At 43.9% G+C, this 576716-nt stretch overlaps 1 protein-coding gene across 1 annotated transcript; it reads right to left on the reverse strand.

Annotated features, from left to right (window-relative positions):
- Positions 1-3266: 3266 nt before the first annotated feature.
- F13A1 (coagulation factor XIII A chain) lies at positions 3267-485794 on the reverse strand. Its single transcript, XM_077269818.1, has 15 exons — positions 485708-485794; positions 472155-472319; positions 404323-404511; positions 325649-325900; positions 303077-303195; positions 292636-292743; positions 281383-281557; positions 221394-221532; positions 203376-203479; positions 159136-159224; positions 157120-157273; positions 133800-134087; positions 101060-101220; positions 34858-34994; positions 3267-4217 (listed from the first exon to the last, which is right to left on the reverse strand). Exons 2-15 carry the CDS (start codon positions 472306-472308, stop codon positions 4067-4069), a joined length of 2220 nt encoding a protein of 739 aa, XP_077125933.1. The 5' UTR covers positions 472309-472319; positions 485708-485794; the 3' UTR covers positions 3267-4066.
- Between the last annotated feature and the right edge of the window lie 90922 nt (positions 485795-576716).

Below are 576716 nucleotides of genomic sequence, written 5' to 3' on the forward strand. Positions count from 1 at the left end.
GGCCGCGACGTCATCGCAGGTCCTAAACTCCTCATTGAGGAGTTTAGGGCCTGCGATGACGTTGCGGCCTGTGATTGGTCACCTGAGCGGTCACATGAGCGGCACGCGACCAATCAGAAGCCGCGACATCATCGAAGGCCCTTCACGCGCTCATTCTTAGGAACGGAGGCTGCCGGTTACAGCGGTAAGGTCCAGGGGCCGCCGGAGAGGTGTATATCCATATTTTTTATTTTAATTCTTTATTTTTTACATGAATATGGATCCGATTCCGATATCACAAAAGTATCGGAACTCTGTATCGGAATTCCGATACCGCAAGTATCGGCCGATACCCGATACTTGCGGTATCGGAATGCTCAACACTAATGGTGACAAATCGCTGATCTATTACTCTGTGACATTTCTGCACTGCAGGGCATCAGAGGAGCATCTGACAGGCAGGAGAGGAGGCGTGTCAGCTTTAGCTCTTAGCAGGCGCTCACAGGCCACCTTCCTTGCAGGAACTTGAAGGACCCAGCGTGAGCCCCCACGATCGCAGAGCCATACATATACTGTGTTTTGCTGGTGTTGAAATCACAGGAACGCGGGATGCAGTGATGAGCAGGAGGCAGACCAAGAGCTAAGGGGTTTATTACAGAGGAAACTCCCCGCAGGGAGAGTATTAATGATGAGGGGGATTTGAAAGAATAATGCATAAACAGGGTTAACTAAACAGTTGTTAAACAACAGGCAAACTTATCAGTCTCAAGTTTTCAGGGCGGTGCAGGCTTGTACTCCCACAGAAAGCACGTGAAGTCCCTGACATGGTCCTGAAGGAAACCGAGGCCGTGTCTACTGATAGAAGCGGTGTGTCCAGGTTCTCTTGAGCGAGGTCCTGCGGTGAAGGAGCAACGTACAGGTCATGACACAGTCTCTATTTTTGACAGAGTGTTGTAGAGTTTGGTGGTGGAGGCGGGATGTAAGAAAGTCGGCTCCAGCTGGTCGTCCGGTTCAGAAGTGGGCCACACGCCCATATTAGACTGAAGAACGGCACGTGCGGTCAACTCAGTATTACACCTAGGTGAAGGCACACAGTCAATTCTCTCATGGTCAGCAGAGGAACGAGGTATCATACTGCAGTGAGGGCCGGTGCTACGACGTCGTCTCAGGGAGCGAGAGTTAACTGTCTCCTGTAGCATACTCTGCCTTCCCTCCGAGTCTGCCCTTTTCCTGCACACAGTGCCTTTTATGTCTGTCATGCCCCCTTCAAACAAGTACAAAGGTCCATCCAGGTCTAAATGCTTTCCCCCCTGCAACAATGGTGACAGCCCTGATGGTTCCAGGACCAGCACAAGAGAGGAACCACCGGCCCAGTCCATCTTCCTACACTGGAACGCAGCTCCCGCAGTGCCATATGTAAGGGTTAATACATGTGTCTGAATCATAGAGAAAGTGCCAGACAGGAAGCTGATGATGGTTTCCTTCCTGCAACTGTGCTGCTATTTTTTTACTCTAGACAGCAGAGCTTCAAGAACACTTCCTGTCCTAAGCACCAGTGATGGGGACAATCTGACTCTGGGTTCTGTAAACCTCAGTCTCTGAGTGACAGGACAGGATTGCTTTTAGTATAAGATGCCGTTGCACAGCTAGCATGGGCCCTCTCCATCTCTGGGCCCTTGTCCAGCTGCACTGATGGTATGTTCACCTCTAGGTATACTGATTCCATTAACACCTGAAAATGCAGAAAAGCTTTTCCAACTCAACTTATGATCTATATGTCCAGTTATTTAAACACATATCTCAGAGTAAAATGTTGAAATAAACTATCTTAGACTGTGTATGTAAGCAGGTTGCCGGATGCGGTGACAACAGGAGGCAGAGCAAGGGTTAACAGTTTTATTTAACAGGGGAATACGCCACACAGGGAGGTAAAGAGTTAAACAGTAAAAATGGAAAAGGATGTTGGTAGGTGAAGTGTCAACCAGGGAATTAAACAGATTAGATGGCAAAGGATGTCGTAAGTAGAAGAACAACGGTGCAGATGACGGCAGTTCTTGTAAAACACTTATGACCGGAGTTCCGCAAACTTTAACTCCTGTGAAAACTCAATGGCGCCAGCAATGGCTGGGGCGGTGTCTTTTTCAGGAAGATCCTGTGAGCAACAATGCCCATCTTCTGGTGTCAGCGGTCGGTCTCTGGTACCTTCCGCTGGGCTCAGTCCATATACTGCATTGGCTGATAAGGGTGCGGGCCACAGTACTGTATGAGCCCAATGTGACTCAGCAAATATAAACCGGCAAAATCAGAGTCTCCCGTGAGTGGGAAAGTATATGCTGGTAATGTAGGTTACACAAGTCTATCCAGTGCTCAGTTCTCTCTTTGCAGCACGTGCGCTGTACTCACAGTCATGAAGCACACGGCACCTCAATCTCTGTCAGCTACTGGGCGCACTGCACTCTTCTCACTATGCTGCGCATTGCCTGCTCCCGCCAAGACTGAAGCGCTGACAACCACTGGCACGCTGCTTCTCTGGTGGGGTGCTACACCTGATCTCTCTCTGGCAGCATGCACACAGTACTCACTAGCTCAGAACATTCAGCACCTTGCTCTGTGGTGATCAATGGGCACCCTGCACGTCTCTCCTCACAGTCTCTGTCAGCTCGGCGGTGGGGGTGCTTGAGCACGGGGCTGTGCTATACGGATGCTCTGGGACTGCTGCACTCACTGGTCCCTGCCGCTGGCGGTGGGAGACAACGGACGCTGATCTGCACGTGGCTGATGCTCCCAGGATGGAGCACTTCTCTGCCTGGCTGCTGCTGAACACTCCTAGCTCTGCACTCTCTGCAGCGGTCCCTCCCTCTGGATTGGTGCTGGGCACGCTGCTCTCCTCAGCGCGGCGGTCCTCTTCAGACAGTAGGGCCCTACCACAGCGCCAGTACTCTGCGGTGGGGAAGCGGAGCATGCCGCTCACCTTCGTGTGAGCCGCCCTGGGTTGGCGCCAAACTGCTCTGCTGTGTACGTTTTTCCCTTTTATATCTCTGACCCCCTCAGTCAGGTGGAAGTTCTCCCTCCAGCTTCTCCCAGGCAATAGAGGAAGGTCCGCCTCCCTAAACCTCCCCCACAGGAAAAGAGGATGCAGCCTTTTCAGTTCCGGACCCGGCACACAGGTACCCGTGGTCTGGTTGTCCCCCTTACATGTAGATGCATCAAATGTAAGTATTTGGAGCAAACATAGCTGTGGCTAAATGGGGCAAATAAGGGACACAAATGAAAACACATCAATAGAATTTTTATGGAAATATGGTTTATTATTAACTATTTAAGAGCTTGCAAAATATAGAAAGCAAGTAAAAATGTTATAATAAAGTGAATACGTTGGTATTAATGTGTGAAAAGGATAATTGGCTTAGTTTCACTGGCATACTGCCTATGACAACATGTCATGGGCCCATGATCTAATGTGGCCCAGTTCTGAATGGTCCTACAAGCTGCCTGGTGTCTTCCTCTTCTCCCAACATCTGCCTTACGTGTATGGTAGAAGGTGGGAGGACTTGGAGTTGCTGGTTGTTTTACACAGCACACACCTGCCAGTGACTACTGTGAGTGGAGATAACTCTGATCACAGCAGTTTTATACCTTAGATGCCATGTGAACAGTGACAATGGTATTCAAGTTAATAAATGGGGGGAAGCCTATTACACCCCCAATGGGCTCTCAGTTGTGAGTACCTCATGAGTTATTTAATGGTAGGCAAAGTCTCATTGAGGGTCCTAATTCAGAACTAAGCTGTGGCACCCCTGGATTTACATTACATAGAGCAAGAACTATAGAAAGACAACTCTTACAAATTCAGTGGTTAAAATTCATAGATACATATGCGTTACAGAAATGATGCTATAGAATATAAACTACTCTATGGATAGAAGAAAGAGATAACAATTGGTTTACAGATTTTGGGGGCAAGTTTGAACATCCTGCTTATGCATATACCTTGTAAGGTAGCGTTAATTATTACATTGTATTTACTAAAATTTTATTTTTATAACTATATGGATGCAAATAACACCTGTAAAAAAGGACTCCAATACTAATTGCCTCCAGCCAAAATCTCTAAGTCCAGCTCTCCATACACATGTCGAAGAGTTTCTGAGTCAAGAGTTGCAATAAGTTTTCTGTTGCCTGCCACTCTTGGAGTACAAGTCTCTTCCCAAATCACAGTTGTATTTGCAGCGACTTCTCTGAAAAAAGGAATTATAAATATTAGATGTGTTAGTGCTTGTGTCATTATATGATCACATTTTTCCTAATGGTTCTCATAGATTGTAAGCTTGCGAGCAGGGCACTCGCTACTCTTGGTATCTGTTCAATTATGTGTTATTCTGTTATGCCTTTACTGTCTGTGCAAGTACCATCTGAAATGTAAAGTGTTGCGAAATATGTTTCTATAAATAGAAATAATAATAATGATTATTATTAATAATAATGATTTACATAATAAACAAATTGTATAAAGGCTCAAAAGCACTGACTTTTTATGTCTTTTATTAAAAGAGTATTTCACCATGGATAGACTGCTTTAGTATTCTTGTGCTTTTGTCCAGTCCACTTATGGCTTTTTAAATATTTTGATAGGTACTTAAATTGAGTTATATAGTTTAATTACACTATAATACAATGCTATTACAATTATTAACATAAAGAGATGAATAAATCATTTAAAATTTGAATTCGACAAAAAATTGTAAAAGTCTTGTAAAACACTCTAAGATCTCCTAGGGCTGTATTCATCCCCTTTTCTAACTATTTAATGCAAGCACAGCCTTAGTAATGTCAAAGTGACATGAACATGTATGGTTATGGGCAAGCAGATGGTAAAGGGTGGCAACTAACAGTCTGCATAATAAGACATTGAACTGACAGACTTTTTATGCTCAGTCTCTGCTTTGTGTTGCTCATACAGCTGCTCTAACATACGCAGCATTGAATTCCAGCACGCTGTAATGTCGCAAATTAATCGGTGCTATGGCTGAACATCCTGATTTGGAAAAGCCTGGAGGGAGTGCTTTGGTTCAAAAAAATTCCCAGAGACACTCCTGGCTATGGCCATCACCTTCTTCAAGAAGGCATATTTCTCTAAACTTTACACAATTAAGTTTAGGGTGTGTACCATGCAGGGGGCATGAGCTCCTTTGCCCAAAAATAATGCAGCCACAATGTTCTCACAATTGTTTGGGATGCCATCTAGCATGAGATTTGCTACTTAATGTAGAGAAGCAACTTACAGGAATAATTTCATTAGACAAAAAGCATAAAATCAACATATATACTGTATATTTCTACATCTGTTTTTCTATATACAGTATTTCTTTTTTTTCTACCATACAGGAAACCTGTCACATTGGATCAGGCTATTAACCTTTCAAATATGGGGTTAGTCTGGCTTTACAATGATGCCTGGCTGCCTACTGAAAGCCCAATTCCCAGGAGAAAATTAACTTTATTCATCCCAGGAGCTGCTGGCATTCAGTCATATAGGTTTGTCGGTGCAGCTGCAGTCATAGCACACTGTATTGTGTGAGGTGGTTGCAATCACATCAGTACAGAGCGAGCTGTCATTTAAAGTGTCGGGGCATGTTTTCAGCCACCACTCACCACTCCCCACTACTGAGCTGTGACTGAAGCCACGTCGGCACGCCAACACAACTGAAAGTTGTCAGCTCCCAGAAGGAATAAAGTTCAATTTCTCCCAGAAGCTTCACTACCTATCAAATAAAGATAACAGTATTGTGCTAAAATGGCGACATAGTAGAATGACAGAAAAAGGGATATATTATAATGTATAAAATAGTCAAGTTTATTAGACAACAATCAAAAAAGACCATATACCATATATACTAGAGTATAAGCCGAGATTTTCAGCCCATTTTTTAGGCTAAAATGCCCCTCTCGGCTTATATTCGAGTCACTGTCCCAGGAGGTTGGTGGGGGAGGGGGAACGGCAGGAGCCGTCACATCATACTCACCCTCTCCTGATGCAGTCTCTGCATGTCCCTGCTTCTCCAATGGTCTCCGGCGCCCGCAGCTCTTCCTGTGTTCAGCGGTCACGTGGTACCGCTCATTAAAGTAATGAATATGGACACGTGGAGCGCATATTCATTACTTTAAAGAGCGGTACCATGTGACCGCTGAACACAGGAGCAAGCTGCCAGCACCAGAGACAAGGAAGAAGCAGGGCCGCATCAGGAAGGGGTTAGTATGACGGGGAGGGTGAGCCATGCGATATTCACCTATTCCCGTTCCACTGCTGGGCTCTGTATTCCACGTCCTCTGGCTGTGACGTTCACGGCAGAGGGCCCGATGACGTTAGTTAGTGCGTGCCCTCTGCCTGAACAGTCACTGCAGAGACCCGGAACACACAGCTGCACGCGGTGGTGGAATGGGGACAGGGGAATATCGCAAGTGTTGGTGTTCTGAGCCAGTGGCAACTCCCGCACCTGGCCCCCATAGTGCACCGGTGTCCCCACCTACTCAGGACACCGGCACCAGACCCCCAGCAATGAGAGATGAGTATGTCATTTTTTTTAATAGCAGCAGCAGCATATGGGGCATATTATTCTATGGAACATCGTATGAGGCCATCAACCTTTGTGCAGCATTATATGGGGCATAAAATTCTATGGAGCATCTTATGGGGCCATCAACCTATGTGCAGCATTACATGGGGCATAATATTCTATGGAGCATCTAATGGGGCCATCATTAACCTTTTATGCAGCATTATATGGGGCATATTTTAATATGGAGCATCTTATGGGGCCCATCATTAACTTTATGGAGCATTATATGGGGCGTATTTTGTATAGAGCATCTCATGAGGCCCATCATGAACTGTATGGAGCATTATATGGGGCTCCTGATTTAATATGGATATTCCAAAACACTTAACCTACTAATGTCTCAATCAATTTTACTTTTATTGGTATCAATTTTTATTTTTGAAATTTACCAGTAGCACACAGCACAAATAAAATCCTCTATTTAAATTCTCTTAGTGCTTGTGGTGATGTCATTAAGGTCACCACAGTTCTTTGTCCTGACTCACAGTGAAGTGAGCCTGAGAATGCACCTTCTAAATCTGCAAATTGCAGCACCTCATTGTCTCCTGGTTTTCAGCCTGGACGGTTGCATTATAGCACCATTCAGGTTGTAAACCAGTTATCACAGAGATGGATTATGGCAAGGGACAGTATTGCTAACCTTCATGGGAGGGACATGGTAGTTTATTTATGATTTCTTTACAGGGAACAGGGGCTTCAATGAATTAGACTTAAGGTGAGTATTATGGATGTTTATTAGATTAGGTTTTTTTTACAGGAGAAAAGGGCTTCAATAGATTAGACGTAAAGTGAGTATAACTGTTTGTGTGACATAAACCCCACAACCATTATCCCACTTGAGCAAACAACAGGTCAAAAGGGAATAGCCAGGTAAAGCACCATAATTGGCACATCTAGTAGATGCGCCTTTTCTGGGGCATCTGTGGGCTGCTAATTTTAGGCTGGGGGAGCAATATCCATGGTCCTTAACCAGTCTGAGAGTGCCATCCCCCAGCTGTTTGCTTTATCTTGACTGGTTGTCAAAAATGGGGGGACCTTATGCCGTTTTTTTAAACTATTTATTGAAATAATAAAAAAATGACATGGGACCCCTCTATTGTTGATAACAGCCATGATAAAGCTGACAGCTGAGGGTTGCAGCCCACAGCTATCAGTTTTGACTGTGCTGGCTATAAAATTCAGAAAAGACCCCACATCATTTTATTTATTTTGTTTTAGCACAGGTGCTTCCTGATGAATACACCCATCAGCGCCAATTGCTCTCACAGTTATCAGCAACAGCAGGCATAGGCTGATGGGAGTAGTACTCACTCATTAGCGGACGAGTGAGACCAGAGGTAACCTTTTAACTGCCGGTCACAGCTGTCATCTGACAGCTTGGGAACTGCAGCTCTCTGCTCAGGCCACTGGTGTTTCTCCTGCTGTCATGCAGATGACAGCGAGGGAAATACTTGAACAGTAACACGGACTTCCTGGTGTTTGGTACAGACCCCGAACTTTACTGTTTGGGTTCACCCATCTCTAATAATGATGTAAATTACATTGTATTATATATGACATAGGCAAACATATAAATGTACTATACACTGTGTGCAGAATTATTAGGCAAGTTGTATTTTCATCACATGAGACTTTTTATACATGTTGTCCTACTCCAAGCTGTTTAGGCTTGAGAGCCAACTACCAATTAAGTAAATCTGGTGATGTGCATCTCTGTAATGAGGAGGGGTGTTGTCTAATGACATCAAAACCCTATATAAGGTGTGCTTAACTATTAGGCAACTTCCCTTCCTTTGGCAAAATGGGTCAGAAGAGAGATTTGACGGGCTCTGAAAAGTCCAAAATTGTGAGATGCCTTGCAGAGGGATGCAGCAGTCTTGAAATTGCCAAACTTTTGAAGCGTGATCACCGAACAATCAAGCCTTTCATGGCAAATAGCCAACAGGGTCGCAAGAAGCGTGTTGGGCAATAAAGGTGCAAAATAACTGCCCATGAATTGAGGAAAATCAAGCGTGAAGCTGCCAAGATGCCATTTGCCACCAGTTTTGTCATATTTCAGAGCTGCAATGTTACTGGAGTAAGAAAAAGCATAAGGTGTGCGATACTCAGGGACATGGCCAAGGTAAGGAAGGCTGAAAAACGACCACCTTTGAACAAGAAACAAGATAAAACATCAAGACTGGGCCAAGAAATATCTTAAGACTGACTTTTCAAAGATTTTATGGACTGATGAAATGAGAGTGACTCTTGATGGGCCAGATGGATGGGCCAGAGGCTGGATCAGTAAAGGGCAGAGAGCTCCACTCCGACTCAGACACCAGCAAGGTGGAGGTGGGGTACTGGTATGGGCTGGTATCATCAAAGATGAACTTGTGGGACTTTTTCGGGTTGAGGATGGGGTGAAGCTCAACTCTCAGACCTACTGCCAGTTTATGGAAGACAACTTCTTCAAGCAGTGGTACAGGAAGAAATTAGTATCATTCAAGAAAAACATGATTTTCATGCAGGACAATGCTCCATCACATGCCTCCAACTACTCCACAGCGTAACTGGCCAGTAAAGGTCTCAAAGAAGAAAAAATAGTGACATGGCCCCCTTGTTCACCTGATCTGAACCCCATAGAGAACCTGTGGTCCCTCATAAAATGTGAGATCTACAGGGAGGGAAAACAGTACACCTCTCGGAACAGTGTCTGGGAGGCTGTCGTCGCTGCTGCACACAATGTTGATCGTAAACAGATCAAGCAACTGACAGAATCTATGGATGGAAGGCTGTTGAGTGTCATCATAAAGAAAGGTGGCTATATTGGTAGCTATTTTGGGGGGGTTTTGTTTTTGCATGTCAGAAATGTTTATTTCTAAATTTTGTGCAGTATATTGGTTTACCTGGTGAAAATAAACAAGTGAGATGGGAATATATTTGGTTTTTATTAAGTTGCCTTATAATTCTGCACAGTAATAGTTACCTGCACAAACAGATATCCTCCTAAGATGGCCAAATCTAAAAAAACCCACTCCAACTTCCAAAAATATTAAGCTTTGATATTTGAATCTTTTGGATTGATTGAGAACATAGTTGTTGATTAATAATAAAAATAATCCTCTAAAATACAACTTGCCTAATAATTCTGCACACAGTGTAAACAGTATTTTAATATACAGCGCATTAGATGTCATTAGCGATTAAGTGAGGCAAGGGTTAAAGTGGCATAATGTCATATAGAACAAATAAATGGTAATAGCAATGTAGTAAGTATATAGATACATGGCACTTTTAGTAGACTAAATAGCAGCAATAAATTTAAAGTGCATAACTATAATGCATGCTCATTACCTAGAGACATTATGAGGTCAGTAATGTAAGGCACCAGGTAGAGGCACCAAATGGGGAGTGCACACGCACCTCGACACGTGTTTCACCACACTGGGCATCGTCAGGAGACATCTTTCAATAAGGTGGCTGAGAATCTTTCTAACCTTATTAACCTACAGATTAAACTCATATCTGCAGACTAATAGTGTTATCTGACATGACAGGTTTCATTTAAAGGACACTTCTATTTGTGTAAAAAAGGACAATGATATTTCAAGCAGTGAGCCGACTTAATAAAATTTCTCTGACACTTTACTAAACCCGGCGTTTATTGAAGGATTTCCTTATGCAAGAAACCATTACCAGTAGACATATTGTAGTTCCTTAGCAGAAAGTATTGTTATTGTGAATGACTTTACTTGTTAACCCCTTAAGCCCGTATGACGTACTATCCCGTCGAGGTGGGGTGGGCCTTAATTCCCGGTGACGGGATAGTACGTCATACGCGATCGGCCGCGCTCACGGGGGGAGCGCGGCCGATCGCGGCCGGGTGTCGGCTGCATATCGCAGCTGACATCCAGCACTATGTGCCAGGAGCGGTCACGGACCGCCCCCGGCACATTAACCCCCGGCACACCGCGATCAAACATGATCGCGGTGTACCGGCGGTACAGGGAAGCATCGCGCAGGGAGGGGGCTCCCTGCGGGCTTCCCTGAGACGATCGGTACAAGGTGATGTACTCACCTCGTACCGAACGTCTTCTCCCTGCAGGCCCCGGATCCAAAATGGCCGAGGGGCTGTATCCGGGTCCTGCAGGGAGCACTTCCGGGTCGGAGCAGGCTGCAGATGAAAGCTGCAGCCTGCTCCGATGAAAGTATGATCGCGGATCTGATAGAGTGCTGTGCACACTATCAGATCTGCGATCTGTGATGTCCCCCCCTGGGACAAAGTAAAAAAGTAAAAAAAAAAATTTCCACATGTGTAAAAAAAAAAAAAAAAAAATTCCTAAATAAATAATAATAAAAAAAAAAATATTATTCCCATAAATACATTTCTTTATCTAAAAAAAACAAACAAAAACAATAAAAGTACACATATTTAGTATCGCCGCGTCCGTAACGACCCAACCTATAAAACTGGCCCACTAGTTAACCCCTTCAGTAAACACCGTAAGAAAAAAAAAAAAAAAAACGAGGCAAAAAACAACGCTTTATTACCATACCGCCGAACAAAAAGTGGAATAACACGCGATCAAAAAGACGGATATAAATAACCATGGTACCACTGAAAACGTCATCTTGTCCCGCAAAAAACGAGCCGCCATACAGCATCATCAGCAAAAAAATTAAAAAGTTATAGTCCTCAGAATAAAGCGATGCCAAAATAATTATTTTTTCTATAAAATAGTTTTTATCGTATAAAAGCGTCAAAACATAAAAAAAGATATAAATGAGATATCGCTGTAATCGTACTGACCCGAAGAATAAAACTGCTTTATCAATTTTACCAAACGCGGAACGGTATAAACGCCTCCCCCAAAAGAAATTCATGAATAGCTGGTTTTTGGTCTTTCTGCCTCACAAAAATCGGAATAAAAAGCGATCAAAAACTGTCACGTGTCCGAAAATGTTACCAATAAAAACGTCAACTCGTCCCGCAAAAAACAAGACCTCACATGACTCTGTGGACCAAAATGTGGAAAAATTATAGGTCTCAAAATGTGGAGACGCAAAAACTTTTTTGCTATAAAAAGCGTCTTTTAGTCTGGTTTCACACTTGCGTTTTTATCTGCATGCGTTTTTTAAAAAAACCGCATGTGTGAAAAAATGCATGTAAACGCGGTAAAACGCATGCGTTTTTATAGAAAAACACAAGAAAACAAGAAAAAAACAAAAAACCCTAACCCTACCCCTAACCCTACCCCTAACCTGAAATACGTGGCACTGAAATACGTGGCACTGAAATATACGTTTATATACGTATATACGTATATAAGTGCCACGATATTTCAGTGGCCACGTATATAAGTGCCACGTATTTAAGTGCCACGTATTTAAGTGCCACGTATTTCAGTGCCACGTATTTCAGTGCCACGTATTTCAGTGCCACGTATTTCAGTGCCACGTATTTCAGTGCCACTTATTTCAGTGCCACGTATTTCAGTGCCACGTATTTCAGTGCCACGTATTTCAGTGCCACGTATTTCAGTGCCACGTATTTACGTGCCACGTATTTACGTGCCACGTATTTTTCAGTGCCTGAAATACGTGGCACTGAAATTCGTGGCACTGAAATTCGTGGCACTGAAATATCGTGGCACTGAAATATCGTGGCACTGAAGTATTTACGTGCCACGTATTTTTCAGTGCCTGAAATACGTGGCACTGAAATACGTGGCACTGAAATACGTGGCACTGAAATATCGTGGCACTGAAATACGTGGCACTGAAATACGTGGCACTGAAATACGTGGCACTTAAATACGTGGCTCTTAAATACGTGGCACTTATATACGTGGCACTTATGACTGTCAGAAAATGTTCAGTAAACGGTTAGGGGTGAGGTTAGGGGTAGGGTTTCAGGTAGAATTGGGGAGCTTCCACTGTTCAGGCACATCAGGGGCTCTCCAAACGCGACATGGCGTCCAATCTCAATTCCAGCCAATTCTGCGTTGAAAAAGTAAAACAGTGCTCCTTCCCTTCCGAGCTCTCCCGTGCGTCCAAAAAGGGGTTTACCCCAACATATGGGGTATCAGCGTACTAGGGACAAATTGAACAACAACTTCTGGGGTCCAAGTTCTCTTGTTATCCTTGGGAAAATAAAAATTTGGGGGGCTAAAAATCATTTTTGTGGGAAAAAACATATGTTTTATTTTCACGGCTCTGCGTTGTAAACTGTAGTGAAACACTTGGGGGTTCAAAGTTCTCACAACACATCTAGATAAGTTCCTTGGGAGGTCTACTTTCCAATATGGGGTCACTTGTGGGGGGTTTGTACTGTTTGGGTACATCAGGGGCTCTGCAAATGCAACGTGACGCCTGCAGACCAATCCATTTAAGTCTGCATTCCAAATGGCGCTCCTTCCCTTCCGAGCTCTGTCATGCGCCCAAACAGTGGTTCCCCCCCACATAGGGGGTATCAGCGTACTCAGGACAAATTGGACAACAACTTTTAGGGTCCAATTTATCCTGATACCCTTGTGAAAATACAAAACTGGGGGCTAAATTTCATTTTTGTGAAAAAAAAATAAAATAATATTTTCACGGCTCTGCGTTATAAACTGTAGTGAAACACTTGGGGGTTCAAAGTTCTCACAACACATCTAGATAAGTTCCTTGGGGGGTCTAGTTTCCAATATGGGGTCACTTGTGGGGGGTTTGTACTGTTTGGGTACATCAGGGGCTCTGCAAATGCAACGTGATGCCTGCAGACCAATCCATTTAAGTCTGCATTCCAAATGGCGCTCCTTCCCTTCCGAGCTCTGTCATGCGCCCAAACAGTGGTTCCCCCCCACATAGGGGGTATCAGCGTACTCAGGACAAATTGGACAACAACTTTTAGGGTCCAATTTATCCTGATACCCTTGTGAAAATACAAAACTGGGGGCTAAATTTCATTTTTGTGAAAAAAAAAAAATATTATTTTCACGGCTCTGCGTTATAAACTGTAGTGAAACACTTGGGGGTTCAAAGTTCTCACAACACATCTAGATAAGTTCCTTGGGGGGTCTAGTTTCCAATATGGGGTCACTTGTGGGGGGTTTGTACTGTTTGGGTACATCAGGGGCTCTGCAAATGCAACGTGACGCCTGCAGACCAATCCATTTAAGTCTGCATTCCAAATGGCGCTCCTTCACTTCCGAGCTCTGTCATGCGCCCAAACAGTGGTCCCCCCCCACAAATGGGGTATCAGCGTACTCCAGACAAATTGGACAACAACTTTTGGGGTCCAATTTATCCTGATACCCTTGTGAAAATACAAAACTTGGGGGCTAAAAAATCATTTTTGTGAAAAAAAAAAATATTTTTATTTTCACGGCTCTGCGTTATAAACTGTAGTGAAACACTTGGGGGTTCAAAGCTCTCAAAACACATCTAGATAAGTTCCTTAGGGGGTCTACTTTCCAAAATGGTGTCACTTGTGGGGGGGTTTAATGTTTAGGCACATCAGGGGCTCTCCAAACGCAACATGGCATCCCATCTTAATTCCAGTCAATTTTGCATTGAAAAGTAAAATAGCGCTTCTTCCCTTCTGAGCTCTGCTATGCACCCAAACAATGGTTTACACCCACATATTGGGTATCAGCGTACTCAGGACAAATTGTACAACAACTTTTGTGGTCTAATTTCTTCTCTTACCCTTGGGGAAATAAAAAAATGGGGGTGAAAAGATCATTTTTGTGAAAAAATATGATTTTTTATTTTTACAGCTCTGCATTATAAACTTCTGTGAAGCACTTGTTGGGTCAAAGTGCTCAACACACATCTAGATAAGTTCCTTAAGGGGTCTACTTTCCAAAATGGTGTCACTCGTGGGGGGTTTCAATGTTTAGGCACATTAGGGGCTCTCCAAACGCAACATGGCGTCCCATCTCAATTCCAGTCAATTTTGCATTGAAAAGTCAAATGGCGCTCCTTCCCTTCTGAGCTCTGCCCTGCGCCCAAACAATGGTTTACACCCACATATGGGGTATCAGTGTACTCAGGACAAATTGCACAACAATTTTTGGGGTCCAATTTCTTCTCTTACCCTTGGGAAAATAAAAAATTGGGGGTGAAAAGATCATTTTTGTGAAAAAATATGATTTTTTATTTTTACGGCTCTGCATTATAAACTTCTGTAAAGCACTTGTTGGGTCAAAGTGCTCACCACACATCTAGATAAGTTCCTTAGGGGGTCTACTTTCCAAAATGGTGTCACTTGTTAGGGGTTTCAATGTTTAGGCACATCAAGGGCTCTCTAAATGCAACATGGCGTCTCATCTCAATTCCAGTCAATTTTGCATTGAAAAGTCAAATGGCGCTCCTTCCCTTCCGAGCTCTGCCCTGCGCCCAAACAATGGTTTACACCCACATATGGGGTATCAGCGTACTCAGGACAAATTGCACAACAATTTTTGGGGTCCAATTTCTTCTCTCACCCTTGGGAAAATAAAAAATTGGGGGTGAAAAGATCATTTTTGTGAAAAAATATGATTTTTTATTTTTACGGCTTTGCATTATAAACTTCTGTAAAGCACTTGTTGGGTCAAAGTGCTCACCACACATCTAGATAAGTTCCTTAGGGGGTCTACTTTCCAAAATGGTGTCACTTGTTAGGGGTTTCAATGTTTAGGCACATCAGGGGCTCTCCAAATGCAACATGGCGTCCCATCTCAATTCCAGTCAATTTTGCATTGAAAAGTCAAATGGCGCTCCTTTGCTTCCAAGCTCTGCCATGCGCCCAAACTGTGGTTTACCCCCACATATGGGGTATCAGCGTACTCAGGACAAATTGTACAACAACTTTTGGGGTCTATTTTCTCCTGTTACCCTTGGTAAAATAAAACAAATTGGAGCTGAAATAAATTTTGTGTGAAAAAAAGTTAAATGTTCATTTTTATTTAAACATTCCAAAAATTCCTGTGAAACACCTGAAGGGTTAATAAACTTCTTGAAAGTGGTTTTGAGTACCTTGAGGGGTGCAGTTTTTAGAATGGTGTCACACTTGGGTATTTTCTATCATATAGACCCGTCAAAATGACTTCAAATGAGATGTGGTCCCTAAAAAAAAATGGTGTTGTAAAAATGAGAAATTGCTGGTCAACTTTTAACCCTTATAACTCCGTCACAAAAAAAAATTTTGGTTCCAAAATTGTGCTGATGTAAAGTAGACATGTGGAAAATGTTATTTATTAAGTATTTTGTGTGACATATGTCTGTGATTTAAGGGCATAAAAATTCAAAGTTGGAAAATTGCGAAATTTTCCAAATTTTCGCCAAATATTCGTTTTTTTCACAAATAAACGCAAGTTATATCGAACAAATTTTACCACTAACATGAAGTACAATATGTCACGAGAAAACAATGTCAGAATCGCCAAGATCCGTTGAAGCGTTCCAGAGTTATAACCTCATAAAGGGACAGTGGTCAGAATTGTAAAAATTGGCCTGGTCATTAACGTGCAAACCACCCTCGGGGCTTAAGGGGTTAAGGTATTACTATTATGGAAATATGCACAAAACAAAGGAGAGGAAACAAAAGGGGAAATGAGAAACCTAAATGTCAAGTGAAGATAGAGAAAAAGAAAGGTATAATAACATATTTATCTCTTTCATAAAAAATTGTTTATATATGAAAAAGTGCTTTGCCTTGAACAAAACACAGTGATGAATACTTCCAAATAATGTGCAGAGCCATCATGAGACAGATGTTATTTATCATCTTGAATACCTAGCCACAAATGAGATTATTATTTAAATAGACTGTTACTGTTCTGTGATTCTACCCTTGCATTGAAATTTCATTAAGTTTTAAAAAGTATACTTGGATGCTTAAATTGTTTTTTAATTTAAATGATCCCTTTTTCATAAGATCCATTTACACTTCACAATTATGGTGTAATGAGCGTCCTTAGGAACACTCATCTCCTGATAATCCTGCAGTGTAAACAGGCTGCTGATTAGCTAAATAATTAGCAAAATATTTGCTTGTCAGGTGAAGTGATCTATTGGATTGGTTAAAAGATCATCTTTCTCGGCAGCACATCGCCCTTTGCGAAGAGGACCTGTGCTGCCAAGTTTATGTGCACAGTATGATCTATTACTCTTCTTTCTATGCGGATATAAAGCACGGTCTATTAAACAACCACTGACAGGCAAATCGATGGTTATTTAACACAAGTCAGATGGTGTAAACCCAGATTTAAATTAGTTTTAAATAAGCTGATGGTTTGATTGCTAGGTATGTCAATTCTTTCAGCGTTTTTGCTGCAAATTTCACCCATACTAGTTAGTGGGGAAAAATCTTAATCAAAAGCGCAAATAAAAAATGCCACAAAAACATGTGTTTTTGCCTCTGCATTTTTCCTGCCAAGAGATGCAGAAATGGTGCGCAAATGGATCTACTGGGATCCATAGGAGAGCCCAGCAGAAACTGTTTATTTGAGATGCAGCACCATTACAGGTCACATGAAAAATTCCACACTCTGGTCCTCCTGAGTAAGAGATGCATTTTTTTAACCACTCTAAACTTTGCACGAAAGATACATTAGTAGTGTTGAGCGATACCGTCCGATACTTGAAAGTATCGGTATCGGATAGTATCGGCCGATACCCGAAAAGTATCGGATATCGCCGATACCGATACCCGATACCAATACAAGTCAATGGGACACCAAGTATCGGAAGGTATCCTGATGGTTCCCAGGGTCTGAAGGAGAGGAAACTCCCCTTCAGGCCCTGGGATCCATATTAATGTGTAAAATAAAGAATAAAAATAAAAAATATTGATATACTCACCCTTTGACGTGCCCTGGTTGTAACCGCCAGCCTCCGTTCATAAGAATGAGCGCTTGAAAGTCCTTAGATGACGTTGCGGCCTGTGATTGGTCGCGGAGGCTGGCGGTTACAACCAGGGCGCGTCAGAGGGTGAGTATATCAATATTTTTAATTTTTATTCTTTATTTTACACATTAATATCGATCCCGATACCGATTCCCGATACCACAAAAGTATCGGATCTCGGTATCGGAATTCCGATACAGAAAATATCGGCCGATACCCGATACTTGCGGTATCGCAATGCTCAATACTATACATTAGTTATATTCTCCAGCCTTCGAGTCCTCTCCATTATGTGCACATAAAACCAAATCCTCTGTATTCATAAGCTGCGCCTTCCCTGTCCACCATTGCTTGTTGCTATTTTCCTATGCACAGTCGAACAAGGGATTATGATTAGGACGACTTGTAGCACTTCAAAAATTAACTAGAGATTTTATAAAAATGTCTTAAATTAACAAAGTAAGTGGTTGCCCTTTGCATAAAATTAGTGAAAGATACCTCTCACCTATAAAATAAAAAGTACCATACCATTGAAAGTAATGGGTGATCGATATAGTGAACTACATGTTGTGATCTCCAGTGTAAAATAAACTCTTTGTAATTTATTTCCATATCAGATAAAAGATTAAAGGTACATTTATGGTATATATGTACTCAAAATTGTAAAATAATGAATGTGAAAATGTTTTATTTTTCAAGACCTGAAAATACATTTTTAAGACCCTATGAAAACAATAAAATGGCAGAAGCGATGTGTGCAATGGACACATCAAGAATCAAGATCCTGCTGATTTAAATCTTAAAAAACATAATACCTTGGTCAAATTGTACAAGTCGCAGGACAGGAGTTCTTAAATGGTTTCTACACCCAACACATTATATTATTTTAAATTATATAGTAAATGATTGATTGCCAGTTCATACTGTAACATCATGAAATAAGTATTGAACATGTCACCAGTTTTCTAAGAAAATATATTTCTAAAAGTGCAATTGACATGAAATTCTCAACAGATGTCAGTAACTACCCAACCAATACACATGAGCAAGGACATCAAACCATAGATGTCCATAAATTAAATTATGTGTAATAATAAGAAATTACAGGGAAAAAGTATTGAACATACTTATGTCACAGTTCCAACCCCTCAGTGTGTCTGGGATGCAGTTACTGACAGCTCAGCCATCCAATCTGGTACATGGGTGTGCTGAAGCTGTCAGTACTTTGATTAACAACTCAGTTGTCCAGTCTGGTGCAATGGCGTGGTGAGCTGTCAGTGTGTTGATTGACAGCTCGGCCATCCAGTCTGAGACTGGGAGAAGCTGGTTGTATCCAGGTGTTCATTATCCCAGGTGATTGCCAGGCTACTTAACTGGGCTGTTATTTCCTGACCTCTGCCAGACTTACAGTCAGCTACTGGGTGGTCTGTCTCTCTCTGCCAGACCATAATGGATTGAGTTCAACCTCGTGATCTTAAGGTTTTGTAATGTTTTCCTGGATTCACTAACCATTATGAAAAATTGATCAAGAGCTTTTCTCTGATTGCTAAACCTCTTAATGACCTTACACATAAAGGGGTGAGTGGTTCATATCTGCTTCAATTCTGACTCAACCTGCCCTCCAATAACTGTTCATTGTGGAGGGGGATTCCTCAGAGTAGGGCCAGTTTTATCACAGGGGCCCAAAACTCTGACTAATGTACGTCCATGTGCTTTTTTTTCTAAACTTTTTTGCCTGCTTAAATAAATTATGAAGTTGGGAATCGTGAATTACCTGCTGTCAAATTGGCCTTTGAGAAATGGAGGCATTATTTGGAGGGGGTTTATCCACTTATTGTGGTCATTGATCACAAGAATATAGCTTACATTGAATCAGCTAAAAGTGTTGTGAATTCCGTTCTCGAACTCCCTCCTGTGGTCATGAATGGTACTTCGGCGAGTTCTGTCCGTGGACTCCCTCTGGTGGCTGTGAGTGGAACTGCTGGTTTTGAGGTTGCTTCCTCAGCTGCCCTCGTTTGCGGCTAGGCTGGTTTCTCTATTTAACTCCACTCAGATCATTACTCCATGCCAGCTGTCAATGTATCTGTACTGGTTCAGATCTCTCTCGGATCTTTCTGATGACCTGTCTACTCCAGCAGAAGCTAAGTCCCTGCTAGTTCATTTGTTGTTCATTGTGTACTGAATATATTTCTTAGTATTTGCTAAGTTCTAGTCCAGCTTGCTAACATGATATTGCCTTGCTAGCTGGAAGCTCTGGGTTGCAGAGTGGCACCTCCGCACTGTGAGTCGGTGCGGGGGTCTTTTTGCACACTCTGCGTGGCTTTTTGTAGATTTTTGTGCTGACTGCATAGATCCCTTTCCTATCCTCAGTCTATTTAGTAAGTCTGGCCTCTTTTGCTGAAACCTGTTTCATCCCTGTGTTTGTGACTTTCCTCTTAACTCACAGTTAATATATGTGGGGGGCTGCCTTTACCTTTGGGGAATTTCTCTGAGGCAAGGAAAGGCTTATTTTCCTATCTTTAGGGGTAGTTAGCTCTTAGGCTGTGAAGAGGCGTCTAGGGAGAGTTAGGTACGCTCCACAGCTATTTCTAGTGTGTGTTTTATAGGATTAGGATTGCGGTCAGCAGAGTTCCCACTTCCCAGAGCTTGTCCTGTCTTTTAGTTTAACCATCAGGTCATTCCAGGTGCACCTAACCACCAGGTCCATAACAGTACAGCTGGCCAACAAAGTGTTAATGCATCTCAATAGAGGGATAAGAGAAGTTCTGAGACCATTTTTTTTTCTCTGCAGTGTGTTTTGTCTTTCTTTTCCCCTTAACCTCTGGGTGGTTCAGGACTCAGGTGCAGATATGGACATTCAAGGTCTGTCCTCTTGTGTTGATCAACTCACTGCAAGGGTACAAAACATTCAAGATTATGTAGTTCAGAATCCTATGTTAGAGCCTAGAATTCCAATTCCTGATTTGTTTTCTGGGGATAGATCTAAATTTCTGAATTTCAAAAATAATTGTAGACTGTTTCTTGCTTTGAAACCCCGCTCCTCTGGTGACCCCATTCAGCAAGTAAAAATCATTATTTCTTTGTTACGTGGTGACCCTCAAGACTGGGCATTCTCCCTTGCACCAGGAGATCCTGCATTGCTTAATGTAGATGCGTTTTTTCTGGCGCTTGGATTGCTTTATGACGAACCTAACTCTGTGGATCAGGCAGAGAAAATCTTGCTGGCTTTGTGTCATGGTCAGGATGAAGCGGAGGTATATTGCCAGAAGTTTAGAAAGTGGTCTGTGCTTACTGAATGGAATGAGTGTGCCCTTGCAGCAATTTTCAAAAAGGGTCTCTCTGAGGCCCTTAAGGATGTTATGGTGGGCATCCCCACGCCTGCTGGTCTGAATGAATCAATGTCCTTGGCCATTCAGATCGATTGCCGCTTGCGTGAACGCAAGGTTGTGCGCCATTTGGCGGTATCCTCTGAGCAGAGGCCTGAGTCTATGCAATGTGATAGGACTTTGACCAGAGCTGAACGGCAAGAACACAGACGTCAGAATGGGCTGTGTTTTTACTGTGGTGACTCCACTCATGCCATCTCTGATTGTCCTAAGCGCACTAAGCGGTTCGCTAGGTCTGTCACCATTGGTACTGTACAGCCTAAATTTCTTTTGTCCGTTACTCTGATTTGCTCTTTGTCATCCTACTCTGTTATGGCATTTGTGGACTCAGGCGCTGCCCTGAATTTGATGGACTTGGAGTTTGCCAGGCGCTGTGGTTTTTTCTTGGAGCCCTTGCAGTATCCTATTCCATTAAGGGGAATTGATGCTACGCCTTTGGCCAAGAATAAACCTCAGTACTGGACTCAGTTGACCATGTGCGTGGCTCCTGCACATCAGGAAGATATTCGCTTTTTGGTGTTGCATAATTTGCATGATGTGGTCGTGTTGGGTTTGCCATGGCTACAGGTCCATAATCCAGTATTGGATTGGAAATCGATGTCTGTGTCCAGTTGGGGTTGTAAAGGGGTACATGGTGACGTTCCGTTATTGTCAATTTCTCCTTCTACTCCTTCTGAAGTCCCTGAGTTTTTGTCGGATTACCGAGATGTATTTGATGAGCCCAAATCCAGTGCCCTACCTCCTCATAGGGATTGTGATTGTGCTATTAATTTGATTCCTGGTAGTAAATTTCCTAAATTTCAATTTATCTGTGCCGGAACACGCCGCTATGCGGAGTTATATAAAGGAGTCCTTGGAGAAAGGGCATATTCGCCCGTCGTCATCACCGTTGGGAGCAGGGTTCTTTTTTGTGGCCAAGAAGGATGGTTCTCTGAGACCTTGTATAGATTACCGCCTTCTCAATAAAATCACGGTCAAATTTCAGTACCCTTTGCCTCTATTGTCTGATTTGTTTGCTCGGATTAAGGGGGCTAGTTGGTTCACCAAGATAGATCTTCGAGGGGCATATAATCTTGTGCGTATTAAACAGGGTGATGAATGGAAAACAGCATTTAATACGCCCGAGGGCCATTTTGAGTACCTGGTGATGCCATTTGGGCTTTCTAATGCTCCATCTGTGTTTCAGTCCTTTATTCATGACATCTTCCGAAAGTATTTGGATAGATTCATTATTGTATATTTGGATGATATTTTGGTCTTTTCGGATGATTGGGAGTCTCATGTGAAGCAGGTCAGAATGGTGTTCCAAGTCCTTCATGCTAATTCTTTGTTTGTGAAGGGGTCTAAATGTCTCTTTGTAGTTCAGAAGGTTTCCTGTTATGACCCCAATGGCAGAGGGTCTCAGAAATAAATACCAAGTCTGCAAACACAAAAAACCAGCTCATAGGGCAGTGGTAACTGGGCTGACCGTATATCTAATCCTAGCACCACAAATAGCAGCAGCCGGGGAACGTGCCTACGTTGGTTCTAGACGTCTCGCGCCAGCCGGAGAACTAACTAACCCTAGAAGGGAAAAGATAGACCTTTCTTGCCTCCAGAGAAAAGACCCCAAAAGTTGGATACAAGCCCCCAACAAATAATAACGGTGAGGTAAGAAGAAAAGACAAACGTAAGAATGAACTAGGTATTTAGCAAAGAGAGGCCGACTGACTAATAGCAGAAAATAGTAAGATGACTTATACGGTCAGCAAAAACCCTATCAAAAATATCCACGCTGGATATTCAAGAACCCCCGAACCGTCTAACGGCCCGGGGGGAGAACACCAGCCCCCTAGAGCTTCCAGCAAAATCAGAAATCACATTTAGTACAAGCTGGACAAAAAATAAGAGCAATTCAAATAACCAAAAAAACAAGGAAGCAGGACTTAGCTTAATTTTGCAAGAACCAAGACCAGCAGACAGGAGCAAGCAGAAAGGACTGATTACAACGATGCCAGGCACCAGACTGAGAATTCAGGAAGTTCATATAGCAACACCCCTGGACTAACGACCCAGGTGGTGCCAAATTGAGGAAAGACAATCCCAGAGTCATATCACCAGTGACCACAAGAGGGAGCCAAAAAAGTCTAATTCACAACAGTACCCCCCCTTTAAGGAGGGGTCACCGAACCCTCACCAAGACCACCAGGGCGATCAGGATGAGCAGCGTGAAAGGCCCGAACTAAATCGGCCGCATGCACATCAGAGGCAACCACCCAGGAATTATCCTCCTGACCATAGCCCTTCCACTTGACCAGATACTGAAGCCTCCGCCTGGAGAGACGAGAATCCAAGATCTTCTCCACCACGTACTCCAACTCGCCCTCAACCAACACCGGAGCAGGAGGCTCAACAGAAGGAACCACAGGTACAACGTACCGCCGCAACAAAGACCTATGGAACACGTTGTGAATGGCAAACGACACCGGAAGATCCAAGCAAAAGGACACAGGATTAAGGATTTCCAATATCTTGTAAGGACCGATGAAGCGAGGCTTAAATTTATGAGAGGAGACCTTCATAGGAACAAATCGAGAAGACAGCCATACCAAATCCCCAACACGAAGTCGGGGACCCACACCGCGGCGGCGGTTGGCAAAACGCTGAGCCTTCTCCTGTGACAACTTTCAGTTGTCCACCACATGATTCCAAATCTGCTGCAACCTATCCACCACAGAATCTACCCCAGGACAGTCAGAAGGCTCCACATGTCCCGAGGAAAAACGAGGATGGAAACCAGAGTTGCAGAAAAATGGCGAAACCAAAGTAGCGGAACTAGCCCGATTATTAAGGGCAAACTCAGCCAACGGCAAGAAGGTCACCCAATCATCTTGATCTGCAGAAACAAAACACCTCAAATAAGCCTCCAGAGTCTGATTAGTTCGCTCCGTTTGTCCATTAGTCTGAGGATGAAAGGCAGACGAAAACGACAAATCAATGCCCATCTTAGCACAAAAGGATCGCCAGAACCTGGAAACAAACTGGGATCCTCTGTCAGACACGATATTCTCAGGAATGCCGTGCAAACGAACCACATTCTGAAAGAACAAAGGAACCAGATCGGAAGAGGAAGGCAGCTTAGGCAAAGATACCAAATGGACCATCTTGGAAAAGCGATCACATACCACCCAGATGACAGACATGCCCTGAGACACCGGAAGATCTGAAATGAAATCCATGGAAATGTGTGTCCAAGGCCTCTTCGGGACAGGCAAGGGCAAGAGCAACCCGCTGGCATGAGAACAGCAAGGCTTAGCTCGAGCACAAGTCCCACAGGACTGCACAAATGACCGCACATCCCGTGACAAGGAAGGCCACCAAAAGGACCTAGCCACCAAATCTCTGGTGCCAAAAATTCCCGGATGCCCTGCCAACACCGATGAATGAACCTCAGAAATGACTCTGCTGGTCCACTTATCAGGAACAAACAGTCTGTCAGGTGGACAAGAGTCATGTCTACCAGCCTGAAATCTCTGCAACACACGTCGCAAATCCGGAGAAATGGCTGACAAGATTACTCCCTCTTTAAGAATACCAACTGGTTCTGCGACTCCAGGAGAGTCAGGCACAAAGCTCCTTGAAAGAGCTTCAGCCTTCACATTCTTTGAACCTGGTAAATACGAGACCACAAAGTCAAAACGGGAGAAAAACAATGACCAACGGGCCTGTCTAGGATTCAGGCGTTTAGCAGACTCGAGATACATCAGATTTTTGTGATCAGTCAAGACCACCACACGATGCTTAGCACCCTCGAGCCAATGACGCCACTCCTCAAATGCCCACTTCATGGCCAGCAACTCCCGATTGCCAACATCATAATTCCGCTCAGCAGGCGAAAACTTTCTAGAGAAAAAAGCACATGGTCTCATTACAGAGCAACCAGGGCCTCTCTGCGACAAAACGGCCCCTGCCCCAATCTCAGAAGCATCCACTTCAACCTGAAAGGGAAGTGAGACATCAGGCTGGCACAAAACAGGCGCTGAAGTAAACCGGCGCTTCAACTCTTGGAAAGCCTCCATGGCTGCAGGAGCCCAGTTAGCAACATCAGAACCTTTCTTGGTCATATCCGTCAAAGGTTTAACAACGCTAGAAAAATTAGCGATAAAACGACGGTAGAAGTTAGCAAAGCCCAAGAACTTCTGAAGACTCTTAACTGACGTGGGTTGAGTCCAATCATGAATAGCTCGGACCTTGACTGGGTCCATCTCCACCGCAGAAGGGGAAAAAATAAAACCCAAAAAGGGAACCTTCTGTACTCCAAAGAGACACTTTGAGCCCTTAACAAATAAAGCATTCTCACGCAAAACCTGAAACACCATCCTGACCTGCTCTACATGCGAGTCCCAATCATCAGAAAAAAACAGAATATCATCCAGATAAACAATCATAAATTTATCCAGATACTTCCGGAAAATATCATGCATAAAGGACTGAAACACTGAAGGAGCATTAGAGAGCCCAAAAGGCATCACCAAGTACTCAAAATGACCTTCGGGCGTATTAAATGCAGTTTTCCATTCATCTCCTTGCTTAATGCGCACAAGGTTGTACGCACCACGAAGATCTATCTTGGTGAACCACTTGGCACCTTTAATCCAGGCAAACAAGTCCGACAACAGAGGCAAAGGATACTGAAATTTAACAGTGATTTTATTCAGAAGCCGATAGTCAATACAAGGTCTCAAAGATCCGTCCTTCTTGGCCACAAAAAAGAATCCCGCACCAAGAGGGGAAGAGGATGGACGGATATGCCCCTTCTCCAGAGATTCCTTGATATACGAACGCATTGCGGTATGCTCAGGTACAGACAGATTAAATAGTCTTCCCTTAGGAAATTTACTACCTGGAATCAAATCTATAGCGCAGTCACAGTCCCTATGAGGAGGCAGAGCACTGGACCTGGACTCGCTGAATACATCCTGAAAATCAGACAAATACTCAGGAACTTCCGAAGGAATAGAGGAAGCAATAGACACCGGCGGGGAATCACCATGAATTCCCTGACAGCCCCAACTTGACACAGACATTGCCTTCCAATCCAAGACTGGATTATGGGTCTGTAACCATGGCAGACCCAAAACAACCAAATCATGCATTTTATGCAGAACAAGAAAACGAATCACCTCCCGATGTTCAGGAGTCATGCACATGGTTACCTGTGAAAATAAACTGCGGTTTATTTTCCGCCAATGGCGTAGCATCAATACCTCTAAGAGGGATAGGATTTACCAACGGCTCAAGAACAAAACCACAGCGCTTGGCAAATGACAGATCCATAAGACTCAGGGCAGCACCTGAATCCACAAATGCCATAACAGGGTAGGAAGACAATGAGCAAATTAAAGTCACAGACAAAATAAATTTAGGTTGCAAATTACCAATGGCGACAGGACTAACAACCCTTGTTAGGCGTTTAGAGCATGCTGATATAACATGTGTAGAATCACCACAGTAAAAACACAACCCATTCTGACGTCTATGATTTTTCCGTTCATTTCTAGTCTGAATTCTACCACATTGCATTAAATCAGGTGTTTGTTCAGACAACACCACAAGAGGATTAGCGGCTTTGCGCTCCTGCAAACGCCGGTCAATTTGAATAGCCAGCGCCATGGAATCATTCAGACTTGTAGGAATGGAGAAACCCACCATCACATTCTTAATGGCTTCAGAAAGGCCATTTCTGAAATTTGCGGCCAGAGCACACTCATTCCACTGAGTAAGCACGGACCATTTCCGAAATTTTTGGCAATACACTTCAGCTTCATCCTGGCCCTGAGAAATAGCCAGCAAGGCTTTTTCTGCCTGAATTTCAAGATTGGGTTCCTCGTAAAGCAATCCGAGCGCCAGAAAAAACGCATCAATATTTGCCAAAGCCGGATCTCCTGGCGCTAGCGAGAAGGCCCAATCCAGAGGGTCGCCCCGTAAGAAAGAGATAACAATTTTAACTTGCTGAGCTGAGTCTCCAGACGAACGGGGTCTCAGAGATAGAAACAATTTACAATTATTTCTGAAATTCCTAAACTTAAATCGGTCTCCAGAGAACAGTTCAGGAATAGGTATTTTAGGTTCAGACATAGGACTACTGGTAACAAAATCTTGTATGCCCTGCACACGAGCAGCAAGCTGGTCCACACTTGTAATCAAGGTCTGGACATTCATGTCTGCAGCAAGCTCAAGCCACTCAGAGGTAAAGGGGAGGAAGAAAGAGAGGAAAAAAAAAAACTCAGAATTTCCTTTCTTATTATCCCACTTCTGCAATGCATTAAACATTCAACTTTGGCCTGGCATACTGTTATGACCCCAATGGCAGAGGGTCTCAGAAATAAATACCAAGTCTGCAAACACAAAAAACCAGCTCATAGGGCAGTGGTAACTGGGCTGACCGTATATCTAATCCTAGCACCACAAATAGCAGCAGCCGGGGAACGTGCCTACGTTGGTTCTAGACGTCTCGCGCCAGCCGGAGAACTAACTAACCCTAGAAGGGAAAAGATAGACCTTTCTTGCCTCCAGAGAAAAGACCCCAAAAGTTGGATACAAGCCCCCAACAAATAATAACGGTGAGGTAAGAAGAAAAGACAAACGTAAGAATGAACTAGGTATTTAGCAAAGAGAGGCCAACTGACTAATAGCAGAATATAGTAAGATGACTTATACGGTCAGCAAAAACCCTATCAAAAATATCCACGCTGGATATTCAAGAACCCCCGAACCGTCTAACGGCCCGGGGGGAGAACACCAGCCCCCTAGAGCTTCCAGCAAAATCAGAAATCACATTTAGTACAAGCTGGACAAAAAATAAGAGCAATTCAAATAACCAAAAAAACAAGGAAGCAGGACTTAGCTTAATTTTGCAAGAACCAAGACCAGCAGACAGGAGCAAGCAGAAAGGACTGATTACAACGATGCCAGGCACCAGACTGAGAATTCAGGAAGTTCATATAGCAACACCCCTGGACTAACGACCCAGGTGGTGCCAAACTGAGGAAAGACAATCCCAGAGTCATATCACTAGTGACCACAAGAGGGAGCCAAAAAAGTCTAATTCACAACAGTTTCCTTTTTGGGCTTCATTTTTTCCCCTTCTACTATCAAGATGGATCCTGTTAAAGTTCAGGCCATTTATGATTGGACTCAGCCTACATCTGTGAAGAGCCTTCAGAAATTCCTGAGCTTTGCTAATTTTTACCGTCGCTTCATCGTTAATTTTTCTAGTGTTGTTAAACCGTTGACTGATTTGACCAAGAAAGGTGCTGATGTGGTGAATTGGTCCTCTGCGGCCGTTGAGGCTTTTCGGGAGTTGAAGCATCGTTTCTCTTCGGCCCCTGTGTTGTGTCAGCCAGATGTTTCGCTCCCTTTTCAGGTCAAGGTTGATGCTTCTGAGATTGGAGCAGGGGCTGTTTTGTCTCAAAGATGTTCTGATGGCTCTGTGATGAAGCCACGTGCTTTCTTTTCTAGAAAGTTTTCGCCTGCTGAGCGTAATTATGATGTTGGCAATCGGGAGTTGTTGGCTATGAAGTGGGCGTTCGAGGAGTGGTGACATTGGCTTGAGGGAGCCAAGCATCGCGTAGTGGTCTTAACGGATCACAAGAATCTGACTTATCTCGAGTCTGCTAAGCGGTTGAATCCTAGACAGGCTCGATGGTCGCTGTTTTTCTCCCGTTTCGATTTTGTGGTTTCATACCTTCCGGGTTCTAAGAATGTGAAGGCCGATGCCCTTTCAAGGAGTTTTGTGCCTGATTCCCCGGGAGTTCCTGAGCCGGCTGGTATTCTCAAAGAGGGGGTAATTCTGTCTGCCATCTCACCTGATTTGCGGCGGGTGCTGCAGGAGTTTCAGGCTGATAGACCTGACCGTTGTCCAGCAGAGAAACTGTTTGTCCCTGATAGATGGACTAGTAGAGTTATCTCTGAGGTTCATTGTTCGGTGTTGGCTGGTCTTCCTGGGATTTTTGGTACCAGAGATTTGGTGGCTAGGTCCTTTTGGTGGCCTTCCTTGTCACGGGATGTGCGTTCTTTTGTGCAGTCTTGTGGGACTTGTGCTCGGGCCAAGCCCTGCTGCTCTCGTGCCAGTGGGTTACTTTTGCCCTTGCCAGTCCCGAAAAGGCCTTGGACGCATGTTTCCATGGATTTTATTTCAGATCTCCCTGTCTCTCAAAGGATGTTGGTCATCTGGGTGGTTTGTGATCGCTTCTCTAAGATGGTCCATTTGGTACCCTTGCCTAAATTACCTACCTCCTCTGATTTGCATGGCATTCCGGAGAACTTCGTGTCGGACAGAGGTTCCCAGTTTGTTTCAAGGTTTTGGCGGTCCTTTTGTGCTAAGATGGGCATTGATTTGTCTTTCTCTTCGGCTTTCCATCCTCAGACAAATGGCCAAACCGAACGAACTAATCAGACTTTGGAGACCTATCTGAGATGCTTTGTTTCTGCTGATCAGGATGATTGGGTGACCTTCTTGCCATTGGCTGAGTTCGCCCTTAATAATCGGGCCAGTTCGGCTACTTTGGTTTCGCCTTTTTTTTGTAATTCTGGTTTTCATCCTCGTTTTTCTTCAGGGCAGGTTGAGCCTTCGGACTGTCCTGGTGTGGATTCTGTGGTGGACAGGTTGCAGCAAATTTGGACTCATGTAGTGGACAATTTGACATTGTCCCAGGAGAAGGCTCAACGTTTCGCCAACCGCCGTCGCTGTGTTGGTCCCCGACTTCGTGTTGGGGATTTGGTTTGGTTGTTGTCTCGTCATGTCCCTATGAAGGTTTCTTCTCCTAAGTTTAAGCCTCGTTTCATTGGTCCTTATAAGATTTCTGAAATTCTTAATCCTGTGTCGTTTCGTTTGGCCCTTCCAGCTTCTTTTGCCATCCATAATGTGTTCCATAGGTCGTTGTTGCGGAGATATGTGGCGCCTATGGTTCCCTCCGTTGACCCTCCTGCTCCGGTGTTGGTCGAGGGGGAGTTGGAGTATGTGGTGGAAAAGATTTTAGATTCTCGTATTTCGAGACGGAAACTTCAGTACCTGGTCAAATGGAAGGGCTATGGTCAGGAGGATAATTCCTGGGTTTTTGCCTCCGATGTCCATGCGGCCGAGTTGGTTCGTGCCTTTCATTTGGCTCGTCCTGATCGGCCCGGGGGCTCTGGTGAGGGTTCGGTGACCCCTCCTCAAGGGGGGGGTACTGTTGTGAATTCCGTTCTCGAACTCCCTCCTGTAGTCATGAATGGTACTTCGGCGAGTTCTGTCCGTGGACTCCCTCTGGTGGCTGTGAGTGGAACTGCTGGTTCTGAGGTTGCTTCCTCAGCTGCCCTCGTTTGCGGCTAGGCTGGTTTCTCTATTTAACTCCACTCAGATCGTTACTCCATGCCAGCTGTCAATGTATCTGTACTGGTTCAGATCTCTCTCGGATCTTTCTGATGACCTGTCTACTCCAGCAGAAGCTAAGTCCCTGCTAGTTCATTTGTTGTTCATTGTGTACTGAATATATTTCTTAGTATTTGCTAAGTTCTAGTCCAGCTTGCTAACATGATATTGCCTTGCTAGCTGGAAGCTCTGGGTTGCAGAGTGGCACCTCCGCACCGTGAGTCGGTGCGGGGGTCTTTTTGCACACTCTGCGTGGCTTTTTGTAGATTTTTGTGCTGACCGCATAGATCCCTTTCCTATCCTCAGTCTATTTAGTAAGTCTGGCCTCTTTTGCTGAAACCTGTTTCATCCCTGTGTTTGTGACTTTCCTCTTAACTCACAGTTAATATATGTGGGGGGCTGCCTTTACCTTTGGGGAATTTCTCTGAGGCAAGGAAAGGCTTATTTTCCTATCTTTAGGGGTAGTTAGCTCTTAGGCTGTGAAGAGGCGTCTAGGGAGAGTTAGGTACGCTGCACAGCTATTTCTAGTGTGTGTTTTATAGGATTAGGATTGCGGTCAGCAGAGTTCCCACTTCCCAGAGCTTGTCCTGTCTTTTAGTTTAACCATCAGGTCATTCCAGGTGCACCTAACCACCAGGTCCATAACATAAAAGGTTAACTCCTAGGCAGGCCAGATGGTCCTTGTTTTTCCCTAGGTTTAATTTTTTGATTACGTTCAGGCCGGGGTCTAAGAATGTGAAAGCTGATGCATTATCTTGCAGTCTTGATTCAGTTTCTTCTCCAGAATCTCCATCCTCCATTATTCCTCAGGATATTGTGTTTTTATGGTAACCTCAGCATTGGATGAGGAGATCCATAAAGTCCAGTAGTTGACTGCATCTGCTACTCCATGGTCCAAATTATTTGTGCCTGTGTACCTAAGATTGTGGGTGTTACAGGAATTTCATGATTCCGCCTTGAGTGGTGATCCTGGGGTTACTGCTACACAGAAAGCCATTGCTAAACTTTTTTGTGGCTTTCCATGCATAATGATATTAAAGATTTTGTATCTGTTTGTGCAGTCTGCCCATGCATTAAACTCAGTCATAGCCAGTCGGATGGGAAAATGGCTTCATTGCCAATTGCAGAAAGACCATGGCCTCATCTATCCATGGATTTAATCACGGATTTGCCTCTGTCTGGTTGGAAAAGTGCTATCTAGGTTGTAGTTGATCGATACAGCTAACAAACTCATTTTATTCCTTTGTCTTGTCAGGATTACCTAACACAGAGACAGTCCCCAGGTTATTTATTTCTCATATTGTAAGGTTACATGGCATCCCTCTTAACATTGTGTCTGATAGGAGAGTACAATTTGTCTCTAAATTTTGGAGACCTTTTTGTGGTAAACTCAGGGTTGACATGTCATTTTCATCTGCTTACTACTCTGAAACCAACAATCAGACTATGAGGACAAATCAATCTTTGGAACAAATTTTAAGGGGCTTTGTGGCAGCTCAGCAGGATGACAGGTCTTCGTTTTTGCATCTCTCTGAGTTTGCTTTTAACAGTCGAGTAAATCAGTCTACTGGAACCTCACCTTTTTTTGCAATTATGGTTTTCATCCCTGTTTTGGTGAATTTTCTAGGATTTGTTCTGAATGTCCTGGGACGGAGATCGCCATACAGAGACGTTTGGATGTCACAAAAGAATATTGAAACTGCTCAAATTTGCCTAAAATGGAAGGCTGATAAAAGACTTTCAGTGGGTCCTGTTTTTAAGATTGGGGATAAGATTTGGTTGTCATCTAGGAACATTAAACTTCAAGTATCATCGGCGAAGTTGGGTCCAAAGTGTTTGGTCCATATGAGATTCTAGAGGTCAATCCAGTAGTATTTAGATTAAAGCTTTCTTCATCCATTCACATCCCCACTGTATTCTATAAATCCCTATGAAAGGAGTTTGTCCATTCAGCATTGTCTCCAGCCATCCAATTTGGTACAGGGGTGTGCTGAAGCTTTCAGTATATTGATTGACAGCTCAGTTATCCAGTCTGGTGTGGGGGCATACTGAGCTGTCAGTGTGTTGATTGACAGCTTGGCCATTCAGTCTGAGACTGGGAGGCACTGGCTATCTCCAGGTGTTCATTAACCCAGGGTATTACCAGGCTACTTACTTGAGCTGTTATTTCCAGACCTCTGCCAGACTTACATTCAGCTACAGTGTGGTTTGTCTCTCTGTGCTTGCTTTCTGTTTATAGATCTTTCATTGCCTGACCTTGGACCTCATTCTGACCATCCGTCTGTTTAACCCCTTCTGCTCTGATCCGCTATCTTTCTGGTATTCTGACCTTGGAATGTTACCTGACAATGCCTTTGTCTCTTTCTTCTATTTATGACATACTTTCCTGTCTATTAACCTCAGACTCCTCACTATTCTGTCTCACAGCTTGGCTGTGAGAAGTGACTCAGCGTCGCAGCTCACTATAATTAATGTATTACTTTGTAGAAAAGCCTTTGTTGGGGATGACAGCTTCAAGACAGCTCCTGTATGAAGAAACTAGTGTCAACATTGCTCAGGTGTGATTTTGGCCCATTTTTCCACACAAACACTTTAAATCCTGGAGTTTTCATGGGCTCCTTTTAGGAACTCTGAGCTTTAGTTCTGTAATAATTATAGGGGATAACTCAGGAGACTCTTTGCGTGGAACAAGACAACTACAGGACACAGTTTTATAAGTTGTAAAGTCTATATTATCACACGGTGATTCAAACAGGTGCAGAGAGAAACTCAAGTCCACAACACTTGGAGTAAATATTAAATGCAGCTTAGCAGTCTAAAGGAAACTTCAGAGGAAAATGCAATCACGCAGAAAGTCTATGAAGCACAATTATTCTTGAGGATACTTGACACGAATAAGTCCTTGCTTAGTCCAAAACACAGATAGATATGCTTATAAGGCAGTTCAAATAATATCTTAGCTCAACCAGGGAGGCCTGGGTAATAGTCTCAGGTTCTTGCTACATGTCCAGCAAATGCAGATGGAAGTAAACACGAGCAGCAGATGAAGGAGGATTACTGGAACTGGTGTATGCAGCAGGAACTCAGAGCAGAGTAGCAGGATAACCCCACAGGTTCACAGGAGCAGGTATATAGCTTGGGAGTGACCAGAGGTCACGAGCTGGATGCAAGGCAGAATACTCTAGCACAGACTGAAGGCTGGGGTGGAGTTTTATAGCAGGAAGACACAGTGCACATGAGACCAAAGACGTCATCTTGGAAAAGGGCAGTAATGCACAAAAGGTAATAAAAATGTTCAGAGTCCTGACAAGTTCCTTCCATAAATTTTCTATTGGATTCAGGTTAGGTGATTGGCTGGTCCATTTGAGCAGCTTTATTTTCTTCCTCTGAAACCAATTCAAAGTTTCCTTGGCTGTGTGCTTGGGATCATTGTCTGCTGAAATGTTCACCCTCATTTTATCTTCATCATCCCTGCAGATGTCACCAGATTTTTTTATCAAGAGTGTCTGGCTACATTTGTTCATTCATCCTTCCTTTAATTATATGATGTTTACCAGTGCTGTATGCTGAAAAACATCCCCACACTATGATGTTCCTTCCTCAAAACTTCACTGTTGGTATGTTGTTTTTGGGGTGATATGTAGTGCCTTTTGGCCTCCAAACATGCTGTGTATTATGGCATTCAAATACTTCAATTTTGGACTCATCTGACCAAACTATATTCTCCCAATTCTCCCAGAATATTACACACTTTTCTAAATGTTGTTGAGCAAACTTTAAACGTGCTTGAATAGAGTCTTGCGTATTGAGCATGCATACAGGCCATGGAGGTTAAGTGCAGTACTTACAGTTTTCTTTGAATTAACTGTAGCTGCTGATTTCAAGTCTTTCTGTAGTTTTCCACAGGTGGTGCTTGGCTCATAGAAAACTCTTCTGATAATTATCTTCACTCCTCTGTCTGGAAGAGGAAGCACGTGATAATGGCTGGTTTATGTTGAAATGATGCTCTTTTCACTTCTGGATTACAGCTCAAACAGTGTTCATTGTATTCTTCAGTTGTTTAGAAATTCTTCTGCACCAATGCCATTAGTATGTTTTGCAACAATAATGTTGCAAAGGTCTTAAGACAGCTCACTGGTTTTACCCATCATGATGTGTCTCTTGTGTAATGCTTTGGTAATGAGACACCTTATAATACGTCATCAGTTGAACCAGCTCACATTATTTTTTACTAAGTGGCAGGATTGCTTTCTGATAGATTTTAGCTGGTGTCATGAACTTCCATTGCTTTTTGCACCTCTCTTATGTCTTGTGGTCTATACTTTTTTCTTGAGTCATTTCTCGTTATTACGCATAAATTAATTTATGGTTTGATATATTTTCCTGTGTGGATTGGATGGGTTGTTACCGATTATTTGGTGAGAATTTCATTTTAATTGCACCTTTAGAAATATATTTACTTAACAAATTGGTGAGATGTTTAATGCTTATTTCACCCACTGTATAAATAGTACTCAACAGCGCACAAATTTGTATCTCCTGCTCTATAAGTTGCTGGTCTCTAATACAGATAAAATCTTTTCATATGACTTACTTTTATAATAATCTGTAAAATATCACTACTTACTTGTAAATCTGAGTTTGAGTTTTCATAAGACTTGGCCCTCCAATACGCAAAATTACGTTCTGGAGTTTTTTCTTCAATGGATTAGTGAACTCTAAAACCACTGTTAGTGTTTTCCCAACCATCTTCTCTCCGATTGTCTAAATAGATGACAAAAAAATATGTAACTTTTAGAATATTTTGTATTTTTTTTTATTTTGTTTAGGATCAATCCATAAGGTTGGTAATCTCATGAATACAGTAATAAAACACATTATTACCATTCTTTATTTCATAATATAAATGTATATTATTTTAATCTTATTGTTAAAAGTGTAATCCCACAATGAACATTTATCACTGATCCACAGGATATATTCCAAACGTCTGATCACTGCAGGCCTCAAAATTATGAATTTACCTTTCATCCCTAACCTCCTCCCAAGGTTCAGTACATAACATCTCCACTAAAGTCTATTTTATTTATGGAGATTGCTGAGCCAGCAATACTTCTAAATTTTAAAATGCTAAACACCAAAGAGACCATCAATGAATGTACGTGATAAAGCCTTCTAGGTCCCCAGGCAGGGCTGCCACTAGGAATTTCAGGGCCCCATACTGGCAAAATTTTCAGGGCCCCCTTAAGACTCTGCCCAGGCTCCACCCCAGCCCCGCCGCCACCCCTCAAACTGTCCACAGCCCCACCGCTGTCTCTTGGCAAAACTCCACTTCTCACAAATCACACATTAAGAATTCCCATCACCAGATCAAACACATAGTTTTGTTTGTTTTGGCCAAAAGGTTTTTTTTAATCTAAGACGACAACAAGGTAGACTCTTTTGGCCGGGCCCTACTCTACTCTAACCTATTAGACATTTGTTAAAATATGCAATACAATTTAGGTGTATTTTTATTTATTTTTCAATTTTTCAAATGACCAATAATACCACATACAAGGGACAAATACCACAACACCATGACCAGACACCATATTATCACCACATAGTGACCTATAATACTATCTACAAGGAACAAATACCGCCACACCATGTGCAGACACATATTACCACCACAGTGACTGAACAATATCACATACAAGGGACAAATACCACCGCAGCATGTCCAGACCACATATTATCATCACATGGTGACCAACTACATACAAGGAACAAATACCAACACAACATGAACAGACCACATATTACCACCACACTGTGACCGAATAATAGCACATACAAGGAACAAATACCGCTACACCATGGCCGGACAACATATTACCACCACATTGTGACTGAATAGTACAATACTGATCATTAATTTAAAAAAAATACTATCACCATAAGTGCCATTATACACAGGAGATCTGTACTTAGTATGCAGTGTGTGTACAGGTAATACAGTGGTCACCGATGCCATTATACACATGAGCTCTTTATATAGTGTCAGTGTACAGGTAATACAGGGATCACCAGTGACTTTATACACAGGAGCTCTGTATATAGGGTACAGTGTACATGTAATACAGCGATCACTAGTGACATTATGCACAGGAGCTCTGTATATAGTGTATAGTGTACAGCTAATATAGTGATCACCAGTGACATTATACACAGGAGCTCTGTATACAGTATACAGTGTATGGTGTCAGTGTACAGGTAACATACTCACCAGTGACGTATCTAGCTAAAGTCCTTCATCTTTGCGTTTCTTTTTAATCCAGCGCAGACCGCTATCACTTCTTTCTGCCAGGACTCGTCTCTGCATAAAATAACACAGTTGTTTAGAGCACCGCTTCCAGAGCACATTCCCCATTTTTTCCCTTTCTTCTACACTACACATCTGACTACAGACGTTCACCCGCCATTAATGTATAATTGGTTATTATGCAACCCACCATTCCAAATATAAATTATAATCCGCCACTGTGCCCCCACTATCTGTATATAGCCACTTTCCCCATGTAATATATAAATTAATTAACACCTATATTCTTTCTCCCAATTTATTACCAGTCACTTTATCCTCAACGACCCCCACTATTTACCTCCCGCTCTAACCCTTACCCCAATTCATTATAGTTACATGCCCCTTCTGCCTCAATTCATTGCCATGTCTTCTCTCTCTCCCACCCTCTATTCATTATGAATTGCTCTTCCCCACCCTCAAAATTCATTATTTGCTCTCCCTACCTTCAATACACCATTGGCTCTCCCCACCCCCACCTTCAATTCAATTGCTGTCCACGTTCCTCACCCTCACTTCATGTGCAGTCCCCATCACCCCCACTTCATCATTTAGTCCCCTATCATCATTTAGTCCCCTATCCCCCCCGTCACTTCATCTGCAGTCCCCCTTACTTCATCATTTGAAGCCCCCTATCATTTCATCATGTGCAGAACCCCCTCAAACACATTTCATCATCTGCAGTCTCTATCACTCCCACATCATTTCCTGTCCCCATCACCCCCACATCATCATTTGCAGTCCCCATCACCCCCACATCATCATTTGCAGTCCCCATCACCCCCACATCATCATTTGCAGTCCCAATCACCCCCACATCATTTGCAGTCCACATCACCCCCACATCATCATTTGCAGTCCCCCCACATCATTTACAGTCCCCATCACCCCCACATCATCATTTGCAGTCCCCCCACATCATTTGCAGTGACCCCACATCATTTGCAGTCCACATCACCCCCACATCATTTGCAGTCCCCATCACCCCCACATCATTTGCAGTCCCCATCACCCCACATCATTTGCAGTCCCCATCACCCCCACATCATTTGCAGTCCCCCCACATCATTTGCAGTGACCCCACATCATTTGCAGTCCCCATCACCCCCACATCATTTGCAGTCCCCATCACCCCCACATCATTTGCAGTCCCCATCACCCCCACATCATTTGCAGTCCCCCCACATCATTTGCAGTCCCCATCACCCCCACATCATTTGCAGTCCCCATCACCCCCACATCATTTGCAGTCCCCATCACCCCCACATCATTTGCAGTCCCCATCACCCCCTCATCATTTGCAGTCCCCATCACCCCCACATCATTTGCAGTCCCCATCACCCCCACATCATCATTTGCAGTCCCCATCACCCCCACATAATTTGCAGTGACCCCACATCATTTGCAGTCCCCATCACCCCCACATCATCATTTACAGTCCCCATCACCCCCACATCATCATTTTCAGTCCCCATCACCCCCACATCATCATTTGCAGTCCCCTATCCCCCTTCACTTCATCTGCAGTCCCCCCCCACTTCATCATCTGCAGACCCCATCACCCCCACATCATTTGCAGTCCCCCCACATCATTTGCAGTGACCCCACATCATTTGCAGTCCCCATCACCCCCACATCATTTGCAGTCCCCATCACCCCCACATCATTTGCAGTCCCCATCACCCCCACATCATCATTTGCAGTCCTCCCACATCATTTGCAGTGACCCCACATCATTTGCAGTCCCCATCACCCCCACATCATTTGCAGTCCCCATCACCCCCTCATCATTTGCAGTCCCCATCACCCCCACATCATTTGCAGTCCCCATCACCCCCACATCATCATTTGCAGTCCCCATCACCCCCACATAATTTGCAGTGACCCCACATCATTTACAGTCCCCATCACCCCCACATCATCATTTTCAGTCCCCATCACCCCCACATCATCATTTGCAGTCCCCTATCCCCCCTTTACTTCATCTGCAGTCCCCCCCCACTTCATCATCTGCAGACCCTATCATTTCATGTGCAGTACTCCCTAAAACACACTCCATCATCTGCAGTCTCACTCCCCCCCCCCCCACCTCACCTATTTAAAAAATAAAAATGTTTTTAATACTTACCTCAGTCGTTCCCGGGGCGTTTAGTGTTTCCAGCAGTGAAGCAGCAGCTAGAATGTTTGGGCTGCTGAGAGAACCTGACAGGAGCCCATACATTCTAGCACATTCACTACTGAGATGGCTAGAATGGATGGGCTGTAGTCAGGATCTGCAGGGAGCCCATACATTCTAGCTACAGCCGAGCAGGAGCTGCGCAGCCGACTAGGTAAGACGGCCGTGCACAGCTCCAAAACGGCTCCCGGGCCCCAACGCCGACCCACACGCCGCAGTGCACAGTATTTTAGTGCATGATGGGGCCCGATCAGTAGAAGAAGCACAACAGTGGGGCTCCAGATCTGCGGGCCCCTCTGTGTACTGCTGCTGACCGGGCCCCATACAGCAGTAATGGCTGTCATGCTCTGATGGCGGCCCTGGGTCCCCAGGTGGTGAAGATAGAGAGTGATATTTGCCCACCTTATAATTTAGCCCTACTCAGACTACATGTTCATGATTTGAGATAATTTGTTACAGCAGTACCCTACTCTCACATCAAGGGGTGGTATTTTGATATGAATAGTCTATCCTTGCATTTTCCCATCCCCAGTGTGGAGAGGAGCAATACATCCTTTCTTCTCTCTTTTAATAGAGCATGATTCTGTTCTTGATTGTTCATTCAAATCATAAATGTAAAAATATAGATATTACAACTATGCCATGTTGATAAAAATATAGAAACTGTTAATGATATCTGAAACTCAGCATGTCAGCAGGTACATTTAATCTAATAGTTTTTTCTCTTTTGTAATCTGAAATGTGTTGCATAATCATCTCATAGTTTATTTCAGTCTTTGTTTTCCGCAACACTGCAAGAGAAAGGAATAAGCAGCCAATTTGACGGATGTTGACTATCCTTAGAAAATTGCTCTTTAACTTAATTCTTTCCAATTTTAAACTAAGCAAAGTAATGAAAAATGTACAAGCGCAGACTTTATGCTTTTTAAATTTTGCCTTAGGTAGCATGAAATCTTTCCTGACCTAATTTTGTGTGTGTGTTTTTTTTGGCCTGCATTTGAGTTTTTGATGCTAAGCTAACAATTTATGAATTAACAAGTAATGTTAAAGTGAGTTCTCACATAGCTAGCTTATTTTTGTACATAGCAACCATAAACCTTACAGCATTTCAGTTGAGGCAAGGACAGGCAAAATTTGTAATTAACCAATTGCAATTTAAATAGCTCAACACAACTTATACAGTGTGTCTGTAAAGTCATGGTGCACTTTTCGCCAGTCACTGTAAAGCAACAAAAAACGATAGAAATGTGAAATCTGCTCCAAATAAAAGAAAAACTCTCCCAGTTTCTTACCTATTCAGTGCAGTTCAATGTGGGCTCCATTTGTTGCCCTACACACATCCAAACAATAGTGAAGTTCTTGCCACTCACAGGTAAGGACGTCTGGTGTAACAGAGTGAATAACGTCTGTGGTTCTCTGTTTTAAGTGATTAATGTCGTTGATACATTCAACGTACACATGTTGCTTCACATAACCCCAAAAGTAAAAGTCTAAGGGCATCAGATCTGGGGATCTTGGTGGCCATGGCTTTACAGAACCCTTGCCTATCCACCGCCAGGGGAATGTTCTATCCAGAAACTCACGAACAATGGTGGCGTAGTGTGGAGGCGCACAGTCCTGTTGAAAGATGACACCTTCTGGAAATTGTGGCACTGCATACAATTCCAACATATCAAAATACGTGCTTGCCATCACAGACCGCTCCGCGAAAAAAATGGGCCTATCACCTTATCATGCATCAGGCCACACCACACATTCACTTTAGGGGTGTTACGTTCGTACTCAAGGTAGGTATGAGGATGTTCAGCAGCCCATATACGGATGTTGTGGCGATGAACAGGACCACAGATATGGAAGGTTGCCTCATCGCTAAACACAATCTTCTGCAAAATCTTGCATCATTGTCGATCTCATGAAGCATATCTGTAGCAAACACGCATTGTTTGGGTCTATCCGCCGGTTTGATAGGGTGCAGCAGCTCCAATTTTCACCCCGTAAAGCAGAGACGTTTCTTTAACACCTTATGAACTGTAGTCTTGCTTAGGTGTAATTATCAAGCACACGCACGCACAGATTTTTTATGCCTCCTCAGGTAGCTATCCCATATAGCCTCTACACCGTGTTCCAAATTATTATGCAAATTGGATTTAAGTGTCATAAATATTTAATTGTTTTGTTTTTCAAATAAACTCTTGGATGGTATTGTGTCTCAGGCCTCAAAGGATCACTGAAATCAATCTTACACACATGTGATAATTAGTTTTCCAGGTGATTCTAATTAAAGGAAAACTACTTATAAGTGATGTTCCACATTATTAAGCAGGCCACAGTTTTCAAGTAACATGGGAAAGAAAAAGGATCTCTCTGCTGCCAAAAAGCATCAAATAGTGCAATGCCTTGGTCAAGGGATGAAAACATTAAATATTTCCTAAAAAGTTAAGCGTGATCATCGTACTGTTAAGAGATTTGTGTCTGAATCTGAGCACAGACATGTTCGTACTGATAAAGGCATAATGAGGAAGGTTTCTGCCAGGCAAGTTCATCGGATTAAGAGAGCAGCTGCTAAAAAGCCATTACAAACCAGCAAACAGATATTTGCAGCTGCTGGTGCCTCTGGAGTCCCTCGAACCTCAAGGTGTATGATCCTTCAAAGGCTTGCTGTGGTTCATAAACCTACTATTCAACCACACCTAAACAGTGTTCACAAGCAGAAATGATTGCAGTGGGCCCAGACATACAGTACATGAAGACTCATTTTCAAACGGTCTTGTTTACTGATGAGTGTTGAGCAACCCTGGATGGTCCAGATGGATGGAGTAGTGGATGGTTGCTGGATGGCCACCATGTCCCAAACAAGGCTGCGACATCAGCAAGGAGGTGGAGGAGTCATGTTTTGGGCCGGAATCATGGGGAAACAGCTGGTAGGGCCCTTTAAGGTTCCTGAAGGTGTAGAAATGACCTCTGCAAAGTATATAGAGTTTCTGACTGACAACTTTCTTCCATGGTATAAAAAGCAGAAGCGTGCCTTCAGGAGCAAAATCATCTTCATGCATGACAATGCACCATCTCATGCTGCAAAGAATACCTCTGAGTCATTGGCTGCTATGGGCATAAAAGGAGATTAACTCATGGTGTGGCCACCATCTTCTCCTTACCTCAGCCCTATAGAGAACCTTTGGAGTATCATCAAGCAAAGATCTATGAGGGTGGGAGGCAGTTCACATCAAAACAGCAGATCTGGGAGGCTATTCTGACTTCGTGCAAAGAAATACAAGCAGAAACTCTCCAAAAATTGACAAGTTCAATACATGCAAGAATTGTGAAGGTGATATAAAAGAAGGGTTCCTATAATAACATGTAACTTGGCCTGTTAAGTTGTTTTGGAGTTAAGTAGCTTTTTTGTTCAGTGAATGTGACCTCCTAATGCTGCAAATTCCCAAGACCCCGAACACGGACTTCTCCAGGAAGTTAGTGTGACTGCTTGAGTTTGGCACCCCGAACATTGGCTGTTTCCCACTCTAGCACGTGAAACAATGGCAACTCTGATCAGTGGTAAGTTATTTACTACCGGTCAGAGTGCTTGCCGTCCCACGCTGTCAGAAGACAGTGTCAGACAGCAGCTGTGACCGACGTCAAAAAGGTTACCACTGGTCACAGGTGTCGGCTGATGAGAGAGTACTACTCACATCAGAGTACACCTGCTGTTGCTGATAGCAGCACAAGCAGGCGAGGCGGCTGGGCTAGAATTTTTCTTTTTTTAAATGACATGGGATTTCTTCTATTCTTGGTAACCAGCACAGTCAAAACTGACAGCTGTGAGCTGCAGCCCTCAGCTTCCAGCCTTATCATGGCTAGTTATCAAGAATAGAGGGGTCCCATGCTGTGTTTTTAAATTATTTAAATAAATTGGCATTGGGCGCCCCCCATTTTTTGACAACCAGCTAAGGTAAGACACACCGCTGGGGCTGGTATTCTGAAACTGGGAAGGGGTCATGGATATTTGCCCTCCCCAGCCTAAAAATAGAAGTCTGCAGCCACCCCAGAAAAGGTGTATCTAATAGATGAACCAATTCTGGCACTTTGCCCTACTATTCCCATTTTCCCTGGTGTCGTAGCAAGGACCATTAGCCAATGCGTTTCGAAAACTCCAGTTTCCTTCCTCAGAGATGGTCCTCCTTCTGGTAGAGCATCCTTAAATACCTTGCATGAAGGTCAGATGGTATTATTCAATAAAAAACAAAAAGTTCAACTTCGGCTTTGAGTCCTCTAGGAATCAATGCGTCCAACATAAAGATCCATTTACTCTATGCACATGACATAGACTTAATATAGTTGCCTTTCCTCCAGTGTGGGTATAACATTTCCAGACCAATAACCACCATATTTTGTATCAACCCTCCATGATTTTCCACAAAATGTGTAAATAAGGGGTGGTCTGTTTATTTTTTCTTTATATTTCTGATATGCTCAGTTATTCTAACATTAAGTGGACATTTTGTGCATGCCACATAGAATTTGTCACATGGACATTTGATGGTGTATATGACCCCCACAGGAACCAAAGTACTGATTATACTAAAGCACTATTTACTCCCAGATAACTTATAGGTGACATGTTCTCTGACTGGAGTTTTCCTGATCCCTTATGTTTCATTTGGTTCTTCCACCATGATAACTTTTCAACTACACCTATTGCCTCTGGAGATCTACAGATTTCTCTCTTCTTTGGTCTTCTGCAGCACATTCCGTAATAGTGCCTCTAAAAATAATAGTGCCATTATAATGTCTCTGAATAAAAATATTTCCCCTACACTGTGCTCATGAATAAATAATTGCACTCATTGTGCAGCTTGCACAAAATATGACTCCCACACTATCCCAGTTACAGTACATAGCCTTCACAATGTCCTCTTCTTTAAAATATTGCCTCCACAGCATCATCCCTTATGAAGTACAATCACCCCACTATTCGCCTTCATGAACTATAATATCCATACTGTCCTCTCTTATGAACCATGGTCTCCACACCATCCTCCTTAAGAGCTATGCCTGTCATACTGTTCCTCCTTATAAACTGTAACCACCACACTGTTCACCCTTATGAGCTTTAACTGCCACACTGTTTGCCCTCAGTGGATATAACCAACACCTGTATTCCCTTATTGGCTATAACTGTCTCCTTTATTAACTGCAATCTCCACACTGTGGAGTTTGTATACAAATTGCTTTATTATGTGACATACCGTATATATTGCACATCTCTTCTGCAGAGCAAAGAATGACATCATCATTTCAATTGTAATTCCTACAACAAAAATATTCATCTTGTTCACTGTTTGCACTCTACCACACTGAGATGCATTACATCTGTATTAACAGGAGTTGATGCCCTCTTTTATTAAGTTAGTGAGTGACAGATCCATCCATCAGCCTCACATATAAAGATGCATCATTATGCCTATGGGGATTTCACAGTCTAAATGTAAAATCCTGAAAATGCTGCACTATTTGTGCAGTGTCTATATAAATAAATAACCAAGATTATTGTATATGCATTCATGGGAGTTCAATATTTAATTGCAAAAGTGTATTCAAATTAGATATATCCTTTTGAAATTGAAATTCACCAAATTCAGAACATGCTCCCAAAGAGCAGGTAGTTTAATTGTTTTTAAATGATCTAACAGTGGGAGGTTTCCTATTGGTGTATTCTGCCTGTTTTAAAGTGCTTGAAGGGACTCTGTCAGCACAGAATGAATGTTCAAACCAAGTACAGGTGCTTGGTGCTTCACGGCGGGGCCAGTCATTTATATACGCCTAATTGTTTTCCCATCTATCTCCGCCCTTCTCTGGCTCTATGAAGTCAGAGCTGCCAATCAAAGAAGAGAGGGGTTGAATATTGAGGGAAAACAAGCAGGTGGGAAGGTATATTTAAATGACTGGCCCTCAGGTCATTGAGGTTCTGAGGTGCAGCGTTACAAGCCTCTACACGGAGACTCATCTGATCCCAGAGGTTTTCTTTTGGATTCAGGTCCAGAGAAAGTGCAGACACCTCCATTTATGGTACCCCTATCTCCAGCAGCCATTCACTAATGATATATCCTTGAAGAGCTGGAGTACTGTTGTTCATACAAAGGAACAATGACTAGATTAATGATGGTATTCAAGTAGTAGGGGCTTGTCACTGTACCATTCACAAAGTGTATGGCAGTTCTGTATTGACTGGACATCTGCCCACACTGTAACACCAACACCACCAAAGGTTGATCTAATGATAACAATGGTTGATGCATAGCACTCTCACACACAATATCATAATATTACCTAAAAATTCTGAATTTTATTGATTAAAAGAACCCACACATGGTTCTCACCACTAATTGATCAAATACAAACAAAAACCGTGCTCATGAAACTGCTTAAAAATTGGGGTATCCTAGGCGTTCCTGGTGTATCCACTGAACTTACACCTGCCTGTCTGTGGAGGTTGGCACCCTAAGGGGAAGCGTTGTGGCGCCCCCGCTCCACGATGGCTAGACCTAGGGACCCTGTTACACCCTGCCGCTACTAGGGAATCCCCCCCACAATCTAGGGGGTCCACTAGTGATAAACATAGATATTATCTATGCTAAAGGAACCCTAGCCCCCAACATTTTAAAAACAATACATGTAGAACACATGGCAAAATGATGGCAACATGGTGAAGTAGTCAATCCAAAAATAAATTTATATATAAAAACCGATGTCAATCAATTGATCACATCAACATCAGGTTACCTGCTACAATGGTTAGAACTCGCTAGCCACAAAAAGCATAATCTCATCTGAGATAACCATCACCAGGTTGCTTATGTCTCATTAAAAAATAAAGGGGTCGCTAAATTCATACACCCCTCGGCTGATTATATCAGTCCAGCCTATAATAAAAAGGTAACTTCGTGAGTATACAAAAATGAAAGTCAATACTCATCCTAATTTCACCGCCATCTGCCAAATAGATTTGTTAGCGCCTCAATGCGTTTTGCCCCATTGGGCTCATCAGGAGGCTTGATTACCCAGATAACATGTGTCCTGAAGTGGTGTAGTTACTGTCTAACAATGATCCGCCCTCCATTTTAGACTACCGCCATAGTATCGCTACAACGAGCCCTCCAATCATGATTAACCCGAAGCAATATCCTACCCGCCCCCAGAGTTGCAGAACGCATGCCCATTATGGAGCGCAGATAGCTTGTAACCAATCCATTACCATCAGATGGACTGCAGCGATATTGCCTCCAATCGTCTATCTCATGATTAAGTCATACTTCCGGGTAGAGATATGCCTGTTCGCGCCACTACATTGTTCATGCCCCAGTCACCCGGCATCATATTGTGGAACGTAAGCATCTCCACCGCTCCCATGGTTTCTCATCACGTGCCTGCAGCAGATTCATCGCCGCCTACGGTTATCGCGATGCTATAAAAGTATGCATAGCGCATGCTCAGGAAGTCGGATAAGCTATCCCTTTCAGCGTCTATAGGGCACAAAATCTTCCTGCATGCACACAACTGAGCGGCGCAGAATAAAATGTAAAGAAATGAAAAAAAACTAAATATATCTATTTCTTCGTATCAATATATATTCTTTTAATAGACTCTAATATAATATTTAAGTTATTATTACTACCCTTAGTTACGTATGATAGATCCCATTCATTATACATAGATTCACAAGAAGGGATATTTTGTCTACTGGGGCAAATAGTAATATGGAAATTAAAAATATATTGACTGAAGAAGCCTATGGTCCGTAATAAGGAGGAGAGATAAATGAAATTTCACGTAGTAATCCACGCAGTCCCTTACTAAAAAAAGGGGACTCAAACAAAAATTGGAATTGGTAACAGTTTTCTAAGAAATGAACAAGTCATCAGATATATACTCTAAGCATGGCTATAGGAAACAGGCAAATGACAACTGTTCATTTATCCCTTTTGGCTCAAGGGTCTCCATTCTGAATATCCATTCATTTTCTCTTCTCAATATAGCCCTGTCTATATCACCCCCTCTCGGGTTGATGTTCACTACCTCAATCACCGTGAACTTAATTTCAGCCACATTTCCTCTGTGGAAGTTCTGCATATGTTTCGCCAATGGGGTATCCCTGTTGTTTCTAATATCCCCCATGTGTTCCCCCACCCTCCTCCTAAACTCACTTTTAGTTTTACCTATATAGTCTCTCGGGCAGGAACACTTCGCCATATACACTACTCCTGTTGTCTTACAGTTAGAGAAGGTCCATTAATAAAAAAATAAAATTTCTAGCTGAACTGCAGAATGATTTACCAGGTGTTAGGGTTGGCGGAACGCACCAAATATATTTATTAGATGGGATTGGTGCGTTCGCAACCCGGGATCCACCGTGCAGGAAAGAACCTGCTGCTAAGTAATTGGCCGCACAATATGGCGGTATGAACCAGCTCTGTTAGCTTCACAGAGCGGCCGAGAAAGCAAAGCTCTGTGCCCTGTTAGACTTTCACAGAGGCACAGGCTAACTACCCAAATGAGAGCAGTCAGTGGTCATGCATGCACACAAAACTTCTCGCCAGAGGTGCCAGCATTCTAGGGGCTTATTTCAGCCAGGTCCCTGAATACACACAAACACAATCTCCTCGCCGGAGGTGCCAGCATTCTAGGGGCTTATTTCAGCCGGGTCCTTGAACACATACAAACACATGACCACACTGGCGCAAAGCATATAACTTAGGAAGATACTAGCGCATGGCCGTGCGGCCATGCAAGCCTTAAATAGCTGCAGCACGTACAGGACCTTCCTAGAAGGACCAATGAGAGGCTGCTACAGAGCCTGCGCACCTACAGGACCTTTCTAGAAGGACCAATAGATTTGGCTGCAGTACCTGAGCATGTGACCCTTGATCTCCACTGAGAGATCTTACCCTGGGCATGCTCAGTGTGTGCAAAGCAGAACTTTCTCCCAGAAAAGCCTGCTCGCCGCAGATCAGTGCAGGGTACAATAGCAGAGCCTGGAGAGGCAGCAGTAACCCTTTGCACAGTATCAGTCATAGTGAGACGCTGGGACCGACGTCTCCGCTGAGCAGGCTCCACTGCGGCCGATGCAGAATGGGAGACCGCAGCAGACACGGATCGAGATTCCCCCTGTGCAGCAGAGGAAACTCGACTCCTAACATTACCCCCCTCCTAGGGCCCCCCTCCTTGAACCTCGCTACGCTCAAAAGCTGCAATGAGCAGTGGAGCCCGAATGTGCTCCACAGGCTCCCAGGTTTTATCCTCTGGACCATGACCCTTCCAGTCCACCAGATAAAATTTCTTGCCACGTACCACCTTGCATCCCACAATAGCATTCACCTCAAACTCATCCGTGGATGAACCCAATGTCCCGGCAGATGACTCAGAAAACCGGGACAAATGAATGGGCTTTAAGAGGGAAACGTGAAAAGTATCGGTGATACCAAGGAGTGGAGGAATAGCCAAACGGTAGACCACAGGGTTGACCTGTTCCAGAACCTTGAACGGGCCAATGCAGCGAGGCGCAAACTTAGTGGACTCAACTCACAGCCTGATGTTACGGGCGGAGAGCCACACTAAGTCGCCAGGAGCAAAGGTTGGAGCGGGGCGCCGGTGTGTATCAGCCGAAACCCTCATTCTCTCCTTGGAGGCCCGGATGGCATCCTGTGTGCGGTCCCAGATGTCACGTGCCTCCACCGCCCAGTCTGCCACCCTAGAATCGGTGGATGACACGGGCATGGGCACAGGGACACGCGGATGCTGGCCGTAATTAAGGAGAAAAGGAGTCTGACCAGTGGAATCGGTTACGGCGTTGTTCAAGGCAAATTCCGCCCAAGGTAGCAAAGATGCCCAGTCATCCTGCCTAGCAGAGACAAAATGTCGCAAGTATGTCACCAGAGTCTGGTTGGTTCTCTCAACCAACCCATTTGTCTCAGGATGATATGCAGAGGAGAGATTCAGCTCTATGCTGAGTAAACGGCAGAGCTCTCTCCAAAACTGAGACGCAAACTGGGGACCCCTGTCGCTGACAATTTTATCAGGCATTCCATGTAAGCAGAAAATATGTTTTATGAACAACGCTGCCAAAGCCCGTGCAGAAGGTAACCGTGAAAGCGGCACCAAATGCACCATCTTAGAAAAATGATCGGTGACTACCCAGATAACGGTGCAGCTACGAGACTTGGGTAAGCCCACCACGAAGTCCATCCCGACCATCTCCCAGGGCCTGTCTGCCACCGGCATGGGGTAAAGTAACCCAGCAGGCCGTTGCCGAGGAGACCGATTCTGGGCGCAGGAGACACACGCCCGAATATAGTCCCCGACGTCACGGGCCATATGCGGCCACCAGTATGTCCTCACCAAAAGCTCAGATGTCCTCTTGGTCCCAAAATGTCCACCCACTCTGGACGAGTGAGCCCAAGAGAGAACCTCCGGTCATAAATTCGCTGGTACGAAAGTCTTGCCCGGGGGCACGGACTCTTGCGAAACCGGAGCCACAGATCTCAGGCTCTCAGAAGGGACAATAAGTCGAGGCTCCTCCTCCTCCACCTCAGATGACACTACGGAGCGGGAGAGAGCGTCGGCACGAATGTTCTTCTCCCCGGAAAGAAAATGGAGAGTAAAATGGAACCGGGAGAAGAACAGGGACCATCTAGCCTGGAGAGAATTCAGCCGCTGGGCCGTCTGTATATATACCAAGTTCTTGTCGTCAGTGAACAATTGGAAGGGAAAGCGAGCTCCCTCCAAGAGGTGTCTCCACTCTGAAAAAGCCAACTTCATGGCAAGCAACTCCATGTCCCCAATGGAATAATTCCTCTCCGCTGGTGTGAAGGTCTTGGAGAAGAAGAAGCAAGGATGCTTCCGACCTTGAGCATCCTTTTGGAAAAGGACTGCTCCAGCACCAATGGATGAGGAATCCACCTCCATGATAAATGGCTTATCTACATCGGAGCGATGTAGGATGGGAGCACTAGCGACGTGTGACTTAATCGAGAGAAAGGCCTTGGAGACCTCCTCTGACCACAACTTGGGATTTGCTCCCTTCTTGGTGAGGGCTACCAAGGGAGCTACCAAAGTTGAGAAGTGTGGAATGAACTGGCGATAGTAGTTAATGAACCCCATAAAGCGCTGCACTGCTTTAAGAGAATGGGGTCCCTGCCAGTCCATCACAGCCTGTAGCTTGGCAGGATCCATAGCCAAACCCTGGGCAGAGATTATATAACCAAGGAAAGGCAAGGACTCCTGCTGAAACACACACTTCTCCAACTTGGCGTAGAGGGAGTTTGCCCGTAAGAGGTCGAAGACTTTGCGAACATCTCTCCGATGGGAGTCAATTCTGGAGAGTAGATGAAAATATCATCCAGATAGACTACGACCGAGGTGGTGAGCATATCCCGGAAAATGTCGTTCACAAAGTCTTGGAAAACGGCTGGAGCATTACAGAGCCCGAAGGGCATCACCAGGTATTCATAGTGCCCATCCCTGGTGTTAAAAGCCGTCTTCCATTCATCCCCCTCACGGATGCGAATCAGGTTATAGGCACCCCGCAGATCTAATTTTGTAAATACCCTTGCTCCCCGTAGCCTATCAAAAAGCTCAGATATCAGGGGTAATGGGTACTTGTTCTTAACGGTGATGGCATTAAGACCCCTGTAGTTTATGCATAGATGTAAGTCTCCAGTCTTCTTCTGTACGAAGAAGAACCCAGCCCCTGCACGTGACACTGACTTCCTAATGAATCCTCTTGCCAGATTCTCTTGGATGTACTGAGACATTGCCTCTGTCTCCGGGAGAGATAACGGATAGACTCGACCCTGGGGAGGCTCAGCACCAGGCAAGAGGTCAATAGGACAGTCATAGGGGCGGTGAGGCGGACGGGTCTCCGCAGCTCTTTTGGAGAACACGTCTGCATAGGGCTAATAGTGCTTGGGGAGAGAGGAAAGATCTGCGGGTACCTGTGTTGTAGCAACCTGAACGCACTCCCTCTGACATCTACCCTCGCAGGATTTACTCCATCCCAAAATTCTCCGTGAGGACCACTCTATATGAGGAGAATGATAGCGTAGCCATGGTATCCCCAACAGGACCTCATCAATTCCCTCAGGAATGACTAATAGGGAGATAATCTCCTGATGTGATGGAGACAAAGAAAGCGTGATAGGAATGGTTTGGTGGGTAATCTGTGAGGGTAGTGTCGACCTATTTACCACTCAAACGGTTACTGGTTTGGCGAGCATAACCAGGGGTATTGCGTGACGCTGGGCGAAAGCGGATGACATAAAATTACCCTCCGCCCCAGAGTCCACGCATAGCTCTACCATAAGAATGGATGGGCCTAAGGTAATTGTCCCCTTGAATGACAACTTTGAGGCAAATTTCGCCATGTCTAGTGTACCTCCTCCAACTGCCACTAGACGCTGACATTTCCCCGACCGCTGAGGACACTTGAAGGCAAGATGTCCTGACTGCCGGCAAACATGACAGACCTTATGTGCACGAGCGGACTGGGACTTGTATCCTGCTCGTGTCACCTCTATGGCCTCATGTGACTCGGATGCCTGGACTGGAGATTCCAGAGGTGTGGTGAAGGTGGGAGCCAGCCGAAACCTCTGCCTACACTGGGCTCGCTCCAACCTTCGCTCATGAAAACGAAGGTCTATGCGAGTTGATACAGCTATGAGCTCCTCCAGTGTGGCAGGAATCTCCCTAGTAGCCAAAGCGTCCTTCACATGGTCAGCCAGCCCCCTCGAAAATACGGGAATGAGGGTTTTATCTGGCCATTCCAACTCAGACGCTAATGTCCGGAAGAGAACCGCAAAATGGCTGACCATGGTTGATCCCTGAGTCAAAGCCAGCAGTTGGAGCGCTGTATCATGGGTGACTTGAGGTCCTACAAAGACCTGTTTCAGAGTGTCCAGAAACCGAGGAACACTCCGCACCACAAGATCGTTGCGCTCCGACAGCAGCGTAGCCCACTCCAACGCCCTGTCCGACAAGAGTGAGATTATGAATCCCACCTTTGCCCGCTCTGTGGGAAAACGTGCAGCCAGGAGCTCGAGTTATATACCACACTGGCTCACAAAACGCCTACAGGACTTACTGTCCCCAGAGTATCTCTCAGGCAATGGGAGGTGAGATAAGGTCAGAACAGAGGTGGCAGTGGGTAAAGCTGCTGCAGCCACGCTAGCAGCCTTACCAGGTATTGTGGTAACATCCACCGCCGAGGTTGCACGCTCAAGAGACGTCAACCGGCCCTCCAGCAGCTGGATGTACCCCTGCAATCGCTGTTCATCCGGCATTACTTAGCCAGATCCTGGCGCTAGTATACTGTTAGGGTTGGCGGAACGCACCGAATATATTTATTAGATGGGATTGGTGCGTTCGCAACCCGGGATCCACTGTGCAGGAAAAAACCTGCTGCTAAGTAATTGGCGGCACAATATGGCGGTATGAACCAGCTCTGTCAGCTTCACAAAGCGGCCGAAAAAGCAAAGCTCTGTACCCTGTTAGACTTTCACAGAGGCACAGGCTAACTACCCAAATGAGAGCAGTCAGTGGTCTTGCATGCACACAAAACTCCTCGCTGGAGGTGCCAGCATTCTAGGGGCTTATTTCAACCAGATCCCTGAATACACACAAACACAATCTCCTCACCGGAGGAGCCAGCATTCTAGGAGCTTATTTCAGCCGGGTCCCTGAACACATACAAACACATGACCACACTGGCGCAAAGCATATAACTTAGGAAGACACTAGCGCATGGCCGTGCGGCCATGCAAGCGTTAAATAGCTGCAGCACGTACAGGACCTTCCTAGAAGGACCAATGAGAGGCTGCTACAGAGCCTGCGCACCTACAGGACCTTCTTAGAAGGACCAATAGATTTGGCTGCAGTACCTGAGCATGTGACCCTTGATCTCCACTGAGAGATCTTACCCTGGGCATGCTCAGTGTGTGCAAAGCAGGACTTAGTCCCAGAAAAGCCTGCTTGCCGCAGATCAGTGCAGGGTACAATAGCAGAACCTGGAGAGGCAGCAGTAACCCTTTGCACAGTATCAGTCATAGTGAGACACTGGGACCGATTTCTCCGCTGAGCAGGCTCCACTGCGGCCGATGCAGAATGGGACACCGCAGCAGACACGGATCAAGATTCCCCCTGTGCAGCAGAGGAAAGTCGACTCCTAACACCAGGTTGCATCCATTAACACATGCTGCAGTTACCACATTTGAAAAACCCACACGGTTTCCTATCCAGCCAGGTTCCATTACTCACTGGTCTCCTGTATTGGCTATGCACCAACATGTCTCTTATCGACCTCCCTTTTCTAAAGGTAATATTGGGATATTCTCCCACCATATCCTTCAGATCTGGGTCCAACTTCAAGATATCCCAGTAGGGTTGAGCGAAACGGATCGTTCGTTTTCATAAGTCGCCGACTTTTGGCAAAGTCGGCGTCTCATGAAACCGAGCCGATCCCTGTGTGGGGGCAGCCATGCGGTACGCGACTTTCACACCAAATTCGCGTTTCAATGACGGTAAAAGCGCCATTTCTCAGCCAATGAAGGTGGATGCAAAGTGTGGGCAGCGTGATGACATAGATCTCAGTCCCCACCATCTTAGAGAAGGGCATTGCAGTGATTGGCTTGCTTTCTGCGGCGTCACAGGGGCTATAAAGGGGCGTTCCCGCCGACCGCCATCTTACTGCTGCTGATCTGAGCGTAGGGAGAGGTTGCTGCAGCTTCTTCGGAAGCAGGGATAGTGATAGGCAGGGTACATAAAGCCACAAACCGCTTGTGCTGTAGCGATTTCCACTGTCCAATACCACCTTTTGTTTGCAGGACAGTGGAAGCTACATTTTTTTTTCCTCAGCGCTGTAGCTCATTGGGCTGCCCTAGAAGGCTCCGTGATAGCTGCGTTGCTTTGTGTGTACGCCGCTGTGTAAACCAACTGCTTTTTTCAAAGCACAAATCCTGTTTTTCCTTCCTTTCTGCACAGCTATCTTGTGTGTTTGTCCACACTTTTGTGTGCAGCAGTCCTTTTTACAGCTGCCTGCCATATTTTTCTGAGATAACTGCAGGGAGATAAATATTGGCAAGTCTGCCTCCGTGCCATTGCTGTGTGTGGCATCTCTCTCTCATTGTGTGGCACCGAAAACACTGTGTAATACTTGGCCTTTTTTTTTTTTTTCTAAATTCTCCCTTTTCCCCAAAAAAAATTATTGGGAGATAAATATTGGCAAGTCTGCCTCCGTGCCATTGCTGTGTGTGGCATCTCTCTCTCATTGTGTGCCACTGAAAACACTGTGTAATACTTGGCCATTTTTTTTGGGGGGGGTACATTCTCCCTTTTCAAAAAAAAAAAAAATTATTGGGAGATAAATATTGGCAAGTCTGCCTCCGTGCCATTGCTGTGTGTGGCATCTCTCTCTCATTGTGTGCCACTGAAAACACTGTGTAATACTTGGCCATTTCTTTTTTGGGGGGTACATTCTCCCTTTTCAAAAAAAATAAAAAAATTGGGAGATAAATATTGGCAAGTCTGCCTCCGTGCCATTGCTGTGTGTGGCATCTCTCTCTCATTGTGTGGCACCGAAAACACTGTGTAATACTTGGCCTTTTTTTTTTTTTTCTAAATTCTCCCTTTTCCAAAAAAAAAATTAGTGGGAGATAAATATTGGCAAGTCTGCCTCCGTGCCATTGCTGTGTGTGGCATCTCTCTCTCATTGTGTGCCACTGAAAACACTGTGTAATACTTGGCCTTTTTTTTTTTTTTTCTAAATTCTCCCTTTTCCAAAAAAAAAATTAGTGGGAGATAAATATTGTCAAGTCTGCCTCCGTGCCATTGCTGTGTGTGGCATCTCTCTCTCATTGTGTGGCACCGAAAACACTGTGTAATACTTGGCCATTTTTTTTGGGGGGGTACATTCTCCCTTTTCAAAAAAAAAAAAATTATTGGGAGATAAATATTGGCAAGTCTGCCTCCGTGCCATTGCTGTGTGTGGCATCTCTCTCTCATTGTGTGCCACTGAAAACACTGTGTAATACTTGGCCAATTTTTTTGGGGGGGTACATTCTCCCTTTTCAAAAAAAAAAAATTATTGGGAGATAAATATTGGCAAGTCTGCCTCCGTCCCATTGCTGTGTGTGGCATCTCTCTCTCATTGTGTGCCACTGAAAACACTGTGTAATACTTGGCCAATGTTTTTTGGGGGGTACATTCTCCCTTTTCAAAAAAAAAAAATTATTGGGAGATAAATATTGGCAAGTCTGCCTCCGTGCCATTGCTGTGTGTGGCATCTCTCTCTCATTGTGTGCCACTGAAAACACTGTGTAATACTTGGCCAATTTTTTTTGGGGGGTACATTCTCCCTTTTCAAAAAAAAAAAATTATTGGGAGATAAATATTGGCAAGTCTGCCTCCGTGCCATTGCTGTGTGTGGCATCTCTCTCTCATTGTGTGCCACTGAAAACACTGTGTAATACTTGGCCATTTTTTTTTGGGGGGGGTACATTCTCCCTTTTAAAAAAAAAAAAATTATTGGGAGATAAATATTGGCAAGTCTGCCTCCGTGCCATTGCTGTGTGTGGCATCTCTCTCTCATTGTGTGCCACTGAAAACACTGTGTAATACTTGGCCTTTTTTTTTTTTTTTTTCTAAATTCTCCCTTTTCCCAAAAAAAAATTAGTGGGAGATAAATATTGTCAAGTCTGCCTCCGTGCCATTGCTGTGTGTGGCATCTCTCTCTCATTGTGTGGCACTGAAAACACTGTGTAATACTTGGCCATTTTTTTTGGGGGGGTACATTCTCCCTTTTCAAAAAAAAAAAAATTATTGGGAGATAAATATTGGCAAGTCTGCCTCCGTGCCATTGCTGTGTGTGGCATCTCTCTCTCATTGTGTGCCACTGAAAACACTGTGTAATACTTGGCCTTTTTTTTTTTTTTTTCTAAATTCTCCCTTTTCCCAAAAAAAAATTAGTGGGAGATAAATATTGGCAAGTCTGCCTCTGTGCCATTGCTGTGTGTGGCATCTCTCTCTCATTGTGTGGCACCGAAAACACTGTGTAATACTTGGCCTTTTTTTTTTCTAAATTCTCCCTTTTCCAAAAAAAAAATTAGTGGGAGATAAATATTGGCAAGTCTGCCTCCGTGCCATTGCTGTGTGTGGCATCTCTCTCTCATTGTGTGCCACTGAAAACACTGTGTAATACTTGGCCTTTTTTTTTTTTTTTTTCTAAATTCTCCCTTTTCCAAAAAAAAAATTAGTGGGAGATAAATATTGGCAAGTCTGCCTCCGTGCCATTGCTGTGTGTGGCATCTCTCTCTCATTGTGTGCCACTGAAAACACTGTGTAATACTTGGCCATTTTTTTTGGGGGGGTACATTCTCCCTTTTCAAAAAAACAAAAAATTATTGGGAGATAAATATTGGCAAGTCTGCCTCCGTGTCATTGCTGTGTGTGGCATCTCTCTCTCATTGTGTGGCACCGAAAACACTGTGTAATACTTGGCCTTTTTTTTTTTTTTCTAAATTCTCCCTTTTCCCAAAAAAAAATTAGTGGGAGATAAATATTGTCAAGTCTGCCTCCGTGCCATTGCTGTGTGTGGCATCTCTCTCTCATTGTGTGGCACTGAAAACACTGTGTAATACTTGGCCATTTTTTTTGGGGGGGGTACATTCTCCCTTTTCAAAAAAAAAAAAATTATTGGGAGATAAATATTGGCAAGTCTGCCTCCGTGCCATTGCTGTGTGTGGCATCTCTCTCTCATTGTGTGCCACTGAAAACACTGTGTAATACTTGGCCAATTTTTTTGGGGTGGTACATTCTCCCTTTTCAAAAAAAAAAAATTATTGGGAGATAAATATTGGCAAGTCTGCCTCCGTGCCATTGCTGTGTGTGGCATCTCTCTCTCATTGTGTGCCACTGAAAACACTGTGTAATACTTGGCCATTTTTTTTGGGGGGGGGGGTACATTCTCCCTTTAAAAAACAAAAAAATTATTGGGAGATAAATATTGGCAAGTCTGCCTCCGTGCCATTGCTGTGTGTGGCATCTCTCTCTCATTGTGTGCCACTGAAAACACTGTGTAATACTTGGCCATTTTTTTTTGGGGGGGGGTACATTCTCCCTTTTAAAAAAAAAAAATTATTGGGAGATAAATATTGGCAAGTCTGCCTCCGTGCCATTGCTGTGTGTGGCATCTCTCTCTCATTGTGTGCCACTGAAAACACTGTGTAATACTTGGCCATTTTTTTTTGGGGGGGGGGTACATTCTCCCTTTTAAAAAAAAAAAAATTATTGGGAGATAAATATTGGCAAGTCTGCCTCCGTGCCATTGCTGTGTGTGGCATCTCTCTCTCATTGTGTGCCACTGAAAACACTGTGTAATACTTGGCCATTTTTTTGGGGGGGTACATTCTCCCTTTTCAAAAAAAAAAAAATATTGGGAGATAAATATTGGCAAGTCTGCCTCCGTGCCATTGCTGTGTGTGGCATCTCTCTCTCATTGTGTGGCACCAAAAACACTGTGTAATACTTGGCCTTTTTTTTTTTTTTTCTAAATTCTCCCTTTTCCAAAAAAAAAATTAGTGGGAGATAAATATTGTCAAGTCTGCCTCCGTGCCATTGCTGTGTGTGGCATCTCTCTCTCATTGTGTGGCACTGAAAACACTGTGTAATACTTGGCCATTTTTTGGGGGGGGGTACATTCTCCCTTTTCAAAAAAAAAAAAATTATTGGGAGACAAATATTGGCAAGTCTGCCTCCGTGCCATTGCTGTGTGTGGCATCTCTCTCTCATTGTGTGGCACCGAAAACACTGTGTAATACTTGGCCTTTTTTTTTTTTTTCTAAATTCTCCCTTTTCCCAAAAAAAAATTAGTGGGAGATAAATATTGGCAAGTCTGCCTCCGTGCCATTGCTGTGTGTGGCATCTCTCTCTCATTGTGTGGCACCGAAAACACTGTGTAATACTTGGCCTTTTTTTGTTTTTTTCTAACTTCTCCCTTTTCCCAAAAAAAAATTAGTGGGAGATAAATATTGGCAAGTCTGCCTCCGTGCCATTGCTGTGTGTGGCATCTCTCTCTCATTGTGTGGCACCGAAAACACTGTGTAATACTTGGCCTTTTTTTTTTTTTTTCTAAATTCTCCCTTTTCCAAAAAAAAAATTAGTGGGAGATAAATATTGGCAAGTCTGCCTCCGTGCCATTGCTCTGTGTGGTATCTCTCTCTCATTGTGTGCCACCGAAAACACTGTGTAATACTTGGCCATTTTTTTTTTTTTAGTGTAAATTCTCCCAGAAAAAAAAAAAAATTAGTGGGAGATTAAGATTGCCATTTCTGCTTGAGTGCTGGTCCTGTGTGTGCCATCTGTCTCAAATTTTGGGGGCACAGAAAACCTAGTGTGCAACATTGGGCCTGATTTTCCTTTCAGTGTCAGGCACCTATAAAGGTATATATAAATCCTACAGAAGTTTGAGTTCACCTGATAAGTTGTTTTACAGTAACAAATAGCGTTACTTTGGTTACGTTTTGCAAACAATGAGGAAGTCTAGTGGAAGAGGTCGTGGCCGTGGGCGGTCATTGTCAGCTGGTAATGATGGTAGTGGTGGTGGAGCATCAGGTGGTCATGGTAAAAGCAGTAAAGCACCTAAGTCTCGAGTTGTTGAGCCAGGTTCGTTGTCTGGCTACACAAGCCCTCAAACGCTCTCTTTTCTGGGAGTAGGAAAACCACTTTTGAAGCCGGAGCAGCAGGAACAAGTATTGGCTTTCATTGCTGACTCTGCCTCTAGCTCTTTCGCCTCCTCCTCGGAAAGTGCTAAATGTCAGAGCAGTGCATCGTCAGTGGATGCTCCCGGTCAGGGACAAGTCGCTTCCTTGTCTTCTTCACCCAGAACAAGAGAGAAGGATGCGTCAGGAGACACAACGGGTTACTCCATGGAGCTCTTTACACATACCGTTCCTGGGTTAGACAGTGAAACAGTTAACAGGCCATGTCCATTAGAAGTTGAATCGGACATGGAGTGCACAGATGCACAGCCACAGCCAGATTACTATGCTGTTCTTTGACTCAGACCAGAACATTGCCCTCGCAGTGTACTGAGGCAGAATCAAACCCAGCGGAGACTATGGTGCCCCGTCACGGACGCTATACCACCGGCTTACACGGTGACACAGACGAAATCGCACACGACATAGAAGAGGAGGTCATAGATGACCCAGTTGTGGACCCCGATTGGCAGCCATTAGGGGAACAGGGTGCAGGCGGCAGTAGTTCTGAAGCGGAGGAGGAGGAGCCGCAGCAGGCATCAACATCACAACAGGTTCCATCTACCGGGCCCGTATCTGGCCAAAAACGCGTGGCAAAACCAAAACCAGTTGGAGGACAGCGTGGCCATCCGGTTAAAGAAGCTCAGTCTGCAATGCCTGAAAAGGTATCCGATAGTAGAAAGAGTGCAGTCTGGCATTTTTTTAAACAACATCCAAATGATCAGCGCAAAGTCATCTGTCAAAAATGTTCAACAACCTTAAGCAGAGGTCCGAATCTTAAAAGTCTAAATACAAGTTGCATGCATAGACATTTATCCACCATGCATTTGCAAGCCTGGACTAACTACCAAACGTCCCTAAAGGTTGCAGCACCCTCGGCCAATGAAGCTAGTCAGCAACGCTACATCCCTTCCCTCCCTGTAAGCCGACCATTTCCCACACCACCTGCAGTATCTGTGCAGCTTTCGTCGCCAGGCCAAAGCAGTCAGGGAATCACCAGGTTTGCAGTAGGAAACACTGCATGTAGGGCACCGGCAAGAATACCATCTCCAACCCTCTCTCACTCACCCATGTCCACCGGCACCACCGCTAGTTCCACGATCTCCAGCTCTCCAGTCCAGCTCACCCTACATGAGACTCTTGTTAGGAAAAGGAAGTACTCATCCTCGCATCCGCGTACACAGGGTTTGAACGCCCACATTGCTAGACTAATCTCATTAGAGATGATGCCCTACCGGTTAGTTGAAAGCGAAGCTTTCAAAGCGCTGATGGACTACGCTGTACCACGCTACGAGCTACCCAGTCGACACTTCTTTTCTAGAAAAGCCAACCCAGCCCTCCAACAGCATGTTAAAGACCGCATCGTCCATGCACTCAGGCAGTCTGTGACTACAAAGGTGCACCTGACAACAGATGCCTGGACCAGTAGGCATGGCCAGGGACGTTACGTGTCCATCACGGCACACTGGGTGAATATGGTGGATGCAGGGTCCACAGGGGACAGCAACATTGGGACAGTTTTGCCTAGTCCACGGTCAAGGAAAGAGTTGGCTGTAGGCGTTCGCCCCCCCTCCTCCTCTTCCTCCTCCTCATGCAGAAGCGAGAGCTCGTCCACACACCGCAGTCGCACATCCACTCCATCCGCAGCTGCCACTGTTGCACACCAGGTGTGCCGTTATGGGACAGCTAGTGGCAAGCGTCAGCAGGCTGTATTGGCAATGAAGTGTTTGGGCGACAACAGACACACCGCGGAAGTTCTGTCCGAGTTCTTGCAGAATGAAACTCAGTCATGGCTGGGCACTGTACATCTTGAGGCAGGCAAGGTTGTGAGTGATAACGGAAGGAATTTCATGGCTGCCATAGCCCTTTCCCAACTGAAACACATTCCTTGCCTGGCTCACACCTTAACCCCTTCCCGACCCATGACGCCACATAGGCGTCATGAAAACCCGTGCCAATCCGACCCATGACGCCTATGTGGCGTCATGGAATGATCGCGTCCCTGCAGATCGGGTGAAGGGGTTAACTCCTATTTTACCCGATCTGCAGGGAGAGGGGGAGTGGTACTTCAGCCCAGGGGGGGTGGCTTCACCCCCCCGTGGCTACGATCGCTCTGATTGGCTGTTGAAAGTGAAACTGCCAATCAGAGCGATTTGTAATATTTCACCTAAAAAACTGGTGAAATATTACAATCCAGCCATGGCCGATGCTGCAATATCATCGGCCATGGCTGGAAACACTATTGTGACCCCCCCCCACCCCACCGATCGCCCCCCCAGTGCTCCGTTATAGGGTCCGGTCCCCTCCGTCCGCCTGCCGGCTCCCCCGTCCTGCTGTCCGCTCCCCCGTCCTCCTGCCCGCTCCCCCCTGCTCCTATGTCACCCCCCCGTGCTCCGACGCCCCCCCCGTGCCCCGATCTCCCCCCCCTTATACTTACCGAGGCTCCCGGTCCCCGTCCGCCTCCATCATGGGCGCCGCCATCTTCCAAAATGGCGGGCGCATGCTCAGTGCGCCCGCCGGCCGGCAGATTCATTAGAGGTACATTTTGATCGCTGTGGTAGGTTCTATCACAGCGATCAAAATAAAAAAATAATAAATAAATCCCCCCCCTTTATCACCCCCATAGGTAGGGACAATAATAAAATAAAGAAAATATTTTTTTTTCTTTTTCCACTAGGGTTAGGGTTAGAACTAGGGTTAGAACTAGGGGTAGGGTTAGGGGTAGGGTTAGGGTTACGGGTAGGGTTAGGGTTAGGGGTAGGGTTATGGCATGTGCACACAGAGCGGATCGGCAGCGGATCGGCAGCGGATCGGCAGCGGATCGGCAGCAGATCCGCCGCAGATCGGCCGCGGATCCGCAGCGGATCGGCCGCGGATCTGCCGCGGATCCGCAGCGGATCCGCAGCGGATCGGCAGCGGATCCGCAGCGGATCGGCAGCGGATCGGCAGCGGATCCGCAGCGGATCCGCAGCGGATCGGCAGCGGATCCGCAGCGGATCCGCAGCGGATTGGCAGCGGATCCGCAGCGGATTGGCAGCGGATCCGCAGCGGATTGGCCGCGGATCCGCAGCGGATTGGCCGCTGCGAATTCGAAGCAGTTTTCCATCAGGTTTACAGTACCATGTACACCTAAGGAAAACCAAATCCGCTGTGCCCATGGTGCGGAAAATTCCGTGCAGAAACGCTGCGTTGTATTTTCCGCAGCATGTCAATTCTTTGTGCGGATTCCGCAGCGTTTTACACCTGTTCCTCAATAGGAATCCGCAGGTGAAATCTGCACAAAAAAACACTGGAAATCTGCTGTAAATCCGCAGGTAAAACGCAGTGCCTTTTACCTGCAGATTTTTCAAAAATCATGAGGAAAAATCTCACACGAATCCGCAACGTGGGCACATAGCCTTAGGGTTAGGGTTGGAATTAGAGTTAGGGTTGGAATTAGGGCTAGGGTTTGAAATAGGGTTAAGATTAGGCTTGTGGTTAGGGTTACGGATAGGGTTAGGGGTGTGTTGGGGTTACAGTTGTGGTTAGGGTTGGGATTAGGGTTACGGTTGGGATTAGGGTTAGGATTAGGGTTGGAATTAGGGTTACGGGTGTGTTGCGGTTAGGGTTGTGGTTAGGGGTGTGTTGGGGTTAAGGTTGTGATTAGGGTTATGGCTACAGTTGGGATTAGGATTAGGGGTGTGTTGGGGTTAGTGTTGAAGTTAGAATTGAGGGGTTTCCACTGTTTAGGCACATCAGGGGTCTCCAAACGCAACATGGCGCCACCATTGATTCCAGCCAATCTTGCGTTCAAAAAGTCAAATGGTGCTCCCGCCCTTCCAAGCCCCAACGTGCGCCCAAACAGTGGTTTACCCCCACATTTGGGGTACCAGCGTACTCAGGACAAACTGGGCAACAACTGCTGGGGTCTAATTTCTCCTGTTACCCTTGCAAAAATAAAAAATTACATGCTAAAACATAATTTTTGAGGAAAGAACAATTATTTTTTATTTTCACGGCTCTGCGTTATAAACTTCTGTGAAGCACTTGGGGGTTGAAAGTGCTCACCACACATCTAGATAAGTTCCTTCGGGGGTCTAGTTTCCAAAATGGGGTCACTTGTGGGGTGTTTCTACTGTTTAGGTACATCAGGGGCTCTGCAAATGCAATGTGACGCCCACAGACCATTCCATCAAAGTCTGCATTTCAAATGTCACTACTTCCCTTCCGAGCCCTGACGTGTGCCCAAACAGTGGTTTACCCCCACATATGGGGTATCAGCGTACTCACAACAAACTGGGCAACAAATATTGGGGTCCAAATTCTCCTGTTACCCTTGTGAAAATAAAAAATTGCTTGCTAAAACATCTTTTTTGAGGAAAGAAAAATGATTTTTTATTTTCACGGCTCTGCGTTGTAAACTTCTGTGAAGCACTTGGGGGTTGAACGTGCTCACCACACATCTAGATAAGTTCCTTGGGGGGTCTAGTTTCCAAAATGGGGTCACTTGTGGGGGGTTTCTACTGTTTAGGCATATCAGGGGCTCTGCAAACGCAACCTGACGCCCGCAGAGCATTCCATCAAAGCCTGCATTTCAAAACGTCACTACTTCCCTTCCGAACCCCGACGTGTGCCAAAACAGTGGTTTACCCCCACATATGGGGTATCAGCGTACTCACAACAAACTGGGCAACAAATATTGGGGTCCAAATTCTCCTGTTACCCTTGTGAAAATAAAAAATTGCTTGCTAAAACATCTTTTTTGAGGAAAGAAAAATGATTTTTTATTTTCACGGCTCTGCGTTGTAAACTTCTGTGAAGCACTTGGGGGTTGAACGTGCTCACCACACATCTAGATAAGTTCCTTGGGGGGTCTAGTTTCCAAAATGGGGTCACTTGTGGGGGGTTTCTACTGTTTAGGCATATCAGGGGCTCTGCAAACGCAACCTGACGCCCGCAGAGCATTCCATCAAAGTCTGCATTTCAAAACGTCACTACTTCCCTTCCGAACCCCGACGTGTGCCAAAACAGTGGTTTACCCCCACATATGGGGTATCAGCGTACTCAGGAGAAACTGGACAACAACTTTTGGGGTCCAATTTCTCCTGTTACTCTTGCAAAAATAAAAAAATTCTGGGCTAAAAAAATATTTTTGAGGAAAGGAAACACATTTTTTATTTTCACGGCTCTGCGTTATAAACTTCTGTGAAGCACTTGGGGGTTCAAAGTGCTCACTACACATCTAGATAAGTTCCCTTGGGGGTATAGTTTCCAAAATGGGGTCACTTGTGGGGGAGCTCCTACTGTTTAGGCACATCAGGGGCTCTGCAAATGCAACCTGACGCCCGCAGAGCATTCCATCAAAGTCTGCATTTCAAAACGTCACTACTTCCCTTCCGAACCCTGACGTGTGCCAAAACAGTGGTTTACCCCCACATATGGGGTATCAGCGTACTCAGGAGAAACTGGACAACAACTTTTGGGGTCCAATTTCTCCTGTTACCCTTGGGAAAATAAAAAATTGTGGGCTAAAAAATCATTTTTGAGAAAAGAAAAATTATTTTTTATTTTCATGGCTCTGCGTTATAAACTTCTGTGAAGCACTTGGGGGTTCAAAGTGCTCACCACACATCTAGATTAGTTCCTTGGGAGGTCTAGTTTCCAAAATGGGGTCACTTGTGCGGGAGCTCCAATGTTTAGGCACACAGGGGCTCTCCAAACGCGACATGGTGTCCGCTAATGATTGGAGCTAATTTTCCATTCAAAAAGCCAAATGGCGTGCCTTCCCTTCCGAGCCCTGCCGTGCGCCCAAACAGTGGTTTACCCCCACATATGGGGTATCATCGTACTCAGAACAAACTGGACAAAAACATTTGGGGTCCAATTTCTCCTATTACCCTTGGGAAAATAAAAAATTCTGGGCTAAAAATCATTTTTGAGGAAAGAAAAATTATTTTTTTATTTTCACGGCTCTGCGTTATAAACTTCTGTGAAGCACCTGGGGGTTATAAGTGCTCACTATGCATCTAGATAAGTTTCTTGGGGGGTCTAGTTTCCAAAATGGGGTCACTTGTAGGGGAGCTCCAATGTTTAGGCACACAGGGGCTCTCCAAACGCGACATGGTGTCCGCTAACGATTGGAGCTAATTTTCCATTCAAAAAGTCAAATGGCACGCCTCCCCTTCCGAGCCTTGCCGTGCACCCAAACAGTGGTTTACCCCCACATATGAGGTATCGGCATACTCAGGAGAAATTGCCCAACAAATTTTAGGATCCATTTTATCCTGTTGCCCATGTGAAAATGAAAGAATTGAGGCTAAAAGAAATTTTGTGTGAAAAAAAAGTACTTTTTCATTTTTGCGGATCAATTTGTGAAGCACCTGGGGGTTTAAAGTGCTCACTATGCCTCTGGATGAGTTCCTTGGGGGGTCTAGTTTCCAAAATGGGGTCACTTGTGGAGGAGCTCCAATGTTTAGGCACACAGGAGCTTTCCAAACGCGACATGGTGTCCGCTAACGATGGAGATAATTTTCCATTCAAAAAGTCAAATGGCGCTCCTTCCCTTCTGAGCCTTACCATGTGCCCAAACAGTGGTTTACCCCCACATGTGAGGTATTGGTGTACTCAGGAGAAATTGCCCAACAAAATTTAGGATCCATTTTATCCTGTTGCCCATGTGAAAATGAAAAAATTGAGGCTAAAATAATTTTTTTGTGAAAAAAAAGTACTTTTTCATTTTTACGGATCAATTTGTGAAGCACCTGGGGGTTTAAAGTGCTCACTATGCTTCTAGATAAGTTCCTTGGGGGGTCTAGTTTCCAAAATGTGGTCACTTGTGGGGGAGCTCCAATGTTTAGGCACACGGGGGCTCTCCAAACGCGACATGGTGTCCGCTAAAGATTGGAGCCAATTTTTCATTAAAAAAGTCAAATGGCGCTCCTTCCCTTCCGAGCCCTGCCGTGCGCCCAAACAGTGGTTTACCCCCACATATGAGGTATCAGCGTACTCAGGACAAATTGGACAACAACGTCCCTGGTCCAGTTTCTCCTTTTACCCTTGGGAAAATAAAAAAATTGTTGCTAAAAGATCATTTTTGTGACTAAAAAGTTAAATGTTCATTTTTTACTTCCATGTTGCTTCTGCTGCTGTGAAACACCTGAAGGGTTAATAAACTTCTTGAATGTGGTTTTGAGCACCTTGAGGGGTGCAGTTTTTAGAATGGTGTCACTTTTGGGTATTTTCAGCCATATAGAACCCTCAAAATGACTTCAAATGTGAGGTGGTCCCTAAAAAAAATGGTTTTGTAAATTTTGTTGTAAAAATGAGAAATCACTGGTCAAATTTTAACCCTTATAACTTCCTAGCAAAAAAAAAAATTGTTTCCAAAATTGTGCTGATGTAAAGTAGACATGTGGGAAAAGTTATTTATTAACTATTTTGTGTCACATAACTCTCTGGTTTAACAGAATAAAAATTCAAAATGTGAAAATTGCGAAATTTTCAAATTTTTTGCCACATTTCCGTTTTTTTCACAAATAAACTCAAAAATTATCGACCTAAATTTACCACTAACATGAAGCCCAATATGTCACGAAAAAACAATCTCAGAATCGCTAGGATCCGTTGAAGCGTTCCTGAGTTATTACCTCATAAAGGGACACTGGTCAGAATTGCAAAAAACGGCAAGGTCATTAAGGCCAAAATAGGCTGGGTCATGAAGGGGTTAAACCTGGTGGTGCAGTGCTTCCTGAAAAGTTACCCGGGGTTACCCGACCTGCTCCTCAAAGTGCGCACACTTTGCTCGCATATCCGCTGTTCGCCCGTACACTCCAGCCGTATGCAGAACTATCAGCGGTCTTTGAACCTTCCCCAGCATCGCCTAATCATCGACATTTCAACAAGGTGGAACTCCACACTGCACATGCTTCAGAGACTGTGCGAACAGAGGCGTGCTGTTATGTTTTTGTGGGAGGATACACATACACGGGCAGGCAGTTGGATGGCAGACATGGAGTTGTCAGGTGTGCAGTGGTCGAAGCTACAAGACCTGTGTCAAGTCCTTCAGTGTTTTGAGGAATGCACACGGCTGGTTAGTGCAGACAACGCCATAATAAGCATGAGCATCCCCCTAATGCGTCTGCTGATGCAAAGTTTGACGCACATAAAGGAGCAGGCGTCTGCAGCTGAGGAAGAGGAAAGCCTTGATGACAGTCAGCCATTGTCTGGTCAGGGCCGTGTAGAGGACGCGGTAGCGGGCGAAGAGGAGGAGGAGGACGAGGAGGATGATGGGGATGAGTACTTTTTTAATGAGGAAGCTTCTCCTGGGCCAACAGAAATTAGTGGCGTTGCAAGGCCGGGTTCTGTTTTTTTAAGGGAGACAAGTGGAGCACCCCCACTGCCGCAGGGCCGAGGGGTACCCGGCACCGGGCCTCAGAGTCTCTGTCTGGGGGGTTGTCACGGCGGCTAAGCTCGGTTCGTGGCCCTGCCTGTCAGGGGGACGTCCGGTAAAAGAGTGGTGAATGATGGTGAAGTTGTGAAGTGCCGGTCGCAATAAATAACGAGGACACCAGGTTGCAGTCTCTTTACCTCTTTACTGAAGGTTTTAGAATCCTCAGTCCAGAGCGCTGTCAACAGGGCTGTTTGAGACCGGCCGGTCCAAAGGCACATCAGGAGTTCTCTTTACAGGTGGGAATCAGTGTCTACCTTCTAGCACTGTGTATTGTAGTCCTTCCCTGCTGAGCTCCCGGGATAGTCCTCACAACTGATTCTGTCTGTCTCTGATGTTCGTTCTCTCCGTCCCCCAGGTGATATGGTAGGACGCACCCGTATGACGGGGTAGGCCTGGAGTTCTTCCGGGACCCTAGAGTCGCCCCTCTCCCACAGCTGCCTCCGTTGTCTGCTTAGGTGATTTGTGTGAGACAGCCAACCTATAATTGGCTGTCCGGCCGTGGTTTGCAGTAGTACTTAGAGTCTCTTACTTGCTCGGCGTTCCGGCCACCGACTGTTTGCGCTGTTGTGAAATTGGATTCTGGGCTCCCCCGGTGGCCACTTGTGGAATTGTACTTGTGTGCATCATCCCCTCTGTTCACCTGCTCCTATCAGGATGTGGGAGTCGCTATATAACCTTGCTCCTCTGTCAGTTTCATGCCGGTCAACAATGTAATCAGAAGCCTTTCTGTGCATGTTCCTGCTACTAGACAACTCCCAGCTAAGTTGGACTTTTGTCCTTGTGTGTTTTTGCATTTTGTTCCTGTTCACAGCTGCTGTTTCGTTACTGTGTCTGGAAAGCTCTTGTGAGCGGAAATTGCCACTCTGGTGTTATGAGTTAATGCTAGAGTCTTAAAGTAATTTCTGGATGGTGTTTTGATAGGGTTTTCTGCTGACCATGAAAGTGCCCTTTCTGTCTTCTTTCTATCTAGTAAGCGGACCTCGATTTTTGCTAAACCTATTTTCATACTACGTTTGTCATTTCATCTAAAATCACCGCCAATATATGTGGGGGCCTCTGTCTGCCTTTTGGGAAAATTTCTCTAGAGGTGAGCCAGGACTGTCTTTTCCTCTGCTAGGATTAGGTAGTTCTCCGGCTGGCGCTGGGCATCTAGGGATAAAAAAACGTAGGCATGCTACCCGGCCACTTCTAGTTGTGCGGCAGGTTTAGTTCATGGTCAGTATAGTTTCCATCTTCCAAGAGCTAGTTCTCATATATGCTGGGCTATGTTCTCTCGCCATTGAGAATCATGACAGTTTGACCGGCCCAAAAAAAAGGGTTAAATTACTGGCTGAGAAAGGAGAGAAAAAAGAAGTCTGCTACAATTTTTTTTTTTTTTTTTCCTCTAGTTCTGAGTGTGCTCTTAATTGAATCACTTGCTAGTCTGCCTATACTGCAGCCTTCCTCTCTTTCTCTCCTTCTTATCCTTGAATGGCTCTGTGTTCACCTGTTTCAAATGGATCTTCAGAGTGTAGCTACAGGTTTGAATAATCTCGCCACAAAGGTACAAAATTTGCAAGATTTCGTTGTTCATGCACCTATGTCTGAGCCTAGAATTCCTTTGCCTGAATTCTTCTCGGGGAATAGATCTCACTTTCAAAATTTTAAAAATAATTGCAAATTGTTTTTGTCCCTGAAGTCTCGCTCTGCCGGAGACCCTGCACAGCAGGTCAGGATTGTAATTTCCTTGCTCCGGGGCGACCCTCAAGACTGGGCTTTTGCATTGGCACCAGGGGATCCTGCGTTGCTCAATGTGGATGCGTTTTTTCTGGCCTTGGGGTTGCTTTATGAGGAACCTCATTTAGAGCTTCAGGCGGAAAAGGCCTTGATGTCCTTGTCTCAGGGGCAAGATGAAGCTGAAATATACTGCCAAAAATTCCGCAAATGGTCTGTGCTTACTCAGTGGAATGAGTGCGCCCTGGCGGCGATTTTCAGAGAAGGTCTCTCTGATGCCATTAAGGATGTTATGGTGGGGTTCCCTGTGCCTGCGAGTCTGAATGAGTCCATGACGATGGCTATTCAGATCGATAGGCGTCTGCGGGAGCGCAAACCTGTGCACCATTTGGCGGTGTCTACTGAGAAAACGCCAGAAAATATGCAATGTGATAGAATTCTGTCCAGAAGCGAGCGGCAGAATTTTAGACGAAAAAATGGGTTGTGCTTCTATTGTGGTGATTCAACTCATGTTATATCAGCATGCTTTAAGCGTACTAAGAAGCCTGACAAGTCTGTTTCAATTAGCACTTTACAGTCTAAGTTTATTCTATCTGTGACCCTGATTTGTTCTTTGTCATCTATTACCGCGGACGCCTATGTCGACTCTGGCGCTGCTTTGAGTCTTATGGATTGGTCCTTTGCCAAACGCTGTGGGTATGATTTGGAGCCATTGGAGGCTCCGATACCTCTGAAAGGGATTGACTCCACCCCATTGGCTAGTAATAAACCACAATACTGGACACAAGTGACTATGCGTGTTAATCCGGATCACCAGGAGGTTATTCGCTTTCTGGTGCTGTATAATCTACATGATGTTTTGGTGCTGGGATTGCCATGGCTGCAATCTCATAACCCAGTCCTCGACTGGAGAGCTATGTCTGTGTTAAGCTGGGGATGTAAAGGAACTCATGGGGACGTACCTTTGGTTTCCATTTCATCATCTATTCCCTCTGAGATTCCTGAATTCTTGTCTGACTTTCGTGACGTTTTTGAAGAACCCAAGGTTGGTTCACTACCTCCGCACCGGGAGTGCGATTGTGCCATAGACTTGATCCCGGGTAGTAAATACCCTAAGGGTCGTTTATTTAATCTGTCTGTGCCTGAACACGCGGCTATGCGAGAATATATAAAGGAGTCCTTGGAAAAGGGACATATTCGTCCTTCGTCATCTCCCTTAGGAGCCGGTTTTTTCTTTGTGTCTAAGAAAGACGGCTCTTTGAGGCCGTGTATTGATTATCGACTTTTGAATAAAATCACGGTTAAATATCAATATCCGTTACCACTGCTTACTGATTTGTTTGCTCGTATAAAGGGGGCCAAGTGGTTCTCTAAGATTGATCTCCGTGGGGCGTATAATTTGGTGCGAATCAAGCAGGGGGATGAGTGGAAAACCGCATTTAATACGCCCGAGGGCCATTTTGAGTATTTGGTGATGCCTTTTGGTCTTTCAAATGCCCCTTCAGTCTTCCAGTCCTTTATGCATGACATTTTCCGCGATTATTTGGACAAATTTATGATTGTGTATCTGGATGATATTCTGATTTTTTCGGATGACTGGGACTCTCATGTCCAGCAGGTCAGGAGGGTTTTTCAGGTTTTGCGGTCTAATTCCTTGTGTGTGAAGGGTTCTAAGTGTGTTTTTGGGGTTCAAAAGATTTCCTTCTTGGGATACATTTTTTCCCCCTCTTCCATCGAGATGGATCCTGTCAAGGTTCAGGCTATTGGTGATTGGACGCAACCCTCTTCTCTTAAGAGTCTTCAGAAATTTTTGGGCTTTGCTAACTTTTATCGTCGATTTATTGCTGGTTTTTCTGATGTTGTAAAACCATTGACTGATTTGACTAAGAAGGGTGCTGATGTTGCTGATTGGTCCCCTGATGCTGTGGAGGCCTTTCGGGAGCTCAAGCACCGCTTTTCTTCCGCCCCAGTGTTGCGTCAGCCTGATGTTGCTCTTCCTTTTCAGGTTGAGGTCGACGCTTCTGAAATCGGAGCTGGGGCGGTGTTGTCGCAGAGAAGTTCCGACTGCTCCGTGATGAGACCTTGTGCTTTTTTTTCCCGTAAATTTTCGCCCGCTGAGCGGAATTATGATATTGGGAATCGGGAGCTTTTGGCCATGAAGTGGGCTTTTGAGGAGTGGCGTCACTGGCTTGAGGGGGCCAGACATCAGGTGGTGGTATTGACTGACCACAAAAATTTAATTTACCTTGAGTCTGCCAGGCGCCTGAATCCTAGACAGGCGCGCTGGTCGTTGTTTTTCTCTCGGTTTAATTTTGTGGTGTCTTACCTACCGGGTTCTAAGAATGTTAAGGCGGATGCCCTTTCTAGGAGTTTTGAGCCTGACTCCCCTGGTAATTCTGAGCCCACAGGTATCCTTAAAGATGGAGTGATATTGTCTGCCGTTTCTCCAGACCTGCGGCGGGCCTTGCAGGAGTTTCAGGCGGATAGACCTGATCGTTGCCCACCTGGTAGACTGTTTGTTCCTGATGATTGGACCAGTAGAGTCATCTCTGAGGTTCATTCTTCTGCGTTGGCAGGTCATCCTGGAATCTTTGGTACCAGGGATTTGGTGGCAAGGTCCTTCTGGTGGCCTTCCCTGTCACGAGATGTGCGAGGCTTTGTGCAGTCTTGTGACGTTTGTGCTCGGGCCAAGCCTTGTTGTTCTCGGGCTAGTGGATTGTTGTTACCCTTGCCTATCCCGAAGAGGCCTTGGACGCACATCTCGATGGATTTTATTTCGGATCTGCCTGTTTCTCATAAGATGTCTGTCATCTGGGTGGTGTGTGACCGTTTCTCTAAGATGGTCCATCTGGTTCCCTTGCCTAAGTTGCCTTCTTCTTCCGAGTTGGTTCCTCTGTTTTTTCAAAATGTTGTTCGTTTGCATGGTATTCCGGAGAATATCGTTTCTGACAGAGGGACCCAATTCGTGTCTAGATTTTGGCGGGCATTCTGTGCTAGGATGGGCATAGATTTGTCTTTTTCGTCTGCTTTCCATCCTCAGACTAATGGCCAGACCGAGCGGACTAATCAGACCTTGGAGACATATTTGAGGTGTTTTGTGTCTGCGGATCAGGATGATTGGGTTGCTTTTTTGCCTTTGGCGGAGTTCGCCCTCAATAATCGGGCCTGCTCTGCCACCTTGGTGTCCCCGTTTTTCTGTAATTCGGGGTTTCATCCTCGATTTTCCTCCGGTCAAGTGGAATCTTCGGATTGTCCTGGAGTGGATGCTGTGGTGGAGAGGTTGCATCAGATTTGGGGGCAGGTGGTGGACAATTTGAAGTTGTCCCAGGAGAAGACTCAGCTTTTTGCCAACCGCCGTCGTCGTGTTGGTCCTCGGCTTTGTGTTGGGGACTTGGTGTGGTTGTCTTCTCGTTTTGTCCCTATGAGGGTTTCTTCTCCTAAGTTTAAGCCTCGGTTCATCGGCCCGTACAAGATATTGGAGATTCTTAACCCTGTGTCCTTCCGTTTGGACCTCCCTGCATCCTTTTCGATTCATAATGTTTTTCATCGGTCATTGTTGCGCAGGTATGAGGTACCGGCTGTGCCTTCCGTTGAGCCTCCTGCTCCGGTGTTGGTTGAGGGTGAGTTGGAGTACGTTGTGGAAAAGATCTTGGACTCTCGTGTTTCCAGACGGAAACTCCAGTATCTGGTCAAATGGAAGGGATACGGTCAGGAGGATAATTCTTGGGTCACTGCCTCTGATGTTCATGCCTCCGATCTTGTCCGTGCCTTTCATAGGGCTCATCCTGATCGCCCTGGTGGTTCTGGTGAGGGTTCGGTGCCCCCTCCTTGAGGGGGGGGTACTGTTGTGAAATTGGATTCTGGGCTCCCCCGGTGGCCACTTGTGGAATTGTACTTGTGTGCATCATCCCCTCTGTTCACCTGCTCCTATCAGGATGTGGGAGTCGCTATATAACCTTGCTCCTCTGTCAGTTTCATGCCGGTCAACAATGTAATCAGAAGCCTTTCTGTGCATGTTCCTGCTACTAGACAACTCCCAGCTAAGTTGGACTTTTGTCCTTGTGTGTTTTTGCATTTTGTTCCTGTTCACAGCTGCTGTTTCGTTACTGTGTCTGGAAAGCTCTTGTGAGCGGAAATTGCCACTCTGGTGTTATGAGTTAATGCTAGAGTCTTAAAGTAATTTCTGGATGGTGTTTTGATAGGGTTTTCTGCTGACCATGAAAGTGCCCTTTCTGTCTTCTTTCTATCTAGTAAGCGGACCTCGATTTTTGCTAAACCTATTTTCATACTACGTTTGTCATTTCATCTAAAATCACCGCCAATATATGTGGGGGCCTCTGTCTGCCTTTTGGGAAAATTTCTCTAGAGGTGAGCCAGGACTGTCTTTTCCTCTGCTAGGATTAGGTAGTTCTCCGGCTGGCGCTGGGCATCTAGGGATAAAAAAACGTAGGCATGCTACCCGGCCACTTCTAGTTGTGCGGCAGGTTTAGTTCATGGTCAGTATAGTTTCCATCTTCCAAGAGCTAGTTCTCATATATGCTGGGCTATGTTCTCTCGCCATTGAGAATCATGACATTGCGCCTCAGAAGGATGTTGCCTCGGTCTAACAGCACGACTCCTACTGGTCCTAATGCCTCTTTTCTGTATTCCCGTTGTTCACTGGTTAGTTCTGCTCTTAGGAGTCTGCCAGGATCCCATCCCTGACAGGTCCTCTCACTAGCTCTTCCCAGTTACTTCTCTCTCTGTCTTCCTGTCCAACCCCCAGTTTTACCAGAGTGTGAGGAGTGGCCTACTAGATAGAACCACCCCCCCTGGTGGCCGGAGTGTGAAGTGTAGTGTGAGTGTTACCTGGTCAGAGAAACTCCTTTAGTGCAATCAGACGTAACATCACTCCCCTTAGTGGCAGAGCGACATTACTGCAACGACCAGGACTCTGGGGCGCTGCACAAGTGACGTAGATTTGCCTGTAACTGCCCCTCAGACCAGCACAACCGCAGATTTGACAACTGGAACTTTGGCCCACATGGCGGATTATGCCTTACGTATCCTCAAAAAGGACCCACGCATTACTAAAATGATGAGCGATGACGATTACTGGTTGGCCTACATCCTTGACCCTCGCTATAAAGGCAAATTGCAAAATATTATGCCACATGAGAACCTCGAACAAATATTAGCAACCAAACAAGCTACTCTTGTAGACCGTTTGATTCAGGCATTCCCAGAACACAGTGCCGGTGATGGTTCTCACACAAGCTGCAGGGGGCTACATGGCAGAGGTGTTAGAGGTGCACAGATCAGAAGTGGCGTTGGACAGAGGGGTTTTCTGACCAGGTTGTGGAGTGATTTCGCAATGACCGCAGACAGGACAGGTACTGCAGCATCTTTTCAAAGTGACAGGAGACAACATTTGTCCAGTATGGTTACTAACTATTTTTCTTCCCTTATCGATGTTCTCCCTCAACCGTCATTCCCATTTGATTACTGGGCATCAAAATTAGACACCTGGCCTGAATTGGCAGAATATGCGTTGCAGGAGCTTGCTTGCCCAGCAGCTAGTGTGCTATCAGAAAGAGTATTCAGTGCTGCTGGTTCAATATTAACCGAAAAAAGGACTCGTCTGGCTACCCAAAATGTGGATGATCTCACCTTCATTAAAATGAGCCACTCCTGGATTTCAAATTATTTTGCCCCACCTTTCCCGGCTGACACCTAGCTTTCCTATAAATAGGTCTTGCTTGTGGACTGGTCTTACTGAGTGTTCCAATCTGTTAATTTGCAGCAGCTGTTTGTCCAGCATACGACATGTTTACACCTCCCCCAATGGGAAAAATCCCCCCACGGGGCCGTTGTCTCGCCACTTGGCGCAAGCACCCGTTACAGTGCTGATTGTCTGAAGAGGTGGGTGTGCCCGCTTTTGGTCGACGGCATTGCCACTGGGTCCCTCATAGTACAATGTAGTGTCTCTGGCGGTGGTGTTGCGCACCCAACGTCAGACACACCGTTGTAACATGAGGGGCCCTGGGGCGGTACCGCTGGCCACAAGAGAGTTCCCCCCCCCCAGCTCAAACTGTGCTCTACCACGTGCAAAATTATTTTGCACAGCTCCACCAATGTTTAGTCTATGCACTGACATCATTCAATGCCTGGCACTGACAAACAATACCAATTTGTTTGCATCTATGATGCTAGTTAAAGTAGTCTGGGTCAGTGTCCTATATTGACACCAGTAAATACTAATTTACTGCCAAATTACTTTGTCATAAACTCTGCAGATGAGCCCACCCCTGTACCTAAGCATGCCACCCTTTTTTTACTTATAGTTGTTTTGCGAGACATTAACATCTATTAATTTTTTTGGAGTACTAACTGTGTCAGACACTCCTTGCAATATTCCTCCACTGACCACAATGCTGCCTGGAGTGCCTGCCTGTGTATCCATGTAACCGATTTCAAACTGCCATGACTGCCTACTGTTGTTATTTTAGGCCTTTGATAGCCTGTCTGCAGCCCCTACTTGCAATACTCCTCCACTGACCACAATGCTGCCTGCCTGTGTATCCATGTAACCGATATAAAACTGCCATGAGCCTATTGTTTGTTATTTTAGGCCTTTGATAGCCTGTCTGCGGTCCCTACTTGCATTACTCCTCCACTGACCACAATGCTGCCTGGAGTGCCTGCCTGTGTATCCATGTAACCAATTTCAAACTGCCATGACTGCCTACTGTTTGTTATTTTAGGCCTTTGTGAGCCTGTCTGCGGCCCCTACTTGCAATACTCCTCCACTGACCACAATGCTGCCTGCCTGTGTATCCATGTAACTGATTTCAAACTGCCATGACTGCCTACTGTTTGTTATTTTAGGCCTTTGATAGCCTGTCTGCGGCCCCTACTTGCAATACTCCTCCACTGACCACAATGCTGCCTGGAGTGCCTGCCTGTGTATCCATGTAACCGATTTCAAACTGACATGACTGCCTACTGTTTGTTATTTTAGGCCTTAGTGAGCCTGTCTGCGGCCCCTACTTGCAATACTCCTCTACTGACCACAATGCTGCCTGGAGTGCCTACCTGTGTATCCATGTAACCGATTTCAAACTGCCATGACTGCCTACTGTTTGTTATTTTAGGCCTTAGTGAGCCTGTCTGCGGCCCCTACTTGCAATACTCCTCCACTGACCACAATGCTGCCTGGAGTGCCTGCCTGTGTATCCATGTAACCGATTTCAAACTGCCATGACTGCCTACTGTTTGTTATTTTAGGCCTTAGTGAGCCTGTCTGCGGCCCCTACTTGCAATACTCCTCCACTGACCACAATGCTGCCTGGAGTGCCTGCCTGTGTATCCATGTAACCAATTTCAAACTGCCATGACTGCCTACTGTTTGTTATTTTAGGCCTTTGTGAGCCTGTCTGCGGCCCCTACTTGCAATACTCCTCCACTGTCCAGTGACCACAATGCTGCCTGGAGTGCCTGCCTGTGTATCCATGTAACCGATGTAAAACTGCCATGACTGCCTACTGTTTGTTATTTTAGGCCTTTGTGAGCCTGTCTGCGGCCCCTACTTGCAATACTCCTCCACTGTCCAGTGACCACAATGCTGCCTGGAGTGCCTGCCTGTGTATCCATGTAACCGATTTCAAACTGCCATGACTGCCTACTGTTTGTTATTTTAGGCCTTTGTGAGCCTGTCTGCGGCCCCTACTTGCAATACTCCTCCACTGACCACAATGCTGCCTGGAGTGCCTGCCTGTGTATCCATGTAACCGATTTCAAACTGCCATGACTGCCTACTGTTTGTTATTTTAGGCCTTTGATAGCCTGTCTGCGGCCCCTACTTGCAATACTCCTCCACTGACCACAATGCTGCCTGCCTGTGTATCCATGTAACCGATATAAAACTGCCATGACTGCCTACTGTTTGTTATTTTAGGCCTTTGTGAGCCTGTCTGCGGCCCCTATTTGCAATACTCCTCCACTGACCACACCAATGCTGCCCGTGTACCCCTGGAACCTATTTAAAAGTTCATAGAGCCTAGTTATATATTTTATTTACTATTAATAAGGCCATGATGGACTACGCTGTACCACGCTACAAGCTAACCAGTCGACACTTCTTTTGCGAGAAGAGCCATCCCAACCCTCCACCAGCATGTAAAAGACCGCATTGTCCATGCACTCTGGCAATCTGTGAGTACAAAGGTGCACCTGACAACAGACGCATGGACCTGTAGGCATGGCCACGGAAGATTACGTGTCCATTACGGCGCAATGGGTTAATGTGTTGGATGCATGGTCCACAGGGGACAGCCTACTAAGTCTGTCTGCAGTCCCTAATTCAAATTGTCCAACACTGTCTAAATCGGAGCTTCCACCTTCTGGCTTTCGGCCTATAGTATCAGAAATTAAACTGCATTTGACCTTCAACTTTGGTTACGGCCTACTAACGGTGTCTGCCCCTGCCTGGTGTTTTTCCTCAACTGAATAAAGCTGAGCTTCAACCTTCTGGCTTTCGGCCTATAGTATCAGAAATTAAACTGCATTTGGCCTTCAACTTTGGTTACGGCCTACTAACGGTGTCTGCCCCTGCCTGGTGTTTGTCCTCAACTGAATAAAGCTGAGCTTCAACCTTCTGGCTTTCGGCCTATAGTATCAGAAATTAAACTGCATTTGGCCTTCAACTTTGGTTACGGCCTACTAACGGTGTTTGCCCCTGCCTGGTGTTTTTCCTCAACTGAATAAAGCTGAGCTTCAACCTTCTGGCTCTCATTAAGTGCTGTTATTTTAAAAATTGGTGGTTAGGGCCTACTAACGGTGTCTGCCCCTCCCTGGTGTTTGCCCGCAACTGAATAAAGCTGAGCTTCATCCTTCTGGCTCTCATTAAGTGCTGTTATTTTAAAAATTGGTGGTTAGGGCCTACTAACGGTGTCTGCCCCTCCCTGGTGTTTGCCCTCAACTGAATAAAGCTGAGCTTCAACCTTCTGGCTTTGGGCCTATAGTATCAGATATTAAACTGCATTTGGCCTACTAGTGTGGTTGGGCCCTTAAAACAGTGTCTGCTGCTCCTGGGTTTGCTACTCCACTGAACAAAGCAATGCCGCCTGTTTAGTCCTGTCCTGTTACCAATTTTGAACTGCATTTAGCCTACTTTATTCTTTGGCCCTATATCTGTTTCCTCCTCATCCTGCCCATTGCCCAGCCACTGCTAGATGAGTCTGCTGGTACATTGACGTAGACCACTACATTCCCCTTGCACTCTACACAGCCAGAATCTGACCCTGCTGAAAGTAAGTTTCCCCTTCCCGCATGTTATACCACCTTACACAGGGACAAAGAGGAAGGTGCAGATGAAAGTGCAGGTTCCTTCATCAGGTGGGGGGGGCATACTCGTTGGCGACGTCACTGGCACAGGGCCCCTCAGAGTACGCAAAAGTGTCGCTGCTGGTGGGAGGCGCCCCCGCCGTGCAAACACACCGCTGTACTTTGAGGGGCCATGTGCCAGTGCCAATGCAAACAAGTGTGCCCCCCTGCTTGCTCAGGATCACGGCACTTGCAACGTTGAAATACTTTCCTCTCCCTGCTCCACCGCCGTGACGTAGTCCACGATCCCTGGGCCCACTAAAACCTTGAACCAGCCCTACCCCCCACAAATTTGCCAAATGACCCCCAAGTTCCATTGAACAACTATTATTATAAAGTTAATTAAGATTGACAAGCTTCAGAAACAAGAATGGATGTTTTTGGCATTAAAATGGGCACTGTAGGTGTTTTCCTGGCCTCCACTCACTGCCGACTATGCTTCCCCATTGACTTGCATTGGGTTTCGTGTTTCGGTCGATCCCCGACTTTTAGCGATAATCGGCCGACTGCAATCGACTCGACTCTGGACAAAGTCGGGTTTCACAAAACCCGACTCGATCTTAAAAAAATGAAAGTCGCTCAACCCTATATCCCAGTGTTTTGTAAGCACTTGTCTGACCTCTTGATGTCTACGGTCAAACGTTCCAATAATTCTAATAGTTTCAGTAGAATCCTGCTCATTTCATTTCTATAGGAGTTGTTGTCTATCTGCTCTCTTTGCATGTTCATATGCAGTACCTAGGACATGTCTGGGATACCCCTTCTCTCTAAATCTCCCATACATATCTCCTGCTTGGTTTTCAAAGAGATCGCTTCTAGAGCAGTTCCTTCTCAATCTCAGGGATTGGCCTTTGAGAATTCCCCTTTTAAGGGGTACTGGATGGTGACTTTGCCACTGCAGGAGACTATTTGTGCTCGTTGGCTTGTGATAAATGTTTGTAGTAATACCTCCCCAGTTTTCTTTCCTGATTTTAATATCCAGAAAGGCTATTTCCTCCTTTTTGATCTCTGAAGTAAAACTGAGGCCTATCTCGTTGTGGTTCAGTTCTCTACGAAAATCACCAAACTGGTCCTTAGTCCCTGTCCATATTACAAACACATCATCTATATACCTGTGCCAGACAGATATAAGATCTTGCCACTAACCTTTGTCATCACTGAATATGACAATCTCCTCCCACCAGCCCAGGAACAAATTTGCATACGATGGGGCACAGGGACTCCCCTTCGCAGTGCCCCTGAGCTGGTGGTAGTGGCTGCCATCAAAGGTGAAGGTGCTATGAGTAAGTGTAAATTCAAGAAGAGACCGGACAAAGTTATTGTGTTCACTACATGCTACTGATCTCTGTTGTAAAAAGTATTCAACACCCCTGATCCCAGCTTCATATGGTATGCTGCTATATAGGGCCTCTATGTCTATGGATGCCAACCATGAGTCACCCTCAAGGTGAATGTCCTCTAATTTAAGCAGCAAGTCCACCGTGTCCCTTAGATATGATGGAATGGAGACAACAAAGGGGAGCAAGATCTGGTCTATATATATGCCACAATTTTGTAATAAACAGTCCACCCTCGAGACTATAGGTCATCCCTTAAGTGGATCCAGTCCATTATAGATTTTAGGGAGAGCATAGAATGTTGCTACCAATGGGAACTTAGGAAACAAAAACTCATATTCTGCCTTAGAGACTAGATTCTTTGAGTAGGCCCCCTCCAGAAGTCTACCAAGCTCCTCCCCATAGGTGCCTGATGGATTGCCTGTCAATTTCTCATATGTCCTATTGTTATGTAAGATGGAATGACACATTACCCGGTAGTCTGAGTGATTCATAATCACCAGGTTGCCCCCTTTATCCGAAGATTTTATTATCTTCTGGTCATTTTTCATCAGGGTCTCTAGGGCTATTCGCTCACCTTCTGACAGTTTTTCCCCCCTGTCCCATTCAGAGTTTTTCAATTTCTTAAGGTCCCTCTCAACCAGCAGTGAAAATATGTCTATATTGCCATTGTTCCCCTGTGGTGGCATTTTTACACTTCTATTCTTGAGGGTAGTAAATGGATCCTTACCCTCTATGTGGGTTCTGTCATTCTCCCGCAGGAGATCTCTAAGTGCCTGATAACCTTCCATATCTTCATCACTGAGGCCCTGTTGATAACACTCTTCCCTACTATTATGCTTGAATAAATTTTTCCATTTAAGTTTCCTGCAGAACAGTTTGAGATCTTTGACCCACTCAAACAGTTGAAATTATTTGTTGGTACAAAATTCAGGCCTCTTGACAAAACACGTTCATTAACAGTGAGCGTGTGCGAGGACAGATATAATATTTGTCCCTTAACTAATTGAATCGGGTTCTGAGATGATATCCTGTATTGTTTTTAAAATGGGGGCTAGGGTTCCTTTAGCATAGATAATATCTATGTTTATCACTAGTGGACCCCCTAGATTGTGGGTAGGGGGATTCCCTAGTGGCGGAAGGGTGTAACAGGGTCCCTAGGGCTAGTCAACGCTCCCCCCTTAGGGTGCCAACCTCCGCAGACAGGCAGGTGTAAGTTCAGTGGACACACCAGGGACGCCTAGGATACGCCAATTTTTAAGCGGTTTCATGAGCACGGTTTTTGTTTGTTTTTGGTCAATTAGTGGTGAGAACCATGTGTGGGTTCTTCTAATCAATAAAATTCAGAATTGTAAGGTAATATTATGATATTGTGTTGAGACCTTTATTATATATTTTTTGTTTCAAAATCTATTGCATAGCACTCTCCTTGATTTCTCCAACATTGCTGGCGGCCATGATTTCTGCTCAGCGTGAATCACCTTTCATCATTAAATAGCACTGAGGCACAGTGGTCCCTTGCCCCACAAGATAATGACGCCTGTGCCTGACGACATGGTCAGGTAGTCAGGTACCCTTAGGAGTTTTCTAGCATGCAGGCTACACTGACGTAAATGGTTTTGAATGGTCTCATGTGACAAGTGGGAAAAGCTTTTCTCCCTGCTTGGCATTTATGATCAACATGTCCCAAGGTAACTTTACACAACTACAGTGATATATATCTATAATCTTGTTGCGTGGACCATACCATGTGCTTCTTGTCTTCCATTATCAATAGGGTTTAACCCTTAGGGATTGTCCAATCCAGGATTGTGTGTATATTTAGGATTGTTAACCCTAGTATGATCATTTAGCACATGCTGGAATGCTGTCAGAGTAAGGGTGCTCGGATTTCTGATGTTATCTTCAGCATTGCTTTTGCCATCTATGTATGCTGCTGTTTTAGCTGTTGCTTTTCTTTTTCACCTTTTTGTCCATATATTGTGTTTATATATATTATGCTGATGTATATTTAATATCTTAATAAACGTATTTATGCATACTAATTACTTCCTTTGATACCTCTATTTTTGGGCATGGACCTTTGGTCAATGACCATTTTATGATAAATTACGATCTAGCGATATTAGCCACAATTTCATAGGCCTGGTGTGTTTGTTCTTTTCGGTTTATATAGAGCCCAAAGTAACTCTGATGCCTCATCATAGTGAATGTAATCCTCGGGGATTTCATATGAATTGCATCATTCGGAGAATTAGAAGGAAACCCCGATGTAAGTGCTCAGCATAGAGTGCAGGATAAATGTGATCTAAAATGTAATGTAAAATGTTTCCAATAGACGCTTCAACTCAATCCACTAAAAAAACAAGGCTCCACTCAGTTCTGCCAACGGTTAATGGAAATATAGAGGGCTTCCATGTTACTGGTAGCACAAAGCCTTTGGAAAAGTGCAATGGCTCCTCACCCCCCAAAAAAGAAATCAAGTGAATTCTGAGTTCCCAAATCAAAATGAGACCCCTTCTGAGCCCCACTGTGTGCTCGCAATAATCATTTTTCCTTGTAGCTATGAGAGACATGTCCAGAATCACCAGCTGGGAAAAATCAATGGGTACTACATTGTATGGGCACTACAATGTACGGGAAATATTCACTCAGTAACATTCGCTGCTGATTGTTTCTGACAAATAGTCATGGAGTCAAAATCTTCACTGCACCTGGTGATAAATTCCCAAAGGGGTGTCAATTCCAAATGGGGTCACTAGAGGGAGGATTCTGCTCTTCTAGCACTTAGAGGCTCTGTATACAATCATGTCCGAATATGTTGGCACCCTTGAAATTGTTCCAGAAAATGAAGTATTTCTCCCAGAAAATGATTGCATTTACACATGTTTTGTTATACACATGTATATTTCCTTTGTATTATTTGAATAACACACAAAAAAACTGAGAACAGAAAAAGCAAATTATACATAATTTCAAACAAAACCCCAAAACTGGGTCAGGCAAAATTGTTGGCACCCTCTACTTAATATTTGGTTTCACATCATTTGGAATAAATAACTGCAATCAATCATTTCCTATACCCATCAACCAGCTTCTTACACCTCTCACCTGGAATTTTAGATCACTCCTCTTTTGCAAACTGCTCCAGGTCTGTCATATTTGTAGGGTGGCTTCTCTAAAAAACTGTTTAAGGATCTCTCCACTGGTGTTCATGGATTTTAAATCTGGACTCATTGCTGGCCATTTCAGAACTATCCAACATTTTTTTCCATCCATTTCTGGATGCTCTTTGAAGTACGTTTGGGGTCATTGTAGTGCAGGAAGATCCATGACCTAGGATGCAAACCTAGCTTTCTGAAACTGTGCACTACATTGCTATCCAAAATCCTTTGGTAATATTTAGCTTTCATGATGCTTTGCGCACAGTCAAGGCACCCAGTACCAGAGCCAGCAAAACAACCTCAAAACATTTTTGAACCTTTGCTATATTTTACTATAGGTACTGTGTTCTTTTCTTTGTAGACCTCATTCTGTTTATGGTAAACAGTACATTGATGTGCTTTACCAAAAAGCTCTATCTTGATCTCATCTGTCCACAAGATACTTTCCCAGAAGGATTTTGGCTTACTCATGTACATTTTGGCAAAGGCATTCTAGCTTTTTTTATGTCTCTTTTCCAGCAGTGGGGTCCCCCCCATGGTCTCCTGCCATAGCATTTCATTTCATTCAAATGTCAAAGGAAAGTTCACTCTGACACTGAAGCATGCTGAGCCTGCAGGACAGCTTGAATTTCTTTGCAAATTGACGATATTGAATTGCAACCTTTCAACAATCTTTATTTGCTATCCACATCCAGGGAGATTAGCTACGGTGCCATGGGTTGTAAACTTTCTCATTATGTTATGCACCATGGACAAAAGAACATCAAGATCTCTGGAGATGGACTTTTAACCTTGATATTGTTGATATTTGTAATAATTTTGGTTCTCAAGTCCTCAGACAGCTCTCTTCTTCTCTTTCTGTTCTCCATGCTTAGTGGAGCACACCCAGACACAAAATGCAAAGATTAAGGCTTTGTGCACACATTTTGGATTAGCCTCTGGAATTTTTTGTGCAGATTCTGCATCTCTTGGCAGAAAACGCAGGTGTGGATTTGATGCATTTTTTATGCGGATTTTGTGCAGATTTGCTGCGGATTTACTGCGGATTTTGTGCGGATTTCTTGCGTTTTTACCCCTGCGGATTTCTATAATGGAATGGGTACAAAAACAAAAGAAGTGACATGCTACTTCTTTTAATCCGCAGCGTTTCCGCGCGGAATTTTCCACACCATTAGCACTGCATTTTTTTTCATAGATTTACATTGTACTGTAAATCACTTGCAGATCTGCAGCGTTTCTGCATGGTAAAAAACGCTGCGGATCTGCAGGAAATCTGCAATGTGTGCACATAGCCTAAGTCAAATTCTCTTTTTTCCTGGTTTCATGTATGATTTTCATATTGCTCATACCTGTTACATCACATGCTTGAAACAAAGTTGTTTACCCACAATTGTGGAAGGGAACCAACAATTTTCTTTGGCCCATTTTGAGGGTTTTGTGTGAAAATATGTCACATTTGCCTCTTTCCTCTGTGCTTTCTGTTTCAATGAACACAAATGAAATAAACATGTGTGTAACAAAATATGTGTAATTGTAATAATTTCCAAGAAGAAATACTTCACTTTCTGGAACAATTTCAAAGGTGCCAACACATTTGGCCATGGCTGTATGGCGTCCACAAAGTATTCATCCAATAATTAAATATCGCTCCTTCCACTCCTAGTCACGTGGTATGGTTAAGCAGTACTGTACAGTCACAAATGCGGTATTGACACATTTATCAGAAATTGTATGAGAAATTTTGGTGCCATTTTTACCCATTTCCCTGTATGACAGTGTAAAATATGAGGCTAAAATAACATTTTTATGGTAAAAAATGTTTTTTCTTTACTGCCCAATGGTATAAAATTCTATGACACTCATGTGGTGTCAAGATGATCACTACACCCTTAGATGAATTCATTGAATGGTGTAGTTTTCAAAATGGCATAATTTGTTGGGGTTTTCACTGTTTAGGCACATAACGGGCTCTGCAAATTTGACATGGTGTCCACTATCTATTTCAGCCAATTTTGCCCTTCGAAAGTCAAATGGAGCTCCTTCTATTCCCAGCCCTCCTGGGCACACAAACAATAATTTTCTACCACATGCGTGATATCAGCATACTCAGGAAAAATTGATTGCACAACTAATTGTGTGGTCTGTTTTTCCTGTTACCCTTCTGAAAATTAAATATTTGGGGATAAAGCAAAATTTTAATGGGAAAAATAATTTTTTTCATTTTCACAGCTCAATCTTATAAAATTCTATAATGCACCTGTGGGCTCAAAGTGCTAAACACACATCTAGAAACATTCTTACAGGGTGTAGTTTCCAAAATGGGGGTCACTTGTGGGGGGTTTCCACTGTTTAAGCACTTCAGGGGCTCTGCAAATGCGACATGGTGTACGCAATCTATCTATAAAATTCTGCGCTCCAATAGTCAAATGGCTCTTCTTCCTGTTATGATCCGGTGACCTTGGAGCCGCATGAGAGACTTTCTCAGGAGTAGGTGGTACCTGTACTGACCGCAAACCCTAAACTAACACCGCAACTAGAAGTAGCCGTGGGATGTACCTAACACGTCCTAGACACCTCGACACAGCCGGAGGACTAAATACCCCTATAGATGGAAATGGGAATTCTATCTTGCCTCAGAGCAGAACCCCAAAGGATAGGCAGCCCCCCACAAATATTGACTGTGAGTATAAGAGGAAAGACACACGCAGGCAGAAAAACAGGATTTAGCAAAAGAGGCACTTCTAGCTAAATAGAAAAGGATAGGACAGAATTCTAAGCGGTCAGTATTAAAATCCTAAAAATATCCACAGCAGATAATACAAATATTCTACATCTAACTAAAGACATAGAAAGTATATCTGCATCTCCTGAGAATCCAGCATGACTGAAAAATCCAAACAAAGTCTAAGCTGGACAAAAACACAATGAATTGCACTGAATTGCAAAGCACACTGCATGTGTGCACACTGTTGTGATTTTGCTTTTTGCTCCCTCTAGTGGTCATTAGTGATTTGACTCTGGAGCGTCTGTCTTTTCCTATATCCTCACCTGGGCCGTTAGTTCAGGGGCGTTGCTATATTAGCTCCCTGGACCTTCAGTTCAATGCCTGGCATCGTTGAAATCAGAGCTAATCTGTTGTGCTCTTGTCCTCTGATCCTGGTTCCTGTTTTTCAAGCTAAGTCTGCTTCTTTGCTTTTTGCTTTTGTTTTGTTTGGTATTTTTGTCCAGCTTGTTCCTATCTGTATCCTGACCTTTGCTGGAAGCTCTAGGGGGCTGGTGTTCTCCCCCCGGACCGTTAGACGGTTCGGGGGTTCTTGAATCTCCAGCGTGGATTTTTATAGGGTTTTTGTTGACCAGATAAGTTATCTTGCTATATTCTGCTATTAGTAAGCTGGCCTCTCTGTGCTGAACCTGGTTCATTTCTGTGTTTGTCATTTCCTCTTACCTCACCGTTATTATTTGTGGGGGGCTTGTATCTTGCTTTGGGGTCCCTTTCTCTGGAGGCAAGAGAGGTCTTTGTTTTCTTCTCCTAGGGGTAGTTAGATTCTCCGGCTGGCGCGAGTCATCTAGCGATCACCGTAGGCATGATCCCCGGCTACTTCTAGTGTTGGCGTTAGGAGTAGCTATTTGGTCAACCCAGTTACCACAGCCCTATGAGCTGGATTTTTGTATCTTGCAGACTTACACGTTCCTCTGAGACCCTGTCCACTGGGGTCATAACAGTATGCCAGGCCAGTATTAAATGTTTAATGCATTGCAGAAGTGGGATTATAAGAAAGAAAATTTTGAGTTTTTTTTTTTTTTCCCTCTCTCATTTTTTTTTTTTTTTTTTTCTTTTCCCCTTTACCTCAGAGTGGCTTAAGCTTGCTGCAGACATGAATGTCCAGACCTTGATTACAAGTGTGGACCAGCTTGCTGCTCGTGTGCAGGGTATACAAGATTATGTTACCAGAAATCCTAGGTCTGAACCCAAGATTCCGATTCCTGAACTGTTTTCAGGAGACCGATTTAAGTTTAGGAATTTCAGGAATAATTGTAAATTATTTTTGTCCCTGAAACCTTGTTCGTCTGGAGACTCTGCTCAACAAATAAAAATTGTTATTTCATTCTTACGGGGTGACCCTCAGGATTGGGCTTTTTCGTTGGCGCCAGGAGATCCGGCATTGGCTGATATTGATGCGTTTTTTCTGGCGCTCGGTTTACTTTATGAGGAACCCAATCTTGAGATTCAGGCAGAGAAAGCCTTGCTGGCTATGTCTCAGGGCCAGGACGAGGCTGAGGTGTATTGCCAAAAATTTCGGAAATGGTCCGTGCTGACACATTGGAACGAGTGTGCACTGGCCGCTAATTTTAGAAATGGCCTTTCTGAGGCCATTAAGAATGTTATGGTGGGTTTTCCCATTCCCACAGGTCTGAATGATACCATGTCCCTGGCTATTCAAATTGACCGGCGGTTGCGGGAGCGCAAAACCGCAAATTCCCTCATGTTGTTGTCTGAACAGACACCTGATGTGATGCAATGTGATAGAAAAACCGCAAATTCCCTCATGGTGTTGTCTGAACGGACACCTGATTTGATGCAATGTGATAGAATCCTGACTAGAAATGAGAGGAAAATTCATAGACGCCGGAATGGCTTGTGCTACTACTGTGGTGATTCTACACATGTTATCTCAGCATGCTCTAAACGTATATCTAAGGTTGTTAGTCCTGTCACCGTCGGTAATTTGCATCCTAAGTTTATTCTGTCTGTAACTTTGATTTGCTCACTGTCATCTTATCCTGTCATGGTGTTTGTAGATTCAGGTGCTGCCCTGAGTCTTATGGATCTCTCATTTGCTAAGCGCTGTGGTTTTGTTCTTGAACCATTGGAAAATCCTATCCCTCTTAGGGGTATTGATGCTACGCCATTGGCAGAAAATAAGCCGCAGTATTGGACACAGGTTACCATGTGCATGACTCCTGAACACCGCGAGGTGATACGTTTTCTCGTTCTACATAAAATGCATGATTTGGTTGTTTTGGGGCTGCCATGGTTACAGACCCATAATCCAGTCCTTGACTGGAAGGCCATGTCAGTGTCTAGTTGGGGCTGTCGTGGTATTCATGAGGATTCCCTGCCTGTGTCTATTGCTTCTTCTACGCCTTCGGAAGTTCCGGAGTACTTGTCTGATTATCAGGATGTCTTTAGCGAGTCCAGGTCCAGTGCATTGCCTCCTCATAGGGAATGTGACTGTGCAATAGATTTGATTCCAGGCAGTAAATTTCCTAAGGGAAGACTGTTTAATCTGTCGATACCTGAACATACCGCTATGCGTTCATATATCAAGGAGTCTCTGGAGAAAGGACACATCCGTCCGTCTTCTTCCCCTCTTGGTGCGGGATTCTTTTTTGTGGCTAAAAAGGACGGATCTTTGAGGCCTTGTATTGACTATCGGCTTTTAAATAAGATCACTGTCAAATTTCAGTATCCTTTGCCGCTGTTGTCTGACTTGTTTGCCCGGATTAAAGGTGCCAAGTGGTTTACCAAGATAGACCTTCGTGGTGCGTACAACCTTGTGCGCATTAAGCAAGGGGATGAATGGAAAACCGCATTCAATACGCCCGAAGGTCATTTTGAGTACTTGGTGATGCCTTTTGGGCTCTCTAATGCCCCTTCAGTTTTTCAGTCCTTTATGCATGACATTTTCCGGAACTATCTGGATAAATTTCTGATCGTTTATCTGGATGATATTCTGGTTTTTTCTGATAATTGGGACTCGCATGTGGAGCAGGTCAGGATGGTCTTTAAAATTTTGCGTGAAAATTCTTTGTTTGTCAAGGGCTCAAAGTGTCTTTTTGGTGTACAGAAGGTTCCCTTTTTGGGGTTCATTTTTTCCCCTTCTGCTGTGGAGATGGACCCAGTCAAGGTCCGAGCTATTCTTGATTGGACTCAGCCCTCGTCAGTTAAGAGTCTTCAGAAGTTCTTGGGTTTCGCTAACTTCTACCGTCGTTTTATCGCTAACTTTTCTAGCATTGTGAAACCTTTGACGGATATGACCAAGAAGGGCTCCGATGTGGTTAATTGGGCTCCTGCTGCCATGGAGGCTTTCCAGGAGTTGAAACGTCGGTTTACTTCGGCGCCTGTTTTGTGCCAGCCTGATGTCTCGCTTCCCTTTCAAGTTGAGGTGGATGCTTCAGAGATTGGAGCAGGGGCCGTTTTGTCGCAGAGAGGCCCTGGTTGCTCTGTTATGAGACCTTGCGCCTTTTTCTCTAGGAAGTTTTCGCCTGCGGAGCAAAATTATGATGTGGGCAATCGGGAGTTGTTGGCCATGAAATGGGCATTTGAGGAGTGGCGTCATTGGCTCGAGGGTGCTAAGCATCGTGTGGTGGTCTTGACTGATCACAAAAATCTGATGTATCTCGAGTCTGCTAAACGCCTGAATCCTAGACAGGCCCGCTGGTCATTGTTTTTCTCCCGTTTTGACTTTGTTGTCTCGTATTTACCAGGTTCAAAGAATGTGAAGGCCGATGCTCTTTCCAGGAGCTTTGTGCCTGATGCTCCTGGAGTCGCTGAACCTGTTGGTATTCTTAAGGATGGTATTATCTTGTCAGCTATGTCTCCTGATCTGCGACGTGTGTTGCAGAGATTTCAGGCTGATAGGCCTGATTCTTGTCCACCTGACAGACTGTTTGTGCCTGATAAGTGGACCAGCAGAGTCATTTCCGAGGTTCATTCCTCGGTGTTGGCAGGTCACCCAGGAATTTTTGGCACCAGAGATCTGGTGGCCAGATCCTTTTGGTGGCCTTCCTTGTCTAGGGATGTGCGGTCATTTGTACAGTCCTGTGGGACTTGTGCTCGAGCTAAGCCTTGCTGTTCTCGTGCCAGCGGGTTGCTCTTGCCCTTGCCTGTCCCTAAGAGACCTTGGACACATATCTCCATGGATTTCATTTCTGATCTTCCGGTGTCTCAGGGCATGTCTGTTATCTGGGTGATATGTGATCGCTTCTCCAAGATGGTCCATTTGGTTCCTTTGCCTAAACTGCCTTCCTCTTCCGATCTGGTTCCTGTGTTTTTCCAGAACGTGGTTCGTTTGCACGGCATCCCTGAGAATATTGTGTCAGACAGAGGATCCCAGTTCGTTTCCAGATTCTGGCGATCCTTTTGTAGTAGGATGGGCATTGACTTGTCGTTTTCGTCTGCTTTCCATCCTCAGACTAATGGACAGACGGAGCGAACTAATCAGACTTTGGAGGCTTATTTGAGGTGTTTTGTCTCTGCTGATCAGGACGATTGGGTGACCTTCTTGCCGTTAGCTGAGTTTGCCCTTAATAATCGGGCTAGTTCCGCCACCTTGGTTTCGCCGTTTTTCTGCAACTCTGGTTTCCACCCTCGTTTTTCTTCGGGTCATGTGGAACCTTCTGACTGCCCTGGGGTGGATTCTGTGGTGGATAGGTTGCAGCGGATCTGGAATCTTGTGGTGGACAACTTGAAGTTGTCACAGGAGAGGGCTCAGCGCTTTGCCAACCGCCGCCGCGGTGTGGGTCCCCGACTACGTGTTGGGGATTTGGTGTGGCTTTCTTCCCGCTTTGTTCCTATGAAGGTTTCCTCTCCCAAATTTAAACCTCGTTTTATTGGTCCTTACAAGATATTGGAAATTCTTAATCCTGTATCCTTTCGCCTGGATCTACCTGTGTCGTTTGCTATCCACAACGTGTTTCATAGGTCCTTGTTGCGGCGGTACGTTGTGCCTGTGGTTCCTTCTGCTGAGCCTCCTGCTCCGGTGTTGGTTGAGGGCGAGTTGGAGTACGTGGTGGAGAAGATCTTGGATTCTCGTCTCTCCAGGCGGAGGCTTCAGTACCTGGTCAAGTGGAAGGGCTATGGTCAGGAAGATAATTCCTGGGTGGTCGCCTCTGATGTTCATGCGGCCGATTTAGTTCGTGCCTTTCATGCCGCTCATCCTGATCGCCCTGGTGGTCGTGGTGAGGGTTCGGTGACCCCTCACTAAGGGGGGGGTACTGTTGTGATTTTGCTTTTTGCTCCCTCTAGTGGTCATTAGTGATTTGACTCTGGAGCGTCTGTCTTTTCCTATATCCTCACCTGGGCCGTTAGTTCAGGGGCGTTGCTATATTAGCTCCCTGGACCTTCAGTTCAATGCCTGGCATCGTTGAAATCAGAGCTAATCTGTTGTGCTCTTGTCCTCTGATCCTGGTTCCTGTTTTTCAAGCTAAGTCTGCTTCTTTGCTTTTTGCTTTTGTTTTGTTTGGTATTTTTGTCCAGCTTGTTCCTATCTGTATCCTGACCTTTGCTGGAAGCTCTAGGGGGCTGGTGTTCTCCCCCCGGACCGTTAGACGGTTCGGGGGTTCTTGAATCTCCAGCGTGGATTTTTATAGGGTTTTTGTTGACCAGATAAGTTATCTTGCTATATTCTGCTATTAGTAAGCTGGCCTCTCTGTGCTGAACCTGGTTCATTTCTGTGTTTGTCATTTCCTCTTACCTCACCGTTATTATTTGTGGGGGGCTTGTATCTTGCTTTGGGGTCCCTTTCTCTGGAGGCAAGAGAGGTCTTTGTTTTCTTCTCCTAGGGGTAGTTAGATTCTCCGGCTGGCGCGAGTCATCTAGCGATCACCGTAGGCATGATCCCCGGCTACTTCTAGTGTTGGCGTTAGGAGTAGCTATTTGGTCAACCCAGTTACCACAGCCCTATGAGCTGGATTTTTGTATCTTGCAGACTTACACGTTCCTCTGAGACCCTGTCCACTGGGGTCATAACAGCACAGAGACAAAAAACCAGACACTTATCTTAGCTGAATTGGCAGCAGGGCATGAGGAACCAGAGAGAGATGCAATCCCTCCAAGAACAATGGACAACTGGCAAGGACTCATGGATCCTGCAAACCTAAATACCTAGTAGAGCTGCAATCAGCAGAAACACCTGCCCTGGATTACAACCCCAAGACAACTGCACTACCACCAACAACCACCGGAGGGAGCCCAAGAGCAGAATTCACAACAGTACCCCCCCCATGAAGAGTGGTCACCGAACCCTCACCAGAGCCCCCAGGCCGATCAGGATGAGCCAGATGAAAGGCACGGACCAAATCAACAGCATGGACATCAGAGGCAAAAACCCAAGAATTATCCTCCTGGCCATAACCCTTCCATTTGACAAGGTACTGAAGCCTCCGCCTCGAAAAGCGAGAATCCAAAATCTTCTCAACCACATACTCCAACTCCCCATCAACCAACACAGGAGCAGGAGGATCAACAGAGGGACAAACGGGCACCACATATTTCCGCAATAAAGATCTATGGAAAACATTATGGATGGCAAAAGAGGCCGGAAGGGCCAAACGAAAAGACACCGGATTGATAATCTCAGAAATCCAAGGACCAATAAACCAAGGCTTAAACTTAGGGGAAGAAACCTTCATAGGAACATGACGGGAAGACAACCAGACCAAATCCCCAAACCCGAAGCCGGGAACCAACACACCGACGACGGTTAGCAAAACGCTGAGCCTCCTCCTGAGACAACACCAAATTGTCCACCACATGAGCCCAAATCTGCTGCAACCTATCAACCACAGAATCCACACCAGGACAATCAGAAGGTTCAACTTGCCCCGAAGAAAAACGAGGATGAAAACCAAAATTACAAAAGAATGGCGAAACCAAGGTAGCCGAACTAGCCCGATTATTAAGGGCAAACTCGGCCAATGGCAAGTAAGACACCCAATCATCCTGATCAGCAGACACAAAGCATCTCAAATAAGTTTCCAAAGTCTGATTAGTTCGCTCGGTCTGGCCATTTGTCTGAGGATGAAATGCGGAACAAAAAGACAAATCAATGCCCAGCCTAGCACAAAAGGCCTGCCAAAACCTAGAAACAAACTGGGAACCTCTGTCAGACACAATATTCTCCGGAATACCATGCAAACGAACCACATGCTGAAAAAACAATGGAACCAAATCAGAAGAGGAAGGCAATTTAGGCAAAGGCACCAAATGAACCATCTTAGAAAACCGGTCACAAACCACCCAGATAACCGACATCCTCTGGGAAACCGGAAGATCAGAAGTAAAATCCATAGAAATATGGGTCCAGGGCCTCTCAGGGACCGGCAAAGGCAAAAGCAACCCACTAGCACGGGAACAACAAGGCTTGGCCCGCGCACAAGTCCCACAGGACTGCACAAAAGAACGCACATCACGCGACAAAGAAGGCCACCAAAAGGACCTACCAACCAAATCTCTGGTACCAAAAATACCAGGATGGCCAGCCAACACAGAACAATGAACCTCAGAAATCACTCTACAAGTCCATCTATCAGGAACAATCAGTTTCCCCACTGGACAGCCGTCAGGTTTGTCAGCCTGAAATTCCTGCAGCACCCGTTGCAAATCAGGGGAAATGGCAGAAAGGACCACCCCTTCCTTCAGAATGCCGACCGGCTCAAGTACCTCAGGAGAATCAGGCAAAAAACTCCTAGAGAGGGCATCAGCCTTAATATTCTTAGAACCCGGAAGATACGAGACCACGAAATCAAAATGGGAGAAAAACAGGGACCATCGAGCCTGTCTAGGATTCAGCCGTTTGGCAGATTCGAGGTAAATCAGATTTTTATGATCGGTCAAGACCACAATACGGTGCTTGGCTCCCTCAAGCCAATGTCGCCATTCCTCAAACGCCCACTTCATAGCCAACAACTCCCAGTTGCTGACATCATAATTGCGTTCAGCAGGCGAAAACTTACGGGAAAAGAAGGCACACGGTTTCATCAAGGAACCATCAGAATTCCTCTGAAACAAAATGGCCCCTGTCCCAATCTCAGAAGCGTCAACCTCAACCTGAACCGGAAGAGAAACATCTGGCTGACGCAACACCGGGGCAGAAGTAAATCAGCGTTTAAGCTCCTGAAAGGCAGAGACAGCCACAGAGGACCAATTCGTTACACCAGCGCCTTTCTTCGTCAAATCGTTCAGGGGTTTAACCACACTGGAGAAGTTAGCAATGAAACGGCGATAAAAATTAGCAAAGCCCAAAAATTTCTGAAGGCTCTTCACGGATGTGGGCTGAATCCAATCATGAATGGCCTGAACCTTAACCGGATCCATCTCTATAGATGAGGGAGAAAAAATGAAGCCCAAAAAAGAAACCTTCTGCACTCCAAAGAGACACTTAGACATCTTCACAAACAAAGCATTATCACGAAGGATCTGAAATACCATCCTGACCTGTTTCACATGAGACTCCCAATAATCGGAAAAAATTAAGATGTCATCCAAATATAAAATCATGAATTTATCAAGATAATTCCGGAAGATATCATGCATGAAGGACTGAAAAACAGATGGAGCATTAGAGAGCCCGAATGGCATCAGAAGGTATTCAAAATGGCCTTCGGGCGTATTAAACGCAGTTTTCCATTTGTTACCCTGCTTAATACGAACAAGATTATATGCCCCCCGAAGGTCAATTTTAGTAAACCAACTAGCCCCCTTAATCCTGGCAAACAAATCGGAAAGCAAAGGTAAAGGGTATTGAAACTTGACCGTGATCTTATTCAAGAGGCAATAATCAATAGAAGGTCTCAAGGAGCCATCCTTCTTAGCACCAAAAAAAATCCTGCTCCCAACGGTGAAGAAGATGGCCGAATATGCCCTTTCTCCAAAGACTCCTTAACATAACTCCGCATGGCGGTATGTTCAGGCACAGACAGGTTGAAAAGTCGGCCCTTAAGAAACTTACAGCCTGGAATCAAGTCAATAGCACAATCACAGTCCCTATGCGGTGGAAGGGAACTGGACTTGGGCTCATCGAATACATCCTGAAAATCAGACAAAAACTCTGGAACTTCAGAAGAGGAGGAAGAGGAGATTGACATCACAGGAACATCATTATGAACCCCCTGACAACCCCAACTAGTCACAGACATAGACTTCCAATCCAACACAGGATTATGTATCTGCAACCATGGAAAACCCAGCACAATAGCATCATGCAAATTATGCAACACCAGAAAACGACAATCTTCCTGATGGGCTGGCGCCATGCACATGGTCACCTGTGTCCAAAACTGGGGTTTATTTTTAGCCAAAGGTGTAGCATCAATGCCCCTTAAAGGAATAGGGTTCTGCAAAGACTGCAAGGGGAAACCACAACGCCTGGCAAATTCAAAGTCCATTAAGTTCAAAGCGGCGCCTGAATCCACAAACGCCATGACAGAAAATGACGACAATGAGCAGATCAAGGTCACAGATAACAGAAATTTAGGTTGTACAGTTCCGATGGTAACTGAACTAGAAATTCTATTTGTACGCTTTGGGCAGACTGAAATGACATGAGAAGCATCGCCACAATAAAAACACAACTTATTCTGACATCTGAATCCTTGTTGTTCCGTTCTAGACAGAATCCTATCACACTGCATAGGCTCAGGCATCTGCTCTGAGGTCAATGCCACAGCGCGCACAGTTCTGCGCTCCCGCAAGCGCCGATCAATCTGAATGGCCAGAGACATAGAATCACTCAGACCAACAGACGTGGGAAACCCCACCATAACATCTTTAACAGATTCAGAAAGACCCTTTCTGAAAATTGCCGCCAAAGCATCCTCATTCCATTTAGTCAGCACAGACCATTTTCTAAATTTATGACAATACAATTCTGCCGCTTCTTGACCCTGAGACAAGGCCAACAAGGTCTTCTCCGCTTGATCCACAGAATTTGGTTCATCATATAATAATCCTAGAGCCTGAAAAAAGGCATCTACATTAAGCAAGGCCGGATTCCCAGATTCCAGGGAAAATGCCCAATCCTGAGGGTCGCCACGCAGCAGGGAGATGACAATTTTAACCTGCTGAATGAGATCACCAGAGGAACGAGGCTTCAGAGCAAAAAACAGTTTACAGTTGTTTTTAAAACTCAAAAATTTGGACCTGTCCCCAAAAAACAAATCAGGAGTAGGAATCCTAGGCTCTAATAGCAGAGTCTGAACAATATAATCAGAAATACCCTGTACCCTAGCAGCAAGCTGGTCTACACGAGAAACTAATCCCTGAACATCCATGCTAGCACAAGACTCCTCAGTCACCCAGAGGAAAAGAGGGAAGAAAAGACAAAGCAGGCTACAGAAAAAAAAATGGCTCTTTCTTCCCTTCTTCTGAGATGCATTTAACTCATTGTTGGCCAGTTGTACTGTTATGATCCAGTGACCTTGGAGCTGCATGAGAGACTTTCTCAGGAGTAGGTGGTACCTGTACTGACCGCAAACCCTAAACTAACACCGCAACTAGAAGTAGCCGTGGGATGTACCTAACACGTCCTAGACACCTCGACACAGCCGGAGGACTAAATACCCCTATAGATGGAAATGGGAATTCTATCTTGCCTCAGAGCAGAAACCCAAAGGATAGGCAGCCCCCCACAAATATTGACTGTGAGTATAAGAGGAAAGACACGCGCAGGCAGAAAAACAGGATTTAGCAAAAGAGGCACTTCTAGCTAAGGATAGGACAGAATTCTAAGCGGTCAGTATTAAAATCCTAAAAATATCCATAGCAGATAATACAAATATTCTACATCTAACTAAAGACATAGAAAGTATATCTGCATCTCCTGAGAATCCAGCATGACTGAAAAATCCAAAGTCTAAGCTGGACAAAAACACAATGAATTGCACTGAATTGCAAAGCACACTGCATGTGTGCACAGAGACAAAAAACCAGACACTTATCTTAGCTGAATTGGCAGCAGGGCATGAGGAACCAGAGAGAGATGCAATCCCTCCAAGAACAATGGACAACTGGCAAGGACTCATGGATCCTGCAAACCTAAATACCTAGTAGAGCTGCAATCAGCAGAAACACCTGCCCTGGATTACAACCCCAAGACAACTGCACTACCACCAACAACCACCGGAGGGAGCCCAAGAGCAGAATTCACAACATCTTCCCTTCCAAGCCCTGCCCCAAACAGTAGTTTTCCTCCACATTTGGGATATCAACTTAGTCAAGACATATTGCAAAACAAATTTTGAGGTTTATTTTATCCTGATACCCTTGTAAAATTGCAAAATTTGGCACTAAATAAACATTTTTGTGGGAAAAACTAAAATGTAATTTTTTTTCCTCCACTTAGCTTTAACTCCTCTGAATCAACGGAAGGGTTAATAAACTTATTAAATGTGGTTTTGAGCAGTTTAATGGGTGCAAAGTACCACAAAGTCATTTCCAACGTGATGTGGTCCCTAAAAATAACAGTTTCATAAATTTCTTTGTTGGAAAAATTAGAAATTGGCGGTAAAATTTTAACTCTTCTAACTTCCTAACAAAAACAAATTATGTTTCAAAATTATGCAGATGTAAAGTAGACATATTAAAAAAGGCCATTTATAAATTATTTTGTACAGCATGACTAATTGGTTTAACGATATAAAAATTGAAATTTTAACCCCTTCACCCCGGGAGCTTTTTTCGGTTTTGCGTTTTCGTTTTTCGCTCCCCTCCTACCCAGAGCCATAACTTTTTTATTTTTCCATCAATATGGCCATGTGAGGGCTTATTTTTTGTGGAACGAGTTGTAATTTTGAAAGACACTATTGGTTTTACCATGTTGTGTACTAGAAAATGGGAAACAAATTCCAAGTGTGGTGAAATTGCAAAAAAAGTGCAATCCCAAAATTGTTTTTTGCTTGGTTTTTTTGCTAGGTTCACTAAATGCTAAAACTGACCAGCAATTATGATTATCCATGTCATTACAAGTTCATAATCATGTCTAGGTTATTTTTTTATCTAAGCGGTGAAAAAAATTTCAAAATTTGCTAAAAAAAATAAAATAAAATTGCACAATTTTCCGAGACACGTAGCGTCTCCATTATTCGGGATCTTGGGTTGGGTGAGGGCTTATTTTCTGCGCACCGAGCTGATGTTTTTATTAATACCTTTTTGGTGCAGATATGTTCTTTTGATCGCCTGTTATTGCATTTTAGTGCAATGTTGCGGCGACCCAAAAAATTTAATTCTGGCGTTTTAAATTTTTTTCTTGCTGCGCCGTTTAGCGATCAGGTTAAAAAAATTGATAGTATTGTATTGATAGATTGGGTGATTCTGAAGGCGGCTATACCAAATATGTGCATGTTTGATTTTTTTTATTGTTTTATTTTGAATGGGACGAAAGGGTGGTGAGTTAAACTTTTATTTTTTTTAAAAAAAATTCATATTTTTTTAAAACTTATTTTTATTTTTGCCATGCTTCAATAGCCTCCATGGGAGGCTGGAAGCTGGCATAGCCTGATCGGCTCTACTACATAGGAGTGATGCTCAGATCGCTCCTATGTAGTAGAGTTACTGCATTGCTATGAGCGCCAATCACAGGGTGGCGCTCACAGCAATCTGGCATCAACAATCATAGAGGTCTTCAGGAGACCTCTGGTTGTTATGCCAACACAGTGATGACCCCCAGGGGTCACCGGTGCACGCATTTCTGTCCGGATGGTCGGAAGCACTCGTTAAATGCCACTGTCAGCGTTGGACAGCGACGTTTAACTGGTTAATAGTGGCGGGTGGATTACGATTCCACCCGTCGCAATTGTATTTGTTGAAGCATTCCAGAGTTTTTACCACATAAAGTGACACTGGTCAGAATTGTAAAATTTGGCCTTGTCAGCAAGATGAAAACAGGCTTTGGGAGGAGATAAAAGTTATCCTCAATGGACCTAGGGTGGTTGTAATGAAATAAAATCCTATCCTATGGAGGAACAGAGCCAGGCCGGTGGGTGAGTATAGGATTATTTTTACTACCACGTTGAGGGCTGATTAATAATAACTTTAAAGTAGGGGAAATTTCCTATAAGGATTAGCTATTTAACAAGTTCAGATTGCATATGTCACCTTAAAATATTTTTTGTTTGATCCCCAGTCAAGCTTAATAAGTTAATACCACCACATTTTATCAAACTAAATGATATGATGACAAAGTGACACAACAACTAATTTAAATGCTCTTTGAGTCCTCAAACTCACCCTGTTATTCATTCAATAAGAATGAATTCATTAGATCCAGTCTTGCCACATAAATAATTCTGTAAACTAAACATTCTTCCAGTCTGATTCACCATATACAGTTGTGTTCAAAAGTTTACATACCCTGGCAGAAGTTTTGCTTTCTTGGCCTTTTTTCAGAGAATATGAATGATAACGCCAAAACTTTTTCTCCACTCATGGTTAGTGGTTGGGTAAAGCCATTTATTGTCAAACTACTGTGTTTTTTCTTTTTAAATCATGATGACAACCCAAAACATCCAAATGACATTGATTAAAAGTTCACACACCCTGGTGATTTTGGCCTGATAACATGAACGGAAGCTGACACAAATGGGTTTGAATGGTTACTAAATGTAATATCCTCACCAGTGACCTGTTTGCTTGTAATCAGTGCATGTGCATGAAAGCTGAGTGAGCTTCCGGGATCCAGACAGACTCTTGCATCTTTCATCCAGCCACTGGCATTTCTGGATTGTGAGTCATGGGGAAAGCAAAATAATTGTCAATGGATCTATGGGAAAAGGTAGTTGAACTGTATAAAACAGAAAAGGGATGCAAAAAAATATCCAAGGAATTGATAATGCCAGTCAGCAGCTTTCAAACTGTTATTAACAAATGGAAAATCAGGGGCTCTGTAAAAACAAAACCACAGTCAGAAAGACCAACAAAAGTGTCATCCACAACTGCCAGGAAAATTGTTCAGGATGCCAAGAAAAAAACACAAATATCATAAGCTGAATTACAGGACTCTCTGAAAACAAGCAATGTGCCTGTTTCAAGGTGCACAATAAAGAGGCATTTGAAGAAAAATGACCTGCATGGTCGAGTCACCAGAAGAAAGCCAGAAGAAAGCCATTACTGTGCAAAAGCCACAAAGTATCTCACCCACAACACGCAAAACAGCACAAAGACAAGCCTCAAAACTTCTGGAACAAGGCAATTTGGAGTGATGAGATCAAATTTTAACTTTTTGGCCACAACCATAAATGTTACATTTGGAGAGAGGTCATCAAGTCCTATGATGAAAGGAACAACATTCCTACTGTAAAGCACGGAGGTGGATCACTAATGTTTTGGGGATGTGTGATCTACAAAGGCACAGAAAACTTGGTGAAAGTTGAAGGAAAGATGAATGCACCAGGTTATTAGCAAATGCTGGAGGCAAATTTGCACTCATCAGCCCGAAAGCTGCGCATGGGACTTACTTGGACGTTCCAACATGACAACAATCCAAAACACAAGGCCAAGTCGACCTGTCATTGGCTAGAGCAGAACAAAGTGTAGGTTCTGGAGTGGCCATCTAAGTCTCCTGACCTCAATATTATTGAACCACTCTGGGGAGATCTCAAGCACGCAGTTCATGCTAGACAGCCCAGAAATTTACAGGAACTGGATGGTTTTTGCCAAGACGAGTGGGCAGCTTTACCATCTGAGAAAATAAAAAACCTCATCCACAACTACCACAAAAGACTTCAAGCTGTCATTGATGTTAGAGGGGGCAATACACGGTATTAAGAAATGGGGTATAAGAACTTTTGATCAGGGTCATTTGGATGTTTTGGGTTGTTATTATGATTTAAAAAGAGAAAACACAGTAGTTTGACAATAAATGGCTTCACCCAACCACTAACCATGAGTGGAGAAAAAGTTTTGGTGTTGTTATTCCAGCACCCTCCACCAAACATTAATCATGTGCATAGCCATTTCAAACCATGGTGTGGCAAGGTAGCTCTGCTGGTGAATAGCATCAAGTAAACAGTATTATAAAGATTGGAAGGTTAACTACAGGGACAGTCAAGCATAATTACCTCAGACTTGCGGTGCCATGACCTCTACGAGTGTTTCCGCTTGTGTGCCTTCTTCCGGGGGAGTCAGGAAGAGGCACACAAGCCGAAACATGAGTAGGGGTCGTGGCACTGCAGGTCTGAGGTAAATATGCTTGACTGTACCCTGCAGTTACCCTTCCAACCTTTATAATACTGCTTACTTGATGCTATTCACCAGCGAAGCTACCTTGTCTCACCATGGTTTGAAATGGTTATGCACATGATTAGTGGTTGGTGGAGGGTGCTGGAATGACAATTACATGGATTTGCTTCTGAACTGTCGTTCCATTTTGTAGTTTTCTCTATCTTAGAATCCCGCAATACTGTTAAAGTTTATGAATTTTAATACCAATGTGTTTAATAAAATAATCTTTTTATATACACACTGTATATATTCTTTGTGAATAAGCCATAACCTCTATGGCGTTTTCGTCTGTTGTGTAACACAACTGAGGATGAAGTATTTTATTGAGCTCAAAACTTATGCCTTATCTTATATATTGTCAGTATAATCATATAGCTTGTATTAATAACTGGGAGTTATCCATTATAGAAATGCATATAGAAAAGCAGGATGCTTCATATAGCTAATACATAGATAGGTGATAGAATGGGAAGGCCTCAGTGGATTTTCTTACTGATGTGGCTCCTACCTTAATGCGTAGCTCCGGCACCTGCAATACAACAATCTTCTGTTTTGCCATTATCTTCTTTGTTTCGTTAATGCGAGCTGTGACAAAAAAGTGTAGCGATGCCTGATCCACGATATTGCTCATATACTCGCTAGCTTTTATTTGAACATCCACAGTTTTAGCTAATGGAAAAAAACGAAATGGAAGAGAGAAAATGCAATTTACATACTGAAGTGGTCATCTGATTTGAATTTACGAGTGTAACCAAGTATGTACATTCATCTTGTTTGTTGTAGGTAACTAAATGGTAATTTGCACAAATTCCAGCTCTTCACACTCAACACAACAGATACATCAATACATGTGCTCAACTGAAGTATCTATTGTGGCTGGGGCTCTTTCCAGCCTTCAATCATATAACCTGCTGATAATAAATAGACTTTAATGTAAATCGCCTCAAGTAGGGTTGGCAACATTACAAAGAAGTTGAAGATAATATAAAGAGATATAATTTTTCCAAAATGGGAATCCAATTTTCAATTTGTGTTTTATGAAATTGCAAACACGTTAAAGTGAAATACGGTAATTTGTTCTCCTTTTTTCCTTTAATGATTTTACATCAAGTGAATTTTTTGTGTAGTTTGTAATGGATGTAAACATACACAGGAAAAGTTTATTTTTCTGATCCATATACTATATATGTGTATATATGCAATGTAGCATTACATATTATGCAATGTATTCTGAAAAGTTTTCTTCTACTTTGAATGCTCCCATATTTGTCATTGGTTTCCCTTTAATCTAACTATGATTGATAAAGTATCGATTTATACCAAGAGTATAAATGGATATTCACCAGAAATTAGTAAAGCCATGTTCACACAATGCGTTTTTTACTGCGGAACCGCCGCGATTTTGCCGCTGCGGGTCCGCAGCTGTTTTCCATGCAGGGTACAGTACAATGTAACCCTATGGAAAACAGGAAACGCTGTGCACATGATGCTGAAATTCACTAAAAAAGCCGCGCTGAATAGCTGCGATAAAAAAGAAGGACCATGTCACTTCTTTGTGCGGAACTGCAGCGGTTCTGCACCCATAGACCTCCATTGTGAGGTCAAACCCGCAGTAAAACCCGCAGATCAAAAATATATCTGCGGGTTTTATTGCGGTTATGGGTGGAGAAACCGCTGCAGCAGGAAGTGCGGGGAAGCGGGCGGAAGTGCGTGGGCAGAAGTGCTTGGGCGGAGTGTGTTCCTGTATCCCGAAGAGACATGGAGGCATACCGTCGCATGGGGATCGATGTCGGCCGTTTGATAGATTTGGTATGTGTGTGTGTGTGTGTGTGTGTGTATGTGTGTGTGTCCCCATGCGACGCTAGTGCCACCATTGTGCTAAGTCGCCGTATGGGACTACTACTCCCATCCGGTATTAGGATGGGAGAGTTGTCCCTGTGTCCGGCGACTTAGCACAGTTGTAAAGTTACACAAAACACACACAATACACATACATGACGCACAGTACATACAACATATAACACAGAGTATATACTCACCAACAGCACACTGTTAGGCGAAGCCCTTGATCCCCTAGAAAAAATCTCAAAATAAAAAATCAAATTCATACTCCCTGTCCGCAGAATCCATAAAACGAGTGTCCCACGCCGATCGGCTGCTCTCCGGCGAAACACTGCCAGGAGCGAAGCTCCTAGCAGTGTATCGCGTACTGTTCCGGAGTTCAATGGCTCCGACGTCTCGGTTAACGGCAGTACAGCTGCGTTGAACTTTCCCACGCAGCACTGCCGTTAAGCGAGAGTGCCGGGGTCAATGACCGCCGGTAACTCGCTCGGGCATGCGCAGTGACACACCGACAGGAACTATGGCTCCTGTCAGTGTGTTGCTGCAGCCGTGGAGAGCAGACACATCTCTGGATGTGTCTGTTCTCCATGGAAGATCTTCGTGGGACCCTCAATGGATTTCTGCGGACAGGGCCAGGGAGTATGAATTTGTTTTTTTATTTTGCGTCTTTTTCAGGTCGAGGGTCTTCAGGACGGATTGAGCGTACAATAAAATATGGTCAAAAAGTGGGTGTCTTTATTTCATTAAAATATTTTTTTCTAGTGTTTGTGGGTTTTTTTTAACCCTTTCATTGGATTAATAATGGATAGGCGTCTTATTGACGCCTCTCCATTATTAACCGGGCTTAATGCTACCTTACAATAGCAAGGTGGCATTAACCCCTCATTACCCCATATCCCACCGCTACACGGGAGTGGGAAGAGAGGGGCTAAGTGCCGGAATTGGCACATCATTTTGATGCGCCTTCTCTGGGGCGGCTGCGGGCTTATATTTGTAGCCGGGGGGGGCAAATATCCATGGCCCCTTTCCTAGGCTATGAATATAAGCCCACGGCTGTCTGCGTAGCCTTTCTGGCCTAAAAATATAGGGGGACCCCAACACTTTTTTGGGGGGGGCTCTCCCTTTATTTCTGAGCCAGAAAGGCTACGCAGACAGCTGTGGGCTTCATATTCATGGCCTGGGAACAGCCATGGGTATTTTAACCCCTTCCCAGGCCACAAATATTGGCCCGCAGCAGTCTGCCTAGCCTTTCTGGCCTAAAAATATAGGGGGACCCTATGTCATTTTTTTTTTTTGGGGGGGGGGTCCCCCTATATTTTTTTTAATCATTTTAATAGCATTAATAATGGATAGGCGTCTTATTGACGCCTCTCCATTATTAACCGGGATTAATGCCACCTTACAATAGCAAAAATACGTGCAACTGAAATACGTGGCACTTAAATACGTGATACGTGGCACTGAAATACGTGATACGTGGCACTTAAATACGTGGCACTTAAATACGTGGCACTGAAATACGTGATACGTGGCACTTAAATACGTGATACGTGGCACTTAAATACGTGATACGTGGCACTTAAATACGTGGCACTGAAATATGTGGCACTTAAATACGTGGCACTGAAATACGTGGCACTGAAGTACATGATACGTGGCACTTAAATACGTGGCACTGAAATACGTGGCACTGAAATACGTGGCACTGAAATACGTGATACGTGGCACTTAAATACGTGGCACTGAAATACGTGGCACTTAAATACGTGATACGTGGCACTTAAATACGTGATACATTGCACTTAAATACGTGGCACTTAAATACGTGGCACTTAAATACATGGCACGTAAATATGTGGCACTGAAATACGTGGCACTGAAATACGTGATACGTGGCACTTAAATACGTTGCACTTAAATACATGGCACTGAAATACGTGATACGTGGCACTTAAATACGTGGCACTTAAATAGCTGGATAGAGCTGGATCCGCGGGCTGTGATCTGGCCTACGCTCAGCACTCTGCGGAGCGCTGTCATTCAAAACACGTCCACTCATTTTGGTGTTTAGTCCCAAAATGGAGGATGGAAGAAGAAAAGGGTTGGACAAGGAAATGACATCATTTCTTTTTTTTTTTTCCCCACTGCAGTTAAAGCTTTATTTGTGTCAAACACAGACAATCTGCAGAGAAAACTGCATAAAAAACCGCACTAAAAACCGCATCAAAAAACGCACCAAAAACGCATCAAAACGCACCAAAAAACGCACCTGCGTTTTCTGCCAAGAGCTGCGGTTTTTAGTGCAGAAAAAACAGCAGGGAAATCAGGAACGTGTGAACATGGCCTTAATGTTTGGAAATTCAAATTCACCAGCTTCATTGAAGGGGCCAAGGACCTAATCCTATGCAAGGTCTTTCCAGAGGAATTGATACCTTAAAATTAATTTCACTACTAGAAATGAAGAAGAAACAAAAACGGAAGAAAAATTGTAGTCATGGATATCCATGATTTTTTGTTTGAGTAAAATATTTGCCTATTTTGCCCATCGCTGCCCAATCCTATGGAGGGTCCTACACAGTTGATGGGCAAAAAGAGGATAAGAAAATTGCAGTCATGATAGCTCATGAATTTTTGTTTGAAAACATACATAACTTTTTTTTGCCAGGGAAATAATCCTGTGCAGAGTCCTAACAGGGAAATGCACCCCAGTTTATGCCCAAGAACTTATTTTCAGTGAATATAATGGCTGGTGAAGCAGAGACCGCTTTCTTCAAAAAGTAATGGTGGCTACATCTCTTTCATAGAGGTTGAGCATAATCCATAATTTTGCAAAAGTAGTACAGTCCAGGTACAGCATTAATTGTGGTAAACTTAGCCATGTGAGAGTTGAGTTTCTACACGAATGCATGACTGGATTCATAGTTCTTGGGCACACATATTTAATTCTGACAACACAATGAAGTTAGAAGAGGAAGAGAACTGCTATTTGAGGATGTGACCTGGCTAATAGAAAGACATCCAAGAGAAGACGAGTACTGCTTGTTCACATTGCTGGTCAGTTTGCTTTCTCAGAATAACAGGTGGTTATGATTCATGTGCTGAGAGAAATCTGTATTTTCTAGTCGATTCATAGCCAAAATACCTACCTCTATATTCCAATTGGAGTGCTTGCACTGTAAGTAATTGGCCCTTTGGCAACATGGAAATTAAATTCCATAAAAAAGATGCGCATACATAGGGCACAATTATCGCAAAATCTTTCAAGCACCGTGAGCCTCCTCCACCGTGAGCCTCCTCATTATAGCTGATACTACCACTCTACTCCTCAGATGACATCACCTCAATGGCACCCTAATCTACTTCTCAATTCTTGTCCAAAACAACACAATCATCCTCATCATTCTTGATTTGTCTAACAGATGCCTGAATTTGTTAAATGTCTTGAGCTCTTTGTTGTGCTGCTTGAATCCCACCTGATGATTTATCTTGATTCAGAGAGACAGAGCCTGTACCACCCCAGCAGACAGAGTCAACAACACAGCTAAGAATTTAAATTTTGTCCTCCATATACCCCTGCAACATGTCATCTGAGTACAAAGACTAACTGTTTATCTCATCCAGTAAATCAAATAGAAGAAGCTGTTGTTGTGAAATATCTTCCTTCGCCCCGGCAAGATATGGTTTAGGGGACCAAGGAGTAGAACAGGTAGAGGTGATATTGACAAAATTGAAAGCCCATTATGTAAAAGATTAAGTTTTACAGGATCAGAGGAGGTGGACTGTAAAGAACACTGATTAAAACTGATGATGTCGTTGTCAGAGGTAACATAATCCTACTGTGATTGAGACAAGTGTTGTTCCATATATTACATTTTGTCCTCCGCTTTCGCCCCACAAATTTACTTGATGAAGGGAAACATGGCTAACTGTAACCTGAATTTTGGAATACTCCTGATGGCTGGTGCCAATGATGGTGGTGGTTTTGCCGCTGTTATCTTTCACATTCTTAGCAATGATATGTTTTTTTTTTTCCATATAAACTACCCCATCCATAGACATTGTCACTTTTTCCTTTATCATACGTTTATACACAAGTAAAACTTGACAAAAAGAAATGTCAGTTACATGATGCACAAAAAGCCTAATGCTACAACAGCCCGTAGTATTGTTGTAGTGTGTATGGGTCTAAAATTTGATTATTTAAATAGGTGTTATTAAAACAGACCTGCACAGTAAAATACATAGATCTTCCGCTTCCCAAAAAGGATGTAGCAAAATAATGTACATGCTCCGAAAACAAAATGAGACAAAGGGCCAAAATATTGTTGTGGCTTTTACAATTGTCAAATTGAACTGGTAAAAGAGGTATGCAAAAGTTAAATGTGTAGATTTTTATAATTTTCTTATGTTTTTATAACACTATTTTTCCTCCTGAACAAAAATGTTGGAACAAAAAATGCTATGTCGCTAGGTACATGCTCGAAAAGCAAAATGCAACAACAGCCCAAAGTACTGCTGTGGCATGTAGGGATGTGAAACAGGAGTAATAAAATAAGTGTGCAAAAAATGTAATGTGTTGGGGTTTTTTTTAGATATATTTTTTACACTATTCTCCCCCCTTAAAAAGGTCTAAAACAAAAAATTCTACAGTGCTAATTACATGCCCTATTAAGGTAATCTATTACTAAAAAACTACTACTCATATATACTAGCTTTAACACTGAAGTTGTACACCACACTCAATGTTCAATGTTTTAGCTCTTTCTATCCATATGTCTATTATTGATCTGTGCGCACTGGGGTCTTCTCTATAGCCTGTAACACCCTAAAATGGCTGTTGCATGTGCAGCCTCAGCTTTTATAGTGCCTCTAATAGTCCCCCCTGATTGGCAGTTTTAAGGGAAAAAGAAACTCCAAGCAAATATGGCACTAATCACCTTAGGATTTTTTTAATGCATCCACTTCCAGTGAAAAACTATTACTAAAAGTTAATTTATTTTCTCAAAAAAAAAGAAAAAAAATGTTTGTAAATATTTTTAAAATATAGTACAACGCGTTTTGGCTGCTATTTTTACAGTGCAGCCTTCATCAGGTACAAAAACAAACAACATACAAAAGCACTATAAAGTGATGTTACAACCTCAAAGCTTTCTTATTTATGAAGGTTCCTAGAAGGGATTAGCAGGGCGAGGCCCGAAATCTGTCACTCAGGATCTTATCCCTGACACATATCTACATGATATTGTCTAAAGAGACTCAGTTTTCCTATATATATATATATATATATATATATATATATATATATATATATATATATATATATATATATAACAGTATAGCACTTGTAGCCTATCCAAAATGAGCTTTTAAATGCATGGTGTTACATTGTTGCGAACAAACTTAAAAATATTTAAAAGTATGGGTATATGTATAAAAATAAATATAATTCACTCTGCTTCTTTATCAAAAATACTACTATAATCTCTACATGAATCAATTCACCTCCTTAAAAAGCAAACAAAAAAAAGCAGCTTTCAAAAAAAAAAAAAATTCCCAAAAATTCCCCCAAAAAATTCTGAAAAAAAATTCCCCCACCCCAAAAAAATAATTGTCTCTAAAAAAGGAAAGTGAAACTTTTGTTATTATATGTATTATCCCATGTGCATACGACGGTCTTATCCGTGACAAACCCTTACACATTCTCTACAACGTCATTAAGTCAATTTCAATAAAGGCTTTGTAGCCTATATATCCAATAGTACTCCTTAATTTGTGCCTATTATTAACCCTTTTGGTATATGTTCCAGCGGTGTGATGGTGATGCAGAAGCATTTTTTGTGCTTCAGCAGAAGATGACGGGACAGACTGTTTAATCTGCCCGCTCTTTGCATTATAGCGGTGATTGTTCACCTGGGCACTCAATTCCTGGGTAGTTCGCCCAACGTATTGAAGCCCGAATCTGCAAGTCACTACCTAATAAAATCCATTCTACATGTGAGTCTCTGTTTAATCTTAATTGTTTCCCCATTAGTATTAGATCCTCCTTTAGGATTAGACTCCTTGCTCCATGGTCAATGATCTTACAACATTAACATTTGTTTGAAGAGCATCTATATACTCCTGCATTTACCTTCCCTCCATTCAGATTAGTATCGTTTGCTATCATATTTTTTATTTTTGTAAACTCTTTTAATTTACCCCGAGCTACAATATTTTTCACTGTCGCCCCTCTCCTAAAAGTTACTCCCGGTACACATGGAAGCATTTTCCCAAGAATCGCATCTTTTTTTAAAATGTACCAATATTTTTTTTTTAAAATCTTCTTATCAATACATTCCCTTTATTATAAGTTGTTATAAAATTAAACTTCCAAAGATTTCTCTTATTATCCTCATTTTTTATTCTTTCTTTCCCTCTACTTTCATCTGCATTACAATCTTTTCCCTTCTTACTTGGGAGACAATCCTCCTGTTCTTTGCCCAAATTCTTTCTGTATGCTGCCTCGATTAATTTTTCTGGATATTTCTTATTCCTGAACATTTTCTTCAGTATTGCTGATTAGGTCATATAATCTTTGGTGTTTGGACAGGTTTTTCGAATCCTTAAAAATTAACTGACTAAATGGTACATTAGTTTTCCACTTCTTAAAATGCGCACTAATAAAGTCCACATAGCCATTCGTATCACAGCTTTTGAAGTGCGTTTTGTGTTATAATTTTACCTGCTTTATGCCCTAATTCCAAGTCCAGGAACACAATTTTCTCCCTTCTGATGCATGATGTAAAGGAGATGCCCGAGTTATTGCTATTAAGGGAATCTATTAATTTACAGGCTTTATCTTCCGTCCCAGCCCAGAAAATGATCAAATCATCTATATATCTATGGTAGAGTTATATTTTTTCTTTGTTTTCGGAAGCATGCATCGATGAGGACGCAAAACACCCCTTAAAAGATTTGAGAAAGTTGGCGCAACCCGAGTCCCCATCGCTGTACCAAGGCGCGGTAAATAGAGTTTACCCTGGAACTCAAAGATGTTGTGTGTTAATATGAATCTCAACCCTTCCAGCAAAAATGTTTTTTGTTCCTCCCGCAATCCTGATAATAGTGATAAATAATGATCTACTGATCTGATGCCAAGTGTGTGATCAATGTTGGAGTACAAAGAATTTACATCCAGCGTGATAAAACTGTAATTCTCCTGCCATTTTATGTTCCTACATTCCTCAATCAGTTGTGCAGAGTCTTTCAGATATGAAGGAAGGGTAGTCACAATTTCTTGGAGAAATAAATCAATGTAATGCGATAATTAACTTGATAAGGAATCAATTCCCAATATAATCTGGCGACCGGGGTAGTAGAGGAATTTTCATGCATCTTTGGAAGATGATAAAAATGTGCCATTGATGGTGCATTGTTGGTCAAAATCTTCATCTCTTTTTTAATAATTATATTCTCTTCATGGGCTTTATTTTTAAAACCATGATATTCCTTATTAAAATTGGCTGAAGGCTCATTTTTTAGAATTTCATGGTATCTAGTGTTATGAACTGGTGGTTTAGGAGCAACATGGGACGTGCTCTGGAGGAGGTGGTACCTGTACTGACTGCAGTTCCTGAGCTTAACACAACACTAGAAGTAGCCGTGGGATGTTCCTGTCACTCCCTAGACACCTCGTCTCAGCCGGAGAACTAACTACCCCTAAAGATAGAAACAGGAAAGCTATCTTGCCTCAGAGAAAATTCCCAAAGGACAGACAGCCCCCCACAAATATTGACTGTGAGTGGAGAGGGAAATGACATACACAGAATGAAACTAGGATGTAGCAAAGGAGGCCAATCTAGCTAGATAGATAGAACAGGACAGAATACTGTGCGGTCAGTATTAAAAAACTAGAAAAATCCACCACAGAGTTTACAAAAATCTCCACACCTGACTAAAGGTGCGGAGGGTAAATCTGCTTCCCAGAGCTTCCAGCTTAACTAAATAAATCCATACTGACAAGCTGGACTGAAAAAAACATAGAATGTGCTGAACGATTAAGTCCACAAAAAGTGGAAAGCAAAAGAACAAAGCAAGGACTTATCTTTGCTGAACTGGTCAGAATATCAGGGAAATCCAAGAGAGATGTGAATCCAAGCAGGAACCATTGACAACTGGCACTGGCGGAAGGATAGAGCCAGGATAAATAGCCGAGCCAGAATAGCCGATCAGTGGAAGCAGCTGCTGACTGCTAAATCCAAGGAGCAGCAGTACCAATTAAATCCACTGGAGGGAGCCCAAGAGCAGAACTCACAAAAGTGCCACTTACAACCACCGGAGGGAGCCCAAGAGCGGAATTCACAACAATCTAGTATCAGATAAGATGTTGTAGGCTTCTTTCAAGTAATCAGACCTACTCTGAATCACTACCCCTCCCCCTTATCTGCCTGTCTTATCACAATCTCTGTGATGTTTTTCAAGGAATTCAGTGTTTTTTTTTTCTTGTTGTGTGATGTTCTCTTTGTAAAAACATTTTTTTTTATTTTATCCTTTTATTCCTACCAAAAACTTTCTGTTCCTCATTAGAGCTAAGACTGTTTTTATTCATATTCTTCTGAAACAAGATGAAAAAATGTCTCCAGACAATGCCCCCTATGGTGGGTCAGAAAAAATGAAGAGACAGCACTACTTCTTTATGTAGGTAGTTGCTGGCACTTGTGGTCTCTGTTTCCAAAATATCTATATTTTTGTCCCCTAATTTCGTATTTGTTTGTACTGTGGCATTTCTTTCTTTAATTGAGAAATGCCTCAATAAGGTTAATTTTCTTGTTGGAATACTTTTTATTAATGACAATAAAATAAGTACAGTGATTAATGAGGAAATAAAAAGTATTCCAACAGTAAAAATGTTTAGTCTCTCTGATCACTTGTTATAATCCGCTGAAATGTGCATCCTAGCGAAAGGGTTACATTTTTGTCCATCACAAAATACTAATGATTTTGAGTTATTTTTGGACTTAAATAGAAAATTAAAAAGTTTCATTTTCCTTTTTTAGTGATAACTATTTTTTGGGGGAAATTTTTTTGGGAATTTTTTTTAATAAAAGTTGTTTTTTGTTTGCGTTTTAATGGGGTGAATTGATTCATGAGAGATGATAGTAGTATTTTTGATAAAGTATTAGAGTGAATTATATTTATAATTATGTTTATATTTATTCTTTCAAATATTTTTATGTTTGATTGAAACAATGTGACACCATGTATTTTAAAGCTCATTTTGGATAGAATACAAGTACTATACTGTTATATTATTTTATATATATAAGAAGACTGAGTCTCTTTAGACGCTATCATGTGGCAGGGAGGAGAACCCGATTGACAGATTTCGGGTCCCGCCCTGATAATCCCTTCTAGGAACCTTCATAAATAAGAAAGCTTTGAGGTTGTAACATCACTTTATAGTGCTTTTGCATGTTGCATGTTTTTTTTTACCTAATGAAGGCTGCACTGTAAAAATAGCAGCCGAAATGCGTTGTACTGTATTTTAACCCCTTGCTGACATCTGACGTACTATCCCGTTGAGGTGGTATGGGCCCGTATGACCACCGACGGGATAGTACGTCAACACCAATCAGCCGCACTCACGGGGGGAGCGCGTCCGATCGGGGCCGGGTGTCAACTGACTAATGCAGCTGACATCCGACACTATGTACCAGGAGCAGTCACGGACCACTCCTGGCACATGAACCCCCGGAACACTGCGATCAAACATGATCGCAGTGTTCCAGCAGCATAGGGAAGCATCGCACAGGGAGGGGGCTCCCTGCATGCTTCCCTGTGACCCTTGGAGCAACGCGATGTGATCGCGTTGCTCTGAGGGTCTCCTACCTCCTTCTCCCTGCAGGCCCTGGATCCAAAATGGCTGCGGGGGCCTTCCGGGTCATGCAGGGAGGTGGATTGCAAGCGTCTGCTAAGAGCAGGTGCCGGGAAGCCTCCCTGCTGTGCCTGTCAGATCGCTGATCTGACGCAGTGCACTACAAAGTGTCAGATAAGCGATCTGACACTATATAGTCATGTCCCCCCCTGGGGCAATGTAAACAAGTAAAAAAATATATATATTTACAAGTATAAAAAAAAAACCTAAATAAAGAAAAAAAAAATATTGTTCCAATAAATAAATTTCTTGGTCTAAATAAAAAAATAATAAAAGTACACATATTTAGTATCGCCGCGTTCGTAACGACCCGACCTATGAAACTGTCCCACTAGTTAACCCCTTAAGTGATCACCGAAAAAAAAAACTAGGCAAAAAACAGCGCTTTACTATCATACCGCCGAACAAAAAGTGGATTAACACGCGATCAAAAAGATGGATATATATAAACATGGTATAGCTGAAAACGTCATCTTGTCACGCTAAAAATGAGCCGCCATACTGCATCATCAGCAAAAAAAAAAAAAAAAGTTATAGTCCTCAGAATAAAGCGATGCAAAAATAATAATTTTTTATATAAAATAGGTTTTATCATATAAAAGCACCAAAATATAAAAAATGATATAAATGAGGTATCGCTATAATCGTACTGACCCAAAGAATAAAGCTGCTTTATCAATTTTATCAAACGTGGAATGGTATAAACACCCCCACAAAAGAAATTCACGAATTGCTGTTTTTTGTTCATTCTGCCTCACAAAAATCGGAATAAAAAATGATCAAAAAATGTCACATTCCCGAAAATGGTACCAATAGAAACATCAACTCGTCCAGCGAAAAACAAGACCTCATATGACTTTGTGGACCAAAATATGGAAAAATTATAGCTCTCAAAATGTGGAGACGCAAAAACTATTTTTGGCAATAAAAAGTGTCTTTTAGTGTGTGTCAGCTGCCAATCATAAAAATCCACTAAAAAACCCTCTATAAAAGTAAATCAAACCCCGTTCATCACCCCCTTAGTTAGGGAAATATAATAAAATTTAAAAAATGTATTTATTTCCATTTTCCTATTAGGGTTAGGGTTGGGGCTAAATTTAGGGTTAGGGTTGGAGCTAAAGTTAGGGTTAAGGCTACAGCTAGGGTTGGGGCTACAGTTAGGGTTAGGGTTGGGGCTACAGTTAGGGTTAGGGTTGGAGCAACAGTTAGGGTTAGGGTTGGGGCTACAGTTAGGGTTAGGGTTGGGGCTACATTTAGGGTTAGGGTTGGAGCAACAGTTAGGGTTAGGGTTGGGGCTACAGTTAGGGTTAGGGTTGGGGCTAGAGTTAGGGTTAGGGTTGGAGCTACAGTTAGGGTTAGGGTTGGAGCAACAGTTAGGGTTGTGTTGTGAATTCTGTTTTTGGGCTCCCTCTGGTGGCTACTGGTGGTACTGGTTGACTTTGGTCTTGTGTTTCCAGTGCACCTGTTTTCATCAGGAAATTGGGAGTTTCCTATTTAGTCTGGCTTCTCAGTCACTCTAGTGCCGGCAATCAATGTTACCAGAGCATCTCTGTTGCTTGCTACCTGCTCCAAGTCTGCAATTCAGCTAAGTTGAATCTTTGGCTTTTTTTGTGTTTGTTTTGTCCAGCATGCATTTATATTTCTTGTGCTGCTGGAAGCTCTAGTGATCTGAAATTACTACTCCGGTGTCATGAGTTGATAACGGAGTTAAGGTAGTTTCAGGATGGCTGCTTAGGGTTTTGAGGTAACCGCGAAGTCCTCTTTTGTATTTTCATCTATCTAGTCAGAGGGCCTCACTTTGCTGAAACTATATTCATACTGCGTTTGTGTTTTCCTCTTACCTAACCGTTATTACATGTGGGGGGCTACTATAACTTTTGGGGTTTCCCTGGAGGCAAGCCAGGTCTGTGTATTCCTCTTCTAGGGGTAGTTAGCTCTCCGGCTGGCGCGAGGTGTCTAGAGATCAACGTAGGCACACCCCCTGGCTACTTCTATTTGCGTGTTAGGTTCAGCATCGCGGTTACCTGAGTTACCATCTTCCTAGAGCTAGTCCGTTTTTGCCCATGTCCCTGCCATTGGGAATCATGACAGTATTGCCGGCCATAATGTATTAAAGGTATTGGCTAAAGAAGGAGAGAAAAAAAAAAAAAGAAGTTTCTGACACTTTTTTTTTTTTTTTTACTCAGAGGTTCTGTCTAGCCATAATTGCAATCTGCTGTTTTTTGTTTTTTTTCCTCTCCTCTTAACCCCTGAATGGCTCAGACCTCTGCTGTTGAGAAATGGATATCCAGGGTTTAGCTTCAAATCTTAATACTCTTGCCTCTAAGGTTCAAAATATCCAAGACTATGTTATACATGCTCCTATGTCTGAACCCAAGATCCCTATACCTGAGTTCTTTTCTGGAGATAGATCTCGCTTTTTGAATTTTAAGCACAATTGTAAATTGTATCTTTCTCTGAGATCTCGCTCCGCTGGAGACCCCGCTCAGCAGGTTAAGATTGTTATTTCCTTGTTGCGGGGTGACCCCCAGAATTGGGCATTTGCATTGGCACCAGGGGATCCTGCGCTGCTTAATGTGGATGCGTTTTTTCTGGCACTGTGGTTGCTCTATGAGGAACCTAATTTGGAGATTCAGGCTGAAAAGGCCTTGATAGCCCTCTCTCAAGGGCATGATGAAGCTGAAATATATTGTCAAAAATTTCGAAAATGGTCTGTGCTTACTCAGTGGAATGAGTGTGCCCTGGCGGCGAATTTCAGAGAAGGTCTCTCTGACGCCGTTAAAGATGTCATGGTGGGGTTTCCTACGCCCACAGGTCTGAATGAATCCATGACTATGGCTATTCAGATTGATCGGCGTTTACGGGAGCGCAAACCTGTGCACCATTTGGCGGTGTCTTCTGAGCAGGCACCAGAGATTATGCAATGTGATAGAATTCTGTCCAGAAGTGAACGGCAGAATTATAGGCGTAAAAATGGGTTGTGCTTCTACTGTGGTGATTCTGCTCATGTTATATCAGCATGCTCTAAACGCACAAAAAATGTTGATAAGTCTTTTGCAATTTGCACCTTACAGTCTAAGTTTATTTTGTCTGTAACTTTGATCTGTTCATTATCAACTATTTCTGTGGATGCCTATGTGGATTCTGGCGCTTCCTTGAGTCTTATGGATTGGTCCTTTGCCAGACGTTGTGGGTTTAGCCTAGAGCCTTTGGAAGTTCCTATCCCTCTGAAGGGTATCGACTCCACACCTTTCGCTAGGAATAAACCACAATTCTGGACACAAGTGACTATGTGTATGACTCCTGACCATCGGGAGGTGATTCGCTTCCTTGTGTTGCATAACTTGCATGATGTCTTAGTGCTTGGATTGCCATGGTTGCAAACTCATAATCCAGTCCTTGACTGGAAAACAATGTCTGTGTTAAGTTGGGGATGTCAGGGGGCTCATGGGGAAGTACCTTTGGTTTCCATTGCTTCATCTACTCCCTCTGAAATTCCGGCATTTTTGTCTGATTATTGTGATGTTTTTGAGGAGCCTAAACTTAGTTCTCTCCCCCCTCACCGGGATTGCGATTGTGCTATAGACTTGATTCCGGGCAGCAAGTTTCCCAAGGGTCGTTTGTTCAATCTGTCTGTGCCTGAGCATGCTGCTATGCGAGAGTATATTAAGGAGTCCTTGGAAAAGGGACATATCCGTCCATCCTCATCCCCTTTAGGAGCAGGTTTTTTTTTTCGTGGGTAAAAAAGATGGCTCCCTGAGGCCCTGTATTGATTATCGCCTGTTGAATAAGATTACAGTCAAATACCAGTATCCTTTGCCACTATTGACTGATTTATTTGCTCGTATTAAAGGGGCAAAGTGGTTCTCTAAGGTTGATCTTCGGGGTGCGTATAATTTGGTGCGGATTAAGCAGGGAGGTGAGTGGAAAACTGCATTTAATACGCCCGAGGGCCATTTTGAGTATTTGGTAATGCCTTTTGGTCTTTCTAATGCTCCTTCAGTCTTTCAGTCCTTTATGCACGATATTTTCCGTAAATACCTGGATAAATTTATGATTGTGTATTTGGATGATATTTTGATTTTTTCGGATGACTGGGAGTCGCATGTTCAACAGGTTAGGAAGGTTTTTCAGGTTTTGCGGTCCAATTCTCTGTTTGTAAAGGGCTCAAAGTGTATCTTTGGGGTTCAGAAGATTTCCTTTTTGGGGTATATTTTTTCCCCTTCTTCTGTTGAGATGGATCCTGTCAAGGTTCGGGCTATTTGTGATTGGACGCAGCCTACTTCCCTGAAGAGTCTTCAGAAGTTCTTGGGCTTTGCTAATTTCAATCGTCGATTTATAACTGGGTTTTCAAGTGTTGCTAAACCTCTGACTGATTTGACTAAGAAGGGTGCTGATGTTGCCAATTGGTCCTCTGCGGCTGTGGAGGCCTTTCGGGAGCTTAAGCGCCGCTTTTCCTCTGCCCCTGTGTTGCGCCAGCCTGATGTTTCGCTCCCTTTTCAGGTTGAGGTTGATGCTTCCGAGATTGGAGCGGGGGCGGTTTTGTCGCAGAAAAGTCCCGATTGCTCAGTGATGAGACCATGTGCATTCTTCTCTCGAAAGTTTTCGCCCGCCGAGCGAAATTATGATGTCGGCAATCGGGAGCTCTTGGCTATGAAGTGGGCATTTGAGGAGTGGCGTCATTGGCTTGAGGGTGCTAGACATCAGGTGGTGGTCTTGACTGATCACAAGAATCTGATTTACCTTGAGTCCGCCAGGCGTCTGAATCCTAGACAGGCGCGCTGGTCATTGTTTTTCTCTCGGTTTAATTTTGTGGTTTCATACTTGCCGGGCTTGAAAAATGTGAAGGCAGATGCTCTTTCTAGGAGTTTTGAGCCTGACTCCTCTGGTGATTCTGAGCCTACGGGTATCCTTAAGGATGGAGTGATTTTGTCTGCTGTCTCCCCAGACTTGCGACGTGCTTTGCAGGAGTTTCAGACTGATAAGCCTGATCGTTGTCCGTCTGGGAGATTGTTTGTTCCAGATGAGTGGACCAGTAGAGTCATCTCAGAGGTTCATTCTTCTGTGTTGGCGGGCCACCCTGGAATTTTTGGTACCAGAGATTTGGTGGCCAGGTCCTTCTGGTGGCCTTCCCTGTCTCGGGATGTGCGTACCTTTGTACAGTCTTGTGATGTTTGTGCTCGGGCCAAGCCTTGCTGTTCTCGGGCTAGTGGATTGTTGTTGTCCTTGCCTATTCCGAAGAGGCCGTGGACGCACATCTCTATGGACTTTATCTCGGATCTCCCGTTTTCTCAGAAAATGTCTGTCATTTGGGTGGTGTGTGACCGTTTTTCTAAGATGGTTCATTTGGTACCCTTGCCCAAATTGCCTTCTTCATCGGAGTTGGTTCCTTTATTTTTTCAGAATGTGGTTCGCTTGCATGGTATCCCGGAAAACATCGTGTCTGACAGAGGATCTCAATTTGTGTCTAGGTTCTGGCGAGCGTTCTGTGCCAGGATGGGCATTGATTTGTCTTTTTCATCTGCGTTCCATCCTCAGACTAATGGCCAGACGAAGCGAACTAATCAGACCTTGGAGACGTATTTGAGGTGTTTTGTGTCTGCTGATCAGGAGGATTGGGTCGCCTTTTTGCCATTGGCAGAGTTTGCCCTCAATAATCGGGCCAGTTCTGCTACTCTGGTTTCTCCTTTCTTTGGCAATTCAGGGTTTCACCCTCGTTTTTCGTCTGGTCAGGTGGAGTCTTCGGATTGTCCTGGAGTGGATTCTGTGGTGGATAGACTGCACCGGATTTGGAGTCATGTGGTGGACAATTTGAAGTTGTCTCAGGAGAAGACTCAGCAGTTTGCTAATCGTCATCGTCGTGTGGGTCATCATCTCCGTGTTGGAGACTTGGTGTGGTTGTCTTCTCGCTTTGTCCCTATGAAGGTCTCTTCTCCTAAGTTCAAACCTCGGTTCATAGGTCCTTATAAGATTTTGGAGATTCTTAATCCTGTATCTTTTCGTTTGGACCTTCCAGCATCTTTCACCATTCATAATGTCTTCCATAGGTCGTTGTTGCGGAGGTACGAGGTACCGGTTGTTCCTTCTGTTGAGCCTCCTGCTCCTGTGCTGGTGGAGGGTGAATTGGAGTATGTTGTGGAGAAGATTTTGGACTCTCGTATTTCCAGACGGAGACTTCAATATCTGGTTAAATGGAAGGGATACGGTCAGGAGGATAATTCTTGGGTGACTGCCTCTGATGTTCATGCCTCTGATTTGGTTCGCGCCTTTCATAGGGCGCATCCAGATCGCCCTGGTGGTTCTCATGAGGGTTCGGTGCCCCCTCCTTAAGGGGGGGTACTGTTGTGAATTCTGTTTTTGGGCTCCCTCTGGTGGCTACTGGTGGTACTGGTTGACTTTGGTCTTGTGTTTCCAGTGCACCTGTTTTCATCAGGAAATTGGGAGTTTCCTATTTAGTCTGGCTTCTCAGTCACTCTAGTGCCGGCAATCAATGTTACCAGAGCATCTCTGTTGCTTGCTACCTGCTCCAAGTCTACAATTCAGCTAAGTTGAATCTTTGTCTTTTTTTGTGTTTGTTTTGTCCAGCATGCATTTATATTTCTTGTGCTGCTGGAAGCTCTAGTGATCTGAAGTAACTACTCCGGTGTCATGAGTTGATAACGAAGTTAAGGTAGTTTCAGGATGGCTGCCTAGGGTTTTGAGGTAACCACGAAGTCCTCTTTTGTATTTTCATCTATCTAGTCAGAGGGCCTCACTTTGCTGAAACTATATTCATACTGCGTTTGTGTTTTCCTCTTACCTAACCGTTATTACATGTGGGGGGCTACTATAACTTTTGGGGTTTCCCTGGAGGCAAGCCAGGTCTGTGTATTCCTCTTCTAGGGGTAGTTAGCTCTCCGGCTGGCGCGAGGTGTCTAGAGATCAACGTAGGCACACCCCCTGGCTACTTCTATTTGCGTGTTAGGTTCAGCATTGCGGTTACCTGAGTTACCATCTTCCTAGAGCTAGTCCGTTTTTGCCCATGTCCCTGCCATTGGGAATCATGACAGGGTTGGGGCTACAGTTAGGTTTAGGGTTGGGGCTACAGTTAGGGTTAGGTTTGGGGCTAAAGTTAGGGTTAGGGTTGGGGCTAAAGTAAGGGTTAGGGTTGGGGCTAAAGTTAGGGTTGGGGCTAAAGTTAAGGTAAGGGCTACAGTTAGGGTTGGGGCTACAGTTAGGGTTAGGGTTGGGACTAAAGTTAGGGTTAGGGTTGGGGCTAAAGTTAGGGCTGGTGCTAAAGTTAGGGTTTGTATTACATTTACGGTTGGGATTAGGGTTAGAGGTGTGTCAGGGTTAGGGGTGTGTCAGGGTTAGGGGTGTGGGTTCACAGTAGTGAAACACTTGTGGGTTCAAAGTGCTCACCACACATCTAGATAAGTTCCTTAGGGGGTCTACTTTCCAATATGAGGTCACTTGTGGGGTGTTTCTACTGTTTTGGTACATCAGGGGCTCTGCAAACTCAATGTGATGCCTGCAGTCCATTTCATCTAAGTCTGCATTCCAAAGGCGCTCCTTCCATTCCAAGCTCTGCCATGCACCCAAACAGTAGTTTTCTCCCTCATATGGGGTATCAGCGTACTCAGGACAAATTGGACAACAGCTTTTGTGGTCCAGTTTCTCCTGTTATCCTTGGAAAATACAAAACTGGGGGCTAAAAAATAATTTTTGTGGAAAAATAAGTATTTTTATTTTCATGGCTCTGCATTATAAACTGTAGTGAAACATTTCGGGGTTCAAAGTGCTCACCACACATCTAGGTAAGTTCCTTAGGGGGTCTACTTTCCAAAATAGTGTCACTTGTGGGAGGTTTCAATGTTTAGGCACATCAGGGGCTCTCCAAACGCGACATGGCGTCCCATCTCAATTTCAGTCAATTTTGCATTGAAAAGTCAAACGGTGCTCTTTCCCTTCCGAGTTCAGCCATGCACCCAAACAGTGGTTTACCCCCACATATGGGGTATCAGCGTACTGAGGACAAATTGAACAACAACTTTTGGGGTCCAATTTTTCTTCTCTTACCCTTGGGAAAAAAATGGGGGCAAAAATATATTTTTGTGAAAAAATATGATTTTTTATTTTTAGGGCTCTTCATTATAAACTTCTGTGAAGCACTTGGTGTGTCAAAGTGCTCACCACACACCTAGAAAAGTTCCTTAGGGGGTCTACTTTTCAAAATGGTGTCACTTGTGGGAGGTTTCAATGTTTAGGCACATCAGGGGCTCTCCAAACGCAACATGGCGTCCCATCTCAATTACAGTCAATTTTGCATTGAAAAGTCAAACGCCTCTCTTTCCCTTCTGAGCTCTGCCATGCACCCAAACAGTGGTTTACCCCCACATATGGGGTATCAGTGTACTCACGACAAATTGCACAACAACTTTTGGGGTCAATTTTCTTCTCTTACCCTTGGGAAAAAAAATTGGTGGCGAAAAGATCATTTTTGTGAAAAAATAAGATTTTTTATCTTTACAGCTCTACATTATAAACTTCTGTGAAGCACTTGGTGGGTCAAAGTGCTCACTACACATCTAGATACGTTCCTTTGGGGGTCTACTTTCCAAAATTGTGTCACTTGTGGGGGGTTTCAATGTCCAGTCAATTTTGCATTGAAAAGTCAAATGGCGCTCCTTCCCTTCTGAGATCTGCCATGCGCCCAAACAGTGGTTTACCCCCACATATGGGGTATCAGCATACTCAGAACAAATTGTACAACAACGTTTGGGGTCCAATTTCTCCTGTTACTCTTGGCAAAATAAAATAAATTGGAGCTAAATAATTTTGTGAAAAAATGTTAAATGTTATTTTTTTTTAAATATTCCAAAATTCCTGTGAAATATCTGAAGGGTTAATAAACTTCTTGAATGTGGTTTTGAGCACCATGAGGGGTGCAGTTTTAAGAATGGTGTCACACTTGGGTATTTTCTATCATATAGACCCCTCAAAGTGACTTCAAATGTGACGTAGTCCCTAAAAAATTGGTGCTGTAAAAATGAGAAATTGCTGGTCAACTTTTAACCCTTTTAACTCCCTAACAAAAAAAAATTTGGTTCCAAAATTGTGCTTATGTAAAGTAGACATGTGGGAAATGTTACCTATTAAGTATTTTGTGTGACATAACTGTGATTTAAGGGCATAAAAATTCAAAGTTTAAAGGGACAGTGGTCAGAATTGTAAAAATTGGCCTGGTCATTAACGTGCAAACCACCCTTGGGGGTAAATGGGTTAAAAATATTTAAAAAAAAAATTTCTTTTTTTTGAGAAAATAAATAAACTTTTAGTAATAGTTTTTCACTGGAAGTGGATGTGTTAAAAAATCCTAAGGTGTTTAGCGCCACATTTGCTTGGAGCTTCTTTTTCCCTTAAAATTCACCACCTGTAGATCCGAAAGCAGAATCAATACATAGTTGTCCAAAGTGAGCTGCACACCTTATTGGATTATACAAGACATGGAGGACAGTTGCCTAAAGAATTGATTCCTTGAGAATCTCATCGTGCATTTCTTACTGATTGAAGGTGAGCATAACCAAAACTGAAAGATTTTTTTTTTACTCTTGGTAAAAACGCATTATGATCAGAGGAAGCGCCGCACTTGTCTTTTTTCCCTCTTTCCCTAAACCAGGGTATTTCTAAAGGCTCCTGATTGGTAGTGCAATACCATGTGATGTGATAACTGCAAGACATTATGAGGATGCTCGCACAGCTGCATTCGAGATAATTTGAGCCTTCTCTGGCATTTTTGGGGGCATTTTTTGTGAATCAAATTGCAATTTGTTTGAATTTTCTGAAACCTGCAATTTTCATGAATTTCGACAAGAAGTTCAACATTTTTAATACCCACAATTAATCATTCAGTCAAGAAACTTATTCATAATGTATTTTCACATTTTTTTAAATGTACACACTCTACGAAATAGTATGATGTTTACTAAAGGAATTCGCCAGTTTAGTAAAAAAACCATTTCAGTATATGGATATCTCTTGAAACCAGGTGATTTTAGGGATTCCGTGACTGGTGACCCTCTTCAGTCAACTGTTTTTTAAGAGCAAACACTGTGGAATACGCATTTTCTCTGCAAAGCCCATGCACACTAAATAAAGAATTGCACAGAGACCATCGAAATCAATGTGCATCCATTTCTTTTATTGAATACAGTTACAGAACTGCATGCCAGATTTTGATTAATAGACATGGATCGTAAACAGGGGACTACCCTCCATTAGTGTTGAGCATTCCGATACCGCAAGTATCGGGTATCGGCCGATATTTGCTGTATCAGAATTCCGATACCGAGATCCGATACTTTTGTGGTATCGGTATCGAAACAACATTAATGTGTAAAATAAAGAATTAAAATAAAAAATATTGCTATACTCACCTCTCCGACGCAGCCTGGACCTCACCGAGGGAAGCGGCAGCGTTGTTTGCTTAAAATGCGCGCTTTTCCTTCCTTCCGTGACGTCACGGCTTCTGATTGGTCGCGTCGCCCATGTGACCGCGACGCGACCAATCACAAAGCCGGAACGTAATTTTAAAATACTGAATGCCTAGAAGGACCTGAAAATTACGTCACGGCTTGCTGTGATTGGTCGCGTCGTGGCCACATGGGCGGCACGCGACCAATCAGAAGCCGTGACGTCACGGAAGGAAGGAAAAGCGCGCATTTTAAGCAAACAACGCTGCCGGTTCCCTCGGAGAGGTGAGCATAGCAATATTTTTTATTTTAATTCTTTATTTTACACATTAATATGGTTCCCAGGGCCTGAAGGAGAGTTTCCTCTCCTTCAGACCCTGGGAACCATCAGGGATACCGTCCGATACTTGAGTCCCATTGACTTGTATTGGTATCGGGTATCGGTATCGGATTAGATCCGATACTTTGCCGGTATCGGCCGATACTTTCCGATACCGATACTTTCAAGTATCGGACGGTATCGCTCAACACTACCCTCCATCAGCTTTAGCAACTTGTAGCACGAATTTAAAGGAAAGGAGTTTTTCAGCAAATAAAATTTATGTATGTCCTCAAAATGTGCTTAAAGGAAATCTGTCAGCAAGATTTCCTTCCACCCCCATTCTAAACTATTTATATGCACATATACCTCTTTCAAAAACAAGTCCAGTAATATCTCTTTAATTGAAATGCAAATGCGGCTGAAGTGCTATATGTATATCTGAAGCCTTTGTCACTCCAGCTCTGACTGATGACCTTTTTGCCTGAAGTCACACTACATAGAGACAGTCAGTTAAAGGGACGCAGTCAGCACAGAATGACTGTTCAAACTAAGTCCTGCCGCTCGGTGCTTCATGAAAGGGCCATTCATTTACAGTGGTTTGAAAAAGTGTTTGCCCCTTCCTGATTTCCTATTCTTTGGCATGTTTGTCACACTTATATTTTGCACAAGTAAACACAAAATCAAGTTTTTAAATGAAGGTCTTTGTCATTAAGGGAAAAGGAAATCCAAACCTACAGGGCCCTGTGTGAAAAAAGTGATTGCCCCTAAACCTAATAACTGGTTGGACCACCCTTAGCAGCAATAACTTTAATCAAGTGTTTGTCATAACCGGCAATGAGTCTTTTACAATGCTCTGGAGGAATTTTGGCCCACTCATATTTGCATAATTGTTGCAATTCATCCACATTGGAGGGTTTCCGAGCATGAACTGCCTTTTTAAGGAAATGCCACAGCTTCTCTATAAGATTTAGGTCAGGACTTTGACTAGGCCACTCCAAACTTTCAATTTTGTTTTTCTTAAGCCTGTCAGAGGTTAACTTCCTGGTGTGTTTTTGATCATTGTCTTGCTGCTTAACCCAAGTGCACTTCAGCTTGAGGTCATGAACAGATGGACATTCTCCTTTAGGATTTTTTAGTAGAATTCAGAATCCATGGTTCCACTTACCACAGCAAGTCTTCCAGGTCCTGAAGCAGAAAAAGAGCCCCAGACCATCACACTACCACCACCATATTTAACTGTTGGTATGATATTCCTTTTCTGAAATGCTGTGTTACTTCTACGCCAGATGTAATGGGACACTCACCTTCCAAAAAGTTAAACTATTGTCTTGTCAGTCCACAGAGTATTCTCCCCAAATTCTTGGGGATCATCAAGATGTTTTCAGGCAAAACTGAGACGAGCCTTTATATTCTTATTGCTCAGCAGTGCCGTCCCCTCCGCATTGCGCATTCAATTGTATCATGGTGCCAATACAGTTAAAATCAGTGATGGAGGCGAGAGCCAGATGATGCTCCCTCTCCCATCACCCCCTCTGCCTCTGACGCAGCCGGCACACAATGACGTCACTTTATAGCAAGCAATGCTCTGGCAGCAGAAGGGCTGCTGAGACGCACTTCAGAAGCCAGAGCAGCCGGGGAACAGGGAGAGATAATGATTGTATTTTTTTATTTTTTATAATACTGCAGGACTGTGGGGCTGTATTATACTGTGTATGTGTGTCTACATTATACTCTATGGGGTGGCTGCATTATACTCTATGGGGAATGCATTATACTCTAAGATGGGACTGCAGTACAATCTAGAAGGGGGCTACATTCCACTCTATGGGATGGCTGCTTTATACACTATGAGGAGGCTGCATTATACTCTATAAGGGGGTTGCATTATACTCTATGAGGGGGCTGCATTATACTGTATGAGGGGGTTGCATTATACTTTATGAGGGGCTGCATTTTACTCTGAGGGGGCTGCATTATACTCTATGGGGGCTGCATTATACTATATGAGGGGGCTGCATTATATTCTATGGGGGCTGCATTAAACTCTGTGAGGTGGCTCCATTATACTCTATGAGGTTGCTGCATTATACTCTATGAGGGGCTGCATTATTCTCTATGAGGGGGGTTGCAACTCTGTGAGGAAGGTGGAATTATTCCTTATGAGGGAGGCTGCATTATACTCTATCAAGAACTATGGGGAGTGCATTATACTATATGTACTTTATGGGACCTGCATTATACTGTATCGAGGACTATGGAGAATGCTTAATACTATTTGAAGGACTATGGGGTGCATTATAGTATGAGGAGTGCATTGTACTATATGGAGGACTATGTGGGTGTATTATACAATATGGAGGACTATGGGATGCATTACACTATATTGAGGACTATGGGGAGTGTATTATACTATAGGGAGGATATGTGGAGCATACACGAGGAGTGTTTTGAACTATGGGAAGTGCATTATACTATATGGAGGACTATAGGGAGTGTATTAAAGTATATGGAGGTATATGAGGCATATTATACTATATGGAGGACTATAAGGTGTGCATTATATAATATGGAGAACTATGGGGTGTATTAGACTATGTGGAGGACTAAGGGATGTATTATACTAAACAAGCAAAATGCTGCCTTTTCATTGAGTGACTGGATTGTTTATGCCGGAACAAAAATCATTGTTCACAGCAGCACATCACCCAGTGAAAACTTCATCTATACTGCTGATAACATGATACTGAAGGGGACAGATTGATCTACAAGTGATCTTGCTGTGCCCATCATTCTTCCTCAGGTGGTGTAAATGGGCCTGGAAACAAGCATCTAACAACTTCAGTATTGTTGATCACGCTCGTTTTACGGCCTTAACTCAGCACAAGTAAATACAACCAAAATGTTTCTGTGTGATGATGCAATATGTTAGCACTTGGAACCCCATTATAATCTTTTGCCCAGAGCCATATTTTGTCTAAAACCCGGCCCTGTCTAAATGAACCCTGTCAGCAAAGAATGACTGCTCAAATTAAGTCCCGCTGCTCTGTGCTTAATGGCGGAGCCATTTAAATACACCTTCCCACTTTTATTGTCCCTCTATGTCCACCCTCCTTACTTATTTGAATGACAGCTCTGGCTTAATAAATTCAGAGAAGGGAGGTGATAGATGGAAACCAAGCAGTTGGAAGGGCCTTTTTAAATATTGGGCCACCCTGAGATGTACTTGGTTTGAACAGTCATTCTTTGCTGACAGATTCTCTTTAAACAGACTAAGGCCTTTTTCACACATCCGTGTCTCTGGTACATGTGACACACGTACGGGAGGTTCTGTGCACATGTCAGTGTATTTCCACAGACCGTGTGTCTGTGTGCCCCACATGCAGACATGTCCAATGTCCTCTGTGTGACACCCATCGGCATCGGCGAAGAAGCGCTACAGTAAGCACTGTTCCCCAGCGGCAGGTGCTGAAGACGGCTCTTATCATTCTCCTCTGCTCTGCCGGCGATCGGCGCGAGCAGAGGAAAATTATGAGAGTTACATTAAAGTCGGAATGATGACAGCAGGTGGGGGCTTTTGGGACTCTTATTCCCATAATCCGACTCCTGCTGCTGCCAAGAACAGTGATAGCAGGAGCGGATGATCGGGGTATTCCTCAGCCGGCCCCTGTGATATGACAAAATAAATGAATGAAAAACCCGTCGTGGGTTCCCCCCTATTTTCTTTAACCAACCAGACAAAACTCACACCTGGGGGCAGCAACCCTCAGCTGTCAGCTTCAGCAAGGTTGGTTATCAAAAAAGAGGGGTCCCCATGCTGTTTTTTTAATTATTTAAATAAACAATTTAAAAAATGTCATGGAGTCCCCCCATTTTTGACAACCAGCCTTGCTAAAGCTCACAGCTGGGGCTGATATTCTCAGGCTGGGCTGGTAAGGGGCCATTGATATAGCTCCCCCAGCCTAAAAACAGTAGCCTGCAGCTGCCAGAAAAGGCGCATCTATTAGATATGACTTTTCTGGCACTTTGCCCAGCTCTTCCTACTTGCCCTGTAGCGGTGGCAAGTGGGGTTATTTGTGGGGTTGATGTCACCTTTGTATTGTCACGTGACTTCAAGCCCACGGCTTAGGCTGGTTTCACACTTGCGTTTTTATCTGCATGCGTTTTTTTAAAAAACGCATGTGTGAAAAACGCATGTAAACGCGGTAAAACGCATGCGTTTTTTAGACGCATGCGTTTTTATAGAAAAACACAAGAAAACACAAGAAAACACAAGAAAAAACAAGAAAACCCTAACCCTAACCCTACCCCTAACCCTAACCCTACCCCTAAACGTGACTGAAATACGTGGCACTGAAATACGTGCAACTGAAATACGTGGTACTTAAATACGTGGCACTTAAATACGTGGCACGTGGCACTTAAATACGTGGCATATGGCACTTAAATACGTGGCACGTGGCACTTAAATACGTGGCACGTGGCACTTAAATACGTGGCACGTGGCACTTAAATACGTGGCACGTGGCACTTAAATACGTGGCACGTGGCACTTAAATACGTGGCACGTGGCACTTAAATACGTGGCACGTGGCACTTAAATATGTGGTACTTAAATATGTGGCACTTAAATACGTGGCACGTGGCACTTTAATACGTGGCACGTGGCACTTAAATATGTGGCACGTGGCACTTAAATACGTGGCACGTGGCATACGTGGCACTGAAATACGTGATACGTGGCACTTAAATACGTGGCAATATGACTGTCAGAAAATGTTCATTAAACGGTTAGGGGTGAGGTTAGGGGTAGAGTTAGGGTTAGGGTTTGGATCCCTTTATCACCTTGATGGTGGTGGGTGGCTTTTCAGTGTGTTTTCTGTTTTTTTTTCTATAAAAACGCATGCGTTTTTAGCGCAAACAAACGCATGTGCTTAAAAACGCATGCGTTTACATAGACAGCAATGTATTTTTTTGCCGCGAAAAAACGCATGCGTTTTTTCGCGGCAAAAAAACGCGCAAGAAAATACTGCAGGTAGCATTTTTGAAAATGAACGCATGCAGACAAAAAACGCATGCGTTTGAAAACGCGACCAAACGCATGTGCAAAAAAACGCATGCGTTTTCAATGTTAAATATAGGAAAAAAAACGCATGCGTTTTTTGTGCAAAAAACGCTGCAGACAAAAACGCAAGTGTGAAACCAGCCTTAGTAATGGAGAGGTGTATCCTTTACTAATCCTATAGTTATATGTTAAATAAAGACACAACCAGAATAAAATACTTTAATTGAAAAAAATGACACAAACTCCTTTAAAAATATTCTCAATTAAACCATACTTACGACCTCGCCTAATTCCACCAAAGCCCTCAATCTCCTGTAATAAAAATAAGATGAAAAAACAACAATATAACATACCTGTCCGTCGTTCTGTCCCATGTCGTAATCCATGACTGAGGGATAATTAGTCTTCAACCTGGACGGTGCCAAGATGCGGCTGTCCAGGTTGAGAACCACTGGTGAATGAGCTGCTGAAAGCGCAGCATCATTCACCAGCGGTGACATAATCGAGGCCGGGCTGAACTGCGGTGACATCAGGACCATGGGAAAATGTCAGTGCCACTGAGACATCTAAGCCAGTATGCTCAACAATTTTCACATCTCCTATATACATATGTACACTGTGTTAACAATTATTTCTCAGTTTGTGTTATTTTATGATTAATTTAATTAGTGAGAACAGTGACTAAAATACTCAAAATGTACAAAAATAAATTTCTAACATTTAAAAAATATATATCAGTTACTGTAATTTTCAAAAACAGTCATAAGCCTTCCATTCATGGAGTCTGTCAATCTCTAAATCTGTTGACAATCAACTTTTTTTGGCAGCACCAACCACAGCCTCCAGACACTGTTCAGAGAGGTGTACTGTTTTTCTTCACTGTAAATCTCTCATTTAAGATGAGGCACAAGTTCTCTCTCAATAGGATTTAGGTCAGGTAGGGGAAGGAGGCCATGTCATTATTTTTCATTTTTAAGGCTTTACTGGCTAGCCAAGCAGTGGAGTACTTTGATGTTTGCGATGGAGAATTGTCCTGCATAAAAATCCTGGTTTTCTTGAAAGATGCAGACTTTTTCCTGTCCAACTGCTTCAAAAAAGTGTCTACTAAAAAGTGGAAGTAGGTTTGATAGTTGATTTTAAGTCCATTGACCAGAAAAAGTCCAAACAAGCCTTTACTAATACTTCACATAGAAGTTGCCAGGCACATGTGGTTTTGCAGACTCACTGTGCCACATGGCCAGGCTTATCTAGGAGGGGCATAGCTATGCATCTACTGGGTGTTCACTTGAGCTCCTGATTGTATAGTCAGACTGCTGGTAGCCACCAGGTACCACTTCTAGGCAGTTCCCAATACTGTAGCTGCTGGCTCCCGGGGTCCGGTACGTAGATTCGCATAGGACTAGGGCTCTGTTCAGACTACTAAGTTCTGGATCCTCTATAGAATGGTTGCTGACACAGAGTCTCATACAGGGCTGATTCGGAGACTGGTTGTAACAGTCCAGATGTATGGGGTACTCATAGGCACACGTGCAGACACACAGGTCTCATGAACTGAATCAGGGACTGGCCACACACAGACTGGGGGATGAGGTTCAGGCACAGGCTGCACTAGGACCAGGGATTTTGGGTTCAGGATTGGCCGCACAGGACTATGTTAATACGTTACCCCTTGTAGAGCAACAGGAAGACAGAGAGCATTCAGGGGACCATGGTGCAGTGAGTATGCCAGTCCATGCATGAAGGGAGAAGGGGATCCATGCAGGGGGGCCAACAAACAGCATTACATAAGTGCAATTACACACGCTATGGCGCTCTCCACAAGGAGGGAAGGGAAAAGTAAATGGCAGTTTGATGGCAAGGGGAATGGGTGAAGGGATGATGTAAGGACTGAGCACCCCTAGCCGCTGGACCACACAGGATCTGTGCCTATCCTGGGAGAAAATATGTGCGCTAGAATATCACAATGTGGATATGAGGGACCGCGCTCGGGGGTGCGTGTTCAGTAATGATGGACAGTAGGGGTTAATACCAATATGTGATAGGAAGTATCCAGATCCCTATCCAATATAAACCTGCTGTACGTGCTTAATACCTTGCTTATATATGTCTATACAAGCTGTATAGATGGTGCTTACCTAGTTGTGATTGCTAAGCCGCTCCAGCGTCCTGTCTGGCGTCCGCTGTGGAGTGCGGTGCGGCGTCAATGAAGGGCGGGGGATGAAAGCGTCGGGTATTGCAGCAGTAGCGGTACCTGGGAGCCCCGGCCGAAGGCGTCCCTGGTAACCGCGAGGAGAAGAAAAAATGGCCGTTAACGCCGGCTCGTGGGTGCCTGAACAGTGACGTCACTACAGTACAGAGCGGCGTTGGAGCCAAAAAGGGTGGCGTCTAACCAACGCGTTTCGAAGGTGCTCGGCCTTCTTCGTCAGGGTCAGCATTACATAAGTACCCCACCTCCTCCTTGCTGGCGTCTGGGTCAAAGTGGAGGTATGTGCCTGTTTTTGATCCAGCAATGGGCCCATCAATCTAGTCCATCAAGAGTCACTCTCATCTCATCAGTTTACAAAACCTTTCAAAAACTTGTCTTCAGATATTTCTTGGCCCAGTGTTGACGTTTTTACTTCTGTGTCGTGTTCAGTGATTGCGTGTTTCAGCTTTCCTTACCTTGGCCATGTCTCTGTTCACTGAACACCTCAGACTTCTGTGCACTCCAGGGAGGTTGAAGTTGTGGAATATAACAGCACTGGAGGATAATGTGTTCCTGGTCACTTCACTTTTGTTTCCTCTCAGATCTTTGGCAGTGAGTGTGCAACTTTTTTCTTTCTTTTTTGTTGTTGACTATTTGCAACAAAATTTTTGATGGTTCTGTGATCATGGCTCAGTATCTTAGCAATTTCAAGAGTGTTACATGCCTCTGTAAGACTTGCAACAATTTGTTACTTTTCAGTCAGTAAAATCTCTTTTTGCCCCATTTGAGGAAAACAAGCTGCTTAATAATTCTGCACATCTTGTTAAAGGGTGTTGTATCCTTCCATCATTACATAAAAGCACAGAAGAAGAATGGCATCGAAAGGAGGGAGGCGCTGAACCAAGACCAGTGACACCCATCGGAGCGGACAGACCCATAGGTGATTATAATGAAAGGCGTTTTTCTTTTGATGCAGGCCAGATTGGGGAAATATATACAAGATATAAGTATGCTGTATATGAGGACTGAAAGGTGTTGGCTGTATCACATATGGGGCAAACCTGGTGACAGGTTACCTTTAAACAGAAGCTTTGTAAGATTTTTTTTGTGTGTGAAATATAGCATTATACAGTACGTACTTACCAATGAAGTGAAATCCATTAAAAATTGACTGCATGCGTGACTTTATTACTGTAAACTCACTTTAAAAATTAGTGATTTTCCAATGTGAATTGACTCTAGACTGAATGTACTGTCAAGTTCACAAATTCAGTTTGGACAATTTATCAAGCAAGTTGTAGTTGCAAGATGGCCACCGGACAGAAGGGAGGGCAGATATGCATCATCGAGGTTGATTGCTTCAGTGATGTAAGCCCGGGAAAGCAGGCTCCAGCACGTATAGTACTGAGAGAGTTAATACGGCGTATCAGAGTCAGGTTTATGAGCTGTTAAAAAGATGGGTGGGACAGGCTGCTCACATATCCCATCCCGGGGGGCTTAGTATGGTAGATGAAATGGAGACCAGGTGTCTCATTCAGTGTCTGTGACTGGAGGTGTGGAGATCTACAGTGTGTTTGTTAAAGGACACTAACCTGAGATGGCGAACCTGCACTACTGTATGCACTATTTACTTTTTGTTTGCTTTTTCCACTCTGTGCCGTAAAAGGCTGTCTTTTTATTTTGCTTATGCTTAGCAGTTTATGAAGTTTAATAAACCAGCCTGGACATTTTGATGAAACCGCTTCCTATGCCTATCTCAATGGCAGCTTAGTGAGTAGAAGCGCTAAAACACATATAAGGACTGATGAGCTCCTCAACAGTCAAATGACGAATCAGTTATTGTGAGGATGATAAATGATATTAAGTCTAGAACTTTGCTTAGAATGGAAGATGCTGACACTTGCTAATTTAAACCTGCCTGCAGTTGAATACCCAAACCAGGACCCTGGGGACCATGCATTATATACATAAGCTGTATGCAGAGCTACGTATTCTTAAAGAAACAGAATTTTTTTGTGTACCTTTTACCACGAAACACAATTATCCCTCATAAATAATATATTTATAGCAGGGAGTGAACATAATGTACTTGTATGTAGAAAGTCTGACCACTGTGACTACAAGAACTAAGAGGAAACAGCTGTGCCAGTTTGTTTCATATCAACTCTGATTTGCCTTTTTTATACAGACCACACGTAGTCAGATTGTCATAGTCAACGGCCAACCATCAATAAAATCAATATACAGATCTGCATTGTACATTACAGGAAGAGATATTTTATACTTGTTCTCTGCACCGGCCGAACGATAGGGGTCCTGATAGGAGGATCCCAATCATTGACTCTGATTTCCCTAATATAGGGCATTTCAAGATGAGAATTTAAAATGAGACCATTATTTAATGTTTCTTGCTGCATCACGGTACCTAGCATGTATTATTATTGCATTATTGTTATTTATTGCATTCACTTTTCCTAGCTTTTGGTTTAATTTTCATTGAGCCCTCACTGTTTCCCGACATATCGTTGATACTTTACCACATTTATAGTAACTCACTGAAGCTAAATGAGTGAAATACTTAGATTTGCTGTAAACCCAACAAGACCTGCCAGTAACCTCGTCTCCCTCAGGTAATCAGGAAAGGGATTTTCTATGACATAGACTGAGGGTCACAAGGGGTGAGCATTATTTTATCCATGTCAGAAGAATGTCACATTCTGTTTAGTAGTATTGCTTGCTATGCAATAAAAATTGATGATGGAGTTGTCCTAAAATAAAACCTTTACATTTATGTTAGAGGTCATTTTAATGAGTAAGAATGTTATTTTAATCCTGTCATCCTGCCATTCTTTGACATTGACATTCTTTGATGCTTCAAGGTTGTAAATGAATGATTCACTAGAAAGCAAAGTGATCTATCTGTAGTAATGGGCTTGATAGCTTCTACAACCGTCAAAAATAAAATCAGCAATGGTTTTCAAATAAAAAAAAAATCAAGAAACAATTTCCAGTGACATATATATTGATTCAAAAGTACAATGCCTATTAAATGGTACACCTAAAATATTTCTCAGGATAGGGAATAACTTACTGATAGCTGGGGTCCGATCACTGGGACCACCTACTATTTCGCAATAGGGATCTGCAGCCCATGCCTGGCTCTGCAGAGACTCATCTTGAATGGGGTGAAGGAGCGCATGCGTGACCTTTGCTTCATTCATTGTCTATGGGACTGCTGGAAGCAGTTATACTCCACTTTCTGCGGCAGTTCTATAGTCAATGAATGGTGCAAAGGTTGAGCACCTCAGCTTCATTCAAGACAGAGCTCTGCAGGACGCAGTTCTTTGTTTCCAGATCCCAGATCTAGGAATTGTGGGTGTCCTAGTGGTTAGTTCCCCAGTGATAAGTAAAATATCCCTTATCTACTGGATAGGGGATATCTTAATATTTGAGAATAATGTAATGTGGCTTACTGGATAATGGCTCCAAAGTCACTTGGAGGGTTTTGTTCTTGAATTCTGCCTTCTGCACTCCAGTGTAAAACACAACATGTCCTGTTAGGAAGGCTGACACTGTATAAAGATTAGAACTTTGGTTCTTGAAAGTTAAAGTGACTTTGAAGTCACTGCCAAATATTGCATTATCCTCTTGAAATTCCATTGTAGTGTCAAAGCCAGAGCGAAATTGTTCCTCGTCTTGAAATTCTTTTTTGACACCATACATGAGAGCGGCCTCAAGTGCCAATCTCTCTTCTTCAGTACCTGTTAAAGTAGAAAAGTGCAATCAAAATTAAAGGTAGTAAAAATACAGCAAAATCTCATTCCGTTACATCATGCAAATTTTGCTCTGCTACATCTATGCATTTGAAATATATTTTACCTAAAGGGGGACTCTGGGCTACTTAGCAAAAACACTAGCAGAAGCTCTTCATTATCTCGGGGGACAGCTGCTAGAACAAAATTAAGAAATCAGTTTGAAGTGTGATCCTTGTCGTCTATGCCAAAGGCAAAATCTACTTATTGTGCTTGCAAATTATTTGATTAGCCCTCATATATGTACAACTTTCTATAGTACTAATGCTTTAATGTTACATTTTTTTCACAAAGAAAACTTTTGAATAAAAGGCTTATGATAAAAATCTTGAATATTCAGTATTTCCTGAATATTCAATGTTTCTGTTACCAGTAAGCAATACAATAATACAGTGACTGGGAAATGTAATGCACTGCCAGTACCCTTCCAGGACTATTAGCTGAATACAGCCTCTTGCCATGTTGCCTGTTGCCACATAGACAATTGCTGCTGTAATTATGCATTATTCATGTGTCTTTAAAGGAAATATGTCACCAGGTTTTTTCAACCCCATCTGACAGCAGCATGATGCAGAGACCCTGATTCCAGCGATGTCTAACTTACTGCTCTACTGGCTGCAGTTTTTATTAAATCACTATGTTCTCTACTGCAGATCTAGTAATTTTCTTAATGCTGAGGTCTGAATAACCCCCCCACCAGATCCGGATCCAGGTTTTCATGGGCCCTGGGTTAAAGATTCTCAGTGGGCCCCTTTAACACATATCACAATTCATGATGCACAGATACGGCAGAGAAATATAAGTATAGTACAATGCCAACTATTTCACTTACTTCTTACATTGCATGAGTTATATCTATGGTAAACTCTACAATAGGTCAAAAACCAGACAGTATAGTCCTCCATACAGTATTATGGGGAACACATAGTGCTCCATACAGAATAATGAGCCCCATATATTGCCCCATACAGTATTATGGTCACTGGATAGTGCTCCATACAGAATAATGAGCACCATATATTACCCCATACAGTATTGTGAGTACCACATAGTGCTCCAAACAGAATAATGAGTCCCTTATATTGCCCCCTACAGTATTGTGGGTAACACATAGTGCTTCATACAGAATAATAAGCCCCATATATTGCTCCATACAGAATAGACCCCATATAATGTTTCATACAGTATAATGAGCCCAATATATTGCTCCATACAGCATAATGAGCCCCATATATTGCTCCATACTGCACAATGGACCCATTATAATGTTTCAAACAGTATAATGAGCCCCATATAATGCTCCATACAGTATAATAAGCCCCATATATAGCTCCATACAGTATATAATAGGCCACATATGTTGCTCCACACAGTATAATGAGCCCCATATAATTCTCCATACAGATTAATGAGCCCCATATATTGCTCCATACAGAATAATGAGTCCCCTATATTGCTCCATATAGTATTATGGGTACCATATAGTGCTCCATACAGAATAATGAGACCATATATTACTCCATACAATATAATGAGACCCATATATTGCTCCATACAGCATTATGGGCACCACATAATGCTCCATACATAATAATGAGCCCCATATATTGCTCCACACAGAATAGACCCCATATAATGCTCCATACACTATAATGAGCCCCCATATATTGCTCCATGCAGCATAATGAGCCCCATATATTGCTCCATATAGTATATAAAAGTCCCCATATATTGCTCTATACCGTATAATGAGCCCCATATTTTGTCCCATACTGTACAATGGGCCCCATACAATGTTCCAAACAGTATAATGAGCCCCATGTAATGCTCCATACAGTGTACTGAGCCCCATATATTGCTGCATACAGTATATAATAGGCCACATATATTGCTCCATGCAGTATAGTGAGCCCCATATATTGCTCCATACTGTATAATGAACCCTATATAATGCTCCGTACAGAATAATGAGTCCCATAGATTGCTCCATACAGAATAATGGACCTGATGTATTGCTCCATACAGTATAATGAGCCACATATATTGCTCCATGTAGAATAATGAGTCCCCTATATTGCTCCATACAGTATTATGGGAACCACATAGTGCTCCATACAGAATAATGAACCCATATATTACTCCATACATTATAATGAGCCCCTATATTGCTCCATACAGTATAATGAACCCCATATATTGCTCCATAAAGAATAATGAGCCCCATATATTGGCCCAAGCAGAATATAACTGACTCCATATATTGCTCCATACGGTATAATGAGCCACATATCTTGCTCCATACAGTATAATGGGCACCATGTAATGCTACAAACAGTATTATGAGCCCCATATATTGCTCCATACAGTATAATGGGCCCAATATAATGCTCCATATATAATGGACCTCATATATGATGCTCCTGTGTATAACGGGCCCTCTACAATGCTGCATATATAGTGCGCCCCAAATATGATGCTCCAGTGTATGATAGGCCCCATATAATGATCAAGATATAATAGAACTCATATAATGGTCCCCATATATTGCTCTAAATGTAAAAAATGTTCTTTTCCGGTCTCCTCAACGTTGGCATCTTCCGGCTCTCTGCACTGTGACTGTTCAGGTAGAGGGTACACACGACACTAGTCATGGCATTGTGCCCTCTGACCTGAAACATCACAGTCAGGAGATGCGAAAGATGCCACAGGACAGGGAGAAGTAAGTTTTGCTAGTGTCAGGGCCCTGAGCAAGAGGGCCAGGGGGCCCTGAGCAAGCAGGCTGGGTGGCCCATTTGCGGGCACTGACACTAACACAGGCTCTGGGTCTCCATAGCGCACCAGTGTTGCCGATGGTGAGTGGCCTGCTCGGGGCCCTGACACTTGCCTGTGTGCACTGCGTGCTGACGCCGGCCCTGACGCCCACAAAATGCTGTCAATCAGTGGTGGGGGTGGGGTTATGGATATGGAGAGCTGAATGGAAGCAGGTTTACTAATCCTCTAGTGATAATCTCCTGCTGATAAAACAGCAATTGTATCAAAAGTTCAGATAGCAGGCCAATAAGTGACACATTGATCCAATCAGGGTCTCTGTCTCTACATTATACTGATCTCAGATTAGGTGGCAAAAACCTGGTGAAAGATTCTGCTTAACACATTATAAAAGCAATTAGTAAAAATTAATAAAATATTTAGGGGTATCCCAAAATGCCCCCTAATGATACTCTTCCAGCAGGATGCACATATACATCAATGTGGATGGCGTCTCTGGTGAAATCCATCTTGTTGAATGCCTGTTTCTGTAATGTAGCTCCTTTCTTTCTCTAAGCAGACACAATGGGGATTTCACACACTACATGACTTAGTGTTTATAAGGGCCCGGGATTGTGTGTGACACTTTCTGCTTTCCTGTTGGATGTCATTGCTCCAGTCTCTTGTTAACTGCTTGGTTTTCATTCTACAACCTTTCCTCACATCCATCCTCTTGGGATTCAGTAACTAAGCAACCGCACAGTACTCACACTACAAATCTCCCAGGGATTGCATGGCAAATAGCCCTCCCATTAAATATTGAAAAACCTTAATGGTGATCACTGACATGCTTTCTTTCACTAGACTTTTTTCCAATTTCCTTTCCTTTTTACTTTCAGTCCAAAACTGCAGTAAATGCGAAAATATTTACTATACCATTCATTAACATGTTCTTTCACACATACACTGGCCACATCTCAATGATTCCGACAGCGTTTCTTCTGAATTCATTTTAGTAAGAAAAGTGCATATGTTTTGTCACATGAGTTGCATTTTGGGCTTTTGAGAGAAGCAGTTTTTCATCGAAAAGGTCGCATGAATAACAAAAGCCGCTGTACAGAGACAACAGAAAGCCACACAAAGGAAATGCTCTATCAGCAGTAAGTGGCTTTGTGCGCCCTGACAATGGCTTTGGTTAAAACAGTACATGCAATTAATCTATTCATTAAAATATTAGAATAATTAATGACATTGATTATCAGTTAATGGTCGCTTTGAAATATATTACTCTGATAGTGGAAAGTATACATTATTTATGTGTAGCCAATATATTGGAAGCTCTGTGCAGGAAGCCCACCGCCCTTAGGGACCAGTAGTGGTCTTCCACTGAATTATTAAACATTGGTTTCTGTGCATCTGGCATATGTCCAAGTTTATCATTCACTTAAATTTGGATAAGATATTTTACACAGTACTATGCTAAAGAAACCTGTAGACATGGTATCAATGTTTTTGGTATACAGGCTTTCATTGTAATTACCAGATAATTAATTTGATTTGACCCATGTGTTACATCCTTCCACGCTGCGAAAGAAAAATTTTCTCATATAAAGAGATGGATCATTATCTATGAGGCAGTGGACCAGCGGCTTCCAACCATAGTTCCTTGTAGTCTGGTTCCATAGGGTTTACCAAGAATCAGAGAAGCCGGAGACATGTGGTAGTTATAAAGCTAAGGCTACTTTCACACTTGCGTCGTGTGATGTATGTCGCAATGCGTTGTTTTGGAGAAAAAACGCATCCTGCAAAGTTGCCCGCAGGATGCGTTTTTTCTCCATACACTTGCATTTGCGACGGATTACCACACGTCACATCCGTCGTGCGACGGATGCGTCGTGTTTTGGCGGACCGTCGGCACAAAAAAAGTTCCATGTAACTTTATTTGTGCGTCGCGTCCGCCATTTTTGACCGCTCATGCGCAGCCGAAACTCCGCCCCCTCCTCCCCGGACTGCAGAATGGGCAGTGGATGTGTTGTAAAACTGCATCCGCTGCCCACGTCTTGCAGTTATTTCACAGCGTCCGTCGGTACGTCAGCCCGATGCATTGCGATGGGCCCGTACCGACGAAAGTGTGAAAGTAGCCTAAGTGCACATGTTGCAGAATTGCTGCGGAAATTTCCGCGGCAATTCCGCAACTCCTGCCGCGGGTATGTCGCATGCGGAATTGGCAGGCGTATTCCTGCTAAACACTAGTGTTTTGCAAGCATAATTAGCTTGCAGAATGCTAGCGTTTTGCAAGCGATCTGTAGCATCTCTTGGAAAACTGATTGACAGGTTGGTCACACTTGTCAAGCATAGTGTTTGACAAATGTGACCAACTTTTTACTATTGATACTGCCTATGAAGCATCAAAAGTAAAAAGATCTAATGTTAAAAATAATAAAACAAATTAAAAAAATGGTTATTCTCACCTTCCGACTGCCCCCAATCTCCTCGGCGGTGCGAAGGACCTGGGATCATGTGCAGATGGTACCCAGGGTGGAGGAGAGGAGACTCTCCTCCACGGACTGAGCACCATATCACTGTTAAAAAAAAGAATTCAAATAAAAAATATTGATATACTTACCTTCTGATGGCCCCCGGAGTCCTCCCGCCTCTCAGCGGTGCACGCGGCGGCTTCCATTCCCAGGGATGCTGTGTGCGAAGGACCTGGGATGACGTCGTGGCACTTGACCGTGAAGTCATCCCAGGTCCTTCGCACACAGCATCCCTGTGAATGGAAGCCGCCGCGTGCACCGCTGAGGAGATCGGGGGCTGCTGGAAGGTGAGAATAACCATTTTTTAAAAATTATTTTTAACATTCTATCTTTTTACTGTTGATGCTGCCTAGGCAGCATCAATAGTAAAATGTTGGTCACACTTGTCAAGCACTATGTTTGACAAGTGTGACCAACCTGTCAATCAGTTTTCCAAGCGATGCTACAGATCACTTGGAAAACGCAAGCATTCTGCAGGATAATTATGCTTGCAAAACACTAGTGTTTAGCGGGAATATGCATGCCAATTCCGCATGCGTTATACCCGCGGCAAGAGTTGCGAAATTGCCACGGAAATTTCCGTGGCAATTCTGCAGCGTGTGCACATAGCCTTAAAAAGACATTCCAGCCAAAAGCATTGGATACCTAATAAATATGAAATAAGACTGCTGGGTCCTCTACTATTTATTTTATCAAAACAAAGGAGGAGTTCAAAGGGAGCCGCAGCCAAGCACACACCCTGCTGCTCAATTCAAAATTTATTGGATTGATATAAATACAACTTACTGTTGGGAGTCCCTCTCTTCCCATTTTTCACCATATTTAAGGGGTGAACACTAGTTGGACAACCCTGTCACAAGCCATATACAGCTGGTGAAATAAGTATTGAACACTAGGGTTGAGCGACTTTAATTTTTTTAAGATCGAGTCGGGTTTTGCGAAACCCGACTTTGTCCCAAGTCGAGTCGAGTGAAGTCGGCCGATTATCGCGAAAAGTCGGGGATCGACCGAAACATGAAACCCAATGCAAGTCTATGGGGAAGCATAGTCGGCAGTGAGTGGAGGCCAGGAAAACACCTACAGTGCCCATTTTAATGCCAAAAACATCCATTCTTGTTTCTGAAGCTTGTCAATATTAATTAACTTTATAATAATAGTTGGGCATTGGAAATTGGGGGTCATTTGGCAAAAGTTGCAGGGGTAGGGCTGGTTCAAGGTTTTAGTGGGCCCAGGAAACATGGACTACGTCACGGCGGTGGAGCAGTGAGAGGTAAGTATTTCAACTTTGCAAGTGCTGTGATCCTGAGCAAGCAGGGAGGCCCACTCATTCGCATTGGCACTGGCACAGGGCCCCTCAAAGTACGGCGGTGTTTTTGCACGGCGGGGGCGCCTCCCACCGGCAGCGACACTTTTGCGTACTCTGAGGGGCCCTGTGCCTGTGACGTCGCCAACGAGTATGCCCCCCTACCTGTTGAAGAAACCTGCACTTTCATCTGCACCTTCCTCTTTGTCCCTGTGTAAGGTGGTATAGTATGCGGGAAGGGGAACCTGACTTTCAGCAGGGTCAGATTGTGGCTGTGTAGCGTGCAAGGGGAATGTAGTGGTCTGGGTCAAAGTACCACAAGACTCATCTAGCACCGGCTGGGCAATGGGCAGGATGAGGCGGAAAAACTGATATAGGCCCAAATAATAAAGTGGGTAAAATGCAGTTCAAAATTGGTAACAGGACTAACCAGGTGGCATTGCTTAGTTCAGTGGAGTAGAAAACCCAGGAGAGGCAGACACCATTAGTAGGGCCGAACCACACTAGTAGGCCCTATGCAGTTTAATATTACAAATGAAGGCCGAAAGCCTGAAGATTAAAGGTCAGGAAAATAACACAGGACAACACCAAGGTGCGGCACACACCGTTACTAGGCCCAACCAAAGTAGTAGGCCAACTGCAGTTTAATTATTTAAAATGTAAGACGAAAGCCTGAACATTGAAGGTCGGGACAACAAAACAGGAGAAAACCCAGTAGTGTCAGACACCGTTTTAAGGGCCCCACCACACATTTTAAAAACAACTACTTAACGAGAGCTTTAAGATTGAAGCTCAGCTTTATACAGTGGAGGACAACACCATGCAGCGGCACACACCGTTAGTAGGCCCCAACCACCAATTTTTACCAACAACTACTTAATGAGAGCCAGAAGGTTGAAGCTCAGATTTATACAGTGGAGGACAACACCAGGGAGTGGCAGACACCGTTAGTAGGGCCCAACCGAAGTTGAAGGCCAAATGCAGTTTAATATCTGCTACTATAGACCGAAAGCCAAAAGGTTGAAGCTCAGCTTTACACAGTGGAGGACAACACCAGGGAGCGGCAGACACCGTTAGTAGGCCCCAACCACCAATTTTTACCAACAACTACTTAATGAGAGCCAGAAGGTTGAAGCTCAGATTTATACAGTGGAGGACAACACCAGGGAGCGGCAGACACCATTAGTAGGCCCCAACCACCAATTTTTACCAACAACTACTTAATGAGAGCCAGAAGGTTGAAGCTCAGATTTATACAGTGGAGGACAACACCAGGGAGTGGCAGACACCGTTAGTAGGGCCCAACCAAAGTTGAAGGCCAAATGCAGTTTAATATCTGCTACTATAGACCGAAAGCCAAAAGGTTGAAGCTCAGCTTTATACAGTGGAGGACAACACCAGGGAGCGGCAGACACCGTTAGTAGGCCCCAACCACCAATTTTTACCAACAAATACTTAATGAGAGCCTGAAGGTTGAAGCTCAGCTTTATACAGTGGAGGACAACACCAGGGAGCGGCAGACACCGTTAGTAGGCCCCAACCACCAATTTTTACCAACAAATACTTAATGAGAGCCTGAAGGTTGAAGCTCAGATTTATACAGTGGAGGACAACACCAGGGAGCGGCAGACACCGTTAGTAGGCCCCAACCACCAATTTTTACCAACAAATACTTAATGAGAGCCTGAAGGTTGACGCTCAGATTTATACAGTGGAGGACAACACCAGGGAGCGGCAGACACCGTTAGTAGGCCCCAACCACCAATTTTTACCAACAAATACTTAATGAGAGCCTGAAGGTTGAAGCTCAGATTTATACAGTGGAGGACAACACCAGGGAGCGGCAGACACCGTTAGTAGGCCCCAACCACCAATTTTTACCAACAAATACTTAATGAGAGCCTGAAGGTTGAAGCTCAGATTTATACAGTGGAGGACAACACCAGAGAGCGGCAGACACCGTTAGTAGGCCCCAACCTCCAATTTTTACACACAACTACTTAATGAGAGCCAGAAGGTTGAAGATCAGATTTATACAGTGGAGGACAACACCAGAAAGTGGCAGACACCGTTAGTAGGCCCCAACCACCAATTTTTACCAACAACTACTTAATGAGAGCCAGAAGGTTGAAGCTCAGATTTATACAGTGGAGGACAACACCAGGGAGCGGCAGACACCGTTAGTAGGCCCCAACCACCAATTTTTACCAACAACTACTTAATGAGAGCCAGAAGGTTGAAGCTCAGATTTATACAGTGGAGGACAACACCAGGGAGCGGCACACACCGTTAGTAGGGCCCAACCAAAGTTCAAGGCCAAATGCTGTTTAATATCTGCTACTATAGGCCGAAAGCCAAAAGGTTGAAGCTCAGCTTTATACAGTGGAGGACAACACCAGGGAGCGGCAGACACCGTTAGTAGGCCCCAACCATCAATTTTTACCAACAAATACTTAACGAGAGCCTGAAGGTTGAAGCTCAGACAAGGCAACCTGGAGGAGAACACCAAGGAGGAGGAGAACACCAAGGAGGAGGAGAACACCGTTACTAGGCCCCAACCCAAGTAGTATGAAAACTGTAGTGTTACATTTAAAAATACTTAAAGAGAGCCTGAAGGTTGAAGCTCAGACAAGGCAACCTGGAGGAGAACACCAAGGAGGAGGAGAACACCAAGGAAGAGGAGAACACCGTTACTAGGCCCCAACCCAAGTAGTATGACAACTGTAGTGCTACATTTAAAAATACTTAACGAGAGCCTGAAGGTTGAAGCTCAGACAAGGTAACCTGGAGGAGAACACCAAGGAGGAGGAGAACACCGTTACTAGGCCCCAACCCAAGTAGTATGACAACTGTAGTGTTACATTTAAAAATACTTAACGAGAGCCTGAAGGTTGAAGCTCAGGCAAGGCAACCTGGAGGAGAACACCAAGGAGGAGGAGAACACCAAGGAGGAGGAGAACACCCAGGAGCGGCAGACATCACTAGTAGGCCCCAACCAAACTAGTAGCCCAAATGCAGTTTCCTATTTTTTAAAAAAACCCGTAAACCTGAATTGAGGACAATTTTAATTAGGGATGCAGACAGACTTAGTAGGCTGTCCCCTGTGGACCATGCATCCACCACATTAACCCATTGCGCCGTAATGGACACGTAACCTTCCGTGGCCATGCCTACAGGTTCATGCGTCTGTTGTCAGGTGCACCTTTGTACTCACAGATTGCCAGAGTGCATGGACAATGCGGTCTTTTACATGTTGGTGGAGGGTTGGGATGGCTTTTCTCGCAAAAGAAGTGTCGACTGGTTAGCTTGTAGCGTGGTACAGCGTACTCCATCATGGCTTTATTAATATTAAATAAAATATATAAATAGGCTCTATGAACTTTTAAATAGGTTCCAGGGGTACACGGGCAGCATTGGTGTGGTCAGTGGAGGACTATTGGAAGGAGGGACCGCAGACAGACTTAGTACGCCTACAATTAAAAAAAGTGGCTATATGCACTTTAAAATAGTTTCCAGGGGTACACGGGCAGCATTGGTGTGGTCAGCGGAGGACGATTGCAAGGAGGGCCCGCAGACAGGCTTACTAGGCCTAAAATAAATAAAAATAGGCTATATGCACTTTAAAATAGGTTACATGGGTACACAGGCAGCATTGGTGTGGTCAGCGGAGGACGATTGCAAGGAGGGACCGCAGACAGGCTTACTAGGCCCAAAATAAATAAAAATAGGCTATATGCACTTTAAAATAGGTTACATGGGTACACAGGCAGCATTGGTGTGGTCAGCGGAGGACGATTGCAAGGAGTGTCTGACACAGTTAGTACTCCCCAAAAATAAATAGATGTTAATGTCTCGCAAAACAACAAAACAAAAAAACAAAAGTGTGGCATACTTAGGTACAGGGGTGGGCTCCTCTGCTGAGTTTCAGACATAGTAATTTGGCACTAAGTATTTACTAGTGTCAATATAGGACACTGACCCAGACTGTTTTAACTAGCATCGTAGATGTCAACAAATCGGTATTGTCAGTGCCAGGCATTGAATGATGTCAGCGCATAGACTAAACATTGGTGGAGCTGTGAGAGATAATTTTGCACGTGGTAGAGCACAGTTTGAGCTGGGGGGGAAGGTGAACTCTCTTGTGGCTGGCCCAGGGCCCCTCATGTTACAACGGTGTGTCTGACGTTGGGTGCGCGCCACCACCGCCAGAGACACTTTATTGTACTATGAGGGACCCAGTGGCAGTGCCATCGACCAAAAGCGGGCACATCCACCTCTTCAGACAAACGGCACTCTAATGGGTGCTTGCGCCAAGTGGTGAGACCACGGCCCCGTGGGGGGAGTTTTCCCATTGAGGGAGGTGTAAACATGTCGTATGCTGGACAAACAGCTGCTGCAAATTAAGAGATTGGAACACTCAGTAAGACCAGTCCACAAGCAAGACCTTTTTATAGGAAAGCTAGGTGTCAGCCGGGAAAGGTGGGGCAAAATAATTTGAAATCCAGGAGTGGTTCATTTTAATTAAGGTTAGATCATCCACATTTTGGGTAGCCAGACGAGTCCTTTTTTCGGTTAATATTGAACCAGCAGCACTGAATACTCTTTCTGATAGCACACTAGCTGCTGGGCAAGCAAGCTCCTGCAATGCATATTCTGCCAATTCAGGCCAGGTGTCTAATTTGGATGCCCAGTAATCAAATGGGAATGACGGTTGAGGGAGAACATCGATAAGGGATGAAAAATAGTTAGTAACCATACTGGACAAATGTTGTCACCTGTCACTTGGAATAGATGCTGCAGTACCTGTCCTGTCTGTGGTCATTGCGAATTCACTCCACAACCTGGTCAGAAAACCCCTCTGTCCAACGCCACTTCTGATTTGTGCACCTCTAACACCTCTGCCCTGTAGCCCCCTGCAGCTCGTGTGAGAACCATCACCGGCGCTGTGTGCTGGGAATGCCTGAATCAAACAGTCTACAAGAGTTGCTTGTTTGGTTGCTAATATTTGTTTGAGGTTCTCATGTGGCATAATATTTTGCAATTTGCCTTTATAGCGAGGGTCAAGGATGCAGGCCAACCAGTAATCGTCATCGGTCATCATTTTAATAACGCGTGGGTCCCTTTTGAGGATACGTAAGGCATAATCCGCCATGTGGGCCAAAGTTCCAGTTCTCAAATCTGCTGTTATGCTAGTTTGAGGGGCAGTTACAGGCAAATCTACGTCACTTGTCTCCCTTAAAAAACCAGAACCCGGCCTTGCAACGCCACTAATTTCTGTTGGCCCAGGAGAAGCTTCCTCATTAAAAAAGTACTCATCCCCATCATCCTCCTCGTCCTCCTCTTCGCCCGCAACCGCGTCCTCTACACGGCCCTGACCAGACAATGGCTGACTGTCATCAAGGCTTTCCTCTTCCTCGGCTGCAGACGCCTGCTCCTTTATGTGCGTCAAACTTTGCATCAGCAGACGCATTAGGGGGATGCTCATGCTTACTATGGCGTTGTGCAAAAAGAAAAAAAAGAGCATGAACCGCACATGCCAAAATCATACGTTGATCTAAAGCCGCTAGGCAAAAATATAAATACTGAACATGAGGTTTTCAGTTTGATGTGGCGCCCCAAGGGGTATTTGCCACAAAAATAGTTATTGACACCAAATACAAATACTAGAATAGCAAGACTGCACTACCATCTCCGGCCAGAAGGGGGAGCTCCAGAGACTCCCCTTGATCTATTCTGGTCTGAGAAAAGGACTGGCAGTTAGGCTGAGGAGCTGAAAGTGAGAGGTCGTATAACTGAACTCCTAACAGCCCTATGACGGATTATAGGCCTGTAATACCCATAGTAGGAAAAGAGGAATAGAGAAAAAGGACATTTTGAGAATCGGGTAGCAATAACCTCTACCCAGAATAGGCACAGAGATGGATACCGGATCCGTGGCTATATTCATTATATATAATACAGCAACCGGAAGGAAGTGAGGTGGTATCAGCTTCACTAGGGTAAGATGCAGCAACAGACACAGAGTTCAGCGGTACTCCCAGAGGGGGTAAGCCGACAAAAAAGGACTCGGGTTGTCCGTCGAACCAGAGCACAGAAGAGACAGATTGGGTCGGCAGCCAGTTCACAAACAGCAGCAGGGCCATACAGAAACTGTGCATAATAAGAGGTGGAAATCCTGACAGGGTCAAAGTAATTCAGAGTTCTTAAACAGACTCCAGTGACAGTATTGGTTGCAAATCCCTTTTTGTTGAAGTAAACTGGTTAAACGTTTCAGCGCCTCAGTCTTTCATTTGGAAAATAGCCATCGATCCAGGATCGGGGTCATCACAGCTGAGAAGACCTGCTGATGATCAAGTAAGTGTCTGTTCCTTCATAATATCCCTTACATTGTGCATCGCCTGAGGCCACAGCACCGGGTCAAGCCACTAGTGACATCCCCCTCAAGAGACGGACTTCATTGATCTGGTGCTGGGTACCTCGGTCTCCCGGGCGTCACAACAACATTCTGATCAGACTGTATGAAGCCCACTGCCCCTTCACGGCAAACCTCGTAGTGGGTCCTAACGCCCTAACGGAGCGGAGCCATGCGGCGACCACCGCCGCAGCGGCCATGCACCAGCAGGGCGGACGGCCTGTTGCCCCACAGCACCCATGCTGCGAGACTGAGTCCCCATGACTCCAGACCGAGGTTTGCCGTGAAGGGGCAGTGGGCTTCATACAGTCTGATCAGAATGTTAAACTGAAAACCTCATGTTCAGTATTTAAATTTTTGCCTAGCGGCTTTAGATCAACGTATGATTTGGGGATGTGCGGTTCATGCTCTCTTTTTTTTTTCTTTTTGCACAAAGCATGTACTTATTATGGCGTTGTCTGCACTAACCAGCCGTGTGCATTCCTCAAAACACTGAAGGACTTGACACAGGTCTTGTAGCTTTGACCACTGCACACCTGACAACTCCATGTCTGCCATCCAACTGCCTGCCCGTATATCCTCCCACAAATACATAACAGCACGCCTCTGTTCGCTCAGTCTCTGAAGCATGTGCAGTGTGGAGTTCCACCTTGTTGCAACGTCGATGATTAGGCGATGCTGGGGAAGGTTCAAAGACCGCTGATAGTTCTGCATACGGCTGGAGTGTACGGGCGAACGGCGGATATGCGAGCAAAGTCTGCGCACTTTGAGGAGCAGGTCGGGTAACCCCGGATAACTTTTCAGGAAGCACTGCACCACCAGGTTTAAGGTGTGAGCCAGGCAAGGAATGTGTTTCAGTTGGGAAAGGGCTATGGCAGCCATGAAATTCCTTCCGTTATCACTCACTACCTTGCCTGCCACAAGATGTACAGTGCCCAGCCATGACTGAGTTTCTTTCTGCAAGAACTCGGACAGAACTTCCGCGGTGTGTCTGTTGTCGCCCAAACACTTCATTGCCAATACAGCCTGCTGACGCTTGCCACTAGCTGTCCCATAATGGAACACCTGGTGTGCAACAGTGGCAGCTGCGGATGGAGTGGTTGTGCGACTGCGGTCTGTGGACGAGCTCTCGCTTCTGCAGGAGGACGAGGAAGAGGAGGAGGGGGGGCGAACACCTACAGCCAACTCTTTCCTTGACCGTGGGCTAGGCAGAACTGTCCCAATATTGCTGTCCCCTGTGGACCCTGCATCCACCACATTCACCCAGTGTGCCATGATGGACACGTAACATCCCTGGCCATGCCTACTGGTCCATGCATCTGTTGTCAGGTGCACCTTTGTAGTCACAGATTGCCTGAGTGCATGGACGATGCGGTCTTTAACATGCTGTTGGAGGGCTGGGATGGCTTTTCTAGAAAAGAAGTGTCGACTGGGTAGCTCGTAGCGTGGTACAGCGTAGTCCATCAGCGCTTTAAAAGCTTCGCTTTCAACTAACCGGTAGGGCATCATCTCTAATGAGATTAGTCTAGCAATGTGGGCGTTCAAACCCTGTGTACGTGGATGCGAGGATGAGTACTTCCTTTTCCTAACAAGAGTCTCATGTAGGGTGAGCTGCACTGGAGAGCTGGAGATCGTGGAACTAGCGGTGGTGCCGGTGGACATGGCAGACTGAGAGAGGGTTGGAGATGGTATTCTTGCCGGTGCCCTACATGCAGTGTTTCCTACTACGAACCTGGTGATTCCCTGAGTGCTTTGGCCTGGAGACGAAAGCTGCACACATACTGCAGGTGGTGCGGGAAATGGTGGGCTTACAGTGAGGGAAGGGATGTAGCGTTGCTGACTAGCTTCATTGGCCGAGGGTGCTGCAACCTTTAGGGACGTTTGGTAGTTAGTCCAGGCTTGCAAATGCATGGTGGTTAAATGTCTATGCATGCAACTTGTATTTAGACTTTTAAGATTCTGACCTCTGCTTAAGGTAGTTGAACATTTTGACAGATGACTTTGCCCTGATCATTTTGATGTTGTTTAAAAAAATGCCAGACTGCACTCTTTCTACTATCGGATACCTTTTCAGGCATTTTAGACTGAGCTTCTTTAACCGGATGGCCACGCTGTCCTCCAACTGGTTTTGGTTTTTCCACGCGTTTTTGGCCAGATAGGGGCCCGGCAGATGGAACCTGTTGTGATGTTGATGCCTGCTGCGGCTCCTCCTCCTCCACTTTAGAACTACTGCCGCCTGCACCCTGTTCCCCCAATGGCTGCCAATCGGGGTCAACAACTGGGTCATCTATGACCTCCTCTTCTATCTCATGTGCAACTTCGTCTGTGTCACCATGTAAGCCGGTGGTATAGCGTTCGTGACGGGGCACCATAGTCTCAGCTGGGTTTGATTCTGGCTCAGTACACTGCGAGGGCAATGTTCTGGTCTGAGTCAAAGGAAGAGCATAGTAATCTGGCTGTGGCTGTGCATCAGTGCACTATATGTGCTTTTATCACGACCACCTGATGTTCCACCAACACTACCATCATTACCAGCTGACAATGACCGCCCACGGCCACGACTTCTTCCACCAGACTTCCTCATTGTTTGCAAAACGTAACCAAATTAACGGTATCTGTTACTGTAAAACAACTTATAAGGTGAACTCAAACTTCTGTAGGATTTATATATACCTTTATAGGTGGCTGACAATGAAAGGAAAATCAGGCCCAATGTTACACACTAGGTTTTATGTGCCCCAATAATTTGAGACAGATGGCACACACAAGACCGGCACTCAAGCACAAATGCCAATCTTAATCTCCCACTATGTTTTTTTTGTCAGGGAGAATTAAAAAAATTCCCAGTATGACACACTAGGTTTTATGTGCCCCAATAATTTGAGACAGATGGCACACACAAGACCGGCATTCAAGCACAAATGCCAATCTTAATCTCCCACTATGTTTTTTTTTTCAGGGAGAATTAAAAAAAAAAAATTCCCAGTATGACACACTAGGTTTTATGTGCCCCAATAATTTGAGACAGATGGCACACACAAGACCGGCACTCAAGCACAAATGCCAATCTTAATCTCCCACTATGTTTGTTTTGTCAGGGAGAATTAAAAAAAAAAAAAAAATTCCCAGTATGACACACTAGGTTTTATGTGCCCCAATAATTTGAGACAGGGCACACACAAGACCGGCATTCAAGCACAAATGCCAATCTTAATCTCCCACTATGTTTTTTTTTTTCAGGGAGAATTAAAAAAAAAAAAATTCCCAGTATGACACACTAGGTTTTATGTGCCCCAATAATTTGAGACAGATGGCACACACAAGACCGGCACTCAAGCACAAATGCCAATCTTAATCTCCCACTATGTTTTTTTTGTCAGGGAGAATTAAAAAAATTCCCAGTATGACACACTAGGTTTTATGTGCCCCAATAATTTGAGACAGATGGCACACACAAGACCGGCACTCAAGCACAAATGCCAATCTTAATCTCCCACTGTTATTTTTGTCAGGGAGAATTAAAAAAAAAAAAAGGGACGGTCCTACAATTACTATCTCCCTGCAGTAATCTCAGCAAGGTATGGCAGGCAGCAATAACAAGGAGTGGACAGCTGCACAAAAAAAACAAAAGTGTGGACAAACAAACAAGATAGCTGTGCAGAAAGGAAGGAACAACAGGATTTGTGCTTTGAAAAAAGCAGTTGGTTTGCACCGCGGTGTACACACACAGCAACGCAGCTATCAGGGTCAGGGAGCCTTCTAGGGCAGCCCAATGAGCTACAGCGCTGAGGAAAAAAAATGTAGCTTCCACTGTCCCTGCAAACAAAAGGTGGTGTTGGACAGTGGAAATCGCTACAGCACAAGCGGTTTGGGGCTTTATGTACCCTGCCTATCACTATCCCTGCTTCTGAAGAAGCGGCAGCAACCTCTCCCTACGCTCAGATCAGCAGCAGTAAGATGGCGGTCAGCGGGAATGCCCCTTTCTAGCCCCTGTGACGCCGCAGAAAGCAAGCCAATCACTGCAATGCCCTTCTCTAAGATGGTGGGGACTGAGATCTATGTCATCACGCTGCCCACACTCTGCGTCCACCTTCATTGGCTGAGAAATGGCGCTTTTAGCGTCATTGAAATGCGACTTTGGTGCGAAAGTCGCGTACCGCATGGCCGACCCCACACAGGGATCGGGTCGGGTTTCATGAGACGCTGACTTTGCCAAAAGTCGGCGACTTATGAAAATGATCGATCCGTTTCGCTCAACCCTATTGAACATGTCTGAGTAAATATATTTCTGAAGATTCTTATACACAACAGATGTTGGTAAACCATCCAATCCACACAGGGAAATAAATCAAACCACAGATGTCCATAAATTATGTGCAATAAACAGAAATGACACAGGGAAAAAGTATTGAAGACGCTTGCTAAAACTTAATTAATACTTCGTACAAAAGCCTTTGTTGGTGATGACAACTTCAAGGTGCCTCCTGTATGGAGAAACTAGTCTCATGCATTGCTTAGGTGTGATTTTGGCTCATTCTTCCACACACTCTTCCGTGGGCTCCTTCTATGAAGTCGGAGGTTTAGTTCCTTCTATAAATTTTCATGTGTTTCAACATGCTTTTTGTTCAGCAATGAAATTTTGCATGGTGAGCATGCATACAAGCCATAAAAGATGAGTGCTTTACTTACTTTTCTTTGAAACAATTGTACCTGTTGATTCCAGGTCTTTCTGTAACTCTTCACAGGCGATCCTTGGCTCCTGGGCAACTCTTCTCATAATTCTTTATAACTCCCCTGTCTGAAATCTTGCTGAGAGCACTTGGCAGTGGACGGTTTATAAATTATGTTCTTTCGACTTCCGAATACGGCCTCAACAGTTCTCACTGTAACTTTCAATTCTGTAGAAAGTCTTCTGTAACCAATGCCATCAGTATATTTTGCAAAAATAAGGTTGTGAAGGTCTTGAGACAACTCACTGGTTTTACCCATCATGAGATGTTTTTTGTGTGGCACCTTGGTAATGAGACACTTTTCATATGCCATCAGCTGAACCAGTTCACATTATTTTTCGCTAAGAGGCAGGAGTGCTTTCTAATTACTGATAGATTTCAGCTGGGGTCATGACTTTCCATGGCTTTTTGCACCTCTCTTCATGTGTTCAATACTTCTTTTACTGTGTCATTTTTCATTATTGTGCAGAGAAAGTGGAATATGGTGGTTTAGAGTCCACTCTGCCCTGCACAAGGTTCAAAGGTGTAGTTACATGCAAGATTAAAGCATGAATGTGGTTTATTGTGTCAACTATGTGTCAAGGTTTTGAAACCTCATCTTCAGCAGCAAATCACAATGATAGAATACAACTCAAAATGTGCGGGAATATACTGACAATGTATTAAAAAAAGGCGCACAGTAACGGACCTTTGCAGTCATATGATACCCCCTCATTATAGCATATACAGAGTGCAAACAAAATACAAAAGCATAAAAGTATGTAATTGTAACAGATATAGATAAGAAATGAAATAAATAATTAAATATATATGAAACATTTAATTGTGCATGTTGTCATTTGTAGAAAAGGAAAGAATGAAGGCAAAAAGATTTGGAATTTGTGGTGTATATGCCAGGTGCAGCAGTGGTGTTACGCACTGGGAATACAGAATAAAATGGGAGGGAAAATCTTATTCCCAGATTTCCCAGACTTTGTGAGGGGTTAGGAAATCTCCTGGGCAGCCTCAACTGTATGCATTTCCTTGGGAACATGGGTGCACAAAAGAAGGACAGTAGTCACAGTACTATATGGTGGCACAAATGAGGGGCATCACTGTTTTATAGGGGCAAAAATGGGATTCATTATAATGTGGGTGTACAAATGGGAGACATTATTGAGGAGTGCAAAAATGGTAGTCATTTTTGTGTGTGGACACAAAAGGAGAACATTACTATGTGGGGGACAAATAGGAGACAAATTGTGTAATGGCACAAACTGAGTGATTAATGGGATTATTACTGTTTGGGGGCACTATTGGGAGACCTTACTATATTTCTAGTACTAAGAGAGATAGTACTGTACTATCTATGGTGTTGTTGTAAATAGGATGGCTGTCACGGTTGGACACGAGTAGGTCCGGTGAATGACACAGCATACAACAACGATGGGATGAAAAAGTGAGAGGAAGATCCTAGCAATAGGAAGCGAGGGATAGGACACCTCCTGACTCCGACCTGTGCTTGTCCTTAAGCTCCCCTAACACCATATGCAGGTCTTTCCCCCCCGCTGCCGTCATGTTCCTAGTCCCTGATTGTCACCTCAATATACCCTGGCTAGTGCAGGGACGCTAACCTCACCACTGCAGATGGTAAAATCACAAAGAAAGTGACAAACATGGGACAGAAAAAAATAAAGGAACAGAATAGTCAGTTTCAGGCACTACAGCTGCAAAGAGTACAGCACCAGGATTCTGAACTCCAACAGCAGCAGAAACACCCCCAATACAAGCGAGCTCCTCACTCCAGGCTGCTCTTCATAGAATAACTCTATTACCAACAGTCAGCTGATGAGTAATGTGACTATTTAAAGGGAACTTGTCAGCAAGATTGTGCACAGTAACCTACACACAGTGTCAGGTCGGTGCCGTTATACTGATTAAAATGATACTTGCTTGATGAAATCCATCGTGTGGTTGTTTTTTAATCTTTATTTTCAGTTTGTAGTTAATGAGGTTCTCGTACCCTAAGGCGGGGTTGGTTTATGTGGTGCTCTGCGCAGTAGCAGCTCTTGAATTACAGCTATGGACACCGATAGCTGCTACTGTGCTGGAGCGGACAGCGTCATCTTGGAGGAGGATGTTTTTTCCTTCTCCAGTAAGATGGCGCCGCTGATGCGTGTGCAGTAGCAGCTCTCCGATCACAGCAGTCATGGGGTCCTTCTCCGGTACCACACAATTAACAGAGCCAGCGAAGAGTGAACAATCCCAAGACCTTTTTATAGGCTAAAATACAAAAGGTCCATATAGGATCCACCACACAAAGGATAAAAAATTCCAGAACACGAATGCAGTTCAGTAACAGGATAAAAGTCCAACAATCCAGCAGACAGAGGATAGCATAGTCCATATGCTCTTCTTTCTCTCTGAGATGCTGTGAACACATCATCATTCCACACAGGACTGATCTGTGTCTCACCTCCCTAATATTTTAAGTCTCCCTCCTCATTCACAGGTCTGGAGGGGGAAGGTCTCAGGGGCTCACTGTTTCAACAAGCTAGGTTAACATGTCATTAGAATTTTAGCAAACAATACAGTACTGTGGGGGCTGATATCAGATGGCAGCAACAGCCATTCATCAATTAGCAAACAACTCCTTCTACAAGAGAACACCATGAAAATAAGTAAAATAGAAATATACACAAAAATGATATCCACATAGTATATCACACCATGACAACAGCTATGGACACTGATAGCTGCTACCGTGCAGGTGTGGGCGGCGCCATCATGGAGGAAGATTTTTTTTCTTCTCCTGTAAGATGGTGCCTCTGGCGCATGCACAGTAGCAGCTATCGGATCACAGCTATCAATACCGATAGCTGCTACTGTGCAAGCACGGCGGGCACCATTTTCAAAACATTTTTTTCCCTGCCTGCAGAAGCGTTATTTTTCTCTTTCTTCAATATGTTATGTATTCATTATGCAAACTAAGGGGCAGGTCAGTGAGGGATCAGTGACCTGTCAGCAGTCTGCATTATGAATTAGAGCACCACATACACCAACCCCGCCTTAGGGCACGAGAATCTCATTAACTGCCAACTGAAAATAAAGATTTAAAAACAACCAGAAGACTGATTAAATCAACCAAGGTATCACTTTAATCAGTATAACAGCGCCGACCTGACACTGTGTGTAGGTTACTATGCACAATCCTGGTGACAGGTTCCCTTTAAAGGATGGTAGAAGTGGTCACCACCCAACATCAGCTGACCAGCCAAAAAGCAGCTGCCAGCAAGGATACTGACATTAACCTTGCTGTACCAAAATTAAAAAGCAACATTTAAATTATAACAGAACCAGAGCTGCCATGAATCCAAAAGTAAATGGTGACAATGGCATGCAATATCAACTACACACCACTGGCAGAATGAATAATATACCTAATTTTTCTACTTTCATGTGTGAACATCTATCTAGCTAGGTCTTTTGGTTCTTGTGTGCTTCTTATTCCTCATGAACATTAGGGTAAGTAAGAGAAGAAAGGAGATGGGATCTGCATAGAAAGATGTGGTCTACAAAAGCAGTCAGTTTGTCCTAAAAACATTGATAGAACTGTATTTAGAAAAATACTTGATAGCAGTTCTCAAAAGATGACAAGTATGGTAGCATGTCTGATACTTAGGCATCCCACGTCTACCTGACGGATGGGGACTCAGTGACAGACATTTTGTACTAGAATTTGTGTTGTGGTTACCAGAATAACCAAGAAAAGCTTGGCAGGACCAGCCACACGTGTGCAGTTCGCATCATTAGGGTAAGTGTCCACAGTTCGGAATAGCAGGGTTTTGGACGCCGCTCACCTGCGCTGCATTCAAAATGTTGCATTCTTCATTAGAAGGGCAGTGGGTGTGATTTATAGAAATCCCATGCCTGCTGTGCTTCTATTTACCGCTGCGTACATTCACCCGTGGTGTGGGTTTATGAGCTGCAGCATGTCAATTTCTGCCACAGCAAAAATTTTCACAATAGAATGTATTGGATGCAGTAAATCCACATTGTTCCGTGAACATGTATGTGATTAGAACAAAGTGTTTTGGACGCGGCGAAAATACGCTGAGTCCAATGCGCTGCTACTTCCTGATTGTGGGCACGTACTGTTATAGTCTGAGGACATTAAGGGAACAGATGAAGACTTATTGAAATTCAATGTTGACATGCCAATAAGCAGAATAATAAATGTAGAAGGCAGATAAATCAGAATACAAAATCATGGATTCTTTTGTCGTGTCATGATGACCATCTGTCATGTTCCATTATGTTGGATATGTCAAGCTTCATCTGACAAGGGTAGAGATTGTTATACATGTGTGCATGCAAAACATTACCAGGTAAAAACAAAAGATAAACCAGGCAATAGCTTCAATCCGTTCATAATAACATGGACAATTCTGCAGTTACTTAGTGCTCAAACTGTTATTCTTTGTAATCAAATTCCAAGAATTAGTGCAAAGTAGTGGAACATCTCAAACAGTGACTTACCCCACTCAGTAGGGAAATGCTAGTCTGAATGTGACAATGATATTTGTTGACTGCTGCAAGAATAAGGCTAGAGGCGATCAAATAATAATGTGATCATAATTAACAGAGAGAGTATAGGATATATATTGACATACAGTTATTGAAAGTTGATATACCTCAAGTGACTATGGTACATATAATTACCAACTATGGAGTATGGAGGAAGGGGCCAAAATCCCTGACACAGTGTGTGCAAATTTGGTCAATAAAAAACTACAGGAAGCATCTGACCTCTGTAATTGCAAACAAAGGTTTCTGTACCAAATATTAAGTTTTGTTTTTCGATTGTATCAAATACTTATTTCATGCAATACAATTAAATATTATTACGTAAAAATCATACAATGTGATTTTCTGTTTTTTATTTTTAAGATTCTGTCTCTCACAGTTGAAGTATACCTACACTAAAAATTACAGACCTCTCCATTCTTTGTAACTGGGAAAACTTGCAAAATTGGCAGTGTATCAAATACTTATTTTCCTCACTGTAGTATATGGTAGCTATAGACCAAGGAGGTTATAGCCATTGATAAGAAATGCCATTTACATTCCAAGAAGTGGAATTTAATATCTTCAAAACCAAATACAAGTAAAATGGTATCTCCAGATATACAACTGTATTAAGTGAACAATCAAAACATGCTCACAGTAATTCAATATCACCTTGTAAGGAATCCAGAAAACGTGTAATTACCTTCTGAAAACTTGTAAAGGTCCGTTATATCAAGTGCTCCATTTCCTCCTATTTCTTTAGTTAAGATTTTCTGTCCCACATGAGTTTTGTCGATATACTGAACCTCTCTTGTTCCATCTCTCATTACCTTAGAATATACAATATCACTGTTAACCTGCAAAGACAAAATCAGGATTGGTTTATCTCTTCAAGACTAATATTCCACAAATGCATCTGCTTTTAAAGGGGTTGTCCACTTTCAGAAAATCTTGGATCCCATGAACAGTTTATTTAAAAAAGCTAACAAACCTGGGTATATTAGCAATAATAAAGCATATTTTAGATAATGATTTTTTTACTACAAATTTCTCTTCAAGTACCTGCTGGGCATACAAAGCATACAAATGGCAGGTGTCATGACCTACAACTTGGTAATTATACAGTATTGTATTATGATTTTTTATACAGCTATGCAATCAGTTTGCCTTTTGAAGTTTGTCCTGAATGTCTCCCTGTAGTTTAGCTCTCATGTAAGTACACCTTCCCTTCTTCCTCAGTTAGAATTTGGTCAGCCATCATTGTGAGGTTCATCTTCTGTACATCCTTGGTTAAATGGGTTGTTCAATACTAGGACCAGCCCTTCTTGATCTGAATGTTTAGCCCAATAAAATAAAAAAGCCTATAGTCACCTCCAATGCTGGTACCTTTCCAGCAGTGTTGGCACTCATGGACCTGGGCTTTCATTCTGTTGTATGACAAGTCGTGCCCGGCGCCCAATCAGTACTGGCCTCTCTGTCTCTGCCTTCGTACGAATTGAACGTGAAGAGGAAGTCAGAGATCAGCTGCGGACTTCCTCTTCATGTTCAATTTGTACGAAGGCGGGGCCAGTGACTTCAGCACTGATTGGGCACCTGGCAGCACATGTCATACAACCAGACTAGAGCCCTAGGACCATGACTCCCATCACCGCTGGAACGGTGATGTCACGGGAGTTGACTGTAAGCTTTTTTTATTTGATTGAGGCCAAACATTCAGATTGAGAAGGGGTTGTCCGAGTAGTGGACAACCCCTTTAAGAATTATCTTTACACCTGCTATTACTGTTAAAGCTCCTGGAACCTTCATACATGCCTCTGAAGCTGAGCTGACAAAGTTCTAGGTGTGAGTAGTGGTTCAATATAGATATTCATAGAAGGACTGTCTCAGGAGCCTCACACCTGCAGCCCAGTTATGGAGTCAGAATAGCAGGTAATCCTGGAGGCAACTCCTCTCATATATACTTGATTAACATAACTTTGTTGGGAACAGACGATGACACAGGAGGTAGCAGAATTGTCAGTCAAGTTTAGAAGGGAAGGATTTACACCATAATCATTTGTCTACTAAACAAAAACCCAGTGGACATTTGGATAGTAATTTGCGTACAGCACAGTAAGTGTTAAATATTAACAATTTTTTCTAATAATGCATTTAGACTTGTTGATTTTTCCCATCACTGCACCACTAATGAGCGTGATTGACTATATACAACTTGTTCAACACCGGCCTAGGTTTACATGAAGGTGACAAACAATTATAGGGTCAAAATGATCACTTATGCCGTCTATCCCAATACAGTATCATGTTTTTCTGCACATCCTCTTCTTACATTAGGCGATATGATGTCAACATCAATGATTTTTTATTACCCGACAAACATTTTGCTCATTTGTTGGGTAATTGCCGACATGTCTGCATGTGTAGATAATTGCAAACGAGCATTCCTGTTCATGAATCCACTAGTCCAAATGCACCATTAGATATGCTTTATTACTACTGCTATACTAGGGTGTGTTCTGAAATATCTCTTCAGCCTTTATATTCAGTACTGTAGCAATTCTAGAGGTTTAGTGATGACAAGTTACTCTTAATCTAGTAAGTCTATCCCTACCAATTTAGTGTTGGGACCGGGGTAAATAATTGGTTTTGAATACTGCTCAGGAGATTTTGTTGAAACTCTCACAAATTAGTTCTTTATAATACAATATATTATTCTTACCTCAGCAAAAAGGAACGGTGTATCAAATTGGAAGCAAACATGACCATGCTTAATAGCCTGGACAGAGGCAGGGCCACATCTAAACATTCCTAAATTGATGAAAAATATTCAGTGTTAGTACACTGTGCCCATAATCACAAGTGCAATGGATATAAAGGATTGCATTTATTACAAGTATACAGTATGTAACAAAAGGTGTGCAGCTTCTTGGAGGTTATAAACCATTTCCTCAGTCTGGCCATCTTAGCAGCTCACTAGACACCATTCTTGGGCTCCATTGGGCTTACTCTATCAGACAGGTTTTTAATGTTTACTTCCACCCACACTATCAGGTTTGTCACTAGTGCTAGTAATGTATTTGTATAGGTATTGCTCAGTAGCATCCACATCTAAAAAGTACAGTAGTTAGGATCTCATCCAGTCAAAACACTAGACATTTAAAGTACCTTCCCAACAAGAAAAACCTCATGCTAAAAACTTCCAACACAAATATCATCTGATCCTAATAAGATTACCTTCTGGGTCTGAATACACTCCGGCTTATTATCTTAATAAGAAAGGGCAAAATGATAAGAGAGACATTTCTAATATAATTTTAAAGAAGCACTCCCATCAAAGTTTTTAATATATTGCATTGCAATCATGATATTGTATAGCACTGTGTACTTACAATTGCTCATTTTGACTTTCTACCCAGCTAATTCTTCTCTTTTTTCTGTTTTCTCTGCTCTATATAGAAACAGGAAGTCTCTTTTCCCTGCATTTATCATTCCCTTCTTCAACTCCTGAACTGCTCTCTCCTGCCCCCTGCCGTTGACCTTTGCAGTGACTTATTACTCATACAGAGAAAACAGACTTACTATTTCTACACAGAGCTTAGAAGGATTCAGCTAGTCAGTTTTTAATCATGTGATGTCATTGACCTAATGGGGAAGAGAAGAATTAGCTGGGTAGAAAGGCAAAATGAGCAATTGTATGTACCCAATGCTACATAATGTGATGATTGCAATAGAGCATACAAATTTTAATGGGAAGAGAAGTGCTTCTTTAACCATTATAGAGGGATGTAATATCCTCCCATAAGTGCTAAGTGAGAGGTCAGCTCTACCAAATGTGCTCCATAGTTTCATATGCATTCTTACCCTTTCTGCATACATAAGCAAAAGCTGTGAAAACAGAGTGAAGCCAAGCAAAGTTTTGTACAATCGAGTCATTATTATTTTTTAGCTACAGTGGCTCAGGAATGTATTTACCCCCTTGGCTTTTCATCTTTTTTTGTTAAATTACAACCTGTGTTTGAATATATTTGTAATCTGATTTGAGTGTGATGCATCAGAACTAAATAATCTAAGTTGGTGAAGTGAAGTGAGAAAACATAGGCATAAATTAAAGTTATGGGATCAAATAACAAAAAAATTGGCATGTGCATATGTATCAATGAAATTACCGCTAGCACCATGAGAATTTCTCACAGTACTAGCAGTGACGTAATGAAGGTTACTGCAGTTCATCAGGTAGCTCACACTGAACTGAACACTCACATCACCGGTCATCACTGAAGCTGCATCCCAAGCTCAGCTCATTGTCTCCAGGATTCTTGACTGAGAGGTCGCATTTAGAGTTGAGCGACTTTTACTCTTTTTGGATCGAGTCGGGTTTCGCGAAACCCGACTTTGTCAAAAGTCGGGTCGAGTGAAATCGGCCGTTTATTGCAAAAAGTCGGGGGCCGACTGAAACACAAAACCCAATGCAAGTCAATGGGGAATCAAAGTCGGCAGTGAGTGGAGGACAGGAAAACACCTACAGTGCCCATTTTAATGCCAACAAACATCAATTCTTATTACTTAAGATTGTCAATCTTAATTTACTTTATAATAATAGTTAGGCATTGAAAACTGGGGGTCATTTGGCTAAAGTTGTGGGGGGGTAGGGCTGGCTCAAGATTTTTGTGGGCCCAGGAAACGCGGAATACGTCACGGCGGTGGAGCAGGGAGAGGTAAGTATTTCAACTTTGCAAGTGCTGTGATCCTGAGCAAGCGGGGGGGGGGTGCACTCGTTGGCACTGGCACAGGGCCCCTCATAGTACGGCGGTGTGTTTGACGGTGGGTGGCGCCTCCCACTGGCAGAGAAACTTTTGCGTAATATGAGGGGCCCTGTGCCAGTGACGTCGCCAACGAGTATGCCCTCCACCTGATGAAGTAACCTGCACTTTCATCTGCACCTTCCTCTTTGTCCCCGTGTAAGGTGGTATAGTAAGCAGGAAGGGGAACCTGACTTTCAGCAGGGTCAGATTCTGGCTGTGTAGAGTGCAAGGGGAATGTAGTGGTCTGGGTCAATGTACCAGCAGACTCATCTAGCAGTGGCTGGGCAATGGGCAGGATGAGGAGGAGACACAGATATAGGCTCAAATAATAAAGTAGGCTAAATGCAGTTTAAAATTGGTAACAGGACTAAACAGGTGGCATTGCTTTGTTCAGTGGAGGAAAACTGTAATGAGTGGCAGACTGTTATGGTTCTCAATGGCAAGAGAACATAGCCCAGCATACATAGGAACTAGCTCTTGGAAGGATGGAAACTTAAACTGACCATGAACTAAACCTGCCGCACAACTAACAGTAGCCGGGTAGCGTAGCCTGCGTTTTATCCCTAGACGCCCAGCGCCGGCCGGAGGACTAACTAATCCTGGCAGAGGAAAATATAGTCCTGGCTCACCTCTAGAGAAATTTCCCCGAAAGGCAGACAGAGGCCCCCACATATATTGGCGGTGATTTAAGATGAAAATGACAAACGTAGTATGAAAATAGGTTTAGCAAAATCGAGGTCCGCTTACTAGATAGCAGGAAGACAGAAAGGGTACTTTCATGGTCAGCTGAAAACCCTATCAATACACCATCCTGAAATTACTTTAAGACTCTAGTATTAACTCATAACATCAGAGTGGCAATTTCAGATCTCAAGAGCTTTCCAGACACAGAAACGAAACTGCAGCTGTGAACTGGAACAAAATGCAAAAAAACAAACAAGGACAAAAGTCCGACTTAGCTGGAAGTTGTCTGGTAGCAGGAACATGCACAGAAAGGCTTCTGATTACAATGTTGACCGGCATGGAAGTGACAGAGGAGCAAGGTTAAATAGCGACTCCCACATCCTGATGGGAACAGGTGAACAGAGGGGATGATGCACACAAGTTCAATTCCACCAGTGGCCACCGGGGGAGCCCAAAATCCAATTTCACAACAGTACCCCCCCCTCAAGGAGGGGGCACCGAACCCTCACCAGAACCACCAGGGCGATCAGGATGAGCCCTATGAAAGGCACGGACCAGATCGGAGGCATGAACATCAGAGGCAGTCACCCAAGAATTATCCTCCTGACCGTATCCCTTCCATTTGACCAGATACTGGAGTTTACTTCTGGAAACACGGGAGTCCAAGATTTTTTCCACAATGTACTCCAACTCGCCCTCAACCAACACCGGAGCAGGAGGCTCAACGGAAGGCACAACCGGTACCTCATACCTGCGCAACAATGACCGATGAAAAACATTATGAATAGAAAAAGATGCAGGGAGGTCCAAACGGAAGGACACAGGGTTAAGAATCTCCAATATCTTGTACGGGCCGATGAACCGAGGCTTAAACTTAGGAGAAGAAACCCTCATAGGGACAAAACGAGAAGACAACCACACCAAGTCCCCGACACAAAGCCGAGGACCAACCCGACGCCGGCGGTTGGCAAAAAGCTGAGTCTTCTCCTGGGACAACTTCAAATTGTCCACCACCTGCCCCCAAATCTGATGCAACCTCTCCACCACAGCATCCACTCCAGGACAATCCGAAGATTCCACCTGACCGGAGGAAAATCGAGGATGAAACCCCGAATTACAGAAAAAAGGAGACACCAAGGTGGCAGAGCTGGCCCGATTATTGAGGGCAAACTCCGCTAAAGGCAAAAAAGCAACCCAATCATCCTGATCTGCAGACACAAAACACCTCAAATATGTCTCCAAAGTCTGATTCGTCCGCTCGGTCTGGCCATTAGTCTGAGGATGGAAAGCAGACGAGAAAGACAAATCTATGCCCATCCTAGCACAGAATGCCCGCCAAAATCTAGACACGAATTGGGTTCCTCTGTCAGAAACGATATTCTCCGGAATACCATGCAAACGAACCACATTTTGAAAAAACAGAGGAACCAACTCGGAAGAAGAAGGCAACTTAGGCAGGGGAACCAAATGGACCATCTTAGAGAAACGGTCACACACCACCCAGATGACAGACATCTTCTGAGAAACAGGAAGATCCGAAATAAAATCCATCGAGATGTGCGTCCAAGGCCTCTTCGGGATAGGCAAGGGCAACAACAATCCACTAGCCCGAGAACAACAAGGCTTGGCCCGAGCACAAACGTCACAAGACTGCACAAAGCCTCGTACATCTCGTGACAGGGAAGGCCACCAGAAGGACCTTGCCACCAAATCCCTGGTACCAAAGATTCCAGGATGACCTGCCAACGCAGAAGAATGAACCTCAGAAATGACTTTACTAGTCCAATCATCAGGAACAAACAGTCTACCAGGTGGGCAACGATCAGGTCTATCCGCCTGAAAATCCTGCAAGGCCCGCCGCAGGTCTGGAGAAACGGCAGACAATATCACTCCATCCTTAAGGATACCTGTAGGTTCAGAATTACCAGGGGAGTCAGGCTCAAAACTCCTAGAAAGGGCATCCGCCTTAACATTCTTAGAACCCGGTAGGTATGACACCACAAAATTAAACCGAGAGAAAAACAACGACCAGCGCGCCTGTCTAGGATTCAGGCGTCTGGCGGACTCAAGATAAATTAAATTTTTGTGGTCGGTCAATACCACCACCTGATGTCTAGCCCCCTCAAGCCAATGACGCCACTCCTCAAAAGCCCACTTCATGGCCAAAAGCTCCCGATTCCCAATATGATAATTCCGCTCGGCGGGCGAAAATTTACGAGAAAAAAAAGCACAAGGTTTCATCACGGAGCAGTCGGAACTTCTTTGCGACAAAACCGCCCCAGCTCCGATTTCAGAAGCGTCGACCTCAACCTGAAAAGGAAGAGCAACATCAGGCTGACGCAACACAGGGGCGGAAGAAAAGCGGCGCTTAAGCTCCCGAAAGGCCTCCACAGCAGCAGGGGACCAATCAGCAACATCAGCACCCTTCTTAGTCAAATCAGTCAATGGTTTAACAACATCAGAAAAACCAGCAATAAATCGACGATAAAAGTTAGCAAAGCCCAAAAATTTCTGAAGACTCTTAAGAGAAGAGGGTTGCGTCCAATCACAAATAGCCCGAACCTTGACAGGATCCATCTCGATGGAAGAGGGGGAAAAAATGTATCCCAAGAAGGAAATCTTTTGAACCCCAAAAACGCACTTAGAACCCTTCACACACAAGGAATTAGACCGCAAAACCTGAAAAACCCTCCTGACCTGCTGGACATGAGAGTCCCAGTCATCCGAAAAAATCAGAATATCATCCAGATACACGATCATAAATTTATCCAAATAATCACGGAAAATGTCATGCATAAAGGACTGAAAGACTGAAGGGGCATTTGAAAGGCCAAAAGGCATCACCAAATACTCAAAGTGGCCCTCGGGCGTATTAAATGCGGTTTTCCACTCATCCCCCTGCTTAATTCGCACCAAATTATACGCCCCACGGAGATCTATCTTAGAGAACCACTTGGCCCCCTTTATGCGAGCAAACAAATCAGTCAGCAGTGGCAACGGATATTGATATTTAACCGTGATTTTATTCAAAAGCCGATAATCAATACACGGCCTCAAAGAGCCATCTTTCTTAGACACAAAGAAAAAACCGGCTCCTAAGGGAGATGACGAAGGACGAATATGTCCCTTTTCCAAGGACTCCTTTATATATTCTCGCATAGCAGCATGTTCAGGCACAGACAGATTAAATAAACGACCCTTAGGGTATTTACTACCCGGAATCAAATCTATGGCACAATCGCACTCCCGGTGCGGAGGTAATGAACCAAACTTAGGTTCTTCAAAAACGTCACGATAGTCAGACAAGAATTCAGGAATCTCAGAGGGAATAGATGACGAAATGGAAACCAAAGGTACGTCCCCATGCATCCCCTTACATCCCCAGCTTAACACAGACATAGCGTTCCAGTCGAGGACTGGGTTATGAGATTGCAGCCATGGCAATCCAAGCACCAACACATCATGTAGATTATACAGCACAAGAAAGCGAATAATCTCCTGATGATCCGGATTAATTCGCATAGTTACTTGTGTCCAGTATTGTGGTTTATTACTAGCCAATGGGGTGGAGTCAATCCCCTTCAGAGGTATAGGAGTTTCAAGAGGCTCTAAATCATACCCACAGCGTTTGGCAAAGGACCAATCCATAAGACTCAAAGCGGCGCCAGAGTCGACATAGGCATCCGCGGTAATAGATGATAAAGAACAAATCAGGGTCACAGATAGAATAAACTTAGACTGAAAAGTGCCAATTGAAACTGACTTATCAAGCTTCTTAGTACGCTTAGAGCATGCTGATATAACATGAGTTGAATCACCACAATAAAAGCACAACCCATTTTTTCGTCTAAAATTCTGCCGTTCGCTTCTGGACAGAATTCTATCACATTGCATATTCTCTGGCGTCTTCTCAGTAGACACCGCCAAATGGTGCACAGGTTTGCGCTCCCGCAGACGTCTATCGATCTGGATAGCCATTGTCATGGACTCATTCAGACCCGCAGGCACAGGGAACCCCACCATAACATCCTTAACGGCATCAGAGAGACCCTCTCTGAAATTCGCCGCCAGGGCGCACTCATTCCACTGAGTAAGCACAGACCATTTACGGAATTTTTGGCAGTATATTTCAACTTCATCTTGCCCCTGAGATAGGGACATCAAGGCTTTTTCCGCCTGAAGCTCTAAATGAGGTTCCTCATAAAGCAACCCCAAGGCCAGAAAAAACGCATCCACATTGAGCAACGCAGGATCCCCTGGAGCCAATGCAAAAGCCCAATCTTGAGGGTCGCCCCGGAGCAAGGAAATCACAATCCTGACCTGCTGAGCAGGATCTCCAGCAGAGCGAGATTTCAGGGACAAAAACAACTTGCAATTATTTTTGAAATTTTGAAAGCAAGATCTATTCCCCGAGAAAAATTCAGGCAAAGGAATTCTAGGTTCAGATATAGGAACATGAACAACAAAATCTTGTAAATTTTGAACTTTCGTGGTGAGATTATTCAAACCTGCAGCTAAACTCTGAATATCCATTTTAAACAGGTGAACACAGAGCCATTCCAGGATTAGAAGGAGAGAGAGAGAGGAAGGCTGCAATATAGGCAGACTTGCAAGTGATTCAATTGAAAGCACACTCAGAACTGAAGGAAAAAAAAAAAAAAATTTTTCAGCAGACTTCTTTTTTCTCTCCTTTCTCTGCCAATTAATTTAACCCTTTGTTGGCCGGTCAAACTGTTATGGTTCTCAATGGCAAGAGAACATAGCCCAGCATACATAGGAACTAGCTCTTGGAAGGATGGAAACTTAAACTGACCATGAACTAAACCTGCCGCACAACTAACAGTAGCCGGGTAGCGTAGCCTGCGTTTTATCCCTAGACGCCCAGCGCCGGCCGGAGGACTAACTAATCCTGGCAGAGGAAAATATAGTCCTGGCTCACCTCTAGAGAAATTTCCCCGAAAGGCAGACAGAGGCCCCCACATATATTGGCGGTGATTTAAGATGAAAATGACAAACGTAGTATGAAAATAGGTTTAGCAAAATCGAGGTCCGCTTACTAGATAGCAGGAAGACAGAAAGGGTACTTTCATGGTCAGCTGAAAACCCTATCAATACACCATCCTGAAATTACTTTAAGACTCTAGTATTAACTCATAACATCAGAGTGGCAATTTCAGATCACAAGAGCTTTCCAGACACAGAAACGAAACTGCAGCTGTGAACTGGAACAAAATGCAAAAAAACAAACAAGGACAAAAGTCCGACTTAGCTGGAAGTTGTCTGGTAGCAGGAACATGCACAGAAAGGCTTCTGATTACAATGTTGACCGGCATGGAAGTGACAGAGGAGCAAGGTTAAATAGCAACTCCCACATCCTGATGGGAACAGGTGAACAGAGGGGATGATGCACACAAGTTCAATTCCACCAGTGGCCACCGGGGGAGCCCAAAATCCAATTTCACAACAGCAGACACAGTTAGTAGGCCCAAATAATAAAGTAGGCTAAATGCAGTTCAAATGTGGTAACAGGACTAAACAGGCGGCATTGCTTTGTTCAGTGAAGGTAAACTGTAATGAGTGGCAGACACAGTTAGTAGGCCCAAATAATAAAGTAGGCTAAATGGAGTTCAAATGTGGTATCAGGACTAAACAGGAGGCATTGCTTTGTTCAGTGGAGGAAAACTGTAATGAGTGGCAGACACAGTTAGTAGGCCCAAATATTAAAGTAGGCTAAATGCAGTTCAAATGTGGTAACAGGACTAAACAGGCGGCATTGCTTTGTTCAGTGGAGGAAAACTGTAATGAGTGGCAGACACAGTTAGTAGGCCCAAATAATAAAGTTGGCTAAATGCAGTTCAAATGTGGTAACAGGACTAAACAGGTGGCATTGCTTTGTTCAGTGGAGGAAAACTGTAATGAGTGGCAGACACAGTTAGTAGGCCCAAATAATAAAGTGGGCTAAATGTCTGGCAAAAAATTGTTCATAAATAAACAGGTGGCATAGCTAGGTACAGGGGTGGGCTCCTCTGCTGAGTAGCAGACAGTGGTAGTAGGAGCAAAGTATTAACTGGTCTAAATGGAGGCCAGGGCCCCTGTATATTTTAACTATCATCTATCATTTCAACAAATTTGTATTGGCAGTGCCATTGAAGGATTTAACAGCACAGACTACACAGTGGTGGAGCAGGGAGAGGTAAGTATTGCAAGTGGTAGAGCACTGTTCGAGCTGGGGGGAACACTCTCTCGCAGGCGGCGGTACTGGCACAGGGCGCCTCATATTATGACGGTGTGTCTGACGTTGGTTGTGCACCACCACCGTCAGAGACACTTCATTGTACTATGAGGGACCCTGTGCCAGTGCCGTCGCCCAAGAGTGGGCACACCCACCTGTCCAGGCAAACGGCACTCACATGGGTGCTTGCGCCAGGTGGGGACTATGGCCCTGTGGGGGGAGTCAGCCCATTTAGGAAGGTATAAAAATGGCCTATGGTGGACATTCAGCAGCTGCAAATGGAGGAATTGGAGAAGTCAGTAAGAGGAGGCCAAAAGCAAGACATTTTTCAGGCAAGCTACGTGTCAGCAGGGGAAGGTGGGGCAAAATAATATGAAATCCATGATTGGTTCATTTTAATGAAGGTTAGATCATCAACCTTTTGGGTAGCCAGACGTGTCCTTTTTTCGGTCAGTATTGAACCAGCAGCACTGAAGACTCTTTCTGATAGCACACTAGCAGCAGGGCAAGCGAGCTCCTGTAATGCATATATGTAACCTGTAGTGTCGCCTGACGCATCCTTCACTTTTGGTTTGGGTGAAGGACACAAGGAAACGTCTTGTTCCTGACCGGGAGCATCCACTGACGACTCGCTGCTTTTATATTTGGAACTTTCTGAAGAGGAGGCGAAAGAGCTAGAGGCTGAGTCAGCAAGGAAAGCCAAAACTTTTTCCTGCTGCTCTGGCTTTAAAAGCTGTTTTCCGACTGCCAGATAAGGGAGTCTTCGAGGCCTTGTGTAGCCAGAAGATGACGCTGGCTCAGCACCTCCAGCCTTAGGTGCTATTGTGCTTTTGCCACTACCACCAGATGCACCACCACCACCATCAGTACCAGCTGGCAACCATCGCCCACAGGCTCTTCCACCAGACTTCCTCATTTTTTGGAAAATCTAACCAAAATAACAACTGTTATATGGTACTGTAAAACAAGGTAGAAGGTGTATATAAACTTGTTGAGAATTTAAATCTCCCTTTTTTTTGGGAGACTGAACCAAAACTCAGGCCCTGTGCATAAAACAACGCAATCTAAGTGGCAGAAAGTGGCTGGCTGACATACGACAAACTAACAGGACTGAAGTATATCCACTTTGTGAGAATTTGAATCTCACTTTTTTTTTGGGGAGACTGAACCAAAACTCAGGCCCAGTGTACAAAACAACACAATGTAAGTGGCAGAAAGTGGCTGGAAGATATATGAAAAAATACAAGGACTGTAGTACAATTTCAATCTCCCTACAATGATCTCAGGACAAGTATGGCAGCAATAAAAAGGACTGCTGCACACAAAAGTGTGGACAAATAAACAAGATAACTGTGCAGAAAGGAGCAACAGGATTTTTGCTTTTAAAAAAGCAGTTGGCTTGCACAGCGGCATACAAACAGCAATGCAGCTATCAGGGAGCCTTATAAGCTACAGAGCTGATGCACAAAAATATAGCCTCCACTGTCCCTGCAAAAAAAAGGTGGTGTTGGACAGTGGAAATCGCTACAGCACAAGCAGTTTGGGGGTTAATCTTCCCTCCCTAACTATATCCCTTCTTCTGATGAAGCTGCAGCAACCTCTCCCTATGCTAAGATCAGCAGAAGTAAGATGGCGGTCGGCGTGCACACCCCTTTGTAGCCCCTGTGACGCCACAGATAGCAAGCCAATCACTGTCATGCCCTTCCCTAAGATGGTGGGGACCGAGACCTATGTCATCACGCTGCCCACATTCTGCGTCCTCCTTCATTGGCTGAGAAATGGCGCTGAAAGCGTCATACGAAACGCGACTTTTGCGCGCAGATCGGCGACCTCATGGCCGATCCCACACTAGGATCGGGTCGGGTTTCATGAAACCCGACTTTGCCGAAAGTCGGCGATTTTTGAATTTGTCCGATCTGTTTCGCTCAACCCTAGTCGCATTACGTCACTGCTCAGCCATGTAATCCAGATGTAGCAGAGTTGGATTTTGGTGTGGGACAAAAGGATTATTGTCGGAAAGGTGAGGAATATGTTTTTTTATTATGTTCATTTTTACAGCAATAAATGGGAGATCAGGATGCGGTGTGTTTATTTCAAATAAAGAACTTTATTCTTTTGGTGTCTTTTTTTACAATACAACTATGGGGTTAGTAATGTGGGGCGTCTTATAGACACCTCTCCATTACCAACCCCTGGGCTTCATATCAGCTGACAATACAAAGCTGACATCAACCTCAACCTATTACCCCACTTGCCACCATACCAGGGCAATCGGGAAGAGTGAAGCTAAGCGCCGGATTTGGTTCATCTTATGGGTATGCCATTTTTGGGGTGGCTGAGGACTGATGTTGTTAGCATGGGAGGGGGGTAATATCAACTCACAGCTATCTGTTTAGCCTTTGCTGGTTAGAATTTATAGGAGGACCCTGTGTCATTTTTTTGGGGTGTCCCCTATAAACTAACCAGCAAAGGCTAAGCAAACCGCTGTGAGTTATTAATAGCCTTGGAACCATTTTTAGCTATTTTCCCCTTGCCCAGATTATGATCATTAGCCACCAGCCGTGGGCTTTCCCTCTCCTGGTTAGCAAAATTATGCGAGAGCCAACACTAATTTTCTTATTTAATTCTTTATTTACACACGATGTTCACAGCGGGTGCTGACTACAGCTTCCATTATTGTTCTCTGGTTGCACTGATATCAGGGAGACCAGGCAATGCTGATGAGAGCTGCCTTCAGCACCCGGCGCCTGGGAAAAGCTTGTACTGTATGGCTTTTCTCAGCACGTGTCATCAGTGTGCATGTGTGTGGTGTGCATTTTATCTATGGTGCATGTAAAAAGCTGACATGTCTGTGGGTTTTTCACATGGGCACATGGTCTATGTGAAAAACCTGACATGTGCGCAATGCCATTGAATACAGTGAGTGTGCATGTGTGCGTATTTGCGGTCTTTAAAAACTGGACCTCATAAGGACTGAAAAAATGGACGTGTGAAGGGGGCTTAAGGGTGCAATGATCATATTGACATCACAGGTGTGTCACAGAGCTTTATACCACTGGGCAGTGAATAAAAAAATAATTATATTTTTACAACAATAATATTGCCAGATACCCATCCAGATATTGCATTTTCACAAGTGAAAATAGCTAAAAATTGCACAATTTTTGTCACACAATTTCTGCCAAATGTGGTAATACCTCATATGTGGCTGTACAGTACTACTTAGACACACGGCGAGACTCGAGAGGGAAGGAGCACCATTTGACTTTTGAAGCACATATTTTACTAAAATAGTTTGCGGACTCCAAATATGGAGTACCTAAGTGCCAGAACAGGAGAATTCTCCCTCAAGTGAGCCATTTTGGAAATTGCACCCATCTGGGAATTTATCTACAGATGTAGTGACAATTTTCACTCCATTGTTGTTTTCCAAAAACAAGCAACAATGGATGTTGCTGAGTGAAATTAGCAAATCTGCCGTTGTAATGCCTGTACATTGTAATGTCCAGTACATTGTAGTGCCTTTACATTGTAAAAAAAGCTTGTGCTTCTTGAGAGATGCACTACGTAGATTTAGTGTTCTCTCTTCAATAACTTAAAATCAGTTGAGCTGCACCCAGAAATGGTTGAAAGGAAGTTAGAGAAGGCAGTAATAGCTGGAAGAGTGGCTGGCCCTTTAAGGAGTTAAGGAGCGCTCATTGGCTAACTTCCATCTTTCATCTCTTTCACCTAGTTTAAAAAAAACCCAAATTCATTTTGCTTAATTCATCAATTATCCTACCCATATGGTTCATCTTTAAATGATGGCATTGATAATAGCCTGATTTCAGTAACATATATGTCCTTTGATATAGCAGCAGAAATAGTTAAAAGTTTTAGGCCTTGGGCACTGATAGCTAAGGCCGACATTGAATCAGCTTTCAGGTTGTTGCCAATTCATCCTGCTGGATTCAATTCGTTAGGTTTTCAGTTTGGTGCCTTTTTCTATGTTGATAACTGTTTACCAGTGGATTACTCTCTATATTTTTTTGCTTTGAAGCATTTGCATCATTTATCGAATCGGTTACAGCGGTTCAACGTCTGAAAGATGAATTAGCACACTATTTAGACGATTTTTTGTTTATCGGTCCTAGAGAGTCTGACGTCTGTAGTGTGCTGCTGTCTACTTTTCAGTTAATTTGCTAAGAACTTGGTACCCCATTACCTAAATACAAAACTATTTTTCCAGCTAGTTATATAGACTATTTGGGTATAGTGATAGATACAAAGAGAGGTGAATTTAGTCTTCTATGAGCAAAAATACAGAAATGCAGGAAGGATTTGTTGGATATTGGTAGAAAGAAAAAAGTTACAGTGACAGAAGTTGAGTTTTTTCTGAGTCTGTTGACATTTGCGTGGGTAGGGTTTTTTGTAGACATTTGTCTGTACATATAGCAGGGATTAGAAATCAATGTTTTCATGTTCGTATATCTAGAGAAATAATGAGGATTTAGATGTATGGTTGGAATTTTTGGAAGAGTTCAATGGTCCGGGCTAGACCCTTTTATTACAGATGTGGAATTGAAGCTCATTACATAGGTAGCCTCAACAGAAGGCTTTGTTGTTTTCTGGAATGGAAGATGGTGCGTGGAAAGGTGGCACTGGACTTCATTTGAGAACGGCGTTACAAATAATTCCATTTTATTACAATTATTCCCTATTGTGTTAGAAATAATCATTTGGGGAAGTATTTTTGCAAACAAAAGCATTCTTATGAAATCAAACAATAAGGGAGTATTATTTGCGGTAATCTGTTTGTCAAGTAAATGTAGGTTAGTTGTGAAATTGCTCAGGCACTTGGTGTTAGTGTGCTTAAAACAGAATATCTGGTTGAAAGCACTGCAGGTTGAGTTAATTTGCAATTTAAAAGCTGATTTACTCTCTCATTTTCAGTTTAGGAATTTCTTCAATCTCCTTCCAGGCACCTAGCAAATAGGAGAGGATTGTCCGGAATATCTATGGAGACTAATTTTGGTTGTAATTATGGAGCTTTTGCAGCGGTCTGTGGCTAATTAAACCTGGAAAGGTTACCTGGCGACTTGGGAGTTATGGTGCAAATTTTGTAGTATCAAGAATTTAGAAGTGGACAAAAGTTCAGAGCAGACCGCTTTTCTGTTGGCATTGTCAATTTTTGATAAAGGGGTAGCTTATTCCACAGTGGCAAATTTGCCTGGTGTCTCATTTTTATGAAAATACTTGGTCAACAGTCTTTAAATAGTTATTTTTCAGTTAAACAACTTCTGAAAGGGTATAAGAAGGAGTACTGTGTTCGTGACAGCAAATGCCCTATCTCACTTGATATTTTAAATGACTTGTGGGTATTTTCTTTCTCATTTTGTTATGATAATTTTGAGGCTTTATTATTTTCCACAGCGGCAGCATTAAGGTTTTTTTTGGGGGACTGCCCATAGGGGAGCTGTTGCCGAGAAGCAGAAAAGGTACAGAGGGTGTAGCATTCGAATAGATTATGCTTTCAATGGATTTGCTGATACTTTTTTATAGCAAAATCCAAGACAGATCAAGCTGGGAAAGGTAGCTGTTTAAAACTAATGTGTTTGCTTGAAGAGACCATCTGTCCAGTTTGTTTAGTCAGCAACTATATGAACTTACGCCCTACAAACGGAGGAACATTTTTGTTACACCCTCTAGTAAGCCTGTAACGCAGTTCCAATTCAAGAACATCTCATATATAATTGCCTAGAATACTACTTCCTGCAATTTGTGCCAACTTCCGTGGCTTTGTCCGGAGCTAATATCCGGAGATAATGTTCGGAGCTAATGTCCGGAGCTAATGTCCGGAGCTAATGACCGGAGCTAATGTCCGGAGATTAATTGCCTAGAATATTACTTCCTGCAATTTGTGCCAACTTCCGTGGCTTTGTCCAGAGCTAATGTCCGGAGATAATGTCCGGAGCTAATGTCCGGAGCTAATGTCCGGAGCTAATGTCCGGAGCTAATGTCCGGAGATAAGTGACGTCACCAGTGTCCTACACCCAGGCAGAGCACAGGGGCCCCAGGCAGCATATGGGGCCCCAGGCAGAGCACAGTGGCCCCAGGCAGAGCACAGTGGCCCCAGGCAGAGCACAGGGGCCCCAGGCAGAGCACAGGGGCCCCAGGCAGCATACGGGGCCCCAGGCAGAGCACAGGGGCCCCAGGCAGCATATGGGGCCCCAGGCAGAGCACAGTGGCCCCAGGCAGAGCACAGGGGCCCCAGGCAGCATATGGGGCCCCAGGCAGAGCACAGTGGTCCCAGGCAGAGCACAGGGGCCCCAGGCAGCCTATGGGGCCCCAGGCAGAGCACAGGGGCCCCAGGCAGAGCACAGGGGCCCCAGGCAGAGCACAGGGGCCCCAGGCAGCATATGGGGCCCCAGGCAGAGCACAGGGGCCCCAGGCAGCATATGGGGCCCCAGGCAGAGCACAGTGGCCCCAGGCAGAGCACAGGGGCCCCAGGCAGCATATGGGGCCCCAGGCAGAGCACAGTGGTCCCAGGCAGAGCACAGGGGCCCCAGGCAGCCTATGGGGCCCCAGGCAGAGCACAGGGGCCCCAGGCAGAGCACAGAGGCCCCAGGCAGAGCACAGGGGCCCCAGGCAGAGCACAGGGGCCCCAGGCAGCATATGGGGCCCCAGGCAGAGCACAGTGGCCCCAGGCAGAGCACAGGGGCCCCAGGCAGTACATGGGGCCCCAGGCAGAGCACAGGGGCCCCAGGCAGAGCACAGGGGCCCCAGGCAGCATATGGGGCCCCAGGCAGAGCACAGTGGCCCCAGGCAGAGCACAGGGGCCCCAGGCAGCCTATGGGGCCCCAGGCAGAGCACAGGGGCCCCAGGCAGCATATGGGGCCCCAGGCAGAGCACAGGGGCCCCAGGCAGCATATGGGGCCCCAGGCAGAGCACAGGGGCCCCAGGCAGCATATGGGGCCCCAGGCAGAGCACAGTGGCCCCAGGCGGAGCACAGGGGCCCCAGGCAGCATATGGGGCCCCAGGCAGAGCACAGTGGTCCCAGGCAGAGCACAGGGGCCCCAGGCAGCATATGGGGCCCCAGGCAGAGCACAGGGGCCCCAGGCAGCATATGTGGCCCCAGGCAGAGCACAGTGGCCCCAGGCAGAGCACAGGGGCCCCAGGCAGCATATGGGGCCCCAGGCAGAGCACAGTGGTCCCAGGCAGAGCACAGGGGCCCCAGGCAGCCTATGGGGCCCCAGGCAGAGCACAGTGGCCCCAGGCAGAACATGGGGACCCAGGCAGAGCACAGGTGCCCCAGGCAGAGCACAGGGGCCCCAGGCAGCATATGGGGCCCCAGGCAGAGCACAGGGACCCCAGGCAGCATATGGGGCCCCAGGCAGAGCACAGTGGCCCCAGGCAGAGCACAGGGGCCCCAGGCAGAACATGGGGCCCCAGGCAGAGCACAGGGGCCCCAGGCAGAGCACAGGGGCCCCAGGCAGCATATGGGGCCCCAGGCAGAGCACAGGGGCCCCAGGCAGCATATGGGGCCCCAGGCAGAGCACAGTGGCCCCAGGCAGAGCACAGGGGCCCCAGGCAGCATATGGGGCCCCAGGCAGAGCACAGTGGTCCCAGGTAGAGCACAGAGGCGCCAGGCAGCCTATGGGGCCCCAGGCAGAGCACAGGGGCCCCAGGCAGCATATGGGGCCCCAGGCAGAGCACAGGGGCCCCAGGCAGCATATGGGGCCCCAGGCAGAGCACAGTGGCTCCAGGCAGAGCACAGGGGCCCCAGGCAGAACATGGGGCCCCAGGCAGAGCACAGGGGCCCCAGGCAGAGCACAGGGGCCCCAGGCAGCATATGGGGCCCCAGGCAGAGCACAGGGGCCCCAGGCAGCATATGGGGCCCCAGGCAGAGCACAGCGATATTTTGGACCACTGTGCGATGTTTCAGACCCCCTGTGTGATGTCTGGGGCCCTGTTCTTAAGTATATTAAAGATTAAAGTAACGTATATTAAAGTATATTATAGATCAAATTTGACACGTTTATGAGCACCATTGAGTGATATACTCAAGAATGACATAATTTTTCAACATTTTATGGTTTCAAACTGTAAACACTCAGAGTTTTTTTTAGTTCAACCAGAAAACCTTAACGGTTCATAAAAAACTTGACTGTTCAGGATATGATAAAAGTCATAGTATTCTGAATCTTTAACTTATAAAGATACCTTTACATGGGGTGATTATTGGTTCCAGAGAGGCTTTCGGCCGATAATCGTACACATGGCTGGTGACAGGACAATACAATATAAACGTTCAAAGGTAAACACTGATAACATTAAAATCTAATATATAATTGCCTAGAATACTACTTCCGGCAATTTGTGCCAACTTCCGTGGCTTTGTCCGGAGATAATGTCCGGAGATAAGTGACGTCACCAGCGTCCTACACCCGCTCAGGGTGGACAAAGATATATGCCTTCGTGGTGCGCGGCACTTTTCTGATTGGTTGCCGCCTGCCGCGAGCGACCAATCAGAAATGTGCCGTACTGTGACACACTCCGCCCGCCATTTTGGTGTGATTTTTGAATTTTTACCTCACAGCAAGTTTTTACTGCGTGGAGGCGGTCCCAGTGACGTCGCTCTTCAAGCTCCTGCCGAATTTCGTCAAAAAAATGATAATACCATTTACCAAAACTATATATATTTAGTTGTGAAGTGGTTCAGTGACATTTTCACACCAATTTTGAACTTTTGTTTGGTGTTTTCTCCATATACTGCCTATTATTCACTGACTGTTATACTGAGAGACTGCCGTTTATTAACCTCTTCTTTGCCACACTGGGTATATTGCTCTATTATTTGCCACATAAGGACATTGTCCATTATTGCCCAGCAATTTCTCTGCAATATAAACTGCCTATTTATTAATATCTGTATTCCTGCAAAGAACGATTGCCTATTATTAACTGGCTATTTTCCTACTACCTGACACTGCCTCTTATTAACCTGTTGTTTGCCACCACCACCACGCTTAAAGCTGTTTAGCTTAGCCAACATGAGCTCTAATAGTAAGGATACTAATGACACAGAGCCCAAAGCTGCTGATGGCGCACGTAAGATTAGGTCTGATATAAAGTATACTAATAATGCAGAGCAAAAAGACGCCGATGCCGCACGTAAGTGTAAACAGCGTGCTAACAAGAGTACAGAGGATAGATGCAAGCGCCTGGACACTGTTAAGTATAGTAATGACACAGAGTCCAAAGCTGCTGATGGCGCACGTAAGATCAGGTCTGATATAAAGTATGGTAATGATGCAGAGCGAAAAGCCGCCGATGCCGCACGTAAGCGTAAACAGCGTGTTAACAAGAGTACAGAGGATAGATGCAAGTGCCTGGATACTGTTAAGTATAGTAATGACACAGAGCCCAAAGCTGCTGATGGCGCACGTAAGATCAGGTGTGATATAAAGTATGGTAATGATGCAGAGCGAAAAGCCGCCGATGCCGCACGTAAGCGCAAACAGCGTGTTAACAAGAGTACAGAGGATAGATGCAAGCGCCTGGATACTGTTAAGTATACTAATGACACAGAGTGTAAAGCTGCTGATGGCGCACGTAAGATCAGGTCTGATATAAAGTATGGTAATGATGCAGAGCGAAAAGCCGCCGATGCCACACGTAAGCGCAAACAGCGTGTTAACAAGAGTACAGAGGATAGATGCAAGCACCTGGATACTGTTAAGTATACTAATGACACAGAGTCCAAAGCTGCTGATGGCGCACGTAAGATCAGGTCTGATATAAAGTATGGTAATGATGCAGAGCGAAAAGCTGCCGATGCTGCACATAAGCGCAAACAGCGTGCTAACAAGAGTACAGAGGAGAGATGCAAGCGCCTCGACACTGTTAAGTATACTAATGACACAGAGCCCAAAGCTGCTGATGGCGCACGTAACATCAGGTCTGATAATAAGTATACCAATGACGCAGAGCGAAAAGCCGCCGATGCTGCACGTAAGCGTAAACAGCGTGCTAACAAGAGTACAGAGGATAGATGCAAGCGCCTGGACACTGTTAAGTATACTAATGACACAGAGCCCAAAGCTGCTGATGGGGCACGTAACATCAGGTCTGATAATAAGTATACCAATGACGCACAGCGAAAAGACACCGATGCTGCACGTAAGCGCAAACAGCGTGCTAACAAGAGTACAGAGGATAGATGCAAGCGCCTGGACACTGTTAAGTATACTAATGACACAGAGCCCAAAGCTGCTGATGGCGCACGTAACATCAGGTCTGATAATAAGTATACCAATGACGCAGAGCGAAAAGCCGCCGATGCTGCACGTAAGCGTAAACAGCGTGCTAACAAGAGTACAGAGGATAGATGCAAGCGCCTGGACACTGTTAAGTATACTAATGACACAGAGCCCAAAGCTGCTGATGGGGCACGTAACATCAGGTCTGATAATAAGTATACCAATGACGCACAGCGAAAAGACACCGATGCTGCACGTAAGCGCAAACAGCGTGCTAACAAGAGTACAGAGGATAGATGCAAGCGCCTGGACACTGTTAAGTATACTAATGACACAGAGCCCAAAGCTGCTGATGGCGCATGTAACATCAGGTCTGATAATAAGTATACCAATGACGCAGAGCGAAAAGCCGCCGATGCCGCACGTAAGCGCAAACAGCGTGCTAACGAGACTACAGAGGACAGACCGAAGCGCTTGGACACTGTTAATGCTGCTTGCAATAAACGCATTACTAATGAGTCTTTTGAGGACAAAACTAATCGACTAAGTAATAAAGCTGCTGCTGCACGCTCTCAACGTTGCAAACATAATATTTCCACGTCCTCAGTCATAGATTCTGCCCACAATACAGCTTCTTTGTCTCCATTCATAGAATGTGTGCAGCCTGAAGCTCCTTTAACCGTTGGTAAATCTGCACGTAAGCGCAAACACTGTCCTACTTACACTCCAAATGATAAACGCCGTCGCCTGTACACCGTTAAGTCTGCTTATAAGACATGCTTCACACCTGACTCTTCTAAGGCAACAAACAAACCATTACCAAATGCAGCTGGTGCACGCCGTGAACGGCGCAAAAAAACCGCTTGCACCTCCATATTAATAAACCCTGACCACGATACACCTTCCAACTCCTCAGTGATTGAATCTGTGGACAGTGAAGATCCTCTACCAGGTCCACGCTTTATATATGGTGGCTTAAAGAAACATTCCAATGCTCCGTTACCACAACCTGTACCTCAACATCCTACAGGTTTTACTAATGATGACAGTACCATAGTAGAACACTCCTGTGGTCCTATGAACTATTTATGTGAACATTGTCAAGCATTACATTTTAATGCTGAGATACCAGCAGATAAAAATGTTACTCTGTGTTGTCACAAGAGTAAAGTGCATATACCTATACCCCAATATCCCGAGGTCTTTAAACGATTGCTGACAGGGGAGAGTGAGTTCAGTAAGAATCTCATGGAAAATATTCGTAGTATTAACAGCTCATTTGCTTTCGCCTCCATGGGTGCCAATATATCCCCTCCACCTGGACATGGCCCTTACTGTTTCCGTATACATGGACAAATATATCATCATACTGGAACCCTACATCCCAGTGATGATCAAGTTCCAGCTTATGCCCAACTGTATATTTTGGATACCGCTACCGCGAATGAACAACGTTTAAACTGTGAACAAAAACAAAAATGTCATCCCACTTTGATGAGTATAATTGCTCTTCAGTTAGACAATGTGAATCCCTTTGTTGCTGCCTACAAAATGTTACGAGATGTGGAACATGAAGAACATCTTAAAGCTGAAGCTAATGGCACTCTCATGCCAAATATCATCATGGCCCTTAAACAAGATCGGAATCAAGACCCTCGCCGATATAATAATCCAACTGTCAATGAAGTTGCTGTCGTATTTGAAAATGACAATGGAGAGCCACCATTTAATCGTGATATTTTAATACATTTACAACCGGACCCCAAAAATCCTTTGGCGCCAAGAACACAACAGGTCAGCATTCTACACAGTAATTTAGATGCTTTACTCTATCCTTTATTTTTCCCTTACGGAGACCAGGGCTGGCATGATGGCCTCAAGCAACAAGGGCAAAGTCCACGCAGAGTTACACAACTGCAATATTACTGCTATGTGCTGTCTGTCCGTAATCAGTTTAATCCACTCCTGAATGGTGGCAAACTCACTCAGCAGTACTTAGTGGATGCTTATGTGAAAATCGAGGCAAATCGCCTAAATTATATCCGTCAACACCAAAAGGATTTGAAAGTAGAGGATTATTGTGTACTCCAGGAACATCTCCAGAAAAAATCCATTGAGAAGGGCATCCCCATTGGAAAAACGGTCATTTTACCATCTTCGTTTGAAGGCAGTCCCAGGAATATGCAGCAGCGGTACCAGGATGCCATGGCTATTGTGACTAAATATGGTCGTCCTGATCTATTCATCACCATGACCTGTAATCCGAAATGGAATGAGATTACTGAGAATTTGGAACCTTGGCAGCGTGTGGAACATAGACCTGATTTGGTGGCACGTGTTTTCAAAATAAAACTGGAAGCACTCTTAAAAGACATTAACAACTGATTATTTGGGAAAGTTTGCGCTATGGTTCATGTAATTGAATTTCAAAAACGTGGCCTTCCACACGCTCACATTTTGATTATTCTGGACAGCAACTCCAAATTAAGGACTGAGGAGGACATAGACAATACAGTGTGGGCTGAAATTCCCAATCCTACCCACTACCGTCAGCTCCATAAAATTGTTCTCCAACATATGATTCATGGTCCGTGTGGAGAACACAACCCAAATTCTCCCTGTATGGATCTGGGGAAGTGTACAAAAGGTTTCCCTAAAGATTTGCAACGAAGAACCATCATAGCTAAGGACGCCTATCCTACTTATCGCAGACACTTTGGCCCATCTTTTCAACACCATTCTAACATGATTGACAATTCGTGGGTGGTTCCATATAATCCGTTCCTGCTATTAAAATACAAGTGCCATATAAATGTCGAAGTTTGTGGTTCCATTCAGGCTGTGAAATATTTATTTAAATACGTCTACAAAGGACATGATAAAGCCAATCTTGAAATCTGCCAGACTAACATCCAACATGATGAAACACACCAATTCATGGATTCAAGATATGTCAGTGCACCAGAGGCAGCTTGGCGAATATTCTCATATCCAATGCATAAACAATCTCATAGCATCATTCGCCTTGCTGTACATCTACCGCATTCTCAGCCACTCTATTTTCATGAGGATGACTCTATTGGAAACATCAAACAAAAGCTCCATCAAAATTCTACACTTATGGCCTACTTCAAGCTTAACCAGAATGACCATCATGCTCATATTTATTTATACCGTGAAATTCCCGAAAACTATGTTTGGAAAGAAGGTTCTTGGGAAGTTAGAAAGCGAGCAGGTGGTTCTGTGATTGGACGAATGTATACTGTCAGTGTGAAAAACCAAGAACGCTACTATTTAAGATTGTTATTGTTACATGTCAAAGGTGCAACCAGTTTTGACAGCATAAAAACTGTACACGGAGTCACACATGAAACCTTCAAAGATGCGGCATTAGCTCTTGGCTTACTATTTGATGATAGTCTGTGGAGAAATACATTACTTGATGCCAGTATTCTCAACATGCCAGCACAGCTACGTGACATGTTTGCCTACATTTGTATTTTTGGTCCTCCAGCTAAACCTCGGGACTTATGGGATGAATTTAAGGAACACTTTGTAGAAGACTACTGCTATGCATACCACTCCGACACTCTGGAGTGTGTCAATTGTGAAGGCTATGCTATGACAGATGTCCAACATGTTCTTAAAGCTCATGGCAAAACTTATACTGATTTTAATTTGCCACGTCCAGTCAAGAAACAACACCTCCTCCCACAGTATGATAAAGATTATGAGTTATCAGCAGCTGCTGAAATGAAAGCTACTCTAAATGAGGACCAACTTTTTGCTTTTGATGCTATCACTCAAGCTTTAGAAGACACTAATTCTACAGCAAAGTGTTTTTTCCTTGATGGTCCTGGTGGCAGCGGAAAAACGTACCTATATCATCTACTCCTACATCAGCTAAGAGGACAAGGAGACATTGTGTCACCTGCTGACACTACTGGAATTGCCGCCAACTTGCTACAAGGTGGATGAACCATTCATTCTCTTTATGGGATTCCAATTCCTGTGAATGAAACATCTGTTTCCAGGATTAAGAATGATACCGATGCAGCAAAAGATTTGCACAGCACTAAACTTTTTATTATTGATGAGTGCACAATGCTATCCAAATATGCATTGCATGTCATTGATAGAGTTTTACGTGATGTCATGACAACAAATGTAGCTCACAAAGAAAAAACACCGTTTGGAGGTAAAGTGATTGTTTTTGGAGGCGACTTTAGACAATGTCTTCCTGTCATCCCTCATGGGACAAGAACTGATGTTGTAGAGAGCTGTATAAAATATTCACAACACTGGCAACATTTTACTCGCCTGCCACTTATTAACAACATGCGCTCCATTGATCCTCACTACAGCAGTTGGTTGCTTCAACTGGGAAATGGTGAACTATCTAATGAACATAACCTTGGAGATGATGTAATTGAAATTCCTCCAGACATGGTATGCACTGGCTCTTTAATAATTGAAATTTTTGGAGATAATCTTTGTATTGATGTGAATGACACCGAAAGCATAAATACAGCTGCATCTCATGCAATTTTATGTCCAAAAAATGAGGACGTTGAGAAAGTCAATTCCCAAGTCATGGATTTATTGATAGGTGACTATACTGAATATATCAGTGATGATTCCATCGATCCTGATGAAGCTGATGACCTCGATCAATACCCACTTGAGTTTTTGAATTCACTAACACCAACTGGAATGCCTTCACATCGGCTGAAACTTAAAATTGGCACCATTGTCATGTTATTACGTAATCTGAACACGAACAAAGGTCTCTGCAATGGTATGCGGCTCATTGTCACTGCCTTACATGCCAATATCATACTGGCTAAAGTAATTAGTGGGTCAGCAGCAGGAAATGTGGTATTCATTCCACGAATTGATTTGTGTCCATCAGAGACTGGATTACCTTTTAAATTAAGACGGAGACAATTTCCCATCAAGCCCGCATTTGCAATGACCATAAATAAATCTCAAGGCCAGACCCTCCATCGAGTTGGCATTTATCTACCAGAACCTGCTTTTGCCCATGGTCAATTGTATGTTGCTTTTTCCAGGGTGAAGCAATGTTGCAATGTGAGGGTTAAAGTGGTTAATACACCACTTCAAGGACAATTATTGGCTGATAGTACTAAAGTCTTCACACGTAATATTATCTACAAAAATATTTTAGCTTAAAGTTACTTTTCTTTTTTTTCATTATTCAGTTTTTCTAATAACATAGACAGCAATAGGCAAATTCTATGTATAGAGATAAGGAAAAAAAACAAAAACAAAAAAAAATTAGTGTAGCCATAGACATATAGATTTTAAGTACTTATGTAGGAAATACGTATATAACATATAGGGTTAATAACTCTATATCATATCTACATAAATTTAGAAATATGATATATCAATACATATTTTTATAGGTAAGTAGAACACACATTAAGTACAAGATGTAAGATGTGTATCATCCAAATGCCTGTATTTGGTGATAGGAACCTGTATTTGAAGCTCCAGCAGTATAGCTGCTGAGAGATTTCATTTTGTTTTTAAAAAGGGTGAGGTTTTTGTGAACAGGTAAGAGACGGGTGGGATGGCTGTTCACACACATCTCTGTTATGACCCCAGTGGACAGGGTCTCAGAGGAACGTGTAAGTCTGCGATATTCAAAAATCCAGCTCATAGGGCTGTGGTAACTGGGTTGACCAAATAGCTACTCCTAACGCCAACACTAGAAGTAGCCGGGGATCATGCCTACGGTGATCGCTAGATGACTCGCGCCAGCCGGAGAATCTAACTACCCCTAGGAGAAGAAAACAAAGACCTCTCTTGCCTCCAGAGAAAGGGCCCCCAAAGCAAGATACAAGCCCCCCACAAATAATAACGGTGAGGTAAGAGGAAATGACAAACACAGAAATGAACCAGGTTCAGCAAAGAGAGGCCAGCTTACTAATAGCAGAATATAGCAAGATAACTTATCTGGTCAACAAAAACCCTATAAAAATCCACGCTGGAGATTCAAGAACCCCCGAACCGTCTAACGGTCCGGGGGGAGAACACCAGCCCCCTAGAGCTTCCAGCAAAGGTCAGGATACAGATTGGAACAAGCTGGACAAAAATACCAAACAAAACAAAAGCAAAAAGCAAGGAAGCAGACTTAGCTTGAAATACAGGAACCAGGATCATAGGACAAGAGCACAACAGATTAGCTCTGATTTCAACGATGCCAGGCATTGAACTGAAGGTCCAGGGAGCTTATATAGCAACGCCCCTGAACTAACGGCCCAGGTGAGGATATAGGAAAAGACAGAAGCTCCAGAGTCAAATCACTAATGACCACTAGAGGGAGCAAAAAGCAAAATCACAACAGTACCCCCCCCTTAGTGAGGGGTCACCGAACCCTCACCACGACCACCAGGGCGATCAGGACGAGCGGCGTGAAAGGCACGAACTAAATCGGCCGCATGAACATCAGAGGCGACCACCCAGGAATTATCTTCCTGACCATAGCCCTTCCACTTGACCAGGTACTGAAGCCTCCGCCTGGAGAGACGAGAATCCAAGATCTTCTCCACCACGTACTCCAACTCGCCCTCAACCAACACCGGAGCAGGAGGCTCAGCAGAAGGAACCACAGGCACAACGTACCGCCGCAACAAGGACCTATGAAACACGTTGTGGATAGCAAACGACACAGGAAGATCCAGGCGAAAGGATACAGGATTAAGGATTTCCAATATCTTGTAAGGACCAATAAAACGAGGTTTAAATTTGGGAGAGGAAACCTTCATAGGAACAAAGCGGGAAGAAAGCCACACCAAATCCCCAACACGTAGTCGGGGACCCACACCGCGGCGGCGGTTGGCAAAGCGCTGAGCCCTCTCCTTTGACAACTTCAAGTTGTCCACCACAAGATTCCAGATCCGCTGCAACCTATCCACCACAGAATCCACCGCAGGGCAGTCAGAAGGTTCCACATGACCCGAAGAAAAACGAGGGTGGAAACCAGAGTTGCAGAAAAACGGCGAAACCAAGGTGGCGGAACTAGCCTGATTATTAAGGGCAAACTCAGCCAACGGCAAGAAGGTCACCCAATCGTCCTGATCAGCAGAGACAAAACACCTCAAATAAGCCTCCAAAGTCTGATTAGTTCGCTCCATCTGTCCATTAGTCTGAGGATGGAAAGCAGACGAAAACGACAAGTCAATGCCCATCCTACTACAAAAGGATCGCCAGAATCTGGAAACGAACTGGGATCCTCTGTCTGACACAATATTCTCAGGGATGCCGTGCAAACGAACCACGTTCTGGAAAAACACAGGAACCAGATCGGAAGAGGAAGGCAGCTTAGGCAAAGGAACCAAATGGACCATCTTAGAGAAGCGATCACATATCACCCAGATAACAGACATGCCTTGAGACACCGGAAGATCAGAAATGAAATCCATGGAGATATGTGTCCAAGGTCTCTTAGGGACAGGCAAGGGCAAGAGCAACCCGCTGGCACGAGAACAGCAAGGCTTAGCTCGAGCACAAGTCCCACAGGACTGTACAAATGACCGCACATCCCTAGACAAGGAAGGCCACCAAAAGGATCTGGCCACCAGATCTCTGGTGCCAAAAATTCCTGGGTGACCTGCCAACACCGAGGAATGAACCTCGGAAATGACTCTGCTGGTCCACTTATCAGGCACAAACAGTCTGTCAGGTGGACAAGAATCAGGCCTATCAGCCTGAAATCTCTGCAACACACGTCGCAGATCTGGAGAAATAGCTGACAAGATAATACCATCCTTAAGAATACCAACAGGTTCAGCGACTCCAGGAGCATCAGGCACAAAGCTCCTGGAAAGAGCATCGGCCTTCACATTTTTTGAACCTGGTAAATACGAGACAACAAAGTCAAAACGGGAGAAAAACAATGACCAGCGGGCCTGTCTAGGATTCAGGCGTTTAGCAGACTCGAGATACATCAGATTTTTGTGATCAGTCAAGACCACCACACGATGCTTAGCACCCTCGAGCCAATGACGCCACTCCTCAAATGCCCATTTCATGGCCAACAACTCCCGATTGCCCACATCATAATTTCGCTCCGCAGGCGAAAACTTCCTAGAGAAAAAGGCGCAAGGTCTCATAACAGAGCAACCAGGGCCTCTCTGCGACAAAACGGCCCCTGCTCCAATCTCTGAAGCATCCACCTCAACCTGAAAGGGAAGCGAGACATCAGGCTGGCACAAAACAGGCGCCGAAGTAAACCGACGTTTCAACTCCTGGAAAGCCTCCACGGCAGCAGGAGCCCAATTAACCACATCGGAGCCCTTCTTGGTCATATCCGTCAAAGGTTTCACAATGCTAGAAAAGTTAGCGATAAAACGACGGTAGAAGTTAGCGAAACCCAAGAACTTCTGAAGACTCTTAACTGACGAGGGCTGAGTCCAATCAAGAATAGCTCGGACCTTGACTGGGTCCATCTCCACAGCAGAAGGGGAAAAAATGAACCCCAAAATGGGAACCTTCTGTACACCAAAAAGACACTTTGAGCCCTTGACAAACAAAGAATTTTCACGCAAAATTTTAAAGACCATTCTGACCTGCTCCACATGCGAGTCCCAATTATCAGAAAAAACCAGAATATCATCCAGATAAACGATCAAAAATTTATCCAGATAGTTCCGGAAAATGTCATGCATAAAGGACTGAAAAACTGAAGGGGCATTAGAGAGCCCAAAAGGCATCACCAAGTACTCAAAATGACCTTCGGGCGTATTGAATGCGGTTTTCCATTCATCCCCTTGCTTAATGCGCACAAGGTTGTACGCACCACGAAGGTCTATCTTGGTAAACCACTTGGCACCTTTAATCCGGGCAAACAAGTCAGACAACAGCGGCAAAGGATACTGAAATTTGACAGTGATCTTATTTAAAAGCCGATAGTCAATACAAGGCCTCAAAGATCCGTCCTTTTTAGCCACAAAAAAGAATCCCGCACCAAGAGGGGAAGAAGACGGACGGATGTGTCCTTTCTCCAGAGACTCCTTGATATATGAACGCATAGCGGTATGTTCAGGTATCGACAGATTAAACAGTCTTCCCTTAGGAAATTTACTGCCTGGAATCAAATCTATTGCACAGTCACATTCCCTATGAGGAGGCAATGCACTGGACCTGGACTCGCTAAAGACATCCTGATAATCAGACAAATACTCCGGAACTTCCGAAGGCGTAGAAGAAGCAATAGACACAGGCAGGGAATCCCCATGAATACCACGACAGCCCCAACTAGACACTGACATAGCCTTCCAGTCAAGGACTGGATTATGGGTCTGTAACCATGGCAGCCCCAAAACAACCAAATCATGCATTTTATGTAGAACGAGAAAACGTATCACCTCGCGGTGTTCAGGAGTCATGCACATGGTAACCTGTGTCCAATACTGCGGTTTATTTTCTGCTAATGGCGTAGCATCAATACCCCTAAGAGGGATAGGATTTTCTAATGGTTCAAGAATAAAACCACAGCGCTTAGCAAATGAGAGATCCATAAGACTCAGGGCAGCACCTGAATCTACAAACGCCATGACAGGATAAGATGACAGTGAGCAAATCAAAGTTACAGACAGAATAAACTTAGGATGCAAATTACCAACGGTGACAGGACTAACAACCTTAGATATACGTTTAGAGCATGCTGAGATAACATGTGTAGAATCACCACAGTAGTAGCACAAGCCATTCCGGCGTCTATGAATTTTCCTCTCATTTCTAGTCAGGATTCTATCACATTGCATCAAATCAGGTGTCCGTTCAGACAACACCATGAGGGAATTTGCGGTTTTTCTATCACATTGCATCACATCAGGTGTCTGTTCAGACAACAACATGAGGGAATTTGCGGTTTTGCGCTCCCGCAACCGCCGGTCAATTTGAATAGCCAGGGACATGGTATCATTCAGACCTGTGGGAATGGGAAAACCCACCATAACATTCTTAATGGCCTCAGAAAGGCCATTTCTAAAATTAGCGGCCAGTGCACACTCGTTCCAATGTGTCAGCACGGACCATTTCCGAAATTTTTGGCAATACACCTCAGCCTCGTCCTGGCCCTGAGACATAGCCAGCAAGGCTTTCTCTGCCTGAATCTCAAGATTGGGTTCCTCATAAAGTAAACCGAGCGCCAGAAAAAACGCATCAATATCAGCCAATGCCGGATCTCCTGGCGCCAACGAAAAAGCCCAATCTTGAGGGTCACCCCGTAAGAATGAAATAACAATTTTTACTTGTTGAGCAGAGTCTCCAGACGAACAAGGTTTCAGGGACAAAAACAATTTACAATTATTCTTGAAATTCCTAAACTTAAATCGGTCTCCTGAAAACAGTTCAGGAATCGGAATCTTGGGTTCAGACCTAGGATTTCTGGTAACATAATCTTGTATACCCTGCACACGAGCGGCAAGCTGGTCCACACTTGTAATCAAGGTCTGGACATTCATGTCTGCAGCAAGCTTAAGCTACTCTGAGGTAAAGGGGAAAAGAAAAAAAAAAAAAAAATGAGAGAGGGAAAAAAAAACCTCAAAATTTTCTTTCTTATAATCCCACTTCTGCAATGCATTAAACATTTAATACTGGCCTGGCATACTGTTATGACCCCAGTGGACAGGGTCTCAGAGGAACGTGTAAGTCTGCGATATTCAAAAATCCAGCTCATAGGGCTGTGGTAACTGGGTTGACCAAATAGCTACTCCTAACGCCAACACTAGAAGTAGCCGGGGATCATGCCTACGGTGATCGCTAGATGACTCGCGCCAGCCGGAGAATCTAACTACCCCTAGGAGAAGAAAACAAAGACCTCTCTTGCCTCCAGAGAAAGGGCCCCCAAAGCAAGATACAAGCCCCCCACAAATAATAACGGTGAGGTAAGAGGAAATGACAAACACAGAAATGAACCAGGTTCAGCAAAGAGAGGCCAGCTTACTAATAGCAGAATATAGCAAGATAACTTATCTGGTCAACAAAAACCCTATAAAAATCCACGCTGGAGATTCAAGAACCCCCGAACCGTCTAACGGTCCGGGGGGAGAACACCAGCCCCCTAGAGCTTCCAGCAAAGGTCAGGATACAGATTGGAACAAGCTGGACAAAAATACCAAACAAAACAAAAGCAAAAAGCAAGGAAGCAGACTTAGCTTGAAATACAGGAACCAGGATCATAGGACAAGAGCACAACAGATTAGCTCTGATTTCAACGATGCCAGGCATTGAACTGAAGGTCCAGGGAGCTTATATAGCAACGCCCCTGAACTAACGGCCCAGGTGAGGATATAGGAAAAGACAGAAGCTCCAGAGTCAAATCACTAATGACCACTAGAGGGAGCAAAAAGCAAAATCACAACACATCTCTATCTCCAGGTGTGTTCTGTACATAGAAATAGATATATAGATAGGTACATATTTAGATAGATAGGGAAAGAATAGAGATTTTGCTTTCACATCAACATTTTTCTGCTATTTGGAGAATTTATGGTGGAAAAAAGGCTATTTCTGCACTTCCTGCCTAAGGGCTGACCCACGCCACTCTTGCTGTAAGTTGCATGCAATGTATACGGAATTTGTACTTCACTTGCGGCAGGTGCGGCACATGTGGTTTCTGCAGTTTTCGCCACAAAATCTCCACTTACCAGTGTTTTTGTTGTGGCTGCATTTAATGCAATTGTCGAAGCCGCGTTTGCCGCATTTACTGCAAGTTAACTCCAAGCTTCATCTACATTGCATGGCACTTGCTGAAAGTGTGTTGTAGGTCAGTTCTTTGGTGCCAAGTGTGGAAGTTGTATTGTTTTTAACATTACTTCTGCAAATATCAGAAACATGCAGATGTGAAAGAGGTTTGAGTATTAAGAAATAGGAATCAGTTAGTTAGGACCCATCAGTTCAAAGGCTACCGTGACGTGGTTGATGGGCATGCTTATATTAGCCCATCGGTGTACTATGAACGTTGATTTCTTAAATTTTACACTTCTGTAAAAATAAACACAAAAAATTTGGATACACAAAAAGGCTTTTATTTCTGTTGTACTTATTAGAATTATTTAAAATGAAGGCTTAGCTAAGCCCAAGAGATGATTAAAAACGTTTCATACCAACCCATCAGATGTAAAATTACTGTGAAAATACCTGATGGGCACACAAGTATGCGCCAGTATGGGTACTAAGAGCTTTTCCACATAATAATGAAATATTTTAAAATGTCATAGAACATACCAATATACATAGTTATTGATACATATTATTTATTATTTACATTATTGTTCTTAAGCAAAGAACCGTTGTTGTGGCATTTGCCACAACACGCAAAGTTGTTGTCTGATGTCTTTCATCACTCCCCTCATAAGCATGTTCATGGATCCTGTGTAACTGTACCTTAAATAACAAGAATTGTCAAGAGCTGGTGAGTGCAGCCATTTTTTGTTCTTTCTTACTATTATTTATTAATTGTATTATTCTTACATTTGAATAAATAAAGTATATATGGATTCTAGACTCCCGATTCTTTAAAATCGGGCTGCCATCTAGTTTTGAATAAACGCCTAGCCAAGCTTAGTTTAAGTGATAAATATTTTTCCATTCATTCTTTCAGCATTGGCGATGGCGAAGCAACAAAGGCTGCTAGATTGGGATTAAGTGAAACATTAATAAAGAAACTGTGAAGATAGGGCTGGAGATGTTATCAATTGTATATTAAAAAATAAATAATAATCTTTATTTTTTATATAGCGCTAACATATTCCACAGCGCTTTACAGTTACACACAGTTTTGCACACATTATCATCGCTGTCCCCAATGGGGCTCACAATCTAAACTCCTTATCAGTATGTCTTTGGAATGTGGGAGGAAACCCACGCAAACACGGGGAGAACATACAAACTCCTTGCAGATGTTGTCCTTGGTGGGATTTGAACCCAGGACTCCAGCGCTGCAAGGCTAACCATTGAGCCACCAAGCCGCCCATTAATAATACTAATAGAATTAGTTGTTTGTAATTTTTATAGGTGTCACAGTGTGGATCTTGAGACATTTCGTCATTGATGGGTAGAATGGAAGGCACAGCAGCAGTGTTATGGGTTAAACCTATCATTGTATTCTAATCAAGTAAGAATTTCTTGGTTCAGGGTTAAAGGACAAACATGGAACGGCTGATGGACCAAGTGACTTTAATGAGTGATAGAGCTCCAGTCCCTGATGTCATTATCGTGCACCTTGGAGAAACGACATTGAGAAGCTGGGTACAACTGAGCTGTTATTTCAAATGAAAAGATATTTTTTTAAAGTTAAGGAAGCTGTTTCATGGTGTTAAAATAGGTTTTTCTAAAATTGTGTCCAGATGGTTTTGGAAAAAGTCAATAGATTTAAAACAGGTAAATGAGTAAGTTCATGCCAACAATTGGTGTTTGGTTTTTTTTCCGGCACATTGACATGCAAGGCGGCTTGCCAGGTCATTTTTTAAATGACTGGGTTCACCTATCTAAAATATGCAGTGACATATTTAATTTGAATTTTCAAGCAATGGTGGAAATAGCTTTTGGTGGAGCAGGGCCATGCTTACCTAATGAATTAGGTAGGATGGTCAGTTGGGTTAGTCGTTCAGGGAACTGAATGGACTTCATGTATTGTAAAGGGTAAACGGGTTTGAGCTTTGACTAAGTCACAATTTTGATTTTAAGTAAGAATAAGATTGCTACATGATTGTTGTGAATTCTGCTATTGGGCTCCCTCCGGTGGTTGTTGGTGGTAGTGCAGTTGTCTTGGGGTTGTAATCCAGGGCAGGTGTTTCTGCTGATTGCAGCTCTACTAGGTATTTAGGTTTGCAGGATCCATGAGTCCTTGCCAGTCGTCCATTGTTCTTGGAGGGATTGCATCTCTCTCTGGTTCCTCATGCCCTGCTGCCAATTCAGCTAAGATAAGTGTCTGTTTTTTTGTCTCTGTGCACACATGCAGTGTGCTTTGCAATTCAGTGCAATTCATTGTGTTTTTGTCCAGCTTAGACTTTGTTTGGATTTTTCAGTCATGCTGGATTCTCAGGAGATGCAGATATACTTTCTATGTCTTTAGTTAGATGTAGAATATTTGTATTATCTGCTGTGGATATTTTTAGGATTTTAATACTGACCGCTTAGAATTCTGTCCTATCCTTTTCTATTTAGCTAGAAGTGCCTCTTTTGCTAAATCCTGTTTTTCTGCCTGCGTGTGTCTTTCCTCTTATACTCACAGTCAATATTTGTGGGGGGCTGCCTATCCTTTGGGGTTCTGCTCTGAGGCAAGATAGAATTCCCATTTCCATCTATAGGGGTATTTAGTCCTCTGGCTGTGTCGAGGTGTCTAGGACGTGTTAGGTACATCCCACGGCTACTTCTAGTTGCGGTGTTAGTTTAGGGTTTGCGGTCAGTACAGGTACCACCTACTCCTGAGAAAGTCTCTCATGCGGCTCCAAGGTCACCGGATCATAACAATGATTGGTTGAAGTTTGGTTATCTATGTGTCAAAGAATTTTAATAAATGTCATGGCCACATTTTTTCCTCCAAGTCAACATGTTCTGTGTAATATTTATTTATTGTTAAATTAGATAAGTTAAAAGTTTGTATATTAATATGTAATGGAATGCCATGCACCACAGAATGCTTCTCTCCTCATTCACTGGTAATAGCGCTTACTGATTGTTGAACCCTTCCATCAGTTAGAGCAGGGAGGAATTTTTTCATCAGGTGCAAGGTGGCACCCTAGGCAGGCGCCTACCCTGCCTACCTCTCGTCCCAGCCCTGGTGTGATCAGTAACATGAAAGCCCCCTATATTTCCATTAACACAGGTCGAATCTGAGTGGGGACATGCTTATTTTGTGGATTGATTTTATTAGGAACATTTTCCATCACATTTTGTATCATATTTATCCTACGCTCTACCCTGAGCACTTACATAGGGGGTTTCCATCAAAATTTCTGAATGATGTGATTCAGATGAAATCCTTGAAGGATCCATTCACTATAATGAGGCAGCAGAGATATCCTGGTCCTTCTTTTCAGAGATACAGAAAACTGTGGCTGACTCTTCTTTTCTGCATGCTTAACCCCTTTCTGTCATCGGACGTACTATTCTGTCCATATAGGGTGGGCCCTAGTTCCCAAGGACGGAATAGTACATCCAGCGCGATCGGCCACGCTCACGGGGGGAGCGCGGCCGATCGCGGCTGGATGTCAGCTGACTATCGCAGCTGACATCCGGCACTATGTGCCAGGAGTGATCACAGACCGCCCCCGGCACATTAACCCCGGCACACTGCGATCAAACATGATCGCAGTGTGCTGGCGGTATAGGGAAGCATCGCACAGGGAGGGGGCTCCCTGCGTGCTTCCCTGAGACGATCGGTACAAGGCGATGTGCTCACCTTGTACTGAGTGTCTCCTCCCTGCAGTCCCCAGATCCAAAATGGCCATGGGGCTGCATCCAGGTCCTGCAGGGAGGTGGCTTCACAGCGCCTGCTCAGAGCAGGCGCCGGGAAGCCTCCCTGCTGTGCTGTGTGATCGCCGATCTGACACAGTGCACAGCAAAGTGTCAGATCGGTGATCTGTCAATTTACTGTGATGTCCCCCGCTTGGGCAAAGTAAAAATATAAAAAAAAAAAATACATGTGTAAAAAAAAAAATAATAAATTCCTAAATAAATAATAATAAAAAAAATATTGTTCCAATAAATATATTCCTTTAGCTAAATAAATATATAAAAAAATAAAAGTACACATATTTAGTATCGCTGCGTCCGTAACGACCCGACCTATAAAACTGTCCCACTAGTTAACCCCTTCAGTGAACACCGTAAAAAAAAAAACCCGAGGCACAAAACAACGCTTTATTATCATACCGCCGAACAAAAAGTGGAATAACATGAGATCAAAAAGACGGAAATAAATAACCATGGTACTGCTGAAAACGACATCTTGTCCCGCAAAAACCGAGCCACCATACAGCATCATCAGTGAAAAAATAAAAAAGTTATAGTCCTCAGAATAAAGTGATGCAAAAATAATTATTTTTTCTATAAAATAGTTTTTATCGTATAAAAGCTAAATGAGGTATCGCTGTAATTGTACTGACCCAAAGAATAAAACTGCTTTATCCATTTTACCAAACATGGAACGGTATAAGCGCCCCCCCCAAAAGAAATTCATGAATAGCTGGTTTTTGGTCATTTTGCCTCACAAAAATCGGAATAAAAAGCGATCAAAAAATGTCACGTGCCCGAAAATGTTACCAATAAAACATCAACTCGTCCCGCAAAAAACAAGACCTCACATGACTCTGTGGAGCAAAATATGGAAAAATTATAGCACTCAAAATGTGGTAACGCAAAAAACATTTTTTGCAATAAAAAGCGTCTTTTAGTGTGTGACGGCTGCCAATCATAAAAAACCGCTAGAACGCTTAGTTACGAAAAATTAAAAAATTAAAAAATGTATTTATTTCCATTTTCCCATTAGAGTTAGGGTTAGGGCTAGGGTTAGGGTTAGGGCTAGGGTTAGGGCTAGGGTTAGGGTTAGGGTTAGGGTTAGGGCTAGGGTTAGGGCTAGGGTTAGGGCTAGGGTTAGGTCTAGGGCTAGGGTTAGGGTTAGGGTTGGGGCTAGGGTTAGGGCTACAGTTAGGGTTAGTGTTGGGGCTAAAGTTAGGGTTGGGGCTAAAGTTAGGGTTAGGGTTTGGATTACATTTACAGTTGGGAATAGGGTTGGGATTAGGGTAAGTGGTGTGTCAGGGTTAGGGGTGTGGTTAGGATTACCTTTGGGATTAGGGTTAGGGATGTGTTTGGATTAGGGTTTCAGTTATAATTGGGGGGTTTCCACTGTTTAGGCACATCAGGAGCTCTCCAAATGCGACATTGCGTCCGATCTCAATTCCAGCCAATTCTGCGTTGAAAAAGTAAAACAGTGCTCCTTCCCTTCCGAGCTCTCCCATGCGCACAAACAGGGGTTTACCTCAACATATGGGGTATCAGCGTACTCAGGACACATTGGACAACAACTTTTGTGGTCCAATTTCTCCTGTTACTCTTGGAAAAATACAAAACTGGGGCTAAAATATAATTTTTGTATAAAAAAAATATTTTTTATTTTCACTGCTCTGCGTTATAAACTGTAGTGAAACACTTGGGGGTTCAACGTTCTCACAACACATCTAGATAAGTTCCTTGGGGGGGTCTACCCTATTTCCAATATGGGGTCACTTGTGGGGGATTTCTACAGTTTAGGTACATAAGGGGCTCTGCAAATGCAACGTGACGCCTGCAGACCATTCCATCTAAGTCTGCATTCCAAATGACGCTCCTTCCCTTCCGAGCTCTGCCATGCGCCCAAACGGTGGTTCCTCCCTACATATTGGGTATAAGCGTACTCAGGACAAATTGGACAACAACTTTTGGATTTCAATTTATACTGTTTTCCTTGGAAAAATACAAAACTGGGGGCTAAAAAATATTTTTTGTGGGGAAAAACAAGAATTCTTATTTTCACGGCTCTGCATTATAAACTGTAGTGAAACACTTGGGGGTTCAAAGCTCTCACAATACATCTAGATGAGTTCCATAGGGGGTCTACTTTCCAAAATGGTGTCACTTGTGGGGGGTTTCAATGTTTAGGCACATCAGTGGCTCTCCAAACAGAACATGGCGTCCCATCTCAATTCCAGTCAATTTTGCACTGAAAAGTCAAACGACGCTCCTTCCCTTCCGAGCTCTCCCTTGCGCCCAAACAGTGGTTTACTCCCACATATGGGGTATCAGCGTACTCAGGACAAATTGTACAACAACTTTTGTAGTCCAATTTCTTCTCTTACCCTTGGAAAAATAAAAAATTGGGGGCGAAAATATCATTTTTGTGAAAAAATATGATTTTTATTTTTACGGCTCTGCATTATAAACTTCTGTGAATCACTTAATGGGTCAAAGTGCTCACCACACATCTAGATAAGTTCCTTAGGGGGTCTACTTTCCAAAATGGTGTCACTTGTGGGGGGTTTCAATGTTTAGTCACATCAGGGGCTCTCCAAAAGCAACATGGCGTCCCATCTGAATTCCAGTCAATTTTGCATTGAAAAGTCAAATGGAGCTCCTTCGCTTCCGATCTCTGCCATGCGCCCAAACAGTGGTTTACACCAACATATGGGGTATCAGCGTACTCAGGACAAATTGTACAACAACTTTTGGCATCCATTTTCTCCTGTTACCCTTTTTAAAATAGAACAAATTGGAGCTGAACTAAATTTTTTGTGAAAAAAAGTTAAATGTTCATTTTTATTTAAACATTCCAAAAATTCCTGTGAAACACCTGAAGGGTTAATAAACTTCTTGAATGTGGTTTTGAGCACCTTGAGGGGTGCAGTTTTTAGAATGGTGTCAAACTTGGGTATTTTCCATCATATAGACCCCTCAAAATGACTTCAAATGAGATGTGGTCCCTAAAAAAAAATGGTGTTGTAAAAATGAGAAATTGCTGGTCAAGTTTAAACCCTTATAACTCCCTAAGAAAAAATAAATTTGGTTCCAAAATTGTGCTGATGTAAAGTAGATATGTGGGAAATGTTACTTATTAAGTATTTTATGTGACATATCTCTGTGATTTAATTGTATAAAAATTCAAATTTGGGAAATTGCTAAATTTTCTAAATTTTCGCCAAATTTCCATTTTTTTCACAAATAAACGCAGGTAATATCAAAGAATTGTTACTACTACAATGAAGTACAATATGTTACAAGAAAACATTGTCAGAATCACCAGGATCCGTTGAAGTGTTCCAGAGTTATAACCTCATAAAGGGACAGTGGTCAGAATTGTAAAAATTGGCCCGGTCATTAACGTGCAAACAACCCTTGGGGGTAAAGGGGTTAAAAAGATGGACACCGCCATAGGAATGATACAAGCTCCCAGCATAGAACGCAGGATAAATGTGAGCCGAGCCTTACTGCGATCTTTGAGCGGCAAAATGAACAAATCAACAGCAGGTGAAGAATCGGTTTTATTTATTTATTATGCCATTCCTCCTGTGGTATAAGTGATTAGACAACTTTATTAGAGCAATACCATATATATACACTCACCAGCCACTTTATTAGGTACACCATGCTAGTAACGGGTTGGACCCCCTTTTGCCTTCAGAACTGCCTCAATTCTTCGTGGCATAGATTCAACAAGGTGCTGGAAGCATTCCTCAGAGATTTTGGTCCATATTGACATGATGGCATCACACAGTTGCCGCAGATTTGTCGGCTGCACATCCCAAAGATGCTCCATACAAGGCAGGATGGATCCATTCTTTCATGTTGTTTACGCCAAATTCTGACCCTACCATCCGAATGTCGCAGCAGAAATCGAGACTCATCAGACCAAGCAACGTTTTTCCAATCTTCTACTGTCCAATTTCGATGAGCTTGTACAAATTGTAGCCTCAGTTTCCTGTTCTTAGCTGAAAGGAGTGGTACCCGGTGTGGTCTTCTGCTGCTGTAGCCCATCTGCCTCAAAGTTCGACGCACTGTGCGTTCAGAGATGCTCTTAGGCCTACCTTGGTTGTAACGGGTGGCGATTTGAGTCACTGTTGCCTTTCTATCAGCTCGAACCAGTCTGCCCATTCTCCTCTGACCTCTGGCATCAACAAGGCATTTCCGCCCACAGAACTGCCGCTCACTGGATTTTTTTTCTTTTTCGGACCATTCTCTGTAAACCCTAGAGATGGTTGTGCGTGAAAATCCCAGTAGATCAGCAGTTTCTGAAATACTCAGACCAGCCCTTCTGGCACCAACAACCATGCCACGTTCAAAGGCACTCAAATCACCTTTCTTCCCCATACTGATGCTCGGTTTGAACTGCAGGAGATTGTCTTGACCATGTCTACATGCCTAAATGCACTGAGTAGCCGCCATGTGATTGGCTGATTAGAAATTAAGTGTTAACAAGAAGTTGGACAGGTGTACCTAATAAAGTGGCCGGTGAGTGTATATATATATATATATATATATATATATATATATATATGCTAAAAAAATGCTTTTTTACCTCACCATATACTGAAAGCTACAATTTCTTTATATTTCTGCCAACAGAATCGGTTAGGACTTGTTTTTTGTGGGATGAAGTTTTTTAGGCACTATTTTCAGTCACATAAAATTTTCTGATCGCTTTCTATTCCCCTTTTTGAGAGGCAAATTAACAAAAACCATAAATTAAGGAATTTTATTTTATATGCTGTTCACCAGGTGGTGAAAGTAATATAACAGCTTTCTCCTTTGGGTTAGTACAAATACAGCAATACCACATTTATGTTGTATTTATTTTTTGCTGCTTTTACAATAAATAAGCATATAACCCAGGCCCATCACCGTAAGCTAAGGGATGGGCAACACTCCATTCAAATATTAAACATAAAGATCCAAAGGGCAGTTATTAAACTGCATACTGAATCAAGGAAGTGTCAACTTTTTTTGGATAAAATGTTATAACTTTATTAATGTACAAAACACATAAAATCAAACACACATAATAAAAACAATGCCTCATCAACTTGAATTAAATCTTATGGCAGATAGGAGTAGGATAAATCTAATGGCTAGCAGGAAAACATGCGGCAATATATGTATTGCTATTATTGAGTAGCCTAGTGCACACAGAGACTATGTCTCATACCAAAATTGGGTGCAGCACCTATAGGAAAGCTCTTAGTGCCCTTTAATTATAGTTGCAATACTGTATATACTGCAAACATTACTGTCAAAATGATACAATACAGAGAAACACCGTTGCGACGTAGTATATGGGCGGAAAAAAATAAAATTCTAATATAACAACCAAAATTATAAATAAACAAATATAATGACCAATATACACGTCTCAACGGGCGTAAGCAACAAAGTCAGCCTTTAAATCTCACACTAAGATAGTACAGTGATAATAATAAGCACAAGCTGCATCAAAGCAGTGCGCAGCAAACAGTGAAGCCAACCTTAATTCAATACGTCCACCTACTTCATATAGAATACATCTCATACAGGCAGCAGCTCACTGAACACAAGTGTGTTGCACAGTTGGATATGAAGGGAACAAGACTTTAATAATACATATTACCTAAAATGCGATGCTTCCTGCAGCCAGCCACGTGTGGCACGCCAGTCTCTGCACTAAACCCCTTTAGTGTTTAGTGCAGAGACTGGCGTGCCACACGTGGCTGGCTGCAGGAAGCATCGCATTTTAGGTAATATGTATTATTAAAGTCTTGTTCCCTTCATATCCAACTGTGCAACACACTTGTGTTCAGTGAGCTGCTGCCTGTATGAGATGTATTCTATATGAAGTAGGTGGACGTATTGAATTAAGGTTGGCTTCACTGTTTGCTGCGCACTGCTTTGATGCAGCTTGTGCTTATTATTATCACTGTACTATCTTAGTGTGAGATTTAAAGGCTGACTTTGTTGCTTACGCCCGTTGAGACGTGTATATTGGTCATTATATTTGTTTATTTATAATTTTGGTTGTTATATTAGAATTTTATTTTTTTCCGCCCATATACTACGTCGCAACGGTGTTTCTCTGTATTGTATCATTTTGACAGTAATGTTTGCAGTATATACAGTATTGCAACTATAATTAAAGGGCACTAAGAGCTTTCCTATAGGTGCTGCACCCAATTTTGGTATGAGACATAGTCTCTGTGTGCACTAGGCTACTCAATAATAGCAATACATATATTGCCGCATGTTTTCCTGCTAGCCATTAGATTTATCCTACTCCTATCTGCCATAAGATTTAATTCAAGTTGATGAGGCATTGTTTTTATTATGTGTGTTTGATTTTATGTGTTTTGTACATTAATAAAGTTATAACATTTTATCCAAAAAAAGTTGACACTTCCTTGATTCAGTATGCAGTTTAATAACTGCCCTTTGGATCTTTATGTTTAAAATTTTACAATAAATACAAGTTTATTAAAAAAATTGTTTTTGCTTCACTTTATTCTGAGAGCTATAGCTTTTTATTTTTTCGCTGATAGAGTTCTATGGTAGCTTGTTTTTTTGTAGGACAAGATGACATTTTTAGAGATGCCCTTTTTATTTACATTCGACTTTTTAATTGTGCTTTATTCCACTTTTTTTCCTGCAGTATGATGAAAAAGCATAGTATTTTGCCGTGTTTCTTATGGTGTGCTCTGAAGGGGTTATCTAATGTCACAGCTTTCCAGATCGGGTCGTTCTTGACACAGCAATACCAAATATGTGTACATTTTTTATTTTTGTTTTTACAATAATATATGTATTTATTGGCATAATTTTTGTTTATTCTTTTGTTCTTTAATTAGTGATTTTGTTTTAAAATTGTTTACATTTTTTAAAACTTTTTACTTTTTTACCTATTCCCTCTTTGGGACATTAACTTTCCCTGCCCTGATCGTTGATCTAATACTACGCAAAGTTTTTGCATCGCAGGGCATTATCTGAGTGCATCGCATAAAGTGAGGAGGTGTGTCAGCTCCTACGTCAGATGTTAATGTCTACTTTAAATCTGTTTAAAAATATATGAACTTGTTCACGTAAAGACCAATTTGTTTTATTACCTATGGATGGATGTGCTGAACATTTTTGAATGACACCTGCTGATGATTGTGCCGGCTCTATGAGTGATCGCTTGCAGGAGCGCACCTCAATCTATGCAGTACATGTCAAGAAGGTGTTGAAGAGGACCAACTTTTTTTTTACTTCATTGCTGTTTACCTGAGTACTGTGTATTTTAATTTTATAATTCTCCCATACAATTCCAGAGATATGGACCTTTTTATGTTGTGCTAATTTTTTGTCCTTGCCTGCCTTGCTCAAAAGCTAATAGTGCAAAGCAGCCTAAAGACCTGACCGTAGAGAATCCTGTAAGCCACGACAATTTGGCTACAACTATGAAAAGTAGTACCAAATATAAAGACCTATACATCTGGAACTGAATGGCGGATTTGGAAAAAAAAAGCAAAATACGCAGGGAAGCAGTCGGAATGAAATAAGAGCAAAAACTGACCAGTTTTTTACCTGGTAATAGGTTCTCTTTAACTCTTTGATGATTTTTAATGTAAGTTTATGTCACGGTCAGGAAAGGGTTCAGAACCTATGAAGCACACTTATGTCAGGGCAATTATGCAAGCACAGGAGCAGGGCCCGCGCGATTGCTGCCGGGAGCTCGGCGTATGTAGTAGCCGTGCTCCAGCTGTCATGGCCATGAGAGGTGCATGCATTTCATTTAACCCTCTGAATGCCATGATTAATATGGATCGCAACATTTAGGAGGTGGGGAAAGGGATGGGACTCCCTCTCATGATGACCTCCTGGTCTGCCAGCTACAGTGGCCTTATAACACAATGCTTAAAGCATGGCCTAAGAGGTGTCTGTCAGTGCGCACTGCTGGTGCATTGCAAGGCATTATACCAAAGATCACAGTAATAAAAGTTTATATCCCATTTAAGGACTAAGAAAAAAAAGTGAAAATGCTTTTTGAAAAATGTTAATATATTTTTCATATTTTTTAATTGAAAAATGTGGGTCAAAAACAACATATTTGCGGGCAAAATGTATTGTTTCATTTCCACGGCTCAACGTTGTAAGATTCTGTGAAACACCTATAGGTTTAAAGTGTTTAAGCCACATCTAAATACATTTTTGGAGGGGTGTAGTTTCCAAAAATGGGGTCATTTGTTGAGAGTTTCGGTGTACTCAGCAGAAATTGCACAACAAATTGTATGGTCCATTTTCTCCTGTTACCCTTGTGAAATGGAAAATTGGGGGCTAAAGCAATATTTTGTGTGAAAAAGTACAATTTTCATTTTTTCCTTCTAAGTTGCTTTAATTCCTGTGAAAAAGGTGAAGGGTTAATAAACTTCTTGAATGTTGCTTCGAGCACTTTGAGGGAAGCACTTTTAAAATTGTGTCACTTTTGGGTATTTTCTGTCACATAGGTCCTCAAAGCCACTTCAAATGGGATGTAGTCTCCAAAAAAATTGGTGTTGGAAATTTTGCTGGAAAAGCGGGGAAATTTCTGATCAAATTTTAAATATTCTCATGTCCTAATAAAAACAAATTATGTTTCAAGTATAATGCTGATGTAAAGTTGACATGTGGTACATGTATGTTCATTATCAATTTTGTATGATATAACTATCTGGTTTAAGGGAATGAAAACTCAAATTTTGAAAATTGCTAAATTTTCTTAATTTATGCCAAAATTACGATACTTTCACACATACTTGCAAATAATATTGACCTAAATTTAGCACTAACATAGAGTGCATTGTGTTACAAAAATAGTCTCAGAATCACTGAGATATGTTGAAATACTCCAGTTATTAACACCTTAGTTTACACTTGGCAGAATTATAAGATTCAGCCTGGTCAGGAAGGTGAAAACAGGCTGGTGGGTGAAGGGGTTAAAACAAAATCACAGATTTCCTTTATCCCTTCAGAAAATTTATTTAATTCTCTAACTTTACTTTTCATGAAGTTTTCTTTGTAGTCAGGTCTTAATATAATAATTCTCAACCATAATGCCAATAATATCAATTATGAAACTTAAGAACATAATTAAACGATATGCAAAATAGATAGAAATACTTTGTGACAAGAGCGTATGTAAGTCTGAAGGACACTTTGCTTGTTTTAATTACTTTCATTATGTCTTTACTTAAAATATCATTGATTGACTTCCCAGTATCTTATTACATTTTCTTCCATACTTAAGAAAGTAAAATGTCATGAAACATTCACAGACTCAAGGGGAAGACGGCTTTCAAAGTAACATGAAATGTCAATGGGAGCACTTTATAACATTGCAAATGTTTATTCATTATTTCTGAAAGTACATGATACATTTTCCATTATCAGTGACACTATATTACATCTACTCTGACCAAAAAGTACCTGATTGCAATATAAAAGTAATACATACCATCACTATTCTCCTGAGGTGTGGCATCTACAGCCTGCCATCCACCAAATCCAACTGGGAGATCTGGTCTGGTCATCCAGGCTTCATTCCAGCAATGATAATTCCTTGAGGAAAAAAAATAAATGTCATTTTTTATTATTATTGTTATTATTATTATTATTATTATTATAGAATTAACAAAGCATCAAAAGTCAAATTATATTGTGTTTTTAATAGTAATTTTAGGTTGGCCTTTGAAACCTGAACTATTTTAAACACTGTAATATTTGGATTTTCATAATTGTACAATTTTTTTCCCTATAGAACATCAGTGCAAGGCTGGAGTCACAATACCGATTTTAAAATCAGTCCGATTTTGATGCAGAAGAGTCGGACGAATGTAATGCAAGTGTCATGCGAGTGTAATGCATTTTTTTAAGCGAATACAATCTGATTTTTCACACCTAGCATCCGATTTACATCAGAATGCAGTGCGATTGCTATCCGATTGCAATGCGATTTTAACATGAGCTTTTACATGCAGCAATTCTCTATGTCATTTACACATCGTTTTCAAACGAAATATTCTTCAAAACACACACATACAGTATATACAGTAGATAGATAGATAGATAGATAGATAGATAGATAGATAGATAGATAGATAGATAGATAGATAGATAGATAGATACAGTGTTGTGCAAATTAATTGGGACAAAGCATTTTTTAACCCCTTCACCCCCGGAGCTTTTTCTGTTTTTTCATTTTCGTTTTTCGCTCCCCTCCTTCCCAGAGCCATAACTTTTTTATTTTTCTGTCAATATGGCCATGTGAGGGCTTATTTTTTGTGGGACGAGATGTACTTTTGAAGGATACCATTGGTTTTACCATGGAGTGTAACAGAAAATGGGAAAAAAATTCCAAGTGTGATGAAATTGCAAAAAAAGTGCAATCTCACACTTGTTTTTTGTTTGGCATTTTTGCTAGGTTCACCAAATGCTACAACTAAACTGCCATTATGATTCTCCAGGTTATTACGAGTTCATAGACACCTAACATGTCTAGGTTATTTTTTATCTAAGTGGTGAAAAAAAATTTCCAAAGTTTGCTAAAAAAAAAAAAAAAAATTGTGCGATTTTCCGATACCCGTAGTGTCTACAATTTTCGTGATCTGGGGTCAGTTGAGGGCTTATTTTTTGTATCCCAAGCTGGCGTTTTTAATGATACCATTTTGGTGTAGATACGTTCTTTTCATCGCCCGTTATTGCATCTTAATGCAATGTCGCGGCGACCAAAAAAACATAATTTTGGCGTTTTGATTTTTTTTCTCACTACGCCATTTAGCGGTCAGGTTAATCCTTTGTTTTTTAATTGTTTTATTTTGATTGGGGCGAAAGGGGGGTGATTTGAACTTTTATATATATTTTATTTTTTTAATATTTTTAAACACTTTTTTTAAAAAATTTTGGCATGCTTCAATAGCCTCCATAGGAGGCTAGAAGCATGCACAACTCGATCGGCTCTGCTACATAGAGGTGAAGTACAGATCACCTCTATGTAGTAGAATGCAGGTGTACTTTGAACGCCGACCACAGGGTGGCGCATAAAGCAATCGGCCATCAACAACCATAGAGGTCTCAAGGAGACCTCTGGTTGTCATGGCAATGCACCGCTGACCCCCGATCATGTGACGGGGGTCAGCGGTGCGAGCATCTCTGGCCGCGCGGCCGGGAGCCCTAGTTAAATGCCGCTGTCAGCGCTTGACGGCAGCATTTAACTAGTTAATGGGCGCGGGCGGATCGCGATTCCGCTCGCGCTCATTGCGCACACATGTCAGCTGTACAAAACAGCTGACATGTTGCGGCTTTGAAGTGGGCTCACCGCCGGAGCCCGCCTCAAAGCAGGGGATCTGCCAGCTGACGTACTATTCCGTCAGCTGGCAGAAAGGGGTTAAGTAAAATCGTAACTTGTTTACCAGTCAGGGATTCAAACAAGTTTTAATACATAATAAATACATCTTGGTCAACTAGCCAGTGGAAAAAGGTAATTTTCAGAATTAGTCTGTAACAGTGTATTATAACATTTTATTTTTTTGCTTTGTCCCAATTAATTTGCACAGCACTGTAGATAGATGGATAGATAGATTAAAAGCTGGCAAATGATCTGCGGCGTACAGTATAATCACACTGACAGGTTAGAATAGAATAGATAGAATAGATATATACTCATAGAATAGATGTATACTGTATATATACAGTATATATATATATATATATATATATATATATATATATACATATATATATAGATATATATATATATTGTACAGAAAGATGGAAGAAAAGATGGCAATTCATTTGTCGGCTCCTGTAAAATCACTGCAGGAGTCGACAGGATAAGAGAGATGCATACATATAGCAAATAGATGCAGAATAGGTATATATATATATATATATATATATATATATATATATATATATATATATATATATATATATATGTCAGCGACCAATCCAAATAGTAGTGTGTGTGTGTGCAAATTAGGGGACATGTATGCAATAAAAGATTATTTGGGGGGAAAACAATGGCGTGGGCTCCCGCACAAATTTCCGAACCAGCAGAGGGAAAACAAATGACTGGGGGCAGATGTTTATAGCTTGGGAATGGGGTAATACCCATGGAGCTTCACAGGCTATTAATATCAGCTCACAAATGTATACTTAGCCTTTACTGGCTATTAAAATGAGGGACCCCCCAAAAAATGATGTGGGGTCCCCCTATAATTAAAAACCAGCAAAGGCTATGCAGACAGCTGCGGGATGATATTAATAGCCTAGGATATTGGCCCCCCTGGCTAAAAACATCAGCACTCAGCCCCCCCAGAAAAGGTGCATCTCTAAGATGTGCCAATTCCGGCAATTAGCTCTTCTCACTTGCCCTGTAGCGGTGGCAAGTGGGGTAATAGTTGTGGGGTTGATGTCACCTTTGTATTGTAAGGTGACATCAAGCCCACGGCTTAGTAATGGAGAGGTGTCAATAAGGCACCTATCCATTACTAATCCTATAGTTGTTACATGTTAAATAAAGACACAGCCAGAATAAAGTCTTTTAATGAAATAACACAGTTTTCCCATTTTATTGTTACTTCTAATCGATGCGATGCCCTCGATATCCTGTAATAAAAATAAAAATAACAAACCAACAATATACCATACCTGTCCATCATTGTGTCTCATGCCGTAATCCATATCTGGGGTATATACAGTTTTCAACCAGGATGGTGCCAAGATGCGACTGCCCCGGCTGAAAACCACTGGTGAATGAGGTGAATGAGGAAATGCTGCCAGCGCAACTTCTGTGATCAGTGGTGCCGTCATTGATGCTGCGATGTCTCACAGCCTGACCTGCGCTGAACTCTGGAGCGTGGGAAAATGCCAGTTCAATGCAATTTCACCACACTTGGAATTTTTTTCCTGTTTTCTGTTACACAACATGGTAAAACCAATGGTTTCGTTCAAAAGTACAACTCGTCCAGCAAAAAATAAGCCCTTGCACGGAAAAATGAAAAAGTTATGGCTCTGGAAAGAAGGGGAGAGAAAAACGAAAACGCAAAACTGAAGAAAGCTCTGTTCATGAAGAGGTTAAGCAGGGGGACACGTCTGGCACTGCAGGATCTGAGTCCCTAATGGTGTAGTGTGTTACTGATGGTAGCCTTTGTTACGGTGGTCCCAGCTCTATGCAGGTCATTCACTAGATCCCCCCCGTGTGGTTCTGGGATTTTTGCTCACCTTTATTGTGATCATTTTGATCCCACGGTGTAAGATATGGCTAGAAGGATGGAGGAGTGTTTAAACTAGGGAATGGGGGGGGAGGGTATTCATTTTATAGGAGGGGAAGATAGTGCAGATAGAGACCTGGGCACAAATAAGGAAGTTGGGGGTGGCGGTGGCATGGGGGGTGGGGTTAGAACAAGTAATAATTTAAGAAAGAATAGAGGTACAGAGAGATACTTAAAGTGCATGTATACTAATGCCAGAAGCCTCGCCAGCAAAATGGACGAATTAGAACAAATGTGGTTGGAGCATAATTATGACATGGTGGGGATATCTGAAATGTGGCTGGATGAGAGCCATGACTGGGCTGTTAACTTACAGGGTTATAGTCTGTTCAGAAATGACCGTACAGATAAGCGAGGGGGAAGGGTGTGTCTATATGTAAAATCATCCTTAAATCCGATCCTGTGTGATAACATAGGTGAATCTAATGAAAATGTAGAGTCCCTGTGGGTGGAGATAAGGGGAGGGGGAAAAAATAATAAATTACTGATACAGTTGTGGCCAAAAGTATTGACACCCCTGCAATTCTGTCAGATAATACTCAGTTTCTTCTTGAAAATGATTGCAATCACAAATTCTTTGGTATTATTATCTTCATTTAATTTGTCTTAAATGAAAAAACACAAAAAGAATTGTCCTAAAGCCAAATTGGATATAATTCCACACCAAACATAAAAAAGGGGGTGGACAAAAGTACTGGCACTGCTCGAAAAATCATGTGATGCTTCTCTAATTTGTGTAATTAACAGCACCTGTAACTTACCTGTGGCATCTAACAGGTGTTGGCAATAACTAAATCACACTTGCAGTCAGTTGACATGGATTAAAGTTGACTCAACCTCTGTCCTGTGTCCTTGTGTGTACCACATTGAGCATGGAGAAAAGAAAGAAGACCAAAGAACTGTCTGAGGACTTGAGAAACCAAATTGTGAGGAAGCATGAGCAATCTCAAGGCTACAAGTCCATCTCCAAAGACCTGAATGTTCCTGTGTCTACTGTGCGCAGTGTCATCAAGAAGTTTAAAGCCCATGGCACTGTGGCTAACCTCCCTAGATGTGGACGGAAAAGAAAAATTGACAAGAGATTTCAACGCAAGATTGTGCAGATGTTGGATAAAGAACCTCGACTAACATTCAAACAAGTTCAAGCTGCCCTGCAGTCCGAGGGTACAACAGTGTCAACCCGTACTATCCATAAGTGTCTGAGTGAAAAGGGACTGTATGGTAGGATACCCAGGAAGACCCCACTTGTTACCCCGAGACATAAAAAAGCCAGGCTGGAGTTTGCCAAAACTTACCTGAGAAAGCCTAAAACATTTTAGAAGACTGTTCTCTGGTCAGATGAGACAAAAGTAGAGCTTTTGTGGCAAAGGCATCAACATAGAGTTTACAGGAGAAAAAAGAGGCATTCAAAGAAAAGAACACAGTCCCTACAGTCAAACATGGCGGAGGTTCCCTGATGTTTTGGGGTTGCTTTGCTGCCTCTGGCACTGGACTGCTTGACCGTGTGCATGGCATTATGAAGTCTGAAGACTACCAACAAATTTTGCAGCATAATGTAGGGCCCAGTGTGAGAAAGCTGGGTCTCCCTCAGAAGTCATGGGTCTTCCAGCAGGACAATGACCCAAAACACACTTCAAAAAGCACTAGAAAATGGTTTGAGAGAAAGCACTGGAGACTTCTAAGGTGGCCAGCAATGAGTCCAGACCTGAATCCCATAGAACACCTGTGGAGAGATCTAAAAATGGCAGTTTGGAGAAAGCACCCTTCAAATATCAGGGACCTGGAGCAGTTTGCCAAAGAAGAATGGTCTAAAATTCCATCAGAGCATTGTAAGAAACTCATTGATGGTTACCGGAAGCGGTTGATCGCAGTTATTTTGGCTAAAGGTTGTGCAACCAAGTATTAGGCTCAGGGTGCCAATACTTTTGTCTGGCCCATTTTTGGAGTTTTGTGTGAAATGATCAATGTTTTGCTTTTTGCTTCATTCTCTTTTGTGTTTTTTCATTTAAGACAAATTAAATGAAGATAATAATACCAAAGAATTTGTGATTGCAATCATTTTCAGGAAGAAACTGAGTATTATCTGACAGAATTGCAGGGGTGTCAATACTTTTGGCCACAACTGTAGGGGTTAGTTATAAGTCTCCAAAAATAATGGAAGCAACGGAGAATATCCTCATAAAGCAAATAGATGAAGCTGCGACTCAAGGAGAAGTCATTATAGGGGACTTCAACTACCCTGAAATAGATTGGGGAACAGAAACCTGCAGTTCCAGCAAAGGTGATCGGTGTCTGACAACTATGAGAGACAATTACCTCTGACAACTGGTTCAGGACCCAACAAGAAGGAGGGCACTGCTAGACCTAATATTGACCAACAGACCAGACCGTATAGCAAATATAAGGGTTAGGGGTCACTTGGGGAATAGTGATCACAAAATAATAAGTTTTCATGTATCCTTTAATAAGATGTGTAGTAGAGGGGTGACAATGACACTAAACTTCAGGAGGGCAAATTTCCAACGGATGAGAGATGATCTTGGTGCAATTAACTGGGACGAAATCCTGAGACATAAAAATACACAAAGAAAATGGGAGATGTGTATTAGCATCCTGGATAGGACTTGTGCACAGTATATACCGTATGGGACTAAACATATTAGAAATAGGAGGAAACCAATATGGCTAAATAGAGCTGTAAGGGGCGCAATAAGTGACAAAAAGAAAGCATTTAGAGAAGTAAAGGAAGTAGGTAGTGATGAGGCATTAAATAAATACAGAAAATTAAATAAATTCTGTAAAAAGCAAATCAAGGCAGCAAAGATTGAGACAGAGAGACTCATTGCCAGAGAGAGTAAAAATAATCCCAAAATATTCTTTAAGTACGTAAATAGTAAGAAACTAAAAAATGATAGTGTTGGCGCCCTTAAAAATAGTCTGGGTGAAATGGTGGATGAGGAAGAGGAAAAAGCCAATAGGCTTAATGACTTTTTTTCATCAGTATTTACACAAGAAAAAGCCATGGCAGACAATATGATCAGTGATAACAAAAATTCCCCATTAAGTGTCACCTGCTTAACCCAGCAGGAAGTACGGCGGCGTCTAAAAATCACTAAAGTTGACAAATCTCTGGGCCCGGATGGGATACACCCCAAAGTACTGCAGGAATTAAGTATAGTCATTGATAGACCATTATTTTTAATCTTTAAAGGCTCCATAATAACAGGGCCTGTACCACAGGACTGGCGTATAGCAAATGTGGTGCCAATATTCAAAATGGGGACAAAAACTGAACTCGGAAATTATAGGCCAGTAAGCCTAACCTCTACTGTGGGTAAAATCCTGGAGGGTATTCTAAGAGATGCTATACTGGAGTATCTGAAGAGGAATAACCTCATGACCCAATATCAGCATGGGTTAACTAGGGACCGTTCCTGTCAGACTAATCTGATCAATTTCTATGAAGAGGTAAGTTCTGAACTGGACCAAGGGAACCCAGTGGACGTAGTGTATATGGACTTTTCAAAAGCTTTTGATATGGTGCCACACAAAAGGTTGATACATAAAATGAGAATAATGGGGATAGGGGAAAATATGTGTAAGTGGGTTAAGAGCTGGCTCAGGGATAGGAAACAAATGGTGGTTATTAATGGAGCACACTCGGACTGGGTCGCGGTTAGCAGTGGGGTACCACAGGGGTCAGTATTGGGCCCTCTTCTTTTTAACATATTTATTAACCCCTTCATGACCTTGGGATTTTCTGTTTTCCCGTGTTCGTTTTTCACTCCCCTCCTTCCCAGAGCCGTAACTTTTTTATTTTTCCGTCAATTTGGCCATGTGAGGGCTTATTTTTTGCAGGACGAGTTGTACTTTTGAAAGACATCATTGGTTTTACCATGTCGTGTACTAGAAAACGGGAAAAAAATTCCAAGTGCGGTGAAATTGCACAAAAAGTGCAGTCCCACACTTGTTTTTTGTTTGGCTTTTTTGCTAGGTTCACTAAATGCTAAAACTGACCTGCCATTATGATTCTCCAGGTCAGTACGAGTTCATAGACACCTAACATGACTAGGTTATTTTTCACCTAAGTGGTGAAAAAATTTTCCAAACTTTGCAAAAAAAAAAAAAAAAAAAAAGCGCAATTTTCCGATACTCGTAGCGTCTCCATTTTTCGTGATCTGGGGTTAGGTGAGGGCTTATTTTTTGCGTGCCGAGCTGGCGTTTGTAATGATACCATTTTGGTGCAGATACGTTCTTTTGATCGCCTGTTATTGCAATTTAATGCAATGTCACGGCGACCAAAAAAACGTAATTCTGGCGTTTCAAATTTTTTTCTCGTTACGCCATTTAGTGATCAGGTTAATGCTTTTTTTATTGATAGATCGGGCGATTCTGAACGCGGCGATACCAAATATGTGTAGGTTTGATTTTTTTTTATTGATTTATTTTGATTGGGGCGAAAGGGGGGTGATTTAAACTTTTATATTTTTTTTCTTTTTTTCACATTTTTTTTTACTTTTTTTTTAATTTTTGCCATGCTTTAATAGCCTCCATGGGAGGCTAGAAGCAGGCACAGCGCTATCGGCTCTGCTACATAACAGCGATCATCAGATCGCTGCTATGTAGCAGAAAATCAGGTGTGCTGTGAGCGCCGACCACAGGGTGGCGCTCACAGCTGCCGGAGATCAGTAACCATAGAGGTCTCAAGGACCTCTATGGTTACCATTTTAAAGCATCGCCGACCTCTGATCATGTGATGGGGGTCGGCGATGACGTCATTTCCGGCCGCCCGGCCGGATGCGGTAGTTAAATGCCGCTGTCTGCGTTTGACAGCGGCATTTAACTAGTTAATAGGCGCAGGCAGATCGCGATTCTGCCTGCGCCTATTGCGGGCACATGTCAGCTGTTCAAAACAGCTGACATGTCCCGGCTTTGATGCGGGCTCACCGCGGAGCCCTGCATCAAAGCAGGGGAGCTGACCTCGGACGTACTATCCCGTCCGAGGTCAGTAAGGGGTTAATGACCTTGTAGGGGGCATACAGAGCAGAATTTCAATATTTGCAGATGACACTAAACTCTGCAGGGTAATCAATATAGAGGAGGACAATTTTATATTACAGGGTGATTTATGTAAACTAGAAGCTTGGGCTGATAAATGGCAAATGAGCTTTAATGGGGATAAATGTAAGGTCATGCACTTGGGTAGAAGTAATAAGATGTATAACTATGTGCTTAATTCTAAAACTCTGGGCAACACCATCAATGAAAAAGACCTGGGAGTATGGGTGGATGACAAACTCACATTTAGTGGCCATTGTCAGCCAGTTGCTACAAAGGCAAATAAAATAATGGGATGCATGAAAAGAGGCATACATGCTCATGAGGAGAATATAATTTTACCTCTATACAAGTCACTAGTTTGACCACACTTAGAATACTGTGTACAGTTCTGGTCTCCGGTGTATAAGAAAGACATAGCTGAACTAGAGCGGGTGCAGAGAAGAGCGACCAAGATTATTAGAGGACTGGGGGGTCTGCCATACCAAGACAGGTTATTACACTTGGGGCTATTTAGTTTGGAAAAACGAAGACTAAGGGGTGATCTTATTTTAATGTATAAATATATGAGGGGACAGTACAAAGACCTTTCTGATGATCTTTTTAATCATAGACCTGAGACAGGGACAAGTGGGCATCCTCTACGTCTGGAGGAAAGAAGGTTTAAGCATAATAACAGACGCGGGTTCTTTACTGTAAGAACAGTGAGACTATGGAACTCTCTGCCATATGATGTTGTAATGAGTGATTCATTACTTAAATTTAAGAGGGAACTGGATGCCTTTCTTGAAAAGTATAATGTTACAGGTTATATATACTAGATTCCTTGATAGGGCATTGATCTAGGGAGCTAGTCTGATTGCCGTATGTGGAGTCAGGAAGGAATTTTTTTCCCCAATGTGGAGCTTACTCTTTGCCACATGGGTTTTTTTTTTGCCTTCTCTGGATCAACATGTTAGGGCATTGTAGGTTAGGCTATGGGTTGAACTAGATGGACTTAAAGTCTTCCTTCAACCTTAATAACTATGTTACTATGTTACTATATTGCTTGGAGCCCCAGATCGAGGGAGATTATCAGTGGTCTTGTGTATCTTCCATTTTTGAATTATTGCTCCCACAGTTGATTTCATCACACCAAGCTGCTTGCCTATTGCAGATTCAGTCTTCCCAGCCTGGTGCAGTGCTACAATTTTGTTTCTGGTGTCTTTTGACAGCTCTTTGGTCTTCACCATAGTTGAGTTTGGAGTGTGACTGTTTGAGGATGTGGACAGGTGTCTTTTATGTTGATAACAAGTTCAAACAGGTGCCATTACTACAGGTAATGAATGGAGGACAGAAGAGCCGAAAGAAGATGTTACAGGTCTGTGAGAACCAAAAATCTTGTATGTTTTTAGGTGACCAAATGCTTATTTTCCACCATAATTTGCTAAATAAATCTTGCCAAATCAGACAAGGTGATTTTCTGGATTTGTTTTCTCATTTTGACTCTCATAGTTGTGGTCTACGTATGATGTCAATTACAGGCCTCTCATCTTTTTAAGTGGGAGAACTTGCACAATTGGTGGCTAGCTAAATACTCTTTTCCTCACTGTAGATAAGTTCTTAGGAAATTACTGAACTTTTAGAAATTTGCATTCTCCAGGTTTGTAAACATTTTTCCCCAAAATTTGTCTACCATGTTATATGATAGCGGTAAGGTATTTTTGGGAAACCCACACGGTCAGTGACTTTTCTCATTTACTACAATAAGTAAAATAGTGAAGGACATTTTATGGCAATTCGCAGAAATCTAATCACAGATTGTTCAAATTTGCCAGGACTCCAAATTTTGGAATATTCAACTTGAATGCCATTTGTGTTGTGCTTTTGACTTGATCATCTCTAAAGTTGTCTAAAGGGAAGCCTGGTCCTCATGGGAAGGTTGAGGTCATGACACTGATGCACTTTGCCAAAATAACTACTGGGGGACAGTTTGTTGACACAAATAAGAAAGAAGGGAGTATGTGTAACAGGGTGGTAGTCATGAGAGAGGAACTGATTCCCAACGCCCCAGCATGCTACATGAAAGATGTGGTCCTGGCTGGGTGTGTGGACTTTGGTAGAGTGGATTGTGAACTTGTGCGGGCCATGTGCTGACACTGTTTTCAGCTGGCCAGGTCCATAACACAGCTCAAGAGACCAGCAGTTCATCTTAAACATTAGTTCTTTACTTAATTGTTCAAACAGCTCCTCAGTTATATCTTCATACATGGGATAACGGGCACATAACTTCAAATACATTCCAGTTTCACAGCACATCAGAAACAATTTTAGTTCCCTCTGGGTTGTTCCCAATATTGCTAGTCCTATGAGTTCCAACACCACTCAGCCAACACAACAGTAACACAACCCTTTCAGTGGTTCCACAACTAGTCTCCATAATCGTCCTATCATGACCAGAGTAAAGCCTTGTGCTCCTGAACGCTTGGAGAAAATCCGCTCGGGAAGTTGACTACGCTCATAAACCAGGGAAAATAACCTGGTACCTTGTCAGTTAAGGGGTCTGGCCATTAGTCTGTAATATAATAATTATTCTGCTATATCAGTCTGGTCTCCTTCTTCTCCTGACACAAGTCATCCAATGCATACGGTCTTGTCAGCCTGCAGACTAGATATCTGTCCTTATCACACACTAGGTCTTCTACTACTCCAACTTCAACTAAATGAGGTACCGTCTGTCTCTATACTGTATGTATTAACCCATCCCTTTGTGGGTTAGTCCCAAAAGTTAACTACTTCTGACCCTGCTGTCTGTTGTTGAGCAGAACTTCCTTATGAAACATTATCTTATAACATTATGCCTTACACTATGTATTACATTACATTACTTATCTAACATTACTACACACTATATGAAGGTAACTCCGGCACACCATAAATCTTCAACCATGAATTTTTATTTTTGATTATTAGTTGTGTCTTAATACAACAAATAGCGGGATATCATGAAAAAAATAGAAAAAAGGATCACAAATGTAGACTTATATGAATATCCCCCAAGGGGATATTCATATAAGTCTACATTTGTGATCCTTTTTTCTATTTTTTTCATGATATCCCGCTATTTGTTGTATTAAGACACAACTAATAATCAAAAATAAAAATTCATGGTTGAAGATTTATGGTGTGCCGGAGTTACCTTCATATATTGGACTATTTTTCTCCAGAGCACCCGTACGGATATATAGTGAGCACCCTTGATTCACGTTTTGATTACTACACACTATACAGGAACACATTACATTTTCAATGCTTATCACAGTCTATATCACAATACATTACAATTCACATTACACAATATTTACATAATATGCAGACATTATTCACGTTACAATACATTGACGCAATTGGTTTATTCAGGGAAAGGAACAAAACAGCCATTGTCCACCACTCTTGCGCATGAATGGTCATCATGCAAAGTAAATGGTTATTGGGCTGTTCAATGTTTGGGCTTCAAGCCTATTCCACTTGTGAGAAATCTGCTGTGCTTACAGTCTACAAATTACCAAATTATCCTTCCATGGAGGTGAACTGAGGCAAAAGACCTAATTGTCTTCTGAGGAAAGTTGTTTTGGGGTTCGTCAAGTGCACTGAGGTGGACTTCTGAAAGAGAACAATAATACTGTTCTAGTAAGCAAGCCAAACAGTACCAGAAGCAGATGTAGCATTATCGCAACTGCTAATCAGACAGAGGCACTAGGCAGGCTATCCATGGAGTAAAGAAGTTTTCAGGTGTTCTGAGCTGACAGCTTCTCGTGTTGTGTAAACTAAGAGTAACACATCCCTGGATGAAGATATTTCTTGTGGGAGAGTCTGCTATAACTACAGGGACTATGTCAGCCTGATAGCATTAGGAACAAGTGAATGTGGTTATCTGTCCATAGTAGTAGAATACTGTTAAACGTTCTAGTCATGTTTGTGAGATGTACCAACTTTAAGTGAATTAGGAAAAAGCTTCAATGTAGGCTGGATCACTTGGAAGGCCTGAGCTGTGACCAAACAACTTTAGATGAGCTGTGTTTTACAACTGAACAGCTCTAGTTGGGTGGACACTAGAGCTGTGGTAAAGAGCATTTAGTGCAGATAGGCCAAGATACGTCACAGTAAGGAAACATCCAGTGGACATTACATATTACTACATGAGGCAGATTAAAAGTCTTTTTGTTGGTCATGCAACTAGTATGACCATCCTTCTATCTCTCTTCCCCTCTCTGTTCTTCCTATATATGCTGGTTTGACAGCCAAGCCAACATGATTATGTTGCCAGCCAACTGCACTGATGAGTGACAGCACTATCAGGTTAGTCCAGGTACAAGTGTAAGGAGGAAGACTGGGCTGCGGGTACCTGCACTGAGCAGGGTCTGGAACTGTTGAGGCTGCGTCACATGGTGCCTGGGAGAAGGAATAGGGGACCAGACAGGTCACATGACCCGGGAAGAAGGGGTGTGTTAAGGCTGGAAACAGAGAAAAAGCAGGAGGTCAGGTTTCCACCGTCAGGGAGAGCATAGCAGAGTGAGAAGCACGATCTGCACCCTGAGCCCCGACGCTGCGACGTACAGCAGCTGACACCTCTGGGTAACGCCAGCAGGACAGGGAGTGTGGGAAGCACCTGGCTGGCTAAACATAAGATCGGGTGCATGCAGAGAAGCGTGGGCTGGTTACAGGATATTGAAGTGAGGTTTCCTTTGCTGGCCAGTAGACATCACCCCATGGTCGGTACAGAGACTTCTGCAGCTTTTCACGCTTTGATTGCATGGGCTTATGGACTAGGGGCTCAGCGGGTAAAACCAGAGACCTCATGCTGCCACCAGAAGATGAATTGTTAACCCTGGACCCCATCTGAGGACCCTACACCAGCCGTTGCCGGTACTACTACCCCCATCGGAGTGTGGACTAAGAACCCCACCAGGAGCTACAATAACTGTTGCTTAAAACTTAGACTTTCGCACTCATTTTGTTTCTATCATTTAACTTTTGTTGTTCCAATAGCTCTTTAGCTCCCTGCGAGGAGACTACTATACCTTTCACTGTTAAAAGAATAAATAGTATTGTTATACCGTACTCCTCTGCAATCCATGCGCACTGCATCTCAGCACCTGCTTAAACAAGCACACCAGATTTAAACATTACATTTACATGCACTTTCCAAATGCTTTGCTGTTATAAAGGCACCAATAAAAGTGTTATTAAAAAGCTGATAAAGTGCTGCTAATGCATCATTGTGGTAAATCCCCTTGACAGGTTCCCTTTATCTATTTCACCATATAAAACCATATATAACAAATGGATTTCCACCACAATGTTAGAGGGGTTGGACCAAGTTTATTCGTTATTCCTTCTCAGTACAATAGAGTATAATTTACTGATTGCTGGGTCTGACAGTTGGGACCCCAACGATCATGATAATTGAGCTCTAAAACATCCCACTTCAATGGAGGGTAAGTCAAGCATGTGTGCATCCTCTATATTTCTTCTTTCTTGAAATGCAGGTGATAGAAAAGTACTTTAGTTGATTATCACTTACAGAATGAATGGAGCAGAGATGCGCATGCTTAACCTACAATCAGATGTAGCTCTTTAGAGTTCTGTCCTCAGGATTGGTGGGTATTCCATGGTCAGTTTCCAGTGATTAATAGAGTATACCATATCCTAATGATAAGTTATAACTTATTCATTAGTACAACTTATTTAGGCTGTGGAGACAAGGGGGTCGGCGAGCACCCAGGTCCGCTAGCCAAAACCGCATGGACCAGGGATCATCCCACCGCACGCCTGCTCTCCCTTTAATGCTACTTGGACAACACAGGGTGAGGGTAAAAGAGTGTAGAAATTCTTTATTGAACCTCAAAACAGGCAGCTAACACATTAAACAGTCCCAGCAAAATACCCCAAGTTGGTACACATTACAGAGTCTCACCCATCTGCTGACTGGCCGGGATAATAGCAGCTGTTACTTCAGAGCTCCCAGGGTCAACTACCCCATCTGTGGCATGTACACAGAGAGGAGGTAATGACAAGCATAAGAAAATGACAGTACATTGGTGAGGTACTAGGCCAGTTGACCCAAGGGTCACAACCTGGCTTCTCTGAACATCTCCACGCAGCCAGGAGACCGGCGGGTCCCAATCCTGGCTTTCTTCAAACTTATCCATGGTTCAGCGATGGTCAATGGAGCAGATCTGTATTCTTTCAACTGGGGCCAAGGTCCCCTAGGATGTTTCCTGGAGAATAATATATCCGTGTCCCTCGCGATGGAGCCATGATGTGTTGGCTGCAATCCTGTAGAGTCCCTAGATGCTTGAATATCTTGGCTGAATCTCTGGTTGTCTCTCTGTCTCTCTGTATAGAGGCATGAATCCTCTTTTTATGCTTAACAAGTGTCCGTCATTCAGTATTGACACAAAGGGTAAGAATGGAGATGAGATCAAGTAGCATTACTTGATTATTTAATCTATTTGCATAGTTTTTCCTCCTCTGTTTTTGAAGTTACCAAACTATCTAGCCTGCACAAAACATAATTTGCATATCATTAAACATCACTGGTCATGCAGGATAAGAGCACAATATGTTATATGAAATGTCAATAATACAGGCTTACAAAAACAAAAGTCTGTTTTCTTGACCAACACATAAATTCAAAAGCCAACATGCAGATAACAGTCTATTCTTCTTGGTTTGCTAAAAATAGTTGCAGGTTAATTAAGATACAACGCTGCATCTCCACATAGGTGTTAACGCAAAATAATCTTTTAGTGTAATAAGTAAAGAAATATAGTGCTATTACACAGATTATCATTTTTCTAATAAAAATAATGTTAAAATGCACCTCCTTACTAGTTACTTAGGAAAAAGTATAACTTTCATTTGTCTAATTTGGGTCACCAAGATATCTTCATTTGGGATTCATGAAATGCATGCATGTGTCTATTACAAGTTCTTGTTAATGTTGCTTTTTAAATTATCAGCACCTTCCCTAGTGTGAAGAAGCTGATTTCATTCAAGTAGCCACTTATGCATTCCTGATCTGTAAAATTTTAGCAGCCATAAAATGTCAGTAAAAAAAAAAAGAACAGAATAGTTAAACTCTGACCATTTCATTAATAATGGGCAAAAACAGAAACTGAAAGAAGCCGAGAGGATCTAAAGCTTGTCTAACAAGCCATTTCAAAGAAAGAATAAAATCTTGGATCAAGGAAAACTTGTCAATGGAGAAATATAATGAGGCACAAGCATACGAAAAGAATTATTCAAGGAAAGCTATCTACAAATCTTCAATTTTTTAAACGGTGCAAGAACACTGCTTTACTCAGAAATGATTCTTCAGAATGCATGAGATGGTTTAATGTTTCCCATTGAAGCAAAAAACAATTCTCTTTCATAAGGAAAGTACACAGGTTTAATTTATGTAAGTGACATGTATCTTCAAAAGTAATGTTGAGGTAGTACTGGAGTAAAGTAAAGCAGCTAAGGATATCACTAGCAACAAACAAATGGTCACATTTAGGCGTACCTCATTTTTATGTGAAAAAAGCACCACATGTAGCACTATTCTTTTTGAGTTGGGTGGAACAGATCATGTAATTTTCTAACTAACCAGATCATAGTGAAACTTACGTTTCTTACTTTCTAATCTGTAGTTTCATTGTGAGCGGCCATTAGCAGTATTATTTGAAAACTATGTCATAGTATTATTTTGGCTTCGCATGGAAGTATTATGTGAATACGGTATTAAGGCAACGGCCTAGATGTTAGCAGCTGATCCTTACAGTCCTGAAAATTGCAAGGTTTGGTCTCCATGGATTGGGCTTGTTTTTCCAGGACATCCCATAGTTGCACAATATAACTAGATGTTGGATTTTGGAGATATCTTCAACTTTTTACCAAATTCCTCAAACAATTCTTGAACATTTATTGTATTGTGACAGGGACAATATAATGATGATAGAGATCACTGTCACTACAAAAAACTATTTCCATGAAAGTTTACCTAACATTTTCCTGCCAAACATAATCCAGAGTATTATAATGCATTTGCCAGACTAATTTCATCTCATAGTACATCCTGGTGATATTTGTTCCCCAGGTAAAAAATGCAAATGCAACTTTTTGTTCACACGATGTCAAAGTCAAAGAAAACATGATTCATCAGATCAATATACTTATTTCTATGACTTCTTGATTCATATCTGATGCTTACGTGCCCATTGTTAGAGCCTTAGATGGTTGACAGGGGACAGCATGGGTTCTCTGATAGGTCTATAGCTTCCCAGCTTCTTTCACAGCAATCACTGCGTCTTCGGACAATTTCCTATTGCTGCAAGCAATCTGTGGTACAGGCTACTTTTAATTCTTTATGCACATTAGTTACCTATCAGACACTATCTTTAATTCACTGTTAATTGTTCCTTGAGCTACTTTTGGTAGGTATTGTCCACACTCCACAGCATACTAGGAGGACCTTATAAGACCTAACTTTGAAATGCTCTTACTCAGTCTTTCATCATCACAGTTTGTACCTGGTCAAATGCAAAATTCAGCTGTCCACTCTCTGCCTCCTTGATAAGTACCATTGTCATGAAAGTACCATTGTCATTGTCATGTCAGTGTTATTTACGACACCTACTTTCATTGTTGTCGGTGACTAATATAAATATATTAGAGGTGACAGTTTTGATCTTGATGCAGATTGCATTTGTGTTGAATTTTGGGGAATTCGCTGAACCCAGCAAATTGGTACAATTTGCAAATTGCTTTGCTCCATCCATCACCTAAAATGGCCTCTACTGTTTTACACATTTCAAAAGATTATGTCAGCCAGACAAGGCTCACAACACCTTGTGCACCTCCTAGCGGGTTTCCCCATCACATGGTATAGCACAGCCAATTTAAAGTCACCAATAACTGCATCGATCTAAACCTCCTCTGGCATTAAAATCAGCAGAAAAGGTGTACTGTATTGATGTTTCAATGTATTCCACATATAGTGCACCAAATAGATTATTCTCAGTAACAAACCTTGGTGCCCTAACATATTTTTGGAATGTCAATTTTTGGACAAATTATCATGCTAAACTAATTATGACTAAGTGCCTCCACATACATACCAGATACTGTCCTTTGTAAGTTTACTGTTAGTTTTACCGTCTTCATCTAGATAGACATCAGTTTGCACATTGGCATCCTTGTCATGGGCAGAAAAATAATTGGTAACAAGTCGTGCAGGAATTCCAAGACATCGTAGAACTGCAAGGAGAAGACAAAGATTTTTGACTAATAAATTAGACATTCAACAATATCACACCCTCTGCTCACGGGTAGTTAGACAATGAGGTCATTGATTGGAAAAACTCATTCTAATTGTATACTAAATCTTATAGGTAAGCTATATGATAGACGCTAAAATCACTTTACGAATGGAGAGTTTTGCCATAGATTGCCGCTAATTTGCTAAAACTTAACTGTAACATTTTCAACTGGAAAATGGAAGACAACAAATTTGATATATAAAAAAACTATCCACTTCTGAATATATTTTGAAAGAACATGAATGTCAGTAATATAACTTTAGTTGTAACATATATACTGGAAGCAAAAAGAAAACTAATAATGCAGGGCCTTACATATAATTCACAGAATCCCACAGCAAATGTCATAATTGTCTCCCCACAATAGAAAAAATTCTGCAGAGTATGCAGGGTCATGACACATACGCAAAGTCACAGAAAGGCATACCTCCCACCTTTTATAGAAAGGGAGACAGACATGTATTGTGCTGCATACACAATTGTGCCCCTTAGTGTTTTCACCCTTTTAAACCTTTCACCCCGAAGCCTGTTTTCACCTTCCTGACCAGGCCAAATTTTGCAATTCTGACCACTGTCACTTTATCAGGTCATAACTCTTGAATGCTTCCACAGATCCCACTGATTCTGAGATTTTTTTGTGACATATTGTACTTCACGACAGGGGTACAATTTCTTCGATATGACTTACGTTTATTTGTAAAAAAAAATTGGAAAACTTGGGGAAAATTTTGAAAAGTTTGCAATTTTCAAACTTTTAATTTTTACACCCTTAAATCAGAGAATTTATGTCACACAAAATTGTTAATAAATAACATTTCTCACATGTCTACATCAGCACAATTTTTGAAACCTATTTTTTTTGTTAGGAAGCTAGAAGGGTTAAACGTTAACCAGATATTTCTCATTTTTACAACAAAATTTAGAAACCAATTTTTTTTCGAAAAAAAGCAAGATCCAGTATTCAGAATATCTCCTTAAAAGTCAATTTTATTCACAAAGGTTAAAAGGATGTGTAATTCATATTATTGATGAAGACAACTTCGATCTGAAAGATCTTAATCCGTGCTGTAATGCTGTAATGCACTGCTATGGAGAAAAGTCTCGTCGGACATAGCAGTGCATCACAACATGGATTAAGATATTTCAGATCAAAACGCATTTAATGGCTATGCTTTTTTAATTGAAATTTTATTCATCACTGATATGGATTACACATCCTTTAACCTTTCAAAATAAAATAGACTTTTAAGGAGATCTTTTGGATACGGTACCTTGATTTTTTTCTTGGTCATTTCCCTGCTGCACCGTGGTAGTCAATGCAATCAAATCAATATCTAAGTGGGGTGAGCTTACTCAATTTTTTTCTTCAGTTTTTTTCATTTCTTCATTTTTTTCAGGGACCACATCACATTAGACAAGTGACATTGAGTGTCTATATGACAGAAAATACCCAAAAGAAACACCATTCTAAAAATTGCATCTCTCAAGGTTCTCAAAACCACATTCAAGAAATTCATTAACCCCTCAGGTGCTTGACAGTTAAGGAAGCAATGTGGAAGGAAAAAACTAACAATTTCTGTTCATTAAAAATTTTACATTAGGCCCCAATTTTTTATTTTCACAACTGTAACAGGATAAATTGGACAGCAAAATTTCTTGTGCAACAATTTTCCCACAATAATGTTCTTTTAGCACCATTTTATATTTTCACAAGGGTAACAGGAAAAAATGGACCATACAATTTATTGTGCAATTTCTCTTGAGCATGCTGATACTCTATATGTAGGGGAAAAATACTGTTTGGACACACGGCAGGGTTCGCAAAGGAAGGAGCACCATTTGTAGAACAACATTTGCTCAAATCATTAGCAGATGCCATATAATGTTCTGAGAGTCACTGATGTTACTCACTTTGTCAACAAGTGACCCCACTTTGTAAACTAGGTTCCTCAATGAATGTAGCTAGATGTGTGGTGAGAACCTCGAACACCCAGGTGCTTCACTGAAATTTATACTGTAGAAATGTGAAAATAAAAAAATCACATTTTTGCCACAAAAATGTTATTTAGCCCCAATTTTTTTAATTTCAGAAGGACAACAGGAGAAAATGGACCACAAAATTTGTTGTCCAATTTCTCAGTATGCAGATGCTCCATATGTGGGGGAAATCAACAGGGCTCAGAAAGGAAGGAGTCTCCTTCCCTGCAGCACGGCGTCCGTGGCGTCGGTGAATTTCAGCGCTCTGGCCCCTGTGAGTGTCTCGCTCTTCTATAGCGCTTTATACACATTTTGCCACATATATCAAGGCGCCTTGCGCTCCCGTGCCTCGGCTGACATCTGATTTTGTGAATTTGTGTGTTGGTTTTCACACACACACTGTGGTCTCCAGCACTCACAACTGTATCTGATGAAGGTCTTTTTTGTATAGACCGAAAACGTTTATATATGTTGAGCTGGATGCACCGAATAAATTCTATTTCTGAAACTTGCAACAAATATCTCTAGAGTGCCAAGTACTTCTTATTTATACTTTACGGGTTGGACACCTAACTTGTGCACCTCCAAGAAGCCCTGAGTGCCGTGATCACTATTTCGATACTACAGGTGTGTCACAGAATTTTATTGGGCTGTAAAGAAAAAATAATTACATTTTTACCACCAAAATGTTGTTTTAGCCCCAGATTTTACATATTCACACAGGGAAATGGGTAAAAAAAGCACCAAAATGTATTTCACAATTTTTGCTTAATGTAGAAGTACCCCATATGTGGCTGTACAATACTGCTTAGCCATACGACAATACTTGGGAGGGTTGGAGCGCTATTTGCCTCCTAGAGTGCAGATTTTCCTAAAATAGTTTGCGGACTCCATATACAGAGCTCCTGAGTGCTAGAAGTGCAGAATCCCCCACAAGTGATCCAATTTTGGAAATTATACCCCTTTGGGAATTTATCTACAGATGCATTGAGGATTTTAACTCTATGAGTGTTTTCCAGATACAAGCAGCAGTGGAAGTTGTTGAATGAAAATAGCAAAGTTCCATTGTAGTCCCGGTATTATGCCCAGCTCATACTTTTGGATACATGCATCTGCAAATTAAGCAGGCTCTCATTGCTACAGAAATGCCAAATATGTGGATGCTATATGAAGTTCAGGCACCATGAGGCCCAGAAGGCAGGGGGCATTTGGATTTGGGAGTGCAGAATTTACTGAAGTTCTTTTGGGAGGGCAAGGAGTCATTTCACTTTTGTGTGAGCTGAGCCTTACTGCAATCTTTGGGAGGCACAAATGGAAAAACATCAAGTGCTTTATTTATTTATTTTTTCATGTCATTCCTCATGCGGTATAAGTGATTAGGCGACTTTATTCTTTGGGTCGGTGCGATTACAGCAACACCAGATTTATATCGTTTTTTTTAATGTTTGGCTGCTGTCACTAAGGCCAGTTTCACGAGTCAGTGTCTCCGGTTCGTGTGGTGACAGTTTTCTCACGTACTGGAGACACTGACACACGTAGACCCATTCAAATGAATGGGTCTATGCACATGACAGCATATTTTCACGGATCGTGTGTCCGTGGGCTAAACAAGCAGACATGTCCACTTTCACCTGGACACATGGGCCGCAAAACATGCCAAACACGTGCACACGGAGAGCAGTGCACATTGTCCTCCGTGTGCACAGATGGCTGCTGGGGAAGTAGCGCTAATGTAAACTGCTGTTCCTCGGTGGCTGGTGCTGAATGCGGCCTTCATCAATTCTCCCCTGCTCTGCCGGCGAATAGTGCGAATGAAAAACCCGATGTGGGGTCAACCTATGTTTTTAAACCAACCCGGCAAAACTCACAGGGCGGGCTACTCTTCTCAGGCTTGTAAGGGGCCATGGATATGGGCCCCCAGCCTAAAAACAGCAGGCCTCAGCTGCCCAGAAAAGGAGCATTGTTTAGATGCACCAGTTCTGGAGCTTTGCCAGGTTCTTCCCACTTGCCCTGTAGCTGTGGCAAGTGGGGTAATGTCACCTTCCTATTGTAAGGTGACATTAAGCCCGGCTTAGTAATGGAGAGGTGTCAATAAGACACCTATCTGTTACTAATCCTATAGTTGGTAAAGGGTTAAATAAACACCACACAGTATTAATAAAGTATTTTAATGAAATCATACACAACACAGTTTTGACACCTTTATTGTTTCTGCTAATTCAATCAACGCAATCAATCTTCTGTAAAAAAATTGAAATAGTAGATGAACAATATATCCATACCTGTCCAGTGTTCATGCCATGCTGTAATCCATATCTGCGGAATGTACAATTTACAACCGGGAGCGATGCTAATGTGACCGGCCCAGCTGTAAACTACTGGGGAATGAATGAGAAGCAGCAGGCACAGGCGCAATAACTAGCGGTGACGTCACTTAGTCTGTGCTCACTGCCGGCATGAACTCCTGTGACCTCAGGACCATGGGAGAATGCAAGTGATGAGGTCACTGTGACAGAGCTTGAACTGCCGTGACCTCATCACTTGCATTCTCCCATGGTCTTGAGGTCACAGGAGTTCATGCCGACAGCAAGCACAGACTCAGTGATGTTACTGCTAGTTACTGAGCCTGTGCCCACGGTGTATCATTCATTCCCCAGTAGTTTACAGTCGGGCCGGTCACATTAGCACCACTCCCAGTTGTAAACTGAATATACCCCAAATATGGATTACGCTGTGGGATTGACTGTATGCCAGACAGGTATGGGTATATTGTTGGGTAATTATTTTTGCTTTTTTAACAGGAGATCTAGGGCTTTGCTTGGATTGGCTGACTAATAAAGATGGTAAACTTTGTGGTGTATGATTTCATTAAAAGTCTTTATTCTTACTGTGTGGTGTTTTATTAACCCTTTAACAACTATAGGATTTGTAATGGAGAGGTGTCTAATTGACACCTCTCCAATACTAAGCCGGCTTAATGTCACCTTCCAATAGGAAGGTGACATTAACCCCTCATTACCCCACTTGCCACCGCTACAGGGCAAATGGGAAGAACCGGGCAAAGCTCCAGAATTGGCGCATCTAATAGATGCTTACACTAGTGCTTCTTCCCTGGCGGCCATCCATGCACACGGAGGACAGTGTGCACTGTTCTCCGTGTGCACGTGTGTGGCACGTTTTGCGGCCCGTTTGTCTGGGTAAAAACGGACATGTCTGCGTGTTTTGCACACAGACATACGGTCCGTGAAAATACGTTGACGTGTGCATAGACCCATTCATTTGAATGGGTCTATGTGTGTCAGTGTATCCAGTACGTAATAAAAAACTGTCACTACAGGTACCGGAGACACTGACGTGTGAAACAGGATAAAAGTGCCCCATTCTGCTGATGGTGTGGGTCCCAGAGATTGGACTTTCACTGATCTTATCCTGCTGATAGATGATTAATATTTTTTTAACAGAAAATCCCTTTAAGAATCCAGTGTCTACATAGATCTGCTTCTCTCCTAAATCTGGTGAAACTGATCCACTAATTTGCAACAATGCTTAGACATTGCATGTTTGGGTAGCTTTTTCTTTCAGATGATATTCTTATAAAATACAATTTGTAGATTATAAAAATGCTCAGGCTAGCAGTCTTACATAAAACCACAATGTGCAATATTATTGCATCCTCTGGCATGGTGCTGTAGCATGTACTACTATGTTTCTATACCAGCATAATACATTTTTAATAAATGATTCTCCAGCCAGAGGGTTAAGCGCATCTGTAAATAAATATAGTTATCTGTCAGCTACTAAACATGACATGAGTATGCAATGCTACAAAGGGTATGCATTAATATATACAGGATCTGTTTACAGAAATGAATGGTATATGATTGCGTACTACAACAGAGCTTTATTCCTGCTCAGTTATATATCAATTTTTACTGAAAGCATGGAGTAGAAGAAATCGATCTAGTGCATGTAGAAAGTTATGTGGTGAAATGTAAAGGCAGAGGTGAAACCTTAGGTCCCGCAGTGGTAGTAGTTACACATTGACCATGGTGCCGGATGGACAAAGTAGGTTGGGGTCCCTACAGATTTAAACTTTTGTGCATGAAGTTTGCATTTTACTACACTCCTCAATCGTGAAATTGCAATACCAAGAACAAAAAGTTGTGAAATTATAAAAATCACACAATCATTAGACATATTGTCAATGGTTTACCTCGACAGAGAGGAGCCAGAAGATCCCAGCATCTGATTTCTCCTACTTCAGCACTGATTAGAAGCACTTTACCTTCTTGTTAAACAGTGTAAAAAAATTTTGGCATTGCAGGGGTTAATCTGCTCTGTTGAGAGCTCTGGAGCATTTAGCATCTCAGCTGTGCACTGTTAGCTACTCCCATCTCCTATATAATCTGGGACCTGGCTAGCAATCATTGTCAGAGCAAGCTTATGCTGCATGGCCGCAGGTTCTTTGTGGTTATTTTTGGAGAAAGGCATTTGGTGGATTTTTTGGTGGAGTGATAACTCCCTTTCTTACCCTACTTTGACTTAACCCCTTCCTTCACTCCTCGATACATTCCTCTGTTACATGTGTGAGTTTATTTGCATGTTTGCTATTTTTTGTTACCCCTGTTTGTACTACCGTGTTAGTGTGATTGGTGTACTACGGTATACTACTTCTCCCCTCTTCCCTGGGTGGGAGAAGGGTAGGGACTGAGGGCAGATTCAGGAGCTAAGGTAAGGTACAGTTAGGTCCATATATATTTGGACAGAGACAACATTTTTCTAATTTTGATTATAGACATTACCACAATGAATTTTAAACAAAACAATTCAGATGCAGTTGAAGTTCAGACTTTCAGCTTTCATTTGAGGGTATCCACATTAAAATTGGATGAAGATTTTAGGAGTTTCAGCTTCTTAACATGTGCCACCCTGTTTTTAAAGGGACCAAAAGTAATTGGACAGATTCAATAATTAAAAATAAAATGTTCATTTTTAATACTTGGCTGAAAACCCTTTGTTGGCAATGACTGCCTGAAGTCTTGAACTCATGGACATCACCAGATGCTGTGTTTCCTCCTTTTTGATGCTCTGCCAGGCCTTCACTGCGGTGGTTTTCAGTTGCTGTTTGTTTGTGGGCCTTTCTGTCTGAAGTTTAGTCTTTAACAAGTGAAATGCTGCTCAATTGGGTTGAGATCAGGTGACTGACTTGGCCATTCAAGAATATTCCACTTCTTTGCTTTATTAAACTCCTGGGTTGCTTTGGCTTTATGTTTTGGGTCATTGTCCATCTGTAGTATGAAACGACGACCAATCAGTTTGGCAGCATTTGGCTGGATCTGAGCGCACAGTATGTCTCTGAAGACCTCAGAATTCATTCGGCTGCTTCTGTCCCATGTCACATCATCAATAAACACTAGTGACCCAGTGCCACTGGCAGCCATGCATGCCCAAGCCATCACACTGCCTCCGCCGTGTTTTACAGATGATGTGGTATGCTTTGGATCATGAGCTGTACCACGCCTTCGCCATACTTTTCTCTTTCCATCATTCTGGTAGAGGTTGATCTTGGTTTCATCTGTCCAAAAAATGTTCTTCCAGAACTGTGCTGGCTTTTTTAGATGTTTTTTTCAGCAAAGTCCAGTCTAGCCTTTTTATTCTTGATGCTTATTAGTGGCTTGCACCGTGCAGTGAACCCTCTGTATTTACTTTCATGCAGTCTTCTCTTTATGTTAGATTTGGATATTGATACGCCGACCTCCTGGAGAGTGTTATTCACTTGGTTGGCTGTTGTGAAGGGGTTTCTCTTCACCATGAAGATTATTCTGCGATCATCCACCACTGTTGTCTTCCGTGGGCGCCCAGGTCTTTTTGCATTGTTGAGTTCACCAGTGCTTTCTTTCTTTCTCAGGATGTACCAAACTGTAGATTTTGCCACTCCTAATATGGTAGCAATTTATCGGATGGGTTTTTTCTGTTTTCACAGCTTAAGGATGGCTTGTTTCACCTGCATGGAGAGCTCCTTTGACCGCATGTTTACTTCACAGCAAAACCTTCCAAATGCAAGCACCACACCTCAAATCAACTCCAGACCTTTTATCTGCTTAATTGAGAATTACATAACAAAGGGATTGCCCACAACTGTCCATGAAATAGCCTTGGAGTCAATTGTCCAATTACTTTTGGTCCCTTTAAAAACAGGGAGGCACATGTTAAAGAGCTGAAACGCCTAAACCCTTCATCCAATTTTAATGTGGATACCCTCAAATGAAAGCTGAAAGTCTGAACTTCAACTGCATCTGAAATGTTTTGCTTAAAATTCATTGTGGTAATGTCTATAACCAAAATTAGAAAAATGTTGTCTCTGTCCAAATATATATGGACCTAACTGTACGTGAGCCCAGTATCTTCAGCATCAGAAGTAAACTGGAGAGCAAGGTGAGCTAGGGTGCCCCCTAGTGTTAGGGACAGGGAAGGAGCCACTGGTCTCGTGACACCCGACAACAGAGTCATGCCATTAGCTCTGATCAAAAACGTTTTTTGATCCATTATGGATCTTATCACTGCTATGACAGGGCATCTGCATCAGCTCAGCCTGGAGGTGGCAGATCTACACAGTGTTGTTTTCCAGCACTCTAACACATCAGGTTTGGTGACCAAGATTCCAAAGCACCCCTCAGTGGAGCTCAAAATTGCTTTGCCTGACAGATTCTCTGGGGCGCGTGACAATTTTCTTGTTTTCAGAGAGGAATGTAAACTATACTTTAGATTACGTCCTTTTTCCTCGGGAACTGAGGAGCAATTGGTGGGGATAAATCTTGATCCTTCATGGTGACCCTCAAGCATGGGCATTCTCTCTTCTGTCTGATTCCAAATCACTCCAGACTGTGGAGAAATTTTTTCTGGGCCTGGGTAATATATACAGTGACTCAGACCGTGTCTCCCTGGCTGAGTCCACCCTACATCAGTTTCAGCAAGGAGACCGGCCGACAGAGGAGTATTGCTCCTAGTTTCGGAGGTAGTCCACTGATACTAAGTGGAATGACTCCACACTCCATAGCCTTTTCTTTGAAGGGCAATCAGTAAGTGTGAAGGATGCCTTGGCACTGTATGGGACTCCAGTTTCCCTTGAGGTGGCAATATCTCTGGAAAATTCAGTGATCCACCCGGATAGCCAGAGACATAAAGAGATACCCCAATGTGTGGGAAGTCTGGGGCCAAGGGAAAACAGGTCTGGGTCATTGGAAGAACCCTTGCAGTTGAGTGGGGCTGCTCGTTCAGGAATGCAGTCTGTTGTTTGGTGCAAAGGGGGAGTATGTTTTTCTGTGGTAGAAAGTGTCATTTCGCAGGCACGTGTCTCTACCTCACTGTAAACAGCTGATGGAAAACTAAGGAGCCTGGGTTGCGGGGAAGTTAGCAACCCGGGTATACATATCTCCTTCATTAGTAGGACACCATTTTTTCTGCTTGCGGAAATCCATCTGGGCAAAAATAAGGTGATTATATCTGCCTTTCTGGACAGTGGTGCTGAGCTTAACTTGATTGATCCTATGTTCGTCCAGGTCCAGGGTGTTATGGACCTGGTGGTTAGGAGCACCCGAAGTGACCTGATGGTTAAAACAGAAAACCTGGGACAAGCTCTGAGGAGGTGGTAACTCTACTGACTGCAATCCCTAATCCTATCACACACACTAGAAATAGCCGTGGAACGTACCTAACTCTCCCTAGACGCCTCTTCACAGCCTAAGAGCTAACTACCCCTAAAGATAGAAATAGCAGCCTACCTTGCCTCAGAGAAATTCCCCAAAGTAAAGGTAGCCCCCCACAAATATTAACTGTGAGTTAAGAGGGAAGTGAGAAACACAGGAATGAAACAGATTTTAGCAAAGGAGGCCGAATCTTCTCTAGATAGACAGAGGATAGGAAAGGGAACTATGCGGTCAGTATAAAAAACTACAAAAACCACGCAGAGTGTGCAAAAAGAGCTCCACACCGACTCACGGTGTGGAGGTGCAGCTCTGCACCCCCAGTGCTTCCAGCTAGCAAGGAAATATCATAATAGCAGGCTGGACTGAAACATAGCATGTACTGAAAAATATATTCAAAAACCGATGAACAGCAAATGACTAGCAAGGACTTAGCTTCTGCTGGAGTAGACAGGTCATCTGAGAAATCCAAGAGAGACCTGAACCAGTACTGAGACATTGACAGCTGGCATGAACTAACGACCTGGGCAGAGTTAAATAGGGAAGCCAGCAGAAGTAATAAATGAGGGCAGCTGAGAAAGCCAACCTCAAAGATCAGCAGTTCCACTCAAAGCCACCAGAGGGTGTCCAAGGACAGAACTCACCAAAGTACCATTCACGACCACAGGAGGGAGCCCGAGAACGGAATTCACAACAGTACCCCCCCTTGAGGAGGGGTCACCGAACCCTCAGCAGAGCCCCCAGGCCGATCAGGACGAGCCAAATGAAAGGCACGAACCAAATCGGCAGCATGGACATCGGAGGCAACAACCCAGGAATTATCCTCCTGACCATAGCCCTTCCATTTAACCAGGTACTGAAGCTTCCGTCTCGAAATACGAGAATCTAAAATCTTCTCCACCACATACTCCAACTCCCCCTCAACCAACACCGGAGCAGGAGGATCAACGGAAGGAACCATAGGCGCCACATATCTCCGCAAAAACGACCTATGGAACACATTTTGGATGGCAAAAGAAGTTGGAAGGGCCAAACGAAACGACACAGGATTGATAATTTCAGAAATCTTATAAGGACCAATGAAATGAGGCTTGAACTTAGGAGAAGAAACCTTCATAGGAACATAACGAGAAGACAACCAAACCAAATCCCCAACACGAAGTCGGGGACCAACACAGCGACGGCGGTTAGCAAAACGTTGCGCCTTCTCCTGAGACAACGTCAAATTGTCCACCACGTGAGTCCAAATTTGTTGCAACCTGTCCACCACAGAATCCACACCAGGACAGTCAGAAGGCTTAACCTGCCCTGAAGAAAAATGAGGATGAAAACCAGAATTACAAAAAAAGGCGAAACCAAAGTAGCAGAACTAGCCCGATTATTAAGGGCGAACTCGGCCAATGGCAAGAAGGTTACCCAATCATCCTGATCAGCAGAAACAAAGCATCTCAGATAGGTTTCCAAGGTCTGATTGGTTCGTTCGGTTTGGCCATTTGTCTGAGGATGGAACGCTGAAGAAAAAGACAAATCAATGCCCATCTTAGCACAAAAGGACCGCCAAAACCTGGAAACAAATTGGGAACCTCTGTCCGACACAATGTTCTCTGGAATGCCATGCAAATGAACCACATGCTGAAAAAATAATGGAGCCAAATCAGAGGAGGAAGGCAATTTAGGCAAGGGTACCAAATGGACCATCTTAGAAAACCGATCACAAACCACCCAGATGACAGACATCCTTTGAGAGACAGGAAGATCAGAAATAAAATCCATGGAAATATGTGTACAGGGCCTCTTCGGGACAGGCAAAGGCAAAAGCAACCCACTGGCACGAGAACAGCAAGGTTTGGCCCGAGCACAAGTCCCACAGGACTGCACAAAAGAACGCACATCCCGTGACAAGGAAGGCCACCAAAAGGACCTGGCAACCAAATCTCTGGTACCAAAAATCCCAGGATGACCAGCCAACACTGAACAATGAACCTCAGAAATAACCCTACTAGTCCATCTATCAGGGACAAACAGTTTCTCCACTGGGCAGCGGTCAGGTCTATCAGCCTGAAACTCCTGCAGCACCCGCCACAAATCAGGGGAGATGGCAGACAGAATCACCCCCTCTTTAAGAATACCAGCCGGCTCAGGGACTCCCGGAGAATCAGGCAGAAAACTCCTAGAAAGGGCATCAGCCTTCACATTCTTAGATCCCGGAAGGTATGAGACCACAAAATCGAAACGGGAGAAAAACAGTGACCATCGAGCCTGTCTAGGGTTCAACCGCTTGGCGGACTCGAGGTAAGTCAGATTCTTGTGATCAGTCAGGACCACCACGCGATGTTTGGTGTTGTGATTTTGCTTTTTGCTCCCTCTAGTGGTCATTAGTGATTTTACTCTGGAGCTTCTGTCTTTTCCTATATCCTCACCTGGGCCGTTAGTTCAGGGGCGTTGCTATATAAGCTCCCTGGACCTTCAGTTCAATGCCTGGCATCGTTGAAATCAGAGCTAATCTGTTGTGCTCTTGTCCTATGATCCTGGTTCCTGTATTTCAAGCTAAGTCTGCTTCCTTGCTTTTTGCTTTTGTTTTGTTTGGTATTTTTGTCCAGCTTGTTCCAATCTGTATCCTGACCTTTGCTGGAAGCTCTAGGGGGCTGGTGTTCTCCCCCCGGACCGTTAGACGGTTCGGGGGTTCTTGAATCTCCAGCGTGGATTTTTATAGGGTTTTTGTTGACCAGATAAGTTATCTTGCTATATTCTGCTATTAGTAAGCTGGCCTCTCTTTGCTGAACCTGGTTCATTTCTGTGTTTGTCATTTCCTCTTACCTCACCGTTATTATTTGTGGGGGGCTTGTATCTTGCTTTGGGGTCCCTTTCTCTGGAGGCAAGAGAGGTCTTTGTTTTCTTCTCCTAGGGGTAGTTAGATTCTCCGGCTGGCGCGAGTCATCTAGCGATCACCGTAGGCATGATCCCCGGCTACTTCTAGTGTTGGCGTTAGGAGTAGCTATTTGGTCAACCCAGTTACCACAGCCCTATGAGCTGGATTTTTGAATCTCGCAGACTTACACGTTCCTCTGAGACCCTGTCCACTGGGGTCATAACAGTATGCCAGACCAGTATTAAATGTTTAATGCATTGCAGAAGTGGGATTATAAGAAAGAAAATTTTTTTTTTCTTTTCCCCTTTACCTCAGAGTGGCTTAAGCTTGCTGCAGACATGAATGTCCAGACCTTGATTACAAGTGTGGACCAGCTTGCCGCTCGTGTGCAGGGTATACAAGATTATGTTACCAGAAATCCTAGGTCTGAACCCAAGATTCCGATTCCTGAACTGTTTTCAGGAGACCGATTTAAGTTTAGGAATTTCAGGAATAATTGTAAATTGTTTTTGTCCCTGAAACCTTGTTCGTCTGGAGACTCTGCTCAACAAGTAAAAATTGTTATTTCATTCTTACGGGGTGACCCTCAAGATTGGGCTTTTTCGTTGGCGCCAGGAGATCCGGCATTGGCTGATATTGATGCGTTTTTTCTGGCGCTCGGTTTACTTTATGAGGAACCCAATCTTGAGATTCAGGCAGAGAAAGCCTTGCTGGCTATGTCTCAGGGCCAGGACGAGGCTGAGGTGTATTGCCAAAAATTTCGGAAATGGTCCGTGCTGACACATTGGAACGAGTGTGCACTGGCCGCTAATTTTAGAAATGGCCTTTCTGAGGCCATTAAGAATGTTATGGTGGGTTTTCCCATTCCCACAGGTCTGAATGATACCATGTCCCTGGCTATTCAAATTGACCGGCGGTTGCGGGAGCGCAAAACCGCAAATTCCCTCATGTTGTTGTCTGAACAGACACCTGATGTGATGCAATGTGATAGAAAAACCGCAAATTCCCTCATGGTGTTGTCTGAACGGACACCTGATTTGATGCAATGTGATAGAATCTTGACTAGAAATGAGAGGAAAATTCATAGACGCCGGAATGGCTTGTGCTACTACTGTGGTGATTCTACACATGTTATCTCAGCATGCTCTAAACGTATATCTAAGGTTGTTAGTCCTGTCACCGTTGGTAATTTGCATCCTAAGTTTATTCTGTCTGTAACTTTGATTTGCTCACTGTCATCTTATCCTGTCATGGCGTTTGTAGATTCAGGTGCTGCCCTGAGTCTTATGGATCTCTCATTTGCTAAGCGCTGTGGTTTTATTCTTGAACCATTAGAAAATCCTATCCCTCTTAGGGGTATTGATGCTACGCCATTAGCAGAAAATAAACCGCAGTATTGGACACAGGTTACCATGTGCATGACTCCTGAACACCGCGAGGTGATACGTTTTCTCGTTCTACATAAAATGCATGATTTGGTTGTTTTGGGGCTGCCATGGTTACAGACCCATAATCCAGTCCTTGACTGGAAGGCTATGTCAGTGTCTAGTTGGGGCTGTCGTGGTATTCATGAGGATTCCCTGCCTGTGTCTATTGCTTCTTCTACGCCTTCGGAAGTTCCGGAGTATTTGTCTGATTATCAGGATGACTTTAGCGAGTCCAGGTCCAGTGCATTGCCTCCTCATAGGGAATGTGACTGTGCAATAGATTTGATTCCAGGCAGTAAATTTCCTAAGGGAAGACTGTTTAATCTGTCGATACCTGAACATACCGCTATGCGTTCATATATCAAGGAGTCTCTGGAGAAAGGACACATCCGTCCGTCTTCTTCCCCTCTTGGTGCGGGATTCTTTTTTGTGGCTAAAAGGGACGGATCTTTGAGGCCTTGTATTGACTATCGGCTTTTAAATAAGATCACTGTCAAATTTCAGTATCCTTTGCCGCTGTTGTCTGACTTGTTTGCCCGGATTAAAGGTGCCAAGTGGTTTACCAAGATAGACCTTCATGGTGCGTACAACCTTGTGCGCATTAAGCAAGGGGATGAATGGAAAACCGCATTCAATACGCCCGAAGGTCATTTTGAGTACTTGGTGATGCCTTTTGGGCTCTCTAATGCCCCTTCAGTTTTTCAGTCCTTTATGCATGACATTTTCCGGAACTATCTGGATACATTTTTGATCGTTTATCTGGATGATATTCTGTTTTTTTCTGATAATTGGGACTCGCATGTGGAGCAGGTCAGGATGGTCTTTAAAATTTTGCGTGAAAATTCTTTGTTTGTCAAGGGCTCAAAGTGTCTTTTTGGTGTACAGAAGGTTCCCTTTTTGGGGTTCATTTTTTCCCCTTCTGCTGTGGAGATGGACCCAGTCAAGGTCCGAGCTATTCTTGATTGGACTCAGCCCTCGTCAGTTAAGAGTCTTCAGAAGTTCTTGGGTTTCGCTAACTTCTACCGTCGTTTTATCGCTAACTTTTCTAGCATTGTGAAACCTTTGACGGATATGACCAAGAAGGGCTCCGATGTGGTTAATTGGGCTCCTGCTGCCGTGGAGGCTTTCCAGGAGTTGAAACGTCGGTTTACTTCGGCGCCTGTTTTGTGCCAGCCTGATGTCTCGCTTCCCTTTCAGGTTGAGGTGGATGCTTCAGAGATTGGAGCAGGGGCCGTTTTGTCGCAGAGAGGCCCTGGTTGCTCTGTTATGAGACCTTGCGCCTTTTTCTCTAGGAAGTTTTCGCCTGCGGAGTGAAATTATGATGTGGGCAATCGGGAGTTGTTGGCCATGAAATGGGCATTTGAGGAGTGGCGTCATTGGCTCGAGGGTGCTAAGCATCGTGTGGTGGTCTTGACTGATCACAAAAATCTGATGTATCTCGAGTCTGCTAAACGCCTGAATCCTAGACAGGCCCGCTGGTCATTGTTTTTCTCCCGTTTTGACTTTGTTGTCTCGTATTTACCAGGTTCAAAAAATGTGAAGGCCGATGCTCTTTCCAGGAGCTTTGTGCCTGATGCTCCTGGAGTCGCTGAACCTGTTGGTATTCTTAAGGATGGTATTATCTTGTCAGCTATTTCTCCTGATCTGCGACGTGTGTTGCAGAGATTTCAGGCTGATAGGCCTGATTCTTGTCCACCTGACAGACTGTTTGTGCCTGATAAGTGGACCAGCAGAGTCATTTCCGAGGTTCATTCCTCGGTGTTGGCAGGTCACCCAGGAATTTTTGGCACCAGAGATCTGGTGGCCAGATCCTTTTGGTGGCCTTCCTTGTCTAGGGATGTGCGGTCATTTGTACAGTCCTGTGGGACTTGTGCTCGAGCTAAGCCTTGCTGTTCTCGTGCCAGCGGGTTGCTCTTGCCCTTGCCTGTCCCTAAGAGACCTTGGACACATATCTCCATGGATTTCATTTCTGATCTTCCGGTGTCTCAAGGCATGTCTGTTATCTGGGTGATATGTGATCGCTTCTCTAAGATGGTCCATTTGGTTCCTTTGCCTAAGCTGCCTTCCTCTTCCGATCTGGTTCCTGTGTTTTTCCAGAACGTGGTTCGTTTGCACGGCATCCCTGAGAATATTGTGTCAGACAGAGGATCCCAGTTCGTTTCCAGATTCTGGCGATCCTTTTGTAGTAGGATGGGCATTGACTTGTCGTTTTCGTCTGCTTTCCATCCTCAGACTAATGGACAGACGGAGCGAACTAATCAGACTTTGGAGGCTTATTTGAGGTGTTTTGTCTCTGCTGATCAGGACGATTGGGTGACCTTCTTGCCGTTGGCTGAGTTTGCCCTTAATAATCGGGCTAGTTCCGCCACCTTGGTTTCGCCGTTTTTCTGCAACTCTGGTTTCCACCCTCGTTTTTCTTCGGGTCATGTGGAACCTTCTGACTGCCCTGGGGTGGATTCTGTGGTGGATAGGTTGCAGCGGATCTGGAATCTTGTGGTGGACAACTTGAAGTTGTCACAGGAGAGGGCTCAGCGCTTTGCCAACCGCCGCCGCGGTGTGGGTCCCCGACTACGTGTTGGGGATTTGGTGTGGCTTTCTTCCCGCTTTGTTCCTATGAAGGTTTCCTCTCCCAAATTTAAACCTCGTTTTATTGGTCCTTACAAGATATTGGAAATCCTTAATCCTGTATCTTTTCGCCTGGATCTTCCTGTGTCGTTTGCTATCCACAACGTGTTTCATAGGTCCTTGTTGCGGCGGTACGTTGTGCCTGTGGTTCCTTCTGCTGAGCCTCCTGCTCCGGTGTTGGTTGAGGGCGAGTTGGAGTACGTGGTGGAGAAGATCTTGGATTCTCGTCTCTCCAGGCGGAGGCTTCAGTACCTGGTCAAGTGGAAGGGCTATGGTCAGGAAGATAATTCCTGGGTGGTCGCCTCTGATGTTCATGCGGCCGATTTAGTTCGTGCCTTTCACGCCGCTCGTCCTGATCGTCCTGGTGGTCGTGGTGAGGGTTCGGTGACCCCTCACTAAGGGGGGGGGGTACTGTTGTGATTTTGCTTTTTGCTCCCTCTAGTGGTCATTAGTGATTTTACTCTGGAGCTTCTGTCTTTTCCTATATCCTCACCTGGGCCGTTAGTTCAGGGGCGTTGCTATATAAGCTCCCTGGACCTTCAGTTCAATGCCTGGCATTGTTGAAATCAGAGCTAATCTGTTGTGCTCTTGTCCTATGATCCTGGTTCCTGTATTTCAAACTAAGTCTGCTTCCTTGCTTTTTGCTTTTGTTTTGTTTGGTATTTTTGTCCAGCTTGTTCCAATCTGTATCCTGACCTTTGCTGGAAGCTCTAGGGGGCTGGTGTTCTCCCCCCGGACCGTTAGACGGTTTGGGGGTTCTTGAATCTCCAGCGTGGATTTTTATAGGGTTTTTGTTGACCAGATAAGTTATCTTGCTATACTCTGCTATTAGTAAGCTGGCCTCTCTTTGCTGAACCTGGTTCATTTCTGTGTTTGTCATTTCCTCTTACCTCACCGTTATTATTTGTGGGGGGCTTGTATCTTGCTTTGGGGTCCCTTTCTCTGGAGGCAAGAGAGGTCTTTGTTTTCTTCTCCTAGGGGTAGTTAGATTCTCCGGCTGGCGCGAGTCATCTAGCGATCACCGTAGGCATGATCCCCGGCTACTTCTAGTGTTGGCGTTAGGAGTAGCTATTTGGTCAACCCAGTTACCACAGCCCTATGAGCTGGATTTTTGAATCTCGCAGACTTACACGTTCCTCTGAGACCCTGTCCACTGGGGTCATAACAGTTTGGCTCCCTCAAGCCAATGTCGCCACTCCTCAAATGCCCACTTCATAGCCAAAAACTCCCGATTGCCGACATCATAATTATGCTCGGCAGGCGAAAACTTTCTAGAAAAGAAAGCACACGGCTTCATCAAGGAGCCATCAGAACTTCTCTGAGACAAAACAGCCCCTGCCCCAATCTCAGAAGCATCAACCTCGACCTGAAAAGGGAGCAAAACATCTGGCTGACGCAACACAGGGGCCGAAGTAAAACGACATTTAAGCTCCTGAAAGGCCTCAACGGCCGCAGGGGACCAATTCACCACATCAGCGCCTTTCTTCGTAAAATCAGTCAAAGGCTTAACCACACTAGAAAAATTAGCGATGAAGCGACGGTAAAAATTAGCAAAGCCCAGGAACTTCTGAAGACTCTTCACAGATGTAGGTTGAGTCCAATCATAAATGGCCTGAACTTTAACAGGATCCATCTCGATAGTAGAAGGGGAAAAAATGAAGCCCAAAAAGGAAACCTTCGGAACTGCAAAGAGGCATTTAGAGCCCTTCACAAACAACGCATTAGCACGAAGGACCTGGAACACCATCCTGACCTGCCTAACATGAGACTCCCAATCATCCGAAAAGACCAAAATATCATCCAAATATACGATCATGAACCTATCCAGATACTTCCGGAAGATGTCGTGCATAAAGGACTGAAACACAGATGGAGCATTAGAAAGCCCGAATGGCATCACCAGGTACTCAAAATGGCCCTCGGGCGTATTAAATGCTGTTTTCCATTCATCGCCCTGTTTAATACGCACAAGATTATACGCCCCTCGAAGGTCAATCTTGGTAAACCAACTAGCCCCCTTAATCCGAGCAAACAAATCAGACAACAGAGGCAAAGGGTACTGAAATTTGACCGTGATTTTATTGAGAAGGCGATAATCTATACAGGGTCTCAGAGAGCCATCCTTCTTGACCACAAAAAAGAACCCTGCTCCCAACGGCGACGAAGACGGGCGAATATGCCCTTTCTCCAAGGACTCCTTTACATAACTCCGCATAGCGCCATGTTCTGGCACAGATAAATTGAACAGTCGGCCCTTAGGGAACTTACTACCAGGAATCAAATTAATAGCGCAATCACAGTCCCTATGAGGAGGTAGGGCACTGGACTTTGGCTCATCAAATACATCCTGGTAATCCGACAAAAACTCAGGGACTTCAGAAGGAGTGGAAGAAGAAATTGACATCAAAGGAACATCACCATGTATCCCTTGACAACCCCAACTAGACACAGACATTGATTTCCAATCCAGTACTGGATTATGAACCTGTAACCATGGCAAACCCAACACGACAACATCATGCAAATTATGCAACACCAAAAAGCGAATATTTTCCTGATGTGCGGGAGCCATGTACATGGTCAGCTGAGTCCAGTACTGAGGTTTATTCTTGGCCAATGGCGTAGCATCAATTCCCTCTTTTGAGATGCATTAACACTTTGTTGGCCAGCTGTACTGTTATGGACCTGGTGGTTAGAAGCACCCGAAGTGACCTGATGGTTAAAACAGAAAACCTGGGACAAGCTCTGAGGAGGTGGTAACTCTACTGACCGCAATCCCTAATCCTATCACACACACTAGAAATAGCCGTGGAATGTACCTAACTCTCCCTAGACGCCTCTTCACAGCCTAAGAGCTAACTACCCCTAAAGATAGAAATAGCAGCCTACCTTGCCTCAGAGAAATTCCCCAAAGTAAAGGTAGCCCCCCACAAATATTAACTGTGAGTTAAGAGGGAAGTGACAAACACAGGAATGAAACAGATTTTAGCAAAGGAGGCCGAATCTTCTCTAGATAGACAGAGGATAGGAAAGGGAACTATGTGGTCAGTATAAAAAACTACAAAAACCACGCAGAGTGTGCAAAAAGAGCTCCACACCGACTCACGGTGTGGAGGTGCAGCTCTGCACCCCCAGAGCTTCCAGCTAGCAAGGAAATATCATAATAGCAGGCTGGACTGAAACATAGCATGTACTGAAAAATATATTCAAAAACCGATGAACAGCAAATGACTAGCAAGGACTTAGCTTCTGCTGGAGTAGACAGGTCATCTGAGAAATCCAAGAGAGATCTGAACCAGTACTGAGACATTGACAGCTGGCATGAACTAACGACCTGGGCAGAGTTAAATAGGGAAGCCAGCAGAAGTAATAAACGAGGGCAGCTGAGAAAGCCAACCTCAAAGATCAGCAGTTCCACTCAAAGCCACCAGAGGGTGTCCAAGGACAGAACTCACCAAAGTACCATTCACGACCACAGGAGGGAGCCCGAGAACGGAATTCACAACACCAGGGCCTCAAACCACATACACTGTCCAGACCTATACCCATAATCGCCATTGACTCTGTACCCTTGAGACAGGACTATTTTACTCAAGTTCTCTGGGGATTGTAACTACAGGTAGGGGCCATGTGTGCTATAGGGTCTGCCCTCTCCTGTGGTTCTTGGACTTCCTTGGCTCACTCTGCACAATCTTGTGGTAGAATGGCAGACTAGGGTGGTGGTAAAGTGGAGTGAGTTTTGCAAAGGACACTGCTTGGGCACCCACCTTGCAAGGGTGGATATCCAGTCTGTGCCTAAATAGCTGTCAGACTTTGGGGATGTGTTCTCGGAGCAGGGGTGCCAATAACTTCCTCCCCATCGTCCTTATCACTGCACCATAAATCTTGTCCCTGGGGCCAAGCTGCCTCAGAGCAGACTATATAATATTTCTTGTCCAAAGGGGGGTCAGACCATGAAGAACTATATCTCGGAAAGTTTGGCAAAGGGTCATATTAGACCATCCTCATCCCCATTGCTGTGGGGTTTTTCTTTGTAAAGAAAGGAAAGACAGGGGGTTATGCCCAGCTTAGATTTCCACAAACTCAATCAGATCACGGGATCCGTATCTGCTCTCTCTCATTCCGGAAATCTTTAATCAGAGCAAAATGTTTTTTTAAACTGGATCTCAGAAGAGTGTAAAATCTCATTTGTATTAAAGAGGGGGATGAGTGGAAAACAGCTTTCAATACGCCTGAGGGACACTTTGAGAACCTTTTGATGCCATTTGGGTTGAAAAATGCTCCTGCCGTCTTTCAGCACTTTGTACATGACATCTTTAGTCACCTGGTAGGTAGATTTATTGTAATCTATCTATTAATGACATTAATTTATTCACCTGACCTTGAGTCACATCAGGTTCACCTCTAACGGATGTGACCAGGAAAGGGACAGACTTTTCCAAATGGCCTAGTCCAGCCAGGGAACCATTCTATACCTTGAAGGAGTGTTTAGCATCTGCTCCGATTCTCATACAACCTGACATCACTCAGCCTTTTATTGTAGAAGTTGACGCTTCTGAAGTGGAGGTGAAGGCTGTATTGTCACAGGGTCTCCTGGTAAATCGCATCCATGTGCATACTTTTCTAAAAAAAAACTGTCATCTGCTGAGAGAAATTATGACATTGGTAACAGGGAACTCTTGGCTATCAAGAGGGCTTTTGAAGAGTGGTATAATTTTCCAGAGGGGGCAGTTCATCCGGTTATGGTAATCACGGATCATAAAAATCTCATATATCTAGAGTCTGCAAAACATCTAATGCTTCGACAGGCAAAATGGGCATTGTTCGTCACCAGGTTTAACTTTTTTGTTACATATAGACTGGGGAGCAAGGGCATTAATTATATGCTCTGATATTGAAAAAGAGGTTGTTGACGCTCAGGGGGATGCCCCTGTTCCCTGTCTGTTAGGTAAACTGTTTGTGCCTGTGAATCTCCGCCTGAGAGCTCTTCGTAAACATCATAATTTGGTCGTGGCCGAACATCCCGGTAATAAAGCCACCACAGATTTTCTTACTCTGTGGTTTTGGTAGTCAGGGGTACATCAGGATGTCCCAGAATATTTGGCTTCAAGCAGTGTCTGTGCGCATTCTAAAACCTCAAATACTCGTTCGTCTGGGTCTCTACCATTGGCGATTTCCTCTAGACCTTGGACTCAATTATTGGTCGATTTTATCACTGATCTACCCATGTAGGCAGGTAATACTGTAATTGGTGGTGGTGGACAGATTCAGTAAAATGTCACATTTTATCGTGCTACCTGCTTTACCTAATGCCAATACCTTGTTGCAAATTTTCATCAGTGAGATAGTAAAATTACATGGTAACCCTACCAATATTGTGTCTGACTGGGGAGGTGCAATTTATTTCCCGATATTGTGTCTGACCAGGGGGGTGCAGTTTATTTCCAAATTTTGGAGGGCATTTTGCACTCATTCGGGGATTCATCTGTCGTTCTCTTCAGCATGTCACCCGCAGTCTGATGGACAAACTGAATGGGTTAACCAGAATCTTGAGACTTATTTTAGGTATTTTGTGTTGGAGAATTAGGATGAAAGGGTTACCTACCTACCTCTAGCTGAATTTGTTGTAAATAATCATTGTGATGAGTCTACTGGTAAGTCCCCATTTTTGGGGGCATACAGGTTTCATCCTCAGTTCAGCCCATTTAATAGGAATCGTTCTTCTGGAATACCTGAAGGGGAATGATTTTCATCATCAATTACATCTGTGTGGCAATTGGTTATTGATAATTTGAGAAAGATGGGGTCTAAATATAAGAGTGTGGCTGATTGGAGACGGTTGGTGGGTCCAGACCTATGTTTTGGTGACTTGCTGTGGTTGACCTCAGGGAACTTTAAGTTGAAGGTTCTCTCTTGGAAACTAGGTCCTGAATTCATCAGTCATTATAAAATTGTGGCCATCATCAATCCAGTAGCATTCCTCCTTGCTTTGCTGCCCACTTTTAGGATCCATAATATCTTTCATCAATTTCTACTAAAAAAAAGTTGCGTCTTGTGTACCATCACTTCTACTGTCATCTCCAGTCATGATGGATGGAAATTTAGAATTTCAAATAGCCAAGATCATTGATTCTTGCTAGTTCATCAGTTGCTTCAGTATCAGGTACACTGGAAGGGATACGATCCTGAAGAGAGGATGTGGGCACCAAGATCTGACATTCATGTGGCCAGGCTGATCCAGTCTCTTCACGTGGCACACCCTGATAAACCCAGTTCTGAGATTCCGGAGGTCCCTCGTAGATGGGACACGAACGTCATTTAGGCTGCGCAAACTCCCCGCCTGATGCAGTGAACTTGACAGGGTGGGAAAATGTTCAGAAACTTTCCCATGCTAATGAGTTCATGTCCGGTCAGGCGGGGAGGCTGCGCAGGCAGCTTTTCATTTATTCCTCCGTGTCTTACAGCCCAGCCGGTAGCATTAGCACGGCTCCAGGTTGTAAACTATTTAACCCTTTGAAATGGATTGCAGCGTGGGACCTTGACTGTACGGCAGACAGATATAGGATATTGTTGTTTTTTTTATTTTGGATTTTTTTTACAGAAGAATTAGGGCTTCGCTTGGATTGAGAGCGTAATAAAGATGGTAAACCCGTGTGTTTAATCGTTTCATTAAAAGACTTTATTCTTGATGTGTGTGCATATTTTTAACCCTTTCTTACTATTGGTATTAATATTGGATATAGGTGTCTTACAGATGCACCTTTTTCTGGGGTGACTGAAGGCAGATTTTTTTTTTAGCCGGGGGGGAGGGGGCAATAACAATGGTCCCTCTCTAGGCTATTAATATCTGCCCTCAGTCACTCGCTTTCCCTCTCTGATGGAGAATGAAAACCATGTCTCATACCCTGTCGGGTTCTGTAATGATTTAGCAAAAGCCGACAAATGAATTACCGGCTATTCTGCTATCTAGCTCTGCATGAAGTATAAATATATATAAAATATATATATATATAGATATATATATATATATATATATATATATATATATATATCTATGTCACACTGACATATATATATATATATATATATATATATATATATATATATATATATATATATATATACACTCACCGGCCACTTTATTAGGTACACCATGCTAGTAACGGGTTGGACCCCCTTTTGCCTTCAGAACTGCCTCAATTCTTCGTGGCATAGATTCAACAAGGTGCTGGAAGCATTCCTCAGAGATTTTGGTCCATATTGACATGATGGCATCACACAGTTGCCGCAGATTTGTCGGCTGCACATCCCAAAGATGCTCCATACAAGGCAGGATGGATCCATTCTTTCATGTTGTTTACGCCAAATTCTGACCCTACCATCCGAATGTCGCAGCAGAAATCGAGACTCATCAGACCAAGCAACGTTTTTCCAATCTTCTACTGTCCAATTTCGATGAGCTTGTACAAATTGTAGCCTCAGTTTCCTGTTCTTAGCTGAAAGGAGTGGTACCCGGTGTGGTCTTCTGCTGCTGTAGCCCATCTGCCTCAAAGTTCGACGCACTGTGCGTTCAGAGATGCTCTTAGGCCTACCTTGGTTGTAACGGGTGGCGATTTGAGTCACTGTTGCCTTTCTATCAGCTCGAACCAGTCTGCCCATTCTCCTCTGACCTCTGGCATCAACAAGGCATTTCCGCCCACAGAACTGCCGCTCACTGGATTTTTTTTCTTTTTCGGACCATTCTCTGTAAACCCTAGAGATGGTTGTGCGTGAAAATCCCAGTAGATCAGCAGTTTCTGAAATACTCAGACCAGCCCTTCTGGCACCAACAACCATGCCACGTTCAAAGGCACTCAAATCACCTTTCTTCCCCATACTGATGCTCGGTTTGAACTGCAGGAGATTGTCTTGACCATGTCTACATGCCTAAATGCACTGAGTTGCCGCCATGTGATTGGCTGATTAGAAATTAAGTGTTAACAAGAAGTTGGACAGGTGTACCTAATAAAGTGGCCGGTGAGTGTATATATATATATATATATATATATATATATATATATATATATATATATATATATATATATATATACACAGTGCCGACAAAAAGTTTGGACACACCTTCTCATTTAAAGATTTTTTATAACTATGAAAATTGTACATTCACACTGAAGGCATCAAAACTATGAGTTAACCCATGTGGAATTATGTACTTAACAAAAAAGTGTGAAACAGCTGAAATTATGTCTTATATTCTAGGTTCTTCAAAGTAGCCACCTTTTGCTTTGATGACTGCTTTGTACACTCTTGGCATTCTCTTGATGAGCTTCAAGAGGTAGTCACCAGGAATGGTCTCCCAACAATCTTGAAGGAGTTCCCAGAGATGCTTAGCACTCTCACACAGGTGAGATTGGTTACACAATACCACTCTCAGTGGAAGAATATGCTTAATGCAATATCTAAATATTGGCCGATCCTCCTGGTGGACCCTATCCTCAAGCAGTACCTTCCTTCTAAACCTTCCATCACGGCACGTAGATCTCAGAACTTGGGGGATCACCTTGTAAGGAGTTACTTGGTGCCTCCCCCTCCACCTCCCATTTTTCCGGGTTTTCCCCCCCGTTTTAATACTTGGGGGTGCAAACCGTGTGGTAGGTGTGTGGCGTGCCCCAACATTCTGACAGCCCAAGATTTTTCCTCCTCAGACGGCCGCATTTTCACCATCACACAGGAAATTACATGCACAACTACAATGGTGATATACCATGCTTCCTGCCCGTGTGGCAAAATATATGTGGGCCTTACCACACGGGCTCTCAAAATTAGAACAAGAGAGCATGTTCGTGACATTCAGGCTGCTGCTGAGGAAGATAATATTGAAATATTAAAAACTATCCCTCGCCATTTTAAGAAATTTCATTCATGTGATCCTTCTGGCCTTCGGGTAAAAGGTATCGACCGTATAGTTCTTGGTCTACGTGGGGGTAATTTTGCTCGTTTGTTGTCACAGAAGGAATCATTTTGGATTTGGAAGCTTCGTACTCTCCAACCCTATGGCTTGAACGAAGTTTTAAGCTTCGCTCCTTATTTGAAAACTCCTTGATTCCCTGTTGTATTATTGTTTTTATGGCATCTTCATCTAATGTTTTTAATAATGTTTTTAACAGTCCTTTTCTACCTCTTTATATGTTTTATAGTTTTTGTGACTGCTTGCCCTTATTCAGCCTTGAAGGTGAAAATATTCCATCATTTTACCATCTTACTACGGACTCATGCTGGATCTTGAATTTTATAATTATTGTACACAGTTTTTTGCACATGTTGTCGTTTCAGAATTTTGATTGTTTTTGTTTATATTTACATTTATTGTTGCTTTGTAATACTTATATATACCTAATCCCATATGCACATGTATATAACTTTTATCTTTAGCACCGCACTTTAGTATATTAGTCTCGTCAGTATCCCTTTTCCACTTTTGCACTATTGTGCACTAGCACGTTTATCTTCATATATTAAATGTATATGTATGTAATTATTTATCTCTGCACAGCACTTTACCATATTGTTCGGACCAGTGTTGTATCCTCCTCACCGTTGTGCGCATGTGCGCCTGTCCCTGGTGGTTGGACGCCTGTGACGGCGTCTTCGCTCGGGTTTTCCTCCCTGCTCGCTGGGCTTCGCTCACGTCACAGTGGGCGGGGCTTCGCGGGCGGGCGGGACATCCTGGTGACGTCCTCGCTGGTGCCCACTTCCGGCTGTGTCGGCGGCTACATGCGCCGCTGCATACGGTAACTAGCAGCGCTGCTTTTAATTCTATTGGGTAGATCCCCCTTTATAAGGATCTTGGGAGTGTCTGGATGCCATCCCCCGGAAGAAGGCATATAGCGCCGAAACGCGCGTTGGGGACGGTGGCATCACAGAACTCCAGCACCCACTCAGGTATTATACTTATATCTACTTAATACCTCATTGGTTCCAGTCTGCTCTCAACTTTAGGGGTGGTTTACAGCCTCTCTTACACATCCTCGTCATTTGTTAAAAATGCACTATTATTTGGAGCCTGAGAGTGTTCTTTCACTATAGCTTTTGCATGATTGGGTTCTGGTTTCTGTGGTGCCATCTACTATTGGTTCACTTTGTCATATCCCTATTTTACCTTTTTGTTGTGGTATAGTGTTTTCAATAAACTTTTTGCTATTTCTATATTTGTTGTGGTGTTTCAGCTTTTATATGATTGTCAATTAATTTCTGGCACCTTCAGTGATTCTTTCTGCACCATCCTTTGAAATTCTTGGGGTGCAGGCCTTGTGTGTTTGATTGATATATATCTATGTCACACTGACATATATATATATATATATATATATATATATATATATACACTCACCGGCCACTTTATTAGGTACACCATGCTAGTAACGGGTTGGACCCCCTTTTGCCTTCAGAACTGCCTCAATTCTTCGTGGCATAGATTCAACAAGGTGCTGGAAGCATTCCTCAGAGATTTTGGTCCATATTGACATGATGGCATCACACAGTTGCCGCAGATTTGTCGGCTGCACATCCCAAAGATGCTCCATACAAGGCAGGATGGATCCATTCTTTCATGTTGTTTACGCCAAATTCTGACCCTACCATCCGAATGTCGCAGCAGAAATCGAGACTCATCAGACCAAGCAACGTTTTTCCAATCTTCTACTGTCCAATTTCGATGAGCTTGTACAAATTGTAGCCTCAGTTTCCTGTTCTTAGCTGAAAGGAGTGGTACCCGGTGTGGTCTTCTGCTGCTGTAGCCCATCTGCCTCAAAGTTCGACGCACTGTGCGTTCAGAGATGCTCTTAGGCCTACCTTGGTTGTAACGGGTGGCGATTTGAGTCACTGTTGCCTTTCTATCAGCTCGAACCAGTCTGCCCATTCTCCTCTGACCTCTGGCATCAACAAGGCATTTCCGCCCACAGAACTGCCGCTCACTGGATTTTTTTTCTTTTTCGGACCATTCTCTGTAAACCCTAGAGATGGTTGTGTGTGAAAATCCCAGTAGATCAGCAGTTTCTGAAATACTCAGATATATATATATATATATACACTCACCGGCCACTTTATATATATATATACACAGTGCCGACAAAAAGTTTGGACACACCTTCTCATTTAAAGATTTTTTATAACTATGAAAATTGTACATTCACACTGAAGGCATCAAAACTATGAATTAACACATGTGGAATTATGTACTTAACAAAAAAGTGTGAAACAGCTGAAATTATGTCTTATATTCTAGGTTCTTCAAAGTAGCCACCTTTTGCTTTGATGACTGCTTTGTACACTCTTGGCATTCTCTTGATGAGCTTCAAGAGGTAGTCACCAGGAATGGTCTCCCAACAATCTTGAAGGAGTTCCCAGAGATGCTTAGCACTTGTTGACCCTTTTGCCTTCACTCTGCAGTCCAGCTCACCCCAAACCATCTCGATTGAGTTCAGGTCTGGTGACTGTGGAAGCCAGGTCATCTGGCATAGCACCCAATCACTCTCCTTCTTCAAATAGCCCTTACACAGCCTGGAGGTGTGTTTCGGGTCATTGTCCTGTTGAAAAATAAATGATGGTCCAACTAAACGCAAACCGGATAGAATAGCATGCCGCTGCAAGATGCTGTGGTAGCCATACTGGTTCAGTATGCCTTCAGTTTTAAATCCCCAACAGTGTCACCAGCAAAGCACCCCCACACCATCACACCTCCTCCTCCATGCTTCACGGTGGGAACCAGGCATGTAGAGTCCATCCGTTCACCTTTTCTGTGTCGCACAAAGACACGGTGGTTGGAACCAAAGATCTCAAATTTGGACTCATCAGACCAAAGCACAGATTTACACTGGTCTAATGTCCATTCCTTGTGTTCTTTAGCCCAAACAAGTCTCTTCTGCTTGTTGCCTGTCCTTAGCAGTGGTTTCCTAGCAGCTATTTTACCATGAAGGCCTGCCGCACATAGTCACCTCTTAACAGTTGTTGTAGAGATGTGTCTGCTGCTAGAACTCTGTGTGGCATTGACCTGATCCCTAATCTGAGCTGCTGTTAACCTGCGATTTCTGAGGCTGGTGACTTCTATAAACTTATCCTCAGAAGCAGAGGTGACTCTTGGTCTTCCTTTCCTGGGGCAGTCCTCATGTGAGCCAGTTTCTTTGTAGCGCTTGATGGTTTTTGCCACTGCACTTGGGGACACTTTCAAAGTTTTCCCAATTTTTCGGACTGACTGATCTTCATTTCTTGAAGTAAGGATGGCCACTCGTTTTTTTTTACGTAGCTGCATTTTTATTGCCATAATACAAATTCTAACAGTCAGTAGGACTATCAGCTCTGTATCCACCAGACTTTTGCAAAACACAACTGATTGTCCCAAGACCATATATAAGGCAAAAAATCCCACTTATTAAACCTGACAGGGCACACCTGTGAAGTGAAAACCATTCCCGGTGACTATCTCTTGAAGCTCATCAAGAGAATGCCAAGAGTGTGCAAAGCGGTCATCAAAGCAAAAGGTGGCTACTTTGAAGAACCTAGAATATAAGACATAATTTCAGTTGTTTCACACTTTTTTGTTAAGTATATAATTCCACATGTGTTAATTCATAGCTTTGATGCCTTCAGCGTGAATGTACAATTTTCATAGTCATGAAAATACAGAAAAATCTTGAAATGAGAAGGTATGTTCAAACTTTTGGTCTGTACTCTATATATATAGACTGTGTATATGTCTTCACGAATATTTGAGCCCATGGATCCATTATATGTCCATTTTGCAAGCCGGCGAGAAAGGCTCACCATACGGATGTCATAAGGATGTCACACGGATGCTTACATGCGAGAAAATCGCATTCTTGCACCGCACATAGATGACATACGGATCACTGTTCAGGGAACATTTCTGCGATTCTTGTTTGTGTAAAATGGACCTTTTTTTATACGTTGCGTGTGACTCCAGCCTTAAATTCTAAAACTGAAATGCCATTATGATTCTCCAGGTCATTATGAGTTCGTAGATACCAAACATATTTTTTTTTTTTTATTTAACTGGTAAAAAAAATCCAAACTTGGTAAAAAAAAAAGAAAAAGGGAAAAAAGGCACCTTTTTCCGAGCCTGTAGCGTCTACATTTTCAGGATCTAGGACCAGGTGAGGGCTTATTTTTTGTTTGCCAAGCTGATGTTCTTATGGATACTATTATGAGGTAGATATGATTTTTTGATCTCCCATTATTGCATTTTATTGAAATGTTGCAGTGACCAAAAAGCATAATTCTGGCATTTTGATTCCTTTTCTCGCTATGCCGTTTAACAATCAGATTATTTATTTTTACATTGTGATAGATCGGGCGATTCTGAATTCAGCGATACCAAATATGTTTATTTTTTATTGTTTTATTTTGAATGGGGAGAAAAGAAGATGATTCCACCTGCGCTGTTAGGGGCCCCATGACAGCTGATCAAATCAGCTGTCATGTGCCTGAAAAGAACAAGACCTATGACATACCTATATGTCATAGGTCTTGAAGAGGTTAAAAATTGCGATGTTGAAATTGCAGTTTTTTGGCTACCAACCCTCACAAAAATGCAATAAAAAGTTATCAAAACATCATCTGTACCCCAAAATGGCACCATGAAAATCTAATAGGTCCTCAAATTGCTCCAATGATGGAAAATACTTGGACAGTACGTCCGACGTCAGAAGCCCCGCTTTGAGGTGGGCGCCTACGGTTTTCAACAGCTGCCATGTGCCTGCAATAGGCATGGGTGGAATAGAGATCTGCCCGTGCCTATTAACTAGTTAAATGCCGTTGTCAAACTCTCACAGCTCCATTTAAATGGTGCTTCCGGCCATCGGGACGGAAATACACGAACTGCTGACTCCCGTCACGTTATCGAGGGTCAGCGGTGCGCCGGCATGACAACCAGAGGTCTCCTTGAGACCTCTATGGTTGTTGATGCCGGATTGCTATGAGCGCCGACTACAACAGAGCCAATCAAGTAATGGTAGCTTCTAGCCTCCCATTGAGGCTATTGAAGGATGCCAAAAGTAAAAAAAAGTGATTAAAAATATGAAAGAAATAAAAAAAATAAAAGTTTAACCCTTTTCTGACCTCGGACGGGATAGTACGTCCGAGGTCAGATACCCTGCTTTGATGCAGGACTCCGGCGGTGAGCCCGCATCAAAGCCGGGACATGTCAGCTGTTTTGAACAGCTGACATGTGCCCGCAATAGCGGCGGGTGAAATCGCGATTCACCCGCCGCTTCTAACTAGTTAAATTCCGCTGTCAAATGCTGACAGCGGCATTTAACCGGCGCTTCCGGCCGGGCGGCCGGAAACGAGCGCATCGCCGACCTCCTTCACATGATCGGGGGTCAGTGATGCTTCTGCAGAGTAACCATAGAGGTCCATGAGACCTCTATGGTTACTGATCCCCGGTAGATGTGAGCGCCACCCTGTGGTCGGCGCTCATAGCACACCTGCATTTCTGCTGCATAGCAGCGATCTGATGATCGCTGCTATGTAGCAGAGCCGATCGCGTTGTGCCAGCTTCTAGCCTCCCATGGAGGCTATTGAAGCATGGCAAAAGTAAAAAAAAGTAAAAAAAATGTGAAAAAAATAAAAAAAATTAAAGTTTAAATCACCCCCCTTTTGCTCCATTCAAAATAAATCAATAAAAAAAAAAAAAATCAAACCTACACATATTTGGTATCGCCGTGTTCAGAATCGCCCGATCTATCAATAAAAAAAAAGCATTAACCTGATCGCTAAACAGCATAGCAAGAAAAATTGCGAAACGCCAGAATTACGTTTTTTTGGTCACCGCGACATTGCATTAAAATGCAATAACGGGCGATCAAAAGAATGTATCTGCATCGAAATGGTTTCATTACAAATGCCAGCTTGGCAAGCAAATAATAAGCCCTCAACCGACCCCAGATCATGAAAAATGGAGACCCTACGGGTATCAAAAAATGGCGCTTTTTTTTTTTTTTAGCAAAGTTTGGAATTTTTTTTCACCACTTAGATAAAAAAATAACTAGTCATGTTAGGTGTCTATGAACTCGTACTGACCTGGAGAATCATAATGGCAGGTCAGTTTTAGCATTTAGTGAACCTAGCAAAAAAGCCAAACAAAAAACAAGTGTGGGATTGCACTTTTTTTGCAATTTCACCGCACTTGGAATTTTTTTCCCATTTTCTAGTACACAACATGCTAAAACCAATGATGTTGTGCAAAAGTACAACTTGTTTTGCAAAAAATAAGCCCTCACATGGCCAAATTGACGGAAAAATAAAAAAGATATGGCTCTGGGAAGGAGGGGAGCGAAAAACGAACACAGAAAAGCGGAAAATCCCAAGGTCATGAAGGGGTTAATTCACCCCCCATTTGCCCCATTCAAAATAAAACAACAAAAATAAAATAAAATATACAAATGTTTGGTATCGCCGCGTTCAGAATCGCCCGATCTATCAATAAAAAAAAGCATTAACCTGATCGCTAAGCGGCGTAGCGATAAAAAAAAGTAAAAATGCCAGAATTACGTTTTTTTGGTCGCTGTGACATTGCATTAAAATGCAATAACGGGTGATCAAAAGATTGCATCTGCACAAAAATGGTATCAGTAAAAACATCAGCTCGGCACGCAAAAAATAAGCCCTCACCCAACCCAAGATCATGAAAAATGGAGATGCTACGGGTCTTGGAAAATTGTGCAATTTTTTATTAGCACAAGATAAAAAAGAACCTAGATATGTTTGGTGTCTATGAACTCGTAATGACCTGGAGAATCATAATGGCAGGTCAGTTTTAGCATTTAGTGAGCCTAGCAAAAAAGCCAAAACCAAAAACAAGTGTGGGATTGCACTTTTTTTGCAATTTCACAGAACTTGGAAGTTTGTTCACGTTTTTGAGTACACAACATCCTAAAACCAATGGTGTCGTTCAAAAGTGCAACTTGTCCCTCAAAAAACTAAGCCCTCACATGGCCATATTGACAGAAAAATAAAAAAGTTATGGCTCTGGGAAAGTGGGGAGCGAAAAAACAAAACGAAAAAACATGACTCCGGTCATGAAGGGGTTAAATTATCCAGTTGATTATTTTCTGTCTAATTGTGTCATCTAGCCTGTGTATAGCTATTTGTTAAAATTATTTAACATCACTTTTAACACATTATTGACTGTGTGATTTTTACATTTTGTAGTATTGTTTTTCCCTCTTCTTATTACAAGTCATAGCTATAGTTCTCCGTCAACATAACAATAGGGCTTGTTTTTTAGCTGGACGAGTTGTAGTTTAGAAAGATACTTTTCACTTGTTAAGTTTAGTTTTTAGGCGTTCATTGAGAAGTGAATGTGTTCTGGTTACATGATTCTCCAGGTCAGTAAAATTATGGTGATACTAAAGTTGTTTCTTTTCTTTTTTTTGCTAAAAAAGAACTTGTAACTTGTATCACTATTTTCTGAAACTCGTAACTTATTTAGGTATCAGAAGATTCAATTTTAAATATATTAATTTAATTAAAGTTACTAGTCTTAATGCTAAGACTGGTAGTGAAATGGACATTGATTCATGCTACTGTATACAGCATATAATTCCAAACCACAGTGCCCTCAGCTGGTACCAGTTCAGTTACAGTGTTTTATTAATTAAATATTTATTATTTTTTTACTAATGAAAAAAATATTTTCAAAATGATCTGAAAAGCAAAATGATTTTTTGTGTTTTTCTGTTTATTCCTCTGTCCATACTGTCTTTAATTTTTTTTTTTAAACTGATCAAACCTTATCCAGGACTGAAATATGGTGTGTTGACAGAGCTCCCCAGCTATTATTGGCATAAATGGCAAAAAATTATAATGACCATTCAGAATGGATCTACTTTCACCATTAATGAAAAAGGTAGAGACAACTGCACATCCGATTCCTTACATAAAACATCCATATTTTATTCCACCTTGATTAAACAAAACAGCACATTGTAGTATTGCATGTGCTCCATAGAAAACATATGACTCATTTCTGGTGTCTAGCTGCAAGAAGAGGGACCGTGCCGCGGGTATCTTTCTTGCGCTGGGTTCGGAACTGTCGGTGCTGTCTCCTCTGTTGACCGGGGGAAAGCATAAGAGACCAGATCAATCATTGCAGATGGAAGCAGGGGGCGTAGCTAAGGTTTTGGGGATGCAGCACACTCGGAAACAGGCAGACTTGGCGGCAAGAGACAGCACGCAGCTGGGGAATATGAGTGTTCTGGCCCTTGAACATAGGGATAACGCAGGCCCACACCCGAGCTTCTCCACCACCATTGCTAGAGCCTGTGAGGAAAGACGCGCGGTGTGCCCGTTGGCCACCACAAAGCTAGGTACTAAGCGTTCCGGGCTAGCGATTGTGGCGCGTGTGCTGCCAGAACAAGACTGGGCGCAGGACTTCTGTCTGTGCTCCTACACACCAGTGTATATCCTTCAGGCCACGATGAGTTTGGACAGTGCAGTGGCTCCCACTTCTTCAGCCACGTCAGTATATGGACTAGGGGCTCAGCGGAAGGTACTGGAGAATAACCGCTGCCGCCAGAAGACAGATCATCATTACCTGCTGGATCGTATTGGACAAGCGTCATGCCAGCCTTGGCTGGTGCCATCTGCTGCTCCAGGACAACTACGTCATGATAAGCATCTGACAGGATAAGTTAACCCCCAAGAACTGTCAACACGTTTTTTTCACTGTTCTTTTATCCCTGCAGATTATCCTTATTATTTAACTGTTCACTTATCCTCTGTTAACCTTTTACCTCCCTGCGTGGAGTACTACAGTGTTAATTAAATTTGTTAACCCTTGCTCTGACTCCTGTCCGTCACTGCATCCTGCAACCTGCTTACATAGCTTTTCTTAGCCACAGGAATGATTGACTATGACTAAGGAAGGCTACACACTAGAAAAGCGTCACATGTTTTCTATGGAGCACATGCAATACTATAATATGGTTTCTTTAATCAAGATGGAACAAAGGGGTGGGATCCTGAGAACGGGGGTGTGACCGGATGCTGAATGTGACCGACGCCTAGTCTGTGAGGGTTCCAAGCCACGAGGCTGTCAGCAGCTCATGCCGGCTTCATAGAGTTTTCTCAGCCGCAAAGGACTTTTTATTACAGTTCCTTCCCGTTTCTGAAGCTGCTTTGAGAGGTACTATAAGCTGCTTCTCCTTTCACGGGGCTGTACTGAACGCCAGTTGATCCTGTCAGAGGAATCTGATTACTGCTTATCATCTACAATTACATGATGACCCAAGGGAAGAGTAAACAAACATCACCTCCTAGACTGCCGGACTTCTATCCAGGAGGCCAGATGGTACATGCAAGGGGAAAGGTAATCTCAGCTACTCCACCTAGAGAACCACACTCCCCACAGGGGAGAAATGGGAGAAGTATTGCACCATCCCAGCACAATGAGAGCAGTAGTTGCAGCAGCAGAAGCTCAGCCCCATTTACAAAAGGGGATATGAATGAGTTTATAGCTACAGTGCGGGCATCACTAAAAGAAGATTTGTATGAAATGCTAAATGAAATGAGGAAAGATGTGGATTCTCTGGGAGAGAGAACAGCGCATATAGAAACTAAAATGGCGGAATATACGACAACTATTAATGCCCTTGTGGACGAAAATGAGACTCTAAAAAGTGAGTTGTCTAAGGTGCATGATAAATTAAATGATTTAGAAGACAGGTCCAGAAGGCAGAACATTAGAGTTCGAGGTATCCCGGAGGACATAACAGATAAACAGCTGGCCCCTTTTATGTTAAGATTTTTGGCTGTGGTACTACCTGACTTCTCACCTGCAGAACTGCTTATTGAAAGGGTTCACAGGATTCCAAGACCAAAACACCTGGATTCTACATATCCTAGAGACATTTTGGTCAGATTGTTGCGTTTTCCCACCAAGGAAGCATTCATACAACAAACAAGAAAGCCCCTTACACTTCCTACGGAATTTCAAGGGTTACAGGTGTATTCAGACTTATCTGCAGCAACATTGGCAAAGCGCAGAGAGTATGCACATGTATGCGCAGCCTTGAGAGATGCTAGCATTAGATATAAATGGGGGTTTAATCCTGTGAAACTCCATATAATATATGAAGGTAAAATAGTGGCCTGCGTCTCACCTAAATCAGCTGAGGAGAAACTAGCGGTGTGGAAAATCGCATGTGCCCCTGCTAGAATGGAAAAAGGGAAGAAAGTAGTAAATGACTGGAATAAAGTTTAAAGTCTAAGTCTAAAGTGGCGAGAATGTAGGCCACGTGGCCGGTCCTCGAGACATTAACTGGAGACAAATTTTGTTTTCCAGACCCCAACAAGGCAGATGTTTTATTTTCTCTGCCCGCTGCCCGAGGTACAGGGCCTCCCCTATGGTACTTGTGATCAACCAAAGGGCTCTGATTGTATGTCGGTTCTTTTTTTTGTTTAAATTTTTTTTTTTTTTTTTTTTTTTCTTTTTGCAGGTTTTTTTTTTTGCAGTTTTTTTTTTTTCTTTGTTTTTTTTTTTTTTTTTTGCAGTTCGGGTCTGTAAGAGACGGAGATATCTGCTTGTGTTATAGCGTTGGATATTACAGATATTAGTGTATTTAATAGGATTAGTTCAAAGGGTAAGGAGGAGGAGGACTTTATAGCAGAAGATATATATATGTTGTAATGAGTATAAAAATAATGTCATTAAATGTTAAAGGCATGAATTCCCCTAGTAAAAGGAGCATGGTCTGGTCAGAGGTGTTAAAATCACAAGCAGAAATAATTTGTTTACAGGAGACACATCTGCTTGAAATAGATAATAGGAGATTCCACCATGATCAGTTTCCACATATTTTTTTTTCTAATAATACGGCCAAAAAATGTGGGGTCTGTATTATAATTAAACATTCAGTGGCATGTGAAGTGTTACAGACATATGAAGACTCAGAAGGGAGATTTCTGATTTTGTCCTGTACTTTAAATGGGATAATTCATACATTAGCGACAATATATGCTCCGAATAGGGGCCAAGGAAAATTTATTAGAAAGGTATTTAAAAAAATACAGGCAGTTGGAAAAGGAGGTAAAATAGTTTGTGGGGATTTTAATCTTCCTATGAGTAGAGAGATGGACAGTTCTCGAGGGGGTGAGCGGAGTCGAGGGGAGTTGAGATCATTAGCACTCGAATTTCACTATCATGATTATTGGAGATATGTTCAAGCATCAGAAAGAGATTATACTTTTTTCTCCCACCGACACCACACATACAGCAGAATAGATTATTTCCTGGTGGATGATAACATTTTATTAAGGAGTATGGAAGCAAGGATTGGTCTGATAACATGGTCGGATCATGCTCCTACATATCTTAAGATCTCACTGTCCCACCAACAAGCGCCCATATTCAGGTGGCGCATGAATGAGGAAATGCTCCTGAATGAAAGGGTATCTTCGATAGTAGGTTCTGCAGTAAGGGAATATTTTGATCAAAATGACAATGGGGAGATCAATGATGAAACTTTGTGGATGGCACATAAAGCGGTTATAAGGGGGGGGTTATTACAACAAGCTTCTATTCTGAAACAAGGAAAGGAGAAGGAGAAAAGAGAACTTCTGGGCAGATTGCAAACCTTAGAATCTATTAACAAGAAGGCGGTCACTCCTTCAATCACTGCTGAAATATTTTCAATTAGATTTAAATTACGAGATTCAATGCTGTCTGCGTATGCACATAACATGCGTAAATTAAAAATGAAGTGGTATTCTGCTGGGGATAAAGGGGGGGGTCCTCCTTGCTCGAAGAATAAAAAAAGAGATAAAAAATAGGACTGAATATATTTTGAAGTCAGATGGGTCTTATGTGAGAAATCCTATGGGAATAGCTGAAGAATTTGTTAAATATTATATAAAGCTGTATAATCTGGGGAGTGACCCGGGGATCCCACAACCCTCGATGCAGGGAATAAAAAATTATCTTGGATCCGTGAATCTCCCTAAGATTTCAGATGAGCAATTGAGCTATTTGAATGCTCCCTTCACAAAAGAAGAAATTATTTTGATCATAAAACAATCTAAAAGGGCTAGCGCTCCTGGGCCGGATGGATTTCCTAACTATTATTACCAAATTTTTCAGGAGGAGTTGGTTCCTTTTATGTTGAGAATATTTTCGAGGTGGAGGGATGAGGGGTCAATCAAGAAAGTTAATTTGGAGGCTACTATTATTACTTTACCGAAACCCGGCAAAACACCCACAACCCCAGAAAATTTTAGACCTATAGCTCTCTTGAACACCAAAAATTTTTACAAAAATGTTAGCCTCACGTTTAAATCAGATCATTCCAGATCTGGTCTCACCAGACCAGGTAGGGTTTGGGAGGGGTAGAGAGGCGAAAGATGGAATACGCCGAATGTTAGATCTAGTTCGGATTGCGGAGCTGTCTGGCCTCCCCAGTGCATTCCTGTCATTGGACGCAGAGAAGGCCTTTGACAGGGTGCACTGGGGTTATGTCCGGGCAGTTCTGGAAAAATTTGGGTTGGGAGGATCAATTCTCGCAGCTATTTTAGCTATATATGCGGCCCCTTCGGTGAGAGTGTGGACGGCAGGCGCTCTGTCGGAACCTTTTTACATAACAAACGGGGTGCGACAGGGTTGCCCCTTGTCCCCAATAATTTTTGTCCTATGTATGGAACCACTGGCGGAAAGGATTAGGATTTCGCCTTTAATTTCAGGGGTAATGGTAGGAAAGGAAGCTCATAAAATAAGTCTTTATGCGGATGATATTATTATTTCTTGTGTGAACATCAAACAGTCCTTATCGACAGTCTTAGAGGAGCTGAAGGAATTCAGTGAGATATCGTTCTATAAATTAAACCTGAATAAATCATCAATTCTCCCGGTGGCAATATCAATAGAGTCCATACAAGATATGAAGAAATTATTTTCATTTCAGTGGTTAAAAGAAGGAATTCCGTACTTAGGGATAATGTTGACAACTACAGATCAGATAATAAAAGTAAATTTTACAAATCTACATACACAAATTAAAATTTTACTAGAAGATATGCATAAAATCACCACTTCGTGGATAGCCCGTATCAATGCTTTCAAAATGATAGCCTTACCAAAGATCTTGTATTATTTCAGAACCCTCCCCCTAAATATACCAAAAAAATACATTTATGATTTACAACTATTAGCTAGTAAATATATATGGGCATATAAGAAACCACGCGTAGCAAGCGCGTTACTATATCTACCTATGGAAGAAGGGGGGATGGGAGTTCCGGATCTAATGGCATATCATAGAGCCTCAATATTAGTGGGTTTAAAAGAATGGTGGCAGATGACTGGAAACCACAGATGGATGCAGATAGAAAAATTTTATTCTAGACGGGGTTCCACGCGTCTGGCGCTAGAAACAGAGTTAATTCAAACCGGACCCACCTCCCCCTTATTGCCAACAATGCAGGCGGCAATCCGGTTATGGAGATTGTTATTGCCCTCACTGTTAGGGATACCATGTGAAACATTATCAATATATGCCATTGAGCCCCATATTCCTTATTTAAACCTCCAACAATGGCGAGGGGCAGGTATACAAACTTTAGCAGATATAATGGAAATCTCTGGAGTTATTCCTTTTGATCAATTGGCTAATAAATATATTGGAATACGAAAATATTTTTATCAGTATTTACAAATTAGGAATTTTCTAAATAAAATTGTAATAGCGAGACACTCTGGTACTACGGGAGAGGGAAAGATGGGAAAACTTATAGTAACAGCAGGTCCAATTATAAAAGGAATATCAGTGTTTTATAGAGTTTTAATTAATCCAGTGGAAGAGATTAAACTGCCCTATATGAAAAAATGGGAATTAGAGTTAGGGGAGGTATTAGAATTAAAACTATGGGGAAATAGCATAAAGGAGGTTAAGAGAGTGTCATCCTGTATAAATCACGTGGAACAATTAAAGAAAACTCAAATGAGATGGTATCTATGCCCAGAGAGAATTGCAAAATTTAATCCGCAATCCTCCCATTTGTGTTGGCGAGGATGTGGATTAGTAGGCAACCAGAGTCATATCTGGTATTTGTGCTCGAAGCTTTTATGCTTCTGGGGCGGTGTGCTGAAGCTGATTATGGAGATTACGGGGGTAATGGTACAAATTACTCCCTCAATGGCGATTTTACACATCGGTTTGGAAATATTTCCTAAACAAATTAGAGGGTTGATATCACATATATTGATAGCGGCTCGGATACTGTTGGCTAGAAAATGGAAGGAGACCTTTCCTCCAACCCTAAAAGAGCTGACCGAAAAGCTGAATGTGAACTGTAAATATGAATTAGGCCGGAGACACACTGGTGCGAGAGACGGCCGAGTCTCGCTGGTTAAAAGCAAGCTGTGGCACCTGCACTCCGGAGCGGAGCGTGCGGCTCCATAGCAATACATGGAGCTGCACGCTCAGCTCCGGAATGCAGGTGCCACAGCTTGCTTTTAACCAGCGAGACTCGGCCGTCTCTCGCACCAGTGTGTCTCCGGCCTTAATGTTGTCTCAGTCTCGCATTAGGAGAAAAAAGGTAGCAAAGATTTGGCAAACCTGGACTGTGACTGAGTAAATATTATTTGTCTTAACATAGCTGTTAATTTTTTTTTTTTTTTTATGTAATTATAATTTGTAATGGAAATAATTTATGTTTTTGTTGTTATGTGTCACTTTTTGAAAATAAAATAAATATTAAACTGGAAAAAAAAAAAAGGTGGAACAAAATTTGGATGATTTCATAGAAGGGATCAGGACGTGTGGTTTTCTCTACCTTTTTCAATAATCCAGTTGATGGTCTGCGCTAGTGATGTGTGAACGTGCTCAAGTATCTGGGTGTGCTCATATATTAGGTTTGAGTCCCTGTGGCTGCATGTTTTGTGGCTGTTAGACAACCTGAACACATTTGGGATTGCCTGTTTGTTAGGGTATCCCCACATGTGTTGAGGCTGTCTAAGAATCACGAATCATGCAGCTGCAGAAACTCGTACACAAAATACGAGCACGCCCAAGATTCATAGTTAACACCCATGCATGCTGGGATAAGACGTCATCTGAGCACGTTTGCCCTTCTCTAGTCTGCAATTTTAAAGGGCACACTCATATCTGAAGTCTAGTTTCTATTAATATCAGCAGGCAACAGCATTACAAATCTGGTAAGCTCTGATTTTCACCATTACCACTCAAAACATTTTTTCTGAAAACCCCCCCCCCCAAACTTTAGATTGGGACAAGACAGTGCCACATCGGTGCACTCTCTTATTTTAGATCAGATAGCAATAATAGGACCGGAATGGCGCTGTTCTGCATCTTTTTCAATCTTGTATGCTTCTATGAGTATGCAGTGATGTCAAGTTATGGAGCACAAATCATTCTCCGATGAGTAAGCAAACATACGTTCACTGTTAAAATTAATTCAGCCGCACATTTCTCTTGAGTGTTAGGAATGAAATATGTTAGATGAGAGGTAATCACATAACACTTCCAGCCTCTCATGTTTAACAGTTTACCAATGAAAGATAACTATTTCATTGCAACCTAAACACACGTGAAGCTAATGATTGTCTCTCAGGGTCAGCAGTAAGGCATAGTGGTAAAGATATAGGAAAGGCAGCGAGATGACATGAAGAGCGAGTAGGCGGATATGCTGCTCAATAAATTGCATATTGTTTACTTATCTTGCGCTTACAGAATGAAATGTGCTGTGAGGTCACTTGCTAGCCGTTGCATTACAATGTGACAAGTCTGTTGACAATTTCAAGTCGGCTCCACCAACCTCCCAGCAGGTTACAAATAAGAATGAATACTTTCATACAGGTATTAATAAGATCTCTTGGGAGATCCATGTAGCATGAGATGAGAGTTGGAGTTCATTTACTATACTTTTACTGTGAGTAAGATAATTTAGCCATGCTGAAGTCTATGAAAATGGTTAGTGATTTTGGAAAAAAAATATAGGCTTTAAAGTGCTACACCAGCATTATGTTGTTTTTTTTTTTAATTTTTATTCATTAGCTGTTATTAATGTATTTTCATTCAGTTTCTTTTTCTGCCATTTTCAGCTTTGCTCTGGTTACTCTGCTGCATCATGTGACTGCAGTTGTGATTTGCTCACATAGCAGACTGTTGGTTTTTCTTTTGCAAAAAGAAAAGAATAGTGCCATTAAATTTAGTGCATTAAGTGGGCATTAGTGATGAGCGAGTGTACTCGTTGCTCGGGTGACCTCCGAGTATTTGTTAGTGCTCGGAGATTTAGTTTTCATCGCGGCAGCTGAATGATATACAGCTACTAGCCAGGCTGAGTACATGTGGGGGTTGCCTGGTTGCTAGGGAATCCTCACATGTAATCAAGCAGGCTAGTAGCTGTAAATCATTAAGCTGCCGTGATGAAAACTAAATCTCCGAGCAGTCATAAATACTCGGAGGTCAAGCAACGAGTACACTCGTTCATCACTAGTGAGCATACATTGTAGTGTTAGCGACGTCCATTTTTATTTTGCAAAAAAAGAATAGTCAGCGGCGAGTAAATTTTTAGCTAGTGCATTAGGGGAGTGTACGTTGCAGTGTTAGTGATTTCCATTTGCTTTTTTGCAAATCAAAAAAGAATAATTACCACTGAGTAAATTTTTTAGCTAGTGCATTAGAGGAGCGTACGTCACAGTCTTAATGAAAAAGAATAGCTAGCGACAAGTAACTTTATAGGTAGGGCATTAGTGTTGTGAACGTCACTGTAATTTTTTTTATTCAAACTTTTTTTTTACATCTACTGATTTTTCTTTTAATTTTTTTCTTCTGAGTGTTTTTTCTAAAATGTTTCCATTTTACTTTTTTCTCTACTTTTTTCTGTCTACCTTTTTTAATAAATAGTATCCTTTACACAAGCCCCACACAATACATGTATAAAAGCAGCACTTACACACACATCTCCAATGGTTTGAAGAGTAAAATAAATATGGCCCATTAGTCAAAAAGATGCTATTCATAAGAGAAGGCATATGCTTTCCTTGCCTCTGACACAGATTCAGGCAGTAGGGGCTGAGTCTGACTACTGTATAACTTCTGCGAAGATTGCATCGCACTGCACGCACTGGCCTGGCACCTCTCCTGACCTGAACAAGACAGTATTATGTATTTCTATTCAGCTGTTAAGCACTGGTCACTAGAACTGACAGCCAGTACGAGGTTTAGGATGCGATTCTTGCATGAGAATTATGGCAGTCTGTCTCAGCCCTAAGAAAGATCCACATTCCTCTATTTCTCTTCTTTCTCCTCATCTAGTGAGGAAGGACTCCCAGCAAGGCGCCCTAGGACACAGGCAATGCCTTCAGCAATCAATCCCATATGGATTGCGCCCCTGAAAATTATCAGTCTGTTGTTCTGGATTTCATAAGCAGCTCAGAAATAGAATTTGATGTTACAGGCCTCAATGAAATTGAGTTTTTCAAATTCTTTGTCAGCGAGGAAATAATAAATCTTATGGTGATTCAGACAAATTTGCATGCACATCAATTTATTAAAGGGTTTTCTCAGGTGGTCAAGCCTCTCATTGATCTCACTTGTAAGGGGGCTGATCTTAAAAACTGGTCAGTTTTGGCAGTTGCAGCATTTTCTTCGTTAAAAAAATATTTTATGTCTGCTCCTGTGTTGGTCCAGTCCGATCCGTCTGAACCATTCATTGTTGAGGTAGACGCATCGGAGGTGGGAGTGGGGCAGTGTTGTCTCAAGGACCCACCACTTTGACAAATTTAAGACCTTGTGCATTTTTCTCCAAGAAATTTTCTCTTGCTGAGAGAAATTATGATGTCAGGAATCGGGAGTTATTAGCCATAAAACTGGCTTTTGAAGGATGAAGGCACTTTTTGGAGGGGGCTGTTCACCGGATTGCGGTGATTACAGACCACAAGAACCTGTCCTACATTGAGTCAGCTAAACGCTTAACTCCTAGGCAGGCGAGGTGGTCGCTTTTTTTTTTTTTCACGGTTCCATTTTTCCATCACCTTTTGTCCTGGTTCCAAGAATGTCAAGGCCGATGCCTTGTCTCGCAGTTTGGATCACCTCCCGAACCTGCTTCCTCCATTCTTCAGCATGGGGTGGTCGTTGCTGGGGTGTCCTCCGAGTTGGAGTGGGAGATTCGTGAGGCTCAGTCTCTTGCTCCTCTGTCATTGCCTGATAATCAGCTCTTGGTCCTTGTACAGTATCGGTTTAGGGTTCTCCGGGAGTTTCATGATTCTGCTCTACTCTGCCAGGGGTCTCAGCTACCCAGGGAGCTATGGCTAGACTGTTCTGGTGGTCCTCCACGTCTTCTGACATCGCCAGGTTTGTGTCTGCTTGTGATACGTGTGCCAGTGTTAAAAGCTCCCATAACTGGCCGGTCGGGGAATTGGTACCATTGCCAATTCCGGATAGACGTTGGACTCATTTGTCCATGAATTTTATCACTGATCTCTCTCATTCCAATGGCAAAACTGTGGTCTGGGTAGTGGTTGACAGATTTAGTAAACAGGCGCATTTTGTTCCGTTGACAGGACTACCTAACGCTGAAACTTTATTAAAGTTATTTATTTAGCATGTTGTGTGGTTGCATGGAGTGCCTCTGAATTTGATGTCTGATAGAAGGGTACAATTTGTGTCCAAGTTCTGGAGGGCTTTCTGTAAGAGACTGGGTATTCATTTGACCTTCTCCCCAGCCTCCCATCCTGAAACCAACAGGCAGACTGAGAGAACCAACCAGTCACTTGAACAAGTTTTGCGGTGTCTTGCCATGTCTCGGCAAGATGATTGGTGCTCCTCACTGCCGGTGGCTGAATTTGCATTCAATAATCGGGTTAATCAGTCCACTGGTACCTCTCCATTTTCTGTAATTACAGTTTTCACCCCCATTTTGATGAATTTTCAGGCTGAATTTGGGGTGTCCAGGGGCTGATTTGATGGTTCAACTGTTGGAGGAGGTGTTGAGGGAGGTTCAGAAGAACATTGGGGTGGTTCAGGGCAAACAAAAACATTTTGCTGATAAGTGACAATCTCTGGGACCTAAGTTGCTGGTGAGAGACAAGGTGTGGGTGTCTACCAGGAACGTATGTCTGAAGGTTCCTTCCATTAAGCTGGATCCTTAGTTTATTGGTCCTTATGAGGTAATTGAGGTTGTCAACCCAGTTGCCTTCCGTTTACGCTTACCTCCGTCACTTCGGATCCCAAATGTATTCCATAAGTCCCTTCTTAAGCCATGTGTACCTTCCTCTGCTGTGTTGCCATCCCCTCCGCCTCCTTTCTCGGTGGATGGTCAGACTGAGTATGAAGTTGCATGAATTGTCGATTCTCAGAGGGTTCGCAGTTCGGTTCAGTACTTGGTCCATTGGAGGGGTTACGGTCCTTAAGAGCGATCTTGGGTTCTGGCGCGTTCCATCCATTCTGATCGTCTGGTTTGGGCATTTCTTGCACGTTATACTGGAAAACCTGGGGTCCGGTGGCCCCTCCTTGAGAGGAGCGTACTGCCATGATCCAGTCTGGGTTTTGCCTGCCCTTTTCCCGGGCTGATCATGTCAAGGTTTAACTTTGCTCTGCATCATTCTGGGTTCAGGTTTGCTATTTAGCTCCACTGCATCCTGCAGGCGGTGTCAGTTATATTTTCTACCTCGGTTTTGACTCTGACTTGACTTTGCCTCTGGTCTCTGGTACTTCTGCCTTTTGTCTGGTATTGACCCTTTGGCTCTCCACTGACTCTGTGGTTGTTTTTTCCCTTTGTACTGCATGACGGTCTAGGTTTTAACTCGGCTTGTTTGACTATTCTGCTGCCACCTCGTGGTAGCTTCGTTGCAGCACTGCAGGTCTGCCCTCGCCGACTTGTTACTATCCTTCCACTCTATTGCTATGTAGTGGAAGTTGCAGTTACCTGCATAGCTGCAGCATGACAATTGCGGACATGGCGTCCTGATATGATCCGGTGGTAGGATCACCAAACTGACCTAATAGGTAAACCTGAATAGTAGGACAAGCTCCAGGGATGTGGGAACTATACCGACCGCAATCCTGATCCTATCCACACACACTAAAGGCAGCCGTGGAGCATTACCTAAAAACCTAGATGCCTCTTCACAGCCTGAGAAACTAGCTACCCCTAGAGAGAAAGCAAAGCCTCACTTGCCTCAGAGAAATACCCCCAAAGTTTAGACAGCCCCCACAAATAATAATGGTGAGTTAAGGGGAAAATACAAACGTAGGAATGAAAAACAGGTTTAAGCAAATGAGGCCCGCTAACACTAAATAGACAGAAGATAGCAGGGATCTGTGCGGTCGGTACAAAAACTATCAAAAACTATCCACGCAGAAAGTACAAGAACCCCCACACCGACTCACGATGTGAGGGGCGCACTCTGCTCCCCAGAGCTACCAGCAAGCGAAAAATCACATATAAGCAAGCTGGACTGAACACATCATATACTGAGAAACATTTTCAAAGAAACAATGAGCAAAAAGAACTAGCAAGACTTAGCTTCTAAGAAATAGACAGGTCACCAGGAAAATCCAGGAGAGGTCAGAACCAGTACTGAATACAACGACAGCAGGCAACAAGTAAAGGTCCAGGTGGAGTTAAATAGGAACCAGCATAGCAGGAAATGAGGCAGCTGAGCCCAGCTCCAGACCCGCAGTATCGCTAAAGGCCACCAGATAGAGCCCAGACGGAATTCACAACAGTACCCCCCCCTTGAGGAGGGGTCACCGAACCCTCACCAGAGCCCCCAGGCCGATCAGGACGAGCCGAATGAAAGGCACGAACCAAATCGGCCGCATGGACATCAGAGGCGACAACCCAGGAATTATCCTCCTGACCATAGCCCTTCCATTTAACTAAGTACTGAAGCTTCCGTCTCGAAACACGAGAATCCAAGATCTTCTCCACCACATACTCTAATTCTCCCTTGACCAAGACCGGAGCAGGAGGGTCAACAGAAGGAACCACAGGCACCACATATCTCCGCAACAATGACCTATGGAACACATTGTGAATGGCAAATGATGCTGGGAGGTCCAAACGAAATGACACAGGGTTGAGGATTTCCAAAATCTTATGAGGACCGATGAAATGAGGCTTGAACTTAGGAGAGGAAACCTTCATCGGAACATAACGAGAAGACAACCACACCAAATCCCCCACACGAAGTTGGGGACCCACACAGCGACGGCGGTTAGCAAAGCGCTGAGCCTTCTCTTGTGACAACGTCAAATTGTCCACCACGTGGTTCCAAATCTGCTGCAACCTATCCACCACAGAATCCACCCCAGGACAGTCAGAAGGCTCAACCTGACCTGAGGAAAAACGAGGATGAAAACCAGAATTGCAATAAAAAGGAGAAACCAAAGTAGAAGAACTAGCCCGATTATTGAGGGCGAACTCAGCCAATGGCAAAAAAGTCACCCAATCATCCTTATCCGCAGAAACAAAACATCTCAGATAAGTCTCCAAAGTCTGATTAGTTTGTTCGGTTTGGCCATTAGTCTGAGGATGGAAGGCCGATGAAAAAGATAATTCAATGCCCATCTTAGCACAAAAGGACCGCCAAAATCTGGACACAAACTGGGATCCTCTGTCAGACACAATATTCTCAGGAATACCATGCAAACGAACCACATTCTGAAAAAACAGTGGAACCAAATCAGAGGAGGAAGGCAGCTTAGGCAAGGGCACCAAATGGACCATTTTAGAAAAATGATCACAAATCACCCAGATAACAGACATCTTCTGAGAGACCGGAAGATCCGAAATAAAATCCATGGAAATATGCGTCCAGGGCCTCTTCGGGACAGGCAAAGGCAAAAGCAATCCACTGGCATGAGAACAGCAAGGCTTGGCCCGAGCACAAATCCCACAGGACTGCACAAAGGAACGCACATAACGCGACAAGGAAGGCCACCAAAAGGACCTAGCCACCAAATCCCTGGTACCAAAAATCCCAGGATGACCCGCCAACACCGAAGAATGAACCTCGGAAATGACTCTACTGGTCCATCTATCCGGGACAAACAGTCTCTCCGGTGGACAACGGTCAGGTCTATTGGCCTGAAATTCCTGCAGTACCTGTCGTAAATCAGGGGAGATGGCAGACAAAATCACCCCCTCTCTGAGGACACCAGCCGGTTCAGAAACTCCCAGAGAGTCAGGCACAAAGCTCCTAGAAGGAGCATCAGCCTTCACGTTCTTCGAACCCGGAAGGTATGAAACCACAAAATCGAAATGGGAGAAAAACAGCGACCATCGAGCCTGTCTAGGACTTAGCCGTTTAGCAGACTCGAGATAAGTCAAATTCTTGTGATCTGTCAAGACCACCACACGATGTTTGGCTCCCTCAAGCCAATGTCGCCACTCCTCAAATGCCCATTTCATTGCCAACAACTCCCGATTACCAACATCATAATTCCGCTCGGCAGGCGAAAACTTTCTTGAAAAGAAAGCACATGGCCTCATCACAGAGCCATCAGAGCTTCTCTGTGACAAGACAGCCCCAGCTCCAATCTCAGAAGCATCAACCTTGATCTGGAAGGGCAGAGAGACATCCGGCTGACACAAGACAGGAGCCGAAGAGAACCGACATTTGAGCTCCTGAAAGGCCTCCACGGCCGCAGGAGACCAATTTGTCACATCAGAACCCTTCTTGGTCAAATCCGTGAAAGGCTTAACCACACTGGAAAAATTAGTGATGAAGCGACGGTAAAAATTAGCAAAACCCAAGAACTTCTGAAGACTCTTTACCGATGTAGGTTGAGTCCAGTCATAAATAGCCTGGACCTTGACTGGATCCATCTCAATGGTAGAAGGAGAAAAAATAAAACCCAAAAAGGAAACCTTCTGGACTCCGAAGAGACATTTAGAGCCCTTCACAAACAAGGCATTGGCTCGCAGGACCTGAAATACCATCCTGACCTGCTTCACATGAGATTCCCAATCATCAGAAAAGACCAAAATATCATCCAGGTACACAATCATAAACCTATCCAGATATTCTCGGAAGATGTCGTGCATGAAGGACTGGAACACAGAAGGGGCATTAGAAAGCCCAAAAGGCATCACCAAGTACTCAAAATGGCCTTCGGGCGTATTGAATGCTGTTTTCCATTCATCGCCCTGCTTTATACGCACAAGATTATACGCTCCACGAAGATCTATCTTGGTGAACCAACTGGCCCCCCTAATCCGAGCAAACAGATCGGACAACAGTGGCAAAGGATACTGAAATTTGACCGTGATGTTATTTAGAAGGCGATAATCTATACAGGGTCTCAGAGAACCATCCTTCTTGGCCACAAAAAAGAACCCCGCACCCAAAGGGGACGAGGATGGGCGAATATGCCCCTTCTCCAAAGACTCCTTGATATAACTCCGCATAGCGGCATGTTCTGGTACAGACAAATTAAAAAGTCGTCCCTTAGGGAACTTACTACCAGGAATCAAATTTATGGCGCAATCACAATCCCTATGAGGAGGTAGGGCACTGGACTTGGGCTCATCAAATACATCCTGGTAGTCCGACAAAAATTCAGGGACTTCAGAAGGAGTAGAAGAAGCAATAGACACCGAAGGAGCATCGCCATGAATCCCCTGGCAACCCCAACTTGACACAGACATTGCTTTCCAATCCAGGACTGGCTTATGAGCCTGCAGCCATGGCAGACATAACACGACAACATCATGCAAATTATGTAACACAAGAAAGCGAATCACCTCCTGATGTGCAGGAGTCATGCACATGGTCACTTGAGCCAAGTACTGAGGTTTATTCTTGGCCAATGGCATGGCATCAATTCACTTTAGTGGAATAGGGAATTGCAAAGGCTCCAAGATAAAACCACAGCGCCTTGCAAAAGGCAAATCCATCAAATTCAGGGCAGCACCTGAATCCACAAAAGCCATAACTGAGTAGGATGACAGAGAGCAAATCAAAGTAACAGACAAAATGAATTTAGGCTGTACAGTACCAATGGTGACAGACTTAGCGAAGTTTTTTATGCGCTTAGAACAATCTGAGATAACATGAGCAGAATCACCACAGTAAAAGCACAACCCATTCTGACGTCTGTGATTTTGTCGTTCAATTCTGGTCAGAATCCTGTCACATTGCATAGACTCAGGCTTCTGCTCAGAAAATACCGCCAGATGGTGCACTGGTTTGCGCTCCCGTAAGCGCCGATCAATCTGAATGGCCAAAGACATTGACTCATTCAGACCCGCAGGCATGGGGAACCCCACCATAACATCCTTAATGGCTTCAGAAAGACCCTTTCTGAAAATCGCTGCCAGGGCACACTCATTCCATTGAGTGAGCACAGACCACTTCCTAAACTTCTGACAGAAAACCTCTGCTTCATCCTGACCCTGGGAGAGAGCCAGCAAAACCTTTTCTGCTTGGTCTACGAGATTAGGTTCCTCATAAAGCACTCCAAGCGCCAGAAAAAACGCATCCACATTTTGCAATGCAGGATCTCCCAGCGCCAGAGAGAATGCCCAATCTTGAGGGTCACCACGCAACAAAGAAATAATAATTTTAACTTGCTGAACCGGATCACCAGAGGAACGAGGTCTCAGAGAAAGAAATAATTTGCAATTATTTTTAAAGTTCAAAAACCTAGATCTATCTCCGGAGAACAGCTCAGGAATAGGTATCTTAGGCTCTGACATAGGACTGCGGACTACATAATCCTGAATGCCTTGTACCCTAGCAGTGAGATGATCCACACTAGAAGACAGACTCTGAAGGTCCATAGCTGCAGCTGAATTCTGAACCACCCAGAGATTAAGGGGAGGAGAGAGGCTAGACACACTGCAGAGGAAAAAAAAAAAAATGAACTCAGGATTTCTCTTATCCCTCTTTTGTGATGCATTAACTCTTTACTGGCCTGCTGTACTGTTATGATCCGGTGGTAGGATCACCAAACTGACCTAATAGGTAAACCTGAATAGTAGGACAAGCTCCAGGGATGTGGGAACTATACCGACCGCAATCCTGATCCTATCCACACACACTAAAGGCAGCCGTGGAGCGTTACCTAAAAACCTAGACGCCTCTTCACAGCCTGAGAAACTAGCTACCCCTAGAGAGAAAGCAAAGCCTCACTTGCCTCAGAGAAATACCCCCAAAGTTTAGACAGCCCCCCACAAATAATAACGGTGAGTTAAGGGGAAAATACAAACGTAGGAATGAAAAACAGGTTTAAGCAAATGAGGCCCGCTAACACTAAATAGACAGAAGATAGCAGGGATCTGTGCGGTCGGTACAAAAACTATCAAAAACTATCCACGCAGAAAGTACAAGAACCCCCACACCGACTCACGATGTGAGGGGCGCACTCTGCTCCCCAGAGCTACCAGCAAGCGAAAAATCACCTATAAGCAAGCTGGACTGAACACATCATATACTGAGAAACATTTTCAAAGAAACAATGAGCAAAAAGAACTAGCAAGACTTAGCTTCTAAGAAATAGACAGGTCACCAGGAAAATCCAGGAGAGGTCAGAACCAGTACTGAATACAACGACAGCAGGCAACAAGTAAAGGTCCAGGTGGAGTTAAATAGGAACCAGCATAGCAGGAAATGAGGCAGCTGAGCCCAGCTCCAGACCCGCAGTATCGCTAAAGGCCACCAGAGGGAGCCCAGACGGAATTCACAACAGCGTCCTCTCTTGATTACAGCCAATTTTGTGTTCAAAAAGTCAAAAGGAGCTTCTCTGCTTCCAAGCTCCTCCTTGCGAACAAGAAGTGGATTTCCCCTGTGGGATATCAGCATACTCAGGAAAAATTGCATAACAATTTTAAGGGTCCAATTGGGTCTGAAGTAACATTTTTGTGAAAAAAATGGTAAATATTCATTTTTTCCTTCAACATTGTTTCAGTTCCTGTGAAGCACCTGAAGGGCTAATAAACTTCCTGAATATGGTTTTGAGTGAGCACTTTGAGGAGTTCTGTTTTTAGAACCATGTCGTTTTCAGTATTTTCGGTCATATAGACCCCTCAAGTGTTGTGAAATTGGATTCTGGGCTCCCCCGGTGGCCACTTGTGGAATTGTACTTGTGTGCATCATCCCCTCTGTTCACCTGCTCCTATCAGGATGTGGGAGTCGCTATATAACCTTGCTCCTCTGTCAGTTTCATGCCGGTCAACAATGTAATCAGAAGCCTTTCTGTGCATGTTCCTGCTACTAGACAACTCCCAGCTAAGTTGGACTTTTGTCCTTGTGTGTTTTTGCATTTTGTTCCTGTTCACAGCTGCTGTTTCGTTACTGTGTCTGGAAAGCTCTTGTGAGCGGAAATTGCCACTCTGGTGTTATGAGTTAATGCTAGAGTCTTAAAGTAATTTCTGGATGGTGTTTTGATAGGGTTTTCTGCTGACCATGAAAGTGCCCTTTCTGTCTTCTTGCTATCTAGTAAGCGGACCTCGATTTTTGCTAAACCTATTTTCATACTACGTTTGTCATTTCATCTAAAATCACCGCCAATATATGTGGGGGCCTCTGTCTGCCTTTTGGGAAAATTTCTCTAGAGGTGAGCCAGGACTGTCTTTTCCTCTGCTAGGATTAGGTAGTTCTCCGGCTGGCGCTGGGCATCTAGGGATAAAAAAAACATAGGCATGCTACCCGGCCACTTCTAGTTGTGCGGCAGGTTTAGTTCATGGTCAGTATAGTTTCCATCTTCCAAGAGCTAGTTCTCATATATGCTGGGCTATGTTCTCTCGCCATTGAGAATCATGACAGTTTGACCGGCCCAAAAAAAAGGGTTAAATTACTGGCTGAGAAAGGAGAGAAAAAAGAAGTCTGCTACAATTTTTTTTTTTTTTTTTTCCTCTAGTTCTGAGTGTGCTCTTAATTGAATCACTTGCTAGTCTGCCTATACTGCAGCCTTCCTCTCTTTCTCTCCTTCTAATCCTTGAATGGCTCTGTGTTCACCTGTTTCAAATGGATCTTCAGAGTGTAGCTACAGGTTTGAATAATCTCGCCACAAAGGTACAAAATTTGCAAGATTTTGTTGTTCATGCACCTATGTCTGAGCCTAGAATTCCTTTGCCTGAATTCTTCTCGGGGAATAGATCTCACTTTCAAAATTTTAAAAATAATTGCAAATTGTTTTTGTCCCTGAAGTCTCGCTCTGCCGGAGACCCTGCACAGCAGGTCAGGATTGTAATTTCCTTGCTCCGGGGCGACCCTCAAGACTGGGCTTTTGCATTGGCACCAGGGGATCCTGCGTTGCTCAATGTGGATGCGTTTTTTCTGGCCTTGGGGTTGCTTTATGAGGAACCTCATTTAGAGCTTCAGGCGGAAAAGGCCTTGATGTCCTTGTCTCAGGGGCAAGATGAAGCTGAAATATACTGCCAAAAATTCCGCAAATGGTCTGTGCTTACTCAGTGGAATGAGTGCGCCCTGGCGGCGATTTTCAGAGAAGGTCTCTCTGATGCCATTAAGGATGTTATGGTGGGAATCCCTGTGCCTGCGAGTCTGAATGAGTCCATGACGATGGCTATTCAGATCGATAGGCGTCTGCGGGAGCGCAAACCTGTGCACCATTTGGCGGTGTCTACTGAGAAAACGCCAGAAAATATGCAATGTGATAGAATTCTGTCCAGAAGCGAGCGGCAGAATTTTAGACGAAAAAATGGGTTCTGCTTCTATTGTGGGGATTCAACTCATGTTATATCAGCATGCTTTAAGCGTACTAAGAAGCCTGACAAGTCTGTTTCAATTAGCACTTTACAGTCTAAGTTTATTCTATCTGTGACCCTGATTTGTTCTTTGTCATCTATTACCGCGGACGCCTATGTCGACTCTGGCGCTGCTTTGAGTCTTATGGATTGGTCCTTTGCCAAACGCTGTGGGTATGATTTGGAGCCATTGGAGGCTCCGATACCTCTGAAAGGGATTGACTCCACCCCATTGGCTAGTAATAAACCACAATACTGGACACAAGTGACTATGCGTGTTAATCCGGATCACCAGGAGGTTATTCGCTTTCTGGTGCTGTATAATCTACATGATGTTTTGGTGCTGGGATTGCCATGGCTGCAATCTCATAACCCAGTCCTCGACTGGAGAGCTATGTCTGTGTTAAGCTGGGGATGTAAAGGAACTCATGGGGACGTACCTTTGGTTTCCATTTCATCATCTATTCCCTCTGAGATTCCTGAATTCTTGTCTGACTTTCGTGACGTTTTTGAAGAACCCAAGGTTGGTTCACTACCTCCGCACCGGGAGTGCGATTGTGCCATAGACTTGATTCCGGGTAGTAAATACCCTAAGGGTCGTTTATTTAATCTGTCTGTGCCTGAACACGCGGCTATGCGAGAATATATAAAGGAGTCCTTGGAAAAGGGACATATTCGTCCTTCGTCATCTCCCTTAGGAGCCGGTTTTTTCTTTGTGTCTAAGAAAGACGGCTCTTTGAGGCCGTGTATTGATTATCGACTTTTGAATAAAATCACGGTTAAATATCAATATCCGTTACCACTGCTTACTGATTTGTTTGCTCGTATAAAGGGGGCCAAGTGGTTCTCTAAGATTGATCTCCGTGGGGCGTATAATTTGGTGCGAATCAAGCAGGGGGATGAGTGGAAAACCGCATTTAATACGCCCGAGGGCCATTTTGAGTATTTGGTGATGCCTTTTGGTCTTTCAAATGCCCCTTCAGTCTTCCAGTCCTTTATGCATGACATTTTCCGCGATTATTTGGATAAATTTATGATTGTGTATCTGGATGATATTCTGATTTTTTCGGATGACTGGGACTCTCATGTCCAGCAGGTCAGGAGGGTTTTTCAGGTTTTGCGGTCTAATTCCTTGTGTGTGAAGGGTTCTAAGTGTGTTTTTGGGGTTCAAAAGATTTCCTTCTTGGGATAAATTTTTTCCCCCTCTTCCATCGAGATGGATCCTGTCAAGGTTCAGGCTATTGGTGATTGGACGCAACCCTCTTCTCTTAAGAGTCTTCAGAAATTTTTGGGCTTTGCTAACTTTTATCGTCGATTTATTGCTGGTTTTTCTGATGTTGTAAAACCATTGACTGATTTGACTAAGAAGGGTGCTGATGTTGCTGATTGGTCCCCTGATGCTGTGGAGGCCTTTCGGGAGCTCAAGCGCCGCTTTTCTTCCGCCCCAGTGTTGCGTCAGCCTGATGTTGCTCTTCCTTTTCAGGTTGAGGTCGACGCTTCTGAAATCGGAGCTGGGGCGGTGTTGTCGCAGAGAAGTTCCGACTGCTCCGTGATGAGACCTTGTGCTTTTTTTTCCCGTAAATTTTCGCCCGCCGAGCGGAATTATGATATTGGGAATCGGGAGCTTTTGGCCATGAAGTGGGCTTTTGAGGAGTGGCGTCACTGGCTTGAGGGGGCCAGACATCAGGTGGTGGTATTGACTGACCACAAAAATTTAATTTACCTTGAGTCTGCCAGGCGCCTGAATCCTAGACAGGCGCGCTGGTCGTTGTTTTTCTCTCGGTTTAATTTTGTGGTGTCTTACCTACCGGGTTCTAAGAATGTTAAGGCGGATGCCCTTTCTAGGAGTTTTGAGCCTGACTCCCCTGGTAATTCTGAGCCCACAGGTATCCTTAAAGATGGAGTGATATTGTCTGCCGTTTCTCCAGACCTGCGGCGGGCCTTGCAGGAGTTTCAGGCGGATAGACCTGATCGTTGCCCACCTGGTAGACTGTTTGTTCCTGATGATTGGACCAGTAGAGTCATCTCTGAGGTTCATTCTTCTGCGTTGGCAGGTCATCCTGGAATCTTTGGTACCAGGGATTTGGTGGCAAGGTCCTTCTGGTGGCCTTCCCTGTCACGAGATGTGCGAGGCTTTGTGCAGTCTTGTGACGTTTGTGCTCGGGCCAAGCCTTGTTGTTCTCGGGCTAGTGGATTGTTGTTACCCTTGCCTATCCCGAAGAGGCCTTGGACGCACATCTCGATGGATTTTATTTCGGATCTGCCTGTTTCTCATAAGATGTCTGTCATCTGGGTGGTGTGTGACCGTTTCTCTAAGATGGTCCATCTGGTTCCCTTGCCTAAGTTGCCTTCTTCTTCCGAGTTGGTTCCTCTGTTTTTTCAAAATGTTGTTCGTTTGCATGGTATTCCGGAGAATATCGTTTCTGACAGAGGGACCCAATTCGTGTCTAGATTTTGGCGGGCATTCTGTGCTAGGATGGGCATAGATTTGTCTTTTTCGTCTGCTTTCCATCCTCAGACTAATGGCCAGACCGAGCGGACTAATCAGACCTTGGAGACATATTTGAGGTGTTTTGTGTCTGCGGATCAGGATGATTGGGTTGCTTTTTTGCCTTTGGCGGAGTTCGCCCTCAATAATCGGGCCAGCTCTGCCACCTTGGTGTCCCCGTTTTTCTGTAATTCGGGGTTTCATCCTCGATTTTCCTCCGGTCAAGTGGAATCTTCGGATTGTCCTGGAGTGGATGCTGTGGTGGAGAGGTTGCATCAGATTTGGGGGCAGGTGGTGGACAATTTGAAGTTGTCCCAGGAGAAGACTCAGCTTTTTGCCAACCGCCGTCGTCGTGTTGGTCCTCGGCTTTGTGTTGGGGACTTGGTGTGGTTGTCTTCTCGTTTTGTCCCTATGAGGGTTTCTTCTCCTAAGTTTAAGCCTCGGTTCATCGGCCCGTACAAGATATTGGAGATTCTTAACCCTGTGTCCTTCCGTTTGGACCTCCCTGCATCCTTTTCGATTCATAATGTTTTTCATCGGTCATTGTTGCGCAGGTATGAGGTACCGGCTGTGCCTTCCGTTGAGCCTCCTGCTCCGGTGTTGGTTGAGGGTGAGTTGGAGTACGTTGTGGAAAAGATCTTGGACTCTCGTGTTTCCAGACGGAAACTCCAGTATCTGGTCAAATGGAAGGGATGCGGTCAGGAGGATAATTCTTGGGTCACTGCCTCTGATGTTCATGCCTCCGATCTTGTCCGTGCCTTTCATAGGGCTCATCCTGATCGCCCTGGTGGTTCTGGTGAGGGTTCGGTGCCCCCTCCTTGAGGGGGGGGTACTGTTGTGAAATTGGATTCTGGGCTCCCCCGGTGGCCACTTGTGGAATTGTACTTGTGTGCATCATCCCCTCTGTTCACCTGCTCCTATCAGGATGTGGGAGTCGCTATATAACCTTGCTCCTCTGTCAGTTTCATGCCGGTCAACAATGTAATCAGAAGCCTTTCTGTGCATGTTCCTGCTACTAGACAACTCCCAGCTAAGTTGGACTTTTGTCCTTGTGTGTTTTTGCATTTTGTTCCTGTTCACAGCTGCTGTTTCGTTACTGTGTCTGGAAAGCTCTTGTGAGCGGAAATTGCCACTCTGGTGTTATGAGTTAATGCTAGAGTCTTAAAGTAATTTCTGGATGGTGTTTTGATAGGGTTTTCTGCTGACCATGAAAGTGCCCTTTCTGTCTTCTTGCTATCTAGTAAGCGGACCTCGATTTTTGCTAAACCTATTTTCATACTACGTTTGTCATTTCATCTAAAATCACCGCCAATATATGTGGGGGCCTCTGTCTGCCTTTTGGGAAAATTTCTCTAGAGGTGAGCCAGGACTGTCTTTTCCTCTGCTAGGATTAGGTAGTTCTCCGGCTGGCGCTGGGCATCTAGGGATAAAAAAAACGTAGGCATGCTACCCGGCCACTTCTAGTTGTGCGGCAGGTTTAGTTCATGGTCAGTATAGTTTCCATCTTCCAAGAGCTAGTTCTCATATATGCTGGGCTATGTTCTCTCGCCATTGAGAATCATGACACTCAAGGTAACTTCAAATGTGATGTGGTCCCTAAAAAAAGGTTTTGTAAATTTTGTTGAAAAAGTGAGAAATCACTGGTCAACTTTTTAACCCACCTAACTTACTAACAAAAAATATTTTGGTTTAACAATTGTTCTGATGTAAAGTAGACATTTGAGAAATGTTATTTATTAACTCTTTTGTCTGACATACCTCTCTGGTTTAAGGGCATAGAAATGAAAAGTTTGAAAATTGTGAAATTTTCAAAATTTCCACAAATTTCTGATATTTTTACAAATAAAAGCAAAAAATATCACAAAAGTCTCAGAATCAGTGGGATACGTTGAAGTATTTCAGAGTTATTACCGTATTTTTCGGACTACAAGACGCACTTTTTCCCCCCCAAAAAAGGGGGGAAAATGGGGGGTGCGTCTAATAGTCGCAATGCAGGCTTACCGTGGCGGCAGAGGTGCGGTGGCAGAGGTGCGGCGGCAGAGGTGTGGCAGCAGAGGTACGGAGATGAGGAGGCGCAGTGAGCGGGGTCCCTTTTCCCGGTGAAGTGATGCAGCAGCCCGGTAAGGCAGCAGAGCCGGGTGAATCCTGATGGTATCGGTGGGCGCGGCCATCTTCCTGAGGCCGCGCGTTCGCAGATGGAGCTCTGCTGCCCGGGGCTTCAGGAAAATGGCCGCGGGATGCCGCGCGTGCGCAGATGGGGATCGCGGCGGCCATTTTCCTGAAGCCCCGGGCAGCAGAGCTCCATCTGCGAACGCGCGGCCTCAGGAAGATGGCCGCGCCCACCGATATCAACAGGATTCACCCGGCTCTGCTGCATTACCGGGCTGCTGCAGCTGCATCACCTCACCGGGACTTTGGACTCTGTATACTCCATCCTTTTGCTTCCCAGGATGGGTGCAGCAAGGTTCAGGAAGGATATCGTGGGCACATGGACTGGAGATGATGGAGGTAGTGGTGTACATTGTGAAGCGAGTATTCCACAGGCGCTCAGATGTCTGAGTCCTTGTCGCTTCCCGGCGCTCCTCAGCACCGCATGGCACGGCCGGCTCTCCGCCTCCAGCAGGGCTCGCAGCAGTACAGAGGCGCTTTTCCCGCAGTGTCCGGTCATGGCAGCTGTGTCTCGGTAGCGGAGCTCCTCACTTATTACCGGCTTCTGAAATAATTATCGCGCTGAGGAGCGCCGGGAAGCGGTAAGGACTCAGACATCTGAGCTCCTGTGGAATACTCGCTTCACAATGTACACCACTACCTCCATCATCTCCAGTCCATGTGCCCACGAGATCCTTCCATCACCTCACCGGGGAAAGGGACCCTACCCACGCCATACCTCTCACTGTGCCTCCTCATCCCAGCTCCTGTCGGTAACCACTGCTGCCACCCTCCCATGGACACCAGGCCGTGGCGTCGCCCACCTAAGCAGGAAGGGACCCTGCTCAGGTGCACGCCGTACCGCATCACCCCACCTCTGCTGCCACCATGCCTCCTGTGACCCTGCTCTGCCACCGCCAGCCCTCAGGTAAGATACTGTAAATTCGGACAATAAGACGGACCCCCATCTTATAAAAAATCTTTTTTTCTGCAATTTTCACCCCAAATTTGGGGTGCGCCTTATGGTCCGGTGCGTCTTATAGTCCGCGAAATACGGTACTTCATGAAGTGACTGGTCAGAATTGAAAAAATTGGTCTTGTCAGAAAGGTGAAAACAGGCTTTGGGGTGAAGGGGTTAAAGGGAACCTGTCACCAGGTGTATGCTTTTGAAACTTAGAGAATCATAAAATAGGGAAAGAGTCACCAAATGCAGTTGGTGTGTCATTTACTAAGTTCTTTGGTGTAATTTTGATGATATCACTGTTTTACCTGTTAGTATTCTCATTGATGAGCTCTGTATAGCACCTTTGATTGACAACTTTCTGCCTACAATGCACATAGACATAAAAATGCCAATCAGCTGTGAGGTGTGATTCAAGAATAGTCAAAATGTCGTACTGTGAACTCTGATGAGCAATCAAGGCTCGAGAATAGTTTTTTTTTTTAATTAAACATTATAGGCTTCTCATTTTAGTGTTGTACTGACAACTTTGTCAGGGCAATGATCTTTTGCATCAGGAAGGCATCTGTACAATCCTGAAATGAGTAGACTATTGTGCTGGACTTGTGAACTGTAATTTAGGCTTTCTCTGACTAAGCATTTGGATCCAATTTTGTCCTTGTAACTTTCTCCAAGGTTCTGACAGGCACAACTAATTAGCCCCTGTAGGAAAGGCAACATTCCTGTATAGGGGTCAAAAGTTAACCTCTGGACACAAATTATAGGACATATAAATTCAGGGCATTGAGCACAATTGTAAATACAGCAGATCACATTACTTGGAAGTTTTTTTTAGTATTTTATACTCACATGTGGTGAATACTCCAGCAAAGACCCAACATTGCCCATATTTTACTGACAACTTCGAGCTATAGTATTCCAACAATATCTCTACGCTTCCAGTCCAAGCTGAGGGTGATACCCCATAACTGTAATCATTATTCCAGCTTCCTGCAACCACACCATTTTCATCTTGGCCATTTATCTATAAAACAAAGAAAAACACAGAGGAGGATTAATATTTTTATATAAAATATAAAACATGCTTAAGAGATTCAAGCTATTTATGCATTCAGCTGGAAAGGTGAAATAATTATGGCTATCTATGTTTATAATTTTAAAGGATAGGGGTTGTTTTTGTTTGACAGAAATTTTATTTTTATTGAAAAGATTCCCAAAACTGATCAAAGGGATTGCTACCTGAAGCTCTAGCAGTCTACTGTAATTTGCAAGGAAATATAGTATCAAGTGTTAGATTACCCTGCAGCACCCCCACAGGAGAAATTAAGTACTACAGTTTTGAATGAAATAAATATGATGTTCATTTTGTGCATTGACCTACTTGGCTCTGCATACACAGAAAATGTATTTTTAGCTGCTCTCTGAAAATTGCTGAAGATACAAAGAGATTATCTATTAACTCACAGTGACCTAATTTGGATCGATTCATAGGACTCTGGTCTATCATCCAGGACAGTGGAACTTGGTGGCTTGAAGGGAGTCATGCGAATCTCTTACCTGCCAGTGTCCCCAGCTCGGCTTTTGATTTCCTTTGTATTTTTATTTTACTTTTTTAAAGTCATTTATGACAACTCTATTCTTTCTACTTATTTCAGCTCATTGTAATAATCTTTTAACCCTTCTTAAAGGGTGGTACAAATCTTACTTTGATTTTCATCCTAAATGTCTCTCTATTTATATTAACCCCTTTACCCCCAAGGGTGGTTTGCACGTTAATGACCGCGCCAATTTTTACAATTCTGACCACTGTCCATTTATGAGGTTATAACTTTGGAACGCTTCAACGGATCCCGGTGATTCTGACATGGTTTTCTCGTGACATATTGTACTTCATGATAGTGATAAAATTTCTTTGATATTACCTGCATTTATTTGTGAAAAAATGGAAATTTGGCGAAAATTTAGAAAATTCCACAATTTTCCAACTTTGAATTTTCATGCAATAAATGATATGTCACACAAAATACTTAATAAGTAACATTTCCCACATGTCTAATTTACATCAGCACAATTTTGGAACCAAAATTTTTTTTTGTTAGGGAGTTATAAGGGTTAAAAGTTTACCAGCAATTTCTCATTTTTACAACACCATTTTTTTTAGGGACCACATCTCATTTGAAGTCATTTTGAGGGGTCTATATGATAGAAAATACCCAAGTGTGACACCATTCTAAAAACTGCACCCCTCAAGGTGCTCAAAACCACATTCAAGAAGTTTATTAACCCTTCAGGTGTTTCACAGGAATTTTTGGAATGTTTTAAATAAAAATGAACATTTAACTTTTTTACAGAAAAAATTTATTTCAGCTCCAATTTGTTTTATTTTACCAAGGGTAACAGGAGAAAATGGACCCCAAAAGTTGTTGTACAATTTGTCCTGAGTACGCTGATACCCCATATGTGGGGGTAAACCACTGTTTGGGCGCATGGGAGAGCTCGGAAGGGAAGGAGCGCCGTTTGACTTTTCAATGCAAAATTGACAGGAATAGAGATGGGACGCCATGTTGCGTTTGGAGAGCCACTGATGTGCCTAAACATTGAAACCCCCCACAAGTGACACCATTTTGGAAAGTAGACCCCCTAAGGAACTCATCTAGATGTGTTGTGAGAACTTTGAACCCCCAAGTGTTTCACTACAGTTTATAACGCAGAGCCGTGAAAATAAAAAATCTTTTTTTTCCACAAAAATTATTTTTTAGCCCCCAGTTTTGTATTTTCCCAAGGGTAACAGGAGAAATTCGACCAAAAAGATGTTGTCCAATGTGTCCTGAGTACGCTGATTCCCCATATGTTGGGGTAAACCCCTGTTTGGGTGCACGGGAGAGCTCGGAAGGGAAGGAGCACTGTTTTACTTTTTCAACGCAGAATTGGCTGGAATTGAGATCGGATGCCATGTCGCGTTTGGAGAGCCCCTGATGTGCCTAAACAGTGAAAACCCCCCCAATTATAACGAAAGCCCTAATCCAAACACATCCCTAACCCTAATCCCAACGGTAACCCTATCCACACCCCTAACCCTGACACACCCCTAACCCTAATCCCAACCCTATTCCCAACCGTAAATGTAATCCAAACTCTAACCCTAACTTTAGCCCCAACCCTAACCCTAACTTTAGCCCCAACCCTAACTGTAGCCTTAACCCTAGCCCCAACCCTAACCCTAGCCCTAACCCTAGCCCTAACCCTAACCCTAGCCCTAACCCTAACCCCAGCCCTATCCCTAGCCCTATCCCTAGCCCTAACCCTAGCCCTAACCCTAGCCCTAACCCTAACCCTAACCCTAGCCCTAACCCTAGCCCTTACCCTAACCATAATGGGAAAATGGAAATACATTTTTTTAATTTTTTAATTTTTCGCTAACTAAGGGGGTGATGAAGGGGGGTTTGATTTACTTTTATAGCGGGTTTTTTAGCAGATTTTTATGATTGGCAGCCGTCACACACTGAAAGATGCTTTTTATTGCAAAAAATATTTTTTGCACTACCACATTTTGAGAGCTATAATTTTTCCATATTTTGGTCCACAGAGTCATGTGAGGTCTTGTTTTTTGCGGGACGAGTTGACATTTTTATTGGTAACATTTTCGGGCACGTGACATTTTTAGATTGCTTTTTATTCCGATTTTTGTGAGGCAGAATGACCAAAAACCAGCTATTCATGAATTTCTTTTGGGGGAGGCGTTTATACCGTTCCGCTTTTGGTAAAATGGATAAAGCAGTTTTATTCTTCAGGTCAGTACGATTACAGCGATACCTCATTTATATCATTTTTTTATGTTTTGGCGCTTTTATACGATAAAAACTATTTTATAGAAAAAATAATTATTTTTGCATCGCTTTATTCTGAGGACTATAACTTTTTTATTTTTTCTTTGATGACGCTGTATGGCTTCTCGTTTTTTGCGGGACAAGATGATGTTTTCAGCGGTACCATGGATATTTATATCTGTCTTTTTGATCGCGTGTTATTCCACTTTTTATTTGTTGGTATGATAATAAAGCGTTGTTTTTTGCCTCGTTTTTTTTTTTTTTTTACGGTGTTAACTGAGGGGGTTAACTAGTGGGACAGTTATATAGGTCGGGTCGCTACGGACGCGGCGATGCTAAATATGTGTACTTTTATTGTTTTTTATTATTATTTAGATAAAGAAATGTATTTATAGGAACAATATATATATATTTTTTTGCATTTTTTTTGTAATTTTTTTTTGTTTTTACACATGTGAAAAAAATTTTTTTACACTATAACATTGCCCCAGGGGGGGCATGATGTTATAGTGTAAGATCGTTGATCTGACACTTTGCTGTGCACTGTGTCAGATCGGCGATCTGAAGTGCACAGATCCTGGAGGCTTCCTGGCGCCTGCTCTGAGCAGGCGCTGTGAAGCCACCTCCCTGCAGGACCAGGATGCTGCGGCCATCTTGGATCCGGGCCTGCCACAGGGAGGAAGAGGTAAGAGACCCTCGGAGCAACGCGATCACATCGCGTTGCTCCGGAGGTCTCAGGGCAGCACGCAGGGAGCCCCCTCCCTGCGCGATGCTTCCCTATACCGCCGGAACACTGCAATCATGTTTGATCGCAGTGTGCTGGGGGTTAATGTGCCGGGGGTGGTCCGTTACCGCTCCTGGCACATAGTGCCGGATGACAGCTGCGATAGTCAGCTGACACCCGGCTGCGATCGGCCGCGCTCCCCCCGTGAGCGCGGCGGTGATCGCATATGACATACTATCCAATCGGTGGTCATACGGGCCCACCCCACCTCAACGGGATAGTATGTCCAATGTCAGAAAGGGGTTAATAGTATAATTGTTTTCCTAATATGATTTAATTTAAAAGACCCTACCCTTCCCTCTCTAATCTAACTGCTTTATTTATTTTTTTATATGTTTAATCTATTTCCATTTAATGACGCTTTGTTTGAGAATCTCCAGTGCTTGCTGGAATATTCAAACGAGAAATCAACAGGGGGCAGAGGCTGCTGTCACTGCCATAGCCTTTGTCTCACATTGCGAAACAAAGCATCATCAGTGACTTCCTTATCAGCAGCTGGAAGAAGAAATCCCTTCTTACTGTGCAATATTCCTTTCAGTGCACAGTGACAGTGCGCTCCCTTGCTGGCTCTAACAATAAGTGACAAGAAGGTAAGAGAGCGCACTGTCAGTGCGCATTGTAAGGAGAGAACACGGTGAGCAGAGGCCAGCCCCACCCCCAAAGTAAAGTCTGTTTAAGGGACGGCATTGGTCTCTGCTCGGGTTATCTCTTCACAATGCGCACTGATAGTGCACTTTCTTGCTGGCTGTCATTTCTCTTTAGAGCTCACAATGGATGATATCCCGTTTGAGTATCCCAGAATGCACTGAGGATTCTAAAACAAAGCATCATCAGAACAGAAATAGGTAAAAAAAAAAATAAGGCAGTTGTAGTAGAGGTTGAAGGGTAGGGACTTGTAATTAAACCATACTAGAAAAACTATTATATTGTTAAAATAAATAGAGAGACATTTAGGATTAAAATTAATATTAGTTCCGATTCCCCTTTTAAGGTAAAACACCACAGAAAAAAGTTCAGTGGAATAAGTCCAAAGAGAATTAGAAATATATATTACAAACAATGAGTTTATTAGTACAAAAGTTCAACTGACAAGCAACATGGCTAAAAAGTGACAGACAATGCCGCATATAAAAAGGCGGTAATGAACAGCATGGCTATCCCTGAACATTCAGTAGGTGCAAATATACAAATACATGAAAAATAATGGAAGACAATTCCAGCAACAAATGCAGAGATATCACAATCAAATAAACATACCCAGTGGTATATAGATGGGAGGGCGGGAGACAGCGTGAATCCCCTCCGTATACCACTGGGTATGTTTATTTGATTGTGATATCTCTGCATTTGTTGCTGGAATTGTCTTCCATTATTTTTCATGTATTTGTATATTTGCACCTACTGAATATTTAGGGTTTGCCATTCTGTTCATTGCCGCCTTTTTATATGCGGCATTGTCTGTCACTTTTTAGCCATGTTGCTTGTCAGTTGACCTTTTGTACTAATAAACTCATTGTTTGTAATATATATTTCTAATTCTCTTTGGACTTATTCCACTGAACTTTTTTCCTGTGGTGTTTCTCATATTGATTTCAGTGGGTCCTTATTGTTCCTATTATTTAGCTATGGAATACATCTTTATGCATATATTTGGTAACATCCTATACTGATCATGTTATATTCCAGTAGCTGTGTGTGTTTATCTGTTATTCCCCCTTTTAAGGTGCCTATGTACAATGCATAGCTGTTGGCTGTTTTCAATGGGGAGAAAGAATAAAGCCATTTATCTTTCCTAAAAAACAAAACAATTGAGTACTAAAATGTAATCAGACTGATCCTTCTCTTCCACAACTTCTCTGGCTAAAAGTATTCTTAAGGCTCGTTTACACAGACCAATTTCAGCCAATAAATGAATGTCAGTCAACTTCAGTATATACTAGTCCATTGGTATTTTTTCAATGTTTCATTGTAGCCAACACAATCTATTAGCCAGTAAATATGACTGTTTTGTCACCGTACAACATGCATGAATTTAGCACCACATTACTTGTTCAATTCAATCAACTGCCGAACAAGCGTTTTACTCGTTCATCACCATCAGCTAATCGGCATCATGCTTTCACTGGTCGATGATTGGAAACGAGTGTTCTTATGAATGTTTATTCACAGATCGGCCCATGTACACAGTCCTACATTTTTTGGGGGGGTCTTCATATTTACATTTTTCTGTTGACGATTTGGATTTGTCTGTTTTTGTTGGACTAATCCTATACTTCAGTTTATAAAAATCATTTCCACTGTCCATGGTTAAACTGAACAAATGATCTGCTATAGGTGTATTCCTGCAATACTAAAATGTAGGGCCATCCATACTCACATGTATCGTATCTCTATAAATTCCTCTATGACAGTCAGTCTCCCCAATTAGTTTAATAATTTTACCATCTCTACTACTATAACATTCTACCATTTTGCATACGTTTGAAACAATGTTAAGATGCTACCCTCAATTAGGTCTGAAGTCAAGTTGCATGCCTTCCCTAGGGCTTCGCTGTATCTTTGATGCCATGGGCAATTATACTCTTTTATTATTCAGTCAATGACTATAAATGACTTATTGCTGAGCATTAGATATTGGCCCGCCACTTTCCATCACCCTAGACTAAAAGCATAATAATGCACTTCTCATAAAGAATGGAGTAATGTTTCATGTTTCAACAATAGAGCAAAGGTGTAAGAGCAAATTTAGTTTTATGCTACTTTATTACCTAAAAAGTTTGGAATATGAAAGAATAATACTTCACAAATGGATGTATACCTGTCAGCTATACAATAAAACCATTGACAATTGAAGGGAATAACATTCATTATTTTGCTACAATGACACTTGTCAAGGGGAAGAATATCTTACGTAGCAAGTGAATAGTTGCAGTGTAGAATGTAGAAAAAATTAAGCAGGTGAAAGGATCTGAGTGACACTGACAAAGTGTAGCCACACACTTTCAAAGTACCCATACTGACCGCTCTCTGTCATTAAAACAACCTATAAATGGGCACAAAACCATCGGAACTGGACAAATGGGTGGTAGAGCAGAGGTGGTATAAAAATGCATTAGACAGACAAGTTGGAGCAACCTGTATGATACTTTCACAGTTGCATTGTTCATACAGGTTGTTCCAACTTGTCTGTTTTTTTTCGTGGAAGCCTGGCACCTGTTAATAGAGTTTCCACAGACAGAGCAAGACACTCTGTTTACCTTATTCCAGGGGTTGATCTGGCTACAAACCCTTTAACCCCTGAAAAGGGATCCAGACTTGCACAGGGGCCCCTGGGCTGGGGCCACAGAGTAAGCAACTGGCCGGTTAAAGGGAACCTGTCACCCCCAAAATCAAAGGTGAGCTAAGCCCATCAGCATCAGGGGCTTATCTACAGCATTCTGGAATGCTGTAGATAAGCCCCCAATGTAACCTGAAAGATAAGAAAAAGAGGTTAGATTATACTCACCTGGGTGGGCGGTCTGGGTCCAATGGGTGTCGCGGTCCGGGGCCTCCCATCTTCTTACGATGACATCCTCTTCTTGTCTTCACGCTGTGGCTCTGGCGCAGGCGTACTTTGTCTGCCCTGTTGAGGGCAGAGCAAAGTACTGTAGTGCACAGGCGCCAGGCCTCTCTGACCTTACCGGCGCCTGTGCACTGCAGTACTTTGCTCTGCCCTCAACAGGACAGACAAAGTACGCCTGCGCCGGAGCCGCAGTGTGAAGACCAGAAGAGGACGTCATCGTAAGAAGATGGGAGGCCCGTGACAGCAGGACCGCCCCTGGGTGAGTATAATCTAACCTCTTTTTCTCATGTTTCAGGATACATCGGGGGCTTATCTACAGCCTTCCAGAATGCTGTAGATAAGCCCCTGATGCCGGTGGGCTTAGCTCACCTTCGATTTTGGGGGTGACAGGTTCTCTTTAAGCAAGCTGAGGGCAAAAAGCTTCAGCATGCGGTGTCAATGCCAAGAGCTCCCGTTAGGGACAAAATCAGAAATCCAGCGGATTGTTAAAATAGAAGCTGAGGTAAAAAAAATGTCAGAAATCAGGAGGACAACACAAGAGTAATGACTAGACCTACAGGCCAGGTAAGCAGAACGTATTGGTTGTCAGTGGAAGTCAGAGACCCAAGGGTTAAAACAGCAGACAGCCTCACCCAGGACTCTTAGAAAGGAACTATTAAAACCCCCAAATAACCCCATAGCTTCCTGATACAGTACCCCCAGAAAATCCCAGAAGAAAACATGACTATTCCAGTCACCTGCGACAATGGTGCTGCGCCACCTAGTGGCTGTAGCAGAAATAGAGGCTACTGGAAGCTGCACAGATTTTGCAGATTGTCTAGGCAATGTTCTGCTGAGAAATCTTGGATCCTAGCATTCTTGGGGATGTTACTTTTGAAACATACTGCCTACCTAAAACTGATGCAGACCAACTAACCCCCACGTGGCAAAGGTATTCCCCTCTTCCAGCAGGATAATGCTCCTTGCCACACAGTAAGATTTGTTCACTTATATTTTAGGGAATGTGATCAAGAGTTCAAAGTGTTGACTCATATTTTACATTTATTATATTTTAAAAAGAACCTGTCATCACAATTACGTAATGGAAAATAAAGACATTGCTAAAATGGCGCTGTTTTACATATTAAATAGATACTGTAATAAGAAAGAGAAAATGTAGTATGAATAGACATTTGGGGTCAACTAATAGATTTGTATTAACATTGAAACACTCAAAAACATGATTAAAAAAAAAACTGTTAAAGGAAAATATTCTAGCAAAGGTATGTGATAATATACCAATCACCACCTCATCTGCCCCACAATAAGTCAACAGGACTGTAAATATAAGTAGAAATGATGAAATGCCACAGTCAATAAATAGCATATAATCATAAATACCACTGCAGGCAATCAAATATAGAATGGATCCATGATTGAAAATATATATGGACCAAAAGCAAATCCTACACAAAACCCTCCACTGGTAGTGAAATAATACAAGGATTTGTACACACTATGGCATGGGTTGTGAAAGGTTAGGGAGTCAGTGTTTTCAGCTATCACATATTGAATAGAAACAAGGAATTTGTCCTCTAGAAATAATATACAGTAATTAATGTGAAAGATGCTGCGCGTAGACACACCTGGCCATCAGTCAGAGTACCCCAGGGTTTCTACCCCTGAGGAAGCCACAAGGCAGGTGGCAGTACATGTGGGGCTCATCCACATCTCTAATTTTGCCTTATCCATAGGACTGTACTATATGTCTTATCTGTTTTTTATTCAACAATGTACATTGACTGATGGCCAGGTGTGTCTGTGCTCAGCATCTTTTCACATTATAATATTTACAGTCCTGTTGACTTATTGTGGGGTAGATGAGGAATGGTGATTGGTATATTATTACATACCTTTACTAGGATTTGTTCAGTCATTGGTATTTTTAAATGCTTTTACTCATGTTTTTGAGTGTTTCAATGATAATAAAAATGTATTAGGTGATCCTAAATGTCTATGCATACTAATTTTTCTCTTTCTTCCTTGACATTTCTATGGTATTTGTTTGGTTGATCCCTGTGGTATTTAGTGGTGCACTTAGTTACTTTCTCTATCACGGATTAAATAGACACTGCTGGCGAAAAAATTCCACTTAAAGGTTCTTTAGTAAGCACCATTTTGTAACGCTATGGCTGGCGTCCCTACATGGTGTCCCCTTCTCCCTCCATTCAGGGACGCCAGCTTGCTCACCTCCCCGGTCCTTTGGCCAGTATTCCCTGCTCACTGCTTCCTGTACTGAGTGACGGCGGCACACCTAGTGCTGGCACTACCCTGCTCTTCAAGGGGCAGCACACACATATAGTAAATGCCTTCAGCCTGTTGCTGAGAGGCATTTAATATAATTATTTTCCACTCAGCCAATTGCTGGGAGTCATCCTGTATTTAAGACTCCCTCTACCTTAGGGAGTCACCAGCCATATAAGTTTAATCATTAGGTAGTGTGGTGTTCTAACAGTACCATTCTAAGGTTCCCTGGTCCTGGTGGGGCCAGTGTCATGAACCCATAACCCTGGTCCCTGTGCGGCCAGTGTCCCAAACCTGAATCCCTGGTCGTGGTGCAGCCAGTGTACTGAACCCTGTCTCCAGGTCCTTGTGGGGTTGGTGCCTGATCATTGTCCCCTGGTTCTGCTGCAGCCAGTTCTGAATCTGAAGCTCCCTGGTTGTGGTGCGGCCAGTCCCAATCCTGAAGTCCCCTGGTCCCAGTGCAGCCAGCAGCTTAACATTGTCCCCGGTCAATATGCAGCCAGTCCCTGATTCAGTATCGTATACCAATGTGTCTGAATGGAGCCCTAGTCCATGTCAGTGAACCGGAATCGCCAAGCAAATAATTTAATCATTAGGCAGTGGGGTCTTATATCAGTTCAGTAGTGAGGTTCCCTTGTCCTGGCGTGGCCAGTTTCTTAAACCCGAATTCATAGTCCCTATGCGGTCAGTGTCCTGAGACCGAATCCCTGGGCCTTATGCAACCAGTGTCATGAACCCGAATCTCTGGTACCGATGCAGCCAGCATCCTGATCATGGATCCCCGGTCCCTATGCGGCCAGTGTCCTGAACTAGAATCCCTGGTCCTGGTGCAGATAGGTCCTGAACTCCATCTCCTGGTCCTGATTCAGCTAGTCCTGAATCCGAAGTTCCCTGGTCCTGGTGCAGCCAATCATGTTCCTGAAGTCCCCTGGTCCTAGTGCATCCTGTGCCTGAACATTGTCCCCCGGTCTGTGTGCAGCCAGTCCCTGATTCAGTATCATGGACCAGTGTGTCTGAACATAGCCCTAGTCCATGTCAGAGAACCTGACCCCTGGGGTCAGCAGCAACAGTACTGGGAGCTGCCTAGGAGTGGTACCTGGAAGCTGCCTGTAGGCCAACCTGTCTCCATCATCTAGAGCTCCAGTGAACACCAGAAAACCATTGCCATTTAGCTATGCCCCTTCCTAGGTAGTCCTGGCCCTGTGGTACAGTGAATCCATTAATCCATATGCGCCACTGTTGTATGTAACACATTTGAAGTTTTCTACTAATTAGATTTTGGTGCACACGGGCTGAACTGTACACTGGGTCTTCTCATCCCTGCCTGTGATTCCCCTGCCCCTATATCTGTCTCCAGCCTTTGAAAGACCTGCCTCCTCTCTTTAAAATCTCAGCAGTGACCTATCATTCAAAGATCGAAGGCAGGCGCAGGGGCCCAAAGAATCACAGACAGGGAGGAGATAACTACAAAGTGGATTTCTTCACCAAAGGAAACAAATTAAAATGTATTACAGCCATTTTAGAAAGCTATTTAATTACATTATCAAAATATTTTCGAAAACATCAGCTGAAAAGATATTGTAAAGAAATCAATATAGAAATAATAACAGTCTGAACTTTTGTAACAAAAAAATTAAAGCACATACCACTGCAGATCCAATTCGGCTGATCTTTATAGGATTTCCTCTTCCGGAAAGATCAAGTTGAGCTTTGTCCATTAAAAACAGGCAAGCATCAAGTATCTCCTCTTCAAACTGTAATTACATGAAAAGAAGTGGTCGCTAATGGTCACGTACAGTTCTCAACTACAGTAATATACACTCACCGGCCACTTTATTAGGTACACCATGCTAGTAACGGGTTGGACCCCCTTTTGCCTTCAGAACTGCCTCAATTCTTCGTGGCATAGATTCAACAAGGTGCTGGAAGCATTCCTCAGAGATTTTGGTCCATATTGACATGATGGCATCACACAGTTGCCGCAGATTTGTCGGCTGCACATCCCAAAGATGCTCCATACAAGGCAGGATGGATCCATGCTTTCATGTTGTTTACGCCAAATTCTGACCCTACCATCCGAATGTCGCAGCAGAAATCGAGACTCATCAGACCAAGCAACGTTTTTCCAATCTTCTACTGTCCAATTTCGATGAGCTTGTACAAATTGTAGCCTCAGTTTCCTGTTCTTAGCTGAAAGGAGTGGTACCCGGTGTGGTCTTCTGCTGCTGTAGCCCATCTGCCTCAAAGTTCGACACACTGTGCATTCAGAGATGCTCTTAGGCCTACCTTGGTTGTAACGGGTGGCGATTTGAGTCACTGTTGCCTTTCTATCAGCTCGAACCAGTCTGCCCATTCTCCTCTGACCTCTGGCATCAACAAGGCATTTCCGCCCACAGAACTGCCGCTCACTGGATTTTTTTTCTTTTTCGGACCATTCTCTGTAAACCCTAGAGATGGTTTTGCGTGAAAATCCCAGTAGATCAGCAGTTTCTGAAATACTCAGACCAGCCCTTCTGGCACCAACAACCATGCCACGTTCAAAGGCACTCAAATCACCTTTCTTCCCCATACTGATGCTCGGTTTGAACTGCAGGAGATTGTCTTGACCATGTCTACATGCCTAAATGCACTGAGTTGCCGCCATGTGATTGGCTGATTAGAAATTAAGTGTTAACAAGAAGTTGGACAGGTGTACCTAATAAAGTGGCCGGTGAGTGTACATAGTATATTATGAACTGATTCAATGATAATTACGGTATATTCATTTTAATATTGATGGTGTTTCAGGATTTTGTTTTTAAATGTACAGGTGCTTCTCACAAAATTTGAGTATCATCAAAAAGTTAACTTATTTCAGTTCTTCAATACTAAAAGTGAAACTCCTATATCAAATAGAGTCATTACAAACGGAGTGATCTATTTCAAATGTTTATTTCTATTTTTGTTGATGATTATGGCTTACAATCAATGAAAACCCAGAAGTCATTATCTTTTTTTTTTTTTTTTTTTTTCAATGTTCTTTTTATTGATTTTCATTAAAGAACAGATGTACAAACATGTATAAAATACAAAAAAGAGAACAGTTAATAGAACGACATTAGATAAACTTCGAGTAAAAGCTCTTAGGACAAACATAGAGCTTTGAGGTCACTCAGATTATATGTAGGTAAGACAATTGTATTATATGAATGATGAGTAGTTGTCAATTGGAGGATACAAAAAACTTCTTTTAGATTAAGAGGTAGGAAGGTGTTCCTGCAATCAGACATTAATTATGTTCCGTCTAATAATGCTGGTCGTCGAAAGATAAAAACAGCACAATTAAAGGAGAAAGAATTTAGAGAAGAAAAGGAGGTAGAAAAGAAGGGATCAGAATTCAGGGATAAAGATGGGGAGGGGGGGTAGCACCTTGTTCTGCAGTCAGCCTTATTTAAGGTATGTCTTCAGACATCAGATGTTTGTTAGATCTATAGAGGGCCCAAGGGAGCCATGTTTCTTTGAATGATGGGATCGTATGGTTCACGGAGGCTGCTAATTCAGCTAATCTGTAAAGTTGGTCAATTTTGGATAATAGTTGTGAGAGTGTGGGTATTTTTGTTGATTTCCAGAGTGTCGGCACCAGTAGCTTAGCAGCCGCTATGATGCTGTAGGCTAAGGAAGAGGAGCGGCGAGGTAGATTGGGGCAAATGGGTAGGTTTAAAAGAACAGACTCTGGTGTTAGCTTCAATTTTTTACCTACGATATCCAGGATAGTCATCTCCGCAAGAGACCAAAATTATCTCAGTAAATTAGAATACTTTATAACACCAGCTTGAAAAATTATTTTAAAATCCGAAATGTTGGCCTACTGAAATGTATGTTCAGTAAATGCACTCAATACTTGGTTGGGGCTCCTTTTGCATCAATTACTGCATCAATGTGGCGTGGTATGGAGGCGATCAGCCTGTGGCACTGCTGAGGTATTATGGAAGCCCAGGTTGCTTTGATAGCAGCCTTCAGCTTGTCTGCATTGTGAGGTCTGGTGTCTCTCATCTTCTTGACAATACATCATATATTCTCTATGGGGTTAAGGTCAGGCGAGTTTGCTGGACAATCAAGCACAGAGACACTGTTGTTTTTAAACCAGGTATTGGTACTTTTGGCAGTGTAGACAGGTGCCAAGTTCTGCTGGAGAACAAAATTTCCATCTCCAAAAAGCTTGTGGGCAGAGGGAAGCATGAAGTGCTCTAAAATTTCCTGGTAGATGGCTGAGCTGACATTGGTCCTGATAAAACACAGTGGAACTGCACCAGCAGATGACATGGCTCCCCAAACCATCACTGATTGTGAAAACTTCACACTAGTCCTCAATCAGCTTGCATTGTGTGCATCTACACTCTTCCTCCAGACTCTGGGACCTTGATTTCCAAATTAAATGCAAAATTTACTTTCATCTGAAAACAACACCTTGGATCACTAAGCAATAGTCCAGTTCTTTTTCTCCTTTGCCCAGGTAAGATGCTTCTGGTATTGTCTATTGGTCATGAGTGGCTTGACACAAGGAATGTGACACTTGTAGCTCATATCCTGGATATGTACTGTAAGTGTGTGGTGGATCTTCAAATAATGACAGCAGCAGTCCACTTCTTGTGGCTTACCCTCCTTGTGGAGTGTGTCAATGACTGCCTTCTGGACATCTGTCCAGTCAGCAGTCTTCCCCATGATTGTGAAGCCTGCTTAAACAGACTAAGGGACCTTTTTAAACACTTAGGAAGCCTTTGCAGGTGGTTTTTGCTAACTATTCTAATTTACTGAGATAATGACTTTTCGGTTTTCATTAACTGTAAGCCATAATCATGAACATTAACAGAAATAAACACTTGAAATAGATAACTCTGTTTGTAATGACTCTATATAATATATGAATTTCATTTTTTGTATTGAAAAAATGAAATAAATTAACTTTTTGATGATAATCTAATTTTGTGAGAAGCACCTGTACCTGGCATGCATGGCATAGAAAAATCATAAAAGCGCATTTAAGGAGATTAACAAGGGAGAAGACGCAAACAGTCAATACCTAACAGAGTAGCTGATTGAAGAACATGTCCCTTGAGGGACACCTGGTCAGGGAGCAGCTGTGGCGCACTTAGAAATTATAAAAAGCCCTGGAAGGAAAGGAACTGGAGGAGTCGGCACCAAAACCTGACACAGGAAATACATGTGGCGCAGCGAAGTTGGCTTATAGCCGCCATTGAGAGTGAAGTACTGAGTAGCGTGATCTGAGTGGAGGAACAAGTGACCGGATGCGAGTGAGGGACCGAGTGGCCAGATCCGGGTGACTAGAGTTGAAACACCCGAGATGAGTGGGCTGAACCAAAGCCAGAGACAAGAATCCAGAGCCGAATCAGGGCTAAGAGGGAGTTTTAATTATAGTAGCAGGATCCTACCTTCCCATGTAAATAAAGGCTACCAGCCCAAGAGAGCAGTCCTCACAGAATAGGTCCCAGCAACGTGAATTGCCTTATTGAGGCTGCCGTGTACACATGAATAGGCCAATTTATGCGCTAAGCATTCTCAATTTTTCACTTTTTCCAGAGTAATAATACAATTCAAATTTCATATTTTTCATGTTTGCATGCTATAGCGCTACAGCAGTGTTCCCCAGCTCCGGCCCTCAAGAGCCACAACAGGTCATGTTTTCAGGATTTTCTTAGTATTACACAGGTAATACTTGCATAAGCTGGACAACAAAGAATCCTATTGCCTGTGTAATAATAAGGAAATCATGAAAACATGATCTGTTGTTGTCTCTTGAGGGCTGGAGTTGGGGAACACTGTGCTACAGGGTGCTACTTTATCTTTGTTACTTATTTATGGAGATTGCTACTCTTAGTAAGCATCTGTTCATACCCGATTTCTGTTTGGAAGTGATAGTCACTCTTTTGATATTTGTATACATAGGCTATCTGACTGAGCACTCCACCCCTCAGCCAGAGGTGGATTTAATTATAGCAGGATCCTACCTTTCCATATAAATGTAGGCTATCAGCCTAATAGAGGAGTCCCCACAGGATAGATCCCAGCTACGAGAATCGCCTTCTTGGGGCTGCCAGGTACACCTGAATGGGCCAATTTATGCACTATGTATTCTCAATATTTCATTTTTTTCTAAAGCAGTAATGCAATTCAAATTTCATATTTTTCATGTTTGCATGCTATAATGCTACAAAGTTCTACTTTATTCTGTTATAGTTAGAGGGAGACCCGGCTACAGAGGTCGTTTGTGTGATCCATTACTTCCAGCGTATACAAATGGTAAAGAGTGTGGGCCGGGGCTGTGCTTCAGGGAACAAAAATGGTAGTGTGATGAGCGTATTGTGAACCAAGTAATTCACCAATCCAGGACTTGCGGCCTAGTGGGAAATACCGGTGACCTCCATTAGGGCCTGTGTGTCGTGTTGAGGCGCCTAGAGGAAATACAACAGTGGTAGGCCCAGTAAAGAGAGTGACGCCCATTAGATTGCGGATTTAAGTTTAGCCAATACCTACTATAATAGCCCCTTAGCTGTAAATATAAAGAACAGTGTGTATATATATCTATATCTATATCTAGAAATTCAAAAAATGGAGGCAGCACACCATTAAAGTGAAAAATAGAGGTGCTTTGGTGTAATGGCCCATCACGGCAGCGTTTTGACTCAGACTGAGCCTTCCCACACTGTGCATGACAGGTGGTGGCAATGTCATGGTTTGGCGGCTGCTTTTCTACATCTGCCTATTGGCCCTCTGCACTGAAAATCTATGGAAATATGAATGATACCATGTACAAGGATATACTGCAGAATGTAATGCTGCCATATGGTAAAACCAAAGTAGGCAGCAGAAGGAAATCCAAGCAAGACAATGATCCTAAGCACACATCCAATTTAGTCAAAAATAGTAAAGAAAAATGTTCGCCTATTGCAATGGTCAAGCCAATAACCTGATTTAAATCCTTATGAGCACTTTTTGGTTGAGTTAAGGCCCCGTCTCACATAGCGAGATCGCTAGCGAGATCGCTGCTGAGTCACAAGTTTTGTGACGCAACAGCGACCTCCATAGCGATCTCGCTATGTGTGACACGTACCAGCGATCAGGCCCCTGCTGCGAGATCGCTGGTCGTGTCGGAATGGCCTGGACCTTTTTTTGGTCGTTGAGGCCCCGCTGACATTGCTGAATCGGTGTGTGTGACACCGATCCAGCGATGTCTTCACTGGTAACCAGGGTAAACATCGGGTTACTAAGCGCAGGGCCGCGCTTAGTAACCCGATGTTTACCCTGGTTACCAGCGTAAATGTAAAAAAAAAAAAACAATACATACTCGCCTTCTGATGTCCGTCAGGTCCCTTGCCGTCTGCTTCCTGCTCTCACTGACTGCCGGCCGTACAGTGAGAAGTGAGAGCACAGCAGTGACGTCACCGCTGCGCTCTGCTCTCACAGTACGGCGGCTCAGTGAGAGCAGGAAGCAGACGGCAAGGGACCTGGACACCGAAAGGCGAGTATGTACTGTTTGTTTTTTTTGGTAACCAGGGTAAACATCGGGTTACTAAGCGCGGCCCTGCGCTTAGTAACCCGATGTTTACCCTGGTTACCCGGGTGCTGCAGGGGGACTTCGGCATCGTTGAAGACAGTTTCAACGATGCCGAAGTCGTTCCCCTGATCGTTGGTCGCTGGGGAGAGCTGTCTGTGTGACAGCTCCCCAGCAACCACACAGCGACTTACCAACGATCACGGCCAGGTCGTATCGCTGGTCGTGATCGTTGGTAAATCGCTAAGTGAGACGGGGCCTTTAGGGTGACGAATTGGGGCCTGTACCCATAGCAATAAAGATGAACTGTTTGCAGATTTGGAAATGGAATGGAGCAAGATCCCTGAGGATGTCTTGAATACCTTAGTGACTTCAATGCCCTTTGGTGTTTGTGCAGTAATCAAAGCAAGAGGTTATGTTACAAAATGACAAAATGACAAAGACATGAACAGTCTATAATTTTAAGGGTAGGGTAATTTAACATTGAGAGATAGAATATCAAAAATAAAATCCAGAAAATCACATTGTATAAATTGTATACATTTATTTGCATTTTGTGTTAAGAAATAAGTATTTGATCCCCTACCAACCATTAAGAGTTCTGGCTCCTACAGACCAGTTAGATGCTCCTAATCAACTCATTACCTGCATTAAAGACAGCTGTCATAAATAGTCACCTTTATAAAAGGCTCCTGTCCACAGACTCAATTAATCAGTCAGACTCTAACCTTTACACATGGGCAAGACCAAAAAGCTTTCTAAGGATGTCAGGGACAAGATCATAGACCTGCACAAAGCTGGAATGTGCTGGAAAACCATAAGGTAAGACGCTGGGTGAGGAGAAAAATGGTGCAACAGTAAGAAAATGGAAGAAATACAAAATGACTGTCAATTAACATTGATCTGGGGCACCATGCAAAATCTCACCTCGTGGGGTATCCTTGATCATGAAGAAGGTGAGAGATCAGCCTAAAACTACACAAGGAACTTGTTAATGATCACAGGATATCTGGGACCACAATAACCAAGAAAACCATTGGTAACACATTACACCATAAAGATTTAAAATCCTGCAGTGCCCCCAAGTGCCCCTGCTCAAGAAGGCACAGGTGCACGCCCTTCTGAAATTTGCAATTGAACACCTGGATAATTCTGTGAGTGATTGGGAGAAGGTGCTGTGGTCAGATGAGACAAAGATTCAGGTCATTGATATTAACTCAACTCGTCGTGTTTGGAGGAATAAAAATGCTGCCTATGACCCAAAGAACACTGTCCCACCTGTCAAGCACAGAGATAAAAACATTATGTTTTGGGGGTGTTTCTCTGCTAAGGGTACAGGACTACTTCACCTCATCAATGGGAGAATGGATGGAGTCATGTGTCGTTAAATCTTGGGTGACAACATCCTTCCCTCCGCCAGGACATTAAAAATAGGTCATAACTGGGTCTTCCAGCAAGACAATTACCCAAGGCACACAGCTAAGGCAACAACGGAGTGGCTCAAAAAGAAGCACAATAAGATGGCCCAGCCAATCTCCAGACCTTAATCCCATAGAAAACTTATGGAGTGATTTGAAGCTCCGAGTTGCCAGGCAACAGCCTCAAAATCTTAATGATTTAGAGATGATATGCAAAGAGGAGTGGATCAAAATTCCTCATGACATGTGAAAAAGCCTCATCATCAACTACAAAAAACTTCTGACAGCTTTGTTTGCCAGAGGGATCAAATACTTATTTCCCACTGCAAAATACAAATAATTTTATGTAATTTATACAATGTGATTTTTTTTTCATATAATCTCTCGCAATGTTAAAATTAACCCTTAAAATTATAGATTGTTCATGTCTTTGTCAGTGGGCAAACTTACAAAATCAGCAAGGGATCAAATACTTATTTCCCCAATTGTATATTCTAAAGCATTTTGGTTAAAATTAAGGTCTTACATGATTACAACTTCATGCACTTTCAATTCATCACCAGGAAAATGGCATGATAACAACCAGACAGAAGTAATCACAGCTTTAAAAAAATGCAAACGTTTTGGTCGCAGTGGGTTTAGAAAGTATTCAGACCCCTTTAAGTTTTTTACTCTTTGTTTCATAGCAGCCATTTGGTAAATTCAAAAAAGTTAATTTTTTTCACATTATTTGTACGCTCTGCACCCAATCTTAACTGAAAAAAACAGAACCGTAGAAATATTTGCAAATCTAATAAAAAAAGAAAAACTGAACGCTCATATTTAAGTCACATGCTGTCCATTTCCTTGAGATCCTCCTTGAAATGGTTCTACTCCTTCATTGGAGTCCAGCTATGTTTAATTAAACTGATAGGACTTGATTTGGAAAGGCACACACCTGTCTATATAAGACCTCACAGCTCACAGTGCATGTAGTGTATAAGAAGTGGATATTTTCTGCACTGCCTCAACAATATAATTTCAAGACCTAGTCTGATTGCCGTATGTGGAGTCGGGAAGGAATTTTTTTCCCCAATGTGGAGCTTACTCTTTGCCACATGGGTTTTTTTTGCCTTCCCCTGGATCAACATGTTAGGGCATGTTAGGTTAGGCTATGGGTTGAACTAGATGGAGTTAAAGTCTTCCTTCAACCTTAATAACTATGTAACTATGTAAGGTAGTAATGGGGGTTTATTCAACACGTTTCAGGGTCTCAGTGACTCCTTTTTCAAGAAATGCTACGCAGTTTCATCGCACTTGAAATTTTTTCCCATTTTCTCTTTCATGACATGGTAAAACCAATGGTATAGTTCAAAAGTACAATTCCTCCCACAAAAAATAAGCCCTCACATTGCCATATTGACAGAAAAATAAAAAAATTGTGGCTCTGGAAAGAAGGGGAGCGAAAAACGAAAATGAAAAAACGAAAAAAGCTCCGGTGGTTAAGGGGTAATACCTGGCTAATTTTTCTTAAAATCCTGTTTACATTTTTCCTTATATTAAAGGCATTATAGAGGAAAAAGTGTTTCTTAACATTATTTCTTGTAAACTCCACTTTCTAGTCGATTTTGAATGCTTTATTTTCACTCCTTAAAGTGAATTAAAAATGTGACACCATTGTTCTTAGCAGCGATCTGGGAATCAGATATGCTTCATGCATGCTGTTGTTCTTCCGTTCGGCACTTTTTCCATCCATTTCAACATTTTCACTGTCTTCCCCAGATTTCCTTGTAGGATCTGTAGACAAAATTCTCGGATTTCACATTGACTTCCATTATGCTCGCTACTCAAAACGAGCATCTGAGCATTAAAATACTTACCGGTCAATGTTTTTAGGCATTTCTGGCACTGCTCTGATCTTCTCCTGCATCATGTGAGCGCAGCTCTGACTTGCTGGCTAATACTACAGACTGATACTTCCTTCCTTTATTTAAGTCTATGTGAGCCTCATTATGATTCTCATAGGCTTACGATAAGAAAAAGACTTCCGGTCCACACCTAAATGCTAGAATATGCTAGAAATGGGTTATGCTGGAAATGGCAGAAGACAGCGATCGATAAGTATTGTAATATATACACTGAGCATAATTTGCTCTTATCTAACAAATAGTGAAAGAAAAAAGAACACTGGATTGGGACTTTATGGCTTGCATACAGATTAAACTAAAGGTCTAAAGGTTGCTGAACCTGCCAACATTGGCAAGGTCAATTTTCCTCCAAACATGATGTTTTGGAGAGAGGGATCCAGCATGTTGGATTTTTTTGATATTTGTGGGCTAAGCTGTTGTCTGAGGAGTCTGTAAGCAGTCCTCTCATAGAGAACACTGGAGAGCTCGGCCGAGCCTAGTACTCCTGTGTTTGAAGGATACAGTGGAAGATAGCTGTTCAAGAGATCATTTAGCCAACAGCTATCTAATGTGTTTGGGGGACTTTAGACCACTCGGAGTTATCTATAATCTATAGGGAACCCACCAAATGTTCAACTCTTTTGTATCACCATGGCAGAGAAAATTAAGCCTTCCACAATTCCAAAGAAAATCAAATGACTGCTCATGTTATGAATGGGTTTTCTTGGTCCACCAAAGCAATAGATGGTCTTTCTATTCACTCTTCACACTAGCTAATAAATTAGGATCCTAAAGGACACATTGCCTACATAAGTCAGTTGTCCTGCTGAAGAAATGCTCGGGGAAGAGAGCACAGTATAATTTTAACAAAATAACAAGAGATATTGAATTTACTGGCACCCTCACTCCTGTTCTCTATTCCTTGATCCTGTTTAAGCACCCAGTAAATGATTGGAAATGCCAGCTCAGCCAATTACTAGCTGCAGCAATGATATACCTCAGCCAGTGATTGGCCCAGAGCATTTCGTACTATTTCCTGTGAGTTGAAACTTGATCAAGGAATAGAATACGGCAGGAACCAGCAGCATAGGAACAGAAGTTGCAGAGGATTGGTGAGGATGACTTCTGTTTATTATACCATTCTAAGTTTATTTGCAATATTTTATTTCTATATGGCAACCCCAACCTTTATAAATAGATGTTTTCAAATATTACATTGCAAAGATATTCTCACCTGTCCATATTCCCAGCTTCTTGTCTTTATATTGTTAACTTCTCCATGAAAAATTACACCAACATCATTCATGACATATTCTTCAATCTCTTTCTCATCATCCAAGTAAACAGCATCATCTGTAGTAGTAGAAATGTTGAGAACTTTGAAACAATTTTTTTCAAAATCTGTATGTACTGATGAATTTAACAGAGATAATGTAATTGTTTGTTTATATACAGTGGGTACAGAAAATATTCATACCCCTTTCCATTTTTCACTCTTTGTTTTATTGCAGCCATTTGGTAAATTCAAAAAAGTTCATTTTTTTCTCATTAATGTACACTCTGCACCCCATCTTGACTGAAAAAAACAGAAATGAAAGAAAAACTGAAATATCACATGGTCATAAGTATTTAAACCCTTTAGTAGCATCACCCTTTTGAGCTAGTACAGCCATTAGTCGTCTTGGGAATGATGCAACAAGTTTTTCACACCTGGATTTGGGGATCCTCTACCATTCTTCCATGCAGATCCTCTCCAGTCCGTCAGGTTGGATGGTGAACATTGGTGGACAGCCATGTTCAGGTCTCTCAAGAGATGCTCAATTGAGTTTAGTGCAGGGCTCTGGCTGGGCCAGTCAACAATGGTCACAGAGTTGTTCTGAATCCACTCCTTTGTTATTTTAGCTGTGTGCTTAGGGTCATTGTCTTGTTGGAAGGTGAACCTTCGGCCAAGTCTGAGGTCCAGAGCACTCTGGAAGAGGTGTTTATGCAGAATATCTATGTACTTGGCCGCATTCATGTTTCCTTCAATGACAACCAGTCGTTCTGTCCCTGCAGCTGAAAAACACCCCCATAGCATGATACTGCCACCACCATGTTTCACTGTTGGGATTGTATTGGGCAAGTGATGAGCAGTGCCTGGTTTTGTGGGAGTCCTTCATGTGTTTCTAGCAAACTCTATGCAGGCTTTCATATGTCTTGCACTGAGGAGAGGCTTCCTTTGGGCCACTCTTCCATAAAGGCCCGACTGGTGGAGGGCTTCAGTGATAGTTGACCTTGTGGAACTTTCTCCCATCTCCCTATTGCATCTGTGGAACTCAGCCACAGTGATCTTGGGTTTTTTCTTTACATCTCTCACCAAGGCCCTTCTCCCACAATTCATAAAATCATAGAATCATAGAATGGTACAGTTGAAAGGAACCTCCTGTGTCATCTTGTCCAACCCCCTGCTCAAAGCAGGATTCACTAAATCATCCCAGACAGATGTCTGTCCAGCCTATGTTTGAAGGCTTCCATTGAAGGAGAACTCACCACCTGTCATGGCAGCCTGTTCCACTTATTGATCACCCTAACTGTCAAAAAGTTTTTTCTAATATCTAATCTGTGTCTCCTGCCATTCAGTTTCATCCCATTGCTTTTAGTCTTTGCTTGTGCAAATGAGAATGAAGATAAACCTTCTTCAATGTGACAGCCCTTGAGATATTTGTAGACAGCTCTTAAGTCTCCTCTCAGGCTTCTTTTTTGGAAGCTAAGCAGTCCCAAATCCTGTAACTGTTCTTTATAGGACATGGTTTGAATTGCATTTGCCTTTATTTGCTGCTGCATCAAGCTGTTTACTCATGTTCAGTCTGTGATCTATTAGTATACCCAAGTCTTTTTCACATGTGCTGTTGCTTAGCCATATTCCTCCCATTCTTTATATGCTTTTTTCATTTTTATTGCCTGGATGTAGTACTTTGCATTTTTCTCTATTAAGAACAATTCTATTAGTTGCTGCCCACTGCTCCAGTTTATTTATATCTTTTTGAATCCTCTCTCTCTTCTTTAGTATTAGCTATCCCTCATAGCTTTGGGTCATCAGCAAATTTAATCAGTTTACCCTCAATTCCTTCATCTAAATAATTGATAAAGATGTTGAACAATACAGGGCCCAGGACAGAGCCCTGTGGTACCCCACTTGAGACATTCTTCCAACTGGATGTGCAGCCATTTATGACCACTCTTTGGGTCCAATCACTAAGCCAGTTATGAATCCACCTTACAGTTGCCTTGTCCATTCTATACTTAGTCATTTTTATCAATAAGGATTGTGTGAGATACGTTGTCAAATGTTTTGCTGAAGTCAAGATATACTATATCTACAGCATTAGCTTGCCGAATAAGAACGGACCCGATCAAATTCGCTCATATCTACTCAAAACCACATTCAATGAGGAAGTAAAAAATGTAAATGTTACTTTTTCCCACAAACATATTACATTAGCACCAAATTGTGCACTTTCAAAAGGATAACAGGAGGAAGTAGACCATGCAATTTTTTCTGCAGTTTCTCCTGAGTTTGGGCGCACGGAAGAATTTGGAAGGGAAGTAGCACCATTTGACTTTTGGATCGCAAAATTGGGAGGAATAGATAGTGGCCTCCATGTCGCATTTGCAAAGCCCCTGATGTGCCAAGGCAGTGGAAACCTCCCATAAGGGACCGCATCTAGGAAGCTACAGCCAACAAGTAACTTATTTAGAGGTGTGTTGAGGACCTTGAAACCACAGATGCTTCACAGAATTTTATAACATTGAACCGTGAAAATGAAAAAAATAATTTTTCTTGCAAAAATGTTGTTTCAGCCACAAATTTTTCTTTTTTCACAAGGGTAACGGGAAACAATTTGTTTGTGATTTCTCCTGAGTACACAGATATCTTATGTGTGGTGGAAAACTACTGTTTGGGCACATGGCGAGGGTTGGAAGGGAAGGAGCGTCAATTGAGTTCTGGAGCGCCATTTTGACAGACATAGATTGCAGATGCCATGTCACATTTGAAGAGCAACTACAAGACCTAAAGAACAAGGATCCCTAAAATATAACTTTTATTAAACAGCAATAAAAAACTCTTTTCATAGACAGTCAGAAAATAATAAAAGGCAACAAGTTGTGTACCTAAAGGGTCGTAAGAAGCAACTACGCTTAGTGCTACCTAACAGTGGGGGTAGGCACCCTAATTTGCTGCGGTAGGTGCCCCCACTCAACGTCGACTTGCCCTCAAAAAATCCCTAGGATTCCCTAGTTACGGAACCCTAAAAGAACACTAGAAAAACCCTGTAGGAAGAACACTACCTAGCAGTGGGGGTAGGCACCCTAATGTGAAGCGGTAGACCCCCCCCCACTCCACGTCGACTGACCCTAAGGACCCTACACAGTCCCTAAATAATGAAGAAAAGAAAAAATAAAGAAGTGTCCCAACACACCCAGACACCAAAAATTCAAATAGCATAAAAAAACAAAAACAGAAAAAAATTAAAAGATCAAACAATGTCTCGACTCTTATACAGAAAAATTCTTTTTAGACATTAGGCATCCGAAATGAAACAGGATATGCCCTCATAAACGCAAACAAATCTGACAATAGGTAGGTGAATGAGATGTAATAATATCAATATTGTCCAAGATGTAACAAATATTCAGTTTCCTGAGTGAAGGAGTATAAGAATAGCAAATGTCTCAATAATATAGGAATATCACTCTAATGATAGTGAAATACTAGAAATAGCAGTTGGAATATCCACTCCTAAAAAAACAAGGAAACAAATACCTGGCAAAAGCTGGTGAGGGCCCGTTCTCAGACCTGAAGCCAATCAGTAAACGGATGCCTCCGCCAAGTGATTACGGGAGCATTGAGATCTTCCAGAAACTAGTTACTGATGAGATTAATAATATCACTCCTGGCTTGGACCCTACTCACCCTAACTTGACAGTGGCCGAGAGGAAATCGCTCAATGATCTCAAGAATAACAATGTGATTGTTATCAAGCTGTCTGATAAAGGCGGAAACATTGTCATTCTGGACCACTTGCAATATGTGGATATGTGTAATTCTATCCTGTCAGATCAGTTATCATACCAGATTCTTAGAAACGACCCCACTGTGAGCTATGTTTCAGAACTGAGAGGCATCCTGACTCGGGCTGTTGAATCTAGACTTATTTCAAACAGTGAGTACAATTTTTTGTTACCCAAGTTTCCAACTGTGGCAACCTTCTACGCACTTCCTAAGGTGCATAAGGGTACTAATCCCTTAAAAGGACGCCCTATAGTGTCTGGGGTGGATGCCCTCTCTCAGAATTCAAGCATTTATTTGGATAAGTTACTTAGGTCCTTTGTGACTGCTTTACCCTCATACATCAGGGACACAAGTGACCTCCTGACCAAACTGGAGGGTATTGTGGTGGAACCAGATACTATAATTGCCTCCATTGATGTGGATGCACTTTATAGCAGTATCCACCATCAGGATAGCCTGAGGGCTATAAAACATTTTCTGAGTAGTAGAGGCACCCACTTCGCACCACATAATGCTTTTCTGATTGAGCTTCTCGGCTTCGTACTTCAACGTAATTATTTTCTTTTCAACGGGAAATGCTACCACCAGCTCAGGGGCACAGCAATGGGGAGCCCTTGTGCCCCCACTTATGCTAATCTGCTCCTGGGCTGGTGGGAGGATATTTTTGTTTTTAGGGATGAGGATGAAACTTGGTGCCCCAGGATTATTTTCTGGGGTAGATATATTGATGACATCCTGGTCCTGTGGAGGGGTGATGCTGCCTCATTTACTGACTTCCTGCAGTATTTGAATACCACATTGAAAGGTCTGTTCTTTACCTTTGAAATAGGTGGAGACAGCGTCACCTTTCTGGATGTCTCCATCAAGAGACTGAGTGATGGCTCCCTGGGTACGTCTATCTATCGCAAACCAACGGCTACGAATAGCCTTTTGAGATGGGAGAGCCATCACCCGTTTCCGTTGAAATGCGGTATCCCTAAAAGACAGTTCCTCCGTTTACGCAGGAACTGCTCATCCCTGAGCGATTTCAGGACTAAATCAACTGAACTCAAATATCGCTTTAGGGACAGGGGATACCCCGATGATGTGATTGCCTCCGCCTATGATACTGCCTTAGATATGAATAGGACATCACTCCTGCTACCAAAGACCGAGACTGATTCAACATCCATCACACGCCTGATTGGTACTTTTGATGATCAGTCTAGGAGAGTGTTTGACATCTTCAGGAGGCATTGGCAGATATTGAGATCTGATCCGGATATAGGCGGATTCATTTCCTCACATCCATCGATCACATACAGAAGGGGAAGGTCAATCAGGGATAGTATTGTCCAGAGTCATTTTGTGTCTCCGAAAAAACAGGGTACCTGGTTGGACAATTGGTCCACTGGTACATTCAAGTGCGGACATTGTTCCTTTTGCAAGCATATATGTGTCTCCAGTACCTTTAGAAGTTCGTCCACAAACAGGACATTCTCCATGAGACAGTTTGCTAACTGCAGAACTGTAGGCGTTGTGTATCTCTGTACATGTTCTTGCCCCAAGGATTATGTGGGTAAAACCAAACGTGAACTTCGGGTTCGGATCAGTGAACACCTTGGTGATATCCGACACGGCAGAGATACACCAATCGCGCGACATGTCATCAACGAACATGGAGGTGACCCAGGTTCATTAAATTTCAGAGTTATTGAGGTCATTCTCCCCTCAGTGAGACAAGGTGATTGGGATAAAAAAATAATACAGTGCAAAATAAGATGGATCTATCTATTGAGGTCCATGAGCCCCGTGGGCCTCAATGAACAATTGACCTTCACTAGCTTTATTTAGCCATCTGTCAGGCTCTGTGCCATCTGAGCTATAGCCATGTATATTAATACAGTATTTATTATTTTTTATCTCACTTATGAGATGCATTATTATTTTCCATTTCTCTTTTCTTGTTTACTTTTTCTTTATTGTTCATTTAATTTATTTTGCTGTGGGTATTTATCTGGTTCATGGTTGTGGATTATATTTTATCATTTCTATGTGATCATCTGGCTTTGCTAATATGTGTGGTAATATGGATATGTGCAGTCTTTCATCTTGTATCTTCCTGTGTATATATGTGCACGCGCTACTTGTTGGCGCTTCCCCTGTGTTTGATTATTTTCGGGGGCGGCCCCTACTTGGCGTTCTTTTGCATTCCTGCATGCCATTCTGGACTGCGCATGCGCCTGTCGCCATTTTTGTTTTCCCAGAGTGGAATGCATCTTGCGCTCCACATGTGGATACGGCGCTCGTGATGATGCCGATTATGTCATTTCCGGGGACCGCCTTGACTCAGCGAGCTCCATGTCTCCACGTGTATTTATAAGTGAACATAGGGTGAGTCCACCACAGCGTTTATCTTTTTTGCAGCCACATAACCCCTGATGAACCCCCGTTATATCAATGGGGGGGAAACGCGTCGGGTATTGTTTGGGGAGATGGATGTCCAGCGCTCGATGTGATATCTGAACTTTTTCAGCGTTGCCTAAAGTTTTCCTACAAGCCTGCAGATGAGTATCAATGTTGTGGTATTATCTTTATGGTGATGGGGATGATTGTGTCCCTACATAGGAAACATTGCCTCTCTGGGGGCCCCAGGCTTGAGGGACGTACTGGACATATTCTTATGTAATGTGCATTTTGAGCAGTATTAGTATTATCTACTACTCTATAGATATGTCATGAGCACCTGCTGATTGTAATTAATATTATATACTGATTAAGTGCTGGTTCCATCCGATTTTTGTTTCCTTGTTTTTTTAGGAGTGGATATTCCAACTGCTATTTCTAGTATTTCACTATCATTAGAGTGATATTCCTATATTATTGAGACATTTGCTATTCTTATACTCCTTCACTCAGGAAACTGAATATTTGTTACATCTTGGACAATATTGATATTATTACATCTCATTCACCTACCTATTGTCAGATTTTTTTGCGTTTATGAGGGCATATCCTGTTTCATTTCGGATGCCTAATGTCTAAAAAGAATTTTTCTGTATAAGAGTCGAGACATTGTTTGATCTTTTCATTTTTTTCTGTTTTTGTTTTTTTACGCTATTTGAATTTTTGGTGTCTGGGTGTGTTGGGACACTTCTTTATTTTTTCTTTTCTTCCTTATTTAGGGACTGTGTAGGGTCCTTAGGGTCAGTCAACGTGGAGTGGGGGCATCTACCGCTTCACATTAGGGCGCCTACCCCCACTGCTAGGTAGTGTTCTTCCTACAGGGTTTTTCTAGTGTTCTTTTAGGGTTCCGTAACTAGGGAATCCTAGGGATTTTTTGAGGGCAAGTCGACATTGAGTGGGGGTACCTACTGCAGCAAATTAGGGTGCCTACCCCCACTGTTAGGTAGCACTAAGCGTAGTTGCTTCTTAGGACCCTTTAGGTACACAACTTGCTGCCTTTTATTATTTTCTGACTGTCTATGAAAAGAGTTTTTTATTGCTGTTTAATAAAAGTTATATTTTAGGGATCCTTGTTGTTTAGGTCTTGTAGTTTTCTAGGCTCCCGACATATACTGTTTTTGGTTGGCTTTTTTTTCACATTTGAAGAGCCTCTGACATGGAAAAAGAGCAGAAACCCCCACAAGTGACCCCATTTTGAAAACTGCAGCTCTTGTGAATTTATCTACAGTGGTACTGAGCATTTTTAACCCTCAGGCGATTCACAGATCAGAGTCAATGGAAAATTACCATTTTTCCCACTAAAATGTTGCTTTATCCCCATGTTTTCAATTTGAAAAGGTAGAATAGGAGACAATGAAGAGTGCAATTTGTTACTCAATTACTCTTGAGTATGTCAATACACCACATCTGGTCAAAAAATGCTTTTGAGGCACAGTGCAAAACTCAAAAGGGAAGGAGCGCCATATTGGAGTTCATATTTTCCTGGAATGGATGAGGCTGCCATGTCACATTGGTAGAGCCCCTGAGGTGCCAGAACAGCAGAATTGCTCCATAAGTGACCCTATGTTACAAACTACACTTCTCAAGGAATTCACCTAGTGTTGCATTGAGCATGTTGACACCTCATGGGCCGCACAGAATTTTATACCAATGGGTGGTGAAGATAAAATAATTAAATTGTTCCCCATAAAATGTTGTTTTAGCCCCAAATTCTTAATTTTTATAAAGAGTAATAGGAAAAAATGGACCTTACACTTCGCTGTGCAATCTCTCCTGAATGTGTAAATACCCTACATGGAATCATAAAATACTTTTCCAGCAAAGTGGAAATCTCAGAAGGGAAGGAGCACCATATTATAGTGAGGATTTTGCTGTTATGGTTTTCGGGTGGCATGTCACATTGGCAGAGCCCCTGAGGTTCCAGTACAGCAGAACCCCCATAAGTGATTACATTTTACAAACTGCACCTCACAATGAATTTATTGAAGGGTGCAGTTGCAGCGCCCCAGAGTCCTGGTCGTTGCAGTACTGATGCTCCGCCGCTAAGGGGGGCTATGGTACATCTGATGGCACTGAAGGAGTTCACCTGACCAGGTATCACAGACATCAATACACTTCACAGTCTGGCCTCCAGGGGGAGCTAAGGGTGCTATGTATTAGGACACTCCTCACAATCTGGTAAAACTGGGGGTTAGAGAGGAAGTTAGAAAGAAGTAGTGTTGAGCGATACCTTCCGATATCGGAAAGTATCGGTATCGGAAAGTATCGGCCGATACCTTCAAAGTATCGGATCTAATCCGATACCGATACCCGATCCCAATGCAAGTCAATGGGACGAAAATATCGGAATTAAAATAAACCCTTTCTTTCCTTGTAGGTTAATTCTACATGAAGGAAAACAACTATGAATAATGTAGGATGTATTGGGGGAGGTGGCGGAGACATTAAAGGCACAGAGGTTTAGCCCAATCAAATAGAATAGCAGGATTTTGTTTTTTTTTTATGATGTTCGGCGTTAGAAAGATTTTGACTATGTTATTTTTTTTTAAATTTTGTCAGATATTGATGTTTCACTACTTCCACACCCTTCACCTTCTTTTTTACTTCTCCCACACTTTCTTCTTCATTATCCTCATCATCAGCTTCTTTGACATCAACTTCTTCACCTTATTCATCTTCTTCTTCATCTTCTACCTATTATTTTTTTTCTTACATTGTTCATATTCTTTTTATTTAACTATTATCTTCTTCGTATTCAACTTCTTCATCATATTCTTATTTGTAACAGGCATTCCCGTAGTTGTTATCTATAAAAGTTTGAAGATTACACCTTCCGTTCTGCCTGTCACAAAAGAGTTACATTTGTCCGCATTCAGTTTGGCCTGCAGCATCAGGCTTTATCCAGGGGCACCACGAGGAGGAACGGACTCACCCCCATACACTGCTTAGTCTTCTTCTGCTTATAATTTAGATAATATCTTTTGCTCTGATATTTAGTGTTATGCTTAATGTTCTTCTGCTCTTTGTTCTGCAGCCTCTTGTTCTTCTGCTTCTCGGTCTCCCATGTCGTCGTCGTCTCCAGGGTCGTCGTCTCCAGGGTCGTCGTCTCCGGGGTCGTCGTCATCGGGGTGGTCTTCAGGGTCATCGTCTCCAGGGTTGTCGTCATCTCAGTGGTTGTCGTCTCTGGTGTCGTCGTCATCTTAGGGGTGGTCTTCCGGGTCGTCGTCTTTAGGGTCTTGAACTTGGATATGTAGCAGAAGGTACAAGAAGGCTGAGAAAATGCCGAGAAACAGCTGATGGAACTGGAACTCGGATGGCTACCCGAAGGTCCAAGAGCCGATGGAACTACCAAGGACCAGCTGACGTTACTGGAACCCGGTTACTAAGCAGGAGGTACCCGTGCCTGAAAGCACTACCAAGGACCACCTGACGTTGGTGGAACTCGGATACCCAGAGGGAGGCACCTAAGCCAAAGGCTCTGCCCAGAACCAGCTGACGGTACTGGAACCAGGATGGGGAGCAGAAGGTACAAGAGAAAAAGACACTGCCGAGAACCAGCTGACGGTACTGGAACCCGGATGGGTAGCCGAAGGTCCAAGAGCCAATGGAACTACCGAGGACCAGCTGACGTTACTGGAACCCGGTTACTAAGCAGGAGGTACCCGTGCCTGAAAGCACTACCAAGGACCACCTGACGTTGGTGGAACTCGGATACCCAGAGGGAGGCACCTAAGCCAAAGGCTCTGCCCGGAACCAGCTGAAGGTACTGGAACCAGGATGGGGAGCAGAAGGTACAAGAGCAAAAGACACTGCCGAGAACCAGCTGATGGTACTGGAACCCGGATGGGTAGCCGAAGGTCCAAAAGCCAATGGAACTACCGAGGACCAGCTGACGTTACTGGAACCCGGGTACCAAGCAGGAGGTACCCGTGCCTGAAAGCACTACCAAGGACCACCTGACGTTGGTGGAACTCGGATACTCAGAAGGAGGCACCTAAGCCAAAGGCTCTGCCCAGAACCAGCTGACGGTGCTGGAACCAGGATGGGGACCTATTCAAGCTTGTCTTCCTAGAGCCCCAACTAGCGGTGTTGGAGCAAAGGGTCAGCAGGGGGAGCAGAGTGTAGGCCGAAGCCTTCACTGGAGGCATTTGTAGGTCTGTTGTGTCTGCGTGGCGTTTGCAGGACACGTTGCCGGCTACACAGCAGGGGAACAGCTGGCGGTGCTGAACCCCACTGACACATTGGCTGGTGTTTTTCTCTGTGCAGCCAGCACTTCGGGGCACCAACTGTTAGAGCCCAGGCTCTGCAGGGGGAGCAGAGTGTAGGCCGAAGCCTAATTGAACCAATTTTAAAGGTAACCTTTAACCCCCCCTCAGGTGTTACAAACTAGAAGAGCCACGCCTTATGCAGCAGTAGTGCTGCACAAGTCAAAGGTTGCTCTTTTAATTTTGTTCCTTGCACAAGCTGAATGAAACACGTACAACATTTTGTCCCTTATACAGTCAATCTGTCTTGGAGGCGGGAGTACCCTTCGTAATGAGACGCAGCACAGCTGGCAAAAATACCACCTTGGCGCTTGGCGCGGCCTCCTGAGCATCGCATTTTGATGTACAGGAGTCTGCGTTGTTGCGTTATCCCTTGGCCATGCGCTGCCCGTCTTCTGACATCATTTCATGTCGGCTGGTGCGGTTCGCGATGCCCATGAATCCCAGCCCCGCAGTGTCTTTACAGTGTTTCACACTGCGGGGCTGGGATTCATGGCCTGGCGCAGTACATAGGTTCGCCTCTGGCTCGTGTCCTTACATCTGCTACAGACTGTGTGGCGTCAGCTGATCCCTTATCGCATGCCACGGCCATGAAGCCGCACAGTCTGAAGAAGGCGGAAGGAGCTGAGTGACAGCCTGGCGAAGATATGAACTGCTCATGCCCGTCAATCACACCCTCGCAGTCAAAATAAATAAGACACCGAGGGGCGTTGTGTCGGGCAGGGCGGCCGCAGAGGCGCAGCCAGCCAAACAATGATGTCAGAAGAAGGGCTGTGCTACCAAGGGGGTCGTTGCGTGTCATTACAAAGGAAAGTCACACCTCAGGGACGTTTTAATGGTCTCAGGGGACACATTGTAGACGTGTTCTGTTCCACGGGTGCAAGGAGAATAAGTTTATGAGCCACCTTGCACACATGCAGCATTAGCTGTACAAGGTGGCTGTAAAACATACAAACACCTGGGGGTGGGGCGACAGGATCCCTTCAATTTCAGTTCTTGTGTCTGCGTGGCTTTTGCAGGACACGATGCCGGCTACACAGCAGGGGAACAGCTGGCGGTGTTGAACCCCACTGACACATTGGCTGGTGTTTTTCTCTGTGCAGCTAGCAGTACCGGGCACCAACTGGCGGTGTTAGAGCCCAGGGTCAGCAGGAGGAGGAGAGGGAGCAGAGTGTAGGCTGAAGCCTGCACTGGCGGCAGCTTTGTGTCTGCGTGGCTGTTGCAGGACACGATGCCGGCTACACAGCAGGGGAACAGCTGGCGGTGCTGAACCCCACTGACACATTGGCTGGTGTTTTTCTCTGTGCAGCTAGCAGTACCGGGCACCAACTGGTGGTGTTAGAGCCCAGGCTCTGCAGGGGGAGCAGAGTGTAGGCCGAAGCCTAATTGAACCAATTTTAAAGGTAACCTTTAACCCCCCCTCAGGTGTTACAAACTAGAAGAGCCACGCCTTATGCAGCAGTAGTGCTGCACAAGTCAAAGGTTGCTCATTTAATTTTGTTCCTTGCACAAGCTGAATGAAACACGTACAACATTTTGGCCCTTATACAGTCAATCTGTCTTGGAGGCGGGAGTTCCCTTCGTAATGAGACGCAGCACAGCTGGCAAAAATACCACCTTGGCGCTTGGCGCGGCCTCCTGAGCATCGCATTTTGATGTACAGGAGTCTGCGTTGTTGCGTTATCCCTTGGCCATGCGCTGCCCGTCTTCTGACATCATTTCATGTTGGCTGGTGCGGTTCGCGATGCCCATGAATCCCAGCCCCGCAGTGTCTTTACAGTGTTTCACACTGCGGGGCTGGGATTCATGGCCTGGCGCAGTACATAGGTTCGCCTCTCGCTCGTGTCCTTACACCTCCTACAGACTGTGCGGCGTCAGCTGATCCCTTATCGCATGCCATGGCCATGAAGCCGCACAGTCTGAAGAAGGCGGAAGGAGCTGAGTGACAGCCTGGCGAAGATATGCAATGCTCATGCCCATCAATCACACCCTTGCAGTCAAAATAAATAAGACACCGAGGGGCGTTGTGTCGGGCAGGGCGGCCGCAGAGGCGCAGCCAGCCAAACAATGATGTCAGAAGAAGGGCTGTGCTACCAAGGGGGTCGTTGCGTGTCATTACAAAGGAAAGTCACACCTCAGGGACATTTTAATGGTCTCAGGGGACACATTGTAGACGTGTTCTGTTCCACGGGTGCAAGGAGAATAAGTTTATGAGCCACCTTGCACACATGCAGCATTACTGCTGTACAAGGTGGCTGTAAAACATTCAAACACCTGGGGGTGGGGCGACAGGATCCCTTCAATTTCAGTTCTTGTGTCTGCGTGGCTTTTGCAGGACACGATGCCGGCTACACAGCAGGGGAACAGCTGGCGGTGCTGAACCCCACTGACACATTGGCGAGGTGTTTTTCTCTGTGCAGCTAGCAGTACCGGGCACCAACTGGCGGTGTTAGAGCCCAGGGTCAGCAGGAGGAGGAGAGGGAGCAGAGTGTAGGCCGAAGCCTGCACTGGCGGCAGCTTTGTGTCTGCGTGGCTGTTGCAGGACACGATGCCGGCTACACAGCAGGGGAACAGCTGGCGGTGCTGAACCCCACTGACACATTGGCTGGTGTTTTTCTCTGTGCAGCTAGCAGTACCGGGCACCAACTGGCGGTGTTAGAGCCCAGGCTCTGCAGGGGGAGCAGAGTGTAGGCCGAAGCCTAATTGAACCAATTTTAAAGGTAACCTTTAACCCCCCCTCAGGTGTTACAAACTAGAAGAGCCACGCCTTATGCAGCAGTAGTGCTGCACAAGTCAAAGGTTGCTCTTTTAATTTTGTTCCTTGCACAAGCTGAATGACACACGTACAACATTTTGGCCCTTATACAGTCAATCTGTCTTGGAGGCGGGAGTTCCCTTCGTAATGAGACGCAGCACAGCTGGCAAAAATACCACCTTGGCGCTTGGCGCGGCCTCCTGAGCATCGCATTTTGATGTACAGGAGTCTGCGTTGTTGCGTTATCCCTTGGCCATGCGCTGCCCGTCTTCTGACATCATTTCATGTCGGCTGGTGCAGTTCGCGATGCCCATGAATCCCAGCCCCGCAGTGTCTTTACAGTGTTTCACACTGCGGGGCTGGGATTCATGGCCTGGCGCAGTACATAGGTTCGCCTCTGGCTCGTGTCCTTACACCTGCTACAGACTGTGCGGCATCAGCTGATCCCTTATCGCATGCCACGGCCATGAAGCCGCACAGTCTGAAGAAGGCGGAAGGAGATGAGGGACAGGCGAAGATATGCACTGCTCATGCCCATCAATCACACCCTCGCAGTCAAAATAAATAAGACACCGAGGGGCGTTGTGCGGGTCAGGGCGGCCGCAGAGGCGCAGCCAGCCAAACAATGATGCCAGAAGACGAGCAGCGCTACCAAGGGGGTTGCAGCGTGTCATTACAAAGGAAAGTCACACCTCCGGGACGGTTAAATGGTCACAGAGGACACATTTTTCAGGTGTTCAGTTCCACATGTGCAAGGAGAATAAGTTTATGAGCCACCTTGCACACATGCAGCATTACCGCTGTACAAGGTGGCTGTAAAACATACAAACGCCTGGGGGAGGGGGGACAGGTTCCCTTCAATTTCAGTTCTTGTGTCTGCATGGCTGTTGCAGGACACGTTGCCGGCTACACAGCAGGGGAACAGCTGGCGATGCTGAACCCCACTGACACTTTGGCGAGGTGTTTTTCTCTGTGCAGCTAGCACATCTGGGCCCCAACTGGTGTTGTTAGAGCCCAGGGTCAGCAGGAGGAGCAGGGGGAGCAGAGTGTAGGCCGAAGCCTGCACTGGCGGCAGCTTTGGGTCTGTTGTGTCTGCGTGGCTGTTGCAGGACACGTTGCCGGCTACACAGCAGGGGAACAGCTGGCGGTGCTGAACCCCACTGACACATTGGCTGGTGTTTTTCTCTGTGCAGCCAGCACTTCCGGACAGCAACTAGCGGTGTTGGAGCCCGGGCTCTGCAGGTGGAGCAGAGTGTAGGCCGCAGCCTGCACTGGAGCAAGTTGAAAGAGAACCTTTAACCCCCCCCCCAGGCGTTTGTAGCTGAAAGAGCCATCTTGTACAGCACTAATGCTGGAAAAGGTAAACTTATCTCTTTTAATTATGGTCCTTGCACATGCTGAACCTAATACTTTTGAAATGTGTTCCCTCACACGGTTAAACCGTCCGGTCGGTGGAACTTTCCTTTGTCATGTGACGCAGCACAGCCGTCATTCTTACCCCCTTGGCGCCGTGCACCTCCTCCTCAGCGTTGTTTGAATCTGTCCCGGAGTCTGCGCTGTTATATTATCCCTTGGCCAGGCACACTTAGCGCTGCCCGTCTTCTGACATCATTTGGTGTCAGGCTGGCTGCACCTGTGCGGCCGCGCTGGCCGAGAGCCCGCCTCGCAGTGTCGTCTAATGTAATCCCACCGTGGGCCTGGGATCCGTGGCCATGCGCAGTGCATATTCTAGCCTCTCACTCCCCTCCCTACGGCTTCTTCAGACTGTGCGGCGTCACGGCTGTGGCATGCTATTAGGGATCAGCTGACGGCGCATAGTCTGAAGAAGGCGAAGGGAGATGAGTGAGAGGCGAAGGTTGAGATATGCACTGCGCATGTCCATGGATCTCAGGCCCGCAGTGGGATTAAATCAGAAGACACTGCGAGGCGGGCTCTCGTCCAGCGCGGCCGCACAGGCGCAGCCAGCCTGACACCAAATGATGTCAGAAGAGGGGCAGCGCTAAGTGTGCCTGGCCAAGGGATAACATAACAGCACAGGCTTTGAGACAGAATCAAACAACGCTGAGGAGCCGGCGCACGGCGCCAAGGGGGTAAGAATGACGGCTGTGCTGCGTCACATTACGAAGGAAAGTCCCACCTCCGGGACGGTTTTACGGTATCAGTGGACACATTTTATAAGTGTTAAGTTCTGCGTGTGCAAGGAGCTAAACAAAAATAGCTACCTTTTCCTTGTGCATCATTACTGCTGCACAAGGTGGCTCTTTCAGTAACAAACGCCTTGGGGGGGGGGGACAGGTTCCCTTACATTTCAGTTGTTGTGTCAGCGTGGCGGTCGCAGGACACATTGCCGGCTACACAGCTGGGGATCAGCTGACGTTACTGAAACCCAATAACACTGGGTCGTATGTTTTGACTGTGCAGACGGCACTTCTGAGCCTCAACTGGTGGTGTTGGAGCCCAGGAATTTAAGTTCAGGTGGTAGAAAGATGAACACAACAGGATACCTGGATAACGTAGACAGTCACCTAATTATTTAATCAGGAAGAGGAGTGGAAAATTCCTGCGAGATCCAGGCCTTGTTCATTTTCAGGAAAGTAAGCCGGTCAACGTTATCGGAGGATAGTCGCATGCGACGGTCAGTTAGTACACCACCTGCAGCACTAAAGATGCGTTCCGATAATACACTAGCCGCAGGGCAAGCCAGCACCTCCAATGCATACTGGCTTAGCTCTGGCCATGTATCCAGCTTTGAGACCCAAAACTTGAAAGATGAAGAGCCGTCTGGGAGTACAGCAAGAGGGCAAGACATGTAGTCTGTCACCATCTGACGGAACCGTTGCCTCCTGCTGACTGGAGCCGTCTGTGATGGTGTAGACTTTTGTGGCGGGCACAGAAAACTGTGCCACAGTTGGGCCATACTGGTCTTGCCTTGGGCAGAGGCACTGCTTCTGCTCCCTCTTTGTGCAGAGCCTCCACCACTGCCTGGACGCACTGAGCTGCTTTGTAATGCACTAGCAGCACTTCTCTCACTTGGAATGGAGAAGATGATGGAATTCACCAGTGTGTCTTGGTACTCCCGCATTTTTCGCTCCCGGTTCAACGGTGTGATGAGGCTTTCTACATTGTCCCGGTAGCGAGGATCGAGGAGGGTGAACACCCAATAATCAGACATGTTGAGAATGTGGGAGATGCGGCGGTCGTTTCTCAGGCACTGCAGCATGTAATCCAGCATGTGCTGCAGACTGCCAACTGGCCAAGAAATGCTGTCCCCTGCTGGAGGCGTGATCTCTGCCCGCTCGTCATCACCCCACCCTCGCTGTACACACTGAGTACTGGACAATTGTGTAACTCCCTCCTCTGGACGGATGTCTTCCTCCTCCATTGACTCCTCCTCATCCTCCTCACAAAGTGTCCCCTGCCTACTCGTTTGTGAGGAACCACGTGGCGCTGACTGTCCAGAAGATGATGGAAATGGTGAATCCTCATCCTCCACCTCTTCCATAACATCATCCTTTAGCGCTTGCAGTGATTTTTCAAGCAGGCAGATAACGGGGACAGTCATGCTGTCTAGTGCATCATCTGCACTCGCCATCCGCGTGGAATAATTGAAGGGACGCAAAACCTGGCAGACGTCCTTCATAGTGGCCCACTCTGTGGTTGTGAAGTCTGAACGGCGCCGAGTGCGACTTCTTTGCGCCTGATGCAGCTGGTACTCCATTACAGCTTGCTGCTGCTCACACAACCGCTCCAACATATGTAACGTGGAATTCCACCTGGTAGGTAGGTCACATATGATGCGATGTTCCGGCAGGCGGTGTCGGCGCTGCAGAGCCACAATGCGCGCTTTTGCCGTGCTGGAACGCCGCAAGTGAGCACACTCTAGGCGGACCTTGTGCAGCCGTGCATCAAGATCCGGATAGTCCCTCAAAAAACTCTGCACGACCAAATTGAGCACATGTGCCAGACATGGGATGTGAGTGAGGTTGCCGAGGCCCAGAGCTGCCACCAGATTTCGGCCATTATCACACACTACCATGCCTGGCTGGAGATTCGCTGGCACAAACCACACATCGCTCTCCTGCTTGATGGCATTCCAGAGCTCCTGCGCTGTGTGGCTTCGATTCCCCAAAGAAATTAATTTCAAGACGGCCTGTTGACGTTTGGCCACGGCTGTGCTCATGTCGGTCGTAACAGGTAAACGTTCATCACGGGTCCATGTGGAGGTGGACTGTGACGGCTCCTGCAGCGATGATTCTGAGGAACTGGTGTAAGAGGAGGAGTCAATGCGTACAGAATGGATTCCTGCAATCCTTGGAGTGGGCAGGACACGTCCTGCGCCACTCGCACGATCTGTACCCGGCTCAACAACATTAACTCAATGGGCAGTGAGGGAAAGGTATCGCCCCTGTCCATGTTGACTGGTCCACGCATCGGTGGTGAGGTGGACCTTGCTACTGACGGCATTCAGTAGCGCGTGTTTTATGTGTCCCTCCACATGCTTGTGCAGGGCAGGGACAGCTTGCCTGCTGAAGTAAAAGCGGCTGGGCACAATGTACTGTGGGACTGCCAATGACATCAAGTCACGGAAGCTGTCAGTCTCCACCAGCCTGAATGACAGCATTTCCAGTGACAGAAGTTTGGCAATGCCTGCAGTCAGAGCCTGTGCTCGTGGGTGGTTTGACGAGAAAGGCCGCCTTTTCTCCCATGCCTGTACTACCGATGGCTGTAGACTGGGCTGGGAGTGTGTGGATGACTGGGAAAGTGGTGCTGCGGGTGGAATTACAGCGGGTCTCTGGACAACAGGGCCAGAGGTTCTTCCACGGCAATCCTGGGAGGAAGCTGAACCAGCTGCGTGTGAGCTGGAGGAAGAGGCAACACGAGCTGAAGAGGTGGTAGCTGCCGCTGTTGGTTGGCCTAGCTCTTCAGTGTGTTTTTCTAACTCCGCCGCGTGCCTGTTGCGCACATGTTTCCACATGTTGGAGGTATTGAGGTTGCTGACATTTCGACCTCTTTTGACTTTGTGATGACACACCTTGCATTTGACATAGCAAATGTCATCTGCAACTGTGTCAAAAAAGGGCCAGACACTGCAAGTCTTGGGAGTGCCCTTTTTGGCTTTTGGAACAGACATGCTCCTAACGGGTGCCAAAGTGGAGGCTACAGGCTGCGCAGTCTTCCCCCTCCCTCTACCTCTTTGGCCCGTTCTAGGAATCTCTTCCTCGGAGCTGCTCCCACCACCTTCCTGTCCCTCACGCCACGATGGGTCAAGGACCTTATCATCTACACTACCCTCTGCCACCAACTGCTCCTCCTGGGTAGTCTCAGCAGCAGAGCACGCACCAGAAAGTGGCACCTGAGTGTCATCATCAGCGGATGCGGCCTGCAATGTGGTGACCGGAGGCACTGGCCCACCCGCCTCTTCAGAGGAAGAGAGAAAAAGCTGTTGGGCATCACTGCACCCTGCCTCTTCTTCCATTTCTCCAATGCTGCTTGGCTGGCCCCCTGTTTCCAAGCCAAGAGATTCAGAGAACAGAAGTAGAGACGGCTCCTGTCCTGGGCTCTCTGTCTGCCTGGGCAATTTGGCAGGTGGTGAAGAAACAGATGGCTGCTCTCCAGTGCTCTGTGTCTGAGAGGATGTGGCACTAATTGAAGTCGATGCGTTATCTGCCATCCATCCGACAACGGCTTCAATTTGTTCTTCACGCAGCAGCGGTGTACGGCGCTCTATGACAAAGCTGCGCATGAAGGACTGTTCCCTGGTGAAACTGGGTGCTGGTGAGTCACCGGTGCCCGCAGCAGGCACAGAATCCCCACGTCCTCTCCCTGCTCCGCGCCCATGCCCACGTGCCTTACTCACTGCCTTCTTCATCTTGGTTGACTGATAAAGATAAGCAGAAAAGTACTAACGGCTTTGTGTGCTTATTCCTGAACAGCTCCTAACAGGTATAAGAAACACTAATTTTCTAAAGTGTGGACTAGACTTTAATATGAGCTAATGTGGCCTACACAAATGTAAAGTGGTGTCACTGGTGTGTTTGGTGAACTTTATTATTTATTTATTTTTTGGGGGCTGAACTGACAACAGAGAGAGCTGCAGTCACACGGAGACCGTGCAGACAGCCGTAAATGGCGCTGCAAGGCCCAAAAACCCTCCTCTACGTTATCCTATGTAGTGTTTTTCCACAAGTTAGCTGGAGACGGGTGGAAAGACACTAATAGGAATTTTTTGAAAAAATGTGCAGCAGCCTGCACTACTTAAAACAAAAGGAAAATTGATTTTACGGTATGACGCAGTGAAGAACCCTGACCTGGAGACAACCAGGCTATGGCCGCTCACAGACCACAGGGCGAGCTGCAGTCACACAGAGACCGTGCAGACAGCCGTAAACGGCGCTGCAAGGCCCAAAAACCCTCCTCTACGTTATCCTATGTAGTGTTTTTCCACAAGTTAGCTGGATACGGGTGGAAATACACTAATAGGATTTTTTTTAAAAAATGAGCAGCAGACTACACTACTTGAAAAAAAAAAAAAAAAAGAACAGTATGAGGCAATGAACCACCCTCCCTGAACTGAATACAACCAGCTATGGATGGCCTATGGCTGCACTCAGACTAGAGAGTGGGCTGCACTCATACACACACACACAGAGAGACCTTGCAGATCACTGTGAAAACAGCGCTACAAGGCAAAAGCAAGGTGATTAGTAGGTGAACACAGCGGTTGCTAAATTAGCCTTTGAAAAGCACAAAGAAGCAAATCGCTATCTCTAAACTGGCCCTCAGTCAGCAAACAGCGTCCTGTCACTAACTGAATTCACAGCAGAGTGAGCGCAAAATGGCGCCAGCGACTTTTAAACTGCATCATGACATCATTTCAGCAGCCAATCACAGCCTTGCCAGTAGTTTCATGCCCTCCATGCTGAACAGGATGTGCCCACACTTGGAATCATTCTCATTGGCTGATTTCGTACAAATTTGTGCAGTTTGAATCCTGGGAACTTCCGATTCCGGTATCCGATACGCGGCAAGTATCGGATCTCGGTATCGGAATTCCGATACCGCTAAGTATCGGCCGATACCTGATACTTGCGGTATCGGAATGCTAAACACTAGAGAGAAGCTGACTGGGTTGGAACAAGGCAACATCCTGTGTCAGAGGGTGTTGCAGGGGAAGATTCAGGGGGGTCCCTGTCAGGGGTGGGATCCTGACAGAGGCCTAGCGAACAGAGAGAACGTTACGGGACCGCGCCTACACTTCATCGCGGCGGTACCCCAAGAAAGGACAAGAAGAGAGGTTTATTGTGCTGAGTGAGAAACGAGATCGATGCAACAAGGAGAAACACCAGTAGGAGTCGTGCTGTAAGACGAGGCAACATCCTACTGAGGCGCGTAGCCGGTGGCCGGAACGCCGAGGAAGTATAGAGCTCCTGGCCTTACTTCGAACCTACGGCAGGACAGTCAGTTATAGGTGGGCTGTCTCACTCAAATCACCTAAGAAGACATAGGGGGCAACAACTGGAGAGGGGCGACACTAGGGTCCCGGAAGAGCTCCGAGCCTACCCGTCATACGGGTGCGTCCTAGCCATATCATCTGGGGGACGAAGCAGAACATCATAATCGAGTTGTGAGGGAACTTCAGAAACAGACACAACAGTTGTGGGGACTATCCCGTAAGCACAGCAGGGGAGGACCACAACACACAAGCGCTAGAAGGCAGGCACAGATTTCCACCTGCAAAGGGAATTCTGGAGGTGCCATCGGACCGGCCGGACTCCCACAGCCCGGTTAACCGTATTCCGGACTGAGGATCCTGAGGCCTTCAGTAAAGAGGTAAAGAGACTGCAACCTGATGTCCTTGTTATTTACTGCGACCTGCACCGCACCACTACATCATCACCACCCACACCTTTCATTGGGTGCCCCTCAGCAGGGTCACGGACCGGGTCTAGCCACCGTGACAACCCCAGGACCAAGACTCAGAGGCCCGGTACCGGGTACCCCTCGACCCTGCGGCCGTGGGGCCGCTACACAGTGATCATATATTATCACCACAAGTGTGTCACAGAATTTTATGCCATTGGGTGGTAAAGAAAAAATAATTACATATTTACCCCCAAAATTTAGTTTTAGCAACATATTTTACGTTTTCACATGGGAAATGCGTAAACATGGCTCTATAAGGGAATTTATCAACAGGTGTATTGACAATTTTGACTCCATGAATGTTTTCCAAAAATAAGCAGCAATAGATGTTGCAGAGTGAAAATTGCAATATCTGTCATTGTAGTGACCATACGTTATAGTACCCAGTACTTTGTTGTACTGGGTACTACACATTGTGCCCAGCTCTTGCTTCTGGAAACATGGACCTCATAAATTAAGTGGGCTCTCATCACTATGGAACTACCAACTGTTAATACTAAATGTGGTTTAGGCACACTATGGGGCTCAGAAGGGAGAAGAAGAGCATTAAAATTTGGTAGTGCAGAATTTGCTGGATTTCTTTTGGGAGGTGAGGATCCATTTTGCTATTCCATTGTCCTTTGTGCTACTAGTAACGTGGCCCCTATATTTGCATTGACAGATGACGGACTTGAGTGGGGACATGCCACTGAATGGCCGGAGGCCATTTTCCTGAAGCCCAGCCCTGAGAAATCAATGTACAGAGCAGTGACTCCGCTCCTGCATTACTGCCGACATTTTCTTGAAGCTCAGGGGCCCACAAACTCTCATTACCGTGACAGCCTCCTCCTTCCAGCCCAGGGCCCGCAGCATCTGCCCTCTTCATGCAGCAGCAACCCAACCTCCTGGTTAGCCTGCTCCATCGTGGCCGTGCCCACAGTGAGCTACATTCAGACTATAAGATGCACCCCCATTTTCCTCAAAAATTTGGAGGTAAAAAGTGCATGTTATAATCTGAAAAAAACAGTAGTTATACTTTCTGTATTGTCCTGTTTGTATATGGATATGCATTAACAACACAGTCAATAATACTTCTTTGTTAGTGGGTAAATGGACAAGCTTATAACTGCTAGTATGTAATGTGTGTCATATTATTTATATTGGAAATACAATTCAGAGTATGCAACTGCATCTTGTTTGTGAATGAATAAACATGGATATAGAATAATGTTTCCTTTTTATTACATATTCACACATTTATTTCCAAGCTTCACATTGTAATAAGCTCTGTAAAGCTACTTTTTACAATATTATGTTTATATATGTTTGTTTATTTTTATTGATTCCAGCTTAATTTTAATATTTAATGTGAAATCTTTTTCTTACCTTTGCACCAAGGGTTGAAGAGTATGTAAGTGTCAGCGTCAGACTTTCTAGGTGTTCTCAGTATTCCATAAGGAGTCAATACAGCAATATACAGGCGGAATTTGCCTATGATGCAATTTGGGGTAGACAATATTGATAGAGTGACAGAGTTGTAATCATTGAGAATAATTTTTGCTCCCCATTTTCCTTCTTCCAGCTCTTCCACAATTGGAATTGGTATATATGTGCCTTTGCTTTGTTGTGGGTATCGTCCTTAAAGACAAAAATATTATAAAAATTGAGCTTAATTTTTTTTAAATACTGAAAAGGCATTTTCCAAAATATAAGATAGCAGAAACAACAAAAGAAATTAAATAACCTGTTTGCTTATATGAGATATACAATGAATCAGCAACACAGCTATTGGCGATGTAAAGTCACACCTTAGACCTAGGTCCTAAATAACATTGTACAATTATAGTGAGAATGCTGATATATTAGCGGAGACAATGAATCTGCTTTTCTCCAATACAAAATCTATAACATGGCTTCGAATCGGGGCAGACATATCATTGGTGCAACCTGTGCAGTTGCACATGGGCCCAAGAGGTAAGGGAGCCCATTTCCACCTCCAAAGCAGGTGGAATTGTGCATTATAATGAGCCTATATATTGTTACTGCACAGGGGTCCTTTTTTTTGGTGTCCTCCAAGGCTCCAACTATCACATTTATCTTATAGAATAAGCCTCCACATTTAGGCTGAGGATCCTATGGGCCTTTTTGTGCTTCAAGACAATGATATGACCACAACCTCAGTACCCTGCTTCCCATATAGTTATTTTTCTGGACAGTGCTATCTTACAATACTTAAGAGTTTGCCTTCCTTGATATGATTTGGTGGTTCTAGAAGTGTTAAATGGCTATGCTTTGGACTGATAATCACCTATCCTGGCACCAGCGCCTGGTGTTGCTCCATTCTCATATGGACACCTCCTATTTGGTGCAGTTCACAGTTACTTGAACTCCTTTAACATCATCACGAAAGGTCTCTTACGGCGACTCAGACAACTGTGTGCCGTCTGAATATTCAGCCAGCTTTGCATTCAGTTAATATGTGCACTTCAGGTATTTTTCTTTACCATACATTTATTTTAGCTTGCTAGTCATTACATTAGTGAACTCCTGCTTGTTTTATAAAATCTATATGCTCAGAACTGCAGTTAGCCATTCATCTGCTATAAGCTTGAAAAATTCTTCTCTGCAAATACCAATACTGTTTACATTGTTATGATGCCACTTGTTAATCACTACAGCCTGTGGTTATCCATTCATTTTCTGATTGTATACGTCCGTGCCATTGACCATTAGTTTGCTGATAGCGTACCTCTGACATTAACCATTTGATTGCTGCAATTTGTGAACTGAATATTTAATTGCAGAGTCCTTTGTATAGACAACCTCCTGGATTTGTGTCTTCTGGTGTGCCTGCACCACTTGTCACCCTACTATCCTGCAGTCCCTGCTTTCCTTGTTCACGTGCTGCCTTGCAATTGCTGCCTACTGTGCCATCACCTTTAGTCTGTGTTGCTCAACTTGATCTATGGCTTTATCGAATCCATTTCACCAGGTGAGCTCATAACAGTAACAATAAAGAATTGCCAAATTTACCTCACAGAGGTTTATCATAATCAGAAATATTGAAAGTACCAACCATCTGTTAGGGGTCGAGTTCCAGCCTCTGCACAGAAGGAATCTCAGGCCATCTCCTCTGCAGTCTCCCATTCTTCTCTTGCCGCAGTGGAGCCTGCTCAGCGGAGACGTCGGTCCCAGCGTCTCGCTCAGTCTGACTCTGTACAAAGGGTTACTGCTGCTTTTCCAGCTTCTGCCATTGAAGCCAGTGCTAGGCAGCAGCGAGCAGATGCTTTTTCCCTTCTGAGCATGCCCAGGGTAAGATCTCTCATTGGAGATCGAGGGTCACATGCTTAGATACTGCAGCAAAACCCATTGGTTCTCCAGGAAGGTCCTGAAGTTCCTCAGGCTCTGTGGCAGCTTCTCATTGGTCCTTCTAGGAAGGTCCTGTACTTGCTGCAGCTATAAAAGGTTCGCATGGCCATGCTAGTATCAAATCTAAGTTATGTGCTTTGCGCCTGTGTGGTTACGTTTGTATGTAATCAGGGACCCGGCTGAAATAAGCCCCTAGAATACCGGCTCCTCCGGTGAGTAGCTTGTATGTTTGCGTAACCACCAACTGCTATCTGCTTGGCAGTCGCTGTGTACTCCTGTGAGGTTAACAGGACACAGTGCTTTCTTTAGGCGACTCTGTGAAGTAACAGAGTTCGCTTCTACCACCATATAGGGCCGCCATTTGCCAGCAGCAGGTTCTCTCCTGCACGGTGGACCCCGGGCTGCGAACGCTCCAAATAACAACTCTCTATTTACTCGGTGCGTTCCGCCAGCCCTAACACCATCTCACCTTTACATACTAATAATACAAGCCGACTTTTGGAATAGGCTTCCAAGCTGAATTACCTTGAGGTTATATTGTTTGTTTCTAAAGTATTATGGCTACATTTAGAGTAATTAATAGTTGATTAGTTTTAATCTCTCTAGGTCTCCTTGTCAGTCTATCAACTTAAGTACATAGTTGCAAGTTGTCTATTTTTCACTTGTCTACATTTTAGTCTTGTACAAATACTATATGGCAATGAACTTCATTATGAGGAAGGGTTTTTTTCATGTTTTCTCTAAATATTTGCCTTCAGATCACAATTATTTAGAAACAATTATCGATTAAGATGAAGATTTGATTGGGCTCCCTGACCATATTCAAACATATTCATACCTGTAGTAATGCTCTGCCTTCACAAAATAGACCAAAATAACAAGAACAACTTACAACTAAGAACACAAGCAAAACAATCTCTTATCAGAAATCAGACATAGCATTCAGAATTTACATGTAAATAATTATTAATAATAATATTACTTTCTCTATTTAATAATTAATGAATGGCTAAATATTATTTACCATGATAGCATCTAGCTAAAGGTGAGCGGGAACACTGTGGCAGATCCTTCCAATATTGCGGAGACAAAAACAAGGAGAAAGCCAGCATCATTCAACCTGTGTGTGGGAACTTGTCCTTAAACCAAACTTTGGACTAAACAATCAAGCCTGCTGGTACCAGGTGCTCACAAAATAAGATGCAAACATGTATAACATGTAACATGTAACATGTAAACATGTATATAGGAAGAAAAAGTAGCGGCACTTACCAGTCCTTTAAAATCCAATGTCTTTATTCAGAAAAACATATTTAAAACTGGCTGCAGAAAGGGAAGGAGCACATGTGCGGGACAATGATCATTTCACACTTTCCTGCTCTTTTACTGGTCCTAGAATCATGCAAGGACTAGTGTTGAGCATTCCGATACCGCAAGTATCGGGTATCAGCCGATACTTGCGGTATCGGAATTCCGATACCGAGATCCGATACTTTTGTGGTATCGGGAATCGGAATCGGAAGTTCCCAGTGTATGGTTCCCAGGGTCTGAAGGAGAGGAAACTCTCCTTCAGGCCCTGGGATCCATATCCATGTAAAAAATAAAGAATTAAAATAAAAAATAGGGATATACTCACCCTCTGACGCGCCCTGGTAGTAACCGGCAGCCTGCTTTGCTTAAAATGAGCGCGTTCAGCACCTTCCATGACGTCACGGCTTCTGATTGGTCGCGTGCCGCTCATGTGACCGCCACGCGACCAATCACAAGCCGTGACGTCATTCTCAGGTCCTATATTCCTAATTCTAGGAATTTAGGACCTGAGAATGATGTCACGGCTTGTGATTGGTCGCCTGGCGGTCACATGAGCGGCACGCGACCAATCAGAAGCCGTGACGTCATGGAAGGCCCTAAACGCGCTCATTTTAAGCAAAGAAGGCTGCCGGTTAACAGCGGTGAGGTGCAGGGGCCTCCGGAGAGGTGAGTATATCAATATTTTTTATTTTTATTCTTTATTTTACACATTAATATGGATCCCAGGGCCTGAAGGAGAGTTTCCTCTCCTTCAGACCCTGGGAACCATCAGGATACCTTCCGATACTTGGTGTCCCATTGACTTGTATTGGTATCGGGTATCGGTATCGGCGATATCTGATACTTTTTGGGTATCGGCCGATACTATCCGATACCGATACTTTCAAGTATCGGACGGTATCACTCAACACTAGCAAGGACCAGTAGAAGATAACAGATGCCTGTGGCGCCTGACAGGTTCTTTTATCTAATAATGTCACCTTTCTTGTTATGTTGTGGTGTCTGCCAAGGTCTCCAGATTGGAATGACAATAACAGCAATGTGTGCAAATTTATTCTTGCGATCTGATGTAGTAGAACTGCTAACAGAGAATCCAAATACCATGTAGAAAAAGGCCCTATATACATTATCCTAATGTCAGTTGAACTTCTTGATATCGACAGGTCTGGCAGACACTAAACTGTTTGGAAACATCAACCAACTTATCATCGGGGGAGATGTTGATTGGGCATGTCCCATTTCAGTCTGTCGATTGCTCTACTCTTCCGTTTAAAGGCCGCCGACAAAGATGTCTGTTGGTGGCCTTCACACATAGAGGATAAAGAACTGCTCCTGTGGGGGGGAAAGACGGCCGACATGGCTGTCGCCTGAATGTTCGACTCAAGCATCATTCAGCAAACAGCCTTATAATGTGTATGGCCAGCTACAGCCTAAGCCTTGCCCTGTTTTTGATTACGTCATACCAATTTAAACATGTATACATCAATTCTCAGTGACATCTTAGAAAAAGATTGATCATTCCTAGGCACCAAATTCTTGTCTGTGACTCTGCGGTACAACTACTCTATATAAATCAAACATCTGTATTGGTAATGTGAAAGTTACATTCAATAGCCCAGTATATTTAGAAACACATTTACGGCATTTATCCATGGTAAGTGGTTATTTCATTCATGATTATATTTGGTGCATTAAAAACTACACATGACCCAATCAATAATGATGGATTTTTAACATTTCTGTTGCACAATGTAGCCTAAAAATAGCTAATACCATTGTGTATATCACTTCCTTCCAGCAGCATCAATATGAATTAGATTAAAGAGACTATGTGTGGATAAAAGGGAAATAAATCATCTCCTTTAGATGTGAAAGAAATATGATATTATGGGATAAAATAACAGCGACTGGATGGAGGATGCCTTATCAGAAGATGAATACAAACTGACTTCAGAAGATAGATGCTAACCAAAATGTAACTTGTCGTCTAAGCATTTTTAAGGAAGTGAGAAAAAAAATTGTGTAAAATTTAATAAAATATGCAAATCATGAATAGTAGGTAGAATGTAATACACATACAATATACTCGTAGGTTGTGACCATGGCATTCCTGTAATATGGGAAAAAACAAGCAATGGTTTTCTTCCAGTTATTGGCTGTGCGCTAGATAGCATGCACATTCCAAGTGTTGCTGGTTAGTCTTAACTGCTTGCCTATACTCCTGTTTGCTTAGACACTTTTTGAGGATCTTGCTCTTATTTTGGAAAAATGTTCTTTTCTTTTTTGTTGGTGTGTTTCTTTTGAATTGAGAAACATGATGGATATTTGAATAAGGTACTAGAGCACCGCAGAGTATGACTATCAAGTATGATTTCATTTATGACTATGAATAATTGTAACATGCCTTTTGTACTGTCCTGCCATATACATGATTTAATGAATTTAAACCTATTAATTATGCTCTCTACCAGCTTGTATTTAAGTTGACTCAGGATTGAAGGATTCAAGTCACATGACCACACAGGATATGACATAAAACTCCAAAATTTGTAATTATTGGGCAATAATGGGGTGGTAGGGAAAAGGCAATGATAGTGGTGGTGGAAAGTGCAATGATGGGGATGGTGGGGGAGAAGGCAATGATGGTGGCAGTGGAAAGGGGGGAAGGAGGCAATGAAGGAAGTGGTGGGGAAGAAGACAATTATGGGGGTGGCGGGGAGTGGGCAATAGTGGGGGTGGTGGGGGAGAAAGCAATAATGGAGGTGGTGGAAAGGGCAATGATGGGGACGGTGGGGGAGAAAGCAATGATGGAGGTGGTGGAAATGACAATGATACATTTTTTTGGTATATGATCCTCAAAAAATTGTGTAAAAATTATCGGTACTATATTGCTCACTCATAGGGCATTACATCTTCTTGGGTATATTTTGTTGTTATTTAAGCCTCAAAAAACTTATTCAAAATTTTATCAGTATTATATTGCTCAGCCATAAACTTTTTTTGTGGTCTTAAGTATATTTCTTTAGTATATAACCCTGAAAAAACTTGTTTAAAAATATATTGATCTTATACTTGTCATCTATAGGGTATTACATCTTCTTGGGTACATTTTGGTGGTATACAACCCTCTAAAAACTTGTTCAAAAATTTAGGCTGCATGCACACGTTGAATAACAGAGACACCTGGAGTGAATAATCCAAGAAAAAATGTACTTTAAAAGTTTTGAACTTTATTACATTACAAAAAGGCACAAAATAAACAAAATTCTATCATGACAAAAAACATTATACAGAAATGGATCAGTAACAAAAAATGTGGGTCTCAAAAAAAAAAAAATATAATGAGGTGGGTACAGCATTCATCACAACATATACAAAGTGCTAGTGCTGCAATGGACAGGTGTATTGTTCGATTAACATTGCTTGGTATTAGTTATGTGCAAGTCCTCAGCAAGCAGGACACATAAAGTCCCATATGCCAGCATAATAACACACTGCTACCTATCTCATAAGTGCAAGAGTGCTCTTACCCATTGTACCTCTTTGAGACACCACACATGTAGCCCCAACGCGTGTGTCGCGATGGCTTTTTCGGGGGGCTACAAAGAAGCCATATATATATTTTTATTTTTTTTTGAGACCCACATTTTTTGTTACTGATCCATTTCTGTAAAATGTTTTTTGTCATGATACAATTTTGTTTATTTTGTGCCTTTTTGTAATGTAATAAAGTTAAAAACTTTCAAAGTACATTTTTTCTTGGATTATTCACTCCAGGTGTCTCTGTTATTCATATTGATGAGGAGCGTCCATATGGGTATTGCCCAAGTCCCAGTTATTCAGGCAGGGATTATATTTAGGATGTTACAGTAATGTATTCTGCTCTGAGTTTTCTGTTTCCTTTGCAGCCACAGGTTGTAGATTTGGTGTGCTTTTTTCGCATCTTTTCTGCGCTGATTTGTGACAAAACCTGAAGCAAAACCTGATGCCAGCAAAGTGAGTGAGAAACCTGAAATGTCATGCACACGTTGAGTATTTTTGACTTGCAAATTTGGTGCAAAAAATAATCTGCAGCATGTCAATTCTCTGGGCATTTTTGATGTGCGTTTTTCACCATTAACTTCAGTTAAATCAATCAAAAATGCAGGCAAAAATGCATGTTTTTGCAGCTCCGTTTTTACTGCTTAGAGATGCAGAAATGGTGCAGAAATTTTACTCATTGTGTGCACATACCCTTATCGGTATATTGCTCACTAATAGACTATTCCATGTTTTGGAGTACATTTCCTTGGTGTATAACCCTCAAAAGTGCATAGCCTTTATGAGTCCAGGAGTACCAATACATGACAATTTGAACAGAATAAGTTTGAAGCCCTCCTTTATGTCTAATATAGGGTGTATATGAGTCCCTTATTTTTGGCAGTTCTTCCTTCCTTCATAAATTACACTGAAATTTCCTATTTTTTCCATCACAAAAACAATTTTGGTTTACTTAAATGATATATATTTTAAATCCTATTTAAATTTTGCTTTATATACAAGTCATTATACAGTATTAGGAGCTATTTCTTGGGATGTTGAACTGCAAGCGACCTACACTTGCTCCAAGCTGTTGTGTTTTCACTATACAGTGGGAGATGGCAAACCATATTCTCAGTGTGGCTACCTTTCTAGTATTAATTGATGACACTTGTGTTTCTGGATGCCATGATTCCTGAGGTAAAGGTGTCAGCCAGAAGATGCTATGGTACGTTCAGCTGACTTGACGATGGGAGCATTGCACCACAGCATCTGTAGATGACGCTGAGGAGCAGACATATAACCAAGTGCGTTTGGAGACTCTGACAATTGTGCATTCAGAAGATACATGGGGGACAGTGAGACACTGTGAGACTGAAAGAAAGTTTGGACTTAGTCAATCACCGAATAGAATGCCTGCAGGCTGTGAGAGACGGGGAAAAATAGAGCCAGTGTGACCATTGTGTGAGGATAGTGGGTTACAGAGAATGAAATAAGTCCTGAAACTTCTAGCCCTCAGAGAGATCATTCTGTAATTGAGAGTTGTACATTGGAAAGATGTACAGACTGGTGAAACTGAGACACAGGAGCAGGAAGTCAGTGACTATTGTCTCAGAGCATTGTTAACGTCCCAAGAAGGTCAATACCAAATTAGCATTGTTCAAAGACTACTCAGAGACTATGGCCACAATTCATTAAGACCGACGATTTTCAATAATGTCTTGAAGAGCCACCTCCAGCTCAAAAACATTTCCAGAATCCATCCTTTCCTCAACCCTAAATCTACTAAAATGGTAGTAAATGCCTTCACCATCTCTCACCTTGACTACAGCAATATCTGCCTCGCTGCTATGACTTTTGTACCTCTGTAATCTGTCCTAAACTTTGCTGCCTGACTAATCTACTTCTCTTCCCTCTATTCCTCCTCTGCTCCCCGCTGCAAATTGCTTCATTGGTTTCCAATTCCGCCTTAATATCCAGTTCAAACTATTGATATTGCCCTACAAAGCCGTTCATAATCTGTCTCCTTTATATATCTCTGAACATATCACCTGATATCTTCCAATACGCAATCTGTGGTCATCCCAATATTTCCTTCTCTCCACATCCTTATATGTTCTTACCCAATCGCCTCCAAACATTCTTCCAAGTATTCACCATTCTATAGAATTCTGCACCCAAACTCAACTAATTATTCACCACATTCGGAACTTTCAGAAGGAACATGAAAACACACCTTTTCAAGAAAGCCTACAGCCTACAATAACCTAAGTCCTCACCACTGGAGCTGTCATTACCACCTGGTCCTACTGTCTCCTTCTCCGTTATCCTATAGACTGTGGGCCAGCAAGGGCAGGGCCCTCACCTTTCCGTACCAGTCTGTGATTGTTAGTTTGTTCACTGTAATTTATATTTTGTGTGTAACCTCTTATGTACAACCCCATGAAATCAATGGTGCTCTAAAAATAAATAATAGTAATGATAAAAAAAATATTGAGGTGCCTGCTGGTGTCAAACACTCCTATTTCATTAAGAGTATCTGAATCAGGAGCACCTCTGAGCGCCTCGTCGCAAATTGTGCTCCAGTCAGAGACTGGAATAAGATTTTTTGCATAAGGAAAGCCACAACTCAAGAATTAGATACCCTTATGTCCTGCTTGTCCTGAAAATGCTGAGAGTCACAAAACGTTTGCACAACTGCTCATTGGGCAGGGAATAGAACTGGAGTGACAGAGGCTTCAGACCTACAATAGCTTTTCAGCCTCATTTGCATTTGATTTAAAATGCTGATTAATCAGTATTGGAGGAATGGACTGGCCATGTAAAGTGTTTGCTGGGCTTGTTTTTGAAAGAATAACATGCACATGTAAATAGTTGGGGGGTAAAATCCTGCTAACAGATTCTCTTTAAATGTACACATTGTGTAAAATGTTAATTAATTTACAAAGTGTATAGTGGAGGAATCTTTAATCAAAAAGCATTCAATTTTGCAGCTTTTCCCAGGAAATATACATCTTCTTGGCTTTACAATCTTAGCATTCAAGAGTTGTGTCACAAGAAGAGAATAATTTGAGAATGGAAAGTACATAGAAAAAGCAGAAAATGGAAATGAATAATACAGCATGATGGTGCCGAATAAATATAATATCCAGAAATCTCTATAGTTGTGGAATATTAGCTCTGGAATAATATGGGGATATAATGTTCTTTTTGAAGGAATATGAAAGTATTGTGTATAGAATTAAATTAGGAGACATTTATCGGTAAAAAGTGTGTTTTGTCTTGAAAGATTGTAATATAGTCAAACAGACATAGAAAAGCAGAAATATAAAGTATTTGTATTGAGAGAAGGGTTGGCTTTATTACACCAATAACTATAGCAGTATATCCATGGAGCAGAATCCAGGGCCACAAACAACACAGTAGTTTCACGGGTCGCAAAGAGAACAGATTTACATATGGCTGTCAGCAGTTTCAAAATTAGTATGTTATTAGTATGAAAATCTCATCCAATCTGCATTCTGATTTTGTAAATATGAAGAGTGCTCCAATGTGTGACATAATTCAGATACTATAAGTCTAGAAGAAAAATCCTCCCCACTGAATGACCAGACGTGTGCACATACTGTACATACAGTACTATGCAAAAGTTATACTGTGCGCTATAAAAGTGCTTATAAAGATAGAATTGTGTATAGTTTGGTTTCGTCATGATTTAGCAAAATGCAAAATGATTGAACAATAGAGAAATATAAAAAAAGCATTTCTTTGCTTGACCACTCTTTGCCTTTATAACAGCATTAATTCTTTAGTTCCATAGGTGCACTTGCACACAGTTTTTAAAGCAGGCTCTTCCAAACATCTTCGAGAATTAACCACAAATCTAATGTAGATGTAGGCTTATGCAAATGTCTGTTCATGTAATGCCAGACATACAGATGTTGACATCAGAACTCTGTGAGGGTCATTTAATCACTTTCAGGACTTCTTCATCTCCTAGAAGTTCAAAATACTTGAGATTGGCAATGTTATTCAATGAGGCAATGCTCTGCATGACAAAAAAACAGCAGCATGCCGTGATTTCACTCGAAACAGTGCAAGAAAATAATTGCATGCCATACAGACCATCAGTATGGCATCCGATTTTTATGCATACATTACAATTCTGTACCATAAAAAACTGTAAATGGTCCTGTAAATGATTAATAGCTGCTGAGTAGAAAAAACAGACTGCATACAGACTGCAATGCGAGAAAACATCACATAGCACTCAGACCAGTGTTAATCTATCTGGCAGCTTAATTCACAATTTATTTTCTCGGGCGTATTCAGCATGCGTGTTAAATCGCACAGCACTCGGTCCATGCGAGCACTGTCCGATTTTTACGCTCTGGTGTCCTTTGAAAAGCCAGCAATTTATGTTCAGCATACAGTAAAATCATACTGACAGATTAGAATAGAACAGATAGAATAGATATATACACATAGAATACATATATACAGCTCTGGTAAAAATTAAGAGACCACTACAAAATTTTCAGTTTCTCTGATTTTTCTCTTTATAGGTATATTTTTGAGTAAAATGTAAATTGTTCTTTTAGATTAGTCTATAAACTTCTGACAACGTCTCCTAATTTCCAAGCAATAAATTTAGTATTTTTTTTTTAAAAAGGAGAAATGGTCAAATTTAAATCGGTGCTTTCAGACCTCAAATAATGCAAAGAAAACAAGTTCATAATCATTTAGAAACAACAATACTAATGTTTTAACTCAGGAAGAGTTCAGAAATCAATGTTTTCTGGAATAAACATGATTTTTAATCATAGCTTTCACGAGTCTTGGCATGCTTTCCACCAGTCTTTCATAGTGGTTCTGGCACAAAAATTTAAGCAGTACGTCTTCGTTTGATGGCTTGTGACTATCCATCATCCTCTTGATTAGATTCCAGAGCTTTTCAATGGGGTTCAGGTCTGGAGATTGGGCTGCCCATGACAGGGTTTTGATGTGGTGGTCTCTTAATTTTTGCCAGAACTGTATGTATATATATACAGTTATATGAAAAAGTTTGGGCACCCCTATTAATCTTAAGCTTAATGTTTTATAAAAATTGTTTTTTTTGCAACAGCTATTTCAGTTTCATATATCTAATAACTGTTGGACACAGTAATGTTTCTGCCCAAAATTTGACAGGTGCATAAGTATGGGCACCTCACCAGAAAAGTGACATTAATATTTAGTAGATCCTCCTTTTGCAAAAATAACAGCCTCTAGTCGCTTCCTGTAGCTTTTAATGAGTTCCTGGATCCTGGATGAAGGTATTTTTGACCATTCCTCTTTACAAAACAATTCCAGTTCAGTTAAGTTTGATGGTCGCCGAGCATGGACAGCCCTCTTCAAATGATCCCACAGATATTCAATGATATTCAGGTCTGGGGACTGGGATGGCCATTCCAGAACAGTGTAATTGTTCCTCTGCATGAAAGCCTGAGTAGATTAGGAGCGGTGTTTTGGATCATTGTCTTGCTGAAAGATCCATCCCCTGCGTAACTTCAACTTTGTCACTGATTCATGAACATTATTGTCAAGAATCTGCTGATACTGAGAGGAATCCATGCATCCCTCAACTTTAACAAGATTCCCGGTGCCGGCATTGGCCACACAGCCCCAAAGCATGATGGAACCTCCACTAAATTTTACTGTGGGTAGCAAGTGTTTTTCTTGGAATGCTGTGTTTTTTGCCGCCATGCATAACGCCTTTTTGTATGACCAAACAACTCAATCTTGGTTTCATCAGTCCACAGGACCTTCTTCCAAAAAGAAATTGGCTTCTCCAAATGTGCTTTTGCATACCTCAGCCGACTCGGTTTGTGGCGTGCTTGCAGAAATGGCTTCTTTCGCATCACTCTTCCATACAGCTTCTCCTTGTGCAAAGTGCGTTGTATAGTTGCCCGATGCACAGTGACACCATCTGCAGCAAGTTGATGCTGCAGCTCTCTGGAGGTGGTCTGAGGATTGTCCTTGACTGATCTCACCATTCTTCTTCTCTGCCTTTCTGATGTTTTTCTTGGCCTGCCACTTCTGGCCTTAACAAGAACTGTACCTGTGTTCTTCCATTTCCTTACTATGTTCCTCACAGTGGAAATTGACAGGTTAAATCTCTTAGACAGCTTTTTGTATCCTTCCCCTGAACAACTATGTTGAATAATCTTTGTTTTCAGATCATTTGACAGTTGTTTTGAGGAGCCCATGATGCCACTCTTCAGAGGAGATTCAAACAGCAGAACAACTTGCAAGTGGCCACTTTAAGTAGCTTTTCTCATGATTGAATACACCTGGCTATGAAGTTCAAAGCTCAATGAGGTAACAAAACCAAAAAAAGTGCTTTAGTAAGTCAGTAAAAAGTAGGTAGGAGTATTTAAAACAAGAAAATGATAAGGGTGCCTGTTGTGAATTCCGTTCTCGGGCTCCCTCCTGTGGTCATGAGTGGTACTGTGTGAGTTTGTTCTTGGGCTCCCTCTGGTGGCCTTTAGCGATATGGCTGGTCTTGGCTGGGCTCAGCTGTTTCATCTCCTGCTAGGCTGTGCCTATTTAACTCACCTGGACCTTTACTTGTCGCCTGCTGTCGGTGTGTTCAGTCCTGATCCTGTGCTCTCCTGAATATTCCTTGTGACCAGTCTCCTGCTATGAGAAGCTAAGTTTGCTTGTTCAGTTTCTCAGGCTGTGACGAGGCGTCTAGGTTTTCAGGTAACGCTCCACAGCTGCCTTTAGTGTGTTTGGATAGGATCAGGATTGCGGTCAGTATAGCTTCCACATCCCCAGAACTTGTCCTATATATTCAGGGTATATATGTCAGGTCAGTTTGAGATCCTACCACCAGGATCATAACAGTACAGCAGGCCCGAAAGTGTTAATGCAGCAGAAGAGGAAGAAGAGAAATCTTAAGGTCATTTTTTTTTTTGTTTCCTCAACCCTGTGTCTTTTCGTTTGGACCTCCCAACATCATTTGCCATTCATAATGTGTTCCATAGGTCATTGTTGCGGAGATATGTGGTGCCTGTGGTCCCTTCTGTTGATCCTCCTGCTCCGGTCTTGGTCGAGGGGGAGTTGGAATATGTGGTGGAGAAGATCTTGGATTCTCGTATTTCGAGATGGAGGCTTCAGTACTTAGTGAAATGGAAGGGTTATGGTCAGGAGGATAATTCCTGGGTTGTCGCCTCCGATGTCCATGCGGCCGATTTGGTTCGTGCCTTTCATTTGGCTCGTCCTGATCGGCCTGGGAGCTCTGGTGAGGGTTCGGTGACCCCTCCTCAAGGGGGGGTACTGTTGTGAATTCCGTTCTCGGGCTCCCTCCTGTGGTCATGAGTGGTACTGTGTGAGTTTGTTTTTGGGCTCCCTCTGGTGGCCTTTAGCGATATGGCTGGTCTTGGCTGGGCTCAGCTGTTTCATCTCCTGCTAGGCTGTGCCTATTTAACTCACCTGGACCTTTACTTGTCGCCTGCTGTCGGTGTGTTCAGTCCTGATCCTGTGCTCTCCTGAATATTCCTTGTGACCAGTCTCCTGCTATGAGAAGCTAAGTTTGCTTGTTCAGTTTCTCAGGCTGTGACGAGGCGTCTAGGTTTTCAGGTAACGCTCCACAGCTGCCTTTAGTGTGTTTAGATAGGATCAGGATTGCGGTCAGTATAGCTTCCACATCCCCAGAACTTGTCCTATATATTCAGGGTATATGTGTCAGGTCAGTTTGAGATCCTACCACCAGGATCATAACAGGTGCCCATACTTACAAATTTTGTTTGAATGCAGATTGCACATTTTCTGTTAGTACAATAAACCTCATTTCAAGGCAGAAACATTACTATGTCCAACAGTTATTAGATATATGAAACTGAAATAGCTGTTGCAAAAAAAACAATTTTTATAAAACGTTAAGCTTAAGATTAATAGGGGTGCCCAAACTTTTTCATATAACTGTATATATATATATATATATATATATATATATATATAGAGAGAGAGAGAGATGTCATTAACACACATACACACATGGTCAAAATTGTTGGTACCCCTTGTTTAATGAGAGAAAAGCCCACAATGGTCACAGAAATAACTTGAATCTGACAAAAGTAATAATAAATAAAAGATTTATGAAAATGAACAAATGAAAGTCAGACATTGCTTTTCAACAGTGCTCCACAGAATTTTTAAAAGATAAAACTCATGAAATAGTCCTGGACAGAAATGATGGTACCCTTAACTTAATATTTTGTTGCACAACCTTTTGAGGCAATCACTGCAATCAAAAGATTCCTGAAACTTTAAGTGCTTAGTATTGAATCGAAGCGCCCTTTTGAGCTAGTACAGCCATGAGTCTTCTTGGGAATGATGCAACAAGTTTTTCACACCTGGATTTGGGATCCTCTGTCATTCTTCCTTGCAGATCCTCTCCAGTTCCGTCAGGTTGGATGGTGAATGTTGGTGGACAGCCATTTTCAGGTCTCTCCCGAGATGCTAAATTGGGTTTAGGTTATGGCTCTGGCTCGGCAGGTCAAGAATGGTCACACAGTTGTTCTGAAGCTACTTCTTTGTTATTTTAGCTTTGTGCTTAGGGTCATTGTCTTGTTGAAAGGTGAACCTTCGGCCAAGTCTGAGGTCCAGAGCATTCTGGAAGAGGTTTTCATCCAGGATATCTCTGTACTTGGCCACATTCATGTTTCCTTCAATGACAACCAGTCACCCTGTCCCTGCAGCTGAAAAACACCCCCATAGCATGGTGCTGCCACCACCATGTTTCACTGCTGGGATTTTATTGGGCAGGTGATGAGCAGTGCCTGGTTTTCTCCACACATACTGCTTAGAATTATCACCAAAAAGGTCTATCTTCGTGTCATCAGACCAGATCTTATTTCTCATAGTCTGGGAGACCTTCATATGTCTTTTAGCAAACTCTGTGAGGGCATTCATATGTATTGCACTGAGGGGAGGCTTCCGTTGGGCCACTCTGCCATAAAGGCCTGACTGGTGGGGGGCTGAAGTGATAGTTGACTTTGTGGAACTTTCTTACATCTCCATACTGCATCTCTGGAGCTCAGCCACAATGACCTTGGGATTCTTCTTTACCTCTCTCACCAAGGCTCTTCTCCGACAATTGCTCTATTTGGCTGGATAGCCAGGTTTAGGAAGACTTCTGGTGGTCCCAAACTTATTCTATTTAAGGATTATTGAGGCCACTGTGCTCTTAGGAACCTTGAGTACTACAGAAATTCTGTTGTAACCTTGGCCAGATCTGTGCCTTGCCACAATTCTGTCTCTGAGCTCCTTGGCCAGTTCCTTTGACCTCATGATTCTCATTTGGTCTGACATGCACTGTCAGACCAAATGAGAAACAAACAACAATATTCCTCACATTTCCAAACAGATGCTTTTAAACCATTTGTCCCGTGACGGGTCCAGCTCTGCTACATCTAGATGGCAGGCTGCATGATGTGACCATCCAGCAGACATTCAGCACTGTGTGCTCAGTATCTCTCTGTGAACTGCTATTCTCTGTCTGAGGGCACCACGAGCGTGAGAAAGTTTCTCACTCTTGCGGTGCCCTCAGACACTAGTTAATTGTGCTGCTTTTTAACTTTTTCCTATCCATCTAATATATACAGCTCTTGCAAAAATTAAGAGACCACTGCAAACTTTTCAGTTTGTCTGATTTTTCCCTTTATAGATATATTTTTTGAGTAAAATGTAAATTATTCTTTTATTCTATAAACTACTGACAACACGTCTCCGAAGCTCCAAGCAATGAATTTTGTATTTTTTTTCTAAATATGAGAAATGGTGAAAGTAACAAAAAAAAAATTCATTGCTTGCAGACCTCAAATAATGCAAAAAAAACAAACAAGTTCATACTCATTTAGAAACAACAATACTAATGTTTTAACTCAGGAAGATTTCAGAAATCAATAATTTGTGGAATAACCATGATTTTTAATCACAGCTTTCATGCGTCTTGGCATGCTTTCCACCAGTCTTTCACACTGCTTTTGGATAATGCCATTCCTGGGATTTGATGTGGTGGTCCTTCATCCACACCTTGATTGACTTAGCTGTCTGGCATGGCGCATTGTCCTGCTGGAAAAACCAGTCCTCAGAGTTGGGGAACATTACCTGAGCAGAAGGAATCAACTGTTTTTCCAGGATAACCTTGTATGCGGCTTGATTCATATGTCCTTAGCAAAGATTAACCTGCCAATTTCCAGCCTTGCAGAAGCATCCCCAGATCAACACCTGGTCATCTAATGGTTAGACGGAGACCTGGAGAGGTGTACAAGCCACAGTGTCTTGCACCCACTGTGAAATTTGGTGGAGGATCGGTGATGATCTGGGGATGCTTCAGTAAGGCTGGAATTGGGCAGGTTGTTCTTTGCGAAGGACGTATGGATCAAGCCGCATACAAGGTTATCCTGGAAAAACAGTTGATACCTTCAGCTCAGGCAATGTTCCCCAACTCTGAGGACTGGTTTTTCCAGCAGGACAATGCGCCATGCCACACAGCTAGGTCAATCAAGGTGTGGATGAAGGACCACCACATCAAATCCCTGTCATGGCCAGCCCAGTCTCCAGACCTGAACCCCATTGAAAACCTCTGGAATAGTCACAAGCCATCAAAGAAGAACTGCTTACATTTTTGTACCAGGAGTGGCATAAGGTCACTCAAAAGCAGTGTGAAAGACTAGTGGAAAGCATGCCAAGACGCATGAAAGCTGTGATTAAAAATCATGGTTATTCCACAACACAAAATATTGATTTCTGAACTCTTCCTGAGTGAAAACATTAGTATTGTTGTTTCTAAATGATTATGAACTTGTTTGTTTTTTTTTGCATTATTTGAGGTCTCAAGCAATGCATTTTTTTGTTATTTTGACCATCACTCATTTTCAGAAAATGCCGTAAATACAAAATTTATTGCTTGGAACTTCGGCGACATGTTGTCAGTAGTTTATAGAACAAAAGATCAATTTACATTTTACTCAAAAATATACCTATAAAGAGAAAAATCAGACAAACTGAAAATTTTTACAGTGGTCTCTTAATTTTTGCCAGAGCTGTATATATACAGTATGTGTGTGTGTTTTGACAAATATTTCCTTTGAAAACTATGTTTAAATGACATAGAGAATTGCTGTATGCAAAAGATCATGTTAACATCGCATTGCAATCAGATAGCTATCGCACTGCATTCGGATGTAAATCAGATGCTAGTTGTGAAAAATCAGATTGTACTTGCATGACACTCGCATTACACTCGTGCGACTCTCAGCAGGAAGACTCGGACCGATGTTTCATATGTTTAGTGTGACTCCGGCCTTAGGAACAGACTGTGGGATTAGGGTGAAATAGGGAGGGTTTCATCCACTACCAAAATGTACAAATCTACTATTTTTAGAGGCAAATAATATTAGGAAGTACCAGCATATACAAAACCATTTTTTGGAGCTACATAATATTCCTGTGTAACAGCCTATAATTTTTTTTTACCGCAAAATAATATTCCTTAGTGCCAGCATATAATAATATCCATTTTAAAAGCTAATAGCTGAATAATATTCCTTGTCTATTGCTTAAATACCTAATATTTTGCTAGCAGTTGTGCGACTGGCGCAAAACCTGTTGAGCTATGGAAGCATCACTATTTACCTGTTATTTCCATGAGTTTGCTGTTGGCGTGTCTCATAAAGGCGATGTAAAAAAATCCTAAAATATTTCTATTGGTTAAAAATAGCATATTTTTATCTAGCAGTTGTGCGACTGCTGCAATACGTGCTGAGATAATCAAACGCCACAATTTAGCAGTGGCAATAATTTTCATTTCTCTGCTGTTGCTGTGTGTCAGTAAGGCAATATAAAAAATCATAATTTTCTATTGGTTTAATAAATAATGTATCTTTATCTAGAAGTTATGAGACTGGCACAATCCGGGTAGAGATAATCAAATGTGACAATTTACCAGTGCCAATAATTTTCATTACTCTGCTGTTGGAGTGTGTCAGCAAGGCATTATAAAAAAAATCATAATTTTTGATTAGTTTAATAAATAGTGTATCTTTATCTAGCAGTTGTGCAACTGGCACAATCTGGGCAGAGATAACCAAATGTGACAATTTAGCTTTGGCAATAATTTTCATTACTCAGCTGTTTTAGTGTGTCAGCAAGGCAATCGATAGGGAGTGCAAGTTTCACCATTGCACAATGTGAAAAGTTTTCCAAAAATTACCCAAGGGGTCTGTATCAGACCAGCTGAAATATGCCGTGATGGGGACATCACAATACATTTTGCAGTTAGTACAAGAGGTATAGATAGAGAGTACAAATTTCACCATTGAACAATTTGCAAAGTTTTCACAAAGTATAAAACATTACCCACATGGGGCTGCATTTAGATTGCTTTGCTGTCATTCATAGGGCTTACAAAGTTGTAGGAAATCCAGCCCTTGTTCAATTTTAGAAGAGTCAGCCTGTCTGCACTTTCTGTTGACAGCCATGTGCACCTATACATTATGATTGCACCAGCAGAATAAAAAACCCGCTTAGACAACACACTTGCGGCAAGGCATGGCAGCACATCCAAGGCATACAAGGAGAGGTCGGGCTAAGTGTGAACCTTGGCAAACCAATAGTTTATGGGCACTGAAAAATCAGGAAGGACGCTGGTATGGTCACTTAAGTAACCCTTCACCATTTTGGTCAACTTCTCCCTCCTCGTCATAGTTACACCCACAGATAGCCTTTGTTAATGTGACGGTTTTATAAAAATGGCCCAGGGTGTGGATATTCCCCCCTGAGTTGCACCTGGTGTGCATGGCCCTCCCCTGAAATCAGTGTGGGTGAAAAGAGCTGATATCTCTGCCAGCAGCATTGTCTGAGGGTAATCTTTTTTAGCAAGTCTTCCACAATGGCCCTCTGGCATGCATGCACTGAAAATGGCACATCTGCCTCTTGCACCGTGGGTAAAGAAAGGTGCACAGCCAGTATTTCATGTTGGACAAAATATGTTTTGTATGAGGGTCTCCTAATGATGCATAGCCTCTTCCTGCTCTTCCTCTTCATGCCATTCATGCTGGGCAGGCATGAAGCTGGGATTGGGAATCCCCTCTGTAGCGTAGACCAAAAACTCCTTTTCCTTCTCCTCCTACTGTTCCTCATCATCACCCAATGTGGCCTGAGAATTTTGTGTGAGGCTGGGCTGTGTGGCATCAGCTACTATAAAATCTTGTTCCATAGCCACCTGTTTGGCATTCAAAGCTTCCTCATTGAGACTCTGCAGTGAACATTTTAATAGGAAGAGCAGCGGGATGGTTATGCTGATAATAGCATCATCAGCGCTAACCATCTTGGTGCAGCACGCAAAGTTTTGAAAAACCTCACATATGTCAGTGATCCACACCCACTCGACAGTTGTTATATGTGGGGGCTGAGTGTTGCTCTGATGGGCATTGAGAAGCTGGAATTCAGATTGTGCCCTTTGCTGCTCACTAAGACTTGCCACCATATGAAAGGTCGAATTCCAGCATGTGGGCAGGTCACAATTCAGTCGGTGATGAGGCAAATTAAAGCGCCACTGCAGCGAACCTAGACCGACAAAAGCCTGGGATGACTTTCGGAAATGTGAGCTTTATCACTTAAACAGATGAGCTTCAGCAGAGTGCGCTGCCGCTTCGCCAATCAAGTGCTGCAGACTACCCAGCTGGGGAGTGATGGGGAGGTTAGTTCCGTTGAGGATGATGATGAGAAGTGATAAGAACTGGAATTCAAGGAGACTGAAATCCTGATGGAAGTTGGGCCCGCTCTTCTTGGTGTGGGTAAGATGTGTGATATCCTAGCGTCTGACTATGTCCCAAACTCAATCAGGTTAACCCAGTGTGCCATCAGGGAAATGTAGCATCCCTGTCCACAAGAACTTGTCCACATGTCTGTGGTTAGGTGGACCTTCACTGTGACTTCGTAGGCCAGAGCATGGCTGACATGTGCTTATGTAATGTGGGGATGGCGCACTGGGAAAAATAGTGGCGGCTGGGAATCGAGTACCATGGGGCTGCACCTCCAAGAGGTCGGGGAAAGACTCAGTTCCCACAATTCAAAATGGCAACATTTCCAGGGCTATAAATCTGGCAATGTGGTTGGTTAGTGTTTGGGCCCTTCTATTTCTACTTTCTGTTAAATGTCTGGGAAAGAGACAACTGAACGCTGTGCTGGGACAACGAACTGGATGTGGTTGCTGACTGTTGTGTCTGTGCAACTGCAGGTTATGGGCAGGAGGCATCAGCGCCTGCTTCATGGACAGCAGATTGGGAAGGCCGAAACACAGGGGAAGGGACAGTGGTTTCACCATCAGACATAGTCTTTATACCCAGGCGTTCCACCCACCTACTGGGGTGCTTGGCTGCCATGTGAGTTTGCATGCTGGTTGTGCTCAGGTTGGCAGTGTTCTTGCCTCTTCTTAGCTTGGTTTGGCAAATGCTGCAAATTACAGTTGTTTTGTCTGAAGAGATTTTTAAAAAATGCCATACATGGGAACAACGCACCCTTAGACTATTATCTAGCTGAGTGGAGGAACTCTGTGGAACAGTTAACAGGGTTCTCCCTCTAGTCAAACCACTACCTTTTCTTGCCTGTTTTCGTGCTACGGATCCATCACTCTTCATTGCTGTGCTCACTAGGTGTACCACAGTGCCAAGTTGAATCAGTGGCCCCTTCATCGACCACGTCGTCTTCCAATTCAACAATGTGATCCTCCTTCTGAGTTGCAATTTTAGGCTGACCTGATGGCAACTGTGCATCATGATTATCCTCCACCTCTTCAGACATGACTTGACTTTCCCCAACGTGGTTTTCTCCTGACCTTGAGTGCTCAAATGTTTGGGCATCACTGCACTCCACCTCCTCATGACCCTCCTTAATAGTGCACATTGAGAGGCCTGATAAATTACAAGGGAGCGTAAACAGTTTGTCAGAGTGGCCAGCATTGGGGTCATATGTCTCTTGGGACTCTTGATAGTGGGAGGAAGGAGGACCAGGTTGAGGATTCAGAGGCCCAGGCACTTGCCTACTGAGACTGGACCATGTGAAAGACCTTGTGGTGCTGCTTGTTAACACACTGGAGCCTTTTGTCTGCCATCCAACCCACAAAAACCTTGTCTTGGTTCGGCAGTGGTGTAGTGCGCTGACCAAATTTTGACAGGAAGCTAGAACAAGAGTCACCTTCTGATCTGTTAACACAGCCTTGGCGGGCACCACCACATCCACTTTTCTTAACATCACCCTTTCTCATATGGAATGCATTATGCTTCTGAAAAAAAAATTTCCTGACTTTATTTTTCAGAAGTACCCTCACAGAGGTGTTATGTACAAGTTCACTGTATCTAGCAATGTGTGTCCATTTTTTTTTAAAGATATCAGCTTTATTACACATGGCAACAGCAGACTCACGAAAATTAGAGGTAAATAGTCACGTTTGCATATCTCTGCAGGCTTTGTGCCAATCGCACAACTGGTAGATAAGCGTACGCTATTTATTAAACCAATATAAAATTATTTTTATTTTAAGATTGCCTTGATGACACACTGAAACAGTGGGCTAATGAAAATTATTGCCACTGCTAAATTGTGACGCTTGCTTATCTCTGCACATATTGCACCAGTCGCACAACTGCTAGATAAAAATAAGCCATTTATTTAACCAATAGAATTTTTTTTTATTTTTAGATGGCCTTTATGAGACAGCAGATTCAGAGAAATTACTGGCAAATAGTGACGTTTCCATAGCTCAGCAGGTTTTGCGCTACTCACCCAACTGCTAGATAAGTATTAGCTATTTAAGCAACAGACAAGGGATATTATTTAGAAATTAGCTTTTAAAATTGATGTTACTTTATGCTGGCACTGAGGAATATTTATTTAGTTGTAAAAAAATATTTTTTTATAGGCTGCTACACAGGAATATTATGTAGCTCCCAAAAAATTGGTTTTGTATATTCTGGTACTACCAAACAATATTTGCATCTTAAAAGAGCTGATTTGTATATTATGGTAGTGGATGAAACTCTCGCTATTTCACCCTAATCCCACAGACTCTTCCTAATACTAAACTATACAACACAATGGAAAATAGGAGAGATCTGCAGCATGTATGTTCAATGATAATAACACCCAAGCGCTTGCCTTTTACTCTCCCTCCTATTAAATATCTCTCTTTGTTATCTCCACCTAGCAACGAGCTAATATTTACAATCTTCTGCTCTTAAAAGAGCTTTTGGAATAAATACCGTTTCCTATATGCTCCTATCACTCTCCCTAAGCTTTTTCTACGCTCTTCCTACGCTGTTTCCGGCTGCAAGATGGTGCCGGCAGCCTTTAAATATCCCCTATGACGCTGGAAGGCCACACCAAAGATGGCGCCGGCATTACTGTGATTGTCAATCCAGCCCAGCATGTTCACTGGTTACAAATAAAGCACCAAACATGCTGGGCACGTCACTCAAATATACCAAGGCAAATGCCAAATTATTCGCCGAGTAGCGAATAGCATACTGTTCGTGCAAGTAACAAATAGTGCCGAATGTATTCGCTCATCACTAGTTAAAAAACAGAAATAATTACCTTACCGCTAATCTATACAGCAGTGTTCCCCAACTCTGTTCCTCAAGAGCCACCAACAGGTCATGTTTTCAGGATTTCATTAGAATTTCCCAGGTGATAATTGCATCACCGGGACAGCCAAAAATTCCATCACCTGTGCAATACTAGCGAAATTCTGAAAGCATGAGCTGTTGGTGGCTCTTGAGGACTGGAGTTGGGGAATATTGCTCTACAGCCTTGCTGCTCCTAGCTGGCACCCATACATATTACACCTTCCTATCAGCTCTGCAGCACCATTCCACCTCTGATGTGTCTGGTCATGCTCAAATAATGTCATGGCGCACATTGCCTTGATGTCATGACCTTATGCACTGCTGCGCAGAAACCTCCGGGGCTTCATCAAATTCAGAGGTCCCAGTCTACTGGGATGGATTTCAAGGAGTCAGTACTCATAGCAGTGATCAGAAGATGTAATGAGGACCAGACACGTGGAGTTGAGGAGAGGAGGGGACGGAGAAGTTAGCGTTAAGGTGAGTATAAGAATTTTTTTCACTGTTTACATCTTATGTTTATTCTGCACAGAGCATAATAACAGATATTCAATTTGTGGAGAATAACTTATCTGCAAATCAAATTTCCCAGGAAAATCTGCACAATCAGGTGAATTTGAATTTTGCCTGATCTGCTTATCTCTAATAGCAACCCATGGGTTCCCTGCGATCAAGTCATGAGGGAGCTAGATGGCACGCATGCACACCTGCAATGTCGGCACATAAATGTTGCTGTCGGAGATTGATAATAGTATTTAAATGGTTAAACTACTTAGTTACAGAAAGATGCTGGCTATTATGGTATGTGCACATGGTATTTGTTGCAGAATTTTCTGCACCTTTTTGACATCTCTTGGCAGGAAAAATGAGGAATAAAATAGGCGCGTTTATGCCATGTTTTTGATGCAGATTTTTCCCCACTTATTAGTATAAGTGAAATATGCAGCAAAAATGCTGAAAGAATTGACATGCTGCAGATTTAATTCTGCAAGTCAAAAATAAGCAAAGTGTGCATGAAACTTCAGGATTCTCATTCACTTTGTTGGCATCAGGAAACCCTTCATATTTTGTGACAAATCAACGCAGAAAAAAAGTGACAAATCTGCAACGTGTGTACAGGTCCTAACATAGTGGATATATGCCTCGTATGAAGCAGGCTCAGCTCCTGAGCAGGGTTCAGACTTTGCTTAGTGACCTATGATGAAAATGCGTGTCATATATCATTACCCAGTAAAGTTTAGATGTCACATAGGTGTTCCTAATCAGTGACTGACAGCTACACCTATCCAGCCTTAGGGCTCATTCCCACTTGCGATGAAATCGAACGAATGCAATCCAATAAAAACTCGGATTGAATTCTGACCAGTGTTATTCTATGATTGTGTGTTCATCTGCGGTTTTTTTTCCAGCTCAGATCGGATCATGATCGGACTGGAAAAAAGTCACAGCATGCTGCGATTGTAATCAGAAATCAGATTGCATAGGAGTCAATGGGTGAGAGATAAAAATCACACAGCACTGGGACCATGTGAGTGTTGTCCGATTTTTAAACACTGATCACATTTTAAAAGCCTGCAATTCATGTGCCGCATACAGTAAAATCACATTGACAGGTTAGAGTAGAATAGATAGAATAGATATATAGACATAGAATGCATAGATATATAGATGTCAGTGACACACATATATATGTATATACATCACATAGATAGAAGAAAAGCCAGCAATTCATTTGCGGCGTACAGTATAATCACAGCGTGTCATCTAGATGTAGCAGAGCTAGATCTGTCATGGGACAAATGGATTAAAAGCATCTCTGTGGAAAGGTGAGGAATATTGTTGTTTTTTTTTACCTCTTTTGCAGATGACAAGGGCGTCGGAGGAATGGGCGAGGTCGTAAGTATGGTTAGGTTTAATTAAGAATATTAAAGGAGTCTGTGTCATTGTTTCAATTAAAGGATTGTTTTCTGGGTGTCAGTGTTTTCTTACAATATGACTATGGGTTTAGTAATGGGGGTGTCTCATTGATGCCTCTCCATTACCTCGGGGTTTCATGTCACCTGACAATACAAAGGTGACATCAACCCACCCAACTATCACCACACTTGCCACAGCTACAGGGCAAGTGGGAAGAGCAAGGCTAAGTGCCAGAATTTTGTGCATCTTAGAAATGCATCTTTTTTGGGGAAGCTGAGAGCTGATGTTTTTATCATTAATAATATGAAGAATGCTCTGTTATGTCCTATGGCTGCTTTGCTGCATCTGGCAAAGGGTGTCTAGAATCTGTGCATGGTACAATGAAATCTCTAGACTATCAAGAGATTCTAGAGAGAAATATTCTGCCCAGTGTCAGAAAGCTTGGTCTCAGTCACAGGTCATGGGTCTTGCAACAGGATAATGAACCAAAATACAAAGCTAAAAACACCCAGGAATGGCTAAAAGGAAAACATTGGACTAACCTGAAGTGGCCTTCTATGAGCCCTGACCTAAATCCTATTGAGCATCTTTGGAAAGAGCTGAAACATGCCATCTGGAAATGACATCCTTCAAACACGTGACAACTGGAGCAGTTTGCTCTTGACGAGTGGGCAGAAATACCTGTCAAGAAGTGCAGAAATCTCATTGATAGTTACAGGAATAGTTTGATTGCAGTGATTGCCTCAAAAGATTGTGCAACAAAATATTAAGTTAAGGGTACCGACATTTCCGTCCAGTCCTATTTCATGAGTTTTATTTTTTTTTTAATTCTGTGGGAGCATGGTTCAAAAGCAATGTCTGACTTTCATTTGTTCATTTTCATAGATTTTTTATTTATTATTACTTTTGTCAGATTCAAGTTACTTCTGTGACCATTGTGGGTTTTTCTGTCATTAAACAAGGGGTACCAACAATTTTGACCACGTGTGTAGCAGAGCTAGACCCATCGAGGGACAAATGGATTAAGAACTCTTTTGCAGATGACGAGGGCATCGGAGGAATGGGCTAGGTCATAAGTATGGTTTAATTAAGATTATTAAAGGAGTCTATGCCATTCTTTCAATTAAAGGACTTTATTCTGGGTGTCTGTGTTGTCTTACAATGTGACTATGGGGTTAGTAATGGGGCCGTCTTATTAATGCCTCTCCATTACTAACCTCAGAGCTTGATGTCACCTGACAATACAAAGGTGACATCAAACCCAACTATCACCCCACTTGCCACCGCTGCAAGGCAAGTGGGAAGAGCAAGGCTAAGGCTACGTTCACATTTGCGGTGTGCGCCGCAGCGTCGGGCGCCACAGCGTCGCCGCATGCGTCATGCGCCCCTATATTTAACATGGGGGCGCATGGACATGCGGTGCACTTGCGTTTTGCGCCGCATGCGTCACTGCGGCGCCCGCGTCCGGGCGCAGAGGACGCAGCAAGTTGCATTTTTGCTGCGTCCAAAATCAATAGAAAAAAGGACGCATGCGGCGCAAAACGCAGCGTTGTGCATGCGTTTTGCCGCGTTTTTGTTTGCGTTGTGCGTTGCGGCGCCGACGCTGCGGCGCACAACGCAAATGTGAACGTAGCCTAAGTGCCTGAATTAGCGCATCTTAGAAATGCACCTTTTCTGGGGCCAGCTGAGAGCTGATGTTTTTAGCCTGTGGGAAGGGGGCAGTGTCCATGGCCCCTTCCTAGGCTAATAATATCAGCCTGCAGCTATCTGTATAGCCTTTGCTGGTTATTAATTATAGGGTGACTCTACGTAATTTTTTGGAGATTCCCCAATTTAACAGTCAGTAAAGGCTAAGTATACAGTTGTGAGCTGATATTAATGTGCAGCGCCCCAGAGTCCTGGTCGTTGCAGTACTGACGCTCCGCCACTAAGGGGAGTGTTGGTACGTCTGATGGCACTAAAGGAGTTCACCTGACTAGGTATCACAGTCACACATTACACTTCACACTCCGGCCACCAGGGGTAGCAAAGGGTTCTATGTATTAGGCCACTCCTCACACTCTGGTAAAACTGGGGGCTGGGTAGGAAGTTAGAGAGAAGCTGACTGGGTTTTGCCCAGGTAACACCTTGTGAGAGAAGAGGTTGCTTGGGAAGATCCAGGGGGGTCCCTGTCAGGGGTGGGATCCTGGCAGAGGCCTAGCGAAAGGCAGATCGTTACGGAGCCGCGCCTGCACTTCATTGCGGCGGCATCTTAAGAAAGGACACGAAGTGAAGTATATTGTGGAGAAGTGAGAAACGAGATCACAGCACAAAGGCGATAGAACCAGTAGGAGTCGTGCCCCGAGATCGGCAACATCCTACTGAGGCGCGTAGCCGGTGGCCGGAACGCCGAGGAAGTATTGGGCTCCACGCATTACTTCAAACCAACGGCAGGGCAGTTAATTTTAGGTTGGCTGCCTCACCTAATTCACCTAATTAAGACAACGGAGGCAATTGTGGGAGAGGGGCGTCTCTAGGGTCCTTATAAAATAACTCCAGGCCTACCCCTTCATACGGGTGCATCCTATCCATATCATCTGGGGGACGGAGAGAAAGAACAGAAACATACACGACAGTTGTGAGGACAATCCCGTGGTGCTTAGCAGGGAAGTACTACAACACCCAGGCGCTAGTAGGTAGGCACTGATTTCCACCTGCGAAGGGAACTCTGGATGTGCCTTCGGACCGGCCGGTCTCAGCCAGCCCAGTTAACAGTGCTCTGGATTGCGGATGCCGAAGCCTTCAGTAAAGAGGTAAAGAGACTGCAACCCTGTGTCCTCATTATTTACTGTGACCTACACTACCACCTACACCTTTTATTGGGCGCCCCTTAGCAGGACCACGGACCGGGTCAGGCCACCGTGACACCCTCAGAACCGATAGACCCGGTACCGAGTACCCCACTGTCCTGCGTCTGGGGGCAGCTCCAAATAGCCTTGGAAGCTTCATGGGCATTACCCCTTCCCAGGCTATAATCATCTGCCCCCAGCCATCGGCTTTCCCTCTGCTGGATACGAAAATTGCGCAGGAGACCACGCCATTTTTTCCTGAAAAATAATCTTTTATTTATTAAATACATGTACAGTAAGCTGCACAAACACTGTACTAATTGTATTTATCAGAGACATGTGTATATCTACCTTTTCTATGTGTATATACTGTATGCAATCTATCTATTCTATCCTGTCCACTCCTGCAGTGATTTTATACTGCACGGCTGATGAATTGCCAGCTTTCCTTCTATCTATCTATGTAATATATATACACTGCTCAAAAAAATAATGGGAACACTAAAATCCCACATCCTAGATATCACTGAATGAAATATTCCAGTTGTAAATCTTTATTCATTGCATAGTGGAATAGAACCCAAAAATGATCAACGTAAATCACAAATAATATCCTACAGAGGTCTGGAGTTGAAATGAGGCTCAAAATCAAAGTGGAAAATGAAGCTACAGGCTGGGTAAAAGTGGAAATGCCTCAAGACAAGGAACTGATGCTCAGTAGTGTGTGTGGCCTCCTCGTGCCTGTATGACCTCCCTACAATGCCTGGGCATGCTCCTGATAAAGCGGAGGATGGTCTCCTGAGGAATCTCCTGTTGTGCAACATGACATTGGTGGATGGTGCGAGACATGATGTCCCAGATGTATTCAATCGGATTCAGGTCTGGGGAACGGGCAGGCCAGTCCATAGGTTCAATGCCTTCATCTTGCAGGATCTGCTGACATGCTCCAGCCACATGAGGTCTGGCATTGTCCTGAATTAGGAGGAACCCAGGGCCAACCACACCAGCATATGGCCTCACAAGGGGTCTGAGGATCTCATCTCGGTAACTAATGGCAGTCAGGTTACCTCTGGCGAGCACAAAGAGGGCTATGTGGCCCTCTAAAGAAATGCCATCCCACACCATTACTGACCCACTGCCAATCGGTCATGGTGAAGGATGTTGCAGGCAGCAGATCGCTCTCCACCGTGTCTCCAGACTCTGTCATGTCTGTCACATGTGCTCAGTGTGAACCTGCTTTCTTCTGTGAAGAGCACAGGGCACCAGTGGTGAATTTGCCAATCCTGATGTTCTTTGGCAAATGCCAAGCGTCCTGCACGGTGTTGAGCTGTGAGCACAACTCCCATCTGTGGTCATTTTGCAGGGCTCTGGCAGTGCTTCTCCTGTTCCTCCTTGCACAAAGGCTGAGGTAACGGTCCTGCTCCTGGGTTGCTGTCCTCCTACAGCCCTGTCTACGTCTCTTGGTGTACTGGCCTGTCTCCTGGTAGCACCTCCAGCCTTCTTGACACAGCTCGCATTGATGTGCCATCCTGGATGAGCTGCTCTACTTGAGCCATGTGTATGGGTTGTAAAGTGCGTCTCATGCTACCACGAGTGTGAAAGCACAACCAACATTCAAAAGTGACCAAAACATCAGCCAGAAAGCATTGGTACTGAGATGTGGTCTGTGGTCCCCACCTGCAGAACCACGCCTTTATTGAGTGTGTCTTGATAATTGCCAATAATTTCCATCTGTTATCTATTCCATTTGCACAACAGCCTGTGAAATTGATTGTCAGTGTTGCTTCCTAAGTGCACAGTTTGATTTCACAGAAGTTTGATTTACTTGGAGTTATATTCTGTTGTTTAAGTGTTCCCTTTATTTTATTGAGCAGTGCATATATATATATATGTGTATATATATATATATATATATATATATATATATATATATATATATATATATATATATATATATATATATATATATATATATATATATGCAGCGCCCCAGAGTCCTGGTCGTTGCAGTACTGTGGCTCCGCCACTAAGGGGAGCTACGGTGCGTCCGATGGCACTGAAGGAGTTCATCTGATCAGGTATCACAGACACCAATACATTTCACAGCTGGGCCTCCGGGGGGAGCTAAGGGTTCTATTCATTAGGCCACTCCCCACCATAGTGGGTAAACTGGGGGTCAGGCAGGAAGTTAGATCAGAAAGCTGACTGGATTGGACGAAGCAACACCTGGTGGCAGAGGGTGTTGTGGAGGAAGAGACAGTAGGGTCTCTGTCAGGGGTGGGATCCTGACAGAGGCTTGGCATTGAAAAGAACGTAACGGGTCCGCGCCAGCTCCGGGAAGCGGCGGGACCCAAGAAAGGACTAGAAGCGAGATAGATTGTGCTGAGTGAGAAACGAGATCAAGCAATAGGAGAATACCAGTAGGGGTCATGCTGTAAGACCGGAGCAACACCCTACTGAGGCGCATTACCGGTGGCCGGAACGCCGAGGGAGTGGAATAACATTCAGCTTCAAGCAATACTCCAAACAGCGGCAGGGCAGTCAGTCTCAGGCGGGCTGTCTCACCTAAATCACCTATGAAGTCTTGGGAGGCAATTGCGGGAGAGGGGCGACTCTAGGGTCCCGGAAGAACTCCAGGCCTACCCGACAAACGGTTGCCGTTCTAACTGTGACATCAGGAAGGGACGGATGATTAGCAGAAGATCAGTTAATCGAGTTGTTGTGAGGGAACTTAAGAAACAGACACAACAGTTGTGGGGTACTTTCCGTAAGCATAGCAGGGAAGGACTACAACACATAGCGCTAAGAAGGAAGGCACCGATTTCCACCTGTGAAGAGAACTCTGGAGGTGCCATTGGACCGGCCGGACTTGCGCAGCCTGGTGAACCATATTCTGGACTGAGGACCCAGAGATCTTCAGTAAAGAGGTAAAGAGACTGCAATCTGGTGTCCTCGTTATTTACCGCGACCTGCACCCCACAACTGCACCGTTACAACACCACTTATTGCACCGGACGTCCCCCACTGACAGACAGGGCCACGGACCGGGTCTAGCCACCGTGACAACCCCAGAACTGATAACTCAGAGGCCCGGCTCCGGGTACCCCTCGGCCCTGCGGCGGTGTGGGGGCGCTCCAACTTGGCGTCACGAACAGGATCTACTTAAGCCTGAAGAATCAGGTCATGTGTGCCTTGGAACTGTGATTTACTGTGCTTGGACTGTACTTTATTGCAAAGACTGTGGATTGTCACTTGCCGCCAGAAGTTCGCGCCAAAACCCCCGCCATTACAGCGCTAAGGAGAGCGCAGGAGAAGAAGAAGGGCGTGGAAGTGGGCGTGAACAAGCTGAAGAGCGCGAAAGACAATGGCCGCCCAGTCTAAATATCTCGGCCCCTTGAGGACGTGTCCGTCAGCAGCCGAGATCCGCCTCCTGATCCTCAATGGTGGGCAGAGACAGAGAAAACGAAACCGCCCACGAAGGAGAGAGCGGGAAAAGGACCAGGAAGAAGGAGCGAGCGACATGGAGGACGCCATGGCGAGCCGCCCGGAGCCGGAGCGTGGGGTCGGAGCAGAGTACTCCCCCAGCCACCCGGAGGGGCACCGCAACCAGGCCTCCACCGCTGATGCTGAATTCCTGCAGGCCGGAGTGGATGAGCTCAGCGACCGACCCCGGCGGACGCAGCTGAGCACTGAGGCCGGGTGGAAGAAGGCCATCATCAGGAGCCTCACCGGACATCTGTCGGCAGCCTCATCTGGTCCGGAGCAGGGAAGAAGTCCCAGCGCTCCGAAGCTGGAAAGCAAGGCCCTGCCGGAAAGGGGTATGCTGCAAGCAGAGATGACAATGTCGCAGCACAAGGCCCTGCAACCAGCGTTCCAGACCCCAGCGGAGGCAGAGCAGACCGGCACCGGAGGGACCGCATCTGAAGCAGGTATGAAAGACGACCCTGCCCTGACGACCGACACCCCTCCAGTGACTGCTAGTGCCACAGCTGCTGACTCTGTTCCAGTGACTGATCTTGCAGCGGCCGCTACCTCTGCTGCAGCAAATGCCCATACTCAAGCTGCGCATGATTTAACCATACATGAAGGACGGATTAACGGCGTTTGTCCAGCACTGGGTGTAACCCTGGACCTCACTTTGCCCAGGCCAAGAAGGGTTAAGTGCCAGGTGCAGCCCTGGAAGCCGTCCAACTAAACCTCGGAAACCTGAAACTGTAAATAGTTAACTGTTTATTTCCTTGCTGTTTTGCTGCTAAAACCCGTCCTGGTTTTACTTAAAGAAAGACTCTTTGCGAAGATACCGTACTGGAACCTTTGCTGATTATGGACTGGTAGCTTGAGAAGATGCGCTGCCCCGCAGAGACTTGGTCCCCTCTTAAAGGGGATATTCATTTGCCGATATTGCTTAAGACAAGTAGCAATAATGTTGATGAGAGAAAAATGATGATAATGTTTGTACGAGACAGTTATATGTGTTTAATTAGTTAAATGTGAAGAAATACTGAAAGATAGAAGAAGGATGCAGTGGACCCGTAGGGAAAGACGTGGTGTCCAGCATGCATGAAAGGAAGAAAGATAATGAGAAGGCTTAATGTTTGATAGAAAATGTTTTGATAATGCTGATAGGAAGTTAGGATAGAAGGTAAACCCTGAGTCCTGATAGGAGTCAAGTAGAGATGACTCAGTGCTCTTAAACTGAAAGCAATGTTATGTTCTATACTGTGTATAGTAGTTGAAAAGGCAGTAGGCCCTGGCTGAACGGGGCGGTCCTGTAACTGAAAGGAGAGGCAGTAGGTCTGGTGCCGATAGGACAGGCGGTCCTGCAGATTTAAAGAAGGAGAATGAAAAAGTTAAAATACCTTATAATGTGATTATAGGAAGGTCTTTAGTGGACTAAGAGTGTATGTCCTTAAAGGCGATGTTAAATTATTGTCCAACAATTTTGCACTTAGTAGAATACCCGGTTGGGTAACAGGAGTTATTTATAGCCTGTAATTTATAATGTTAACCATGTTTGTAACGTTCAAGTGTCCTCACCTCCCATAAAGGGAAGCTTGTTCAAGTATACTTATTGTTATTGCACTCAATCAAACTGTATGTCTTTTTGCTAAACTTGTATTGTTGTTTTCTTCCCAGTCCCGGAGTACTGTGTTTAACCAGGGGGGAGTGCAGCGCCCCAGAGTCCTGGTCGTTGCAGTACTGTGGCTCCGCCACTAAGGGGAGCTACGGTGCGTCCGATGGCACTGAAGGAGTTCATCTGATCAGGTATCACAGACACCAATACATTTCACAGCTGGGCCTCCGGGGGGAGCTAAGGGTTCTATTCATTAGGCCACTCCCCACCATAGTGGGTAAACTGGAGGTCAGGCAGGAAGTTAGATCAGAAAGCTGACTGGATTGGACGAAGCAACACCTGGTGGCAGAGGGTGTTGTGGAGGAAGAGACAGTAGGGTCTCTGTCAGGGGTGGGATCCTGACAGAGGCTTGGCATTGAAAAGAACGTAACGGGTCCGCGCCAGCTCCGGGAAGCGGCGGAACCAAGAAAGGACTAGAAGCGAGATAGATTGTGCTGAGTGAGAAACGAGATCAAGCAATAGGAGAATACCAGTAGGGGTCATGCTGTAAGACCGGAGCAACACCCTACTGAGGCGCATTACCGGTGGCCGGAACGCCGAGGGAGTGGAATAACATTCAGCTTCAAGCAATACTCCAAACAGCGGCAGGGCAGTCAGTCTCAGGCGGGCTGTCTCACCTAAATCACCTATGAAGTCTTGGGAGGCAATTGCGGGAGAGGGGCGACTCTAGGGTCCCGGAAGAACTCCAGGCCTACCCGACAAACGGGTGCCATTCTAACTGTGACATCAGGAAGGGACGGATGATTAGCAGAAGATCAGTTAATCGAGTTGTTGTGAGGGAACTTAAGAAACAGACACAACAGTTGTGGGGTACTTTCCGTAAGCATAGCAGGGAAGGACTACAACACATAGCGCTAAGAAGGAAGGCACCGATTTCCACCTGTGAAGAGAACTCTGGAGGTGCCATTGGACCGGCCGGACTTGCGCAGCCTGGTGAACCGTATTCTGGACTGAGGACCCAGAGATCTTCAGTAAAGAGGTAAAGAGACTGCAACCTGGTGTCCTCGTTATTTACCGTGACCTGCACCCCACAACTGCACCGTTACAACACCACTTATTGCACCGGACGTCCCCCACTGACAGACAGGGCCACGGACCGGGTCTAGCCACCGTGACAACCCCAGAACTGATAACTCAGAGGCCCGGCTCTGGGTACCCCTCGGCCCTGCGGCGGTGTGGGGGCGCTCCATATATATATTGTAAGGAGGCTAATGGCTGCGTAATCAATGGGAGGTATGTGTCACAGGGATGGCTGCTCCCTGTGATGTAACCCAAAGTATTTCTCTTTAGTGCACGTAAGCACTAAGATGTTGTTTAGTGCATCTGGGTCCGGGTTGCGGGTAGCTATGAGAGATGGGCAGGTCTGGCTAACCACATACCTCACCTGTGGGTGTGGATACAGCCTACATAATAGAGGTTGTTGTTTGGCACATGGTCTGTGTCTTGGGAGGTAGAAGCCCTCTTGTGTGTGTTGCTCCAGATCAAGCCTGCATGCTGGACATTGCCACAGCCTGTGTGCCCACTGGCCCTAGGGAACAGAGAGCGTTGGCTCAGGACACTGTGTGTTGTTTTGCCGGCTCTGAAGGCCATTTACTTTTTGTTGTTACTGCTGGGTTACGGAGCAAATAAACCAGCACGGAATTCCTTAAAGAAGCACGACTCCTGTCTTCCTCTTGTTGTACCTGAGTGAGTTCGATCTCTACAATATATACAGCTCTGTCAAAAATGAAGAGACCACTGCAAAATGTTCAGTTTGTTTGATTTTTCTCTTTATAGGTATATTGTTGAGTAAAATGTAAATTGTTCTTTTATTCTATAAACTTCTCACAACATGTTTCCGAATTTCCAAGTAATACATTTTGTATTTTTTTTCTGACAAAGAAAAATGGTCAAAATAAAAAAAAAAAAACCAGTGCTTTCAGACCTTAAATAATGCAAAGAAAACAAGTTCATATTCATTTAGGAACAGCAATACTAATGTTTTAACTCAGGAAGAGTTCAGAAATCAATGTCTTGTGGAATAACCACGATTTTTAATCACAGCTTTCATGTGTCTTGGCATGTTTTCCATAAGTCATTCACACAGCTTCTGGCGCCAAAATGTAAGCAGTTCTTCTTTGTTTGATGGCTTGTGACTATCCATCATCCTCTTAATTGCATTCCAGAGGTTTTCAATGGGGTTCAGGTCTGGAGATTGGGCTGCCCATGACAGGGTTTTGATGTGGTGGTATATATACACTCACCGGCCACTTTATTAGGTACACCTGTCCAACTTCTTGTTAACACTTAATTTCTAATCAGCCAATCACATGGCGGCAACTCAGTGCATTTAGGCATGTAGACATGGTCAAGACAATCTCCTGCAGTTCAAACCGAGCATCAGTATGGGGAAGAAAGGTGATTTGAGTGCCTTTGAACGTGGCATGGTTGTTGGTGCCAGAAGGGCTGGTCTGAGTATTTCAGAAACTGCTGATCTACTGGGATTTTCACGCACAACCATCTCTAGGGTTTACAGAGAATGGTCCGAAAAAGAAAAAAAATCCAGTGAGCGGCAGTTCTGTGGGCAGAAATGCCTTGTTGATGCCAGAGGTCAGAGGAGAATGGGCAGACTGGTTCGAGCTGATAGAAAGGCAACAGTGACTCAAATCGCCACCCGTTACAACCAAGGTAGGCCTAAGAGCATCTCTGAACGCACAGTGCGTCGAACTTTGAGGCAGATGGGCTACAGCAGCAGAAGACCACACCGGGTACCACTCCTTTCAGCTAAGAACAGGAAACTGAGGCTACAATTTGTACAAGCTCATCGAAATTGGACAGTAGAAGATTGGAAAAACGTTGCTTGGTCTGATGAGTCTCGATTTCTGCTGCGACATTCGGATGGTAGGGTCAGAATTTGGCGTAAACAACATGAAAGCATGGATCCATCCTGCCTTGTATGGAGCATCTTTGGGATGTGCAGCCGACAAATCTGCGGCAACTGTGTGATGCCATCATGTCAATATGGACCAAAATCTCTGAGGAATGCTTCCAGCACCTTGTTGAATCTATGCCACGAAGAATTGAGGCAGTTCTGAAGGCAAAAGGGGGTCCAACCCGTTACTAGCATGGTGTACCTAATAAAGTGGCCGGTGAGTGTATATATATATATGTATATATATATATATATATATATATATATATATATATATATATATATATATACAGTGGGGCAAAAAAGTATTTAGTCAGTCAGCAATAGTGCAAGTTCCACCACTTAAAAAGATGAGAGGCGTCTGTAATTTACATCATAGGTAGACCTCAACTATGGGAGACAAACTGAGAAAAAAAAATCCAGAAAATCACATTGTCTGTTTTTTTTATCATTTTATTTGCATATTATGGTGGAAAATAAGTATTTGGTCAGAAACAAAATTTCATCTCAATACTTTGTAATATATCCTTTGTTGGCAATGACAGAGGTCAAACGTTTTCTGTAAGTCTTCACAAGGTTGCCACACACTGTTGTTGGTATGTTGGCCCATTCCTCCATGCAGATCTCCTCTAGAGCAGTGATGTTTTTGGCTTTTCGCTTGGCAACACGGACTTTCAACTCCCTCCAAAGGTTTTCTATAGGGTTGAGATCTGGAGACTGGCTAGGCCACTCCAGGACCTTGAAATGCTTCTTACGAAGCCACTCCTTCGTTGCCCTGGCGGTGTGCTTTGGATCATTGTCATGTTGAAAGACCCAGCCACGTTTCATCTTCAATGCCCTTGCTGATGGAAGGAGGTTTGCACTCAAAATCTCACGAATCACGATACATGGCCCCATTCATTCTTTCATGTACCCGGATCAGTCGTCCTGGCCCCTTTGCAGAGAAACAGCCCCAAAGCATGATGTTTCCACCACCATGCTTTACAGTAGGTATGGTGTTGGATGAATGCAACTCAGTATTCTTTTTCCTCCAAACACGACAAGTTGTGTTTCTACCAAACAGTTCCAGTTTGGTTTCATCAGACCATAGGACATTCTCCCAAAACTCCTCTGGATCATCCAAATGCTCTCTAGCAAACTTCAGACGGGCCCGGACATGTACTGGCTTAAGCAGTGGGACACGTCTGGCACTGCAGGATCTGAGTCCATGGTGGCGTAGTGTGTTACTTATGGTAGGCCTTGTTACATTGGTCCCAGCTCTCTGCAGTTCATTCACTAGGTCCCCCCGCGTTGTTCTGGGATTTTTGCTCACCGTTCTTGTGATCATTCTGACCCCACGGGGTGGGATTTTGCGTGGAGCCCCAGATCGAGGGAGATTATCAGTGGTCTTGAATGTCTTCCATTTTCTAATTATTGCTCCCACTGTTGATTTCTTCACTCCAAGCTGGTTGGCTATTGCAGATTCAGTCTTCCCAGCCTGGTGCAGGGCTACAATTTTGTTTCTGGTGTCCTTTGACAGCTCTTTGGTCTCCACCATAGTGGAGTTTGGAGTCAGACTGTTTGAGGGTGTGCACAGGTGTCTTTTTATACTGATAACAAGTTTAAACAGGTGCCATTACTACAGGTAATGAGTGGAGGAAAGAGGAGACTCTTAAAGAAGAAGTTACAGGTCTGTGAGAGCCAGAAATCTTGATTGTTTGTTCTGACCAAATACTTATTTTCCACCATAATATGCAAATAAAATGATAAAAAAACAGACAATGTGATTTTCTGGATTTTTTTTTCTCAGTTTGTCTCCCATAGTTGAGGTCTACCTATGATGTAAATTACAGACGCCTCTCATCTTTTTAAGTGGTGGAACTTGCACTATTGCTGACTGACTAAATACTTTTTTGCCCCACTGTATATATATATAATATATATATATTTGTGTGTCACTGAAATCTATATACTATATACAGTATGTATTATATGTGTATATATCTATTCAATCTATACTATTCTAATCTGCAAGTGTGATTTACTGTACCCAGAATATGAGTTGCCGGCTTTTCAAATGCGATCAGTGTGTAAAAATCAGACAGCACTCGCATGGTGCGAGTGCTGTGTCATTTTTTTCTTACACCCATTGACGTCTATTGCAGGATGCGATCCGAATTCCAATTACTAATGGATGCCGCAATTTTTTTCCAGTCCGATCGTGATTCAATCCGAGCTGTGAAAACGCTGATGAACTCACAATCATAAAATAACATTGGTCCGAATTCAATCCAATTTTTTATCGGATTGCATTTGTCTGATTTCATCGCAAGTGGGAATGAGCCCTCATACAAATATCACTGTCAATCACTGTGTGAACCACTCACTTGACTGGTGAACACAGAATGAGATGAGATTTTAATAAAAATAATATTGAATTTTCTCCCACAAATATATATCAATCTGTTCTGCTTCTCTTGCACTATAACATGCATGCTGCAGATCACATAACATTTCTTTGCTAACAGATTCCCTAAAAGATTACTGTTTTGTACCATAGAGTCTCATTTTTAATGCTATAAATTGTTCAAAAGTACAGTGTGCCTTTAACTTCTTGGACATAAGTTCAGCCTTCGCAGCTATTTATTATCTTAGGATTCTTTTGATTCTTAATTATTTCTACGATTGAAAAGAACTACAGTGAAAGGTTTTTGGAGGAATAATACAATTGTCATAGGGTTGTAAAAGAGAAAGATAGAAAGGCAAACAGAAAAGGATATTAGTTGCCATCTTCGTGAAATATATTTTTACTAATCTGAATTATTTTTTAGCTATCATTGGTCCATGACACCTGCTGAAATCTTTAATGCATTTGCGCTAGCCCTAAGGGGAAGAAACCAGAAACGTGGTCAGAAACCATTAAGAGAAGGTCTGATTTCATATTTTGCACTGAGCTGACATCCTAAAGCACTTTTTATGAATTGTTTACAAAGCCTACTGCATCATAAGCCAAGCACCGATGGGTAAATCTAGGAATATTGGAGAATTAAACTGAGATAAATACTGTGTCAAGCCGTAAGTCTGGGAACCTTCTCATTTATTATTAAGCACAAAGCAAAACTGTACAAACTGGTAAAATAAGTGAGGCTACAAACTTGTAAAATAAATGAAGCATTTGAGAATCCCATCAGAGTTAATTTCATATGCTAACAGCAATAACACTGAAATATTGATGGGATATTTTTAATTTTGGTTCAAAACTGAACAACCATTGCTTTAAAAATGTGTTGTTGTTTTTTGCTCTTTATATATAGATATAGATTACTGTGTAGTAATGGGGAAACCCAGGCAAAGTGTTATCATGTAGAATTAGTTAAATACACATAAAATGTTTAGCGTCACGATTCTAGCAATGATGATGAGTGGCAATCAGGGCTGGGTTAACCTATAGCCACAGCTGGTCTATACCTGTGGGCATTTCTGAGACATAAATACATTTACAGTATATAATCATTATTATTCCTACATAAAAGCACATATGAACTAACAGGGTATCCAGATGTATAAAGTGAAGCAGTCTGGTAAATGTTTACATAAATCTACACACAATATAAATGATGTATATGGTGATGCGCATCCTTTGCCAAAATGTGATAATATATAAATAGTAGTAGTAATGTGATGATAGCCCATTAAATGTATGGGTGGATGTAGATTTACCATTAAACATAGCTACTAACAACTAAGGGTACCGTCTCACAGTGGCACTTTGGTCGCTACGACGGCACGATCCGTGACGTTCCAGCGATATTCTTATGATCTCGCTGTGTCTGACACGCAGCAGCGATCAGGGACCCCGCTGAGAATCGTACGTCGTAGCAGATCGTTTGAAACTTTATTTCGTCGCTGGATCACCCGCTGTCATCGCTGGATCGGTGTGTGTGACACCGATGCAGCGATGTGTTCGCTTGTAACCAGGGTAAACATTGGGTTACTAAGCGCAGGGCAGCGCTTAGTAACCCGATGTTTACCCTGGTTACCATTGTAAATGTAAAAAAAACAAAAACACTACATACTCACATTCCGGTGACTGTCACGTCCCTCGCCGTCAGCTTCCCGCACTGACTGTGAGTGCCGGCCGTAAAGTAAAAGCAGAGCACAGCAGTGACGTCACCGCTGTGCTGTGCTTTACGGCCGGCACTGACACAGTCAGTGCGGGAAGCTGACGGCGAGGGACATGACAGTCACCGGAATGTGAGTATGTAGCGTTTTTGTTTTTTTTACATTTACAATGGTAACCAGGGTAAACATCGGGTTACTAAGCGCGGCCCTGCGCTTAGTAACCCGATGTTTACCCTGGTTACCCGGGGACTTCGGCATCGTTGGTCACTGGAGAGCTGTCTGTGTGACAGCTCTCCAGCGACCACACAACGACTTACCAACGATAACGGCCAGGTCGTATCGCTGGTCGTGATCGTTGGTAAATCGTTTAGTGTAACGGTACCCTAAGTCCTTGTAAGGAATTCAAGGTAAGGTGATACTAGAGTGCTGTTATTGTTAACAAATGGTAAAAAAATCAAGTAGATATGCAATACTAAAAGAAGTATAGCTATAAGGCTGCCGTCACACTAGCAGTATTTGGTCAGTATTTTACATCAGTATTTGTAAGCCAAAACCAGGAGTGGAACAAATAGAGGAAAAGTATAACAGAAACATACGCACCACTTCTGCATTTATCACCCACTCCTGATTTTGGCTTGCAAATACTGATGTAAAATACTGACCAAATACTGCTAGTGTGATGGCAGCCTAAGAGGGATAAAAGAGTGCCAAACCCCCGGGACAATAAATAGTTAAGCACATAATAGATGTGCTTTTTCTGGGGTGGCTGTGGGCTATTTTTTGGCTGGGGGGGCAATATTGATGGCCCCTTACCAGCCTGAGAATACCATACCAGCCCCCCAGCTGTCAGCTTTAGCTTGGCTTGCTGTTAAAAATGGGAGGACCCCATGCAATTTTTAAAAATTATTTATTTAAATAATTAAAAAATATGATGTGGAGACTCCTCTATTCTTGATAACCAGCCTTGCTTAAGCTGACAGCTGAGGGTTGCAGCCTTCACCTGTCAACTTTGCTTGACTGGTTATCAAAAATACGGGGAACCTTGCATCATTTTTTAGCCAGAAAAGGTTAAGTATACAGCTGTAAGCTGATAACCTTTATGAATATTGTCTCTTTCCCAGAAAATTAACATCAGCCCCCAGCTGTCAGCTTTCCCTCTGCTGATTATGAAAATTACAGGAGACCCTCACACTTTTTCAGTTACTTTTTTAGCTGTCAACAAGAATAGTAAGGTAACCTGAGTTCATAGCAGCTGTTTCTCTTGCTTTGCAAGTGCCAGTGCCGGACTGAGGAACAGATGAGAGTCTGGCATTTGGCACTCCGGCATTCAACAGTCCGGCACTGGAGCTACCGTGAGACCCAGTGGCTTGAACTCAGGACACCACAGTTCAAAGCCACTGGATCTCCTGATAGCTGGGAGACTTGGAAAACTCATATGAAACTTTGATAGACATTTTCAGGTTACTTAAGTTTCCAGCTGCTGGAACACCTGAAGGCTGTAAACTAAGGTTACCTTGGGTGTGTGTTTTAATAAATTAAAAAAGTAAGTGAAAAAAATGAGTGGAGTCTCCCATAATTTTCATAAACAGCTGAGGAAAAGATGACAGCTGGGGGCTGATATTAATATTCTGGGAAAGAGGCAATATTCATAAGGGTTCCCAGGCTATTAATATCAGTTTGCAGCTGTATACTTAGCCTTTCTTTGTTATTAAAATGGGGGACTCCCCCCAAAATGATGTAGGGTCCCCCCTATATTTAGTAACCAGCAAAGGCAAGGCAGACAGCCGCAGGCTTATATTGATGGCCTAGGAAGGGGCCTTTGATATTTGCCCCCTCCAGACTAAAAACAACAGCTCTCAGTTGCCCCAGAAATCTGGTGCTTTGCCTCGCTCTTCCCACTTGCCCTGGTGCGGTGGCAAATGGGGTTCATATTTTTGGGTTTGATGTCACCTTTGTATTATCTGGTGACATTAATCCCATGGCTTAGTAACTGAGAGTTTTTTTAGGCTGATCTTAGCTCGAACAGAGGACAGTGATATGAACTGTCTTCCTCATTACCCGACACTGTGGAACAGTGCGAATCGTTCCACTGATTTCCAGGTGCCGGTACATGTCACACTGGTGACACAGGGATGTCATCCGTGTGTCATCAGTGTGCATGTGTGTGGGATATTTTGCGGCCCATGCTGCTAGCAGAAACTCTGACATCTGAAAGAGCCCTTAGTGAACTCAGTCATTTACTGAGGTTTGGGCGACTTTTGATGATTTTTAGGAAAAAATCTTGGGAATCCGAATACGAATCCAAATGTGCAACATTTGTGTCGAATTTGAGATTGACGAACATTTTCCAAACATGTTAGCTCATCTCTAGTGCCCACTTCCTCAGCCCAGCCACTTACTAAGCCCCAGCAACAGCATGATGTAAAACATACTATATATATCACACTATAAAGTCATGATCTAATCAGACCCCAAAGATGGGTAGGATATCTTCTTGTGAATCTCTATTAGGAATGGGCAATGAAAAAGTTGTATATGTGTAAGTTGTTATATGTTTTGAGACATGAACTGTAAAGTTCTTCTTTATACTATAGGAGCAGATACTTGAACTATCTATCTCTGTTGTATATTTATATCCTTCTCCCTCTAGAACCAAGCACTTCCCTACACTTTCTGCTACTAATTGACATACCCTTGCTGGATGTTTATATACCTTTAGTCTCTTCAGAATGATAATTGTTTGCGTGATATCTTTTGTGTCTTCTCAAGCTAAGTATATACCCGTGTTTGTTTACCCGTGTTCTCTTTAGTTGTAGTGGGGGACGACTAGCGCTCACTAAGCTCCCCCCTATATATTGCTAGGGCCAGACAGGGTTTAGGCTACTGCTCAGCAATAAATGCGGAACCTATTTAATGATGTTAGGAGAGTCAGGGAGTTGTCAGTTCTACCTAGGGGTCTCCAATTCCCCAGTCCCTAGTGTTTGGACTTTCCCACCCTCTTCCCAGTGTTGTGCACTTAGTCTTTCCCTCACCCTATGTGGCAGACTTGTGATTTTCTCTCCAGTCTAATTGAGGGGGCATTTTGAGCCAGCCACTCCTGGTTCATGAGAGGTGCACACCTCATCATGACTGAAGAGTATCTGACAATTGGATTGTGCCTCCGTGCACCTCAACACAAGTCTTACTCTACTCGGAGACGAGAGTAAGATTTCTGGTATAGGGAATGTCATAGATCATCATGAATTAGACGAGCTTTGGCATCATGCCCCCATCACACACCCGATACCAGCATTATGGCAGAGCTGGGAGAAACTGACATGAAAAAATTGCTTTGACTAATCAAAGCCAAAAAGTTATTTGCAAAATACTTGATCTAACATGACAGGCTGAAATGCTGGACAATGTGGCATAGGATGTTGGATATAACATTAGTATATTTCTAGATGTCACATACTGTTTAGCTCAGTCATGAGTTGCATCATTATGCATGTGATGTCATCCCTGCAGCAGATCAACAGACTGAACCCAGTGTTGGGAATTAATGCTCAGTTTGTTTTTTCCTAACACGTAACTGAGCATATGGGAAAAAGTTTTTTAGAAGATGAAAAATATTCACTGTAACTTGTAATTCTTACTAGAAAATAACAACTCTAATTTTACAGTAAGAGTGTACACAGGTATAGCTGTCAGTCAGTGTGTAGCGGTGGACTCTTAAAGGCCAAAATGAGCAGGAATTAAAATAGATAAAAAGCAATCTTTTCTTACAAAACGACATATCAATCTTCTCAGTTTCTTCTGCTTTTTAACATGCTGCCTTATATAAGGTTCCTATAAAGTCCCATCAGCTTTCCTGCAACTTTTTAATTGGCTGTTTTAAAGTTGAGATCTGTGTTTGACAATCATTTTTTTTTAAGAAAGTCCGCTGAAAATAGGCTGATTGAGGAATCCTACCTTTGGAGCACTGAGCCATAATCTGTGAACTGTGTGTGAGACTGGTGGAAGGTGTTAAATTCCATTACAGAATCACTACAGGAGACATTGATGTTTACGCAATGATGTATTTGGAAGATCCTCCAGAGACAGACCTGCAGCATTATAGCAGCTTTTTATGCAGTACTAGATGGTGGCCCGATTCTAGTTTATTTATGAAGTTTTCAGAATAATGCAATTTATACACAGGATTTGGCCGGCCGGCTGCGACCAATTAGCGAAGTGTGTGGTTCAAATTCCGTACAAATTCAAAGCCGGACTGCGCCTGTTGCTGATTGTTCGTGGCCGGGCACCACGTAGTATATAGCACAGACATGTAGTATATTGCCCAGCCACATAGTATATTGCCCAGCCAGGTAGTATATTGCTCAGCCACATAGTATATTGCCCAGCCACATAGTATATTGCCCAGCCAGGTAGTATATTGCTCAGCCTCGTAGTATATAGCACAGCCATGTAGTATATAGCACAGCCACGTAGTATATAGCACAGACACGTAGTACATTGCACAGCCACATAATATATTGCACAGCCACGTAGTATATTGCCCAGCCACGTAGTATATAGCACAGCCACGTAGTATATAGCACAGAAACATAGTATATAGCACAGAGACATAGTATATAGCACAGAGACATAGTATATAGCACAGAGACGTAGTATATAACACAGCCCATGCAGTACATAACACAGGCCACGTAGTTTAGAGTACAGTGATGTAGTATATTGCCCAGCCATGTAGTATATAGCACAGAGATGTAGTATATAACACAGCCCACGCAGTATCTAACACAGCCCACGCAGTATATAGCAATGTGGGCACCATATCCCTGTTAAAAAAATAATTAAAATAAAAAATAGTTATATACTCACCTTTCGTCGGCCCCCCGGATCCAGCCCAAGCGATTACCGATGCTCCTCGCGACGCTCCGGTCCCAAGAGTGCATTGCGGTCTCGCGAGATGATGATGTAGCGGTCTCTTGAGACCGCTACGTCATCATCTCGTGAGACCGCAATGCATGGCCCGGTCACCGGAGCGTCGCGAGGAGTGGGAAAGGTGCCGGAAGGTGAGTATATAATGATTTTTTATTTTTTTTATTATTTTTAACATTAGATCTTTTTACTATTGATGCTGCATAGGCAGCATCAATAGTAAAAAGTTGGTCACACAGGGTAAATAGCAGCGTTAACGGACTGCATTACACCACAGCATAACGCGGTCTGTTAATCCTGTGTGAGTGCTGACTGGAGGGGAGTATGGAGTGTGCACTGACTTCAGTGGAGTAGGGAGTGGCCATTTTGCCGCTGGACTGTGCCCATCGCTGATTGGTTGAGGCCGTTTTGCCGCGACCAATCAGCGACTTGGGATTTCCATGACAGAAAGAAAGAAAGTCAGACAGACAGAAGGGCAGACAGAAAGACGGAAGTGACCCTTAGACAATTATTTAGTAGATAAATGGTGGAGGTCAAAAGTGAGGAAATCCTTTCCATTATCAATGATGACAATGATCGTTTTCTAAATCAGAGAGCTTATTTAGTTTGTCTGTGTCTGCAGACTGCTCCAACATGCAGCATGAACCATGATACTAATATAACTCTATAACTGAATGTTCATTTTTCCTGCAGCCTTCACAGGTTAATTTATTTTTAGACAGTGTATGTTTTCCCTAGAATTTATCAGGCTGGTCGGTATTGATGGAGTTAAGCTCTAAAATATCACTAAGGGCATTTATCTACTAAAGCTCATATTGCAATGCATTTCCTTTGGCCAGAAGACTCATATTACAAAGTATTGCTTCAGTCAAAACAAAACTTACAAAGAAGACAACCACAGTATGTTCTCTTTTCAGAAAAGCCTCTTGCATTTTGGGTGTCAACCAATGACTAAGTAGTTTGTAATGATTTTCTTTTCTGGCTACACTGATATATATATTCTTAGTAGGTCAGCTGTGTTGTGTTCTTCTGTTTGTAAGATTTATGTAGATACTATGTATACCATTAAGACTAGAGCTGAAGAACACAAGCTATCAGATTATTTATGGACGTTAGTGGCATCTTGCCATTAGAACAGAGATTGATGGTTACATTATCAGATCTAATCACACAATTTCCCTGTTGTCATTAGGCCTACTATATTCAACAAAGATATTATTACTAATCTTTAGCTCTGTAATAATAGGTTGCCAGCGCATTAGTCATTTATATAAGTTGATTTAATATGTTCATTTTACTGCTTGATTCGAAACATAATTTTATATATAGATTTTGCAATTCAATACATGAAAGCTCTGCACACTAGACAAAGTAATCACTAGTGATTAAAAAAAATGTACTTGTAGAAAGAGTATCTCATCTGCTGATTTATGGTAACAAATTGTGGGAATTAGAATAAGATATAAAGAAATACTAGAGGTCAGACTGCCTCACGTCATTTTGGAGGCTAATGAGCAATCAGTCATGCAGTAAACAGTAAATGGCCTGAAATGAGAACTAGACTTTGTAATTTTTTTGTAGTCCATGTGTTGTTCAACTTTAGCCAATGTTAGGCCAGATCATTCAAGAATAGAGTGATGAATATGACATAGTTCAAGTATTGACTCTAGATCTCTATCTATCTGGAAAAGTTCTATCTGGAAAAAAATGTCCAGTCCATTGAGACTTGATGCAAAAGATCTTGGAGATAGACACTAACAGACACCCTCAGAGGTCTTTTGGAATCCATGCCTTGAAGAGTCAGAGATTTTTGGAAACACAATGGGCTCTGCCACTTACACAATATTAGATAAGCTGATATTATTTTATGGCTGATCAATGTACGAATGTATGTTGTTTGTTTATATCATTCGGTTTCAGCTCTCTGGTAGCTACTTGGATACGCATTGGCACAAGGTTTTTATATCAAAGCAGAATTAAGTTTATTGTCCATCATAAACTTTACAGGTCCGAAATGAAAACTTTACTGCAGTAAAAATGAATAACAAACAGTCCTTTCTTCAGGCACAAAGAAGTAAAGTATGCGTAAATGTGGCAATCTCACCAATCCCGGTATTTCAGGCAGTATCAGCTCATGCAATTTTAGATTCATGAAACAAACACACATCTAATCAGATCCACCCCAAAAGCCACACTGCTGAGCCGCTGTTATTAGACCAGTGAGCCCCAGGCTGGATTATGGGAATTATCTTTTCCACCCAGTCTCTTTTGCTTGGTCCTAAATCCCAAATCCCAAATCCAGTCAAATTAAAACTCTATCAATAACCTAGTGTTACTTGTACAGACTTTACATTACTGAAGCAAGCCACTTTGTTGACACATATCTGCTATCCAGAACCTTGCCTCCTACTTTCTTACATAACCAGCCACTCTGTTCAAAGATGGGGCTGGGTACCATTTACCAATTAACGTGTGCTGATATTAGGACAAAATTAGGGACAAACCAGCTGTAATAGTCTAAAATTCCCAGAATTGCTCTGAGTTGTTTTTTTTTGTGAGGGGACATAGCCAGTTCTGTATCGCCTCCTCTGAGACTGCCTCCATGTGGGCCTCAGGAGTCCTATAAGTCTTTAAATTGCTGAGTGCTCAGTGTGTATATCATACCTGATGTCACAAAGAGGGCCTGGAAACTTTGATAGTCTGTCCAAATTCTAGAATACTAACACTACCACGTGCAATGTGACCTTCTGACTGGGCGAACAAGCAAGGGATTTCAAGCTGGTCCTTATCCTTCCAAGATTTTAGTAGGTTGAAATGATATATTGGCAAGGACTTCTTTTTCTCTGGTCAGTGTAATTTATAGTTGATCTCTCCCATCTTTTCTCCCATCTCTTAGGGTCCCTGCCACTTGGCAAGTAACTTGCTCTCCACTGTGGGCACTAACAAAAGTACCTGATCCCTAGGCTTAAATTGTCTCACTCCAACTGACCTGTTATATTCAGTGGATTGTGCCTCTTGTGCCCTGAGGAGGTACTCTTCAACCTGGCTCCTCAATTTGGTCCCTCTATACAACAGATCATTATGCTTGGTCAACTGGTGAAAGCAATTATCGGCTGCCGGCTCCTGGTAAATACCATTCAACAATGTTACACTTTCCAGAATACTTTTCAATGTTAAGTCCTAAAGTTGTCCTGGGACTCCTCCTGGTCAAGGATATTGGTTTCAGCTAATGCTTCCTCATTCTCTTATTTAGCCAGTACAGTGAAAGGAAATTCACTGGTTACATCATGTAACCTTGTTACCATAGCCTACTCCTGGCAGCAAACTGGACTAGTGATTGCTACACCTCTTCAACCTATCAATAAGTTCTGGCACCTTCCCTTCTGCTTTCAAACATGCCACAATCACGCCTATCCTTAAAAAGCCAACCCTCGATCCAACTGCTATGTCCAGCAATCGCCTAATATTGCAGCTCGAATTCGCTCCTGGAGCAGCACGTCCACGCTGAACTTTCCTCCCACCTCTCATCTAACTTGCTGTTTGACAATCTACAATCTGGTTTCCGCCCCATCACTCAACTGAGAAAGCCCTCACCAAAATTACTAACAACCTACTTACAGCCAAAACTAAAGGACAATACTCTGTACTTCTCCTTCTAGACCTGTCCTCTGCTTTCAACACAGTTGACCACTGCCTCCTACTACAGATCCTCTCCTCCTTTGGCATAAAAGACCTCGACCTATCCTGGATCTCCTCATACCTTTCCAACTGCACATTCAGCATCTCCCACTCCCAAACTACCTCATCATCCCACCCTCTCTCTGTTGGAGTCCCCCAAGGCTCTGTTCTAGGATCCCTACTCTTCTCATTCTATACACTTGGCCTGGAACAACTCATAAAGTCCCATGGATTCCAGTACCACCTTTATGCTGATGACACTCAGATCTACCTCTCTGGCCCAGATGTCACCTCCCTGCTGTCCATAATCCCGGAGTGTCTATCAGCCATATCCTCCTTCTTCTTCTCTCACTTCCTCAAACTCAGTGTGGACAAATCTGAACTCATCATCTTTCCTCCATCTCATAGATCTTCCCTCCCTTACCTATCTATCGCATTTAAAGTCATCACACTTTCCCCCGTACTGGAAGTCCGCTGCCTCAGAGTAACCCTTGACTCTGCCATGTCCTTCAAACTGCACATCCAAGCTCTTTCCACCTCCTATCACCTCCAGCTCAAATATATCTCCAGAATCCATCCGTTCCTCAACAGCCAAACTACGAAAATGCTTGTGCATGCCCTCATCATCTCCCACCTCGACTACTACAACATCCTTTTCTGTGGCCTCCCTGCAAACACCCTTGGACCTTTCCAGTCCATCCTTAACTCTGCTGCCCGACTAATTCATCTCTCTCCTCGCTACTCCTCTGCTTCCCTCCTCTGCAAATCTCTTTACTGGCTTCCATTCCCTCAGTGTATCAAGTTCAAATTATTAATAATGATGCACAAAACCATCCATAACCTGTCTCCTCCATATATTTCTAAACTTATCTCCCGATATCTTCCCTCATGCAATCTCCAGTCCTCCCAAAACCTCCTTCTCTCTTCCACACTTGTTCGCTCCTCACCTATCCACCTCCAAGACTTCTCCTGTTATGATCCCAATGGCAGAGGGTCTCAGAATTTATAACCAAGTCTGCAAACACAAAAAAACAGCTCATAGGGCAGTGGTAACTAGGCTGACCGTATACCTGAACCTAGCACCACAAATAGCAGCAGCCGGGGAACGTGCCTACGTTGGTTCTAGACGTCTCGCGCCAGCCGGAGAACTAACTAACCCTAGAAGGGAAAAGATAGACCTTTCTTGCCTCCAGAGAAAAGACCCCAAAAGTTGGATACAAGCCCCCAACAAATAATAACGGTGAGGTAAGAAGAAAAGACAAACGCAAGGATGAACTAGGTTTTTTTAGCAAAGAAAGGCCCACTGACTAATAGCAGAATATAGGAAGATGACTTATACGGTCAACAAAAACCCTATCAAAATTTCCACGCTGAATATTCAAGAAACCCCGGACCGTCTAACGGCACGGGGGGAGAATATCAGCCCCCTAGAGCTTCCAGCTATATCAGGAATCACATTTGATACAAGCTGGACAGAAATAAGAGCAAATGCAAATAACCAAAAAATAAGGAAGCAGGACTTAGCTTATTTTGCAAGAACCAGGACCAGCAGACAGGAGCAAACAGAAAGGAACTGATTACAACGATGCCAGGCACCAGACTGAAAATCCAGGAAGCTTAAATAGCAACACCCCTGGACTAACGAGCCAGGTGGGTACCAAGCTAGAGAAAGAAGCTCAAAGTGTCATGTCGCTAGTGACCACAAGAGGGAGCCAAAAAGTCCAATTCACAACATTCTCCCGAATATCCCCATCCTCTGGAATTCTTTGCCCCAACACATCCGACTATCAACCATATTCGGATCCTTCAGATGGAACCCGAAAACCCACCTTTTCAGGAAAGCTTACAGCCTGCACTGACCCCGCTGCCTCCTCACCATTACTGGAGCTACAGCCTCACCAATACTGGAGGTCCTGCAACCCTCAACCTACTGTCTCCTTCCCCACCATCCTGTAGAATGTAAGCCCGCAAGGTCAGGGTCCTTGCCCCTCTGTATCAGTCTGTAATTGTTAGTTTGCTTACTGTAAGTGATATCTGTAATTTGTATGTAACCCCTTCTCATGTACAGCACCATGGAATCAATGGTGCTATATAAATAAATAATAATAATAATTCTTTACCAGCATCGTGAATTAATAGGAAAAGCACATGGCATTGATCGAGCTGTTGTTTTCTTGTGTTATGACCCCAGTGGACAGGGTCTCAGAGGAACGTGTAAGTCTGCGAGATTCAAAAATCCAGCTCATAGGGCTGTGGTAACTGGGTTGACCAAATAGCTACTCCTAACGCCAACACTAGAAGTAGCCGGGGATCATGCCTACGGTGATCGCTAGATGACTCGCGCCAGCCGGAGAATCTAACTACCCCTAGGAGAAGAAAACAAAGACCTCTCTTGCCTCCAGAGAAAGGGACCCCAAAGCAAGATACAAGCCCCCCACAAATAATAACGGTGAGGTAAGAGGAAATGACAAACACAGAAATGAACCAGGTTCAGCAAAGAGAGGCCAGCTTACTAATAGCAGAATATAGCAAGATAACTTATCTGGTCAACAAAAACCCCATAAAAATCCACGCTGGAGATTCAAGAACCCCCGAACCGTCTAACGGTCCGGGGGGAGAACACCAGCCCCCTAGAGCTTCCAGCAAAGGTCAGGATACAGATTGGAACAAGCTGGACAAAAATACCAAACAAAACAAAAGCAAAAAGCAAGAAAGCAGACTTAGCTTGAAATACAGGAACCCGGATCATAGGACAAGAGCACAACAGATTAGCTCTGATTTCAACGATGCCAGGCATTGAACTGAAGGTCCAGGGAGCTTATATAGGAACGCCCCTGAACTAACGGCCCAGGTGAGGATATAGGAAAAGACAGAAGCTCCAGAGTCAAATCACTAATGACCACTAGAGGGAGCAAAAAGCAAAATCACAACAGTACCCCCCCCTTAGTGAGGGGTCACCGAACCCTCACCACGACCACCAGGGCGATCAGGATGAGCGGCGTGAAAGGCACGAACTAAATTGGCCGCATGAACATCAGAGGCGACCACCCAGGAATTATCTTCCTGACCATAGCCCTTCCACTTGACCAGGTACTGAAGCCTCCGCCTGGAGAGACGAGAATCCAAGATCTTCTCCACCACGTACTCCAACTCGCCCTCAACCAACACCGGAGCAGGAGGCTCAGCAGAAGGAACCACAGGCACAACATACCGCCGCAACAAGGACCTATGAAACACGTTGTGGATAGCAAACGACACAGGAAGATCCAGGCGAAAGGATACAGGATTAAGGATTTCCAATATCTTGTAAGGACCAATAAAACGAGGTTTAAATTTGGGAGAGGAAACCTTCATAGGAACAAAGCGGGAAGAAAGCCACACCAAATCCCCAACACGTAGTCGGGGACCCACACCGCGGCGGCGGTTGGCAAAGCGCTGAGCCCTCTCCTGTGACAACTTCAAGTTGTCCACCACAAGATTCCAGATCCGCTGCAACCTATCCACCACAGAATCCACCCCAGGGCAGTCAGAAGGTTCCACATGACCCGAAGAAAAACGAGGGTGGAAACCAGAGTTGCAGAAAAACGGCGAAACCAAGGTGGCGGAACTAGCCCGATTATTAAGGGCAAACTCAGCTAACGGCAAGAAGGTCACCCAATCGTCCTGATCAGCAGAGACAAAACACCTCAAATAAGCCTCCAAAGTCTGATTAGTTCGCTCCGTCTGTCCATTAGTCTGAGGATGGAAAGCAGACGAAAACGACAAGTCAATGCCCATCCTACTACAAAAGGATCGCCAGAATCTGGAAACGAACTGGGATCCTCTGTCTGACACAATATTCTCAGGGATGCCGTGCAAACGAACCACGTTCTGGAAAAACACAGGAACCAGATCGGAAGAGGAAGGCAGCTTAGGCAAAGGAACCAAATGGACCATCTTGGAGAAGCGATCACATATCACCCAGATAACAGACATGCCTTGAGACACCGGAAGATCAGAAATGAAATCCATGGAGATATGTGTCCAAGGTCTTTTAGGGACAGGCAAGGGCAAGAGCAACCCGCTGGCACGAGAACAGCAAGGCTTAGCTCGAGCACAAGTCCCACAGGACTGTACAAATGACCGCACATCCCTAGACAAGGAAGGCCACCAAAAGGATCTGGCCACCAGATCTCTGGTACCAAAAATTCCTGGGTGACCTGCCAACACCGAGGAATGAACCTCGGAAATGACTCTGCTGGTCCACTTATCAGGCACAAACAGTCTGTCAGGTGGACAAGAATCAGGCCTATCAGCCTGAAATCTCTGCAACACACGTCGCAGATCTGGAGAAATAGCTGACAAGATAATACCATCCTTAAGAATACCAACAGGTTCAGCGACTCCAGGAGCATCAGGCACAAAGCTCCTGGAAAGAGCATCGGCCTTCACATTTTTTGAACCTGGTAAATACGAGACAACAAAGTCAAAACGGGAGAAAAACAATGACCAGCGGGCCTGTCTAGGATTCAGGCGTTTAGCAGACTCGAGATACATCAGATTTTTGTGATCAGTCAAGACCACCACACGATGCTTAGCACCCTCGAGCCAATGACGCCACTCCTCAAATGCCCATTTCATGGCCAACAACTCCCGATTGCCCACATCATAATTTCGCTCCGCAGGCGAAAACTTCCTAGAGAAAAAGGCACAAGGTCTCATAACAGAGCAACCAGGGCCTCTCTGCGACAAAACGGCCCCTGCTCCAATCTCTGAAGCATCCACCTCAACCTGAAAGGGAAGCGAGACATCAGGCTGGCACAAAACAGGCGCCGAAGTAAACCGACGTTTCAACTCCTGGAAAGCCTCCATGGCAGCAGGAGCCCAATTAACCACATCGGAGCCCTTCTTGGTCATATCCGTCAAAGGTTTCACAATGCTAGAAAAGTTAGCGATAAAACGACGGTAGAAGTTAGCGAAACCCAAGAACTTCTGAAGACTCTTAACTGACGAGGGCTGAGTCCAATCAAGAATAGCTCGGACCTTGACTGGGTCCATCTACACAGCAGAAGGGGAAAAAATGAACCCCAAAAAGGGAACCTTCTGTACACCAAAAAGACACTTTGAGCCCTTGACAAACAAAGAATTTTCACGCAAAATTTTAAAGACCATCCTGACCTGCTCCACATGCGAGTCCCAATTATCAGAAAAAACCAGAATATCATCCAGATAAACGATCAAAAATTTATCCAGATAGTTCCGGAAAATGTCATGCATAAAGGACTGAAAAACTGAAGGGGCATTAGAGAGCCCAAAAGGCATCACCAAGAACTCAAAATGACCTTCGGGCGTATTGAATGCGGTTTTCCATTCATCCCCTTGCTTAATGCGCACAAGGTTGTACGCACCACGAAGGTCTATCTTGGTAAACCACTTGGCACCTTTAATCCGGGCAAACAAGTCAGACAACAGCGGCAAAGGATACTGAAATTTGACAGTGATCTTATTTAAAAGCCGATAGTCAATATAAGGCCTCAAAGATCCGTCCTTTTTAGCCACAAAAAAGAATCCCGCACCAAGAGGGGAAGAAGACGGACGGATGTGTCCTTTCTCCAGAGACTCCTTGATATATGAATGCATAGCGGTATGTTCAGGTATCGACAGATGAAACAGTCTTCCCTTAGGAAATTTACTGCCTGGAATCAAATCTATTGCACAGTCACATTCCCTATGAGGAGGCAATGCACTGGACCTGGACTCGCTAAAGACATCCTTATAATCAGACAAATACTCAGGAACTTCCGAAGGCGTAGAAGAAGCAATAGACACAGGCAGGGAATCCTCATGAATACCACGACAGCCCCAACTAGACACTGACATAGCCTTCCAGTCAAGGACTGGATTATGGGTCTGTAACCATGGCAGCCCCAAAACAACCAAATCATGCATTTTATGTAGAACGAGAAAACGTATCACCTCGCGGTGTTCAGGAGTCATGCACATGGTAACCTGTGTCCAATACTGCGGTTTATTTTCTGCTAATGGCGTAGCATCAATACCCCTAAGAGGGATAGGATTTTCTAATGGTTCAAGAATAAAACCACAGCGCTTAGCAAATGAGAGATCCATAAGACTCAGGGCAGCACCTGAATCTACAAACGCCATGACAGGATAAGATGACAGTGAGCAAATCAAAGTTACAGACAGAATAAACTTAGGATGCAAATTACCAACGGTGACAGGACTAACAACCTTAGATATACGTTTAGAGCATGCAGAGATAACATGTGTAGAATCACCACAGTAGTAGCACAAGCCATTCCGGCGTCTATGAATTTTCCTCTCATTTCTAGTCAGGATTCTATCACATTGCATCAAATCAGGTGTCCGTTCAGACAACACCATGAGGGAATTTGCGGTTTTTCTATCACATTGCATCACATCAGGTGTCTGTTCAGACAACAACATGAGGGAATTTGCGGTTTTGCGCTCCCGCAACCGCCGGTCAATTTGAATAGCCAGGGACATGGTATCATTCAGACCTGTGGGAATGGGAAAACCCACCATAACATTCTTAATGGCCTCAGAAAGGCCATTTCTAAAATTAGCGGCCAGTGCACACTCGTTCCAATGTGTCAGCACGGACCATTTCCGAAATTTTTGGCAATACACCTCTGCCTCGTCCTGGCCCTGAGACATAGCCAGCAAGGCTTTCTCTGCCTGAATCTCAAGATTGGGTTCCTCATAAAGTAAACCGAGCGCCAGAAAAAACGCATCAATATCAGCCAATGCCGGATCTCCTGGCGCCAACGAAAAAGCCCAATCTTGAGGGTCACCCCGTAAGAATGAAATAACAATTTTTACTTGTTGAGCAGAGTCTCCAGACGAACAAGATTTCAGGGACAAAAACAATTTACAATTATTCCTGAAATTCCTAAACTTAAATCGGTCTCCTGAAAACAGCTCAGGAATCGGAATCTTGGGTTCAGACCTAGGATTTCTGGTAACATAATCTTGTATACCCTGCACACGAGCGGCAAGCTGGTCCACACTTGTAACCAAGGTCTGGACATTCATGTCTGCAGCAAGCTTAAGCCACTCTGAGGTAAAGGGGAAAAGAAAAAAAAAAAAAAAATGAGAGAGGGAAAAAAAAAACTCAAAATTTTCTTTCTTATAATCCCACTTCTGCAATGCATTAAACATTTAATACTGGCCTGGCATACTGTTATGACCCCAGTGGACAGGGTCTCAGAGGAACGTGTAAGTCTGCGAGATTCAAAAATCCAGCTCATAGGGCTGTGGTAACTGGGTTGACCAAATAGCTACTCCTAACGCCAACACTAGAAGTAGCCGGGGATCATGCCTACGGTGATCGCTAGATGACTCGCGCCAGCCGGAGAATCTAACTACCCCTAGGAGAAGAAAACAAAGACCTCTCTTGCCTCCAGAGAAAGGGACCCCAAAGCAAGATACAAGCCCCCCACAAATAATAACGGTGAGGTAAGAGGAAATGACAAACACAGAAATGAACCAGGTTCAGCAAAGAGAGGCCAGCTTACTAATAGCAGAATATAGCAAGATAACTTATCTGGTCAACAAAAACCCCATAAAAATCCACGCTGGAGATTCAAGAACCCCCGAACCGTCTAACGGTCCGGGGGGAGAACACCAGCCCCCTAGAGCTTCCAGCAAAGGTCAGGATACAGATTGGAACAAGCTGGACAAAAATACCAAACAAAACAAAAGCAAAAAGCAAGAAAGCAGACTTAGCTTGAAATACAGGAACCCGGATCATAGGACAAGAGCACAACAGATTAGCTCTGATTTCAACGATGCCAGGCATTGAACTGAAGGTCCAGGGAGCTTATATAGGAACGCCCCTGAACTAACGGCCCAGGTGAGGATATAGGAAAAGACAGAAGCTCCAGAGTCAAATCACTAATGACCACTAGAGGGAGCAAAAAGCAAAATCACAACATCTTGCCAAAGAAATTCAAAAGGAATAATGAGGTGGTTAGCCGCACACGAAATGGAGAAATAGTAAAGATGACAATTACTTTCACATTTGAGTTAAAGCACACTTCACCAACTTGCTTTCACTTTTACAACATTATATTCCGAAGTCTTGAAGAAAAAGATGAATATATTGTGAAGCAAATAAGTATGAATATGACTGTCCGCAGTCTCTGACATAATGTCCGCTCTCTACCTGAAACTCAACCTCTCCAAAACTGAACTTCTTCTGCTCCCGCCTTCTACTAACCTCCCTAAATCTGGCATTTCCCTCTCCGTGGGTGGCACCATAATAACACCCCAGCAGCAGGCACGCTGTCTGGGTGTTATGTTTGACTCCGATCTCTCCTTCACCTCCCACATACAATCTCTTGCCCGCTCGTGCCGCTTACACCTAAAGAACATCTCTAGAATCCGCCCTTTTCTCACCATGGAGACAACAAAAAGTCTCACTGTCGCCCTAATCCACTCCCGTCTGGACTACTGCAACTCTCTATTAATTGGCCTCCCCCTCACGCGACTTTCCCCTCTCCAGTCTATCCTTAATGCAGCAGCCAGGGTCATCCATCTGGCTAATCATTACTCGGACGTGTCAGCTCTTCGCCAGTCATTACACTGGCTGCCCATTCATTACAGGATACAATTCAAAGTACTTGTTCTCACCCACAAAGCTCTCCACAGTGCGGCACCGCCTTACATATCCTCCCTCATTTCTCTCTATCGGCCTAGCCGACCGCTGCGCTCTGCAAACGACTTTCAACTAACCTCTGCACTAATCCGTACCTCACACTCCCGACTCCAAGACTTCTCCCGTGCTGCACCAATCCTCTGGAATGCTCTACCCCAAGATATTAGAACCATCCACAATTTGCATAGTTTTAGGTGCTCCCTCAAAACACATTTGTTCAGAGCGGCCTATCACGTTCCCTAATCAAACTCATTTTATGTTTGTGTGTGTGTAGCCCATTCACTATCTCCATCTACCCCCCACTCCCTGAGGATGGCTGGACCATCATTGTAAATACATCATTGTAAATACACACCTGTACTTTGTATCTCCCCACCTTTACTGTAGATTGTAAGCTCTCACGAGCAGGGTCGTCGTATTTTGTTTTATTCTGCTTTATTACTGTATTGTTAACATTGTTACCTATGACTTTTGTGTTTGAAACTGTTAAACTGTAAAGCGCTGCAGAATATGTTGGCGCTATATAAATAAAGATTATTATTATTATCACCCAAATGCTGTAACATAAGTCAGAACATACACAAGTGTCATCTTATGGATTGATGTGAGCCACTAAGTCCTTCAAAGTGAAACTGTTCTGGATGTAATAATGTACATTTTTATCTTGAAAATTAGAAGAACATACCTTCTATGATGCTTGCATTAAAGAACTAATTGGCCAGATATGTATGGACTCAGGATGACCAGGCTGCGGGTACCTGTGCTGCACCAGGTCCGGAACTGTCAAGGTTGTGTCCCGTTTCCCGGAGGAAGAAATAGGGGAACGGACAGGTCCTATTACCCAGGAAGAGGGGGTGTGTTTAGACAGGGAACCTGGTCATAAGCTGAGGGGAAAAAAATGCAAAGCAGGAGTGAGTCCCCAGCTTTCAGCATGTGAGCAGCAAGGGGGGCAGTGCACTACGCACCCGAAGCGCCAGCACTGTGACCAACTGCAGCAGACAGACCCAGTGACCTAAAGGCAGGGGGGCCAGCTTAAGAGAAAGTGGGCATGACAGCAGAGATTTTTTGCATGGACAAGCAGCGCATAGGAGGCTGAGCAGCGTGCTCCATCCTTAGAGCACTAGCACTGCAAAGGACTGTTCCCATTGGCTCCTGCCACTAAAAGTGGAACTGCCAGAGAACAAGGCACCGTGTGTCCAGTGACAGCCATAGAGCAAGGCGCCATGTGCTCCATGACCATTAGTAAAGCGCACGTGCACAGTAGAGAGAGCCAGTTTATGCTACATGTTTAGCTTTTCTAACCAATAACTAAAAGGCACAGAGGAATGACAGAGGATGTTGGTACAGTCAGCAAGCTACTCCCTCTGCATTTTCCCAAACTTTGCACTCCTTGAAAGAGTCCCACGTGCTTTAGGGCCAGGGTGACAGAAGGGTCTGAGAAAACTCTCCCCAAACTTTGCCAGTGTTCCTCTACCTCTGCTGGATTGGAGTTGTGTCTCTCTCATCTGTACTCCTTGCTTGGCCAACAAACTGTGACCTCTGCTGCTAGCATTTTCAGATGGGAATTTTTTTAATAATTCCGCAAGAAGTGCCCTCTGGTCCTCCAACATTTTAGTACACCTGTCTGCTTCTGGAATAAAAGATATAAAGTTCTCCTTGTAGTGTGGGTCTAGAAGTGTCACCAATCAGTATTGCCTGTCACTCAAAATTTTGAGAACACGAGGGTGACGGGAATGGCAGCGTAACATAAACTCAGCCATGCGTGCAAGACTGCTAACAGTCAATACTTCCGTGTCCTCATCAAGAGGACAACTGACCATGCTCTCCTCCTTGTCCTCAGGCCTTCACGACTTTTGACAAACCTCAGTAATATCATTGTAAATACATCATTGTAAATAAATTATTGTAAATACACCCCTGTAGTTTTTATCTCCCCCACCTCATTGAAGATTGTAAGTTGTCACAAGCAGGATCATTTTTTGGGGGGGTTAATTATTGTTATTATTGTTACTTAGTGAAGTTTATAAGCTGTCACGAGCAGGGTAGCTTTATTTCTGTTTAATTTTTGTGTTATTGTTATCGTTGTTACTTAAGACTGTTGTGTTTGAAACTGCTAAACTGTAAATATGTTGGCTCTATATGAATAATTCTAAATATTAATATTAGAACACAGAGAAGCAGGATGTAGACGTTAATTAGGGCGTCATTGCCACTCACCATCTTGGGGGATTCTACAAAGTTTTGGAGGATGGTACATATGTCTGACATCCATGTCGACTCCTGAGATCTTATTTGTGAAGTCAGAACTGAATACCGATGGCCTTGTTGATGCTGGTAGTCACCAACTGCCCTCTTCTGCTCACAAATCCTTTCCAACATCTGCAGTGTAGAGTTCCAATGCGTGGGGACATCACACACCAATCGGTTGGCCAAAAGCTGCAAATGCTGCTGAAGCACGGCAAGGGCGGCTGAAGCTCTAGCTGACTTTCTAAAATGGGTACACAGAGCCTCATACTTTTCCTAACAGATCTGGCACCTCCGTGTCACTTTTCAGAAAACGTTGAACAATGAGGTTAGGCACATGGGCCAGGCATTGCACGTGTATGAGCTCGCCTCGTCACAGAGCAGCCACCAGGTTCCAGACATTGTCACACATGACCAGGCCTGGCTGTAGTTTCAGTGGTGTCAGCCACAGATCTGCCTGCTCTTTCAGAGCTGCCCACAACTCTTCATCATTGTGCAACTTGTCACCTAAGCATATTAGCTTCAGCACAGCCTGTTGCTGCTTGGATGAGGCAGTGCTGCAGTACTTTCAGCTTGTGACTGATGTGTTACTTTCGGAGATGGAGGCTGAATGGATGTGAAGGAGGAGGAGGTGCAGGAGCTGCATCCTGTGGGGGCAACCCAGATTGACGTAGGGCCCCAATACTCAGGGTTGGGAGGATGTGCACCATCTCAAGGTCAGACTGGGTCCCGGCTTTCACTATGATAACCCAGTGTGCCATCACTGAGATGTACCATCCCTGACCACAAGCACTTTTCCACTTGTCTGCGGTTGGACTTTCTCAGTAACATCATTGTGGAGGGCACGGGTAATGTAATGCCGGGACGGCACACCGAGACAAATAGTCCCGCATATTTGGGGCTTCGGAGTGATCCTCGACTCTGCCCTCTCTTTCAAGCTGCATATCCAATTCCTTGCTTCCTCCTGCATTCTACAACTCAAAAACATTTCCAGGATCCGTACATTCCAAGAAACTGCAAAAATGTTTGTGCACACCCTCATGATCTCTCGCCTCAACAATTGCAACCTTCTACTCTCTGGCCTCCCCTCTAGCACTCTTGCACCACTCCAATCTATCCTAAACTCTGCTGCCTGAGTAATCCAACTGTCCCTCTGTTATTCATTGCCTTCCTATTGCCCAGGGGCTACAGTTCAAAACCCTAACTATGACATACAAAGCCTTCCATAACCTGTCTCCATACACCTATGACATGGTCTCCCAATGTCCGACTGGGTCATGGCTTCCTCTACGCTAACCCAGTGTGCCATCAGTGAGATGTACAGTCCCTGCCCACAAGCACTTGTCCATGTGTCTGTGATTAGATGCACTTTCCCTGTAACAGCATTGTTGAGGGCCCGGGTAATGTTGCAGGACACGTGTTTGCTTGTGTAATGTCGTGACAGTAGACCGGGAGAATTTGTGGTGGTTGGGGACCGAGTACCATGCGATGGTCACTGTCATCAGGTTGTGGAAAGCTTCCGTCTCCCACGAGCCTAAAATGCAACATTTCGAGTGCAAGCAGACGAGAAATGTGTGAATTTAGCACTGTGGTGTTGGCTGCGTATATCTGCTTGCGTTCCAAGGACTGGGGTATGGACAACTGAACACTGCGATGGGACAAGGACGTGCTCGTTGATGGTGCTAGTTGAGTTTGTGTGCAACTACAGATGCAGGGCAGGAGGCATCTTTGCATGCACCATGGACAGGGAATTGGCTTTCATGCACAACATCGGAAGAAGCAGTGGTATCACCTGCAGACACTGTTCATGGAGCCTTGTGTTCAACTAACAAAGTCGGGTGCTTTGCTGCCATGTGCCTGATCATGCTGGTGGTGGTTAGGCGGGTAGTTTTGCTACCCCTTCTGATGCGGGCATGGTCGGTGGTGCAAATGGACTTTTTGGGGTTATTGGCAGAGTCTTTAAAAAACAACCAGACTGTTACGTGGACATTCAGTATCTCCCTCTCTCACACCACCTCCTCAAATCAACCCCTGTCTATCGGTGTTCCTCAAGGCTCAGTTCTAGGACCCCTACTCTTCTCCATCAACACCTTCGGCCTGGGACAGCTGATGTAAGGCATGGTTTGCAATATCATCAGTATGCCGATGACACACAGATCTACCTATTTGTACCTGACATCACCTCCTTACTAACCAAAGTCACATGTCTTCGAGATAATTTCATCCTTCTTTACTGCTCACTTTCAAAAAGTGGACATGAACAAAACAGAATACATCGTCTTTCAACCATCTCACGTTAAATAGACATGAGAGCTGTGTATGCATCGTTAGGTACCAATTTAGTAATAGGGAAAGTTTGCCCAAAAGAAAAATTATTTTCCAGACATTCATGGCCTTTTGTACACATATTTTCAGCTGTGATCTTCATCTTCTTGGTGTGGATGTGGTAAATTTCAAAGTCGTCATCAATACCATCATCATCCATATCTTGTAAAGAGGAAATCTGGTGTTTCCCATAGTCGTGTTTATCTACGTTTAGTGGCATTCCTTTAACAGTGTTTGTTACACTAGAACAAATAATTTTCGAACAGTGCACTCCTCTTTAAAGTTAGTTTTTCACAAGCTTCCATCAGTTTGTTTGGTTTTCCTCCAACACTGATCTGCTTTCTCTAATTCAGCATCTCACGAACATGTTGCACTTTGCTCTTTAGACAGACACATGTGTCTTTGGCAACATATTTTTGACGGCTATTTTTTAGGCCGAGTCTCACATGCACATCTGTTACACCAATCTTTTGACGGGCATGAAACACAGTCTGGTAATTGGTGGTGGCTAAACGACTATTCATTGTAGGCTGTATCCTGGAGCTCATACCTCCCATAGCCACCGCTGTTATTAATCATATACTTTCCCAATCCTGCTGTCACCATGCCCCTTTTCTTGATCACTTCATCCAACGATTTGTCAGCCATATTTTTACTAAAAACCTGCACCTTCCCACCAGCAACTGTGTAGGAAACCACTTTACAGTTTTGCAAGGTGTTTATGATGCCCCTAACAAAAGGTTTACACACTATGTTGATATGTACCCCCAGGGGGAAATGTTTGTCAGCCCATGCACTTAGTGTATGGGCATTCCAAGTCTAAGAGGCCCACTCTTTTAAATTGGGCCAATTTTTTAATGAGGCCTTCCTCCATGTCTCATCATCCACCGCCACTAGATCACCATAACATGGTTCCGTACTGCTACAGCCACTCTAGTTTTTTGCAAGGGTGTTTATGATGCCCGTAAACATTTTTTTTTTAAATTGACCCCCCATGGCAAAATGTTTGTTAGCCCATACACTTAGTGTATGGGCATTCCAAGTCTAGGAGACCCGCTCCTTTAACCCCTTCATGCCGTAGCCCTTTTTTGTTTTTGCGTTTTCATTTTTCACTCCACTCCTTCCCAGAGCCATAACTTTTTTATTTTTCCGTCAATATGGCCATGTGTGGGCTTATTTTTTGTGGGACAAGTCGTACTTTTGAACGACACCATTGGTTTTACCATGTTTTATACTAGAAAATGGGAAAAAATTCCAAGTTTGGTGAAATTGCAAAAAAAGTGCAATCCCACACTGGTTTTGTGTTTGGCTTTTTTGCTAGGTTCACTAAAGGCTAAAATTGACCTCCTATTATGATTCTCCAAATCATTATGAGTTCATAGACACCAAACATGACTAGGTTATTTTTTATCTAAGTGGTGAAAAAAAATTCAAAACTTTGCTAAGAAAAAAAAAATAAAAAATTGCACCATTTTCCGATACCCGTAGCGTCTCCATTTTTCGGGATCTTGGGTCAGGTGAGGGCTTATTTTTTGCGTGCCGAGCTAACATTTTTATTGATACTACGTTTGTACAGATACGTTCTTTTTGATCACCCGTTATTGCATTTTAATGCAATGTCGCGGCGACCAAAAAATCGTAATTCTGGCATTTTGAATTTTTTCTTGCTGCGCTGTTTAGCGATTGGTTAATGCTTTTTTTTATTGATAGATTGGGTGATTTGTGTCCAAATGCAGTCCAATTTTTAGGAGCCGCAAATACAGAGACACGCACACCAATTGTATTCAATGGTAGTGTGCACATGTCAGATCTTCCACAAAGACCATGTGTCCGTGTTAAAAAAAAAACTTGCAGACTTTTGTAAAGGATAATTTGTGGATTAAATCCGCGCTGCCACAATGATACAAATTCAGATATATTGAAGAATTCTGGTGGTTTATTCAACGTGTATCAAGGTCTATCTGACTCCTTCATCAGGAAATTTGCCACAAAGACATACAGACATGATGTTGTTACACTGTTACATTCAAATTTCAAAAACTGGCATGAAAAGGAACTCCTGACATGTGACATCCGATGTCAGAGTTCCTGAAAACATTAATAAATGATTAATCTAATACAAAATCATTCCAAATTAAATGCATACAGAAATTCTTATTCAGCCTGATAACTATTTCATTTATTTTTTCAGGTTTAAAAATAAAAAAAAGAAAGAAAGTGGGAGAAGAAAAGAAAAGAAAACATTTCTTTCAAGTGGTTTATATCGGAAACAAATGAGGAAGAGAACCCACCTGGGGATTTGACACAATCCCCATCCAACCTTCCTTGCTGTCTATGGCTACTTTCACACTAGCGTCGGACGACGCATGACGAATTGCATCGTTGCAACGTTCCGACGCTAGCAGTGAATGCGCCGCACAACGGGGGCAGCGGATGCTGTTTTTCAACACATCCGCTGCCCCATTGTGAGGTGTGGGGAGTCGGGGGCGGAGTTCCAGCCGCGCATGTGCGGTCGGAAAAGATGGGAACGACGCACCAAAAAACGTTACAAGCAACGTTTTTTGGTGGCAACAGTCCGACGCAACACGACTCAACCGTCGCATGACGGTTGCGACGTGTGGCAATGCGTCGCACTGCGTCGCTAATGCAAGTCAATAGAGAAAAACGCATCCTGCAAGCACTTTTGCAGGATGCGTTTTTTCTACAAAACGACGCATAGCGACGTGCAGTGCACGACGCTAGTGTGAAAGTAGCCTATGCCATGAATTCAAGCAAGCATTTGAGCTGATTAGATGTATATATGACTGAATAAATTCCACCATTTAATTAATAAAAAAATAATAATATATATTCATTTTAAAACTATTTCTATATTTGTTTATTAAAAACTATTAAAAACTAATTCTGTGTTTGTTTATTAAAATTGTGCAACATAATTATGTGTAATACAAGCTTTTAACGTTCTTTTTTTCATTCATATATATTATAAACGAAAATAGTTTTTAATAGTTTTCTCAATTTTAAATAATTATTGTATTAATCACTTATTAATTTTTTCAGGAACTCTGACATCGGATGTCACATGTCAGGAGTTTCTTTTCGCGCCTGTTTTTGAAATTTGAGGGTATGTGCACACGTTGCGGATTTCCTGCGGATCCGCAGCGTTTTTTGCGGTGCAGAAACGCTGCAGATCCGCAAGTGATTTACAGTACAATGTAAATCAATAGTAAAAAAAAAATGTTGTGCTAATGGTGCGGAAAATTTCATGCGGAAACGCTGCGGATTAAAAGAAGTAGCATGTCACTTCTTTTTTGTGGATCTGCAGCGTTTTTGTACCCATTCCATTATAGAAATACGCAGGGGTAAAAAACGCAGCAAAACTGCACAAAATCCGCCCAAAAAAAACGTCAAATCCGCACCTGCGTTTTCTGCCAAGAAATACAGAATCCACACCAGAAATTCCTAAGCCTAATCCGCAACGTGTGCACATAGCCTCAATGTATTTAAGCAGTGTAACAACATCATGTCTGTATGTCTTTGTGGTAATTTTCCTGATGAAGCGGTCAGATAGACCTTGAAACGCATTGAATAAACCACCAGAATTCTTCAATATATCTGAATTTGTATCATTGTGGCAGCGTGGATTTAATCCACAAATTATCCTTTACAAACATCTCTGTGAAGGTTGCGTGGGCGGCCCTTGGATCTGCAGCAGCCGATATACACATGCTTTTGCTTTATGCCATCAGGTGAGCAGCTCCTTGTTAAAAACTACAATTAATCCGAAGGATAAGACCCTATTTGCACTTTTTCATCTCCTTAATTTACTAAAAAAAACTTGCAGACATGTCAATTTTTTTGTGCAGCACGGACAAATTCGTACTGCACATGTGCACATTGATGACACACGGATGACATCCATGTGTCTTCAGTGTGATATATACCGGTGCCTGGAAAAAAGCGGTACAGTTTGCGCTGTTCCCTGATGTTGGCTGACTGCTGAAGGCAGCTCTCATCATTGTCTCCTGCTCATGCTGAGATCAGCGCAATCAGGAGACAATGGTGGGAGTTGTATTCAGCAGCATCTGTGTAAACTAACAAAATGAATTAAAATAACAGCATGGGCTCCTGCACACTTTTCATAACCAATCTAACCTGGGACGAGGGACAATACCCTGTGTCCATGTGTTACGTCCATGTGCCATCCGTGTGTCTGTGTGACACGTACCGGTGCCCAGAATATGCAGTACAGTTCGTGCTGATCCCAGGCACCGGCTGCTGAAGGCAGTTCTCATCATGTTGCCTGGTCATGCTGAGATCAGCGCTGGCAGGAGACAATGATGTGAGTTTTGATCAGCGTGACAAGTACCGGGGCCTGGGAAGAAGCAGTACAGTTTGCGCTGTTCCCTGGCACCAGCTGGCTGCTGAAGGCAGTTCTCATCATTGTCTCCTGCAGATTTGCTTTGCAGACCAGATTTGTCCTGCAGGCCAGAGTTTGACATATATGCTATAGGGATAGATAAGACTACACAGGCAGCGCCCCTGACCCCAACCACTCTTAGGCTACTTTCACACTAGCGTCGGTACGGGGCCGTCGCGCTGCGTCGGCCCGACGTACCGACACATACTGTGCAAGCGCCGCACAACGGGGGCAGCGGATGCTGTTTTTCCACGCATCCGCTGCCCCATTGTGAGGTTCGGGGAGGTGGGGGCGGAGTTCCGGCCGCGCATGTGCGGTCGGAAATGGCGGACCGTCGGCACAAAAAAAGTTACATGTAACGTTTTTTGCTGCCAGCGGTCCGCCACAAAACAACGCAACCGTCGCATGACGGTTGCGACGTGTGTCAATACGTCGCAATGCGTCGCTAATGTTAGTCTATGTGGAAAAAACGCATCCTGCAGATGACTTTGCAGGATGCGTTTTTTCGCCAAAACGACGCATTGCGACGTATGCAAAAAAACCGCTAGTGTGAAAGTAGCCTTAGTCGATTGAAGGGTCTCGCTTGTGTATACATATTGAGAGACCTGTCAATCATCTGGAGTGGAGCTGGGAGAACCTATATGGCGCTGGACTAGTCTTGTCTCTCCCTATAGTCACTGGCCAACCTTTCAAACTATGTTTTCAATAATGCTGCCAGGATCTGATTCACATTGCAGATGGTTTGAACAGTATAAATCTAATGATAGGTTACCTTAGCAAAAAATATATACATAGTATTTTAATTCAGCCCCTCCCTTCTTTTTCTAGAATGCAAATAAAACCTAAAAAATAAAAAATATTATGTATTTCATATTGCTGTGTGCATAATTTTCAGAGCTAATAAAATGTTAAAATATTTATCCCATACAGTGAATGCCAAAACAAAAAAAATCAAATTAACTTGGCAGAATTGCTATTTCTGAAAAACTGAATTTCCCAATAGAATGGATTAAAAAGAGATTAAAAGATTGTATGGACTCCAAAATGGTACCAATAAAAAGTACGGCACCAAACAATATGAAAGAAGGTCTAGCTCTCGGCAAGCAAAGAAGAAAAATCAAAAGTGAACAGGGGCTCAAAGTGGCACGTAAACCTGGAGCCAGTCCTTATTGTGTTTGGTTTTTAATCGGTTATACTGCACTTTTGAAAGGGGATGGTTAAAAGATATTCTCTCACGCATAGTGTTTATCCAGACATTGAAATTGATGTAAACAGATGTAAAAATTATTTTTGATGTATATAAGCAAAATCTATTATAGCTAGTGTTGAGCATTCCGATACCGCAAGTATCGGGTATCGGCCGATACTTGCGGGTATCGGAATTCCGATACCGAGATCCGATACTTTTGTGATATCGGGAATCGGTATCGGGATTAATATCAATGTGTAAAATAAAGAATTAAAATAAAAAATATTGCTATACTCACCTCTCCGACGCAGCCTGCACCTTACCGAGGGAACCGGCAGCCTTCTTTGCTTAAAATGCGTGCGTTTACTTCCTTCCGTGATGTCACGGCTTCTGATTGGTCGCGTGCCACCCATGTGACGGCGACGCGACCAATCACAACAAGCCGTGACGTAATTTCAGGTCCTGAATGCCTAATTCTAGGCATTCAGGATTTGAAAATTATGTCACGGCTTCTGATTGGTCGCGTGCCGCCGATGTGACCGCGACGCGACCAATCACAACAAGCCGTGACGTAATTTCAGGTCCTGAATGCCTAATTCTAGGCATTCAGGATTTGAAAATTACGTCACGGCTTGTGATTGGTCGCGTGCCGCCCATGTGACCGCGACGCGACCAATCACAAGCCGTGATGTAATTTTCAAATCCTGAATGCCTAGAATTAGGCATTCAGGACCTGAAATTACGTCACGGCTTGTTGTGATTGGTCGCGTCGCAGTCGCTATTCCTGAGACAACACCAAATTGTCCACAACATGAGCCCAAATCTGCTGCAACCTGTCAACCACAGAGTCCACCCCAGGACAATCAGAAGACTCAACCTGCCCTGAAGAAAAACGAGGATGAAACCCAGAATTACAAAAGAATGGTGACACCAAGGTAGCAGAACTAGCCCGATTATTAAGGGCAAACTCGGTCAATGGCAAGAAAGCCACCCAATCATCCTGATCGGCAGACACAAAGCATCTCAAATAAGTTTCCAAAGTCCGGTTAGTTCGCTCGGTTTGGCCGTTTGTCTGAGGATGAAATGCGGAAGAAAAAGACAAATCAATGCCCAGCTTAGCACAAAAGGATCGCCAAAACCTAGAAACAAACTGGGAACCTCTATCGGACACAATATTCTCCGGAATGCCATGCAAACGAACCACATGCTGAAAAAACAACGGAACCAACTCAGAAGAGGAAGGCAACTTAGGCAAAGGTACCAAATGAACCATCTTAGAAAACCGGTCACAGACCACCCAGATAACAGACATCCTCTGGGAAACAGGAAGATCCAAAATAAAATCCATAGAAATATGCGTCCAAGGCCTCTCAGGGACTGGCAAAGGCAAAAGCAACCCACTGGCGCGGGAGCAGCAAGGTTTGGCCCGTGCACAAGTCCCACAGGACTGCACAAAAGAACGCACATCCCGTGACAAAAAAGGCCACCAAAAGGACCTACTAACCAAATCTCTGGTACCAAAAATCCCAGGATGGCCAGCCAACACAGAACAGTGAACCTCAGAAATCACTTTACTAGTCCATCTGTCAGGAACAAACAGTTTCCCCGCTGGACAGCGATCAGGTTTATCAGCCTGAAACTCCTGAAGAGCCCGTCGCAAATCAGGGGAGATGGCAGAAAGAATCTCCTTAAGAATACCAATCGGCTCAAGAATCCCAGGGGAATCAGGCAAGAAACTCCTAGAGAGGGCATCAGCCTTAACATTCTTAGAGCCTGGAAGATACGAGACAAAATCAAAACGGGAGAAAAACAGGGACCATCGGGCCTGTCTAGGATTCAGCCGTTTGGCAGACTCGAGGTAAATCAGATTCTTATGATCGGTCAAGACCACAATACGGTGCTTGGCCCCCTCAAGCCAATGTCGCCACTCCTCAAATGCCCACTTCATAGTCAACAACTCACGGTTGCCGACATCATAATTGCGTTCCGCAGGTGAAAACTTTCGAGAAAAGAAGGCACATGGTTTCATCAAGGAACCATCAGAATTCCTCTGAGACAAAATGGCCCCTGCCCCAATCTCAGAAGCGTCAACCTCAACCTGAAAAGGAAGAGAAACATCCGGCTGACGCAACACAGGGGCAGAAGTACATCGGCGCTTAAGCTCCTGAAAGGCAGAAACGGCCTCAGAGGCCCAATTAGCTACATCAGCGCCCTTCCTCGTCAAATCGGTCAGGGGTTTAACCACACTGGAGAAGTTGGCAATGAAACGGCGATAAAAATTAGCAAAGCCCAAAAATTTCTGAAGGCTCTCACGGATGTGGGCTGGATCCAATCATGAATGGCCTGAACCTTAGAAGGATCCATTTCTATAGATGATGAAGAAAAATTGAAGCCCAAAAAAGAAACCTTCTGTACTCCAAAGAGGCACTTAGACCCCTTCACAAACAAGGCATTGTCACGAAGGACCTGAAATACCATCCTAACTTGTTTCACATGAGACTCCCAATCATCTGAAAAAATCAAAATATCATCCAAATATACAATCATGAATTTATCAAGATAATTCCGAAAAATATCATGCATGAAGGACTGAAACACAGATGGGGCATTAGAGAGTCCGAATGGCATCACAAGATACTCAAAATGGCCCTCGGGCGTATTAAACGCCGTTTTCCATTCGTCACCCTGCTCAATACGAACCTGATTATATGCCCCTCGAAGGTCAATCTTAGTAAAACAACTAGCCCCCTTAATTCTGGCAAACAAATCAGAAAGCAAAGGCAAAGGGTATTGGAATTTGACCGTGATCTTATTCAAGAGGCGATAATCAATACAGGGTCTCAAGGAGCCATCCTTCTTGGCAACAAAAAAAAAACCTGCTCCTAATGGAGAAGAAGATGGCCGAATATGCCCCTTCTCCAAAGACTCCCTTACATAGCTCCGCATGGCGGCATGTTCAGGCACAGACAGGTTGAAAAGTCGGCCCTTAGGAAACTTACAGCCTGGAATCAAATCAATAGCACAATCACAGTCCCTATGCGGTGGAAGGGAACTGGACTTGGGCTCATCGAAAACATCCTGGAAATCTGACAGAAACTCAGGAATTTCAGAAGAGGGGGAGGAGGAAATTGACATCAGAGGAACGTCATCGTGAACCCCCTGACAACCCCAACTAGTCACAGACATAGATTTCCAATCCAACACCGGATTATGTACCTGTAACCATGGAAACCCCAGCACAACAGCATCATGCAAATTATGTAACACCAGGAAGCGACAATCTTCCTGATGGGCTGACGCCATGCACATGGTTAACTGTGTCCAAAACTGAGGTTTATTTTTAGCCAATGGGGTAGCATCAATACCCTTCAAAGGGATAGGACTCAGCAAAGGCTGTAAGGAAAAACCACAACATCTGGCAAATTCTAAGTCCATTAAATTTAAAGCGGCGCCTGAATCCACAAATGCCATGACAGAGAATGACGATAATGAGGAGATCAGGGTCACAGATAACAGAAATTTAGGTTGTACAGTACTGATAGTAACGGAATTAGCGATTCTCTTGGCACGCTTAGGGCAATCCGAAATAACATGAGCAGAATCGCCGCAGTAAAAGCACAACCTATTCTGACGTCTGAATCCTTGGCGTTCCGCTCTAGACACAATCCTATCACACTGCATAGGCTCAGGACTCCACTCGGAAGACAACGCCATAGTGTGCACAACTCTGCGCTCATGCAAGCGCCAATCAATTTGAATGGCCAGAGACATAGAATCAATCAGACCTGCAGGCGTGGGTATGACTCTGCCGCTTCTTGACCCTGACACAGGGCCAAAAGTGTTTTCTCAGCATGCTCTACAGAGTTAGGTTCATCATACAATACCCCAAGCGCCTGAAAAAAGGTGTCTACATTAAGCAAGGCCGGATTCCCAGATTCCAGGGAAAATGCCCAATCCTGCGGGTCACCGCGCAACAGGGAAATTACAATTTTTACCTGCTGGATGGGATCACCAGAGGAGCAGGGCTTCAGAGCAAAAAACAGTTTACAGTTATTTTTAAAGCTCAAAAATTTGGACCTGTCCCCGAAAACAGATCAGGGGTAGGAATTCTAGGCTCTAAAACAGGAGTCTGCACGATATAATCATAAATACCCTGTACTCTAGCAGCAAGTTGATCCACCCGAGAAGCAAGTCCCTGAACATCCATGTCAACGCCTAACTCCTGAGCCACCCAGAAGTGAAGAGGGAAAAAAAAACACAACAGAGTACAGAAAAAAAATGGCTCAGCACTGTCTTTCCCTTCTTTTGAGATGCGGTTAACTCATTGTTGACCAGTTGTACTGTTATGAACTGGTGGCCTAGGAGCAGCATGGACGAGCTCTGGAGTAGGTGGCCTCTATACTGACCGCAGACCCTGAACTTAACACATCAACTAGAAGTAGCCGTAGATGTTCCTGTCACTCCCTAGACACCTCGTCACGGCCGGAGGACTAATTACACCTAAAGAAAGAAACAGGAATACTATCTTGCCTCAGAGAAAATTCCCAAAGGAAAGGCAGCCCCCCACAAATATTGACTGTGAGAGGAGAGGGAAATTACAAACGCAGACGTAAAATAGAATTTAGCAAAGGAGGCCACGCTACCTAGAAAGAAAAGACAGGAAAGAGTACTGTGCGGTCAGTATAAAAAATACTACAAAATCCACCACAGAGAATACAAAAATCTCCACACCTAACTAAAGGCATGGAGGGTAACTCTGTGACTCCAGAGCTTCCAACTTGGCTGGGTAATTCTTAACACAGACAAAGCTGGACAAGAAAAAACATAGCAATTCACAGAACTATTAAGTCCACCGCATGTGGACTGCAAAAACAGAGCCAGGACTTATCTTTGATGATTTGGACAACCCAGAAGGAGAAACCAAGCAGAGATGTGGATCACTAGAAAACAATGGACAACTGGCACTCACTAAAGGAAGGAGCCAGACTAAATAGCCCCGTCCAAAGTGGAAGCAGCTGATGACTGTTGTGAAGGACAAACAGCAGCACTACCACTTATAACCACCGGAGGGAGCCTAAGAGCAGAACCCACAACAGAATTCACAACAGAGCAGACTCCACTTTGGATGGAGAAGAATGGGAGACCGAGATTCCCCCTGTGCAGAGGCGGGAACTTGACACCTAACATGCCCCCCCTCCTTGGACCTCGCTACGCTCGAAGGCAGCAATGAGCTGTGGAGCTTGAATGTGCTCAGCAGGCTCCCAGGACCTGTCCTCTAGGCCATAACCCTTCCGATCCACCAAAATAGAATTTTTTGCCACGTACCACCTTGCACCCCAAAATAGCTTTCACCTCGTAATCGTCCGTAGACGAACCCGATGTCCTGGGAGATGACTCGGAAAACTGGGACATGTACACGGGCTTCAAGAGGGACACATGAAAGGTGTCGGTGATACCTAGGCGTGGAAGAAGGGCCAGACAGTAGACCACAAGGTTAACCTGTTCGAGGACCTTGAAGGGACCCAAGTAGCGAGGTGCAAACCTAGTGGACTCAACTCGCAGACTGATGTTACAGGCGGAGAGCCACACCAAGTCGCCAGGAGCAAAGGTCAGAGTGGGGTGCATCGGCAGAGGTCCTCATCCTCTCCTTGGAGGCCCGAATGGCATCCTGAGTGCGGTCCCAAATGTCCCGTGCCTCCACAGCACAGTCTGCCACCCTGGAGTGGGCAGAAGATACGGGCATGGGCACAGGGACACGCGGATGTTGGCCGTACTTTAGGAGGAATGGATTTGCCCCTTTCACTGGCAATTTTGTCCGGCATACCATGTAGGTGAAAGATATGCCTGATAAACAACGCTGCCAGAGCCCGTGCAGAAGGTAGCCATGGAAGAGGTACCAAGTGCACCATTTTGGAAAAATGGTCGGTGATCACCCAGATAATGGTGCAGCTACGAGACTTGGGTAAGCCCACCACAAAATCCATACCGAACATCTTCCAGGGCCTGTCCGCCACCGGCAGGGGGTAAAGCAACCCAGCTGGCCATTGCTGAGGAGACTTGTTCTTGGCGCAAGAAACACACTCCCGAACATAGTCTGCGATGTCACGAGCCATATGTGGCCACCAGTATGTCCTCGCCAGTAGCTCAGATGTTCTTTTGGACTCAAAATGTCCACCCACCGTGGATGAGTGAGCCTAAGAGAGAACCTCTGGATGCAGGCTGGATGGTACAAAACAAAAGTCTTGCCTGAAGGCACAGACTCTAGCGAAACCGGGGCCACACTTCTCAGGCTCTCGGTTTGGACAATAAGCCAAGGCTCCTCGTCCTCCTCCTCAGATGATACAACGGAGCGAGAGAGAGCATCGGCACGAATGTTCTTCTCTCTGGAAAGAAAATGGAGGGGGAAATGAAACTGGCAGAAGAACAAGGATCATCTGGCCTGGCGAGAATTTAACCGCTGGGCTGTCTGCAAGTACACCAAATTCTTGTGGTCTGTGAAGACTTGGAAGGAAAAACAAGCCCCCTCCAAGAGTTGTCTCCACTCTGAGAAGGCCAACTTCATGGCTAACAACTCCCTGTCCCCGATGGAAAAATTCCTCTCCGCTGGTGAGAAGGTCTTAGAAAAGAAGAAGCAAGGATGCTTCCGACCTTGAGCATCCTTTTGGAAAAGGACTGCTCCAGCACCAACGGATGAGGCATCCACCTCCATTATAAATGGCTTATCTACATCGGGGCGATGTAGGATGGGAGCACTAGCGAAGTGTGACTTAATGGAGTGAAAGACCTTGGAGACCTCCTCAGACAACAATTTGGGATTTGCTCCCTTCTTGGTGAGGGCAACCAAGGGAGCTGACAAAGTTGAGAAGTTTGGAATGAACTGGCGATAGTAATTAATGAACCACTTAAAGTGATGCACCACTTTAAGAGAATGGGGTTCCTGCCAGTCCATCACAGCCTGTAGTTTGGCAGGATCCATAGCCAATCCCTGGGCAGAGATGATATAGCTCAGGAAAGGAAAGGACTCCTGCTCAAACACATTTCTCCAACTTTGCGTAGAGGGAATTTGCCCGTAAGAGGTCGAAGACTCTGCAAACATCTCTCCGGTGGAAGTCAATATCTGGAGAGTAGATGAGAATATCATCCAGATAGACTACGACCAAGGTGGAGAGCATATCCAGGAAGAGGTCTTTCACAAAGTTTTGGAAAACGGCTGGGGCATTACAGAGCCCTAAGGGCATCACCAGATATTCATAGTGCCCATCCTTGATGTTAAAAGCCATCTTCCATTCGTCCCCCTCATGGATGTGAATCAGGTTGTAAGTCACCCCGCAGATCTAATTTTGTAAATACGCTTGTTCCCTGAAGCCTATCAAAGAGCCCAGATATCAGGGGCAGAGGATACTTATACTTAACGGTGATGGCATTCAGACCCCTGTAATCTATGCATGGATGCAGTTCCCCGTTCTTCTTCTGCACGAAGAAGAACCCAGCCCCTACAGGTGACACAGACTTCCTAATGAATCCTCTTGCCAGATTTTCCTGGATGCACTGTGACATTGCCTCTGTCTCCGGGAGAGATAACAGATAGACTCGACCCCGGGGAGACTCAGCACCAGGCAAGAGGTCAATAGGACCGTCATAGGGGCGGTGAGGCGGAAGGGTCTCCACAGCTCTTTTGGAGAACACATCCGCATAGGGCCAATATTGCTTGGGGAGAGAGGATAGATCTACGGGTACCTCCGTAGTAGCAACTTGAACACATTCCCTCTGACATCTACCCCCACAAGATTCACCCCATCCCAAAATTCTGCCTGTGGACCACTCAATATGAAGACAGTGGTACCGTAGCCAAGGTATCCCTAACAGGACCTCATCAATTCCCTTTGGAATGACGAGCACAGATTTAATTTCCTGATGAGATGGCGATATGGACAAAGAAAAAGGGATGGTCTGGTGTGTTTTCTGTGAGGGCAGTGTCGACCCATTTACCACTCGTACGGTTACTGGTTCAGCTAACATTACCAGGAGAACTGCGTGACGTTGGGCGAAGGCAGAAGACATAAAATTGCCCTTCGCCCCAGAATCCACGCAGAGCTCTACCGAGTGGTTAAATGATCCTATAGTAATTGTCCCCTTAAAGGTCAATTTGGAGGCAAACATCTCCGTGTCTAGTGTACCTCCACCTACTACCACTAGACGCTGACTTTTCCTTAACCGCTGGGGATATCTGGTGGCAAGATGTCCTGACTGCTGGCAAACATGAAAAACCTGGAGTGCACGAGCGCTCCGGGACTTACATCCCACTCGTCACACTACTATAGCCTCATGTGACTCAGGGGCCTGGACTGGAGATTCCAAAGGTTTGGCGAAGGTGGGAGCCAGCCGAAACCTCTGCCTACACTGGGCTCGCTCTGACCTCCGCTCGTGAAAATGGAGGTCAATACGAGTGGACACAGCTATTAACTCTTCCAGTGGTGGGAATCTCCCTAGTGGCCAGAGCGTCCTTCACGTGGTCAGCCAGCCCCTTCCAAAATATCGGAATAAGGGCTTTATCTGACCACTCCACCTCAGATGCTAGGGTGTGAAAGTGGACGGCAAAATGGTTGACCAAGGACGAGCCCTGAGTCAATGCCAACAGTTGGAGCACCTTATCATGGGTGACACGAGGTCCTAAAAAGACCTGTTTCAGAGTGGTCAGGAACAACGGAGCACTCTGTACCACATGATCGCCATGCTCCCACAGCGGCGTAGCCCACTCCAACGCCCTGTCCGACAGGATTGACACAATAAATACCAGCTTAGCCCACTCTGTGGGGAAACGTGCGGCCAGAAGCTCGAGCTGTTTAGAGCAGTGGCTCACAAAACCTCTACAAGATTTACTATCACCAGAAACTTTTTCTGGCACCAGGAGGCGAGATAGAGTTAGCACAGGGGTGGCAGTGGACAAGGTTGCTGCAGCCACGCTAGCAGCCTGAACAGCAACTGCGGTTACATCCACAGCTGAGGTTGTGCGCTCAAGAGCCGCCAACCTCCCCTCCAGCTGCTGGATGTACTGCAAGGACTGCTGTTTGTCCATCATCACTAGCCAGACCCTGGCGCTAGTGTAATGTTAGGGCTAGCGGAATGCACCAAATAATTACAAAGATAGAGTAATGTGCGTTCGCAGCCCGGGGTCCATCGTGCAGAGATGGAACCTGCTGCTAAGTAATGATGGACTATATGGCGGTACAATATGGAATCACACATGGGTTAACTTCACCCAGTATGAAGAAAGCGAACCCTGTTGCGGCACAAAGAGCACAAGCAAGGAGTCACAGAACTCTACCCCTAGACTCGGGATTACAGTACAACTAGACCTCTTGCGCTCGACACCACAACTGGGGTTTCAGCGTAACCGAAATAATAATTTAGATGCATGGGAGTGCGTGCGGTGCCACTCTGGGGGACGCCACTAACCACCCAGGCTTGGGTAGGGAAAGCACTGTGATAGCGCACGGCGCGACACTGGCGGTCACAGCAAATAGATGCTGTTTTGTGTATTCAAGTGTTGATAAAGTCGGGCGCTAGATAGCAATCATCCACCTTTCGCGAGCAGTCAAATACAAGGGAGGGGATAATTAAAAAGCCCCTCTCTCTCATCAACACACACACATTCACAAGTGTACACTAGCGCATGGCCGAGTGGCTATGCGAACCTTTTATAGCGGCAGTACTACAAGACCTTCCAGATGGACCAATAGGAGCCGCAACAGGACCTGAGCATGTGAACCCCGACCTCCAATTGGAGGTCGTCCCGTGGGCACGCTCAGTAAGGGAAAAGCAGGACTTAGTCACAGAAAGACCTGCTCACTGCTGAACATTGCTGGCTTCAAGGACAGAGCCTGGAAGTGCAGTAGTAACCAGACGTCCAGTATCATCCTGAGCTAGATGCTGGGACTGATGTCTCCGCTGAGCAGGCTCCACTGTGGCTGGAGAAGAATGGGAGACTGCAGTGGAGATGGTTCAAGATTCCCCCCTGTGTAGAGGTGGGAACTTGACACCTAACACGCAGTTTCCTGAAAAATGCTGTAAGAAGTGATGAAAAAGTCTCGTCTATCCCAAAATAGTACCGTCCCTGCAAAAAAATAAGCTCCATTAGACATAAAATGTCAAGGGTCTTGGAAAATGGTAACACAACTCCAACATTTTTTTTTTGTAAACTTCTAATTTTTTCTCACCACTAAAATAATTTAAAAAACTGGACATGTTTGGTATTACCATAATCGTATTGATGAGGAGAATCAATTCCCAGAAAACAATGTCAGAATTGTGGGTTTTTTCACAATTTCACAGCACTTGGAATTTTTTTCCTGTTTTTGAGTACACTATGTGGTACTGTAAATGGCGTCATTCAAATGTACAACTTGTCCTGCAAAAAACAAACCCTCATATGTCTATGTGGACAGAAAAATAAAAGCGTTATGGTTCTGGGAAGAAGGGAAGGAAAAAACAGAAACGCAAAAATGGAAAATTGGCTGCTGAGTGAAGGGGTTAAGTAATTATCAACGACTAAGACATTTGTTGCTTATTCTCAGGTGAATGCTATAATATAGACCCAGTGGTACTAAGGTCGAGTTTTGGTCTCCAAATATGCCTGTTTTTTTTCTAAGGATCTATCCCGCATTATTGATGTAATAATTAGATAGATGTCTGAGCTTTAAGCTAAGAGGTATCTATGCTTAGTAAAGCACATTAGCTACTTTGGCTTTTTTTCCGAACAGCGCCACTACAATTATAGATTACACTAAATTATAAAACCAGAATATAAATATCAGAAAAATTCCATACCAGTTACTTACCAATAAGATATTCCAACCAAAATTGATCTTTCTCTGGATAATATGGGCGATTAAAGTCGATTCTAATACTGAAGGTTTGTCCGCGCCGAATGATCAGTTTGTTGTTGAAGTATCTATCTGTGTGATGTTCTCTCTTATTTTTTTCATATTGCTGCTTGAACAGCTCTACGTTCTCAACTTCCAGATAATCTATAGAAGTAAAGAGAATATTATATATTACTGATATCTGAATATTTCATAATTTATGGATATTAGATGACCAACTTCAGATAAGGAATAACAAGTGTTATTGACGAAGTGAGTTGCTTGTGCGGTATGGGAAAGAGCAGTACTTTCATTATAAGTAAAAAAAGTGCAAATCTGACAAATCCGTATGTTATCACTAAACTGTGGAGACACTAAATTGTGGAACTGCATTGATTCAGGTCAAGTGCATGGTCAAAGGCCAAATATTATTATTATTATTTATTATTATACTGCCATTTATTCCATGGCGCTTTACATGTGAGGATGGGTATACATAATAAAAGTAAGTACAATAATCTTGAACAATACAAGTCACAACTGGTACAGGAGGAGAGAGGACCCTGCCCGTGAAGGCTCACAATTTACAAGGGATGGGTGAGGAAAGGATACAGTAGGTGAGGATAGAGCTGGTCGTGCAGTGGTTTGGTCGATCGGTGGTTACTGCAGGTTGTAGGCTTGTCGGAAGAGGTGGGTCTTCAGGTTCTTTTTGAAGGTTTCGATGGTAGGTGAGAGTCTGATATGTTGTGGTAGAGAGTTCAAGAGTAGGGGTGATGCGCGAGGGAAATCTTGTATGCGATGGTGGGAAGAGGAGATAAGAGGAGATAAGAGGGGAGTAGAGAAGGAGATCTTGTGAGGATCGGAGGTTGCGTGCAGGAAAGTACCGGGAGATGAGGTCACAGATGCATGGAGGAGACAGTTTGTGGATGGCTTTGTATGCCATGGTTAGGGTTTTGTACTGGAGTCTCTGGGTAATGGGGAGCCAGTGAAGGGACTGACAGAGGGGAGAGGCCGGGGAATAGCGAGGGGGCAGGTGGATTAGTCGGGCAGCTGAGTTTAGAATAGATTGGAGGGGTGCTAGAGTGTTAGAAGGGAGGCCACAGAGCAGGAGGTTACAGTAGTCGAGGCAGGAGATGATGAGGGCATGGACTAGGGTTTTTGCAGATTCTTGGTTTAGGAATGTATGGATCCGTGAAATATTTTTGAGTTGAAGGCGGCAGGAAGTGGAAAGGGCTTGGATATGTGGTTTGAAGGAGAGATCACTGTCAAGGATTACCCCGAGACAGTGAGCTTGTGGGAATGGGGAGAGTGGGCAGCCATTTACTGTAATAGATAGGTTCGTTGAGGGGTTGCGTGAGATGGGGGAAAGACAATGAATTCTGTTTTGTCCATGTTACATTTTAGAACTCTAGCGGAGAAGAAGGATGAAATAGCGGATAGACATTAAGGGATTCCTTAATATATACCTACAGTATGGCATCTGAGTGATGCTGGGTGTGGGTGGGACTTATAAACTATATACTACATGACTGGCTGTGCTATATACTACGTGGGCTGGGCAATATACTACGTGGGCTGTGCTATATACTATGTGGGCTGTGCTATATACTACGTGGGCTGTGCTATATACTACGTGGGCTGTGCTATATACTACGTGGGCTGTGGTATACACTACGTGGCTGTGCTATACACTACGTGGCTGTGCTATACACTACGTGGCTGTGCTATACACTACATGGGCTGTGTTATATGCTATGTGGGCTGCTATACACTACATGGGCTGTGCTGTATACTACGTGGGCTGTTATACACTATGTGGCTGTGCTATATACTACGTGGCTGTGCTATATACTACGTGGGCTGTGTTATATGCTATGTGGGCTGTTATACACTACGTGGCTGTGCTATATACTACGTGGGCTGTTATACACTACCTGGCTGTGCTATATACCACGTGGGCTGTGCTATATACTATGTGGGCTGTGTTATATGCTACGTGGCTGTGCTATATTTCTCTCCTGTATCTGTGCATTATGAATTGTGGTATGTGTTAAAGGCAGGTCCCACTGAGACTCTTTCGCCCGGGGCCCTCAGAAACCTGGAGCCGGCCCTGCTTAGGCTGCGTGGTCGCGTCAGTCTGTGGCATGGTGCAGGAATGATTCACAGTCACAAGGGTAAGCGGGCACTAAGATATAAGTTCCTCACAGTCAGTGTGTGCACTGTTATGGTTCTCAATGGCGTGAGAACATAGCCCAGCATATATGAGAACTAGCTCTTGGAAGATGGAAACTATACTGACCATGAACTAAACCTGCCGCACAACTAGAAGTGGCCGGGTAGCATGCCTACGTTTTTTTATCCCTAGATGCCCAGCGCCAGCCGGAGAACTACCTAATCCTAGCAGAGGAAAAGACAGTCCTGGCTCACCTCTAGAGAAATTTTCCCAAAAGGCAGACAGAGGCCCCCACATATATTGGCGGTGATTTTAGATGAAATGACAAACGTAGTATGAAAATAGGTTTAGCAAAAATCGAGGTCCGCTTACTAGATAGCAAGAAGACAGAAAGGGCACTTTCATGGTCAGCAGAAAACCCTATCAAAACACCATCCAGAAATTACTTAAGACTCTAGCATTAACTCATAACACCAGAGTGGCAATTTCCGCTCACAAGAGCTTTCCAGACACAGTAACGAAACAGCAGCTGTGAACAGGAACAAAATGCAAAAACACACAAGGACAAAAGTCCAACTTAGCTGGGAGTTGTCTAGTAGCAGGAACATGCACAGAAAGGCTTCTGATTACATTGTTGACCGGCATGAAACTGACAGAGGAGCAAGGTTATATAGCGACTCCCACATCCTGATAGGAGCAGGTGAACAGAGGGGATGATGCACGCAAGTACAATTCCACAAGTGGCCACCGGGGGAGCCCAGAATCCAATTTCACAACAGTACCCCCCCCTCAAGGAGGGAGCACCGAACCCTCACCAGAACCACCAGGGCGATCAGGATGAGCCCTATGAAAGGCACGGACAAGATCGGAGGCATGAACATCAGAGGCAGTGACCCAAGAATTATCCTCCTGACCGTATCCCTTCCATTTGACCAGATACTGGAGTTTCCGTCTGGAAACACGAGAGTCCAAGATCTTTTCCACAACGTACTCCAACTCACCCTCAACCAACACCGGAGCAGGAGGCTCAATGGAAGGCACAGCCGGTACCTCATACCTGCGCAACAATGACCGATGAAAAACATTATGAATCGAAAAGGATGCAGGGAGGTCCAAACGGAAGGACACAGGGTTAAGAATCTCCAATATCTTGTACGGGCCGATGAACCGAGGCTTAAACTTAGGAGAAGAAACCCTCATAGGGACAAAACGAGAAGACAACCACACCAAGTCCCCAACACAAAGCCGAGGACCAACACGACGACGGCGGTTGGCAAAAAGCTGAGTCTTCTCCTGGGACAACTTCAAATTGTCCACCACCTGCCCCCAAATCTGATGCAACCTCTCCACCACAGCATCCACTCCAGGACAATCCGAAGATTCCACTTGACCGGAGGAAAATCGAGGATGAAACCCCGAATTACAGAAAAATGGGGACACCAAGGTGGCAGAGCTGGCCCGATTATTGAGGGCGAACTCCGCCAAAGGCAAAAAAGCAACCCAATCATCCTGATCCACAGACACAAAACACCTCAAATATGTCTCCAAGGTCTGATTAGTCCGCTCGGTCTGGCCATTAGTCTGAGGATGGAAAGCAGACGAAAAAGACAAATCTATGCCCATCCTAGCACAGAATGCCCGCCAAAATCTAGACACGAATTGGGTCCCTCTGTCAGAAACGATATTCTCCGGAATACCATGCAAACGAACAACATTTTGAAAAAACAGAGGAACCAACTCGGAAGAAGAAGGCAACTTAGGCAAGGGAACCAGATGGACCATCTTAGAGAAACGGTCACACACCACCCAGATGACAGACATCTTATGAGAAACAGGCAGATCCGAAATAAAATCCATCGAGATGTGCGTCCAAGGCCTCTTCGGGATAGGCAAGGGTAACAACAATCCACTAGCCCGAGAACAACAAGGCTTGGCCCGAGCACAAACGTCACAAGACTGCACAAAGCCTCGCACATCTCGTGACAGGGAAGGCCACCAGAAGGACCTTGCCACCAAATCCCTGGTACCAAAGATTCCAGGATGACCTGCCAACGCAGAAGAATGAACCTCAGAGATGACTCTACTGGTCCAATCATCAGGAACAAACAGTCTACCAGGTGGGCAACGATCAGGTCTATCCGCCTGAAACTCCTGCAAGACCCGCCGCAGGTCTGGAGAAACGGCAGACAATATCACTCCATCTTTAAGGATACCTGTGGGCTCAGAATTACCAGGGGAGTCAGGCTCAAAACTCCTAGAAAGGGCATCCGCCTTAACATTCTTAGAACCCGGTAGGTAAGACACCACAAAATTAAACCGAGAGAAAAACAACGACCAGCGCGCCTGTCTAGGATTCAGGCGCCTGGCAGACTCAAGGTAAATTAAATTTTTGTGGTCAGTCAATACCACCACCTGATGTCTGGCCCCCTCAAGCCAGTGACGCCACTCCTCAAAAGCCCACTTCATGGCCAAAAGCTCCCGATTCCCAATATCATAATTCCGCTCGGCGGGCGAAAATTTACGGGAAAAAAAAGCACAAGGTCTCATCACGGAGCAGTCGGAACTTCTCTGCGACAACACCGCCCCAGCTCCGATTTCAGAAGCGTCGACCTCAACCTGAAAAGGAAGAGCAACATCAGGCTGACGCAACACTGGGGCGGAAGAAAAGCGGCGCTTGAGCTCCCGAAAGGCCTCCACAGCATCAGGGGACCAATCAGCAACATCAGCACCCTTCTTAGTCAAATCAGTCAATGGTTTTACAACATCAGAAAAACCAGCAATAAATCGACGATAAAAGTTAGCAAAGCCCAAAAATTTCTGAAGACTCTTAAGAGAAGAGGGTTGCGTCCAATCACCAATAGCCTGAACCTTGACAGGATCCATCTCGATGGAAGAGGGGGAAAAAATGTATCCCAAGAAGGAAATCTTTTGAACCCCAAAAACACACTTAGAACCCTTCACACACAAGGAATTAGACCGCAAAACCTGAAAAACCCTCCTGACCTGCTGGACATGAGAGTCCCAGTCATCCGAAAAAATCAGAATATCATCAGATACACAATCATAAATTTGTCCAAATAATCGCGGAAAATGTCATGCATAAAGGACTGGAAGACTGAAGGGGCATTTGAAAGACCAAAAGGCATCACCAAATACTCAAAATGGCCCTCGGGCGTATTAAATGCGGTTTTCCACTCATCCCCCTGCTTGATTCGCACCAAATTATACGCCCCACGGAGATCAATCTTAGAGAACCACTTGGCCCCCTTTATACGCGCAAACAAATCAGTAAGCAGTGGTAACGGATATTGATATTTAACCGTGATTTTATTCAAAAGTCGATAATCAATACACGGCCTCAAAGAGCCGTCTTTCTTAGACACAAAGAAAAAACCGGCTCCTAAGGGAGATGACGAAGGACGAATATGTCCCTTTTCCAAGGACTCCTTTATATATTCTCGCATAGCCGCGTGTTCAGGCACAGACAGATTAAATAAACGACCCTTAGGGTATTTACTACCCGGGATCAAGTCTATGGCACAATCGCACTCCCGGTGCGGAGGTAGTGAACCAACCTTGGGTTCTTCAAAAACGTCACGAAAGTCAGACAAGAATTCAGGAATCTCAGAGGGAATAGATGATGAAATGGAAACCAAAGGTACGTCCCCATGAGTTCCTTTACATCTCCAGCTTAACACAGACATAGCTCTCCAGTCGAGGACTGGGTTATGAGATTGCAGCCATGGCAATCCCAGCACCAAAACATCATGTAGATTATACAGCACCAGAAAGCGAATAACCTCCTGGTGATCCGGATTAACACGCATAGTCACTTGTGTCCAGTATTGTGGTTTATTACTAGCCAATGGGGTGGAGTCAATCCCTTTCAGAGGTATCGGAGCCTCCAATGGCTCCAAATCATACCCACAGCGTTTGGCAAAGGACCAATCCATAAGACTCAAAGCAGCGCCAGAGTCGACATAGGCGTCCGCGGTAATAGATGACAAAGAACAAATCAGGGTCACAGATAGAATAAACTTAGACTGTAAAGTGCTAATTGAAACAGACTTGTCAGGCTTCTTAGTACGCTTAAAGCATGCTGATATAACATGAGTTGAATCACCACAATAGAAGCACAACCCATTTTTTCGTCTAAAATTCTGCCGCTCGCTTCTGGACAGAATTCTATCACATTGCATATTTTCTGGCGTTTTCTCAGTAGACACCGCCAAATGGTGCACAGGTTTGCGCTCCCGCAGACGCCTATCGATCTGAATAGCCATCGTCATGGACTCATTCAGACTCGCAGGCACAGGGAACCCCACCATAACATCCTTAATGGCATCAGAGAGACCTTCTCTGAAAATCGCCGCCAGGGCGCACTCATTCCACTGAGTAAGCACAGACCATTTGCGGAATTTTTGGCAGTATATTTCAGCTTCATCTTGCCCCTGAGACAAGGACATCAAGGCCTTTTCCGCCTGAAGCTCTAAATGAGGTTCCTCATAAAGCAACCCCAAGGCCAGAAAAAACGCATCCACATTGAGCAACGCAGGATCCCCTGGTGCCAATGCAAAAGCCCAGTCTTGAGGGTCGCCCCGGAGCAAGGAAATTACAATCCTGACCTGCTGTGCAGGGTCTCCGGCAGAGCGAGACTTCAGGGACAAAAACAATTTGCAATTATTTTTAAAATTTTGAAAGTGAGATCTATTCCCCGAGAAGAATTCAGGCAAAGGAATTCTAGGCTCAGACATAGGTGCATGAACAACAAAATCTTGCAAATTTTGTACCTTTGTGGCGAGATTATTCAAACCTGTAGCTACACTCTGAAGATCCATTTGAAACAGGTGAACACAGAGCCATTCAAGGATAAGAAGGAGAGAGAGAGAGGAAGGCTGCAATATAGGCAGACTTGCAAGTGATTCAATTGAAAGCACACTCAGAACTGAAGGAAAAAAAAAAAAAAAAAAAATTTTCAGCAGACTTCTTTTTTCTCTCCTTTCTCTGCCAATTAATTTAACCCTTTGTGGGCCGGTCAAACTGTTATGGTTCTCAATGGCGAGAGAACATAGCCCAGCATATATGAGAACTAGCTCTTGGAAGATGGAAACTATACTGACCATGAACTAAACCTGCCGCACAACTAGAAGTGGCCGGGGAGCATGCCTACGTTTTTTTATCCCTAGATGCCCAGCGCCAGCCGGAGAACTACCTAATCCTAGCAGAGGAAAAGACAGTCCTGGCTCACCTCTAGAGAAATTTTCCCAAAAGGCAGACAGAGGCCCCCACATATATTGGCGGTGATTTTAGATGAAATGACAAACGTAGTATGAAAATAGGTTTAGCAAAAATCGAGGTCCGCTTACTAGATAGCAAGAAGACAGAAAGGGCACTTTCATGGTCAGCAGAAAACCCTATCAAAACACCATCCAGAAATTACTTAAGACTCTAGCATTAACTCATAACACCAGAGTGGCAATTTCCGCTCACAAGAGCTTTCCAGACACAGTAACGAAACAGCAGCTGTGAACAGGAACAAAATGCAAAAACACACAAGGACAAAAGTCCAACTTAGCTGGGAGTTGTCTAGTAGCAGGAACATGCACAGAAAGGCTTCTGATTACATTGTTGACCGGCATGAAACTGACAGAGGAGCAAGGTTATATAGCGACTCCCACATCCTGATAGGAGCAGGTGAACAGAGGGGATGATGCACGCAAGTACAATTCCACAAGTGGCCACCGGGGGAGCCCAGAATCCAATTTCACAACAGTGCACGGGCCGGGAGCTGCAGAACGGCCCTGGATAATCGCATAGCCCTACGGAGAGTGAATCAACCTTCTCCTGCTACGCACTCTGTCTTCCCGCCAAGTGTCTCCCTTTTATCTCTGACACGCCCTCTACAGTCGAGTGCAAATGTCTGTCTGGGTCAGAAAGCTTTCCCCCCGGCAATAATTGTGACAGCCCCTATAGTTCAGGAACCAACATGAGAGAAGTATTACCAGCCCAGTCAGGGCCGGCGTCAGCACCCGGCTTACCCGGGCAAGTGCCGGGGCCCTGACGAGACAGGGGGGCCCACTCACACAGTCATAGATCCATCTGGCCGCTTTAACCCTTTCTACCCTTTCAATTTGAGCTGGCACAAGCATCTTCTCACTGTCAGTGCAGGGCCAGGCACGTAGGGGTTAAGGACACAGCCAGCGTGACATTGTGGGCGGAGAGAGCACTTCTCTGCTCAGTGCTGAACTTATCAGGCACAGGCAGATTCCGGAGGAGACAGAGTTCCTACCAGCACCTGAGTGAGTGCAATGCAATGCTATATCGCTGTATGTTCTGACAGTGTGGGTGATCTGGGGCGGCCATGGGCTGGGCGGCCATGGGCTGGGCGGCTGCAGCTGATATATATATATATACAGTGCCTACAAGTAGTATTCAACCCCCTGCAGATTTAGCAGGTTTAATAAGATGCAAATAAGTTAGAGCCTTCAAACTTCAAACAAGAGCAGGATTTATTAACAGATGCATAAATCTTACAAACCAAAAAGTTTTGTTGCTCCGTTAAATTTTTATAAATTTTAAACATAAAAGTGTGGGTCAATTATTATTCAACCCCTAGGTTTAATATTTTGTAGAATAACCTTTGTTTGCAATTACAGCTAATAATCGTCTTTTATAAGACCTGATCAGGCCGGCACAGGTCTCTGGAGTTATCTTGGCCCACTCCTCCATGCAGATCTTCTCCAAGCTATCTAGGTTCTTTGGGTGTCTCATGTGGACTTTAATCTTGAGCTCCTTCCACAAGTTTTCAATTGGGTTAAGGTCAGGAGACTGACTAGGCCACTGCAACACCTTGATTTTTTGCCTCTTGAACCAGGCCTTGGTTTTCTTGGCTGTGTGCTTTGGGTCGTTGTCTTGTTGGAAGATGAAATGACGACCCATCTTAAGATCCTTGATGGAGGAGCGGAGGTTCTTGGCCAAAATCTCCAGGTAGGCCGTGCTATCCATCTTCCCATGGGTGCGGACCAGATGGCCAGGCCCCTTGGCTGAGAAACAGCCCCACAGCATGATGCTGCCACCACCATGCTTGACTGTAGGGATGGTATTCTTGGGGTTGTATGCAGTGCCATCCAGTCTCCAAACGTCACGTGTGTGGTTGGCACCAAAGATCTCGATCTTGGTCTCATCAGACCAGAGAACCATGAACCACTCAGTCTCAGAGTCCTCCAAGTGATCATGAGCAAACTGTAGACGAGCCTTGACATGACGCTTTGAAAGTAAAGGTACCTTACGGGCTCGTCTGGAACGGAGACCATTGCGGTGGAGTACGTTACTTATGGTATAGACTGAAACCAATGTCCCCACTGCCATGAGATCTTCCCAGAGCTCCTTCCTTGTTGTCCTTGGGTTAGCCTTGACTCTTCAGACAAGCCTGGCCTCGGCACGGGAGGAAACTTTCAAAGGCTGTCCAGGCCGTGGAAGGCTAACAGTAGTTCCATAAGCCTTCCACTTCCGGATGATGCTCCCAACAGTGGAGACAGGTAGGCCCAACTCCTTGGAAAGGGTTTTGTACCCCTTGCCAGCCTTGTGACCCTCCACGATCTTGTCTCTGATGGCCTTGGAATGCTCCTTTGTCTTTCCCATGTTGACCATGTATGAGTGCTGTTCACAAGTTTGGGGAGGGTCTTAAATAGTCAGAAAAGGCTGGAAAAAGAGATAATTAATCCAAACATGTGAAGCTCATTGTTCTTTGTGCCTGAACTACTTCTTAATACTTTAGGGGAACCAAACAGAATTCTGGTGGGTTGAGGGGTTGAATAATAAATGACCCTCTGAAAAAACTTTTCACAATTTAAAAAAAAAATAAACAAAGAAATAACATTCTTTTTTGCTGCAGTGCATTTCACACTTCCAGGCTGATCTACAGTCCAAATATCACAATGCCAAGTTAATTCCAAATGTGTAAACCTGCTAAATCTGCAGGGGGTTGAATACTACTTGTAGGCACTGTATATACTACAGCAGCTGCCCAGCTCAGGCCCCCAGCACAGCCTGTATAGATACAGTGTATATAATATATATACAGGACACATGCTGGGGGCCTGGGCTGGGCGGCTGTTGAAGTATATACACTGCACAGTACCACTCCTCCTGTATATATACACTGCACAGTACCTCTCCTCCTGTATATATACACTGCACAGTACCTCTCCTCCTGTATATATACACTGCACAGTACCACTCCTCCTGTATATATACACTGCACAGTACCACTCCTCCTGTATATATACACTGCACAGTACCTCTCCTCCTGTATATATACACTGCACAGTACCACTCCTCCTGTATATATACACTGCACAGTACCACTCCTCCTGTATATATACACTGCACAGTACCACTCCTCCTGTATACATACACTGCACAGTACCTCTCCTCCTGTATATATACACTGCACAGTACCACTCCTCCTGTATATATACACTGCACAGTACCACTCCTCCTGTATATATACACTGCACAGTACCACTCCTCCTGTATATATACACTGCACAGTACCACTCCTCCTGTATATATACACTGCACAGTACCACTCCTACTGTATATACACTGCACAGTACCTCTCCCCTGTATATATACACTACACAGTACCACTCCTCCTGTATATACACTGCACAGTACCTCTCCCCTGTATATATACACTGCACAGTACCACTCCTCCTGTCCTGTATATATACACTGCACAGTACCACTCCTCCTGTCCTGTATATATACACTGCACAGTACCACTCCTCCTGTCCTGTATATATACACTGCACAGTACCACTCCTCCTGTCCTGTATATATACACTGCACAGTACCGCTCCTCCTGTCCTGTATATATACACTGCACAGTACCACTCCTCCTGTATATATACACCGCACAGTACCACTCCTCCTGTCCTGTATATATACACTGCACAGTACCGCTCCTCCTGTCCTGTATATATACACTGCACAGTACCACTCCTCCTGTATATATACACCGCACAGTACCGCTCCTCCTGTCCTGTATATATACACTGCACAGTACCGCTCCTCCTGTATATATACACTGCACAGTACCACTCCTCCTTTCCTGTATATATACACTGCACAGTACCTCTCCTCCTGTATATATACACTGCACAGTACCTCTCCTCCTGTATATATACACTGCACAGTACCTCTCCCCTGTATATATACACTGCACAGTACCGCTCCTCCTGTATATACACTGCACAGTACCTCTCCCCTGTATATATACACTACACAGTACCACTCCTCCTGTATATACACTGCACAGTACCTCTCCCCTGTATATATACACTGCACAGTACCACTCCTCCTGTCCTGTATATATACACTGCACAGTACCACTCCTCCTGTCCTGTATATATACACTGCACAGTACCACTCCTCCTGTATATATACACTGCACAGTACCACTCCTCCTGTATATATACACTGCACAGTACCACTCCTCCTGTATATACACTGCACAGTACCTCTCCCCTGTATATATATACACTACACAGTACCACTCCTCCTGTATATACACTGCACAGTACCTCTCCCCTGTATATATACACTGCACAGTACCACTCCTCCTGTCCTGTATATATACACTGCACAGTACCACTCCTCCTGTCCTGTATATATACACTGCACAGTACCACTCCTCCTGTATATATACACTGCACAGTACCACTCCTCCTGTATATATACACTACACAGTACCACTCCTCCTGTATATACACTGCACAGTACCTCTCCCCTGTATATATACACTGCACAGTACCACTCCTCCTGTCCTGTATATATACACTGCACAGTACCACTCCTCCTGTCCTGTATATACACAGTGCACAGTACCACTCCTCCTGTATATATACACTACACAGTACCACTCCTCCTGTATATACACTGCACAGTACCTCTCCCCTGTATATATACACTGCACAGTACCACTCCTCCTGTCCTGTATATATACACTGCACAGTACCACTCCTCCTGTCCTGTATATACACAGTGCACAGTACCACTCCTCCTGTATATATACACCGCACAGTACCACTCCTCCTGTCCTGTATATATACACTGCACAGTACCACTCCTCCTGTCCTGTATATATACACTGCACAGTACCACTCCTCCTGTCCTGTATATATACACTGCACAGTACTGCTCTTCCTGTCCTGTATATATACACTGCACAGTACCACTCCTCCTGTATATATACACTGCACAGTACCTCTCCTCCTGTATATATACACTGCACAGTACCTCTCCTCCTGTATATATACACTGCACAGTACCTCTCCTCCTGTATATATACACTGCACAGTACCTCTCCCCTGTATATATACACTGCACAGTACCACTCCTCCTGTCCTGTATATATACACTGCACAGTACCGCTCCTCCTGTCCTGTATATATACACCGCACAGTACCACTCCTCCTGTATATATACACCGCACAGTACCACTCCTCCTGTCCTGTATATATACACTGCACAGCACCGCTCCTCCTGTCCTGTATATATACACTACACAGACAGTACCACTCCTCCTGTCCTGTATATATACACTGTACAGTGCCACTCCTCCTGTATATATACACTGTACAGTACCACTCCTCCTGTATATATACACTGCACAGTACCGCTCCTCCTGCCCTGTATATATACACTGCACAGTACCATTCCTCCTGTCCTGTATATATACACTGTACAGTACCACTCCTCCTGTATATATACACTGCACAGTACCGCTCCTCCTGCCCTGTATATATACACTGCACAGTACCACCCCTCCTGTCCTGTATATATACACTGCAGAATTTACAATAGCTATCACTCATGTAAGAAGTGAAATCTGGCATTGTACTATACCTATATTTCTCTGCTGTATCTGGGCATCATGAGTCGTGGTATGTGTTAAAGGGGGGGGGGGCCACTGAGACTCTTTCGCCCGGGGCCCTCAAAAACCTGGGGCCGGCCCTGAGCCCAGTCCATCTTCCTACATCCCCACACTACACTAACTGTGTATTTTTTTCACTTTTTTTGAGAATCTCAGTGCAGACTGGGATAATCAATCAGGACTGGGCTAGTCACTGCTCTACAGAGCATACATTGGTTGTCAATTCCGATATTGACAGTCTGCTTGCTCGCCCGATCGCATCAGGAGTATCAACCCAGCAAAACTTGTGAGAGCAGTGATTGGTCTCTGCACACTGGGTATTCTTCTTACAATGCGCACTGACAGTGCAATCTTTTGCTGGCTCTTTATTGCTGATCAGAAAGTAGATGGTGTGGCGAGGGAATGGAAGGGAGTTTCTAATTAAAGTATTTTAGAAAAGAGTTTAATTTATGACATTAAATAGATAACCATTTAGGAGTAAAATAATTTTTAGTTTCAGACCAGCCCTTTAATGCAGAGCTGTGTACAACCCCACCCACACCACTGATTAGCAGCTTTGTGTACACTGTACATAAGCAGAAAGCTACCAATAAGTGGTGAGTGGTGAGGCCATGGTTGGACAACCTGACATTAGATTTACTAATCCTCTAGTGCTAATTAAGGATTAGTGAACGCTCTCTATGATACTCGGATATCACTCAAGGATCTGAGCGCTCAGATGTGCTCGGCACTTGGCGAGCATTTGCCGATGCTCGAATTAGAAGCTTGAATCAATTCCCTGCATGTTTGGTGCCTGTTACACAGCCAATGAGCATGCAGTGATTGCATGTGAGTTACTGTAATGCTGTAGCCATCTTAGTTTTGGCATCACTGTGATTGGCTGGCCATATGACATCATCAGGGGTTCTAAAAGGACAGGCGCCGCCACGCTCAGCACCCTGATGCCATTGCACAAATTAGGGACAATTCTTATTGGAGGAAAAGAGTGCTTATTAGTGTTGAGCGATACCGTCCGATACTTGAAAGTATCGGTATCGGAAAGTATCGGCCGATACCGGCAAAGTATCGGATCCAATCCGATACCGATACCCGATACCAATACAAGTCAATGGGACTCAAGTATCGGACGGTATTCCTGATGGTTCCCAGGGTCTGAAGGAGAGGAAACTCTCCTTCAGGCCCTGGGATCCATATAAATGTGTAAAAGAAAGAATTAAAATAAAAAATATCGCTATACTCACCTGTCCGACGCAGCCTGGACCTCAGCGAGGGAACCGGCAGCGTTGTTTGTTTAAAATTCGCGCTTTTACTTGGTTACGTGAAGTCCCGGCTTGTGATTGGTCAGGGCGGCCATGTTGCCGGGACGCGGACCAATCACAGCAAGCCGTGACGAAATTACGTCACGGCTTGCTGTGATTGGTCCGCGTCCCGGCAACATGGCCGCCATTAACCAATCACAAGCCGTGACGTCACGGGAGGCTGGACACGCGCGCTTTTTAAAATGGGCGCGTGTCCAGCCTCCCATGACGTCCCGGCTTGTGATTGGTTGCGCCGCGGTCAACCAATCACAAGCCGGGAGGCTGGACACGCGCGCATTTTAAAATTTTAAAATGGGCGCGTGTCCAGCCTCCCGGCTTGTGATTGGTTGATCGCGGCGCAACCAATCACAAGCCGGGACGTCACGGGAGGCTGGACACGCGCCCATTTTAAAATTTTAAAATGGGCGCGTGTCCAGCCTCCCGGCTTGTGATTGGTTGACCGCGGCGCAACCAATCACAAGCCGGGACGTCACGGGAGGCTGGACACGCGCCCATTTTAAAAAGCGCGCGTGTCCAGCCTCCCGTGACGTCACGGCTTGTGATTGGTTAATGGCAGCCATGTTGCCGGGACGCGGACCAATCACAAAGCCGGGACGTAATTTTAAAATCCTTAAGGACCTGAAATTACGTCACGGCTTGCTGTGATTGGTTGCGTCTCCCATGTGACTGCGACGCAACCAATCACAACGCCGGAACGTAATTTTAAAATCCTGAAGGACCTGAAATTACGTCACGGCTTGCTGTGATTGGTTGCGTCCCGGTCACATGGGCGGCACGCAACCAATCACAAGCCGGGACTCACGTAAAGGAAAGAAAAGCGCAAATTTTAAACAAAGAACGCTGCCGCTTCCCTCGGTAAGGTGCAGGCTGCGTCGGAGAGGTGAGTATAGCAATATTTTTTATTTTAATTCTCTCTTTTACACATTTTTACATTAATGTTGTTTCGATACCGATACCCGATATCACAAAAATATCGGATCTCGGTATCGGAATTCCGATACAGCAAGTATCGGCCGATACCCGATACTTGCAGTATCGGAATGCTCAACACTAGTGCTTATCCAGGGTTGTGGGTGCATAGTTGAACAAATCAGAGCATTGATACTGGTGCTGATTCTAAAGCATCATACTAACAGCCATTGCAAGGACTAAATCTGTGCTTTGCCGTTTGTCTCAGATAAATTCTTTATTTAGGGAGAGACAGTTGCAGGGGCAGAGAGAGTAGCAGAATGTAATCTCTAGGCAGGGCTTAGGGTTTGCAGCACATTGCTAATTATATATCTGCTGCACATGACCACATTTTTTGGGGGGTGAAAAAATGTACTATATTTTCATCTGTATAGTATTACGTGCTTTGTGGTACATTTCTGTGATATATAACACACCCAAAAGGATTCAATTACTTACCCATAAAGTATTATGTGCTCTGTGGTACATGTTGGTAGAATATAGCACTCCAAAAAAAATTGACACATTTTTCTGGATTCAATTACTCATCCTTAGAGTTTCACATGCTTTGTGGTACATTTCTGTATTATGTAACACTTCATAAAAAGGTTCAAAAAAAGTTCTGCATTCAATTAGTTATCCATACAGTATAATGTGCTTAGTGGGTGACAAATATGGCAGAATCACGTGAGAATCTCGAAGAAGTTGACACTAGTGCTGATTCTGAACCATCACAGAGTATTAAGTGCTTTGTGGTACATTTCTGTGGTTTATAACACTCAAAAAAGCATTGTAAAAGTTTTCTAGATTCAATTACTCACCCATAGAGTATTACATGCTCTGCGGTACATGTCAGTGGTATGTAACACTCCAAAAAAGTGTTGACAATTTTTTCTCAACTCAAATACTCACCCATAGAGTATTATATGCTTTGTGGTACATGTCGGTGTTATATAACACTGCAAAAAAGCATTGGAAATGTTTTCTGGATTCAATTAATCTCCCATAAAGTATTATGTGCTCTGTATTAAATTATGGTGGTATATGACACTTCAAAAGAGGGTTGACAAATGTTTCTTGTTTCAATTATTCATCCATAGAATATCATGTCCTTTGTAGTACAGTTCTGTTGTTTATAATGTGCTAAAAAAGAATCTAAAAATGTTTCTGGATTGAATTACTCACCCATAAAGTATTGCATGCTCTGCTGTACACTTTGGTGGCATATGACATTCTAAAAGAGCGTTGAAAATTTTTTATGGATTCAATTATCCATCCATAGAGTATTATGTGCTTAGTGGTACATTTTAGTAGTATATAACACTGAAAAAAAGTTGAATTTTTTTTCTGAAATCAATTACTCATCCATACAGTAATATGTGCTTTGTGGTACATTTCTTTGTTATATAACATTTAAAAAAAGGTTTGAATTTTTTTCTGTATTCAATTAGTCATCCATACAGTGTAACAAGCTTAGTGGATGACAAAGATGGCAGAATCACGTGAGACTCTAGAAAAAGTGACTGGAGGAATATTGGAGCCAGGTGAAGGTGGTTCTACAGTGGAGGTTGCAAGAACTGGCCGCTATCATGGAACCATAATGGCCTGAACACAGGTGGCAGCCTTCACCGCTGGGGTTCTTGTGGACTGCGCAAGAGTGAGCCAGGTTCCAGGAACTGGTGACCAGACTGCGGGGCCTAGACTGGTCGGAAGAGACATGGAGGATAACCTGGACCACGGCTGGAGAAATGCTAGCAAGCCCTCATGCCGCAAGGTACCGACAGATGGCATCCCTGGAGCAGGTCGTTATGAATGACTGGCAGCAGAGATGGGGGTCAATCAAATAGTTTGGGACTCAGCATCACATCTCATTCAACCAGCGGGCAGTAGAGACAAAGACTTGCCTCAATGGTTGAAAGAGCTGATGGCTGTAACCAGGGTCACGTTCCTCAAAATTGAGGGGCAACATTGTTGGTATGCAGCGGGTGTGATCTGAGAAGGAAGGGAGGATGAATCCTTCTTGAGGAATGATAGGGCCTGGGAGAGGCTACTCAAGGATGCATGAGATGAGGCTACTACCATCCCTGAGAGATTGGACTGTCTTAGGGGGTTCCCCACCTCGTATGCGGGAGCAGGTGATGATGCAGGTGACACAGGGGGCAATTGTCCATTTCTACATGTCAGGGACTCCAGCACTAACCAAAGTCAGGTCACTAACAGCACATATACCTGGGAATCAAGCTCCAGGCAGCAGATGGAAGCAGTCCCCCCAGCCTCTCGAGAAAGGAGAAGAAGCGGACACCTGAAGAGGATTACTGTATTACCTGTCATGTTCTCAATGGCAAGAGAACATAGCATCAGCATATATAGGAACTAGCTCTTGGAAGATGGGAACTGAGCTGACCATGAACTAAACCTAACGCACAACTAGCAGTGGCCGGGTAGCATGCCTACGTTGATTCTAGATGCCCAGCACCAGCCGGAGGACTAAATAATGCTAGCAGAGGAAAATATTAGTCCTAGCTCACCTCTAGAGAAATACCCCGAAAGGAGACAGAGGCCCCCCACATGTATTGGCGGTGAATTAAGATGAAATAACAAACGTAGTATGAAAATAGGTTTAGCAAATTTGAGGTCCACTTACTACATAGCAGAAGACAGAAAGGACACTTTCATGGTCAGCTGAAAACCCTATCAAAACACCATCCAGAAATTACTTTAAAACTCTGGCATTAACTCATAACACCAGAGTGGCAATTCCTGTTCACAAGAGCTTTCCAGACACAGTAACGAAACTTCAGCTGTGAACTGGAACAAAAATGCAAAAACAAACATGGACAAGAGTCCAACTTATCTAGTAGTTGTCTAGGAGCAGGAACAAGCACAGAGAGGCTTCTGATAACATTGTTGACCGGCAAGCAACTAACAGAGCAGCAAGGTTATATAGCGACTCCCACATCTTGATGGGAACAGGTGAACAGAGAAGATGACAACACCAGTTCAATTCCACCAGTAGCCACCGGGGGAGCCAGAATCCAAATTCACAACAGTACCCCCCCCCTCAAGGAGGGGGCACCGAACCCTCACCAGAACCACCAGGGCGATCAGGATGGGCCCTATGAAAGGCACGAACCAGATCAGAGGCATGAACATCAGATGCATTCACCCAAGAATTATCCTCCTGGCCGTATCCCCTCCACTTGACCAGATACTGGAGTCTCCGTCTGGAAACACGAGAGTCCAAGATTTTCTCCACAACGTACTCCAACTCACCCTCAACCAACACCGGAGCAGGAGGCTCAACGGAAGGCACAACCGGTACCTCATACCTGCGCAATAATGACCGATGAAAAACGTTATGAATAGAAAAGGATGCAGGGAGGTCCAAACGGAAGGAAACAGGGTTAAGAATCTCCAATATCTTATACGGGCCGATGAACCGAGGCTTAAACTTAGGAGAAGAGACCCTCATAGGGACAAAACGAGAAGACAACCACACCAAATCCCCAACACAAAGCCGAGGACCAACACGACGGTGGCGGTTGGCAAAAAGCTGAGTCTTCTCCTGGGACAACCTCAAATTGTCCACCACCTGCCCCCAGATCTGATGCAATCTCTCCACCACAGCATCCACTCCAGGACAATCCGAAGTTTCCACCTGACCAGAGGAAAATCGAGGATGAAACCCCGAATTACAGAAAAACGGGGACACCAAAGTGGCAGAGCTGGCCCGATTATTGAGAGCGAACTCCGCCAATGGCAAAAAAGCAACCCAATCATCCTGGTCAGCAGACACAAAACACCTCAGATATGTCTCCAGGGTCTGATTAGTCCGCTCGGTCTGGCCATTCGTCTGAGGATGGAAAGCAGACGAAAAAGATAAATCTATGCCCATCCTAGCACAGAATGCCCGCCAAAATCTAGACACGAATTGGGTCCCTCTGTCAGAAATGATATTCTCAGGAATACCATGCAAACGAACAACATTTTGAAAAAACAGAGGAACCAACTCGGAAGAAGAAGGCAACTTGGGCAGAGGAACCAAATGGACCATCTTAGAGAAACGGTCACACACCACCCAGATGACAGACATCTTCTGAGAAACAGGCAGATCTGAAATAAAATCCATCGAGATGTGCGTCCAAGGCCTCTTAGGAATAGGCAAGGGCAACAATAATCCACTAGCCCGAGAGCAACAAGGCTTGGCCCGAGCACAAACGTCACAAGACTGCACAAAGCCTCGCACATCTCGTGACAGGGAAGGCCACCAGAAGGACCTTGCCACCAAATCCCTGGTACCAAAAATGCCGGGATGACCTGCCAACGCAGAAGAATGAACCTCAGTGATGACTCTACTGGTCCAATCATCAGGAACAAACAGTTTATCAGGTGGGCAACGATCCGGTCTATCCGCCTGAAACTCCTGCAAGGCCCGCCGCAGGTCTGGAGAAACGGCTGACAATACCACTCCATCCTTAAGGATACCTGTGGGCTCAGAGTTACCAGGCGAGTCAGGCTCAAAACTCCTAGAAAGGGCATCCGCCTTAACATTCTTAGAACCCGGTAGGTATGACACCACAAAATTAAACCGAGAGAAAAATAATGACCAGCGCGCCTGTCTAGGATTCAGGCGCCTGGCGGTCTCAAGATAAATCAAGTTTTTGTGGTCAGTCAATACCACCACCGGATGTCTGGCCCCCTCAAGCCAATGGCGCCACTCCTCAAAAGCCCACTTCATGGCCAAAAGCTCCCGATTCCCAACATCATAATTCCGCTCAGCGGGCGAAAATTTACGGGAAAAGAAGGCACAAGGCCTCATCATGGAGCAGTCAGAACTTTTCTGCGACAACACTGCCCCAGCTCCGATCTCAGAAGCGTCGACCTCAACCTGAAAAGGTAGAGCAACATCAGGCTGACGCAACACAGGGGCAGAGGAAAAACGGCGCTTAAGCTCCCGAAAGGCCTCCACAGCGTCAGGGGACCAATCAGCAACATCAGCACCCTTCTTAGTCAAATCGGTCAATGGCTTAGCAATATCCGAAAAACCAGCAATAAATCGCCGATAAAAGTTAGCAAAGCCCAAAAATTTCTGAAGACTCTTAAGAGAAGAGGGCTGCGTCCAATCACAAATAGCTTGAACCTTGACAGGATCCATTTCAATGGAAGAGGGAGAAAAAATATATCCCAAAAAGGAAATCCTCTGTACCCCAAAAACACACTTAGAACCCTTCACACACAAAGAATTAGACCGCAAAACCTGGAAAACCCTCCTGACTTGCTGGACATGAGAGTCCCAGTCATCCGAAAAAATCAGAATATCATCCAGATACACAATCATAAATTTATCCAAATAATCGCGGAAAATATCATGCATAAAGGACTGGAAAACTGACGGAGCATTTGAAAGACCAAAAGGCATCACTAAATACTCAAAGTGGCCCTCGGGCGTATTAAATGCGGTTTTCCACTCATCCCCCTGCCTGATTCGCACCAAATTATACGCCCCACGAAGGTCAATCTTAGAGAACCACTTGGCCCCCTTTATGCGAGCAAACAAATCAGTCAGCAACGGCAATGGGTATTGATATTTTACAGTGATTTTATTCAAAAGCCGATAATCGATACATGGTCTCAAAGAGCCGTCTTTTTTTGACACAAAGAAAAAACCGGCTCCTAAGGGAGATGACGATGGACGAATATGTCCCTTTTCCAAGGACTCCTTTATATATTCTCGCATAGCAGCATGTTCAGGCACAGACAGATTAAATAAACGACCCTTTGGGTATTTACTACCCGGGATTAAATCTATGGCACAATCGCACTCTCGGTGCGGAGGTAATGAACCAAGCTTGGATTCTTCAAAGACGTCACGATAGTCAGACAGGAACTCAGGAATTTCAGAGAGAATAGATGATGAAATGGAAACCACAGGTACATCCCCATGAGCCCCCTTACATCCCCAGCTCAACACAGACATAGCTTTCCAGTCGAGGACTGGGTTGTGAGATTGCAGCCAAGGCAATCCTAGCACCAAATCATCATGTAGATTATGCAGCACCAGAAAGTGAATAATCTCCTGGTGATCCGGATTAATACGCATAGTTACTTGTGTCCAGTATTGTGGTTTATTATTAGCCAATGGGGTGGAGTCAATCCCCTTCAGAGGAATAAGAGTCTCCAAAGGCTCTAAATCATACCCACAGCGTTTGGCAAAGGACCAATCCATAAGACTCAAAGCGGCGCCAGAGTCGACATAGGCGTCCGTGGTAATAGATGACAAAGAGCAAATCAGGGTCACAGATAGAATAAACTTAGACGGTAAGGTGCAAATGGAAACAGATTTATCAAGCTTTTTAGTGCGCTTAGAGCATGCTGATATAACATGAGTAGAATCACCACAATAGAAACACAACCCATTTTTCCGTCTAAAATTCTGCCGCTCGCTTCGGGACAGAATTCTATCACACTGCATACTCTCTGGCGACTTCTCAGTGGACACCGCCAGATGGTGCACTGGTTTGCGCTCCCGCAAACGCCTATCGATCTGAATAGCCATTGTCATGGACTCATTCAGACCCGCAGGCACAGGGAACCCCACCATAACATCCTTAATGGCATCAGAGAGACCCTCTCTGAAAGTCGCCGCCAGGGCGCACTCATTCCACTGAGTAAGCACAGACCATTTACGGAATCTTTGACAGTAAATTTCCGCTTCATCTTGCCCCTGAGATAGGGACATCAAAGTTTTTTCTGCCTGAAGCTCCAAATGAGGTTCGTCATAAAGCAACCCCAAGGCCAGAAAAAACGCATCCACATTGAGCAACGCAGGATCCCCTGGTGTCAATGAAAAAGCCCAGTCTTGAGGGTCGCCCCGGAGCAAGGAAATCACAATCCTGACCTGCTGTGCAGGGTCTCCGGCAGAGCGAAATTTCAGGGACAAAAATAATTTGCAATTATTTCGAAAATTCTGAAACCCAGATCTATTCCCCGAGAAAAATTCCGGCAAAGGAATTCTCGGCTCAGATACAGGTGCATGACAAACAAAGTCTTGCAAATTTTGTACCTTCGTGGCGAGATTATTCAAACCTGCAGTTACACTCTGAAGATCCATTACAAACAGGTGGACACAGAGCCATTCAAAGATTAGAAGGAGAAAAAAAAAAATAATTCTCAGCAGACTTCTTATTTCTCTCCTTTCTCAGCCAAGGATTTTAACCCTTTAGTGGGCCGGTCAAACTGTCATGTTCTCAATGGCAAGAGAACATAGCATCAGCATATATAGGAACTAGCTCTTGGAAGATGGGAACTGAGCTGACCATGAACTAAACCTAACGCACAACTAGCAGTGGCCGGGTAGCATGCCTACGTTGATTCTAGATGCCCAGCACCAGCCGGAGGACTAAATAATGCTAGCAGAGGAAAATATTAGTCCTAGCTCACCTCTAGAGAAATACCCCGAAAGGAGACAGAGGCCCCCCACATGTATTGGCGGTGAATTAAGATGAAATAACAAACGTAGTATGAAAATAGGTTTAGCAAATTTGAGGTCCACTTACTACATAGCAGAAGACAGAAAGGACACTTTCATGGTCAGCTGAAAACCCTATCAAAACACCATCCAGAAATTACTTTAAAACTCTGGCATTAACTCATAACACCAGAGTGGCAATTCCTGTTCACAAGAGCTTTCCAGACACAGTAACGAAACTTCAGCTGTGAACTGGAACAAAAATGCAAAAACAAACATGGACAAGAGTCCAACTTATCTAGTAGTTGTCTAGGAGCAGGAACAAGCACAGAGAGGCTTCTGATAACATTGTTGACCGGCAAGCAACTAACAGAGCAGCAAGGTTATATAGCGACTCCCACATCTTGATGGGAACAGGTGAACAGAGAAGATGACAACACCAGTTCAATTCCACCAGTAGCCACCGGGGGAGCCAGAATCCAAATTCACAACAATTACCCTTATTGTAATTTTTTTTCTTGGCTGTGCAATTATTACAGCACCCACATAAGGTTGTTTCCTTACTGGGGCTTATGGATGACTGAATGACACTCCTTATGATTTTTCTTGGCTTTGCACTTTCTGCCAAGCCTCTATGAGTGTAGGAGTACAGCAACAACACTTTAAAAATATTTGAATGTGGCCAGCGATTGTTACCTTTCAATGGTCTATGGATGACCCTTCTTAAAAGTTTTTCCTGCTTTTGCATTTTCTTTAACCCCTTCATGACCTTGGGATTTTCCGTTTTTCCGTGTTCGTTTTTCGCTCCCCTCCTTCCCAAAGCCATAGCTTTCTTATTTTTCTGTCAATATGGCCATGTGAGGGCTTATTTTTTGCGGGACGAGTTATACTTTTGAACGACATCATTGGTTTTACCATGTCATTTATTAGAAAATGGGGAAAAAATTCCAAGTGCGGTGAAATTGCAAAAAAAAGTGCAATCCCTTTTTTGCTAGCTTCACTAAATGCTAAAACTGACCTGCCATTATGATTCTCCAGGTCATTACGAGTTCATAGACACAAACATGCCTAGGTTATTTTTTTTCTAAGTGGTGAAAAAAAATTCCAAACTTTGCTAAAAAAAAAAAAAAAATCAATTGCGCCATTTTCTGATACCCGTAGCGTCTACATTTTTCATGATCTTGGTTCGGGTGAGGGCTTATTTTTTGCATGCCGAGCTAATGTTTTTAGTGATACCATTTTGGGGCAGATATGTTCTTTTGATCACCCGTTATTGCATTTTAATGCAATGTCGCGGCAACCAAAAAAACGTAATTTTGGCGTTTCAAATTTTTTTCTCGCTACGCCGTTTAGTGTTCAGGTTAATCCTTTTTTTTTCTTGATAGATTGGGTCATTCTGAACACAGCGATACCAAATATGTGTATATTTGATTTGATTTTTATTGTTTTATTTTGAATGGGGCGAAAGGGGGGTGATTTAAACTTTTATATTTTTCTTATTTATTTCATATTTTTTTAAACATATTTTTACTTTTGCCATGCTTCAATAGCCTCCATGGGAGGCTAGAAGCAGGCATAGCCTTATCGGCTCTGCTACAAAGCAGTGATCATCAGATCGCTCCTATGTAGCTTAATTACAGGCTTGCTATGAGCGCCGACCACAGGGTGGCGCTCACAGCAAGCCGGCATCAGCAACCATAGAGGTCTCAAGGAGACCTCTGGTTACTATGCCGACGCATCACTGACCCCCGATCTTGTGACGGGGGTCGGCGATGAGCGCATTTTCGGCCACGCGGCCGTCGTAAGCGGTAGTTAAATGCCGCTGTCAGCGTTTGACAGTGGCATTTAACTAGTTAATAGCGGCGGGTGGATCATGATTCCACTCGCCGCTATTGTGCACACATGTCAGCTGTTCAAAACAGCTGACATGTCGCTGCTTTGATGTGGACTCACCACCGGAGCCCACATCAAAGCAGGGGATCTGACCTTGAATGCGCTATCCCGTTCGAGGTCAGAAAGGGGTTAAAGCCTTTATGAATGTACGAGTACATCATATAACTTTCAAAATATTTACTTTCAACATTTTTTTCTGGATTCACATAGTCATCCATACAGTTTAATGCAGTTCTTGTTACATTATGGTGGTATGTAACACTCCAAAAAGTGCTTAAAAATGTTTCTGGATTCAATTACTCTTCCATACAGTATTACATGCTTTATGGTACATTACAGTAATATATAAGACTTTAAAAAAGAGTTGAAAATTTGTCTAGATTCAATTGCTCATCCATGGAGGATTATGTGCTTTGTGGCACATTTTGGTTTTATGTAACACTCCAAAAAAGCATCAAAATATTTGTCTGGGTTCAATTAGTCATCCACACAGTATTACATGCTTTGTGTTAAATTTTGATGGCATATAAAACTCCAAAAATAGCATTGAAAAATTTGTCTGGATAAAATTACTCATCCATAGAAGTATTAGGTGCTTTCTGTGACATTAGGGTGGTATATAACACTACAAAAAAGCATTGAACATTTTGTATTTAATTAGTCATCTATAGAGCATTAGTTACTTTCTGTAAAATTTCAGTGGTATATGACACTCCAAAAGTGTTGAAAAATTTGTCTGGATTCAATTAGTCATCCATAAAGTATTAAGTGCTTTCTGTTAAATTTCAGTGGTATATAACATTGCAATAAAGCATTCAAAAATTTGTCTGGATTCAATTACTCATCCATAGAGTATTTGGTGCTTTCTGTGACATTTGGGTGGTATATAACACTCCAAAAAAAGCGTTGAAAAATTTGAATGTATACAATTATTCATTGATAGAGTATTAGGAGCTGTGTCTTAAATTTCAGTGGTATATAACATTGCAATAAAGCATTCAAAAATTTGTCTGGATTCAATTACTCATCCATAGAGTATTTGGTGCTTTCTGTGACATTTGGGTGGTATATAACACTCCAAAAAAAGCGTTGAAAAATTTGAATGCATACAATTATTCATTGTTAGAGTATTAGGTGCTGTGTCTTAAATTTCAGTGGTTTATAACAGTTTAAAAAACAGTCCAAAAGTTTGTATGGATTCATCTAGCAATTTAACGCTTTTTTCCAAAAAAATAAAAAAAAATGTTATGCATTCAATTATTCATCCATACAGTTTAACGCAGTTATTGTTAAATTACGGTGGTATATGTTAGGGCTAGAGGAACGCACCGAGTAAATATAAATGTTTATTATTATTGATGCGTTCGCAGCCCGGGGTCCACCGTGCAGGGGGACCTGCTGCTGGTAAATGGTGGCACTATTTGGCGGTATAGACTAGCTGTGTTACCTCACAGAGTAGCCAAGAAAGGAAAGCTCTGCGCCCTGTTAGACTTCACAGGAGCACAGGTTAACTGCCCATAAGAGAGCAGTCAGTGGTCATGCAAACATACAATCTCCTCACTGGAGGAGCCAGTATTCTAGGGGCTTATTTCAGCCGGGGCCCTAAATCCATGATCACAATCTCCTCGCCGGAGGTGCCAGCATTCTAGGGGCTTATTTCAGCCGAGTCCCTGAACGCACATAAATGACCACACTGGCGCATGCACGTAACAGATTCAATACTAGCGCATGGCCGTGCGGTCATGAGAGCCTTAAATAGCTGCAGCACGTACAGGACCTTCCTAGAAGGACCAATGAGAGGCTGCTACAGGCACTGAGCACCTTCAGGACCTTCCTGGAGGACCAATGGATTTAGCTGCAGTATCTGAACATGTGACCCTCGATCTCCACTGAGAGATCTTACTCTGGGCATGCTCAGACCGAGAAAAGCAGGACTTAGTCCCAGAAGCATCTGCTCGCCGCTGCCCAGCACTGACTTCAATGGCAGAAGCTGGAAAAGCAGCAATAACCCTTTGTACAGAGTCAGACTGAGCGAGATGCTGGGACTGACATCTCCGCTGAGCAGGCTCCACTGCGGCAGGAAAAGAATGGGAGACCGCAGCGGAGATGGCCCGAGATTCCCCCTGTGCAGAGGTGGGAACTCGACCCCTAACATCGGCCCCTCCTTGGGCCTCGCTACGTTCGAAGGCAGCAATGAGCTGCAGAGCCTGTTATGGTTCTCAATGGCAAGAGAACATAGCCCAGCATACATATGAACTAGCTCTTGGAAGGATGGAAACTTAAACTGACCATGAACTAAACCTGCCGCACAACTAACAGTAGCCGGGTAGCGTTGCCTACGTTTTATCCCTAGACGCTCAGCGCCAGCCGGAGGACTAACTAATCCTGGCAGAGGAAAATACAGTCCTGGCTCACCTCTAGAGAAATTTCCCCGAAAGGCAGACAGAGGCCCCCACATATATTGGCGGTGATTTTAGATGAAAATGACAAACGTAGTATGAAAATAGGTTTAGCAAAATCGAGGTCCGCTTACTAGAAAGCAGGAAGACAGAAAGGGCACTTTCATGGTCAGCTGAAAACCCTATCAAAATACCATCCTGAAATTACTTTAAGACTCTAGTATTAACTCATAACATCAGAGTGGCAATTTCAGATCACAAGAGCTTTCCAGACACAGAAACGAAACTGCAGCTGTGAACTGGAACAAAATGCAAAAAACAAACAAGGACAAAAGTCCGACTTAGCTGGGAGTTGTCTAGAAGCAGGAACATGCACAGAAAGGCTTCTGATTACAATGTTGACCGGCATGGAAGTGACAGAGGAGCAAGGTTAAATAGCGACTCCCACATCCTGATGGGAACAGGTGAACAGAGGGGATGATGCACACAAGTTCAATTCCACCAGTGGCCACCGGGGGAGCCCAAAATCCAATTTCACAACAGTACCCCCCCCTCAAGGAGGGGGCACCGAACCCTCACCAGAACCACCAGGGCGATCAGGATGAGCCCTATGAAAGGCACGGACCAGATCGGAGGCATGAACATCAGAGGCAGTCACCCAAGAATTATCCTCCTGACCGTATCCCTTCCATTTGACCAGATACTGGAGTTTCCGTCTGGAAACACGAGAGCCCAAGATTTTTTCCACAACGTACTCCAACTCGCCCTCAACCAACACCGGAGCAGGAGGCTCAACGGAAGGCACAACCGGTACCTCATACCTGCGCAATAATGACCGATGAAAAACATTATGAATAGAAAAAGATGCAGGGAGGTCCAAACGGAAGGACACAGGGTTAAGAATCTCCAATATCTTGTACGGGCCGATGAACCGAGGCTTAAACTTAGGAGAAGAAACCCTCATAGGGACAAAACGAGAAGACAACCACACCAAGTCCCCGACACAAAGCCGAGGACCAACCCGACGCCGGCGGTTGGCAAAAAGCTGAGTCTTCTCCTGGGACAACTTCAAATTGTCCACTACCTGCCCCCAAATCTGATGCAACCTCTCCACCACAGCATCCACTCCAGGACAATCCGAAGATTCCACCTGACCGGAGGAAAATCGAGGATGAAACCCCGAATTACAGAAAAAAGGAGACACCAAGGTGGCAGAGCTGGCCCGATTATTGAGGGCAAACTCCGCTAAAGGCAAAAAAGCAACCCAATCATCCTGATCTGCAGACACAAAACACCTCAAATATGTCTCCAAAGTCTGATTCGTCCGCTCGGTCTGGCCATTAGTCTGAGGATGGAAAGCAGACGAGAAAGACAAATCTATGCCCATCCTAGCACAGAATGCCCACCAAAATCTAGACACGAATTGGGTTCCTCTGTCAGAAACGATATTCTCTGGAATACCATGCAAACGAACCACATTTTGAAAAAACAGAGGAACCAACTCGGAAGAAGAAGGCAACTTAGGCAGGGGAACCAAATGGACCATCTTAGAGAAACGGTCACACACCACCCAGATGACAGACATCTTCTGAGAAACAGGAAGATCCGAAATAAAATCCATCGAGATGTGCGTCCAAGGCCTCTTCGGGATAGGCAAGGGCAACAACAATTCACTAGCCCGAGAACAACAAGGCTTGGCCCGAGCACAAACGTCACAAGACTGCACAAAGCCTCGTACATCTCGTGACAGGGAAGGCCACCAGAAGGACCTTGCCACCAAATCCCTGGTACCAAAGATTCCAGGATGACCTGCCAACGCAGAAGAATGAACCTCAGAAATGACTTTACTGGTCCAATCATCAGGAACAAACAGTCTACCAGGTGGGCAACGATCAGGTCTATCCGCCTGAAACTCCTGCAAGGCCCGCCGCAGGTCTGGAGAAACGGCAGACAATATCACTCCATCCTTAAGGATACCTGTAGGTTCAGAATTACCAGGGGAGTCAGGCTCAAAACTCCTAGAAAGGGCATCCGCCTTAACATTCTTAGAACCCGGTAGGTATGACACCACAAAATTAAACCGAGAGAAAAACAACGACCAGCGCGCCTGTCTAGGATTCAGGCGTCTGGCGGACTCAAGATAAATTAAATTTTTGTGGTCGGTCAATACCACCACCTGATGTCTAGCCCCCTCAAGCCAATGACGCCACTCCTCAAAAGCCCACTTCATGGCCAAAAGCTCCCGATTCCCAATATCATAATTCCGCTCGGTGGGCGAAAATTTACGAGAAAAAAAAGCACAAGGTTTCATCACGGAGCAGTCGGAACTTCTCTGCGACAAAACCGCCCCAGCTCCGATTTCAGAAGCGTCGACCTCAACCTGAAAAGGAAGAGCAACATCAGGCTGACGCAACACAGGGGCGGAAGAAAAGCGGCGCTTAAGCTCCCGAAAGGCCTCCACAGCAGCAGGGGACCAATCAGCAACATCAGCACCCTTCTTAGTCAAATCAGTCAATGGTTTAACAACATCAGAAAAACCAGCAATAAATCGACGATAAAAGTTAGCAAAGCCCAAAAATTTCTGAAGACTCTTAAGAGAAGAGGGTTGCGTCCAATCACAAATAGCCTGAACCTTGACAGGATCCATCTCGATGGAAGAGGGGGAAAAAATATATCCCAAGAAGGAAATCTTTTGAACCCCAAAAACGCACTTAGAACCCTTCACACACAAGGAATTAGACCGCAAAACCTGAAAAACCCTCCTGACCTGCTGGACATGAGAGTCCCAGTCATCCGAAAAAATCAGAATATCATCCAGATACACAATCATAAATTTATCCAAATAATCACGGAAAATGTCATGCATAAAGGACTGAAAGACTGAAGGGGCATTTGAAAGGCCAAAAGGCATCACCAAATACTCAAAGTGGCCCTCGGGCGTATTAAATGCGGTTTTCCACTCATCCCCCTGCTTAATTCGCACCAAATTATACGCCCCACGGAGATCTATCTTAGAGAACCACTTGGCCCCCTTTATGCGAGCAAACAAATCAGTCAGCAGTGGCAACGGATATTGATATTTAACCGTGATTTTATTCAAAAGCCGATAATCAATACACGGCCTCAAAGAGCCATCTTTCTTAGACACAAAGAAAAAACCGGCTCCTAAGGGAGATGACGAAGGACGAATATGTCCCTTTTCCAAGGACTCCTTTATATATTCTCGCATAGCAGCATGTTCAGGCACAGACAGATTAAATAAACGACCCTTAGGGTATTTACTACCCGGAATCAAATCTATGGCACAATCGCACTCCCGGTGCGGAGGTAATGAACCAAGCTTAGGTTCTTCAAAAACGTCACGATAGTCAGACAAGAATTCAGGAATCTCAGAGGGAATAGATGATGAAATGGAAACCAAAGGTACGTCCCCATGCGTCCCCTTACATCCCCAGCTTAACACAGACATAGCTTTCCAGTCAAGGACTGGGTTATGAGATTGCAGCCATGGCAATCCAAGCACCAACACATCATGTAGATTATACAGCACAAGAAAGCGAATAATCTCCTGGTGATCCGGATTAATCCGCATAGTTACTTGTGTCCAGTATTGTGGTTTATTACTAGCCAATGGGGTGGAGTCAATCCCCTTCAGAGGTATAGGAGTTTCAAGAGGCTCTAAATCATACCCACAGCGTTTGGCAAAGGACCAATCCATAAGACTCAAAGCGGCGCCAGAGTCGACATAGGCGTCCGCGGTAATAGATGATAAAGAACAAATCAGGGTCACAGATAGAATAAACTTAGACTGAAAAGTGCCAATTGAAACTGACTTATCAAGCTTCTTAGTGCGCTTAGAGCATGCTGATATAACATGAGTTGAATCACCACAATCAAAGCTCAACCCATTTTTTCGTCTAAAATTCTGCCTCTGAAATTCGCCGCCAGGGCGCACTCATTCCACTGAGTAAGCACAGACCATTTACGGAATTTTTGGCAGTATATTTCAACTTCATCTTGCCCCTGAGATAGGGACATCAAGGCTTTTTCCGCCTGAAGCTCTAAATGAGGTTCCTCATAAAGCAACCCCAAGGCCAGAAAAAACGCATCCACATTGAGCAACGCAGGATCCCCTGGAGCCAATGCAAAAGCCCAATCTTGAGGGTCGCCCCGGAGCAAGGAAATCACAATCCTGACCTGCTGTGCAGGATCTCCAGCAGAGCGAGATTTCAGGGACAAAAACAACTTGCAATTATTTTTGAAATTTTGAAAGCAAGATCTATTCCCCGAGAAAAATTCAGGCAAAGGAATTCTAGGTTCAGATATAGGAACATGAACAACAAAATCTTGTAAATTTTGAACTTTCGTGGTGAGATTATTCAAACCTGCAGCTAAACTCTGAATATCCATTTTAAACAGGTGAACACAGAGCCATTCCAGGATTAGAAGGAGAGAGAGAGAGGAAGGCTGCAATATAGGCAGACTTGCAAGTGATTCAATTGAAAGCACACTCAGAACTGAAGGAAAAAAAAAAAAAAATTTTTCAGCAGACTTCTTTTTTCTCTCCTTTCTCTGCCAATTAATTTAACCCTTTGTAGGCCGGTCAAACTGTTATGGTTCTCAATGGCAAGAGAACATAGCCCAGCATACATATGAACTAGCTCTTGGAAGGATGGAAACTTAAACTGACCATGAACTAAACCTGCCGCACAACTAACAGTAGCCGGGTAGCGTTGCCTACGTTTTATCCCTAGACGCTCAGCGCCAGCCGGAGGACTAACTAATCCTGGCAGAGGAAAATACAGTCCTGGCTCACCTCTAGAGAAATTTCCCCGAAAGGCAGACAGAGGCCCCCACATATATTGGCGGTGATTTTAGATGAAAATGACAAACGTAGTATGAAAATAGGTTTAGCAAAATCGAGGTCCGCTTACTAGATAGCAGGAAGACAGAAAGGGCACTTTCATGGTCAGCTGAAAACCCTATCAAAATACCATCCTGAAATTACTTTAAGACTCTAGTATTAACTCATAACATCAGAGTGTCAATTTCAGATCACAAGAGCTTTCCAGACACAGAAACGAAACTGCAGCTGTGAACTGGAACAAAATGCAAAAAACAAACAAGGACAAAAGTCCGACTTAGCTGGGAGTTGTCTAGAAGCAGGAACATGCACAGAAAGGCTTCTGATTACAATGTTGACCGGCATGGAAGTGACAGAGGAGCAAGGTTAAATAGCGACTCCCACATCCTGATGGGAACAGGTGAACAGAGGGGATGATGCACACAAGTTCAATTCCACCAGTGGCCACCGGGGGAGCCCAAAATCCAATTTCACAACAAGAGCCCGAATGTGCTCAGCAGGCTCCCAGGACCTATGCTCAGGTCCGTAACCCTTCCAGTCCACCAAATAAAATTTTTTGCCACGGACCACCTTGCACCCCAAAATAGCGATCACCTCGTAATCATCCGTAGACAAACCCGATGTCCCGGCAGATGACTCAGAAAATCGGGACATGTATACGGGCTTAAGGAGGGACACATGAAAGGTGTCGGTGATACCTAGGCGTGGAGGAAGGGCCAGACGGTAGACCACAGGGTTAACCTGTTTGAGGACCTTGAAGGGACCCAAGTAGCGAGGTGCAAACTTAGTGGACTTAACACGCAGCCTGATGTTACGGGTGGGGAGCCACACTAAGTCGCCAGGAGCAAAGGTCGGAGCAGGGTGCCGATGTGCATCGGCGGAGGACCTCATTCTCTCCTTGGAGGCCCAGATGGCATCCTGAGTGCGGTCCCAAATGTCTTGTGCCTCCACTGCCCAGTCTGCCACCCTGGAGTCAGCAGAAGACACGGGCATAGGCACAGGAACCCTCAGATGCTGGCCATAATTAAGGAGGAAAGGAGTTTGACCGGTGAAATCAGCTACAGTGTTGTTAAGCGCAAACTCTGTCCATGGTAGCAAAGATGCCGAGTCATCCTGCCTGGCAGAGACAAAATGTCGCAGATATGTGACCAAGGTCTGGTTGGCCCTCTCTACCAACCCATTCGTCTCGGGATGATATGCTGAGGAGAGATTCAACTCAATGCTGAGTAGACGACAAAGCTCTCTCCAGAATCGAGACGCAAACTGGGGACCCCGGTCACTGACAATTTTGTCCGGCATACCGTGTAGACGAAATATGTGTTTGATAAACAACGCCGCCAGAGCCCGTGCAGAAGGTAGCCGTGGAAGAGGCACCAAGTGCACCATTTTGGAAAAATGGTCGGTGATCACCCAAATAATGGTGCAGCTATGAGACTTGGGTAAGCCCACCACAAAATCCATCCCGACCATCTCCCAGGGCCTATCTGCCACCAGCAGAGGGTAAAGCAACCCAGCTGGTCGTTGACGAGGAGACTTGTTCTTGGCGCAGGAGACACATGCCCGAACATAATCTGCGACATCACGGACCATATGAGGCCACCAATATGTCCTCGCCAGTAACTCAGATGTCCTTTTGGTCCCGAAATGTCCACCCACCATAGACGAGTGAGCCAAAGAGAGAACCTCCGGACGCAAATTGGATGGTACAAAAGTCTTGCCCGGAGGCACAGACTCTAGCGAAACCGGGGCCACAGTTCTCAGGCTCTCGGAAGGGATAATAAGCCGAGGCTCCTCTTCCTCCTCCTCAGATGATACCACGGAGCGAGAGAGAGCGTCGGCACAAATATTCTTCTCCCCGGAAAGAAAATGGAGGGTGAAATGAAACCGAGAGAAGAGCAAGGACCATCTGGCCTGGCAAGAATTTAGCCGCTGGGCGGTCTGTAAATAAACCAAATTCTTGTGGTCTTTGAATACTTGAACGGGAAAGCGAGCCCCCTCCAAGAGATGTCTCCACTCAGAGAAAGCCAACTTCATGGCTAGCATCTCCCTGTCCCCGATGGAATAATTCCTCTCCGCTGGTGTGAAGGTCTTGGAGAAGAAGAAGCAAGGATGCTTCCGACCTTGAGCATCCTTTTGGAAAAGGACTGCTCCAGCACCAACGGATGAGGCATCCACCTCCATGATAAATGGCTTATCTACATCGGGGCGATGTAGGATGGGAGTGCTAGCAAAATGCAACTTAGCAGAAGAGAATGCCTTGGAGTCCTCTTCAAACCACAATTTGGGATTTGCTCCCTTCTTGGTGAGGGCTACCAAGGGAGCTACCAAAGTGGAGAAGTGGGGAATGAACTGGCGATAGTAATTAATGAACCCCATAAAGCGCTGCACCGCTTTAAGAGAATGGGGTTCTTGCCAGTTCATCACAGCCTGTAGTTTGGCAGGATCCATAGCCAATCCCTGGGCGGAGATGATATAGCCCAGGAAAGGTAAAGACTCCTGCTCAAACATACACTTCTCCAACTTTGCATAGAGGGAATTTGCCCATAAGAGGTCGAAGACTCTGCCAACATCTTTCCGGAGGGAGTCAATATCTGGAGAGTAAATGAGAATATCATCCAGATAGACAACGACCAAAGTGGAGAGCATATCCCGGAAGATATCGTTAACAAAGTCTTGGAAAACGGCTGGGGCATTACAGAGCCCGAAGGGCATCACCAGATATTCATAGTGCCCATCCCTGGTGTTAAAAGCCGTCTTCCATTCATCCCCCTCACGGATGCGAATCAAGTTGTAAGCACCCCGCAGATCTAATTTTGTGAATATCCTTGCTCCCCGAATCCTATCAAAGAGCTCCGATATCAGGGGCAGAGGATACTTATTCTTAACGGTGATGGCGTTAAGACCCCTGTAATCTCTGCATGGATGTAGTTCCCCATTTTTCTTCTGTATGAAGAAGAACCCAGCCCCTGCAGGTGACACTGACTTCCTGATGATCCCTCTTGCCAGATTTTCTTGAATGTACTGAGACATTGCCTCCGTCTCCGGGAGAGATAACGGATAGACTCGATAACGGGGAGGCTCAGCACCAGGCAAGAGATCAATAGCACAGTTATAGGGGCGGTGGGGCAGAAGGGTCTCCGCCACCTTTTTGGAGAACACGTCCACATAGGGCCAATATTGCTTGGGGAGAGAGGATAGATCTGCGGGTACCTCAGTAGTAGCAACCTGAACACATTCCCTCTGAAACCTACCCCCACAAGATTCACCCCGTCCCAGAATTCTGCCTGAGGACCACTCGATATGAGGAGAGTGGTACCGTAGCCAAGGTATCCCCAACAGGACCTCATCAATTCCCTTAGGAATGACGAGCAGAGATATAATCTCCTGATGGGATGGCGACATGGACAGAGTAAAAGGGATGGTCTGGTGTGTTATCTGTGAGGGCAGTGTTGACCCATTCACCAATTGTACCGTCACTGGCTGAGCTAGCATCACCAAGGGTATTGCGTGACGTTGGGCGAAGGCAGAAGACATAAAATTGCCCTCCGCCCCAGAATCCACACAGAGCTCCACCGAGTGGGTGGATGAGCCTATAGTAATTGTCCCCTTAAAGGACAATTTGGAGGCAAACGTCGCCATGTCTAGTGTACCTCCACATACTACCACTAGACGCTGACGTTTCCTCGACCGCTGGGATCATCTGGTGGCAAGATATCCTGACTGCTGGCAAACATGACAGACCTTGTGTGCACAAGCGGTCCGGGACTTAGATCCCGCTCGTTACACTTCCATGGCCTCATGTGACTCATGGGACCAGGACAGGAGATTCCAGAGGTTTGGCGAAGGTGGGAGCCAGGCGAAACCTCTGCCTACACTGGGCTCGCTCTAACCTCCGCTCATTAAAACGGAGGTCAATACGAGTGGAGGCAGCTATTAACTCCTCCAGTGTGGTGGGAATCTCCATAGTGGCCAGAGCGTCCTTCACGTGATCAGCCAGCCCCCTCCAAAATATGGGGATAAGGGCTTTATCCAACCACTCCAACTCAGATGCTAGGGTATGGAAGTGGATGGCAAAATGGCTGACCAAGGACGAACCCTGAGTCAATGCCAGCAGTTGGAGCGCCATGTCATGGGTGACTCGAGGTCCTAAAAAGACCTGTTTCAGAGTGCTCAGGAACAGTGGAGCACTCTGCACCACATGATCGCCACGCTCCCTCAGCGGCGTAGCCCATTCCAGCGCCCTGTCCGACAAGAGAGACACAATAAATCCCACCTTTGCCCACTCTGTGGGAAAACGTGCAGCCAGGAGCTCGAGGTATATAGAGCACTGACTCATGAAACCCCTACAAGAGTTACTATCTCCAGAAGATTTTTCTGGCAGCGGGAGGCGAGATAATGTCGGAACAGGGGTGGCAATGGACAAGGTTGCTGCAGCCACGCTAGCAGCCTGTACAGCAACTGCGGTAACATCCACAGCTGAGGTTGTGCTCTCAAGAGCCACCAACCTACCCTCCATCTGCTGGATGTACCGCAAGGACTGCTGTATGTTCCCCATTTACTAGCCAGACTCTGGCGCTAGTATTCTGTTAGGGCTAGCGGAACGCACCGAGTAAATATAGATGTTTATTATTATTGATGCGTTCTCAGCCCGGGGTCCACCGTGCAGGGGAACCTGCTGCTAGTAAATGGTGGCACTATTTGGTGGTATAGACTAGCTCTGTTACCTCACAGAGTAGCCAAGAAAGGAAAGCTCTGCACCCTGTTAGACTTCACAGGAGCACAGGTTAACTGCCCATCAGAGAGCAGTCAGTGGTCATGCAAACATACAATCTCCTCACTGGAGGAGTCCGTATTCTAGGGGCTTATTTCAGCCGGGGCCCTAAATCCATGATCACAATCTCCTCGTCGGAGGTGCCGGCATTCTAGGGGCTTATTTCAGTCGAGTCCCTGAACGCACATAAATGACCACACTGGCGCATGCACGTAACACATTCAATACTAGCGCATGACCGTGCGGTCATGAGAGCCTTAAATAGCTGCAGCAAGTACAGGACCTTCCTAGAAGGACCAATGAGAGGCTGCTACAGAGCCTGAGCACCTTCAGGACCTTCCTGGAGGACCAATGGATTTAGCTGCTGTATCTGAACATGTGACCCTCGATCTCCACTGAGAGATCTTACTCTGGGCATGCTCAAAACGAGAAAAGCAGGACTTAGTCCCAGAAGCATCTGCTCGCCGCTGCCCAGCACTGACTTCAATGGCAGAAGCTGGAAAAGCAGCAGTAACCCTTTGTACAGAGTCAGACTGAGCGAGACGCTGGGACCGACATCTCCACTGAGCAGGCTCCACTGCAGCAGGAGAAGAATGGGAGACTGCAGCGGAGATGGCCCGAGATTCCCCCTGTGAAGAGGCGGGAACTCGACCCCTAACAGTATATGAAAATAAAATCTTCCAAAAGTTTTTATGGATTCAATTATTCATCCATACAGTTTAATGCCGTTATTGTTACATTACAATGGTATGTAAAACTCCAAAAAAGTATCAACATTTTTATGGATTGAATTAGTCATTCGTAACAGTCTATCGAGCTTTGTGTTAACTGTCAATGATTTGTTTCGTAAATTGACTATTGTCATATATACTGTAGAAATTGATTTGTGTGCAATTTAGTTGGTTTCAAATAAAAACAAATATTGTCCTGCTACAAGTTTATAAATTTGGTTGTTCAAAAACTGACTGTTGTCATATATGCTGAAGAAATTGGTTTGTGTGCAATTTCTTTGTTTGAAATAAAAAACAAAATATTAGCTTGCTACAGTTGTACAAATTTAGTCCCTTGGTCAGGGCCCCCATTAGGTTATTTCTGCCCTTATAGGTGTATAGGGCTCTGTGATCAGAGGGGGCCCATTGTCCTCAGATGCACATTCAGTTAAAATCTATATTGTCGAATGGGAAGGCTTCCCACACGGCAATAGTTAACAGCCGCCAGCACGTCCCCGGCATGTGACGTCACTGCCATACGCTGGCACATCTGTGCCTAAATATAATCAATGAATTAATTTAAAAAAAGTTTTTTGTAAAGCCACACTGTGGGGGCAGAATCAAGAGACATTGGAGCAGTATGGATAGACATGGGGCAGAATGTAGAGACATGGGGGCAGAATGGAGAGACATGGGGGCAGAATGGAGAGACATGGGGGCAGAATGGAGAGACATGGGGTCAATATGGAGAGACATGGGGTCAATATGGAGAGACATGGGGCAGAATGGAGAGACATGGGGGCAGAATGGAGAGACATGGGGGCAGAATAGAAAGAGCATATGGGGCTAAGAATGGGAGAACATATGGGGCCAGGAATGGGAGAACATATGTCGCCAAGAATGAGACACATGGGGTCCATATGGGAGCAGGATGTTGGACATTGTTGCTGTAGGGGCTAATTAAGGCATGCTATTAATGCTGAGATGTATTTTATTTTTGAGGATACTGTTTTCATTGGGGGTCCTGTAAATATAAAGGGCAACACTTGCTTTTTTCTTCATCTGGAGTAGTGTAGAAGTTCAGGAAAAATAGAGGAATGACGAGTCCTGGTTAGAAGAAGTGATGGCAGTCTGTGCTGGATGAAGAAGAAAAGTGAAGATGAAGGAATTCATCATCACTGGTGAGTCAGTGTGTTACCTGCACGCTGACACTATACACTGCATACTATATACAGAGCTCCTTTGAATAGTGTCACTAGTGATCAATGTATTACCTGTTCACTGACACTATATACAGAGCTCCTGTGTATAATGTCACTGGTGATCCCTGTATTAGCTGTATACTGACAAGATATACATAATTCCTGCGTATAAAGTCACTGGTGATCCCTGCATTAACTGTATACTGACAATATATACAGAGTCCTTGTGTATAATGTCGCCAGTGATCCCTGTATTACCTGTACACTGACACTATAATCACAAAAAAGTCAGATTTAAAATTAATTTCTCTCCCCTGATACGATGTAACATATCAGAGAAGAGAGAAATGGGGTCCCCTGAACCCACCTGAAACCTCTGTCATCCTGGGGCCCTCCCGCTTCATCCCACTTACCTCCGCATTATCTTCCTTGAAAAAATGGCTGGTGCATGCGCATGCGCATTGTGCTCACCGAGATCTGCCGGCTGGTACCCGGTAACAATAGGGAATATTTACCATTGTTTCCTTTTGATCACTATGATAGACCCTATCACAGTGATCAAAATAAAAAAAAATGGTAAATCAAATCCCCCTTTGTCATCACCTTAGTTAGATAAAAATTATAAAATACTTTTTTACAAAATGTTTTCCATTCTTTGCAGCTAAGGTTGGGGTTAGGGTTGGGATAAGGGTTATGGTTGTGGCTAGGGTTGTGTTAGGGTTGGGGTTAGGGTTGTGTTAGGTTTAAGGTTGGGGATAGGCTTGTGTTAGGGATGAAGTTAGAATTGGGTTTTTTCAAAAGTAAAAAAAAATGATGACAATATGACAGCTAATGTTGAGTGCAAGTGCTTGCTGCTCGAGTTTGCATCGGTGCATGGGTATGCATGGAGTACCGCAGATCCCCACATGTTTTTTTTTTCTTCCACAACTGAAGGCTTAATAAATAGTGATAAGCAAATATATTCAGCACTATTTGTTACTCGCACGAATAGTATGGTATTCAAGCTATTCATTACTTGGCGAGTAATTTGCTATTCGCTTTGGTTTATTTGAGTGCCCCACTCAGCATGTTTTGCGCTTTATTTGCAGACAATGAACATTCTGGGCTTGCTTGCCAATCACATTAATGCCAGCACCATATTTGGTGTGTCATTACTGTGATTGGCTGACCGAACAATGGGTGTTTGTCGCGCTGTCATGTGCATGACAGTACAGCAAACATCACTTCTGATTGGCAGTGAAATCATCACAACCGGTCAGAAAGCCTGCAGCTGTGATCGGAGGTATAAAGTTCTCCTATGGTCGCTGGTGTCAGCTGATGGGACTACCCCCAGCCTAAAAATAGCAGCCCGCAGCCACCCAGAAAAGGCGCATCTACTAGATGCACCAATTCTGGCACTTTGCTCAGCTCTTCCCACTTGCCCTGTAGCGGTGGCAAGTGGGGTTCATATTTGTGGGGTTGATGTCACCTTTGCATTGTCAGATGACATCAAGACCATGGATTTGTAATGGAGAGGTGTCTATAAGACACCTCTACATTACTAATCCTATACTTGTATTGTAAATAAAGACGATACAGCCAGAATAAAGTATTTTATTAGAAATAAAACAAAACACTTTTTTAAAAAATTTTATTTAAAAATAACAAACACAGTTATACCCACCTAATGCCTAATTCCACTGAATCCCTATAGTCTCCTGCAATAAAAAAAAAATTAAAAACATTAATATCCCTCACCTTGCTGTCGCTCTGCCCCACGCCGTAATCCATGTCTGGGGAATAAACAGTTTTCAAACTGGAGAGTGCCACGATGCGACTGTCCAGGCTGAGAGCCATTGGCGACTGAACTGCTGTGAGTGCAGCATCAGTGACTCGCGGTGAAAGAGGCTGCGTTTCCAGCTGGGATGAACTGCTGTGACCTCAGCACCGTGGGGAAAAGTCAGTGATGAGGTCACCGCAGTTCAAGCTCGGTGACTTCACTGCAGATCACCGTGAGAATTTCTCACCGTGATCTGTGATGAAGTCACTGAGCTTGACCTGTGAACTCACTAACTTTTTCCCACGCAGCCTCAGTGACCATAGGTAACTTCGATGACAACAATGAGGCTACGCTCGCAGCAGCTCATTCACCAGTGTAACTCAGCCTGGAAGGTCACATCTTGTCACCATTAAGGTTGAAAACTATTAATCCGCCAGTCATGGATTACAGGTGACGAATAGGTGAAGGATATTGTTGTTTTTTAAATTTTGGTGGTTACAGGAGTTGAGGGATTCAGTGGAATTAGGGGTTAGGTGAGTATAACTGAGTATAACATAAAAATGGAAAAGTGTGTTTTGTTTTATTTCTAATAAAGGATTTTATTCTTGCTGTGTCTTTATTTACCATATAACTATAGGATTAGTAATGAATAAGTGTCTTATAGACGCCTCTCCATTACTAAGCCATGGACTTGATGTCACTTAACAATACAAAGGTGACATCAACCCCACAAATATGAACCCCACTACAGGGCAAGTGGGAAGAGTCGGGCAAAGCATCAGAATTGGTGCATCTGATAGATGTATCCTTTTCTGGGTGGCTGCAGTCTCTTATTTTTAGGCTGGGGGAGTGTCAATATCCATGGCCCCTTACCAGCCTGAGAATACCAGCCCCTAGATACCTGCTTTAGCAAGGCTGGTTGCCAAAAATAGGGGTGACACCACACTGTGTTTTTAAAATTATTTATTTAAATAATTAAAAAATGCGGTGTGGGGACCCCTCTATTCTTGATAACCAGACTTGCTCAAGCTGACGTCTGAGGGTTGCAGCCCACAGCTGTGAATTTTGCTTGGCTGGCTTTCAAAAATACAGGGGAACCCATGTGGGTGTTTTAAAATTATTTATTTACAGTGCAAGAGCAGCCACTCCTGCTCTTCCTGATAGCTGCAGGTGTAGGCTGATGGGAGTAATAATAATAGCTGTCATTGTTCTCACTTGAATACAACTCTCATCATTCTCTACTGCTTGTACTGATCTCTGGCAGAGCAGGAGAAAATGATGAGAGTAGTTTTCAGCACCAGTCACCGGGGGAACAGTGCTTACTGTACCACTGCTTGACTGGCACCCGACGTGTGGTACTGATGTGTCACACAGGAGGCACACGGTTCCCACATGTGTGCCATACATATTGCACACACAGACACTGACATCTCTGGTACTGATTTGATGTTAACACGAGCACCATGGGAGAATTTATATCGGTGCTTGCGCTGATGTCAGAAAAATGAAGTGAGTTCATTGGCTGTGAACTCCCAGGACCTTTCTGATGGCACATGGAGCATGAGAACTTTCCCACACTCTTGGTGATGTCAGACAGGGCCTACGAGTTCACCGTGAGACACTGGGCAGAGGTAGCAGATGCTACTCAGTGACTCTGCTGTATGACAGGCTGTATGGTTGTATCATGCAACAATGCAGCCTTTACAGTAAGCTGCACACACTGCACTAATTGTATATCTCACTGACATCTATATATCTATCTATTCTATGTGTTTGTACTGTATGTAATCCATTTATTCTATGCTGTTGTCTCCTGCTGTGATTCTTCAGTACATGGCTGCTGAATTTCCGGCTCCTCCTCTATCGATCTATCTATGTAATATATATACTGTATATATATATATATATATATATATATATATATATATATATATACAGTTATATGAAAAAGTTTGGGCACCCCTATTAATCTTAAGCTTAATGTTTTATAAAAATTGTTTTTTTTGCAACAGCTATTTCAGTTTCATATATCTAATAACTGTTGGACACAGTATTGTTTCTGCCTTGAAATGTGGTTTATTGTACTAACAGAAAATGTGCAATCTGCATTCAAACAAAATTTGACAGGTGCATAAGTATGGGCACCCTTATCATTTTCTTGTTTTAAATACTCCTACCTACTTTTTACTGACTTACTAAAGCACATTTTTTGGTTTTGTAACCTCATTGAGCTTTGAACTTCATAACCAGGTGTATGCAATCATGAGAAAAGCTACTTAAAGTGGCCACTTGCAAGTTGTTCTGCTGTTTGAATCTCCTCTGAAGAGTGGCATCATGGGCTCCTCAAAACAACTGTCAAATGATCTGAAAACAAAGATTATTCAACATAGTTGTTCAGGGGAAGGATACAAAAAGCTGTCTAAGAGATTTAACCTGTCAATTTCCACTGTGAGGAACATAGTAAGGAAATGGAAGAACACAGGTACAGTTCTTGTTCAGGCCAGAAGTGGCAGGCCAAAAAAAACATCAGAAAGGCAGAGAAGAAGAATGGTGAGATCAGTAAAGTACAATCCTCAGACCACCTCCAGAGAGCTGCAGCATCAACTTGCTGCAGATGGTGTCACTGTGCATCGGTCAACTATACAACGCACTTTGCACAAGGAGAAGCTGTATGGGAGAGTGATGCGAAAGAAGCCGTTTCTGCAAGCATGCTACAAACAGAGTCGGCTGAGGTATCCAAAAGCACATTTGGAGAAGCCAATTTCTTTTTGGAAGAAGGTCCTGTGGACTGATGAAACCAAGATTGAGTTATTTGGTCATACAAAAAGGCGTTATGCATGGCGGAAAAAAAACACAGCATTCCAAGCAAAACACTTGCTACCCACAGTAAAATTTGGTGGAGGTTCCATCATGCTTTGGGGCTGTGTGGCTATTGGCTAATGCCGGCACCGGGAATCTTGTTAAAGTTGAGGGACGCATGGATTCCTCTCAGTATCAGCAGCTTCTTGACAATAATGTTCATGAATCAGTGACAAAGTTGAACTTACGCAGGGGATGGATCTTTCAGCAAGACAATGATATAAAACACCGCTCCAAATCTACTCAGGCATTCATGCAGAGGAACAATTACACTGTTCTGGAATGGCCATCCCAGTCCCCAGACCTGAATATCATTGAACATCTGTGGGATCATTTGAAGAGGGTTGTCCATGCTCGGCGACCATCAAACTTAACTGAACTGGAATTGTTTTGTAAAGAGGAATGGTCAAAAATACCTTCATCCAGGATCCAGGAACTCATTGAAAGCTACAGGAAGCGACTAGAGGCTGTTATTTTTGCAAAAGGAGGATCTACTAAATATTAATGTCACTTTTCTGGTGAGGTGCCCATACTTATGCACCTGTCAAATTTTGTTTGAATGCAGATTGCACATTTTCTGTTAGTACAATAAACCTCATTTCAAGGCAGAAACATTACTGTGTCCAACAGTTATTAGATATACGAAACTGAAATAGCTGTTGCAAAAAAAACAATTTTTATAAAACATTAAGCTTAAGATTAATAGGGGTGCCCAAACTTTTTCATATAACTGTATATATATATATATATATATATATATTGCTCAAAAAATTAAAGAGAACACTAACATCCCACATCATAGATATCACTGAATTAAATATTCCAGTTGTAAATCTTTATTCATTACACAGTGGAATGAGTTGAGAACAATAAAACCTAAAAATGATCAACGCAAATCACAACTAATATCCCAAGGAGGTCTGGAGTTGGAATGATGCTCAAAATCAAAGTAGAAAATGAAGTTACAGGCTGATCCAACTTCAGTGGAAATGCCTCAAGACAAGTAAATGATGCTCAGTAGTGTGTGTGGCCTCCATTTGCATATATAACCTCCCTACAATGCCTGGGCATGCTCCTGATGAGGCGACAGATGGACTAAAGCATCCACCAACTCCTACATAGTCTGTGGTGCAACGTGACGTTGGTGGATGGTGTAAGACATGATGTCCCAGATGTGTTCAATCGGATTCAGGTCTAGGGAATGGGTGGGCCAGTCCATAGCTTCAATGCCTTCATCTTGCAGGAACTGCTGACACACTCCAGTCACATGAGGTCTGGCATTGTCCTGCATTAGGAGTAATACAGGGCCAACCGTACCAGCATATGGTCTCACAAGGGGTCTGAGGATCTTATCTCGGGACTAGTGTTGAGCGATACCTTCCGATACTTGAAAGTATCGGTATCGGATAGTATCGGCTGATACCCGAAAAATATCGGATATCGCCTATAGCGATACCCGATACCAATACAAGTCAATGGGACACAAATATCGGAAGGTATCCTGGATGGTTCCCAGGGTCTGAAGGAGAGGAAACTCTCCTTCAGGCCCTGGGATCCATATTCATGTAAAAAATAGTGTTGAACGATACCGTCCGATCCAGGGGCCACCGGAGAGGTGAGTATATCCATATATATCCATATACTCACCTCTCCGGCGGCCCCTGGACCTTACCGCTGTAACTGGGAGCCTCCGTTCCTAAGAATGAGCCCATGAAGGACCTTCGATGACGTCGCGGCTGACGTCGCGGCTTCTGATTGGTCGCGTAAGCGGTCACATGAGCGGTCATGCGACCAATCAGAAGCCGCGACGTCATCGAAGGCCCTTCACGCGCTCATTCTTAGGAACAAAGGCTCCCGGTTACAGCGGTAAGATCCAGGGGCCACCGGAGAGGTGAGTATATTCATATTTTTTATTTTAATTCTTTATTTTACACATGAATATGGTTCCGATACCGATTCCCGATACCACAAAAGTATCGGAACTCGGTATCGGAATTCCGATACCGCAAGTATCGGCCGACACCCGATACTTGCGGTATCGGAATGCTCAACACTACTTGGTACCTAATGGCAGTCAGGCTACCTCTTGAGTGCACATGGAGGGCTGTGCGGCCCTCCAAAGAAATACCACCCCACTGCCAAACCAGTCATGCTGAAGGATGTTGCAGGCAGCAGATCACTCTCCACGCCGTCTCCAGACTCTGTCACGTCTGTCACATGTGCTCAGTGTGAACCTGCTTTCATCTGTGAAGGGCACAGGGCACCAGTGGCAAATTGGCAAATCCTGGTCTTCTGTGGCTAATGCCAAGCATCCTGCATGGTGTTGAGCTGTGAGCACAACCCTCATCTGTGGACGTCAGGCTCTCAGACCATCCTCATGGAGTCGGTTTCTACCCATTTGTGCAGACACATGCACATTTGTGGCCTTCTGGAGTTATTTTACAGGTCTCTAGCAGTGCTCCTCCTTTTTCTCTTTGCACAAAGGCTGAGGTAGCGGTCCTCCTGCTGGGTTGTTTCCCTCCTACGGCCCCCTCCACGTCTCCTGGTGTACTGGCCTGTCTCCTGGTAGCACCTCCAGCCTCTGGACACTACGCTGACAGATGCAGCAAACCTTCTTGCCACAGCTCACATTGATGTGCCATCCTCGATTAGCTGCACTACCTAAGCCACTTGTGTGGGTTGTAGGGTCTCATGCTACCACAAGTGTGAAAGCACAAGTAACATTCAAAACTGACCAAAACATCAGTTAGAAAGCATTGGTACTGAGATGTGGTCAGTGGTCCCCACCTGCATAAGTACTCCTTTTTTGAGTGTGTCTTGATAATTGTCAATAATTTCCATCTGTTGTCTATTCCATTTGCACGACAGCATGTGTATTTGATTGTCAGTGCTGTTTCCTAAGTGGACAGCTTGATTTCACAGAAGTTTGATTTACTTGGAGTTATATTCTGTTGTTTAAGTTTTCCCTTTATTTTTTGAGAAGTGTATATATATATATATATATATATATATATATATATATATATATATATATATATATATATATATACCGTATATACTCGAGTATAAGCCGAGATTTTCAGCCCAAATTTTTGGGCTGAAAGTGCCCCTCTCGGCTTATACTCGAGTCATGATCGGTGGTGGGGTCGGCGGGTGAGCACTGTCATATACTCACCTAGTCCCGGCGATCCTGATGCTCCCCCTGCCTGTCACACTGTCTCCGGGTGCCGCAGCCTCTTCCCCTGAGCGGTCACGTGGGACCGCTCATTAGAGAAATGAATAGGCTGCTCCACCTCCCATAGGGGCGGAGCCGCCTATTCATTTCTCTAATGAAGCGGTGCCGGTGACCACTGATAGAGGAAGAGGCTGCGGCACCGAAGACAGGCAGGGGGAAGGAGCGGGACGCCGGGAGCAGGTAAGTATGACATATTCACCTGTCCTCGTTCCACACGCCGGGCGCTGTCTCCATCTTCCCGGCGTCTCTCTGCTCTGACTGTTCAGGCAGAGGGCGCGATGACGCATATAGTGTGCGCGCCGCCCTCTGCCTGATCAGTCAGTGCAGAGAGACGCCGGGAAGATGGCGCCGAGGAGCTGCAAGAGAGGTGAGTATGTGTTTTTTTTTTTTTTATTGCAGCAGCAGCAACAGCTATGGGGCAATAATGGACGGTGCAGAGCACTATATGGCACAGCTATGGGGCAACGGTGCAGAGCACTATATGGCACAGCTATGGGGCAACGGTGCAGAGCACTATATGGCACAGCTATGGGGCAACGGTGCAGAGCACTATATGGCACAGCTATGGGGCAATAATGGACGGTGCAGAGCACTATATGGCACAGCTATGGGGCAACGGTGCAGAGCACTATATGGCACAGCTATGGGGCAACGGTGCAGAGCACTATATGGCACAGCTATGGGGCAACGGTGCAGAGCACTATATGGCACAGCTATGGGGCAACGGTGCAGAGCACTATATGGCACAGCTATGGGGCAACAGTGCAGAGCACTATATGGCACAGCTATGGGGCAACGGTGCAGAGCACTATATGGCACCGCTATGGGGCAACGGTGCAGAGCACTATATGGCACAGCTATGGGGCAACGGTGCAGAGCACTATATGGCACAGCTATGGGGCAATGGTGCAGAGCACTATATGGCACAGCTATGGGGCAATAATGGACGGTGCAGAGCACTATATGGCACAGCTATGGGGCAATGGTGCAGAGCACTATATGGCACAGCTATGGGGCAACGGTGCAGAGCACTATATGGCACAGCTATGGGGCAACGGTGCAGAGCACTATATGGCACAGCTATGGGGCAATGGTGCAGAGCACTATATGGCACAGCTATGGGGCAATGGTGCAGAGCACTATATGGCACAGCTATGGGGCAACGGTGCAGAGCATTATATATATGGCACAGCTATGGGGCAACGGTGCAGAGCACTATATGGCACAGCTATGGGGCAATGGTGCAGAGCACTATATGGCACAGCTATGGGGCAATGGTGCAGAGCACTATATGGCACAGCTATGGGGCAACGGTGCAGAGCACTATATGGCACAGCTATGGGGCAATAATGGACGGTGCAGAGCACTATATGGCACAGCTATGGGGCAATGGTGCAGAGCACTATATGGCACAGCTATGGGGCAATAGTGCAGAGCACTATATGTCACAGCTATGGGGCAACGGTGCAGAGCATTATATATATGGCACAGCTATGGGGCAACGGTGCAGAGCACTATATGGCACAGCTATGGGGCAATGGTGCAGAGCACTATATGGCACAGCTATGGGGCAATGGTGCAGAGCACTATATGGCACAGCTATGGGGCAACGGTGCAGAGCACTATATGGCACAGCTATGGGGCAATAATGGACGGTGCAGAGCACTATATGGCACAGCTATGGGGCAATGGTGCAGAGCACTATATGGCACAGCTATGGGGCAATGGTGCAGAGCACTATATGGCACAGCTATGGGGCAACGGTGCAGAGCATTATATATATGGCACAGCTATGGGGCAACGGTGCAGAGCATTATATATATGGCACAGCTATGGGGCAATGGTGCAGAGCACTATATGGCACAGCTATGGGTCAACGGTGCAGAGCATTATATATATGGCACAGCTATGGGGCAACGGTGCAGAGCATTATATATATGGCACAGCTATGGGGGAACGGTGCAGAGCATTGTATATATGGCACAGCTTTATGTGGAGTATCTATGGGGCAACGGTGCAGAGCATTGTATATATGGCACAGCTTTATGTGGAGCATCTATGGGGCCATAATGAACGGTGCAGAGCATTATATGTGGCACAGCTTTATGTGGAGCATCTATGGGGCCATAATGAACGGTATGGAGTATCTATTTTTAATTTTGAAATTCACCGGTACCTGCTGCATTTTCCACCCTAGGCTTATACTCGAGTCAATAAGTTTTCCCAGTTTTTTGTGGCAAAATTAGGGGGGTCGGCTTATACTCGGGTCGGCTTATACTCGAGTATATACGGTATGTATATATATATATATATATATATATATATATATATATATATATATACAGTACAGACCAAAAGTTTGGACACACCTTCTCATTTAAAGATTTTTCTGTATTTTCATGACTATGAAAATTGTACATTCACACTGAAGGCATCAAAACTTTCATGATCCAGCCTATTTTGACCTTAAAGGGAACCTGTCACCACGTTTTTGGAAGATGGGATAAAAATAGCGTTAAATAGGGGCAGAGGTGGGCGTTACATTAGTGTGTGTGTTATGCGTTTATTACCCACCTAAGTTGCCGAAATAACTTTGCAAAGTCTCCGTTTTCGCCTGTCAATCAGGCTGGTCAGGTCGCATGGGCGTTGTCTTCCCCCAGATTTGGCGTAGTTTTCCGTTGGTGGCGTAGTGGTGTGCGCATGCCCAAAGTCCGGAATCCTCTTCCAGGGGATTTAAAATAGCGCGGTGTTCGTTATTGCATTGGTGATCGGTGGGCGCGGCCATCTTCCTTTGGCCGCGCGTGCGCAGAAGCGGCGCTCTGCTGGCCGCGGCTTCAGGAAAATGGCCGCCGCGATATCCATCTGCGCACGCGCGGCATCCCGCGGCCATTTTCCTGAAGCCGCGGCCAGCAGAGCGCCGCTTCTGCGCACGCGCGGCCAAAGGAAGATGGCCGCGCCCACCGATCACCAATGCAATAACGAACACCGCGCTATTTTAAATCCCCTGGAAGAGGATTCCGGACTTTGGGCATGCGCACACCACTACGCCACCAACGGAAAACTACGCCAAATCTGGGTGAAGACACCACGCCCATGTGACCTGACCAGCCTGATTGACAGGCGAAAACGGAGACTTTGCAAAGTTATTTCGGCAACTTAGGTGGGTAATAAACGCATAACACACACACTAATGTAACGCCCACCTCTGCCCCTATTTAACGCTATTTTTATCCCATCTTCCAAAAACGTGGTGACAGGTTCCCTTTAATGACCTGGCCGTTTTTTGCAATTCTGACCAGTGTCCCTTTATGAGGTAATAACTCGGGAACGCTTCAATGGATCCTAACGGTTCTGAGATTGTTTTTTCGTGAACCTATCACAGCAATCAAAATGTACCTGTAATGAATCTGCCGGCCCGCTATTTTGGAAGATGGCGGCGCCCATAGAGCAGACAGACGGACACCGGGAGGGACACCGGAGGTCGGTAAGTATGAGGGGGGAAATCGGACAGCGGGGGGATCAGACTGCGGGGGGAGCGGACAGGAGGACAGAGGGGAGCGGAGGACAGCAATGACATGATGGAGGATGGAGGGGAGGAGATCAGTGACGGTGGAGGGGGCAGATCGCGATCTCTAGCCATGGCTGATGCTACTGCAGCATCGGCCATGGCTGGATTGTAATATTTCACCAATTTTCATTGGTGAAATATTACTATCGCTCTGATTGAAAGTGAAAGTGAAACGTCACTTTCAACAGCCAATCAGAGCGATCGTAGCCACGGGGGGGAAACAGTCACCCCCCCTGGGCTCAAGTACCACCCCACTGTCCCTGCAGGTCGAGTGAAATCACAGTTAACCCTTTCACCCAGCCTGCAGGAGCGCAATCCGACCATGACGCATATGCTGCGTCACAGGTCGGATTGGCACAGGTTTTCATGACGCACACGCTGCGTCAAAGGTTGGGAAGGGGTTAACACATGTGGAATTATATACTTAACAAAAAAGTGTGAAACAACTGAAATTATGTCTTATATTCTAGGTTCTTCAAAGTAGCCACCTTTTGCTTGGATGACTGCTTTGCACACTCTTGGCATTCTCTTGATGAGCTTCAAGAGGTAGTCAATGGAGCATTGCACGGCGAATAAGCCTCCTTACCTTGACAAGCCAGATGGTATGTCACTCTCCATAAGGAGAAACGTTACCCCTTAGACCCTACTATTCCTAAATAACTGTTTCACTAATAACACAGGTATCCAAAGTCAGAGAAAAACCATATCTCTCATCTATATAAAGCAATTGCCAGCCCCTGGATACTCCAAGCAGAACAACCAGGCATAATAAACCCATATGTCCCGCAACTGCCCCCTGATCAGTAAACTGCAGAATTCTTCTGACCTAGTAGGTACTATTATCATGGGTGTAGTCACCCGAGCACCAACCACACACACCGTCCAAGGTTACAACCCATGGGGCTATTGCACCGCCCGTCGGCCCTTTGAACACCATACGTGACATATGCCTATGCAAAGCATGAATACTGAATGTAATCCGCTCGGTACATATTTGTTATGACCCCAATGGCAGAGGGTCTCAGGAATTATGCTAAGTCAGTAAATACAGAAAACCAGCTCATAGGGCAGTGGTAACTGGGCTGACCATATAACTAATCCTAGCACCACAAATACCAGCAGCCGGGGAACGTTCCTACGTTGATCCTAGACGTCTCGCGCCAGCCGGAGAGCTAACTACCCCTAGAAGGGAAAAGAAAGACCTTTCTTGCCTCCAGAGGAAATACCCCAAAAAGTTGGATAGAAGCCCCCCACAAATAATAACGGTGAGGTAAGAGGAAAAGACAAACATAAGAATGAGCTAGGAATTTAGCAAAGAGAGGCCCACTAGCTAATAGCAGAATATAGAAAGATAACTTATATGGTCAGCAAAAAATCCTATCAAAAATATCCACACTGGAAATTCAAGAACCCACGAACCGTCTAACGGCCCGGGGGGAGAACACCAGCCCCCTAGAGCTTCCAGCAAGGTCAGGAATCACATTTAGTACAAGATGGACAAAAATGATAGCAAACAAATAACCCAAAAAACAAAGAAGCAAGACTTAGCTTAATTTAGCACGAACCAGGACCAGCAATCAGGAGCAAACAGAATGTGTCTGATAACACCGATGCCAGGCACTGGACTAAGGTTCCAGGAGGTTTATATAGCAACACCCCTGAAGTAACGACCCAGCTGGGTGCAAACAGAGGGAAGGAAATCCCAGAGTCATATCACTAGTAATCACTAGAGGGAGCCAAAAAGTCTAATTCACAACAGTACCCCCCCCCATAAGGAGAGGTCACCGAACCCTCACCAAGACCACCAGGGTGATCAGGATGAGCAGCGTGAAAGGCACGAACTAAATCCGCCGCATGCACATCAGAGGCAACCACCCAGGAATTATCCTCCTGACCATAACCCTTCCACTTGACCAAATACTGAAGCCTCCGCCTGGAGAGACGAGAATCCAAGATCTTCTCCACCACGTACTCCAACTCGCCCTCAACCAACACCGGAGCAGGAGGCTCAGCAGAAGGAACCACAGGCACAACGTAGCGTCGTAACAAAGACCTATGGAACACGTTGTGAATGGCAAACGAAACCGGAAGATCCAAGCGAAAGGACACAGGATTAAGGATTTCCAATATCTTGTAAGGACCGATGAAGCGAGGCTTAAATTTAGGAGAGGAGACCTTAATAGGAACAAATCGAGAAGACAGCCACACCAAATCCCCAACACGAAGTCGGGGACCCACACCGCGACGGCGGTTGGCAAAACGCTGAGCCTTCTCCTGTGACAACTTTAAGTTGTCCACCACATGATTCCAGATCTGCTGCAACCTATCCACCACAGAATCTACTCCAGGACAGTCAGAAGGCTCCACATGTCCCGAGGAAAAACGAGGATGGAAACCAGAGTTGCAGAAAAATGGCGAAACCAAAGTAGCGGAACTAGCCCGATTATTTAGGGCAAACTCAGCCAACGGCAAGAAGGTCACCCAATCATCCTGATCTGCCGAAACAAAACACCTCAAGTAAGCTTCCAGAGTCTGATTAGTTCGCTCAGTTTGTCCATTAGTCTGAGGATGAAAGGCAGACGAGAACGATAAATCAATGCCCATCCTAGCACAAAAGGATCGCCAGAACCTGGAAACAAACTGGGATCCTCTATCAGACACAATATTCTCAGGAATGCCGTGTAAACGAACCACATTCTGAAGGAACACAGGAACCAGATCGGAAGAGGAAGGCAGCTTAGGCAAAGGCACCAAATGGACCATTTTTGAAAAGCGATCACATACCACCCAGATGACAGACATACCCCGAGACACCGGGAGATCAGAAATGAAATCCATGGAAATATGTGTCCAAGGCCTCTTCGGGAAAGGCAAGGGCAAGAGCAACCCGCTGGCACGGGAACAGCAAGGCTTAGCTCGAGCACAAGTCCCACAGGACTGCACAAATGACCGTACATCCCGTGACAAGGAAGGCCACCAAAATGACCTAGCCACCAGATCTCTGGTGCCAAAAATTCCCGGATGACCTGCCAACACCGAGGAATGAACCTCGGAAATGACTCTGCTGGTCCACTTATCAGGAACAAACAGTCTGTCAGGTGGACAAGAGTCAGGTCTACCAGCTTGAAATCTCTGCAACACACGTCGCAAATCAGGAGAGATGGCTGACAAAATAACTCCTTCTTTAAGAATACCAACAGGTTCTGTGACTCCAGGAGAGTCAGGCACAAAGCTCCTTGAAAGAGCATCAGCTTTCACATTCTTTGAACCTGGTAAATACGAGACCACAAAGTCAAAACGGGAGAAAAACAATGACCAGCGGGCCTGTCTAGGATTCAAGCGTTTAGCAGACTCGAGATACATCAAATTTTTGTGATCAGTCAAGACCACCACACGATGCTTAGCACCCTCGAGCCAATGACGCCACTCCTCAAATGCCCACTTCATGGCCAGTAATTCCCGATTGCCCACATCATAATTCCACTCAGCAGGCGAAAACTTCCTAGAGAAGAAAGCACATGGTCTCATTACCGAGCAACCAGGGCCTCTCTGTGACAAAACGGCCCCTGCCCCAATCTCAGAAGCATCCACCTCGACCTGAAAGGGAAGTGAGACATCAGGCTGGCACAAAACAGGCGCCGAAGTAAACCGGCGCTTCAACTCCTGGAACGCCTCCACGGCTGCAGGAGCCCAGTTAGCAACATCAGAACCTTTCTTGGTCATATCCGTCAAAGGTTTAACAACGCTAGAAAAATTAGCGATAAAACGACGGTAGAAGTTAGCAAAACCCAAGAACTTCTGAAGACTCTTAACTGACGTGGGTTGAGTCCACTCATGAATAGCTCGGACCTTGACTGGGTCCATCTCCACAGCAGAAGGGGAAAAAATAAACCCCAAAAAGGGAACTTTCTGTACTCCAAAGAGACACTTTGAGCCTTTAACAAACAAGGCATTCTCACGCAAAACCTGAAACACCATCCTGACCTGCTCCACATGTGAGTCCCAATCTTCAGAGAAAACCAGAATATCGTCCAGATAAACAATCATAAATTTATCCAGATACTTCCGGAAAATATCATGCATAAAGGACTGAAATACTGAGGGAGCATTAGAAAGCCCGAAAGGCATCACCAAGTACTCAAAATGACCTTCGGGCGTATTAAATGCAGTCTTCCATTCATCACCTTGCTTAATGCGCACAAGGTTGTATGCACCACGAAGATCTATCTTGGTGAACCACTTGGCACCCTTAATCCGGGCAAACAAGTCCGACAAGAGAGGCAAAGGATACTGAAATTTTACAGTGATTTTATTCAATAGCCGATAGTCAATACAAGGTCTCAAAGATCCGTCCTTCTTAGCCACAAAAAAGAATCCCGCACCAAGAGGGGAAGAGAATGGACGGATATGCCCCTTCTCCAGAGACTCCTTGATATATGAACGCATTGCGGCATGCTCAGGTACTGACAGATTAAACAATCTTCCCTTAGGAAACTTACTACCCGGAATCAAATCTATGGCGCAGTCACAGTCCCTATGAGGAGGCAGAGCACTGGATCTGGACTCACTGAATACATCCTGATAATCAGACAAATACTCAGGAACTTCCGAAGGAGTAGAGGAAGCAATAGACACCGGCGGGGAATCAGCATGAATTCCCTGACAGCCCCAACTTGACACAGACATTGCCTTCCAATCCAGGACTGGATTGTGGGTCTGTAACCATGGCAGACCCAAAACGACCAAATCATGCATTTTATGCAGAACAAGAAAACGAATCACCTCCCGATGTTCAGGAGTCATGCACATGGTCACCTGCGTCCAAAACTGCGGTTTATTTTCCGCCAATGGCGTAGCATCAATACCTCTAAGAGGAATAGGATTTACTAACGGTTCAAGAACAAAACCACAGCGCTTGGCAAATGACAGATCCATAAGACTCAGGGCGGCACCTGAATCCACAAACGCCATAACAGGGTAAGAAGACAAAGAGCAAATTAAAGTCACAGACAAAATAAATTTAGGTTGCAAATTACCAATGGCGACAGGACTAACAACCCTTGTTAGGCGTTTAGAGCATGCTGATATAACATGTGTAGAATCACCACAGTAAAAACACAACCCATTCTGACGTCTATGATTTTTCCGTTCATTTCTAGTCTGAATTCTATCACATTGCATTAAATCAGGTGTTTGTTCAGACAACACCACCAGAGGATTAGCGGTTTTGCGCTCCCGCAAACGCCGGTCAATTTGAATAGCAAGCGCCATAGAATCATTCAGACTTGTAGGAATGGGGAAACCCACCATCACATTCTTAATGGCTTCAGAAAGGCCATTTCTGAAATTTGCGGCCAGAGCACACTCATTCCACTGAGTAAGCACGGACCATTTCCGAAATTTTTGACAATACACTTCAGCTTCATCCTGACCCTGAGAAATAGCCAGCAAGGCTTTTTCTGCCTGAATTTCAAGATTGGGTTCCTCGTAAAGCAATCTGAGCGCCAGAAAAAACGCATCAACATTCGCCAATGCCGGATCTCCTGGCGCTAGCAAGAAAGCCCAATCCTGAGGGTCGCCCCGCAAAAAAGAAATAACAATTTTAACTTGCTGAGCAGAATCTCCAGATGAACGGGGTCTCAGAGAAAGAAACAATTTAAAATTATTCTTGAAATTCCTAAACCTAAATCGATCTCCAGAAAACAATTCCGGAATAGGTATTTTAGGTTCAGACATAGGACTACTGGTAACAAAATCTTGTATACCCTGCACACGAGCTGCCAGCTGGTCAACACTTGTAATCAAGGTCTGCACATTCATGTCTGCAGCAAGCACACGCCACTCAAAGGTAAAGGGGAGGAAGAGAAGGAAGGAAAAAAAAAAACTCAGAATTTCCTTTCTTATTATCCCACTTCTGCAATGCTTTAAACATTCAATATTGGCCTGGCATACTGTTATGACCCCAATGGCAGAGGGTCTCAGGAATAATGCTAAGTCAGTAAATACAGAAAACCAGCTCATAGGGCAGTGGTAACTGGGCTGACCATATAACTAATCCTAGCACCACAAATACCAGCAGCCGGGGAACGTTCCTACGTTGATCCTAGACGTCTCGCGCCAGCCGGAGAGCTAACTACCCCTAGAAGGGAAAAGAAAGACCTTTCTTGCCTCCATAGGAAATACCCCAAAAAGTTGGATAGAAGCCCCCCACAAATAATAACGGTGAGGTAAGAGGAAAAGACAAACATAAGAATGAGCTAGGAATTTAGCAAAGAGAGGTCCACTAGCTAATAGCAGAATATAGAAAGATAACTTATATGGTCAGCAAAAAATCCTATCAAAAATATCCACACTGGAAATTCAAGAACCCCCGAACCGTCTAACGGCCCGGGGGGAGAACACCAGCCCCCTAGAGCTTCCAGCAAGGTCAGGAATCACATTTAGTACAAGCTGGACAAAAATGATAGCAAACAAATAACCCAAAAAAACAAAGAAGCAAGACTTAGCTTAATTTAGCACGAACCAGGACCAGCAAACAGGAGCAAACAGAATGTGTCTGATAACACCGATGCCAGGCACTAGACTAAAGTTCCAGGAGGTTTATATAGCAACACCCCTGAAGTAACGACCCAGCTGGGTGCAAACAGAGGGAAGGAAATCCCAGAGTCATATCACTAGTAACCACTAGAGGGAGCCAAAAAAGTCTAATTCACAACAGTATTGGTATCGGGTATCAGTATCGGCGATATCCGATATTTTTTGGGTATCGGCCGATACTATCCGATACCGATACTTTCAAGTATCGGAAGGTATCGCTCAACACTACTCTTTACTGAAGGCTTCAGCATCCGCAATCCAGAGCACTGTTAACTGGGCTGGCTGAGACCGGCCGGACCGAAGGCACATCCAGAGTTCCCTTTGCAGGTGGAAATCAGTGCCTACCTACTAGCGCCTGGGTGTTGTAGTACTTCCCTGCTGAGCACCATGGGATAGTCCTCACAACTGTCATGTATGTTTCTGTTTTTTCTCTCTCTGTCCCCCAGATGATATGGATAGGACGCACCCGTATGACAGGGTAGGCCTGGAGTTATTTTATAGGAACCCTAGAGACGCCCCTCTCCCACAATTGCCTCCGTTGTCTTCATTAGGCTACACGCCTCAGTAGAATGTTGCCGATCTCGGGGCACAACTCCTACTTGTTCTATCGCCTTTGTGCTGTGATCTCGTTTCTCACTTCTCCACAATATACTTCGCTTCGTGTCCTTTCTTAAGATGCCGCCGCAATGAAGTGCAGGCGTGGCTCTGTAACGATCTGTCCTTTCGCTAGGCCTCTGTCAGGATCCCACCCCTGACAGGGACCCCCCTGGATCTTCCCAAGCAACGCTCTTCTCTCACTAGATGTTACCTGGGCAAAACCCAGTTAGCTTCTCTCTAACTTCCTATCTAGCCCCCAGTTTTACAAGAGTGTGAGGAGTGGCCTAATACATAGAACCATTTGCTCCCCCTGGTGGCTGGAGTGTGAAGTGTAGTGTGTGACTGTGATACCTGGTCAGGTGAACTCCTTTAGTGCCATCAGACGTACCATCACTCCCCTTAGTGGCGGAGCATCAGTACTGCAACGACCAGGACTCTGGGGCACTGCAAGGCCAGTTGTGGAATACCAGCTCCAACACGCCTGTTGGTATCCTGGTTAGCCTCCACACATAACAACTGAAGAGTGGGCATGGATGTCTGACATTTGTGCAGTTCTCCAAGACTTCGAGGACTGCACAAATATGGTGAACGGCAATGACGCCATCATCAGTGCAACAATTAAGCTTCTATGCCTACTTAAACAGTCAGTGCTGACAAGTAAACATGAAGCTTTGCATGCAGACCTGGTGAAGATGGAGGAACACGTGAGGCAGGGAGATACTTCCCAGCCTCATCTCATCTGAGGAGTCTGAGGAGAAATAGGAGTGCAACAGAGACTAGTACCCCCACAAGCTTTGTCCTGTCTCTCCTATGTGGATGGGCTGAGGAGGCAGTGATGGAGAAGGAGGAAAATGATATGGAGAGTAATCATCATGGTGGAGACAGGGAAGTGTTAGTTGTAGGACGTCGGCATATAGGATAGACTCTATGTACCGCTTATTTTCTCATTACATTCATCTTGGAAAAAAAGATTAATGGTTTTTGCTAAACCTACGCTAAAAGGAGAACCTTGCATTTCTACGTCCTGAGGCAGAGAGGTCCACTAAAATGGTGCTACAGCAGAAGGCCATTGTGGAAAATAATTTGGAAAAATTCCCATCAGACAACACTAGCGACAGGGGGCAAGCAGCCTTGCCTAACCAAGAAGGAGAGGCCATTGAGACACACAGCAGAGTCATGGGGACACTGTCAAAGGCCCAAACAATTTTATTACACCATTCCAGCATCCAGGCCCTGATGATCGGCTATTTTTGACAAGGAGGAAAAGTCTTTAAAGATGGTCATGCGACAACTTGATGACAAAACCAGTGTACTCCCTAATTCCTCTATTATCTTCAGCTATTAGGCACCTAAGCTGGACACCTGGCATGAGCTGTTGTACTGCCCTGCCACTAGAGTCTTGTCTGAGTGGGTTTTTAGTGCCACCGGAGGAAGGTCAAAACAGACATAATTTTATACTGGCTTTGCACTGTGTGCAGAGCCTTTATGAGTGTAGGGGTACCACAACTACATGTTGTACACAATATTTGAATGAGGTGCTACAATTGGTGTCTTCAAGGTTGTATGGATGAACCTGCTTGTAATTTTTGGCAAGCTTTGTACTTAGTGCACAGTCTTTATGAGTCTAGGAGTACCAGTACAAGACAATTTGAACAAAATGTGTATTTTTTTTAAATCCTTTTAAAATTTTGCCTTATATACAAGTCATTATACAGGAAAGAATGTTTCTTAACCTTTTTGTATACTGTAAACTCCAATTTCTAATCAATTTTGAATGTTTTACTGTCAGTCTTTAAATTGGAGTAAAAGTGTGACACCATTGTTTTCAGCAGCGATCTGGGAGTCAGATATGCTTCCCATGAGTCTTCCCCATGCTGTTCTCCTTCCATTAACCCCTTCACGCCGCAGCCCTTTTTCGTTTTTGCGTTTTCGTTTTTCGATCCCCTCCTTCCCAGAGCCATAACTTTTTTATTTTTCCGTCAATATGGCCATGTAAGGTCTTATTTTTTGCAGGACGAGTTGTACTTTTGAACGACACCATTGGTTTTACCATGTCTTCTACTAGGAAACAGGAAAAAAATTCCAAGTGTGGTTAAATTGCAAAAAAAGTGCAATCACACACTTGTTTTTTGTTTGGCTTTTTTGCTAGGTTCACTAAATACTAAAACTGACCTACCATTATGATTCTCCAGGTCATTACGAGTTCAAAGACACCAAACACGTCTAGGTTATTTTTTCTCTAAGTGGTGAAAAAAAATTCAAAACTTTGCTAAAAAAAAAAAAATTGCGCCATTTTCCTATACCCGTAGAGTCTACATTTTTCAGGATCTCGGGTCAGGTGAGGGCTTATTTTTTGTGTGCCGAGCTGGCGTTTTTAATGATACCACTTTTGTGCAGATACATTCTTTTGATCGCCTGTCATTGCATTTTAATGCAATGTCGCGGCGGCCAAAAAAACGTAATTATGGTGTTTTGAATTTTTTTCTTGCTATTCTGTTTAGCGATCAGGTTAATGCTTTTTTTATAGATCAGGTGATTTTGAACGCGGCGTTTCCAAATATGTGTAGGTTTAATTTTTTTTATTATTGTTTTATTTTGGATGGGGCGAAAGGGGAGTGATTTAAACTTTTATATTTTTTTATTTTTTTCATATTTTTTAAAACTTTTTTTTAACTTTTGCCATGCTTCAATAGCCTCCATGGGAGGCTAGAAGCTGGCACAACTGGATCGACTCTGATACATAGCAGTGATCATCACCGCCGGAGCCCACATCAAAGGGGGAGACACGACATGCGCCGTACTAGTACGGGGCATGTCGTGAAGGGATTAAGGGATGCTCGCATTTCCCATTGACTACCATTATACTTGTTACTGAAAACAAGCATACGAGTGTTAGGAGTTTCTCGAATCAAGCAACGAGCATCTGAGTATTCTAATGCTGACTCATCTCTAGTGATAATCTCATGTTGATAAATTCTTATAAAAACTAGACTAAGCAGACCAGTAAGTGATACACCACTGGAATCAGGGTCTCTGTCTCTACATTATGCTGCTCTCAAATTAGGTAGCAAAAAACAGGTGCCATATTCCCTTTAAATCATTCATAATGCATTCCAAAATAAAAAGAATAGCATAGGAAAAACCTCATAAAAACAAAGAATTTATTCTTGACTGATCTCATAACCCTTCCAAAATAAGTCAGGCAAAATCTAAAAAATCACCTCTTTTACTGGAAAATGTTACATATTATTGATGAACTGGGATGCAAACAATGTATCTTTACAAATATTCACAGATTGAATAGTGTGTCAGGTGCAGAAAAACTTTTCTGAAATCTCAAACTTTCCATGTATGACCTATGTATGTGGTAACCTCCATTAACAGTACTATGTCATCTGCTACACTTTCCCTGATTAGTGGAACACGTGACCTAGCTATTGTGGTCTCAGTTCCTATGGCTGCTGCCATCTGTGTAAATATTTTGCTTGACAGGGGTGTTAAAAATACATTGGAATTCTTGAAATCAAACGACATGTTTGCTTAATCTACACCTGTCAGAATGTATATATATATATATATATATATATATATATATATATATATATATATATATATATATATATACATATATATATATATATATATATATAATAATAATAATTTTTATATATATAGCGCCCACTTTTTCCGCAGCGCTTTACAACTTATAGAGGGGACTTCTACAGACAATAGACATTACAGCATAACAGAAATCACAGTTCAAAACAGATACCAGTAGGAATGAGGGCCCTGCTCGCAAGCTTACAAACTATGAGGAAAAGGGGGAACATGAGAGAAGGATGGTAACAATTGCTTTAGTTATTTGGACCAGCCATAGTGTAAGGCTCGGGTGTTCATGTAAAGCTGCATGAACCAGTTAACTGCCTAAGTATGTAGCAGTACAGACACAGAGTGCTATTAACTGCATAAAGTGTATGAGAACATGATGAGAGGAACCTGATTATGTTTTTTTTTTTTTTTTTTTTAATGGGCCACACAGGGATAGTAGGGTTAATGCATTGAGGCGGTAGGCCAGTCTGAACAAATGAGTTTTAAGGGCACGCTTAAAACTGTGGGGATTGGGGATTAATAGTATTAACCTGGGTAGTGCATTCCAAAGAATCGGTGCAGCACGTGTAAAGTCTTGGAGACGGGAGTGGGAGGTTCTGATTATTGAGGAAGCTAACCTGAGGTCATTAGCGGAGAGGAGGGCACGGGTAGGGTGGTAGACTGAGACCAGAGAGGAGATGTAGGGTGGTGCTGAGCCATGGAGTGCCTTGTGGATGAGGGTAGTAGTTTTGTACTGGATTCTGGTGTGGATGGGTAGCCAATTGTTGTGAATTTACTTTTTGGCTCCCTCTAGTGGTTACTAGGGATTTGACTCTGGGTATGTCTGTCATTCCTTTTATGCTCACCTGGGTCGTTAGGTCAGGGGTGTTGCTATATAAGCTCCCTGGACCTTCAGTTCAATGCCTGGCAACGTTGATATCAGAGCTAATCTGTAGTGCTCTTGTCCACTGATCCTGGTTCCTGCTTCATTAAGCTAAGTCTGTTTTTTTGCTTTTTGCAATTTGTTATTGTTTGCTATTTTTGTCCAGCTTGTATATAATCTGTATCCTGACCTTGCTGGAAGCTCTAGGGCGGCTGGTGTTCTCCCCCCGGGCCGTTAGACGGTTCGGGGGTTCTTGAATCTCCAGCGTGGATTTTTTGATAGGGTTTTTGTTGACCATATAAGTTATCTTACTATATTCTGCTATTAGTAAGTGGGCCTCTCTGTGCTAAACCTAGTTCATCTCTGTGTTTGTCATTTCCTCTTACCTCACCGTTATTATTTGTGGGGGGCTCGTATCCTACTTTTGGGGTCCTTTCTCTGGAGGCAAGAGAGGTCTTTGTTTTCCTCTTCTAGGGGTAGTTAGCTCTCCGGCTGGCGCGAGACATCTAGCGACCAACGTAGGCATGTTCCCCGGCTACTTCTAGGGTTGGCGTTAGGAGTAGATATATGGTCAACCCAGTTACCACTGCCCTATGAGCTGGATTTTTGTACTTCGCAGACTTGCTGATATCTCTGAGACCCTCGCCATTGGGGTCATAACAGCCAATGTAATGACTGGCACAAGGTAGAGGCATCAGTGTAACGGTTGGTGAGGAATATGATTCTGGCAGCAGCATTCAGGACAGATTGGAGTGGGGAGAGTTTGGTAAGAGGGAGGCCGATTAGTAGAGAGTTACAATAGTCCAGACGAGAATGAATAAGTGAGACAGTAAGAGTTTTTGCAGAGTCAAAAGTAAGAAAAGGGCGAATTCTGGAAATGTTTTTTAGATGCAGATAAGAAGAGCGAGCCAGTGATTGGATGTGGAGGGTGAATGAAAGCTCGGAATCAAGGATGACCCCAAGGCAGCGGGTATGTTGCTTTGGAGTAATGGTGGAACCACACACAGAGGTGGCAATGTCAGGCAAAGGTAGGTTAGTAGAGGGAGAGAACACGAGGAGTTCAGTTTTTGACAGGTTCAGTTTCAGATAGAGGGAGGACATGATGTTAGAGACAGCGGTAAGACACTCACTGGTGTTTTCTAAAAAGGTCGGTGTGATAACAGGAGAAGAGGTGTATAATTGGGTGTCATCAGCATAGAGATGGTACTGGAAACCAAATCCACTGATTGTTTGTCCAATAGGGGCAGTATACAAAGAGAAGAGGAGGGGGCCTAGGACTGGTCCTTGAGGAACCCCAACAGTAAGGGGAAGGTGAGAGGAGGAGGAACCAGCAAAACATACAGTGAAGGATCGGTCAGAGAGATAGGAGGAGAACCAGGAGAGAACGGTGTCCTTGAGGCCGATGGAGCGGAGCATAGTAAGGAGGAGGAGATGATGATCCACAGTGTCGAATGCTGTGGAGAGATCCAAGAGAATTAGCATGGAGTAGTGACCATTAGATTTAGCTGTTAGTAGGTCATTAGAGACTTTAGTGAGGGCAGTTTCAGTAGAGTGTAAAGAGCAGAAGCCAGATTGAAGAGGGTTGAGAAGAGAGTTATCTGAGAGATAGCGGGTAAGACGGGAGTGGACCAGGCGTTCGAGGAGTTTAGAGATGAAGGGAAGATTTGAGACCGGTCTATAATTAGCAGCACAGTTTTGGTCGAGGGATGGTTTTTTAAGTAATGGATGTATGATGGCATGCTTAAATGAGGAGGGAAAAATACCGGAAGTGAGGGAAAGGTTGAATATTTTTGTTAGGTGAAAGGTGACAGCCGGGGAAAGGGACTGGAGGAGATGTGACGGAATGGGGTCACTGGTGCAAGTGGTCGGGCGAGAAGATGCAAGGAGCCTGCTTACTTCTTCTTCTGTAACTGATTCAAAGACAGAGAGTGAACTAGATGCAGTGGGGGAGGGAGGACAGTGCATGGTATGAAGAGATTGGGAGATGATTTCCTATCGAATGTCGTCAATTTTTTCTTTGAAGTAATTGGCCAGATCGTCAGTGCGGAGATCTGTGGTTGGGGCCTGCTCTCTTGGGTTGAGTAGGGACTGGAAAGTGTCAAAGAGACGTTTAGGGTTATTTGACAGTGAGGTGATGAGGGTGTTGAAATAGGTTTGTTTGGAGAGGTGAAGGGCAGAGTTGTATGTTTTTAGCATGAACTTATAATGGATGAAATCTTTGGGTAGATTAGATTTTCTCCACAGACGTTCGGCGCACCTGGAGCACCGCTGCAGGAAACGTGTTTGCAGCGTGTGCCACGGTTGTCGCTGTCTGTGCCGAGTTGTTCTATATATAGGAGGTGCAGCTTCATCCAGGGCACTTTGCAGGGTTTCATTGCAATGCTTCAGAGCAGAATCAGGACATGAGATGGAGAAGATTGGGGCCAAAGAGGACTGCAAGTTCTTCATAAGTTTCTGGGTGTTAATGGCCTGTATGTTTCTATAAGTGTGGAAAGTGGGGGTGACCTGAGCGGGATGGCAGTTCTTGATAGAGAATGAAAGAAGGTTGTGGTCAGAGAGCGGGAGAGGGGAGTTTGTGAAATCATCCACTGAGCAAAGCCGGGAGAAGACCAAGTCAAGGGAGTTTCCATCTTCTTGCGTTGGAGAGTTAGTATGCTGCGAGAGGTTGAAAGAGGAGGTTAGAGATAAAAGGTGAGAAGCAGATGGGGAGAGGGGAGAAGCAATGGGGATGTTGAAATCACCCATGATAAGGGTGGGGGTGTCACAGGAGAGAAAGTGTGGAAGCCAGGTGGCAAAGTGATCCAGGAACTGAGGAGAGAGGCCGGGAGGACGATACACCACCGCCACTCGCATGGAGAAGGGGACGTAGAGTCTGACATCATGGACCTCAAAGGAAGGGAATACAAGTGAGGGTACTTGGGGGATAACTTGGAAGGTACATTTGGGTGAATGGAGCAGACCAACGCCTCCACCTGCTCTGTTGTCTGATCTTGGGGTATGAGAAAAGTGAAGTCCACCATATTAAAGAGCAGCAGCAGTGGTGGTGTCTGACTGCTGGATCCAGGTTTCAGTAAGAACCAGGAGATTAAGAGAGTTAGAAAGGAAGAAGTCATGAATGAAGGAGAGTTTATTACACACAGAGCGAGAATTCCAAAGGGCACAATTAAAAGAGACAGAAAGCATGCAGGGAATATTAATAAGGTTAGAGGGGTTTCTGGGTGTAGCAGTTGGGAGGTTTGACTGGCTATAACATGGGGGGCCGGGGTTGGGAGAGATGTCTCCAGCAACTAGGAGAAGGAGGATAGTGAGAGTGAGCAGATGGTTAAGTGATTTGTGAGAGCGTTTCTTGTGTTGGATGGTGGGACTAAATGGATCTGCGCTGTTAAGCAATGTGAACAGAGCATGAGTGCTATACATAGGAAAGGCAAGGACAGAGGGGCCGATATGGATGGAGTGTAAAGAGTTTATGCAAGGGCGGTGAATGTGAGTGAATGCAGCAGCTAGGATATAGATTATACAAATACATATGGTGAGTATTTGTTCTGTTTCAAATGAATACGGAATAGATTTAGATTGTCTTACCTGTCTCCTGCCCTGTCTAACTGCCATGTTATAACTGCCGAATACTTAGAAAAAAATACTTTGAATAAAAGCACACGAATAATAGTGCACGAATGCATCCCCAAGCTATGTCTACATTTATAGAAGGCTAGCTCTTAGATCTCACTTTTTTTTGGGGGGGTGTTTCTCCCCCTCTCATTACAAATCAATCTAACTCAGTTGAGACAGCAGGACACAATAAATGTAGTGATCAGATAAACAAAAGTCCAGGTCTACATGGATCATAAACCCCTTTGAAACAGTTATGTGATCTCTCTGCATAAGGACAAACAGAAGTGAGTTAAATATCTATAAACACAAACAATTGCATAATAACATGACTAACATATATAGATATATGCAGGATTCAATGCCGAAGAAAGAATGACTCAGATACCATTCAAGCTGCTTGCTGTCAGGGAATGGAGCAATAGACATGCAGGATATTTCAGTTCAGAGAATGAATGATATGTTTACCATTCAAGCTGCTTGCTGTCAGGGAATGGAGCAATAGACATGCAGGATATTTCAGTTCAGAGAATGAATGATATGTTTACCATTCAAGCTGCTTGCTGTCAGGGAATGGAGCAATAAACATGCAGGATATTTCAGTTCAGAGAATGAATGATATGTTTACCATAATATATATATACAGTAGGGCAAAAAAAGTATTTAGTCATTCAGCAATAGTGCAAGTTCCACCACTTAAAAAGATGAGAGGCGTCTGCAATTTACATCATAGGTAGACCTCAACTATGGGAGACAAACTGAGAAATAAAAATCCAGAAAATCACATTGTCTGTTTTTTTATCATTTTATTTGCATATTATGGTGGAAAATAAGTATTTGGTCAGAAAAAAACAATCAAGATTTCTGGCTCTCACAGACCTGTAACTTCTTCTTTAAGAGTCTCCTCTTTCCACTCATTACCTGTAGTAATGGCACCTGTTTAAACTTGTTATCAGTATAAAAAGACACCTGTGCACACCCTCAAACAGTCTGACTCCAAACTCCACTATGGTGAAGACCAAAGAGCTGTCAAAGGACACCAGAAACAAAACAAACAACAAAACAAAATTGTAGCCCTGCACCAGGCTGGGAAGACTGAATCTGCAATAGCCAACCAGCTTGGAGTGAAGAAATCAACAGTGGGAGCAATAATTAGAAAATGGAAGACATTCAAGACCACTGATAATCTCCCTCGATCTGGGGCTCCACGCAAAATCCCACCCCGTGGGGTCAGAATGATCACAAGAACAGTGAGCAAAAATCCCAGAACCACGCGGGGGGACCTAGTGAATGAACTGCAGAGAGCTGGGACCAATGTAACAAGGTCTACCATAAGTAACACACTACGCCACCATGGACTCAGATCCTGCAGTGCCAGACGTGTCCCACTGCTTAAGCCAGTACATGTCCGGGCCCGTCTGAAGTTTGCTAGAGAGCATTTGGATGATCCAGAGGAGTTTTGGGAGAATGTCTTATGGTCTGATGAAACCAAACTGGAACTGTTTGGTAGAAACACAACTTGTCATGTTTGGAGGAAAAAGAATACTGAGTTGCATCCATCAAACACCATACCTACTGTAAAGCATGGTAGTGGAAACATCATGCTTTGGGGCTGTTTCTCTGCAAAGGGGCCAGGACGACTGATCCGGGTACATGAAAGAATGAATGGGGCCATGTATCGTGAGATTTTGAGTGCAAACCTCCTTCCATCAGCAAGGGCATTGAAGATGAAACGTGGCTGGGTCTTTCAACATGACAATGATCCAAAGCACACCGCCAGGGCAACGAAGGAGTGGCTTCGTAAGAAGCATTTGAAGGTCCTGGAGTGGCCTAGCCAGTCTCCAGATCTCAACCCTATAGAAAACCTTTGGAGGGAGTTGAAAGTCCGTGTTGCCAAGCGAAAAGCCAAAAACATCACTGCTCTAGAGGAGATCTGCATGGAGGAATGGGCCAACATACCAACAACAGTGTGTGGCAACCTTGTGAAGACTTACAGAAAACGTTTGACCTCTGTCATTGCCAACAAAGGATATATTACAAAGTATTGAGATGAAATTTTGTTTCTGACCAAATACTTATTTTCCACCATAATATGCAAATAAAATGATAAAAAACAGACAATGTGATTTTCTGGGTTTTTTTTTCTCAGTTTGTCTCCCATAGTTGAGGTCTACCTATGATGTAAATTACAGACGCCTCTCATCTTTTTAAGTGGTGGAACTTGCACTATTGCTGAATGACTAAATACTTTTTTGCCCCACTGTATATATATATATATATATATATATATATATATATATATATATATATATATATATATATATACACACACATAAACAGTATATAACCCAGGTTCCTGTCTGGATGCTTTTATGAGCTGTAGAATGTTCTGCTGCCATGTTAAAAAATAAGAACTTTTGTTTTTACCTTTCTTATCAAAAGTCCTTGGGATAACTCCAAATGTTTCCATGATGGGGACCTCATCTTCACCCTCATTGGATTTATTTGGTGGCACTGATAATCGACCTGTATATGATTCCGTTTTTGATTTCTTCACATTAGTTCCTGTTGATGCTGACATTATGGTAGACACTAGAAAAAAAAAATTAGCTTTTTTACATACCATTATACAATAAATGAAGGTTCTTATTTACAAAATAATATCTGGACTGTAATTGAAAATTTAAGTTTAGGTACACATTGCAGAGCTTGAAACAAGAAGAAGAGACAGCTAATGTATCACTTTAGATATGAGGCTAAACGTGTAAGCTCATAGTGTAACTATATTTTCAGAAAACTTTTCACATCACAGAGACATGTCAACAGTTTTGATCTGTGGTGGTCTGTGTGAGACCATAATTATCGCTATAATGAAGGGACTGTAGCGCTCAGCAGTGCACTGCTCTCCTCTCTTAGCAGTCAGTGAAGGTCTCAGCACTTGAATCCTCAAAGAACCAAAACTTCTGATATGTTCCTATAAATTGATAAAAGTTTTCAGGAAGTGGGGTTTCACATTAAGACAAAATTCTGCTTTATACAGCTGTATGACCATCCTTGGAGAAGCCATAGAATTAAGCTGTTCTTACAAAATAAGTATCACAAACAAATGCAGGAAAAAAAATGTTTTGCACAAGATATTGTTCCCTTTGCTTTCAAACCATTAGTGATAATATAAAGTAATGGCCAAAGTTTGGACACACCCCACGAAACACTTATGGAAACAAGTATTAAAAAAAAATGCGTGAAATAAACCAGATTATGTGTTAAACATTAGATTCTTCAAAGTACCCCCCTTTTGTATGATTACAGCTTTACACATATTTGGCATTCTGTCAAGCAGGTTAATCAGGTAGTCACCTGGAATGGCTTCCAATAAATAGGTCTGATCAAAAGTTCGTTTGTGGAATCATGAAACTTTAGAATGTGTTTGTGACCATCAGACATGACTTGCAGAAGCAGTGTAGGTACAACGTTTAATGAACTGTTAAGCTCTATTCCACAGCTGTTCTAAACTGGGCAACAATCACATAAGGAAAGAAAAATAATAGTCCATCTTCACTTTCAGACATGAAGGTTAATCAATCTGAAAAATTCCTAGAACCTTGAAGGATTCCTCAAATGCAGACATCAAAACCATCACTTGTTTTGATGACACTAGCTTTCATGAAGAATACTTTAGGAAAGCAAGACCAAGACTTAAGTTTGAAGACTTTAAGCTCATCAGAGTTGTCAGCTTCAGAAAATGTTAATTGACAGCAGCTCAGATAGCAGCCATCCTAAACTATGCACAGATATCAATTAGCAGACACATGTTACCATCAACTCTCCAGAGGAGACTGTCAGAAGAAGGCCTTTATGGACAAATTGCAGCAAAGAAGCCACTACTGAGGACTGTAAACAAGAAAATACTTGTTTGGGTCAAGCTACACAAGAACTGGACATTAGATTAGTGGAAATCTCTTTTGTTGCCTGATAACTTATCAAAATGTGAGATTTTTGGTACCAAGTTCCATTTCATTGTAAGACACATAAAAGGTGAGAGGATGATTTCTGCATGTGTAGTGTTCACCCTGAAGCATAGAGGAAGTGGTGTGATGGTGTGGGATTCTTTGCTGATGACGCTGTTAGTGATTTATTCCAAATGCAATGTACGCTTACCCAGCATGGCTACCACAACATTCGCAATTAATATGCAATCCCATCTGGTTTGCACTTAGTGGGAACATAATTTCTGCTGCAACAGGAGGATAATGACCCAAAGCAAAGTTGTGCTATGGGGAGAGGGATGGACTGCAGCCAATATGTTCTCAACACCTTTGGGAACTGCTTCAAGATTGTAGGAAAGCCATTACAGGCGAGTACCTGATGAAGCTGCTTCATACAATGACAAGGGAGGTTAAAGCTGTAATCAGATTATAGTTTGTTTCTCATGTGTTTTTTACTCTTTTTTTTTTCCATATGTGTGCCTTCTTGGTTTTGCTGCTTTCAGTCTCAATTTACAATGTGCACATATCAATAAAAATAAGAAAGACCATAACATGACGATATGTTTCCAAACTGTTGACCTGTACTTCTTACTATGAGTGTTTTCCAACCAAGCAACAAGCCCCTGTCTTGTATCAGGTTTTACAGCCTGTATGATCAGCTATTTATTATTATTAATGGATGGCCAGAGAAAGAAATGATAAAACTACAGGAATAATAATTTCCTAATACCAATGTGAGTTCATTCTAAAATCCACAAGGCTTACAAACATCAAACCCCCACCTAATGGTGTAACTTTAAACTGATGGACCTCAATGCAAAAGCTCCAATGGGGTCCCCAATTATTGCAAGTTTTAATAGCATTAGTCTTTTTATAGGCCAAAGTGAATTTGTGGGCCCCTTGTCTTCAGGGCATGGGTATAAATGCAACACCTGCGCCTGTTGTAGCTATGTCCCTGCCCCCACCAATTAAACATTAATGGCACAGAGCACCATAGACTCTTCGGTCTAATCGGCAGGTATCCCAGAAGTTTGGTCTAGATCTCTAAAAAAGTAACGGAATATCCAAGATACGCTGTCAATCACTACTATTGCAATAAAGTACTTCTATTAAAGTGTCATTGAAGTACTATAAAGATTTAGGAAACCTAGACATTAAAATTTGAAAACCCAAGTACTCACAGCTCTCAGTGCTACCTATGTAGTTGCAGTGCCCCAGAGTCCTGGTCGTTGCACTAATGTCGCTCTGCCACTAAGGGGAGCGATGTTACGTCTGATTGCACTAAAGGAGGTATCACAGTCACACATTACACTTCACACTCCGGCCACCAGGGGGAGCAAAGGGTTCTATGTATTAGGCCACTCCTCACACTCTGGTAAAACTGGGGGTTGGATAGGAAGTTAGGGAGAAGCTGACTGGGTTTTGCCCAGGTAACATCTAGTGAGACAAGAGCGTTGCTTGGGAAGATCCAGGGGGGTCCCTCTCAGGGGTGGGATCCTGACAGAGGCCTAGCGAAAGGACAGATCGTTACGGAGCCGCGCCTGCACTTCATTGCGGCGGCATCTTAAGAAAGGACACAAAGCGAAGTATATTGTGGAGAAGTGAGAAACAAGATCACAGCACAAAAGCGATAGAACCAGTAGGGGTCATGCCCCGAGATCGGCAACATCCTACTGAGGCGCGTAGCTGGTGGCCGGAACGCCGAGAAAGTAACAGACTCTACACATTACTTTGAACCAACGGCAGGGCAGTTAACTCTAGGTTGGCTGTCTCACCTTTTACACCTAATGAAGACAACGGAGGCAATTGTGGGAGAGGGGCGTCTCTAGGGTCCCTATAAAATAACTTCAGGCCTACCCGTCATACGGGTGTGTCCTATCCATATCATCTGGGGGACGGAGAGAAAGAACAGAAACATACATGACAGTTGTGAGGACTATCCCGTGGTGCTCAGCAGGGAGGTACTACAACACCCAGGCGCTAGTAGGTAGGCTACTGATTTCCACCTGCAAAGGGAACTCTGGATGTGCATTCGGACCGGAGGGTCTCAGCCAGCCCTGTCAGCAGTGCTCAGGATTGCAGATGCCGCAGCCTTCAGTAAAGAGGTAAAGAGACTGCAACCCTGTGTCCTCGTTATTTACTGCGACCTATACCGTCACCTACATCTTTAATTGGACGCCCCTTAGCAGGGCCACGGACCGGGTCAGGCCACCGTGACATCCCCAGAACCGAGAGAGAGAGACCCGGTACCGAGTACCCCACTGCCCTGCGTTTGGGGGCCGCTCCAACGTCACAGAAGGAACACACAGTGGCATGTAAAAGTTTGGGCAACCCTGGTCAAAATGACTGCTATTGTGAACGGCTAAGCAAGTTAAAGATGAAATTATCTCCAAAAAGGGCTAATGTTAAAGGTAACATATTTTCTTAGTATTTTAGACAAAAGAAAAACTTTTTTTTTCATCTTTTACATTTTAAAAATTACAAAAATGAAAATGGACAGATGCAAAAGTTTGGGTACCCTGCATGGTTAGTACGTAGTAGCAAATCCATTTGCAAGTATCACAGCTTGTAAATGCTTTTTGTAGCCAGAAAAGAGTCTTTTAATTCTCATGTGAGAGATTTTCATCCATGATGGACCCGTAGAAGCACCAGATAGATGTCGTCCCCCGCATGTCCCCCTCATTTACCTGCATACCGCTGGTTACCATCCACATTTCATGGACTAAAGGACTTTTAAAGCTACAAGGATTTGGTGAGTGCTGCTTTTCTTATCCTCTCTGCACTTTATACACATGGAACATATGTGTGCAGAGAAGAGTTTTACTATCACCTGCTGTTCTTTTATTGCGTAGATCATAAGTGAATGTAACTACATGAACTTACTTTATTTACTATTAGAAAATTATTAACATTGGGTCTTTATCGAAATACCATACAAAACTTTTGCAGCTAGCATGCATACTCACTAGGCAATGCATGAAACATATTTCGAAACATCACATTTCCTCTATGTATTGCAGAATGAATTGTTTTGCAATAAGTTATTGGTACACATCCCTTCTTACCCTTTTCTTATAACTACTCCTCACCCTTTTTTTAAATTTAGTATGTGAGCTGATGTCAGAAAAATCTGCTCCTGTAATAAACAGAAGTAACTACCTTCCAATAGTCCGAGATTTCAAGCTCCACTGGTCACTGAGCTTTACAGCAGAACTGCATAACACTGAACTGGAACATTCAGACATAAAGTTATTGGAGCATATTTTAGTTAAACTGGATTTCCAGTAAAACAAAAATTCCACCCCTAGAAAAGCAAAAAAATCTAAACGTGACATGTCACAATACAGACTAAATTCTGTTGTAAAAGTTAGCCAGATAATACTAGAAAAAAAGAAATTAGATTTTTTTCATTTATACAAATAAAACCTCATTGTAAACATGAAAGGTTCTAATACAATTTACATTTTAATCTCTCTCCAGATATTTTTTATTTTTTGTTTATTTTGCGCTTTAACCCCTTAAGCCCCGAGGGTGGTTTGCACGTTAATGACCAGGCCAATTTTTACAATTCTGACCACTGTCCCTTTATGAGGTTATAACTCTGGAACGCTTCAACGGATCTTGGCGATTCTGACATTGTTTTCTCGTGACATATTGTACTTCATGTTAGTGGTAAAATTTCTTCGATATAACTTGCGTTTATTTGTAAAAAAAACGAATATTTGGCGACAATTTTGAAAATTTCGCAATTTTCCAACTTTGAATTTTTATGCCCTTAAATCACAGACATATGTCACACAAAATACTTAATAAATAACATTACCCACATGTCTACTTTACATCAGCACAATTTTGGAACCAAAATTTTTTTTTGTGACGGAGTTATAAGGGTTAAAAGTTGACCAGCAATTTCTCATTTTTACAACACCATTTTTTTTTAGGGACCACATCTCATTTGAAGTCATTTTGACGGGTCTATATGATAGAAAATACCCAAGTGTGACACCATTCTAAAAACTGCACCCCTCAAGGTACTCAAAACCACTTTCAAGAAGTTTATTAACCCTTCAGGTGTTTCACAGGAATTTTTGGAATGTTTAAATAAAAATGAACATTTAACTTTTTTTCACACAAAATTTATTTCAGCTCCAATTTGTTTTATTTTACCAAGGGTAACAGGAGAAAATAGACCCCAAAAGTTGTTGTACAATTTGTCCTGAGTACGCTGATACCCCATATGTGGGGGTAAACCACAGTTTGGGCGCATGGCAGAGCTTGGAAGCAAAGGAGCGCCATTTGACTTTTCAATGCAAAATTGACTGGAATTGAGATGGGACGCCATGTTGCATTTGGAGAGCCCCTGATGTGCCTAAACATTGAAACCCCTAACAAGTGACACCATTTTGGAAAGTAGACCCCCTAAGGAACTTATCTAGATGTGTGGTGAGCACTTTGACCCAACAAGTGCTTTACAGAAGTTTATAATGCAGAGCCGTAAAAATAAAAAATCATATTTTTTCACAAAAATGATCTTTTCACCCCCAATTTTTTATTTTCCCAAGGGTGAGAGAAGAAATTGGACCCCAAAAATTGTTGTGCAATTTGTCCTGAGTACGATGATACCCCATATGTGGGTGTAAACCATTGTTTGGGCGCAGGGCAGAGCTCGGAAGGGAAGGAGCGCCATTTGACTTTTCAATGCAAAATTGACTGGAATTGAGATGGGACGCCATGTTGCATTTAGAGAGCCCTTGATGTGCCTAAACATTGAAACCCCTAACAAGTGACACCATTTTGGAAAGTAGACCCCCTAAGGAACTTATCTAGATGTGTGGTGAGCACTTTGACCCAACAAGTGCTTCACAGAAGTTTATAATGCAGAGCCGTAAAAATAAAAAATCATATTTTTTCACAAAAATGATCTTTTCACCCCCATTTTTTTATTTCCCCAAGGGTAAGAGAAGAAATTAGACCACAAAAGTTGTTGTGCAATTTGTCCTGAGTACGACGATACCCCATATGTGGGTGTAAACCATTGTTTGGGCGCATAGCAGAGCTCAGAAGGGATGAAGCGCTATTTTACTTTTCAATGCAAAATTGACTGGAATTAAGATGGGATGCCATGTTGCGTTTGGAGAGCCCCTGATGTGCCTAAACATTAAACCCCCCCACAAGTGACACCATTTTGGAAAGTAGACCCCCTAAGGAACTTATCTAGATGTGTTTTGAGAGCTTTGAACCCCCAAGTGTTTCACTACAGTTTATAACGCAGAGCCGTGAAAATAATTTTTTTTTTTTTTTTTCACAAAAATGAAATTTAGCCCCCAGTTTTGTATTTTCACAAGGGTATCAGGATAAATTGGACCCTAAAAGTTGTTGTCCAATTTGTCTTGAGTACGCTGATACCCCCTATGTGGGGGGGAACCACTGTTTGGGCGCATGACAGAGCTCGGAAGGGAAGGAGCGCCATTTGGAATGCAGACTTAAATGGATTGGTCTGCAGGCGTCACGTTGCATTTGCAGAGCCCCTGATGTACCCAAACAGTACAAACCCCCCACAAGTGACCCCATATTGGAAACTAGACCCCCCAAGGAACTTATCTAGATGTGTTGTGAGAACTTTGAACCCCCAAGTGTTTCATTACAGTTTACAACGCAGAGCCGTGAAAATAAAACATATTTTTTTTCCCACAAAAATGATTTTTAGCCCCCCAAATTTTTATTTTCCCAAGGATAACAAGAGAACTTGGACCCCAGAAGTTGTTGTTCAATTTGTCCCTAGTACGCTGATACCCCATATGTTGGGGTAAACCCCTTTTTGGACGCACGGGAGAGCTCGGAAGGGAAGGAGCACTGTTTTACTTTTTCAACGCAGAATTGGCTGGAATTGAGATTGGACGCCATGTCGCGTTTGGAGAGCCCCTGATGTGCCTGAACAGTGGAAACTCCCCAATTCTACCTGAAACCCTACCCCTAACCTCACCCCTAACCGTTTACTGAACATTTTCTGACAGTCATAAGTGCCACGTATATAAGTGCCACGTATGTAAGTGCCACGTATGTAAGTGCCACGTATGTAAGTGCCACGTATTTAAGTGCCACGTATTTAAGTGCCACGTATTTAAGTGCCACGTATTTAAGTGCCACGTATTTCAGTGCCACGATATTTCAGTGCCACGTATTTCAGTGCCACGTATTTCAGTGCCACGTATTTCAGGCACTGAAAAATACGTGGCACTTAAATACGTGGCACTTAAATACGTGGCACTTAAATACGTGGCACTTAAATACGTGGCACTTAAATACGTGGCACTTATATACGTGGCACTTATATACGTGGCCACTGAAATATCGTGGCACTTATATACGTATATACGTATATAAACGTATATTTCAGTGCCACGTATTTCAGTGCCACGTATTTCAGGTTAGGGGTAGGGTTAGGGTTTTTTGTTTTTTTCTTGTTTTCTTGTGTTTTTCTATAAAAACGCATGCGTTTTACCGCGTTTACATGCATTTTTTTCACACATGCGTTTTTTTTAAAAAACGCATGCAGATAAAAACGCAAGTGTGAAACCAGACTAAAAGACGCTTTTTATAGCAAAAAAGTTTTTGCGTCTCCACATTTTGAGACCTATAATTTTTCCACATTTTGGTCCACAGAGTCATGTGAGGTCTTGTTTTTTGCGGGACGAGTTGACGTTTTTATTGGTAACATTTTCGGACACGTGACCATTTTTTATCACTTTTTATTCCGATTTTTGTGAGGCAGAATAACCAAAAACCAGCTATTCATGAATTTCTTTTGGGAGAGGCGTTTATACCGTTCTGCGCTTGGTAAAATTGATAAAGCAGTTTTATTCGTCGGGTCAGTACGATTACAGCGATACCTCATTTATATCATTTTTTTATGTTTTGACGCTTTTATACGATAAAAACTATTTTATAGAAAAAATAATTATTTTGGCATCGCTTTATTCTCAGGACTATAACTTTTTTATTTTTTTGCTGATGATGCTGTATGGCGGCTCGTTTTTTGCGGGACAAGATGACGTTTTCAGCGGTAACATGGTTATTTATATCCATCTTTTTGATCGCGTGTTATTCCACTTTTTGTTCGGCGGTATGGTAATAAAGCGTTGTTTTTTGCCTCGTTTTTTTTTTTTTTTTCTTACGGTGTTTACTGAAGGGGTTAACTAGTGGGCCAGTTTTATAGGTTGGGTCGTTACGGACGCGGCGATACTAAATATGTGTACTTTTATTGTTTTTGTTTGTTTTTTTTAGATAAAGAAATGTATTTATGGGAATAATATTTTTTTTTATTATTATTATTTATTTAGGAATTTTTTTTTTTTTTTTTTACACATGTGGAAATTTTTTTTTTTACTTTTTTACTTTGTCCCAGGGGGGGACATTACAGATCGCTGATCTCACAGTGTGCACAGCACTCTGTGAGATCTCCGATCTCACTTACAGCCGTGCAGGCTGCAGCTTTCATCTGCAGCCTGCTCCGACCCGGAAGTGCTCCCTGCAGGACCCGGATACAGCCCCTCGGCCATTTTGGATCCGGGGCCTGCAGGGAGAAGACGTTCGGTACGAGGTGAGTACATCACCTTGTACCGATCGTCTCAGGGAAGCCCGCAGGGAGCCCCCTCCCTGCGCGATGCTTCCCTGTACCGCCGGTACACCGCGATCATGTTTGATCGCGGTGTGCCGGGGGTTAATGTGCCGGGGGCGGTCCGTGACCGCTCCTGGCACATAGTGCCGGATGTCAGCTGCGATATGCAGCCGACACCCGGCCGCGATCGGCCGCGCTCCCCCCGTGAGCGCGGCCGATCGCGTATGACGTACTATACCGTCACCGGGAATTAAGGCCCACCCCACCTCGATGGTATAGTACGTCATACGGGATTAAGGGGTTAATCATAATAGAAATCTAAAATACCGGCAGGACAAAATCTGCAAAGAGTTTGTATGTTCTCTCCGTGTTTGCGTGGGTTTCCTCCGGGTACTCCGGTTTCCTCCCACATTCCAAAGACATACTGATAGGATATTTTGATTGTGAGCCCCATTGGGGACAGTGATGATAATGTGTGCAAAACTGTAAAGCGCTGCGGGATATGTTAGCGCTATATAAAAATAAAGATTATTATTATTATTACCTATGCAACGGGGGAAATAAGTATTGAACATCGACATCTGGGGAGAATTTCATGTCAATAGCACCTTAGCACCTTTAGAAATATATTTTCTTAGGAAATTGGTGACGTGTCCAATGCTTATTTCACCAGCTCTATACCCATCACTTTCCTCTTTGACCCATCCACCCCCACTTAATAAAATAATATTGTAATCCCTCTCCTCAAACTCTATAATTGTAATTTTTTTCCTACTTTCATATTTAATCACATTATTGCAAACATTCATGATTCTATAGATAAAATGGTTAGCTGGTACAAATGGGAAGGATGGCATCAAAATTGCCAAACGTTGCTGTATGTCATTGCTATATGGCAAGAGACCAGCAAATCCCTCAAAAATCAAATGGTTGAGATTTTTTGTGGCTTGCTTGTCACGCTATATTGTGGGTCGCAACGGTATTATGCTATGATATAGCGGCGGCATATAGTGATATTTCCAAGGTTGGCATATAGTCCTAGCACAGATGAGAAAAAAGATTTACATTAGCCTGGTCTTATGACATTATGAAGTTGCAGGGGTCTAGTAATTGCAAGAGGCGCCGAAAATGTCAGCCAGTAAAGTTCTCACTACCCAGGTACAGCTGCCTCAGACTGTAAAAGTGGAACTAGGGTAGTCCAAAGTCCCAGCCTTTTTGTAACAAGCCTACTACATGTTAGATTCAACAGAAGATTGTTAAAAATTATTTCACTCCTGGTGACCACTTTAAATGTATTTGTTGTGTGTAAATTTGTATTTTTCATGTACAGCACCATAGAATCAATGGTGCTATATAAATCTATATATATAATTGTCTAAGGGTTTTTCCGTCTGTCTGTTTGTCTTTCTGTCTGTCTGTCCTGGAAATCCCGCATCTCTGGCGGCCTCGACCAATAAGCGACAGGCACAGCATGGCGATGATGATGTCATAATGGAAATCCCGCGTCTCTGATTGGTCGAGGCCGCCAGGCCTCGACCAATCAGCGACGGGCACAGTATCCACGTAGATGTCATAATGGTTGCCATGGCGACAATGATGTAATAAAGGTTGCCTCGACCAATCAGCGATGGGCACAGTCTGCCGCGAATTCTGGAATCATCATTGTCCATGTACTATGGGGACATGCATATTCTAGAATACCCGATGCATTAAAATCTATATATATAATTGTCTAAGGGTTTTTCTGTCTGTCCTGGAAATCCCGCGTCTCTGATTGGTCGAGGCCGCCTGGGCCTTGACCAATCAGCGACGGGCACAGTCTGCCGCGAATTCTGGAATCATCATTGTCCATATACTACGGGGACATGCATATTCTAGAATACCCGATGCGTTAGAATCGGGCCACAATCTAGTAAATAATAATAATATAATAATAATAATAATAATTTTTCATTCAGAGGCAGCAATCTTATAGCTAGTTGCGCTTCGAGTTGAGCGGTGGAATTCAGTGAAAGCTGCCTACTGCAATCTAAACATCCTGAACCACGATACATTGTAGCAAGTTAGAAGGATGATATATTGTACAGCTCTAGCTAGCCATTCTGAGCGCTACTCATCCACTTCTCAGCTGAGTGGAGGACTGTGTACATGTTGATATTCATTCATAGCAATCAAAGATTTTGAAACTTGTGAGCATTTAAACAAAAAGCATAGTAGACATTATGATAATGTTTCATTTATACAGTAGTGCAGCATTATATGCCTCAAACTGAAAGATCTCTAACAGTAAAAATTCCTAGCTTATTTCCACAGTGGATATATTGTGCACATGTCCTATTCAGAATGCTTAGAAAAGTCTCCCAATTTTTGTGTATTTTATTTTTGGGGACATAGTCACAATTTCTGATATTTATTGAGATTTCCTCAAGTTTAATACTGCTGTAGCCCATCCTCTAAACATCCTACTAAAGAATAAGTGACAATTATGCTGCAGTCATTGTTACCTAAGTGACCCCCTGCTCTTACATTTGATATTCTTCTTGGCCTGGTGGTTAAAGTTAGGTCTTATTGAGTCTTGTACTAGTTGCGAAAGGTAATTGCTTTTTTAATTTATTTTATTGGAAAAAGTAACAAGAAAAACAGCACTCACCCGATCCTACTTTCACAATGTGTTTTTAATCCATAAAATTGGTTATATTGATATTCGTGGAGGTGCCGGTGTCAGGGGAGTTTTTCCATGAACAGTGAGACCTGCCGGACTACGTCCGTTTCACGCCTTGCTGGCGCTTCTACGGGTCCATAAAAAGCAAGGCGTAACCAACAGCAATGTAACCAATTTTATGGATTAAAACCACAGCTTGAAAGAAGAATCGGGTGAGTGCTATTTTTCTTGTTACTTTTTCCGATATAATAAATGCTCATTATACATGCACTACTCATAAGAGATCCGACGAGGCTATTTCTGAGGATTTGGGTTGAAATAACACACAGAAAAAAACGTGACTTGGTGCCTGGAATAACCCTCCTTTTTTACATAAGCAATTTTTATTTATTTATTTTATATTATTATTATTATTATTAGCATCAATACCCTTTTTCTTTCTCCGGAATTGCAGGTTTCTGCTCTCCAATTTCCTGTATATCAGGGTAAGAATGAATTCTCCCTTATTTGCTGCCTAATCTATTTACTTTATGGAGATATTTTCAGCTGCTTCCATTATACGTGGAGGCTTATACAAACTCCTATCAGTATTTTATTATTCTTTCTTTAGCCTTTATTTCCAACCATAGCGATTCTACATTTTCATTTGCCTCCCATAAATGATCACAAGGGATGGATTTCAGTGAAGATTTTACATACAAACAATTCATAGGTAATTCGGGAACAGAGTAGAACAATGCGAATTTACACCCTAGCTACAGCTGTCATCTAGCCATGTCACTATTATCCAAACTATATAATAGTTCTCTCCCAACATTATTAATTCTCATTTTTTAATCTTGTTGGCTATGCTTCTGCCATTAGCATACGTGCACTTTATGTATGTTTTTCTGGGTCTTTATTCCATTGCTCAGCTGAGGTCGGATGGATATTTGCCGTGGCTATTTGTGGTTTGGTTATGTAGTCAAGGGCCCCCTCACATATGTTAAACTTTCACAGTCAGTAATGTAAAACACAACAGACACAATTTATATTAAAAAGACAGAGGATATGCATCAATGAAATCACAAAATAGTGCAAGTAGGTAGAAAATATGGTCAGATCATGCGTCATACTAATCAATGTATCAATGGCAATTTGTAGTTGACATGCCTTTCATCATATACCGACGTCAGAATGTGATGACTATACAGAAATAAGAGACACTACATAGACGCTGCTTATCTTTCCTACAGAAGTGGTCTGTCCCGGATAATTCTTTGTGTGAACCACTGATTGGCTGGCATGTTGTGCCCCCTTCTCCAAAAAGTTGTTCCTCAGAAGCTGCAGCGTGTATTAAACAGTTCTGTGTCCCTTCTGCAGCAATATAACATAATATACAATTCAGCTTCAGATCTTCTTTGTAATGGTAGATAAGAAACTTTCTTTACAAAAAGATGTATTGCAGCAGCTGAAAATGTGTATTATAAAGACTTATTTACTCCATACTATACATTATAAAGAATAGTAAAAGTTCCCTCGGGGTCTTACTAAATGTACCTAGCCTTTGGTCTTGTGTTTTCCTATTGTCTCAGGGAGAGAATAATTTAATATTTTGACAATTTACATTAGGAAATGCATTATCCCATTCATATTTATTAGTACAAATAGTGCACTTCATATACACATACATATTGATGGGTGCAAGGTTTAAAATGGTAAAGAGAGGTCATACCTTGTCTTCTACTGGTTGCTTTGGTTTTTATCTTCCATCAGAATTAACACTGTCTGGGAAAGTTGTCTTTTTTGTGAAACCTCCCCCTACCAACCCCTACTCCCACCCTGGCCTCATTGGTTTCTCCTCTCTGTGATCTCCATTCTCCACCCATTTCAGCTGACTAATTATTATCACATTGCTCTCTGCTTTTAAAATAGTCCTCTTTGTGGTCCTAGCCTGCCGAAAGGAAACAGATGACAAACATTGGGCTCGAACAGAGGAACTGTTGTTTCACTTGTGAATACTTTGCAAGTTTGTGTTTAATAAGACACATACAGTGTTCTGACATGGAAATAAATATGCCATGCCAAATAAAAAGTATTGCATGTGCTATACAGCCTCTAATTCAGTAAGATAGAGATAGCTAGATAATTACTTATTCCTGATTTGCTCAATGATCTATACACAGCATATACAAAATTGAAAAAGGCTTTATTGGAACAGAAATGCCAAAGAGACAAATTGAATTTCTTTTAGTCTATGCCTGATGAAGAGACCTGAGTAGTCTCGAAAGCTTGCAATTTGTTACCATCTTTTCAGTTAGCCATTAAAAGGTATCAACCACCGAGAACTCTCAATTCTAAATATTTATATATAACTAGATGATGGACTGATTCTAACGCATCGGGTATTCTAGAATATGCATGTCCACGTAGTATATTGCCCAGCCACGTAGTATATTGCCCAGTCACGTAGTATATTGCCCAGTCACGTAGTATATTGCCCAGTTACGTAGTATATTGCCCAGCCACGTAGTATTTAGTATATTGCCCAGCCACCTAGTATATTGCCAAGTCATGTAGTATATTGCCCAGCGACATAGTATATTGCCCAGCGACGTAGTATATGCCCAGCGACGTAGTATATTGCTCAGCGCCATAGTATATTGCCCAGTTACGTAGTATAATGCCCAGCGACGTAGTATACAGCACAGGGCCACGTAGTATATTGCACAGCAAAGTAGTATACAGCAAAGAGCCACGTAGTATATTGGCCAGTCACGTAGTATATTGCCCAGCCACGTTTGTCACAGGTTAAAAAATAAACATATACTCACCTTTCCAAGGGCCCCTTGTAGTCCACGGCAGCTTCCGGTCCCAGGGTTGGTCTGAGCGCAGGACCTGTGATGACGTCGCGGTCACATGACCGTGTAGCGGTCACATGACCGTGACGTCGCGTCAGGTCCTTTCCGCGCAGGACTTGTGATGACGTCGCGGTCACATGACCGTGACGTCATGGCAGGTCCTTCTGCCATACCATCTTTGCCACCGTAACCTGCAATGGAAGATGGCAGGTGGCGCGAGCGGCTCAGTGGACTACAGAGGGTGAGTATAGCAGGTTTTTTTTTTTTATTTATTATTTTTAACATTACATTTTGTATTATTGATGCCGCATAGGCAGCGTCAATAGTACAAAGTTGGGGACACACAGGGTTAATAGCGGCGGTAACGGAGTGCGTTACCCGCGGCATAACGCGGTCTGTTACAGCCGGCATTAACCCTGTGTGAGCGGTGACCGGAGGGGTGTATGCGGGCGCCGGGCAGTGAGTGCAGGGAGTAAGGAGTGGCCATTTTTTTCCGGACTGTGCGCGTCGCTGATTGGTCGCGGCAGCCATGACAGGCAGCTGGCGAGACCAATCAGCGAACGAATAACCGCGACAGACAGAAGGACAGACGGAAGTACCCTTAGACAATTATATAGTAGATACAATATTATTTACAGAAATATAACATATTGAATTGTAATACTTAAAACCCGGTAATTGCACAGCCATACGTCACCTAACAAATAACTCTCATACATAGATATTATGAGCTGTCAAAAAAAATAAAGATTAGATGGAACAGGGTAACATTAGATATACTGTATGTAAAATGGAATTAGATGAAAAAAGCTCCAATCATACCGACTAGAGGGATGGAAGTACTAGTGTGTAGTGTTGAGCGACACCTTCCGATATTCAAAAGTATCAGTATCGGATTGGATTGGCCGATATCCAAAAAATATCGGATATCGCCGACACCGATACCCGATACCAATGCAAGTCAATGGGACACAAATATCAGAACGCAAATAAGCCCTTTCTGTCCTATATGCTGTTCCGGAGGGGGGAAGAGTGTGAGCGGTGCGTGGGCGGTGCTTGGGCGGACACTGTGAGTGTCTGTGTGTGCAGGCGGGGTCTGTGCGGGCCTGCCAGGGATCTGTACGTGCGGCGTGCCGGGGCTGTATGTGGGCTGCCCGGGATCTATGCGGCATGGGGGGTCTCTGTGTGGCATGGGGGGTCTCTGTGCGGCATGCCGGGGGTCTCTGTGCAGCGTGCCGGGGGTCTGTGCATGTGTGCAGGCATCGTCCGATAGGACTACAAGTCCCATCAGATGATGCCTGCTACACTGACAGTGATTGACACATTAGCCAATGATGGGACAGTAGTAGTCCCATCATCCGGCTAATGTGTTGAATGAAAAAAAAATACTCCATACATACTCCATACATACTACATACATACTACATACATACATACTACATGCATACATACTACATACATACTACATACATACTGCATACATACATACTACATACATACTATATACATACTTACTACATACATACATACATACATACTACATACATACATACATACTACATACATAGTACATACATACATACATACTACATACATGCATACTACATACATACTACATACGTACATACATACTACATACATACATACATACTACATACATACATACTACATACATACTACATACATACATACTACATACATACTACATACATACTACATACATACATGCTACACATATACATACTACATACATACATACAACATACATACTACATACAGTACAATCATACATTACATACATTACATACATATAGACATACAGTACATTAAACATCATTTTGATCCCCGAAGCCAGTGTTAACCTGTAAAAAATATGAAAAAACCCCCAACCAATATACTCCCTGTCCACAGAAATCCACGAGTGTCCCACGATGATCTCCCGTGGATAGCAGCAGCATCAGATAATGCGACCGCTCTCTAGGGGCTCCAGAAACACAATGACGGGAGGAAGGTATTCCTCCGCCGCTGTAAAAAAAAAGTCCCTAGTCTGACTTATGGCATTGCTGGGTGAGATATTTTCCCAGGCAGCAATTGCCATAAAGTAAGACTTTGAACTTTAGTAACCTCAGTGATGCACTGCAGGAGCCATTGTCTCCTGTCAGTGTGTCACTGAGGGTCCTATAGAGCAGTGACATCACCCGATGTCACTGTTCTATAGGGGAGATCGTCGTGGGACACTCGTTATTAATTGGACTATGGCGGACAGGTAGTATACGTTTTTTTATGTTACATTTTTTGCAGGCGCTGAAGTATGGTAAGTATGGTTAAATGAAGAATATTGAAATACTTTTTCGTAATGTGTGCGTGTTTTATTAACCCTTTCTTACTATTGGATTAATTATGGATAGGCGTCTTATAGACGCCTCTCCATTATTAACCCGGCTTAATGTCACCTTACAATAGCAAGGTGACATTAACTCCTTATTACCCCATATCCCACCGCTATACGGGAGTGGGAAGAGAGGGGCTAAGTGCTGGAATTGGCGCATCTTCTGGGGTGGCTGCGGACTGGTATTTGTAGTCGGGGGGGGGGGGGCCAATATCCATGGCCCCTCTCTAGGCTATGAATATCAGCCCGCAGCTGTCTGCGTAGCCTTTCTGGCTATAAAATATGGGGGGACCCCAGATCATTTTTTTTGGGGGGTCCCCCTATTTTAATAGCCAGTAAAGGCTACGCAGACAGCTGCGGGCTGATATTCACAGCAGGCTACAAATATTGGCCCCCCACCATCGGCTTTCCCCCTCTGGTGCAGAAAATTGTGCGGGAGACCCACGCCGTTATTTCCGTTTTTTTTTTTAAATTCAACGCTCATAAAGGCCTCTTTCACAGTTGCGTCGGTACGGGTCCGTCGCTATGCGTCGGGCCGACGTACCGACGCACGTTATGAAATTTGTGCACGACGTGGGCAGCGGATGCAGTTTTTCAACGCATCCGCTGCCCATTCTGAAGTCCGGAGTTTCTGCCACGCATGCACGGTAGAAAATGGCAGACGCAACGGACAAAAAAACGTTCACTTGAACTTTTTTCGTGCCGACGGTCCGCCAAAACACGACAGATCCATTGCACGATGGACGCGACGTGTGGCCATCCGTCGCAATCCGCCGCTAATACAAGTCTATGGGAAAAAACGCATCCTGCGAGCACATTTGCAGGATCCGTTTTTTTCCCAAAACGACAGATTGCGACGGATTGCTAAAAATGCAAGTGTGAAAGTAGCCTTAGAAACATCGGCCTTTCTATTATATATCTATGGATATATCTATCTATAGATATATTTATAGATAAATATATCTATAGATACATAGATGTATCTATCCATATATCTGGCTACTTTCACACATCAGGTTTTTGCCGTCAGGCACAATCCGACGAGTTTTGGAAAAAACGGATCCGTTTTTTTCTGCCGGATCCGTTTTTTTCCGCCGGATCCATTTTTTTTCCAGCGGATCCGTTTTTTCCCGCCGGATACGTTTTTTCCGCCGGATCCGTTTTTTTTCCGCCAGATCCATTTTTTTCTGCCAGATCCGTTTTTTTTCCCATCAGATCCATTTTTTCCCACCGGATCCGGTTTTTTCCGCCAGATTTGTTTTTTTCTCATAGAGTTGTATTAGCGCCGGATTGCGCCTGATGGCTACACGTTTCATTCATTTTTTGCAGGATCAATCAAAAAAGCTGTTTCCGCCAGACGGAAAACACATACAGAGGAACGGTTTTTCTGTCCAGCGAAAAAATGCACAGCGACGGATCCAGCAAAAAATGGATGAAACTGAGATGTGAAATGATGAATCCGGCCTCCGAATCCGTTTTTTCATGCATGTTTCCATTCAAATCATGCACATTTTCCGTTTATTTATTTATTACTGCATCAAAAACTGCATCAAAAACTGCACGAAAAACTGCACCAAAAACTGCATCAAAAACCGCACCAAAAACTGCACCAAAAACCAGCATCAAAACCTGCACCAAAAACTACATGTCGTGTTTTGGCGGACCGTCGGCACGAAAAAACGTTCAAGTGAACATTTTTTTTGTCCGTCGCATCTGCCATTTTCTACCGCGAATGCGCAGCAGAACTTCTGCCCCCTCCGCCCCCTCCTCCCTGGACTTCAGAATGGTCAGCGGATGCGTTGAAAAACTGCATCCGCTGCCCACGTTGTGCACAAATTTCACAACATGTTTTGGCGGACCGTCGGCACGAAAAAACGTTCAAGTGAACATTTTTTTTGTCCGTCGCATCTGCCATTTTCTACCGCGAATGCGCAGCAGAAACTCCGCCCCCTCCTCCCTGGACTTCAGAATGGTCAGCGGATGCGTTGAAAAACTGCATCCGCTGCCCACGTTGTGCACAAATTTCACAACCTGCGTCAGTAAGTCGGCCCGACGCATAGCGACGGACCCGTACTGACGCAAGTGTGAAAGAGGCCTTTATGAGCGTTGAATTTAAAAAAAAAACGGCGTGGGCTCCCGCGCAATTTCCTGCGCCAGAGGGGGAAAGCCGATGGCCAGGGGCCAATATTTATAGACTGCTATGAATATCAGCCTGCAGCTGTCTGCGAAGCCTTTACTGGCTATTAAAATAGGGGGACCCCCAAAAAAATAACGTGGGGTCCCCCCATATTTTATAGCCAGAAAGGCTACGCAGACAGCTGCGGGCTGATATTCATAGCCTAGAGAGGGGCCAGGGATATTGCCGCCCCCCGGCTACAAATACCAGTCCGCAGCCACCCCAGAAGATGCGCCAATTCCGGCACTTAGCCCCTCTCTTCCCACTCCTGTGTAGCGGTGGGATATGGGGTAATAAGGGGTTAATGTCACCTTGCTGGCGTGGTGAGTTCGCATCTCGGCTTCAGGAAAATGGCTGCCGCGATCCACATCTGCGCACGCGCGGCATCCCGCGGCCATTTTCCTGAAGCCCCGTGCAGCAGAGCGCTCCATCTGCGCACGTGCGGCCCTAGGAAGATGGCCGCCGCCAGCGAAAAAGCGGAGAATAGCGCAGATCGTGCTCTTTTTCTTCAGCTGCGCAGTGCATTCCCCTGTTGGGCATGCGGAAACCACTATGCCACCAACGGAAAGATGAGCAAGATCTGGGGAAGAAGAAGCGATTTCACCACGCCCATTTGACCTGACCACCTTGATTGACAGGCAAAAACGGCGACTTTGGTAAGGTATTTCGGCAGCATAGGTGGGGAATCAGGGTACACAAAATACACTATTGTCCAGCACAGCTCAGGCCCTATTTAATGGTATTTTTATCTCATACTGAAAAAACGGGGTGACAGGTTCCCTTTAACAACGTGCTGTGGACATGGTTACAGAGGGCAGGATAACTGCAAGACGAACTGGTTAGGTTAATGGACTACGGCCGTTTCACGTGGTATACGCTTCACCGGGTCCCGTTGCTATTTTCTTCCTGTTTAGATTTCCACTCATGTTTTTACAAGCAAGCACGCCTTCTTCCAGTGGATTACTGTTTGGTGGGGTTGTCGACTCAGCTCATCCTACTGGACTCTGCTAAGACTGCTCAAACAGTGAGTACTCACCTGTTTCTTAGTGCCATTCAGCTTTTATCTTGTTTTTTATAAACCCATAATATCAAAGTCACTGTTCGTCCACCTTCTCACCATCCAGCACATGTTTCGCAATGCTTCCTCAGGGAGTGGTGAGGAGGAGGGTGGGAACACATAGGTATACATAAAGTGGAGCAATTGCTGTAATAAGGTTCAGATGTAAAAAAAAAACCACTGCATCTTAGCTTTCCTCCCTCCATGTCTCTGTTATCCTCACTATATCAAAATTCTCTTTCTTGTAATATTAAGTCTAATTCCTCCATCTTATTGGTGAGTTTCTGGCATTAGCACACATGCACTTTACATATTTTTCTGCCTATTCGTATTCTCAGTTTAAATTATTCTAATCCCTTCATCCATGCCACACCTACTTTAAATTTTTAAGCCCAATTCACTATCTACAATAATTTGCCATGCTCAACACTAATTGACCCCACCGTCCCGCAGTGTCTAGTTTAAACACTCCTTCAATTTTCTAGCCATTGTTTCCCCAGCACAGCTTCACCCTCCCCATTGAGGTGCAGCCCATTTCTACAGTGAAACCTGCAGCCAACAAAGAAGTCAGTCCAGTACTTCAGGAACACAAAACACTTTTTCCTGCCCCAATTTCTAACAAACTTATTTACCTCCCTAATCACCTGTTGTATCTCTGGCGTGGCATGTAGCACAGGTGGTATTTCAGAAAATACTACACTTGCCTTAAGTTTATTACCCAAATCACTGGAATAATTTTTAAGAATCTTCCACCTAACCCAGATTTGGAAATCTGCCTTTCCAAGCAAAGATCCTGCATCTTCCTAGTTAATTTGAATAAAAGGGAAACTTATTTAGAATAAAAAAATAATGATTAATAATTAAACTAAGCAATATTGGCAATTTATAGATTATAATAGCTTTTTACTTATTCCATTCTATCCTCACCAGCCCCTCTGAAAAATATATCAACCCTATCCAGGAAAAGTCGAAATCGAGCACCAGGAAAACAACACAGCAGTCTTAAATCTTTAGATTTGTAATTAGGAATTAATTCTAGTCCCAAATTAGTTTTTTTCTTTTATTCAAAAGGTGCACACATTGCAACAAAACTGTATATACTCAATGTTTTTCCGGAATTCAGAGCTCCTTAATTGAGATTCCAATACGCCGTCATTATTTCAGTTCTATCTAATGACTACAGCAAGAGCATATTCAGTGCTAATCTTGGTTTCTCCAGTATAAATGATAGAGCTGCTTGGCATTTTCACAAATAGAATCAAGAGTCATAAATTCTGGGGCAGAACAATTTAACACATGGCTGCCACTTTTTACAATAATATTAGCACACTGTCTGCTGCTGTGGAATTTCCTGCTATATAGCTTGCTGGTGCGCACCAATGTCTTCATTGTATGTAGGAGAGTAAACACATAATACTATTACATTCGGAATTATATTTTGCATTTAATGGAATATAGGAAAGAGTTGACAATAAATATACAAAATTGTCACTCTTTCGCGAAAGGTTTAGGCAAAGTTTCTATTATTTTATTATAATCTGTATCAATTTTGGTATTCTCCTTTATTGTCTCACCATTTCAACAATTTCAGCAATGGTGTCATACGGAAACATTCACCGATAAGTCCTGTGGTTATTACAAATTTTAAGAAAAATTAGTTTTTCCACTTGAAATGAGACCACTTTGCTCAGTTTCCTAGTAACAAGACTGTATGGACAACATATTCTTATTCATGGTTGCCTGTTCATAGACAAGATGTAATCTTAGATAGCTATGAATGCTGTACAGTTCATGGGGGCTTGTTCATGGAGAAAAGGATCTGGATTTGTAAAATGTATTGTGCTGAGCCCTTTTTACAAAAGTCATCCACCAAAGCCTGGGTTTCTGTGCATAGTTTGAATAGACCAATGTATGCCTAATATTCCACCCCATAATGGGCATTAGCTTGTCAGCAGTTTTGAACTTGTATATAATTCCTTAAAAGTCTCATGTTGAGAATGGCACTGAATGACATAAATGGCCAGTCTAACTTACAACTAGTGTTGAGCGATACCGTGCGGAACTTGAAAGTATAGGTATCGGATAGTATCGGCCGATACCCGAAAAGTATCGGATATCGCCGATACCGATACCCGATACCAATACAAGTCAATGGGACACCAAGTATCGGAAGGTATCCTGATGGTTCCCAGGGTCTGAAGGAGAGGAAACTCTCCTTCAGGCCCTGGGATCCATATCCATGTAAAAAATAAAGAATTAAAATAAAAAATATTGATATACTCACCTCTCCGGAGGCCCCTGGACATCACCGCTGGTAACCGGCAGCCTGCTTTGCTTAAAATGACCGCGTTCAGCACCTTCCATGACGTCACGGCTTCTGATTGGTCGCGTGCCGCTCATGTGACCGCCACGCGACCAATCACAAGCCGTGACGTAATTCTCAGGTCCTAAATTCCGAATTCTAGGAATTTAGGACCTGAGAATTACGTCACGGCTTGTGATTGGTCGCGTGGCAGTCACATGAGCGGCACGCGACCAATCAGAAGCCGTGACGTCATGGAAGGTGCTGAACGCGCTCATTTTAAGCAAAGCAGGCTGCCGATTACCAGCGGTGATGTCCAGAGGCCTCCGGAGAGGTGAGTATATCAATATTTTTTATTTTAATTCTTTATTTTTTACATGGATATGGATCCCAGGGTCTGAAGGAGAGTTTCCTCTCCTTCAGACCCTGGGAACCATACACTGGGAACTTCCGATTCCGATTCCCGATACCACAAAAGTATCGGATCTCGGTATCGGAATTCCGATACCGCAAGTATCGGCCGATACCCGATACTTGCGGTATTGGAATGCTCAACACTACTTACAACTTTAACAAAGGTTGAGGCAGGCAACCATAATAGTTTCAGTCTGTCTTTGAGGGCACTTCTTAACCCCTTCTCTCCTGGTCCTGTTTTCACCTTCCTGACCAGGCCAAATTTTCAAATCCTGCCTACTATCGATTTATGTGGTAATAACTCTGGAACGATTCAGCGTATCCCAGTGATTTTAGGCCTGTTTTATTAGACACATTGTACTTTATGGTAGTGATAAATTTAGGCTGATATATTTTGCATTTATTTGTCAATTTATTTAGCAATTTTCAGACTTTCAATTTATATTCCCTTAAACCAGAGAGTTACATCTCACAAAATAGATAATATATAACATTTACCACATGTCCACTTTACATCAGCATCATTTTCTAAACATAATTTTTTTTTGAAGCAGTAGCGTAGCGGTCGCCCTAGGCCCACTGCTCACAGGGGCCCACCCGGAGCTACAATACCCTTAACTTTATCAGCGTGCACAATCCGCTGATATAGTTAAGCTCCATGGCAGCGCAGCAGCGTATCTCCCTGCACTACCACAGGCAGTGGCCCGGAGATTGCTGCCTCCAGTATATGGCAGCCATGCCCACATTGCACACTGAGTGTTTGTGTCTGCTGCAGAGAAATCAGGATGCACAGCGCTGCCCGGAGAGGAGCAGGACAGTGGATACAGTGGTGCTGTGCTGTAAGTAACAGCTCAGACTTATGCCTGTGCTAGCAGGAGGTGTCTGCACCATGCAGGGAAGAGATGGCAGGATGCAGCTCCCCTCCTGGTAAGTGTCATGGTTTGGACAGGGTTAATGCCCTGCCCTCTCAGGGTTAATTATTGTGGCCTCCTTCTGGGAGGGATATTTATACCCATGCTGGACTAGGACTCTCTGTCAGTTATACTTTCGTTCTGTCTGTGTGCCTGACCCCATGGTGTGCATGTGCATACTGTGTTGTTTGTTTGTTCTCCATGCTCCATCTGGTCTGTTTGATTCACTCGGCTTTCTGACCTCTGGTTTCCACCTGACTATCCTTCTGTCTCACCCTACAGTACCACGCTTATCTCCCGGTTATTGACCTCGGCACGTTTGACTACTCTCCGGTGCCATTCGCCTCCTTTGCACCCCGGCACCTGGCTCCGCCCCTGGACACTCCCCCTCTTTCACATGGTTCAGGTCCTGGTTGCTACCCAGTCAGTTCTCCGCTGTTCTGCTTTTGGCTCCCATACTACAGCAAGAAGCCTCCCAGCAGTTGCTACACCCTGGATCCGTGACAATAAGACCTGGTTGAGTGCTTAGATTTATGGCGGCTGCTTAAACTTTTAAACAGATTGGTGTCTGTCAGAGAAACTCGCCCAAACATCACCCGATCTGCAAAGGACTTCAGAGCAGCTGCCACAAATATCATGGTGCCTCAGAAAGAGACTGACAAGACTGGTCAGTATTGTGCACTAATAGATGTGACCCCAGCTGCAGGACCCCACAGATGAGGATATGTCACTTTCATATATATATCAAAAAAATAAAGGGAACACTTAAACAAAAGAATATAACTCCAAGTAAATCAAACTTCTGTGAAATCAAACTGTCCACTTAGGAAGCAACACTGTTTGGCAATCAATTTCACATGCTGTTGTGCAATTGAAATAGACAGCAGATGGAAATTATTGGCAATTATCAAGAAACACTCAATAAAGTAATGGTTCTGCACATGAGGACCACAGATCACATCTCGGTACCAATGCTTTCTGGCTGATGTTTTGGTCACTTTTGAATGTTGGTTGTGCTTTCATACTCGTGGTAGCATGAGACGGACTCTACAACAAACACAAGTGGCTCAGATAGTACAGCTCATCCAGGATGGCCCATCAATGCGAACTGTGGCAAGAAGGTTTGATGTGTCTGTCAGCGTGGTGTCCAGAAGCTATAGGCACTACCAGAAGACAGGCCAGTACACCAGGATACATGGAGGGGGCTGCAGGAGGGCAACAAGGGCAGCAGGACAGCTACCTCAGCCTTTGTGCAAGGAGGAACAGGAAGAGCCCTGCAAAATGACCTTCAGCAGGCCACAAAGGTGCATGTGTCTGCACAAATGGTTAGAAACAGACTCCATGAGGATGGTCTGAGTACCCGACTGTCAGGGAGAGACTTGGTGAGCGAGAGCTAATAACCCGGGCTCCTGCAATTTCCCTAAGACTAGGGAAATCCTGACTGACCCTCTACCTGAAGTTTACACTGATGGTGTGCATGTTCAGGCCTCGAACCTCACCCTAACTCCTGAGCTCAGCCCTAGGCTGAAACCTCCACCCACCACCCAGTGAAGAGGTAATACTTAAATACCCACAGTTAGCACAGATAAGGATAAAGGAAAATATACACCACGCCGCAGACACTAAGGAATACACTATAAATGTGCAGGGCAAAATAAACACAAATATAGGAAGGAGTAAATAAGATGAAGGAATATACACCACCAGCAACGAATCTCCAACCACCAGCTCTCCACTCCAGACCGAGATAACAATGCAAGACAGAAGCTATAATCGGCGACGCCCAATGATCAGGAGAACTATTTAAAGGCCATGGAAATGGCCCAGCTTCCAATCCGAGGATCAGGTAAATTAACCCCGGAACAGCTAGACAAAATCTAGCAGACGCCAATGAGTAAATAGTGGTCAAAAGCGGAATTACCGCTGTCTGTCAGACGACCTGGTCTGAACAGCGTCCGACATGACACCGACGTCCACAGATGGAGGTTGTGCTCACAGCCCAACACCGTGCAGGATGCTTGGCATTTGCCTGCCACAGAGCACCAGGATTGACAAATTCGCTACTGGCCTGTGCCCTTCAAAGATGAAAGCAGGTTCACACTGAGCACATGTACAGATGTGACAGAGTCTGGAGATGCCGTGGAGAGCGATCTGCTGCCTGCAACATCCTTCTGCATGACCGGTTTGTCAGTGGGTCAGTAATGGTGTGGGGTGGCATTTCTTTGGAGGGCAGCACAGCCCTACATGTGCTTGCCAGACGTAGCCTGACAGCCATTAGGTACCGAGATGAGATCCTCAGACCCCTTGTGAGACCATATGCTGGTGCGGTTGGCTCTGGGTTCCTCCTAATGCAGGACAATGCCAGACCTCATGTGGCTAGAGTGTGTCAGCAGTTCCTGCAAGATGAAGGCATTGAAGCTATGGACTGGCCAGCCCGTTCCCCAGACCTGAATCCGATTGAACACATCTGGGACATCATGTCTTGCACCATCCACCAACGTAATTTTGCACCACAGACTGTCCAGGAGTTGGCGGGTGCTTCAGTCCAGGTCTGGGAGGAGATCCTTCAGGAGACCATCCGCTGCCTCTATATATATATATATATATATATATATATATATATATATATATATATATATATATATATATATACTGTATACACAACTCTGGAAAAAATTGAGAGAACACTGCAAGATTTTCAGTTTCTCTCATTTTTCTTTTTATAGGTATATTTTTGAGAAAAATGTACATTGTTGTTTTATTCTATAAACTACTGACAACATGTCTCCGAAATTCAAAGCTGAAAATTTTGTATTTATTTGCAGCAAATGAGAAAACGCCAAAATAATAAAAGAGAAAGTGCTTTCACACCTCACTTAATGCAAAGAAAACAAGTTCTTATTCATTTAGAAGCAATAATACTCATGTTTTAACTCAGGAAGAGTTCAGAAATGAATATTTGGTGGAATAACCATGAATTTTAATCACAGCTTTCATGTGTCTTGGCATGCTTTCCACTAGTCTTTCACACTGCTTTTTGGTGACCTTATCCCACTCCTGGCACAAAAATTTTAGCAGTTCTTCTTTGTTTGGTGGCTGGTTATTATCCATCTTCCTCTTGATTACATTCCAGAGGTTTTCAATGGGGCTAAGGTCTGGAGATTGGGCTGGCCATAACAGGGTCTTGATGTGGTGCTCCTTCATCCACACATTGATTGACCTGGCTGTGTGGCATGGGGCATTGCCCTGCTGTAAAAAACAGTCCTCAGAGTTGGGAACATTGCCTGAGCAGAAGGAAGCGTTTTTCAAGGATAACCTTGTATGCGGCTTGATTCTTACGTCCTTCGCAAAGTTTATCCTGCCCAATCCCAGCCTTGCTGAAGCATCCCCAGATCATCACTAATCCTCCACCAAATTACCCAGGGGGTGCAAGACACTGTGGCTTGTATGCCTCTCCAGGTCTCCGTCTAACCATTAGATGACCAGGTGTTGGGCAAAGCTGAAAATTAGACTCATCAGAGAAGATTAACTTACCCCAGTCCTCTATGGTCCAATTCTTATGGTCTTCGGCAAACTTCTGCCTGGTTCTCCTTTGCTTCTCATTGATGAAAGGCATTTTTCTAGCTTTATATGACTTGAGGCTTGCCTCTAGGAACCTATTACGAACTGTTCTTGCCATGCACTTCACCCCAGCTGCCATTTGCCATTCCTTTTGTAGGTCACGTGATGTCATCCTGCGGTTGCTGAGTGACATTCGAATAAGATGACGGTCATCCTGGTCAGAGGGGAGTCACTTTTATAGCACTGCATAGTCTGTAGCTTTGTTGTCTCCAATGTTTGCTGCTTGATCTTGTTGTAATGGACTGCCGTCTTCGAAATTTAAAGGATGTAGGCAACATGACGCTCACTGTATCCCTCTGCTAGTAAAGCCAGAATTGAGCCCTTCTTTTCATCACTGAAGACTTTTCTTTTCAACTCCTTTGGCATGGTTAAAAGATATTTTTTCATTCAACTTACTTTTGCGCTATTCCTAGCACTTGTTTTGCCATCCAGCTTATCCTATTGCAAGAGGATTGCAAAGACCACAACAGTGTTTTTTATACTTTCCTTCATTAAATAAGATTTGGTTCAGATGATCACCTAATCAGAAGCACATTAAGTAGAATGAGGTGTACTCTGGTTGAAATTCATCTGAAACTTGAATGGCTGTCAGACATGTAGAAATGGTGATTTTTAGAAAACTGTGCAGTTCTCTCTTAATTTTTGCCAGAGCTGTATATAGTGATGCAGTCCTGATATCAATATTGATCTTTGTAGAGATTTTTTTTAGTTACAGTAGGATCATCTGCTGAGGTTCTCTTATACCCACAATTAGAGTGCGCCACCGTAGTTGTAATCAGAGGTTAGGAGCCCACTCAGATATTTGGCACCATCTGAGCTGTAACCCTGGCTACATCTCTGGTTAGAAGGGTTAAAATGTTATCAGCCATTTCTCAGTTTTCAAACAAAATTTACAAAACCATTTTTTATGGATTACATCATGTTTGAAGTGATTTTGAGAGTCCTATGTGACAGCAAATATGCAAAGGTGACACCATTTTATAAACTGCCCCCCACATAGTACTCAAAACCACATTCAAAAAGTTTATTAACCTTTAGGTGATTCACATGAATTAGAAAATGTGGAAGGAAAAAATGAAAATATTCAAAAAAATGGTTCTTTAGCCCCACATTTTTTTATTTTCACAAGGGTAACAGGAGAAAATGGACCCCAAAATTTGTTGTTCAATTCCTCCTGAATGGATGCCATGATGTGCCTAAGCAGTGGAAATCCTCCACAATTAGCTCATTTTGGAAATTACACCCCTCAAGGAATTTATCTGGATGTATGGTGAGCACCTGGAACACACAGGTGCTTCAGAGAATTTTATAATGTGAAAATGAAAAAATATATTTTTCTCTCAAAAATGTTGCTTTAGCCCCAAATTTCTAATGTTCACAAGATTAACAGGAGAAAATAGGCTCCAAATTTTGCTGTGAAATTTCTCTTGAGTACGCCGATACCCCATATGTGGTGGAAAACTACTGTTTGGGCAGATGGCCGGGCTTGGTGGAGAAGGAGCACCATTGGCTGGAATAGACAGCAGATGCCATGTCATAATTGCAGAGCCCCTTATGTGCCTAAATTGTGTAAATCCCTCACAAATGACCACATTTTAGAAACTACACAACTCAAGGAATTTATCTAGAGGTGTAATGAGCATCTTGAACTTGTAGATGCTTCACATATAATTCACATTATAACATCACATAGTTGCATAGTTAAATAGGTTGAAAACAGACCTAGGTTGAACTTGATGGACCTTTCTTCTCCAATTGTATATTTTGTCACAAATTTAACTATAACTCGCAATGTTATGTGTATGAAGGAAATCATACAGCAGCTGTTATAGTGTCTGCTGCTGCCATTACTACCTCTTGGGGTAGGGCATTCCACAGTCTGACTGCTCTAACTATAAAGAACCCTTTACTATTTAGCTGCTGGAAAAGCCTTTCTTCCACTCATAATGCATGCCCCCTAGTCCTTAGTATGGCCTTTGGAAGGAATAAGTTATATGCCAGTGTTTTGTACTGGCTTTATTTACAATTTGCCAATGAAGGCAACTGATCCCTAACTAAAGACGGTTAAAAATCTACTTTTAATGAACTATTTAAAAAATAAGATTAAAAGATACTACAGTCAGTGTGTATGAGGGAACTTCGGGATCTAACCCCTTTTTTCGCTATGCTCACTATATAGTAACTCACTATATCCCACACTAATGAGTATTGATAAGTATTAGCTTGGTGCAGCCGCTACCAACTGGCCTCTAATATTGTTGCCAACAACACAGACTGACTGAAGCTAGTAAACCTTAAAGCCTCCCCAGTATTTTATACTAGCCACACATATATTTAAACATGTAAATGAGATCTCCTCTGAGGCGTCTTTTTTCTAAGCTAAGCAAGCCCAACTTTTCCAGCCTCTCCTCATATGAGAGGCCTTCCATCCCTTGTAATAATCTAGTTACCTGTCTTTTCACTGATTCTATCTTCTGAATATCCTTTTTAAAATGTGGAGCCCAAATCTGGATCTCATATTCTAGATGTGGCCTCACCAGTGATTTATAAAGAGTTAATAATATGTTGGTATAACATAATTTTATCTCTCTTTTTATACAGGAAAGATATATATCTTTGTAAAGTGTTAGCCGGTAGATAGAAAAATATTTGTAATTGAGAGTCCTCAGTGGTTGATACCTTTTAATGGCTAACTGAAAAGATGGTAACAAATTGCAAGCTTTCGAGACTACACAGGTCTTTTCATCAGGCAAAGACTAAAAGAAATTCTGAAGAATCACATATTTATACACAACAAGGGTGGTGCAATAGTCATGATGAACACATCAGACTATATGAAGGAAGCAGACAGACAACTTATGGACACAAGCTACTACAAAAAATTGAAGTCAGATCCTACACAGGACTACTACAAGGAACTAAACAAGTTGGTATCTTGTCTGCCTGATGAATCCATAAGACACAATGACCTGATACCAGAGAGTACAAGAATAGGGACATTCTACATGCTTTCCAAAATCCACAAATCTGGAAATCCAGGAAGACCAATTATTTCATGTGTGGGCACCCTTACTGAGCTGGTATCTGGATGGGTAGAGGGTATTCTTAAACCACTGAATGGGGTTTAACCCCTTCACCCCCAAGGGTGGTTTGCACGTTAATGACCGGGCCAATTTTTACAATTCTGACCACTGTCCCTTTATGAGGTTATAACTCTGGAACGCTTCAACGGATCTTGGCGATTCTGACATTGTTTTCTCGTGACATATTGTACTTCATGATAGTGGTAAAATTTCTTCGATATAACTTGCGTTTATTTGTGAAAAAAACGAATATTTGGCGAAAATTTTGAAAATTTCGCAATTTTCCAACTTTGAATTTTTATGCCCTTAAATCACAGACATATGTCATGCAAAATACTTAATAAGTAACATTTCCCACATGTCTACTTTACATCAGCACAATTTTGGAACCAAAATTTTTTTGGGTGACGGAGTTATAAGTGTTAAAAGTTGACCAGCAATTTCTCATTTTTACAACACCATTTTTTTTTAGGGACCACATCTCATTTGAAGTCATTTTGAGGGGTCTATATGATAGAAAATACCCAAGTGTGACACCATTCTAAAAACTGCACCCCTCAAGGTACTCAAAACCACTTTCAAGAAGTTTATTAACCCTTCAGGTGTTTCACAGGAATTTTTGGAATGTTTAAATAAAATTAAACATTTAACTTTTTTTCACTCAAAATTTGTTTCAGCTCCAATTTGTTTTATTTTACCAAGGGTAACAGGAGAAAATAGACCCCAAAATTTGTTGTACAATTCGTCCTGAGTACGCTGATACCCCATATGTGGGTGTAAACCATTGTTTGGGCGCAGGGCAGAGCTCGGAAGGAAAGGAGCGCCATTTGACTTTTCAATGCAAAATTGACTGGAATTGAGATGGGACGCCATGTTGCATTTGGAGAGCCCCTGATGTGCCTAAACATTGAAACCCCCCACAAGTGACACCATTTTGGAAAGTAGACCCCCTAAGGATCTTATCTAGATGTGTGTTGAGCACTTTGACCCAACAAGTGCTTCACAGAAGTTTATAATGCAGAGCCGTAAAAATAAAAATCATATTTTTTCACAAAAATGATCTTTTCGCCCCCATTTTTTTTATTTCCCCAAGGGTAAGAGAAGAAATTAGACCACAAAAGTTGTTGTGCAATTTGTCCTGAGTACGACGATACCCCATATGTGGGGATAAACCACTGTTTGGGCACATAGCAGAGCTCGGAAGGGAAGGAGCGCTATTTTACTTTTCAATGCAAAATTGACTGGAATTAAGATGGGATGCCATGTTGCGTTTGGAGAGCCCCTGATGTGCCTAAACATTAAAAACCCCCACAAGTGACACCATTTTGGAAAGTAGACCCCTTAAGGAACTTATCTAGATGTGTGTTGAGCACTTTGACCCAACAAGTGCTTCACAGAAGTTTATAATGCAGAGCCGTAAAAATAAAAATCATATTTTTTCACAAAAATGATCTTTTCGCCCCCATTTTTTTATTTCCCCAAGGGTAAGAGAAGAAATTAGACCACAAAAGTTGTTGAGCAATTTGTCCTGAGTACGACGATACCCCATATGTGGGGGTAAACCACTGTTTGGGCGCATAGCAGAGCTCGGAAGGGAAGGAGCGCTATTTTACTTTTCAATGCAAAATTGACTGGAATTAAGATGGGATGCCATGTTGCGTTTGGAGAGCCCCTGATGTGCCTAAACATTAAAAACCCCCACAAGTGACACCATTTTGGAAAGTAGACCCCCTAAGGAACTTATCTAGATGTGTTTTGATAGCTTTGAACCCCCAAGTGTTTCACTACAGTTTATAACGCAGAGCCGTGAAAATAAAAATTCCTTTTTTTTTTTCACAAAAATGATTTTTAGCCCCCAGTTTTGTATTTTTACAAGGGTATCAGGATAAATTGGACCCCAAACTTTGTTGTTCAATTTGTCCTGAGTACGCTGATACCCCATATGTGGGGGGAACCACTGTTTGGGCGCATGACAGAGCTCGGAAGGGAAGGAGCGCCATTTGGAATGCAGACTTAAATGGATTGGTCTGCAGGCGTCACGTTGCATTTGCAGAGCCCCTGATGTACCCAAACAGTACAAACCCCCCACAATTGACCCCATATTGGAAACTAGACCCCCCAAGGAACTTATCTAGATGTGTTGTGAGAACTTTGAACCCCCAAGTGTTTCACTACAGTTTATAACGCAGAGCCGTGAAAATAAAAATTCCTTTTTTTTTCACAAAAATGATTTTTTAGCCCCCAGTTTTGTATTTTCACAAGGGTACCAGGATAAATTGGGCTCCAAAAGTTGTTGTCCAATTTGTCCTGAGTACGTTGATACCCCATATGTGGGGGGGAACCACTGTTTGGGTGCATGACAGAGCTCGGAAGGGAAGGAGCGTCATTTGGAATGCAGACTTAAATGGATTGGTCTGCAGGCGTCACGTTGCATTTGCAGAGCCCCTGATGTACCCAAACAGTACAAACCCCCCACAAGTGACCCCATATTGGAAACTAGACCCCCCAAGGAACTTATCTAGATGTGTTGTGAGAACTTTGAACCCCCAAGTGTTTCACTACAGTTTATAACGCAGAGCCGTGAAAATAAAAATTCTTTTTTTTTTTCACAAAAATGATTTTTTAGCCCCCAGTTTTGTATTTTCACAAAGGTATCAGGATAAATTGGACCCCAAAAGTTGTTGATCAATTTGTCCTGAGTACGCTGATACCCCATATGTGGGGGGGAACCACTGTTTGGGCGCATGACAGAGCTCGGAAGGGAAGGAGCGCCATTTGGAATGCAGACTTAAATGGATTGGTCTGCAGGCGTCATGTTGCATTTGCAGAGCCCCTGATGTACCCAAACAGTACAAACCCCCCACAAGTGACCCCATATCGGAAACTAGACCCCCAAAGGAACTTATCTAGATGTGTTGTGAGAACTTTGAACCCCCAAGTGTTTCACTACAGTTTACAACGCAGAGCCGTGAAAATAAAAAATCTTTTTTTTCCCACAAAACTTATTTTTTGGCCCCCAGTTTTGTATTTTCCCAAGGGTAGCAGGAGAAATTGGACCCCAAAAGATGATGTCCAATTTGTCCTGAGTACGCTGATACCCCATATGTTGGGGTAAACCCCTGTTTGGGCACACGGGAGAGCTCTGAAGGGAAGAAGCACTGTTTTCCTTTTTCAACGCAGAATTGGCTGGAATTCAGATCGGATGCCATGTCCCGTTTGGAGAGCCCCTGATGTGCCTAAACAGTGGAAACCCCCCAATTATAACTGAAACCCTAATCCAAACACATCCCTAACCCTAGCCCCAACCCTAGCCCTAACCCTAGTCCTAACCCTTGCCCTAACCCTAACCCTAGCCCTAACTCTAGTCCTAACTCTAGCCCTAACCCTAGCCCCAACCCTAGCCCTAACCCTAACCCTAGCCCTAACCCTTGCCCTAACCCTAACTCTAGTCCTAACTCTAGCCCTAACCCTAACCCTAATGGGAAAATGGAAATAAATACATTTTTTAATTTTTTATTTTTCCCTAACTAAGGGGGTGATGAAGGGGGGTTTGATTTACTTTTATAGTGGGTTATTTAGCAGATTTTTATGATTGGCAGCTGTCACACACTGAAAGACGCTTTTCATTGCAAAAAATATTTTTTGCGTTACCACATTTTGAGAGCTGTAATTTTTCCATATTTGAGTCCACAGAGTTATGTGAGATCTTGTTTTTTTGCGGGACGCGTTGACGTTTTTATTGGTAACATTTTCGGACACGTGACATTTTTTGATCGCTTTTTATTCCGATTTTTGTGAGGCAGAGTGATCAAAAACCAGCTATTCATGAATTTATTTTGGGGGAGGCGTTTATACCGTTCCGCGTTTGGTAAAATTGATAAAGCAGTTTTATTCGTCGGGTCAGTACGATTTCAGCGATACCTCATTTATATCATTTTTTTTATGTTTTGGCGCTTTTATACGATAAAAACTATTTTATAGAAAAAAATAATTATTTTGGTATCGCTTTATTCTCAGGACTATAACTTTTTTATTTTTTTGCTGATGATGCTGTATGGCGGCTCTTTTTTTGCGGGACAAGATGACGTTTTCAGCGGTACCATGGTTATTTATATCAGTCTTTTTGATCGCGTGTTATTCCACTTTTTGTTCGGCAGTATGGTAATAAAGCGTTGTTTTTTGCCTCGTTTTTTTTTTTTTTTCTTACGGTGTTTACTGAAGGGGTTAACTAGTGGGGCAGTTTTATAGGTTGGGTCGTTACGGACGCGGCGATACTAAATATGTGTATTTTTATTGTTTGTTTTATTTTATTTAGCTAAAGAAATGTATTTATGGGAATAATTTTTTTTTTTTTTTCTTTATTTAGGATATTTTTTTTATTTTTTTTTTACACACATGTGGGGAATTTTTTTTAAACTTTTTTACTTTGTCCCAGGGGGGGACATCACAGATCATTGATCTGGCAGTGTGCACAGCACTCTGCCAGATCTGCGATCTGCTGTGCAGGGCTGCAGGCTTACCAAGTGTCTGCTCTGAGCAGACACTCGGTAAGCCACCTCCCTCCCTGCAGGACCCGGATGCCGCGGCCATCTTGGATCCGGGACCTGCGGCGAGGAGGGAGGTAGGAGACCCTCAGAGCAACGCGATCACATCGCGTTGCTCCGGGGGTCTCAGGGAAGCCCGCAGGGAGCCCCCTCCCTGCGCGATGCTTCCCTATACCGCCGGTACACCGCGATCATGTTTGATCGCGGTGTGCCGGGGGTTAATGTGCCGGGGGCGGTCCGTGACCGCTCCTGGCACATAGTGCCGGATGTCAGCTGCGATATGCAGCTGACACCCGGCCGCGATCGGCCGCGCTCCCCCCGTGATCGCGGCCGATCTGCTATGACGTACTATCCCGTCGAGGGTCAGATAGGCCCAGGTCACCTCGACGGGATAGTACGTCAAAGGTCACAGAGGGGTTAAAAGCTTGCAATTTGTTACCATCTTTTCAGTTAGCCAATAAAAGGAATCAACCAACTGAGGACTCTCAATTCTAAATATTTATCTCTCTTTTTATACACCCTAAAATCTTGTTCGCTTTTGCTGCTGCTGCTTGACATTGAGTACTGCTGCTCAGCTTACTTGTAACTAGAATACCCAAGTCCTTCTCCTGTTCTGTTGTCTCGAGAATACTCCCATTTAATTTATATGCAGCAATAGGATTACTCTGTCCTGGGTACATTACTCTACATTTACCTACATTTAATCTCACTTGCCAAGTGTTTGCCCATTCAGTTATCTTATTTAGATCATTTTGCAATATTGGAATGTCAAGATCAGATTTTAGTATTCTACATAGTTTGGTGTCATCAGCAAAGACTAAGGGTACCGTCACACATTGAAATTTCCATCGCTACGACGGTACGATTCGTGACGTTCTAGCGATATCGTTACGATATCGCTGTGTCTGACACGCTACTGCGATCAGACACCCTGCTGAGAATCGTACGTCGTAGCACATCGTTTGGAACTTTCTTTTGTCGCTTGATCACCCGCTGACATCGCTGGATCGTTGTGTGTGACAGCGATCCAGCGATGTCTTCGCTTGTAACCAGGGTAAACATCGGGTAACTAAGCGCAGGGCCGCGCTTAGTAACCCGATGTTTACCCTGGTTACCAGCGTAAACGTTAAAAAAACAAACCGTACATACTCACCCGTCGGTGTCCTTCAGGTCCCTTGCCGTCTGCTTCCTGCTCTCGGTGCTGCGCTCTGCTCTCACTGTACGGCTGCACTCAGAGCAGGAAGCAGACGGCAAGGGACCTGAAGGACACCGACGGGTGAGTATGTACGGTTTGTTTTTTTACGTTTACGCTGGTAACCAGGGTAAACATCGGGTTACTAAGCGCGGCCCTGCGCTTAGTTACCCGATGTTTACCCTGGTTACCGGGGACTTCGGCATCGCTCCAGCGCCGTGATTGCAACGTGTGACCGCAGCCTACGACGCTGGAGCGATATTCATACGATCGCTGCGACGTCACGGATCGTGCCGTCATAGCGATCAAAATGGTACTGTGTGACGGTACCCTTACACTTTACTCTCAATCTAATCGACAAGGTCATTAATAAAGGGGTTAAAAAGAATCGGTCCTAGCACAGATGCCTGCGGTACCCCACTACCAACTACATCCCATTTAGAGAATATACCATTTATGACGACTCTTTGTTTCCTGACATTTAGCCAATTCCTTACCCATCTGCATAGTTTCCCCCAGTCCTCCCTTCTGTAGCTTTGGTATAAGGCTGTTATGTTAACATTGAGCCTTAAAAATAAAAAAATATAATTTTTCAAACAAATATTGCTTTCTTCCCAAATTTTTAATTTTCCCAAGGGTAAACAGAAAAACGAATGATGCAATCTGTTAGGCAATTTCTCCTGAGTACGTCTATAACCCATATGTGGTCGAAAACTACTTTTGAGGCACAGTACAAAGCTCAGAAGGGAAGGCGTGCCATATTATAGTACAGATTTTGCCTGTATGGTTTGTGGGTGCAAATTCACATTAGTAGAGACCCTAAGGTGCCAGTACAGCAGAACCCTCGCATAAAGGACCCCATTTTACAAACTACACCAGTCATTGCATTCAAAAATGGTGTAGTGATCATATTGACACAATTGTGTCACAGAAACTTATACCATTAGGAGTGAAGAAAAAATAATTACATTATTAATACAAAACATTTGTTTGAGCCACAGATTTTACATTTTCATACAGGGAAATCAGTAATTATGGCACCAAAATTTGTCACACAATTTCTGCTGAACGTGGCAATACTCCATATGTACTGTATCTGTTCAATACTGCTTACCCACACGGTGAGACTTGGGAGGAAATGAGCACTATTTGAATCATGGAGAGCAAATAATAGTGGAATAGTGTGCAAACTCCATATACAGAGCCCCTAACTTCATGAACAGCAAAATCACCCCTCGAGTGACCCCATTGGAAATTACATCTCTCTGGAAACTTATCTACAGGTGTATTGATGATTCTAACTCATTGTTTTTTTTCCAGAAACAAACAGCAATAGATGTTGCTGAGTGAAAATTGCAAATCTGGCATTTTAGTATCCAGTAGACCAGTACATTTTAGTGCACTTACATTGTGCCAGGCTCGTGCTTCTGGAGACACACACCCCGTAAAGTAAGTGGACTCTCATTCAAACAGTACTAACAAACATATAGATGCTATATATGGATTAGGTACACTGGGGCTCAGAAGGTAGGGAGGCATTTGGATATGGGAGCTCAGAATTTGCTGGATTTCTTTTGGTGAAAGCCATTTTACTTTTTCAGAGCACTCTATATTTCCATTAACAGATGACAAACCTGAGTGGGGACTTCCTTTTTTATGCATTGAGTAGCAGCTGTTGTTGGGAACATTTTACAGAACATTTTGGATCATATTTATCCTGCGCTCTACGCTGAGCACTAACATCGGGGTTTCCATCTAAATCTCCAAATGACGTGGTTCAGATGAAATCCCTGAGGGATCCATTCTATAATAAGGCAGAAGAGTTACTCTGGACTCAGTCTGGCCTCTGTTCTGTGGAGTCTTTCTTTTAAGTGGTGCACAAAACTGTGAATGACTGCACTTTTATGCACGCTTAAAAATATGGACACTGCTGAATCATAAGCCAGAGAGTCCACAGAGTTTCCATCTGCCTGTTTATAGGGAATCTTCTGCAGAGAGTTTTGTCTGAATCATGTATTTCAGAGATTTACACAGAAACCTCAAAGCAAACGCCCAGCCTAGAGCACAGGATAAATGTGCTCATGAAAATTCAAGTACTCGTTGAAGCGTAGGAATGCATGAAATGGCCATCATCCATTACATGTAACATTTCTCCTGCATCGATGTTTTAACTTTTGTTAAATAAAGAAGCTTTTAGGGCGTGGTGAGTGTTACCTTTTTTTTTCTCTTTCACAAGTTTTACTGTCTTGATTTTTTGGTGTTGCACCCATGAACCCTATTGTTTGGTGGTAAAATATATCTATAAATAACAGGACATTGTAGAGGATATAGGATATATAGTGCCGGAATCTGCTTAATTTCTTTAAAAATGCTCCGAGTCTTAGGCCGGAGTCATACTACAGTGACATACGGCCGAGTCTCGCAGATTAAAAACAAGCTCTGGCACTGGCACTCTGGAGCGGAGCGTGCAGCTCCATGTATTGCTATGCGGCCGCACGCTCTGCTCTGGAGTGCCAGTGCCAGAGCTTGGTTTTAACCTTCGAGACTCGGCCTTATCTCACTGTGTGTGATCCCGGCCTTAGGCCTGTCCCACACGTCCAGATAATTCCGGTACCGGAAAAATCGGTACCGGAATTATCCATGTCCGTGTGCCCGTGCGTTTCTGCGGCACATCAGTGTGGCACACGGGCGGCACACATGTGCCGCCCGTGTGCCGACTGGGTACCACACGCACCGTGCAGGAGACAGCGCTAGAGATAAGCGCTGTCCCCCCACGTGGTGCTGAAGCCGCCATTCATATCTTCTCTGCAGCAGCGTTTGCTGTAAAAAGATATGAATAATCCTTTTTTTTTTTGTTTCTCATGTTTAACACAAAGATCCATGTCCCCACCCCTCTCCCACCCCCTGTGCGGCCGCCCGCTGTTATTAAAATTCTTACCCGACTCCCTCGCAGTGTCCTGTCCTGGCCGCAGCTTCTCCTGTATGAGCGGTCACGTGGGGCCGCCGATTACAGTCATGAATATGCGGCTCCACCTCCCATAGGGGTGGAGCCGCATATTCATTTCTGTAATGGGCGGCCCCACGTGACCGCATACAGTAGAAGCTGCGGCCAGGACAGGACACTGCGAGGCACAGGGGGTGCACAGATGCATTGATTTCAATGTGTCTACGTGTGTCAGTGGCTCCGGTACGTGAGGAAACTGTCACCTCACGTACCGGAGCCACTGACGTGTGAAACCGGCCTTACTGTGATTTTTGACATTTCTCGTGCGGTATAAGTGATTAGACAACTTTATTCTCAATGCGATGATTGCGATACAAGACTTATTTTTTATCTTTGGCCAGAATCACACACTAAAAGACCCTTTTTTTTTGCAAAATCAAGTTTTTGCATCTCCAAATTCGGCATATTTTGCCAACAGAGTTATTTGAGGGCTTTTTTTTGTGGGATGAGTCAGAGTTTTTATTCTTATAATTTTTAGATGCATAACATTTCGTGATCGCTTTCTATTCCGATTTTTGAGAGGCAGAATGAACAAACAATAACCAGCAATTCAGGAATTGTTTTTTTTTTTTTTTTTTTTTATGCCATTCACAGTTTGGAAAACATGACAAGGCAGTGTTTTTCTTCTGGTTAGTATGATTACAGTGACACTACAATTATTTGTGGACTATTTGTTGACAGAGCTGTATGGCGGCTTGTTCTTTGTGGAACAAGATTATGTTTTCAGATATACCGTTTTTATTTCCGTTCGACTTTTTGATCATGTTTTATTCCACTTTTTTATTCAGTTGTATGACGAATAAGGAATCATTTTTCTTCACTTTTTTTAAAATTTTAAAATATTCACTGAAGTAGTTAGCTAGTATGGCGGTTTTATATATTGGGTCGTTCAGGATGCAGCTATACCAAATATGTGTACTTTTTTATGTTTTGCCGAATTAACACCGTGAAAACAATTTTTTAGAAAAAAGATTTTATTTTTGCATTGTTTTATTCTGAGAGCTATAGCTTTGTATTTTTTTTGCTGATGGAGCCCTACAGCATGTTGTTTTTTGGGGGACAAGATGACGTTTTTAGTAATACCATTTTTTTACCTTTGACTTATTGATCACATTTTATTCAACTTTTTGTTCAGTGGTATGATTGAAAAGCATTGTTTTTTTTACCAGTTTTTTATTGTTTTTTTGATGGTGTTCACTGAAGGGCTTAAATAATAGGACAGTTTCATACATTAGGTCGTTCTGGATGCGGTGATACCAAATATGTGTACTTGGATTGTTTATTTTTGCTTTACATTAATATATCTATTTATTGGAATGTAAGCCCACAAGGGCAGGGTCCTTTCCCGTCTGTAGTAGTCTGTCATTGTTAGTTTGTTTACTGTAATTGATATCTGTAGCTTGTATGTAATCTCTTCTCATGTATGATCTCAGGAGAAGAAATGCATAATTTGGTGTCATTAATATATAGATGGTACTGAAAACCTAATCGGATAATGGTTTGTCCAATAGGGGCAGAGTATAGAGAGAATAGGAGGGGGCCTAGGACTGGACCCTGAGGAACCCCATCAGTAGGTAGGAGGAGATCGAAGAGAGATCAGCTTCTTTCAAGGAAAATAGAGCAGAGCATAGTGAGGAAGAACTTGGGATTCATGGTGTCAAATTCAGAAGAGAGATCCAGGAGAATCATCAGGGAGTAGAGACTATTGCATTTAACTGTTAATAGATTATCACTTTTGATCGAGTGTAGTGATTCCACCTTTCAGTGTGTCTGGATGCAGTGAATTACTGTCTGCTGTCCTTCCTAGAGCAGGGGCATGCTAAGCTATCAGTATTTGATGAACAAATCAGCTGCCCAATCAGATGCTGGGGCATCTTGAATGATAGTTTAGTCGTCCAATCGTAGTTAGGGTGTTGCCTGAGCTTCAACCATGTGTCTCCTGTTTCAATAATTACCTGTCTATTTAGCCATCTATCTGCCTCAGACTAGGGCAAATTGTATCTTCTTGCTCACTGGTGTATGTTTGACTTGTTTCACTGTGCTTTGTGCTCTGATCTACTGCTGCCTGACCTAGGCTCTGACCATCTGTTTGCTTTGACCCTTTGCTTGATCCAATATCTTCCTTGCATTTTGTGATGAGGGAGCAGCCGCCATCTTGGATACGGGCATACTAACAGAGATTGGCGTGACTCCATTTTGTCTCCTGGTCACAGGTCTGCAGAGATGAGTGCTCCTGGCCCCCACCTCTTCTTGTGAATAAAGTTCCTTTTAGCATGGTAATGCAATTAAGCTCATTGTAGCTGGCAGAAGGTACTTCAAAGCATAATGAGGAAGCCACCCCAGCAGGGGACAATGAGGTCCCTGGGGGCTTAATTAAAGCACGCATGTCAGGTGGCTGCAGGAACCAAAGTCTATTTTTCTTCCAGTCGAACCGTCTCCAACATGGAATCATGAATTATGGTCGCATCGTCCGAGGTACAGGCTCATAAAAAATATCCCCCTCACCCTAAACAAATTGCGCATCTGACAGCACAACTCCAGGGTCCATGGGAGGTCTGGAACCTGAGATATGGAGAACTGTTGTGAAATTGGATTTTGGGCTCCCCCGGTGGCCACTGGTGGAATTGAACTTGTGTGCATCATCCCCTCTGTTCACCTGTTCCCATCAGGATGTGGGAGTCGCTATTTAACCTTGCTCCTCTGTCACTTCCATGCCGGTCAACATTGTAATCAGAAGCCTTTCTGTGCATGTTCCTGCTACCAGACAACTTCCAGCTTAGTCGGACTTTTGTCCTTGTTTGTTTTTTGCATTTTGTTCCAGTTCACAGCTGCAGTTTCGTTTCTGTGTCTGGAAAGCTCTTGTGATCTGAAATTGCCACTCTGATGTTATGAGTTAATACTAGAGTCTTAAAGTAATTTCAGGATGGTGTATTGATAGGGTTTTCAGCTGACCATGAAAGTACCCTTTCTGTCTTCCTGCTATCTAGTAAGCGGACCTCGATTTTGCTAAACCTATTTTCATACTACGTTTGTCATTTTCATCTTAAATCACCGCCAATATATGTGGGGGCCTCTGTCTGCCTTTCGGGGAAATTTCTCTAGAGGTGAGCCAGGACTATATTTTCCTCTGCCAGGATTAGTTAGTCCTCCGGCCGGCGCTGGGCGTCTAGGGATAAAACGCAGGCTACGCTACCCGGCTACTGTTAGTTGTGCGGCAGGTTTAGTTCATGGTCAGTTTAAGTTTCCATCCTTCCAAGAGCTAGTACCTATGTATGCTGGGCTATGTTCTCTTGCCATTGAGAACCATAACAGTTTGACCGGCCCACAAAGGGTTAAATTAATTGGCAGAGAAAGGAGAGAAAAAAGAAGTCTGCTGAAAAAAATTTTTTTTTTTTTTTCCTTCAGTTCTGAGTGTGCTTTCAATTGAATCACTTGCAAGTCTGCCTATATTGCAGCCTTCCTCTCTCTCTCTCCTTCTAATCCTGGAATGGCTCTGTGTTCACCTGTTTAAAATGGATATTCAGAGTTTAGCTGCAGGTTTGAATAATCTCACCACGAAAGTTCAAAATTTACAAGATTTTGTTGTTCATGTTCCTATATCTGAACCTAGAATTCCTTTGCCTGAATTTTTCTCGGGGAATAGATCTTGCTTTCAAAATTTCAAAAATAATTGCAAGTTGTTTTTGTCCCTGAAATCTCGCTCTGCTGGAGATCCTGCTCAGCAGGTCAGGATTGTGATTTCCTTGCTCCGGGGCGACCCTCAAGATTGGGCTTTTGCATTGGCTCCAGGGGATCCTGCGTTGCTCAATGTGGATGCGTTTTTTCTGGCCTTGGGGTTGCTTTATGAGGAACCTCATTTAGAGCTTCAGGCGGAAAAAGCCTTGATGTCCCTATCTCAGGGGCAAGATGAAGTTGAAATATACTGCCAAAAATTCCGTAAATGGTCTGTGCTTACTCAGTGGAATGAGTGCGCCCTGGCGGCGAATTTCAGAGAGGGTCTCTCTGATGCCGTTAAGGATGTTATGGTGGGGTTCCCTGTGCCTGCGGGTCTGAATGAGTCCATGACAATGGCTATCCAGATCGATAGACGTCTGCGGGAGCGCAAACCTGTGCACCATTTGGCGGTGTCTACTGAGAAGACGCCAGAGAATATGCAATGTGATAGAATTCTGTCCAGAAGCGAACGGCAGAATTTTAGATGAAAAAATGGGTTGTGCTTTTATTGTGGTGATTCAACTCATGTTATATCAGCATGCTCTAAGCGTACTAAGAAGCTTGATAAGTCAGTTTCAATTGGCACTTTTCAGTCTAAGTTTATTCTATCTGTGACCCTGATTTGTTCTTTATCATCTATTACCGCGGATGCCTATGTCGACTCTGGCGCCGCTTTGAGTCTTATGGATTGGTCCTTTGCCAAACGCTGTGGGTATGATTTAGAGCCTCTTGAAACTCCTATACCTCTGAAGGGGATTGACTCCACCCCATTGGCTAGTAATAAACCACAATACTGGACACAAGTAACTATGCGAATTAATCCGGATCATCAGGAGATTATTTGCTTTCTTGTGCTGTATAATCTACATGATGTGTTGGTGCTTGGATTGCCATGGCTGCAATCTCATAACCCAGTCCTCGACTGGAACGCTATGTCTGTGTTAAGCTGGGGATGTAAGGGGATGCATGGGGACGTACCTTTGGTTTCCATTTCGTCATCTATTCCCTCTGAGATTCCTGAATTCTTGTCTGACTATCGTGACGTTTTTGAAGAACCTAAGCTTGGTTCATTACCTCCGCACCGGGAGTGCGATTGTGCCATAGATTTGATTCCGGGTAGTAAATACCCTAAGGGTCGTTTATTTAATCTGTCTGTGCCTGAACATGCTGCTATGCGAGAATATATAAAGGAGTCCTTGGAAAAGGGACATATTCGTCCTTCGTCATCTCCCTTAGGAGCCGGTTTTTTCTTTGTGTCTAAGAAAGATGGCTCTTTGAGGCCGTGTATTGATTATCGGCTTTTGAATAAAATCACGGTTAAATATCAATATCCGTTGCCACTGCTGACTGATTTGTTTGCTCGCATAAAGGGGGCCAAGTGGTTCTCTAAGATAGATCTCCGTGGGGCGTATAATTTGGTGCGAATTAAGCAGGGGGATGAGTGGAAAACCGCATTTAATACGCCCGAGGGCCACTTTGAGTATTTGGTGATGCCTTTTGGCCTTTCAAATGCCCCTTCAGTCTTTCAGTCCTTTATGCATGACATTTTCCGTGATTATTTGGATAAATTTATGATCGTGTATCTGGATGATATTCTGATTTTTTCGGATGACTGGGACTCTCATGTCCAGCAGGTCAGGAGGGTTTTTCAGGTTTTGCGGTCTAATTCCTTGTGTGTGAAGGGTTCTAAGTGCGTTTTTGGGGTTCAAAAGATTTCCTCCTTGGGATACATTTTTTCCCCCTCTTCCATCGAGATGGATCCTGTTAAGGTTCGGGCTATTTGTGATTGGACGCAACCCTCTTCTCTTAAGAGTCTTCAGAAATTTTTGGGCTTTGCTAACTTTTATCGTCGATTTATTGCTGGTTTTTCTGATGTTGTTAAACCATTGACTGATTTGACTAAGAAGGGTGCTGATGTTGCTGATTGGTCCCCTGCTGCTGTGGAGGCCTTTCGGGAGCTTAAGCGCCGCTTTTCTTCCGCCCCTGTGTTGCGTCAGCCTGATGTTGCTCTTCCTTTTCAGGTTGAGGTCGACGCTTCTGAAATCGGAGCTGGGGCGGTTTTGTCGCAAAGAAGTTCCGACTGCTCCGTGATGAAACCTTGTGCTTTTTTTTCTCGTAAATTTTCGCCCGCCGAGCGGAATTATGATATTGGGAATCGGGAGCTTTTGGCCATGAAGTGGGCTTTTGAGGAGTGGCGTCATTGGCTTGAGGGGGCTAGACATCAGGTGGTGGTATTGACCGACCACAAAAATTTAATTTATCTTGAGTCCGCCAGACGCCTGAATCCTAGACAGGCGCGCTGGTCGTTGTTTTTCTCTCGGTTTAATTTTGTGGTGTCATACCTACCGGGTTCTAAGAATGTTAAGGCGGATGCCCTTTCTAGGAGTTTTGAGCCTGACTCCCCTGGTAATTCTGAACCTACAGGTATCCTTAAGGATGGAGTGATATTGTCTGCCGTTTCTCCAGACCTGCGGCGGGCCTTGCAGGATTTTCAGGCGGATAGACCTGATCGTTGCCCACCTGGTAGACTGTTTGTTCCTGATGATTGGACCAGTAAAGTCATTTCTGAGGTTCATTCTTCTGCGTTGGCAGGTCATCCTGGAATCTTTGGTACCAGGGATTTGGTGGCAAGGTCCTTCTGGTGGCCTTCCCTGTCACGAGATGTACGAGGCTTTGTGCAGTCTTGTGACGTTTGTGCTCGGGCCAAGCCTTGTTGTTCTCGGGCTAGTGGATTGTTGTTGCCCTTGCCTATCCCGAAGAGGCCTTGGACGCACATCTCGATGGATTTTATTTCGGATCTTCCTGTTTCTCAGAAGATGTCTGTCATCTGGGTGGTGTGTGACCGTTTCTCTAAGATGGTCCATTTGGTTCCCCTGCCTAAGTTGCCTTCTTCTTCCGAGTTGGTTCCTCTGTTTTTTCAAAATGTGGTTCGTTTGCATGGTATTCCGGAGAATATCGTTTCTGACAGAGGAACCCAATTCGTGTCTAGATTTTGGCGGGCATTCTGTGCTAGGATGGGCATAGATTTGTCTTTCTCGTCTGCTTTCCATCCTCAGACTAATGGCCAGACCGAGCGGACGAATCAGACTTTGGAGACATATTTGAGGTGTTTTGTGTCTGCAGATCAGGATGATTGGGTTGCTTTTTTGCCTTTAGCGGAGTTTGCCCTCAATAATCGGGCCAGCTCTGCCACCTTGGTGTCTCCTTTTTTCTGTAATTCGGGGTTTCATCCTCGATTTTCCTCCGGTCAGGTGGAATCTTCGGATTGTCCTGGAGTGGAGGCTGTGGTGGAGAGGTTGCATCAGATTTGGGGGCAGGTGGTGGACAATTTGAAGTTGTCCCAGGAGAAGACTCAGCTTTTTGCCAACCGCCGGCGTCGGGTTGGTCCTCGGCTTTGTGTCGGGGACTTGGTGTGGTTGTCTTCTCGTTTTGTCCCTATGAGGGTTTCTTCTCCTAAGTTTAAGCCTCGGTTCATCGGCCCGTACAAGATATTGGAGATTCTTAACCCTGTGTCCTTCCGTTTGGACCTCCCTGCATCTTTTTCTATTCATAATGTTTTTCATCGGTCATTGTTGCGCAGGTATGAGGTACCGGTTGTGCCTTCCGTTGAGCCTCCTGCTCCGGTGTTGGTTGAGGGCGAGTTGGAGTACGTTGTGGAAAAAATCTTGGACTCCCGTGTTTCCAGACGGAAACTCCAGTATCTGGTCAAATGGAAGGGATACGGTCAGGAGGATAATTCTTGGGTGACTGCCTCTGATGTTCATGCCTCCAATCTGGTCCGTGCCTTTCATAGGGCTCATCCTGATCGCCCTGGTGGTTCTGGTGAGGGTTCGGTGCCCCCTCCTTGAGGGGGGGGTACTGTTGTGAAATTGGATTTTGGGCTCCCCCGGTGGCCACTGGTGGAATTGAACTTGTGTGCATCATCCCCTCTGTTCACCTGTTCCCATCAGGATGTGGGAGTCACTTCCATGCCGGTCAACATTGTAATCAGAAGCCTTTCTGTGCATGTTCCTGCTACCAGACAACTTCCAGCTTAGTCGGACTTTTGTCCTTGTTTGTTTTTTGCATTTTGTTCCAGTTCACAGCTGCAGTTTCGTTTCTGTGTCTGGAAAGCTCTTGTGATCTGAAATTGCCACTCTGATGTTATGAGTTAATACTAGAGTCTTAAAGTAATTTCAGGATGGTGTATTGATAGGGTTTTCAGCTGACCATGAAAGTACCCTTTCTGTCTTCCTGCTATCTAGTAAGCGGACCTCGATTTTGCTAAACCTATTTTCATACTACGTTTGTCATTTTCATCTTAAATCACCGCCAATATATGTGGGGGCCTCTGTCTGCCTTTCGGGGAAATTTCTCTAGAGGTGAGCCAGGACTATATTTTCCTCTGCCAGGATTAGTTAGTCCTCCGGCCGGCGCTGGGCGTCTAGGGATAAAACGCAGGCTACGCTACCCGGCTACTGTTAGTTGTGCGGCAGGTTTAGTTCATGGTCAGTTTAAGTTTCCATCCTTCCAAGAGCTAGTTCCTATGTTTGCTGGGCTATGTTCTCTTGCCATTGAGAACCATAACAGAGAACAGCGTCCCACAGCGACCGAATGGGTCCAGGTTTGATCCCTGTACGACTGGCAGAACAAACCATATGCGTTGGTACCGCCCGTGTACTGATCCGATCATCCTGAGCACAGTTATTCCATATATTAGATATTGGGTACAGATTTCGCAGTTAAGCTGAGGGGTGCAGATTGCTAGCCCACCCAGTTACAAGGGGGAGGGACACAGAAGGTTCAAGATCTGAGGACACTTGGAGAGTGTCACACACTCAACAGAAGATGACGATGAACTAAGGAACAGGGTATGCCAGTCAGAGGGGAGCAAGCACACACTTTCTGGGGGCTGCCCGGCAACTAAGTCTTGGACCTGCGGAACGGCTTCCACAAGCAACCTTCAACCTGGTAAATTGACCTCCAGCGTTGTACCTTTATGCCTTGTATTATTATTGTTATATTTTACTCTGACTGTAACTCTTGATATATTTTTACTATATATTTTTGTAATTACCTAGTGCGCCCTTAAGGCAATTAAATAATAAATTAATTTTGGGCTGATCCTTTTACTCTGATTGCGAATCTTAGAATACCCAGCGTGGGTAACAGGGCAGTCTCACCAGCGGTCATTTGCTCTAGGTGTAGTTCACTTACTGACCTGAGAGACAAAGGGGGCGCCGGAGAGCTGTGCCTGTGTAGTGATGTAACGGATTGGTGACGTGGGAGGAACTGGGCTTTCTTCACATTGGTGGCAGCGTGTGGGATCAGAGTAATAGTGTGCGTGGGACCCCTACTCCCAGACACTAAAGACTACCAGCGGTAACTTTCATTGCTGGGGTCTTAAGGTCAGCCCAGCACTAGACAGTCAGAGTGTAGATATAATAAGTTGTGTGGAAGGTCAGGGTTACAGCTGTGTCAGCAACCAGAGGTTCCAGAGATGGTGGATGGCACCAGGAGCGCGGTGAGGGCGCAGGCCAGTGCTATGGTCTATGAGGAGGTGGTGGTAGACGATACCGTTCAAGGCGAGGGGGAGCTCAGCCCGGACTCCCCAAGGAGCCAGCCACCCGTGCTTAGTCCGGCAAGGGACTACCCACCACCTACCCGCCCCAGCCTGTCCACATCTGAGGCCCTTGTTGCAGCGGCAGTGGCACGTCTTGAGGCGGGTAATGAAGACGCCTATATGAGACTCATGGCAGCTGCAGAGAGAGCAGCGGAGTGAGCAGTGGCAGAGAGAGCAGCGGAGCGCCAGCATATGGCTCAACACGGGCTCCTGCTGGATGCCCCAACACCACCAGAGTCCAGGGCTTCCAAAGTCCAGCCAAGGACTTCCCTCTGCTTGAGAAGGATGGAGACCTGGATTCCTTCCTGCTGGCCTTTGAAAGAACCTGCCTTCAACATCATCTGTGGGAAAGATACCTGACCCCCCCGTTTGAGGGGTAAGTCCCTGGAAGTTTTGGGGGACTTACCTGCCGGGGCGGAGCAGGACTACAGCAGCATCAAGCGGGCCCTGATCCAGCACTACAACCTCACACCCCGGAGTCCTACCGCAAGAAGTTCCAGAGCCTGGGTCCAGGCCCAAAGGACACCTGGACCGACCATATGTGGGTGTTGCTGAGAGCTGCAGAGCACTGGACCTCGGGTCTAGTGCTCTCCACCTGCCAGGAGGTCCAGGAACTGTTCGTCACTGAGCAGTTCTTGCGGAAGGTTCTCTGGGAACTGCCCAGAGGACCTCCAGCAGTTCCTCCGTGACCGTAAACCGAAGGGGGCTTCTGCTACAGCCATCCTGGCAGACGAGTATGCCAATAGCAGGGCGCCGGAGCCGAAGAAGCCTGCCAGCAGCATCTGGAGAGGGGGTAAGCCCAATCCTGCCCCTGTTTCCCCAGCCCCCATAGTACAATCTTTAATCTTTATTTTTTTTATATAGCGCTAACATATTCCGCAGCGCTTTACAGTTTGCACACACTATCATCGCTGTCCCCATTGGGGCTCACAATCTAAATTCCCTATCAGTATGTCTTTGGAATGTGGGAGGAAGCCGGAGTACCCGGAGGAAACCCACGCAAACACGGAGAGAATATACAAACTCTTTGCAGATGTTCTCCTTGGTGGGTCTAGAACCCAGGACTCCAGCGCTGCAAGGCTGCTGTGCTATCCACCGCACCACCATGCTGCCCCAGGGGTGTACCCCCCTGCTGCCCTCTCCAGGCTAGGCACAGAACCCAGACGTTGTCATCATTGCAACCAGCTGGGACACTTCAAGGCTGTATATCCCCAGCGTCTTAAGGCCCCATCCCTGTCCCCGAAACCATCCACTGTTTTATGTGTGGGAGGGGGTGGAGGGAGGTCCCTGGACAATTACCAACCCGTCACTATCGGCCGCTCAGCGGTCATGGGACTGCGGGACACAGGCGCTGAACTAACCCTGGTACGTCCTGAGGTGGTGTCCCCTCAAGACATGGTGCCGGGGAAAACCCTTTCCATCTCCGGAATTGGAGGCGTGGAACCAGCGCTGCCTGTCGCCAAGGTGTTTTTGGACTGGGTTGCCGGGAGGGGAATGCGGGAGGTGGGAGTAGCGTCAAATATTCCTGCCAATGTATTGCTTGGGACCGATTTGGGGCGGCTAGTGTATCAGTATGTGGCCACTGAACCCCCAAGTTCGGCTCCCAAAGAATGTCATGACTCTACTGTGAATGTTGATGTGTTGAATGTGCCTCCAACAGTGAAGGAGGGCGTGAAACCTGAGGGTACTCCATACACTAACACCACACACACAGGGCTCACAGGGAGGACAGGTGAGGAGACTGTAGGGGAGAGCTCAGAGGAGGAGGGAGGGGCTGCTATGGGCAGTGTAGGGCCCTTAAGTGAATCCAGCCTGCTGCGTCTAGGGCCCCTACAGGGAGAGGAACAGGCCACGGGGGAGGGGGCATTCCGGGACAAGAGCCACCAGGTAAGACCCCAGGGCAGGAGTTCCCCACACCCAGGATGTCAGGAGTGCAGGGAAGTCTGCTTGACCCGGCGACTTGGCCAGGAAACGGGGGGAAGCAGGCGCTACCCATGGGCACAGCGGTTGTGGCCGCTGTCACCAGGAGTGGGAGCGCTGGAGCCCAAGGAGCCTCACGGAGGTCCGACGGCTTCCCCCTCTCTGACCAAGTGGCTGCCGAGTCAGACAGCGGCCAGGAGACAGATCCCGGGGAGCTGACAGCGGATGTGGCAGTGTCGTCCATTCTCGCCACATCGAGTCAGGGATTTCGGGCAGCATTGGAAGCTGATGCTAGCCTGAAAGCTCTCAAGGAGCAGGTGGCACAGCCTCCCAGGGAGTCAGACCGCGAGCGGGTGGTCTGGGACCAGGGACGGTTGTACCGGGTAACGGTCCAGCAGGGTTCAACGGAGGTGTGGCCCAGGGACCGACAGTTAGTGGTACCCTATCCGTTCAGGGCAGAATTGTTGCGGATAGCACACGAGATTCCCATGGCCAGACACCTAGGGATCGCTAAAACCAGGGCCAGGCTAGCGCAGCATTTCTACTGGCCTGGAATGAGGACCGAGGTAATTGCCTACTGCCGTTCTTGTGACACCTGTCAGAGGGTGGGGAAGGTGGGGCGGCACCCCAAACCCCACTGGTAACTCTGCCCATCATTGAAGAGCTTTTCTCGAGGGTGGCTGTGGATCTCATTGGACCTCTGTCCACTCCCAGCCGCTCCGTAAAAAAATGCTTCATATTAACGGTAGTGGAGTATGCCACTCGGTACCCGGAGGCGGTAGCTTTGTCATCCATTCGGGCTGACAAAGTGGCCACTACCTTACTGGAGAGCTTCTCCAGAGTGGGGTTTCCCCAGGAAATGCTCACTGACCGAGGGACCCAGTTCATGTCACAGCTGATGGAGTCTGTTATGACTAGTGTTGAGCATTCCGATGCTGCAAGTATCGGGTATCGGCCGATACTTGCTGTATCGGAATTCCGATACCGGGATTCCGATACTCTTGTGGTATCGGGTATCGGGTATCGGAACAACATTAATGTTAAAATGTGTAAAATAGAGAATTAAAATAAAAAATATCGCTATACTCACCTGTCCGACGCAGCCGGGACCTCAGCGCAGGAACCGGCAGCGTTGTTTGTTTAAAATTCCCGCTTTTACATGGTTACGCGAAGTCCCGGCTTGTGATTGGTCAGGGCGGCCATGTTGCCGGGCCGCGGACCAATCACAGCAAGCCGTGACGAAAATACGTCACGGCTTGCTGTGATTGGTCCGCGTCCCGGCAACATGGCCGGCATTAACCAATCACAAGCCGTGACGTCACGGGAGGCTGGAAACGCGCTCATTTTAAAAAGGGCGCGTGTCCAGCCTCCCGTGACGTCACGGCTTGTGATTGGTTGCGTCGCGGTCAACCAATCACAAGCCGGGAGGCTGGACACGCGCCCATTTCAAAATGAGCGCGTCCAGCCTCCCGGCTTGTGATTGGTTGATCGCGGCGCAACCAATCACAAGCCGTGACGTCACGGGAGGCTGGACACGCGCCCATTTCAAAATGAGCGCGTCCAGCCTCCCGGCTTGTGATTGGTTGATCGCGGCGCAACCAATCACAAGCCGTGACGTCACGGGAGGCTGGACACGCGCCCATTTTAAAATGAGCGCGTGTCCAGCCTCCCGTGACGTCCCGGCTTGTGATTGGTCAGGGCGGCCATATTGCCGGGACGCGGACCAATCACAGCAAGCCGTGACGTAATTTCGTCACGGCTTGCTGTGATTGGTCCGCGTCCCGGCAACATGGCCGACCTGACCAATCACAAGCCGGGAATTCACGTAACCAAGTAATAGCGCGATTTTTAAACAAACAACGCTGCCGGTTCCCTCGCTGAAGTCCCGGCTGCGTCGGACAGGTGAGTATAGCAATATTTTTTATTTTAATTCTTTCTTTTACACATTTATATGGTTCCCAGGGCCTGAAGGAGAGTTTCCTCTCCTTCAGACCCTGGGAACCATCAGGGATACCGTCCGATACTTGAGTCCCATTGACTTTTATTGGTATCGGGTATCGGTATCGGATTGGATCCGTGTCATGATCTCAATGGCAAGAGATCATAGCATAAGCATATATAGGAACTAGCTCTTGGAAGATGGGAACTGAGCTGACCATGAACTAAACCTAACACACAACTAGCAGTGGCCGGGTAGCATGCCTACGTTGATTCTAGATGCCCAGCACCAGCCGGAGGACTAAATAATGCTAGCAGAGGAAAATATTAGTCCTAGCTCACCTCTAGAGAAATACCCCAAAAGGAGACAGAGGCCCCCCACATGTATTGGCGGTGAATTAAGATGAAATAACAAACGTAGGATGAAAATAGGTTTAGCAAATTTGAGGTCCACTTACTACATAGCAGAAGACAGAAAGGACACTTTCATGGTCAGCTGAAAACCCTAATCAAAAACACCATCCAGAAATTACTTTAAAACTCTGTCATTAACTCATAACACCAGAGTGGCAATTCCTGTTCACAAGAGCTTTCCAGACACAGTAACGAAACTACAGCTGTGAACTGGAACCAAAATGCAAAAACAAACATGGACAAAAGTCCAACTTATCTAGTAGTTGTCTAGGAGCAGGAACAAGCACAGAGAGGCTTCTGATAACATTGTTGACCGGCAAGCAACTAACAGAGCAGCAAGGTTATATAGCGACTCCCACATCTTGATGGGAACAGGTGAACAGAGAAGATGAAGACACCAGTTCAATTCCACCAGTAGCCACCGGGGGAGCCCAGAATCCAAATTCACAACAGTACCCCCCCCCTCAAGGAGGGGGCACCGAACCCTCACCAGAACCACCAGGGCGATCAGGATGGGCCCTATGAAAGGCACGAACCAGATCAGAGGCATGAACATCAGATGCATTCACCCAAGAATTATCCTCCTGGCCGTATCCCTTCCACTTGACCAGATACTGGAGTCTCCGTCTGGAAACACGAGAGTCTAAGATTTTCTCCACAACGTACTCCAACTCACCCTCAACCAACACCGGAGCAGGAGGCTCAACGGAAGGCACAACCGGTACCTCATACCTGCGCAACAATGACCGATGAAAAACGTTATGAATAGAAAAGGATGCAGGGAGGTCCAAACGGAAGGAAACAGGGTTAAGAATCTCCAATATCTTATACGGGCCAATGAACCGAGGCTTAAACTTAGGAGAAGAGACCCTCATAGGGACAAAACGAGAAGACAACCACACCAAATCCCCAACACAAAGCCGAGGACCAACACGACGGTGGCGGTTGGCAAAAAGCTGAGTCTTCTCCTGGGACAACCTCAAATTGTCCACCACCTGCCCCCAGATCTGATGCAATCTCTCCACCACAGCATCCACTCCAGGACAATCCGAAGATTCCACCTGACCAGAGGAAAATCGAGGATGAAACCCCGAATTACAGAAAAACGGGGACACCAAAGTGGCAGAGCTGGCCCGATTATTGAGAGCGAACTCCGCCAATGGCAAAAAAGCAACCCAATCATCCTGGTCAGCAGACACAAAACACCTAAGATATGTCTCCAGGGTCTGATTAATCCGCTCGGTCTGGCCATTCGTCTGAGGATGGAAAGCGGACGAAAAAGATAAATCTATGCCCATCCTAGCACAGAATGCCCGCCAAAATCTAGACACGAATTGGGTCCCTCTGTCAGAAACGATATTCTCAGGAATACCATGCAAACGAACAACATTTTGAAAAAACAGAGGAACCAACTCGGAAGAAGAAGGCAACTTGGGCAGAGGAACCAAATGGACCATCTTAGAGAAACGGTCACACACCACCCAGATGACAGACATCTTCTGAGAAACAGGCAGATCTGAAATAAAATCCATCGAGATGTGCGTCCAAGGCCTCTTCGGGATAGGCAAGGGTAACAACAATCCACTAGCCCGAGAACAACAAGGCTTGGCCCGAGCACAAACGTCACAAGACTGCACAAAGCCTCGCACATCTCGTGACAGGGAAGGCCACCAGAAGGACCTTGCCACCAAATCCCTGGTACCAAAAATGCCAGGATGACCTGCCAACGCAGAAGAATGAACCTCAGAGATGACTCTACTGGTCCAATCATCAGGAACAAACAGTTTATCAGGTGGGCAACGATCAGGTCTATCCGCCTGAAACTCCTGCAAGGCCCGCCGCAGGTCTGGAGAAACGGCTGACAATACCACTCCATCCTTAAGGATACCTGTGGGCTCAGAGTTACCAGGTGAGTCAGGCTCAAAACTCCTAGAAAGGGCATCCGCCTTAACATTCTTAGAACCCGGTAGGTATGACACCACAAAATTAAACCGAGAGAAAAATAATGACCAGCGCGCCTGTCTAGGATTCAGGCGCCTGGCGGTCTCAAGATAAATCAAATTTTTGTGGTCAGTCAATACCACCACCTGATGTCTGGCCCCCTCAAGCCAATGGCGCCACTCCTCAAAAGCCCACTTCATGGCCAAAAGCTCCCGATTCCCAACATCATAATTCCGCTCAGCGGGCGAAAATTTACGGGAAAAGAAGGCACAAGGCCTCATCACGGAGCAGTCAGAACTTTTCTGCGACAACACTGCCCCAGCTCCGATCTCAGAAGCGTCGACCTCAACCTGAAAAGGTAGAGCAACATCAGGCTGACGCAACACAGGGGCAGAGGAAAAACGGCGCTTAAGCTCCCGAAAGGCCTCCACAGCATCAGGGGACCAATCAGCAACATCAGCACCCTTCTTAGTCAAATCGGTCAATGGTTTAGCAATATCCGAAAAACCAGCAATAAATCGACGATAAAAGTTAGCAAAGCCCAAAAATTTCTGAAGACTCTTAAGAGAAGAGGGCTGCGTCCAATCACAAATAGCTTGAACCTTGACAGGATCCATTTCAATGGAAGAGGGGGAAAAAATATATCCCAAAAAAGAAATCCTCTGTACCCCAAAAACACACTTAGAACCCTTCACACACAAAGAATTAGACCGCAAAACCTGAAAAACCCTCCTGACTTGCTGGACATGAGAGTCCCAGTCATCCGAAAAAATCAGAATATCATCCAGATACACAATCATAAATTTATCCAAATAATCGCGAAAAATATCATGCATAAAGGACTGGAAAACTGACGGAGCATTAGAAAGACCAAAAGGCATCACTAAATACTCAAAGTGGCCCTCGGGCGTATTAAATGCGGTTTTCCACTCATCCCCCTGCCTGATTCGCACCAAATTATACGCCCCACGAAGGTCAATCTTAGAGAACCACTTGGCCCCCTTTATGCGAGCAAACAAATCAGTCAGCAACGGCAATGGGTATTGATATTTAACAGTGATTTTATTCAAAAGCCGATGGTCTCAAAGAGCCGTCTTTTTTTGACACAAAGAAAAAACCGGCTCCTAAGGGAGATGACGATGGACGAATAAGTCCCTTTTCCAAGGACTCCTTTATATATTCTCGCATAGCAGCATGTTCAGGCACAGACAGATTAAATAAACGACCCTTTGGGTATTTACTACCCGGGATTAAATCTATGGCACAATCGCACTCTCGGTGCGGAGGTAACGAACCAAGCTTGGATTCTTCAAAGACGTCACGATAGTCAGACAGGAACTCAGGAATTTCAGAGGGAATAGATGATGAAATGGAAACCACAGGTACATCCCCATGAGCCCCCTTACATCCCCAGCTCAACACAGACATAGCTCTCCAGTCGAGGACTGGGTTGTGAGATTGCAGCCAAGGCAATCCTAGCACCAAATCATCATGTAGATTATACAGCACCAAAAAGCGAATAATCTCCTGGTGACCCGGATTAATACGCATAGTTACTTGTGTCCAGTATTGTGGTTTATTATTAGCCAATGGGGTGGAGTCAATCCCCTTCAGAGGAATAGGAGTCTCCAAAGGCTCTAAATCATACCCACAGCGATTGGCAAAGGACCAATCCATAAGACTCAAAGCGGCGCCAGAGTCGACATAGGCGTCCGTGGTAATAGATGACAAAGAGCAAATCAGGGTCACAGATAAAATAAACTTAGACGGTAAGGTGCAAATGGAAACAGATTTACCAAGTTTTTTAGTGCGCTTAGAGCATGCTGATATAACATGAGTAGAATCACCACAATAGAAACACAACCCATTTTTCCGTCTAAAATTCTGCCGCTCGCTTCGGGACAGAATTCTATCACACTGCATACTCTCTGGCGATTTCTCAGTGGACACCGCCAGATGGTGCACTGGTTTGCGCTCCCGCAAACGCCTATCGATCTGAATAGCCATTGTCATGGACTCATTCAGACCCGCAGGCACAGGGAACCCCACCATAACATCCTTAATGGCATCAGAGAGACCCTCTCTGAAAGTCGCCGCCAGGGCGCACTCATTCCACTGAGTAAGCACAGACCATTTACGGAATCTTTGGCAGTAAATTTCCGCTTCATCTTGCCCCTGAGATAGGGACATCAAAGTTTTTTCTGCCTGAAGCTCCAAATGAGGTTCGTCATAAAGCAACCCCAAGGCCAGAAAAAACGCATCCACATTGAGCAACGCAGGATCCCCTGGTGTCAATGAAAAAGCCCAGTCTTGAGGGTCGCCCCGGAGCAAGGAAATCACAATCCTGACCTGCTGTGCAGGGTCTCCGGCAGAGCGAAATTTCAGGGACAAAAATAATTTGCAATTATTTCGAAAATTCTGAAACCCAGATCTATTCCCCGAGAAAAATTCCGGCAAAGGAATTCTCGGCTCAGATACAGGTGCATGACAAACAAAATCTTGCAAATTTTGTACCTTCGTGGCGAGATTATTCAAACCTGCAGTTACACTCTGAAGATCCATTACAAACAGGTGGACACAAAGCCATTCAAAGGAGAGGAAAAAAAAAAAAAATATATCAGCAGACTACTTATTTCTCTCCTTTCTCAGCCAAGGATTTTAACCCTTTAGTAGGCCGGTCAAACTGTCATGATCTCAATGGCAAGAGATCATAGCATAAGCATATATAGGAACTAGCTCTTGGAAGATGGGAACTGAGCTGACCATGAACTAAACCTAACACACAACTAGCAGTGGCCGGGTAGCATGCCTACGTTGATTCTAGATGCCCAGCACCAGCCGGAGGACTAAATAATGCTAGCAGAGGAAAATATTAGTCCTAGCTCACCTCTAGAGAAATACCCCAAAAGGAGACAGAGGCCCCCCACATGTATTGGCGGTGAATTAAGATGAAATAACAAACGTAGGATGAAAATAGGTTTAGCAAATTTGAGGTCCACTTACTACATAGCAGAAGACAGAAAGGACACTTTCATGGTCAGCTGAAAACCCTAATCAAAAACACCATCCAGAAATTACTTTAAAACTCTGTCATTAACTCATAACACCAGAGTGGCAATTCCTGTTCACAAGAGCTTTCCAGACACAGTAACGAAACTACAGCTGTGAACTGGAACCAAAATGCAAAAACAAACATGGACAAAAGTCCAACTTATCTAGTAGTTGTCTAGGAGCAGGAACAAGCACAGAGAGGCTTCTGATAACATTGTTGACCGGCAAGCAACTAACAGAGCAGCAAGGTTAAATAGCGACTCCCACATCTTGATGGGAACAGGTGAACAGAGAAGATGAAGACACCAGTTCAATTCCACCAGTAGCCACCGGGGGAGCCCAGAATCCAAATTCACAACAGATCCGATATTTTGCCGGTATCGGCCGATACTTTCCGATACCGATACTTTCAAGTATCGGACGGTATCGCTCAACACTAGTTATGACCCCAATGGCAGAGGGTCTCAGGAATAATTGCTAAGTCTGCAAACACAGAAAACCAGCTCATAGGGCAGTGGTAACTGGGCTGACCATATATCTAATCCTAGCACCACAAATACCAGCAGCCGGGGAACGTGCCTACGTTGATTCTAGACGTCTCGCGCCAGCCGGAGAACTAACTAACCCTAGAAGGGAAAAGAAAGACCTTTCTTGCCTCCAGAGAATAGACCCCAAAAGTTGGATACAAGCCCCCAACAAATAATAACGGTGAGGTAAGAGGAAAAGACAAACATAAGAATGAGCTAGGTATTTAGCAAAGAGAGGCCCACTAGCTAATAGCAGAATATAGAAAGATAACTTATATGGTCAGCAAAAACCCTATCAAAAATATCCACACTGGAAATTCAAGAACCCCCGAACCGTCTAACGGCCCGGGGGGAGAACACCAGCCCCCTAGAGCTTCCAGCAAGGTCAGGAATCACATTTAGTACAAGCTGGACAAAAATGAGAGCAAGCAAATAACCCAAAAAACTAAGAAGCAGGGCTTAGCTTAATTTTGCACGAACCAGGACCAGCAGATAGGAGCAAACAGAATGTGTCTGATTACAACGATGCCAGGCACTGGACTAAGGATCCAGGAGGTTTATATAGCAACACCCCTGAACTAACGACCCAGCTGGGTGCAAACTGAGGGAAGAAAATCCCAGAGTCATATCACTAGTAACCACAAGAGGGAGCCAAAAAGTCTAATTCACAACAGGAGTCTCTCTGTAAGCAGATACAGGTGCAACATCTGGTAGCCAGCCCTTATCACCCACAGACCAATGGCCTGTGTGAGCGGTTCAATAGCACCTTAAACAGATGATTAAGATTTTGGTCGACTGTCACGGGAGAGACTGGGAGTGGTATTTCCCACACCTTCTATTTGCCTACTAGGAGGTTCCACAGGCCTCAACGGGGATCTCCCCCTTTGAGCTCCTGTATGGGCGACGTGTACGGGGGCGCCATGCCCTGGTGAAGGAAGCATGGGAAGGAGATTTGGCCACTCCTGGAGTGTCAGCCTTTGAGTATGTTGTGCGCTTCCGGGACAGAATGACGGCCTTGACACGGCTGGTGCATGACAATATGGCCCAGGCCCAAGCTGACCAGATGCGGTGGTACGACCAGAATGCTTGTGAGAGGACCTACCTGGTGGGTCAAAAAGGTGTGGGTACTGGTCCCCGTCCCACAAAACAAGCTTCAGGCAGCCTGGGAGGGTCCATACCTCGTGCACCAGCAGCTCAACGCCGTCACCTATCTGGTCACCCTGGACCACGCTCGTGGAAGGAGGAAGGCCTTCCACGTGAACATGATGAAGGCACATCATGAGCGGGAGGCTTGTGCCCACCCAGTGTGCAACCTCCCCGAGGAAGGTCAGGTAGAAACCCTCCTGGATCTGCTCACCCAAGTCAAGGCGGGTGGATCCATTGAGGATGTGGGGGTTGGCCATCAGCTCTTGGAGGACCAGCGTTCTAAGCTGGGGGTCACCCTACAGCCCTTTCGGGGGCTGTTTAGCAGCCTGCCCAGAAGGACTGAGGCAGCCGTCCACGAGGTGGACACCGGCAATCACCCCCCGATCCGGCGTTCAGCATATCGGGTCTCTCTTGAGGTGCAGCAGCACATGCACCAAGAGATAGAGGAGATGCTGAAGCTGGGGGTGATTCAAGCATCCAACAGCACGTGGGCTTCGCCTGTAGTCCTCGTCCCTAAAAAGGACCGAACTACATGGTTCTGCGTGGAAAACCAGGGGCTCAATGCTGTGATGGTCACCGATGCGTACCCAATCGATGACCGGCTCGATCAGCTGGCCGGGGCCAAGTACCTGACCATCATGGATCTGAACAGGGGATATTGGCAGATTCCCCTGACCCCTAAGGCACGGGAACGCTCTGCCTTTATCACCCCATTTGGACTGTACAAGTCCACGGTGATGCCCTTTGGCATGAAGAATGCCCCTGCCACTTTTCAGCGGATGGTCAACACGCTGCTCAAGGGACTGGAGGGGTATGCAACCGCGTACCTGGATGACATTGCCATCTTCAATCCCACCTGGGAGGATCACCTACAGCACCTGGCGTAGGTGTTAGGGCAGATCCAGAGAGCAGGGTTGATCATTAAGCCAGAAAAGTGCCAGCTGGGTATGAGTGAGGTCCACTACCTGGAACACCGGGTAGGTGGGGGAGCTCTGAAGCCAGAGCCCGGGAAGGTGGATGCCATCACCTCCTGGCCTTCCCCCAGGACCAAGAAGCAGGTGATGTCCTTCTTGGGGACTGCCGGATACTATAGGAGGTTTGTTCCACACTATAGCACCCTGGCCAAGCCCCTGACAGACCTCACCAAGAAAAAGCTGCCCATCGCAGTCTACTGGACAGTCACCTGCGAGACAGCTCAAAACCGACTTGTCTAGTTCTCCCGTACTACAGGCAGCCGACTTCACGCGGCCGTTCATAGTACAGACTGATGCCAGTGACTTTGTCCTCAGTGCTGTGCTCAGCCAGGTCGACACTACGGGACATGAACACCCCATTTTGTACCTGAGCCGGATGCTCCTGCCAAGGGAAGTGGCCTATTCCACGATGGAGAAGGAATGTCTGCCAATTGTATGGGCCCTGCAGCGTCTGCAGCCATACTTGTACAGACGCCACTTCACCGTGGAAACAGACCACAACCCCCTCAGCTGGTTACACTCGGTCTCTGGGATGAATGGGAGGTTGCTACGCTGGAGCCTCTCTCTCCAGCAGTATCACTTCACCATTTGCCACCGAAGAGGCAGCAACCATGGTAATGCGGATGGGTTGTCCCGGCAAGGAGAAGGTGCGGAAGGGCGCATGGGGGAACACAGGAATGTGATGCCCCCTAGCGCCCTCTAAAGCAGGTAGGTGTGATGAGGGAGCAGCCGCCATCTTGGATACGGGCATACTAACAGAGATTGGCGTGACTCCATTTTGTCTCCTGGTCACAGGTCTGCAGAGATGAGTGCTCCTGGCCCCCACCTCTTCTCGTGAATAAAGTTCCTTTTAGCATGGTAATGCAATTAAGCTCAGTGTAGCAGGCAGAAGGTACTTCAAAGCTCAATGAGGAAACCACCCCAGCAGGGGACAAGGAGGTCCCTGGGGGCTTAATTAAAGCATGCATGTCAGGTGGCTGCAGGAGCCAAACTCTATTATTCTTCCAGTCGAACCGTCTCCAACATGGAATCATGAATTATGGTCGCATCGTCCAAGGTACAGGCTCATAAAAAATATCCCCCTCGCCCTAAACAAATTGCGCATCTGACAGCGCAACTCCCGGGTCTGTGGGAGCTCTGGAACCTGAGATATGGAGATCAGCCTCCCACAGCGACCAAATGGGTCCAGGTTTGATCCCTGTACGACCGGCAGAACAAACCACATGCGTAGGTACCGCCCGTGTACTGATCCGATCATCCTGAGTGCAGTTATTCCATATACTAGATATTGGGTACAGATTTCGCAGTTAAGCTGAGGGGTGGAGATTGCTAGCCCACCCAGTTACAAGGGGGAGGGACACAGAAGGTTTAAGATCTAAAGACACTTGGAGAGTGTCACAGACTCAACAGAAGATGATGATGAGCTAAGGAACAGGGTATGCCAGTCAGAGGGGAGCAAGCACACGCTTTTTGGGGGCTGCCCGGCAACTAAGTCTTGGACCTGCGGAACGCTGAGCCCCCCGGCTTCCACATGCAACCTTCAACCTGGTAATTTGACCTCCAGCGTTGTACCTTTAAGCCTTGTATTATTATTGTTATATTTCACTCTGACTGTAACTCTTGATATATTTTTACTGTATATTTTTGTAATTACCTAGTGCGCCCTTAAGGCAATTAAATCCTAAGTTAATTTTGGGCTGATCCTTTTACTCTGATTGCAAATCTTAGAATACCCAGTGTGGGTAAAGGGGCAGTCTCACCGGCGGTCATTTGCTCTAGGTCAGGGGTCAGGAACCTTGGCCCTCCAGCTGTGGGAGAACTACAATTCCCAGCATGCCTCAACTGCTGCAAGTTGCTAGGGCATGCTGGGAGTTGTAGTTTTATAACAGCTGGAGAGCCGAGGTTCCCCACCCCTGCTCTAGGTGCAGTTCCCTTACTGACCTGAGAGACAACGGGGGTACCGGAGAGCTGTGCCTGTGTAGTGTCGTCGCGGATTGGTGACGTGGGAGGAACTGGGCTTCCTTCACAGATGCCTGGACTGTGGCCCAACTATTATTTTGTCTCACCCATCTGGAGACACAGGGGGTCGGCGGGTGCCCTGGTCCGTTAGACGAAACTGCGTGGACCAGGGATCATCCCATTAGACACCCGCTCTCCTTATAACATGGGCATAATACTACTCAGACAACACAGGGTGCAGGTAAAACAATGTGGCAATGATTTATTGAACTGCAAAACAGGCAGATAACACCTAGAACAGTCCCAGCAAAATACCCCAAAATGGTGCACATTACAGAGTCTGACCATTCTACTGACTCGCTGGGATAATGGCAGTTGTTACTTCAGAGCTTCCAGAGTCGAATACCCCACCTGGGGCACGCACACAGAGAGGAGGTAACGACAAGCATAGGAAGATGACAGTCCATACAGGTACAAGGCCAATTGACCTGAGGGTCACACTCTGGCTTCATCTTCCAGGGTTGACTACCCCACCTGTGGCATGCAGAGAGAAGGTAACAACAAGCTTAGGAAGATAACAGTCCATTGAGGTACAAGGCCAGTTGACTGGAGGGTGACAACCTCTCTTCTCCAAGCATCTCCATGGAGCCAGGCGACCAGCAGGTCCTAATCCTGGCTTTCCCCAAATATATCCATGGATTCACAATGGTCAATGGAGCAGATGTGTATTCTTCCAGCCAGGGCTGAAGTCCCCCAAGCTGGCATCCAGTTGAATAATAAATCTGTGGCCCTTGTGATGGAGCTATGATGTTTTGGCTGCAGTCCCGTAGAGTCCCTGGAAGTTTGGATATCTTGGCTGAATCTTTGGCTGTCACTGTCTCTCTGTCTAGAGGCAAATAACCTTTTTTATAATTAACAAGTGTCCTTCATTTAGTATTTACATAAAGGGTAAGAATGGTGATGAGATTAAATAGCATTACTTGTACAAACTATCTAGCATAGACAATTCATAATTAGCATATCAGTAAACCTCACTAGCCATCAAGGATAAGAGCACAATATGTTATATCAAATGTCAACATACAAGTCAATATTACAGGCTTGCACAAGCAAAAGTCTGTTTTCTTGAGTAAACCAGAAATAAACACATAAACTCAAAAGTCAACATATAGATAGCAGTCTATTCTTTCTGCTTTGCTAAAAATAGGCATCTGGTTAATTAAGATACAATGCTGTGTCTCCACACCCTCAGTCTATGATGTACTTTCCTTGCTTGTGAACCCTGGACAGTGACCTGATGATTATTTTGTCTCACCCCTGTCTGACTTCTGAGCTCATACCTTTTGACTACCCTGCCTTGCGGCTTGTCTGTGAGTAGTGGCTAGCGTCACATTGAGACTTTACTAAGGGCACTTTCAGCAGAGTGTAAATAATGGAAACCAGATTGTAATGGATCAATAAGAGGAAATAGCAGATTACATATGAGTGAACCAAGCATTCCAGGAGTTTAGCTTTGAAGAGAGATTAGGGACTGGTCATAGAGTCATAGAATGTTATAGTTGGAACTGACCTCAAGGGTCATCGTGTCCAACCCCCTGCTCAATGCAGGATTCACTAAAATATCTCAGACAAATGTCCTCTGAAGACATCCATTGAAGGAAAACTCACCACCTCTCGTGGCAGCCTGTTCCACTCATTGATCACCTTCGCTGTCAAAGTTTTTCCTAATATCTGATGTGTATCTTCTTCCTTTTAGTTTCATTGCATGTCATTGTCATTAGCATACCAGTTATGCTCGAGGGATGGATTTTTTTGTAGCTATGACAACATGCAGAATGTTGTGGTTGTGTTTATGACAGCATGCAAAATGTTTGAATGAATTGAGAAAGATACCGGAGGAAAGAGAGAAGTTAAATATTTTAATTAGAATAGTAGTGGTAGCTGGGGAGAGAGAAAGAAAGAGATGTGAGGGAATAGAGTAATTGGTGCAGGTTATAGGGCAAGAAGAAGCAACAAGCCTGGTAATTTCTTCTGTGACAGGTTCAAAGGTGGAAAGAGAACCTGTGTCAGATCTTTCAGCAAGTAGCAGGTGCTGCTTCATTCAGGTCACTTTCCAAAGTCTTAATATAATGTGACAATGCTGGACAGGAGAGGAATGAGTTTGGAAATAAAAATTACTGTAGATTGTTCATAAGCTGCTGGGCATTGATGGCATGTAGATTCTTGATGACATGTAGATTTCCGTTTGGGGGTTCAGTAGCAATGGATGAACTCGAACATAAAGTCCATGTTAATGTTAGGGTTTTGGCACCCCGAACATCAAGTGTTTCCCACGTGGTCATCTGTGTGACAGTGCGAGAGACACCGGAGGCTCTGATTGGTGGTAAGATCATTACCACTGGTCAGAGAGCTGAGGTTCCAGCAGATGTGACCGGTGGTAAAAAGATAGTTTACCTCTAGTCATAGGCATCAGCTGATGAGAGAGTACTACTCCAATCAGCCTACGCTTGCTGTCGCTGATAACAGAGAGAGCAGGCACCACTGATGAGAGTATTTATCAGCCAGCACCTGTGCTATAAATAAATACATTTTTTTTAAATGACATGGGGTCTTTTCTATTTTTGATAGCCAGCACAGACAAAGCTACAAACTGCAGGCTGCAATCCTCAGCTGTCATCTTTATCATGCCTGGCTATCAAGAACAGAGGGGTCCAAATGCTGTTCCAACCGTTTGAGAACCACGGCTCTCTGACTGGCGGTAGGAATCTGCCGTTCAGAGCCCGTGTTTGCTGTGCTGTCATGCAGATGCTTGTGCCCCCTATTCATCTGAATGGAGTCTGGATTTGGGTTGGGTACTGTTCTGCTACCTGAAATTAACTTTTTTTAGATGTTCAGATGAACCCGCTGGACCCGAAGTTCCACAGATTTGCTCCATCACTAGTGTTCAGTGGAGGGGTCCTGAACAGGGTGACAGTTCTTGACAAAGAAAGAAAGTTGAGGCAGAGAGATGAGGTTAGAGAAAGAAGATGGGTGGCAGATTGGGAGAGTGGATTATCAATACAGGTATTAAAGTCCCCTGTATGTAGATGGTTGGTTTTGAGTGTTGGATAAATTTGTTCATGCTATTGGGGAGGAAAGAGGTATTGATGTGGAGAAAGTGCGCAGAATGTATAAATAGGTGGTAGATGTTAAAGAAAGCAGCAGCTAGAACATAGGTGCAGCAAAGAAATATGGAAAATGAATTATACAATACAGTTGAACAAGAAGCATGTTTGCTTGAATATATTGCATTGCTTACCTGTCTCCTGCCTTGCCAAAATACCGTGTTTCACTGCATATACTTTGATAATATTGCATTTACAAAAATTCTGCACACAAGCATTCAATACATGTGCTTTCCGTAGACCACAACTGAATATATAGGGAAGTATCTGCTGTGATTTAACTAATTAAAAAACTAATCACCTAACTATGACGAGAGCAGACAACACTATGACAATGCAGCACAGAAAAGACCATACAACAGCAAGTGGTTGAGATAACTTTGAACATTTAGAAACAGACAGAAGATCAATTTGCATATACCAAAGATGAATTCTTGCAACAATCAGAGATGTTCACACTTGACAGGGGTTAGACAGCAGAATCAGTGAGCATTTATCTGTATAAAAAGAAGAGAGATGAGTATTAACTTCATGCATACCATATTTAACTGTATAAACATAGAGAATATTGCACTTAGAAAGATATTGCCCATGTGCACAAAGCATATTAGTTGGTAAGTTATTAAAAATAAAGTAAAATGAGCAAGTGTTAAACTCTAATAAAGTATGTTGGAGACTTACCTATGTTTCAATTCAGAACACCAAGTACACTTGTTTGGATTAAATATGATTTTAGTTTTAATTTCAGCCTAAGAAGTGGCTATTGGTTAAGTGTAGGAAAAATATTTTAATTATCACGTATTTATGCAATAAGTATCTTCTGGAGTCACATATATGTGAATCTTAATTCAACCATGTGGTTGACATAACACTATAGAATCCATAACATGAAACTTACCTTTTCAAAGAAGTTTTCTGAGAACAAAAAGAAATTAATAGAAAAAGAAAGGAAACATCATTATAAATAATTTCCTAAATATGTTTAATTAACAAATTACAATCATTTTGCCTAGGAAGGTAATCACTGTAGTATAACAAAATGGCTCTTGTCTCCTTATACTAAGAGAAAACTGTCCGTGAAGGTTAAAAGGCTAGGTACCTGTAAGTCCAATAAGAATCCACTCAGCATTCAGCCTACTTGGACTAAACCTGTTACCATTATGGAAAAAGTATCTTGTGAGTTTCAGCATATTTATTTATGCTGATGTGTTTTGGACACTTTCTGCATCTTGTCTGACAGGAAAATGTGAGATGCTGAAAATTAGTGTGTCTTTTATGAAACGTGGTGTGGTCCAACATGCAAAACCATGTACCAAAAAATGAACTAAAATTGCGGTGCAAAATCTGACATAAAGTAAGCTAACTAGACCATCTAAAGATGAAGAAGATTTATTAATCAGCATGAATCACGTTGATGTTGAAAAATCAGGCTCATTTTAATATTGCATGGTTAAGGTTTGCACTGTCTATGAATCTGACAGTATTGATAAATATGCCCCATTGCCTGGACAGCCATATGCTTACATGGGGAAGAGATGCCACCAGGATGAACTAGGGCAAGAAGTAAAGCATGTGAAGGCAATGTGATAGCTTTAAGTAGTCTTCTTCTGAGATACCTTAGATATTGTCATCCATGTAGTTGTCATTTTGATATGTAACACTTACCTGTAGCAAGCAAATTTCTTCATTGCTATGATATTCCCTAATGGCATAGGCCTCTTTGAGCAGATACTGTACCCTGTCATACCAATCAAGCATTTGTTGGATGTGCTGGAAAAACAAGCCAGATTTATGGAGGCCCAGTCTCATAATGGATTAGGAATAACTTATGGATCACTGGTTGTCCAACTGTTTTGGATCCTAGCAATACCAAGAATAGTACTCTGGAACCCATAAACTGGAATCTGCAGATGCAGGTCTTGAATGAAGTGGAGGTGCCCATGCTCGACCTCCAATCTATTCATTGTCTATAGTATAGACAGAAAAAGCCAAGCATAGAGCCTGATACCAAAGAACACTTCTTTGTAAAGACCATCACTAAACTACACTAGACCTTTTTGTTGGTTTCTCTTTGATTTATTATAGTTAAAACAGGTAAAGAAATGAGTAAATTTTCTTTGCAGTCTACTCAAGGAAATTGGTCTTATTGTGGTAATCCCTATCACATATAATGCTGGAAACCACAAAAACAAAGGAAGTGACAAGAGAAAGTGTATTGCAGATGATAGCAGAAGTTTCCCAATCTTAAAAAACAGTCTACCCGATGAGACCAAAAAAGAAAGCCAAGTGCACAAGCAGATACTGAGCACAAACTACACAAAAGTTGGAAAGTAAAATTATGACCTTGGTCTAGAAAAAGCACTGCTCTATTTGGCACAACAGCAAATAAATAAATACTACACAAATTATTAAATTATTGTTATTAACAGTATCTTAAGAAACGAGAGAGACCATCCCACCTGTACAAAAAGAATATGTACAGTAAATGCACAGGTATATATTCCCCAAGGTATGCTTCCCCTTGAGAAAGCTTAAACACAAAACACGCATTGGGGCAGCAAGGTGGGCTCATCTTGTCCTCCCTCATTATGGGTAAGCAACTCATATACATTGTTTCAATAGATGGTTTTCTTGCTGAGTGTTACATTTTATGCTTTGGATTTTTGATCCTCTCCCTTTTATTTCCTCCTTTGTAGACCTATGTGTATATAATGGTAATAACTGCAATAACTTTAATTTCAATAAACTATTTTTTTAACTTTACTGGTGGTTCTCTTTTGTGTTCAATTATGCTTGGAGTACTCCACCTCCTGAGTATATACAGTCTATAAGAATAATTGAGGGGGGACTTTGTATTCTTGTCCCTAACTCAGACATAGGTTATGTGCTATATGAATGTCGCAATATTCCCCAAAGTACTTTGCAAGTCTGATTCCCATGTGTATTAGGCTAGTTGCAGATGACCGTGTATTCTCTCATCCAAGAAAATCACTTAAATTATGAAAATCACACTCTGAACAAACTCTGATCAGAGTGTCAGCATTACGTGATCACAGTGTGCTCCAATTTTCTCGGATGAAGAGAAGATGAAGAAAAAAATTTCTCAATTTTCTTCATACGATGAAAATCAGACTTCATTCAGGTGTGCTAACATTATTAACCCCTCCACGACCTTTGACACACCTATACGTCATGGTCCGGTAGGGGGTTACCGAGATTTGATATATAGGTAAGTCGTAGTGATCGTGCGGGCACAAGAGGAGACTCCCTCTCCTGTCTGATCGGCTCCCTGTGATGTCATCGCAAGGGCCTGATAGCTGTCATGGCAACCCGTGGTTGACCAGGTTAGACCAGAAGCATGGTCTAAAAGGTGTTCTCTCAGTGCAGCACTGGCAGGTATAATGCATTACATTGCTGATCTAATGCAATGAATTATATGAACGATCAGACTAATAAAATTTAAAGTCCCATAGAGGGACTAAGCAAAAAAAAAATTGTAAAAATATAAAAACAAGTCCCCACATTTTTCTCTCAGCAGAAATATATAAAAATTACTGTATAGCTCTCAAATTGTGGAGAAGCAAGAACTTGTTTTTGCAAAAAAAAGCATTCATTGTCTGATGACAGCCAGAAATTAGCACCGATATAAATCCAGTATTGCTGTGATCGAACCAACCAAGAGAATAAAGTCATCTAATCACTTATACCGCATGAGGAACGGTGTAAAAAATTAATAGAACCAATTCTTGACCTGCTGTTGATTTGTTCATTCAGCATCCCAAAGATCGCAGTATGGCTCTGTTCACATTTATCTTGCGCTCTATGATGAGCACTTACACTAGGGTTTCTGTGTAATTCTCTGAAATTACCAAATTAGAAAAAAACACGTTTGAAAATTGGCTGTGCTGTTGGAAAGAAGTCTCTAGCTGCAATATTTCTTAGAAGGTTGTCTATTGTTCACTACGCATTTCAATGCCGTACTGGTATCTTTATCAAGTGTAAGAAAAATAAATAAATAAACACCCAACCACCCAAGTTGAGCAAACCTATTGTTTTTACTGTCTCCTATATTAAAGTTTTACCCTATTGTGCTCTTCATCCTTCACAGTCGCTGATTATTTAAATCTCTGAAACACATGATTCAGACGGAACCCCAGGTGGAAGATTCCAGTGTCCGTATTTTTAGGAGTGCATATAAGCAAGGTTGGCTACAGTTTTGTGCAGCCCTGAAAAGAAGGACACCTTTGAATGGAGGTCAGATGTAGTCCAGAGTAACTCTGCTGACTCATTATAGTTAATGGTACCCACGGGGGTTTTATATGAATCAAGTCATTCATAGATTTAGGTGGAAACCCCAATGAAAGTGCTCAGGGTAGAGCAGAGGATAAATGTGATCCAAATGTTATGTAAAATGTTCCCAATGAAAGCTTCAACTCAATCCATTAAAAAAAAGCCAGTCCCCACTCAGGTCCGTCATCTGTCAATGGAAATTTTGGGAGCTTTAATGTTACTGGCAGCACAAAGGAGCTGAAAAACAATGGCTCCTCCCTTCAAAAAAGGTATATAGTGAATTCTGTTTCCAAATCCACATGCCCCTCTTCCATTCTATGCCCCACAGTATGCCTAAACCACATTTAGCATCCACATGTTTGGTGTTTCTGCAGCTATGGGAGTGTGCTTAATTTACGGGGTCCATGTCTCTAAGAGCACAAGCTGGTCACATTGTACTGGGCATGACAATGTACTGGCACTACAATGGCAGATTTGCAATTTTAACTCAGCAACATCCACTGCTGTTTGTTTCTGTGAAACACCCATGGAATCAAAATAGTTTCTGCACCTGTTGATAAATTCCCAAATGGGTGTAATTTCCAAAATTTGGTTGCTTGAGGAGGCTTCTGGCACATAGAAGCTCTGTATATGGAGTCCACAAAGTATTCTACTATAATTTGTTCTCTATGAGGCGAATAACGCTCTGTCCTTCTCGAGTCTCGCCGTGTACTGTACAGCCACATATGGAGTATTTCCACATTCAGCAATAATTATGTGACAAATGTTGGTGCCATTTTTACCTATTTCCCAGTGTAAAAATGTAAAACGTGGGGCTACAACACAATTTGGTTGTAAAAAGGATTTTTTTTTTCTTCACTGCCCAATGATATAAAAATCTGTGACACATCAATGGTGTCAATATGATCACTGCACATTTAGATTAAATCATTCAGAGGTATAGTTTGTAAAATGGGATCACTTTTGGTGAGGTTCTGATGTTCTGGCACCTCAGGGGCTCTTTCATTTGGTCATGGCACATGCAAACCATAACAGAAAAATCTGCACTATATTATGGTACTCCTTCATTTCTAAGCTTTCCACTGTACCTGAAAAGTAGTTCACTAGTTAGAGCATAACCACATTCAGGAGAAATTGCACAACAAAATTATGTGGTCCACTTTTACCTATTAGCCCTTATAAAAATTAAAAACTTGGTGCTAAAGCAACATTTTAGAGGTAAAAATGTAATTATTCTTTCTTTAATTATTCTTTCTTCACTGCCCATCTGTATAAAATTCTGTGAGACTCTTGTGGTGTCAATATACTCACTGCACCCCTAGATGAATTAATTGGGAAGTGTAGTTTGTAAAATGGGGTCACTCATGGAGGGGTTCTGCTGTTCTGGCACCTCATGGTCTCTGTTCACAATTCTGTGAATCGTCTGAGGTTTAAAAATGCTTACTACACCCCTGGACAAATTCCTTGAAGTGTACTTTCCAAAATGAAACCACTTGTAGGGAATAAAGCTGTTTTGCATGTCAGGGGCTCTTCAAATGATACATGGCAAAGGCAATTTATTCCAGCCAAAATTGCACTCCAGAATTTAATTGCCACTTTTTCCCATCTGAACCCTGCCATGTTCCCAAACAGTAGTGTTCTACCTCATATGGGGTATTGGTATACTCTAAAATCGCACAACAGATTTTGTGGTACTGTTACCCTTGTGAAAATGAAAAATTTGGGGATTAAACAACATTTTTGAGGAAAAAATGTATTTTTCATTTTCATTGTTCAACATTATAACATTCTGCAATGAACCTGTAGGATCAAGGTGCTCACCACCCCTCTAGATAAGTTCGGAGAGGGGTATGGTTTGCAAAATGGGGTCACCTGTGGGGGGTTTCCACTGTTTAGGCACATCAGGGGTTCTGTAAATTCAGCATGGTGTCCTCTATCTATTCCATCCAATTATGCGCTCCAAAAGTCAAATGGTGATACTTTGTTTCAGAGCTCTGCCATGCGCCAAAAAAACAGTTTTCCACCATATATGGGGTATTGATGTACTCAAGAGTAATTGCACAACAAATTGCATGATCCAATTGCTCCTGATACCCTTGTGAAAATAAAAAATTAACGCAATATTTTTGTGACAAAAATTTGATTTTTAATTTTCACGGCTCAACCTTATAATCTTCTGCATCTTCAGGCTTAACCTCTATACAAATTCTTTGATGGGTGTAGCTTACAAATTTGGGTCACTTGTGAGGGGTTTCCACTGTTTAGGCACGCCAGGGCTCTGCAAACTCAACACGGCCAATTTTGTGCTCCATGCGTTGAATAGTGCTCTTTCCCTTCCAAGGCCTGAAATGTACCCAACCAGAAGTTTTCCACTATATATTGTAATGTCCATTTTCTTTTGTTACCCTTTTGAAAATGCAAAATTTAAATAAAAAGCAATATTTTTGTGGAAAAAAGTAACATCAGGGGCTGGTGAGGACCCAGCGGTCATGGTGCACATTGGCACAAATGACAAAGTTAGAGGTAGGTGGAAGGTCCTTAAAGATGATTTCAGGGAATTAGGCTGCAAGCTGAAAGCAAGGACCTCCAACGTGGTATTTTCCGAAATACTGCCTGTACCACGTGCCACGCCAGAGAGGCAACGGGAGATTAGGGAGGTTAATAAGTGGCTCAAGAATTGGTGTAGGAAGGAGGGGTTTGGGTTCCTGCAGAACTGGGCCGACTTCTCAGTTGGCTACAGGCTCTACGCTAGGGACGGGCTGCACCTCAATGGGGAAGGTGCAGCTGTGCTGGGGGAGAAAATGGTTAGAAGGTTGGAGGAGTGTTTAAACTAGGGATTGGGGGGGAGGGTATTCATTTTATAGGAGGGGAAGATAGTGCAGATAGAGACCTGGGCACAAATAAGGAAGTTGGGGGTGGCGGTGGCATGGGGGGTGGGGTTAGAACAGTTAGTAATTTAGGAAAGAATAGAGGTACAGAGAGTAACATCAAGTGCATGTATACTAATGCCAGAAGCCTCGCCAACAAAATGGATGAATTAGAACTAATGTTGTTGGAGCATAATTATGACATGGTGGGGATATCTGAAACATGGCTGGATGAGAGCCATGACTGGGCTGTTAACTTGCAGGGCTATAGCCTGTTCAGAAATGACCGTACAGATAAGCGAGGGGGTGGGGTGTGTCTGTATGTAAAATCGACCTTAAAACCCATCCTGCGTGATAATATAGGTGAATCTAATGAAAATGTAGAGTCTCTGTGGGTGGAGATAAGGGGAGGGGGAAAAAATAATAAATTACTGATAGGGGTTTGTTATAAATCTCCAAAACTAATGGAAGCAATGGAGAATATCCTCGTAAAGCAAATAGATGAAGCTGCGACTCAAGGAGAAGTCATTATTATGGGGGACTTCAACTACCCTGAAATAGATTGGGGAACAGAAACCTGCAGTTCCAGCAAAGGTAATCGGTTTTTGACAACTATGAGAGACAATTACCTTTCACAACTGGTTCAGGACCCAACAAGGAGGAGGGCACTGCTAGACCTAATATTAACCAACAGGCCAGACCGCATATCAAATATAAGGGTTGGGGGTCACTTGGGGAATAGTGATCACAAAATAATAAGTTTTCATGTAACCTTTAATAAGATGGGTAGTAGGGGGGTGACAAGGACACTAAACTTCAGGAGGGCAAATTTCCAACGGATGAGAGAGGATCTTGGTGCAATTAACTGGGACGATATCCTGAGACACAAAAATACACAAAGAAAATGGGAGACATTTATTAGCATCCTGGATAGGACCTGTGCACAGTATATACCGTATGGGAATAAACATACTAGAAATAGGAGGAAACCAATATGGCTAAATAGAGCTGTAAGGGGCACAATAAGGGACAAAAAGAAAGCATTTAGAGAATTAAAGGAAGTAGGTAGTGAGGAGGCATTAAATAAATACAGAAAATTAAATACATTCTGTAAAAAGCAAATCAAGGCAGCAAAGATTGAGACCGAGAGACTCATTGCCAGAGAGAGTAAAAATAATCCCAAAATATTCTTTAACTATATAAATAGTAAGAAACTAAAAAATGACAGTGTTGGCCCCCTTAAAAATAGTCTGGGTGAAATGGTGGATGAGGATGAGGGAAAAGCCAATATGCTAAATGACTTTTTTTCATCAGTATTTACAAAAGAAAATCCCATGGCAGACAAAATGACTAGTGATAAAAATTCCCCATTAAATGTCACCTGCTTAACCCAGCAGGAAGTACAGCGGCGTCTAAAAATAACTAAAATTGACAAATCTCCGGGCCCGGATGGGATACACCCCCGAGTACTGCAGGAACTAAGTACAGTCATTGATAGACCATTATTTTTAATCTTTAAAGACTCCATAATAACAGGGTCTGTACCACAGGACTGGCGTATAGCAAATGTGGTGCCAGTATTCAAAAAAGGGGCAAAAACTGAACTCGGTAATTATAGGCCAGTAAGCTTTACCTTTACTGTGGGTAAAATCCTGGAGGGCATTCTAAGGGATGCTATGCTGGAGTATCTGAAGAGGAATAACCTCATGACCCAGTATCAGCACGGGTTTACTAGGGACCGTTCATGTCAGACTAATTTGATCAGCTTCTATGAAGAGGTAAGTTCAGGACTGGACCAAGGGAACCCAGTGGACGTAGTATATATGGACTTTTCCAAAGCTTTTGATACGGTGCCACACAAAAGGTTGTTACATAAAATGAGAGTAATGGGGATAGGGGAAAATATGTGTAAGTGGGTTGAGAGCTGGCTCAGGGATAGGAAACAAAGGGTGGTTATTAATGGAGCACACTCGGACTGGGTCACGGTTAGCAGTGGGGTACCACAGGGGTCAGTATTGGGCCCTCTTCTTTTTAACATATTTATTAATGACCTTGTAGGGGGCATTCAGAGTAGAATTTCAATATTTGCAGATGACACTAAACTCTGCAGGGTAATCAATACAGGGGAGGACAATTTTATATTACAGGATGATTTATGTAAACTAGAAGCTTGGGCTGATAAATGGCAAATGAGCTTTAATGGGGATAAATGTAAGGTCATGCACTTGGGTAGAAGTAATAAGATGTATAACTATGTGCTTAATTCTAAAACTCTGGGCAAAACCGTCAATGAAAAAGACCTGGGTGTATGGGTGGATGACAAACTCATATTCAGTGGCCAGTGTCAGGCAGCTGCTACAAAGGCAAATAAAATAATGGGATGTATTAAAAGAGGCATAGATGCTCATGAGGAGAACATAATTTTACCTCTTTACAAGTCACTAGTTCGACCACACTTAGAATACTGTGCACAGTTCTGGTCTCCGGTGTATAAGAAAGACATAGCTGAACTGGAGCGGGTGCAGAGAAGAGCGACCAAGGTTATTAGAGGACTGAGGGGTCTGCAATACCAAGATAGGTTATTACACTTGGGGCTATTTAGTTTGGAAAAACGAAGACTAAGGGGTGATCTTATGTTAATGTATAAATATATGAGGGGACAGTACAAAGACCTTTCTGATGATCTTTTTAATCATAGACCTGAGACAGGGACAAGGGGGCATCCTCTACGTCTGGAGGAAAGAAGGTTTAAGCATAATAACAGACGCGGATTCTTTACTGTAAGAGCAGTGAGACTATGGAACTCTCTGCCGTATGATGTTGTAATGAGTGATTCATTAATTAAATTTAAGAGGGGACTGGATACCTTTCTGGAAAAGTATAATGTTACAGGGTATATACACTAGATTCCTTGATAAGGCGTTGATCCAGGGAACTAGTCTGATTGCCGTATGTGGAGTCGGGAAGGAATTTTTTTCCCCATGGTGGAGTTACTCTTTGCCACATGGGTTTTTTTTTGCCTTCCCCTGGATCAACATGTTAGGGCATGTTAGGTTAGGCTATGGGTTGAACTAGATGGACTTACAGTCTTCCTTCAACCTTAATAACTATGTAACTATGTATGTAACTATGTAACATTTTCATTTTTTCCTTCCAAGTTGCTTTAATTCCAGGGAAGCCCCTAAGAGGTTAATATACTTGGTGAATGTAGTTTTGAGCACTTTTGAGGGGTGGAGATTTTAAAATCGTGTCACTTTTGAGTGTCACATATACCCCTCAAAGTCACTTCAAATGGGATGTGATCCCTAAAAGAATTGGTTTTGTAAATTTTGTTGGAAAAATGAGAAATTGCTGACTTCCTACCCCCAAAAAAATAGGCATAAAAATGTATGCTGATGTGAAGTAGACATGTGGTAAATGTTATTTATTAAGAATTTTTTATGGTATAGCCATCTGGTTTAAGGGCATACAAATTCAACGTTTGAAAGTTGCAAAGTTTTCAATTTTTTTTTTAAATGTTCAATATTTTCATAAATAAACGCAAACCATATATACTAAAATTTACTACAAACATGAAGTAAGCATGTCACAAAAAACGAATCCCATAATCAAAGTGATCCGTTGAAGTGCTCCAGACTATTTACTTTATAAATTGACAATGGTAAGAATTGAAAAAATTAACCTGGTCAGGAAGGTGAAAATAGGCTGCTGGGTGAAGAGGGGGATTAGATAAATCTTGAGCTTTTTGTACCATTTTCTGGCTTTAAGCATATTGGATTGCCCGGGATTAGATATTGTGGGATCAGAGTTCTCTCTGGCACGTCTTGCTTCCTTGACTTCCGGCCATGCCCCCGTTTAAGCATAATGGTAACAATTTATGAAATGGTGGGAAAGAACTACTGTTCAAATATGAAAGCTGTTTTGCTATGCTTACAAAAGACAGTTTTGATGGGCTCTTATTCATACAGAAAACTACTTCTCACTGCACCTCACCTCTTTTAAAAGTGATGAGTGGAAGGAAATATGGTTTGTGCCATAATTTGTTACTTTTACCTCACAAAATTGGCTCAAATCCAAAAATACATTTCTTTCCACTATTTTCTCCTTCATCGTTGAGGTTTCTATGGTTTCTTAGCCATCTACCAATCACTGTGAAGGGACTGTTTATATACAAGCATCTGTGCTACAGCATTTATATGGCAGCTAACCTTACCTAAGGCCCCATTCACATTACACCACAGTTGTCCAAACCATCTGGCGATATCAGCAGGATCAGCTGACAATGTAAAATTTATGGTAGCTTTCCGACTTTCCCCTTACACATGATGTGTGGGAAGGGAGAAAGATCTGGCATTCTGATAATTTTGTTCTTCGAGAGATAAGCTGAATGTTTGAGGAGTATGACAGCGGCTATCTCAGAAAACAGAGGAGCAATCAGTCGAACATTGCTATGTATGTGTCACCAGTATGTCCGGCGGATGACACAACATATATGTACAATGGGATGATAAAGAGAGAGGAAGGCTTTAACAGTAGAGAGAGGGGATGGGACACCTCCTGAAACCCACCTGTCCCTAAGCTCCCCCAATGCCCTATCGGGGTCCTTTTCCCCCTGCCATAACATACATAATACCTGGCTGTCACCTCTACTAATCCTGGCTAGTGCACTGGCTGGCAAGGACGCAAGGACTATTTAAAGGGAGGTGGGAGTGGTTACCAGCCAAAATCAGTTGACCAGCCTAAAAAAAACTGCCAGCAAGAGAGTGAGATTAACTCTTGCTGGACCAAAGGAAAAAAAAACAACATTTAAATTTCAGCACACCCAGAACTGCCACAAATCTTTTAATAGTTTGTGACAGTATGGGGGAACTTGGTAGAGAAACATCTCAGCTGAATGATCAACAGCTATTTAAAGTTTTCCCTTCGGGTGCTTTATTCTTAGAGCAGGTATAGATGATTTTTTCAGTCTGAGTGCACCCGGACCAATGTTGTGCTATGGGGCCTTGCACATGTCCAGTTTTTTCTTTGGACCAAGATGGTAGCACCATGCAATTCAATGAGTTATTGGAAAATATCGGACAGCACTCTGATGACATATGAGTGCAGTCAGATTTCCATGAACTGACACAATCGAGAAGACGGAGATATTTTTTTTCTCCATCTTCTTCTCATCCGAGAGAATCGAATCACATTATGGTCACACTCTGATCGATTTCTGTTCAGAAATCGATCAGAGTGTGGTTTGCATAATCTACCTGATTATCTTGGTTAACCCATTAAGCCCCAAGGGTGGTTTGCACATTAATGACCGGGCCAATTTTTACAATTATGACCACTGTCATAATCCCCCCGTGAGCGCGGCCGATCGCATATGACGTACTATCCCGCCACTAGGAATTAAGTCCCAGGTCACCTTGACGGGATAGTACGTCATATGGGATTAAGGGGTTAAAGAGAATAATATACTGTCATCTGACCCTGCCATTGTGGGGACCTGTAAGGAGATATCGCATTAATGCTGAAGATAATCCACCATGTAATAAGGTTGACCATGGCTCAAGCCTGGATTTATTAACTAACCTAGTGATAGAAAGTTGTGGTAACAAAGAAAAGGGTGCCAGAGGCATAAAAGTACAATTTAGTAGTAGCCCTCAATTTATATTTTGAAAAATATATTTCTTCCAATGACTTATTATGATATTTAATAACAAAAATTTTCTTAATGTGGTTGGTTACATCAATAAGTCAGTAAGAATTCTTATATAGTGAATCATAAAATATGCTTCTAATTGTTTCTTTCTAATTTATAATCATTATGTGTTTATGGCTATAATGTAAGAATAATTTCTCATTTTCTGTGTTCCACAGAGACTTATACATCTGAAATTAATTCAGTCATGGAGATATATGCGTCAGCAGCAGAAGAAGTTACATAATTGAGAGGCCCTTCTCTCCTGAAGTAGTTTATTAGCTGGTGATTTGCAGTGTGCAGGGCAGATAGTTTAATACACAGCTCCACAAAAGTCTCTTATCTGCAGGGCTGTCTGACTCTGAACATGTCTGTCCACATTATCTAATTCCTCCTTTCCATTTCCACAGGAGTGATGGCTTGGTGCACAGAGCTGGTATCTGTCATTGCATAAAGGTCTGAATACTTTGTGCCTTTCTGGCTTAAATAAAATTACTGATACTTCTATACATAGCTTCAGCTATCCATCAGGCTTGTTATCTATGGGTGCTTAATATATACCCAGAATAAACTACACAGCAAATTGTATGGTTATTTTCTCCTGTTTTCCTTGTAAAAATGAAAAATTTGGGGTAAAACCAATATTTTTGAGGGAAAAAATATTTTTTCATTTTCACGGTTCAACGTTATAAAATTCTGTGAAGCACCTGTGGGCTCAAGGTGCTACCCACAAGTTTACAGTGTACTCAGGAGAAATTTCTCAAACATTTTTGGAGTATATTTTCTCCTGTTACCATTGTGAAAATAAAAAAAATGGGGGTAACAAACATTTTTGGGGAAATTTTTTTTATTTTTATGGCTTTACATTATAAACTTCTGTGAAGTACCTGGGGGTTCAAGGTGCTCACCACACATCTAGATAAATTCCTTGAGGAGCCTATTTTACAAATGGTGTTAATGTGGCGCCCCTAGGGGTATTTGCCACAAAAATAGTTATTGACACCAAATACAAATATTAAAATAGCAAGACTGCACTACCATCTCCGGCCAGAAGGGGGAGCTCCAGAGACTCCCCTTGATCTATTCTGGTCTGAGAAAAGGACTGGCAGTTGGGTTGAGGAGTTGAAAGTGAGAGGTCGTATAACTGAACTCCTAACAGCCCTATGACGGATTATAGGCCCGTGATACCCATAGTAGGAAAAGAGGAATAGAGAAAAAGGACATTGTGAGAACCGGGTAGCAATAACCTCTACCCAGAATAGGCGCACAGATGGATACCGGATCCGTGGCTATATTCATTATATATAATACAGCAACCGGAAGGAAGTGAGGTGATATCAGCTTCATCAGGGTAAGACGCAGCAACAGACACAGAGTTCAGCGGTACTCCCAAAGGGGGTAAGCCGACAAAAAAAAAAGGACTCGGGTTGTCCGTCGAACCAGAGCACAGAAGAGACAGATTGGGTCAGCAGCCAGTTCACATACAGCAGCAGGGCCATACAGAAACTGCGCATAATAAGAGGTGGAAATCCTGACAGGGTCAAAGTAATTCAGAGTTCTTAAACAGACTCCGGTGACAGTATTGGTTGCAAATCCCTTTTTGTTGAAGTAAACTGGTTAAACGTTTCAGCACCTCAGTCTTTCATTTGGACAATAGCCATCGATCCAGGATCGGGGTCATCACAGCTGAGAGGACCTGCTGCTGATCAAGTAAGTGTCTGTTCCTTCATGATATCCCTTACATTGTGCATCGCCTGAGGCCACAGCACCGGGTCAAGCCACTAGTGACATCCCCCTCAAGAGACGGACCTCATTGATCTGGTGCTGGGTACCTCGGTCTCCCGGGCGTCACATTTGCTTATGTGGGGTTTCCACTGTTTAGGTACATTGGGAGCTTTTCACATGCAACATGGCGCTCACTCTTGACTCCAGGCATTTTTGAGTTAAAAAACTCATATGGTGCTCCTTTCCTTCCAAGCCCTGCCATTCGTCCAAACAGTAGTTTTTCCCCCATATATGGGGTATCAGTGTACTCAGGAGAAATTGCACAACATATTTTGATGTCCATTTTCTCCTGCTACCCTTGTGAAAATAACAATTTGGGGCCAAAGAACATTTTTATTGGAAAAATGTATTTTTTATTTTCACGGCTCTATGTTATAAATCTCTGTGAAGCACATGAGGGTTCAAAGTGCCCATCACACATCTATATGAATTCCTTGAGGGGTCTAATTCCAAAATGTGGTCAATTGTGGGCGTTTCCACTGTTAAGGCACATCAGGGGCTCTCCAAAATCGACATGGCGCACGCTCTTGACACCAGCCATTTTTGCGTTCAAAAAGTCGAACTGTGCTCCTTCTTTTCCAAACCCTGCCATGTATCCAAACAGTAGTTTACCGCCACATATGGGGTACTCAGGAGACATTGCACAACATATTTTGGGGTCCATTTACTCCTGCTACCCTTGAGAAAATAAAAAATTGGGGCTAAAATACAATTTTGGTGAAAAAAGGAAAATGTTTAATTTTTCCTTCCACATTGCTTTAATTCCTGTGAAGCACCTTAAGGGTTAATCAACTTCTTGAATATGGTTTTGAGGACTTTGAGGGATGCAGTTTTTAGAATGGTGTAACTTTTGGGTATTTGGGTATTTACTGTCATGTAAGCCCCCAAAGTCACTTCAAAAGTGATGAGGTCCCTAAAAACTTTCCTTACAGAAAAAAAATGATTTTTCAAAAATGAAACTGGAAAGACTTGGCACAAGCCACTCGTCTGGCAGACTACAGAGAAATCCCAATACCATTTAACCCCAGTACATTAATCTGGTTTTACAATTGAAAAGTGAAATCTTACCATGAAAGGGCTGCTGTCCAGAGGTAGGAATGGTCACAGGCAGGATCAGCCCCAAAAGGTTACGTCAAGGACAAAATCAGGATCCGTAACAATAATCAGAAAACAGCCGGGGTCAAAAAAGAATACTGCTACCGCCAGACTGGATGGTACTACAGGACCCAGGCGCTCTAACCTTAGTGGCTCTACAGAGCCCGCCATCCAGAGCTTCAGGTTCTGATATTTCTATCACCAGCACCGCCTGATGACAGAAGTCGCAGGAGCAGGTTCTGTTGGAGATGTGACAATGATGCAGATGTAAAGTAGACATGAGGTAAATGTTGTGTATTAACTATTTTGTGTGATATGCCTCTGTAGTTTAAGAGCATAAGAGTTAAAAGTTTGAAAATTGTGACAATTTCTAAATTTTCTCCAAATTTCCGGTATTTTCACAAATAAACACAATTCATATCTAACAAGTTTTACCACTACCATCAATCAAAATATGTCCCCCAACAAATTTTCAGAATCACTGGAATACATTGAAGGATTCTACAGTTATTGTCCCATAAACTGACTGTAGTGAAATATGTATAGGTATATATGTGTAACCAGCAGTAATTTAACACCTGTCCTGAGACTGCAGATCTCACAGGGGTCACAGCATATGTAGTCCTGAGAGGGCAGTCTGCTGTCTCCAATCTTGCCAGGGGGTCTTGCTAAGAACCAGGAAAGGAAAATGTTTCACACCTTCGCCTCTTTTGAAGGGAGATGTCAATTACAGCCTGACACTATTTGTGAGAAACTTACACAGAGAAGTTCAGAGGAAATAAAATATTCATTGGTGGAGTGGCCATGGTCCAATCAGAGACAAACAATTATAATATCAACCTGAGAGGCTGGTCTAGAAATTTGACCTCCAGACTAACTCTATAAATTAGGCTTGTATGCATACAAAGTTGTTCACAGATTGAGGGGCAGCAAAGCTGATGTGTCCCAGTCCATATTCGCCCCCCCCCCCCCCCTCAGGAAGCAGAAAGCAGACTACAAAGTTAGATATTTCTGTAAGTTTTCTCCCGTTTATTTTTGTAACTGTTTTGCATATTTGTATGTCTCTTTATTACCATATTTTTATAACCTTTTTATTGTAAGCACTGTAACTTTTTGTATTATAGCATAAAACTTTAACAAGTTGAACCTTGCATGTTCTAAACAATCCATAGCCTTAAACTGTGTGAGCCTTATGATTGTAGTACTATATTTCTGGGACTCATCGCCCGTGTGTTCGGTGAGTGGTGGCAGCATGTATGAGCAGGTGTGTGGCCTGGGTTGGTGTGCGATTTATGCTCCCATTACAGCATAGGACTGAGGTTGAATGTTGGAGTGAGAGAGGGGAGATAGATTAATCCTTGCAGGTGCAACCCCAAGTCGCGTGCTGAGAAGTGGATACATGACACTGACACTGGTCAGAATTGTAAAATCTGGCCTGGTATAAAGGTGAAAACGGACTTGGTGGGTGAATGGGTTAACGTAGATGCTACATGAAGATCATGAGTCTGAGTTTATTCAATTTTGTAATCTATAGGGATGCCAGACTGGTAGCAGAAAAAAAGCTTTCTGCAGGCTTAGATCTTTTTATTCCCTAAAGTCTAGGTCCCTATTAAAATGTCAAGTTCTTGGACAACTAAGTTATAAAGCTGAAGATCAAATCATTTTTTGCCAACATCTATGTTATTTCTTATGACATGGTATTATTTCAAATAAATAATCATCTCCCATGTAGCCGAGCCTATGCATGAGCTCTGCAATAAGGCGCTACATTGGTGTGGCATGTACACTTTATGATGTAGACAGTCACAGATCAGTATCTGGATTTCTGCAAATTTTGCTTAGTATTAAAAAAAAATTCAATCCCCCTTCAAAAAAAGGAATGCCCAAGTAAAACAGGTTTTCTTGTGTTTAGTCTGTGAAATGGCCACAGTGCGAACGTGGTCTTATGCATTGCACATTGTGAGGCAGTGAACACTGTCATATCCAAGGGTCACTATGTGTCCCCTAGGATGCGCACAGAAGCATATTGAGTAGTGTTGAGCATTCCGATACCGCAAGTATCGGGTATCGGCCGATACTTGCGGGTATCGGAATTCCGATACCGAGATCCGATACTTTTGTGGTATCGGGAATCGGTATCGGGATTAATATCAATGTGTAAAATAAAGAATTAAAATAAAAAATAGGGATATACTCACCTCTGCGGCGGCTCCTGGACTTTACCGCCCTAACCGGGAGCCGTTGTACCTAAGAATGCGCGCTTGCAGGGCCTTAGATGAGGTCACTGCACTCTGATAGGTCCGTAGCGGTTGCGTGACCGCTACGCGACCAATCACAAAGCAGTGACGTCACCTAAGGTCTTTCAAGCGCTTGAAAGACCTTAGGTGACGTCACTGCTTTGTGATTGGTCGCGTAGTGGTCACGCGACCGCTACGGACCAATCAGAGCGCAGTGACCTCATCGAAGGCCCTTCAAGCGCGCATTCTTAGGTACAACGGCTCCCGGTTACGGCGGTAAAGTCCAGGCTGCGTCGGAGGGTGAGTATATCCCTATTTTTTATTTTAATTCTTTATTTTACACATTGATATGGATCCCAGGGCCTGAAGGAGAGTTTCCTCTCCTTCAGACCCTGGGAACCATCAGAGATACCGTCCGATACTTGAGTCCCATTGACTTGTATTGGTATCGGGTATCAGTATCGGATTAGATCCGATACTTTGCCGGTATCGGCCGATACTTTCCGATACCGATACTTTCAAGTATCGGACGGTATCGCTCAACACTAATATTGAGGCTTCAGGAGTGCATTGCAGTCACAGGCATAGCTGTGATAGCAATGCAAAATAAAAGTGTTGGTTTTGGGCAAGTTATTTGTCCAAGGCAGATTTAGGAAAACCTGCAATGGGCTTTTATTTTTGAAGAGGACTACAGGATGTATTGGGGCGGTCTGTGTCCTCCCCAGCCAGGTTTTCCATGTGACCTAAGGTTCCTTGTAAAGGTCCCTACAGCAGAGGGTTTGGTGCGTCAGCTTGGTTTTGCAAGTGTGCAGAGCTGAAGGCTCTGCAGAGCTCAACCTGTGTGAAGCAACACAGCAGGAGCTTCAGCAATGAAAGCAGGAGCAACACCAATTTCAGCAGGCAAATAGCATGCAGATTGCGGCTCTGTGAGAGACATCCACACCAGCAACCATGTTCTATTCGGAGGCCTGGTTCGGAGGATGTCTTGAAAGCCTTTCTCACGTCGTCGAGCACACTGAAGAGCAGGAGAGCTTGCCAATGACCCAGTGGGCTGAAGTAGTGGCCCCCTTCCTGATGCGAGATGCACAGAAGGCCTACCTGGATCTCAGTCAGGATGAAACACTGGACTTTGAGAAGCTGAGAGGTGAAATCCTTGCACGACTGAGGGTTAATACCTATGTAGGGGTTCAGCGGGCTTACCAGTGGTTTTTTGTGAACTCTCGTCCCACCAGGTCTCAGGCCTTTGATTTGTTGCTGCTGGTAAAATATGACTCCAACCTGAGACCTTAAACCCCATACCAGATAGTAGAGAGGGTGATGGTCCACCAGCTGGTGACGGCTCTGCCAGCAGCCATACAGCGTTGGGTGGGACAAAGGGACCCTAGAACTTTGAACCAGGCGGTGGGACTGATTGAGTGGTATATGGCCATAAGGGACACTGCTCCACTTCGACTGTCACGTCAGACACCACAAGCCCAGGAACCAGGGTAAAGTTCACAACCCTCTACAGGGGCCAATCAGGACTGAGCCCGACCTGTTTCCCCTAAATCTGCCCCAAGGTCTAGTTGTGCCACAGCTATCAATTGCTAGCTGTGCCAAGAGCCCAGACATATGGCTGCCAACTGCCCCCTGACAGCTAAACCCATGGACTGTGGGTATGCTCGCCGTGTGTCTATGTATTTCCAGCCAGCCTGCACCACCACTACAAGCAATACCGGCAGTGAATCCCAACTGTGTAAGGTACTCATTAACTATTGGACTTGGGGAGCTTAGTGACCCTAGTTCATGGGCCCCTTGCTGTCAGGGACAACCCCATTGGACAGAAAGTGGGGGTGGTGTGTATCCATGGGGAAATCTGAGAGTACCCGACCTCGGAGGTTACGTTTTTCACCCCGTGTGGAGAAATAAGACATGTGGTGGTAGTGGTAAAGACTCTTCTATATGGGATTGTAAGGGGAAGAGACTTGTTCCTGTTCTGAACCCTCCCCGCCACACCTGGGAAAAAATAATAGCCCGCGAGCTGTTTGCAATGTTTTGTCACCTTGGGCTACCTAAGGAGATCCTTACAGATCAGGGGACTCCTTTTATGTCCAAGGTGACCGAGGAGCTATGCAAGCTGCTCCGAATCAAACAGCTACGCACATTGGTGTACCACCCACAAACCGATGGATTAGTGGAGAGGTTCAACAGGACCCTTAAAGCCGTGCTCAAAAAGGTGGTCTTCAAAGATGGGAGGGATTGGGACATGTTATTGCCCTATCTAATGTTTGCTATCCATAAGGTACCACAGGTGTCCACAGGTTTTTCCCTGTTTTAGCTATTGTATGGCAGGCATCCGATGGGACTGCTCAACCTAGCAAAGGAGACGTGGGAACATGAACCAACTCCACATCGGAGCATAATCGAGCACATGATGAGCATGCTGGATTGGATTGCTGCAATCCAGCCCATAGTAAAAGAGCATCTAATGGATGCCCAGGCCGCTCAGAACCGCACATACAATAAAAGAACAATGGTCAGGTCCTTTAAAGAAGGGGACCGGGTGTTGATACTAGTGCCCACCTCTGAGAGTAAGCTCATGGCCATGTGGCAAGGGTCATATGAGATACAGGGTAAGGTGGGAGAAGTACATTATAGAGTGTACCAACCCGGAAAGAGCAAACCTGAGCAACTGTACCATGTCAAGCTGCTAAAAGCCTGAAAGGACTGGAAATGCTTGGTCATGGAGGCAACTCCGTCGTACCAATGGGGAACCTTCTGGCACTGGGAAATACATGGCCGGGGGTCAGGTTAAAACAAATGACGCTCTCTCAAACAGTAGTGACAGTAAGCTCAGATACTGGTCCAAAAGAATATGGATGTATTCTCAGAACTACCGGGGCAGACCCCCAGGTAAGGATATGGATGAAACCATACTGGGTGCCAGAAACCCATCGCGGCTGAGGTGAAGCAAATGCTTCAGTTGGGAGTCATCTAGGAATCCTGGAGTGAGAGGGCTAGTTCCATTGTGCTAATACCAAAGCCAGATGGGTCATTATGATTCTGTAACAACTTTAGAAAATTAAATGAAGTATCCAAATTTGACCTCTATCCCATGCCACGGGTGGGCGTGCTAATTGAGAGACTAGAGGAGGCCCAGTACTTCACCACGCACGATCTCACCAAAGGTTACTGGCAGGTACCATTAACAGAGACGGCGAAAGAAAAGACCGCTTTCATAATGCCAGAGGGTCTCTATCACTATGTCGTCTTGCCTTTCGGATTACATAGGGCTATGGCCACATTCAAAAGACTGATGGACATAGTGTTAGAGCCTCATCGGAAATACGCATGATCATATTTAGATGACATAGTCATCTTTAGTGCAGATTGGAATACCCACCTGTCCCAGGTACAAGCAGTGCTGGAGTCTCTCAGAATTGCGAGGTTAACAGAAAACTTAAAGAAATGCGCGACATGACTCACGGAAGCCCGATGCTTAGGTGACGTGATCGGCAGCGGGGCTATCAAACCCCAAGTAAACAAGTTCGAGGCCATTCAAAACTGGCCCAAGCCGTTAAGTATCAAACAAGTGAGAGATTCCTTGGCATCACTGGGTACTACAGCCAGTTTCTACCCAATTTTGCTGGGCAATTGGCATCCCTTACTGACTTATTAAAATGTAAGAAGTCAGTTATGGCCCAGTGGAATCCTCAAGCGGTCCAAGCATTCCAGTCCCTGAGGTCGGCGTAGTGTGGACAGCCGGTCCTCATCAGCCTCAACGTCAAAGACACATTTAGCGTGCAGACAGATGCCTCAGAGATAGGTCTTGGAGCGGTGCTGTTGCAGGAGGTGAACGTAGATGAGCATCCAGTCACCTTCTTGAGCAGGAAGCTGACCCCGGCAGAAAAAAATTATAGCGTAGTGGAGAAGGAGTGCTTGGCGATTAAGTGGGCCTTGGAGTCCCTATGATACTATTTGCTTGGGCGTCAGTTTCGGTTGATAATAGACCATTCTCCCCTTGTCTGGATGAGCAATGCAAAAGAGAGGAATGCTCGAGTCACCAGATGGTTCTTGTCCCTACAAAATTTTTGTTTCTTAGTGGAACATCGGGTGTGGAAGTCAGAGGGAAATGTGGATGCCCTGTCACGGATATGCCCTGTCATGGTGACAAATGTTCAACCTCACAAGTCGCTATATGTTCCCCAGGATGCGCACAGAAGCATATTGAGGCAACGGGAATGCAGTCAAGTCACAGGCATAGCAGTGATTACAATGCAAAATAAAAGTAAGTGTTGGTCTTGGGCAAGTTATTTGTCCAAGGCAGATTTAGGAAAACCCGCCATGGGTTTTTCTTTTTGAAGTGGACTACAGGATGGTAGTGGTGCTGTCCTTTTCCTCCCTGGCCGGGTTCTCCATGTGGCCTATGGCCACAGGTTCCTTGTAAAAACCCCTGCAGCAGAGGGTTGGGTGTGTCAGTTTGGTTTTGCAAGCGTGCAGAGCTAAAAGCTCTGCAGAGCTCAACCTGTATAAAGCAACACAGAGCCTAGCAGAGCCTAAAAGGCCTGACACCCTTTAGCGTACACGGCGGTGCAGGTCCCGGTTACAGACTATCTTGTTTTCCCGGCTGCGATCCGGAGGATACCTTTTGAGTTCCAGTGTAAGTTTTCTTTGGACATTAAAAGACTTTGTTTGGAACTTTCCTGGGTCACTGCCTGTCTGTCACACTGCACCAATCCCACTGCACTACTTTGTGCACCACTTTGTGCTCTGGCTCATTTCTTTGGTTTTAGCATAGCTTAATGTACTTGGTACAAACAGGGGCAGATGGTTGACAAGTTGGTGCGCTGTCCTGCTCTGCCCTTATTTGCATTGAGGTTTGCTGACATGAGATAAGGTTTTAATACTAGACACAGGATAGGACAGTCCCGACTGGGTTACACCCTGTTGCAGTGGGATGGCTTTTACACTCTTTGATCAAAATATTGTACGCCAAGTTCCAGATATTATTTACATGTATTATTACTTTTACTTATTTACTAACTATAGGGTACTTAGTCACATACAGTTGTGCTCAAAAGTTTACTTACCCCAGCAGAATTTTTGCTTTCTTGGCCTTTCTTCAGAGAATATGAATGATAATACCAAAACTTTTTCTCCACTGTTGGTTAGTGGTTGGGTGAAGCCATTTATTGTCAAACTACTGTGTTTCTCATTTTAAATCATAATGACAACCTAAAACATCCAAGTGACCCTGATCAAAAGTTTACATACTCTTGTGATTTTGGCTTGATAACATGCACAGAAATGGACACAAATGGGTGTGAATGGCTACTAAAGCTAACATCCTCACCTGTGACTTGTTTGCGTGTACTCAGTGTGTGTGCATAAATGCTGAGTGAGTTTTTGGGATCCAGACAGGCTCTTGTATCTTTCATCCAGCCACTGATGTTTCTGGATTGTGAATCATAGGGAAAGCAAAAGAATTGTCAACGATTCTACAGGAAAAGGTAGTTGAACTGTATAAAACAGGAATGGGATACAAAACGATATCCAAGGAATTGATAATCCCAGTCAGCAGCATTCAAACTGTGATTAACAAATGGAAAATCAGGGGCTCTGTAAAAACAAAACCACGGTCAGGTAGACCAACAAAAATTTCATCCACAACTACCAGGAAAATTGTTCAGGAATGGATGCAAAGAAAAACCCACAAATAACATCAGCTGAAATACTGGAGTCTATGAAAACTAGCAGTGTGGCTGTTTCAAGATGCACAAAATGGAGGCACTTGAAAAAAAAATGGGCTGCATGATCGAGTCGCCAGAAGAAAGCCATTACTGCACAAATGCCACAAAGTATCTCACCTACAATATGCAAAACCGCACAGAGAGAAGCCTCAAAACTTCTGGAACATGGTAACTTGGAGTCATGAGACCAAAATTGAACTTTTTGGCCACAGCCATAAACATTACGTTTTGAGAGAGGTCAACAAGGCCTATGATGAAAGGAACACCATTTCTACTGTAAAGCACGGAGGCGGATCGCTGATGTTTTGGGGATATGTGAGCTACAAAGGCAAAAGAAACTTGGTCAAAGTGGAAGGAAAGATGAATGCAGCACATTATCAGCAAATACTGAAGGCAAATTTGTAATCATCAGCCAGGAAGCTGCCTATGGGGTGTACTTGGATATTCCAACATGACAACAATCCAAAACACATGGCCAAGTTGACCTGTTATTGGCTACAGCAGAACAAAGTGAAGGTTCTGGAGTGGCCATCTCAGCCTCCTGACCTCAATATCATTGAGCCACTCTGGGGAGATCTCAAGCGCGCAGTTTTTGCTAGACAGCCCTGCAATTTACAGGAACTGGAGGCTTTTTGCAAAGAAGATTGGGAAGCTTTACCATCTGAGAACATAAAGAACCTCATCCACAACTACAACAAAAGACTTCAAGCTGTCATTGATGTTAGAGGGGGCAATACACGGTATTAACAAATGGGGTATGTGAACTTTTGATCAGGGTCATTTGGATGTTTTAGGTTGTCATTATGATTTAAAAAGAAAAAGCACAATAGCTTGACAATAAGCGGCTTCACCCAACCACTAACCATGAGTGGAGAAAAAGTATTGGTGTTATCATTCATATTCTCTGAAAAAAGGCCAAGAAAGCAAAAATTCGTATGGGTTATGTAAACTTTTGAGCACAACTGTAGTTAATTCAGTAAGTAATGTCTAAACAGAAAAAAATGGTTAAATAGCAATAGCAAAATTTCAACAGGCTGATGTACAACAGCTGTATTGTCAAAAGTTTAGCAATATTTATGGATGAATTAATGTTATGTAATGCAAAAATGACTGAAAGGGAACAGAAAATACCATATGCTAGACGTGCGAACAGAAAAAAACCTACTGGTGATTAGCTTAATTTTTGTTTTCCTGTAAATTTGCATACTTACCTTTACCCTGCACAGACTGCAGAAAACATTTAGCATTATTGTTTGGAGAAAGTCCAATTATCTGCACTGTATATACTATAGCAAATGCAATTTAAACAATATTATCTAGGCTGTCAATCATCTGTAATAATATATACTGGCCCACAAGAAATGAACTACTGGTAATAAAATGTAGTAGGTTTCATATGATTAACAATAAGTTATTTAAAAATATATTAATTTAACAAGTAGCAGCAAATAGATGTCGTGGAGCCAGAAAATGTTCCTCTTAATTTTGTAAATGTTTTTATCTCTATAATTGTGCTGAGATGGTGGGCTCTTATTGGCATGGAGATGCAGACCTGTGCTGTGTACTATGATACAAACAGTTGTTTACCCACAGTTTCCCTTCTTCTTCTGACAACTTACAGTTGTGCTCAAAAGTTTACTTATACCAGCAGAAGTTTTGCTTTCTTGGAATTTTTCAGATAATATCAATGATAACACCAAAACTTTTTTCCACTCATGGTTAGTGGTTGGGTGAAGCCATTAATTGTTAAACTACTGTGTTTTCTCTTTTTAAATCATAATGGCAACCCAAAACATCCACTTGACCTTGATCAAAAGGTCACATACCCTGGTGATTTTGGCTTGATAACATGCACAGAAGTTGACACAAATGGGTTTGAATGGCTACTAAAGGCAACATCCTCACCTGTGATCTGTTTGCTTGTAATCAGTATGTGTGCATAAAAGTTGAGTGAGTGGTGCCCCTAATGGTCCAGTCGCCACAGAGGTACTGCACCTCAGCCAGAGGTGTTGTGTCCCAACTCTCTGGTAAGAAGGGGACACTGTACAGACCCCTAACACTTGCACCCATCACTAGACCTCTCCAGGCCAGGCCAGGGAGGGATTCGGTAGAAGGTGTTGGTGGAGAAGGTGGAAGAAGGGGAGGAGGAGTTAGGAAGTAGGAGGGAGTTGGAGCCGGGGACTGGAGCTGTGAGGAGCTCGTCCCAACACGAGACAACAGGAGAGAGAAGGGAGAAAAGCTTCCAGAAGGAACGAAGGGGGTCTTAAGGGCACAGGAAATGTGGAAACCACCCGTGGGGCCCGTATCCATGCTGTCCATCGTCAGGTGGAGGGACCAGGCCGCAGTAGGGGACCGGCCACAAACTAGTGTAGGAACTATAAGTCCCAGCTAGGAATACGGAGGCTGTCGTATTTATGTGGGTGACAGCCACAGCCACGCACAGCCCACGGAAAAGGGAGTCATAGAGGTTCAAAGGGACAGTGGGAACGACTGCACCCTGCTGTTTCCTCTCAATTCTTTCCTGCAACACTTGACCTGCACCACTACCATCCATCAGCAACTCTACTATACACCTTTAACTGCCCTGGGGCCCCGCTCCACCTGTGGGGAGCAGAACCATCCCAGCTGCATCACCATTGGCCCCAGCGGTCTCCTTAAGCAGCGTCGGCCATCTATAGCCAAACACCACAGGTAGCGTCACAAACAATCCCCTTTCCTATATAAACTTTATTTCCATCATCTAATCCTGTTAATTGCGTGCCCAGGGCCATGGACCGGGTCACCACTGCCGTGACCACACATTTAAGAACCATCCAACCGGGTTTTGAGTACCCCACGGCCCTAGCGGGTGTCGCAACTTGGCGTCGTGAACAGGATGGACCAACCCAGCAAACTGGGTCCTGTGCGCCTGGGACTGTATTGAACTGTTTAACCATCACTATTGTTGCACCGCATGGTGTGTGAAAAATGGAGGAGATGAGTTGTCGTGGGCAGAGCCCAAGGAAGGGTGCAAAAGCTGTACCCTACCACTGTAAAGAATTTGATGCGGAGAAAACTTGTCAGTCAGGGGGACGAATCTGCCTCCTGATATAGCTGGCAGGAAAGAAAAGAAGGAACCACCCACGAAAGCAAGTGCAGGAGGAACATGCGGGAAAGAGTGGAACAAGCATAGCAGAACGCTACCCAATGGACGTGATGGTGGATGGCGGTCAAAAGCCTCATGAGTGTACAGAGAGAGAAGTGGATTCCCCTGACCAGCAAGATAAAGCCCCAGAACAGCTGCCAGTGGTGGATCCAGAGCTCCTTGGAGTTGAGATTGAGGAGCTGGCATGCCAACTTCTGAGGTCACAGTTGGCCGTGGTGACAACATGGAAGGAGGCCCTGCTTAAAGGGTGGCTGAACAGAGAAAGACCTTACAACCAGCATCCTCAACCCCAGCGATGGTAGAGGAGAAGACCGGCACCGGAGGAGCAGGTATGAACATTACCCCTTTAGCGGAGAAGAACCGGGTGGGACCTTTAAGACCCCCGCCAACGATAGAACCTTGCCAGGTAGTAATAGATGTGGCCTGGGACCGGATGGCAGACCTGGGGGTGTGCTGGTGGATTGGCTGCTACCCGAACCTTTGTCCATAGGGGTGCGCCGTGAAGGAGAGGCAATCCACTGGAATCACCCGGAGACAGACTTTATGCGGTTTCTGGAGGAGGCGCAAGAAGGGGCAAACCATGTGGAGACCATTAGCAGGGAGGACTACTGATGGCAGCAGGTGAAGAAGTTACAAGCAGAGGAGAGGGAACGCAGGGCCTGGTGGGAGACAATGGAGTAGCTTAACATGCAAACGAAGGCCCGGACCCGCAAAGTCAGACCTGCTGATCAGGGCCCGCTAAGACAAGGCACTGTCGTCTCTTTCAGCTTGAACAAGGGCTGGGGATTCATCAGGGAGCCTGGAGAGTCCTCAGAAACTCTTTGTAAACTGCCGGGTTGTGGAGTCACATCTCTTAAAGGGACACCCGAACCGTGACCTATACCAGGGGGATCAGGTGACATTCACCCGGCATAGAGGTGAAAGGGGATGGCATGCCCTTAACATGAAAAGATACACAAGGGAGCGTGCTGATTCCAAAACAAATGGAAGCGATGCCAAAGAAGCAACCGGCAGCTTCACTTGCAGTTATAGCAACCGAAACCGCAGTGTGTTCACAGGCAACGCAGACCCCGGCTACTGGACTATCCTCGTTGGTATCCCCCACTGTGATACAGGAAGAAGTTCCCCAAGCAGGAGGCTGTGGGCACCAGGAACTGCCCTGGAAAAGAAAGTAATGCAGAAAGTTAATGTTTATCATTTATAGTTGGTTAATCTGGTTAGGTTTGTTCAGTAAGGTTTGAGGACATTGTAGTCATGAACAGTGAGTGATCACAACTTAATTGTAAATAGTTAGCACTTAAAGTGCTCCTTATTCGTTTTACGTCACATAGTGTGAGTAGAACAGCCTCTGTTTAACTGTGGACCAAGAACAAAAACCGTCTGGCGTGGCCGAAGAACGGTCCAACAACTTAACCAGTTATGCCTTGTAGCCACACCCAGAGCCTACGATGGGGGTTTGAGATGGGTTCCCCCATGTTGCTCTAAGGATAGCTAGTGAGAAGGACATGCTGGTTCGGGATCTCACAACCTGTTGCACTTAAATGGAAGAAAAAAGTAATGTTATATTTTGCACCTTTAATATGTGTTGCACTTTTAATACTTTAAATGTAACGTTTAAGAAAAGTACCTCCCATAAAGGGAAGAGGAGAAATGTTTCACCTGTTTACCTGTTGAAATGCATTTCACAAAATTTTTGTATGTGTTCACCTGTTTGTGCTTTGTTCCAGCCCAGGGACATGCTGTGTTTACCCTGGGGGGAATGTGGTGCTCCTGAGGGTCTAGGCACCTCAGCCAGAGGTGTGGTGCCCCAACTCTCTGGTAAGGAGGGGACACTGTACAGAACCCTAACAATTGCACCCATCACTAGACCTAGTCTCCAGGCCAGGCCAGGGAGGGATTAGGTAGAAGATGTGGGTGGAGAAGGTTGAAGAAGGGGAGGAGGAGTTAGGAAGTAAGAGGGAGTTGGAGCCGTGGACTGGAGCTGTGAGGAGCTCATCCCAGTACTAGAGAACAGGAGAGAGAAGGGAGAGAAGCTCCCAGAAGGAATGAAGGGGGTCTTAGGGGCACAGGAAGTGTGGAAACCACCCGTGGGGCTCATATCCACGCTGACCATCGTCAGGTGGGGGTACCAGGTCGCAGTAGGGGACCGGCCCCAAACTAGTGGAGGAACTGCAAGTCCCAGCTAGGAATCCGGAGGCTGTATTATCTATATGTGCGACAGCCACAGCCATGCACAGCTAGCTGAAAAAGGAGACACAGAAGGTCGAAGGGACAGTGAGAATGTCACCTGACAGGACCCATGACTACCGGCTTAGGATACTGTGTGTGGGGCGCAGGGCAGGAGGACGAGAGCCGGCGCAGTGAGTCGGCCAGGAAAGGATCACATAAAGGGGGTCCACGGGGGTCCTGGACAAGTGCCCCAATCTACTGGAGAGTTGGCTGGACCACTGACCTGGAGGACACAGCACCCGGCTGAGTACCGCACTCTGAGAACTGTGAATAAAACGTGAACTCCGCACCCTGCTATGTCCTCTCAATTCTTTTCTGCAACACTTGCCCTGCACCACTACCATCCATCAGTAGCTCTACTTTACACCTTTAACTGCCCTGGTGCTCTGCTCCACCTGTGGGGAGCAGAACCAACCCAGCTGCATCACCATCTGCCCCAGCGGTCTCCTTAAGCAGCATCGGCCATCTATAGCTGAACACCACAGGTGGTGTCACGAATAGTGTTGAGCATTCCGATACCGCAAGTATCGGGTATCGGCCGATATTTGCTGTATCGGAATTCCGATACCGAGATCCGATACTTTTGTGGTATCGGGTATCGGTATCGAAACAACATTAATGTGTAAAATAAAGAATTAAAATAAAAAATATTGCTATACTCACCTCTCCGACGCAGCCTGGACCTCACCGAGGGAACCGGCAGCGTTGTTTGCTTAAAATTCGCGCTTTTCCTTCCTTACGTGAAGTCCCGGCTTGTGATTGGTCGCGTGCCGCCCATGTGGCCGCGACGCGACCAATCACAGCAAGCCGTGACGTAATTTTAGGTCCTTCAGGATTTTAAAATTACGTTCTGGCTTGTGATTGGTCGCGTCGCGGCCACATGGGCGACGTGACCAATCACAAGCCGGGACGTCACGGGAGGCAGGACACACGCGCATTTTAAAATGCGCGCGTGTCCAGCCTCCCGTGACGTCACGGCTTGTGATTGGTCGCGTCGCCCATGTGACCGCGACGCGACCAATCACAAGCCAGAACGTAATTTTAAAATCCTGAAGGACCTAAAATTACGTCACGGCTTGCTGTGATTGGTCGCGTCGCGGCCACATGGGCGACGCGACCAATCACAAGCCGGGACGTCACGGGAGGCAGGACACGCGCGCATTTTAAAATGCACGCGTGTCCAGCCTCCCGTGACGTCACGGCTTGTGATTGGTCGCGTCGCCCATGTGACCGCGACGCGACCAATCACAAGCCAGAACGTAATTTTAAAATCCTGAAGGACCTAAAATTACGTCACGGCTTGCTGTGATTGGTTGTGTCGCGGCCACATGGGCGGCACGCGACCAATCACAAGCCGGGACTTCACATAAGGAAGGAAAAGCGCGAATTTTAAGCAAACAACGCTGCCGGTTCCCTCGGTGAGGTCCAGGCTGCGTCGGAGAGGTGAGTATAGCAATATTTTTTATTTTAATTCTTTATTTTACACATTAATATGGTTCCCAGGGCCTGAAGGAGAGTTTCCTCTCCTTCAGACCCTGGGAACCATCAGGAATACCGTCCGATACATGAGTCCCATTGACTTGTATTGGTATCGGGTATCGGTATCGGATTAGATCCGATACTTTGCCGCTATCGGCCGATACTTTCCGATACCGATACTTTCAAGTATCGGACGGTATCGCTCAACACTAGTCACGAACAATCCCCTTTCCTATATAAACTTTATTTCCATCATCTATTCCTGTTATTTGCATGCCCAGGGCCATGGACCAGGTCACGCTGCCATGACCACCCCTTTAAGAACCATCTGACCCGGTTTCAAGTACTCCACGGCCCTAGTGGGCGTCACATGAGTTTCTGGGATCCAGACAGACTCTTGTATCTTTCATCCAGCCACTGACATTTCTGGATTGTGAGTCTTTGGGAAAGCAAAAGTATTGTCAATGGACCTACGGGAAAAGGTAGTTGAACTGTATAAAAAGAGGAAAGGGATACAAAAAGATATCCAAGGAATTGATAATGCCAGTCAGCAGCGTTCAAACTGTGATTAACAAATGGAAAATCAGGGGCTCTGTAAAAACAAAACCACGGTCAGGTAGATCAACAAAAACTTAATCCACAACTGCCAGGAAAATTGTTTGGGATGCATAGATAACATCAGCTAAAATACAGGACTATCTGAAAACTGTGGCTGTTTCAAGATGCACAAGAAGGAGGCACTTGAAGAAAAATGGGCTGCATGGTCGAGTCACCAGAAGAAAGCCATTACTGTGCAAATGCCACAGTGGATCGCTGATGTTTTGAGCTACAAAGACACAGGAAGCTTGGTCAAAGTTGAAGGAAAGATGAATGCAACATGTTCTCAGCAAATACTGGAGGCAAGTTTGCTATCATCAGCCTGGAAGCTGTTCATGGGACGTATTTGGACATTCCAACATGACAACGATCCAAAACACAACGCCAAGTCGACCTGTCTTTGGCTACAGCAGAACAGAGTGAAGGTTCTGGAGTGGCCATCTAAGTCTCCTGACCTCAATATCATTGAGCCACTCTGGGGAGATCTCAAGTGTGCAGTTCATGCTATACATCCCAGGAATTTACAGGAACTGGAGACTTTTTGCCAAATGAGAGTGGGCAGCTTTACCATCTGAGAAAATAAAGAATCTCATTCACAACTACCACAAAAGACTTCAAGCTGTCATTGATGTTAGCGGGGGCAATACACAGTATTAAGAATTGGGGTATGTGAACTTTTGATCAGGGTCATTTGGATGTTTTGTGTTGTCACTATGATTTAAAAAGACAAAACCCAGTAGTTTGACAATAAATGTCTTCACCCTTGAGTGGAGAAAAAGTTTTGGTGCTATCATTCATATTCTCTGAAAAAAGGCCAAGAAAGCAAAAATTCTGCTGGCTGGGGTATGCAAACTTTTGAGCACAACTGTAGGTATTACAGATGAGCCAAGTCTGCAGTATTTCCCCCTCTCTTCATCTTTGATTCTCTTCTCTACAGTATCTTAAATGGGTAGTCCCATAAGCAACATATATCACATATCTAGGGTCTGACTGCTGAGACCCCCACAAACTACTGGAATTGGGATCCCAATGTCCCCTGTGTGAATGGTGTTCTAGTCAGCATGTGTGCCAACTGCTCTATTCGTTGTATATATTGGCAAGCTTTTCAGTGATTGATAGAGGTCAATTGATAGTTGACTATTTATTTATAATGAAAAATCATTATACTGATGCAACCATACACATTTCAGTCAATGTTGGTTGTTACAGACATTGAAACTGACTGTATGTATTCAACAATAAAGGTCAATGGACACACAATCTTTATGAGAATTATTCTGGGTTCATTCTTTCATTAAAAAAATGTTTTGTGAACTTGAGACCACTGGTCAAAAATCTGAAAAGTAGACAACTTTGTTGAAGGATAATGGTCTTTAGTCAGTTGGCTAAAACTTTGATTAGTTCTGAAATTTCATAAGACGGTGGTCTAATGGTGACTCTTACACTATACACCACATTGCAAACCACGACTGAGCTTCCTAGCTTTACCGTTGTTAATGCTATAAGAGGAACACCGTGTATCTAGTAGAGCTGTCAGCAAAAACTGGAGGAAAGGAAAAGATTTAATGGGAAGGTCGTACCCTATACAAGTTTGGAACATTCTAGAGAACTTGAAGTACTGCTTTTAGTCGAAAAGCAGGTATGTGATATTGTCTGTAAAGAACGTTTGTTAAGTTCAATACTCTACTTCTAACTTAAAACTTTAAGGGGAAAAAAATGGAAACATGAATTCGATTATCTGCATCTTAACATTGAAGAGAAGAGAATTACCATCCCTAATTCAATGACCAATGCAGGTGTAAAAGAAACTAAAGAGGCTCCAATCCAAAGCACATATACTGCTTATATAATTACAATAAAAATGATTAAATCCCATTGCATATAAGATTTATTTGCAAACTTTACAAATGGTCTGCTGTTTGTAATAAGCCAAACAAGTACAATTTAACCTCTTTGCGACATTTATAATAATAATATTTTTTATTTATATAGCGCCAACATATTCTGCAGCACTTTACAATTAAGCGGGGACATGTACAGACAATAAATTCAATACAAGTTAAGACAATTTAAACAGTGACATTAGGAGTGAGGTCCCTGATCGCAAGCTTACAATCTACAAGGAAATGGGGGGACACAATAGGTGCAAAGTGCTTGTTATTTCAGGTCTGGCAATTATAATACATAGGGATTTTCATACAAAGCTGCATGATCCGGTCATCAGCCCGTGTGTTTAAGTGCAATAGTCAAGTATCAAGTGCAGTTAATCGTGTGCATGGAGGGTGTGGAGACAGATGAATAGTAGGGTGCAGATTCAGAATAATATTTGGAAGCAGGGAACAGGGCAAAGTTAGTTTACTGAGTAGTTGATGTGGTAGTCTTGTTTGAAGAGATGGGTTTTCAACGCGCACTTGAATAGGTCGGGGCTAGGTATCAGTCTGATCGTCTGGGGGAGTGCATTCCAGAGAGCTGGTGCAGCACGAGAGAAGTCTTGGAGACGGAGGTGTGGAGCGCCCCCACACCGCCGCAGGGCCGAGGGGTACCCGGAGCCGGGCCTCTGGGGTCTCAGTCCTGGGGTTGTCACGGTGGCTAGACCCGGTCCGTGGCCCTGTCTGTCAGTGGGGGACGTCCGTTGCAAATAGGTACTGTTAACGGTGGTATAGCGGTGCAGTTGTGGGGTGCAGGTCGCGGTAAATAACGAGGACACCAGGTTGCAGTCTCTTTACCTCTTTACTGGAGATCTCTCGGTCCTCAGTCCAGAATCCGGTCCACCAGGCTGCGCAAGTCCGGCCGGTCCAATGGCACTTCCAGAGTTCTCCTCACAAGTGGAAATCAGTGCCTTCCTTCTTAGCGCTTTGTGTTGTAGTCCTTCCCTGCTGTGCTTACGGAAAGTACCCCACAACTGTTGTGTCTGTTTCTTAAGTTCCCTCACAACTCGATTAACTGATCTTCTGCTAATCTTCCGTCCCTTCCTGATGTTACAGTAAGAACGGCACCCGTTTGTCAGGTAGGCCTGGAGTTCTTCCGGGACCCTAGAGACGCCCCTCTCCCGCAATTGCCCCCCAAGACTTCATAGGTGATATGTGGTAGACAGCCCGCCTGAGACTGACTGTCCTGCCGCTGTTTGGAGTATGGCTTAAAGCTGTATATTATTCCACTCCCTCGGCGTTCCGGCCACCGGTAATGCGCCTCAGCAAGGTGCTGCCTCTTTCAACAAAACCCCTGCTGGTATTCTCCTTCTGCTTGATTTCGTTTCTCACTCAGCACAATCTATCTCGCTTCTAATCCTTTCTTAGGGCACCGCCGCTATTCTGAGCAGGCACGGTCCCGTTACGTTCTTTCAATGCCAAGCCTCTGCCAGGATCCCACCCCTGGCAGAGACCCTACTGTCTCTTCCTCCACAACACCCTCTCTCACTAGGTGTTGCTTCGTTCAATCCAGTCAGCTTTCTCTACTAACTTCCTGCCTGACCCCCAGTTTACCCACTATGGTGGGGAGTGGCCTAATGAATAGCACCCTTAGCTCCCCCCGGAGGCCCAGCTGTGAAACATATTGGTGTCTGTGATACCTGATTGGAGGAACTCCTTCAGTGCCATCGAACGCACCATGGCTCCCCTTAGTGGCGGAGCCACAGTACTGCAACGACCAGGACTCTGGGGCGCTGCAGGTGTGAGGTTCGGATTATGGGGGATGTTAGTCTTAGGTCATTTGTATAATGGTGGGCACGTGTAGGGCGATAGACAGAGATGAGAGAGGAGATATAAGGCGGTGCAGAACTGTGGAGGGCTTTGTGGGTGAGAGAGTTGAGTTTATACTGGACCCTGTAGGGAATGGGTAGCCAGTGTTACTAATACGTCTTCTTTTTCAGTTCATTCCCGGAAATAGACTTACCGGTACGTCCTGGCAATGGTTTGAGCCAACAAAAAAACTTTGTGAAAAATACTCTGAACTATGATTAAGAACCAGTCGGTTTGAAACGCGTAAGGCCATGAGTTTCCGAGGTTACTTGCCTTTTTCTAAACTAATGGTTTTATACCATAATTTTAACCATGTTATACATTAAATATTTTTGTTTTTAAATAATTAGATTGGATTGGATCTGTTGCAGGATACCTTTCCTTCTTCAACTTTGAGGGCACAGGAGCTGTGCCTGCATGATCGTCACTGGTAGTTTTGCTTAAAGGGGACTATAGCCGTGTTTCAAGGGACTACAGCAGCCAGCACTAGGGGTGTGCAAAGTGACTGATTGAAAAGGAACTTGCAGCCTAACGGCATAGTATTGCAGACTCCTGTTGGAGCATGTAAAACAATTCATATTGCCTAAGAGAGAGAGTGATGATGGTGATGGGCCTAATAGTACTCTGATGCACTTCTGTTCTTCTGTTCGAGGTCTTAAGTGCAAGACACCCTTGATGATAATAGTTGTTCACTTGTAACAACAGAACAATAGTGCATGAATAAAATGTTGTGTTAATCCCAAGTATAGCCAAATTGTTGTATTCTCATTGTATGATTTACGGTATTTCCACTATTTGCTTTACCTTTTGATATTGTGCCATAGGCACCATGTATATACGTGTTAATCAAATAAATATCTGTTGGTTACGTTATTGCTGAGTCCTCATTCTCTGCACTCTTGCATCTACGGACCTGTTAACAGTAGCACAAACGGTGTGGAAAATGCTCCTCACCCCTAAAAGAAATTCAGTGAACTCTGCGCTACTAAATCCAAATACCCCCCTTCTGAGCCCCAACGTGCCTAAACCACATTTCACATCCACGTGTTTGGCATTTCTGTAGCTATGAGAGCCTGCTTAATTTATGGGTGCATGTCTGCAGAAGGACGAGCTGGGCATAATGTTTGGGTACTACAATGTACTGGGCACCGCAATGTACTGGGCATTGCAATGTACAGACTTTAGATTGGCAGATTTGCAATTTTCACTCAGCAACATCTACTGCTGCTTGGTTCTGGAATACACCCATGGAGTTAAAGTTGTCACTACACCTGTAGGTAAATTCCCAGTGGTGGTGTAATTTTCCAAAATGGGGTCACTTGTGGGGGGTTTCTGCTCTTCTGGCACTTAGTGGCTCTGTATATTGAGACCACAAATTATTCAATGAAAATGTGTTCTTCAAGAGTGAAATAGGCTATGTCCCTCCAAAGTGTCATTGTGTGGCTAAGCAGTACTGTATAGCCACTATTTCCACATTCAGTAGAAATTGTTTGACAAATTGCAGTGCCATGTTTATGCAGCGCCCCAGAGTCCTGGTCGTTGCAGTACTGATGCTCCGCCGCTAAGGGGGGCTATGGTACATCTGATGGCACTGAAGTTCACCTGACCAGGTATCACAGACACCAATACACTTCACAGTCTGGCCTCCAGGGGGAGCTAAGGGTGCTATGTATTAGGCCACTCCTCACAATCTGGTAAAACTGGAGGTTAGATAGGAAGTTAGTCAGAAGCTGACTGGGTTGGAACCAGGCAACATCCTGTGGCAGAGGGTGTTGCAGGGGAAGATTCAGGGGGGTCCCTGTCAGGGGTGGGATCCTGACAGAGGCCTAGCGAACAGAAAAGAATGTTACGGGACCGCGCCTGCACATCATTGCGGCGGTACCCCAAGAAAGGACAAGAAGCGAGGTTTATTGTGCTGAGTGAGAAACGAGATCAACGCAACAAGGAGAATTACCAGTAGGAGTCGTGCTGTAAGACGAGGCAACATCCTACTGAGGCGCGTAGCCGGTGGCCGGAACGCCGAGGAAGTATTGAGCTCCAGGCCTTACTTCAAACCTACGGCAGGACAGTCAGTTATAGGCGGGCTGTCTCACCCAAAATCACCTAAGCAGACACAGGGGGCAACATCTGGAGAGGGGCGACTCTAGGGTCCCGGAAGACCTCCGAGCCTACCCGTCATACGGGTGCGTCCTAGCCATATCATCTGGGGGACGAAACAGAACATCATAATCGAGTTGTGAGGGAACTTCAGCAACAGACACAACAGTTGTGAGGACTATCCCGTAAGCACAGCAGGGAAGGACTACAACACACAAGCGCTAGAAGGTAGGCACAGATTTCCACCTGCAAAGGGAACTCTGGAGGTGCCATCGGACCGGCCGGACTCACGCAGCCCGGTTAACCGTATTCCGGACTGAGGATCCTGAAGCCTTCAGTAAAGAGGTAAAGAGACTGCAACCTGGTGTCCTTGTTATTTACTGCGGCCGGCACCACACCACCACAGCATCACTCTCCACCTTCATTGGACGCCCCTCAGCAGGGTCACGGGCCGGGTCTAGCCACCGTGACAACCCCAGAACTGAGACAGAGAGGCCCGGTACCGGGTACCCCTCGGCCCTGCGGCAGTGGGGGCACTCCATTTACACATTTCCCAGTGTGAAAATTTAAAATCTGGGGCTAAAACTAAATTTTTGTGGTAAAAAGGAGAGATGTTGTGAAGGAAGTATATAAATGTAAGGTAGACTAATGTCAGTAGAACAAATGGTTCAATTTTTACTATTAGCATTTATAAAAAATAAAAAATTGGGGTAAAAACAACATTTTAGTGTTAAAAATTGAATTATTCTTTCTTTACCGCCCAATGGTAGAAATTTCTGTGAGGCATATGTGGTGGCAAAATGCTCACTGCACCAGTAGATGAATTCATTGGGGGGGGGGGGTGTAGTTTATAAAATGGAGCCACTTCTGGAGAGGTTCTGCTGTTCTGGCACCTTAAAGGCTTTGCCAAAGTGACATGGCACCCTCAAAGCATTTCAGCAAAATCTGAACACAATTGTGGTTCTTCTTCTCTTCTGAACTTTGCACTGTGCCTCAAAAGTAGTTTTTGACCACATATGTGATATTGGTGTACTCTGAAGAAATTGTGTATAAAATTGCACCATTTGATTTCTCCTAATATCCCTTTTGAAAATTAAAAACTTGGAGCCAAAACAACTTTTATCGTGGAAAAAATAGTAATTTTCCATTTTCTCGGACAATGTTATACAATACTGTGAATCGCTCGAGAGTTAAAACTACCCACTACACCTTTAGATGAGTTCTGTGCAGTTTCCAAAATGGTGTCACTTGTTGGGGGTTTCCACTGTTTAGGTACATCAAGGGCTTTGCAAATGCTGCATGGCGTCAGCTACTGTATCTATTCCAGCGAATTTTCCACTCAAATAGTCTAATGGTGCTCCTTACCTTCTGAGCACTGCTGTGCACTCACCCATGGGGCAGCAGTGTACTCAGGAGAAATTGCACAACAAATTGTATGGTCCATGTTCTCCTGTTATCCTTGTGAAAATTAAAAATGTGGGGCTGAAGCAACATTTTTGAGGTGTAGTTTCCAAAATATGGTTACTTTGTGTTTTTTTTCACTCTTTAGGTATGATGAACACAATAACACATGGGCATTGCTGCACCTACACCCAACTGGTCCCTGCACAGACTAGAAAGGCCCTAGCTGCACAACTGAAAACACCACATCGGATCTCACTCCCTAAAAGGTCACCAAGGGGTTTCTCGTACCTCCTGAGGAACCAGATGGAAGGCCACAACACACTGCCAATAAGGGGAAATGAAAGTGTGAAGTAAGATATGAAAACCCAGGGTAAGAAACTAAAACTCATGCATATATGGTAAGGATGGAAAGGTAAGGAAAACCAAAAATAAAAGTAGCAAATATAATCTTCCAGATACC

Source organism: Ranitomeya variabilis, chromosome 6, assembly GCF_051348905.1.
Source record: "Ranitomeya variabilis isolate aRanVar5 chromosome 6, aRanVar5.hap1, whole genome shotgun sequence".
In the NCBI taxonomy this organism is placed as follows: Eukaryota; Metazoa; Chordata; class Amphibia; order Anura; family Dendrobatidae; genus Ranitomeya; species Ranitomeya variabilis.

Coding starts and splice junctions, on each gene's coding strand:
- F13A1 (XM_077269818.1), bottom strand. CDS start 472,308: ATGTCAGCATCAACAGGAACTAATGTGAAGAAATCAAAAACGGAATCA. Junction 203,480..221,393: donor CTTACAAAGGACAGTATCTG/GTATGTATGTGG, acceptor TTTTTCCTCAAG/GAATTATCATTGCTGGAATG. Junction 157,274..159,135: donor CACCGTTCCTTTTTGCTGAG/GTAAGAATAATA, acceptor TTGTCTTTGCAG/GTTAACAGTGATATTGTATA.